Source organism: Lynx canadensis, chromosome B2, assembly GCF_007474595.2.
Source record: "Lynx canadensis isolate LIC74 chromosome B2, mLynCan4.pri.v2, whole genome shotgun sequence".
Taxonomy (NCBI): Eukaryota; Metazoa; Chordata; class Mammalia; order Carnivora; family Felidae; genus Lynx; species Lynx canadensis.
In genome coordinates, this window is record NC_044307.1 from 123,584,379 (window position 1) to 124,084,037 (window position 499,659).

Here is a 499,659-nt window from a genome sequence, read left to right on the forward strand (position 1 = left end):
ACAAAAAAAAAAAAAAAAAAAAAAAATGGCTTATGCTAATCAAACCTCTATACATATACAATTATATCATGCTTTAATTATACATTCAAGGAGCATTTATTTCATACCTATGTATGTATGCCATACACAATGCAAACTGCTAAACATTTATTCTGGCAAAGAAAGACATTTAAATGGAATGAGTTGCTAGCCTAAAAGAATGTGCTACATTCAATGAGGACATAAAAAGAATTTAGAATTTTTGCTAGGGTGTAAGATTTTAAGATAGGTAAGTGAACAAGGGGTGGGTAAGTGGGTAAAGCACAAAGGCTCATGTTGTTCATCTTGACTAATATTTAGGCAAGAGAAGACATCGAAAGGTTTTAGCTAAAAATGACACCAATTTTACGGCTGAAAAATATCCCACAGGCGGCAACTAAAGGATGAAATTTAAGGGCTAAGGAGTCCAAGTCAGGAGTCTACTGCAGCAGTGGGGGTATCTTTACCACAGTATTAGAGGGGTGAAAAGCAGATCAACACTCTGATTTTGAAGCAGAAGTATCACCACCAAATGTATGCACACACTATAAGTATATACTGACATTAACCAGTTAAATTTTATATTTTATTGTAACTTTCTTTTCATGCTTACATTTGGTGTGATATTAAATTTCCTTCAAAAAACTGAAAGAGTACTTAACATTCCCCCCATGGCAGCTTTAGAAGTACCCTAATAAAAAGTTTATTGCTTTCTCATTCTGGTACATTAAGACAGAAAAATTACGATCTTCCATAGTCAAGGGCTAGATAAGGTAGCAAGTAAACAACTATTCTGGAGGATGAGAATGGTATTCTTTTTCCATGGCTTTATGCACTCCATGAAATTCGCAATTACAATGATAGTACCAAGAAGTTATCACTGCCAAATACACAGGTCATGCTGTGAGTAAAAATCCTTCCAAGTCATTTAATATGAAGGTGTACTTAATTATCATCTAGTTTTACTAAAAGGAGTACTCATTACTGCATCAGGAAGCTGGGCAACCCCAAGAGATTACTATGAAAAATCTCATTTTGATTTTTAGGAGAGTAGCATTAAAATCCACTTGCCCAATCCTTTTCTACTTGTAAGAATCAAGATTATCTTCTGCATCTTAAGAGTGCTGCCAATAGGTTCAACTGTTTTAAATCATCCAAAATATCTGTAGGAAAAATATTTTTGGGCGACGGGGAATATTTTTCTTACGCAGGGATTATAATTAAGAAACATTATTTGAAGTTTTTTTCTAGTAGTGGGAAACACAGATCCTAATGTCTGTGTCTCTTTTTTTAACCAATGGGATCCATTTTTAAAGGCTAAAGTATGATGTGACGTAACAATATAAAGAGAACTAGAAGACTTAATTAAATGTAGAACTTTGGCTTCATCTGCATAGTCAACACACACTTATCATTACTGAATGTTTCAGAAATATAAGGAGTCCAGCTCATAAACCTACACAATCTCAAAGGCTCTTGAGTAAGACAATGGAATACAACAAATTTCCATATATCTCTGAGATTCTAAGAAACTGAATAATAACAAATCCTGTTGGCTTAAAATTTCATTAATATAACCCTTGACATTCAGATGTAATAATGGTTTTAACTATTTGATAACCCTAATATGGTAACAGATAACATTCTAAAATTTTGTTAAAGGATGTATCAGGATCTCTATCCAGAGACTATTTAAGTCTAGACTAATACAATCCCATGACAATAAACTTTTTTTCTCCAATTGCCTCCTAATATATTATTAGTCAAAATATATACTATAGGTCTTAGCACACAAATGTCCATGAAAAATGCTTTTTTTTCAAGTTGACAGAATGGTCCACTTTGTTAAAAGGGGCATGGTGAGAATTACACCAAATTTTACACAAAATTATAGTCTAACAAAACAAAATCCAACCTCTTTTTAGTTATTAATGGACTACTATAGTTTTTAAAAAGAGAAGCAATGCTGATTCTCCATAATATTATGGCTGGCAAGTTCTTGTATTAACACAAGAACAGGAGAACTAGACTAGAAATCTGGAATTCCTGTATCCTCTAAAAACAGCTTGGAATTACCAGGGAAAACAAAAAAATAACAGTACATGGGGTTTGAGTTTTGTGAAGTATGTATCAACCCCCCAAAAAAGCCATAGCATACCAGTAATTTTACTAACAGAGGAGTTGGTATTCAAAAATCTATAAATAGGTCACAGAAATCAGCTGTATAGATCAGACACAGAAATAGTCTCAAAATCAGGTAAACAAACAACGGCTATTACCACTTATGACATTTTATTGGCATATGACAATTTACAAGGGTCCCTGTTGCAATATACAACACACTAAGTAAGAATCGTTTAGCCATCTACATTCGTTCGTATTGGGTAGTATTTTTACTCAAATTATAATTTAATTCCCAACACTTGATTTTAACTGTGACAAAAGGGAACAATAGTTAATTCCTTAAAGTAGGCTGCAATTGGAAAAACATATTTTGCTATTTTATATTAAAATTCCTAGAATGTTGAAAGGTATACACACCTAAAGACTGAGTCATGGCCTTCTTAAACAGGTTTCTTAATCCTTTCTGGAAATATCCTTTGGTTCATTTTTATTTTCCTTCTCTAGGCAAAAGGAAGTCTGTTAATGCAGGTATCAAAGAGTTATTTTCTGTCATTTGTAAACAAATACCCTTACCATTCAGCTTTGTAACATGTTATGAAGTGTGGAGTTAAATGTGGCTTAACACAACATAGGCTTTTCATATGTTTGGCTCTGAAAAAGAGAACATCCACAATGGCATCCTACTGCAGAGTTCTATCACCCTTCTTACTAAATTCTGGTATAATCCTCTTTCCTCAATTTTGTGTAATAGAATAAAAGTAACCGAATCATGTATCTATTTGGGTTAAATCAGCACATTTGCACTTAAAATATAACCTGCTGATAGAATTTGGGCAGGTTTATTCCCACTCCCTATTAAGTAATTTCTCAGCAAATTCCCTTTTTCCTATTGTCTTAAGTGGAAAAACAAAACTGCACATTTATAGTCATGCACAGAGATCCAGTATCTAACCAAATAATAACTTAAAATAAAAGCTAAGTTTATTTGTATAAAATAAAATGGTTATGAAAATTCTTGTGTTGAAGATTAAATCCATGTTGCTTTCGCATGTAATTAAGTATTCTTCTGACTAGGAGATTAGCTGTGTCCTGACTAACATAACAACAAACTTGCTTTGACAGTATTTCCTCTGCTCTAACGATTTCAGAAAAGACAAAATTAATAGGAGAAATCATGCAATACTAAGGGTCCTAGGGCCATAAACATCATGTATATTGAATTTTGTTTTCTTATTTTTCCCTTACAGTTCTTAGCAAATGCCTTTGGCTGCAATCAAGGTGCTAGGAGCACTGCAAATCACGAAGGATGAAAGATCCATATATTAAGATCTTTGAAAAAGTTTACACTTAACAGAACTAGCATTTCCTCCTTTTAATGCAAACATATACAACTAACTTGGTTCCTGAATTAACAAATGAAATTTGACTACTTTTACAGATGGTCACTGACAGAGACTTGACAGTGAAATTTACTATTTTGAGTTTTCATCTTAAGAGCTATCAGCATAAACAAAAAGATAATCCACATCTGAAAGATTATCTACCTGAAGAATAGAACCCTTGGGAAGAAAAAGAAAAAGCCATTTTATAAACTGCAACTGAAAATAGGGAAAAAGTAAAAACCAAGTTAGACCAATGCTGCAACAAACTTCCTGTCAAAACTTTTTATTGAAAAACAAGTTACTTAAAATACTAATTAACATAATGGTTTTTTTTGCCTATTTTTCCTTATGGTTAAGACTACAAACTAATGTTTCAGCTGTCCAAAAGCTCAAATAAATATGTAAGATATGAAATCAGGTACATCTTTTTAATGTATCAACTTATTCTGCAGGATAATCCTCTTCCATACCAACACCAGGATTACAGGTTTTGTTCTGTTTCTTAAAGATGATCAGTAAGAATGGATTTTTTCATCTGTATTATTACAGACCAGTTCCTCTCTCAAAGATTAGCTGATATCTAAGACCATGACTCAAACTTTCAAATAAGAATAGAAAAAACATTGAATTTTCAGCCCCATAAGTAAAGGCTCCTAAGAATGGTTTTATAGGCCACTGCTTGCTTTCAATTAAAAAAAAAAAAAAACTTCTTGTAATTTTCAATCTTTTAATAGCTTGTACTTTTTAACTATTGATAAAGCTTTTTTCTCTTTTTAAACATTTGCTGACGTGTTAAATTAGCTTAGTTTGCCAAAGTAAGAACCTTTTCTGTGGTACACCTCAAAAATTAGTCACCCTACAATGTAGTGTGTTTGAATTAAGGAGAATGTTAAACAGATGTATATAGTTAAAATAATTAGTGTGGTCTCTATAAACAACTTCTGCCCAGGGATTTGTATGTAGAGCTAACGTTTACTTCAGAATAAACATTAACAAACAGGGAAGGAAGAGAATCAGAACTTTCACAGAGCTGTACTTGACCATATCTTATAGACAAAGCGAATTACAATGCATGTAACAAAAACAGTAAAAGTATTTTTTTAAAAGTTGATAGTTACAAATATGGTACGTAACAATTTTCTACTTTATTTCAGTACAATTTTCAACATACAGTCTACTATTTTTCAAGATATTTGAAGACTTAAAACAAAATTTCTATTGACTACTTGCAAACAGTAAAATTTAAGTAAAATGCTTACATTCTTATTTGAAAACAAAAATCAGGTAAAAAAATGGTGGGTGCAAGTTCTGCTCTCTGTTGCAATCTCACTTCAGATTTACTATTCCTAAAAAAACAAAGAGAAAATAAAGATTAGCAAAAATGTGGAGTGAAAATGATCCGTAATAATCATTGTTCCTAAAAATGAAATAATGAACTAACTGGCCCACCAAATCCATAATGAAGAAAATCCATTAGAATCACTAACAAGATGAAATTTTCTACCTTTTCTTCTTTGCGTCTGTCCTTCTTTTCTTCATTATTTTCCATGGTCTCTTCTTCATCTTCAACAATCCCGTCCCCTTGGTATTTGTCATGAGTCCATTTTGGACTGCTACCTGATTTTTTGAAGTTAAAGCGCCCTCTGCCACGTTGAAAAGTACCACGACCTCTTCCTCTTTTGGCCCAATAATCCACACCATCATCTCTGTCATCATGCTACAGAGAGGTTAAAAACAATCATCACTAAAATGTCTTTCTTGTAAGTAAAATGATTATAGCCCCATTAAGTCATGGTATAAATCTTCTGAAGACTGGGGTATGGGACATTGGTAAATGTCTAAAACACATTAAACCAAAGCCAGTAACACTGAATTTTACAGTAAAAATGTATTCCATTGTGAAATCAAGTAAATACATCTTACTGCTTTATAACCCAAGCACTGCAAACTGTCCAGACAATTTTTTGGAGAACCTCAACTGCTAAATTACTGCCAACTTTCATAGTTTTGACTTTTTTGCTTTCCATTATTTCAATCTAAGTCCACTTGTTAATATACTGCATGCAAATGAGATAAAATAACCTTTATTTTTCCCCAAAACTACCAGTCATAAAGACGTAACAGTCACAAAAATGTTATGCAACACTTATTAAATAAAATAAATGATATGAATTATACCATACATGTAGGAACAGATTTTAAAATCCTACAGAGATTTAAATCTAAATCAATGTATATGGCACATCAATCTTCTAGGCTAGAGAATTTCACATGCTAAATCATGACAGCATGGTCCCTAGAGTAATAACTTATTTCTTCTTCACCAACATAGTACTACAGTTTTCTATTACATTTGAACATTAATTTTTCATTAACTCTACCCAAATACAGATATTCTCCAAATTACAAATTGTTCCATTAATCAAACACAATCTACAAATTGAAAAGCCCTTCACTTTGTGGATAAGTAGAGGAGTATTATCGCAAAATACCAAACAAAAAGCCAAAGTTCACCTGTAATATAATTTAATTAATTGTTGCCCACCTCAAACTCTCAAGTCTGTCACCTACAAAAATGGAGAAAGAGGCAAAATGATGCTCCTTAATAAGATACTGGGTATAATGCAAATAATGTTCCATAACCTGTGAAGTACTGGTATTGACCAGCTGTCCAAAAGTCATCAAAGCTTTTTCTCGAGTATTATGTGGTATAAGCACCTTTTTCAAAACACAGACTGTGCCTTTGTGCATATTCGTGTAATACAGATCACCCTCCTGGCATGACTTGCAAAGCTCAGTTACACAAGTAACACACAAAGCAAAAGAGCACTTACCAATTTCTAATCCTCTATCTTTAACAAGCTGATGAAAAATGACAAGCTAGAGGTGTGTATGACTCCAAAAAGAGCGAGTTGAGGAACTATCAAAAGTGTAGATTTCAGAATGTCAGAAAGTTTAATTACAAACCTGAAATAAAGTATTTTAAAATATTCTCTCACTCAAAATGATACCCACACAACTACGTAATTTCAGGTTCCCTTTTGGTATTGGCACAAACCACCACTTAAGAGTTTGTGTTTGTGGCATTTACACAGTATTCCACTTATTTGTGGGAAGAAGCAAACAGGTTTTGAGAGTCAGAGGCATGTTTAAATCTAAACAGAAGCTGTGACTTTACGTTCTCATTTTAAAAACTGGGAGATAACCATGAAGTCACACAGATGATCTATAAAAAGTGCCCATCCCAGTGTATGACAAGCAAACAAAGAGTGGTATTAATAATGCTTACTAAGGGTAAGACATTGTTCTGAGCACTTTTCACGTATTTACTCCTCTCATCCTCAAACAACCCTATAAAATACTGTTAACTAATCCTACTTTAGATCTAAAGAAACTGAGGCACAGCAAAACTGAGCTACTTGCCCAAGGTCACAGAACTAGTTCTCTCCACTACTCCTTCAGCCATCACCCACAGTACACATTTCCCAAGTATCTGGTGGCAGTAAATGATTTCCATATAAGGCAACTAACAGCTACAGAAATAGAAAAAGCAGAGGCAAAGCTAGGCACTAAAGTTAAACAAGTCATCACCTTTAAATACCCTACAGCAGCTAAAAGATTGTATTTTTCAGAGTATCCTGGCAGCTAGGGGACATTTTAATGCTAAGCAAACTAACTCTTAATCTTCAAGTTCTAACTTCTAAGATATTAGTCCTACTACAATTTTTTAAAATGAATCACTTCACATGATAAAGGACCAGAGAAATTATTTGTAATGCACAAAAACACATTAACAACGGAGGCCATATTAGAACAAAACCTCCTGAATCCTCTTATCTCTTCTCCACAGAATGATCATGTTTCAAAGGGCTAATTGATTAAAACTCCTTCCCCACCAGAGATTTTCTCTTCCTCAGAAGACATCAACTCTACACTGAGAACCTATCCACTCCAGTACTTTCCTACTTGCTCCAACTCTTCACATACTCACCCCTCCACAGAATTTCAGGTTCTAAGATAGACTATCTTTCCTACTTGTTATTGAAAACATCACCATATCTTTGCATAAATCCAAGTGTTGAGATGAGAATTTTCAGAAAAGAATACAACAAATGTTACTATTACTCAATATTGGAGAAAGAACGGTAGGGTGCTTTCAGAACCCTAGTTCTGGAGCCCAAGGCATGGGTTCAAATCCAAAGTCCTATTCTACTAGCCATGGTCAAGCTGCTTAATCTGTATACCCCAATGTTTTTCATCTATAAAAGTAGAATAAAGGACTCCCCTCGAAATGATTTTTTGTAAGCACAAAATAAATTTATACATGTAAAACAGGAACTTAGCACAGTGCATATGCTCAATAAATACTATTATTATTACTAGTAAGTATTAATGTTTCATTAATATGGGCATAAGCAGGGTGCCTGGGCAGCTCAGTCCATTAAGCGTCTGACTTTTGATCCCGGCTCAGGTCATGATCTCGCAGTTCCTGGGTTTGGTCCCACACTCTCTCTCTTGCTCTCTCAAAATGATAAACTTAAAAAAATATATACGTGTGTGTCTGTGTGTATATATGCGTGTATATATATATATGTGTATATATATGCATATACACACGTATATATATATATTATATATACGTGTGTATATATATAGTCAAAAGTTCCATGTTCGTCAATTATTCTTAGGAGAACATCTAAAAGTTTTCAACCTCATTTCTTATGAATATTTTTGTTTATATTTCTAGTCTCAACAATAGCGGTCTATAAAATATATTTGCAAAAGAAGCAAAATCTTTCAAATTTAAAAATCCATGTAAAAACCAGAGCTGTCATTTCAATGGTTCATTAAGAACTAAAATAATTAACTCTGGGAATTGATTTGTAAGAAAAAAAAATGTATTAACATATTAACTTGGGGGTGCCTGGACAGCTCAGTCAGTTAAGCATCCACCTCTTGATTTCAGCTTAAGATGGAGCCCCACACTGGGCTCTGTGCTGACAGCAAGGAGCCTGCTTGGGATTCTCTAACCTTCTGCTCCGTCCCTCCATCCCCCACCCACTGTGCATGCGTGCACTCTCTCAAATTAAATAAAATTTAAAAGCTTAAAAAAAATGTTACTTCTGGGGCGCCTGGGTGGCTCAGTCGGTTAAGCGTCCGACTTCAGCTCAGGTCATGATCTCACGGTCCGTGAGTTCAAGCCCCGCGTCGGGCTCTGTGCTGACGGCTCAGAGCCTGGAGCCTGTTTCAGATTCTGTGTCTCCCTCTCTCTCTGCCCCTCCCCTGTTCATGCTCTGTCTCTGTCTCAAAAATAAATAAAACATAAAAAAAAAAAAGTTACTTCTGGTGAACATTAGTCTGTGACAAATCCAAGTGTATGTTTTATATAGCAATGAAGGTTTTTAAATACAGCCCAAAATAGCAACACATAAAATGTTATTTGCTACTTCTAAGTTACTAAAATCTTAAAATAACATTCTTCTTAATTAGTAAAACTACTACCTAAATGCCAAACTAAAATGGTATGTCCCATTACAAGAAAAAATTACAACATCGGATTCTAAAAGTATGCCATAGAAAAATGAAGGTGTGGCCTAAATTAAATATTTGTAAAGGATTCAAAGTATTAATTACTATCTACTTGTCCACCTCTCATTTCCCTCTTAATCTTTTGACCTATAACATTTGGTCTACTTCTCTGGCATTTTTTTTTTTTTTTTTTAACAGTGTGATATTTTTACTATCACTCACCCACTGCTCGCCCCACCTTCAACAGGGTGGCCTTTTAATCTCTTCTGACTGGGTGATCTTAACAGGGCTTTAATTGTGTCCTGGAAGATGATGGCTCCTAAATTTTTTTTCCTCTAGATTCGCATTAGCAACTTTCCATTGTACATCTGCACTTAATTTCTCCCAGGCACCTCAAGAACAGAACTTAATCTTCTCAAATGGGATCCTTTCCCTTGTATTCCCTATCCTAGAGAGATCCCTTCATCTTACTACCAATACCCAACTACATACAAGATCTCTGAGTAAGTCCTCATTAATATTACTTTAACTTTTCCATTACCTAGCCTCTTAGTCCAGACACTCAGTAACTCTCAGATCGGTCTGTACAACCATGATTTTTCTAAACTCTGGTTAAAATCTGTATTTATTTAGATATAGCCTCCCACAACTTGGTTTCTGCTTTTTCTTAATTTTACCAAACTTACACCAACCACCTAGCCAAAGAGTTCTATCTCAGGATGTTTCACGCCTACAATCTGCAGTATACCTGTCTATTTTTTAAGCTCAAGATTCAATCCCAGTTCCTCTATGAAGGCTCTCCTAATCACTCTCTTTGAAATAATCCTCCATTTCCTGCCTTGGATGAAATCCACTACACATATATTTAGAACTTTTGTTTCTAAATTTTCCAGCCAAGAAATGATACATGTCTTTGCATTCATGGTACCTAGTATAAAGAGCAGTTTGTGAATATATAAAGTCTGAAAATCAAAAACAAGATAGATCTTTCAAACTTTCCTATAACTGAATAAAATGCCTTTTACTGTCCACGTTGTCAACTCAAGCAATTCAAACAAGTATAAATTTCCTCTTAGGGGAGCATATGTTGAGCAAACAGTATGCATTAATACCCTTTAAAAACTTTTTCGGACTTTGTTCATTAAACTACTCAAAAGAATCAAACAGAAGCTAATTTTTGATTGCCCATTCTTCAAACAACATAGATCTACTTCATCATTTAGCTCTCTCCTCTCACTTAGCAGACAGGTCATGGGTATTCAGGTGTATTCAAATATATTCATAAAAAACTAAATGAAAGACAAAATTCTATAAATCTAGTACTATCTTCCTCCTTGCTTCTGCAAAACAACTAATCTTCAGAACTGATCTCTGAAAAGCTATTTAAGAAATAAATACTTCTGGTAATAGTTCTGGTATTTTCCTAAGTGTCTATAATGCTGGATGGACCCTTTTCTCCCATGCCAAACTACAGAAAATCTCCATCTTTACCTAGAAACTTTCAGGACCCACCTCCTCTAGTTTCACCCCTTAGAAAACTACTTCAGAGGAAAAAGTATCACAAAGAAGCATCAAATTAGTGTAGCCAGCAACTTTCCATATGGAATTTTTCATCCTCCTTTTATTCCAGAGGAAGTACACAGCCTCCCTGAGATCCTTAATTACATGTTCTGTGAAAGAATTCTTCTGTCTTTCATTTAAACAAACAGCTGTGATGATGGAAGATAAATCTTAATGAGATGTTTCTACAACTGTCATTGTCTTATAGACAGATGTGAAACCTATGTTAATGTTCTCTGAATGTGGCTATCAAATCAGGTATAATTTTAGTTTACCCTGATCAGCCTATAGGTGACATCAATAAAATATAAACAGGACTAAAGGGACCCACATTTTCGAAACTTCTAATCATCTGGGTAGTGAATTTTTAAAAGGTTTCCTAAATTATGGCAAAAACTCCTCATAGTAGTGGATACCTGTACTCAAATGTATTCACCCAGTATGCTTTGAAAATTAATGCAAACCAAATAAACACAGATTTCTAACACCCACCAAGAAGTACTTCTTGCTCTTTGGGGTATATTCTGGATCCCATTCCTCTTCCTTCGGTCTCTTTTGAAAAGTAGTATTTGAGTTGTTTGGACCAGTATTTGTCCCAGCAAAAACTCCTCTGGCTCTTCCTCTGCCTCTAATTCGAAACTGATTAACATTAACAAAGCTGTTTAGTAATGCAATCAAAAGGTATTTAGTTACATGCAAACTCTAATTTTACTGCAGTAACAAAAAACAAATTCCCTACTTTCCTTCCTAAATCTCAATTTCACAGCCACTGAGGACAGAAAGGGTGGCCATTTTATACTAAAGGCAAAAAAAATCTGCCCACTGAAAGCTGAATAAGTTAAGAAATGCAGTCAATTTAAGTATTAGCATACTGACTACAATTTCATAGCCTGAACTAGTATTTTTAAATAATCAAGTTGGTTCTTTCCCCTTTTACTACCCAAAAGAGTGGTCTAATTCTTTGAATTATTATAGGAGTCCCAACTGTTCAACTATCACCTATCACCATATAAGCAAAGCTCTTCTCTTTCACAAATGATCTAATTAATGAGCCCTACTAATAACTGACTGGATACTCACTCGAGGTAGGAATCTGAATATAGAAATTAAAGAGTCAAGAAGATGCACTACTGTGAAGTTGTAATTAATAATTGTAACAAATTTATGCAAACATAGGGATAATGTGTATGCTATGTAGAATAAAAACAAAAGCTATGTGATTTCTATGATTATACACATATAAACAAGGACTGGGAGGCAAAACAGGCAAAATAAAAATAGCTGTGATACAGACGTTAGGGTTTTTTTTTTAATGCTTTAAGATATCTATTCAAAAACTAAGTGATTAAAGAACTGGATCTCAGTAACTTTACTTGACTCTTGGGTCTTCATGCACCATGTACAGTTATTGATTCCAAAATTTTAAAAAGTATCTAATTGATATATGTATATGTGTGTGTGTTTGTGTGTATAGTTATATATATATAATTATATATATATATATATATATACATATATATACAGCTCTTTAAAAATCAGAAACATTTTTTACTCTGTATACAAAGAAAGCATCATCCCAGCTGCAGCCCTTCCTCCCAACCCTTAAATGGCATATCTTAATCAATATATACAAATACGATTTCACTTTCCAAGACTAATTCTAACTGCAGAAGTAATGACTCGCAACAATGTCTAAATCATGAATTTTACTTTATGTACAGTGCTCTAAAGTAAAGCCCTACCAACAATCAAAGGTAATTCTATTACTTACAAAGGTTCCTCGTGGTCGGCTAACTCCTCCAAAGCCTGAGTATTCTTTCAGTTCGTGGTGAGTTTTAAACTCGTCTTCTCTTTCCTTCTTACTCTCCTTTTCTTCCCGAGAACTGGGAGAAGAAGGTGACGCTGAAGATGATGAAGATCGAGAATGATCTTGCTCTCTACTTTTATGTTTACTGCAAAATAAATAGAGAAAACAAAAAATATGTGCTATTTTTAAAAAGACAAAGACCCTGTTGAATCTTATAATAAAAGGAATATTTTTCAAGTAAAAAAAAAAACTATCCCCTATTAAAAATGATTACATAACTAAAATGATTGGGTGTTAAACTTTGATACAGCCTGTTTCCATTCTCCTTCAATATTTGTTTTACATAACTACTGAAAACATGATATAGCCTGCCAGTTAAAAACTAGCAGTCTGGAAACTTCAAGAATAAGGTTCAGTTCTTCAGTATTTTTAACTTTTTGTTGTTGTTGTTGTTATTTTAAGGAAAGGAAAAGAAGAGTAGGAATAAGTAAGAATGTTTTTAAGGCCAAGTTTCAAAATGACTGCAGTATGTACACTCGGGGTGAGAACAGTTGATACGGTTTGGGCCATTACTCCATTAGAGAAATAAAAGCATATGACATACAAATACCGGTAATAAATTAAAAAACACGAGTAAAATCCACCATTTACCTAATGAATAGCAAGAAAACGATTATCTATGATACTTAAAATTCCTATTATTTATTTGACTCTACGATGATCAATTTTACATGGTTCTAACACAACACCCGGAAAGGTCATACCTGCGGTAACTCTTACCACTGCTAACAGTATCCATGGAAACATTACTTTGAAAGATTAATACACATTGCTATTTCATAAAAACTAGTCCTTCCTCCCCCCCATCTCTCCCATGTTAAACCACTAGATATCAGTTTAAAATTCTTGTACTCTGGGTGTTATGAGTTGAAAAAGTGCGGAATCAAGCATAACGAACCAAAGTTCTTACACAAACTGTTTCTAGAAATGCACTGCATTGAAGTCCAACCTCCTGATGTAGCCTGGATAATAGGACACATTAATTTGTCATTTTTTTTTTCAGTGTTAGCTTGCTATTCCAAAGTTTTTGTCCTCATCCACCATAAGCCGTGTAAAAGACAAATACATTTTTGCTGTAAAACAAATAATTTTAATTGTTTAAATTTAAACATTCGATTACACAGTCAAAATTGAAAGCAATTAAGCTGACAATTATTAAAGGCTAATTAGAAGCTAAAACCTAACTCAGACAGTTTTAACAATTACCTGTCATCTTTGTAAGATTTGTATTCCTTGTAATCTTTTGGAGTTTTTTCCTGCTTTCTTGATCCACTGGATTCCCTGGAGCCCTTGGAATCCCCCCGTTCTTTACTTCTTTCTTTTCTCCGACGATCAATGTCATGCCGAAGATCAGCAGAATCACACCTTAATTTTTTATCTCCCTATAAAAGACAAATGTAAAATACAGACTTCAGGAGAGAAAAAAAAATAAAGATATAAAGATATATACCCAAATTTTATGCCAGTTTTTAATCTGGGATTTTAGTATCAGAAATGAGTGGATCATAGCATACTACTTCCATACTTAGTTTTAGTTTTGTTAAAATAAGCACACTTGGTTGTTTTGACTCAACATTTGTATACACAGTGCAACGGGACTATGAAACTAGGAAGTTATGAAAAGCTAACTATCTTGAAAATAGCATAGGTTTTTGTTCGAAGCAATCCATAATAAACTTTGTACAGCAGAACAAAATAATTGTTTTTCCACTCAGCACATCCTCATTGTCATCACTCATCCTTTTCAAACAGCTTTTTTGTAAACAGTTGAACAATGACAGAAGTTACAGTCTAACTGTGGTTGTAGTATAGCCATCTACCTATAAAGTTAAGGGATCCTAAAGTAATGGTTCTCATTACTGAAGCCTCATTTTATCATCAAGCTGTTCCCAATTAGGTTGACGAACCCAATAAAAACCACTTCAAAAGGAAGAATTCTGTAATTTCCATAACATGCAAGTGGAAGATGATTAACAAAACCAAGTAAGGTTGAATAAGGGTAGAAACAAAGCCAGAAAGATATTATTCCCAATCCTGTACTCAGTATTTTGGGCCATATACTGCCCTTTCTCAATTCAGGTATTGCAACGGACATTAGTTTAACTGGGTCACAATTCACCTCCTTCTTGTTCCATTGCTTTTTCAAATACTATATAATTTAGGAAGATGGAAAGAGGCATCTAGGAATGAAGAAAAATTATACATCAGTAAGATGCTAAGCAATGTGGACATCCTTGCTAGTATTCAACAATAAGAAGTACTTACTCTGGGAAATCTAGCTATAATATAACCGTTCATCAAAAAAAAGTATAAATATATCTCCAAATGGTATCAACTACTCACCTATTTGCTCCCTGGGTAATTTAAAAAAAAAAAAAAAAAAAAGACTAATCAAGAGTAAAAACCTTCCTTACTCACCGAGGTATTACCAAGCCCACAAGTAACAAGATAATTTAAGTAAAACTACTTTGTAAACTCCAACAAAACTATACATACGTTAAATAATAACACATATTATTCATTCAGATCAGAAGACGAAGGATAAAAAGCAATGTCATATCCTCCCCTATCTATCATAAGTAATCACTATTTTCTCTCCTCTAGATGAAAACATGGTCTGAGTAATGAGGAAAGAAACAAGATACTCACTCTGTCAGAGCACAAGGATAGACTAAATTGTTGGCAAAAATAAACCAACATTGAACCCAAGATATTGAAAGGAAAAGCCAAGATTAGTATTCACTTCTCAGAATCTGTTTTTCCAAGATCAGTATGCCCACACAAAGAAACCACTTTCTTTTAAGCTCTAAATTTCTCATTTAGTAAATTAATAGCATGCCCTATTAAAATATTTGTAAAATACAACCATTAATAACAGCTTCTGGTAGTAAAGTGCCAACGTTTTCATAATACCTCAACTATTCAACTCTGCAAACACATGTAGTCTCATTTTTCCGATTACAAAACCAATGTCCAAGAGACTGATTATTTTCCAAGCATCATACAGATAATACCTGGTTATAGCCAAAAGTGGAACCAAGCAGCATTTCCAAGTCCCCTGCCCTTTTCATTACAACAGACAGTTGCTCCCTTTCTACCTGTCCCCACATTTCTACTAGACCCATATGACTTGTCCTATGGACTAGTCTACCTAGAAAATGTCAGTTTCAAATCATCAGCATGTATCAGAGTCCCCTTAACAAACACATTCCATTCTCATAGACCTCCCTCCCCCACCATTCACAGGTTCTTTTCTCATATTGAAAACCTTCCTTCCCCAACCCACAGAATTCAATCCTGACAGTTTCTGTTCCAACTGTTCACTTGTAAATTGCTTCTCAGAACACTTATTTCATAGTCCAGACCAAAAATGCCCAGTAGCATGGGGGTTACTTCTTGTTCTCACTGTGAAAAACCTAGAGATATTAATTTAGGCATATATAAATCAGGAATACTTACTCTGGCTAATCTATTTCACCTCAAAACTTTATATAGAAACCCTACTATAATTCTTATCTTTGCTTTTGTAATTTTCCTTTGTCTACTTAGAACTTTCTTACTTTTGTTAGCATTTTAAAAAGTTGGTTTAACTAAGATACATAGCTTAATTTCTTTTATAAAGGAGCGCTATATACACTACCTTATATTCATATACTTACAAGTTAAAAATAGAGAACCTCTGCAAATACTTTGTCTACACAAACTATACTTAGCATATATCATTAACTAAGCCCAACTTAACAGTAAAAAGAAGTCCATTCAAAACATACCTTTTGATTTTCTTCTTTAAAAACTCTCTCTTCTCCTGCTAAACGAGTATGCTTCCTCAGGGCACTTGGAGAGATGTCAATTCTCCTTAATGTAAAATAAAATATTTGTAGTCACAGTAACTATTGTTCCAAAAATTCCTCAGAACTGTCCATTTTTATAATGTCCAGTTATTTCTCTCCCAATCAACTTTAGCATAAGATTGTTAATCTAATTCCTGGTAGACAATTAAGAAGACTACATCCATTAAAGGTGAATTAAAATGCTTCAGATATTTTTATATATAAAGAAGTTTAACTTTTTAAAACAAATTTATTTTAATCAAAAAAAAACGTGTTTTGATTAAATTGAATGTTATGTTGTGGCAACCATCATACAATTATATACTTCCATATCTTTAATACACACATGAATATGGTTATTTGTTCTTAAGTATCTCCAATAGTTTTACATATTCAGTGGATCTTTAGTGTTATCCCTGCCTTTCCTTGCCTTTTAAAAGCTAGTGTCAACTGCAACTTCTCAGCACTTCTTCAGCGGTCACCACCAAAACCCTACCTACTATTTACTAAGAACTCAGATACTTTATGACCAATACTAATTGTCACCACCACCCTGCAAAAGAGGCACTGTTGTCCTTATGTGGTAGATGGAAAAAACTAATGGTCAGAGATTAAATAAAGGGTTACTCTAGGCATCCAACTCCCTCCCAAAAAACAAATGTGTTAGCTATTTAATTCCTTACTGAGGAGTGGTTGATAGTATTTTAAGTTCTAGGAACCTGTTTAAACAAATAAAATAAAAACTGAAAAGAAACAGTAAATTATAAACTTCTCAAGGCTGGAAATATACTTATTCAAGGTATAAATAAAAAATAAAACCAAAGTTCATCTTGTATCATGATGACACTAGCATAGTTCCAATATGATCAGTATCTTCCCAAAAAAACAAACAAACAAATAAAAGAAATGGTGTCTTCCTATCAAAACAGTATTTTTATACGTCCATTCATAGTGCACATACCTGTGTATCTCAGGGCTCTTTTGCCTGGCACTATGTTCTTCAGTGGCTTTCTGATACGAAGTGAACCTCTCGTTTAGAGTCACTGCAGCTGATTTGAAGTATTGCTCTGTTGATTTAGGAGAAATACTGCCCAATTAGTTATCTTTACTTCAAGAGAGATTTTCATTTGTGACAGAAGGGCATGTAGCAGGTGAAAAGAAAATAAAAATACTCAAGAAACCTAGCAGAAGAGAATCAAGTGTTACAAAGAGCTCCTACTCTGTCCCTTTTAACTTCTTCTACCTCAACAAGTAACTGATACAAAGTTCGTCAGAGAACCCTGTCAACGCTGCATAAATTCCAAGAACAATAAATAGACTAAATTGAGAATCTCTAACTTGAATTGAATCATACAATACTTCCTCAAACAGAACAAAAGGAATAATATGTGAATGTCCTTATACCTTGCCAATATGAACCAAGGAAGTTACTTCAAGTAATCATTTGCAAAAAATACTGAAATAACTACACAGTTGGTTTTAGTGAATACAATTACTTCATCAAGAACTATACTGACAACAAAAACTGGATTTAAGAAAAACCTGAATACTACCATTTCAATTGAAAAAAATACTTTTCAAATCAATTAACACTAATTACTCCAAAAATCTGGCATCTTGGCAAACCTGACAGCACATTCTCTATTATTCTCTTGTCCTTCTCTTAAATTTTAAAATTAGTATTATCAATACTAGTTTTTAAACCATTCAAGATACGCTGTAAACGTAAAATAGAAAGACGTATAAAGTCATGAAATGTTACATTACTAAGCAAGCTATCTGCTTAACAGGTCAACATACATCTTTGTCAACTTACCGCCCAATATCCAGCACATGTCTCATAACCAATCATTAAAACTTGAAACGGCCACTACAAGGGTAGTGCCTCAATCATAATTCCATGAAACCCAGGAATTTGAGCTAGCAACTCAGTTTTTATGCCATTTTTGCCAGGAAGACAGAAGATTCAACTTTGCCTGTATCTTTCAACAGCTATTTTACTTTGAAACATGGATTTTGCCATTTCAAAACATATTCCAGGACCTAGTTACAATGAAAAAGAAAACATCACTGGGCATTTTCAGCTCTAAATTAAGAAAGAGCTGTTCAGATCGGTTGCACAATACCAATAATGAAACATAACTACAGTTCTTTAAAAAAAAAAAAAAGAAAAAAAGAAAAAGAAAATGAAAAAGAAAAAATTTATCAAAACCTGATCTCAAAATTCAGCAATAAACTGTAAAATGTGGAGACAGGTCAAAAAAAGGCAAAAAAAAAAAAAAAAAAAGAAAAAATGTTAATGTTTCATATTTTATGTACCACAATAATATGGTCACAAACTGGTTCACAAACCTAGTTATAGCCAAATAACAAAACTTTTTTGTTACCCTGTTTAAATAATTACAGTCAAAAAGAAATTATTCACTGTTTTGAGACATCAACTGCATAAAGAATTTGCTAATGACAAGTTTCAGCTATTACAATGAGTTGTTCTCATAAAAAGACAAATTTTTTTAAAAAAATGGCTTTTAAGACCAACAACCACGTAGCTTCCTGGGTAAGAACCTATTTCATAGTAAGCTGCCTTTTAAACACAAAAAGAAAATAACAAAAACAAAACAACCTAATTGCCCAAAAAGTCATACCCTAAAACATTTGAAAATTATTAGTAACTTTGAAGCTAGAATTACATACGGGTGAAAATAGAGCATCATTACTTTAGCTAAAATGAACACATGTAACATCTTTAGGACTTAAAGAAAGGTTATTATCATCCACTATTCATGTAATCACTACTTATCTAACATTTTTAAATCACTTGAACTCTTTCCCCTTTAAAACTTCCAATAATTCTTTTTCCAGTTTACCTGTCATTTTAAAAAGCTAAGTATTACAACAAATTAAGTAACACAAAAATATAGGTAGAAAAACAATACTGCTTTTCCACTGGTATCGGGTTTCTTTAAAAGTTGAAGTATTACTCTCAGTAATACTCAAGTCACCATGGCCTTGCTTTATTCTAAATCTATGCAAGAGTACATTGTTAAGTCATATGCATGCAAGGATAAATCATCTGTAAGCATTCTACCCTTCCAATACAGTATGACACATTTCAAAGACTTTGCATTAAATATGTATCAGTTTTGTCACAATACAGATTTTTAGAGTGTGTTTTAACTCTATTTAGTGTTTTAATCACTTTGTATTAAGTATCTCTATGGGTCTTAATGCTAACAAAACTGATAGCTCTTTCATGAAACTATTTTTCCAAATTTCTCATGGTGTCTATATATTACTTGCTAGCCCTAGAGTACATTAATTATTAAAAGCCTAGTTGTTCACTTTTATTTACAAGAAATACTTAATTCGTACTAATAAACATACCTTTAACATGATGAACCAAGGACACAATGTGTTGAATAAATGACTCTGAAGTGCTTTTGCTGGCCTGTGGCAACTTAATGTGGTCAAAGATGGATCGGAATTCTTGTTCTTTCTTGACAGAATGGACAAGTGTACTAGCAAGTAGCCTGTCTTTAGTCAAGGAAGCAGGTCTGGAGCATATCGGTAACAAACACACACATAACAAACAAAATATACCATTGGTTTGAATACGAAAATGGGAGTGTGTTCACAAAATAAGATAATTAACTAGAATATTAACTAAGCAACCACAGGTTACTTCCTGGGTATCAATGTGGAATTACCTGTTAGAATCATCAAGTGGAACGGGTGCCATTTTGAGTTTGACTTCAGGTCGATGAGAATCACTGGCTATCATTTTGATCCTAAGTGGGCTCTCCTCTCTGAAGGTAGACTTTTCTCGTGCATCCAGATTCTTGTGTAGAGGGGGACTGTAATCAAAGAGGTCTTTGAGCTTTTCAGACTTTACCTGCTCAGGTGACTGAGTTTCTTTCTTTACTGTTATTCTTTCAGAATTTTTGTCGTCTTCCTTGTGCTTATCTTTTGCAGTGCTAGGCCTTTCCACTACGTAGCCAGTCTCTTTAAGTTTATAGTTTTTTTCTTCTCTAAATCCATCACTTTCTCTATTGCCTTTCAGTGAAACTTTGGACTTGTACTTGGGTCCTTCCTCCTCAGTATTCCGGTGAGATGTAGTAGCAAAATTTTTACCCTGATCTGCAAGGACTGACTTCCTGAACTGTCTATAGTCCTCTGTCTCCTCTGTGTCATCCCCTTCGGAATCATTAAACTTTTGTTTTCCAGACTCTTTATCGCTAAAGTAATCTAGAGCTTCCTGATCTTCCCATTCTCCCTCTGCCCTCCCTTTCTCTGATCCTTTCTCCTTTGGAGCCTCTTTATCCCTGGTATTACCCCTATCAAGCAGGAATACTCTAGACTCTTCATCTGTGAACCTGTGAATAAGCAGAGAAGAGGATGGTAACTCTGGATTGCATTCACTGTGGATCACTTGTATACTTCTACATGTTGCCCAACATCGCAGGACCAGTAATAAGAGAAAAAAAAACACTGAAAACTGTTTTTCATAATTCTACTTTTAAAAAAACATTAAAAGCAGCCATACAGCACTCTCAAAAATCTGTTCTAGTCATAGCCACAATTCTGCACGAACAAATCCAATTCCAGAAATTCTGTAACATGCAACACTAATTTTTGAGGCTAAGAACCACTAATAAACAATGTACCTATCAGAACTCTATATATAATTATACTCAAAATTTCAGATTATTACACTTCCCTACTAAAATAAATGAATTCACAAAAGTAAACTTAGTAATATTATTTAATACTCTAAGTGAATCACAAAATATTTCACATCTACTCTGCTGCAGAAAATGATTTCTGGCAATACTAAGTAGAAACTGTATTAGTTCAACAACAAATTTTATTCTAGATTATACAGCAATATGCCATAAATAGCATGCCTGTTCTATTTTCTCAAACTACATTTAGCAACCAATTTTCACTGAGTTTTTTAGCAACTCTTCGGCAATGCTTGAAATCAGAATTTAAACAAAGTATATTTCAAAGGTTACTAGAGCAAGAAATAATTAGCTTTTCTATAGTCAGATTTATTAAGAATTGGCAGTTGCATGTAGAATACCACAAAAGTAAGAGCACGTACTGTAACTATTATTCACATAGGCCACGTTATAATAGTGAAGACAACAAAATAAGCTTTCAATGCTCTAACACAAAATTAAGTTGTTACAACATAACTATTAGTTATGCTTTATGTTACTACATTTTTTTGTTTACATTAATTCTAGACTGACTGAAAATGGATTAAAATTGAAAAGAAATATAAATTAGCTTCTATTAAAACACTTAATTTCCAAAGTTAACCAAATGTAGTAAAAACCACTTGGAATTATAAAAAAGTCAGGAGTAAAAACAATGCAATTGTAAGTCTTATATACCCAAACAGAATACAAAGAACACAACTATTAATATTATAATCTAAAGACTTTAGCGTTTACCTTTTCAAGAATTTTCCTGTCTTTGCAGTTTCCTGATCTCCACCATCAGGATAAAATGAAGAACGTCCCCTAGCCTCATCTCTTGGAGCATTCTGTGGTGTGATTGTCTTTGCAGGGCTTCTTCGTGAAGGGATATGATGAATTGGACTATTCTGAGAAGGACTGTACCGACTAGATCCATTTCCAACAGAACCAGACCCAGATCTTTCAGGACTATGCTGAATGGAATGTGAATGCTGAGAGGGGGTGTTTTTTGCAGAGTGAACTGTACTGAGCATGGGGGCATCAGAGCAAGACGAACTCTGACTAGGTGGTGTAGCGATCGGTGAAGGACTATGAGGAGATCTGGGACTGTTATCATAGGCTGAAAGGCCAGGCCAAATATCACCAGATGTGGCTGATGATTTGTTAAACTCATCAATAGATTCAGATGGATCATGTTCAAATGTATCTTTCGGTTCCTCCTGTGATTTACTTTTCAAAGAACTCTCTTCTTGGGGCTCCCCTTCAGCTTTTTTGGTTTGTTTTTCCTGAGACCCTCGTCTTTTAGAGACAGGAGATTTGCTATATGGGGATGAAGAACGAGAAGAGGATGATCTTGGAGACCTAGAAGATCTATATGACCGGCGAGATCTGCTTCGGGATCTTTGAGAAGAAACGGATCTTCTTTTTGGACTCCTGGAACGTGAACGACCTCGTCTAGGACTCCTAGAGTGTCTTCTATTCCAGACAGGTCTATAACCACCTCGATGGTATCTACCTCCTCCTCCTTGATAATACCCTCTGCCCCTTCCTCTGTACCCATAAGGCCGTCTCATTCCTCTATTATTTCTGTAATCTCGACGATAATCTCTAGAATAAATACGATCTCTACTACGAGATCTTGAGTATGTCCTGGAACGAGACCTAGAACTAAAAATGAAATAAATATCAATGTAAGAAAAACAAACTATTCTATTCTACCGTTCTAAATACTTCTGGTTGAAAATAACATGTAAATAGTCCAAACCAAAAATGTATATAAAAAAAAAAAAACCCTCTCATTTATACAAAAGTAAAGTTTACTGTTTTCAATGAACAAAGTTTCATTACTAAGGTAAATACTGAAAGAATAAAGTAAAGGCCTTAGGAATGAAGGCACACAAAAAAGGGAAAAAATGGATATACCTAACAGCAGGACATACTAAACAAATTACAGAAAAGTTATTCAGGTACTTATAGTAAAACAGTAAAAGAATATTTAATGGCATGGAAAAATACTCATCAATGACATACTACTGGCCAAATGCACACATAATATTGAGACATCAGAATCAGAAATAATGAGAAACTATGAAATAATATGCAAAGATGATTTACTGTCAAATAGTTCTCCCATTATTCATCTCTTAATGTAAATTCAAAGAAATCTACCATACATGTACAGTATAATAAGAATCTGAGATCTGAAGTCAGACTAACTGAAATCAAACCTAAGCTCTGCCATTTACTAGCCTGCAACCTAAACAATTCTCAATTTCCCCAACTCTACAATGAAGGTAGATGGATTCATTTCACAGGGTTATTTGAGAATATATTAATGATTTTAGCATTGTGTCTAAGTATAGCAAGCACTCCATGAACATCAACCAATACCACTATCATTATTAAAAGAATTAAAAACACAGGAATTCACCTGTATCTCTTCTTTCTAGAATGTGATCTTGATCTTGATCGAGAACTAGACTGTGATCTAGACTTTGATCTCGAAGAATGTGATCTAGAATTGGAGCGACCCATTTCTTTTCTCCTAGTCAATAAGAGAGCAAAAAAGTAAAAAAAAAAACAAAAAAACAAAAAAAAAAACTACCATTCAATTAAAGAAGTTTCACATAAGACAAATTGAATTTTACAAGGCACAAGTTTCTCTAAGGATCTTACTCATCATTGTTTCTTTTTTTTTTAACTTTTTTTTAAACATTTATTAATTTTTGAGAGACAGAGAGAGGCAGAGCATGAGCAGGGGAGGGGGGAGAGAGAGGGGAAGAGGGGGAGGGGGGGAGGAAGAGAAAGAGAGAGAGACAGAATCCGAAGCAGGCTCCAGGCTCTGAGCTGTTTGTTAGCACAGAGCCTGACACGGGGCTTGAATTCACGAACTGCAAGACCATGACCTGAGCTGAAGTCTGACGCTCAACCGACTGAGCCACCCAGGGGCCCCAGGATCTTACTCATCATTTACAAATGAATACTGAGACAATTATCCCTGACTAAAACTATATCTTCACCTGCATAACAGGTACTATATATTGTAGATACAACAGCACCTACATGCCTTAATTCAAAAAGGAAGAAGCTGCAGAAGCCAGAAAGTAATATCAGACTGCAGCAGCATGTTAGAGGTTATTCCATGACCAATACAAATGCCTACCTCTCCTGTAAAAAAGATAAATATCACAGTATTACAGATAAGGAACCTGAAACAAAACACAAGTGGCATAATACTAAAAATAATAATAATAATAAACCTAGCGACTGTCATCCTAAGTGCTTTATGGCCTTAAAATGGGACTAAATTAACCACTCCATGCATATAATGCTGCATGACTACATTAGAAAAATGGACTTATGTGACAATGCTAGTTCACTCTGTAGCTTTCTGGTAAGTCAATGGACTGTAAAGATTGCTGCAAAAAAAGACAGTGGAACTACAAGAAAGACAGAAGTTGGGCACGAGTATTCTAACTTTTTCTAATATTGCATTAATATCTAATGGAATAATCAGACCTCATTGGGTACAGAAATCATAATAAGACAAAACGATTTAGGAAATCTACTCACAAAATTAAACCTATATAGGTACCTCCCAAGTTTATATGTGCCCCCCCAAGTTTGTTTATGCTATAACTATTTCCAAATTTCAACTAACTTATTACCGAAATCATTGTTTCCATAAAAATTGACTCACTAAACTTGCAACAGCCTCCAATTCTCTTACAACCCAATATTTTTGAAGGCATTTAACTTTACCTACCTAGGCTCTGCTCAGTATTATGAAACAATATTTATAAGTGCTAACGCTGAGTTGAATTACAGAAAAAGCAACCATCATATCTGCATATACTTCATCAAAAAACAAATGACAGGGCACTTGGGAGGCTTAGTCGGTTACATGTCCAACTTCAGCTCAGGTCACGATCTCACGGTTTGTTAGTTCAAGTTCCACAATGGGCTTGCTGCTGTCAGTACGAAGCCCACTTCGGATCCTCCTCTGTCCCCCTTTTCTGCCCCCAACCCCACTCTCATGCGCTCTCTCAAAAATAAATAAACATTTAAAAAAATAACAAATTCAGGGTTTCAGATATATATATTTATCTCAAAATAAAACATAACTATCCTCAAATACACAAACGTCACCTCTATCTTCTCATAAATAAGGCATATGTAAAGATACTACCTTCCTCAGAGTTGTACTGAGTACTAAATGAGTTGACACAAGTAATACAATCAACTTTAATTAACATCAGTGCAAAAGTGTTAAAAAGTTATAGAATTTCTCTTATATGCATAAGGGAAGGAGTTATTTTGTTATTTTTAAGCAGCTTTGTGTTCTGAGTCTTTAACTTGATGTATAAAATTGGAAGCAGGCACACAACACACAGGCAGAAGATAGAGAATCTTTCTCATAAAAAAAAAAAAGTTTTCTCATAAAACTTAACATAAAATCTGGCTTACTTCATTCAAGCCACCAAAACAAACACCACAAAAGCTTCAGACTACATCACTTTTAATCACTCAGACAGAATTATGAATTAGGTAGTCACATGTTCTCAAACTAAAACTGAAAACTAGAAAAAAGAATGCTATTTACCTTGGGTTTTATGCAGGATTAAGCAGTCAAGTGAAGTCTTTGAGATGTTGTTAAAATTCTTCCTGGAGAAAACGTTCTGAGAAATTAAACTCTGAATTCAAATTCCTAGCAAAGATTAAAAAAAAAACACACAAGGAGTTTGATTTATGGTAAATTAAAATACCCACTTTTCACAACAATGAATCATATTAGGCAGTGAAATAAACTCTCAATAAAGGCACTAATGATTTTAGGGAAAGGGAGACTGATTTAGGAAATAAACTTTTGACCATAAAAGCTTAAGAAATTTTTTTTGTTTTAATCAGAATGCAAGATGTGCACCATGAAACTGACAGCACTTTTACTTTTTAAATACTTGAATTTTAATGATAGCAATTTGAGCTTTAGAAAACAGAAGCTATGCTGCTATCCTATCAAAAAAATTTCAAAGTGGCTAATATAATGCCAAATATGGTACTCTTGGAATAGCAAAACATGTCACCTATTGGTTATTAGTATTCATAATGCTCTTAACTATATAACTTACCTAAAGTATGAGTTTAATGTTTTGCTACTTATCTTAATCTTTATTCTCTTTTGGCCACTTCCTTTCTACAATTTCATTTGAAACAGGTTTCTAAAATTCATATGAACAGCTATCACAGTAATCCTAGCTCTGTACCTAAAAGCATTTTAATACACGTACAAATGTTCCAATAAAAGAACAACTTGTAAATGACAAGTATCTAATAAAAGCCAATACTGTTCCTAATTTACTATTACTACACAAATAAATTTAAATTTTGCACAAAATATTAAGCAGTTATCAATACTGAAAAAGTTAGCTTTATAAATAACATTCAGTGATTACCAATCATGTGCATAGGACATTCAAAAAAACATGAAGGGAGCAGAAACTAAAGAATACAAGATTGATACATAACTAAAATCAACAAATTCATAAACCACTTTTAATGAAAAAAATATACATAAATATGAAAATCTGTGAATCTTACCAAAGATCCAATAAAAAAATGCAATGAAAGTAGAAATACAAAGGAAAAGAAATGATAAAATTAAACTGGTCAATCAACAATGTTGTCCCCTAGGGTGCCTGGGTGGCTTAGTTGGTTAAGCAGCTGACTCTTGATCTCAACTCAGGTCGTGATCTCAAGGTTGGTGGGGTTCGTGGGTTTGAGCCCCACATTGGACTCTGTGCTGCCACTGCAGAGCCTGCGTGGGATTCTCCCTCTCTCCGCCACTCCCTCTCCATCTCTCCCTCAAAATAAATAAACTTTAAAAAAAGTTAAGAATATTGTCCCCTAAATACCCATGGCCCTACCGCTGGGAAAATTAAGAGATTTGAGGTTCAATCTACAAAGAATAGGAACTTAGTAATTAAGAAAAACATACTAAAATAAAATACAATAAAAATACAAGACTGGATACAAAAACAAAAGGATTTCTAAAGTACATGCATGTTTAGCTTTAAAAATATCGAATCCCCCAAGGGAGGGTGGGGGCAGAGAAAAACTCTAATCTTCTAAATTGATGTATTGTTATGAAACTTTACTCTGGACCTTCTAAGTCCAACACTACTGATTCATTACTGGAAGTGATACAAGACTCATTTTAGTTAACACTTTCCCTAAACATTTCTAAAAGACTAATTTTAATTTCTGCATATCTGAAGAAAAAGTCAACTGCCAAATCCCTCTTTACTCCAAGTCATGATTTTTTTTTGAAATTCCAAGAAAATATACACTAGAAATAATAAAGGGAGGAAGGGCTGAAGGCTGTTTTACTAATAGATACATATTCTTGTTCACAATCTATAAGTATATTCAAGTACCCATGCCAAGAATTCAAAAATCATATGTGAAGCATGACACATAATATATTTAATACTATTTAATATATAATATTTAATGAAAAATATATTTAACATTTAACATTAATACTTAACATAGTCAGTACAAAGACTATAGTCAGCTCAGCGAATTCTTTTTTTAATGAAAATCTATGTACAAAGCACTGTGCTAGTTTTATGGGAAACATGACTATGGCAGAGGTGCCTGCTCCCCAATAACTAACTAGTGAAGAACAGAAATCAACAAATCATAGCAAAGACATCGTAAGTACCAACTTAAGAATTATGCTAGGTGACCTTAAATAAAATCATCTCACTTAATGCTCATAATCTCATAACCTCTTCTCTCAAATTAAGAGAACTCTAAACTTTTAGAATTCATCTGAATTTACAAGGTGCCTATTACATGCCAGGTACTATTATTCCAGCACTGGAAATAGTGTACTTTAAGTGAAACATTAAGTTGCCTATTCCCTTGGAAATTATGTTCACAAGGGAGAAAGGGAGAGGGGAAAAAACCCAGAACATGATGTGTTAAGAAGTATAAAGGACTACAAAAATGGGTTCTTGGGCCCTAACATTAAGGTTAAATTCAAGGGACATTTCAAGGTTCCACAGAAAGAACAGCATTCTAGGCAGAAGACACAAACTTGGCAAATTCAGGACAGAAAGAACACTAAGTTGAGGCACTGTGAGAGGAGAGGATGTGAGATAAAGTAGAAAAGGCAGGAAAGGACCAGATCAAACTGCATCTAGTAAGAAGGCCGGAGTAAAATCTAAATATATTGGGAAGGCTCCGCAATCAGGGAAGTCACAGCATCGCATTCACGTTTTAAGATGGCTGCTGTGAACAGCATGAACAACAGGAAGAGATCAAGGAGATAAATTACAAGGCTGAAATTCAATATAATTGGTTACCTGGAAAAGATAGTAGCAATAAAGCTAGAAAAAAGAAGCCCAGAATCTAGTTTGGAAGTGCAGTCAACCAGTACTTGTTCACAGGTTGTTGGTGTGGATGAGAGAGAAGAAGCAGGGAAAAAAGAAAACCGCGGTCCTAAATTCTCAGTTTTGGGCTCAAACATCTGGGTGATGTGCAAGTTTGGGAGAGAAAACAAGAGATTAGTTTGCCATTTTTGGATGCCTATAGTCACAGAGTGTAAAATGGTTAATCCAAAATTTAACCCAGACCTCCTGATTCCAACTCCTGTGCTCTCTCCAATATACTGACAGGTGCTTGATGTGGCCATAACCTATATATAGAATTCAAAATGCCAAATCAATCATCCCTTTATTACAACCTTAGATCACTTACTAACATCAGAAAAAGAAACGTAAAAAGAGATAGGGAATAAATTGCTTTATGCATTTTTCCAACTGATTCACCAACCAGTGAGGAATGTAAGAGAGTAAGTCAAGCTTTATGTTTAAAGTTCTTAAATACCTTAACAAAGTGTACCTTTTATGCAATACATTATGATCAGCTAGAACACAAATAATGAAAAGAGCAGACAATGGAGTTCAACAACACTGAAGCACCCCCAAAATGGATTCTTTAGATAACCCAATCAAGCATATTTGAACCAAGTCTTCATTTTAGCAGATTCAGGGAGTTTGGCTTCCAAATTGTGATACAAATATTGCTATTCACATCTTTAATAACGCTAAAAATTATATCCTAAGACTATTATTCCAATAGACTAGGTTCAAAAATCTGACTTGACCATTAGCTAGATGCCCAACACTGGTCAAGTTACCTTACTCGCCTTCAGCTTTAACTTCCACAGGTATAAAATAAGGCTAATAATGGTACTAACTCATAGGTTTAATGTTACACACACTGAATAAATGTAAACAGCCTAACCTTTAGCACACGGTATGCACTCAAATGTTAGCTTATGCACTCAAATGTTAGCTATCATTATTGTTAAACCTGGCTTGTGACAGCTTTACCTACAGGTTATCCACTGATTTTACTTCAAATGATTCTTGTAAGAATAATATTTTTGATACAGCATTAATCAACATTATAAATGTGGAACAAAATAACGAGAATTTTGCTTTAAAAAACTCCAAATAAAGATAAGTAAATAATATTAGAATTGGTAAATGGCTAATTGCTAAACTTAAATAATGAGAACATCGGAGTTCACTATTTTCTCTGCTTTTGTGCTTGAAAATTTCCATAATTAAAAGCTTCTGAGGGGTGCCTGGGTGGCTCAGTGGGTTAAACGTCCGACTTTGGCTCAGGTCATGATCTCACAGTTCGTGGGTTCGAGCCCCACGTTGGGCTCTATGCTGACAGCTCAGAGCCTGGAACCTGCTTTAGATTCTGTATCTCCCTCTCTCTCTGCCCCTCCTTTGCTCACACTCTCTCTCTCTCTCTCTCAAAAATAAACATTAAATAAATAAATAAATAAATAAATGCAAGGTTTTGAAAAATGATTTAGTCACAAGTTTTTAGTTCTTTGTCCACTTTTGTCATCCTGCTTTAAAAAAAAAAAAAGAGAGCATGGAAATGAGAAAAATACCTGCATTCTAGATCAGGCTGTGCCACTCCCTGGTTCATGGAGCCTTAAGTAAGTTTTCTACCTTCCTGGTCTCTAACCTAAGTGGGGAAATATTAGATCAAGTTTGAAAACTCCACAAAATATTATACAAATGTAGGCTACAATTATTACTACCTTAACATCTGTAGACTAGTTTTTTTTTTTTTCCAGTCCTGGGTCAAAAAAAAAAAATCAAAGCTTAAGACCCTGAAATAACACATGAATGACCACTATGTAAGAAGCTGTGTGAAAAAGGAACAAATCCATAACCTAGAAGTATAACCTAACCATGTACACTTACTACCCAGAGATACGTTGGGCTTCTAGATTCCCTTACCTACTTCTTTGTCAATAAATCACTGCAAATTACACAGTAGAATTCAGCTACTGTTCAACTAATAGTTTTGAATGCACTTTTGAGGGGCGCCTGGGTAGCTCGGTCAGTTGGGCAACCAATTCTTGATTTTGGCTCGGGTCATGATTTCAGTGTTCATGAGACCCTTGAGTAGGGCTCTGCGCTGACAGCACGGAACCTGCTTGGGATTCTCTCTCATCCTCTCGCAGCCCCTCCCCCGCTCAACTGAGAGCACTCTCTCACACACTCTCTCTCTCTCAAAATAAATAAACACACACATGAATGTAGTTTCCGGAAACTCCCAATCCAAAGCTCTATATAGAACTGAAGAGACTTCTTCTATTTCTACAAGTCTTTTGAACACAGTTAAATCTAATACAGCTAGTTAAATTCAACTAGACCTGAGCCTATCAAGGGTGTTTTACAGATCTGTCTCCAGGTCCTAAAGTACTATTGTTCTTACAAGAATTAGCTCTAGCTAAAAATCTCCCATGCCACCATTTTAATTACCTAAATGGAGGGCGATTCCAAGTTTACCACGTTACAGTGAAAACTGGGATCCTTAAAACAAGATGGCTATAAGCCATCTTTCAACTTTGGGTTGTTCAGCTATGAGTTTAGACACACAATCCTTCTCATCAAATTATCCTCAATTGGCTGGAATCACATAAAAATGCAAACAAACTTGTAGCAGCTTTTCCTATGTAAAGATCCTTTACTGTCTAAACAGTAGCCCCATTCCAACTAAAGTCCAACTGGAATGACAATTTACACGAGGATTAAGGAATTTTGGCTTACTTTTTAATACCAGAGAAACAGTAAAAGGCGCTGCTGCAAAAAGATGTGTCTGAACACATCTCTAACGTCCGTTTGGGTTACATTTGCCTTCAACTTTAGTCCTAAGTTTTCCAATCTAAAACGCTAAAAAAAAAAAAAAAAAAAAGTTTGACGTAGAAAAGTAGTTGCCAGTAGTACTGCTGCTTGATTCTAATAAGTTAGGTCTTCAAAGTAAAGAAAGCCAACTTATGGACTTAAAATGAGGGCAAAGTCCCTAACTTTAGCTCACCACTCCCACCCCTTTATCCCACCGTCTACTTACCATGGATGCAACATTTCTGACACGACAAAAGACCTGAATCACTTGCCGAAAAAAGGACGTGGTTTCGCTTGTACTACTGGAGAACGGCCTTTTGGGACCGGGTGTGACAGGGCTACTCTTGGATCCATCAGCTAAGGCCTGCTCCCCATGCTAGGAAACAGTAACCAGGCACCAACTCTTTAAGGGTCAAGAGTGCAGGTTCGCTTAAAAATAGAGTGGGTTTCCAAGGCGATCCAGGAAGATTAACCTCGGAGAAAACTGTCCCGCGACACCGAGGGCGGGAGGCAGATACCGGGGTCAGTGACGGGGACAGCTGAACACGTTCCCAGAACAGAACCGAATTTTAAAAAACGAGGCGTAAACCGATGGGTAGCGTGAAACCGGGAAAGAGGAGTTTAAAGACGACGCAGAAAGGAGTCAACCTACCCAACGCACTTTGCTGCAGGTCATAGCTGTTTTATCAAAGCCCAAAGCCTGGAAAGAAAGGTGGCGATCCCAGCCAATAAGAAGCGAACACAAGCTGCACCTCCAGCGGCCTCAGGAGCCGTAGGCGGAGAAAGAAGGAAGCGCGCGTGCGCCGGGAGAGCTTTCAGTCGGGCGCGCGCAAGGGTCCGGGCCGAGGAAATGGGGGAAGGGTTGAAGAGGGAGATGTGCGCACGCGCAGGGAAAGGCCGCGCGGTCTCTGGGTTTCGAGCCAGGTTCGCAACCGCGCGCGCGCGCGCACCGTTCTCGCTACTCACCCCACCCCCCACCTTTTCGACCTGTAGTGCCTCGAAAACCTGAGAAGATCTGACGGGGAAACGCATAAATAACGGCGAAACGTCTCCTGGGTCCTCCTGTAGCCGCCAACCCGTCACCACCCACAAAAGATTCAACAATAATTCACTCGTCCTCGGTATTTACTGCCCTTTGAGTGATTTGAATGCAGCATGAGGCCTACCTGAAACGCCGAAAGCACGGTTCCCGGGAGTTATCTCCGTTGTAACTACACAGCGGCCATTTCCCGACTCAAGCACGGGAGGAAAACCATAGAGGTATCTTCGACGCGCTAGCTCGTTTCCGTCACTTCCGATTTGGGGCGTGGCCTCCAGTGCCGCTAAATATCTGGCCTAGCCCCGCCCACCCTTCCGCCCTAAACCGGCTTCCTGGCTGCTATTAAGATTTGCCTGAGGCTTTCTGGGAATTCGCGTGGCTAATCTCGCGTGAAGATCTGGCAGCTCCGCCCTCCGGTCTGGCGCTGCCGCCTCGGTTGCGGTGACGGTAGGCGGTGGGCGGAGTGTGCTGTTGGGTCGGGAGGTCTTCTGCCCACACGGTGCGTTTCGCGGGCGTTTCTACTTCGCTCTGAGGGTACACTGAATCTCTCTGCCCTCCCTACTTTTTTGCTTGTTTGCGTTATTCTTTCTGTGGCGCTGACTCAGACTAGAAACAAAAAGTCTCGGGCCGAAGAAAAGACCGGGAAGCAAGAGGGCTGTGTTCTCACACCGAGTCTCCTCCCTTTGCCAGCAAGCGCCTAGTTTCTTCTTGGACTCCTAACCAGACACTTGCAAGTGTCGCTTTTGCTTTGATATGAAATGTGCCAAACACACTTCAATAGTAGAAAAATGGCCACGAGCTAAGTCCCTTCCAGAGTGATGTCAGACCAACTCTGCTATCCCTAAAGGAGTTTGCACCGCAGTGTTCTGAGCGTCTTAGGCTGTCTTGGTTTGCATCAGAGGGTGGTACTTCTTTCCTCCCGATGGTGCTAAAGCATTACCACTTAGGCACCTCAGAACGTTGGCATAGGTATAAAAATAATGCACAGCACGAAACATAATGATTATTTATGCCGGCCGAGAAACAGCCCAATGTAGCTTTGTCTGCCAAAAATGTAAGTCAGATTATAAATAGGCAAACTGCTTTTGATTTGGGTAGAATTTCAAATAAGAGCCATAGCACATTTTCTGTTAATACTTGTCTGGGCTGCACTTTCTTCCTTAGGGCGTAGAACCGTTATTACTTTGATGTTTAGGGACGTAGACTACCTTAAAGGATTTCAAAGTTGTAATTAGCAACCAGTCTTCTGTCAGTTAAATCCAGTGTTGGGCCCTAGTTATGAATTTAATACTGTTTAGGGCGTTTTCTCAGCCCGATTTACCGGCTCAGCTAGAAAAAGTATCTCAGTTTTCTCTCACTATACAGCCTGCCCCTCACCCCACCACCAACACCATCTGAATGTGGAAGCAGTAATCTTTGGCCTCCATGGTGCACTAATAAGCCCCAAGCATTTAGTAGGTGCTGGGTAAGTATTTGCTGAATGAGTGAACTGTACTAAAAAGAACCTAGCCATTGATAGCTCAATACAATTCTAGTATTCTGCAGGTACAGGGGAAAGTTGTTGAAAGGTTTTGATCAGAGGTATGGCATGACACTGGACAGGAGGATCAGTTAGGATGTTGTTTTAGTAGTTTAACTGAGGTCATGATGATCATGGTAAGAAAAGGAAAAGTTGTAAATATGGTTTAGAAATGGGATTGACAGGGGGCTCCTGGGTGGCTCAGTTGGTTAAGCGTCCGACTTTGGCTCAGGTCATGATCTCACAGTTCGTGAGTTCAAGCTTTGCATCCGGCTCCGTGCTGACAGCTCGGAGCCTGGAGCCTGCTTTGGATTCTGTGTCTCCTGTGTCTAACCCTCCCCCACTCATGCTCTTTCTCTCTCAAAAATAAATAAACATTTTAAAAAATTTAAAAAAAATAATAAAGAAAGAAATGGGATTGACAGGTCTTCCTGATGGACTGCATTAGGACTTTACAGAAAGGGAGGAAATAAAGGAAGTTGTGGCTTTAACTGGGTGGATTTGGTACTGTTATAATAATTAGGAAGATTGGAAAGAATGATAGGAAAGAGAAGAATGAATACGTTCGGATATGAGAAGGAAATCAGGAATTCCATTTTTACTATGTTAGGTTTGAGATGTGTGTGAAACATCCAAGTAGATACACAAGATATGAAGTTGAACGTGGGGGTTTGCAATTCAAAGGAGTGTTCTGGCTTGGACATAAAATATAAAAACAATGCTTAAAATCATGGAATGAAAGATAGACAAGAGATGACTGGGGACTGAATGATAAAGAATCCCAACATTTAGAAATTTGTTAAAAGAGGAGGAGGAGCTAGTAAAGGAAACTGAGAAAGAACGGCCAATGAAATAGAAAATAAGTTAAATCGAGTGTATTGGTTATTCATTGCTGTATACAAATGACCCCAACATCTAGTAGCTTAAAACAACATTTTTATTCTTTCACAGTGTCTGTGGGTCAGGAATCTGGGAGGAGTTATCTGGATGGTTCTAGCTTAAGGTATCTCATGAGGTTGCAGTCAATCTGTCAGCTGAGACTGCAGTCATCTGAAGTCTGCAGATTCACTCCAAGATCATTCAGGGTTGTTGGCAGGAAACCTCAGTTGCTCATCACATGGACTTCTCCATAGGATGCCTGAGTGTCCCTTTACACAGTAACTGGCTTCCCCCCCCCCCGCCTCCCCCCCAGAGTAAATGACCCAAGAAAGGGAGAGCCCAAGACACAAGCTATTATAACCTAATCTCAGAAGTGACACACCATCACTCTGCTGTATTTCACTTGGACCAAACCCTGGTACAGTGTGGAAGGGGGCTACACAAGGGTGTGAGTACCAGCAGGTGGAGATCATTGGGGACCATCTTGAAGGCTGACTACCACACCAAGAGAGAGAAGTGTTTTAAGTGTGTGAGGTCAAAAAGACAAAGGACAGAATATGCTTATGTGTAATTTCACCTGCAGGAAACACTAAGTAAATGCAGTAATTGTACCTGCCTGAACTGAGCCAGGTAGGAATACTGAAACATACAAGCATCTCAAACATCTGCCAGCTACTTCAGTTCACACCCATCTGCTTCTGATGTTACAGCTTTCCATTTGATTTTAGAAACCCTCCTTCTACCACTTCACAATAACTACCAACTCACAAGCTTCCCGACACCCACTTCCACAAGTAAACTTTAGGTATTTTTAAGATAAAATACTATATCAATTGTAGTATTTATTTCTTGGTCAAGTCTGCTACCATTTTTGTTAGGTTCCTTTTTTTTTTTTTGTAACTGATTAAGTTTTTGAGGATCATACCCTAATCCTGTTTTTCCATAGACCTGTGGTTTTTATTGTGTGATTTTTGCATAGCACAGTGATTTTTATGAACACATATGTTGCATTTGAGCAAAACTGCATAACAGTCAATATATAGTCCTAATTTTAACAGCAAAGAAATTGAAGCTTGGAGAGGTAGAGTATCTTGCCAAAAGTCACATGGCTGTTAAGTGAGGAATTCAGATTTTATCAAAGTTCCATCTGACTCTAAAACCACCTTGTTTCCACAGCAGTATTTACTCACATAAACAGTTAAAATAGAGATAATATTAGATTAACCTCACCTCAATTGTTGTTCCTATTTTATGCAACTTGATTGATAGTTCCCATGTGTCCTATTCTAGGTAATAGAATATATACTCTAGCAAATGTGTATATATGCCTATTTACTTATCTGAATAGTTTTCTATTATCCATAAATAAACAAGTGTATAAATTTCATAGTGTCCAAGCAATGATTAAGTGGTCTTGCTAGATGAGTGATGCATGATATAGTTTTACTTAGTATATTTTAAGTATTAATGTTTTCTTTTATTTCAAATTTCCTTTTTCATATATTCGATTAAGGCACAAGATAAGTAGTAATATTACTGCTTCTTCCTGCCATACTATGCTTTCTCAGCAATGACAGTGTTGGGGATTATCAGTCTAGATCTTACCTGAACCACTCATTGCATATACCACAAAAGCACTTAAATTAGGGAAGATTAAGTAGTTCCAAGATCTGGGCCACAGTGGTTTGCTACATAGGATAGATATGAAATGAAAATCTGTAGAAGGCTTTCAGGCCATTATATTTGTTAGTGCTGTAAGAAAAGACAAGACATGAGGGGACAGGTAACAAAATGGGCAGAAATTGTCGATTCACTGGTCCAAGATGACCATTTGGTATGATATCCTTATGCAAGCCTAGACAGCTCAAGGGTGGATTTAGGTGCACATTAACTAAAAATTGAGTGTTTAAAGGGTTAGAAAAGCAAGGCACTAAGGGTAGGTACAATAAAATAAGTGTGGAAGAGAAAGCAGAATTAAATAATCTCTCTGAGAGGCTGGCTCAGTTATAAACATATGAATTACCTGCATGGAAAGTATATGCCTGTCAACTTTCCAGAGATAAACAATTGCATTAATGTCAAAAAGATGATCGAATTTTGAAAAGTAGATAAAGTCAGCTGGATGAACTGTGATGCCATATTTCAGTCTGTTATTCAACACATTTTTCATCAAGATAGGTAATGATCAGGGCCACAACTGAACCTTCTGTGCTCCTCCAAAATTTGATCATGCTCAGTTTATGGAAATGCCTGACTCTTGCCCCATGAAACTGAAAGGCTTTAGAGAGCAAATGTATGAGAGAAGAATGAATCTTAGTCGAGGCCTTAAAGTTACTGGGAGTCTTGAGATAAATCCAGGTCATGAGCCAAATTTTAGCCATCTTTGCAAATGACTGTGCCTTCCATATAAGTAATATGATCTTATATAGGGTCATTATAATTTTATTTTGAATGCTGGTAAAATAATTTTACCTTGAATCCATTTACCTTGGATGTTCTACAAGCATTATTAGAGACCCAGCTGTTTTACTCCTAGTCCTTTAGCTATTTATAAAGAAAAGCACATTCAGATTTTCTTTTGCAATGAACTGGTGAAAAATTTCATCATGAGAATATACATCTGTAATCACGTTATAACTGATTTTAATGCAGCATGAAATTTTTTCTGTTGTTTTTTTTTTTTATGGAAAGGATGAGGCCTTCCCTTAACTGCCTTATCTTATTTCTAATATTAGGTCCCATAGTCTGTGTATATCGTTTACCTTAGAAACAAAATATTATACTTTGCTCTATAAAAAAAAATTGTTTATAGCATTTTCACCAAATCTAAAAAGCCAATTGTAGTTCCAGTAAGAAAGAAAAAAAATCCTGCACATTAATATTGTTCATCAATTATTACATACATTTTAGTTTCAAAGTTATTAAAATGTGCAAAAATATGCATCATAAAGGTAATGTAGTATGGTTTTTAATTATATCATAGAGTTAAATTTTTAGTTTCCATATAACTATAGCAATTACAGATACAGCAGTGTCATAACAAATTTGTCATGAGTTTACTTCAATTTATATATTTCTTTTATTAGAACAAGTTTTCCATGTAAGTTAAAATATAAATAACCTGATTATTTCTTCATTCTTTAATAAATGCTATTTAAAGAAGAAAACATATGAAATGAGCCAAGGGAACTGTGGAAACAGAGTCACAAGTGAATAAGTCTGTCTTGAAATAGAGTAACCAGAAATCAACTCATTCTATATGTTGGAAATTGTTAAGAAGTAAAAACAATAAAAAGCTACAAAATTAAGAAAACTCATCCTATCAAAATGACTAAAAAAAGGGAAGGAGGGTGGGGGGAGAGAGAGAGAGAGAAGGGAAGAGAGAGACTCTTAGGTCTGGGGAAGTTACTTAAAAATATTAGAAGAAATCTGGCTAGGTAGCTAGCTTTCCTTTGCTTCTCTAGAAACGTTAAAAGGGTTCAATTTGAATGCCAAATAGAATTATTCTTGGCATTAAGGATTGGGGATGGGTTGGTGGAAATAGAAGCAAATGGAAATGATATCTTTTAAATATCTACTATGCCCCACATACTGTGATAATAATTTTAATATTCACAAACAATCCTCAAAGAAATGTGTTGGCATCTGCATTGTATTAATAAGGAAACTGATTTTTTTTAGGATTAAAAAAATTCACCCAACAGGTAACAAATTGAAGAGCCAGGGTTTTAACTCTAAGTTTAACTCAAAGTCTGTCTTTCTACTACTTTTTGGCTGAGAATTTACAACATCGGAGGGGAGATTGTAAACTCCATCCTTCTGGACGTGTTTGAGATTAGGTCAAAAACACTTTGGGGGAGTATTTTGTGAGAAATTATGCTTGGAGGCAGTCCAAATGGATGTCTTCCAAATTACTAAGCAGCTCTAACCTCTTGGAAAACTACCCCATCAATTATCCCTATATTTGAGTAGTTCAGGAGAACGATGGGTTGATCCCAAAAGATCTGGATTTTTCCTTTCTAGCTTAATATCGCTTGCTTACCTATCATTTTGTTTAAAAGTGGCCTGTCTTCTGAAAGCAAGGTCAGAATTTGTGAGTTTTTAGATAGGGGCTTTCATCATGCTTGTTTAGCCCTGTCCTCTTCAATATCCAGCATCCTGACTAGTAAATGGGAGCAATGATAGGAGCCTGGTTCTTAAAAGGTAAAGATTTTGTGGCTGCTCAGCTCCTAGCTTTTCAAGAAAACAGTCACTAAATCTTACAGCAAAAATAATATGGGCTTCATCACTGTGAAAATCACAAAGAAATGAAATACAATAAAAATAAAACTTCTTTGGAAAACTTTATGAAGACAAGGCTGCCTCTTTTATCTGTTAACCAAGTAAGAATTAGTAAAAAAAAAAAAATCCTAAAGTTCGTTAAAAAAAATTATGTATATTTGTATAGAAATATGAAGAATAAACCTCAAAAGTAGAGTATTTCTACTTGGATGGCCACATTATAGGTTATTTTTAAGTAATTTTTTCCTTTGCTTTTCATATTTTCTAAAATTTCTACAAGAAGCATTACTTTTATAATAAAACTTTAAAATTTAGATTACTTAATTTTATTTGAATGTGTAAGATCACGAGGAGTTAAGAACTAAGAAAAGATGTTTTTTGTATGTTGTTCTTATAAATCAGGTGTCAAACTCTAACAAAGAGGAATAAAATATCTGTTACTAAATCATGTTCTTGATAAACCTAATTCTGACTTACTGCTAGGGGAATATTATTTCTTCCAGAAAGAATTTGAGTTGTTTCTTTCTTTTTTTTTTTTTTTTTTCCTGGTTGCCCTACAGTCTTCTGTTTTGCTTCATGAATCTTCTTTTGAGCAATGAAAGGAAGTACTACCATTCAGTGAGAAAACAATATATGTTTAATTGTTTGCCTCCATTTAAAAGGAACTTATAGAAGGGTCCCTGGGTGGGTCCAACAGTTAAAGCATCCAACTCTTGATTTTGGCTCAGGTCATGATCTCCAGGTTCTTGAGATCAAGCCCCGCTTTGGGCTCTGCACTGACAGTACAGAGCCTGCTTGGGATTCTGTCTCTCTCTCTCTCTCTAAATAAATAAATAAACATGAAAAAAAAAAACTTTAATAAATAAATAAAAGGAACTTATATGCTGAATTCCAACCAGCCATGATAGATATGCCTAAAAATGGCTTGATCTTTTCCAGGACAATTATTTTTAAAATTCATTTTGTGACAGTGGAATCTGGCTAGTAAGTAAAAAGTTAAGGACCACTGGCTCATTTTTCAATTCAGTTTTGGAAAGGATTGTAAAATCATGGACCTGACTTTGTTTTTCTAGTGTTTGTGCCATTTTTTTGTTTTTCTGTCCATGACCCCCCTACCCCCAAAAAAGCAAACTTAATATTGTACTGTAGCTGGATTGATTTCTGCCAACACAAACCCATCCAGTAACTTTGCCTAGACACAGAATGTCTAGAGAAATATTTCAGGGAGATTTCAGGGAGATATTTCTGGCAATGGCAGATGAGATGATCTGTTACCCCCACAATGAAATGCTCATTGTTTCAAAACAAGTTCATTAACGTGCTTAAAAATCATTCAGGAGCAGGAGCCATACAAATATTTGTCATTATTGGTCATTTGCAATTTATTCATAGGGATCCAGCTGGCAACCATCTGGTGCATAAAACTGAAAACTGGAGGGGAAAAAAAATAAAGTAAAAGCCACTGAAAAAATATAATTTAGTCTCCATATGTCCTTGACACATATTAAGTTCGTGAATTAGTTGTTAGTGGAATGAGATACATATATGGAATTTAACACAAAGGTGAGTTGAAATTTTGCTTGCAAGTATATGTTGAAAGACAAAATGAAGTAGTAGCAATATCATAATAGGCAAACGTACTAGGGAGTATAGGCTAGGCTATGTAACAAATGACTCTCATACACATAGTGGCTCACGTGCAGTAGCTTTTCCTCTCAACATTTTCAGGCAATTATACCAGGTTAGTAAAAATTTCCTTAAGCAGTAATTCAGGGTCTTAGGCTCCTTCATCTCATAGGGCCCATGGGCAGAATTCAAGGGTCCACAAACCTCCAAAGGATCCATGAATAGAATTCAGAGCTGTCAGTATACTTGTATAAGGAAAATTACATCCCTTTTAACTCTGAACCAAAATTTATCATTTCCTATAATTATGAATGTAAACAAAAACCACAGAAGTATTAGCAGTACTTGTGACTTTGTAGCAAATACAAATTGCAGATTTTTTTCTTGTTATCTACAGCTTTCAGATGATTACATCCCTGGTTGTCACCTTGAATGTAGCCTTTTGAAAGACTCTGAGCCAGAACGACTCAGCTAAGCTGCTCCTGACCCACAGAAACCAGGAGATAATGTATGTTTTAAGCACTAAGTTTTGGGATAACTTGTTACATAGCAATAGATGACAAATATATCCACATATTATCATATTACTAATTTTATAAATAATTTGATAATTGTATTTAATACAATTTATTTTCTTTATAATTCTAGTGTTTTATTGTATACATATTGAAAACATTCTGAGAGGGAATGCAGAGGCTTCTTCGATATGCCAAAAGAATCCATGATACAAAAAAAATTAATCCTACCCATGGCCTCATTGTTGCCTTGTGCTAGCTGGCAAAAGGAGAAAAGAACATGGAAATGTACCTCTTTTTTATCTCCTTGGCCTGGAAGAAGCAGATATCATTTTTAATCACATTTTCAGGGGGTGAACTAGTTACATAGCCACAACTTGATGCAATGGCGGCTGGGAAATGTAGTCCTTGGTGAACTGCCATTTGCTAGCCATTGCTCTATGTTAGGGGAGGATATATTTTAATAGATAGTGACAGAGCAAATACCCAAATATTAAGAAAAGTAGTGAGAATAATATCTGCTAGAATAAAATCTTAAAGTTAATTTGAAAGATAAACAGAGTCAAATGAAAGAAGCAGGTGGTAATGACATAAACTATTTTCTGTGAATTGATTTTTATTTCAAAGAATAAGACAGGTATGGATCTGAAAATGTGGAGAAATAATTTGAGTCCAGCATCTAAATCAGAAAATCAGAAATGAAATTTTTCTTTAGTTGTCCTTAAGAATAAATTTTGTCAGATTGTGAATACAGAATCTTAACATTTTGGAAGTAATTAAAGAATGGGATGGAACCACTGGTGTTCATTCATTCAGTAAACATTTTCTGAGAGCCTACTATGTAATGGAGTCTATAGTAAGTACTGGAAAAAATGAGATTGCCAAAAATAACATAAGACTTTTGCTCCAAGAGAGCTAATGATGAGGGAAATGGCTTAGCCAAGTAAATCTGTACAGTGTTCTTTGCTGGGTACTGTGACATACATAACCACAAGGTGCTAACAGTAGAATAATTACTTTTTTTTTTATTTCAACATGCCTTGGGATAAAAACATGATATTAAATTGGAATGTCAGGCTTCAGTTGTTAAATAGGGTAGGATTTCTTTGGGATCATTTATGGAGCCCCACCCAGGATCCCTGAATCCACAAAGTAAAGCTATCCTCCTCAGTGTTCAGAGAAAGCTTTCAAAAGATTCCAGTCCTCTGCTGATGGGGGAATAGCAAGAAAGAATTCTTTGTAGTCCACCACATGGTCTCATACATGTAGTGTCATGTGAAAAATTAGCTATCCTGTGTTCCCTCCAATATTTACAAGCTAATCAGTGACTAATGATTCCCGGAGAAAAATCAGGACACAGGGAAACTGGGCTGCCAATAGCTCATCAGGTGTCTTTAAGATTAGGCAAGCCTGTTTTTCCCTTGGATTGTGTCAGCCCCATGCTCAGTTACATGGCTCAGTGAGGAAACAAGAGTGCAAGCTGGCTCTCAGTCCCATTTGAACCTGAGGGTGCACATGTGATGCAGACAATGTATAATTATTAATCATAGGCAGAGGCCCTGCTGGAAGTTCCTTCGCAAAATAGCACCTCTCCACACTACACTCTCCTCCTGAACACCTGTCACTATGTTAACTGCCCCCTTCAGCAACTTGGGGAGTTTCTAACACCACATCTATTCTCCCTACTTAGCCAACAGCGTTACGCAAGAATTATATTCCATTTTATAATGTTGACTATTCATTCATCATTTAACAAATATTTGTTGATAAATTATTCCTTGGGTGAAATAATGGAATATTATACATTATGATGAATAAATGATAGGAAATTAGTGGTCTCGTTGAACACAACTTCACATCAAGAAACGTCTAAAATCTATATTGCATTGACACATCACACTGTAATTGCCATATATTGGAAAAAATAAGGGAGTGAGTGATTATCCTAGTTCTATTTAAAGAAACATTTAGTTTTTAAGAACTCTTCAAAAGGATCTGACTCTTACAAAGATAATACTCCTGGCATTCTGCCACTTGACAGTATTTTGCCTCTGTGATAGGTAATTCATACCCTCCCTTCGGTCATCAGTTTAAAGCCATAGTTCTCAAGCCTGGTGTCAACATGCTTGTGAGTTGCATTCAGTTGTGCAGCATTTTGAATGCAACCTTTTTTTTTTTTTTTAACTAATGTCATGATATGAACTGAGATACTCCTTCCTGCTCCTTCTACCATTGAAGTGTGTCACCATTCATCCCAGGTGATTCCAATCAAGCAAATGGTCCTGGGACCAGCAGCCTTACCTGGGGACCTACAAGAAATGCAAATTCTCAAGTCCCACCACAGAACTACTGAATCAGAAAGTCTGGGGATGAGGCCTAGCAAGCCATTTTTAACAAACCCTTCAGGTGATTGTAGTGTACGCTCAAGTTTGAGAACCGTTGTAATAGACCCATTCCCAGTTGATCAAATGGTCCTTCTATTGTAAATAAGCTCAGGAAAGAATCAAATGCTCCTTAACCCAATAGGCTAGTGCTATTATTTCACAGATAGAATAGAAGTCATGTTAATTGGAGGACTATGACGATTCTGGACAATGCGGGAAACAGAGGCAGTAGTAGGTGCCCCTAGGTAACTTGAGGCAGGGAGGGAGAATTGGCTGCAACCCTTACTGGAGTAAAGATTGAACTGAAATCTGAGCACGTGCCATCCGCTCCCTGCAACATCCGCATGGGACCATAGCTCTGCACTTTTTCCTGCAGAGCAATGGAAACCTAGAAAGAGAGAAGCCACTCTCAGCATCCATCATGGTTTACATAAGAAGAAACCTCTGCCCACCAGGGGTGGTCAAGCTGCATAAGAAGAAATCTATTCTAGAAAATTCTCCAGTAAGGACAGACAGAAGGAGGGTATGAGTACACCAGATAGCTGATAGCAGAGCTTGAGGAGTTAGGAGCGAGGGTGGGGTGAGAGTGGGGGCTGAGGTTGGCAGAAAAAGGCTTCTGAAGCAAATTAGGAATGCCTCAAAGACCTGAGGGATTTTTGCCTACCTGTGTGTTAAAGGCACAAATCCCAGTTCATTCTAATTAAGTTGCTTTTGGAATGATTTTACAGTAAAAACAGACTGCTCAGGATGCCATTATAGTTCACTGTGAGAAGACAGATCAGATGGTACCCCATCTGGAAAGACAGCTCCACTCTCTGATCATAGGCAGGGCTTTCTCACTTTCATACTCCAAGCTGAAAATTCAGCAGCCAACAACCCAAAGGGCCAGTAGACTGTTGCCCCTGACTGACGGCTCTGAGAAGTCAGTGAAGGAAGTGGAGTAAATGGAGCACTGCCCCAATGTCCTTGCACAGCTGATAACTCACTAGTCCTGCTGTCTCAGGGCCCAGCCCTTTGCACTCTACAGAAAGCAGTGTGCTGTAGAAGTCAATGAGAGCCCAACATGGGACTGGGCACCCTAGAAAGGGGGTATGTTATTCTTTCAGATCAGGCTCATTTAGGACTAGAATGAAGTGAAAGGTAATGGCAATTCCAGAAAAGATAATATTCATACAGAAGGCTAAATCTAAGCTAGATGTTGCCTTAAACCAGGGGTGATCAAGCTGCAGTTCATAGGTCAAATCAAACCCTCATCCTACAACAGCAGAGTCCAATAGTTGCAATAAAGAATGTACGGCCCACATTAGGCCTAAAGTATTTACTATCTAGACCTTTCCAGAAAGAATTTGCTGGCCCTGCCTTAGACTCAACTCTAACTCTTGGGTCTTGGAAGTCCCAAAGCCCTCCACTCTCAGGGCCATTCTGTCAATGAGAGAACCTTAGTTATGTATAACTGTTGTTACCCACTAGTTGATCCCTACATTTAAAAAAATTTTTTTTTAAGTTTATTTATTTTGAGAAGGAGAGCGGAGCAGGAGAGGGAGAGAGAGAGAGAGAGAGAGAGAGAGAATCCCAAGCAGCTCCACACCAGCAACTCTGAGCCCAACACAGGGCACAAACTCAGGAACCCTGAGACCGTGACCTGGGCCAAAATCAAGAGTCGGATGCTTAACCGACTGAGCCACCCAGGCGGCTCCCCGATCCCTACATTTTTACCAAAATAGAGTATCTACCTCTCTTTGCCTATTTTGCTCTTTTCTTTGCTTCTCTTCAAAATTACATTTGATGTTCACTTTCCAAAAGAATGTTTTTTTCTGCTTCTTTGACTTTTTCCAACAGTGGTTCTGCCTTCTGTTTGGCAGCTTTTTTTTTCCCCCTTCAGCTGATGGTTGCTTACTATATGTACTAGGTGCTCATCTTGGTATCCATTTCTGGGTAGCTCACTCATTTTCCTCATCCCCAGCCACTGACAATCAAAATATTTTTAAAAGCAGTGGCCTGTGACACCAACTAACCACAATATAGATCCGAAAGTCCTCCAGTCCCAAACTGTGAAATCAAGCCTGTGGATCAGCCTACTTGACATCCTATAAGTATGTGCCCAAACATACGTTTACCTATAGTCTGCTTTCTTTTTCTTTGAGACCAAATTTTCCAGTCAATATGAAGTCTGTCTTATTACTCCACATATTTTAGGGCTTCAATTCTTCCAAATGGCAAATGCTAGAAGCTCTAGAAGCTTGTTCTGAAAATACTATATGATAGCCATTTATTTCCTCTACTATGAATATGCAAACCAGCAGGGTAAGTAAATAGGCTTCATACCTCCTATGTGTTTTTCACATACCTTTTTGATAATCAAACTGTATCAGATATTCAAAATATTTGATAAATTATTTTTAAGGGTGCATCCCTTTTTAGGATGACCCTTTTTATAGGCAACATAAAAGATAATGTTGTAGAAAATTCCAGATTATTGCTTTCCTAGAGGATTTCAGATCCAGGAGAACTATTTCTATACCTTCTCTTGTTTATGCAATAAGCCTATAGCGCTTCGCTGAATATGTGAAATACTTTATACTTTGCTAAAGTTTAGTGTAATAGAGATTCTTCAGAGGCCATTTTTGCCTCTAGTCAAATTCTTGCTAGAAGAAAGTCATTATGAAATGGCAGATTTATTTATCTTTTCTACATCAAGATCTGTAGTACAAAAAGAAAACCTAAATCATATTGGTGCTATTTGTTTAGAAAATGCATTCTAAAAGACTTAGGGATACGGGCACCTGGGTGGCTCAGTTAAGCGTCTGACTCTTGATCTCTGCTCAGGTCATGACCTCATGGTTTGTGGGATTGAGCCCCATGTCGGGCTCTGCACTGACAGTAGGAAGACAGCTTGGAATTCTCTTTCTCCTTCTCTCTCTGTCCCTCCCCTGCTTGTACTCTCTCTCTCTCTCTCTTGCTATCAAAATAAATAAATAAACCTTAAAAAATTAAATATATATATTTTATTTAACCCAATATGTCCAAAATACTTTAATTTTAGCATGTAACTAATATTTCAAAATTATCAATGAAATATTTTATATTCTTTTTTTTTTACACCAAGTCTTTGAAACCCAGTGTATATTTTACACTTACAGCATATCTCAATTTGGCAGCTAAATTTTTGCCAGAAATATTCAGTCTGTATTTAGATGTCGTAAAATTAACATCTTGAAAAAGTACATTCACATAAGCAAGTTGTTCCAAATGCACTTAAAATTTTTTCCAATAACTGAATCAATTATCACTTTTAAAACTTATATTTAAATTAAACTAAATTAGAAAATAAGTTCCTTGGTAACACTAGCCACCTTTTAAGTGCTCAATAGTCTGAAGTGGCTAGCAAAAATCAGAGAGAAAGGAAATGATCAACTCAGTGTAACAATTGTAAAATGTTAAAAGTTGTTGAATTTGGAAGATGGACATACAAAAGTCCTTTGTACAATGCTTTAAACTTTACTGTCACTTAGGACTTATTTAAAACTTAAAAAGAAAAAATACAAAACTATATTTATTATACAAATGATCAATTCCCCCAAAAAACAAAACAAATATGTTCAGTTAAAATTTCTGAAAGTAAATTATGTGGGCTATTTTACAAATAGAACTTTATAAGCAGTTCTTTTCTTTCCAATCCAAATAATAAAGTAATTCTCAAGCACCTCAAGTCCTAGCCATCATGCAAAATGTTTCATGCAGACTCTGTCAGGACACCTTTTATTGAAGGTAACGGAAAAACAATTAAAGCTGGCCTAAAATAGAAAGGTAATTTGTTGGCTCCCATATCTAAGAATATTTGGTTATTTCACAGCACTGAAAGGAGATCTGCAAAAACAAATGCTCAGTGCCACACGCCTGGATTTTTATCTGTCTATTTCTCATTTCTGTATGTTGTCATTCTGCTTGTAGGCTGCTTCTGAAACATGGGGAAGATGACCATTGACAACTGCAGATTTATAACTTATCATCTTAGCAAACTAGCTGCTTCTTTCTCCCCAGTTAAATATAAACACCAGGGAAAGATTCTAAATGGCCCAGATTAAATCACATGCCTACTCCATGGACAAATTAATGTGGCATCTATGAGTGACCAGGCTAAATTCACATGCCCACCTCTGTGGTCAGAGTTTCTAGGTAAGAGAGATAGTATATTCAGCTAAATTAAAATTGGGATCATTCACAGAGTATCTTGCTATCTCATTTCAGATCTTCAGCAGCTCCTATAATCTCTTTCAGGAACATGCCTCCATATTTGCCCATTTCTATGTCCTCAGATATTTGTCGTAGCAGGGAAAGAAAATATGGTATAATAGTTTACACTGCTAAACTCTACAGCCGGGGTAATAAGGTTTAAATTCATGTTCCATTACTTAATAGCAGTGTGATCTTGAGCAAGCTGTTTAAACTTTCGGAGCCTCAGCTTCTTCATCTATAAAATGGAGAACATAACACTACTCTGAAGAGCTAGAAATATGTTAACTCATTCAGTTCTCACAAATAACACAATGAAGAATGGGAAGAGAGAATTAAGTAGTCAGTTCAAACTGATATCATTCCTAGGGAAATTCTGTCTAGCCTTCATGACATGCCTATCCCCTGGAAAGGGGACTGTGGGGACATCTTGAATGACACCTCTGCCAGGTCCCTGTGGAGTGAGAGAGGAAGTCTACCAAATGAAGAGTGGAGATGGGAAAGCATGCTGGCAAAACAAAAGCCAGATTTCTGTATACTATAACACTGGCAATAATTGACAGAAAAATAAGAATGGGGTTTTACTTTCATGAGTCAATTGTGGGTCAAGGTAGTTGGATTAACTCTCCCTCTAATGACAACTAAAAATGTGGACAAATAACTTTTTTTTTCTTTTTGTTTCAAGGCATTAAACAAGTAAAGGGTAGGACTATTAGGCCACAATCTGGAGAAGATGATGGGTAAGGAAATTAACTAGGCACTTTTACACTGAATAATTTTACCTAAGGGGCATTTGTGGATTCTAAGGAGGTGTCTAAGATGCTGGGAGGTACTTTTGACAGCTTCTCAGGGAAAGTGATTAGAATCAAGGGTTTCTACCAGAAGGATGGGCCTTATTTTTGGGCTGGGAATCAAAGGGCTTCACCAAAGGACTAAGCATGAAACAGAAGTAGATAGGCCATCACTGGGACTGCAGTTCAGCTTTGAGTCATCTCCTTCTCTATGAATGAAGTCACTAGCCAAAATCCCAGTTGCCCAAGTATTCCAGGGCCTGGTCCCCCAAGACTTTTGATAGAAGCAAACATAAAACTTCTAGCAAGGAAGATATCCTCTTAAGTCTCAAATTGTTTTTGCCAACAATTTGACAAATATAATGTCTGACATTCAATCTCAAATAAACTAGGCACATGGGAAACAAGACAACATAAGAAAGCCAGCAGAAAGAAAGAAAGAAAGAAAGAAAGAAAGAAAAAGAAAGACAGAAAAAGAAAAGAAAGAAGAGAGAAGAAAAGAAAAGAAAAGAAAGACCTCTGAGTGTTCTAGATACTGAAGTTATCATATAGAAATTTTATATTTATCCCAGTCGAGGTGATAAAAGGCAAAATTGAAAGTATGGGCAGAGAATTGGAATTAATACTAAAAAATGAAAATTTGAGAACTGGAAACATTGCTCCCATCATATTAATGAAAACAAATTGGATAAACCATAAAATATAGTTCTTAAAGCCCACCAGAGAGATAAGGTCGTAAGAAAACCTAATGAATTCAAACCCAAAGAGGGAAACTTCTTCTAGAAGTGAAAGGACCTAACAACTGACTGTATCCTTGGCAGGGCAGTGGTGGGTAGGACAGTTGGAGGGAAGGAGGAAAGCTTCCACAGATACAAGTAAGAGAAAACAACTGAACTTATAATGAAATTCTAAAGACTATCTGTGGGCTGACTTGGTCATTTAAAATCTCTGGGAGATACCCATCTTTTCCATGGGCCTTCTCACAGTGTTCATGAAAGAGATTGGGGGCCAAATGGGAAACTGAGCAATACCCTGGCTGAGGCACAGGTCCATGGATAGGGCCTGCTGAAATCTGAGGTCAGGACAAGAGAATAAGTCCACAGACACTCTGGGCCTTGCATTACACATCAGACATCATTTACAGCTGGGGGGAGAGGCTGAAGCTATGAGAGAAGACCCTCTCTCACTGAGGTACAAATGTGGGGCCTGCAGAGCACTGAGCGCAGGACAGAAGAGCAGAGATGAACTCTTCAAACATACAAATCCCAAGTATACTAAAGAAAATGTTTGGCTCAACCCTTGAATAATCTGAAGACTGTGGTGAACTGAATCTAATTAGAATCACAACAAAGCCCAGGCCCAGCTCAACCATAGACTAGATTGACTTAACCTCCAATACTAACATCCTGACAGAAAAGGAGATGTGCCCCTTCTGGATATAAAGTTTATTCATTTCAGTCTCTTCAGTTTCTCTACATCCTGCATTAACCAAAAGTTATGAGACATGCAAGAAAGAAAGATGGTCAAGTTATGGCCCAGAGGCAAGGTATGACCATGCATGAAAGATGGCCAAGATATCAGAATTATCAGATAGGGACTTTAAAGAACTATAGTATCATGTTAATGTATCTAGTTGGACAGGTGGACAACATGACTAAAAAGACGGAGCATTTTAGCAGAGAACAAAGACATGGAAACTATTAAGAAAGAGTCACAGGAAAATACTAGAAATGAAAAATACACAGAAGAATACTTTGGTGGGCTCATCAGCCAACTGAACACAGCTGAGGAAGGAATCAGTAAGATTGAAGACAAGTCAATAGAAATTATAGTAAAAAAGAAAAATGAAAGCGAGAGCAAGAAAAGAACAGAGCACTGAAATCTGTGAGTCAATGTCAAATGGCCTAACTTACTAGTAATTGAGAAGACAGAAAAGAAGACAGAGAATAGGCAAAAAATGTATTTGAGTTTTTCAAAATTGATAAAAGACATCAATCCACAGATCCAAGAAGCTCAGATACACACAAAGTTAAGATTCAGAATTACAAATTAAAGAAAACCACATACAACACCCAATAATCCAAACTGCCTAAAAACGAAAAATAAAATCTTGAAAGCAACCAGAGGGAAAAAAGATACATTACCTAAAGGGGAACAATCTTACAAATGATAACTGATTTCTCATCAAAAACACCGAAGCTAGGGGCGCCTGGGTGGCTCAGTTGGTTAAGCATCTGACTTCGGCTCATGATCTCACGGTTCATGGGTTCTAGCCCTGCATCAGGCTCTGTCTGTGCTGACAGCTCAGAGACTGCAGCCTGCTTCGAATTCTGTGGCTCCTTCCTCCCTGCCCCTCCCCTGCTTGTGCTGTCTCTCTCTCTCTCTCTCTCTCTCTCTCTCTCTCTCTCAAAACTAAATAACCATTAAAAAAAAATTGTTTTTAAAAACATGGAAGCCACAGAGCATTGGGTGGTTCAAGTTGGTTAAACATCTGACTTCAGCTCAGGTCATGATCTCACAGTTCATGAGTTGAGCCCCACAGCAAGCTCTCTGTTGTCAGCACAGAGCCCACCTCAGATCTTCTGTCTCCTTCCCTCTGCCCCTTCCCTGCTTGTGTGCTCTCTTACTCTCTTGAAATAAAGAAACATGAAAAAAAAAATGGAAGCCAGAAGACAAAAAGGTAAATCCCTAGGGCAAAAGTAAATTCAATTGTAGCTTTATTAAATACTACCAAAATCCCCTCAAGAAGATTGTACAAATTTGAAATCCTACCATCAATGTAAGAAAGTGTATTGCCCGACAGGTTTGCTGAAAGAGTGTATTGTTACCCCTGTTTTCGATCTGATAAGGGAGAAATATTGTCTCAATGTAGCTTTAATTTGACTTCTATTATAAGCAAGGTCAAACTACCTTTTACATGTTTAAGGGTCATTTTTTTGTGTGTGCTGTTATTTTTTAAATTTTATTTTAATTCCAGTGTAGTTAACACAAATGTTTTGTTAGTTCAGGTGTACAATATGGTGATTCAACAATTCTATACTTTACTCAGTGCTCATCATGATTAGTGTGCTCTTTAATCCTCATCACCTATTTTACCCATCCCCCAACCTACCTCCCCTCTGGTAAACATCAGTTTGTTCTCTATATTTAAGAGTGTGGTTTTTGGTTTGTCTCTTTTTTTCTTTATTTTGTTTCTTAAGTTCCACATGAATTAAATCTTATGGTATTTGTTGTTCTCTTACTGACTTATTTCACTTAATATTATACTCTCTAGATCCATCCATGTTGTTGCAGATGGCAAGATTTCATTCTTTTTTATGGCTGAGTAATATTCCATTATATATACATATCACTTCTTCTTTATCCATCCACACTATCAATGGACACTGGCCCACTTCCATAATTTGGCTATTGTAAATAATGCTGCAATAAACATACAGGTTGTATATATCTTTTTGAATTACTGTTTTTGTTTTCTTGGATAAATACTCAGTAGAAGAATACTGGGTCATATGGTAATTCTACTTTTTAATTTTTTGAGGAACCCCCATACTGTCTTCCACAGTGGCTGCACTAGTTTGCATTCCCACAACAGTGCATGAGAGTTCCGTTTTTTTCACATCTTTGTCAACACTTGTTGTTTCTTGTGTTCTTGAATTTAGCCATTCTGAACAGGTGTGAAGTGATGTCTCCTTGTGGTTTTGATTTGGATATCTCTGATAATGAGTGATGTTGAGCATCTTTTCATGTGTCTATTGGCTATCTATGTCTGTTTTGGAGAAATGTCTATTCATGTATTCTCTCCATTTTTAATTAGATTATCTGTTATTTTGGTGTTGAGCTGTGTAAGTTCTTCACATATTTTGTCTTCTGACCCTTTATTGGATGTATCATTTGCAAATACCTTTCCTATTCAGTAAGTTGTATTTAGTTTTAGTTATTACTTCCTTTGCTGTGTAGAAGCGTTTCATTTGATGTAGTCCCAATAGTTTTTTTTTTTTTTTTTTTGCTTTTGTTTCCCTTGCCTCAAGAGATATATCTAGAAAAATGTTGCTACAGCCAATGTCAGAGAAATTACTGCCTGTGCTATTCTAGGATTTTTATGGTTGGGTCTCACATTTCTATTCTTAATCCATTTTGAGTTTATTTTTGTGTATGATGTAAGAAAGCAGTCCCATTTCATTCTTTTGCATGTAGCTGTCCAGTTTTCCCAACGCTATTTGTTGAAGAGACTGTCATTTTTCCCTTTGCATATTCTGGCCTCCTTTGTTGAAGATTAATTGACCATAAAAGCATGGGTTTATTTCTGGGTTGTCTATTCTGTTCTATTAATCTATGTGTCTCTTTTTGTGGCAGTACCATACTGTTTTGATTATTAGAACTTTGTGGTATATCTTGAAATCTGGGATTATGATACCTCCAATTTTGTTTTTTCCTTTTTTCTTTTAAAATTTTTAAAAAAATTTTGTTTTGTTTTGAGAGAGAGAGAGAGAGAGAGAGAGAGAGCCTGAGCAAAGAGGAGGCAGAGAGAGAGGGGAGACACAGAATGTGAAGTAGGTTCCAGGCTCTGAGCTGTCAGCACAGAGTCCCAACATGGTGCTTGAACTCACGAATCATGAGATCTTGACCTGAGCTGAAGTCCAGATGTCCAACCAACTGAGCCACTAGGTGCCCTTTTTTTTTTCTTTTGAAGATTGCTTTGTCTATTTGGGGCCTTTTGTGGTTGCATACATATTTTAATATTATTTGTTTTAATTCTGTGAAAAATTCATTGGTATTTTAATAGGAATTGCATAAATTTCAAATTGCTTTGAATAGTAATGGACATTTTAACAATATTTGTTTTTCCAACCCAAGAGCATGGAATATCTTTCCATTTGTTTGTGTCATCTTCAGTTTCTTTCATCAGTGTTTTATAGTTTTCAGAGTACAGGTCTTCACCTTCTTGGTTAAGTTTATTCTAGGTATTTTTTTCTTTTTGTTGCAATTGTAAATGGGATTGTTTTCTAATTTCTCTTTCTGAACTTCATTATAAGTGTATACAAGGCAACAGATTTCTTTCTTTTTTTTTTTTTTTGCAACAGATTTCTGTATATTGATTTTGTATCCTGTGACTTTACTGAATTCATTTATCAATTCTAGTAGTTTTCTGTAGGAGTTTCTACAATTTCTAGTAGTAGAGTCTTTAGGGTTTTATATATATAGTATTCATGTCATCTGCAAAATAGTGAAAGTTTTACTTCTTCCTTACCAATCTGGACACTGCTCTTTCTTTTTTTAATTTTTTTTAAAGAGAGAGAAAGCATTTGTGTGCACACTTGCAAAACAGGGGAGGAGGGAGAGAGAGAGAGAGAGAGAGAGAGAGAGAGAGAGAGAGAGAATCTTAAGCAGTCTCCATGCCCAGCACAGAGCTCCAATGATGCAGGGCTCAATTTCACATTGTGAGATCATGACTTGAGCCAAAATCAAGAGTCAGACACTTACCTGACCAAGCTACCCAGGTTCCCCTATTTCTTTTCTTGTCTGATTACTGTGGCTAGGACTTCCAGTACTATATTGAATAAAAGTGGTGAGAGTGTACATGTTTGTTCCTGATCTTAAGGGGAAAGCTCTCAGTTTTTCATCATTGATATGATGTTACTGTGGGTCCTTCTCTCTCTCTCTCTATATATATATATATAGCCTTTATTATTGAGGTATGTTCTCCCTAACCCCACTTTGTTGAGGGGTTTTATCATGAATGGATGTTGTACTTTGTCAATGCTTTTCTGCATCTATTGAAATGATCATATGGTTTTTATCCTTTTTTTTATCTATGTGATGTGTTGATTGGTTTGTGGATATTGAACTAACGTTGTATCCCAGGACTATATCTCATTTGATCGTGGTGAATGATTTTTTTTAATGAATTGTTGGATTTGGTTTGCTAACATATCATTGAGGATTTTTGCATATATGTTCATCAGAGTTATTGGCCTCTAGTTCTTTTTTTTTTGTAGTGTCTTCATCTGGTTTGGTATTAGGATAATGCTGGCTTCATAGAATGAATTTGGAGATTCCTTCCTCTTCTATTTTTTGGAATAGTTTTGAGAGAATAGGTATTAACTCTTCTTTAAATGTTTCATAGAATTCACCTGTGAAGCCATCTAGTACTGGGACTTCTTTTGAGGAGAGTTTTTTTTTTTTTTTTTATATGGATTCAATTCATTGCGGTATTGGTCTGATCAATTTTATATTTCTTCCTAATTCAGTTTTGGGAGATGATGTGTTTTTTTTTTTTTAAGTATCTTTTCTTTTTTTTTTAACATTTATTTTATTTTTGAGACAGAGAGAGACAGAGCATGAACAGGGGAGGGTCACAGAAAGAGGGAGACACAGAATCCGAAACAGGCTCCAGGCTCCGAGCGTCAGCACAGAGCCAGACGCGGGGCTCGACCCACAGACCGGGAGATCATGACCTGAGCTGAAGTCGGACGCTTAACCGACTGAGCCACCCTGGCACCCCAGGAGATGATGGTTTCTAAGAATTTATCCATTTCTTCTAGGTTGTCCAATTTGTTGGCATATACTTTTTCATAATATTCTCTTATAATCCTTTGTATTTCGTGGTGTTGGTTGTTATTTCTCCTCTTTAATTTCTGATTTTGTTTATTTGAGTTCTCTCTGTCTCTTTTTTTATTTTGGCTAAGTTTTATCAATTTTGTTGATCTTTTCAAAGGAACATCTTATATTGGGTTTTTTAAATTTCTATTTCATTATTTCTGCTCTAATCTTTATTATTTCCTTCCTTCTACTGGCTTGGGGTTTTGTTTGTTCTTCTCTTTCTAGCTCCTTTAGTGTTGGGTTAGGTTGGTTTTTTTTTTGAGATTTTTCTTGCTTCCTGCTGTAGCAGGAGATAAATAGTGACATTTATCTTTTATCTTTTTTATTATGAATCTTTTTTTTTATCCTAATGTCTTTTGTTCAACTCTTTTCCATCTCACTTTATTTTTTCTTTTCTTTTTTTTTTTCAAAAGAAATTTTTAGTGTTTATTATTTATTTTTGGAGAGAGAGAGAACAGAAGAGGGACAAAGAGAGAGAGGGAGAGAGAATCCCAAGGTGTGCTAACAGCACAGAGCCATTGTGGCGCTTGATCCTATGAACTGCAAGATCATGACCCAATCAGAGAGCAAGAGTCAGACGCTTAAACCAACTGAGCCCCTTAGGGCCCCTCCCCCTCACTTAAATTTTTTTTTTATATTAAGCACATTGAACCTTCAACTATGATATGTATTGGAAAATATTTTGGTCCCACGTTAGCAGCCCGACTTTGACTTTGATTATGGTATTTTTTGTCATGAAATGGTTTTGATTTTTATGTAATCTAATGTGTCAGTTTTTTTTGCTGCAATCTGGACTTTCAGTCATAGTTAGAAAGGCTTTCTTCTCACCCAAGATAAAGATGAATTCACTCAAGTTTTCTTCCAGTACTTGTATGCTTTCATTTTTTCACATTTAGGTCACTGATCCATTTGGAGTTTATTCCTATATATGGCATGAAGTAAAAATCTAATTTTATTTTTTTCCAAATGGCCAACCAGTTGTCCTAGCACCATTTATTAAAATTCCATCTTGGTCTCGGTAACTTGAAATCCACCTTTGTTATATATTAAGGTTTCATATGAGCTTGATCTATTTCTAGACTTTTTTACCTTCAACTATTTCTATTCTATCTACATACAGGTGCACCTGTATATTCACATGCTAGTACTGTTTTAATTATAGAGTATTTTTTTAATGTTTATTTATTTTGAGAGGGGGGAGGGGTAGAGAGAGAGGGAGACAGAGGATCTGAAGCACGCTCTGCACTGACAGCAGAGAGCTGATGCAGACTTCAACCCATGAACCACCAGATCATGACCTGAGCCCAAGTCAGATGCTTAACCAACGAGCCACCCCGGGCAATCCCAATTATAGAGTCTTTATTTATTTATTTTTATTTATTTTTAAATGTTATATTTATTTTTGAGGGAGAGAGTACATGCAAGCAGAGAGAGATAGAGTGAGGAGGACAGAGGATCCAAGCAGGCTCTGTGCGACAGCAGCAAGCCCGATGTGAGGGTCAAACTTACAAGCTGTGATATCATGATCTCAGTGGAAGTCGGATGCCCAACTGACTAAGCCACCCAGGCACCCCTAGGGTCTTTATAATATATAGTTTTCAGTATGGGAGACTTAGGGGGATACTCCCTTTTCATAAATGTTTTTTAGTGTTTTCCTGACAGTTTTTACATGGTTTTCTATATGAAGTTAAGTGTCAACTTGCCTAGCTTCGTGTAAATGCTAGAATTTATTGGAAGGAGGACTGAGTTAATTGATAAGTACATTTAGGGAGAACTGACATATTTATGATGGTGAGTTATCTTATCCAAATATGAGAGATGTCCTTTTATCAAAATTAGTTTTGAATCTTTTAGGACAGTTTTAAAGTTTTCCTCATATAGATTTGTACATTTATGATTAAATGCATTCCTGTTGTTTTATTTTTGTTGCTATTGTAATTAGTATTTTTCTCTCTCATTACATTTCTAGTTGGTTTCTGTTTTGTGTATATGAATTCTATGATTTCCACATGTTACTTTATAAAGGATATAAAGTTTGTTTGTTAATTTATTATTAATTTTCTAAGGTTTTCCAGGTATACCATCATATCATCTACAAATAGCTAACAAAGGTTTCTGTGGAAATTGCCAAGTTGATTGTAACATTTATATGAAAATACAGTAAAGCTAGAAGAGCCAAAACCAAAAGGAAAACAAATGTGGTGGCCTTATACTACATGATTAGGTTTCACTGCCACCACAGTAATGATGATAACTGTGGCATCGATGTGAGGATAGACAAACAGATGGAAACAAAATAGCCTAGAAATGGACCCATACAAACGTGGTCACTTGATTTTCAACAAAGTCACCAGATGACTAAATGAAGAAAAGAAAGTTCTTTTTTTAATGTTTATTTATTTGAGAGAGAGACAGAGAGCGTGAGTGGAGGGGACCGAGAGAGAGAGACACAGAATCCAAAGCAGACTCCAAGGCTCTGAGCTGTCAGCACAAAGCCCATGCAGGGCTTAAACCCATGAACCATGAGATCATGACCTGAGCTGGAAGTCGGATAATTAACTGACTGAGCCACCCAGGTGCCCAAAAGACGGTCTTTTTGAATAATGGTGTTAAACAAGTGGATACACATATGGAAAGAATCGACCTTGGTTATTATTACTTCCTGACCTTTACTGAACTTTTGTTATCTTAATTTTAACATCTGAGAAAAAGTCATGCTGTAGGTCCACAACTCCTTATCTGTGGTTCCAAAACCTGAAATTCTCTGAAAACCACAAGCTCTTTCTGAATCTTTGGTGCCCAAATCCAACCTAACCTAATTTATGTGGCCACAAACCTAATATGAATGATTTGTGGCTACTTATGTAGCCCCTATGTGATTTACTACATTCTATATTTTACTGCAGATGTATAAATTTATTGATCATAAGCTGTACCCAGATCCTGCTGATTGTGTTCCATACCACATAGTATATACAATATATTACCTTACCAGAATCCAAAATGTTCTGAATTCATACATATATACTCATGAGATGATACATATAAAGTGATTAGTATATAGTTTGGCACAGAGTAACTTCTCAATATAGGTTGACTCCTCCTCCTCCCTCCTCCTCTTCCACTACAACTATCACCACCACCATGATTATTATACTATTATAAAGTATAGGAGTAGCTGAAAAGGTGATTAAACACTTAAAAAGAATTAATTGAAATAATTAGTAACAGCAATAGAGGTTTAAAGGAGTGATTCAGTGTCTGTCAGTGAGTCCAGTCTCTCAGGCATCCACAGGGAAGTGGCATTGATGGAGCAGTAGAGATCTTGTGAGGAGGGGGGTGAAACAAAGCCCAAGTGCCCATTAGAAAACACCTTCCCCTCCGCCCAGCTGGAGAGTCTCCCTGCTCCTGCTAGTTTTAGAGAATCTGAAGGGATTAGAGGAGGTGGCGGGTTTCCAGATACAGCACAACCAGGCAAAGATTGTTAACCATCGAAAAAGAAAAAGAATTTGCCGGGCACCTGGGTGGCTCAACCGACTTAGGCTCAGGTCATGATCTCGCAGTTGTTGGGTTCCAAGCCTCACATTAGAATCGCTGTCAGCCTGTCAATGCAGAGCCCGCTTAGGATCCTTTGGTCCCCCTCTCTCCCGCCCCTCCCCCAATTGCGCACTTCCCCCCCCCCCCCCACACACAACGCCCCGCCCCGCTCCCCCGATTTTTTTTTTCTTTTCAGGGAGAGAGGGAAGGAAGAGGAGAGAGACATACAGGAGAAAGAAGAGAAAGAGAGCAACCAAAAGAACAGCTCTTTTTCAGAAACAGCTTCTTTTTCTTGGGCCAGTGCTAACAGTGAGTCATGACCAATGACTATAATTTATGGGAACTTAAAGGTCCAATGAAAACTTCAAGAAACAATAAACTATAACACAAGCTGTTAAAGGTTACTGTCCCAGAACACTAACAAAAGCAGGCGGCTTGTATTTTGCAGAGTTAGGTGAACTAAATAAACCCAGTTAGCCATCATTTGACTACAACTCTATTTTAAAGGGATGTCTGAAAGTAGGGAGGAGGAAGATAAAATCTCTTTGTTATGATTAACAAGGACCTTGATAAAGGAATCCTCCAGGTTCAGGACCGATGGCGTAAGACAGAAACAGGCTGAGGCGCACAGCATAGAATTAGAGAAGAAAGATCCAGACCACAGGAATATGTCAGTTTCTCATTAGGAGCAGAGCTTTCCCACCTCCTTCTGGGACCCACTGCAACACCCTTTGCATTGTCTTGTTAGGGACTAAGTAACAATGTCCTCTCTTTCCCACCAGACTCACATAGTGAAGCTGTACCCCTCAATCTGATGGTATGTGGAGGGGCCTTTGGGAGATAATTAGGGTTAGATGAGGTCATGAGGATGAGGCCTGTGATGCAGTTAGTCAGGAAGAGAGCTCTCACCAGGAGCCAAATTGCTGGCCACCAGTGATCTTGGCCTTCTCAGCCTCCAGAACTGTGAGAGGGTAAATTTTCTGTTGAAGCCATCCACCCTACAGCACTTCGTTACAGCAGCCTGAGGAGACTGAGACAGCATGTAGCAATACACTTACACCTGCTCACTCGTTCCAGGATGTGGGGTCCGTCCTTCCAAATGAATCCTATTGTCATTAGTCCCAAACCAAAGACCCCTCCGGGTATTTTTATAAGCACATGGATTGACTGACCCCTGAGTATCGTAGCAGGGTGAGTGAGATAAAACCAGGAAGCTGCACCCCTTCCATGATGCTGCTTTAGTAAGGATTACTTCTGCCTGGGAATGTGACAAGTTAAACAAGAGAATGAGGATGATAAGATAGGTACCAAATAGGCCGACTTCTTTATACAATGTAAATGACTAATAGGTGTTGGAAGAATGAAACCAGTGAGGCTGAATCTTCTTGGTGGCTCGCTGCCTCCACCTTCTGGAGATTTGGAGACATAACAGGGCTGTCGGTTAGGTATTTTTGTGCTTAATAATTCCTTATGATCACTCTTATTACTGAAAATTAATATTGGGATAAAAACAACCAAAATCTTACCATGTCAAGATCTTGTAGGTTGAAAGATTTTAACAATTCCACATTATTTTTAATGTCATTTGTTATGTCTAAGAAAACATATTACTACTGGCTATTTAGAGTCTCTTCCTGCTCACACAGCTTATCCAGTTTAGAATATACTTATTTTTATTTTTAAATAAGCTTTATGCTTGAACTCATGACCCTGAGGTCAAGAGTCTCACGTTCTCCCGACTGTGACAGGCACCCCTAGAACAGAGATTTTATGATCAATAGTCCATTTTTAGCTAAAGATCAAGTCAAAAAGCACCTTCTTTCTCACACTTACACAGGACTCTTACTATCATAGATCTGTATGAGTTCAAGACTTTATGTTGTCCAGATATTTTAAAAATAACGTACCATCCAATCATGATAATAGACAATAGGAGACTTCCTTAATGTGAAAAGCCTACAGCAAACACCATTCTTGTGACATGTTGGAAGGTTTTGCTTGGAGTCCAGGAATAAGCAGAGGCTGCCTCCAAGCACTAATCCTATTCAACCTTGTACTGGAGGCCTCAGCCAATGCGTGGTGGCATGAAAAAGGACGAAAAGTAAGTATCGAAAAGGAATAAATAAAAGTTGTTCTTCACAGATGATTATCTGATTGTATACATAAGAAAAAAATTAAGTTACAGATAAATTATTAAACCAGTAAGAGAGTTTACTGAGAGTGCTAATACAAGATTTTTTAAAAAAAAAATCATTCGTATGTCTATATCAGCAACTAATGGCTAGAAAATAAAATCTTAAGAAAGAGGGGCGCCTGGGTGGCTCAGTCAGTTAGGCATCATGATCGCATGGTCGTGAGTTTGAGCCCCATGTCAGGCTCTGTGCTGATAGCTTAGAGATTGGAGCCTGTTTCAGATTCTCTGTCTCCCTCATTCTCTGTCCCTCTCCTGCTTGCTCTCTGTCTCTCTCCCTCTCTCACACAAAAATAAACCTAAAAATTTTTTTAATCTTAAAAAATAAATCATTTATAGTACTATCAAGAAATATCAAATACCTAACAATAACTCTAAAGAATGTGCAATTCCTTTAGTTAGAAAACTCTAAAATTCTGAAAGAAATTATTAAAGAAGATTTCAATGAATGAAGTCATATCCCACTTTTGTGGACTATCAGAAGACTAGATAATATAAATCAGTTCTCCTCAAATTTATCTCCAGATACAATGCAAACCCAAACAAAAGTCCTATAGATTTTTGAAATGAAACTGGTTCTGAAGTTTCTTTGGAAATGTAAAAGTATGAGACCCACTTGAAGAATACAAGAGGACTCACTTCACCTGATTATTGTTATATCATGCAGTTTGGGCTCAAGGATAGACAAACCAATTATGGGATACAATAGAGAAACGCATCAAGAGATAAAATGGACATTTGGTTTATGACAAAAGTTGGTATTGGAGAAGAGTTGCTAGAGGGCAGCTTATCAACAGTGCCAGGACAGCTGGTTATCCAGAGAGAAAATATTAAAATAGATGGGCTAACAAAAATGAACTCCTAATGTAAGACTGCTGTGGACTGAATGTTTGTGTCCCCCTCCAAAGTCATATGCTGAAGCCCTTAACACTCAATGTGATGGTACTTAGAGGTGGGATCTTGAGGAGGTAATTAGGTATAGGTGAGGTCATGAGGGTAGCATCCCCTTGATGGGATTAGTGTCCTGAGTTCATGTGCTTTGCTTTCTCTGCCAAATCGAAATGGCCATTTGCAAGCCAGGAAGAGGGCTCCCACCAGGAATTAAGTGCCAGTATCTTGATCTTGGATTTCCCAGCCTCTAGAATTGTGGGAAATAAATATATGTTGTTTAAGCCACCCTTAACTTATTATGGCAGTCTAGGTAACTTATTATGGCAGCCTGAGCTGACTTAGATGAACAACTTCTTGAGAAGGGTAAAGCAATGAAGATTTTTAAAGACAGTGTAGGGTATCTTCATGACATCAGGGTTGGGGCAGTTTTTTAAATAGGACACACAAAAGAAAATCCACAAAGGAATAGAATAACTCTTAAATTAAAATTAAGAATTTTGTTCATCAAAAGACCCCATTAAGAGGGTGAAAACACAAGTCTAAATTGGGAAAAGATATTTGCACAAGCAATAAAAAAATTGCATGCAGATTATGTTATGAACTCCTTACCAGTCAATAAGAAAAAGACAAAACCCAAAACAAAAATAAGCAAGAGACATGCATCTCCAAATGGCTGATAAAAACTGAAAAAGTGCTCAATCCCATTAATAATCCATGAAAGGCAATGGGATACCACTGGAATGACTAAAATTTTAAAATCTAATAAGACCAATTTGGAGTGGGAATGTGGAGGTCTCATCATTGGTTAGAGTGTAAATTGGTACATTTATCTTAACTTGGCATCACCAACTAAATTTGAACATTTGCATTCCTGTCATCAAGCAATGCCACTCCAGATATATAAAATGTGTGTGAGTGCACCCCAAGACACATGTTCAAGAGTGTGCGTAGCAGCAATGTATTTTCTGAGAGAGAGAGAGCGTGTGGGGAGGGGCAGAGTGAAAGGGAGAGAGAATCCTAAGCAGGATCCATGACCAACAGGGAGCCCACAAGGTGGGGCTGGAGCTCATGACCCTGGGATCGTGACCTGAGCCAAAATCAAGAGTCGGACGCTCAACCGACTCAGCCATACAGATGTCCCTGTCGCAGCAATATTTTAAAAAATCCAAACTGGAAACCACACCGATATCCATCAAGAGAAGAAACAATATATATAGTGGCATATTCATACAGTGGAATGCAAAAGTAAATAAAATGTGGACTCTTAAAAATGTAATGTTAATTAAAGGAAACCAGACATAGAAGCATACACACTGTATAATTTCCATTTATATTTGCTGTAAAAAAGACAGCATAACCACAGTGTAGTGTTTAGATATGCTTAGGATAAAGGCAGAAAGAGAGCCAAACAAGTGATTATATTCAGATAAGAATAGTGATTACTTTTGAGGAGGGAGGAATTTGTGTTTTGGAAAGGACATGCAGATGTTTTTGGGGGGTCTGGTAATGTTTTCTCTGACCTGGGAGATTTACATGGGTGTTAGATTTCAAGTAATTTTTTAAGCTGTAATTTATATTTTACTGTGTTTCTGTGCGTGTATTATATGTCATAATAGGAAAAAGATTATAATATAATTAATATAATATAATATAATATAATATAATATAATATAAGTCTATTGACCTGGATAGCTCATTTAAGTGTCTGACTCTTGATTTTGGCTCAGGTCATGATCTCGTTCATGAGCTTGAGCCCCGGGTCCATCGGGCTTGGATCAGGCTCTGTGCTGGGTGTAGAGCCTGCTTGAGATTCTTTCTTTCCTTCTCCCTCTGCCTCACCCTGCCTGCACTCATGTGCTCTCTCTCTCTCTCTCACACACACACACACACACACATGCAAAGATCAGAACTCCAGATCCTGCACTTTTAATTAGAACATGATAGCACCAGTCCTATTGTCCCAACGTCCTACAGGATGCTTATCCCTGCCAGTTTGATTCTAGGTTTGGGAATCTTTTAGATTTGCAGCATTAAGGACAGAGACGGCTCTGAGGTCATGCTGCTGAGCTGCTTTGGCCGCATTCGGATCCGAGTTACTGGTCCAGATGGAGCGATATCTGCTAGTGAGAATTAAAAGCAAGAGGGCTTTCAGGCCCTAATAAGATTGTTCCCTGGCCAGCACAGAACAAAGCATTTAGAGTTTATAAGCCTTATGGTTAAGTCCAGAGTAAACAAAAGCTTGGATTTTCTTTTGAGGTGAAATGAACTATATCTTTATCACTCCATAATGAGGCCCACTCTCTTTGTGGATTTTTAAAAATTGCTTTTACAGTGAATTCTGAAAATGTTTACCGTGGGGCTAGATGTCATGTCTTTCTCTCTCTGAAATAAGATTTAGCATTTGCATTAATTAAAAATACTGTTTTTAGGGATGACTGGGTAGCTCTGTCAGTTAAACGTCTAATTTCAGTTCAGGTCATGATCTCACAGTTTGTGAGTTCGAGCCCTGTGTAGAGCTGTTTGCTGTCAGCCCACTTGGGATCCTCTGTTCCCCCTTTCTCTCTGCCCCTCCGCCGTTCTCATGCTTCCTCTGTCTCTCTCTCTCTCAAATAAATAAACATTTAAAATAATATATTGTTTTTAGCCTGCAGAAAGTCTTAACGAGATATTCATTTGTGAGACGGTATTTAAATGGAAGGATACATAGTAGGTTAATGGTACAACGGCACAAACGTACAATCAATAAATATTAATTACAGAGTATAAAGGAAGTGAATAAAATTTGAGGTCGAAGAGGAAGAAGAACGAAAAGGGAGGAGGAGGAAGAAGGGCCGGAAAACGAGAAGAAAAGATGATACGATTGTAGAGATAAAGGAAGGACACAGATTCTTCATTTGAAATAACTCTCAGAAAGCACTTCATATTTCAAGTGAAAAGCCACCTTACACAATTGCTGAGAAATATTGGACTGGCTTGTACTCTGCAGTCCTGTTAGTTACTAGAATGAAACTGTGCTTATTTAAAAGTCTGACGGGTCCTCTGAATAGTACAGATCTGGTCTTTGAAAACACATGTACATTTACATAGCACATAATTGGGAACAGCCAGTATTTACCTGATGTAATTGTGGAGCCTTGGTTCTTTTCATTCATTCAAATTTCATTCATGAGAGCTTGAATGACACAGACCATTTATATTCTTTCTTTATCACTCTGCCCTTTGTTACACATTTCCTGAGAGGATAAATCCCAGTGTAGAAGGAGCCATGATGACAAGGGCATACAGTACTTAATAAAGACTGTATGCTGTGTTCAAAAAAATGCCCAGTGTGGAAGTGAAGGTTAGAAAGGAATTCTTTGCTGGCTATGTTTCTTAATCCCATTTTCTGTGGTCTTGAATAGGATCAGGGCTTGGAGGGAGGCATAGAAGGAGGTACCGACTAGAGGGGAAAGCAAGGCAATGAACTGGTGTGTGCCAATATTTTCCAGCGTTGCTCTGTCCGCCTGCAGTGAGGAGACTTTCAAGTGTATGGAACTGCAATGTTTAAAATATTATGTCAGTGGAACTTTCTAGTACAAGTTACTCCCCTGATGGAAGGGGAACGAAGTTTTGCCTCACTTCTATTTTGTGCCGGGCACTTTATTACATTAAAAGAAAGTCTTTTCAGCCTATTCCCTTTAAAAATACCTGGTCTTAGGGTTTAGAAGAAACATTTTCACTCCTTGCTCACCATGTTTCTTATACTCTGGTTGCCTAAGTAGGATAGTTGAGTTGACAGCATGGAGTAGTAGAAAAGGAATAATGTTTACAATGAGGCACACCTAGGTTCCAATCCTGCCTCTGGCTTTTACCGTATGTGAGACTTTGATAGGTTCCTTAAAAAAAAAAAAAAAAAAAAAAAAAAAAAAAAAAAATTATTTATTTTTGAGACAGAGGCAGAGTACAAGCGGGGAGGGGCAGAGAGAGAGGGAGACACAGAATCTGAAGCAGGCTCCAGGCTCTGAGCTGTCGGTGCAGGGCCCAACGCAGGGCTTGAACCCACAAACCGTGAGACCTAAAGTCCGGCACTTAACTGAGCCACCCAGGCACCCTAATAGGTTCCTTAATTTATGCAGAGTCCAGTTTCTTCACCTGCAAAACAGTAAATGGCTCTCCTTTTGCTTGTCTTGCAGGAGCCTTGTGAGGATTCGATGAGAATTGCACATGAACAGCTTAAGAGTCTGGCTTGTGGTAAACACAACATTTGACATTTTTCTTTTTAATACGAGATTTGTATGTGAGATGAGGGCTAAGCTTTGTTTCTCATTCCCTTTCCAATGTTCAGATTATTTACCCCATTGGCAAGGCAAAGAAGGGGTAGGTAGGAACCTCAATCAAGATTCATTAAAGGGGTGCCTGGGTGGCTCGGTCAGTTAAGCAGTCAACTCTTAATTTCAGCTCAGGTCATGATCTCATGGTTCATGAGTTCTAACCCCACACGGAGCTGTGAGTGCAGAGCCTGCTTTGGATCCTCTGCCCCTCCCCCATTCATGCCCTCTCTCTCTCTTTCTCTCTTTCTCAAAATAAACACATTTTTAAAAAAGGATTCATTAAAGTCTTCTTTGTAGGCTTAGGAGGACACAAGAATTTAAAAAAGAAAGAGAAACCAAAAAGAAAAATGAAGACAGGAATGAGTTTTCCTTAGTTTTTTCTTTTTTCAAGATAATCCAATTTAACTTGTATTTAACATTATCACTAGGTTTTGCCCTTGAATACTAAAGTTCTTAGTTATTAATTTTTCACTCAAGAATTTTTTATATGCTGAGTATGGGCCCTTTGAGGGACAGCAGTTTATATTTTGACCTAAATTTCCTCTCTTCCCCCCACCAACCTATCTTAAGAAACAAGGAAAAAAGTAGTGCCAGAATGATCAAACTAGAAGCCCCATTTGATGCGTGATGGGCATCGAGGAAGGCACTTGTTGGGATGGGCACTGGGTGTTGTATGTAAACGATGAAACACGGGAATCTACCCCCAAAACCAAAAGCACACTGTACACAATGTAGGTTAGCCAATTTGACAATGAATTATATTTAAAAAAAAAAAAAAAAAAAGAAACCCCATTTGCGACAAAACACGAGGCAGTATTTGGTGGCACATTTGATCACAACATTTTATCTGAAGATGATTTCTGTTTTCAAGAATCCCTGTTGTTTGCAGGGAATGGAATAAATCTTTTTTGCTAAAATGGCAGCATAAATGTTTTAATTAAGCAAGACCCAGAAGGGGTGTGGAATGTCTAATTAGACCCCATGGGTACCAATGATGTCCGCCGATTGAGGGATGGTTCCCCAGCCGTGAGAGAAAAGCTTTGCCGAGAGCAGTGGCGCCAGCCATTCCCCACGGTCGGTCGCCATAGTGGTTTCTTTTTCTCCCTGAGAATGTTTGCAAATGGAGAAGTATTTTACTGAGTCCATATCTCATTACAAAATCCATCTCACCACAAGTTTCTAGTGAAAATGAGAAAGGGAGAGAGAAGGAGAAAGAAATGGAATGAATCTGCAGGCAGGGCTTGAAGGTTTGCACAGTGCCCATCTCTCCACGGGTTTCTCAAAGCCCTCTCCGTCATATCCCCTGGGCACTTTATTCCAGATAGATCAAGGAGCTATGTCTCCATGGGAACAGCATAGAGAGAACAAAATGGGGAATAAAGTTCATGTATATAGCGCATAACCGTTGATTTTTATGTGCTGGCTTTATTCATTATCTCAGAGCTGCAGTGAGTATGGAGTGTTTCATGGGTACCTGAGTTCCCAAATCCTTTCTTTCCTATCCCTTCCCACCCATCCCTAAAATGTCAAGCACAAACAGCTGGAGTTACTAGCTGTACAGTTTATTTGCATAACCCTCCCTGGGCTGTGTTTGGTGGGTGGAACACAGGCTTTGGAGCCAAGGTGGTAAGGGTTCAAATCCTGGCTCTGGCACCAACCTCACTTCCTTCATCTATAAAATGGGACTGATACTTCTGCCAGCTTCTGGGAGGATTCAAAATGGTGCATAGAAAGTCCCTGAGCCTGGCACAGAATAGGCCCTTAACAAATGGTAACTACTATTCATATTATTATTGACCTTCTGCTCCCTTAAATGGTTCTTGTCACATTCTGATTAACAGAGAAAGAAAGTAGGAATAAGGAGTGGAAGGAAAAAGTATACTCGTCGGCAGATTTCAATGTTATCAGCAGAGCTTGTATCTAGAACTAGAAGAAAATGTCTTATAACTAAACATCTGGATTCTTCATGCCTAAGAAGCATAAGGAAACGGTCCAGTTTTCAAGGCATTGCTGCCTCAGTGTATGTTTTAAAAACATCATGTCATGTCGCTTGTGATTTCTCTCTTTTACCGTTCTATACAGGCTGTCAGACTGGCCAATCTCATCAGCCCTACGAGCCAAAGACAGAGGATACACACACACATACAAAAGCCTCTGCCAGCAAAGCCTATTCGTTTTGTCATGGCAACCCTTGTCACTTCCAGCTGGAGAGTGAGTGATGATGTCATTATCAAGAGGGGACTGGGGAGCAGGCTGAGAACCCAGTCTGAGCTATAGGATTACAGAGAATTATATTTCAGATTAAATGATCATGTTACGGAGAGCAGCCATCAGTACAAGGCACTTAGGCTTGACATAAATGAACACACACTGTCTTTGGCAAGGAAAGAATGGAGTTTGAAAATCTGACATTAAGAGCAAAATCTCTGTGTATGTGATTTTAAGAGAGAATGCATGAAGCTCCTTCAGTGTGCCAGCATATCTGTATTAGTGTTGGGTGAAACTATAAATGACTCTCATGGTCTGGTGGTTCTTTTAAGTCTCAGGGACCAAGTACAACATGGTCTGGTCAGAGATCTGCTGGCTAGAGATTGGGACGAACTGGGGGCCGCTGAGTAGACAGATTACCCATGATAGGGGACAAAAGCCAGGTCTCCAGCAGCCAATGACAGAATCTGTGTCCAGAGGCCCTCTGAAGACTAAAAGGGGGTGCCAGTATTACATGCCCCCAGTAGAGCAGGCATAAATGGGGACTGTTCCAGGCAAACCAGGATGCGTGGCCACTACATGTAAATCCTGGATGCATGATTCCTTCATATGAAAGCGGCTCTGATGTTTTAGCTCTAGAAGTACAGTCATACAGCAAAACAAGGCTGAGAGGGGGACTGGTCACCTACACACAGGTCAAAAGAAAATACCAGACTAGGGGGCCAGATGTCACCTCAAACTAGCCCTGGGAGAGGCTTCACACACATATGACTGTAGCAAGGGAGAGGTGTTTCCCCACTTGTCTGAGAGCAACCTGGGACACCACTAGACCAAACGAATCACAACCTCCAGAATAGAGACTGTAAATTTGTTTTCTTAATGTTTATTTTATTTTTGAGAGAGAGAAGGGGAGAGCAAGCAGGGGAGGGGCAGAGAGAGAATGAGACAGAGGATCTGAAGCAGGCTCTGCGCTAACAGGAGAGAGCCCAATGCAGGGTTTGAACTCACAAACAGTGAGATCATGACCTGAACCAAAGTCAGATGGCTCACCAGCTGAGCCACCCAAGCACTCCTGGAAAAGAGAGAAAATGTGTGTCTCATAGAGTCTTAGTGCTAAAAGGAGGCAGCGGTCATCTAGGGCAATTTTGTCTTTTCACAAACTAGTATAGCAGAGTGGTAGTTAGCCTGAACTGTGCCTGAGGCAGAATTCACAGCCTGCTCTTTAACAGCAGTGAGCTCTTGGGCAAGGTGCTTTGGCCCCTGAGCCTCGTGGCTTTGTTGAGAGGACGGTGTAATGTATATAAAGTGAGATGTCAGTAGGTACAAGTTATTGTCACTGTCTGACTTTCTGGAGGTGGGAGTCCTGGTGGTTTATGGCACAGCTGTGACCTGAATTCTTTAACTAGGTCATAATTGTCATTACGTTTTCTGTGCTCATGGCAAGCGGAGGGAACCGAGATCACTCCAGACTTGTGTACGTGTAGTTTTTAAACTTCTAATTTTGGAATAGTTTCAAATTTTAGAAAAATTACAGGAGTAACACAAAGAGCTCTCACATACACTTCATGGAGATTCCCCAGTTGTTAACTTTTTATATTTGCCTCATCATCGACTCTCTCTCTTCACACTCACACATGCGCACACACACACGCACACACACGTTGTATCTATTATATGTATATTCTATGTATTTCCCCTCTAAGCTAGGAGTACCAGCATGTGCCCCATTACCCTTTACTACCTCAGTATCTAGTTCCTAACAAGAGTACCCTCCTACCTAATGAGAGTACAGTCTGGAAATTAACATTTATATGTTACTTCCAGTTATTTCTCAGACACCTCCCCCATTTATTGTGCTTATTGTTCCAATATGGTCTTCTGCAGACAAAGGAGACAATCCAGGAGTATATGTTTATTTAGCTCTAAGATTTTTTTGGCTCCTTCCATCGGGAAATATTTCTGTCTTTCCTTATCTTTTATGGCATTAACATTTTTGAAGTGTACAAGTTTGCTACTTTGTAAAATGCCCTTTTGGGGATTGTTGGATGTTTTATCACTGTTAAAGTTCAGGGTATGCATTTTTGCCAAAAACAAAAATATACCATGTTTTCTCGTGGATCGTCACGTGGGTTTGTCTCATGACTAGGACTAGGAGATTAGTGTTTATCTTTTGATTAATATATTTGCCACGTTCCTCTATTTTGAGTAAATAAGTATTTTATACTTTGTAAATTAATAAATATTAGGTACTTTGTGGGAAAAGACTTTAAGACTATATTTCTGTGTATTCAGCTATACACAGATGCTGTACCTCATCAGTTTTCCCCTATTTGTGGCATTCATTGATGATTATTGCCCGAGTCAATTATAATTGCAAAATGGTGGCTTTAAAATTTCATCCTCTTTCTGTATTTATTACCCGAAATTCAGCCATAAGGTCGAATTTAGAGGCAAACTCAAGGAATGGGCAAAGGTCAGAGTCATGGTGCCCGTCTGTTGGTTCCCTTTCACACTGACCCGTGCGACACTCAGATTGAGCGAGACTTCAACATGAGGAGGCAGCTGGGTCAGAACGTTCAGTCTCCTGAGGCAAAAGGTGCTTCAGCAGTGGCATTCGGCTGCAGGAGCCAGCAGAAAACAGAGTAGAAAGAGTTTGCGGAAAGTTTCCTAACAGTGAAACTTGGAGACTGAATGTGGACTGGAAAACCAAAAAAGTACACGTGATGTTTTAAGCCTGGATGATGGTAGGATAAAAGATAGGGATGTCAAGAGACTTAAATTTGCAACAGGCTTAAATGAAGCAACAGGCTTAATTTTTGGTAGGTTGAGTGTGAAACGCTGGCAGGAGGTACAAGCTGTATCGTCTGACAGACAGGTGGGCCAACAGAACTACCTCAGGAGGGGGGTCAGGGCTGGAAGTGAAGATCGGTGAGTCATCTGCACTGGAACAGGAAACGGATATGGGTAAGACCGCTATGTGAGCCAGTTTTGGGGAAAGAGAAGTTGGTCCAGGGCAAAATCATAGCGGGTGAAGTGGGGTGCTGGAAAGAGAAGGAAGACTCAATGAAGAGGGCAGGGTCAGGGCTCAGGAGGACCAGGACGCTGGCAGAGCCACAGGAGCTGGTGAGGATACTGGGCACGGACTTGCTCAACATCCAACCCATCCAGAGTCTAGAATGTCTTCCTGTGGAGTCTTGAAGGCTGAAAACTACCTTTGCCTGACTTCCTTGCAGCTAAAGGGTCTGGATGTGATTTAGGTTCTGAGAATCAGGTGCATTTGAGTGAGACTTGAAAGCTGTAGATAGCACTTCTGGCAGCTTCTGCTGTTCTGCTGGCAATTGTCCTGAACTGTCGGGTTTTTTCTTCCCCTTACAGTATTCAGCATCCAGGCGCTAGCTTCCTGAGGGATGAGAGGCAAAGATTGGGAATCCATGTTTTGCTTATGTACCTCTAGAAGAAGTTCAGTGCGGTATCTCCTGCTGAAGTCAGTGGGATCCAGGGACAGCTTCCGTGATTTATCTTCCTCATGCGGGAGGGATAGCACTCTCTCCCAGTGGATATTTGCTGTGATCTGGAAGTCACTCCAGGGATATTTGCTGTGATCTGGAAGTCACTCCTGAAGGCCCAGTCTGGAGCATACTCTTCCAGTCCTTCCAATAATTTAAAAAGCACTTAAATCCCTGTCGGCTGAAAACACCGTGGGCTTTCTCTTTTCTGCAACTGAACTCTGATACAAAATCCAATGGAGAAAGGATGTTCAAGAATAAGGGCTAATCAGAATCACTATATTGTACACCTGAAATGAATTTAACACTGTACATTAATTATACTGGAGTTAAAACAAATTAAAAAAAAAAAGAATGGGTTAATCAATTATTTCAAAATCTGTCCAAAAGATGAGGATTTCATTCATCCATCTATCCATCCATCCTTCGGTCCATTAAAACAGTTATCACTAAGTCCCTAATGTGTATCCAGGGACGATGCTGGACATTTGGGATACTACACAAGACAAATAAAACACTGCCTTTCCCTTCAAGCATTCAGTCTAGAATCATGAACTCAATGGACTAAACTGTGGCAATCACACCGATGGAGACAGATTCCAGGGAGCTAGCCTGAGGAAGAGGAAGGGTGCTGAATCCATGAGACTCTGGAAAGAATGTAGGCTTCATGAAGGAAGGAACACAAGGAATGTTGAGGAACAGCTTTTATTTAGCTAATAAATTATACCCACATGTTTACCATGGGTTGGGCACAGTGCTAAGATCTTTTTCTAGATCTTGTGTAACCTACAAGCATGCATATTATCAGCACTTTATAAATGAGGTCGCTGAAGTTAAGCTCTTGATTCCATGTTATCCTGAAGGGCATTCCTTCAGGTCATTCTATGCAGAGGGCACAGCAAAGGCAAGGGTGAGAAACATACTCTTCGTTCTGGCCAATACCTGAAGATAGGGCCCGTCTCCCAGCCTCTGTGGCAGGATAGGAATCCAACTTTAATAAAAGCCAGTTAATGAGCCCAGATGAGTTTCACATGGGCCAACAACCCCCACCCCCCTTCCAGCTTTTGTTAATGTTCACTTCCCTGACTCTTAGTGCCTGCTTAGCCACCTTCGTATTTCCTCATTCCCTTTTTATTCATTTTCTTTTCTGGTTTTAAAGCAAGGCAGAGTGCCGGCATGCAGCATTCATTTGCATGTGTCTAGAGTCTTGGAAGCTTGACTACCCTATATTGTCCTACAACGGACCTTGAGAGCTCGTTTGGAGGTTCTAGAAGCTACGCAGATACCCTTGACCAAAAATGGTCCTCTTTTATTGAGCACACAGCTTTGGGAGGGACAACATGGAGTGGTGATGGAGGAAGGGGACACCTGCCTAGCCAGCAGATTAGCTCAATCAACCCTATCAATGGGGGTAACAGATAATGCAGCCAGATTGCCCTCACAAGCCCCCTTATTTATTCTCCCTTTTAAATGCACAGTCACTTGTGCACAAAGTTGTGTGCACTTTACCCTGGATTTTTCCCATTACAACAGTATGTACTGATTAAAATCGTCCTTACTAGTTTAACTAGTGTCTGGCTTTATCTTTGTTTTTCATTTTGAAGTTATTTATTTGAGAGAGAGAGAGAGAGAATGCAAATGGGGAAGGGGGGGGGAGAGAATCCCAAGCAGGCTCCGCACCTTTCAAAGCAGGGCCCGACATGGGGCTTGATCCCACAAACTGTGAGGACCGTGACCTGAGCCAAGAAAAGAGTTGGACACTTACCGACTGAGCATTCAGGCACCCTGTGTCTGCTTTGTCTTTGACCGCTGTCTGGGTAGAGTGGACCTACCTGTTTGTCTCAGGGTGACTTTTGTAGTTTCTGTGAGATTTGGATTTGAGTCCCGTTATTGTTGAAAACCTGCACCAAGTGTAAATCCATTATGGGCAACAGTGTAGCCTCTCACATGACGTTACAACAGCAGAAAACAGCAAGAGCAGACCTCTATTGTGGCGGCAGCAACGTGGACAGCAGCAGCAAGTGGGGCATTCAGAGTGGCCTCTTAGTTTGGACAGCTGGCTTCCTTCTATAATTGGGGCTGAATCGGGACAGGTGGCTTGGCTATGAGAAGCAGGCTTTCTAGGCTGGGTGGAGCGCAAATGCATCTGGGGGTGCTCCTGGCCCAGAAAAGAGATCTGCAGGAATATGAATCTTTTCTGGACCGAATCAAAGGGTTAGGAGGGTGATATCGCTCATGATCTGCAGGAAACCTAGGAGTCAACATAGCGACGGTGATGCCTTTAGGACAGATCATTTTCATCTCTGGCACATTTCTAGTTTATACTCTATGCTATGTTTCCATTTCATTCTTTTCCTGTTGAGAACGTGAGCAACAGATTATCTTTCTATCAGAAAAGGTTTTTTGGCCTTGTATTTCTCTATCTCCACTCCTAAAGTACTACCTTCATATCAATAGAAGACTTAAATTTGGAGCACTTTATGTATAAGAAAGACAACTCGTGGGTCACTGTGCTTATAATAGTGCCCCCAAATCAATGTTCTAAAAAATCTGTTAGCTAAATAAAAGATACTATTTTTAAATGATCTCCCATGCTGTTTTGTAACTAAAATTTATCAATGTAAAATAAGAATTTTAATAGGACAATTACAAAATGTAGAGGCCAACTGAACACATTTCACGAGTCTTATGTGCATATTTATGTAATATTTCAGTAGCTTTCAGATTTCTGTACAAAGCACAGCACTTATTCATTACCTATTCATATTTCCTTACCACTCCTTTGGTCCCTACAAAAGTATCTGAAAAAAAAATGCCTCCCTGACTAGCAATTTGTATAAGTAGTGGTAGCAATTTACTTTTTACAAGTACTGATAATATTGAGTTTAGCACGTTGTTGGAAAGGTTGTCTATTAGATTTTGTAAGAGATTCTTTCAGAAAATGCTAGCAGAGGCTCCAAGGACTGTGAAGGAGAGCACGGTATTCAAAAAATGTAGAGACATCACGAAAAAGAACCTGGGACAGAAGAATGAAGGTGAGAAAACAAGAGTTTAGCAGCTGGGAACCATGGGCCTGAACATAGAGTAGGGACAATGGCGGACATGGGTGATGGTGGATGATCATAGGCCTGCATCCACCCAGAAATTAAGGCACATTTACTGTTCAGGGCGCCTGGGTGGCTCAGCTGGTTAAGCGTCCAACTTCGGCTCAGGTCACGATCTCGTGGTCTGTGAGTTTGAGTCCCGCCTCAGGCTCTGTGCTGGCAGCTCAGAGCCTGGAACCGGTTTCAGATTCTGTGTCTCCTTCTCTCTCTGCCCCTCCCCCACTCATGCTCTATCAGAAATAAATAAAAAAAAATTTAAAAAGCACACTTACTGTTCATTTATATATGGTTAGAACGAAATTAAGCTAAAAATTATGTTGAAAATGCGTATGTGACAAAATGAGAATGAGAACACCAGAATGGGTTTTCCAGGTTAACATTTATTCATTTACTTATGAAAAGAGCTGAGTCTTTACTTTCTAGGAGATAAAATGTTGTTTTTTATAAAATTGTGCTAATAGACCTTAGCATAACCTTAGTTCTGGTTTCCCCTGAAGCAGACTCTATAGCACGACTGAGTACAAGTGGTTTATCTGGTTGGTACTCCAGGTACTTCGAGGGGAACTCCTCGAAGGGAATGGAGAAATGAGACAAGGAAGGAAAGGCAACCAAAGAATGGAGTGATACCAAGCCAGCTACCATGGTAACAGCTTAATCCTGTGAGGAAAAGGTATATACCTTTTCCTAGAGTTTCCTCTGATGTGTCAATGAAGACGTGTGGCCTGATGGCATGGGCCACTGAGAGTGGCCTCGAGCGTAATTTTATCTTTACTGTTCTTACCTTGGAAAATGATGTTGGTCACTGAGGTCAGTTCCCCACTTACCATTTTCAACCCTCCCCCAATTACATCCAAACGCAGTCTGGGACACTGACATTCCAGCCCAAGAGCCCATCAGTTGGCAAGGTCAGTAACGGCACAGGGCAGGTGCAGCTCAGAATGAAGAGGCAAATTCCTGTCTACTACCCCAAGGAGGAAGGAGGACTCCAGAATGAGCAACAGAACATACCAAGGGATGCCCTTCCTGACCTTCAAATCCAACAAGGGCCTCCAAATTCTTGCCTTCCTAATCCACCTCTTCTCTGACGACTTCTGGTCAGGCAGCTCCACTTGGGGAGGAAAAGGAATCGTTAGATATGGTCTGAGTACGACTTGTTTAGCTCTCGAGCTCCCCGCATAGCTCTACAAACTTCCTGCGGCCCCAGTTTCTGCAAGCATCTCCTGAGGCGTGTCCAAAGTTGACAGCAACTTCCAGAGAAGCACGTAATCATCCCTGGCTCTATAGCTGACAGGATCACCCTAAATGTGTCAGAGGACGTCAAGAAGTACCTCCATATATATATAAAAAATATAACTAGTTCTCACTGGAAGGAAACATTGGGGGGGGGGTGGATGAAGGAGGAAAAATTAGGACATTAAATGGTAATATGGTAACAACCCCAAAATGATCACTCTAAACTGGTAATACTGTTCTAGACAAATGAATTCTCATGTGTTTAGCTTGCCTGGTATAATACTTAGAACAGGCAACTTATTTAAAAAAAAAATAGTCGTGCTCAAGGCCACTATTTAAAAACAGTGACTTTTCCCACCTTCTGGGGCAGTGTCCTGCCTATCACAAGGACTTCAGCTTAGAGACAAAAAAGCATTTCACATCTATTGAACAATTACTATGTGTCAGAAACTTACATTTAGTCTGAGTCCAACCTTGGTAACTACTAAGAAAGCCCAACGGGATGGGCATTGTTCTCCCACATACAGATGACGAAATCCAGACTCGGAGCACACAAGTAACTTACCACCCCTCAGACGATTCATTGGTGCAGACCTGGTATTCAGACCTAATGCTAACACCAGGCGCTGACTCTTCTCTGTTCTGTGGCTTCCAACATTGCATCCCATCTCCTAACCCTCCTCTCCTTTTGGCCTTCTGCAAGGTGTTACTAGAGAGCCAGTAATTCAAAAGTGGTTGTCAGTCGTACTTACATTTTTAGCATATATTTTAAACAGCAATCAATTTTTCCCCCTCACGTTACCAATCTTGGCACTAATTACTAAAAGTTCTTTTAACTTCTAAAATGTAATCAAGTCTAGCCACATAAAAACTCAAGTAATACTCACTTACCAACAAAATGTATTATTTGTAATGATCTAAAATTACACTTTCTGTTCACATGCTGGTCCTTTTCTCTCTCTTCTTGCAAGGTCTTTGGAGCTTTCCCCCTAAACTAATGAGGTACCAAAGGATGTGACAAAATGACCACCTCGAGTGCTGAGTGGGCTTAGGTGTCTGTTGAGTGAAAAGAGGAATGGGGTGGGGGCATGAAATCTCTTTGAAGGACATTTTTAAAAATTGTTTTTTGTAATCTGATCTGATAGTTATTTCATGCCTTTTAATGATCTATGCACAATCAGATGTAGGCCAATAGTTGAATAATTCCCATTGGTTACAAAAATGCAACAGAATGGCTAATTTCTTGGTGCCTAATGTATTTTAATACGCAATAATTTACTTCAAAATGCTTTAGTATCAACTTTGTAACGTACATGTGCACGTAACTTTAATCTTACCCTGGGGCTAGGTCAGATAGCATTTGAAGGACTCCAGTCTGGTGGCTGGGTGCTTTAAATACTGCCATCTAAATCTATACCACTGTTAATTAGCATAAGGCAGGTTAGTACTTTTTCATTAGTGAATGGAGCTCGTAAGTGATTGCCCAGGAAGATTTTTAGAGGCAAAATACATGAAACAAGGTAGAAGAATATGGCAAACCCTGCAACTCAAGACTTTGATTAGTACTTCAGATGTGGAGCGTTCACTTCTGTGCTGTCTTTCCCTCAGCCCCACACTAAGGTTGCATTGCCTGATTCAGTCAGGTTACATAAACCTGCCCTAAGTGTATCATTGCTTCTTTACTTTGAGCCTTTTGGTCAAGGTGTTTGTGGGATTATGAGCAGAGAAGGAACTTACCCAAGCTGTCTAAAGGCCCTACTTGCTAATAAATATTTGTTCATCTGAGAGAGCTCTGTTTTAGATTTGCTTTTATTGTAACATCCCATCAGGTAATTAGGCTATGCAAGAGGAGACATATGGCCTTACCACTTCCAATAAAAGTAGCCACTCTCTACCAAATGATCTTGTGATTGGTGACTACATTGGCCTAGACAGTCTACAATGGTGTGACAAAGAAACTAAAAGCCTATCCACCCTCATTCCATACTGAGGGTCATATCTGATTCCTGAGCACTGCCCTTGATGTACTACCTACTGAAGATCTCTTTAAAATCAGCAGGTAAATACTGATCTTTAAGAGCTGTACAGAAAGCAATCAAGCCATTGTAAAGGTCAAGGTCATCCTCTAGTAATATCATGTTTTAAAATATAATTAATTTTGGGGGCGCCTGGGTGGCTCAGTCGGTTAAGTGTCTGACTTCGGCTCAGGTCATGATCTCAGTTTGTGAGTTCAAGCCCTGCATCGGGTTCTGTGCTGACAGTTCAGAGCCTGGAGCCTGCTTCAGATTCTGTGTCTCCTTCTCTCTCTGCCCCTCCCCCACTTGTGCTCTCTGTCTCTGAAAAATAAATAAATGTAAAAAATATATAATTAATTTGGGGGCACTTGGGTGCCTCAATTGGTTAAGCATCTGACTTCGGCTCAGGTCATGATCTGGCAGTTCATGAGTTCAAACCCTGAGTCGAGCTTGGTGCTGACAGCTCAGAGCCTGCTTCAGATTCTGTGTCTCCCTCTCTCTCTGCTTCTCCCCTGCTCACTCTCTCTCTCAAAAAGAAACATTAAAAAATATGTAATTAAATTCGTATCACTTTTAATTTTTTTTTAACGTTTATTTATTTTTGGGACAGAGAGAGACAGAGCATGAAGGGGGGAGGGGCGGAGAGAGAGGGAGACACAGAATCTGAAACAGGCTCCAGGCTCTGAGCGGTCAGCACAGAGCCCGATGCGGGGCTCGAACTCACGGACCGTGAGATCATGACCTGAGCCGAAGTCGGATGCTTAACCGACCAAGCCACCCAGGCGCCCCCCCCATTTTTTTTTTTTTTAAATTTGTATCACTTTTAGTTAAAGCTTGATTACTTAGAAGGCTGTTTGTTAATGATTCCTCAAATCTGAAAATATAAATGGGGGCACCTAGGTGGCTCAGTCGGTTAAGCGTCCGTCTGACTCTTGATTTCAGCTCAGGTCATGATCTCACAGTTCATGGGATCAAGCCCGTACCTGGCTCTGTGCTGACAGTGTGGAGCCTGCTTGGGATTCTCTCTCTCTGCCCCTCCCTCACTTTCTCTCTCTCTTAAAAATAAATAAAAAAAAATACAAATGAAACCAGGAAAACCTAGCCAAAACAGAACTACTGTTTTAAATTAAAAAAAAAAAATTTTAATGTTTTATTTATTTTTGAGACAGAGAGACAGAGCATGAACAGGGGAGGGTCAGAGAGAGGGAGGCACAGAATCTGAAACAGGCTCCAGGCTCTGAGCTGTCAGCACAGAGCCCGACGCGGGGCTCGAACTCACGGACCGCGAGATCATGACCTGAGCCGAAGTCGGCCGCCCAACCGACTGAGCCACCCAGGTGCCCCTGTTTTAAATTTTAAATAAACCAGTTCTGTGGGGCGCCTGGGTGGCGCAGTTGGTTAAGCGTCCGACTTCAGCCAGGTCACGATCTCGCGGTCCCTGAGTTCGAGCCCCGCGTCAGGCTCTGGGCTGATGGCTCAGAGCCTGGAGCCTGTTTCCGATTCTGTGTCTCCCTCTCTCTCTGCCCCTCCCCCGTTCATGCTCTGTCTCTCTCTGTCCCAAAAATAAATAAAAACGTTGAAAAAAAAATTTAAATTTTAAATAAACCAGTTCTATATTTCTCTTCAGAGGAAACTGGGGAAATGTCACTGATATTGAATGAAGGGCAATTTGAAAACCCAAGAATCAATCCAAGTGAAGTTGTTACATATGAGAAACCTAAAAGTAAAACTATGTCAAACACATTTTATTTGGTGTTTCATGCTAGGTCAACTTAAACAAATAAAACAACTTTGTTGAACAGATTTTTTTTTTTTTTAATATGACTATGTGTACATGGACAACTGAGAATAGTGAAACCCCCCAAATTAATGTTTTCACAAATTACAGCTGTTACTATAGCTTGGATTTTAAGAATATCATCCAATAAATGAATAGTTTCTCATTCCATATAACCAATCCCTCTCTTAAGAAAGCCAACATATTATAGTGCCGGAAGTTTACCTTTTTAAACACGTCATTAAAAAAAAAAATGTTCCCTCAGAGTCCCCTCTCCTTCAATATTTTGTTGTTGGTTTCTAAAAATGGCAAAATAAAATTGAATTTACATTAGAAAATGAAAATACAGATTTGTACAGCTAAGCTCAGCAGCAGAAGTGAGGAAGAGTGACAAGTCAAAGCTGACGGGTCCCACAGAGAATGAGGACATTTGTGAAGGTATCCTGTACAGTGCTCTGTGTGGGCCAGACACAGTCAACATTCCACCATGTTTTCATTGCTCTTAAACGAGCAAAACCAAATTCTTTTTTTATTTAAAGAAATATTAAATCTCTATCTCCCCCCCCCCCCCCCCCCATAATTTGTGATCAGGTAAGGCAAAGGTAAGTCCCATCATCACTGGGAACAGCAGCAATATACAGACATTAGAAATAGCCCTGAATCATCGCTAACATTCTCCCTCCTGGTAACATAAGGAATGCATCTGATAAATCAAAGTTTGCAATGGTGTCACGTTGTTCTAATTTATTTGATTAGTTCACCTGGAAAAAACTTTATAAATACATTATTTAAGAGGACAGTATATTTTCTTACTCTGAAAAAATAATTTTTTTTCACATTTTAAAACTGTTTAGTACACTTTTGCAAAAGGAGATGCAAGAATATGACAGCTAGGTCTGCAGAAAGTCCATGTACAAACTGCATTTACAAGAACCTGGTAATCTGCCTATAGTTGCTTCTACAAATAGAACTCTTTGCAGTAATATTTAACAAACAGGCTTAATTTAAACACCTCTCCTATTCACTCTACTTGTAGAGCAAAGAGGTACTTATTTTTCAAGTATTATACTGTAAAAGGTAAATTTTTTTGTGCCAATATTACATTAGCTTTTAAAGACCAAAATATTTATGTGAAAAATCATGCCTAGTCAGCCCATTTTTTAAAATAGCCAAATGTTCTTGTCTTTTAGAGAATGCAGAAAAATATTGATTTGCTAAGAAGGAGCACACTGGAAAAAGCCTTTGTAAAGTATTGAAGGATAAGGAAAATTTCTTTTTCTCTATTGGCGAAAATTATTAGAAAAGCTATCCAGTCTGTTGTCTTTAGCTGGCTTTAATAAAGTCTTTTCAAAAGGATGGTCAAGAAATCTTTAGAAAACTGGAAGATGGGGATGCTCCTTTATAGCATGGAAGGAATTCCATTAATTGTAGAAATTCTTATTAAATTTCTGCTTTGGTTCTTCAGAAGAAATGCTCATATAACTTCTATATGAGGAGACAGAAAAAAAAAAGCAAATTAGTATTTATCTAAAATCTTACTTAAAGAATACTATCACAATATCTTACATTTCTAAAACTACTATGCTTTTCTATATATTTTCCTGTATAAGAATAGGCGATTTTTTTCAGAATCTTAAATATTATTAACAAATTCTACCACTAGCAGGAAACACATGTCCCTTTCTTTACTTGAACTTAGACTATATCATTTACTTTTCTAAATGACATACATCAACCAACTGTACTTTTCTTTGAGGTTAGGGACTTCTATTCATTGGTCTCATATCCTCAGTACTTGATGCTTCAGGCTTAAGGTTGGAGGCTAAATGAGTGTTTGTTGAAAAAAATAGTCATGACCCCCAAAGAACCCTCATACCATTTGAGATCACAGACACTGGACCACGTTCTTATAGAAGTTACAGAAGTGTAAGAACAGTAAGAATGAAACGACAGGTAAATCAAAAGGTGAGTTAAGGCCCGTCACATGAGGCAGCAGGTCATCTGGATGTCCCTCCCCCTCTACGTATCTGTGACATGAATCTGTGACACGACAAAGTGGGAAGCTGCATCAGCAGTACTAACATACCAGCTATCAGATTATTTCCACTGGCTTACGAATCACAATGTCAGACCTGGAATGGACCTTATAGCTTCCTTTAACAATCTAGAACAGTGGATCACTAAAGTGAAATTATACTCCCAAGGGTAGTATATTAGAGAAGGAAAAAAGACTAGCTTCATTTGGACAGATGGTTCAACACTGCCTTTTCCAGCCAGATAAATTGGAAAATATTTGTCACAAGGTCACAGACAGAATCTAAAAGACACAATAATTTGACCACAAAGAAGTCTGAATCTGGCCAGGTCTGTTCATAAAAGTATGAAGAGATGGTGGTCGATACATGAAAGTGATCTGCTGGGAAGAGAAACTGGAAAGAACTCAAATAGGTTTGAAAAGAGACAGAGCTAGGATTATTCCACCTATTTTTGAGACTGATGAGACTGTGTTGTTGAGCTGCTGTGACCCCTGAGTTGGTAACTTTTGATGTTGCTCCTTATTTCTTTGCATCACATAAAGCTATTGTTCTTTTTGCACAAAGAATTCAGGTCAAGTATGAGTCCCAGAGATGGTATAAGAGAGTCATTGGTAAGTTTCCACAACAGCTTACAGTCATTCAACAAAGGAGAGAAGACCACTGGGCTCATATGCCCCTAGTTCTGAATAAGTGTCCAATTTCCTAAAATCTAACTACCTTATTACACTTAAAAAGGACAACAGTGTATCATCCAAGCTGCTAAGCCTGAACAAGAGAAAAAATGGGAGAGGATGACGGCAATCTTCATATATCTGAAGATCTGGGAAAGATGGGAAAAAAAACGCCAGTTGGGGTAACTAGGCCCAGTGGTTTCTGTGTTATGACCAGACATTATGTGGTTGTCTTTGTGAAGCATGTTCTGGCAATGAGTGCTGTTGGGCTGTGAGGACTGCCTGTGAGAAGTTGACGGACACCCAGTGGGTGCTGCAGACTGGATTTGTGCTACCAGGTGGGAGAACGAGACAGGCCCAAGAAGTTGCCCAATCCAACTCAGAATTCAGTTTCTATGATCCATATACAATCTTTTCCATGTGGTCCCACTGCCACATGTCAACAGTCATACTGCAGAAGGTTCGTTCCCTCACGCAGTGTCACATATCTGTGATGGTTATGCAAAGCAAGCTTACCTGCTGTCTGTTGTGTTTGAACACCATCTACCTGAGGCAGGGGCCCAAGTGTCCCTTCATCATCAAAGGCCAAAATTGGATTCAAAGGAATTTCTGGGCTCTCACTGTTGGCGACATCTAATCTGGATGATTTAGATCCAATGGGTAAGTTTATAATTTCCTCAAAATTTTCATTCTGAACAGATACTCCATTTTCACTTGGTTGTTTTTCCAAATTGGGAGTACTAGGGGATTTGAAAAATCAAAATTGAAAGGAATTAGCATTAAAATTGGAAAACACATTTAAAAAAACAAAAAAATATTTTATAATAAATAATTTTAGAATCAAATGTTAGACGGATTGACCATATCATTCACAAAAATGGTGAATTTTGACATTTATATTTGACATTATTTGTAAAAATCTGTTCTTTTTGTTATAGAAATTTATCAAATGGAATAATTTATCACTTAGAATAGATCACTGTTTCAACACACATTTAACAATTTCCACTGCAGGCATTTTCACACACCTTTGTTTGATAAACAGTAGCCCTTGTTAGGTTCTTTACTTCAAAGATGAGGGGATTATAATTTCGGGATAAGGGGGATAATCTGTAGAGTCACAGAACTACTGAGACATGGTCCAGACTGAATGCATGACCTCCTGATCTCTGGTCCTGTGTTTTGTTCATTATGCCATTTTATATACTACGTGGCTATTCAAATTCTAGGTCTTCCTGGGTAGCTCTGGCTTGCTAAAACATGTACATAATTTTATAGGTAAATTGTTTTTTTTTTTTAATTTTTTTTTTTTCAACGTTTTTTATTTATTTTTGGGACAGAGAGAGACAGAGCATGAACGGGGGAGGGGCAGAGAGAGAGGGAGACACAGAATCGGAAACAGGCTCCAGGCTCCGAGCCATCAGCCCAGAGCCCGACGCGGGGCTCGAACTCACAGACCGCGAGATCGTGACCTGGCTGAAGTCGGACGCTTAACCGACTGCGCCACCCAGGCGCCCCTATAGGTAAATTGTTTAAGACCAACCTAACCGGAATCTGATTCTCATTAGTTCATGCTTAATATCTTGGATCTATTTTTGAGGCACATTCAATTGGCCATCAAATCCTTAATTTTATACCTACAGTTTCTCTGATTTTTTTCCTCTCTTTAAAACCTTCAAAACCAAATTGAAAGTCTTTTCTATGTTCATTATTATGCTTTATAATGCAGTAAAAACAATGCCTGTGCAAATGAATGCTATCTTTTAAAAAAAAATTTTTTTAACGTTTATTTATTTTTGAGACAGAGAGAGACAGAACATGAACGGGGGAGGGGCAGAGAGAGAGGGAGACACAGAATCGGAAGCAGGCTCCAGGCTCTGAGCTATCAGCCCAGAGCCCGACACGGGGCTCGAACTCACGGACTGCGAGATCGTGACCTGAGCTGAAGTCAGACACTTAACTGACTGAGCCACCCAGGTGCCCCAAATGAATGCTATCTTAATTTTTCACTTTATCTGAGGGCAGCATTAAACATAATATTTGCAATCTTCATAATTTGTTCAAGTGTGCAACTCAAAATGACCCTATTTGAGGTGCCTGGGTGGCTCAGTTGGTTAAACATTCGATTCTTGATATTGGCTCATGCTGTGATCTCTCAGTCGTGGGATTGAGCCTCACGTCGGGCTCTGTGCTGAGCACGGAGCCTGCTTGGGTTTCTCTCTCTCCTCCCCCTCTCATCCTCTCCCCTGCTCTTGCACTCTCTCTCTCAAAATAAAGAAACATTAAAAAAATGACTCCATTTGACAAAATTCTAAAGTTAAAACTGTCAAATGGAAAATGAAAAAGACTAAGAATATGAAGCAAAAATTGTGAAGGTTTTAACTTCTAATACATACTGATCATCAACCGCGTATTTACCTATAGAAAGAGGTCTATGAAAAGAGGCCAAAGATCAGAATAGCAGATGTGTACTATAGTGCCAACTGCTTGAACTTTAACATGTCAATTCATCTCTTTCTGTCTCCTTCCTAAATGGTAACATAAAGCTAACATACCTCAACTTTTCCCATTGCATCTTTTTTTGAGGAATCTGCTTTTCCCCCCCTTATTGAGGAAATAGTTTACCTAATTGGTGAGAAATGAGGATTTTGTGGAACACATTCTCAAGCATTTCTGATTTAGATATTTTGGTATATTTTTGTTAATCATTAAAACTTTTCTTCTTGGGGCGCCTGGGTGGCGCAGTCGGTTAAGTGTCCGACTTCAGCCAGGTCACGATCTCGCGGTCCGTGAGTTCGAGCCCCACATCAGGCTCTGGGCTGATGGCTCAGAGCCTGGAGCCTGTTTCCGATTCTGTGTCTCCCTCTCTCTCTGCCCCTCCCCCGTTCATGCTCTGTCTCTCTCTGTCCCAAAAATAAATAAACGTTGAAAAAAAAAAAAAAACTTCTTCTTGAGAGAAAAAAAAAAAGCCTGTCCTCAGTGTCTCACAACGTTATTGTAGGGTACACTGAAAGTATTATTTATGAGACTGTGAAATATAACATAAAAACATTATACAGACTCAGAGTATAATGGTGCTTTTTTGCTATTTCACCAAGGAGGCTTGTATCACTGGAGTCTGCAGGAGTGTGGGTGCGAGCGCACGCACGCGCGCGCGCACACACACACGTTTCACATTGCTGTTCTAAGTGCTTGGCCAGCCACCACACCCAGCCTCCAGGTTCTTTCCCAACACAAAGGCTTTCTGTAACCGGGAAACAGTTTTGGTTCTCGTCCCAAAGAGATTTTCAGTAGAAGTTTTGGCAAAAGATACAGCAGAGGGGTGCGTCTCCAAGCCTCGTTCCTTGGTCATCCCCGCCGTCACCTTCTAGGCTTGCGTGTGCTAACAGGTGAACTGGCAACACCAACCCAGACTTGAGTCAACAGTTGACTTCATTTTCCCCTCCCACTCCTAGCTGACCTCCACACCCATTCTTACTTGTTAGCACAATTAGAGGAATGATTGTGCTATATGCTTTGGATGTCCAACTACTAAATGTTCAAAAGACACAGTGACCAGCAGAAACGATAAAACTGAAAATGAAGTCACTGGGGTTAGAGAATAGGCATCTGTATGTCCTCTCAGGGTAAGATCACCAGCTTTTGAATTCTTGTTCTTTGGTTATACTCTGGCAGCCGAAGCTGGGTGCAAGAGTCTTGAAGGCTGTGTACTTTGCTTGGTCCGTCTAAGATCTACCTGAAGAAGGGGCACTCGGCTGGCTCAGTTGGTGCAGCATATGACTCTTGATCTTAGGAGTTGTGAGTTCAAACTCCACGTTGTATGTAAAGATTACTTAAAAAAAAATCTGCCCAGGGAAGGGGGCTAGGTTCATGGTAAAATCTGACAGTCCATACAGCTTACTGTAGCCAGGACCTTATTCTTTCTTAACATTTATTGCCATGTTACAGCAAGTAACTTTAAAATTAAAAGTGATACATTTCTTTCTGTTTGAATAACAGGTGTGTGGCAATGTTACTTTCCCTTTAGGGGAAACTAAAAACAATTATAAACTCCTAAGATTGGGAGGAAAACCACTAGGTCAAAAGTCAAAATTACTATAAATCATTTAAGATAGAAGGATCATTCTATTGAAAAGACAGCCCCCAGAGCCAGGAACAGGCATGAAATGTCTTCTGGGTATTAGCAAGGTAAGACAGTGGCTCATGAGAATTTTTTAGCTACTAGAACAGATTCTCTGCTGGGGTTGGAAGAATATATCAGAATGACCTGAGAAACTTAAAATAATGTCTGTCCTCCCTCCTCCACACTCGATACATACTTGTACTCACACATTCATCTGTATCCTCTGTTTCTTGTTCCAAATCAAGTTTGTTATCCACAAATAAATACTCTCCTCCATCCTATGGGCTCCCCCTCTATTAATACTCATTCTCAAGAACTAAAAATGGTTTCTGGAATAGGAATCATCCTGCCCAGGCTCCTTTATTTCTTTGTACCTTTAAAAGCTGGCCAGAGTTTTGGTAACTCCAGCCCTCTTCAATTTACCTACTGTCAGTGGGGATCCTGTTGGGCAAGGAGAATTGTTTTCAGGCTTTAAAAGCACTGCACACTGGGGCGCCTGGGTGGCGCAGTCGGTTAAGCGTCCGACTTCAGCCAGGTCACGATCTTGCGGTCCGGGAGTTCGAGCCCCGCGTCAGGCTCTGGGCTGATGGCTCAGAGCCTGGAGCCTGTTTCCGATTCTGTGTCTCCCTCTCTCTCTGCCCCTCCCACGTTCATGCTCTGTCTCTCTCTGTCCCAAAAATAAATAAACGTTGAAAAAAAAAAAATTTAAAAAAAAAAAAAAAAAAAAAAAAAAAAAAAGCACTGCACACCAAAGGCTGAGAGCAGGAGAAACCACAGGGGCCAGAAGTGTCACTCAGGCCCCTTGAGGCTGAAGGAAGTTTCAGGGTGTTCTGGTGCAGGGTTTCTCTGCACCAGGAACTGCTGCTACTCCTAGTCCTAGCTGCTGGAAAATACTAGGAGGACACTGTCATCCCAGGGTGCTTCCAGACCGTGTGCTGACATATCTCCAGGGGGAGATGGGGGTGAATATAACCCAGTTTACCGCACTCATTTATTTTTCCTGAAGAGAAGGTAAACCAATGTATTAGGTAGCCGAGGCATTAGGAAAAGTGAAACTCCTCTGATTCTCAACCAAAAAATATTCATTCTTAGGACTGGAGTTTTCTAGTGAGAATAAACCCTGCTGCAGTGCTTACAGCATTTGTCGTGATGGATTTTCACAGAGGGTCACCCAGGTCAGGTTCTTGGGAAGGGACCCTGGGATCCCAACCTCCAGTTAGTGATTTAACTCATTAGTGAGCAGCCTGGAGGGATCTATGACTTTACTTTAGGTGCCTAGTAAGGTATTTAATAAACATATTGATGGATTACAAGAATTATGGAAGGCTTCATTGACCGTAATGCACTCAGGTAAAAACAATGACTTGGGAAGTGATTTCAAGGTGGACTTGAAACTGAGGGCAAAAGGGAACATCCATGGTTGTGATTTGTTTGTAACTTTAATGATGGGATTTCAGAAATAATACTGTTTAAAAATACCAGCCCCCCACTGAAGCAAAGGGAGTGTGAGCGGGAAACTGTCTTATAGGGAAGAGTATGAAAGGTCAGTACGGGCAGGTCCTTCATCAGGCAGGAGAGTCTCAGTGGCAGGTAGCCTCAGGGGTCAGTGCTAACATTAGTTGTATAGTAACTGGACATGGAGGAGGTAAAATTTAAGTATCCAGATCATGTTTATTCTGGGAAATGTAAGTTGTAAGAATAATCCCTTGAGGAAAACAGGAAAAATCATTAAATGTAAACAACATAAAAGGCAGTGGGTTTAGAGACCTGTAAACTGAACCATCCTCAGAAGATGAAGACCTATCTATCAGTCACAAGGGAGGTAAGAGATCTGGGAATCTCTGTAAACTGGATCTGGGTGACACTGATTCCTCATGTTTTTGTGGTTAAAGAAAAGGCCAATAAAATGGGAGGCATGAGAAGGTGTGCTATCAGACACAATAAAAGCGTTTTTTATAACATGACACTGCAGCTACACCAGTGTTTGATGTCTTCTGGACACCACACTTTAGAAGGATAAAGGTAAAATAACATCTGACATTTGTATAGTACAACAGTTTTCAGAGCACCTTCACAGACAGTATTTCATTGGACCCTCCAGAACTTTGGGGGGGAAAACCTCTTCGTGTCCAGATGAGAAAACTAAGTCTTATTTAAGTAGGTTAATCCCAAAGTCTGAGAACAGAGATAAAACTAGGGAATCCAGCCTGGGAATTTTGGTTCTTAAGCTCTTCTTCCTCAACCTCACACTCATGCTGAAGAATCTCCAGAGAAATAGGACTAGAATGACAAAGAGCTGAGGAGGAGCCTTTTTTAAAGACAAGGTAAACTTGTCAGGTATTGTTTTCTTTTGCTTTTGCCTCCAAATTCATCCTTCATTCCTGCTGTGAAACTGGATGTGGGCCCTTGAAAAATTTTTTTCTTTTGACATTAATTAATTTATTTATTTACAGAGAGAAAGTGCAAGTGGGAGAGGGACAGAGAGCCAGGGAGAGAGAGAGAATCCCAAGCAAGCTCCACACCGTCAGCATGGAGCCTGACGTGGGGCTCGATCCCACGACTGTGAGATCATGACCTGAGTGGAAATCAAGAGTCAGACGCTTAACAGACTGAGCCACCCAGGTGGATCGGGGTCCTTTAAATAATCTTCCTTTGCCAGCTGGCACAATCTCCAAGCTTCGCCATTTAAGGCTGCTGGAGAGACGCTGTGCGAGGAAAACTGTGCTTCCTGGTTTGGTTGTGGTTGCTCGACAGGCTGCTGCGGCACATGCAGGTGGCATTCCCAGTTGTCTGCCCTCCGCAGTGCTATGAGGCTTCCTCAGCACCCAGCCCAGCCCCGGCAGCAAGAAGGGCTTCCCCGGGCACCTACCTAGGGCCGACTTGTGGTAGACAAGTCTCTGCCTCTACTGAGACACCTCTTGGTGAACAGCCTCCCCAAGCATTCTAGAGTAGATATCTGCCAAGTTCCACCATCAAGATACACGACAACTTCCTCACCATCTAGTGGGTCACGGCCATACCTTCTCGAACAAGGTCTGAATGGAAGCCATGGTGCAGGTGACTCTTCCTTGGGTATGGCCCAGGGATGTGGCTGCTCTTTATACCTGCTATTTCTGTATTCTTTCTTTTTTTTATTAAAAAAATTTTTTTAAATGTTTGTTCAATTTTGAAAGAGACGGAGCATGAGCAGGGGAGGGGCAGAGAGAGAGAGAGAGACAGAAAATCTGAAGCAGGATCCAGGCTATGAACTGTCGGCACAGAGCCCAACGCGGGGCTGGAATGCATGAGCCGTGAGATCATGACCTAAGCTGAAGTCAGAAACTCAACCGACTGAGCCACCCACGTGCCCCTCCTCTATTCTTGAGTTCTCTTGACTTCCTACTAGCAATATGTTGTTGCTCTAATCCCAAGTAACAGTTAACTATTCTTGAGTTAAACTTTCCTATTCAGATTAATCTCGCTGGTTTCTCTCTCCTGACTGATATACTCGCTGGACCCTGACTGATACACTAAGCACAGTAGGGATATTCAATTTAAAAGATGAAAGAAAAAAAAGAACAGAAACAAAACCTGTAAAATTACAAAAGGTATGGAAATTGTGAGAAAGGACTTATTCCCTAAAACCTAGTTTTTGACAACTATGGGTCCTAACCTTGACACTGCACATAGGTTAGAAAAATAAAAAACGCTTCTTTCTGCACTTTTTGTTACTAAAAAAGATGAGGCTAAGTGAAAATACAAATTGTTTCAACATCAGTGTGCACAAATTCAAGGAAGATAAATTTAGAAATAACTGAGAGAATCAGAGTTTCCTGGGCTGCATCTCACAAACTCTGTATCATGCAACAGGAAACAACAGCACATTAAACACCCCCTATCGGCCAGAGTCGTTCAGAAATGGACTGTGTTCATGTTTTCATTCTGATAAAAATTTTTTAAAAAGCCCCCAAAGAATAGTCTGATCATCTACACAGCAGACTATCATAAAGCTGAGTTTTACACGATTTTAGTGCTTCACTTTGCATTAGTATTTCAGAGCATACTGTACCACATTATGTGGCAAGGGCTGATGACAAATGAACTGGGTTGAACTGGGCATATAAATATTGGGCCGGTGCCAAGTAAAAGCCAAGTGACGTCATGGTAAACTGTATGAAAAGAGATTTGAGGTTTTATTTATTTATTTATTTTTTTTAAATTTTTTTTTTTTTTCAACGTTTATTTATTTTTTGGGACAGAGAGAGACAGAGCATGAACGGGGGAGGGGCAGAGAGAGAGGGAGACACAGAATCGGAAACAGGCTCCAGGCTCTGAGCCATCAGCCCAGAGCCCGACGCGGGGCTCGAACTCACAGACCGCGAGATCGTGACCTGGCTGAAGTCGGACGCTTAACCGACTGCGCCACCCAGGCGCCCCGAGATTTGAGGTTTTAAAGCAGTTTAAATAGAGAAAAGCCACGGGTGAAATAAATGCAGAAGCTCACGGTAGCTAAGAACATCCCTCATGCCAATGGGATCAGTCAGTACCACATGTATAAATGTCGGCTTAATTTCAGAAAAATATTCTTCACAATAAATGACCTCTTTTAATTTGAATAGTCTTGGGCTAGTAGTGTTATTTTTTGTTTTGGCTTTCTAAACAAATACAAGCTATTAACATTTTAAACCCAAGTTTATCTCTGTGAAAATAATAAAGGTACCTCTTATATAACTGGGAATCTGCTAGAATTTTTTTCCTTAAAGGGCAGGTACACGGGGCCAATGAATTTAATTGGTTAAGGTCATTCTAGTATTATATGCTAATGTTCATAGTTGATACTAATCAGGACCTGCCTATATTGTTAGGTGACAGTGGAAAAGTCTATGCTTATATTTTTCCTGATGGTTGACAGGGATCATATCATACTACATGTATGACAAAGGACAATGTGTCACCTGGGTGAAGAAGGATGGCATCAGTAAGGTCATATTGCTATACTTTTTAATTATAAACTGTTGCTGTTCTGTGTGCAGAGGCTAAGAGAAAATCGAATTTTATCATCTATCTCAGTCTACATGGTACAATTATGTTTCAGGTATTTATATACATATTGATTATTTACTTGATGATTTTACCACTGAAAAAAGTCAGCTAATGTGTAAACTATTGTTATTGATCAGATAAAATTATCAGTGGCTTACTAAACTTGTTCCTTATCGTAATAATGTGGTTCTCCCTGTGGTACTTTTTATTTTTTCATAAAAGTCTCCTTTTTTAAAGTAATGAATTGAACATCATAAATTATAGCGGCTGGGGATGAATATTTTATTTGAAAATCAAGCTGTAACTAAAAGAATAAAGTATGACTTAATATATATCTTGGGTAATGACAATAAATTTATTCAACGTAGTTGAAAGCTTATTAATAAGATCTCTCTTAGGAAAGTTCCTCTCTTTGGTATTATAGTGAGAAAAATAAAGATTTGACTGTTCCAGAAACGTATCAATGGATGTCTTATGACTTATGAACATCTTAGGATGTCTGTCTTAGGATGACTCATCTTTTCATTGCTGCCAATATTACAAAATGTCGTGCCATGTGTGTTTTTAGATTAAGAAAAAAATTAACTTGAAGACCTTCAATTTTCTGATGGCAACAAAGACTCTGGCATTAAAGACAGGATAACTTATAGAATATAACTAAATACATTAAAAAAAGTCATAGGTGAAATTTTTGAACAGTATTACAAATATTTCTAAAATTTCTCTATGACTGGAGTTTTAGGCCTAGGCTAGGATCACCCTGATTTTTCATTTTTGAGAGTGCTCTTATGATGCTGTCGATATAAATGCCAAAGAAGAGAAAGGCAATCTTTTTTCAACCCACAATTCTTTCTTGACTGTTGTTAGCAACCGTTTGTTTCTTCTATAAGAAGCCCTACTACCAATATAAGAATTATTTGCATTGAAATTATTTTACTGGAGAACCAACTGTGACTTACTAGAACATTCTGTATGGTAAAAATACAGCAGTTATATGCCATCAAAGGATATGAATATGGTCTAGATCATGTTAAATATATACAAACAAATTATTCCCCGTAATTTTCTTTAACAGGCACACACAGACCTGACTGTCCACATATATTTTTTAATGGCTTATTTATTTTGAGAGAGAGAGAGAGAGGTGAAGAGAGAGGGAGAGAGAGTTCTCCAGCAGGCTCCACACTCAGCTCGTAAGATCATGACCTGAGCCACCCACCCACAACCATGAGATTATGACCTGAGCCTAAATTAAGAGTCAGACACTTAACCCACTGAACTACCCAGGCACCCCAAACCTATCATATTTAAGGACTTCAGTAAAAAGATATTTTGCCCTTTTCTGAGTATGGAATTACTAGCTCTACCCAAAGTAATGAACCCAAATAAAAATAAATCTTTATGTTAACATTTTGGAATTGCGTCAGGCCTAAGAAGTTCTGGTGGGATTAGTGCTCTGCTCTAATGCGCATCGGTAGAAAAGACCCGGTTGTCTAACTCACCTCTCCACAGTCACTTTTGATTGGTGTGAGGTAACGGCATGTGGGCTGGCCACTGGTTCTCCATTTCCTGAAGAGTCTGTCAGACACGGAAGGGCAGATACCACTGAACATAACAGCAAAGAGGATGGGACAAAGGGTTACTACTACTCTATGGTCAAACCCAAACCCCAGGAGCCAGCATGCCTGCATTTATCTCCTGGCTCTGCTACTTACCACCTGTGTGACCTTGGGCAGGCCACAAACTCGGTGCCTCCCATTTCCTCCCAGATAAGAATACCTACCTCACAGCACTATGGTGAGAATTAAATGTATTAACGTATGCGGAGTACTTACGACAGTGTCCAGCACGGTATGAGGGTGGCAATCAGTGTTGGGTGTTATTTTTGCTTGCACTGAATAGACTTTGGACAGAAAGTATATAATGCTGAAACCAAAGCAACTGGTGAAGACAGCAGTAAGCTGACCTGATCAGGCTGACAGTGAGTATCTTTAGATTTGGAGCAAACCACCATGAACTACCTCAAGTGATGAGAAACATTTTTTTAAACTCAGTTTAATTCTAGGTGCACTCAGAAGATAAGGGTTTCACAAATGGAAGGCCAGTGAACTGTACCTAGTTGTGCCACCTCTTCATTCAGTGCTCCACTTCGCAGTCCAGCGTAAGCCAACAATATTGATGACAGACTCTAAAATCTGGGCCTGGGTTCCTTAAAGTCTTGTAAACCTTCATAAAGGTCCGAGTTCCAAGGAAGTCTCATTTCACAGCATAGCATGAGCTCAGTAACGCTGCTAGAGGTACAGGGAGTCTGATAACTGAACTTTATTAAAGATGCCAGAATTTGCCAAGTTGGTAGTAGGCAGCCTCGGAGATTACCGATAGGTCTGAAAACTCACCTGCCTGCCTGCCCTCGAATTCTCTTTGGAGCCCTGGCAACAGCATTCAGCCCTCAACCACACATGGGACTGGACAAAGAGGGATATTTGTTAGCCAGATAAACCTCAGGCCCTTTTCAGCATATGAACTCAAACCAGACTTATTGTGAGTGTTGATAAACACAGATAGGATGATTGGCAAGTTTCACCTTCCCTGTTGCCTTGGTGGATTCTCGAGTTGAGGTACAAAGAATACTGAAAGAATTGTTAAGGGAATAGCAGGAAGGGGGAAGATGGAAAAACAAAGAAAAAAAACAAGGAAACTGGCCATGCACGAACTACAGCATCAGCCCCTCAAATAACCCTGCGATGGTGCAATTTACATCCTAAAATGCTCATTCTGATGACTCACGGGGGGTTATGCCTTCATAGGGTCGCCACGTATTACAAGATTTGCAATAATGCAGTGGGGTTAATAGGCGATCACAAGGGTTATCTTCCAAACAAATATAATTAGGGCATCTTTAAAAACCATGAAAAGTCTACTATGAAGGAATCATGAAATCATTTGATTAGTCCAGTCTTAAAAGAAAAAAAACAGCAAAGGAAAGTGGGGTATCTCTGGTCCTTTCTTATCATATTGATATTGCAGATGAGGAAAGAGGAAGGCTACACGATGGGCTCTCTACCCACCACCTGTATGTACAATCATGAAGACGACGTGGGATCACAGAGGAAGAGTTACGAGCTTGCACTTCAGCTCTGGGAGCTGGGTTGGTCACACTGCTCCTCGGGGGAAGGGAACTGGCCTGTCCTGTCCCACGGACTCCCAGCACCTGCAAGGAGGCCTGGCACATGGCAGGTCTCTGGAAATGCTTGCTGACTCCAAGATAAAGCACTCAACCTCACAAAGCTGCAGTGGAAGTTCAACAAGGAAATGTATGCAGGATGTATATACATCCTGGCACAAAGAGGCCCCTTAATAAATACTAATTGAACCTGGGCACTAACACACTAAGGCAACTTTTATTTAAAGCAAATTTCTTTGAAAATCACCAAGAAGTTAATGATCTCTGTCCAAAGCCCATAGGTCTCAACAACTTTCTAATGAAATTTTAACAAATTTTTAATTTTAACTCTATTCTGAAATCAGAAGTTAAAAAAGCATAAATTCTTTTTTGAGAACTGCTGTAAATACAAGTTTTCAAAATGTGTACATTTAGAGTACTTAAGAGCAAATATACATACATGCTAATTTAGCAGACAGTAAATGATAAATGAAATTTAATTTTATAACACCAACAAAATTCTTCTCATTATGTGTGTATATATATTTATGTGTGTATACACACAGGGATATACAAATCTATATCCACAGATATGGATACTTATAATGTGAAATGATTTAAGATATTAAGCACACCATTAGAGTATAAACTAATATGACAAAACATCTGAGACAAATGCAAGAGCGTTTTCCATAAGCGGAAAATCTGCGGGCTAGAGGACACACACCTAAGCTTCTGTACATCAATAAATAACTTTTTTGTGTGTAACCAATCAAGAAATATCTTGATCTCTAGAGAGTTAATTCAAAAACTCTTGTCTATATTTGAATTTATTTGAATTCACTGAAGCAAATACCTGTTTCTCCAGTGAGAGCTCCCTTGGTTATATCTCCGTTTCTCTGATCAACAGTTTTCAAAAAAAAAAAAAAAAAAAAAAGAGATTTTTTTAAATGTTAAAGTTAGAAGTGAAAGGAAAAAAAAGTTATTAGGAATAGTTTAAAAATGGCCATCTCAGTACCTTATCTGTAGGTTCTGTTCGTCTTGTTCTTTTCATAATCTCCTCAAGTCGCTACATGGAAGGGAGAATTGAGCAAAAGGATCAAATCCAGAAAGAAGGCTAGCCTGGCACATTTCACTGACTAAGCAAATGGGTCATTAAAACACGGCTGTTACTTTGGGTAATTATAATACACACTGCTTTGGCCTAATTGGCATTATTCACAAAGCTGGAACTGACTGAAGGCACATGAATCAGAAGGAACTGTTTATGGTGACCGCCCCACTATGAAGACTGATTTCTTTGGAGGAGATGATGAATCCTGAGAGCTACCCTACCCTTGATCCCAACAGGACTCTTACATGGTCCACCTTCCTCCTGCCCTGCAACGGAACATTATAACCTTCATTTATTTACAAAGCTTTCCTTGCGGGGAGGGGGTCGAATTCATTTGTAAAATGTCTCCTTAGTGGATTAAACAAGCAGAGCACGAGGAGAACACACGTGCTTTCTGAGAGCAGTGAGCTAGTGTCTGGGTCCTCCCGTGGCTTCAAGTCTGGGGAAGAATGGGCACAGTTAGCATCCCAGGTTTCCGCGTTAGATGCAATCACCTTCTTTCTTTCCAGGCGCTCCTGCTCTTCTCTCTGGAAGTGCTTCTCCCGCTCCTGCCGAACCCTCTCTGCTTCCTCCCGAACGCGAGCTTCTTCTTCCTTCTGGAAACAAGAAGGCGGCCTGTGCTTCTGGGCAGCAGGGTTGCTGGCTGCCCCCATCCCTGGGGTGGGGGTGGGGGTGGGGGTGGGGGTGGGGGGGTGAGGAGGGGGCTCCCGGAGGTGGGGGCGCGCGGGCGCGCGGAGAAGTGCAAGAGGCGAGCGCGTGCACGAGACGGGGCGGGAGGACTTGCACCCCCACCCTGGACACTCTCCCCCCTCCCCAGGGCCCCGCCGGGCGGACCCCTACCTGCTTCTGCGCGCGCTCCTCGCCCTCGCGCTCGCGCCGCTCCCGCTCCTCCTCCGCTTGCCGGCGCAGCTGCTCTTCCCGCTGCCGGGCCTGCTCGGCCTCCAGCCGGCGGGCCTCCTCCTCGCGCCGCGCCCGCTCCTCCGCCACCTTCTGCGCCAGCTCCTCTTTCTTTTGTCTGCAAAAAGACACGCGAGGGGGGCTCCCTGGACAGAGGCTCGGGTTTGTGGCTCCAGCAGGGGCAGTCTGTTCCGAGGGCTGGGGGAGGGGGGGAATCTCCACTGGGGACGCTCAGCGTGGTTCGTGGTCAAAACGTGAAGCCACCCTCCATGCTTCATCTTTCCGGCCTCATGTGGCCTTGTAGTAAACAGAAGGAAAACGAGACCACTAGTATTTCGAGGAGCGCTTGTTTGTGGAAGTCCGTGCAACTTAATTATCCTTAAAGGCCGAGACTTGTTTAATCCACTAACGAGACATTTTAGTAATGAATTCGACCCCCTCCCCGCAAGGAAAGCTTTGTAAATAAATAAAGGTTATAATGTTCCGTTACAGGGCAGGAGGAAGGTGGACCATGTAAGAAGAGTCCTGTTGGGATCAAGGGTAGGGAACGTCCAAGATCTCTGTCAGCACAGGGGCTGTGGTCCTCCCCACCCCCCCCCCAGGCCCCCAAGGTGCTGTTGTGCTTATTTGAAGAACAATTTGCATTGACATTGGTTTTTTTTAGCCACAGGAGGAGGCCAACTAAGCAAACTGTCCCTCCAGCAAACTAGCAGGCAATCATGTGGACACTTAACTGTCTCACCCAGCTACTCTGAGAGTTCTATCTAGAAGAAACCATGAACTCTTACTATGCAGCTTTAAAACGATAATTAGGAAGATAATAAGGAAATATGGAGATCAGAAATATGTTCAGTAAAAAAAAAATCAGAGTGCACAGTTGTACCTCCACTGTGCTTAGAATTATGTAAATAGATGTCTGTGTGTACATACTTATGTACGTTTATAAACCTGCACACTGTTCAGAGACTGGAAAGGATGATCTCAAATCCACTCTTCCAATTATTGAAAACTGGTAAGATGATGGACAGATTTTTTTCCTTGAAGCCTTTCCCCATCAGTGTTGTGGCACTGTCAGTATAATAAGAAAATGTGATTTAAAAAAAAAAAAATCACTTAGCGGTCAGAGACACGATTGTGAAGCAGCTAATCCATTCACCATCATGACTGCCACCACCTCTCGTGTCTCTCAGACGGAAGACTTAATCCCAGGTATCCCTAGGAGGTCACCGCTCATTGAGCACGGTCACCGCTTTACCTTTCCAGCTCTTCCCTCTCCCTCTTCTCCCTTTCCTCCTTCTCTCTCTGCTCCCGGGCCAGCCGCCTCTTCTCAGCTAGCAGCCTCGTGGCCTCTTCTGGGTCGGTGGTGCCCGCAGAGGTCTTGGGAGAAGCGCAAGCAGTCACAGTGGATGGCGAGGCTGGGGCTGAGGCTGGGGCTGGGACCGGCGCTGGAGCGGGGGCCGAGGGGGCCACGGCTGGGGCTGAAGCAGCTGTACAAACAGGTACAACGAGAAAACCAACTGGAAACAAAACCCAAAGAACAAAACAAAAACTAGCATTCCCCACACCCCAGGCCTAGAATTCATCATTGTAAAAGAAAAGGGAATGTTTATTATCGTGTGTTCTCATGGTTTCACCGTATTCTGTTTGTAACCAAGCAACATAACAAAAAGGTGCATGTGTAAGTGAGCCATCCTACAGGGCTGATGCTCTGTCACCAAGTCCTATTTTTATACAAGTTCATCAGTTAACAACATGTATCGAGTGTGTACTCGGTAGAGAGCCTCATGTTAGGCTCTGTGGGAAGTTATACCCTGAGCAAAAAGATGAGATCTTCCATTTGCCTTTCGTTACATTAAAAAGATTCCTTCTCTTAGTGACTATTCATTACTAGAGGACTAAAGCCTTTCTATGAGTTTCCTCAGCGTCTCTGCCACGAGCCCAGATTCAGGCTGGGAAGATGACACCTGACGAAGAGGTCCCTTTTGTCTACCCATAGCTGTCTCCAGGTCTGAGGTAGGAGGAGCCATAGGCCTCTTCAGGAGCCAGTGCTAGTGTTCCCATACATTTGGGGCTCCACTGTCTGTCCTGATGCCAGGATGGAGCATAAGTCCCATGGCCTTATTCAGATTCAGGAAACGGCCGAGAGAGCTGATCCGGGAGGGAGTCCACGCAGATGCACCTGCTGTGAGATATGATCTCTAGCATTCTAGACCCTCCTCTCAAGATTCACCTATCTCCTTCTGCCCCTACACACTTTTTCTTTGTCCTCAGGGCACTTTTTGGCCTTTCTCTTCTACCCCTTTCCATGCAAACAAATACTGGACTCTTCCATTGTCTAACGACACTGTTGCCTGTCTTGAGTCATCTATTCTTTCTTTGCTCCTACCACCTACCTTCAGATTAAGTCTTAAGGAGGAAACTTTTGAACGAAGACAATTTTCAACAAGAAATACTGAATTCCCAGTTCTAGGTGATTTTTAAATTCTAGATAGTGTCTGGTTTCGCCTGGTAGAGAGGAGATCCATTGGGTCTTCTGAAACAAATTCTGTCAAGCATAGAGGCTAGCCAGTGGTCCTGAAACTCCCGTAGGCACAGGAAAACTGGCCATTCTGTATTTTGTCTGGCAATCCTGCACCGGAATTGATGGCTAAGCTCAGTGTCTTTCTGACTCCCTGGATCTAACATATACTTGGATTCAGTAGGTCTGAGGTAGGACCAGGGCTCTGTACATTAAAACATCATAGAAATCGTGGATCAAAAATATTTCCGTAAGATCTTCCTTCTAAAAGGTGGAACTCACACCCTTCCCTTGAGTGTAAGTTGAACCTAGTGACTTGCTTCTAATGAAGAGAAGATGACCGAAATTGTGACTTCTGTGTGTAGGACTTCTGAGACTAGGCACAAAAGGTGTGGCTTCCTCGTGATGCTCTCTCTCAGATCGTGCTCTCTGGGGAAAGCCAGGAAGTCCAGCGGATGGACTGTAAGGATATCAAGTAACCCAGGTTCATGTGTCATGAAATGGAGCTCAGCCATGTGTATGCACCACCTGCCAACAACCCAGCTAAGCTGCTTCCAAACTCCTGATCCAAGAATCTGTGTGACATGACATAGTAACTGCTGTTAGAAGCTGCATAGTTTTAGCAAAATTTGTTACACAGCAATAGATAACGAATACAAACGATCCTGATGCAGGTGGTCTGAACACCACATTCTGTGAAACACTGGATTCAGCCAATAAAAGGAGTCATAAACTCTACCTGAATTAATATACTATGGCTCCAAAAATAGGATTTTGATTGGATGATTCTTTGTATGTAAAACAAAATCACACTTAGGAAAAGTTCGCAAAATTAACCTCAATAAAATTTCCAAGTCCCCAGTAAGAGCAAGCAACCCACACTCCATCACAAGTCAGCTGAATCTTACCAGGAGCAGCCTCTGGTTCGACAGGTGTCCCCTCTTCAACTGTGGCTTCTTCCACCTTCACTAAAGGTGCTCTGCCCTTAAGTGATGGCTCACTGGCAACTTTCTGGGGTTCCTTCTCGGGTTCTTTTCTCTCAGATTCCACTCTGACTTCTCTCTTGACAGGGCGGATGTTGCCAGGGGATGGGGGCCGGACCTGGGCAGGGGTAGCTTTGACTGATCCGGGAGGCAAGGAGGAGGCTGGTCTGGGTGTGCCAGGCAGATGAGGAAAGGACTTGGATGGAAGCCTGGGTGACAAACAGTGGCAAGAGAACGGGAGACATCAGAGTAGGCTTTCCCGAATCTTCCTTTCCTCACACTTCTACCCCATGATAGTACTAGAACACCAATAAGGAAAAGAAACGAAGATATTTAGCTGCGTGTATTTGCTTTTTATGTAGCAAACACAAAAATATTCACTCTAGACTCTTTCCTGTTTTCTTTTTCTTTTCCTCCAAGGAAAAAATATTATTCCTGACGTCAATGCCAAACAGCGTGGAAAGAATAGTTTCCTTTCAGAGAACAGAGGCTACAAATTCTTCAACATGGAACAACCCAGCCAGCTTCTTAAATTTCGCTTACCAAAGTCGGGAGGGCCCTGGTGATCTTACTTTGGGATGAGATGGAGACAGAGCCCTCCGAATGCCACACGTGGGTTGGAACGGGAGGTTTTCTCTCTCTCTGTCTCTTTTATAGCCCTAAGTTCAGAGAAACACAATAATTAGATTTTGCTATAGGAGTGGGACAATCCCATTCACAGTATTCAATAGTGGAGCCACAACCCATTGAGTGACTTCTTGGAAATTTTCCAACTTTTGTCATTTATACCCATTCCACTCCCACAAAAAGCCCTTGTTAGCTTAACACTGAATATTGTCAACTGAATTAACACAATCTGACACTAATAATAAAGCTCTGGATGTCTGATCTGGAGTTATAGTTGTTTAAAAAAATACACACTTATACTCTTAGAAACCACCTATATATACTTTGTGCCTAAAATCAGCTGGGGCAAAATCTCTCACTGTCTGGTTCAAACCACACAAATGTCAAAATTAACATCACTTCCATTCCCTTCTCCCCCCTCTTTTAATTCTTTAGCATTTTTTTTCTTTTTTTTTTCCACCTTGGAACATGGACATAACTGCAGTCTTTTTTTTTTTTTTAAATAATACCTGTCTGCTACATCAGACATTAATATATTTTCCCCTTTATACTGATACTACATAAATAAGTCCTTTCTCACCTAATGTCCTCTTGCTCTTGAAGGAAAAGTTATGTTCCAGGTGAAGAATTCTAGCTATTTTTAATCTTCTTTAAGGATAAAATTGAAATGGCAGAGTGGGTCAAAACATCATCCCTTTTCTAGCTGCATCCTATAAATTCAGCCAGAGAGTGATACCTTTTCTAACTCGAAATGAGCAAAGGGAAACCCAGAGTGTTCCGATAATGTATAGTCAGCCAAGACAAAAAGACCAAAACAAAACAAAACAAAACAACAAAAAAGCACAGAGCAAGAAAGACTAATTCTAAGTATCTGAAACTTGCCAACAATGTTCTGGCCTGGGAATGGATACTCACTGGATACACCTGTGCAAGCACCTGTCAGTCCTTAACTCTGTTAGGATCCTTGCAGGAAAGCAGACTGTGAGAGCCCAAGGAAAGGGACAGAACTTTATCTTATCTAGCCGCAGGGCCAAGAAGCTGGTAGTGTACCTTCTCTTCTTTCTGCCCGGTACAAGCATCAAGTCCCCTCTTCCTTCCTTTCCCACGTTTGTTTCCCTTCAGTGTCCCTTCTAATTGCTCCTCTCCACTTTCCTTAGAAGCATTCTAGTTGCTTGACTGGGCTGTAGGTGGGGGAAAAACATGAGTATCAAATAATACTCAATGTCTTCCTGGGATTTCTAAATAAAACAAATGAAGACTGGGGCAGGAAAAAGTTTTACAAGATGTGTGCCAGCTCTATATCACTTGTGGCTGCATGACCATCCTTTGCCCCCATTTCTGGTCCCAGAAGGTGGGAGGTGAGGGCTCAGAGAGCAGCTGTAGTCCTTGGGCACAAAAGTGTCAGCCAGCACATGGGACCCTTCTGGAAGGGATAGAGGGTGGCAATTATGCCTTGGGAATATCAGTGCCAGAGTGGAAGGCCTGGGGCTCTTCCCAAGAGAAGCTGGGGTTATGCACCTCAAGTAGCTTTTTCCTTTTTCTGGAAACATTTTAATGTGGTTGAAGTCAAATTAAGGAGAGATCTGAATGGGAAAATAAGTCCGGAAGTGTAGCTCGTGATGCGGGGGATACACGGATGAATTTCATCATCTGGGTCTTAAGACAGGCATTGAGGGAATGAACCTACAAAGATCTGTATAATCCTTCTTTTTGCATAAAAAAAAAAGTCTTCTTTTTTTAAAGTGGCATTGAATCAATTCTTTCTTTCCTAAAACTGACCACCTTAAAGGGGTAGGGGAAACAGGGAAAGAGCAGTTTAGAAAAATGCCCCATACTTAAGATAACATCCTCTCAGGCAGGTAGATGCTTTTACTCTCTTAGTTCTTTTAGATGTCTTTTCATTGGTCTGGCACCCAATCACCTATTTGGGGACCACACGTGTAAAGGCATTCCTTATCCTCGTCCTGATATGAGTTAGTAGCCAACGGTCTATACAATAATCTTCCCTGTTAATAATTTCCACAAGGCTACACTAAGGTGGAAGGCACAGCAAGGTGCCCATGTCAATGGTGCTGGCAAGTTTCCCAGCAGGACAAAGACTTTCATTTTCCAATTAGAGTTAGGTTTAGAATACAAATAACTTTCAAGAGAGATAATACAGACAAATACTCCAAAGCAGACTGAAGTCCAATAGAACTTTCTGTGATGACTGAAGTAATCAACATCCATGCTGTCCAATATACTAGCCACGTTTGGCTATTTGAATTGAGGTCTAAATTAACTAAAATTAAATAAAATTGAAAATAAAATTATGAAAACAGTTCTATTTGTAACAGCATCAAAAAGAATTAAATACTTAGGAATAAACTTAACCAAGAAGGCAGAAGACTTGTACACTGCAAAACAAAAGAAATGAAAGAAGACAAAATGGGAAGACAGTCTATGTTCACAGACTAGATAGAAGACAGACTTATTGTTAAAATGTCAACACTGCCCGAAAGCAACTACAGAGTCAATGCAATCCCTATCAAAATCCAATGTTGTTTTTGCAGAAATAGAAAAATTAATCCTAAATTCATATGGAACCTCAAGGTACCCTGAGTAGATAAGACATTCTTGAAAAGGAGAACAAAGTCGGAGGTCTTGTACTTTTGATTTCAAAACATAATCAAAACAGTGCGGTACTGGCATAAAGATAAGCATATGGGCCAATGAAATAGCCCAGAAATAAATCCTTGTGTATATGGTCAGAGGATCCTTGATAAGGGTGCCAAGACCACTCAGTGGGGAAAAGATAGTCCCTTCAACAAACGGTGTTGAGAAAACTGGGTATCTACATGCAAAAGAATGTAGTTGGACTCTACCTCACACCATATACAAAAACTAACTCCAAATGGATTAAAGACCTAAATGTAAAACTTAAAATTGTAAAATTCCTGCAAGAAAGTTGAGGAAGCTTCGTGACATTGTTTTTGGTAATGATTTCTTGGATATGGTACCAAAAGGCCACAAAAGCAAAAAGAGACAAATGGGACAACATCAAACTTAAAAACTCCTGTGCATCAAAGGATACATACAATCAACAGAGTAATAAGGTAACCTACAGAAAGAGAAATATTTGCAAATCATATATCTGAAAAGAGATTAATATCCAGAACATGTAATATCCAGAATATGTAAATATCCTACAACTCAACAACAACAACAAAAAATAAAGATTAAACAAATTAAAGAATAAGAATAAAAGATGAGCAAAGGACTTAAGTAGATATTTCTCCAAAAAAAGATATGTGAATGGTCAACAAGCACATAGAAAGATGCTCAGTATCACTGATTGTTAGGGAAATGCAAATCAAAACCACAGTGAGATAGCACCTCACACCATTATGATTTTCACAAGAAAATAACAAGTGTTGGTGAAGATGTGGAAGAACCGGAACCCGTCTATATTGTTGGGGGAACGTAAGTTAAATGGGGCATTGCTATGGAAAACAATATGGCAGTAGGGCAAAATATTAGAAATAGAATGACCACAAAATCCAGCAATCCCACTTCTGGGTATATATCCAGAACAACTGGAGGCAGGGTCTTGAAAGAGATCTATTACCCACATATATAGCTGTGCTATTCATAGTAGTCAAGAGGCAGAAGCAACTCAAATGTTCATCAGCAGATGAATGGATTAGCAAAATGTGGTGTATATGCGTGTGTTTGTGTATATGCATACATACATACAATGCAGTTTTATTAGCCTTAAGGACAGAAATCCTGTCACATGCTACAACATGGATGGACATTATGCAAAGTGAAATAAACCAGTCACAAAAAGATAAATACTATATGATTCCATTCGTGTGAGGTATCTACACTAGTCAAATTCAAAGAAACAGAAACTGAAATGGTGGGTTACCAGGGATTGGGAGAGGAGAAAATGGGGAGTTGTTCCTTAGTGGGCATAGTTTCAGTTTTTCAAGATTTAATAAGTTCTGAAAAATATACGTAATATTACTGAAATGTACACTTAGAAACGGTTAAGACAGTAGATTTTGTTATATGTATTTTTTTTTACTGTAATTAAACATTTTTAAAAAGGAAATTAAATTTAAAATTCTTTGTCATTCTCACTAGCCACTTTTCAAGTGCTTCCATGACCAACTGCTGCTGGTTGCTCAAATGAATTCCACAGTACAGCTCTGGGGCAAAAGTGACTTGTGAGTCACTTTCCGGAAATAGGTATTTGCCTAAACATTTGGTCGTAAAGAGATGAAAAGACAACCAGTAAGTCAAATATAGAAAGAGGAAGGCGTTAAAAAAAATAAAAAATGGGTGAGAAAGTAGAGTTTCTGGATCATGTGATGACAAATCCCTCTCATTTAATCTGTTGGCCAAGGGTCAGCTCTCATCCTCCCCTCCTGGTGTATTATGTTGTGTTTTTATCCGCAGCAAGGTATTTTTCCTTTGGTAAGTACTTTTCCCTCTCCAATAAGTACTCAACCTTTGGGGGCCAAGCTGTTCACCCCAACTATTGCTTTTTATCCACAGCTAGGCACTCTGAAGCACCAATGCGCTAAGGATGAAAAACTACCCAGACATCAAAGGTAGTTTCACCTTTAGCTTGTAGGGCTGGAAGTCTGACTCAATCATGAATTAAACACTGATTCCTGAAAGCCTGGGGCTTGAAAGAAAACAGCCCGTAGGCAAAGCCATCGAGCTCTCACAAGCCTCAAATTATCCTCAAACAGCTATACAAAATCCTTTTAAGTGTCCATCAGCTTTATAAATCTGAACTGCTCTGGGAAGTTCAAGATTTTAAAAAAATCGTTCAGCCTTTCATTAAGCAGTTCATGGTATTACTATGGGAGAGAGGCAACGAGGTCTTCCGGTTGACTGGGGAGTCCTTCAAGACTACAGTACAATCACTGAAGACCACACAACAATGTCTGCTCCTTTCAACGGATACTAAATAGCACAGAGTTTGAGGAAGAAAGATGCATGGAGACAAACAAGTTACCTCATTGCATTTATGGCATGAAATTAATTAGAGGTGAACATTAAGGTCAGCTCAGCCACCTTGCCAGTAATGCCAAGTACAAATTATATTCTTCACTTGCAAAACAAGAGTCTGTAACACAGCCCAGTGGCCTTTCAAGGATTAGTTACTTAGCAAATCACTAGTGTCTTCAAAATACTTTTGTCACTGTATTTTCAGATCTGGGCCTTGACAGGGAGGGATGAGCTAGGCAGACAAAAATTCTTTATTTTGCTTTTTGGTGAAGCACACTGAGAGTTCAGCCAGCTTCTGGATATGGGGGCTTAATCACATGCAGAGGCAGGGGCCCAGGCCCTTTGACCTCCATCAAAGGGTTTCTTACTTTCAGGAATGTCAAAATGTCCTGGCATTGCACTGGTTTGCATGGAGGCACCCGTGTGCTACTACGGCCACTCGCACAAACTTAGACAAAGAATGGTTTTCATCTTCAAGTTCACGTTTTTAGGGGGAACAAAACTCCCAAGTGGAGAGAAAGCGTGGGGACACCACTGCCCAGGGGTGGGCACCTCCCACTCCAACACCCACACCGCACCTCAGGGTGGTGTCCACTCCGCACAGACATGCCTGGCTGTTCCCAACGGCTACTCACCACTGTGCCATGAACAGTCCTCCTTCGCGCAGAGCCCTCTGGCGGTGTTACCAAGAATTTGGGTCGATCCGTCAGATTTCTAGAGTGTGCAGCTTTGTAGGGCATGATGTTGATGGGGCTGCAAGATGCTGAACGAGGACAAATGGGGATAACTAGGGTGCAGGTGATTGTTTTACACACAAGAGTGCCAGAGGAGCAGGTGAAGGAAAGCCAAAAGCAGGTTCAGGAAAAGGAGCAAAGCAGAGGTAGAAAGAAAAGTAGGGAGAAGATGTTATTACCTAAAGGTGTCCAGAGCCTTCATATTCAACTCTCCTGACAGTCCTATCAGTTTACAGTGTGTCCAAAGAGAAGCCATGTCCAAGTGAAAAATCTAGACTGTATAAGCTATTTGGCTATTTAGACACCGATTAAAGACACAGATGTAATCTCATATAGAAAGCAATGGCCTTATCTTCCTATGAAATAATGGTTCTGCTAAAATGCTACAATAGTGACAGATAACTTTTATATAAGGACTGTTTACAATTAGATTTTTCCCAATTAGCTTTAAGATGGAACAAAAGGTGGAAAGACAGGAAACAAGCAAGCAGGCAAGCAAGAGACATTCCAGCTATTTCCAGGGTGAAGTTCAACAGCCGGTGGAAAGAATTTTTATAATGTTAAGTGACCAAGTCTTACCAGGAGTTAAGACTGGTCACAAAGATAACTAATAATTCCCAGAAACAAATTTTGTAAATGTGTTGTCTATTTACAGGCAAATCAGATGCATAGCTGATGGGTTTTCCCAAAAGCCAAGGCATTTGATGGTGTATAACAAGCAGTAGAATTTATGCAGAAGTGGGATGTAATCATTTAAAATGATGAATAGAACATAAACATGTTAGAATTGCCAAAAATAAAGTTGAGTCATGAATAGCTTTTACAGTTTTACTCAGGTTGATAAAGGTTTTGAAAATCACATAGTTTCTGACCATTCACATTCACAGGGACACTGTCATGAATCACATGATTCTGAGGAACAATGGGTTTAAGGAAATTCATAGAACACTACATAGGTATCCAAAGTGTGGGTACTAAGGTTCCAAGGTTCGTTTTCAGATCTCACTGAGAAATCCTGTTCTCCAGCAAAAGAGTAAGACAATTAAACATGACTTCTGAGGAGAATACTAGGTGTTTGGATGATGTTATAAAATGACTTTACCCACTTAAAGCCATTGTAGCAAACCTTTAAAAAGACCATTATTTCAGCTATGTATAATAGTATTTATTAATAAATTAAAAACTCAAAAGTTGGGAATTTTGGAATTATAGAGACAAGAAATACTTGTTACTTATCTACAGACAGAAAGTTGATCAGATGGCTTATCTATTCATGTGCTCTGTCATTACATGATTTGTAGTATCTTCTGGTTATCACTGAATGGTCAAGGCTGGGAATAAACTAGACACTGCATTCTGTTTTCCAATCCTCTGAAAACAGAACTCTATTTCTTCAGGATAAACTAAAACACTTTGCAACCACCCCCCCTCCCCTGTTGTCCTTAAAAGAATATGTTTATCTTACCTGGGACTGACATAAAGCTTGGCTTCAGACCTTAATGATGAAGGAAGATGCCTTTATTGTGAGAAAGGAGAACCTTGTCTCATTTGGCTTGTTGTGATCACAGGGAAAACTGAACATAACCATTCGGTCAAGTCCCACAAAAAAGCATTTGCATTTCCCAGACAATGAAGAGTTAATTAATGCAAAACTCTTCCAAGCCAATCAAACGCATTTAAAGAATAACATCCTGGCACAGAGCACCTCCGTGAGATTACGGACCAGGAGAGGCACATACTGCCGGGGGGGCACGGCCAGAGGTCATTTACCTCCCTCAAGGATCAAGAAACCCTAGACAACAGCCCTGTTGAGGCCAGGGGTCTGACAGGAAAAAAGCAGCACAGAAATATGGTATCATTTTCCTCCAGTGGAAAATAACTTCGGGGGGTATCTATTTTCCAGTGGAAAATAACTTCAGGGGGCATTTCCTGAGATGATCATGGGTGTAAGCCAAGCTCATCATGCCTTTCTGTTCATTCTTTATTCTAGCAGTGAGGTAATACTGAGCAAAGGGAGAAAATACCCTCAAATCTATCTAGTGTAGCTTGTACAGAATTCCTCAAATTTAATTGTTCAAGGAACATCGCCTGGCTAAAATAAACACTGTAAATTCTAAGAATATTATGTTTCATGGAATTCATTGTTCCGAACAGCAACCATTGAAAATCCTGAAACCTTTAAATCAATTAATTGTCTTAAAAAAAAAAAAATGTATCTTGCCCTTCCGAAGAGTAAGGGCAATAATATATAGCTGTTATTTTTATTTTCCCAGAGTGCCCTCTGTATCCCAAAGTAGTCTCAATAAACACAAAAATTCTTGTCTGGAGTGTCTACCAGAAAGTCTTCCACAGTATCTCTACTTCCTCTTACTTTTGGTAACAAGTGTGCATTAATCTTGTTTATTCAAGAGTTTCTAAATGAGCTGTATGAAAAGGTGCAGAGAAAAGATAATGCAGTACAAGTGGTTAGAGTGCAGCAGAGAGAATTGAAAAATTACCAAATAGAAACATGATAACATTTATCGAGCACCACTATGTGTAGGTACTACTCTAAATGTTTTATATGTATCAACTCATTTCATCCTGAGCTCTAATAATCACAGGTATTTTCCGTGTATTTTTTAAAAATGGGCATGGTGAAGTCAACCCAGACCAGTGGCCACAAATAAGAGGTAGGAGACTTCCAAATTTCAAGTGCTCTTATTGCCTGTTCTGGGAGTTTGCAATCCCCAAACATTCTAGGAGAAAGGGTGGCTGTCTTCATCTGCCACGTAACCCTGGTCTGATGTAGGTCATCCTCTCGCCAATGGCAATGGGATATATGATGAACTCAAGGCATGGCGGTAAAATGGAAAGAATAGTTGAGGAGAGCAGGTGGCAAAATGAAAGCGATGGATAAAGTGTTTTTGACAAGAGAAACACAAGCGATGTTTATATACATAATTTCAAATGGGAAAAAAATTTAAAGACAACAGTTTTGGGTCATTAAATATAGGCCGTATCAATTCAACTAACAGGTAACAATGATCTAAGGAATGTGTTAATAAGACCAGCAACTCAACTGAAGGTCTATGCATTGCTTCACACTAAAGTAAATTACAGAAATGTATCAAAATTTGTGGAAAAGGAGAATGGGAAAGTGGCAAAGAACAGCCAGTTAGCAGGTAAAAAGCACCCTGACTGAGTGTAACAATGAAGAAGGAAGGTGGGAAGGGGGGGGGGGTGGAAAATGAGGAAATGGCATTGGACAACACTGGAGGGGGAGCGAGAGAATTGACACAAGTTAGTGGTGACAGAAACTGCAAAGACAGACACTTTTTCAGCTGTGAGGCAGGCAGTTAGCATGAAGCTACATACAGTGTGGAGATTCCAAAGCATGAGAGCCCTAAACTATTTAGATCCTATGAAACAGGAATGAAAGCAATTTTAAAGGTTCCCCAATTAGCTGGACATACGGAAAAACTTTCATGACTTGCGTAGAAGCATGACACTCATAGGCAGAAAATAAACGATCTTGAAATAAGCTGTACATTTTGCTCCAGAAAAAAATCTCAGATGTGACGTGACAGCTGACAGGACAGTTCTTTTGCAGAAAACACAGAACACTGTGGTCCAGCTAATTGAACACACACTGCACACAGAGCATTACTCCAGGGCGCCGAGGATGGAGGTTGGATAAGCATGTTTAAGACCCAATCACCAATTAGAATTCTAAGTGGCTCTGGCAGAAGTCACTTATAATCTGTGCACTTGGTTTCCACACGCAGGTGGTAGGAATGTCTACTTGATTTTTGACCGCCTCCTGGCGGGTACTGTGAGAATTAGGGTTGCTATCAGCTCACTGGGGCGCCATGGATGGAAAAAAAAATCATAAAACCACCAAGAATTATTTGTAAAGAGGGTTAATGATCACAAAGAGACTTGCGGAGGCAAAATATTTTTAAAGGGAACTTTATGAAGAGGCTGTGTAATTTCCTAAGTGCCAAAGACAAGGGCTGGTAGACGGGTTATGGAGACCTACCAACTGTGCCCACAGATATTTGGGAAAAACCAAACTGGCTCACTATGAAAGAGATGTTGCCAAAAGCCAAATACGTATCTTTCTTTGCAACGAGATATCGGCTCTCTACTAACTTCTCATTAAACTAATTGGCTTATTTGGGCATGCTTTGCATTTCAAAAACGTAGAGGAGTTATAACTAATTACAATAACCAGTGTTTGGCACATTCTCCATATTTTCAAAGTATGCAACAAATGAGAACACTATAATTAGCCTTCCCAACAACTCTTAGACATTTGAGAGGGTACTAATTCCTAGATTACATAGAAAGACTGGCACAGGGAGGGGAAGTAGCTCGCCCACAGCCACATCATGAAACTCTCGCTTAAATTGACTTGGGCTCTGATTTTATTCCTCAGTCAATATATAAGTATTAAATTATGTCTACTTCTGATTATGTGCTCAGATGCAGGGGCAGAAAGAACGGTGGGAAAGGGATAGGTCTTTCTGGTGATGTCACAAACACACAGAAGCATCTGAAGCCATCTCATCACAAGGAGGGACACCCTTGGTTTGCCTGGCATCTGGGGTCCAGGTAAGATGCTTAGGTGGATGCTAAGGAGGGAACAATACCAGGGCCGCGAAACCAACACCGGCAGACATTTTCAAAGCCACTGCACCCAAGGAGAGAGAAGCAAACACACTGGGAAAGACGGAGACGTGATTATGATGAATACTGGAGGCTCAGATGTGCTTCCGAAAGAGGACTTGACCTCACCAAGAAAGTTGCACCTCGAACAGTTTTACCTGGGTCTCCAGACAAGGCAGCCGCGCTTTTGCTTCTGGCCAGGAACGCATGTGTGGGCGTCAGCAGTCTGTTAACAACGCTGCTCTCCCATGGGCTGAGCTGCAGGCGGCGAGCTAAACGTCACCACATAAGCAAGATGTTAGAGGAATTCTTTCCAGGGGCAGGAGAGTGCACAAGAACATCATACTTATGGCTTCCACGTGCCAGGCCTTGGAGAGACGAGGCTCTCCAGGGAGGACAGTCGGCAGAGAGACCGGGAGACAGGAACTCTGCCCAAAGGAGGAGCTATTCCATAATGCTGCCTTTCTTCAAGATGTTAGTGTTATGGATGCAGAGTTTGCTAACCACCCTCCTTTAGGAACGAACAAGTAACAAACAAAACAGAAATAGCATGTCGACCACGGGTTTGGGATGTAGTCGTACCTATCGGCCCTCATCAGGATGGGCAGTGGGCTGAAGGCACACACGTCAACCCAAGGGCTTCCTAAGTACCCTGAACAATCAACTCCAACAGAGGCTTTGGCAGCTAATGAAAGACTGCATTTCTGTATCAATAAAGACAGAAAGGGTCTCCATGACATTCTGCCAGATGTCATGAACTGCGGCTTCGGCACTTGGGAGAAATGAAACATAATAAAATGAAAGAGGACCCAGGCAAAGTTCTGTGTGGGATTTCCTTTTGACTTTTCCATTCAGCAAGCCAGGTTCTTTCAGGTCCCTGTTTGGCAACAACATAAACATTTTGGCAGAGAATGAGGGTAAACCTGAAGCAAGATAAAATTAAACAGAAAAGCCAAAAGCCAATATAAGCTCAATGTTGGAAATTACCAGTGGGTGTGGGAAGGCTCCAGAAAATAAATTTAGAAGAACGCAATGAAATATAGTCTCAAATTGTACTGGGGCTTGGTTGGCAAGACCACTGTCAGGATATACGTGCTAATCATAAATTAACTATTTTGCTTATATTGTTAGCTTTGAGTGGTGGCCCATGAAAATATAGAAGCTACTTTCCAAAAATATCAGGAAAGAAGCTGGCAAAATCCTGCAAATATCACTGAAGTGATCATCTGTCTCTATTTTAGAATACACTCCAAGTCACTTACAAAAATCTTTAAAACTGTCTAAACCTGACAAGGCCACTTCTGTTTGGTACCATAAACAGCAGGTGTACATCCTGTTGTCTCTGGAGTGACTTTTTTTTTAATAACCTTTTATATGTTGAATTTTCAAGAAATGGCATCTAAATTCTAGAAAATTAGTTTTAGTTAAACAGAAGTTATCTGATGTTAAATGTTGTTATAAAAAATATCTTCTCCTACTTGAAAGGAATTACCAACCTCCAAAAAGCATCTTAAGTTCCTGACTTTATTTTTAAAAAGAAGCTATTTTGATCAAGGCTATGGTGAATTTAAGAATTAGTGAACTGTTTATTAGATTTTGTTATTAGGAGAGTCTTCATAGTTAAATTGAATCTTATCTGATAGACACAAATAAAAGGATAATATAGATGTTATATGTTGTATACGTACAATTGCACATATAATATAGAAATAGCTACAAAGTAGAACACATAAGGGAATAAGTGCTGTTACATACTATACTACGGCAGTGTGCATGTGGGCATCAGTCACAGAATTTAAAGCAAACTAAAAGTGGAATACATTCACAGAATAAAACCACTGGGAAAGGTGATGAGGATACATGAAAATCTTCAAAAGAACTATATTTTCAAGGAGATGAGAAAGGGAAGAGAGGAATGCTTCCTTTCCCTGATAAACTCTGTAGGAGGGCTGGCTTAGAATTGCAGAGATGGTTTATCATTGAAAAGACAGCTCTTTTCTTTCCCCCTGGATTAAGAAGTTCATTAACTTTATTTCTGTGAGACTTTAAAGCATCAACCAAAGAATTTGCCTCAAAGGAAGATTAAAAACCTTCTCTGACTTGTGTTTAAAGCAAATCTGAAGAAATTTGTTTTATAGCTCTGACACCGTGAATGAAAGCTTTTGCCAGAAGAAACATGTTTCCCCTTCCTCTGCATTCATTACTATGCCCTGAACAAGATAGAGATAGATGTCTTCCATAAGACGACTTTTTAATAAAGGTTAGGACAGGAGTTAGTTTATTGTTTATTGTTTTTTTTTTTTTTTCACCTAGCAGGGCCTGATTTTAAGATGAAGGAAGAGATATTAATTCTTGTGAAACAACTCTATAGTATTGATCCTACTTAAGCACTTAAAAAGGAGATATTGACAATTCCTATTATAGACCACGTGGACCAGGGGAGGCACATGAACATTAGAGGTATTTGCACTGCCACCTTCTTCCATAAGCAGGAAATCATTGTTCAGTTTGAGACGAGTGTCATGCAAAAATCAGGCAAGTGTTGCCACATCCTGATATTTCATTAGAAGTAGGAAACCTAAATGTTACTTGATATATTCCATTTTTAGGATGATGGCAATGGATTCAACTTAAAGAACAAAACACCCTACTCCAGTCAAACAGAAGATGCCTGTGGACAGAATTCAGCTTCAGGTCTACCACCATGCCCTGCGATCTAGATTCTAAGGAAAAATGTATGGACTAATTCTAATCAAACAGTAGGCAACTTCATTTCTTGCTTTTTTGAAACTCCCTATTCTTTCTTGAGGGGGAAAAAAAAACTGGTTAAGTAGGTAGCTTAAGAATATGAAGAAACACATTTTTAATGCAAAAATCTCCAGTGGCAAAAATCCCTCTATTGCAGCAATTAAAAAAGATCTTTGGTAATTAGAGGTTTCCTTTAACTCAGGTCATTTTATCAGTCTATATGACACAATATTCAAGTGTGATAATAAAAATATTTAAAAACAGGTAGGGCACAGGCACAGAGCTAATGGATGCCATGCATTAGCTCTGGAGGACCTGGGGAAGCACCGCTTGAGGAAGTGGATATTTACACCAAATGGTATGGAAACATTTCAGTATTTTTAGTAACCAGTGGAGCGTTCCAGCTGAACCCTGATAGCACCAGAACCTCAATTTAATATCAGCCTTAAGCCCTGTGCTATAGGGTTGAGAAAGCTCAGACAATCTAGTAATGGTATATTCCCTTTACCGGATTTGTCTGTAAAAGCTTCTAATTTAATAATTTGATAAGAATGCTTCCTAACTTGGTAATAAAGCATAACACCAACTTTTAAAAATAGCAGAAAAGCAAATTAATGAAATTACTGAAATTTTAAATTAAAAAAGTTCAAATTCAGAAGAATTTCTATTCTCATTAAAAGGCCTAGGCTCCTCACTGCCCTGAGGATTTGTCTAACTTAAAAAAAAGAAAAAAAAAATTGTTTCGTGGACCATATGGAAGTTCCTGGATGAACTGAATCCTCCTTCCTGGCCAACCTTGACCTTGCCTATTAGACCCAGGAACTGGGTCACAATTCTTCTGACAAGGGGCCAGAGAAGCAGAATCCCCAAATTTAGTGCTTTCCCTCTGATTCTGTTAAGTTCAGCTTAGGATTCAATTTGATGGGCCCCGTGCGTGATTCAAGGGGCAGTTTCTTGGCCTTCGCTATGAACTGGCTATTGAACTTTCCCTGATCCTTAACCTCACCTAAAAAAGCACACATACAGTTAGAGTCGATCTAAGGAAGGGCACCACCCATGGGGGTAAGAACAGAGGATGCAGGGGCGCCTGGGTGGCTCGGTTAAGGGTCCGACTTTGGCTCAGGTCATGATCTCGCGGTTTGTGAGTTCAAGCCCCGCGCAGGGCTCTGTGCCGATGGCTCAGAGCCTGGAGCCTGCTTCGGGTTCTGTGTCTCCCCATCTCTCTGCCCATTCCCCACTCACTCCGCTCCCCAAAAATAAATAAAATTAGTAAACATTAAAAAAAAAAAAAAAGAATATCCAATCAGGGGCACCTGGGTGGCTCAGTTGGTTAAGCGTCCGACTTTGGCTCAGGTCATGATCTCACAGGTCGTGAACTCAAGCCCTGCCATCAGGCTCTCTGCTGTCAGCATAGAGCTTGCTTCGGATCCTCTGTTCCCCTTTCTCTCTGCCCCTCCCCCGCACGTATGCTTGCTCTCTCTCTCTCTCAAAAATAAACAAACATTAAAAAAAATTAAAAAAAAGCATATCCAATTAGATACTATCACGCAGAATCTATAAAACATCTTGCTAGTTGAAAGATCATTGTCATCCCACAGAAGTGTGGTAGGATGTACTGTTTGGTTTATCGCTCATCTACCCCAATTTCAGCTGTGAAACTGTAGGAGGCAGTAAGCAAGGTTTGACATCAAAGCACTGTAAAATCCCAATTGCAGTTTGTCTTAGACATGGGTTGACACATTAAAGTGCTGAGTAAGTGACCAAATCCAAAGAAAAGATGAGTAGACAATTGTAAGAACAGCATTCACATGCTATATTTTATACTAAGGGGATGGGTTTGAAAATAAGGCCTATTTATGAAAGGAGTTTTAGTTCATAATACTTTTCTCTAACATCTAAAAGGCCCCTAATTTGACTACATGTCTAATATCAATGATTTAGTTAATCATCATCATTTACTAGTTATCATTTAGTTAATAGTTGAGCAAATTAGTTAAAAAAAAAGAGGAATGGTGCAGGTTAAAAGGCAAGAATAGGAAGTTACTCAAACATTTACTGCTTTAAGAGAGTAGTTATTAGTTATAAAATAACAACAGGTATAATATTGTACATTACAATGACACAACTTTTATACAATACAAAATATATGAATACTCATACACACAGAACATGCACACATTGCATTCTTTTTAAAGACTGAACGTTTCCCAGTTTCTTAATAAAACATTCAAAAATAACCACGATTTTGTTACTTTTAAAGAGTATATGTTTTCATATTGCACAACAATTCTTTGGTTTTCTAATTTAAAATCTTAGTTCTGTAAAACCGAAGCTGATCTTAAAAACTTGATTTTTTCCTTCTATGACATATAAATATGCAAAATAAAACTTTAATTTCATAAATAACTCAAAATTCATGTACTGTAAATCCATGGGACGAATAAAACTCAAAATTCAAATAAAACATTAATTGGAGGGATACGATTATTAAAAGTTTTAGGAAACTTCAATGAGGATATATTCTTGAAGTCAGGCCAAATCCCTTAAGAGCAAAATGAATGGACACCAAAAACCAATCACACACACACAAGAAATGCAGTAAGGTTTTGTTAAATGAGAACTCAAACAGTAAAATGAAATCTACCAACATGAATCATTTAAGAAGATTTTTTAGAAAGTCAAAGCTTGGAATTCCCAAAGTACAGATGAAAAGTCAAAGACAGTATGATTGAAGTAAAGTAAGTGTTCATAACAAAGATTATTTGCATGTTGGTGGATAAGTGGGTGATTTCTGGAGCTGTAAACTCATTTACTAAAAAGTTGAGAAGCACCGCTTTCATCACTGCTAAATGCAACCATTCAGCCAAGTTCTAACATGAGCAAGGTTCTTGTCGCAAGGGAAATGCTGCTCAGCCGCTTACTGCTTTTTTATTCTGAAGTTTTGTTCTTCCTATTTAAGAAACGTAGGGAAAGCAACTTCAGATGCTGATTTTTAGCTGTAAACATCCAGAAAAAAAAAAAGAAGCATTAAGTAAATAACAGAACACTTTTTTTTTTGTTTTGTTTTCCTTTTGACTGTACCTCTATCTGGAGAATTTAGTAAAGTTGCAGATGAAGAGGAGAGCCGCTTGCTAATGACGGGATCGACATGTTTCGAAAGATTCATGGTGGAAACTGACCGCCTGTCTGGATCTAAAACAAATGGAGATAATGCTAATTGACAGCCAGCATGCAGGATTGCAATTTCCTAGTTCACTGATGGAAGGAAAAACTAGGATTGGATGCTTTCAGCTCTATCACTAGATCTTACATAACAGCACAGTTTTCTAAGTGGATGTCTTAAAGGTAACTTAAAGGCCAGAAATAAAATTATTTTTCTCATAGGATAAAATAAACGTTTAGCACACCAGTTTGTCAGCCAGGAAAATTCAAGCATATTGCTATAGTACAACAGACAGATGAGGATCAAAGGCAGGCCAGTGGAGGGGAACTAAACTAATGGAGGCAGACTGGAAAACAAAGAGAGGATTGTAAAAGTGGATGCCCTCATAATTTTCCCAAGTAGGAACAAGGGGGTAGTAAGAGGGCTGGTAAAACAGAATGTAAACACTAGAAAAAAAAGAGGAATACCAGGTTCTATGCATTTGCTGATACCTCTGCTTGTAGAGTTACTTTACCTAGGGTGTTAATGTTCGTTACAGAAAAACAGATTAAAAAGAAAGAAAGGGGCGCCTGGGTGGTTCAGTCAGTTAAGCACCTGACTCTTGATTGCGGCTCAGGTCATGATCTCATGGTTGATGCGATCGAGCCCCACATCAGGCTCTGTGCTGACACTGTGGAGCCTGCATGGGATTCTCTCCCTCCCTCTCTCTCTGCCCTTCCCCCACTCTCTCTCTCTGACAAAATAAATAAACTTTAAAAAGAAAAAGAAATACTCTGGGTATGGAAAGGATGGCTGCTACAGCATTTCTTTTTAAAAAGTCTATGAATAACCACACCTCTATGCCCGTTACACAGAGTCTAGTGCAGTTTACAAATGTAGAATCAGTCCACAAACTTGCCCAACAAAACTGACAGCAATATATAAAGAAAATTAGCATTCTTTCTCTTTAACTTTATTAGTGATACTGTTCATCCTTCAGGTCAGTAATTTTAGAGTAATTCTTAAAGGTCAAGTCAGAAGAGAATAATAGCCATATAAAATAGGCTGTTAGTTTGTTGTCTGTTGGACAACAGTTTGTTGTCTGTTGTTTGTTGTCTGCGGAACCAAATTATAACCATGCTCATTAGAATAAATCACATTCCCTGAATAAAAGTGCACAGAACAAAAGTCTAAAATGTCATTGTATTTATTTAGGAGGGCAAGTAGGTGTTCTGACTTGTGATAGCCAAAGGTAGAAAAGGTGTTGCCATATTTTGTTTTATTTTTCTATTGTTAGCTTCTTCTAAAACTAAAAACAAACAAAAATATTCTTTAGGTAGATGCCTTTAAAACCCAGTTCTCACGGGTCTAACACTGGTAGTCAGAACTTTACAGTAAACTTCTCTCCACAGAATAATCATTTTGGCCATTGTTTATAATGTACGGATAAACAAGGCTTCCCCCAACATCAGACATTCCTATCTCTACTGGGACACATTGGTATGGTTGAAGCAACTTCATTATAAAACAAACAAACCCAAACATTGTTTCTGTGACGTAAATTTACACTTAACTGATAGGCTCTTAGGGCAATCCTGAAGATTTAGGATAAAATATCAAAAGGAACATCTAAATGATAAAATGTAAGATCCAGGGGTATAAGGAATGATCAAAGTCATTTCTAGGTGGATCAAGCAATTCATTTTCTGATATTGTTTTATGTGTTAAGCTTTAGTTGAGGGACAGTGTGCCTAATTGGAGGCCTACTCTGCATGGTTAAAATAATGGAGGGGTCACATGTATTGATTGTATTACTTAATCTAATGAGAATTATATTACTTAATACAATAAAAATTTCTCATCGTTTCTTTTTCTCCCTGAACAAAATACAAATTCACGGAAGGATTTATTAAGAATCAGTTTTGGGGTGCCTGGGTGGCTTAGTCGGTTAATCATCTGACTCGATTTCGGCTCAGGTCAGGATCTCACGGTTTGTGAGTTCGAGCCCCATGCTGGGCTCTGTGCTGACGGCATGGAGCCTGCTTGGGATGCCCTCTCTTCTTTCTCTCTCTGCCCCTCTCCACTTGTGCTGTCTCTGTCTCTCTTAAAATAAATAAATAAATAAATAAATAAATAAATAAATAAATACTTAAAAAAAAAAAAAGAATCCGTTAAAAAAAATTTACAAACCAGCGCTAGTCGATGTGTGAGCAGTAAGGCAACACACTGATTTACTATAGATTAAATTTAATTTCTAGGATCTGGTTTTTGATCAGCAAACACTGACTGAGTGCCCATCCTGAGTGAGGCATTGTTGTATGTGAGTAAGACCAGGTCACTGCTCTTAACATCACAGCAGATCATTCTGACCTTTGAGAATTTTGGCAAATTCCAGTTATTTTCAAACTTCTCTGTTTAGCACAGCAGCAATTTTCTCTGATTCACAGCCCTTATAAAAATGGACTTTATGCAAGAGCTAACAAATACAACATTAGTTTCTCTTGCTCTGGGTGGCAGAAATGAAGGTCATATATTAAACTCTGAGTGTGGAAGCAAGAATTAAAGGCAAGTGACTGTATTTCCCCTTAAAAATATTTGAAAATCTGTAACAGAGTGTACTTCTGCTGGACACAAGTAAAACATGAAGCCAAGTAAAGGAAAAATAAGGTCATAAAAATATATACTATGACAGCTTTTCTGTATGGAACGTTTATGTAAAACTGCCCTTAGGATAAAATATCACACATGAATGATCCTTATGATTACAGATTTGACACATGCCCACCCTGTACCACTGGGTCATTAAGAGCCAAGGAACAAAAAGTGCTTTTAAGTATGGTTTAATGCCACAGGAAAGCCGTGATAATTTGCTTTCAGAATTTTTAAAACAAAGAGGTTCTAGAAGATACACTGAATGTTAGGAATAAAAGAAGAGAGTAAGCAAAAATCCATTGTTATTTAGGCTAAAACTAACAGTGGAAACAGCAGTACTGACAGGGGTGTGGGGTGGGGGGCACACCAACTGGATGTACTTTGATTCCAGGTAATCCATTAACTAAAAAACACTTTTTTAAAGATTTTATCCAAAACGGTCACTTAAAGAGAAAGTAAACACATCGCATGTAATGACATTATTTCAACACCTTCAAGTCACCTGAGTTCTACCATCATCACACTTAAGAAACACTGTGCCATGCCCAGATCTAGGTCTATGCAATGGGGTATTAGGCATGCATTATGACTAAGGTGGCGACGGCTCAGCTAGCGATGAACTGGCCCTGGGTCAGAGGTGCTAGCTACAGGTCAGGCAACCGGCAACCACGGGGATGTCTGTACCAGATTTTCTAGTACCACCAAGAGTTGTGAAGTGGTGGTCCAGGCCTGCTAAATCGAGAAAGGTGAATGATGATGCAACAAAACCACCTGGGGACAGAATGTAAGACAATGATTTTTCAAAGTAAAAAAAAAAAAAAAAAAAAAAAAGTTATTAGACTCACACAGATGGAAAAAAACTGACGCACTATATAAAATTCAAGGTTCATTGAATTTACAGTACAAAAATAAAGCCTTTCACTATGTCCAAATTTCAGTATGATTTTATGTCTATTCAAGAACAAGGGAATAATAGCTGAGGCATTCACTGGTTCTGGTTTCAGAACCTGCACTTTCTCCCACGGAGCATTAAAACTGCACACACTCTAAGGTCTGAATACACAAGTTCATAGTATCGATTTTGATCAGTGAATACTGCTAGGATTCTTCCAGAGAGGAAGACAAAACTGGTGAATTTATTCCATAAACCTGACAACTTAATGTAAAGGATTACTTAAAATAATGCAGAGTGGAAACTGCACGTTTACTTAGAAACATTGCATAGATTTCTATCTCTTCAAGGAACTATGTAACCAAAGAGAAAAGCAGCCTGTGTTATGGGAGAGAGAGAATCTTATCTTACCTCCATCACCCTCTTATCCTCAAACAGCTAGGATCATCATTTCATTATAGTTGAATTATTTCAGCAGGATTTTTGTTTTGGAAACACAGACTTAGAGAAAAAGAAGCAACTGTCCTTTTACTGTCCAGGAAGAAAGGAGTGATTTTGAAGGCGATCACTGTTTGTTTACCTGCACTGTGGATGCTGGGGCTCCCATGGAGAGAGCCTCCCCATGACCAGCGGTTATGCTTCTGTCTTGGCTTCTGGCTCCTTTCCATTGTACGCCGTACAACAGCTTCATGGCGTTCCTCAAATGAAGCAGAGGAGTGGAAGATTAGATTCAACCTGGTTGCTTGAGGCTTCTTCAACTTAAGGCAGAATGGAGGAAGGCACCACTGAAATCTTTACCTTAGTACTCCTACTTCCTAACTTTGACGCCTTATCTTAGGGTGGGAGGAGTTATCAACTTGGGATGGTTACTGAAATCATCAGGTCCCAGGTGATAAAGCGTCTCAATACTTTCATATGGGCGAACTGAACATAAATAAGTTATAGCTCGAAGACCAGACACCTGGGCTTTTAAAGTTTCTAGGGAAGTAACTGCAACAATCACGCCATTTGGGACCTGCCTTCCATACCCCAACCTCCCTAGAAGCTGTGACTATCTATAAAACTGATTCCTTAATTCTGCTATGCACCCCAGCACCTTAATGGAAGGTTTCATAGTAAATGTGTTGCATTTCTGAAACAGACAAATCTCCTGTGTACTTCCCGGGGCGGCGTCTTACTTTGTCTTCCTCCAGTCTCTGCCTCCGCTTTTCCTCCACAGCAGCCCTCCTCCGCTCCTCCTTCAGCCTCTGCTCTTCCAGCTTCTTCTTCCGCTCTTCCAGGTGCTTTTCATAGTGCTGCCGGGCTCGCTCTTCCCTTTCTAACCAGATGATTTCTCTCGCAGCTTCAGGAGAAAAACAAGGGAAATATAGGCTGGTTTAAAACTTAAACAGGCAGGACTGTATAAACAGCCCACAGGAACAGGTAGGAGTTCTTTGGTTTTGTCTTTACCAAGCCTGGCCTTTGCTTTCCTCACATTTTCAGGAAAAAGTACCACTGTTAATTTATAGCATAATTTAGTATGCTGACAATGAGGTCCAAGAAGAAGATGCACTGAATTCTACTTTTTGGGAATCCCCTACAGTCCTGTAGTTTGGTATATTATTACAACAGAGTAATGCATACATCACATGCTCTGGTCTCAATTCTGACTATTGACAAAACCAATGGCACCATCCATCTCTCTCTCTCTCTCTAAAAAAAAATGGGATCATCCTCCAGATCAAAAGCCTGTGACTACATTTGTTTCAACAAAGCACTGGTTCTCTGAAAACATTAAAAGAATTTGGGACAAAATCCCCAGAATTGATGGTTGATAAAAGATACATTAAATGCCTCATGGATTTATCACACTGAGTCACCTAAGTGACGTGAGGGACTAAGTAAGCAGATCTGGTGTCTGAGACGCTCACGCTGTGGTTAGATAAGACTTACTATCACAGCCTGAATGAAAATAAACAATTCAAAAAATATTGTTCAGTGATGGAATGCTTCTTTTCTCCTTTACATATCCATGTTCCTACCTTCCTCATTTTAGGGGAACACATAGCCAACAAAACTTTTTTTTTTTTTAGTATGATGCTTCCTTGAGCTGTGATAAACCTATCTTTAATATGATCTATTAACACAGTAGGTAAAAGAGTCCAAACAAAATTTAGAGCATAAACCCTGAGGATACTGAATGGCATATAAGTTAAAATGTTATTTAAAAAAAAATTTTTTTAACATTTATTTATTTTTGAGACAGAGAGACAGCATGAACAGGGGAGGGTCAGAGAAAGAGGGAGACACAGAATCTGAAACAGGCTCCAGGCTCTGAGTTGTCAGCACAGAGTCCAACACGGGGCTCAAACTCACGAGCTGTGAGATCACGACCTGAGCTGAAGTTAGACGCTCAACCGACTGAGCCACCCAGGTGCCCCTACACTTAACATTTTGATAGATACTCTCACACTGTCCTCTGTGGAAGTCACACCAATTTATACTCCCACAGGCAATGGGTAAGGGTCTCAGGCAGAAAAAAGAAATAGCTTTATACCTTGAAGCCTGGATACAGGCAGTAAGACCCATCTATTTCTTAACTCTTGGCTTTCAAACTATATAGTCTTTGACTTTTATACCCCATGTTGAGGAAAACTTCAGATTCTTTGAGGATATTTATGAATGTCATCTTGTCTCTTCCTATAAGATGTCCCAGAAGCCAAAAGACAAAACAAGAAAAAATGCTTATGAAATATTAAGAAAATATTTTTTAAAACCAGTAAGATATATTTGTAAAATAAGAATTTATCAATTCACAGGTAATTTTCCTTAAGTCATGTTTTTCATCAGGCTATTTTCTCGCTCATGAGTATTTGTGGTTATTTTCTCACTTAACTGAAACTCCACTGATTTCTAAAGTCCTACCTAAACTTGGCCTTAATATCCTTATGTGGCCTTATTCTGCATTGCTTTCCAGAAGAGCCTCTTACTTCTAATTAGTCCTGTTTCCTTCTTGCACCTCCCAAATAACCCATGCTTCTTGCATCTCTTTGCTTCCATCTCTTTCCCTGTTGAGAAAGCTGCCATCATTGTTAATTCCAACAGATCCATCCTTTAAGGCAGGGGTCTTACAATGTATTTCAGGATCACCTCTGGAAGGGGGTACGTGTGTATGTGTGTGTTGGGGGGATAGTAGTTAAAATGCAAATTCCTGGGCTCCAACCCTCATATTCATATTCATTAATTCTAGGATGGGGCCCAGAAAACTGCCTCCCAAGAGATTCTAGGTGGTCCCAAGTGGTCTACTGATGGCATTTGGAGGAACACTGCCCTCAAGGTCTTCTGCAGGAGCTTCAGCTCTTCTGGGGGGTGGGGGGTGTCAATGCTGCTCTTACAACATCTACCACAAACCGGCATATCTTCTATTCTGATTTCTAGGTAGCAAAGGTTTTCTCTGCTTTCCCCCCTTCCCCTCATTCATCATAGTGCTTTTCACAACTTGAACATATCTAAAAGTCTTAATAATTACTTCCTGATTCACTGGGCACTACTTCCTGATTCATTCACCCATAACTGTGTGGTCTTGGGCAAGTTACTTAATCTCCCAATGCCTCACTTTTGTCAGGGTAAACTGTGGCTAAATATAGGACCTTCCCCATGGGTTTCCTGTAAGGAGTAAAAGAAGAACTACACTTAACATAGTTTTAGGGTATGTTATTATTAAACATTATTAAGCATTCAACAAATATTAGCGATTATTGCCAAATCTGTTGTCGTCGTCATCATCATCATCATCATCATCATCATCACTATGATTTCAATTCAGAAAATCAAAGGTAGTGCTTAAGGTTGTGCTATAAATCACTAGAGGGCTAGAGGTTATAAAAAATAATTAATTTTACCTCAAATAATCTTTTTAAGGAATAATATTTCCTTATCCATGAGCTCTAATTGAGTTCTACTTCTATTTTCTAGCAGGAAGTGGAGATCCTATTACCTTGCCTTTAAACAGTTACAAAGAGAACGGGGCAAATGATGGTGAAAGAGCAAACGACACTTTTGTATTATTGTAGACTCTGTTGGTGAGCGTTAGCAATATTACCAAGTACAGATCATGTATCTTTTACATTGAAGGACAGCACATAAAATATTTCAATTATTTAATGAGAAGTAGAAGTTAATTTATTCTATGAAAGTTCATTTAATTTACTTATTTAAAACACTGTGTAAATGATAAGTAATGTCAAAGTCTTGTATTTTCTCCTTCAGAAATGAGAGATTTGAACACAAGAAAACAATCAACAACTGCTATGGACTGAACTTGCCCTTCTCTGCCCCACCCCCACCCCCATCCCTAAATTCACATGTTGAAGCCTTAATGCTCAATGTGACTATATTTGGAGACAGGGCCTATAGAAGGTAATCCTGTTTAAATGAGGTCACAAGGGGAGCGCCTGGGTGGCTCAGTTGGTTAAGCTTCTGACTCTTGATTGCGGCTCAGGTCACGATCTCATGGTTGGTGAGATTGAGCTCCGTGTCAGGCTCCGCGTTGACATCTCAGAGTCTGCTTGGGATTCTTTCTCTTCCTTTCTCTCTGCCCCTGTCCCCCGTGTACATTCTCTCTCCCTCAAAATAAATAACAAATAGATTTTTTTAAACAAATAAATAAATAAATGAGGTCATAAGGGTGAGGCCCTGACCCAATAGGTTTAGTGATTCTTATAAAAAGAAACACCAGAGAGCTCACTCTCCCTCTCTCTTCATGCTCAGAGGAAAGACCACATGAGAAGAAAGCAGACATCTGCAAGCCAGAAGAGGTGTCTCACCAGAAAGTGAACCCTGCCAGAACCTTAATCTTGGACTTTCCAGTGTCCCAAATGGTAAGAAAATAAATATCTGCTGTTTAAGCCCCCAGTCTATGGTATTTCATCATGGCAGCCTGAGCAGATGAGTACAACAATTTCTTCACATTTAAGTCATTAACAATCACTCATTTCATAGAGGCAGCTCTGTAAAAGAACAGCATGTACAAAAAAGGAATCATAGTATTATTAACCTTTATTCTCATGAAGTTCTAATTTTTCCCTGGATTCTGGGTATCAGAACATAAAATAAAATGAAAACCGACTGAAGCCCCTGAAACACTGGCCATTGATAAATCAGTTCCACCCCTGAGCTGCTGCTACCGGGATCATACTTTAATGACACTAACAATGTATCAGTGCCATGCAAAGGGGACACTATTAACAGTATGACAGCGACACATAAAGGAGAAACCCACCATCATTTTGGACTCCATTTAGAAACACACAGTGACTCTTGTACTAAAAGGAATTCAAAAATGATAGGCAAAGTCCTGTAGCGGATAAAGCACAGGCTCAGGGCTCACAGGACTGGGAGTCCACCCCCAGGCCTGCCATTTACCATTCATCTGCCACTGAGCAAGTGGTGACTTCTGTGGTCTCATTTCCTCAAGTTGCCATGGTGCCATTTTCCTGACAGGGTCTCGGTGGGCTCAGGGTGACATGCGGAGTGCTCAGCCCTGGGCCAACACACAGCAGGAGCTCAATACATACAGATAATTAACATGAGCGAATCTTTATGACAAGCAGACCGATTCCTGCCCTGCTGCCCCAGAGGGAATGCAGCTGATGGGAAGAACACAGGTAGGACCAACTACTCAGACAGCACACTCGTGGGCTGGATGGACTCCCTGCTCCAGTCACTCAACAATCTAGTGCCCGGCCTGGTCCTTTTTTTTTTTTTTTAATGTTTATTTACTTTTGAGAGAAAAGGAGAGACAGAGTACAAGCAGGAGAGAGGCAGGGAGAGAGGGAGACAGAATCCAAAGCAGGCTCCAGGCTCCGAGCTGTCAGCACAGAGCCTGATGTGGGGCTCGAACTCATGAGCCCTGAGATCATGACCTGAGCCGAAGTCGGACGCTCAACCGACTGAGCCACCTAGGCACCCTGCAGTCTGGTCCTGAACAGGCTTACATCTGTGTAAGTACAGGTGTCACTACCATACGACAAAAAGAAAAATGTGACATTCAGAGAGTAGAGCCATGTTATCACGTCATCTCTGAAACCTACAGAACTGCTGTGTTGGTTTCATATTAAGCTATGGAAGGATATGACTCGGTGCCTGCTAACACCGGGTACCAGCATAGCCAGGAATATCATAAAGAATCAGAAGATGACAAGTGCTAATATCTGAGTTCAGGCTTTGATTCTGCTACTAATTTTGCGTGACTTTGGGAAAATTAGCCAACCTACCTGACTTCTAAATTAGAGGGTATGTACAAAATGATCTCCAAGATCTTTTCCAATTAACTCCCAGGACTCAATTTTTGTTTTTCTCTTTGAGGAGCTGTGTGTAATTACAATCAGGTCTCCCGCCCCTGAGGGGCCTTCCTCCCTGCACACCGTAGAAAACTAAATGGGACTGAGGGGCTGGGGGAGCAGTTTATACCTGTGGAAGACCCAAGAGCCCTCCTTATACATGGGCTGAAGGACTTTTGATAGAAGAATGCAATACTATCCATGACTTTCTATCTTCAGGGCCAGGCTTCAAGGCGTGTTCAGCCTCTGCTAAAGTAAGTGGGGGTTGTGCTCAAGCACACAGATCAACTGATGTCCTTGGAATCTTTTAGTTAGTTACCACCTTACCCCAAATCCTCTTTACTCCTTAAAAAAATGTTGCCATCCTCCTCACCTGGCAGGTCTACTGAGCCCTACCCTGCTGGACCAGGAGACACAAACAACCCTCTCTCTCTGTCTCCCCCAGCCGGGAAACATGAGGCTTCTCCAATCCCAGGCATCTAAATCAGTATCTGTGGAATCACATGGTCTGCCACCCTCATTTTTTCACCTCGGTGAGATGTCTTCAGCTCACTTTGTGCTGACACCAAGTGATTCACAGGCATTATCTTCACAGCCACTCAGTGAGGTAGACACTGCTATTAACCTTATTATAAGAAGTCTGAGACACAGAGAAGTGACGTCACATGCCTGATGTCTCACAATAAGTCAGAGGTGGAACTGGAATTCAATCCCTGGACTGTCTGACTCTACAAGCAAACAATGAGCCATTATGTGGAAGGGCGTGATGTGCAACACCTCCCAGGGACTAGACTCCTGCTCTGTATTGGGGACAAGTTGGTCATCCAATGTGAAGAGCCTGATCTTCTCATATCACTCTTAGCCTTTATCATCATCTATTTACAAGGCCCCTCACTTTTCAGATTTTAAGATCTTTTAATCTTCAGCCTCAAAGGCAAAGTCAGTTCTGGAGAAACAAATAATGGCTGCTTAGTCACAATGATTCATTTGTTTTATGTTAGAGCTTCAGCCTCTGCGTTACCAAATCCATCCTGCAACAAGCATTTATTCTTGCCAGTCCTGAGCTTGACTCATGATATAGCTGCTGTGGTATGTGCTCACATCCATATCCCTCCCACTAACGTGTATCCAGATCCCTTAGCTGTTCACAGCCTGCCAGACAGCCTTACGGGCTTTTGTACACTACATTCATTAAGTGACCACTTCAGAGACTAGATGCCAAGATTAGCCACAGATCTGTCAAAGTTCTGCCCAGTAGCAATTTGGATTAGGAAGACTGCTGTCCCAAAATTCATACATGTCTTTTTGTGGATAGTCTTGTCAAAACCACCGACTGTGCTAATGGAATAAAGTGAAGTGTGAGATCAGGGGCAGCTTTGCATCTGACTCTACTGGGTACAGCATTATTGGTTGTTTACTAATTAATCCTAATCCCCCATCAACGTTTTTGAGATGAACATTCAAGTCAGGCTGAAATGATTGTTCATCTTTTGACCATGCTCTTACTAACAGTGCTGTCCCTGCGTTCACAACACACTGAGATCAGGGAGGTTAAAAAAAAAAAAAAAAAAAAAGGCAAAATACAAAGCTATGACTGGAAGGGCAAAGAAGTCTAATAAAATTACCTACAGAAAAAAACTCAAATATAAGTCGACTGATGTTTGTTTGAAGGTCAAAAGCTTCTTTTATTTTCTATTATTATTTTTTAAATATTTACGTATTTATTTTGAGAGAGAGAGAAGACAGAGAGAGACAGAGAAAGAGGCAAAGAGAGAACCCCAAGGCTCGACGCTCTCAGCACAGAGCCCGATGTGGAGCTGGGTCTCACAAACCACGAGATCATGACCTGAGCCAACATCAAGAGTTGGATGCTTACTGAGCCACTCAGGGCCCCCCCCACAAATCTTTTCCATATTATCTTCATGATTTCTAACAATATTATAGTATGATAGATCTCTTGTACAGCTTTGAACTTAGCTACAAAACCACTATGAATAAATTGAATGATAGGTTTTCTAAGCTCACATTTTTCTTCACGAGCTACTTGAATCAATCATACAATTCTCTGATAATCTTTCATGATGTCACAGAACGCCAGAAAGCCCCAGTTGGGAATGTGACACTATTCATGCTGATTTCAAACTTAACCTGTATCATCTTCAGAAAGGGGAACGCTGTATTTCCCCAAGTGCAGAAGACTATTCGCCTGCTAGACATCTCTGTAAGTGCTCTCTTGAATCTGTCAACATATTGTAATGCTATCAGTTTTATAGCAAATTTGAAAACCAAATAGTTTTAAGGCACAAGTATTGTATAGATGACCTCTGTATCCTTGTTCCTCTGAGAAAATGGTTAAGAAGAAGAATCTAAGACTTGTCTCACTGAACTATTAGAAGGGTAGGTATTACCTGGTAAGTGGGTGATGCCTTAACTCATTCGCAGTACACTTGCTGCATTCACCTCTATTTACGTTAACATGCATATGCTTACTATTCGTTGAACATTCAACAACAACGGTTGAGCATCAACAGTCCAATGCTTCCAGGCACTGTTAATATGTACTGGGCTACAGAAATGACAAAATGGGGCGCCTGAGTGGCTCAGTCAGTGAAGTGTCAGACTCTTGACGCTCAGGTCATGATCTCACGGTTCATGAGTTGGGATTCTCTCTCTCTGCCCCTCCCCCCACCTCAAAATAAACAAACAAACTTAAAAAAAAATGACAAAATCGGGGCGCCTGGGTGGCGCAGTCGGTTAAGCGTCCGACTTCAGCCAGGTCACGATCTCGCAGTCCGTGAGTTCGAGCCCCGCGTCGGGCTCTGGGCTGATGGCTCAGAGCCTGGAGCCTGTTTCAGATTCTGTGTCTCCCTCTCTCTCTGCCCCTCCCCCGTTCATGCTCTGTCTCTCTCTGTCCCAAAAATAAATAAAAACGTTGAAAAAAAAATTAAAAAAAAAAATGACAAAATGACACAAATTCTTTCTCTCGTGGAGCTTATATCCCAGTGGGGGCAGACAGACCATAAACAAGTAAGTAAAATATATATGCATGCTTGGATGTTGACAGTAATACCAAAGACATATCAAAGACATGCTTAAATAGCTGCTATGGCAGAAGGAAAATCTATCTATTCCATCTTTCTAGATTCTCTCAGTTCTTCTCTCAAGCTAACTTATCATGATGTAAAAATAAAATAAATATTCTATAAAATAGCTTACATTAGCAATTATGGCAGATTCACACAAAAAGTACAACCACGGTGCTCATTTGCTACTAATGTGATAATGCAGAGTAGAATGTTGTTTGGCCCACTGTTATTTATTATTAGTATTTCATGAAAGACCACAGAGTAAGGAACATCAGCAAATATTTACTATATGTCTGTTTTAAAATTAGTACTGTGCCACGTATTGGGATACAAAGAATTAGAAAACTATGGTCACAGCCTTTAAAAGTTTAAAATATATGCAACAAGGAAGTTATATAAAATCCAACTAGGAAAAGTTCATTAGAGCATAAAACAGCATTAGAATGGGGTACCCAGGAGTGCCTGGGTGGCTCAGTCTGTTAAGCATCTGATTTGGCTCAGGTCATGATCTTGCAGTTCGTGAGTTCGAGCCCCGCGTCAGGCTCTGTGTGGACAGCTCAGAGTGTGGAGCCTGCGTCAGAGTCTCTGCCTCCCTCCGTCTCTGCTCCTCCCCCACTTACAATCTGTCTCCTTCTCTCTCAAAATAAATAAATATTTAAAAAAATTAAAAAAACAAAAAAGAACGGGGCACCTGGGTGGTTTAGTCAGTTAAGCACCTCTTGATTTTGGCTCAGGTCATCATCTCCTGGTCTGTGAGTTCAAGCCCTGTGTGGGGCTCTGTGCTCACAGCGCAGATCCTGCTTGGGATTCTGTCTCTCCTTCTCTGTCTGCCTCTCCCCTGCTCATGCTCTCTCTCTCCCTCTCAAAATAAATCAACATTAAAAAACAACAGCATTAGAATGCTAGCAAAAATATGATGTTATGCAAAAGATAATACAGAATGAGAAAATGATCGAATTTCCAAAACAGGAAAAGCCAATGAAGACCAGGAAGTCTTCAAAAAGAGGGGGTGGTGCTAACCGTGACACAGCTGGAGAAATAACATCTATGAGATGATTTTGGTGATTAAGACACAAGTTTATGAAGGCCTGGACTAGGATAATAGCACAGGCAGCAAATTTAAAGGCATGGATCTGAGATTCATTTTGAAGACAGCGTCAGCTAGTCTCATGATTAACTGGATTGAGGGACAGAGAGAACATGGCAACTTCCACCTACATACTAGGCTTGAGATGGCTGACGCTCCAGCTTGAAGACCAGGCTGAGTCTGGCTAACCACTGATAACTACAAGTGGCCTGAGGTGGAGACTAGTAGTGCCCAGCACTGGGCCACCAAGGAAGAGAAAAATGTGTTATTATGCAAAAGATCCAACAGCTAAGACTGGTACTCAGAAAGATGCCAGTGCCTCCAGCAATAGCACACGTACCAAAAAGAGCTGAAAGAAATGATTTCTTAGGGCCAGAAAGATATTGGTGCAATTGATCAGGACACAAGAATCACCTAGAGGAGTCAGTTTGGGAATGAAAGTTGACGAACAAGCTAGTTATACAGAAGCTGAGGTTCAGGTAAGGGGTGGGGGGGAAGCATCCACAGCCTTATGAGCTGCTGAACGTGAAGAACTCTTATCATCAAAAAAGGAGAGTTGAAACCAATGAGAACAAATGAATTTCTTTTCCCCTTGGGAAAAAACAAAATTACAGCTTAGAGGAGAGACGGTGAAAAAGATGCAGAAGTCAAGAAAGGGGAGTTTGAAGGAATGGCCTGAACAGAATCAGAGGAAACAGAGTGGTTGAGGATATCTTTCATGTATAAAGCTTTTAAGACAGAAAAATAAAGCTTTCAGAGTACGTGTGCTCAACCAAATGGACAGAACAGTCCCAAACATGAAGAATTACACCTGGCTTTATGTTATAAATTGAAGGATAATGTAGAAAGAACAAGGCACATGACATAATCCTACCATAAAAGCATTAAAACATGACTCAGAGATTTAACCCACAGAAAGTTATTAATAGGTCCTCCCTGTTTGCAAAATAGTACAAACATGACATGCCACCCAAAACAAAAAGACCTTTATTCTCCCTCTCTACCTTGCTTTTTTAAAAACATGGATTAAAACAAAAGTCTTTAATGATTTCAATGTCAATTTCAACCCACATCTAACAGTGAATAATCAGGCTGAATGACCAATCATTTTAAACTTTGCTTTGTTGGAACTTATGGAATGTATTCCATTTCTTTTCTTTTTTTTTTTTTTAACTTGAAAAGCTTTAAAGTTTGAAAGCTTGGTAACAGTTGGTGCTACCACATTCCAGAGATCTGTTATTATGTGACAGCCCCTCACCCCTTCTTTTTTAACATTCTACTGTCATTATAGTTTTTGCAAAGCACAGTTTAAAGATGGTTGCTCAGGTGTGCCCTTTGATTTTTAGCACTTAAGATTTTTAAAAAATCCTTATATATTGTAAGGCATAATTTAAGTTTGATGCTAGGTTTTAGAGGACTCTTTTACAAACGTATGTATGTGTGCGCACATGTATGCTTACAGGTAGATTTATGAAGGCTGAAGAGAGTCTCTCGAGATTTAGTTGCTGCTATGATGGCTTAAATGGAAAAAATTAGGCAAAAAGTCACTGTTTACAATCTAGAAAGAAAATGCAATTAATGCCAATAAAAAATAAAAGGACTGATATATTTCATTAAATATAGGACTGATACACTTCATTAAAATTATGATTTTCAACAACAAAAAGATCAGAATTAAGGAAGCCATGATATTTATTGAACACGGAAGGGATAAGAAGAAAAACTATGTATGTTATGTGCTACCTCACCAAAAAAGTCAAGTTGTAGTAACAGGATAATACAATCATCTGAAAATGACTTTCACCCATATCATATAATCTAAGGAGCATGATGGGTCAGACTCTTAGCAAATACCTTTTCCCGCCTATCCCTGTATCATTGTTCTACAGTCTCTGCCTCTTGTATCTTCCGGGATAGCACCTCTACATCCTCTAGTGGGAATCTCCAGTGGCACGTGACACCCTTTCAATACCACCTCCTATTATAATTGCTGTGGGTTTATCCCCCGTCCCCCTACACTACAACTAGCCCTGGAATGTTGGGTCTTAATCTCTCCTTGTCTTTTGAACACAGTACCTGGCAAATAAGGTTTTTGAATTTATAAATTAATGAGTCGTGTTCTGTCCTGTGGATATGAATTGAAATTGGGTCTACATCTTAAGAAAAAAATTGAGGGGCGCCTAGGTGGCTCAGTCGGTTGGGCGTCCGACTTCGGCTCAGGTCATGATCTCGCGGTCCATGAGTTTGAGCCCCGCATCGGGCTCTGGGCTGACAGCTCAGAGCCTGGAGCCTATTTCAGATTCTGTGTCTCCCTCTCTCTGACCCTCCCCTGTTCATGCTCTGTCTCTCTCTGTCTCAAAAATAAAGAAATGTTAAAAAAAAAAAAAATTAAAAAAAAAAAAGAAAAAAATTGAGCCACTCAATATACAAAGCTAGGCAACTTGCAGAGTGTGCAGCCCAAAGCTATACATCTTACAACTTTATAGAATAAGAAGTGAAATCATTTTTGTTTGGCCAGCATGTTCATGCTTTCCACAAAAAAACTAATAGCGCTTGGCTCTGAAACACACACTCAAACAGAAAGATATGAGTTAATGTGTAAAAGCTACTTCGCAATGGGATTTAAATCGTTAACAGAGTAGTCTCCTGACACTATGGAGCTACTTCTCGCACAGAAAGAAATCCACGTTGCAAGTCTAAGGAGAGATTTGATAGGGTGAGACCTGACCCAGCTGGAGCAGGCAGAGACGGGAGAGGGTTCAAGTGCTAACCCTTGGATGGATCCAAACACAGAGTGCAATACCAGCCATCCCAGAGCAGTGGGCAGTTTCTTCTTTTTGCTTATCTGGAGTCTCTTTCTGCTTCACTGGCTCTATTTCCTCTGATCTGATCCACTTGTCAAGCCGACCTGAATCAGGGAGTGGTGGGCATCGCTCGCAGGAGGAAGATACCCAGGCTGCAGAGTACTTCTGGGAAAGCACGAGCCTGATGGCCACACACATCCCTGCCCTCCAGGAACCCACCAGCCTGCAGGAAGCCTATCAGGGACAGGGCACTTCGAGCCTGGGTGGAAAGTTGAGGCACAGAAAAGCAGCAGAGCTCGTTCCCTCCCACCACGTTGCTGAAATCTGTGTTGAAAAGACCTTGGCAGGAAAACAACTGACCTCGCATGACCATTATGGCAAGGGAGAGAAAGAATTAAATAACGTCAACAGACTTGAAAATCAGCTTGCAGTGAATCTCCCAAATTTGGGGTTGTGAATAAGAGCGATAGAAAAGATGGGGGACAGGTGCCGGGTTCTTCTCCAACTGAAACATGAACTCTTACAAAATGCAGTGGAACTCTAGAAAAGTCATGGGTCATCTCCTGGAAACATGGTGGCAACCTCAGTCAGTTCTAGTTTTAAATTAGAGACATTCTGGAAACACTGAGATGCACTGACAGGCATTTCATCTTTCCAAGGGATGTAAAGACAGTATCCTGTTTTAGCAGTTTTGCATAAATGGGCATCAAAGTAAAGGGGGAGTGGGCACTGGCATCCTTGCTCAAAGTTCTGGGAGACAATAGCGCTTTATCTTGGCTTCCTGGTAAGGCAGTCGTCAGGACGCAGCTCTCCGGGTGATTACGTGGCAGCACCATAGCTGCTAACCTTTCACAACGACCTTAGGTAACAAGCGAAAAATCAGACAGCTCAGCAGGAGGCTTTGCCTTTTTCCTGGCAGCGTGCTGGTAGCCTCTGTCTATAGATTCAACAGCAGCAGTTTTTTCACACGGAAAGCAGGAAGTGCCCTGGCAGTGCGTGTGCTCGTGACTGCTCACATAAAAAAGAACCATAAGCTTACTGTTCTTGGTTTGTTTGCTTTTTTTTTTACGCTGTAAAATGTAAGCTGAGCCCTCACGCCTCTTATAACTACATTCTCTCAGGTGCCACATGAAACCGTGATTATGAGAAACAAAGTGAAAACGACCTCAATCCTGGCCTGGCCTTTACTGCTGCTTACAGTTTAGCCCGATGTTTCCATCACATACTAAGTTGTGTTTCACGTCCCTCTGTACAACTCGTAAAGACACGCATGGTTGTTACAGTGATGGCCACTGGCTCAACGGGAAGCGTCCCTGAGCCCGGAGGTGAAAAGCAACATCTGCACAGCGGCGTCCCCGCAGGACCGGATGGGGGCTAGGGGATGGATACCTAGCTGCTTCTCCCGCTCCTCGCGCCGCTCCCGGGCCAGCCGCTGCCGGTCATCAACCCGCAGCACGGGAGGAGGGTCTGAAAAGGAGAGCAAACATGTTAGGAGAAGGGCAGATTTTCTGATACTGCTAAATTCGATGGATAAAATATCACGACGTCTTAACAACAATTACCATTGATGGCTATAGTTCCGGTGATACACTTTATTATTACATCGTTTTTCTGAGAACTTCCAAGCATTGATATACGCCAAGATATACTCTCTTATGTAATGTCTTTTTCTTCTGTTCAAAGACATTACATAAGAGAATAGGATTACATATCCTAAGACTTCTCATCACAAGGAGAAAAAACAAAACAAAACAAAACACCTTTTTTTCCCACCCCCATATCTATAGGAGATGATGGATGTTAACTGACCTGACTGGGGTGGGTGATCATTTCACAACATAGGTTAAGTCACATCATTATGCCACACACCTTCGATGTACGGGGTGGCGTATGTCAGTTCTACCTCCACAAAAATGGGGGAAAAGTTTTAAAAAGAAAAAAAAGACACACAGCCAAAAAACAAAAACCCATTATGTAAAAACATGACATTACTGTAGCCTTTTGCCTGTTTCTATCCAACAATATATACGATGCTTTGTTGTTCCTAAGCTAGTGAACTTCTATCATTTTTATGCTTTAAGAAGGCTGTTCCTCAACAGCAAACAGAATCCTAAGTGAATTTCTACTGAATACAGTATTCAGTGAATACTGATAGATGTTCACCAGTTGGATGTAAGAAGCCCAGCTTTGAGGTCACACACCCAAGAGTTCACTTCCTGTTCTGTGTCTCACTCAATATGTAAATTTGGCTGAGATACCTACCTCTCTACGTCTCAAGTTATGCAGGACATGGGTTTCATGGATTTTTATTTATTACCTATAAAATGGAATAAAAATAGAACCTATCTGACATCACTGTAAGAATTCAATGAAATACTTGAAATGGTGTTAGTATGGTGCCTCGCCCACAAGCTTCAGTAAATTAATTCACTCACTGAACACACGCTGAACATCAACTATGCACCAGGCACTGTTCCTATGTGCTGAAAAGAAAGCAGTCAGGAAAACAAAAAGCAAAAAACAAAAATCTCTGCCCTCATGGGAACTGCATTCTACTCAGGGAAACTTGATAACAAGGATAAAAAAGAGAGCATGAGGGGTGCCTGAGTGGCTCAGTCAGTTAAGTGTCTGACTTTGGCTCAGTTCATGATCTCATGGTCCGTGGGTTCGAGCCCTGCATCTGGCTCTGTGCTGACAGCTTGGAGCCTGGAGCCTGCTTCGGATTCTGTGTCTCCCTCTCTCTCTGTTCGTCCTCTGCTTGCACTGTCTCTCTTTCTTTCTCTCAAAAATAAATAAAGATTTTAAAAAATTAAAAGAAAAGAGATACAGAATGAAAACAAGGGAAAAATATATTGAATGTTGCATTGAGATAAATGTTAAGGAGACAACAAGAAAGGGGACTGTGATATGGCAGGAAGGGTATGTTTAAGCATTTTAGACAAGAGATCGTAACTTTCACGTGCAGAGTCCTGATGGAAGGGACAGCTAGCTGTGCAGGTGTTCTAGGAGGTGGAAAGCAGGCACAAAGGCCCTGTGGCCACAAGCACCTAATGTGTGTAAGAAATGGGGAGATCGAAGAGCCTGGAACGGAGCGAGATCAGAGAGCACTGGGGCCAGATACGCAAGGGCCAAGGCACAGGGCTCGTTGGTCCTGGCAGGGACTCTGGATTGTACTTGGAGTGAGACGCTGTTGGGAGCTTCCCAGAAGAGACCTACACTAATAGGCTCACTTTGGTACTATATAAAAAAGCAAAATTATAATAACAATGCTGATGAGGATAATGACCTTAAAATCAGGTTTATTTTCTCTTCTCTTAAAATGACGTATTCTTTTAAGATCTCATGTTAAAAATAGAAACTTACTGGTGCAATACTGTAGACAGCATGGTAGCACTTCATCAACAAATTTAAAGGCTTTATATCCCAAAGGCCTCCTAAATGGCACAGAATTTGCACATCTAAGGGAAATAAAAACTGTACAAAGACCCCTTGGGAGCCTGCATAAACCTGGCAGTGAGAATCATGAGCAAGACTAAGTGATGACATTTTATACCCTTGTTGTTTTAAAGTATGATTTTTAAAAACTGGTAAAAGGACCCCGCAGTAGGTCCTACTTATTATTATAATGACTTATCAGATTTGCTTATTATTTATGAGATTTCAAGCATTTTTTATATAAGAAAATATTGCTCCTGGCCCCAAAAGGTTTACTTCTGAAGTTTGAAAATGGGCATGTGAGCTCCTGCTCAGGCACTTTGTTAAGGGCCACAAACAGGGGTGTTTTACTGTCATTTGTTTTTGGTGAAAAGAAATGACAGCACGACAAATGGCATTTTGAAAAAAAGAGCTGTCTAAGCACAAGTCAAAGTGAAGTTAGATCTCTAATGATTAACTCACCACTTTAGTAATATTCCTTAAACAATGAGGTGTACCTGTTCACAAATATAACTGTAAAACTCAAAAATCAACTTTACTAAAAAAAGACGTGTAAGCACATTACAGAAAGTCCATAAAAAAGAATTTAACTACTTTGAATTGCATTTATAATTCTGTCACAGGCAATCTACTGATATGAAGGATGTGATGTTGCTAGCTTACTTTCAAGTATGTGCAAATTTCATGCAAAATTTTAAAAAAATTTTGAAAGAAGATTTTAATAACACCATATGGGACATGCACTTACCCTCATGTACCCTCTTCTACCCAAACCAATTCTGAGAGCCCCCAATCAATAACTGGTTATCAATATAACCCAATTGTGAACTGTAATACTTGCCTTTTAGATACATTTTTGGAAAACAGCAGTGTGAGAGGTGTTTTTTTTTTTTTTTTTTTTTTTTTTTTTTTGCAAGAGGTGGTTTCTATACTCTCATTTCATATGAAGATTATGCTCATCACATGTAACAAACTGCATCCTGCCTGATCACACAATTTATAAGAAACAAGGTCATATACGGAGTTGCACAAATATACCAGTTAATCCCTATAAATAAGGCCAATGCTTACAAGTGCAATGATTCCCACTGATCTTTGAGATCAGGGCTGAAATGATAATCACTATTCAGTAGGGGATCAGATTTGAGGAAGTAAAGAAGGCATAGTGATTGTGATATGCTAGATGATTCTGGTTGGTTTAGGAACCTGGGATTAGCAAATGTGAAATTGTAGAGGGAAAAAGGCATTCAGTTTAAACTGTTTCCATCCTTTTGATTACATCAAGAGAGAGTCACTTTGGTGCTAGGATGCCAATAATACTTATGGCAGATAAAAGATGGCTATGAACGGGGGTGGGGAGGAACAGAGCCTTGTAGGTTTTGTTCACGGCTTATTCCCAATCCCAGGACTACACCTGGCAGAAAGGAGAACATTCAGTAAGTATCGAACGAATGAGCAAACAACCTTAGCTAATCTTCAGAGCCTTTAAACTTCCACAAACACGCACCAATAGGGGCAAACAAACAGCTATCTTGTATTTGATAACAGACTTAAAAAAAATATAAATGCTAGCAGTTATAGTTTTAATAACCAAAAACTGATAAAAAAATATCTTTAAAGATAGATTTCCAAAAAGGACAACATCTAATCGAATAATTCTAAGTAAATAGTGCATTTTCTGTGATTCTTTGCCTCCCTCTCATCTCCATCCTCCTATCACTTTTCCCAGGAACGAAATCAAGGTACAAAAAGTAAATGAATAGCATGAACTTTCTCACTACTTCCTGATTGACCTAACATGGTCAGAAGGCAAAATGGTAAGAGCAACAGAGTGTCCGTGTGAGTCCGCTCGCAGCAAGGAGCGCTCTGCATTCAACCTCCTGCCTGTGAGGACTCAAGAGCTGGGTGGCCGCCCACACCAGGGCACTCTTACGTGTGACAGGGAGTGCTGTGGATATCCTGTCTTCGATGACAGGTAGAAGCCTGGACCACAAACTAGAACTCAGTGACTCTCGCAGATCAAGAAAGTCAACTCGCTCTGACAAGGCTTTCTCAAGAGCTTTGACTTCCATCTGAACAACTACTGTTTACAAGGTAGATAACTTCATCAGGGCTTGCATTTTACAAAGCTCTTTCATACACATTGTTTCATTCTTGACACTAGCTCCATGAGTTAGCAGAGCATGTATTCATTCAACGACGAGTTCTTAGGCCTATTTTCCAAATGAGAAAGTGGAGGGAAACGTCTGTAAAAAGGAAGGCGGCACAGCAAAGTGTTGGAGCTAGTTCTTAAAGCCACATCCCTCACTCAGTCCGTGCCCTTGAGCACATCATGGCACCAGGAGAGTCATTACAATGGCAGGATGTAGCAGCCAGGGAAGGCCTGAAAGATTCCAAGGCCTGCATTCCTCTGTGAGGGAAATGATTTATAAACAGTAATGAAATTTTTAGTGGTTCTTTTAAAGACTTGTAGTGGAGGGTGATAAAGGGATAGAAATTAAGAGGAATTTTTAATGAACTTGAGTTTCTGCTTTTCTCAGGTATGTATAGTGCATTAAGAGACTACAATGTTCTCTTCTGATTAGGTCACACTCTGGATTGTTTGGAGGCAGCTGATGGAGTCCTGAAGAGCCAGCTCCCACTTTGTAGACATGGACAGATCCATGACTTTACAAATGGTCTCTTTTGGTCTGGGTCCAAGTATTCACAGCTGAGAATACCGGTCTTTTCTGGAGAACACGAGACATTGTGAGCTCACACTTATAAACCACAAGCGCCTTCCATACATGTTTTAAAGATAAAATATTAACAATCTGAATGTTATTAACATCAAAGAGATGTTCTAGACTTTTCCAATGAATTTTAAGTATCAGAAGGTAAAGGAGGGAAAGACATTTAACTAAAATTTACTGAAATAAAAGAGACTCTGAGAAATCATTTGGTCAGGATGCCCATATCAGGTGAGAGCAATACTCAAAATATCCCAAAATTTAGCACATACTTTACTGTTTTTTCAAGTTCTGGAGAATGAAAATTAATAAACTGCTCTAGACAGACATTCCCATGACTTGTATCCCATAAATTAAAGGTTTTACTCAAGCCTCACCATCCAACATGAAATCTCTTATATCATCCTTTGGAGATACTAAAGAAAATAACATGGTGGTTTTAAAAATGAGACCCGTTGACGAACCTCTGCTTATCTGTATATACAAGAAAGCAGACACATGATGCTTAAAAGGTCTAATCTGAATGGTCGGGGGGGAGGGATGGGCAAAATGGGCAAGGGGAGTGGGAGATACAGGCTTCCAGTTACAGACGGAAGAAGTCGCAGGGATAAAAGGGAATATAATCAATGATACTGTAACAGTGTTGTATGGTAACAGATGGTAGCGACACTTGTGAGTATAGCGTGACTAGTAGAGTTTTCCAATCACTATGTGATACAGCTGAAACTAATGTAACACTGTGTGTCAACTATACTAAAGAAAAAAAAAAAAGAGATAATATAAAATGAAATGTCTCCCTCATTTAACTTGACTTTAGCAATATAATTTTTTTTAACGTTTATTTATTTTTGAGACAGAGAGAGACAGAGCATGAATGGGGGAGGGTCAGAGAGAGAGGGAGACACAGAATCTGAAGCAGGCTCCAGGCTGTGAGCTGTCAGCACAGAGCCCGACGCGGGGCTCGAACTCAGGGACCGCAAGATCATGACCTGAGCCGACGTCGGACGCTCAGTCGACTGAGCCACCCAGGCACCCCATTGACTTTAGCAATATAAATCAAATGGCTCTATAAAGAGATGGCCGTCTGAGGTGGGAAGATTTTTTTTTTGGCCTCTGTAGTCTCTAGGCACTCTACATCTCTTTCTTATCACACTGCAAATTTGGTGTTAGAATGACCTATTCATAGACTGGTTTACTCCATCACACTGTCAACCAGAGGGTATGGATTATGTTTTTTTTTTTATTAAAAAATTTTTTTTAATGTTTTTTCATTTTTGAGAGACAGAGCATGAGCGGGGAAGGGGCAGAGAGAGAGGGAGAGACAGAATCCGAAGCAGGGTCCAGGCTCTGAGCTGTCAGCACAGAGCCCGATGCGGGGCTCGAACTCACAAACCGTGAGATCATGACCTGAGCCGAGGTCGGTCGCTCAACCGACTGAGCCACCCAGGCGCCCCTATGTTTTTTTTTTAATAATAAATCCCTTAGTGCTTAGATAGTGCTAACACCAGATGAATAAACAAGGTATCAAGACATAAAAGCATAAACTCCACAGTAAAGAATGGTAGAAATTAGAAGTGATGGTTGGTGGGGAAAACAAGGGGACAACAGCACCTACCATTCAGCTATGTTTAATTCCTATGGTAAAACAAACGAGGTTTTCATGCTAAAGGGCTCTGCTTCTACAAGGATCCTCACCTGAGTACAAGAACACAAGTCTACCAGAATAAGGCCTGTGAGGACAGGGATCCTGTTTTGCTCACTCTGTGCCTCTCATGGTCCTGGGCACAAAACACGTACTCAATAAGTAGTAGATGGTGGTTGAGTGGTTGGCGGATAAATGAATGGATGAAAAGGTAAACTGATGAAACGGTGAAGCTCAGCCTGCTAATTAAAATTCCATTGAACCTACATACACATCATTTCCCGTGAAGGGCTGCTCATGCAATACCTGCAACAGCACTGGATATTTGTCCTTCTTCTAAGTAACAAGTCAGATTCATCTGCTCTGTTAAGATCTTTTCCCACATGGACCCCACCCCCTACACCAAAACTAGGTATAATGGAAAATGTTTCCGTTGAGACTAGAAAGAGTTATTTCCATCTTGATTCTCACTGTTCTTGAGTGACTTCAGTCTTAGATGCTGCCTGAAGCAGGTTTCCGATGCCCTCGTGGGTTGTGCACTTGGGCCTCTGCCCTCCTCTTACTGTTTACCACCATACTGGACATAGGTCTCTCCCAAGGACCACACAATGACTGCTGGGTACCTGGAAGCAGCTTCATCGTCTATTCAACTCTTTATGTTTACAGACTCTTTGCTTCTTTGTATCACTGAATGGAACAGACCATGAATCACAGGTTATTAAATGAAATTACTGTGTAGGTGTACAATCATTGCAGGGAATAGGGAACAAAAAGATAATTCTAGACCAGCTTTGCTATGTGTGAAGATTGCCTTAAATGGTTTTTGAAAATGTCACAAAAAAGATATGCGATAATGTACCTGGGCACATAGATACAAAAAAATTGTGTCATATGCATCATTTCAAAAGAGAATAGTAAAATGATTACCTCTTATACATTGTTTGGCAGTAAACAAGGCACCCACACACATCATTCTCACCGACTGTCAAAATGATTCTGAGAGATAAGCAGGGCATGTATTTGAATCTCCATTTTAAATAGAAAAAATCGAGGCTTTAAGAGGTTCTCTGACTTAAACTCATACAGGCCAGTGTGAGTGTGTGTCTTTTGGTAGCAGAACCAGAACCAAGCTCCTAAATTCTAGCAATGCCTTAAGGCTTTAGGGACAACCTTTTTTTCTACAGCAAACACGATGTATAGTACCTGGTTTATTTCCTGAGTAGTTGCTATTTTGTCCTGAAATAGCAGAGGGCCGGTTGGAGGCAGTTTTCTTATCATGCACTTTGTAGCTGTCAGGTGCTATACGAATGAGACAAAAGAGAAAAGACATATTTAGTTTCTTAAAATTTATTCAGAAAAATTCACCTAGTCAACGTTTGCTGCTAACCTTTGTGTTGGGTACTAGGCTAGATTCAGGAAATAAAAAGACGAAGCCGTTACAACTCTTGCCCTTTCAGTGGTAACGACACATCCCCAAATCAATGGCCACGGCTCCACCAATCCTATAGAAGTGGCAAGTTCAAGGGTCCATGAAATCATTTACCCTGGTAGTCCCAGTTTATACATAAAGCAACCATGTGGAGGCATGACTGCTATCCAAAGTCTCTGATCTTACTTCTTACAAAGTTCATGCATTAGGAACCGCCAAAATTCCAAGAACATATAGGTCACCAGAAAGGAACCAGGAGATATAATTTACCAGGATTTTGAAAAAGCCTCTGACAAAAGTTCCATAACAAAGATTATTAAACAGACTAAGGGAAATGTATTCTAGGAAAGGAATGAAGAGGAGAAATACCAGGTAATTGCTTATATCAAGTATAGATCCTATACTTTAAATATATTGCTCTTTTTTCTTTACCCATATTACTTTAATGTATTTTCAGAGGATATTTAAAGGATGTCTGCTACTGTTTCAGATACAAATCATGCCAAAAACCAAGCCAGTGAGTTTCCCTGCCTCCCACTCTCTGCCTTAAAACCTGCACTGCCCCGTCTTCCCCACCAATTAAGGCAATTCCATCCTTCCACATGATCATACCCCAAACCCTGGACTCATCCTTGACTCCTCTCTTGCTATCACTCCCCACGTTCAATCTGTTTAGTAAGTTCTTTCGGCTCAACCTTACAAAACATCTTGCCACCTCTACTGCTACCTTTATGGTCATTTCCTCCCTGTGTGGTTGCAATATCCTCTTACCCAGTCTCCCCGATCCTCCCACGGACCCCCATTAGTCTATTCTCATCTCAGCAGCCAGAGTGATCCCATTAAAACACAAGTCACATCACTCTTCTGTTCAAAACTCTCCAACAGCTCCCACTCTGCTCAGAGTAAAACCCATGGTCTCCACCACGGCCCAGAAGGTACTATATGGTCTGGCCTTTACCTGGTGCCACCTTCCCTCTTAATTACTCATCTCTAGTGATACTCAGTTCATCGCAGACCTTTGAGTGGACTTGAAATGTTCTTGTCTCAAATAAGCAGGTGGATTTCTGGGTCTCTGCTCACATATGACATTAGAGTTCTACTGAATTGTTTATACTTTTTCAAAGTTTATTTATTTTTGAGGGCGGGAGGGGCACATAGAGAGAGAATCCCAAGTAGGCTTTGTGCTGTCAGTGCAGAGCCTGACGTGAGGCTCGATCCCACTAACTGTGAGGTCATGACCTGAGCCAAAATCAAGAGCTGGATGCCTAACTGACTGAGCCACCCAGGCACCCCCCATTCTTGAATTGTTTAAAGTACCACCCCTACCACTCATCACCTGGCACACCTAAGCCTGCTTTGTTTGCAGCCCTTGCCCCCTGACATATTACATGTTAGCTCCCTCTCCATGAGGCTGAGGAAATTGACATTATCTAGAAAACAAGAATTATTTGCCCAAGAATTTTTTAAACTGAAAGGGTGCTATAATAATTATGCTTCAAGAAGACTAAATTTAAAAACTATACTCAAGGTGTATTAAAAACAAATCACTAAGAAAATAAATTCCCTAAATTTACCTTTGACATCTACATGGGGAATGCACCAAATTTTTGTGGCTCTCTTTCAATTACATATAGTGTTAGCTGTGGAAGATCAAAGACTAAATAGTAAAATTATCTTATACAACTCTTTTAAAATCGCCCAGTTTTGATCTGTTTGCTTCAAATAACAGCTTAAAACACAAATATTGATCGACTGAAGTTTTATTTATTAAGCTTCCTTTGCTTTATTTGCAAGGAAAGGTCTGTAAAGATACAGTAAAAATGAGCAGATAGCAAACAAAAAATTAAATAGCAAAAGGCCTCACTCAGTGGTTTCTGATAGGACTTTGCTACTAGAAATTTTACCAGGCAATCTACTACTGGAAAAGAGCAACACTGTACATAGTTGACACACAGGCCCTGACACTGATCCGGAAGGGAAATCAGAAAGTAGGTTGGCTCCTTTAATGCTGTAACATATCCTCTCATCCTACTTGCCAAGAATTAGTTGCCAGTTATCACCATGTGGCAGGTGAAACCCATGCTGGTCAGTCTTGACCTCTAGTCTCACATCTTTAGAGATAGCCTCTAAAAATAAAAAAAATAAAAAAAAATGACTGTATTTGGAACCTTTGTTGCTTACTGTGTATAGAACAATCTTTCTCCTTATTCTGCAAGTTAATCTTATTAAAATTGCTCATAAATAAGTTACTTGTTAAGTAACATAACAGAAGGAAGCAGAATGCAACACATACTTGGAGTCCTAGGATTATAATTTTCTTTTTGTTATATAGCTACCTCCAGAACTCAGGAAGTAAAGCCTTAATTAGTAAGCTTTTTAAGAATCTTCTATTTATTATTTTTAGTTAACTGACAAGGACTTAGAATGATTTGATTAGAATATATTTCAAACGTATTTCTTTCTTTCTTGCCTTACTATATCTGACATAATTTAATCTTTCTCTGGTGATTGCCTATCTGCTATGTCCCCAGGTCCTGACAATAGGCATCAATCCTAACTGAATATTACATAAGAGTCTCCTCTGAAGGAGATTAAAAAGGCTGAAACACATGTTCAGTCCACATGATTATTCCAAATAATAACTAATAAAAAGCTTCTTCTGGGTGGGGGAGGGAGGGCTATACTTGCTTTATTATCTTGAAATTCAAATGTAAAAAATACATTTCTGTCAAACTGGAGGTCTGGTTACTCAAATCCCCATCTATCTGCATCTGACTTCCATTGGATCTGCTCCAGCTGAACATCTATCTGCCTGCCCTCTTTATTACTATCTGAATCTCAGTAATTCATTTCTATTCCAGAAGACTTCCTATTCATTCTATCCCAGAAGACTTTCTGAGTCCTGTTTATAACAAGACAAATTTAAAATCTTAAAAATGTTTATGTGCATGAAAAACCAACATTTAATTTAGTAAAATAAAAGTAATTTAAAAAATGGTCTGTTTAGTCCAAGATTATATACTGTTAATGTCTAACCTGTAGGCTGGACATTCATCTGAAGTTTTTAGGTTATCTTTCTGCTTTTCTATCAGTCTTGCCCTTCCACAGCTGTAAGAGTTCTTATTTCTCCAAACACCTCTCTGGTTGACACTCTATTGTGATAAGAGGGAAGATATAAAGTCAAACAGATCTGGGCTCAGGTGATATTCAGGAAGTTTCTTGACTTCTCTGAGTAGGTAAGTGTCTGTGTGTGTGTGCGGGGTGGGGGGCATACTGCCTACTCACAGGGCTGTTGGGAAGATTAATGGAAAAGATGTATGTTAAGAATCTGCCATACGGCTTAGCACACCGACAGGTGTTTAACAACCATTCCTTTTCTCTCTTTCCCCCTTCCATGGAGGTCCCGGGCCCCCCACACCCACAACACTTGCGTGGTGTAGCAGTGTGTTTGCAAGCTTTGAGGAAACGGTATGTGCTTTGGTGTCAGGTGACCTGGCTGTGTCCTAAATGGGCTGTGAATCCTTAGCAGACTTAACCTCTCCATCTTAACTTTCCCATATGTGAAGAGGGACGATACTTACTTTCAGGGCTGTGAAAATTAACGAGACCCCTGGGCCCACCACGAGGCTCAATAAATGGTAGAAAGCATTTTTTGGCGCTCTCCTTATTCCCTACACAAATGTGGGAAACTGGATTTCTGTGTCTCCAGGGCTTTGCTTACCCAGCACCAACAGGGACAGTAAACTTGTGTCAACTTGGTGACAGTGGTCCTGGGGTGCAAAGTCTGACTCACCTGCTGGCTTCAGAGTTTTATTTTTTTTTTAACAATCACACCTCTTGGGGGCCCTCAGGTAGGCTAGGCTTGTTGGTATGGGTTTTAGGGTACTTCCTTTGGAAGAGGTAATCCTCAGTGTTTCTGGGACTTACAGAGATAACAGTTTTCTGAGATTTTTTTTTTTGTTTTTTTTTTTGTTTTTTTTTTTTTTTAGAGAGAGAGAGTGAGCAGGGGAGGGACAGGAGACAGGTGGAGGAGAGAGAATGAGGGTCTCAAACAGGCTCCGTGCTCAGCGTGAAGCCCAACACGGGGCTCAATCCAGCAACCATGAGACCATGACCTGAGCCGAAATCAAGACCAGACGCTTAACCGACTGAGCCACCCAGGCGCCCCAAAGAAGTGACAGATTTGAGTCAGAGCTTGAGCACCAACCAGGTCAGAAGGGATTAACAACTGAGGACCTGAAATGGAACTTCCTTCTTTTTTCTTCCCTCTCTTTTTAAAGACTTTATTTTTAAGTAATCTCTGCACACAACGTGGGGCTCAAAGTCACAACCCCAAGATTAAGAGTCACATGTTCCACTGACTGAGCCAGCCAGGCTCAGATTTAATGCCCTTCAAGTTACCATCACATTAGGTAAAATGAGCCTAAAAAAAGAAAGAAAGAAAGAAAGAAAGAAAGAAAGAAAGAAAGAAAGAAAGAAAGAAAGAAAAAGAAAGAAAGAAAGAAAGAAAGAACCCAAACCCTCCATTATAATAATGGGAAATAAAATCTTGTGATTTGGTTTTAAAGCAAAGTACAGGGAATTTCACTACTTGAGAACACAATGAAAATAATTTATTTAAGATTTCCAACATTTAAAAAACTGGAAATCCTAGATGACTAGCAGACAGGATTGCATATACCATTTTTTATTTTATCATTAAAAAATACCATTTTTTAAATGACTCAGGTGATTTTCCAGGATTAATTTGAATCTCTTTCATTTTTTTATAAAGAAAACTGAGTCATCCTCCATGATGCTCAATAAGTGTTCGCTAGCCTTGTAAAATCTCTATTGATCTTCCTGCTAGCTTGAAAGCTTTATTCCATTAGTGCCACATCTGAGAGTGTTAAAGAGGAAGGATGCAGAGAAGCATTCTTGCGGTCTGGGGTTCTGTCTCTCTCTAAACCACTCTGAAACAAAATATAGAGACGACAGACATTTGGAGCTTTCATCTGGTAAAAATCCTGCAGCTCCAGTAAATGCCCCAGATGCACGTCTAAAATCCATATCCCCTACAATTCACTGTGTTCCTTGCAATGACTTCCCATAAAGGTCACGGGCTCTCACTGCTTTGTTTCTATTTTTGGCTTTATGGTCTGTTGAAGAGTCTCTCTCAACAGATCAAAATAATGGGCCTCAACAAATGCTCAATTTAGTAAAAAAGCTTACTCTGACAAGACACTTATGACTACAACCTTAGGAACCATCCTGAGTTTAAATCTCACTGAACGACATGTGGTCTTGACGTCCACAAGGCTAATGTATTCCTCTCACTATTTTTAACAGAGTTTAGCCATCAGGCCCAGGTCTATATGGGTTCTTCTTTGCTCTATTGTGCAGCTGGACTTGGTGGACACCTGGCTCAGCGTACGCGAACAGCTTTGGGACAGACTAAGTTAGAGGACAGGACAAGAGGTTGAACCACAGGCAACTGCCACTTCTGTAGTAAAAAAATGGTTGAATATTGCAACTTCATAGGTCTACCCTAAAAGATTCAGTTTGCCTGTGCGGGAAAGACTTAGCACAGCAGGCGTCAGGGAGCTCTCCTTTGAAAGGCCTGGTTTTGCTCCAATAAATCTTAGCTCTGTGTCTGACTATAAGCGGAGTCCTGAATCTTCCTAATGAATGAATCACAGAGCCTGGGGTGGTCTTGACAGACCCTTGGCACACTAAAAAAATTACTTATTTGAAAATGTGACTACAGAACACAGTTGTGGCTGGCAGTTGAAGAATGTTATTGTTTAAAAAAAAAAAAAAACAACAGAGAACGATTACAGAGTACTTTTCAGGCAATTCAGTGTTTCACCTAAAATCTTCTGCTGTAGCATCCTTTTACTTATTTACTTGACCGTTAAATTTTGTTCTGATAGAGCTGCCAGGAGTATTGCAACATAGATATTAAAGGTTTTATCCAGGGGCGCCTGGGTGGCGCAGTCGATTAAGCGTCCGACTTCAGCCAGGTCACGATCTCGCGGTCCGTGAGTTCGAGCCCCGCGTCAGGCTCTGGGCTGATGGCTCAGAGCCTGGAGCCTGTTTCCGATTCTGTGTCTCCCTCTCTCTCTGCCCCTCCCCCGTTCATGCTCTGTCTCTCTCTGTCCCAAAAATAAATAAAAAACGTTGAAAAAAAATTTAAAAAAAAAAATAAATAAAGGTTTTATCCAATGTTATTAATGACATTTGCATCATAACAAGGACAGAAAGCAAACCTCAAATGACTCTTCTGATTGTTCTACATAATGAAGAGCTTCTCAGTTTAAATTCCTCATAATTGTATGTGAAATTATAGGAATGGTGAGGCTCAAGGGAGCTGACACCAGACAAACCTGGGTTCAATTTTCTGCTTTACCTTTGTTTTCTTATTACTGGCAGACAGCACTCGACTCGGGGACACCTTGTGCTCAGGACTGGGAAGAAAAATTAATGTGTCTCCTGCTACCACTTTTCTTTTTCTGAATCCCTAAATCCCTAATTCTAGGTTACTTCTTCAAACTCTGTTTTGGAGCTTCCGATTCCCCCAGTATTTTCTCTTCTCTTCAGAAAAGTGGTCTCCTCTTCTGGCCTGAAGCATGCTCTCTATGTTAGTCACTTTCAAGTCTGCATTTCTAAGTATGCTCTCTCAAATACAGTCCCCGTCTCCCACCTCTAGGGAATATATGCTCCTGTATCTGTGTGATCACTGGAAACTATGCCAAAAGGCAAACTGACTGTCCTCACAGAATCAGCTAACCCCGATTGTCAGTCACTTTGTTACCGTATCAATGGAACCACCATACTCCCAGGGTCAGAAATGTTCATTTTTTTTCCAATAAACATTTATAGGCACACTCATGGGCCAGCCACTGTACCGTGCACAAAGAGCACAAAGATCAGAGGACACAACATCTACTTGCAAGATGCTTATTAACTTTTGGAGGAGACAACATGAAAACACACGAAACTGTAGCCATGGGTCAATTCACTTTTTAAAAATCAATATACCACAGAGGATTAATAACCAAGCAAATGATGTAGGTAGTACTACAGGGAGTCAGAGGTGGGAGAAGATACTAAGGGCGTAGTAGTGATACAAAACTTCATCAGATAAAGCTCTACAAGAATGGAGAGAATCTGTGTAAGTGAAGAGTGAAGCAGAGAATATTTATGGTTGGAGGATGCCATAAGCAAAATTATCTAAGCAATTAAAAAAAAAAAAAAGATAATCAGGGCACTGTCCAGTCAGAACAGCAGGTTTAAGACAGTAGGCAGTTGAAAATAAGACAAACAGGCTGAGGTCAATGCCTCCTTGAATTCCAAGTTTGTGTGGACTTTACCCTGAAGGCAGTGAAAGTCACTGAAGTGTGTGCTGTGGACCTTCTGGCTGTGAGCTACTGTAACTTTGGGGGATTCTGGGTAAATAAGAAGTGAAGCCCTATAACGAGCCTGTTGGAAGTGTATAAAAAGTGCCTACCATCTTAACAGAAACAGTAAAAGGAAACCAGACTAAAACAGACATCTTAAGAATTCTGCTTTCTGCATAATTTCATAATTATTCAGATTTTCCCATTCACCCTTAAGATGTACCCAAGAGATAAGTACTTGACCATTAAGGGAACACAGTGACCCAACTGATCACAGTGAAAACCATGCCTGTCTGTCATTGACGCAACACAGAACAGGGAAGAATAGTCAGTGCGGTTGTCCAAGAAAGGAGCCCAGGGCAGCGAGGTAGCACCACCCAGGGATCCTCCCTAAGGCTTCGGGGTCGCCTCTGCTTCGAATCCTGCAGGAAATGGGACCCCAGCCACCAACTCCATGGAGCAAGGGCAGTGGGGACGATGAGGAAATGCAGAATGGAGGACATATGCCTGGTTGGGAAACAGGTGGGGTGTTTTGAAGGTCATTTTGCAGGAAGGTCAAGGAAACAAGATGTGGGCAGAGGCTGACTGGTGTCTTTTATCTTTCATAGATCGCCACAGGATAGGGAAGCAGCCTCTGCATTATGCAAATTTATAGGCATTATGCAAATTTATAGGCAGTGTATATAAGTACAGATGTTGAAAAACAGTGCAGACTGTAATTTGCCCTTCCACACCAGAATAAACCCACTTTGTGGTGTGGTATAAAATCTAGCCACATTTAATTCAACATAGCAATAAGAATAATGAACCATTTATTCAACAATCTATTGCTCATTTCTTGTTGCAAAAACAAATGCAATTAAGAACATATTTGATAATGCATATCAGAGTCTCACGTTTCATCCTTATTCATTCTGCTGACAGAAACAATTCAATTAAGATTTGCTTTTTCTCTGTATTTCATGCAGATAAAACAAAAAGTTACGACTTGGTGGCTACCATAGACTGCACGGAGAATTTTAAGTTTAGGGGGAGCTCATTCAAGCAACAATGAACAGTGACTGAGTCATTTTCTGATTACTTCATTTCTGCATAATGAAGAAAAATGAAAAATTTATGACCATGATAGAAAAGGATAGTCAACCAAAAGACAAAGAAATTTGTCCAATACTGAGATAATACAAACCCAATACAAAGACACTGGTTTTATAAATACAATTCAGTATTGTCTACAGTTACATGATCCATGGGAACTGAATCCACCAGAAACACTACTCCTCGTCTTTAACTATATCATGAGAGCAGAAGAATGGAATAGACACACATAGTTATTTATTAATACTTTATACTCCATCAATGTCCAAAAGGAAGTTGCAAAAGTTACACTGAAACGTCAAAGTGAGCATCAAAAATACTGACCAACCATAAATTTTCACCAAAAAAAAAAAAGATCCAGTTTTTATGTATTAAATCACATATGGAAGGAACAGCATAAATGTTACCTAAATAAGAGCAAAAGATAATTCTGTCAAAACAAGTTACCAAAATATTTTTAAGGGATCAGGAGTGGGCAGCTTGTTTGCCTCTGAAGAGCTCTCACCACAAACCATTGTGCTCTGAGCTTAAAGAACCCTAGATGGTCTCCAATTAAATGGAGCTGGAGTTATTTTGTCTTTGACACTTGGCAGGGTGCAGTGCTGTGATAATGCTCTATTTGAGAAACCTGAGGGCAGGGGCCATGCCTTTCATCCTTAGGATCTCCAACTTCAGCGTTTAGCTCGCTATCTGGCACATATGTGACACTGAACAAATGCTTGAAGAGGATGAGAGATGGCTGGAGGGTGGGTGGTGTACCCTGACCAAATTGTGGCAAAAGCCCAGAAAGGGAAAGCATTCTTGACGAGTAAAAAGAAAAAGTATACACGTGTTCATTTTTGATGGCTGCTAAGATTATAGACAAAAGGTGACCAAAAGGATTGCCAGATTACAGTCATACTCACTCTGTGTCAGGAAAAAACCCAGAAAATACTTAATGTAATTCTAGCCTGGTTTTGATGTGACCTCAGGCAAGCCTCAAAATCAAATGACTGCTTTTGCAGCCATATAATAGAAAGGTCTGCCCAGTATCACTTCTAGTGGGTATTCTGGGAATTGGAGTGACAAACTCCAAATACAACAGAATATTGCCTGGACTGCATGGGAAGAAGCAGGAAAACATTACAGCCTCTGTTGGAAATATCAGAAAGGTTACAAAACAAGCATTTCAGCTTGGAGGCATCTGTAAACCCCAACATTTTCCCAAAGCAACAGATTTAATCGATTTGTTTTGATAATCTGCTAAAAAGACAAACATCCATTCTAGCTGAAATGAAGAAAACCACTGTTTAGAAAAGCACACGTCCCATATGTTTTGTTGTGTAGACTATTGGGAATCACTTCTTCAGCTGTTTTGTTTACCACTAAAAGCAGCTACTTGATTCACGGTACAAACTCCTGATACAGTGGGCTGACTGGAACAAACGTGACATCCTTTAAATCCAACCCAAAACACTTTGATCTAAAAACAAATAAATAAAACAAACAAAATCCTTCCTTCAGCCAGATGGCAACATTATAAATAGAACAGAAAAGGCAGCATTTTCCACCTGCATTAATATAAACCAGATTAAAAGGCAAGCCTCTTCATCCCCATGGGTGATGTACCTTCCTGGTGATTTATCACCAGATGCTAGCTGCTACACAAATTATCTCTTTCTCTGCTCCATAATACAAGTAATGTTTATGACTAAGCAAAGATGGGGTAAAGTACAGAAAAGAGGAGGAAAGCCTAACCATATTAAAAGTTTCCTAGTTACACTGAGAAATAGAAAATTAGCTATAGTCTCTGTAATTTACCAAGTTTCAACAGCTGGATAGGGAGTTTATCAAATTAGACCCAATTCAATTAAATCCAGTGTGTAATTAAAAGCAACTATTTAAATAACTTGGAGAAAAACAATTACTACTCAACTTCATTACTCTGCTTAATTAAAGTAACCAACTGAAAGAAGATCCTTTTACTTTTAGCAGGATAATGATTTATTTTAAGAAGAAAACTAAAATTGCTGATGCCAACAGTTTACAAATGATTACTACAGGCCACAAAATAGAAAAGCTTTCATACTTAAATACAAAATAAAATTATCAAGGTAGAAGATGTATATATAGTTCTCTGAATCCCAAATAAATAACACAGTTTTAAACATTAGTTTTGCAAAGAAATGTGAATGTAATTTTAATCCTATACTATTGAGTTTAATCTGTGAAAAAAACCGCATATACAAGACTGCAGAATATCAATAATTAACTACTCCTCCTCTGCACAACAGTAAAATACTTAACCCTAAATTTTCTTATGCAAACTCGGAAAAATGCAATAGGAATGAGTGATAACTGATGAAAGGTTAAGGTTACTCCAATTCATTTCAGGTAACAGGAGAACGTTTAACCTCCTGTTAAATTGTTTAAAATTATGCGCCAACCCATGGGGCGTCTGGTGGCTCAGTTGTTGGAGCGTCCGACTTCAGCTCAGGTCATGAGCTCGTGGTTCATGAGTTCAAGCCCCACGTCGGGCTCTGTGCTGACAGCTCGGGGCCTGGAGTCTGCTTCAGATTCTGTGTCTACCTCTCTCTCTGCCCCTTCCCTGCTCATGCTCCCCTGCTCATGTCTCTCTCTCAAAAATGAATAAACATAAAATTTTATTTTTCAATTATGGGCCAATCTAGTCTCCCACCGCTGTCACTTCTACATCTGCGTCCTCTCTCGTGTTTTCCTCTCTTGTTGGAACATCAGCCTTGCCATCTCTTCAACTGTTTAAATGCAATCCATCTTTTTCCTTTCTTCTTCTTTTTAATATCTTTTTTAAAAAGGTTTATTTATTTTGAGAGAGAGAGAGAAAGAGAGAAAATGAGCAGGAGAGGGGCGGAGAAAGGGAGAGAGAGAGAATCCCAAGCAGGCCCCGCACGGTCAGTGCAGAGCCCGATGCGGGCTCGAACTCACAAACCATGAGATTGTGACCTGAGCCGAAACCAAAAGTCAGAGGCTTAATAGAATGAGCCATGCAGGTGCCCCAGCTTTTATTTTTTAGCGAAATTTTAGGTTCACACCAAATTGGGTGGAGAGTTCAGAATTCCCATGTGCCCCCTGCCTCCACATATGCACAACCTCCCCCATTATCAACAATATACTGCACTACGGTGGTACATTTGTTTCCATCAATGAACCTACACTGACATATCATTATCACCCAAAGCCCACAGTTCACAGAGCTCACTCTGGGTGTTGTTTTGGGATCTGACAAACATAGAATGTCACGCATTCACCATTACAGCCTGGTAGAGAGTCCAATCCATTTCCCATAGCCCTGCTCAGGTCTCTTTCTCATGAAATCTTTGAAGCTGTTCCTACCTCCAACACGTTTCTTTCTCTGACTTCTACTGAGCTCCCAAGTCTGCCTCACACTGCCTGGCACTTGATTTCATTCCATCTTATGTTGTTTTTAGAATGTATGCTTCCAAAAGTTCCCAATACTGCTCATCTCACAGGATGCAAAGCAAAAAATGTGCTTTAGAGTAAAAAACCAAACCCAAACAAAAACACACCTGGGGAAAGGCTTGCTTCATTTCTCTCTTGGAAAGTCATACTGTCAATTTGCATAGGGAAGGCTCTGGGCCATTCCATGCCTGTTACCTAATAAATGTCTACCCAGCACTTTTTTTCTAACAGAACCCTGACTGACCACAACACAGCTCTGGCCAAGAAGTTGAACCCTGCAATTGTTAGGTGGGGTTTGTGAGAATGCTCCTTAAAGGGGACGTGCACTCAAGTGGCATGGCTCCCCACTCTCCCTTTTCTTCCTGTCTTGAAGATGGGTGTGATGTTCAAGGTAGACAGCTGCCTCGTAACCAGAAGGTAAGGCGAGGGGGAAGCTAAGGCAATAACGGAGACCTGGCCCGGACATCTCTGAACTACTGTACTCTTTACTTCCCATATTTCCTGCAGGTAAGAAAAAAGAAAGCTCCTAACTTATTTAAATCACTTTTTATTCAGTACTCACAATTAAAGGCAATCTCTAAACTGACAAGAGTTTCCACTAACTACAGAATGAAGTCCAAGCATGCACCAAAATTTGGCCCCAGTCTACCCTTCTAGTTTCTACTTCCTCTAGTCTGCAATACGCAACACCCCAATCCTAGGCGCTGAGGGCTGGAGGCAAGATTCCGGATGGGATTTTGAGGCAGGTGAGACTCAGAAAAGGCAGAGGATTTGATGTTAAGTGGGGGGACAGGGGCAATAAAAGGCTCTAAGAACACTGTGTGAATTACTTAGGAAAAAACAACACGCACAAAACTAGGTGGTGGTTAGATGATAAGAGTATCTCCTATGTTGTGTCTTAGAAAACGGCTTGTCATTCGAGGCATTCATAAGTGGGCTGGACACACTGTGGGACTCTGTACGTACTTCCTATTTTCCCCTTCACTTGGTACATCATGGATCTTATGTCTTCTAATTTCTTCCAGAAGAAAGCAAAACAGGTGCTGGTTCATCACATTAAAGCAGATCAGCATTTAGTTTTGAAAGTAGCAGGAGGAGCAAAAATTAGGGCAAAAAAAAAAAAAAAAGTAAAAGACGCCAGAGCAGAGTTTCAATAACCTCATCTGTAATAGAAAGCAGCTCCAAACAACTTGGGAGACAGTGGATTTCTGAGCAGAATGTGAAGGGTTCCCAGAGCACCCCTGGTCATCCAGAACAACTCTTGCCAGCATCCTAAGGCCCTATGTGCAACTCCTCCTGACCACAACAGACTCGCGGATGGGTTACAGTAGGGCTGCATTAGCTTCTCTGTCAGCCCTTTATAAATGTAACCTCAGAGTAGATGCTGACGAAAATAATAAAAATTCCAATTGATTTAGCTTAATTTTATTTAAAAAATAATTGATGAGCTTTTTGATACTACAGAAAGACTATGAAGACAAAAATTGCAAGGCCCATAATCCCATCACCTGGATAACCCATTTTTTTAAACTTAAAAAAGAAATGCCTATCACACGGTTAGGAAATGCAAATGGTACATGCAGCTGTAAAAGAAAAAGAGAAAGCCCCTCCCTCCCTCTTATCTTTCTGGGAAAAAAGTTTCTGTGTTCACGCAGATGTGCTTTCTGTTTATTCAAATCGTCATGCTGCGTAGTCTTCTGTCCCTTTCTTTTCTGTCGATAACTTTACTCAGCCTACTTTTCCAGTCGTTAACTGCACTGCATTTTGCCATTTCCAGTACATGCCTACAGTCATCAGTTATCTTTGTCTCCCCTTCTCTCTAACTTTGAAGTTCTCTGAATCTTCATCCATTTGTGAAACCATCGTCCTGACTGAGTGCTATTTATCTTCCTCTATTAACACTAGCACCTGGTCCCTTGCCCCCGGAGTTGCTGTATTAATCTCCCACAATTTAAGCCTCTTTGCTTCTGCAGGTCTGGACACCACCGAGAAGGTGACCACTTCCAAGGAGGAGGACTACAAAAAAAAAAAAAAAAAAAAATCTCCAAGGCGGCTTTACCTCTCTGGGAGAGGCAGGGATGGGGTCTGCGAGGAGCCCTATTAGGGCTGAATCAGAAACTTAAAAACTAGGTTTTATGTGGATTTGCTTACCACTTCTTCCCCTCTCAGTTTTGCAAACCAAACCTGGATCCGTTCAAGCAGCGGCTTCTGCCAACTCCGATAGATGTTGTGGGCTGGGCTGGGATTGAATTGCTTCTCCGGCACCTTCTCTGTCCAGGAAATGGAGCAGTGCAGCAAAGGGGTAGAGCGCTGCCCGGCCACCCAGGGCCCACTTCAAAGCCAGAATTACGGACTGCTGGGCCAGGGAGCGCGGAGAAGGGCAGAGTGCCGAAGCTGTTCCTCCCTCTGAGCCTCAGCCGGTGGGGACAGGCTGGGGATGAAGGTTGAAGGCACCTGCATGGAGGACAGTGTGGACTCCCACCCAGGGGGCTCCACGCAGATGCTGTGTTAGGACTCACACTGCCAGCGACTTTTTGGGATATGTGGTTTGTGGATCCATTCGCATCCATGAAATAATTATGACTCTCGTCCTGGAGTGCACAGAAATGTGATGAAGCCAGGGCTTTGGTTTGTTCAGAGTAACCAGGGACTCCCGCCAGGACAAGGGACTTAGATGACCAAGCATTTCTTCAGTCCTCTGCAGGAAAGAAAAGGCGAGATTTAAAGCATGGTGCTCTTCTCTCGTCGTTATTATCTTTTTACTGAACCTGGCTTTTTATTTGTTGGATTTCTTTCATTTGCCAGACTCAAAACGTCCCCAAATGGAGGATCTCAAATTCTGGAACCTATCAAATATCTAAATGTAGTAACTGATGAAAACAAATCCAGCTAAAGGAAAGGACGCCAGCCTGAAAGCCCAGGAGCGGTTTCACGGGGCCCTGCGACGCTCAAAAGCACAAAGACGGCTGTGTGGCAGGCGGCAAAACCTGGCGGGCTGTCAGGCCAGACGGGAAGACTCTTGACAGGCAGGAGCACTGATGACCCCTAGGTTTATGGGCTGCAGCTAATATGCACATGTTCATTTCAAGTATGCTACGTCCATTTCAAATAAGAGAAGCCAATTACAAATTTGCAATCTGCCTAAGCTACAGGTCCCTCAGAGTCATCAAGAGCTAAGCCAAACTAAGCTGATAAACGGACTCCTCTGTTCTAAGTGCCTTGGATGCATTTTCTGTGACCGTCTCTTACTGGACAATCTCCACGCAAGGGTTGGTATCGAGGCCGGTTGGAAAAGCCAGAAGGGAGGTGAGGGCGGCTGAGAGGGTAAACCCGTACAGCAAGCTCCTTCCAGAAGAAGTGAAAACAGTCAACAAACGCTAAGTGGAGGAAGGAGCTGCTGTGAGCCAGGCTGCCCTCCTTCCATCCCAGGGAGCACCATATTGGTCACTGGCCTGGCTTGTCTCCACACTCTGTTCTTTATCCAAGAACCTGCTCCTAGACAACCCGTTCTGTTTTCAAGATTCCAGTAGAGTCACTGTCAGAAAGGAAAATATTTGAAGAACTGTCTGGGCTTTCTAATGAAATGTGAATGAATCTCAGTGCAGTCTCCGGGCGCTCCCTCGAACCTGCCCCTTTTTCTGGTCGTACCGGGAACAGTCCATGAATACCATGGCAATGCAGTTTCTTTTTAGTTTACAGATGAAGTACAAGCCCAAGACTTCCTCAAACCTTGTTGTTATTTTACCTCCTTTGTTTTAGGGCATTGAAAAGCCTTAGAAAAAGTGCAAGAGGGTGTGTGCTTTCTGTAAAGAGTGAAGGAGAGAGGAGCTGTGCTAATACTGAGTTTGGTCTCCATGGAGACTAAGGAAGGAGGAAAATGATGAGGATGGGGTAGGAAGCAGAGATTGACAGAGAGCACGAAAATCAGCTTTCGAAACAGAATACGAGCAATTTGAGGATGATAGATCATTTTACCATTAGTTTAGAATTTTAGAAAGCGTTGAATAATTCTGAGCATATTTGTTTCATGAAGATTCTATGATAGCATTACTACATAACTGATGAAACTGGCTTTTGTGGCTCATCAGGTGCATATGTGGTATTTTACTAATGTGAGTGTATGTTCCAGCTTTCAACCTGCCATCCTGCAAATGAACTTCGGGAACATAACCCATATAGCATAAAGAATTGCTTTTTTGTTTGTTTGTTTTTTTAAACACTACAATAGTCTAGCAAATATGTATAAGCTAGGGGTCACAGGTGATTATGTTTTAGAGCTAGTTGAGAAAGGAGGTTCACTTCATAAACAAGTATAATTAGTCATTTAGATTTTTTGAATATCTTGTCTTAGAAACAGTCTTTCGTATGTTTCTCAGTTTAGCACCTCTGGATAGGCTATTCAATTTTCTTTAAGCAGATTTTTTTCTAGCAGGCAGGCTGAACTTGACTTTGTAAACAAATATTCAGTAGCAAAAATATGGCAACTACTGATGCTCGAGAGAAACTCCATTTTCCATATGCCTAAAAGACAGCCTTCTTCATCGTTGAAAACACTGTGGACAAGCACTTACTCACCTCTCAGCAGGAATGGGAAAGATGAAAAAAATAGCTGATGCTGTCTCATTAGTCATAGTCGTGTTTTACATAAGGAAACATGCACCATCCCTTTTTAAAACTCACTCCGCTAACTTTAAAACATCTTATTCATAAAAAAAATCACATTAAAGTAGTACGTGGACCACACTAAAACTTATGATCTAGGTCTCTGCACTGAACAACCAGTTACATACAATTTTTGATGTATTAATATCTGTCCTCTATAATAAACCATCAGCCTCAGCTCTATGAGCTTTAGTAACATGAAGGTGTAACTCAACTACACAGAGAGACAGGAATAAATATGAATGACATCGCTGCGTTAATCTTCATCATCAAGGCTGATTTTTAAGTCCTCTGCCTACACTTGTACTGTGCTGGGCTAGACTAGGTGGGCTCAACAGGTAAGCTTCTGAGAGCTCTGGCATAAGTGATGTTTTACTTCTATATCTGGTCACGTAATCTCTCTATAGCAAAGAAAAAATGTTTCTGCCATGACCTACACGGTGTCAGAAACATTACTGCCTACAGCAAAAATAATGCAGAAGGTACATTCTATTATGTAGTTTTTCAGCAAAGAACTGCCCCCTTGCCCTATCCCTTCCTCACTCCACTGGGCGGCTGCCACACTGTCCAGTCTGTGTGGAGGTGTTGCTGCTTCCTATCAGAACGAGACTTCCCATGATGACAGCCCAAGCAACCCCCCTCGTATTCCTTGGAAATTGAACTGGATCAGGTCTGGAGCCCGCTCCATGAGACACCTTGTACTAGCAAGAGCATCCCAGTACTCACCCAGTATGGACAGAATGGGGACTTCCCTACCTCCAACCCAGAGCCCTTGGCCCCACTCCACACACATGCCAGAAGCCAAACAGCTTTATTCCCAAGAACTTAGTGGACATATCGCCGTGTAGCATAATTCTTCTCTGTGAGCAGTTCCCTAAAACTTACTGCCACTTACAGCCATCAGCACAGGTACTGCCGATGCTGGGGTTATACAAATAACAATACCGAACGGACTCACACCAACTTAGCTAAGACTCACACCAACTTAGCTACTTAGCTAAGTTTGCATGCAAGAATGACCACTTTTAGGAATGCAGACGGAATGCAGTCATTTCATTGGGGTCTATGATAAGACACCTGCTAGCAACACATTTCGGTTTCCACTGATCTGGAAATTATTCTAAACCAGCTTGAAAAGTTTGACTCTGATTTCACTCGGAGAAACAAAAACAAAAAAACAAAAACCTTAGTCCTTTCATAAGACTCAACTTTACACAAAAAGTTTAGGTTGAATATAAAAGCTAGAAACACTATCCTATTACTATGCAATGTTCAAAATATTGATTATAAACCTTTATATCTTGGCTTCAGATTATTATAAACCTTTTTAGATTACTTAAAACCATGCTTCAAATCCTAATTAGAAATGTCCAACTTAGTATGCAGTACTTCTACTCATTCAACTCTTGCCCCACAGGCTCTCAATCTGCTCTCTTGTCTAGCATCAGATTAACTCCGTGAGGAAGGAAAAGGGGCCCGAGGCTAACAAACGAAATAACTCTACAACACCAAATACCACTGAAAACACTCATAATTGATCCTGTAAAACAGGAGAAACACAGAGTGCTCATTATAAAATCCAAGTTCTAAGAAGGAAGTGAGACAGAACCACCAGACAGGGAAAAAATATATGAGCAACAGTAATAAAAACAAGAACTGTGAGAGTCATTCATCAAGCCCCATCTATAGAACAAGCACTGTGCCAGAGGCTTTACATACATCCAGTCTAATTCCTAGAGTCACCTTGTAAGGTAGGCAATTAGTGTCCCCATGTTACACTGAGAACACAGAGACAGAGAATAATGAATGGCTGGAATGCGGTAGGAAGCAAGCTTGGTTTGCCTCCAGAAGGCTGATCATTGAGAGCAGGTCAGACAAACTCACCTGCTGAACAACCTGGAGAATAACTGAGACCTGGTGCTGAGGCCTGAGAGATGGCCAGGGGCTTTATTATTCCTTTTTCTTTAAATCATGCTTCTTTTTTCTTTTATTTTATGCAGAATTTACTCCCGGGTCATAAGTTTTTGTTTCTTCGGTTTCTTCTGGGATATCTTTTTCTTCTGTGCAACTTCGTCTTCTGGTTTAGGAACAGTCTCTTTTCCAGTGAGGATCATCTCAATGTGTCAAGGAGAGCTCACGTATGGGTTAATCTGACCATGAGCCCCGTAAATTCTACACCGCATCTTGGGGGCTTTGTTCACCTGAATGTGCTCAATGACTAGAGAATCTACATCTAAACCCATCTCTCCATTTTAAAGCACGTGCAGGAAAAATTCAGCACTCTTTTCAGGCCACTGACCCTATAGGTCCTACCCCACTGTTTGGCCTGGGTACACCAACCACCTCAACCACTGTAGCGACAGAATGGCACACATTATTTCTGCAAAGTGATGTCTTTCAGATTCTTGGTGGCTTTTTGGATATGCATACCCTTGATAGCCTGGGCAGTATCATGTGTGTTCTTAAAGTGGACACGAAGATTTGAACCTCTTGATTTGCATGATTTTGTTGGGTTTTCCGGGTCAAGTGAATAGCGAACCATTTTCAGAGATCACCTCAGGCCACTTTTGGGAAGAGGAAGCCATTATTATTATTATTATTATTACTATTATTATTATTATTTTCTGATAAGAGAAAGAAACAAGTGACTTTGTGCTTTTGATGAGCTGTCCTGACTTGACCCTAAGGAGAATTTTCTCATCTCCTTTGTGAAAGTTCAACCATACACATGTAAGTACACATAAAGTCACAGTAGTTTTACAGTTTCACAATATTTCATACTAATCAAATCTTGATAATGCCTGTTACTTTTAAAGAGAAATTGGGAGGTCTCTAAGACTACAGAAATAGAAGCTAAGAACTTCAGTGAAATGATAGAAAGTAAGCTACATGGGATGAAATCCTGTTTCTCTTTCTTACTGCTCCCTTCCTTAGATTAACTGGAAGGCATAAAATGGATAAAGAAATAATACTCCTAGCAATCTGATAGATACAAGATAAGTGTTTCAACCAAGTGGCACAAAAACAGACTAGATCAATGGAACAGAATAGAGAACCCAAAAATGGACCCACAAACATATGGCCAACTAATCTTTGACAAAGCAGGAAAGAATATCCAATGGAATAAAGACTGTCTCTTCAGCAAATGGTGCTGGGAAAACTGGTCAGCGACATGTACAAAAATGAACCTGGACTACCCTCTTACACCATACACAAAAATAAACTCAAAATGGATTAAAGACCTCAATGTAAGACAGGAAGCCATTGAAATCCTAGAGGAGAAAGCAGACAAAAACCTCTTTGACCTTGGCCACAGCAACTTCTTACTCAACACATCTCCAGAGGCAAGGGAAACAAAAGCAAAAATGAACTATTGGGACCTCAGCAAAATAAAAAGCTTCTGCACAGCGAAGGAAACAATCAGCAAAACTAAAAGGCAACCGACAGAATGGGAGAAGGTATTTGCAAATGACATATAAGATAAAGGGTTAGTATCTAAAATCTATTAAGAACTTCTCAAACTCAACACCCAAAAAGCAAATAATCCAGGGAAGAAATGGGCAAAAGACATGAACAGACACTTCTCCAAAGAAGACATCCAGATGGCCAACCGACACATGAAGAAATGCTCAACATCACTCATCATCAGGGAAATACAAATCAAAACCACAATGAGATACCACCTCACACCTGTCACAATGGCTAACATTAACAACTCAGGCAACAACAGATATTGGTGAGGATGCGGATAAAGAGATCTCTTTTGCATTGCCGGTGGGAATGCAAGCTGGTGCAGCCACTCTGGAAAACAGTATGGAGGTTCCTGAAAAAGTTAAAAGTAGAACTACCCTAAGACCAAGCAATTGCACTACTAGGTGCATACCCAAGGGATATAGGTATGCTGTTTCGAAGGGGCACATGCACCCCAATGTTTATAGCAGCACTATCAACAATAGCCAAAGTATGGAAAGAGCCCAAATGTCCATCAATGGATGAATGTATAAAGAAGATGTGGTATATATATACAATGGAGTACTGCTTGGCAGTAAAAAAAAATGAAATCTTGCCATTTGCAATTACATGGATGGAACTAGAGGGTATTATTCTAAGCTAAATTAGTCAGTCAGAGAAAGACAAATATCGTATGACTTCACTCACATGAGGACTTTAAGATACAAAACATGAATCTAAGGGAAGGGAAGCAAAAATAATATAAAAACAGGGAGGGGGACAAAACATAAGAGACTCAAATATGGAGAACACACAGAGGGTTGTGGGAGGCGGGATGGGCTAAATGGGTAAGGGGCATTAAGAAATCTACTCTCCAAATCATTGTTGCACTATATGCTAACTTGGATGTAAATTAAAAAAATAAATTAAATTAAATGGTAAAAAAAAAAAGAAAACTTCTAGTTATAATTAAACATACTATTTCTAAAAGAAAAAAAAAAGGTTTCAACCATGTTCTCTGCCAAAATTCAGGCTATAGAATACAGCTGATATATGTAGCTCAGTCTTACATCATACTGATTTGTATTTTGTCAAAGGGAGACACATTAATTTTATGTTCAACTGCACCATTAAACAGTGTAAGACCTAAAACTGTGTGCACGATTAATAAAACCTTTAGGATGCACCCAGGGGCCCCAGGTCCATGCTGTTTCTATTTCCTAGGAATTGAAAGTAACACAAGTCTTGGGGCGCCTGAGTGGCTTGGTTATGCATCTGACTCTTGATTTAAGGTCAGGTCATGACCTTTTGGTTGGGTTCATGAGATTGAGCCTCGTGTTGGGCTCTGAGCTGACAGCAGGGAGACTGCTTGGAATTCTCTCACACTCTCTCTGCCCATCCCCTGCTCATGCGCACGCGCTGTCAAAATAAATACACTTAAAAAAAAAAGTAACACGAGTCCATGGCCACTGCTTTTTTTCACTTTTCAAAAGGAAATGCAACTGCTTTCAGATCCTCTGTATTTTGCTTCCCACTAAATTCACTGGGCTATCATAAGAAACTGCTATTTTCAAGTTCAGAATTAAGCTAGGATTATATTAATAACTGAGTAGATATAAGTGACAATTTCTTTTTCAAAACAGTACAGGCCTGGCAAAAAGGAAATCTTGGTAAGATAGTTAATAAGATGGCAAGTTTGAGAGTCTGGAGCTGACATACAGACATACCTAGGGAGTGGCGAGCTTAGTGGTCAGCTTCTGCCTGTTCTCGCTCCGGCTATGACGAGTAATCTCGGGCTGATGGCCAATCGAACACTGTTAGACTCAGCTTGGACTCAGTTTAATACAACGAGCTGGTCGGGCTGGGCAGGTTACCTTGGTTGGCTTAGGCAGCAACTCAAAGGCCAAAGCATGATCCCTGTGCTGCCAGGTCAGGGCAGGATTACAGACAATAATAGGTGAGAGGTGGGAGCTGGAGGCTATGTATGTAATTACTCAGCAAAATATTTAATGAGCAGGCACCATTCCAGCCATAATAACACAAAGATAATGGTACTGAGATTAAAGTCTCCTAAGGGACATAGAAGCAGATAATTAAAATACAGTGTGGTAAGTACCATGACAGAGGTATGTGTGAGGTTTTGTAGAGGCACAGAGAAAGGCAGGGCAGGCTTCCTGGAGGAGGGGATGCCTGACCTGACTCTAAAGAGTACCCCTGTGGATGGGGGGCAGAGGGAGGGCATTTCTGGACAAGGAGAAGGCATGGTAATCCAAAGCAGGAAGTAGTTTATCTGACACAGGCAAAAGGGCAGAGATGGATATCAACTTGCAATTGTGACAACTAGAAAAGCTGTCAACTTCTTTCATGACTGAAAGACGGCACCTTCATTTCTTCAAAAACACTTTGTTACAATACAGAATTTTTTTTCTCACTTGCCGTAAGGTGGACACCATACACTTCATATAGGACATTTGTTGCTTCAAAATTTTCGAATGTGAAAAGAAAACTTTAGGCTTTACAGTAAAATAAGAATTAAGTTTCCAGAATTATTACAATGATGAACAGAGGGCTCGTGTCCAAGGACACGAAACTGTCAAAGGTAAGAGAAAAGCCCAGGGTTAAGATAAAATTATTTCATCTTAAAAAGTTTTTTTTCAATTCTTACTTTAATGATCACTTTTTCTTTTGGATTTTTTTTAATGTTTATTATTTTTGAAAGAGAGAGAAACAGAGCGTGAGTGGGGGTTAGGCAGAGAGCGAGAGGGAGACACAGAATCTGAAGCAGGCTCCAGGCTTTGAGCTGTCAGCACAGAGCCGGACGACGCCAGGCTCTAACTTGGGGCCAGTGAGATCATGACCTAGGTTGAAGTCGGATGCTCAACCGGCTGAGCCACCCAGGTGCCCCTCTTTTGGATTTTTAAGCACAATAAATACTTGATATATTTTAATAATTTACCTCCCCCCCCCCCAATGTATAGCATCAAAATCACTTATCTTGCCACCTTATGATGCTGTACTTAGGTTGCAAAAAAGTATTTTGATTCCAAGAATAATATAAAGCAGAAAATACTGCTAAGATTAAACAATTAGAGCGACAGTCCAGTGCTTTTCTCATAGAATTAATGGTGTTCTCATAACGGTTCCCTTAGTAGGTCTGATAATTTTGCCTTTTTGGTCATTTCACAATTAAATTTCAAGGTCTCGTATTTGGGAAGCTATTTCCTGCCTCTTTCTGCCTCTTTTAAAGACCTTAAATGCTGTTGCAAATCTCAGGAGAGCTATTGGCTCCTTACCTTGAAAAATGGCATGTGTAGCTTCAGAAAGTTTCATGGCCCCCAGGGACTGATGGTCAAGGGCTGTCCTCCACCTGCTGCCTCAGCAGAAGATGTCTTTTCAGCAGTTATAACTTCCAAACTATAGTGAAGTTTCCTCATTTCCTGCCATGAACTTTTTTCAATTAAACATAAATCTTTAAAAATGGGATCCTTAAAATAGTTCTTACAGAACAAGCTTTCAGAGCACTTCTTCTCATCTGAGGGTTTGTATGATCATCTATGGACTTTTGACACAGAGATGTCTGGGTCCCACCCAGACCTGCTGAACTGCAATCCTGAGGCGTAAGACTTAGTTGTGTATTTTTAAATAGATCCCTAGGGGCGCCTGGGTGGCGCAGTCGGTTAAGCGTCCGACTTCAGCCAGGTCACGATCTCGCGGTCCGTGAGTTCGAGCCCCGCGTCGGGCTCTGGGCTGATGGCTCAGAGCCTGGAGCCTGTTTCCGATTCTGTGTCTCCCTCTCTCTCTGCCCCTCCCCCGTTCATGCTCTGTCTCTCTCTGTCCCAAAAATAAATAAATGTTGAAAAAAAAAATTAAAAAAAAAAAAAATAGATCCCTAAAGGAGTCTGATGTACATCCCTGATTCAGAACCCATGGATAACAGAATTTAAACTAGGATTTGTCTCCCATTGTGCTCACTTCGGCAGCACATACACTAAAACTGGAAGGATTTGTCTCCCACAGGCTTAAGTGATTTTGCACATTTTTCACTCTTTGGCAAAAAAGGCAAGTCTGGGTGTCCTGGATTCACAGTTTAAGAGCTGGTGGGCTTCAGCATTCCCCTTTCAGCAGCTTGCAAATTGGGATCTGCATGCTCCTGCGGGTACGTGAAGGCTTTCCACCAACAAGGAGTTCAACCTTTCTGCTTTGGGTTCCTTTGGCGAAAGTCAGGTTGGATCCTTTCTCAGGATAGTATTTTTAAATGCATAAATTAAAATACAAAGCACCATAAAAAATACAACCATCTTTATTTAAAAGGTTATCAAGACATTAAAATGTAATGTGCTTCCTCATTAACCCATTAAATAAAATCTAGGGGCAGTCTAATAACTGCCATGATTTCAAAGCTGAGATCCATTTAAACTATCTTTTAAGATATCTGAAACCGTAGTAAGATATGAAAGTATCAGACTTCTATTGGTGCTAACACTGCTGTAGGTTTGTTGCTCACATTCATAATTAAAGGAAATGTTCAGTTTCCAGAAGAGGTCACTGGAAATAAAGATGCAGTTATTTTCCTCTGAATTTATAAACTCCTGATTAAGAACCGTTGTTTTAAGGCAGTATATATACATGGAGGGCTCTAAGGGAACCGATCTCCAGATTTTTCCCCCTAAAACCTTCTTCACCTTGCTTTTCACATTTCCCTTCTCCTACTACCATAAAAAAGGTGCACCACTTATGCATCCTGAATGATGCGTGGTTCACGGTGGGGGTAAAAACCTCTGAGGTGTCACCAAAGGAACCAGGAACAAGGAGAAAATGCACTGTTCCTGAAAAGGAGCCTCTTGAGAGCAAGGCAAGAAAAACTATGAGAGCAGGGTCTCGTTTTACGTAAAGGGAAGCAGATCAGGATATAACATCCCCAAATACCCCAAAGCTGGCATATTGATTATTTTGAGCTGAAGGCAAGTGACAAACAGACACAGGAGGAACTTTCTGTCCACCTCCTTTCTGCCTAAAAGCAAGGGATAAATTTCACTTTGTGAAAGTGACAAATATCCATTTGTAAAGGTGTTCTCCTTTTCCGGAACAGAAGAACCAATCACCAGAGACAACTTGAGTCGGCCTAACAGATCCTACTAAATAACCCTTACGTGCCATTACTTTCTCCCATATAGTTACTTTCCTATACTGTACCTTCCCCCTAGATGCCCAAATCTACTTTCCCTGGTCTAGTCTCTTCCATCTATCACCCTTCTCAAGATGGTGTATAAGCCTCTGGGTTTAAATGTCTCTTTGGGTTTTCACTTCAGTTGTGTGAAGCCCCCAAGCATGTAAAAATCAGTAACAGTAAAGAATCATATGCTTTTCTTCTGTTAATCTGTCTTTTGACAGTTTAATTGCAGGGTTCAGGTAATATACCTAAGAGGGCAGAGGAAAAGTTTTTCTCCCACTTACACAATAAAATGGCTTGTTTTGCCAATCTATCTATATTGATGTGTCATTGTGATAGAGTGCAAATTAATACTTATTTGCATTAATAAATGAGGTCAGGCTTTTTGGTTACAAAATCAGAAGTATGACACGTCTGTTTATACTGATACTTGTATTGATACTTCATACTTTTTATAGCTTTGTAGTGAAGTCTTCCAGAAACAATAAAGTCTGAGTCATTTTTGGAGACTCATTTGTCCTTTGACTCTCTGGAAAGGCAATTGTTACAAGCTAAAGTATACAAACTCAACACAGGCTACTGATACTTATTCAGAATTTGTACACCAGAGTCCATCGCAATGGGAACCATCTCTTTATGTGTCGCTTAATTTTCAGTGGTATAGAATAGTGATGTTTAATATGTTCCTCAAAAACTTGATGCCATTTTTGAATAAGCTGTAAACAAGCCCATCACAGAACAGAAAGGCAAGTATTCTCTTTTATGCAAACATGACCCTACCACATGACCTAATAATAGATTGAAACAATGGTCCTATTGTTTAATTGTTGTCAGAAAGACAAAGACGGGTTAAAGCTTCAGGCATTTGGCATTCCATGCATGCGTTTTAAAGATTTCTAAAAAGTTTCCTAGACTAAAATTACATTAATCATGCTGGCTGGAGCTCCAATTTGGGGCTTCAATTAAAATGAATAAAAATTCAGCAAATAACCCAGCTTAAAATTATTCTTGAAGTTTGGCTCTGCCCACTGGTCCTCTCCAGAGGCAAAAAAAAAATGTACTGGCGAACTTTTTGTGTCTACATCTTTGTTACTTAGGTTTCTCAGTTTTCATGCGAGCAGATCAACTCTACCCCAAGGTCAACTTCATATGATTCTACTAATAACTGATAACCTAGAATGTATTCCAGAAATCTGCCAAGGAGGACAGGTCTTACACTCACTGTTATTCAACAGTTAGCACAAGCTCAGTTTCAAGAAGCTATTTTTATAGGGAATATACAGGAGACTAATTCTGATAGATATTCTAAAATCTAATCTTGTAGTAATTCGAACTAACAGAGAACTGTGCAATAAGCCATACTGTCATCTATCAAGACTGCTCTTAGGTTAGTCCCCAACTTTAGGATATTAAAAAAATTTGGCACTTTAGAAAATTAATTTGTATAGTATACACTGGATACTCAATCTGTTTTTGATGCTTTAATATTCATTTCTACAACGAACAACAGCCAAAGCTAAAACAAACAAGCAAAACAAACCCTTAAGTGTCTGTACCATAACCAGGGTACTGTAAAGTAAAACACACTTGCCCACACATACCCTCCCCAAAACACAAATTTTTTAAAAAGTTAAAACTAGGGGCGCCTGGGTGGCGCAGTCGGTTAAGCGTCCGACTTCAGCCAGGTCACGATCTCGTGGTCCGTGAGTTCGAGCCCCGCGTCGGGCTCTGTGCTGACTGCTCAGAGCCTGGAGCCTGTTTCCGATTCTGTGTCTCCCTCTCTCTCTGCCCCTCTCCCGTTCATGCTCTGTCTCTCTCTGTCCCAAAAATAAATAAACGTTGAAAAAAAAAATTAAAAAAAAAAAAGTTAAAACTAAAGATTTCTGGTTTTTTCCCCAGAGCTTCTCTTTATTTTCTTTCAATGCAGTAAGAGCAGGAAATAAAGGGATGTGTTTTAATATTATCAACTAAGACTGATACTTTATGATAAATCTTTAAACTGTAATAAGGCAAAATAAAGCCTCAAATATTGGCTGAAAAAGCATCATTATTTTGAAAAAATACTTAAGTACGTGGTGCTTTAAGAAAATTGCAAAAAAATATTGTTCTCTTAATATCAGTTTGTCCTGGAAATTACCACTCAAAACTTTTCTTAAGCAAAAACCTTTACAGGGTGCTGTACTAAAATAAAAAGGAAGGGAAGTCCAAGCAATTGGAAACAAGAAGCTGTTTTAAGACTTCTGAAAAAGATGAGCAGATTCTAGGAATTATATAACAATGCTCTGGGATATGTGCTAGAAAATCTTTATTATATGAACTCAATTTGCAATAAGGTCCATTTGGCGACCCTATTATTTAAACTTTCATATGGTGAGAGTCAAACCTTTTAAAAGGCTGTAATTGTTAAAGGACAATGAATTCTTGTAAAGCATTCCCATTCTTCAAAATGGTGTTACAGCAATGCCTGACAAATATAAGACGCAGAATGCAAAACTGGCAAAGCAACCCTTTCCATCAGTTGCTGAGAAAAACACAACTAATGTATTATCTTTAAAAAAAAAACCACTTCATGGACTTTTAGAATGACCAAAAGAATCCTTCCCCTTCCCCTCCCATCCATCATTCCACTGTCCACTGAGCACCTACATCCCATGTGCTAGGCACTGGGGACACAATGGTGGGCAGAAGCAGGCATAGCTCTGCCCACATGGAATTTACAGGCAACAGAGACCTGGGCATTAGCCAAATGATCACCCTAGTGAAGGTTACAGACTGGGATAAGGGCTCTGAAAGGGAAGAATACAGTTCTAAGGAGGAATATAACTACATTCCTCCTTATACATGCTATCCAATATCCAAATACATGCTATCTAAAATTCCCTGTGGCTTCAGTTAAGCCTTTTGTCCTTCTCGCCAACAGAATTCAGCACACAACTCTAGGTAGAAAAATACTATAACTGAAACAACTGAATCCAAAATTCATTTCCGGGGAGGTTTCTTCATTTAATTTGTTTTTAAATAACTTTACCCCTACTGCATCGTAAGTGCATATTTTTTAATGGGATGTAATTCCCACCATGGAATACTTTTACCTATCTTACCAAAATACTGAAAATGTAATACGTTAGTGTAAAATCAGTAGCTTGAGTACTGAATTCTTGTATTTTTTTGAGGGGCTTTTTGAGATATAGGACATGCTTCCCCCCCCCCCAAAGTGGTTAAATTTTCTCGGAAGAGGAGAGGGAAAATAGCATAAATCAATGTCCTGTTTTTGAAAGTTACTGCAAAACTAACAAGCAACTGCAAATGCACAGTGGTAAAATCCTTCCTGTTTTTCTCAAGGGGATAATTTCAAAACATTCTGATGACATCTATTGACTGTAAAACCTGTGTACAACAACATTCAGCATATTTCAGTGCAGCTTAATAATTAATGAACATCCTATGTCATTAATTTATAATAAATTGAAGCTGCTTCAGAGTTTTCAAATGCATTGCTTAAGATTCGACCCAGTGGTAAGCAGCTGATGGGGACAGCCCCAAAATTTCTCAATTTGCATGTATCATAATATGCCTTCTGAAAAATCCAGTGAATGTGCAAGGAGTGAGTTTAAGGATTCTGAAAGTGAACAGGCCATCTAATTACTTGCTGTAATTGGGGAGAGGCTCTTCCTGCGATTAGAATAGATAGATGTTGGAATAGACAGACTTCCTTCCATTAGCCACAAACGGGAAAAATTTAATGATTATGATTATTTTAGCCATCAAGAGTCTTACCTTCTCCTTCCTGTAAGATAAATTCTGGTGAATTACTTTGGTTTTCTTATTCTTTTCTTAAAACACTTTTTTAATGTTTATTTATTTTTAGAGAGAGAGCGCAAGCAGGGAAGGGACAGAGGGAGAGGGGGACAGAGGATCTGAAGCAGACTCTGCACTGACAGCAGAGAGCCTGATGCAGGGCTCAAACTTGAAAACCGGGAGATCATGACCTGAACCAAGTCAGATGCTTAACCAACTGAGACACCCAGGCAACCCCAGATTTTCTTATTCTTATGTTTATATGGAACACTGGGTCAAAAATTTTGACTGAATTTAGTAAAATAAAATGAACCTTTTTAAAAAGTGAAGAAATAGCTTCAGAGCATTCATCCCAAACTATTAATAATTGGAACTACATCAACAAAGGCAGACCACTTAATTTTAAGTGTTCACTGAGAGAAATTAAGTGGGTTTTTTTTTTCCTGGTGTTTTTAGTTGTTTATTTATATATGTATGCATGCACCTATGTTTTGTGTTTGTTTTGAAACCATGAAAAATATTAACAAAATTGCTGCTTTTCAATGCTTTATCTCCAATATTTGTGTTAGTCTCTTGGTCCCCTCCCTGTCTACTCAGGTGCATGGAGCTCCTAGGATCTTTCCAAGCTGCCAGAAACTCCAACAGCTTGGAGTTCTAACCCTAAACCACAAATGCTGAGCCACACCCCACCCATCAGGATCCATTCATCATTTGACCCACTAGTCCCACTGGAAATCACATGTTAATTTGAGTTTGGGGGTGAATAGCTCATGAAGATTTAACCCTACTCAAACTATCTATTTGTAATTTTAAAAATATCTTCAATGACCCCTCACCCACAGATCAATGCGGAAACAGACACCCGCTTCAAGTTATGCTACCCCTTAAAACACAGCACATGGATATCGCTACTAGCTTCACCTATGGTTAGAACTATGCCTTTCTGGGTCCTTGAAGAGACAATTCCTGATTTTACATCTAGTGTGTACCCAGAAGAGAAATATCAGACATGTACTTCCAAATAAATGCAGCACTGAAAATATGAGGAGGAAAAGGCTGTAAGTAGCAAAGTGGCAGTATTAAAATGGAGTTACAGGACACTGGCATATTGGCAGAACTCTAGGAGAGGAATCCAGCAGCATTTATTTGCTGCCATTAAAAGGTCTAAAATTTTCAACTCCACAATCTCTAAAGGAAATAATCTACAACATGGACAGCCTTATACCTAAAGATGTCCATTAGTGTACCACGAAGGGGATCAGCATATGGCACTCCAAAAGATGCCACCTTGGCATTAAGTATTATTTTGAGTTGAAGGCAGTTGAGAATCAACAGATGCAGGAAGAATTCTCTATGTCTCCCATCCCCATTTGCCGAAAATCAGGGGCATAAATTTCCCCTGTGACAGGATCACCCACCCCTCCCCCCACCTTCCTGTACCAGAAAAAGAAGAGTGACTCTTATCCCCAGAGACAGACAGCACGGAGATGAGTTTGCAAAAACAAACCTTACTACGTTAACTCTTATCTTCTCAGTAGATTTTCCATTTTATTGTCACTTCACAATTTATCAGCCCCTGAAGCCCAAACCCCCTTTCCTTTGTTAAAATGGTATAAGTGCCCCTGAGTCCAAATTCATTTCTTTGAATTTTCTTTCTTTTCTGTGAACTCCTGTGCAGGTAAAAATAAAAATTGTGTCTTTTCTCTTGTTAATCTGTCCTTTGTTAGTTCAATTCACAGGCCCTCAGGGACTTAACCTAAAAGAGTAAAGGAAATGTTTTTCCTCCCCAACAACCACTTACAACTGTAAAAATTCAAAAGCAGCAATAGTCAAGAATATTCCTTCCTTGGGTTATTATCTTAACTAGTAAAAATAAAAGTACTAAAAGTTAGTACCATGCATGCTCATAATGTAACCCTAAATGAAAATAATTAAATTATAAATATGCACATTCATGCTGAATACATGAAAACTGATATATGAAAATACACGAAAACTGAGAAGACTCCATTAAGGTGATGGGATTATGGGTGATTTTTCCTGTTTGTGCCAAACTCGCTGTAATGCTTTGTTAGACTTTGATAATTTAATATATATATATAAACATTATATATTATATTATATATATATAAACATTATATAAACCATATATATATATGTATATATATATATATATACATATATATATATACACACACACACACACACACAACCTTAGGAAGCATGTTTATAAAAAAATTGAAAATAAACATTTTTGTCACTAGAAATTAGTTCACCTTCCTGATTCTTCACCAAAATCCCATTTATGTATCATAGAAAGCAAAAGAAAATGAGTCTCTCCTACTGTTTTCCATTTTCAAAGACTGCCTGATTTCCTGTAGGTAGGAAGGGTCCTCTGTCACATCCTTCGTGCTCAAAACAATGGGCATATCTCAAAGATTTTGCAGGTTCACTTCGAGATTACCACACAAAGCCAATATCACAACAAAGCAAGTTAAATGAATGTTCTGGTTTCCCAGTCCATATAAAAGTTATGTTTATACTATACTGTAGTAAAGTATGCAATGCATTATGTGTAAGAAAACAATGTACTTACCATAATTAAAAAATACGCTAAAAAACGCTAGACATCGTGTGAGTTTTCAGCGAATCATAATCTTTCTGCTGGTGGAGGGTCTTGCCTTGATGTTGATGGCTGTTGACTCACCAGGGTGGTGGTTGTTGAAGGTTGGGGTGGCTGTGGTAATTTCTTAAAATAAGACAATGATAAAGTTTGCTACATGGATTGACTCTTCTTTTCACGAACAATTTCTTGGTAGCATGTGATGTTGTTGATAGCATTTCACCCATAGCAGGACTTTCTTCCAAAACTGAAATCAATCCTCTCAAACCCTGCTGCTGCTTGATGAACTAAGTTCACATAATAATTCTAAATCCTTACTTGTCATTTCAACAATCTTCACCTCATCTTCACCAGGAGTAGATTTCATCTCAAGAAACCATTTTCTTTGCTCATCTGTAAGAAGCAACTCATCCATTCAAGTTTGATCATGGATTATAGCAATTCAGTCCCATCTTCAGGCTCCACTTCTAATTCTGGTTCTCCTGCTCTTTCCATCACATCTGCAGTTACTTCCTCCACTGAGTCCTGAACCTCTCAAAGTCATCCATGAGTACTGAAATCAACTTCTTCCAAACTCCTATTAATGTTGATATTTTGGCCTCTTCCCATGAATCATGAATGCTCTTAATGGCATCTAGAATGGTGAATCCTTTCCAGAAGGTTTTCCATTTAATTTGCCCACATCCATCAGAGGAATCACTACCTATGGCAGCTATGGCCTTATGAAACATATTTTGTAAATAATAAGACTTGAAAGTTGAAATTACTCCTTGATCCATGGGCTGCAGAATGGCTGTTGTGTTAGCAGCCATGAAAACAATGCGAATCTCATACATCTCCATTAGAGCTCTTGGGTGACTGGTGCATTGTCAATGAGCAGTAATATTTTGAAAGTAATTTTTTTTTCTGATCGGATTTCAAAAGTGGGCTTAACATATTTAGTAAATCATGTTGTAAACAGATGTGCTGTCATCCAAGCTTTCTTGTTCCATTTACGGAGCACAGGCAGAGTAGATTTAGTGTAATTCTTAAGGGCCCTAGGAAATCTGGAATGATTAAGTGAGCACTGGATTCAACTTAAAGTCACCGGGTGCATTAGCCCCTAACTAGAGAGTCAGCCTGTCTTTTGAAGCTTTGAAGCCAGGCACTGACTTCTCTCTAGCTAAGGAAGTCCTAGATGGCGTCTTTTTCCAACAGAAGGCTGTTTCATCTACATTGAAAAACTGGTTTAGTGTAGCCACCTTCATGAATGATCTCAGCAAATCTTCTGGAGAACTTGCTGCAGCTTCTACACCAGCACGTGCTGCTTCATCTTGCACTTTTATGTTATGGGAATGGCTTCTTCCCTTAAGCCTCATGCACCTGTCTCTGCTAGCAGCAAACTTTTTGCTTTTTTAATTTTTTAAGGTTTATTTATTTTTGAGAGAGAGAGACAGAATGCGAGCAGGGAAGGGGCAGAGAGAGGGAGACACAGAATCTGAAGCAGGAGCCAGGCTCTGAGCTGTCAGCACAGAGCCCAACGTGGGGCTCGAACCCATGAACTGTGAGATCATGACCTGAGCCGAAGTCGGATGCTCAACCAACTGAGTCACCCAGGTGCCCCTAGCAGCAAACTTTTCTTCTCCAGCTTTCTCACCTCTCTCAGAAATGACGAGGGTTAAGACCTTTCTTGGGATTAGGCTTTGGCTTGAGGGAATGTTGTGGCTGGTTTGATCTTCTATCCAGGCCATTAAAATTTTCTCTGTATCAGCATAAAGTGGTTTTGCTTTCTTATCATTCATGTGTTCACTGGAGTAGCACTTTTAATTTCCTTCAAGAAATTTCCTTTGGGGCACCTGGGTGGCTCAGTCAGTTAAGCGTCCAACTTCGGCTCAGGTCATGATCTCACAGTTCGTGAGTTCCAATTGTCAGCCCAGAGCCCGCTTCAGAACCTCGATCTCCCTCTCTCTCTGCCCCTCACCTGCTTGCACTTTCTCTCTCAAAAATAATAAAAAATAATAAACAAGAAAAAAGATTAAAAAATAAAAAAGAACTTTTCCTTTGCATTCACAACTTTGCTGTTTGGCACAAGAGTCCTAGCTTTTGGCTGCTCTCAGGTTTCAAAATGCCTTCCTCACTAAGCATAACCACTTCTAGCTTTTGATTTAAAGTGAAAGACATGTGATTCTTCTTTTCACTTGAACAATTAGAGACCATTGTAGGGTTATTAATTGGCCTAATTTCAATATGTTATGTCTTAGGGAATAGGGAGGCCCAAGGAGGGGGAGAGAGACGAGGGAATGGCTGGTCATGGAGTCAGAACACCCCCATTTATCTTCTAAGCTCGCCATCTTGTGTGGGGGCAGTTTGTGGTATCCCAAAACAACTATAGTAGTAACACCACAGGTCACTGATCACAGATCACCATGACAAATAAAATAATGAAAAAGTCTGAATTATTGCAAGAATTACCACACTGAACTGGAAGAGAGACATGAGGGCTGAGCAAATGCTGTTGGGAAAATGGCGCTGATCAACGTGCTGGATTGCCAGAAACCTCCAATTTAAAAAAACAAACAATATTTGCAAAGCACAGGATGAGTGAGATATCCTATACAAGCAAACTTAAAATCTCCTGAGCTGTGACTTGGGAGAACCCAGCCTCACCCGTCATCATGGGACCATTTAACACATCTGTTGCTAGGAGGTAGCTGTGGAATTGCTGTTTAATTAGGTGTAGTGACATACAGCAAAGATCCATTTCAGAAAACTAACTGCTTGAAGCCTACAGCACAATTGATTTAATAGTTCCTGAAGAACACAGCCCTCTTCTATACCGGATGACCCACATCATTTCCATTTCATGTATTCTCAGGTGTGTGTCTTTCTTAGGTTTCTACAGCAGAATTTTAGTTAACTCAGTTGCTATTGGTTACAGATTATATAATTTATATGAAAACTCTAAAACACCACGCAAAGCTGACACACCTGAGCTGCTGTAGTACAAGGGCCCCATCTTATTCCTAATACTCACTATATACATGTAAAAATACTTAATACATAAATATTTAAGAATGTACTTAAGAATATTTAATATGCCAAACTCTATGTGTTTGAGAACTAAGAAAACTCTCACATATGTAGACATACTTCATGCATGTTGAACAGCTTTCACTTAGTTCTTGATAATTTTGTAATCCAACTAAAATTATTGGGTGACATACTTGTTTTATTTTTCACCCTATGACCTTTGGCTAGTATTGATAGCATTTTATTATGAAAACATTAAACTTAAATACTTATATATTTAAATTATGTATTTTGGTTATCAGAAAACACAAAATTCAAATATTCAAAGAATTCTTCATAAAATGTTATATAAAAATGTTAATCTTTGACCGTACTTACAGAAAAACAGGACAATATTGCACTGCCAATAGTGGATTAAAGCTTAAATATTAACTTTACCTTCTTGGTCTTTCATCACATGTCACACGTTACTTGCTGTTCAGGCAACATTAGTTTATTCTGTCTGTGATAAGATACTAAGAATTCATTTGTATCACCCACCAGATTACAATCCAGAAATGGATTATGGCATGATCTTTTTAAATAGAAAAGGTCGTCGTAGGAAACTACTTTCTAATGGAGAATTGATTCCCATATATTAAAAACTTAACCTAAGTTTTGAAATTGGTTTATAGTTCAACTGAAATTTATTTATTTATGTCACCTTGAAGTTCTGATAAGAAAAGTAAATTATACTGTCAAGACAGTATACCAATGCTGGTAATTCAGTACGAAAATTTTAGTTCAGAGATCATTCACCAGACAATAACTCAGTTGAAACGCTCTGAGAAAGGATTGGTGACTTTTAATAGATGTGCATCTCTGACTAAATACAGTCAATCTTGGAACTTACACACCTTTAGGTTGTATGACAATATGCATTACTACCCTCATGCCCTTCTTGTGGATGAAAGTTTCCCCCCCAGCCTTTCATTCTATTTCATGCTAGGACATATCCAGCAGATTTTTATGTTTAAACTTGAGCAACTCTGGCTGGAGAGCATAGGAGATTCACGAGCAACACGCATTTCTCAGAGAATTTTTAATTTCTGTCCTTGAAACACCCTTTATGAACATCTGTGTTTTGTTACGGAAGGATAAGTTAAATTCTGCCTAACATATTTTGAGATCTCAGGAGGTTTAGGTGAGTGAATGATAGCTTTTGGAAAATTTAATTGTACTGATTCTTGTTTCAAAGGCTACTTAATCTAAATATCCTCAGGCCCAGAAAAGTGGAAGTTATGGAAAATTAGAGGATCATTTTCTCTGGGAAAATTTCTATTAGATTTTCATATATAGTAATAGTGGCTAACTAATATATTTTAAAAGTTTAGTACCATATGATTTAAGAAACAAATCATATACTCAATGATATTTATAAAGAATCAAGAACCACAAACACAATCACCATTTATTAAACATCTATTTTGTTCCAGACTGTACTAGATGCTTTAAGCACTTGGTCTCATTCGATTTATTCTTCATAGTAAGCTTACATTGAGGTAATATTCTCCCCACCATTGAGAGAAGGAAGCCAAGGCTCAAAAAAGTTAAGAAATTTGTCTGACATATATAGCTAAATCATGGGTAAAATCATCATCAATTTGGCTTTAAAATCTAGTATCTTAGCCACTATGCCAGTGTTTTCTAAATTTAAATATATATATGTATACACACACACACACACACACACATATATACATACACATATATATGTATTAAAAAATGTACCTTGGCATTAAAAACTGTACCTTGGTCTTCTTACTGTTTTGGTGGGTTTTTCCTCCCCTAATTAATGATACTTTGACAAATACAGAATATATATATAGTCATAAAGTGATTAAATTCTTCATTTAAGAAAATAGCGTGCACTGTTTTTTAGTATATCTTCAAGTATAATTTGCTTTATGGATTATAAATCACTTTCTTGGGTATTAACTTACTTGACCATCTTAACTTGATTAAGGCAGGCATGACTGTTGCCCTTTAGAGGAGGGAAAAGAGGCTTAGAAAGGTCAATTGGGATTTGCCTGTGGTCACACAAACAGTGTAAGAGTGAGTGTGTGGCTCAAAAACAAACACTCAGATCAATGGAAAAGAATAGAGAACCCAAAAATGGACCCACAAACGTATGGCCAACTAATCTTTGACAAAGCAGGAAAGAATATCCAATGGAATAAAGACTGTCTCTTCAGCAAATGGTGCTGGGAAAACTGGTCAGCGACATGAAGAAAAATGAACCTGAACCACTTTCTTACACCATACACAAAAATAAACTCAAAATGGATTAAAGACCTCAATGTAAGACAGGAAGCCATCAAAATCCTCGAGGAGAAAGCAGGCAAAAACCTCTTTGACCTTGGCCACAGCAACTTCTTACTCAACGCATCTCCAGAGGCAAGGGAAACAAAAGCAAAAATGAACTATTGGGACCTCAGCAAAATAAAAAGCTTCTGCACAGCGAAGGAAACAATCAGCAAAACTAAAAGGCAACCGACAGAATGGGAGAAGGTATTTGCAAATGACTTATCAGATAAAGGGTTAGTATCCAAAATCTATAAAGAACTTCTCAAACTCAACACCCAAAAAGCAAATAATCCCCGGAAGAAATGGGCAAAAGACGTGAATAGACACTTCTCCAAAGAAGACATCCAGATGGCCAACCGACACATGAAGAAATACTCAACATCACTCATCATCAGGGAAATACAAATCAAAACCACAATGAGATACCACCTCACACCTGTCACAATGGCTAACATTAACAACTCAGGCAACAACAGATGTTGGTGAGGATGTGAAGAGGAGCTCTTATGCATTATTGGTGGCAATGCAAGCTGGTGCTCTAGCCACTCTGGAAAACAGTATGAAGGTTCCTCAAAAAACTAAAAATAGAACTACCCTAAGACCCAGCAATTGCACTACTAGGTGTATATCCAAGGGATATAGGTATGCTGTTTCGAAGGGGCACATGCACCGTGATGTTTACAGCAGCACTATTGACAATAGGCAAAGTATGGAAAGAACCCAATGTCCATCAAGAGATGAATGGGTAAAGAAAATGTGGTACATATGTGTGTGTGTGTGTGTGTGTGTGTGTGTGTGTGTGTGTGTGTGTATATAAATAATGGAGTATACTTGGCAATCAAAAAAAATGAAATCTTGCCATTTGCAATTACATGGATGGAACTAGAGGGTATTATGCTAAGCAAACTTAGAGAAAGACAAATATCATATGACTTCACTCATATGAGGAATACAAAACAGATGAACCTAAGGGAAGGGAAGCAAAAATAATATCAAAACAGGGAGGGGGACAAAACAGAAGAGACTCATAAGTATGGAGAACAAACTGAGGGTTGCTGAAGGGGTTATGGGAAGGGGGATGGGCTAAATGGGTAAGGGCATTAAGGAATCTACTCCTGAAATCACTGTTGCACCATATGCTAACTAACTTGGATGTAAATTAAAAAAAAAAATAAATAATAAAAAAAAAGAGTGAGTGGAAATCTGGTGTTTTGACTCTAAAGTACAACATTTTATCTTCTTCATAGAAGTATAGATTCACTGTAACTTTGAGAATGGCTAGTGTTTTTCGAAAGCCTCATTTCACATGACTTGTAGCTTTTAAAAAATATGCCAACATAAAATTCCTGGTGAAGGAGCTTGAGTTTGCCAGGGTGTGTTGAACAGCACTGAGTGTGTGGAAGGGGCTATCTCTCCGGAGCAGAGCACGGACCTTGCCCGGGGCTTAGGGGAAGGAGCTTATTTCACCGTTGACCTGGCCTTTTATCACAAAATTATTTCACTAGAGTCCATACTTTAATTATTTTTCACGAAGGAAGTAAACTTTTTGGTTTTCTGTTCTGCTTGGCACACCGTTAATCATCTGTAACAGAAGATGGTAACATTTCGTGCTGACTTTTTCCTTTCTTCCAAAAGTTGGAACAAACTGCTAGTGCTTTTATGAGGCTCTTTATTTTAGCTATAAAACTGCATCCTCGATTTTGTTACCTTGTGTGTTTTATAAAGAGTAGGCGTGGCCCTACTGCAGACTAGGGACTGATGCATTAACTCGATAGATTGATTAGGTTGGCAGGTGCCCTTGCAGTGAACGAAACCGACAAAACTCCCTGCTGCCATCAAGCATACATCGCAGCGTGGGAACACAGTACACATTATTACATCAGACAATGATAAATGCGAAGGTGAGGATAGGTCGGATAATTACAGAGAACAGTTTTTGTCTGGAAGGCGGGGGGGGGGGGGTCACCCATAACTCCTACAGTTATTCCATAGCAGCTTGATGTCGACAACAGGTTCTGTTCCCACAGCTGTGTGGGCTTTCATGAATGAGCGGAGCGGATGCCACGGAGTGTACAGAGACATTTTTCCTATTTTCTTACTGAGTAACCTGAGTTTCATTTGATTGACGCAATCTTATTTTATCACACTTGAATAATTCATTATGAAAATCAGTGCTTATTGTGTGTGCGACTATGTCTAATCCTAATACTTCAGTACTATACATAAATATGCTTTCCACACAGAAAGATAGGTCTCCAAAAAATAGTCATTAAGTACAAAATGAATTGGAAAGTGAGTTAATGGAACAGAAAATGAGTTAATACACACATTAATAACACTGATATATTTTTTTTCTGGGGAACTGGGCATTAAGTAAGGCATCTTATTTCTTTCAAGTACATACAATCCTGCAAATTAGAGATAATTCTTATTGTGTAATAATGATACCAACACACTTATAGAATATAAATACCTTGTCTGAAGTCACAGAGCTATTAAGTGTCAAAGGTAAAAGGAAAAGTCAGATCTAGCTACAAAGATATATCTAATATGCCACTCTGACTCATTTTATAATCCTAAAATACCAAAAGCAAATCATTTATACACACACACTCCATCTCCTAATGGTTACTGGATACTGACACTATATATAACCTTTCTTTCCTAGATCAGATGTGTTTTTATGACAAAATTTACAAATATTACCTATGAAAATGAAGATACATAATATTTTGTAAGGACAAGTAATTTAGTGAGTAAAGCATCTTTATTGTTCTGAAAAATAAAATTTGATAAAACATCTACATCAAGAAACTTCTAGAGAAGAAAATAGGGGGATAAAAATAACCCCAACAGGTACTATTAAGATTCCAATGCCTATAGTTTTGTCTGTAAAAGCCCATGTGAGTCACTGTTTACGTGTTGAGGAAATGAAAGCATTCTGGTGAAGAGAAATCCAAAAGGGAAATATAGGCAATGTTTGATTTAAAAAAAAAAAAAACAACAACAAAAAAAACAAAGAAACCAAAAGGTAGGCAAGGGAAATAAGATTTTTCTTTTCAAGCAGGAAAAAACAGAACTTTCCAAATATACCCCTCTAAATAGAAAAACAATCATTTCCCCAAATTCTCCTGATCTGATCCAGATACAAATATTAAGAGCATTAAGAAATCATCAGGGGCGCCTGGCTGGCTGGCTGGCTCAGTTGGTAGAGTATGTGACTCTTGATCTCAGGGTCATGAATCCGAGCCCCACGTTGGGGGTAGAGATTACTTAAAAACATGTCAAATGTTTAAAAAAAAAAGAGAGAGAGAGAGAAAGAAATCATCAATAAATTATGTGCTAAAATTTTCTTTGGACGGCAGCACAAGTGTGTGTGCAGCTTGCGATGGCCCAGGTCTGCACTTTAAGGAGACTCTAGGAAATGTCAGGGCTTTCATTTTGGGTTTTCCCAAAAGAAAAAAAAAAAAAAAGTAGGAACATGGAAAAGGGAAAATAACGATAGTTTGCCCATAATGTTCACAGAAACTGTCCCATGGCTCCAGGACAACGTAGACAGAGGTATATACCCATCATCTATAGAACATAAAAAACAAAGATCATCCTATTTAATTACAATTCCCACTCCTTCCTCTAAGAACATTAAAATCGGCACGTTTCTTCCCCCCCAAACAAAACATTTTCTACTGTGTATGGTTGCCTGTTTTAAGTGTTAAAAATCAGTGTAAAGATTGCCTGGCTCCTGAATTTCCTTACTGAGTCCAAGAACTTACAGTCTGGCTTAGGGTCCCCCATCCTAAATTCCTTTCTGGAATAGGCTGCAACATGGCTGCATGTCTCCGTCTTCTTGCTTTGAGCTCCTCAGCCAGGCAAACGCCAAATCATCAGTGAAGGGCCCTTTTAATCATCCTAAGTATTCCGCCTCACACAGCTTGAGGTACACTTGGGGGTGGGGGGGGAGGCACAAGGGCAGTGAGACCCACAGCTCCACAGACACTGCTTTTACACAGTAACCTTGTTCACTGAACCAAGTAAAAAGTGAGAATGGCTTCTGTTCAAAAGAGCCAGTGAAGCTCAAATGGGTGTGGGCTGGGAGTCGGGGAGGCCCTTCCTGGTTAAGAAATGGTTGCTAAACATCAGTTCAAGCACAAGGATTCAAACTCAGCTGGGGCCCCAAACAGGATGTGCGTTAAGCACATAATTAAAAACTTAATTGCTTTCCCAAACCATCTAAGTGTTATTTATTATTTTCCCAGACTTTTCTGCCTTTTGGTCTCCTGATGTATCGAAAATGACATTTAAAACCCCGAAGATTATGGCTGATTTTGTTCCCATACCAAAGGCATCTGAAAAGGCGCTCACTTAGGGTCAGTCAGGCAGAGAGACCTCTGTTCTTCTCCCTTCCCTGAGAATAGGCATGGAGCTGATGAAAGGCCGCGTGAAATGAAGTTTTGCTTCTCTTCAGAAGTTTCCAATAGACTGACTCGCTTTAGCAAGTTTGGGAAATTCTGAAGGTCTTCACAGAGGAGAGGAACAGTCAATGAATATAAATGCTGAAGTTTTCGAAATTATTTCTAGATAAATTCTGGGGACCTATACTTCTCTTTTTTTTTAAGAAAAAGCCAGTGATAAATTACACTGCAAACATTGGACTCAAAATGTCTATCACAGTTTTACCTTAGACTTATCTTAAGAATGGCTTTTGTCTAAGGGCAAAGAGGGGAAACTGAGGAAAAAGGGTCAAGTCCTTCCTGGGCCCTTATACGACTTAAACACATGTGCCATGGGGGCCAGAATACTTTGATTAAAATCAATGAACTGAATGAATGTGGGTGAGCAACTGGTCCCATTTGAAGAAGGAAATACAATTTCTAGAAGAAAATACAAGCTTTTAATCCTTCCTGAGTAGCAGGACTTGACCCACTAAAGAAACTGGACACAGAGGATTTCTAAGAGGTTTGAGGGTCAGGCACCCACTGGACTTGGCAATCAACCTGTTTTAATGCCCCGAGAACTAGAAACTGCTAAGAGCCAGTGCAATGTCAGTTGTAGTCCGGCTCCACCCCAACATCTCCAAGGCTGCCTAAGTACCACCATTTCCCCCAACCAGATGCTTACATTTCCAAACACAGCCCGTATAGACAACACCTCTAGTGCAAAGTTTCTCAACCCTCGCACTACTGGTATTTTAGACAGGATAATCTTTGATGTGAGTGGCAGGGGAAGGGGAGGAAGCTTTGCAGGACACTACAGGATGGTTAGCAGCATTCTAGGACATACCGTATATGCTAACAGTACCACCACCACCACCACCCACACCCAGAGCGAAGATGATCAAAAAGCTTCTTCAGGGGCACCTGGGTGGGTCAGTCAGCTAAGCGTCCGACTTTGGCTCAGGTCATGATCTGCCGGTTCATGAGTTCAAGTCCCACCTCGGGCTCTGTGCTGACAGCTGAGAGCCTGGAGCCTGCTTTGGATTCTGTCTCTCTCTCTCTATCTCTCTCTCTTTCCCCCTCCCCCATTCACACTGTTTCTCTTTCTCTCAAAAAATAAACATTAAAATAAATAAATAAATAAATAAATAAATAAATAAATAAATAAATAAAATGTCTTCAGGCATAGCCAAATATCCCTGGAAGGGAGGGGAGATGGGGGCAAAATTACCCTTGGTTTAAAAAAAAAAAAAATCACAGCTCTAGTGGCTTCAAATCAATGGTGACCTTCCCCCTTGCTTCCCCTCCAAGCCCGGCTCCTGCAGGAGGGTGCTGGATAGCAGGCCATCTTCTTCTGCTATGTGTCTGTTTATGTCCCCCATGTCTTCCAACTGATGCACTGGGTTTTTTTGTTTTTCCAGTAGACCTTAATGCTGCAAGGGAGATAGGAGACGGACACAACAGGAAAGGTGGGTCCACGTCTGCTACACTGGGACTGGAAGCCACAGACCATGCCTCACAAACTTCTCTGTGGTCATGTTCGGTAGAATGGCTGGGGTATAAGTAATATTCAAAGACTGCCTGAATTTCTGAAGAAGTGGAAGAATTCTCCAATTCTGCCTAATCGGAGCAAAGAAATTCATGAGGAAGTAATAAGCACTAACCAAAGGACTGTATTGGCTTTAATTTCAGGGACTTTTGAGGCCTGTTATTAAAATATCAACTTTCCCATAATTCTACACCCATATATTCAGTAGGGCTCCATTAATATTAAGAGTGAGACCCTAAATCACCTGACAGCTGATTTAAACCGAAGACAGGAACTGGGAATTTATCAAACAAAAAGTAATTCCCATTCACAAATTTAAAAAACCTACCATTCCCTCCCTCAGAACCTGTATTCATATTTCAGACTCAAATGTAACTAGCTTGGTGATCTGTTTCCCAGTTGATGGGAGATTAGAAGAACTTCTGAGGGAACAGGAAGTTGTCACGAGAGTCTACTAACTGGCCTATGGATGGCCTTCCAAGCGTTGAGCCCACAAAACCAGTCGCTGACACAGCCGTGACACTAACATTTCTATAATGCAAATATGATCGTGTAACTTCTTTGAATGCCTCAGTTTCCCCAGGATAAACTCCAGCCCCCTTGGCACAAAAGACCAGCAGGTCTCCAGGACTTCACAGCTGTCTTTCTCACCACACTCCGGCAGCACAGCCTGCTATGGGTCTACCTGGAAGCCTCCTCTCTGGCCTTACAGACGGCTGTGGTCGGTGGTGTTTCCCTGAACTTGGTTCTCCTCACATGATCAGTGTTGAACACGCTGCCACCACTCCCTGGAAGAATCTTCTCCCCTCAGCTGGCTACTTTCCCTAAGCCTCTTCTATTTCTACTTTCCATCCAATTTCCTCAGAAATTCTCCACAGTGCCCATCCCTGCCATCACATCCATCCTTCCATACTGACCAGCTGTGTGCACAGCTGACATTGTTAGGAAAGAGTAGGGGTAACAGAAGAAAAGCCTGCCTTACGAAGCACAGATTCCTTCCCCCCATGCCACGGTAAATAAAAGCAACCCCTTAAACTCCTGATCTTTTGGGGCGCCTGGGTGCCTCCGTCAGGTATGTGTCCAACTGTGGCTTAGGTCACGATCTCGCGGTTCCTGAGTTCGAGCTCCACATCAGGCTCTGTGCTATCAGCTGTCTCCCTCTCTTTCTGCCCCTTTCCCACTTGCACAGCCTCTCTCAGAAATAAACATTAAAAAAAAAAAAATTTAAACTCTTGATTATACGTCAGACATTATTCTCAGGGCCTTTACCCATAGGAAGTAGCCAGATGAGGGGAGGAGAAGATTCTTCCAAAGAGTGGCACAGCATACACAACACACAGGAACTGGTCTAATCTCACAACAACCCTGTTATCATGTCAATTTTATAGGTGAGGACTCCGATTTCTACAAGGGAGTAACTTGTTGAACTAGAAGCCTAATCCCTACACCATGACCTCCTACAGCATCAGCACCCTAAGTAGGTGACTTCTCACTTCCGAGCAGCCAGGAAGCACGAGGCTAGGGTCGCCTGATGACGGGAAAGGGCTGGTACCACGAGGAGAGAAGACAGGCAGGGAAGACAGGAGGTGACATTGTGTGGAGACAGTGTGCCACTCTTCCCTTAGGAACAAGAGTTTGGAACTAAATGGTGGCGCATTCATCCAGAAAAACAGCTGAATGCTAACAAGGGAGGAAAGAGAATAAAGGGTTTTATGGGAGAAGTGGCTCAAGGAGACGTCTGTGCCCCAGCATGAGGAGCAGGGGGCACCGTGAATGACATCTCATCTCAAACTGTAACTGCACGGTAACTACCTTAGAAAGAGGCCCATTTCTAACCCCACACATCACTGTTCTTATTTTCTCAAAATTAAGGCCTCAGCGTACCCGTTCATTTTTGGTTTCATTTTTAATACATAGCAAAACAGTACCAGTGCAGGATACTGGCCGGTAAATGAAGGCAGAAATGACAGTTTATAATTCAGATTTAAGGGAATGGAAATCAGTTTTAAAATATAATAATTTCCAAAAAGTAATAAATACATAAATCCTAAAACATTAAAGGGAAATTAATATTTCTTTATTTATATTACATAATAATCCTCAGTATAAAATATGGTAAATATTTCATAATGGCACAGTTGGTGAATTACCAACTTGATTACAGAACAGTTTGCTATGACTCTGAGGAATCTAGCCTCTTCCCTTTTGTCAACTCCCTCAATTCCTGTTCATTGACTACCTGCGTCCCTCAGAGGCTTCCTAAAATTGCTCTGTAGAAGAGATGATGGTTGGTTCACTAGCTCTTTGCTCCCATCTGCGTCCCCACTATCACCCTTAACGCCTCAGGGAACCTTGCCTTGACAAGGTGAGGACACCCTCATCAAATGTGCTATTTACTCACCCTGCTTCCTCTTTGTTTTTCTTATTTTTCCTCAACTTTGGCTACTAACAGGAAAAACAACAACAACAGTTCTTATAAAACAACAATTCTGTTAATAAGATGTTAAGCTGCATCTGCTTTTTTTTTTTTTTAAACAAAGCTTTATTCCACAGAAAACTGTGATCCAGCATTGTTTTGCACTCCTTAGAAAACATCAGAGGGGTGTGTGTGTGTGCATGTAGTAACAAGTATATGAATGAATATATAAATGTATAGACGAAAATCTAGTGGTTCTATCAATAGTTTGAAGAACATGGACAGGCTAAGTCCTTAGACCAGAAAAGCATTTAGTATATAGAGAGTATTCTCATTATTTGTAAGAATTTAAAATCTTTTCCTGAATATCTGCAAATATTTTACATTAAAAAAATCACATATACTAGATTTGATTATCACAATTATCAAAATGGCGCAGTTCAAAAACTCAGGGTGTTTGGTCAAATTTGGTGTTTAATATAAAATGTTTGGACCGTGGCTATTGCTATTTTAGAAGGCAAATAGTAAGAAACAGATTTTGTTTATGGAAAAGTAAAAGCAGAGATTCAATTTATAAAGGAACTTAAGTTTCGCTGAAATTTTTAAAAGCTAAAAACCATCCCAATTTGGTACGCGTAATTAATTAAAAGACCCAGTTCGTTTAGACTGTCTGCCATACACTGATTTTGATCATGATGGGTCTTACTTGAAGACTTCTGAACTGCTTCAAATCCCATGGCAACTTGCTCCTAACCACAATGTCAGTTGAGGAACATTGCAATATGTCACTTTCTCCAGACACCACCCCCCAACTTACTCTTAATTGTTGATTTTTTCCATTTCCTCTGTGTTCAAAGAGTAGTGAGTGTAGCTTTGGGAGGTAATTTGTTGATTTCAACATTTATAACGCACCTAGCACTCTGTTTTACTTTCCTTCCCAAAAGTTATCTTAACTCCACTCTCTTTTTCCTTTAGACAGTCCCCAGAGGATGCTGGGAAAAGGAAGAAGCTGCTTTTTAGCTTCCACTTTGTAGTGCCCTGGAGAGTGACAGAAGGTGCACAAGCTGGTTATCGGAGGTCAGTCAGTTCTGTAAAAAGTGGATTCCATGCAACAATGTTTTATTTTCCTTTTCTTTTTTTTTAACATGAAATTTATTGTCAAATTGGTTTCCATACAACACCCAGTGCTCATCCCAACAGGTGCCCTCCTCAATGCCCATCATCTACTTTCCCTTCCTTCCCACCCCCCATCAACCTTCAGTTTATTCTCAGTTTTTAAGAGTCTCATGGTTTGCCTCCTTCCCTCTCTGTAACTTTTTTCCCCCTCCCCCTCCCCCATGGTCTTCTGTTAAGTTTCTCAGGATCCACATAAGAGTGAAAACATATGGTATCTGTCTTTCTCTGTGTGACTTATTTCACTTAGCATAACATTCTCCAGTTCCATCCACGTTGCTACAAAAGGCCATATTTCATTCTTTCTCATTGCCAAGTAGTATCCCATTGTATGTATAAACCACATCTTCTTTATCCATTCATCAGTTGATGGACATTTAGGCTTTTTCCATAATTTGGCTATTGTTGAAAGTGCTGGTATGAACATTGGGGTACAAGTGCCCCTATGCATCAGCACTCCTGTATCCCTTGGGTAAATTCCTAGCAGTGCTATTGCTGGGTCATAGCGTAGATCGATTTTTAATTTTTTGAGGAACCTCCACACTGTTTTCCAGAGTGGCTGCACCAGTTTACATTCCCACCAACAGTGCAAGAGGGTTCCTGTTTCTCCACACCCTCTCCAGCATCCATAGTCTCCCAAGAATGTGTTCTTCAAAATTGCACAACATGTTTGTCTGTTTCTTAAAATCCACATTTACATAACCCTGGAGTCCTGTATGCTGACCTCAAATTGCAGAAGTAATTTTCCTTTCTGTTCTATGCTTCACAGGAATGGCCAAAACTCTATGTTTTACCAAACTAATAAGAGATAGTTTTATCTTACATTGATACCTTTTCATCATACCAGTAATGAAACCCTCTCAACCTTCTTCCTGTCCCACTACAGACATGTCCCAGGCTATAACCAGCTTTTCTGTGGCACCTGCAAGGAGGCACAGTAGTTTAGGGGTAATTACACGGAAGTCACTTAAATTTTTTATGCTTGTAACAACAGTTCTTACTAAACATTTTGGCAAAGTCAAGTTGCCCAGTCTGGATCACTGGGGCTGTAAAGCTGCTAGAAAGGGTCAATTGCTTCTTTCAAGGAAAAGAATTTCTGCGGAGCTATCTCTCCACATGTTTTTTATGACTTCTCAAAGCTTTAAATGTCCACTTCCACATGAGGGATTTGTAACCAAGTATTAGAGGAGCTCTCCATCTTTTGTTGTAAATTTCTGGGAGAGCCTGACAGCTGGGGTCCTGAGTTAGAGCAGAAGATAAAGTTAAAAAACTTGACCTAGTTTCAAAAGGGACATTAACTATTTCTTCAACCCAAAACCAATGTAATATTTTCAGGTATTTGCCTTCAGAACTTGGGCCTGAAACGTCTCAGTAGTTTCAGGGAACTAAAATTGTCTGTGTATGTAAGAAACTCTTGTACAAAACGTCTTACATCTTTCACTTAAAAAAAACAAGTAAACATCATTTGATGGGGCGCCTGGGTGGCTCAGGTGGTTGAGCGCCTGGGTGGCTCAGGTGGTTGAGTGTCTAACTTTGGCTCAGGTCATGATCTCACGGTTCATGAGTTCAAGCCCTACATCAGGCTCGCTACTGTCAGAACAGAGCCCGCTTTGGATCCTCTGCCCCCCTCTCTCTCTGCCCCTCCCCCACTTGGTTCTCTCTCTCTCTCTCTCTCTCTCTCTCTCTCTCTCTCTCTCTCTCTCAAAAATAAAAACATTAGGGGCGCCTGGGTGGCTCAGTCGGTTGGGCGGCCGACTTCGGCTCAGGTCACGATCTCGCGGTCCGTGAGTTCGAGCCCCGCGTCGGGCTCTGGGCTGATGGCTCAGAGCCTGGAGCCTGCTTCCAATTCTGTGTCTCCCTCTCTCTGCCCCTCCCCCGTTCATGCTCTGTCTCTGTCTCAAAAATGAATAAAACGTTAAAAAAAAATTTAAAAATAAAAACATTAAAAAAACACAATTTGAGGGGCGCCTGGGTGGCTCAGTTGGTTGATGCCTCTTGATTTAGGCTCAGGTCATGATCTCATAGTTCATGGGATTGAGCCCCGTGTTGGGCTGTGTACTGACAGTGCAGAGCCTGTGGGATTCTCTCTCTCCCTCTCTCTCTGCCCCTCCCTGCCCTGTGTGCATTCTCTCTCTCTCTCTCTCTCTCTCTCAAAATAAACATTAAAATATATATTAAAAACCCCCACAATTTGAGGTTTCCTTTTTTATATATCCCAGCCCATGATCATTCAGCCTTTTCTCTCCCACCCACTAGCCCCAGACATTATACTGTCCTCAGTGAGTAGCACCAGTAATGCCATAATGAAGTTGGGGGACGGAGAGAAGTAAAAATGTCAAATGTATATTCAAAATACAAATTTTTACCTTATAACCTAATTTATATTCATGACCAGACTATAAGAGGCTTATGACCCTGTGGCAAGTGACCAGGAAATAAGAGCATTCAAATAGTGTAGGATTTTCTCCTATTAAATAGAGTCGGGCTTAGCAGCCTACTCGACATATTGGGCAAGCAGCCTTGGCTCAACCAGCCTCACCATTCTGTCTCCATCTTCAGCGTCCAGACCGGTCTCACCACTGCCAGTCTTTCCCCTTCAATTCCTTGGATCTGTCAGATTAGTTGCCTGAAAAATCAGCTCTAGATGCTCATCGGTCCCCTGCTTAAACACCTTAGTTGCCAGATTAAGGCCACTGTGAGGTATTTCTATCTACTTTTCAAGAACCACGTCCCAACACTCCCCCAGATGGCCCGTTTTTACAGAATGACTGCATGTGTTACTTCTTTAACTTGCCCTTATGATTTCCTTCCCTCTCCTTTTCTTTCCTTGCTTTTACTTTTGCTCTTCTTTCTATGGGGTTTCTCTCTTCAATCGTCCGTCAGATCTTCTAAATACTTCAAGAGCCGACGCCAATGTCTTCGTCCTCCATGAAGTCTACCCTGATTTTCCCACTCAGAAGTGCTTGTCCTTTCTCTAAGCCACAAACACGCTGACGACACTCCTCTGACAGTGTTACCAAAGGAGGGGAGTTACCAGACTCATCTGTCTACCCTGTGAAAGGCTCTGGGCATAGCTGAAGCTCAAGAAGCATACCACATTGCAATGACCTGGCCTCCAGTATTTGGGTCATTTTTAGCAATGCTGGGGCAAGGGTATAGATTTCAAAAGATAATAAATCAGGCAATAAATAGTAACTAATAAATTAGACAACAAAACATACAAAAGCTGCAATCCCAAAATTCAGACATAACCACTGTAAATATTTTAGTGTCTGTCCCTGTAGATTTTTTTGAAGTATGTGTGTTTATGTGTAGAATACAAAAAAAATGGGATCTTCATATCATATTTTGGAACATGTTTTATGTTCTGGACCTATTTCCTCATCAGCTATGTTTCTAAAACACCCTTATTAATGGTTGCACAATACTTAACTATAGGAAAACACCATGATTTATGTAGTATATTTACATTGTTTCCAATTTTCCAATGTTGTAAACAAGGCTGCCCACAAAGTTACACAAATATTATCAATGTATATAGGACACATGCCTAGAGTGGAACTTCTGCATCTTTGGTTGGAAACAGAGAGAGCCCCTTTCACTGCAACTTCAGAGACAGTAGCAATTTATTCACCAGACCATTCATTTACCAAGCGTCTGCTGTGTGCCAAGCATTCTTCAAGACTCTTCCATCCAGTGGATGTAGATACATGGTACAGGAAAGAATAGATTGATAAATAAGATCCACCTTATGCAAAAAATACTGGGGGTGGGATAGGAGATGTTAGGTAGTGGGGGGGGGGTGTCAAAAAAGGCCTTTCTGAGGAAGTAGGAACACAGGTCCAGTCATTCCAAAAGCCAAGAAAAGAGTGTTTCAGACAGAGATGGAAGGATTAGTATAAAGGTGCAAAGGTCCTGAGGCCAGAGTGAGCAATGAGTATGAAGAGAATGAAACGAAAGTCAACTGGGTGACACCATGGTAAGAAAGAAGAAAAGCAGGTACTGTTGCTGGTAATAAGGATTTTACATTAAAATCAATGAAAAGTCATTGGGAGAGAAAAAGTTTTAAGCACAGGAGTGCCAGGATGTGATCCATAATTTTATTTTATTTTATTTTTTTTTTTAATTTTTTTTTCAACGTTTATTTATTTTGGGGACAGAGAGAGACAGAGCATGGATGGGGGAGGGGCAGAGAGAGAGGGAGACACAGAATCGGAAACAGGCTCCAGGCTCTGAGCCATCAGCCCAGAGCCTGACGCGGGGCTCGAACTCCCGGACCGCGAGATCGTGACCTGGCTGAAGTCGGACGCTTAACCGACTGCGCCACCCAGGTGCCCCGATCCATAATTTTAAAAGGTCACTCTGGCTGCTGTGTAAAGCCTGGCTGGGAGGAGGGGGGGGGGGGCCTGTGGCACACACGGAAGGGCCAGCGCAGAAGCAGCCACTGAAGTTATAATGTGGGGACAGCAAATGTTTTTTTGGACCAGGAATGGTAGTGCAGGTGGACATAGAAGGCAGATGGGATATACTTTGAAGGTAGTACCAACAGCACCTACTGATAGATTAGATGTGGGGGAGACAGAAAGGCAGAACCAGGCATTGGGTGGAACATTTATTGAGACAGACCTGATGGAGGACCAAACAGGTTTGAGGAAAAGAATGAACACTTCCTGTTTGGAAGATGTAACGCAAGGTGAAATTTGTATCAACGTGGTAAGTAGAGGTGTGATTTGTTTCTCTGGATTTTACACAATTTAAACTATTCTACATATATTGCTTTCCATATAACATTTTATTCTAAAATTTTAGTAATTACTTCTATGTCAAAAAAAACCCTGTAGATATTTCAAACATGCTTAGTTATTTTCATCTTGCACATTCCAAGTTATTCCAATTCCTCGCCATACTTTTATACATAAATTGTAGATTAGATTTTAAGAGGAATCATTAAGTCAAAGATAAGAAGAGCTTTTTGGGGCGCCTGGGTGGCGCAGTCGGTTAAGCGTCAGACTGCAGCCAGGTCACGATCTCGCGGTCCGTGAGTTCGAGCCCCGCGTCAGGCTCTGGGCTGATGGCTCGGAGCCTGGAGCCTGTTTCCGATTCTGTGCCTCCCTCTCTCTCTGCCCCTCCCCCGTTCATGCTCTGTCTCTCTCTGTCCCAAAAATAAATAAACGTTGAAAAAAAAAATTAAAAAAAAAAAAAAAAAAAAAAAGAAGAGCTTTTTGTTTGTTTGTTTGTAGAGAGAATGAGAGCATGCATGAGCAGGGGACAGGGGCAGAGGGAGAGAGAAAGAATCTTAAATAGGCTCCACACTCAGTACTGAGCCCGACACAGGGCTGGATCCCACGATCCGGGGATCATGACCCCAAAGTAAAATCAAGAGTTGGATGTCAACCAACTGAGCCACCCAGATGCCCCAAAGGTACGAACAGTTCTAAGGCTTTGATACTAAGCATCAATTTGAGCATCAAAATAAGTAGAGAAAAGCATTAAAATCCATAGAATTAAATATCCCTGAATTCACAATGATATAAACAATTAAGAAAGAAAGAAAATCTCCTTACAGTAAAAGCCAAGTGATAAATGTAGATGGAACAATGAATTAGAAAGTCACTATTTGCGGGGTGCCTGTGTGGCTCAGCCAGTTAACTGTCCTACTCTTGATTTCGGCTCAGGTCACCATGATCCTGGGGTTGTGGGATTGAGGCCTGCATCGGGCTCTGTGCTGAACATGGAGCCTGCTTAAGATTCTCTCTCTCTCTCTCTCTCTCTCTCTCTCTCTCTCTCTCTCTCTCTCTCCCTGTCCCTCCCTCCCTCTCTCTACTGCTCATATGCTCTCCCTTTCTCTCTCTAAAAAGAAAAGAAAAAGAAAAAGGAAGTCACTATTTGGCAACTAACATTTTTTTTCTTAATTTATTTTTGAAGGAGAGAGAGAGACAGAGCATGAGTGGGGGAGGAGCAGAGAGAGAGGGAGACACAGAATCCCAAGCAGGCTCCAGGCTCTGAGCTGTCAGCACAGAGCCTGAAGCGGGGCTCGAACTCCCAAACTGCGAGATCGTGACCTGAGCCGAAGTCGGACACTCAACCAACTGAGCTACCCAGGCACCCCTTGGCAACTAACATATTAACTGATGAGAATCACTGATACTGAAACTAACGAGTGAATATATGAGGAAGAACAGAATATTTACATAGTCCCGGAGGATACTTGATTATCTAACAAAAATTAGTAACTTCATAGTGGAGAAACCTGGCAGACATCACCTTGACAGAGTGACAGAGGATAATATCACTAGGATTGGGACAAACCGAAATGTGCCTCCTGAAATGATACACTGAGGGCAGAAAGTCACTTCTGTGGCATTCCTGTCCGAAGTATATAACCTCAATTTAATCATGAGGAAACACATCAGACAACTGTACCCAAACTGAGAGGTGTCTTACAAAGTAACTCAATACTTCAGAAACGTCAACATCATGAACTACAAAGGCAGGCTCTGAGGAAGTATTAAAAAATAAAAAGACACAACAGCTAAATGCAGTGCATGATTTTGGACTGTCTTTTGCTATAAAGGACATCACTGGGCTGAATGGTGCAATGTGAATAAGGTCTGTAGATTAGACAATGGTATTGCATTAATTGTTATAATTTCTTAATTTTGATAAATGTAATATAGTAATTTAAAAGACTGGGAGGAAAAGAAAAATAAATCTCCCAAAATGTTAACATTTGGGGAATCTGGATGAAGGGAACATGGGAATTGTTTGTAATTTCTTGTAACTTTTCAGCTTTTCTGTAGGTTAGACACTATATGGGATAAAAAATAAAATAAAATAAACCAAGGTCACTGAATCCCTATTCATTATTGATATTTTTAAAAATGACTTGTTGACTTTGTAACTTTTCCCTGACAATTAATGATGTTGAACATCTTTTCATGTGTCTACTGGCCATTTGTAGGTCTTCTTTGGAAAAATGTCTATAAACAGGTCCTCTATTTTTTAATTAGATTGTTTATTTATTTTGGTTTTTTGGTTGCAGAAGTTTAAATTTATTTTTGATATTAACCCCTTATTGGATATATTGTTTGCAAATATCTTCTTCCGTTCAATAGGTTGCCTTTTCATTCTGTTGATGGCTTCCATCACAGAAATTCTGTATGATCCACATATTCCACTACTGAGTTATTTATTCAAAGAAAATGAAAACACTAATTTGAGAAGATATATGCACTCCTATGTTTACTGCAGCATTATTTACAAGACCCAAGATACAGAGCAACCTAAGTGTCCACCCACAAATGAATGGATAAAGATGTTATATATATATATATATATATATATATATATATATATATATACACACACACACACACACACATACATACACACAAAATGGAATATTATCTAGCCATAAAAAAAGAATGACATCTTGCCATCTGTGACAACATAGAGGGACCTCAAAGGTATTATGCTACGTGAGATAAGTCAAAGACCAGTAGCATATGATTTCACTTATATGTGGAATTTAAAAAAACAAACAAAAAACAAAAATAGGCCCATAAATACAGAGAACAAACTGGTGGTTGCTGGGGGAGGGGCTGGGCAAAATGGGTAAAGGGAGTGGGAGGTACAGACTTCCGGTCATGGAATAAATCACAGGGATGAAAGGTACCACAGAGGGAATACAGTCAATGGTATTGTTACAGTGCTGTGTGGTGACAGATGATATCCACATTGCAGTGAACATAGCATAACATAACAGAGTTGTCAAAACTAAAGGAACATTGCAGGTCAACTATACTTCAATAAAATAATAAAAACGGTCAAAAGTAAATATGAAAGCTGAGCAAAGAGCAACTTGAGAGGGAAAGTAGTTGGCCCTGGGTGGCAAAGGGAAATAGAATCTATCAATGTGGAGCAGAGGAGATGCTGAGGAAGTTCAGGGAATTTCAGGGAGCAATCTCCCACACCATGCGTCAACTGACTGGAGATTCTTATTCTCAGCTCAAGCTAAACCTTGAAAGATCCATCCTTGGTAGGTCAGCATTGCTCTCCCAGGACCAGGATGAACCTCATACTTGGAAGCTCAAACCATATTACAAAATCTGGCACTGGCACTGTCGTTGAACACAAAACCAAAAAGAAACAGGTTCACACTTTCCCCCTTAAGGTAAACTAATAACTAGATATCATCGTGTTAAAGAGTAAAATATCCCGATTTCTAATGGAATCAAAGCTTCTTTAGTTGGACCCTAGAATAACTTACCTAATGTCATGATGGTCTGAGTCATTTGTAACTGAAGAAAAGAATCTCATTTCTCTCTCCCCACTTCCCTTCTCTTCCCCAAGAGTCATATGCATTTATTTAATTCTTCTTATCTAAAGTATCAAAGTGTAGACCAAATTCCTCTGCTTCCTTTACCAATACCTGGCACAAAGAAACATGTTTTGTGTACTTGAACTGAGATATTTGTATACCTATAAATACTGAGAAATAAAGAAACTTAACCACATTAAATGCTTCTCAAGCTGTGAATCATAATGATAATCTTTATTTAAAAGCTTACACCATGGCTCAGGATTTATTGAGACTGTGCTCTGAGTTATGCTTTCCAAAAAGAGGTGTTCTGATAGTGAACACATTGGGAAAATGGGAGGAACTTGTCTCCTCTTGTGAGGAACTACAACACACAAAATTATGTTTAATGTTTTGAGGAATCCTATAGTACAGCAAGTAAAATTTGAGAGTGAGAGTCTCCCAAACTTACTTGGCAAAAGGACTTTTGTGTGTGTGGCAGTATTAATTAACCTGCAACACACTTTACAAATGTCTATAGTATATTTATGTTATATTACAGAATTCTCTTTAAAAGACACTTAAATGCTATTGTTTCAACAGGATACTTCTCATAAAATGAAAACAATGTAGCAGTAAATTCTCTCTGTAGGTCCAATGTACTGGGATAAGCAGACTGAACGGAAATGTAGTAGAAATCAAATTTAGAGGTCACCTGATTGCCTTAAGAGAAGGTAACTAAATTTGATGACTTAATGATCAATCCCACTACAGTTTTTTTTTAATTCGCTAAAATATGAGTCCATAATGCATTTTTACAGAGGGCAAAAATAGATATGAAACTCCATTAGTAGGCTCCACAAGTCTGTTGCAGATGAACATTTTTTCCACTCCCTAGAACCTTGTGAAACACCAAGTACATCTAATGGACCAATTAGAGTGATAAAGCATCACAGCCCGCTCCCTGCAATGTCTAAACAAACCGTTCTAAGAACAAGGCCAGCTGATTGCAAATGGAAACTCTCTAATTCCCAGAAATAGGAAAAAAGGGGGCAGCCATCGCTTGGTTCACTAGTCAATGGGAAATGGTCAGAAGTATGCAAATGTCCAGATGTCTCTTTGGGGGGAGGGAAAATCTGGGGGGGGGGGGAGAAAAAAGAAAAAAAAATTACATTCAAATCCTTCATGAGGTACTGTTATTAGGAGACGAGCAAAATCATGAACACCAGAAAAGAGGCTCCTTCCTAGACTCACAAGAACAGGACGGAGGTCGCCATACACAACACGGAGCTGCCTTCCTGGAACGGAAGCATCGTTAGAGAGTGCAAGTCTCCTGGATAGCCCTCTAGGTCTCTAAATAATTTGAGTGTACTTACTTTGCTTTTTTCACATTAAATCCTCTGTACATAATTTCACTAATAGCAACCATATGGGAAGCATCTGTAGCTCTTCTCAATTCTAATTTTCGTGGGCAGAAGAAACACTGACAAAAATAGCCCCACAGTCTGTCAGGGCCACTGCAGACTGACCTAGTTAGATGCAGCAGGCTGAATGCATCTGAACTGGCTTAATCCTGCCCCAGCTTTGAGGCTGCTGTGTGCCCCAGAGCTCAAGCCTTAGGATTGACCAGGTCTTCACAGTTTGTGTTTATGCTTGATGGGTCACACTTGGGTCTCTGAAACCATATTAGCGTGGCTCTTACCGACCCACCTACGGGCACTCCCAAATCAACTCTCTGAAATGGATTACCAAAATCGCTGTTCTCAAAACAACAAAAATTGAAACAACAAAAATCCGTAACAGTATTAAATTGTAAATGCTAAAAGGAGAAGATCTCTAAAATGTGATTAAGGTATCCTTTATTTATAAAAAGAAGATAAACACCCACACAGAAAAATGTCACAATAAACACACAATTCACAGAAGAATGCTAACAAGCAGATAAGAAATGTTTAACATCACCAGTAATCAAACAAATGCAAATTAAGACAATAAACCATCATTTCTTTGCCCATAAAGTTGACAGAAATTCGAAACAAGAGGATATAATTGTTCTAGAAGAATGTTTCTAACACTAAGTGGCAAGATAACAGGCCGTAAAACCACATATGCAATGATAGAAGTGTGTGTGTGTGCGTGCACACACGTGCACACACAGCACACACGTTTACAAAGGCCAGAATAATCGATACCAAAATGTTAATGTAGTTATGTGCAGATGGTGAGATCACAGATGAATTAAAAACAACTTTAATCCTTCTCTGTTTAAGTGTCTCACAATATTTATTACTTTTCTTACCAGAAAAATGTACATTACATTTAAAATATTTAGGCCATAACTAGTAAGAGATGCCTGGAGACTATTCTGTTCATGATTTTCTGTGCTCCAGTTGTGAGTGATAGCAGAAAAGATGTTTCAGGTTGGACCACTGATACGGGCCCTCACTCCATATGCTAACGTGGACTGCTCAAAGTCTGGTGAGCAGGCCGATTTATTCTGGGAGCAGACCTCCCCCTCAAAAAACATCTCAAAAAAGACAAGTCTTATGGGAAAAGGGCAGCTAACACTTTATTTACTTTCCCATTAAGTTCATATTGAGCTAATTATAACATATCTCACCAAAGGCAAAGTTCTATAACTGATTTCATTTTCAAAATCTCTTTTTAAAGTTTCCAGTAGCTGCTATGTAACATTTCTGTACAAGATTTTCCATTCCTGAAGAAACCCATATGCTAAGTATTAACATCTCACACTTTTAGCCACTTTTTCAAGTTTGAAGACGGCGGTGACACTATTTTGGCAGTCTTTTCAGAAAGGTTTTTTCTTTTTTTGTATCGCCAAATGTAGCAGAAACAAATAATGATTCTACATTTATTTCATGGATAGGATGTGCTTAAAAAAAAGATTATCAATAACATGAAATGCTACTTGCTTTTAAAACAGAAAACAGGGGCGCCCAGGTGGCTCAGTCAGTTTAATTTCCTACTCATGATTTCAGCTCAGGTCATAATCCCAGGGTCATGGGGTAGAGCCCTGCATTGGGCTCTGCACTGAGCGTGAAGACTGCTTAAAATTCTCTCTCTCCCTCTGCCCCTCTCCCCTGCTTGTGCTCATGTGCTCTCTTAAATAAATGAATAAATAAATAAAAAAGAAAATATCTTTTTCAGCCAAACCACAAATATTTATTGGTTCTTGCTATGTGCCATGCTAGGCATGTCTGAATTAAGTTCTCATATACTATGAGAAAGAATACATTATAGGAAACACATGCATTACAGAGTTAGGAATTTTTAAATTTTAGTCATGACCATCCCCCCCAGAGACCATGCTTACCTTCAAAACCCTCTCTTTTTGCAATTTTTTTTCAGAATTTATATTTCAATAGGACCAGAGCCTCAAGTAGGTACTAATTTCCCTCATCAACATCAGAAATGGTTCCAAATTATGGCCATTTCTCTACCTTCCAAGGGTAAACTGTATTTTTTCATGAAATCTCATCCCTCCAATCATGGCAGGGAGGTAATCAATCCCTGTTGTATTGAGAGGTTAAGAAATTGTATAAATTCACTTATATCCTGAAAAGCAACTTATAAATCTTCAACTAGAGAAAGGTATGTTTAAGTTGCTATTAATCAGAAAATACCTGATTAACAGTTGCTCCTTCATCCCCAACAATAATGATTCCATCCCTTTCTTTTCCACTGTGGCTTAAGCCTATAACCTCACTTTACCTCTTCATGCTATTCATTTTATTTGGCAACAGTATATGCTGGAGAATTCCTGTGTCATTACAGTGCTCTCTAACATCGGATTTCTTACCCTGGTGATTCTGCAGGCAGACCCCCATGGCGTTCTGTGTTTCCACCATGGATGAATGTAAATGCTTTAGGATAACCAACTTAAAAAACTGCCAGCACGCTGGGAATACAAAGGCAGACCAGGAGTGGTGAAGGCATCCCAGTGGAACTTTCTGAGCACCCTATGATTTTAAGATTATGAGGAAAATTATAATCAAAGGGTATGGTGGGTACGGGGAAGGAAGAATCATCTGCAAAGGCAAGAAAAATTTAAAACACAAACAGAAGACTGTAAAGAATTTAAAGGATTCTTTTAAAGAGCTATATATACTAGGATAAAGAAGCTGATCTGTGATGAAAGCACTTCGTAGTATTTAGCCATACGTAAAATCTCAGGAATTTCACATTTCATAAGAACAGCATTTATTTTTTTTAAAGGTTTTTTTTTTTAATGTTTATTTATTTTTGAGACAGAGAGAGACAGAGCATGAATGGGGGAGGGTCAGAGAGAGAGGGAGACACAGAATCTGAAGCAGGCCCCAGGCTCTGAGCTGTCAGCACAGAGCCCGATGCGGGGCTCGAACTCACGGACCACGAGATCATGACTTGAGCCGAAGTCGGACGCTTAACTGGCTGAGCCACCCAGGCGCCCCTCAGAAGAACAGCATTTAAAACTAAAGGCTGCGCTCAACTAAAATGATGTGTTCTTAACCAAAAGCTAGGGGAGGGAGAGTACTGTCCTCTGCCAGTAGGTTTCTAATCCGAAGATTTAAAATCTACTTTCTATATTACGGTTGTGAACGCCTGCCTCGTCAGAGTTGCCAAGGCAACAGCACAGCCCTTTAGAAGAATGAGGACAGCGAGCATATGACACCAAATCCGTGGAAGCATCAACTCTTCCACAGGGACCCATAAGACACCTGTGAACTACAGACAGCCAGCAGACGTATACAATTCCACTTCCATACAGAATTATGAACATGCGCTGGCACAGGAAAGGCTTTGTGAGCCAGTAAGGAGTAATCAAATCTTCCTACATCTACATGCAAAGTCACAAAACAGTACAGGACACCAGCCATTAAACCTTCAACAGTCATATGCTGTTATTATTAATCCTATAGTTATTAGGTTCTGCTTCCAAAACAGAAGTGCCACAAGCAACATGAGGAGCTAAGAACGGAAAATAACTATGCAGATTCGAGAATATCCCACTTACACGCCATTGGGATTTTCTTACACAGCTAGATGAAATTCTAGTGATGTAATCTAGATATGGGGAAATGAAAGATCCAGGGAAAAGTTACTCTGATTATGTGTGTAACTTTTGTTTTACTGATACAAGTATGTTAAATGATATCACTAAGATAGAGTATTCCCCCACATCCAACTACCAAATGATCAGATGAGGGCTTTTCTTTCCCCGCCCTTAATTATTGAGTTGATTGCAGTTCAATGTTATCACACATGATATGGATTGTTTCAGATATTTATATTTTACTTGTTTAATTAGCTAAGCAAAAACTGCATCCCTCAGATAGATGACTTCAGGCATCAGCAAACAGCATGCTCATTTAGGATGTGAATCTGAATGTACTCTTTCAGGATAAGTGGGAAGCAGAGACTTTCACATGCCTCACTCTTCCCATACACATACCTGTGCTGCTTGGAAGGTGAGCTGACTTTGGTGCTATGGCATATTCCTATCTCATTGCTTTTAAGGGTCTGGGGTCCCATTTTTGTCCCGCTGCAGCCGGCCCTGCAAGACCCTCATTCTCTCCCCCTCTGGAATATTCACCTTACCCGGAAGCATACCTCCCCCCTTTTCCCAATAACCACTCCTTTTTCTGATGCATATCTCATACTGCAAAGACTTCTGGCATTACCGACGTTAGGACTTTATGATGTGTTGTACCTTAATTCTCCCCTAAGTTCTAGAAATCCACCCCTATCCTCCTAGGTTATCTTTGCCATTAATAATGATGTTGCTTCAAGTGAGAGGTATTACCTGTATAAATTCTCATAGATTACTGAACATGTTTTCAACAGGTAATAGTACTTAATGAAAACGCTTAGAAATTATAGTGTAAGAGTGTAAAATTTAAACAGGTTTCATTCATTGTATTTAGTGTTGTGTGGAATAACAAGAAATTATCACTTTAGGTAAAGAACGCTCAAAAATGGCAATTTCATATAGTTCAATACGTGACCCAATTTATGCCAATGATTTCAAGTGCCAAGATGAGCCATTTGGGCAAGACATATGACAGCCAGCAAGCCTCTTGTTCCTAGGACAAGGCTGCTTATGAGTAGTGACCTAGATTTCACACCCCGTGGTGCCTGAGCCCAGTCTACTAAATGGCATCGCTAAGTTTATCATGACAGCTACTTCAGACTATGGCCAGCCATTACACAACAGCACAGATGAAGGACAACAACCAGATGAGCAACCTGTGTATCCCTTGAAGGTTAGCATCACCAATAAGCAAGAACAAAGCTGAAGGATAAAAGTAGAGCTTTAATATCACTCTCCTCTATTTACTTTCCAAAGTCATTTTTATCGTATGAAACGAAATCCTTTTAGCGGGTTATACTGAATGGAAATTCTAAATACTGAAAAGAACCAAAAAGCAAAAACATTAAAATAATGGTCCTGTAGTTCCCCCCCGCCCCACCACATGATTGGCTAGCTCACTTTGGTTTCACATTCTGATCTGAAAGAATGGCTTTAAAGGGAAACAGCAGAATAACCATGCTATTAAATGTACTCATTCTACACAATAATCCCCACTGGGAGCTTCTACATTGTTAATGATCAATATTATCAACATTTAACTAAGTTGCTAGGGAAATTGGGGGGAAAAGAGACATCTTTTCTGTCCTGCTCTCCTGTCCATGAGCTTATATTCCCATAGGAGACGGCTAGTGCATACAAACAAAGAGCTCTGATGCGGGACTTTGTGGAATTTATATACCACAAACAGCAAATATAATACATGTGCCATCACCTCGTTTAGTTTTTGGATCCAATAATATGAAACACAGCAGTTCTAGGTTAGGAACTGCAGGTAGTGTCTTTACCCAGATTATACTAAGTAGGTTTGAATTTAAAGCTCATTTTCATCTTACTGAACTCCTGGAACTATGAACTTCCAATTTTCTGATGCATGAAGAAAAAAGGGAAACTTTCTGTCACATAAGCTTGGTTTGTTGCAAATTCATACACAGGGTTTTATAGTACCTATGAATATCATCCTCGCTCTACTAGCTCTCTTTGGGAATTTGGAAAAAGGTATTTATGTTTCTCTGAGTTTTTTCATTTGAAAAATGGAGGATTCATTCTGATTACTCAGCTGTATCGGTAGGTTTGAAAAGATACAAGATGAAAAACAGACTGAACTCATTTCAAATTTATAGTATAAAGGACACTATCTCCATGCAAGAAGTATAAAATACAGCAAAAGTAAAAATAAAATAAAATAAAATAAAATAAAATAAAATAAAATAAAATAAAATAAAATAAAATGAAATAAAATAAAATTATGTATCTTAATCTTGCTAGATGAACCTAAGAAATTTTCCTGAAAACCAAAGAGATGAATAAGAAATGTCAAACGATGTTTTCATTCAAAATATTCTCACATAGGAGTAAAGGCAGTGGCTTACACCAAAGCCAGTTAGACCACTATCAGATAAAGTACTTCCTGTCTGCCTAACTGGAAGGAAGAAATGCCACTGGACAGAAAGTAGCATACATACATTTACATAATTTTGTTATGTAAAATTCATGGACCTTATGTTCTAGAACCAAAAATTCTGTTAGAGACTGAAAAAATCTCTTGAATAAAATCATGCAAAGCTGAACACTATTATCCTTTATAGTGCTAAGAAGCATACTGAATGTAATCTCTATCATCAACTTTTAAAAATAAACATTTGAATAAGGGGAGCTAAGGGATTTCTTAATTGGTAAAACCTTCATCTTAAAAGCCACAATTCTGCAATAATTATCTCAAAGTTTTGCAAAGTTATTTCTATGGAACATTCAAAACTGATACTGAGATTATCATATCTTTCTCACTATGATTCAATTATTTTTCAAAACTCTAAAACATATGGGATTAGTGCTTTGCTACAGAAGTATGCGGGTCCCCATCCTCCACACCCCTGTTTTTCTGTCCCCATAAGTGTAACGAAGACACTAGATTCCATCCAGTATCCTACACCATTCTACAGAAAGGCAACAGAGCTGAAACTCTGAGCTACAGACACCGTGTCTATAAAATGGAGATGTATACCTACCGCTCAGGTTAGAGCTAATTAATACCTTTAGAGTTCTTAACACCCTTCTATTTTTAATCGTCAGATATAAGACCACTTTTTTTTTTTTTAGGAGATTGAAGTCCATGACGTTGTAGATTAACTGAAAATATCCTCTTGTATTAGCACAGTAGGTAATCAACACCCATTGGGCTGAATCAACATCCATCCATTGGGCTTGGTTCATCATTAGAGAACCAAGCATGCTGATAATGGGTGCCTTCAGTCTTGCAGTCCACCTCAAAATAGACTGTTACTTAGGAGACAGAAGAGGGAAATATGAGGATTTAACACAAGAAAGGCTGCATTCACAGAGTGTGATATGCAGAAGCTAAATTAGGATCCTGACAGATTTAGTAACAGATTTGGTGGCAGTTGTAATACTGAGTCTTTTTTAATTATAAAAAGTGAATTGATACGCTCAGTTATTTTAGCAGACACATTTTACTTATATTGTCCTTGGGGTAAGAGATATGGTTTTCTGGGGAGAAATTTCTGACTAAGCACAGTAGAGATCTTTGCACAGAAAAACCCATTGTTAAAAAAAATCCTATGGTTGCACAACAGTGTGAGTGTATGTAATGCCAATGAACTATATACACTTAAAACAGTTAAGATAGAAAATGCTATGCTTTGTGTATTTTACCACAACTAAAAAAAAAAAAATCCCTAGGGCTCCTGGGTGGCTCAGTTAAGTGACTTTGGGTCAGGTCACGATCTATCTCACAGCTCCTGGGTTCCAGCCCTGCATCGGGCTCTGTGCTGACAGCTCAGAGCCTGGAGCCTCCTTCAGATCCTGTGTCTCCCTCTCTCTCTATGCCCCTCCCACACTTGTGCTCTGTCTCTCTCAAAAATAAGTAAATAAACATTTAAAAAAATCTTTAAACAGTTACTCTCCTCTCTGGTAGTTTTCATGGACACTAAGGCTATAGCTAATTCATAGGAGCCCTTCCTTAGTGAGTCCTTGTTTACATGACACAGAAGTTATATTGACAGGAGACAGACAAACTAGGAAATAAGTGGTCAAGAAACAGGATGGCTCCATCCTTCACAGGGGGCCTATGACTGCTGGAGGGGAGGTGGGCAGGGGATGGGCTAAATGGGTGATGGGCATTAAAGGAGGGCACTTGTGACAAGTACTGGGTGTTATACATAAGTGATGAATCATTAAACTCTACTCCTGAAGCTAATATTATATTATATGTCAACTGAAATTTAAATAAAAGTGTCAAAAAATTTTTAGAAAGATCAAACTTAAAAAAACCTTTGCCGGGTTCGAGCCCCACATTGGGCTCTGTGCTGACAGCTCGGAGCCTGGAGCCTGTTTCAGATTCTGTGTCTCCCTCTTTCTCTGACCCTCCCCTGTTCATGCTCTCTGTCTGTCTCAAAAATAAATAAATGTTAAAAAAAAAATTAAAAAAACAAAAAAAACCCTTTGGCTTCTCATTATTGTAACAAAGGACAGGTTTAAATAAACCTATTGTTTCTTCCACTAAAAAGCAAGCAAGCAAACAAACAAAAAAACAGTGAGCCTCTGAAATAAAACTTGAGATGACTGACCCCTTCATGCTGCCAGGTCAGCAGACAGGAAATTTCCTTGAGGGTGTCTGGAGTCAGTAATATGGAGCTCAAGCATCTCCAGATCAGAACTGCCCTAGTGTCTGTGGAAACCATCACGCAAGGTCATCTCTCTCCCTCTCCTCCTCTCTCTCTCTCTCTCTCTCTCTCTCTCTCCCTCTCTCTCTCTCTCTCTCTCTCTCACACACACACACACACACACACACACACTTGAGCAAAGAGAAGTGAGAGAAAGCATGACAGCTCATTTTATAAAGCTAAGATCATCATCAGAGCCTCTTACATAAAAGCATCAACCTGATCAAAAAACAAAGTCACTGGCCTAGCAAAAGTTCTCCTTGGCTCTCAATATTCCATTGGCTCTCTAGACTTACCATTGTTACTCAACCTCTGCACATACCCAGCTCCTTCCACCCTCTCTGAATCTGTAAGACCCTAAAAATTTGAACATGTTGAGAATTCAAGATTCTTTCAAGGAGAGGAAGAAAAACATTATTTAGGAGGTCCACTCCTTAACCTACTCCACAAAAGTCGTTTCCAAACTGTGTCACAGCTTTCTCCGAGAGTCCATGAGCTCTGAATCCTCCCAGAAAAATGCATACCTTAACATTTGTGTGGGGACCTGTCCAATGTTTACACTATGATTGTCTTTAAGGATCACAGGTCTGGAATATTTCCCATGAATTTTATTTATTCATATCAAAACAGAAATTAAATACTAGATAAAGACTGCTGAGGAAGCTAAAATAATTTTCTCAAAGTCCCCTCAAAATAAAAAGCAGTTTGAAAAATACTGGCTCACAGAGGGCTCAATTTGTAAGGGAGGTTGTATTTGGAGGAATAATTAAAATACTCCAGTTATAATAGTTCAAATGTTTCTTGCGCTGGAAACTATCAGGGCACAGCTTACATTAGCAAATCATGCACCATTAACAGATACACTTCTTTTGTCACATAAACATACTGGACCCACCATCTCTCCCTACCCCAGAAGTGGGGCCAAGAGTAAGTTAATGGCTCACGAAAAAGTTGCCTTTTCCCTGTCATAGGAAGAGAAAATGTATGGGATGCATTTCATGACTTGGGCTTGGCAGGTGGAGCACTGGTCACTGTTAAGCCCACTTGTAGCAGCAGCTCGTGATTACCTCTGGTCAGAAGAGAGGCTGAGTTGTTGTAAAAGGAAAGATAGTATGTATCTCTCATGCACCCCTCATTCCATTATGTCATGTGACTAACACATGGAAAGGGCAGGTTTGATGTCCAAACTACATGAAGTTATCACTCAATAAACAACGAGAAAAAGCGTTAAGTATTTGTCAATGTTATGTTTCTCTGAGTGTCACTTTAGTTTTTTTGTTTTTTTGGGGGGCCTAAGAATGATTCCTGAAGACCTTATCTATTTTCATATATACTAGTCTCCAAACATGAATAGGGCATTTCACTGGAATTTAGAAAACAGTTCCCCCACAGAAACAATAGTATATATGTTAACTCAGCTCCTAGGCTGACCCACTAAAGCCCACCTGACCCACAATCTAACCTATAACGTAAAGCTGAGTACTGCCTTCTCTGCCAGCAAGACGCAGTATTTTCATGGGCCAGAGTTTCAACCTGAGTTGCCAGGATCACAGCTTCTTCCTCTGTAGAAGGACAGAGCCTTCCTGGATTCCATAGCAATGGCAATGGCTGTCAGAATCTATGGGTAAGAAGGCAGGACCTGCTTTCTGGAAGGAAGGGACTATAAAACTATGGGCTAAACTTCTGGTCTAAGAGGCCCCTTGGAAACCTATCCCAGGACCAGGCCCTTTCTGGTCTGGCAACCAACCCTCAATGTCAACATTCTCATCTCTGAAATACGGTAATTCACCGAGTACCTGAAATCTCCATGAATAATCTTCTACCTTCACGTAAATTTATTAAGTACTCTCAGCCTCATGCTAGGATTCAGAAAACAAGGTCAGAGGTTATAGGGCATGCTACATGTCGCACAGTTAAGTGAGGAGCCAAAATTCAAACGTGAATCTATTTCCCAGTAGTTCCAAAGCCAGAGAGGTTCCCATCACCTCAGTAAATACTGGAGAGGATTAAATGAGAAATTAGAGCCTGCAGCCCAAATTCTGGCACATGGAAGGTGCTCACTGTTTCTTTTTGTTTCCTTCTCTTGGGCATTGGTTGGCATGATTCACTCTCTAGCAGTACCACTGTTTTTTTCTTCCTAACAAAAGTTTCTTCTCTTCCCGGCCTTTTTACTACACTCGTGCCCTGTACTGTTTATAGTGGGGAGCCCAGTAGCTAACATAGTGAAAACAGGTTATAAATTTTTTCTCCTATATCTTTTCACCCTTTTTTTTCACTGACATCCCACAGGGTGAGGGATTTTATATTTTTCTTAGGTCATGTGTCCTTTTTGAAATCTGTGCAAGCTATACACTTTCTCTTCAGAAAAAAATGGACATAAAGATTATACACACACACACACACACACACACACACATATATCTCCAGCAGTTTTAGGGAATTCCTCTTAAGATACTCTACTACAAAGAAAGAATTCTATATTTAAATTCTGATATCCTGAAGTGAAATCCATCCACCTTTTTAGAGAAATACCCAAGAACTGCGGAGTTCATCGTAAGCACGGCAGTGAGATGGAGAGAATAAAGAGGGCTTGTACATGGGGCAACAGATACACCTGGGAACCTTGGGACCTATCTGCTGTGAGGGCAGGGAGATGGAAGGAGACACAGTTACAGGATTGATGCCCTTCTCTTTTCCACTGGTTTTGGTCAAAATCATACATACATTGGTTCCAGAATGAAATGAAACCCAGAAGGCTGCGTGTGCCTCTGCAGGCTCATGAGTATCCATATCTACATCAGTGTACTTGTCTGTGCAAAGGATACGGGATGAGAATGTTTGGGGGTTGGAAGGAGAACAAAGGTAGAGTCCCAGACATCAGTTAAGAAGGAATGAACTGGTGATGGAGGAGGTGCAAAACTGTATAAGCAGAGAAGTCCCATGAAGCATCTGGCCACTTGGCTTGAATGGCTGTTCCTATATGGTAATATATACATACTTAAATATATATGACATACATATATATATATATATATATATATATATATATATATATATATATGCTTTTTGAAATCCAGAGCTGTTTATATACAATGCATGTGTATAACTACATCTAAATATATGAATGTGCTGGAATTTGGCTTCTACTTTGATCAAAGAACCTCATTTATTGTAGGTGTTAATGACAATGCATCCAAAGAAAGAAAAGAGATGCTTGACATCATCTAGAACATCACAGGCAAGATTTTAATCAGTTTAAGGTTTTGCAACTTCTGGCAAATGTACTTATTAACCTTTCCATTTATTTTCACAGCTTAGATGAGGAACCTCACTAAGTCAGCTGTAATGACATAGGATGGAATTTTTGAATTACATCCTCGTGGGTGCAAAATATAAAATACAGACCTGTTATTTAGTACATGTTTTAAAACGTCATGCATACATAAGCACACTCATGAATATATTCTGAGAAAAAACCAGAATATACATTTGCATATAAGCCTGAAATATTTTCTCATCAGTATATCATACCAATCACAATCAGAGAGATGCATCTCGGGGGTGGGGGGGGTGGTCAGGCAACATTAGCAGCTATGGCAGATTATAATAATAACAGCCCCTCGAGTGCCGTGCCTGTGTCCAGGCTCCTTTGCAATCTGATTTCTTGTTCCTCACACCAGGAGGTAGGGGCTCTTTCCCTATTTCTTGAATCTGAGCTGGCCTTGTGATATGCTTTGTTCATGTTCTGTACATGGCAGAAGCGACCTTGTGTGGTTCCAGAACCAGGCCAGAAGAGGCCCCACAACTTCTGCTTTCACTCTCCTGGGATGCTTCCCTGAGAGCACCACATAGGTCCAGCCTACTTAAGAATGAGAGACCACATGGACGACAACACAGGCGTGCTAGTGGATGGCCACCATGAGCTGTCAGGTGAGTGAGTGAGGCCATCAACGACCTTCCCACCCAAACTGCCCCCTAGCTCAATGTAGCCCAGGAGTGGGCCCAGGCAAAACCAGCAGCAGAACCACCAAGCCAACCCACAGAATCATTAGAAGTAGTAAACTGCTGTTGTAAGCCGTATGTTTTGGACTGTTCTGTTGCATAGCAAGAGTTAACTGATTTAATTCAACGTAGCAGAAATTGAATGCCAAAGTTTTGATGAGAAGCCATATTTCCTTTAGGCCTGGCCTAATGTCTTCAGCCTTCAGCCTCTTCCCTTGAACATCTCGAGATGCCAGCTTGATTGCATGGGGATGTTACACTAGAAGGTACCGGTGACTTCTGAGTGTGATAAGCCACCCTCTGGGTTGGTTTAAATGTCATATTTACCGGAGGCTCAGAAATACAGATGACCTTCTGAGAGAGCTCCTGGACTTGTAATTCTAAGAGCAAAACTCATTACAAAAAATGATATAACAAATCGAGGGTTAAAAAAAAAAAAAACACTTCGAAATACATTGCTAATTACTCAGGAAACTTACAATGAAGATAAAGTCCAAAGTTATCTTCTGAAAATAGCTTGTACTTCTAGAGAACAGCAGCAGCTAACAAGTTGGCAGGTAATGAACACCTACACTGCGTAAGGAACTTTGCTGAGGGTTGTAGCGGCCATGTCACCACACCCCCACTGCCACTCCAACCCTCCCTCGCTGTATGGGATCATCCACCCCTGCCCCAGTGGGCTCTGACTGGCCTCATGAACCAAACAAGTTATTCCCACTCTCCTTACCACCATGTTTCCAGGAGTAGTTAATACACATAGAATACTATAAAAATCAGAATGCATTATGGGCTGAATTGTGTCCCCCTCAGATTTGTATTTGAGGTTCTTACCCCCAGTTCTTCAGAACATGACTGTGTATGGATAGGGCCTTTAAAGAGGTAATTAAAGTAAAATAAGGTCATTAAGGTGGGCCCTAATCTAACTGGTAGGTGTCCTTATAAAAAGAGGAGATAAAGAGACAGGCCCGGAGGGAAGGCCATGTGAGGACAGAGCAGATTGTCACCTGCAAGTCAAGGAGAGAGGCCTCAAAAGAAATCAACCCTGTCTACACCTTGACCTTGGACTTGGGAGCTTCCAGAACTATGAGGAAATAAATTTGTTGTTTAAGCCACACAGTGGCGACCCCGGCAAACTAATACAGAACACTTCCACTTGGAAGTTTTAACCAACTCAACTAACGTGGATTTATATAAGGGACAGGCCCCAAAATAGGAAGGTCATCAATTTCATCTGAAAAATGCAGTGAGTCATTAGGATAGTAGTTCCATTTCTCTGTTTTTTTTTTTTTTTTTTTTTTTTTAAGTTCTGGCCTCCTCTTTGGGCTGGCTTTGCCCTCAGGCTGGCCTTTCCTATGGGTGGCAGTAAGATGGCCAGCAGCTCTCAGGCTCTGTTGGGTCCTGAATCTCCCAGGAGAAAGAGGGCCCACAAACCTCCTCGGGACATGTCATTTACATGAGCCCTCACTTACTGTGTAAGTGTCCTACTAATATGGCGCCTCTCACATATCCATTTCATCACGGGGGTGCCCTGGAAGGTCTACTGTTAGCATCACACACTGCAGGGCGCGAGGAAAGCAGGGCCCAGAGTCATGTAACTTGCCTTGCGGTATACAGCCGACAACTGCAGCAGAGCCAGAAGCGAACTCAGGGCTCTCCGACTACACACTGGGCATTCATCTTCCCTTACAGACAAAGACTGAGGCAGGGGTCAAACGTTTTCTGTAAAAGCCCGAGCAGTAAACACTGTAGGCTTTCAAACCACAGAAGTAGGTCCCCTGTTGTTTTGTTTATACGACCATTTAAAACATAAATGGGGCGCCTGGGTGGCTTGGTCGGTTAAGCGCCTGACTTTGGCTCAGGTCATGATCTCACGGTCCGTGAGTTCAAGCCCCGCGTCGGGCTCTGTCCTGACTGCTCAGACCCTGCAGCCTGCTTCAGATTCTGTGTCTCCCTCTCTCTCGGACCCTCCCCCGTTCATGCTCTGTCTCTGTCTCAAAAATAAATAAACATTAAAAAAAATTTAAAAAAAATAAAACATAAACAACTGAACATGCTGAATGCCACTAAACTGTACACTTGGTTAAAATTGCAAATTTTATGTTATATATATTTTACCACAATAAAAAAAAAAAGATAAAAAGTAAAAAGAGCCGTTCTTAACTCTTGATACAGAAATAGCCCAACGTCAGATGTGACGGCAGGTTGTGGTCTACCAACCTCTGAAGCATCACTGAGATTTTACTTCTTAGAAGAACTCTGTGCCAGTCACAGGTTTCCTGGATTTCGCAAATAAACTCTAACCTGTTATCAAAAAGTTCTGAAATACAATCAGTGGGCTGCCATTCAAATTTAGCAACAGAAAAGTGGTGGGGGAGCAAGGTCACAGCCGCAGAGGCCAGCCCCTACCCTTCAGGGTTCCTCCAGCTTTGGGGAAGAAAAAGAACTTGCTCTTCTATTCAGGAAAAAAAAATAATAAAATAAATATATATATGAAAGACTTTACTTCCTTTGTTATTAGTAGGAAAAGGGAAGATAATCTTGAGGTCATTCTGTTGCACTAAACATAAGAAGTCAGTTACTGATCTGGGGTAGATCTTGGGAGTTACTGATTTTGTTTTGTTCTCTATAGAGAAATGAGACTATTAGAAAAGGCCAGATTCACTCCTGCAGAACTGTTTTCAGGACCTACAGATCTAGCAAGTGGTTGAAGCTCAAACGATAATATAAGACATTCAAAGATTAAGGAATTGCCCAAAGACTGGCTTAGTTGTTTTTTTTACTGTTGCCTATAGACAAATTGCAAGTCTGGAAGTATATAGTGACTACATAAGCCAGTGTCTTACCCAAAGACCTCTGACCAGGACCTTGCCTAGAGCTTAAGAGAAGGAAGTGCATGAGATGTAGCTCAAAGACATCTAATGAAAATGACTCAGAAGGGGGGGGGGGCAGACATATAAAATATAGCTAACATTGCAAAATACCAAAAGTAATGGTTACGGGTGTGGACTCTACAGTCACAGACCTAAATCCCAATTCGGACTTCACTACTTCCTAGCTGTGTGATCCTGATCTAGTTACTTAACCTCTTTAAGTCTCAATTTTGTCATCTATGAGGAGGATTTTAATAGTTAGCTCTACCTGGCAAACAGCAAGTGCTCAATAAATAAAGGCAATTATTATTAAACAATTATTCTGATAAAAAGTTCCAAATTCCATAGGTCTCACTGGCATCCCAGGCCAGGAAAGCTATCGCTTACAATCCCTACGTTGTTTCCTTGAATGGAATTTTCCTTCTCAATTCCTTCTTTGTGGAACATACTGTTAATATCTGACTTGTTTTTCAGTTAATCCCAACATTTAAGTGCATTTGCACGTGTAAGGAGAATCTGTCTAGCTGTTGCCTAAAGTTGCCCCAAGTTTAGTAAAAGTCCTTTCACTGACCTTGAAACACTTTGGAACTAACGCTAATTAAATTCTTTCTGGGTTTTACAGTAATGTTACAGATACTACCTTTCCTTAAGAACAGGAATGCTAGCGCATGGGTGGCTCAGTCAGCGAAGCGACCAACTTCGGCTCAGGTCATAATGTCACAGTTCGTGAGTTCAAGCCCCGTGTCAGACTGTGTGCTGACAGCTCAGAGCCTGAAACCTGCTTCAGATTTTGTGTCTCCCTCTCTCTTTGCCCCTCCCCGGCTCATGCTCTGTCTCTCAGAAATAAATAAATGTTAAAAATTAAGAAAAAAAAAAAAAAGAATAGGAATGCCAGAGTAGCAAAGTGTTGTGTATTTCTAGCTGGTTCTCAGAGGGATCTGAATGGCAAAAAGCAAATTTATGATTTTAACAGATTCTTAAAAAGCAGGTGTTCCAAAATCTGCTGTGATTTATTAGCAATCACATACTCCAATCATAAGCATTTTCCGAAGTTTTTGTTTTAAGAATATAAGCTCGTCTTTTATAAACAGAAAGAGAAACATTTTCTGGCTCTGTCTGGTAACATAAGCTTAAGAACATTTGGGGGGAAAAAACCTTAGGTAATGTAACCACTGACAGATTTTACAGTGGAACATCTACTTTCCTAACCACTGAGAAGATGCACAGAAAAAAGATGTTTAAAAGAAAATACATCCAAATGTCAACAGTGATCTTTCTCAGAATGATCGTTGGGATTTTTAGTCTCTTTTTTCAAACTTTTTTAAATGTAATCTCTACATCAACATGGGGCTCAGACTCATGACCCCAAGTTCAAGAGTCTCATGCTTTTCCAACTGAGCCACCCAGATGCCCTGATTTTTAGTATCTTTTTAATATATATTTTGTATTTTACAAACTTGTTAAAAATCATTACATGCTGGGGATCAGAAGGGCTCTCTTTCATTCTTCTTCTTCTTCTGTCCTGTCACAGCAAGTGACAGGTGACCCGGAGCCTGACAGAGGGGTCTGAATGCTGGTCTGCCACTTACTGGCAGTGTTATTTTCAGCTAGTCACTTCACCTTGGAACTTCAGTATTTTACTGTCAAAGTGGAATTGAGAATTAAACGTGAACACACTGAAAAGCGCCCCGCAGGGCCTCTCACATGGTAAGGGCTCCGTTTGTTTCTAGTACTAACCCAATACTACAAAGCTGGAAATGGAAAAATTTTCACATCTTCCTTTCTGTTCCCTTCTCTTTAAGCTTATATAGCATTGATTTGATTCCAGTTATTTATCCAAATTCTCTGTCCAGATGTCTTTTATTATGTACATGTCAAACAAGTTATAGAACAATCAAACCATAGTTAAGTCATAGCATGACTTAACTTTCATTGTACTTCTGCTTCTAGAGCTCAGAAAATAAACAGATCCTCACGGCTTGCTCACATGTAGCTCTCAGGTAAGGATCTGGAGGAAACAATTAAGTTCCTGTCACGAGTTTTCTCTCCTTTATTCACTGGGTCATCAGAAGGAAGGGAGGATCATAGTCTGTGCATGAGGTTGCAGAAGAAAGAAAGACTCCTCCCATGAATTCAGAGGCAGCCATGGCTTCATGGACCAGAGTCCGGCATTTGCTTAAGAAGTATCTGCCTTCTATATCTACAGCGAGAACCAGAAAAGACTGAGATGCTTTTCTGTGCATTTTTTTTTTTTTTTTAACCAACAGCCAAGTTAGGTTTATAGACTTCTGTTATGTAGCAGGGGTCCACGTTTGATGGTGAGAGAAATTCAGATACATTGTGGACCGTCAGAGAATCTACCAGAAGCCATTCTTTACAAATCTAAATCATCCATCTGCAACAGATCAGCTCGCAGCGTTGGCACATGTGGTGGTAAATGAAGACCTTCCTCAGCGATGCTTTGCACGCAAACACACAAACACTACAGAACTTCCTGAAGTGGTGTTCTTTGCACAGCACACTCATAAGCCGTACACAGTTGGACTGTGCTCAAGTAAATCTACTAAATTCTTTTCTTTCTTTTTTTTTTTTTACAGTCTATTTATTTGAGAGAGAGAGAGCGCGCGAGCACAAGTTGGGGAGGGGCAGAGAGAAGGAAAAACTGAATCGCAAGCAGTTTCTGCACTTTAAGCTCAGAGCCCAGTGCGAGGCTCAAACCCACAAACTGCAAGAGCATGACCTGAGCTGGGATCAAGAGTCCAATGCCCAACCAACTGCACCACCCAGGTGCCCCTCCTAAATTCCTTTCTTGGTAATTTATAACTGTATATTAAATGCCCTTACAAGTCCTATAGTATAGAAATAGATTTCCTAAACTGACCTGAACTAGAATTGGAATCACTCTTTTGTTGGTACATCCATTAACATCTTGCAGAAGCAATGACCTGTAGAACACCAGTTTGGGAAACATAACATACAGAGATCAAGTGGTACAGCACTGCGTGGCAGAGCACCAGTAAAAAAGTGCTTTGTGGATGGAGGGGGCACCAGTGCAGATGGCCTTGCAAATGAGGACATCTGACCTCCGGGGAAAATGCCCCAAATTTTGGAAGAGTTATTTTGTGGGGCTAGGGATTCTGAATCAATGAGTTACAGCAATTACCAAGGTGATCTTGACCAATGAATCATTATGTTTATGCTGTGTCTGACTCTCCTCCCAGGAAATCAGTTTGAACCCTTGTAACGGATACCGATTCAGAGCACAGAATATGGATTCTTTGGCCCCAGCAAAGTCACTTTATTTTTCCAGGAAAATAAAACAACCATACAATGTATTGTGACATGTGGCTGAGCTGAGAGCATAATCGAAGTCTCCAGACTAGCTGTCTACAATTCTAAGCTTCCTCCTGTTACTAAAATAGCCTCCACAATAAAAGAAAACCCACAGTCACGTATAGCTAACTCCCTACCTTTTAATTATTCATGGTAATGCCTTGCATTTGTAGAGTTTATACTTTAGAAATGCTAATCAGGTCCAAGGATTACATGAATAATGGAAAGCCACAAATAATTACCAAATGTGATTTTAAGCAATGTTTTCAACACATGCTCTCCCCAGAAATCTTCCCCAAATATTACCTCCCCCCTCCCTTCCACTTACATTCTTCATCCTAAAAGAAACCTTAGTACAGTTAGTTTTATCAGGAGGACGAACCTAACTTTTGTACTTTGCTTTTTCTCTGGGTACCCTAGTCGTAATGATGCCGAATGACCAAAAAGTAGTAGTAATAAGAGGAAAACAAGAGGTTCGGGCCCAGACACTAGATGCGCTATTTGAAAAGGGGAATCTGAAACCCGGCTCTGGTCCCCAGCCACTATGTCAGTGGAGAAGATAACTGCCTTCCCCTCAGTTGTGCATGGTGGTGCTCCCATCTGTTTCTTCCCCCAGTGAGTCAGTATACCTGCCAAAAACAATGAGCTTTAAACCAGATTACTGAGGCAGCAGTTTCCCTGCCTTCCTCTAGGGGAAAAAAACCCACCCAAACAATGCTGGTGTTCCCATTATTAAACAAACAAAACAAAACACTACATTAGCTAATATCCAATTTTGCCAATTAAAACCAAATGCCATTTCATAGCCATCCAACCGGCAAAAATCAAAGTGTCTTACTAAATCCAGGCTAAGTGAGATACGGAGTAATGGGGACCTTCACATAGTACACATGGGGTTATGTTGACAAGATGATTCTGGAAAAGCAATCTGGCACGTGAAAACGCTCATACCACATCTAGGAATATACCAGAGAAAACTGCGTATACGTCCAAGGAGAAGTGTACCAATGGTTAGTGCTGCACAATCAGCAGTCGCAACAGGACAAGACAAAAAAATGAATCAACTTCTCTGTCCATCGTATGGAAAGCAGGAAGTAAACTGGTAAAAGCACAATGAAGAATTAAACTGTGGTAAAGTCATGTCATAAAATTCTAGGCAGCAGTTAAAGCAAACTATATTGGACTGGTGTTTCTTTAAAAAAAATTTTTTTTTTAACATTTATTCATTTTTAAGAGACATGGAAAGACAGAGCATGAGTGGGGGAGGGGCAGAGAGAGAGGGAGACACAGAATCTGAAGCAGGCTCCAAGCTCTGAGCTGTCAGCACAGAGCCTGATGCAGGGCTCGAACCCGTGAACCATGAGATCATGATCTGAGCTGAAGTCAGATGCTTAACCAACTAAGCCACCCAGGCGTCCTTGGACTGGTATTTCAAAACTTGAGGGGATAAGTACAAACTGACAGACATATTAATATGATATAATTTATATGAATTTAAACATGTAAATTATTTAACGATCTATCCATGTAGTGAAAGTGAGGGAACAGACAGGAAGAGTACATGTTATCTCCTGGGAAGGGGAAAAGGGGGTGAGGAAGGGAAGAAAGAGAAAAGACCATGGAAGATACATAGGAAACTGTGATATTAGCCATAATATTTTATTTACATTCCCCATAAATATTGTATATTTTGCTATAACGTTTTTTATCTGGGTCTCAGGCATATGGTTATTATGTTAGCTGTTTGCTAAAAAAACATTTTTTTAAGTAACAACTTTCAAAATATTATAAATTATAGCCTTCTTTTAAAGGCCAAAATGAATGATAAAATAGTGGACTGAGAAAATTATACAACCTTACAACAGTGTGCAAGGTGAAAAGGAGCTGGGTTATCCAGCCATGACATAGTATCTTCCTGAATATTACCTTAAGAACACAACGATACATTTCAAACACACTTTATAGTGTCTTTATTTTTGTGTGGCTGATACAAAAGCACATGGCTCACAATGCTGTTATGAAAGTAACTGTCAAGGAAAAGGAGTTCATGAAAAATATTTGCTATACTTATATGATCACTAGACATCTTAGAAAAAAAATAATCTTTAATTATTTAATCCTCATATAACTTACTTTCAACTGTTTTTAAGTCTCCTAAAATTTAGAAGTAGTAGCAGCAATGCTGGGTTTTTAGAAACACTACAATGAAGCCATCAAACTACAAAAACTTTCCAAATAACATTTGGTACTGCTTACACACTAGCTTATTAGTGCCAGGCACAGTTATAAGCACACTTATGTTCATCCCACCTAATCCTTAACAACCCTACGAGACAGGCGTTGCTATTATCCCTGGTTAATAGACGAAGCAAGTGGGTACAGAAATATTAAGCACCTTGCCTGAAGCATAAAGTTGGAGCCCGTTGTGCCACCTCCCGGAGTCCAAGTTATTAATCCCTCCACATATTGCCTCCAGGAGACCACAACACCACGCACATGGGAACACCCTCAATTCAACATTTACTTTCATATACAATCCTCAATTAAAAACAAATTGTTTTTAACATTTATTCATTTTTGAGAGAGAGAGAGGGAGAGAGAGAGCGCGTGAGCATGAGTGGGGGAGGGGCAGAGACAGAGGGAAACAGAATCCGAAGCAGGCTCCAGGCTCTGAGCTGTCAGCACAGAGTCTGACGCAGGGCTCGAACCCACGAACTGCGAGATTGTGACCTGAGCTGCAGTCGGACGCTTGACCTACCGAGCCACCCAGGGGCCCCGACAATCCCCAATTTTAAACTTCGGAGATACTTCTATGACATTCAAATCTGACTTGGCTCATTTTACCGGCCAGAAAATTTGGTTTCCACCAGGGATGACACTATCAAAGACTCTTCACGTCATTAGAAGCATCACTGGGATTCTGAGATCTTCATCAGCATCGGGAAAAGGAAACTTGTTTTTCTCAGGCTGTTAATTTAGAGATCAAGTATCCTGAATTTTGGTTCTAGCACATCCTGCTGCCCAAACTGTCCTAAGCAATGTACGAACCAGGGTGCTTGCGAAGGCTCCATTCAGGGATGTTTGCTCTCCTTCAGTCAACGGCTTACAAGAGTGGACTCTAAATCTAAGGGCCACAGGGGAGGAAACGGATGATGCTAAGTGCTACAGGCTCACCCAGGATGGTTTTATTTTTTTCCTTTAACTTTCACACTAAAATGCTGCCGTTAAGTTTTAAGATAAAATAGGCTAGAGGACAACATAAATAGCTACATATTTAGCCAAAACAGTTTCTGTTACCTTGAGTCATTAAAGAGTCATTAATCTTGGGGGAAAAAAAAATCAAATCTAGGACACTGGTAACAACAAAGTAGGCCTCCACTTTAATGATTGTTACAGTACTCTCAGAAGAAAGGAATTCAAGAAACACTGAAAGTCCTGAATTAAAGTTTTGCTTTTTAACACGTCACCTCAAGAACATACGGCCTCATTCTTTAACCTTGTTCTCCTGAAGTAATATGGAGCAGTAATTATATTAACCCCCTCATGAAGCATCAACAGTAGTAATGATCCACAAGAAATTCTCAGATGGGGTCTAGAGCATTCGATTTGCTTTTCTCTTATCAATAACGTTTCCCCAAAATCATGTCACTGGCCACATAAGCATAATCATCTCCTGACACTCGGGATTTAGTTAAATCTAGAGTCGGTGGCCAACAGTCCCTTTTAAATGTTACCCTTCTCCAAAATCACATCAAAGGAAAACGGAAATCCCTCATTCTTCTCTCGTGTCGTTGAGTTTTAATTAGAATAATGCAGGCTTATGTGTCTTTCTACTTATTTTCTTCCTCTACTCCAGTGAGTAAATTATGACGTAGAAGCTAATTTAATACATCCTCATGTTCACAAGACAGTGACAGAAAATGCTAGACGTGAAGAGTGAGGTTGAATGGATGAGACACAGGGTGAACACCAGCTAGGATGGGATTCGACCACAACAACGGGCCATCAGCAGACAGGCTCATGTGGCGAGAGAGCAAGAAGACAGTGGAGCAGACCCGAGCACACTTGCACAGTAACACTCGGCAGCCCTGAAGGGGAAAGAAGAGGCTGTGTGGGGAGCGTGGGGATACTCAGGGCCTGCAAAGAAGGACCAGGCGTCATTCCAAGTGCATTGCTGAGATGGTCACCCATGAGTTCCGGGCTTGAAAAGTACACAAGTGAGCTGGAAGGGTACTGACAGCGGTGAGAACACAGGGTTCGGGAGCCGAGGGGTCACCCAGAGGGTGAAGAGCTCGGAAGGCGTGAGGCCACGGTGCTGGCGGAGAAGGAACTCACACACCTGGGGAGACCACGCGTGTTGTCTAGCATGGGGCAGACACCCCCAAAAAATCAGTGTTTGCTGAATCTGAAGTTTGTGGGTGCCTAGGGGAATTTCTGGGTTCGTGGTATTGTAGATAGAGAGCTAATAAGTCCCAACACAGACCTACACTACCTAAACAGAGCCAAGTGAAGGTCACATAGCAGCAGAGAAAGTGTCAATGTCACTGCAACTTGTGACAATGGACACGATCTTGAAGTCATTTAGACTGTGAGAAAATGTCAAGTTGACTGATGATTGGAAGTGTTGACCCAAGTGGCCAGTTTGGAGTTCCATTCATAATTCATGCTAATGTTTATGCAACAGTATTCTAAACTACTGGATGCGTAAGGAGAGGGGAGACGATAATAAACACCACCGTGTAAGAATTAGGAAAAGGATTTACTACTGTAGTGTCACAGAACAATCAGGGGTAACAGACTCTTAAAAGGAAAACGTGATTCCCAGCGCAAGCGCAGGGTGAAAACCCAGAGTGCTGAGGTTTTGAATCCTAACACTGCAGATGCTACTTTGTATCTTTATATATTGCTGACTGAAAGGTCTGTGCCAGGAACCATCCACCTACAAAGAATCTGTTTTTCTGGGCCTCAGGGGGGAAAAATTGGCTGATTCAGAGGTGGCATTATAAAGGAGAGACATAAAAGGAAAATTCTCAGTGTGGCTTAATGAGGTACACTGGAATGGATTGGGGGGCCAGAGGGAACATGACCAGGAACACACTGGACTGCCCTACGCTTGCAGAAGCTCTTTCCCGAACCCACAGAGAAGCAGGTAGCAGTGGGAGACACTATGTTTCATGGAGATCTGGGAGAGTTGAAGTCAATTAGGATTTGTTTCTTTCATGTAATTTCCCCCTGACTTGTAATTTATACTTTATAGCCATGATAGTGAATTTCAGTTGTTCAAAGGAAGGTAAATACTTGTAACACTCCAGACATGGCTGTAATGAGCATATACCACAACCTCAAAATGAACATTTAATAATGAGCCCCAGGGATGCCTGGAGTGGCTCAGTCTGTTGAGTCAGTTGAATCAAGAGTCCAGCTCTTGATTTCAGCTCAGTTCATGATCTCACCATTCTGAGATCGAGCTCTCCGCCAGGCTCTGCACTGAGTGTGGGGCCTGCTTGAGATTCTCTCTCTCCCTCTCCCCAGCCTGTGCTCTCAAAAAAAAAAAAAAAGTTAAAAAAAAAAATGAGCTCCAGTACTCCAGTAGTTCAAGGAGAGATGATGGTAGAAGGTGCTTCTGGAATGATCTGGCACTGGAATTTGGTCCAAGTCAGTCACGGCAGAATCTGCAAACTCTCTCAGCCATAAGGTCCTAGAAGAAAATTAACCACAGGTCCTCTCTGCACAAAGGCTAGTGGACAAAGGTCTTTAATACAAAAGTCACAGTCCTCTCACCAGGCAGGATGATGATCTATCTGATATCTCAAGGCCTTTGCTGGATTCAGAATAAAGTCCTGGATCTCGGAATGTTCCAGGGCTTGGGCAGATAGCCTCCCCTGCTGTGCTCCCTTCATTTTCTCTGGCTCTCAGTGTCAGTGCATCGTCTCTAATCAGTCATTGTGTAATAAACATTTAGGGAGCCTCAACCACATACTGGGCACCGTATTACGTCACACTCACAGTCACACTCACTGCCCTCTCAGAGTTTAGTCTTGTTGGAGAGACGTTTAACAACTACTCAACCACCAAAACCGACAATCTGGCTGGAGCAACAAAGGACAAGTACATGATCCTAGGACAGCCCAGAACATGGGACCCAGCCTGATCTGGGGACACTCTTAAGGAAATGACACTGAAACCAAAGAACAAGTAGGAGGTGACCAGGTATAGCAAAGCAGAAGGAGGAGAACCAAAGTACACAGCAGGTAGAGGGAAGAGCTCTACCTCAGGATATAAAGATCCGCTGGCACCTACGTTTAATAATAGTAAGAGCAGCATGTAACATCCAACATGGTGCTTGCACCAAATGCTCGCAGCTCTTCCTGCTGACTGACTCGTGAAAGAAACAAGACTACCACAGAGAAATAAAAGTATTGAAGCAAGTAATAGAAAACTGACCAAATTTAGAACAAACAGTCATGGTGCTGCAAACAGCACAAGAAAAGACAAACAGCCCGCATAAAGCTGGCAGCCTCACATGTAAGCACCTATCACCCAAATCCTTGGCAGAAACCTGCCCACAAGCCCAAGACACTTCCATTAAGCACTTCTCCCTCTCTCTCTCCCTCTCTCTCTCTCTCTCTCACGTAAAAACAAAAAAACTCTAAAAGTAGAAACTTTAAGGAGAAAAACGTTCCCTTTGATTGGTTTCCAAGATGGCAGAGGATCATGGCTATTGTTCCCTGATTAAGGCCAGAAGCGTTCCATTAATCCCAAGGAATAAAGGTGCACTGCCTTAATCATATTTGAAATAACAAGTGAGGTGATCTGACATAATGGTAATTTATTTCCCTCACTTCACACGACACAATTACAGGGCATGGCAATGAGTAATCTGCCTGACATCTAGTACATCTGATCCACACGAATAAACATGGGACAAGGATCCAGTCACACATACCTATTGTGGGGAAGAGACTAAAAAGGCCTCAGAAAAGTGGCGGCTGTCTTGGAAATTTTCACTCACAAGCTAGTTAAGGTACGAGGCAGGAGATTAGATGACGGACAATTTCTCTAACAGGCATGTAGTGGGACAAAGAGTATGTTGGTAGAAGTTAGCAGAAAATTCGTCATTTGTAGTTAAATATCCCGCTTTTTATAAACATCATTTAATGAGCCCCACGAATTTTCTAGAGAGTGTGCTAAATGCTTATAATATCTCTAATCCTCACCTCCACCTATGAGCATGGCATTATTAATTTCATTTTACAGCTCAGAACCTGAAGCTTGGGAAGGTTAAAGAACCGTAACTTGCCTATGTCCACATGCAGTGCTTTTTCTAGCACATCACACCGTCTCTCGTCCCACAGTTATTCTGAATTTCGAAATAACCTCGGCAAACTTGGATGTAGCCGCTAATAGTCAATCTGGTTAAACTTTTCCCACCGCAGAAACTGATAGCCCTGACAGCCACAGGGTCTGAATGTCTATAGTTCTCTCCAGGGGCTCAGAGGCAACAACTACAATCTCGACTCTGCATTTGTACTTAGATTTTGTGTTACATTGTTTGGGAAGGTTTCAACAGGGGCTCACACAGAGATTCCAACTCTCCACCCCAACTCCAAGTCATTTCTCAACAAGAGCACTTGATACTTGACCCTGAAAGTGACCCTATGAGGACAACACCAGCCTCCATAATGTTGTTCCCAAGGATGTAAGTTTTAGGACCACGGGTTCCACTAAATCCACAGACTATCTTGCTACTACTTTATTAGGCCCGAGACTCTAAGGATGCTTCTAGCCCCAAGAGCCATGTATATTCAAGATCAAACTGTGAATATAATTTTCTTCGGTCTATATGCCTAAGCTCCATTCTCACTTCAAACTCCACACTGGACCCAGAATGGTAAGTTCTCTGGAATCTGGACAGACTGTATTAAAATTCTCTAACAAATCATCACTGGGTCTAAAGCCTAAGAAAACAGAACTTGCATTTTATAGTCAGCAAAAATATGCATCGGTGTTCCGGCAAACACTTCAAACACAATGTCTTACGTCCATCTGTGTTATACTTCAGGCCTCTGTATCTAGATCTGAGGTATAATGGGGTATGACTTGCCTTTTGAAGTTGGCAAATCTAGAACATAAATTTAATACACAGAGGGTCCAACATAAATGGGCTCTTTCTAAATGCTCACATCTGAGAATTAAGATGAAACCCTCTCAATAAAATTTCCTTTGTTGCTGTGAAGTATTAGTTTCTGCTCAAAACATGGCCAAGGTGCCTGCAAATGACCTGGTAACTTTTTAGTAACAACGGATTAAATTTAAAGTTGCTCCCTTGAGATATGCCAATTTTAGTGGAAAAGGATACTCAATTGAACCTTCTAATAAATAACGGGGAAGATTTATCAGCTGGGAGATTTTCACCAAATACGTGTGCTTGGTTCCTATTGGTTAGAGCAGCCAGCTATTTTAGCTCCACTGATTATAGCTCTTGAAACAGGCACATAATTTTTTTTTAAGTTTGTTTATTTGAGAGAAGGAAGGAGAGAGAGCTCATGCCTGTGTGACTGGGGGAAGGGGGAGAGAGGGAGGGAGAGGGAGGGAGAGGGAGGGAGAGGGAGGGAGAGGGAGGAGAGGAGAGGGAGGGAGAGGGAGGGAGGGGGAGGGAGGGGGAGAGGGAGAGGGAGGGGGAGAGGGAGAGAGGGAGGGAGGAGGGAGGGAGGGAGGGGAGATGCAGGGAGAGGGAGAGGGAGGGAGGGGGGAGGGAGAGGGAGAGGGAAAGGGAGGGAGAGGGAGGGAGGGAGATGCAGGGAGAGGGAGAGGGAGGGGGAGAGGGAGGGGGAGAGGGAGGGGGAGAGGGGGGGGAGAGGGAGAGGGAGGGAGAGGGGGAGGGAGAGGGAGGGAGAGGGAGGGGGAGGGAGGGAGAGGGAGAGGCAGGGAGGGAGAGAGAGAGGGAGAGGGAGAGGGAGGGAGAGGGAAAGGGAGGGGGAGAATCCCAAGCAGGCTCCAAGCTCAGAGTGGAGTGTGACACAGGGTTCAAATTCACAAACCATGAGATCATGACCTGAGCCAAAACCAAGAGTCCAAAGCTCAACCAACTGAGCCATTCAGTCACCCCCAGGCACATAATTTTTACAACTTTAAGTTTTATACAGCAAGCAAACCCCAATGCAAATACTACCTCACCATACAAAGAATGTGATTATGTAGAGGTCAAATCATGTTCCCCTTGTACAGTGACATCTATGGTAATTTTCTACTTCTATAACACAGAATGCCTAGAAGACGGTTCTACTCACTCAACACGTATTCAAGGAGAATCCAATGAGTGCAAGCCATACAGCAGATGTTATGGTCCTTGTTCCTGACATTCACTGTTATTTTTATATAAATCTTCTGAATAAGACATTGTATTTCAGGTCTCTTTAGCAAATAAAATTTATGCCAGTCAATTTGACTTTAAGATTTCCTCCTTATAATAGGGATCTTTGATGTTACTGCTCCTCCTAACTATACATTTGCCTCACTAGTTGTAAAATTCTACTGGTAATGTCTTTGCCTAGTGCTGAAATGGCATGAATAAAGCCACTGGGTACAGACAACAGTCCAAGTCTTACAGAGCCCAAGAGGAAAAGAAACAAGAACCTGTGGGAGAATGAATTCTAGAATGGCATTTTTACTGGACATAACGCTCCTTTTTGGGGGGAGGAAAAAAAAGACTCATGACTTACAAAGAGGACATTACAACTGTTAGATCATCACCAATCCAATAGGAATATAAATGGTAAATAGGAGATCGTATTTCATTTGGAAACCTTAACTGGCAGAAATTCTACCTTCATAGTGGATAAGCCAGAAGAAAAGAAGTTAACTGCAGGCTCCATAAATACACATTTTAACAAAAAGGCAGACAAGGAGTAAAGGGAGAAGGAGAGCACATTTGCTCAGAACTACCGCGCCCTGATTTAAAGGAGAAATTTTATAATCTGCAATTTGCTAACAAAAGGGGCAGAAGGCATTAACCTAGATATTAACAGAGTAGTCAATTAATACTACCCTGTAAACATATGCCTTCATTTTTTCCACCAAGGAAAATGATGGAAAACAACAAAACAGAGTAGAATCCCCGATATACTCTTAGGTAGAGGCAACGAGGTTAAAGAGTGATAGGATTAACCTATCAGATACATCCAAATATAGTACTTACTGTTTCCCTCAAAGTAGTTACCTTGGAAGGACAATTCTAATACGGTCAACATTTCTTAAAATTCCTGTTAGACTTGCAGAGACTGTGCAAATTATTTTTAAATGTTAACTTTATCTCCATTCGGTAATGTTCCATGCAGTCTGCAATTTCTTACCCAGAAGAGTAGTCCTGGCACTTGAATAGCTTACAGTTTCAAGAAGGGCACAGCTGTATGTGTAGATACTCTCGATATACTCTCTGTCCTTTCCCTGATTTTAGTTTGTATTCTTGCATTATTGGTCCATAGTGGTCTTCCTCCACTAGACAGGTAAACACCTCTGAGAGTAGAAACCGTGTCAATTACCTTTGCACCATCTCCACAAACGACCCAGCAAAGTAATCTGTACAGAGCGTACATTTAACAAGTGTTGGTTTAGGGAGAAAATGTCTTTTTATTTAATAATGACACCTGCTCAGCAAAATTCACCGTAAGGTAGGTTTGCCTTGAAACTTATCCAAGGGCATTTAGTCACTGCAGTACCTAAGTAGGCTGGCCTCTGCCAGTCCTAACGTCAGCACTGCACTGAGGCTTGGGCTCTGGAGGTGTAAGAGCAAGAACATAAGCCCAATTCGCTCCCAATTACTCTCTAAATGTTATATATCAATATTATCAAGTACATCCCTATCGATTACATGGGAGAAAAATCCCTCCTTCAAGAACTGATCTCATCTACTAGCTAAACAAACTACAGTCTCAGTCCACCAGGGTAATTTTGAAGCCACAATGGGAGTGCAGACGGTAATCGATATGTTTATTCCTACTGAGTTCATTATGATGGTTACCCAACAGCAGAGTACCCAGAAAGATACTACTTGTCATGAACCCAGGGTAATTCTTGACAGAAGCATTTTGCTTACTGAATTTAGATAGCATGCTTCTTTATTTCTAGTAATGACAGAATAAAGAGATTAAGCATGAAAACCAAGTTTGGGTACAGTTGGCTGATTAGGCCACAGAGTAGGCAGAAAAGAAAACAAAGTGATTGTTTATCTTAATAGTCACACATGGAAGATAATCTGTTTGTCATCTGGCTATGATGCTCTGGAAATAATTTAGAAAATAAAAGTCCATTGTAAGTTGCAAAAGATGGTACAGGCAACTGGTGAGTTAAGAATAATATTCAGAGCAGGCAGTAACATTTACGTGGGAAAGGACAGCTGAAATGGTCTATAAAGCCAGGTTATTATGCTTCCTTGCAGGAAAGAGGCTGTCTGCTCCATCAGGCCCTTTTTAAAAACCACATTCATTTCAGGACCTGACCATATCTGGCACCAGGAAGCAATTAAGGATAGACAAATCAGAGAGGACAAAAATTCAGAAGATCAAAGCTCTACAGACTCAAACTGTGTTGTCCAATAAGGTAACCACTAGCCACATGTGGCTCTTTAAACTCAAAATCAATTAAAATTTAAAAATCAGTTTCTCAGTTATAGCAGCTATATTTCGAGTACTCCCAGGTACACGTGGCTAGTGGCTATCATACTGGACAGTTCATACATAGAATACCTCCATCACTGTTCTGATCGACAAAGCCAGATTTGAAAGTGGACATTCCTACTGTTCAGACAGACCTGATGAGAAATTTAGAACCAAGCCAATAGTATTACTTGTTAGGAATCATTAAAGATTTCCAATGTTGTTTGTTTATGTCTGGGCATTCTTATCAACGTAGCATTTTTCTTCTAGTCTTTTTCTTCTTTTTCCCTTTGATATAAGGAAAAGTAGAAAAAGAAAAATGGTAGGGATTCAGAAACTCCTTAAGTCTCTCTTATCCACGAAGTTGCACGAATTGCCAAAAATAAATACATTTTTAGAAGTAACTACTTCCTCTACCCTTTTTCCCTTTAAATAAAATACTAAAGGCAACTGGGGGGAAAAAAAACCACAGAAGAAAGAGAGGAATTCAAGAAAACTACCCAGAACAAAATGGATAGCTATCCCAAATTACTGTTCCAAAATGCCTAAGGGAAAAGTGCCGCAAATCAAGAACATTTCCAAAAATACACAGTGGGCACAGTTCAACAGTTCCACATTAATTTAGAAAGCTAACACCTCTTAAGAGGCCAAATGATTTTCTACCAACCATTGAAAGTACTGGGTTTTCATCAAGACCATACTCTGGTTCAACTGTCTAATTCCTGGGCAAATAAAAGAATCACCTATGTCAGCTTCCATCCGTGGCATCAGTAAATTCCTGAAGTCATTTGGTTCTAAGATAGAAACTATGTCTGATAGTAAGATTAAAATCAACTACATTACTAAGGTTCTGTTGATTTGAAATTCCCTGTATACAGCCTTTTAAAAGTGAAGTAAAAATATACTTTGGGATTTAAAGTTGACAGTTTCAATTATACTTAAGAAAAGCAAACTCTAAGACTCATTCAAGAGCCAGGAAAAAGAAAGCCAGTCGTTTTCAGGCACTGGATTCTACTGAAACACTCATTCTACCAGGGCTTCAGTATTTGCTTGCTACTTTGCCATGCTACTGCTCTGTACCACACAGAGGAAATTTGATATCTCAGTGACAGAACAATTTGAATGCAAGCTAAAATTTAATCAGCACATAGAAACAACAAAACTGATAACCTATCAGCTTAAGAGACAAACAGCTCATATGCATTTGGGGGAAGGGGGTTGCAAGAATTAGGATGCTGGGAAAAAGGAAACTTAAAAGGCAAGGCTTAAAGCCCCTCTTCAAAAATGTTATGATGTTGCCATCTCTGACAATTACAGCTCTGGGAGGGTAGCTACGAGACAATGCTAAAATGATGCAGTACAGGGGGATTCGAGAAGCCAGGCAAAGCTGCTGCTCCATTTCATCATTATGAAAGAAAGGTACAAGAATCAGACCTCCCCTTTCTGCACCCAGCACATTCCAACCTCCAGACAGATGTTCAGCAGAGTTACCATCAGAAGTTATAAATCGTCATGCTTTCCCCTCCCCGTTCTCTAGCTTTGCCCCCTACAGTGTGCTCAATGTTTGTTTTACTACCTTCTCAAGCTCCTTCAGAATAGAAAAAGAAGTAACATCTTGACTCTCTGCCCTTGGAAAGGACTCACTCCTAGGTCACTTCATCTAACTCATCCCTTTTCAAGGAGAAACTCAGATCATTAAACAGAAATCACCAATGCACCTAAACAAGGTAGGGAGATGATCATTTTAACCTGGATTAAGTCCTATTTCCTTCCTGGTAAGGACATGCCATTGGTAACTGTTCAAATGAGCATGTATAAATTAAAGATCTCCAGGCCAAGAAAGTAGCTTGTGTCAAAAAAAAAAAAAAAAAAAAAAAAGGCAACTGATCTGAAACCTACCAAATCTGCAAAATCTGTTCTGCATTTCATGCATACACAGCTCTACAGAATGTGTAAATACAACCAGCAAACTGTGCTAGGAGGTCACAAGCACTCCACACAGCGTGCACCACAGACACAGTTTGTAAATGTGCTACAGACAGTGTGGGAAATGGGGGCTGGCTCCAGTTCCAACCAAAGGGTAGAGCTAATGCATACCTTTAGGTCTTCTGGAATTCCCGTTCTTTTGCTGTTCATCTTCCTCATTAATGGTGAATAAACCAAGGGGAATTGGCCTTGCACTGGTCTTCTTCAGTCTCTCTTGTCGGATAGCTGTAGCTGATCCAGGCATACCGCGGCTACTTGGTTTTTAATTATTATTATATTAAAAATATATGCTTATGTAATTGCAGCTCCCAGGAAGCTGCTAGTTTCCAAGCTGCCGGTTCATTTGAGCACTTGTAATAGATCCCCTATGGGTAAACAGTGTGCAAACAGCTGACAGATACTACCAGCCACTTGGCAACTGAGGCCCTGCAGTTCCCCCTCACCTAGCAGCAACCCCCCACCTCCCCTCCGCGCCCCCTCCCGCTTACTCCCCCCAGGCAAGTGGCTGGCTGCAGCTCGCTAGCTGGCACACACACACGCTCACACAAGCACGCAGGCGCACTTTCCTTCCGGAAGCGCCCCGGGAAAGGCACGCAGGGTCAGAAGCCTCCTTCCACTGCCTAACCTGTTCAGTCAGATCCCAGCTTCTTCCTGCTGCGGCACCTTTGCCCAGGCTTCCTGCCACCGCACAGTAAGATATTCGGCACACGGCACAGAGGGAAAACCGGGATATGCTGTCCTGTAAACAGTTGCCCTGACAACCCGGACAGGTCCTAATCCGGGAGGGCTGGGAGCAGCTCCGGTCCGCCTGGAAGCGCAGGCAGCTGCGGGATGCTGGTCGGGGGAACTCACCGCAGAGGTCTGGAGCAGGGGGGAGGGGGCCGCCAGCGCTGTGCAGCTCCCTCTTCCTTTCTTCTCCGCCCGCCCGCCAGGCTGCAGCCCCGGAGGACAACTGTCGCCATGCCCGCACAGGCATCAGGGGACTCCCCAGGATGGGGAAGCGGACTCAAGGCAAGAAGTCCTTCTCTTCTTTGGGGGACCCGGTTTTCAATCATGACAATGTTTGCGAGTCCCTGGATGAAGGCATAGCTGGACGCCCATGGCTCATTCTGCACACAGTATCACATCACATCGCAGCTTTCTGGAGGTCCCTATCACCCCAGGCTGGGCCATGAGGATTGACACTGCCACGCACCTGAGACATTCCAGGGAGGACAGGCAGGGGGAGAACCGTGCCTGTTCTCACCAAGACCACAATTTGGAATACCCCTTCTGCAAGTCAAGTTGAAAGGAGAGAAATGAGAAACTACAGTCCACCTACTGGGGGGGGGGATCCATCTCACGGACATGCGGCCAACTCCCCCCAGTTCCCACTGCTCTGGGCGAGTCACTCCCAGCAGTGCTGAGCAATTCTTAACACTTGACCCACTTTTAGTTCTTTTTTGGACTCTTTTCTCCAAAGCATACAATCATGGGATTATTGTTTTCTTCTGAAATGAGCTTTCTCACTTAAGACTCTCCACTTCTAGGCTGCCTGAAATTTATGCTGTGTGTGAAAAAATTAAATTTATAGTAAGTGACACAGACAGATGCCTACTGCCAAATTGGTAGCTTTTGTTGCTTTTGTTTTTGCCTTTTAATCAAAATCAAGTCTGCTTAAAAAGTCCAAAACAATCCTCCCATCCCAGACCACTCTCCTACATTTTCCGACGCGGGGCTCAAAGTCACAAAACCGCAAGAACATGACCTGGGCCCAAACCAAGAGTTGAACGCTTAACCAAATGAGCCACCCAGGAGCCCCAAGCACTCTCTCTACATCCTTTGGATGGAAGGATAACTTCTGACAATTCACTTAACTTCTCTTGGTGCCTTAGCTTTCACTGTAAAATTGGGGTGACATCATTTACCTTACAGGACTGGGGAGAGGATTAAATGAAGCATAGTGGTAGCGGTAAGAAGTGCTTATACATATCACCTGCTTTTACATTTTACACTACATCTGTTGTAAGTACTCCATTTTTGCTTCGTATTTCAGGTGTTTCCAGTTCAACTATCAAGGCTATCGAGCAATAATATTGTCCAGCCCACTGCTGGAGCTGTACTAGATGGTTGGCAAATCCATGCTGGAAAAAAAAACAAAACAGAACACTTCAGAAATCTTTTGCTCAAAGGCTGGGGGATTCAATTAAGAGTTACATGTGTAGATTGGGGAACTGAAGGAAATTTCAGGTATTAAGTTTACTTAAAATCATGTTCACCTCTTTGATGAGTACCTGGAATAAAAGAGAATGGGGTTGAAGAACTGCATAGGTCTGAGAAACCACCTAAATCAACGTTTTACATGCAAGGAAAACCAAGGCGCAGGAGGTGAAGTTCCTTGCCCAGGTCAAACGTTACCCACCGACAAGTCTGTGGTGAAAACATGCTTCTCCTTATGACGAAAATTCGGCCTGCATCGTTTAGGATCTTAGATCCCTCTCGCTAGCTTCTTACAGAGATGGCAAGATGTGGAGAAGGAAGGAAAGGAGGATCCATGCTTCAAACATGCAAGATCTTGTTGTTTAAGAAATAAACAGTAGATACAACCTACTGCCATTAATTCTATTTGGAAATTCTATTTTTGAATTAAAGATGATTTGTTATTTCCTATTTATTTATTTAATCAAAAGATCAGTGAGCATAGTCCAGTATTATACATATTTATGAAAATCTTATCAAATCTAGTTTGTTTCTTCTACTTCCAGAGAATCAGGTTAGTAATTACAATAGCAACACACACACACACACACACACACACACACACACACACACACACACACAGCTGAAACTACCTTTTGGCAGAAGCAGTGAAAAGCTATGTCTCAAGCAAACGACAAATTTCATTCAGAAATGTTTCTTACCCAGATACGGCTAACAGCTTCTGATCATCTCCATGGATCTAACAAAAGTATTACTGAAAGTGGTAAAGCTAAGGAAAAAGGGATCTTTTCCTTCATCTATCATCTTAAAAAAAAAAAAGTTTATTTATTTTGAGAGAGAGTGAGCATGTGTGCAAGTTGGGGAGGGAAAGAGGGAGAGGGAGACAGAGAATCCCAAGCAGGCCCGATGTGGGGCTGGAATTCACACAGTGAGATCACGACCTGAGCTGATGTCTAACCAAACTGAGCCACCCAGAAGCACCCCCCCCCCCGAACCTTCATCTTTCAAATAAAAAATGAAAGGATTGCATTTGAAGTATCTTAGGAAGGAAATGAAACATCTTTCCAAGAGTGGCTTTTAAAAAAGCAAAGTGAAAGCTGAAATTCAAATGACTTCTGCGGAAGATGTATATTCCTTTACTCTCAAGGATGGCCTGGATGGCTTTTTCTCCTCTTTTACAGGAGAAACACAGCAGCAAAGCAAAAGCTTCCTAGCACTTAACTTGTCCAGATAAGATTTCACAAAGGAGCCCTCCCTGAGGTCTGTGGAACAGAGATCACAGAACAGCCCTTCTGGGACACAGAGAACTGAGCCCACCTCTACCACACCTAGCTAATCAACAACTCTCTTCTGTTAACAGCAATGGAATATCCCTCAAATGACAGAGATGGTACTCTTCATGCTCTAGGGTCTCATGGAGAATTTTGATCTGTATCAAAATGTGAAAGTCACCCAAATGGCTGTTTTGAAAGTTATGCCTAAACTATCTACTGGGGAAATGAAAGCCTAATCAAAGGAGGCCATATGTCACCAGCCATCCTACAACCCATGAGGCAGGGTGAGGTCAGGTCAAAGAATCCCAGTATCCAGAACATCTCCAGCTTTGTCAGATAAGTTTTATCTTTGTTAGTCACAACAGCACTGAGAGAGGAGTCATCGCCTGACAGATCAGGAAACTGAGGCTCAGGTTAAAGTCACACAGCTAGTTCGGTCACTGAGCCAGGATTAATTTGTGGGCCATCTGCTCTGAAGCTAAGATGCTTTTGTCCTGCTGCCTTGTAAATCCCGGTTGCAACATCGACTAGCTGTGTCCCAGTCACAGCTGTGACCAGTCACAGGGAAGCAAACAGCCCAAGATCAAATAATCATAATAAAGGATTTTTTTTTTCCTATCCACGAAGTACACATTTAAGACGTAAATACATTTGAGATTAATTTCCTAAATGCTCAAACCCAGGATATAGGTTTTCAGCTTTATTTCATTTTGGGAACACCGGGGCTTAGTCCCTACAGAGGCATGGGGGCTTTTATACTCAGACCCAAAACAAAGGCAGATGTGGAAAGGGGGATGGCCAGACCTGAAAGCAGAAGGAATCCTACTCTGAATTGCTGAACTCTTCCCCAGCACTAATAGGTGTTTTCAATTTGATGTGGCACATGTGTCCGTGAATGTTACCTGCAGGTACAGAATCTCAGATCAGTCCCCACGGGAACTGGGGTATGCAGACTTGCAAGAGTCAATTAGGTTTTGCAACTATCGTTAAAATAACAAATGATGGATTAATGGAGACTCTGTACAAAGTAGGAAGAAATGAGACATTGCCTAGTGAGAGACGGTAGATTTTACAACTAAGCTGGCTTTACTAGAGAAAAATGTTTGCAGTATAATCATAAAATATATTCGCAGTCATATTGAAAATGATACCACTCGTCCGCTATGAATGAAATAGGCCAATAGGTCCTTGAGCGATTGCTGTCCCCACCAATTCCCACCCCCAGCCCCTATTCCTTTAGTACACAATGAATTCATGTCTGTGTGTCCCTCTACCCTGGCTGCCTGGCGCCTCTGGGCTACCTCTAAACATGAGGTAGGGGAACATGAAACAGAGTCAAACTAACTGATCAGTAGGGGAACTCATCCCATGATTGGGACCTGCTTGTCACAATGTGAGATAGGAGAATAACCACATGTAGGCACATGTGTACACACACACACTTCAGGTTTCTGTTCACATTTATCCTTTGTCAGCTTTTATTTTATGTCCATAAGATTGGAAAATAGCACACAGTCCATGAATGAATCCAAAAATATCCTCTTGCAGAGAGAAATCTGCTTAACCAGTGAGAAGCATACCTAGATTTTTCCTTCTAAAAGCCTACTGAGCTTTACAAAAAGATCACTGAAATGGAAAAGAGCCTGAGTTGTACTAATCCAAGGACTGTAGCTGAAAATAGAAAATTACTACTGCTGGATTGAAGGGCCAGTCACTGGTAAATTACAGTTCTATACACATATAAGCTAGTTACTTTCCAGTGGGACCCACAAGTGCCAAAATGCCTTTTCAGAAACATTTTTACATTAAGAGGAGAGGATTAATTCCTCAAAACTACTGGATTTCAGTAATCTTTTAAATATTTAATGCATACTCCCCCGAAAGGTAAGCTGCAACTTACTTCTAGTAGTTTTAGAAATCCACATTTTAATGCAATATTTAAAAAATAAAAGAAAGAAAACCTTCGCAGAGTTTGAAAACACAAAGACAGCACAGGTTGACTCTGAATTCAAATAACCCCTGGGAATAAAAGGTCCCAGCTGGTTCTCTACCATCCCCATTCTTGAAGTTAGGGGGCTCCGTTACGGTTTCCTAGGACGAGGACACTGCCTCATGGCTTCTTTGGCAATAAAGGCCTAACATTCTGCCATCTTGCAGCATTAGACAATTAGCTGTTGGACAAAGAAATACTGCATGAAGACAAGACTGACCCTTTGAAAGGAAAATAAAAAAGGCAGGTTTGCTTTGATCTTCATTTTACCACCTTTTGTTAACAGGCAGTAAGAGAAACAGTAAATACTACTCTAGTAGTCATGTGCCAAAAACCAAGAAGTACCACGTTCCTGCCGTGCCTTTATAACATTTCTATAAATCTTCACCGTGTGGTGAACACTTTGTGGTGCCAGCAGACTCCCATTTTCGCACGTCTGCTCCACCAGAAATAAATTTTAAACCCTGAGGATTCACTTACCTGAATGTAAGGTGTGGATACCAAGCTTTCTTTAAAACTCTTCCCTAAACATTAGGTATCACTAAGTTGTGAATATTACAAAATGCCACATTGAACTTTAACCCAGTAAACACAGGCTAGAATGCCCTTGGGCCTCCGGTTCATTATTCCCATTGATCATACTTAATGTACATTGCATGAACATCTCAATTCCTTGGCAAAAGTTAATATGTGCACACGTCCTCTACTCTAATAGTGACACCCTTATGAGGTTACAAATCCAATTTTACAGATTCAAAATGAGGCAAAAGAAATCAATGGCTGGGTTCAACAGAAGAATCAGACAGATAGCCAGGGCTGTGTTTCTGAAAGTTACCTAACCCATCACTGGTCCATGAGCAGTTATGGGTTTACTTTTATTTTTTTGAACCACACCATTAGAAAGAGAAGAAAACTGAGAAACTGTGGTTCCCTGTCTTGCTTTAGGAGCGGTAAACACACACCAAGGGTGCAAGGTGAGGTGTTCTGGGGGATGGCATCAGAGTGGAGGCAGTAGGCAGATCATATAATGTTCTCCCACCAAGCAGAGGCAAGGGGAGCCATTCAGGGGTGCTGACTGATGCAGTGTGTGACCCAGACTGGCCAGTCTAGTGGAGGACAGGTCAGAAGGGAGGAGGAATGAGATATAAGAAAAACCAGTTCCATAAGGACTTTTTCCACATGAAAGAAGGTGTCTCACATGGTGACTGTGGGGATAGAAGGCAAAGAGGAAAATGAAAACTCACTCATGTTTGTTTGTTTGTTAAAGAGCGTGGAAGGTTTACTTCAGGGGGATGGGCATGAATACTGAGTTCCTGGAAACGTCCAGAACATGGACAAGTGGACAATGAGAAGGAAAGGTGGTTAGTGTTTATATTAAAGACTTAGATGAGAATGAGGGCTTTATATCTGTAGATAAAGTAGAGAGAAAGCCAGAATTAGTTCCAAAATCATCAAAAGCTCAAAATAATGGGCTATAGCTAAAAAGATTCAGTAGTGATAAATATGAACATCTCCTTTGTTAAGTCCAACCACCCAGGTACAGAATGAAAACCCCACCCAAACTTCAGCAGCTGCAAAGAAGGAGGGCCCTTGGACAGCAAGCTCACTACACGTGATCGGTGTGATGAGGCAGTAAAAGTCCTAACAGTATCACAGGTGGTACCAGCAGATGCCCAGCATGCTGAGTAAGGGGAAGAACCTTCTCTATTTTCTGGTCCTCAGACCACATTGTCTGAATTAGATATTTCAGTGAGATCATAAATCAGAACACATTCAGAAGAGAGCAACCTAGGACTATAAGATTCTAGGCCATAACAGGAGAATCATTGGAAAAAAGGTACAATTTCTCTGGAGAAAATAAGCCAAGATCTGGAGAAATAAAATAACTGAATTAAAGCTTAACATGTGGAAGGATGTCTAGTGTTAGTGTAGTTCTGGAAGACAGAACTAGGATCGGTGATTGGAAGTCACCAGAATGTAACAAATTGTGCCTTCCATCACTGAAGATAGTCATGCAGGAACACTGACTGGGATGAGGGTGCTGCATTAATAGACTGGGTCCAGGTTGGATTTTTGGGTCTCTAAGAGTCTCTTCTGATCCCACAACTGGCTCCAAGACCTGATGAAAATGGAAACTCGAGTTATATGCTCAGGGGAAAACAAGCTGGCAGAAAGAAAAAGCCTGAGACTCAGACAGCCCTTCCCCCCGCCGTCACAGTCTGCCTGTGCTTACTTAACACTTCACATGGTTTCGGTTTTTTGTTTTTTTTTTTTTTGTCAGTGGCTCTACAGTTGTATTGTTTTACTCATTCCACTGATGCCCCCCAGAGGTTTTTGACTTAATGCTAAAACATGTAAAGAATGGAAGCTTCACTCAGTCTTCCGGTTACAACAGGACCACACTAATAATTTCTGCACCTGCAGCCTGCAGACTTCCCTCACTGCCGCCTATCAGCAATTTAATGGAAATCTGGGTGAAAAACTCTAGGGAAGATGGGAATAAAAATGAAGAAGATATACGAGTTTTCCCTCAATGATACAATTCACTGAGGATGGATCACTGTGTGGCTCTGTAACTTGAGAGAGGAGATCTAAAGGTTTGTGAGTGAAGAGCATTATTAAAGAATAATAGGCCAATTCAGTTTATTACTTTATGGGCATTTTAAGGGGAGTGATAGCCCTAAGTCTTCAGGCCAGTGAAGAATTGGACCAACCAACAGCAAGGTGTTCAACATTCATTTCAGCCCTTACTGAGGCTTTCCCCCAATCCCATCTTTTGTGGCTTTGCTACTCTTTCTAATTCTTTTTTTAAAATTTTTTTTCAACGTTTTTAATTTATTTTTGGGACAGAGAGAGACAGAGCATGAACGGGGGAGGGGCAGAGAGAGAGGGAGACACAGAATCGGAAACAGGCTCCAGGCTCTGAGCTATCAGCCTAGAGCCCGACGCGGGGCTCGAACTCACGGACCGCGAGATCGTGACCTGGCTGAAGTCGGACGCTTAACCGACTGCGCCACCCAGGCGCCCCTCTAATTCTTCCTGCTAAAATGCCCTAAATTAAAACTGACGTCAATTAAGATTTTTTAAGAGGTTTAATATCCTGTTTTTACCTTAAGAGTTAATTTAAAAGTTTCTCTTAAGAAGTAATTTAAATGTTTTACATAATTCTGGAAGGAAAACTCTGATTTTCTTTCTGAGGGTCCATGTGTCCAGTCAGGGTTTTCCAGAGAAACAGAATCAAAAATACTACTGGACCACTACTGATACTAAATACTACTACTTCTCTGGAGAAAATATAGACATATTTTTTTTTAAATACTTATTTTAAGAAATAATGGCAGCCTGCGATTATAGAGGCTGGCAAGTCCAAAATTCGTAAGGCAGGCCAGCAGGCTGGAAACTCAGGCAGGCTTTCCATGTTATAGCCTTAAGGCAGAAGTCCTTCTCTGGGAAACCTCAGTTTTTGCCCCAAAGGCCTTCAATGGATTGGATTGGGCCTGCTATATTATCAAGGGTAATCTTAAAGTCAACTGACTGCAAATGTTAATTATATGTACAAACTGCGTTCACAGCAATATTCAGACTGGTGTTTGACCCAATAACTGGACACTGTAGCCTAGCTAAATTGACAGATAAAATTAACCATCATGGTCAGTGACCCCACAGAGATTAAGACACTCCATTCCCACGCTGAAATCAACATGCTATAAATGAAAGCATGCCACTCAAAAGTCATATTTTCACTGAATAGGCTGGACATTATTTACTCAAGTCATTTTCCAGTATTGCAATGCTCTGTTAAGATAATACTCATACAATTGGGGTCAGCAGACCTATGAAATCCTCTTACCTTTCACTAATGATCGCTCTTTGAGAATCCAATACAGGTCAGCTTCAAAGCATTATCAAACAAATCGTTTTTACCATTATAACAACTGGTTGCCTCAACATTAAGTGGTTTGGAAAGTACAGATACGTAGATTTAAAAAAAATCCTTCCCTATTGTCATGAAGTAACCTCACTGTCTCAATTAGAAGAAAATATATATAAATATGTGGATGGGGATGGTGTTGATAATACATGTTTCTCATGAGAAGATAAAGTGTATATGAAGGTTTGAGGTACTAAACTTTATTTACACTTACTGGTTAAATAGAACCAACTCTGACAAAAGAGAGAATTATATACAATTCTTCAGCACAGTTCTGAAATCAATCAACAGAAAATCATGGTGGGGAACTTTGAGGTTTGGTCATTTACATTCAGCTAAGGTCCACACTGAAAAGATTAGCATATCCAGTGTAATTGTCAGCAACCAACCAGAACACTGAAAGCCTTCAGCTAAATTATACAGATAGGAGATGAGTATACTTAGGATTAAATGGCAAGCCCAGAAGCTTTCCAAATTTGTAACTCCTAAACAAAAAGATTCCTAATGCATCAGTAATTGCTTTAAAAAAAGATAGGAAGCATTAATTTCCGAGAAATAGATACTACTAGCAATCCAGTACATTTTTTGAGAAATGTCATCCCCTTTTGGTCTTATGTGACCTCGGGCCACTGAGATTTTAGTGGGCACTACACAGAAAGAAAAACATCTCAGACCTCAATTCCAAAACCCCTTTACCTTTCGAATCTCTATTCTAAGCCCTTGCTTAAAACTCCTGTGAATTTTAGATAGATAACTGAGGGAGGACTATAATGACAAAAGGAACCTCTTGGCAAACTTCCTAAAACACCACAAATGGACCATTGTGCCTTTTATCATCAGGCAAAGTGGCCACACTTCCATTGCTAACGGCACTAAAATCAACGATGTATTAAAAAAAAAAAAAAAAAAAAGTTGTTCCAGAGACAAAGTTGTAGAGAAACAGTCACAATCATAATAGAATTCTCTCTACTCTCTCAATTTTTCGGTTGAGATTTTATTACCTGGTTCCTGTTTGCAGACTGGCATGGAGGAAGAGATCAGTCCTGAAACCCTTAATACAAGAAATACCCATGTCCCTTCATAGCCCAGAGCCAGCCTTTATCCAACTCACTAGAAAAAGACCTGGTTCTTGCTGTTTACAAACAAAAGTAGGGAGTTTATAGGACCAAAAGCTGTTTGTTTTAAAACTAATTGCAATACTGCAAGTTGTTCCATGAACAGGTTTCCAAATACGTGCACCTCTAATAGATAACTTATGCACTGTAAAACAAAAAAGGCATCTTTGTGCGTTTCCCAACTGGTCCAGAATGGCTCACCAGTGTCTGGGCTCCCAGTCACCGGATTTAGCAAAATCTTCTTCCATGTGATATTCTGTACTCGTCTCTCCCAAAATCTCCTTGAAGACTTACACTCTATCGTGAGTATACTTTGGGTACAGCTGGACCACCAAGGCTTGAATCTAAGATGTCAAGAAGTGTTCTTCCCTGTGAGGTTCACTGGGTCATAAGATTATGAAGGTTTTCTACTCAAAGGCATTTGCCCTCTCATAGGTCTTCCAGACTAAAGATAGCTCCATCCCCCATTTCTCTATTTTAATGCTTTTTACTGTGGAGCCATTTCTTCTACTTGCATTTTAGTTCCTGATACTCTACCTGCAATTTATGCAATGCCACTTTAAAAGCATATGCATGAACCTTTTTTCTAAAAAATTTATTTTAATGTTTTTATTTATTTTTGAGAGACAGAAGTGGGGAAGGGGCAGAGACAGAGGGAGACACAGAATCCCAAGCAGGCTCCAGGCTCTGAGCTGTCAGCCCAGAGCGCGACAAGGGGCTTGAACTCAGGAACCGTGAGATCATGACCTGAGCTGAAGTCAGACGCTTAACCAACTGAGTCACCCAGGCACCCCTGGATATACCTTTTTATATACACAACAAGAACATCCTCACAGGGATGATAGGAGGTAGGAAGTCACTGTTGCAAAAGAAAGTTCTGGGTATATTTTAGTGATGCGTATTTCTTATTTTTAATAATTTTATTTTCACTGGGGCACCTGGGTGGCTCAGTTGGTTAAGTATCTGACTTCGGCTCAGGTCATGATCTCACAGTACGTGGGCTCCAGCCCCACATCGGGCTCTATGCTGACAGCTCAAAGCCTGGAGTCTGCTTCAGACTCTATGTCTCCCTCTCACTGCCGCTTCCCCACCTGTGAGTGCACTCGCTGTCTTTCTCTCTCCCCCAAAAATAACATTCAAATTGAGTACTTATAAAAATATTTTTACTGAAAAATGATATAAATGGTATATATTTATATATAAATATTATATATGATATAAATATTATACATGAAATGTAAATATTGTATATGATATAAATATTATATATGATATAACTATTATATATGATATACATCTTATACTTACATATAATACAAATATTATATACTTATATATAAATATTATATATAATATATAAATATGTATTTATACTATATCTATTATATCTATTATGTATTATATTATATATTACATTTATATTATATATTATATGCTTATATAAATATTAAATATAAATAAACCTTAATATTTTAAGAGTGGTTTAAAGCATGTTGGTTTAATCAATTACCACAGTGTCTATGTATCATATATAAAATTTAAAGGCATTACTCAGAACATCTAAACCCAGATTCATCTGAGGAAGTGACATTTAAAGATTTATTAAATTTTTAAAAATATAAAAATTGAAATTACAAGTTGAACAAGATATTTTCTTAGGGAGAAAGGTCTGTCTCATATACCCTGGTCCCAACATCCTGTATAGGCACTGGAAATAAGCCTCTGCAACTTGAAGTCTTTTCTAAAATTTAATACATAAGAAACTTAATTTAAAAAAAAAACGGTTTAGGGGAGCTTGGATGGCTCAGTTGGTTAAGTGTCTGAATCTTGATTTCGGCTCAGGTCATGATCTCAGGGTCATGAGCTTGAGCCCTGCATCAGGCTCAGAGCTGAATGTGGAGCCTACTTAAGATTCTTTCTCCCTCTCTCTCTGTCCCGTGTGCATGTTCTCTCTTGCTCTCAAAAACAAAAAAACAAAAAACAAAAACAAAAAAACAAAATAGCTTACTGATCCTTTTTCTAGTTCAACATGCGTACTTTTTGAATTTTTAAAAAGATGTTAATTAAAGCATAGTTGGCATACAATTTTACATTAGTTTCAGGTATACGACATAGTAATGTGATCTATATGCATCATGAAACGCTCACCAGGACAACTGTAGTTACCGTACATACAAGTTCTTATTCACTACATTCCCTATGCTGTACTTTTCATCTCCATGACTTTATTTTGTAACTGGAGGTTCGGGCCTCTTAATCCTCTTAACCTATCTCACCCATCCCCTGCGCAAGTATTTTGTATGAAGAAACCCAAACTATGTACTTCTCACGAAAGCCTTATGGAAGGCTAGTTGTATATGCTTCTAGATTTTCCTTTGTAGAGAAACAGTTAATGAAGTGATAGTGATTTGTTTCAAGTCAAAATAAGTCCGGGAAGTCCATCGTCGTGGAACACGTCCATCTTTATGATTTAAAGTGCAATAATTCTGTGGCAAGTATTTTAGGAAAGAACTTGAAATTTAGAACTATGATGCAGTAATAAGAAACACTTTTGAATACCACAGAAATGAAAAAAAGTCAAGAGAGGCTGGCATGGGTTTTAACTCAATCACAACTTAATCTTAGCGAGTCACAGGGTTATGTGAGGCGACCTTCTACTGCAACATTTTTTGTGCAACACTTTGACAGGTGAAAAGCACCATCCAATGTGCCTGGATGATGCTTACTATATCTGATGGCAATGTGATCACACGGCTGCAATTAGGTCTGAATCAGCATTACATTCGGGTTCTCTCATTGAGACTTTATAATTGTAAGCAAAAATTTGCTTAAGGGAAAAATTTAGCAAGCCAGGGTAAGTCCATATTTTCCCGGTGATGCAATACCAATCCCTAACAACCGTGACCACAATAATTACAACAACACTTCATGCTGTGTCAGGCACTGTTATAAGTACTTTACATGTACCAACTCATTTAATCCTCGTCATAGCCCTATGAAGGCATTACCAGTATCCCGGTTTTAAAAAAGAAGAAATCGAGGAAGAGCATGGCCAAATGACTTGCTTTAAATCCCTCAAGTAGCCACAGAGCTGAGAATGGAACTCAGACAGCAGGCCTGAGTCCTAGCACAAAGTCATAGTTTAACATTATCACTACACTAGGTAGTCAGCTTTGGGCGCAAGATCAAATGACTTCACACACGCTTAGCTTCAGTATAATCTTGAAGGGGCAAAGGGGAAATCAAAGACACTCTTTTCCTTAGAGATCAGTCTTACTCAGTATCCCCCACTGCCCTTTTCATTGTGGCCCCGGTTTTTATAGCTATGCAGACACCAATTGCAAGGGGGAGGGGAAAAAAAAAGAAAGAAAGAAAATCAGTTCTGTCAAAGGTAAGCCCTCACTGAAAAAGCTTTAAATCACAACTGATGGCACCATAAACATGAAACACACACGTAAATCGTGCTCAGACGTGCCTCTGGAGGTTCTGACAAGTAGAACCAGAGATCATAATTTGATGTGATGTTCGAAACCGTAAGTGTGGGGGTGCCTGGGTGGCTCAGTCGGAAAAGGGTCGAACTTCAGCTCAGGTCATGATCTCGAGGTTCGTGAGTTCAAGCCCCGCATCGGGCTCTGTGCTGACATCTCAGAGCCTGAAGCCTGCTTCTGATTCTGTGCCTCCCTCTCTGTCCTTCCCCTGCTCATACTCTCTCTCTCAAAAATAAAATAAAAACATTAAAAAAAAAAGTAAGTATGGGTAACATTGTTAAGAAAAAGTACAACGTGAAAAGAGCAGAGGTTACCAGACCCAGCCTTATGTCAAGTAACAACTGATGAGGAGAATGAAGAGAGGTGAAGTAAAGAAAGATTAACCCAAAAGGTATTAGCATAGGTTGTGCTGCAGGATGGAAGGCAAGAACATCAAGGAGAAGGACATTCTTGTGTTAAGTATTTACAGGCAGACAGAAGAAACGAGTGGTTTCCAGAGCCAAGGAGATGATGATCAGATTTTCACTAGGAAAATCTCTGGGAAAAGTATGTAATTTGCTACAAAAAACTTTATCTACCTGAAGTTGACCTTCTTGTTTTGAGGGAAAGGAGGAAGAAGGTGGCAGAAGTGGGGGGGGGGGGAGGGAAAGAAAGAAGTTCATTACCTAACTTTCCATCTAACTGCACACATTCATACATAAAAGTGCATCAATACATACATGAGTGTGCACATTATTTTACTATTCAAGCGTACTCCTACTCATATTCACATCTACATTTCCTTCACAAAATTCCCGGAGCAAAATAAGAGATAAACAAAATAAATTCACTGGCTTGAGGGTAACAGCTGTTATGATTTCCAGGTGGTTTCCATAAGCAAGGTACACTTGACACCTCCAAATGAAATCTACTATCGTCAAATCTAAGAGCTTTAAGTAGGAAATAGATCGAAAGTAGTCCTCAGCCTTGAATGCACATTGGAATCACTGGGGGAGTTTTAGAAGGTACTGCCACCTGGCTCCCACCCCTAGAGGTTCTCGGATAATTGTCTAAGGTGTAGCAGGGGCAGAGTGAGATTTAAGAGGTCCCTGGGTGATTTTAACTCACCGTCAAGACTGAGAACCAATGATGCTGCAGCACAGGAGCTCAATCATTTCAGTAATATAACCTTAGGCCCCAAGAATGGCCTATACTTAAATGAACTGACCAGCACTGCAGATAAGGGGGCCATCATACTAATTTAGAGCATCAACCCTGAATAGGAAAACAATCCAGCTGGAATGCAGGAGGCAGGGAACTAGGTCCTGTTTGGTGTGTTAGGTCAGGGCTTCTGAGAACCAAAAGCCTGGATTAAAACCTTGACAGGCTGCCATGCGTTTTTGTTACAGCCTGTTATTATGCAAGTTACTGCCACCCAAGCAGGCCTTGTGTTGGAAAGTGGGGACACTGAAAGAAGAGGGTCTTTTCTGGAGTTTCACCTTGGAATTTAAACCTATTCTAGAATATAGCTATTTCCTACTGTCACCATAGTATCAGGGATACAAGGTTTATATGTGGAAGGTTATCCCATAGTAAAGGATGGGTCCTTTTACCAGAAAGCCAACTCCAAAAAAGCTTACGTAGCATTAAGAAGAAAAAAAAAAAGTCACAGAAGAAATTTTCAGATACCAAATCTCAATACTCTACAATTTAAATATACCTAATTTCACTAACAATGCACGCAAAGTCCAGCTCAGATATACCAAATACATCTCTCAGCTTCCTTTCCGCTCAGTTTTGCATTCCTACGTCCATCTGCGATGTTTGGTCTGGTGTGTCGGTTCTCCTTGGCATTCCCCACAATTCTTTCACAACTATTTCTGTAGGAGTTTCAAGGACAAGGAACTGCCACATGCAGCGAGTTCTTGCTGTCAAAAATATATTAGTCTTCAAATCAAAATTGAAAGTCGCACCCAAGAAAATCTTACAGATTCTTTCTTAACTGGCTATTGCTCCAAGATACTAGGAAGACCAGTATTTAATGAACAGAGAAAAAACCACCTGACGCCATTTAAATTTGTAAACTATAATTCAGAGCATTGCGAAAACAGATATTAAAGAGGCAAAAGGCCAACAAGCAGGGATGGATCTAGAGAGTATTATAAAGCAAGCTAAGCAAAATAAGTCAGAGAAAGACAAAGGTCATAGCATCTCACTCATATGCGGAATTTAAGGAACAAACGAACAAAGAAAAACAAGAAAAGACAAACCAAAAAACAGACTTAACTATAGACAACTGGTAGTGGGGGGGGTGATGGGAGTGGGGAGATGGGTGAAATAGGTGATGGGGATTAAAAAAGTACACGTATCTTGATGAACACTGAGTAATGGACAGAACTACAGAATACTGTACACCCGAAACTAATGTAACTGGCTACTAATCCAGTATCTTAACTATACTGGATTAAAAAAAAAAAAAAAAAGGCAAAAGACACCGAGCTGCTAAACAGCTAGACAAACTCTAGAGCTGGATTTTCTATAAAGAATAAGCATAATAGCATACGTGTTGAGCATATAGAACCTTAGATCATGCTCAGTGATTAACTGTCCAATGACAGAGGGGCGCCTGGGTGGTTCAGTTGGTCGGGCGTCCGACTTCAGCTCAGGTCATGATCTCACAGCTCATGAGTTCAAGCCTCGCATCAGGCTCTATGCTGATAGCTCAGAGCCTGGAGCCTGCTTCGGATTCTGTGTCTCTCTCCCTCCCTCTGCTCCTCCCCTATTCATGCTCTGTCTTTCTCTGTCTCTCAAAAATGAATAAACGTTAAAAAAAAAAAATTAAAAAAAAAAAACAAAACATCCAATGACAGATTATCAAGATCTTTACCAAACACTGTAAGTACATTTCGGTAACTGAGAGCTGATATGTAAGTAGTCAATTTGACAATATAAATTCTGCCAACAAGGAATAACCAAGACCATAAAACGAGATATAAGACCAATATTCCCAGCTTTGTAACTGAAACAGCATTCCTTCCAAATTTCGGAAAGCCATTTCTCAAAGGATTGGAAGAGGGACACGAAGGGGGACAGAGAACTTGGACTGGCATGGGACCTGATGTGTAATGGCACCGCTGTTGATAATCAACTCCAGAATGCAGACTCCACAGAAAATCGTTACCATGGAAGAATAAAGAAGACAGTAATATTAAAGCCAAATAAAAACTCCGCATTACACATGGGCTCTGGGAGCAACACTATCTCCACAGGGGTTCTAATTCCAGCGAGCATCATTTAGCATCCAGAAGGGCACTATTTCACTTTAAGGCAATTATACTGCTTTACTCAAAGAACTTGGTGCAAAGGCTGAAAATTAAAAACAAAACTTAATATCAAGTGCCGGTAAGGATGCTGAGCAGTTCCAACTGAGACATTGCCTGTAGGAAGGCAAAACCACAGGGCCACTCTGGAAAACGGTTTGGCAGGTTCTTATAAACATATACTCTCATATGGGCCGACAAACCCACTCTGAGGTCTCTCCCTCAGATAAGTCAGAAAAGCCTGGGTGTAAACATTTACAGTGGCATAATTTATAATCGCCCAAACCGGGAAATATCTCAGTGCTCCTCAATGGGTGGGTAGATTAACAACCCATGGTACTTCCTTACAACAGCAAGCTACTCATCAATAACAAACTATTGATACATACAACAATCTCAAATGCATTATGCTAAGTGAAAAAATTCAGACTCAAAAGGTTACATGGTGTATGATTCCACTCTTATGACACTCTGGAAAAGGCAAAACTAGACACGTGGTGAACAGATCAGCGGCTGCCAGGGGTTGAGGGTAGGAGGAGAGCCTGACTTGAATGGGCAACATGAGGGAATTCTCTGGGATGAGAGAACTCTTCTAGACCAGCATTACAATGGTGGTTACATGTGTATATATTTGGCAAAACTCAATGAATTGTACACCTGAAATACCAGTAAATTTTCTGTATGCAAAAGTAATTTTTAAAAAGAGAGAAAAAGCCCTCTGCCTTTTCAAGGATTTGTCATTTTTTTCCTTTCACCATCAAATTTGATGGCGAGTCTCCAAAATCAGTTCCATCTGGCCATCTATTAATCACTTAGAATCTGGTTCATCCCCCACTCTTGCACCAACAAGTGAAATTCCTCTCCTAGGGGGTCAGTGACTACCCGGTAACCACAGTGATGGCTTTTCTTTCATTCTTTGACTCCCTGACCTCCTGTCCTTCGCCCTTGGCAGGTGTGCTTTGCTCATTTAAAAAAAAATTATGTTTATTTTTGAGAGAGAGCATGAGCAGGGGAGGGGCAGAGAGAGAGGGAGACACAGAATCTGAACCAGGCTCCAGGCTCCGAGCTATCAGCAGACAGCCCGATGTGGGGCTCGAACTCATGAACTATGAGATCATGACCCGAGCTGAAGTTGGATGCTCAACCGACTGAGCCACCCAGGCGCCCCTGCTTTGCTCATTTATGCCCTTCCTATCTTTTTAGCTTCTCTGCCCATCTTCTTTATTGGCTCTTTCCCCTGCTACACTTTGAATGTCCTCCCACCCCTTTTCAGTTTCTCTTTCCAGGCTCTCCTTATTCTCCCGGCTTCAGTCATTATCCCCTTATGGAATGAATCCCAGAGTTCTGGCCTCTATTTTTGTCCCTCATCTCCATACTGCCTGTGCCCATTAGACATTTCTACCTGCATGTCTCTGTGTCTCTTACATGTCTTATAGAAATTGTTCTGTTTCTCCCACCCAAACCAGGTCCTCCTCGTGGATACTTTCATGCCACCCTTAAGCCAATGGGCCACACTCAAACCTGGAGTATAATCTTAAATGCCACCTTTTACCTGCATCCTTACACACATGCCTCAGTAGAATCTTGAATTAATTGTTCCCTTCCCATTTCCAACAGCTTGCCTCCATTTCTGTAGGAACCTCTGAGTTGGTCTGTATGTCGCTGAACTCTTTCTTATTAAATCCATCCTCTAGTCTACATGCCTACTTCGAGATGGGAAACAGCTGGGTAGACAACCAGATTTCGCTGATCTTCAAAGGTCTGGCTGATCTGTCTGGCTCCATGGACGTTCCCCATATGCTCTCACCACCCCGTGTTACCATTCTCAAGGCAGAGAAAGTCAACTGAAGAGAATGACTTTCAATGATGGACGGACTATGCATTCGTTAAAGGCACAGCTGAGCTCTTCTGTTGGACCCTGCAATCAAGCTTGCAAATTCATGAGTACAGAATTACTAATTAAGCATGTTTCAATCAAGATCTGTTATTCTCAAGAATCATCAACGGTTCACCACTGTCCACAGAATAACATACCAGCCTCTTAGCTTGACCTTTAACCACTCCACAATCTGGCCTCCATGGATCATCATTCCTAACTGATCTTCTAGGATTCTTTCATCCTGAGGCTCACACGAGTCAGTATGACCAAAATTTTGCTCTTTTCCATATTTGTAGCTTTTCCTCTCTTCCTTCCCATCCAACTTTATGTATCATTTACCCATTTTTTTCAGTGTTTATGTCCTCCCTAATGACCCAGCCAGAAGCAGTTCTTCCTTCACTGAAGTCCTCATGACCTGCAATTATTTATGAGTTGTTTCCCTTGCTAAGAAGGAGCGTGTCTTTGTCAACCTTCTAGCCACCATAATGCTTAATATATGCAAGGTACATATTTCTTGGTCAATTTATTCTAAGCCTCAATATCTTCAATTTTTAAATCAATATGAGACTTGAATTTTAAAAAATTTTCCCTTTCAAATGATTATTTTTTGTGCACCAGAAAGCAAAGGTGTTAGAAAAAAAATTTTTTTAGAGAACATGCCAATGTATATTAGTATTTCACACTCATGCCTAAATATTGATATAAAAAATCCGGGGCGCCTGGGTGGCGCAGTCGGTTAAGCGTCCGACTTCAGCCAGGTCACGATCTCGCGGTCCGTGAGTTCGAGCCCCGCGTCAGGCTCTGGGCTGATGGCTCGGAGCCTGGAGCCTGTTTCCGATTCTGTGTCTCCCTCTCTCTCTGCCCCTCCCCCATTCATGCTCTGTCTCTCTCTGTCCCAAAAATAAAAAAAAATAAACGTTAAAAAAAAAAAAATTAAAAAAAAAAAAAAATCCATGTTGCTGAGCACAGCTGCTTGGTCTAACACTTTCCTCTTTAACAAGATATAAAGTAAGAGCTAGTCACAATACAATGGGGAAAAAAGTTATCTAGCCACTTGAATGAAGCATCATGAACTTTAGGACTTGAATTTCAGACCGTTTTGAAATAAAATACCAAATTGGTAGTCTGAGTCCCTAACTTACAATGCTAATTTGCAGATATTTGTAGACCCTTTGAGCCAAGTGAAACCATAAAGATCACTTTAATGCAGTGAAGGTGGTGACCAAGATCACAAATAAAGCCCGTATTCTCTCACCAGATAGCCTGCTGAGGAGAGAAAAGCCCAATTCTAGGTTCTAATTCATTTCCCCCAAAAGAGTATCAACAGAACTTACAGATTACAGGTATTAACTTATTTCCTGTACATGAAAGTGTTTACTCATGAATTAGTCACATGCTGCTTCAAATTAGATCTTAATTCAGTAGGCTTATAAAAAAAGAAGCTATCGAGTTGGGAAAGGAGTTGTGCACGCTCACTTTCCACAGCTCTCAAGCATGAGCATAAAAACACTGAACACAGAAAGCTCGGACAGAGGCAGTTTTGTGAGTATCCATCTATGTGACTACTCAAAATAACGGCCTGAAGAAGGACTTGATGTCCTCTAGTGGTGAAATCCAAAACTTGCTTCCAAGTCCATTATTTTTTCATTTCTTGAGAACTGAAAAATATTCAAAATTTTGAATACTGAAAAATATGGTGAAAAAACTGTTCATCCTAAAGAAAAATGAAAACTTTTACCACAAGAAATGTGACTTGACTACTTTTAAGTAGAAGATAAATATATGCTGAGAGAAATATGGTTTTTAAATGTGGGATTACTATAGTACCTTTCAATATCCTTAAATGTTTCATTTTATAGGTGGTATACCACCAATTTTCAACCCATCTTTGACACACACATATATATCTACATACTTATGAATATTACAGGTCTTATTTTTATAACCACCTGAAACTCTAGTCTAAATTGTCCTAGGACTTAGTGGGTATCATGCTAAGTGAGATGAGTCAGACTGAGGAAGACAAATACCATATAATTTCGCTCATGTGTGGAATCTAAAAAACAAAACACATGCAAAAACAAACAAAAAGTACAACCAGACCTATAAATACAGAGAACTGATTGTTGCCACAGGGGAACGGGGTGTAGGCAAAATGGGTGAAGGGGAATGGGACATATAGGCTTCCAGTTACGGAATGAATAAATCACAGGAATAAAAGACACAGCATAGGAAATATAAGCAATGATATTGTAATAGTGTTGCACAGTGACAGCAGCTACACTGATGAGTATAACAACATAATGTATAGAGATGTTGAATCACTGTTGTGCAACTGAAAGTAATGTAACATTGCGTGTCAACCGTACTCAAAAAAAAAAAAACAAACCACACACACAAAAAAACTGTCTTAAAATTACACCAAATTTTTTGCACAGGTCTATAAAAACTAAGACATTTAAGAATGTACTTTACCTCGTAATAACCCAATCTCAATGAATGAATATACATAAAATGAATCCCTCAACAAACTTCCCACTTCAAGTAGCAATTTTCACCTCTTGATAAGTGATAAAAGACAGAAGTTCCCACCTCCTCCCCAAACACCCACCTCTCTGCAAACCTGTGATTGTTAAAAAAAAAAAAAAAAAATGACTTGCAGCATTTAGATGTGTACGATGTGAAATATGTTCATAAAAATAAAACACTACATTGGAGTCCTATATGCTGACGTAGGTAACATGTTTTAAATATATGGAAAACTTCTGAAATTGTTAAAATTCAAGCACTCCTTACTTGTTCACTCAAAATATTGCTACCTAGATTAAAAAAATACGTATTTTCACCTTTCTTCTATCTTTGGCATCTGCTCACATAGACACTTCTGAACACCAAAAGCATTAACTTAGGGCTAGAAAAATAGGAAAAATATGTGGGCCACAAATAAGTTGTACTTAAATCATAAGTACAATTACTCAAAAGACCATATATAAAATGTGTCCCTCGGAAACTGGTGTTTCTAGGCAAAGGCATGGAAGAATTTTTTTTCTATGAAGGAGATGGCAGCCAATTAAATTCCCCCTTCGTAAAAGAAAATCTTTCATTGATAGTCACATGAGTTGTATATTAATTGTTAGAAACACGACCAGTTCACTAGTTAACCTGCTCAGGTAATGAAACGCTAGTTTGCAGTTCACTCATATCCGAAAAAGTTGATCATATGCAGATTCTAGAAAACGGTTCTTTTGTTTATGTTTGTTTGACTATAAACTGGCTTGCGTGAACTTTCTGGAACATTTTTTTTTTTTTCAAAAGCAGTTACTTTGTGGGTATTAGGCACCAAACCATTTATACTGTAATGAGAACGCTGCCCTTCCGCTGCCCTCAGTTGGGGAGGGGCCCAACCCAGAGCGTGCAGCCCATCAAGTCTGATAAAACAATTACAAAGACATCTCTTAGGCCACCTCTTCCTCGGCCCAAATCAAAATAATGATCGCCCAATCTTTCAAACACATTAAGACAAAATAAACCACCCTACAGGAAGTAGCATGACTTCAAAGTAAACAAGTTCAAGACACCTTGTCAGACTTAACCTCAGGTATTTGGCTGAAAGGATTAAGTCATTAGACTTCAGATGCCCAAACTCCTCCTAGCAGTGCAGACACACTTCCAAAGATTGGTACAGGTTTTCTGGAACTTTCATATTAAAATAAGAGTATCATGTAAATCAAAAGGTCTTTTCTTTTTTAAAAAAGGTCTTTTTGGAGGGACAGGAGGGTCTCACGTTTAGGGAAACGATCGTTTCCGATTATGTGTGTAGGGAAAACGCATTGCAATTAAGAAGCCTGCAATGTGAATTCTTTTTAAAATAAGAAACTGCCTCATCGCCTCCATCCCAGGTGGAAGGTACTAGAAACGGTTTCCCGACCTAGAAGAGACTAGGGGAGAGGCGAGAATCTGCAAGTCAGTTTCTTAAGAAAAAGCTATTAAGAGTGGAAACGTCGTCTTCATACAAGATGGGGCTGGGGGAAGAAACTTTCGGCTTGTCTTGGAGATGTGAGCACCTGTCCCCGAGCGTTAATGTGGACGTCGGGGGCGGGGGTCGATGTGACCACCTGAGCCGACGTTCCTTCTACCTTGGGTTCGTGCATGGACCGCATAAAAACATGAACTCTGGGGGCGCTTTCATGTCAACAAAGGTACGAGTCCGACTATCCCGCACACGCAGGCCCCACCTTCCAGCAGCCAGCCCTGGCCCTCCCCACCCCGCGACCTCAGTCTGCCCGGGAGCGGGTCGCAACTGCGGACCCTGGGGCGGGGGCGGCCGCCGCTCGCCGCCGCGGGACCCTCGCGCCGGTGCTCGGCTGCGCCACCGGCGCCTGCGACCCCGACAGCCGGTGCGACCAGGGAAGGCGGGAGGGGTGCCAGAAACGGATAATCCTGTCGGTCGCACCTGGCAGAGGATTTTCCGGCTGGCTGTTTGGTTTGGGAGATACGATTTCCCCATGCAACTGAATGAGAGCCGAGTCGGCAGGTGGGAGGGGAGCGGCCAGCGTTTTCCCAGTTCCTCCTCCCGCCCGCGCTCGCTGGCGAGTTTCCACCTGTTGTGGGAAAGTCGAGGTGGAGCGTGAGAGGGGCGACCGGAACTGGGGCCGGCGGCGCTCGGGCACCGCGGGCCCGGGCGGCCGACGCGCGGCGGAGGGCGGAGGGCAGACGCGCTCCGAGCCCGGGTGCGCGGCGCGCTGGACCGGCCGTTCCGGGCCGCGGCCGGGAGGGGGAGGAGACCGCCGGCGCCCGGCGCGCGCCCACCCATTCCGCCGGCCGCCCCCCGCTGGCGGGACCCCCGGCTGCCCCCCGCCGTGCAGTCACCTGTTTCGCTCCGTACAGCGCCGTCGCCGTCCCTGTGGCTGTCGCCGCCAGCTCCTAGCTCCGCCATGGTGCTCCGATGACGCGCCAGGAGAGCCGCTCCGCCCTCTTCCTCGGCCTCGCTCCCGCCGGCCCCCCGCCTCCGGGGCCCGCGGCCCAGACAGGTGAGCGCCGTCTGGGGAGGGCGGAGGGTGGAGAGCGTAGGGAGGAGGGACCGGGAGCCGGCGCGCGACGAGCGGCTTGGGTCAGGCGCGCGGGCGCGCCCCCTCGCGGACAGGTGCGGCGTGGCAGACGCTCCGACGGGCACTACTGGGTGTCCGCAGAGAGAGCGGCGGCCGGAGCCAGGCACCAGGCCCGGAGCTTCTGCCTGCCGCTGAGACCGCTGCCGGCTCCTCGAGGTCTGGAGGGGGGTCGACGACACTCAGTGGCGCATGCGACTGGGACGGTCTGAGGACCAGCCCAGGCGAGGCGAGGGCAGCTGGACGCTCTGTTCCCCTCTGAAGTCTGAAGCTCAGTTTTGACTTCGCCCGGGGCTTTAGCTCATGGTGACAACTACAAGAATATAATGCCACGTGGAAAGCCGAAGTACACGGGCCAGATTCCACGCCGGTTCCGGTTTCTATCTGCTTTTTACGACGCCACTATCTTTTCACCAGACCTTTGTATCTGATGAGCCCCAGGGCACACAACTTAGGGATACTTGTGCCCAGTGATGTGGCTTCTTATTCTTCATTTCCGAGTAATAACTACCGCGTGACTTCTGGCTTGCTCAGGAAGACCAGGGAAAAAAGCAATAGGCAACAACATTTTTTTTTTTTAAAGAAACAGATTATTAGCCGAGGAGAAACCAATTTCTGCGCTATGAGGCAAATAAAGGATAAGTAACCAAATGCTGGGTGGGGGCGGGGGAGTAGCTTGCGTAAATGGAAACATAAGGAACAAAATTTGAGCAGCGACCAGTTCTGCCTGGCTGCACAGAAATGCACTCCCACAGTACAGTCTCTGTTGGTCGAACATAACCAGCAAGTTCCCAGCAATTTAAATCCCTTTCAAGGACTTCAGCAGAATCCATTGGAGACCCAAGAGAGTCTGGGAACAGTGTTGGAGTTCTTACTAGAATGACAGTTCTCACCATCCTTGGGTAAAAACCCACCATTCAGCTCAGAAGTAGCCTGTTTTTATTTGGTTTACTGGTTCTCCGGGTAGGTGGGGGTTTTGCTTACATAAGGGACACTGATGCCATGGTCTGGCATAGTGATCCATTACTATGGATTTTTCCCTTAGTGCCATTTCTTTATTTCTACTGATCATTTAGCTATGTGATCTTCTTAAATCATGTTCACACAACTCTTACCAGATGTCTAATCAACAAAAATAAAGTACCAGGTGGGTGGAGGCAGTGGTAGACCTCAGCTTGGATCTTAGCAAAGATATTTTTTACTACACGAAGTCATCAGAGTTTGAGACACTTTCCTGTGAACATCAGAAAGATACTTATTTGAATCTAAAGAGTTGAACTCTGGAAGACCATTGATTTACTACCTACTCAAGTAAGCCAGTGAATTCTTTCTTTGATATACCTCCTATCCCCTCCCTCCCCACTGAAGCAAGACTTATTGGGGTGTGTGTGTGTGTGTGTGTGTGTGTGTGTGTGTGTGTGTGGTTTTGTTTGTTTGGGATATGTGCTTATCTCTTTGTGCATTCTTTTGTTAATTTATGTTTCGGTCTGTCAGTTACACAAAAATTAGTGCTATAAGAAACACACCCAAATCTTACACTTAGGCCCTGAATACGCTATGTGTTTCAAACTTAGTGCAGTGTCTGTAACAGGGTGGTCTGCTGCATGAAAATGCAGTAAGGGATGACATCTGTTAAATGTCACACACCACCACGTTGTACTTTGTGCTGTACTTTACTTAGAATAGAGAAGCCATCTGTCTTGAGTCTCGACACTCATCTCAGAATCTCTTGGAATAATCAAGGTTCCCCTTTCCAGGGGAGGAGCCAGACCTCCTAATGCCATCCATCCCCCCTCCTTTCTCCTTGGAAACCTTCTTCCTCCCTCCCTTCTCCCTACTCCTAAAATGCAACTCTGTTCAGGGGCTTGAACCCAACAAGTACATTTAGGGCTCTTTGATTCTGGACATTTCTTTCCTTGACATCCCACCCTCGCAAATCTATTGTCCTACATTCTGTTCACCAAAGATAATAAATGTGTGGACTCTGGTGCCACTGTCTTATTATCATTGTTCAACCTGCTTTGTAAGCCTTTCTTGCCTGTCTATAAAACCTTTCCAGGTCACAAAATCAAATTTACCTATTATTTTTTAACCCATCATTCCCCTATACTTTCTGCTGCACTAGATCCCCTGATTGTCTTCCTGTTTGGCTTACACCACTGGCTGGTTTTTCTCATTCCTCTGTGACCAGTCCTTTTGCCTCTGTTGCGGATTGAAATTCCTCATTCCTCCCAAACCATTCACAAACCTTCCTTTTCCCAACATTTTAGGCCATAACCTTTCTATCTCTCATAGCCCTCATTTACTATGATCTCCATCAAGGTGACTCTTACACCCAGAATATATACCCTTAACCTCAGTCCTGACTTCCAGCAATACATTCTCAATGGTCTCTGCACATTTCTGTCATAATGCTCTGCCATTGATTCATCGCCTCAAATAAGCTCCCCTTCAAACTTACCTGTTTTTGAATTCTTCTCTTACTGACATAGCTTCAATCTATTCTTTCCTCTCCCTTGTCATCACTGCCCAAATCATAGTTCCCAAATCTTGTGAATGTATGGTTTTAATTCCACGCTCTCAATTCCTACTGCTCTAACTGCTACTAGACCTTCATTCACATCTAAAACAATCTCTGAAATGCTCTGTCCAATTTCTGTTCTAATTACCCCAACACACCTTCACTGGGTTCATCTTCCAGGAGAGGGACAGAGACAGAAAGAGAGAGGGAGACACAGAATGCGGAGCAGGCTCCAGGCTCCGAGCTCTCAGCACAGAGCCCAACATGGGGCTCGAACTCATGGACCATGAGATCATGACCTGAGCGAAAGTCGGATGGATGCTTAACCTAGTGAGCCACCCAGACGCCCCTCCCATTTCTATGTAATTAAATACCGACTCCACTTCCTTTCCTTTCCTGATATCATCCCCATCATCACCCTGAGCTCTCCACTTCCACTTTATATTTCTAGAACTCATATTTCCAGCCAAGTATAAATTAAGAGGAGTTAAAATTTTGGTATGCTCTAACATAATATAAAAGTTGTTCGCTTTCTCCGGAACATCTTGCAAATCCCTGCTTCCAGCCTTTGTTCCTGGAACTTTCTACCCCGATTGACTTCCCTGGTCCTGACTTACTGAATTCCTTCTTTCCGACGCCCAGGTTGAGGTGTCCCTCTTCAGTAGGTGCAAGCTACTCCCCCGCCCCCACCCAGCATTTACCCGCCCCATTTATGCAAGCTACTCCCCCGCCCCCACCCAACATTCCTTCTTTCCAACGCCCAGGTTGAGGTGTCCCGTTCCACCTGCCCTGGCTCCTGGTCAGCTTGTCCTCTGAAGGTCTCCAGGTTTTTGTGGGCTTGCATTCATCTACCCTTTAACATGGACTAAGTGTGATTTGTTATTGCAAATTTGTCTCTTCGATCTGATATGAATTACTTGGTGGCAAGGACTTTGTCTTCTGTTTCTCTATAGGGTGTTTCTAATGTCTGAAGCCACCAATTATTTTATTTGTTTACAAAGTACAGATGTCCTTGATGACATAATGCATACTGCATGCGTTCTGAACTTGATAGGCATCATGTAGATCTCTCCTCCTGCTGCTGCTACATTGCCTCACACATAGTAGGCATTCCAGTGGTTTAAATAATTCCTCCTCGCCAGACTGTTTTATGGAATGGCTTAGGAATGAATGAAACAAAATGTGCAATGACAGAACTTGGAGCAAGAGATCAAAATATGGTCCAAAAGAAACATGGCATCTACTTTTCCCAACAAATTCTGGTTTTATTTCTTGTATGAGACTACCACCACCCATGCATAACTGTTCAGTTACAAACCATCGTTCCAGGCACAGCTCTGGGTCTCACTTCTCTGGAAAGCTTTTCTTGGCCCCGCCCACCCCCACCCCTTGGCAGTCAGATGTAACTATAGTACTTACTATGTGTGCTGGTTGTTTGGTTTTACGTGTTCTGTTGTTCCACCTCTGACAGTGAACTTCACAGGGCAAGAACTGTGTCTTGTTCATGCACCCCAGTATGTAGTACCCAATAAGTATTTAATAAATACTTTTGGTTGAATGATAAGACATAACAGCAGCAGGCAGCGTCTGATTGCTTACTCTCTGGTAGGCATTACACTAAGCATCTTACCTGCACTATTTAAATCTTACAACAACCCTATGAGAAAGGTACATTATTTTCCCTATTTCAAATGAGGAAGATGAGTCTCGGAGAGTTAATTTGCCCAAGGTCAAAGGTAAGTGATGATTGTGCTCCAGGCCTACGTGTCTAGCCTCCTGCTACGTTACATGAACAATGAATAGTAACCATCTTACTACCATCTCTGTGGAAAGAGGCTCTCCCATTTCTCTCTCCAGGTGTCTCTTGGAGTAAGGAGGTGGGATTTGGTAGTGTTAAATCATTTTGCAGAACTTTTTTAAAGGATCTGCGAGCCTTACGCAGATCAATAAAAACAGTCTGTCTGTGGTGGTGGCATCGGTGTTTTTAAAAAAGCATCCCAGTCATTTTATTGTGAAGCTGGGTTGAGAATCACTGGCCCAGATTGATGCCAAATGCCTTTCAAGTGAAACCTTTAATGAAACTTGGGCCATAGTGGAACTGCCTTCTTTTGTGACCGAGGCCCAAAATTCTGACGAAAACCTAATGATGTTGGCCTAGGAATGTCTTATGAACCATGTAGGGATAGAGGAACACTTGCCCACAAAAATAGGGTGGGAGGAAGATACCAAGGAAAGACCATATCGATAAAGAATTGGTTGAAGATGAGTAGCTTGATGCTATATACAATCTTTTTTTAAATGTTTATTTATTTTGAGAAAGAGAGAGAGGGAGAGAAGGAATCCCACGGGGCACAATCTCACAAACCACAAGGTGAGATCATGACCTGAGCCAAAACCAAGAGTCGGATGGTTTAACCAACTGAGCCACCCGGGCACTCCTTGATCCAATATGCAACCTAAAAGAAGCACCGAAGCATTAGAATTGGGGATATGGACTGTGGCTTAATTAAGAATTACACTGTGTCTCAGGATGAGTGAAATGACCTATCATTTAATTTATATCTCCCCTCCTTTGAAATTTCCCCACAGGATACAAGAGGCAACTATCTGTCCTTGGGATTGGGCTGTAAAAGAAGATGCAGCTATGCTGTTACAAGTATCAAATGAGAAAATAACGGTGAGAACTTTCTGTGCAGTCTAATGCAATATAAGATATATTGGACCTTGATTTTCACATAGAAATAAAGATGACTCTTGTTTTATCAAAGACCGTTATATACGTATGGGTCAAGTCATGATACGTGAAGCTCTATGTTATTTCTATCTTGCATAATAAACAGGTAGGTTCCTCTGTATCTAAGAGGTGTGTTTATCTCATCCATCTATCTAGGAGTTTCAGACTTCACCCTGTTAATATGGGCAGTCTGAGAAAATGGAATATTCACCTTAAAATAGAAACAGTTCCCTGAAATATGAGAACTAAAACTAAGGAGACAGAAAATGCAGGGTGTTCTCCACTGGGATGCTATCTGCAGACCCTCTGAGGTATACAATAGTCATTCAAGAGAACCTGGAGCCTTGAGAAAAACACAGGAACCTTCTTTTATATAAATTCTTTTTGTCTTCCTCCTCTCTCTTACCACCCTGTGGCCCTGAGAGACAACTTGCATATCAATTTTGTTCTTTGATTACCTGAACAGAAGACAGATTCTATTTAATATTAGAGCAGGAGAAACAACCAGAAATTTGACACAGCAGTTTGTCAAAACAAAATAAGAATTCCTTAGAATTTATCAAACAGTATGTGAAGAGTCTTTTTTATTTACTAGAGTAAATATGACACAATGGATAGCTTTAGAACAAGCTAACATTACTATGGTTCAGGCATGTGCAACTGGTACAGTTCAGTAGTACATAAACGACTCAAATGTACTAGGGGCCAGAAACTTAAATTACAAAATATAGTCGATATTACAATTAATACAGATATAGGTAAGTAAAAACCATTGCTTTCAGATTCTGCACACTTAAAAAAAAAACACATAAACTTTATACAATAATTGAAATTATGCATTTCTACTCAGAGTATCTTACAAACACACATAAGCCTACAAAGTCATGGTCACATTTTGGTTTTGTTCCAGTGATGCACAATCCCATGAAATGTTCTGTTTCGTGTGAAATAAACATTGGGCTGAGGTGCAACAGGTGCCGAGTTAAAAATATCTCCATAAAAATGTTTAGACTAAAATAGTCCTCAGCATCCTAATGTGTAGGATTATTTTTGGAGAGTCCTTACAAAGAGTCCTTATGAATTCTAGAAATAGAAGCAGTTCAGTGTATTTTGTCTTTTTTTTCTTTTTTAACACGAGTAAACAAATACTGGATTTAAAGTGCAGCTTCTTTCTCCTCTCCCTCCCCCAAGAAGATCCATTCTGTATTGCTGGAGTCTCCACGGAAGGTTGGAAACAAACTGAGCGATGGTCAAGTCTGTTTGTCTCGAAAGTCAGTGATGGCCTTCCACAGCGTGCAGAGTATTCCTCCCCTGGTTAGAGACACAAGGACATGATGAAGACGACACCCTATTTGGAAGACTGCCCTTGATACAGAATAGTGATTCTTAGCCTCTAGCTGTTCTGATCAGAACATGAAGATCCAACGTCTTACCAGTCATCGTGCATTCTTTTTGTGCCTATTTTCTGGTCAGCCCTACGTGCCTTTCCTTTCCGCCTCCACAAACTAGCAGGTCCTAAAGCATCATTTTATTTTTAAAAATTTTTTAATGTTTATTTTTGAGAGAGAGAGAGAGCGAGAGCTGGGGAGGGGCAGAGAGAGAGAGGGAAACACAGAATCTGAAGCAGGCTCCAGTCTCCAAGCTGTCAGCACAGAGCCCCCTGTAGGGCTTGAACCTACGAGCCGTGAGATCATGACCTGAGCTAAAGTGAGACACTGAACCGACTGAGCCACCCAGGCGCCCCATCCCAAAGCATCATTTTAGATTTCTAGCAGTCCTGGAATGCGTCTTTACGCATATGCTTGGCCTGACAGAAAAAACTATCCTAAGAAACCCTATCAGGTTATACAGGGCATGTGGATGGCAAATCAGCACCTATCCTAATATTTCTAATAGGTATGGCACAATCACGAACTAAATTAGAGCATTTGTTAAAAGCAGCTTTAAAAGAATCTCATGGTCTCAGTCTGCTGTATTATCAATAAATTCTTTTAGTTGATTTGCATTTACAAATATAGAAATACTGGTTATAAGAGTGCCCAGTAAGAGCCTGGTCCAATAGACACAGTTTACCCAGAGCAGGTGAGAACCGGAGAGTGGAGCTCAAGTTCCCTCAGCTGGTTAGAGCTGGCGAGGGGCCCAGCAGGGACAGGAGCCCAGACTTCCCTGCCCAGGGCACCTTCTCCATTATGAAAAAAGAATAGAGAGGTGGTACCTTAGTCTCAGGCATTTTAAATCATCACGTGTAACATAGTAGAGAACATCCTCTAGTGAATAATCCTCAGCCAGAAACTGTGGAGAAGGTAGAATATGCACAAATGTCAGATGTTTTGCACACCTTTAATAAATAGTAAACTCTATCCATAATATAGACATGGGCAATCATTTAAAAGTAAACCTAAAAGGGAATCTACTAAAAAACATAATCTTCTGGAATTATTAGGGAAAAGTACTGCCCCCACCCCGTTATAAAATAATTACAAAGAAATACATCAGTATGACTTCCGAGTGCGTAAAGATTAAATGCAACACAATTTTGGAATGGCCTTTTAATGAGTAGATAAAACTCATTTGTAATTACATCTGCTGCTTATAAGAGAAGGTTTGTATTTTAGAGGTTTGTTGCTGTGTTTATTTTTCTCAAGTGGATAAAAAGTGTTCCTGGAAAGGTATTGTTTATACTTAATTTCTGAACTTATTTTTCACAGCTAATAAAAGGTATTTTCTAATAATTACTATATAATCAGAGTCCTGAATTTAAACTGAAGCTTTAATTTTTAATTTAAAAAGGTGGGCAATGATTTAGTGGATCATCAGTTACTATTCCTTAATTGTGATTTGAGTTTTAGCTCCAGGAATAAATATTTTGGACAACTTGAATGGACGCATGATTCCCCAGAAGCAAGAGAGTTATTTAAATTTATTTAGCAGTAGCTTGTTCAATGCAGATTTCTAAGGAAACTCTAAATTTTATCTGGTAAATCAATAAATTATCAAGTAAAGAGAAAAGATATCTTTATTCTTATTTAAAAAAATTAAATAGAAAGCTAAAGTTTTAATGTAATATTGTATTGGGGCCGTTTCTATAAAAAATATAACTTCTTATTGTGTTTATGCGCATATACGTGTATGTCTGTGTGTATGTGTATATACATGTATGTAATCTTAAAATGTAAGTGCTATTCATGCTGATTACCAAAGTCTGTAAGGAGCAGACGGGAATTAGGTTATTATAGATATAATATGGTTTAGAGGGAAAGTGTTTGTTCCTGACACAGGTTGACTGCCTAGATTTATTTTATTAAGCATCAATATAGAGCTACTGCCCGGCAGAGTCTAACAATGTTGCAAGAAAATTAAAAAGTTAAACAAAAGAGAGAATTAGAAACTTGAAGATTTTAGTTTTGTCTTGATTTTTCCATTCATCCTTATTTTCAATTCAGAAATATAAAAACCCTTAGGGGTCCTAGACCACAGAGCTTTTGCCCGCCTCCCTGTCTTTGCACATACTGTGTGCCTAGCCCCGAAAGATTTTCCCTTCTCACCTGCCCCTCCCCCAATATACATACAGACAGCCTGGTTTCTTCCTACATACTCCTTTAGACTTGAGCTCATTCATCACCTCCTAAGAGAACATTTCTCAACCTCTCCCTCTCTCTGTCTCCTAACTCCTGATAACCTTTCCTGCATAGAGTTTACCAGGGTATCCTTACGCTTTATCTGTGGAATTATTTGGTTTCCATCTGCAGATGCTAGCCTGTAAGCCGCAGGAGGGCAGGCCTGGGCCTGAGTTGCTCACCAGGGTTCATGCCCCATGCCTCGCACGCGGTAGGCATTCAACATTATGAAGCAAAAGAAAAGCTTGTCCCACAGGCAGTTTTCTTTACCCGACTTATAGTGTCTTCATCAGCTCCCTTTTCTCTCAGCCATTCAGCAAGTTCAGACTCTTCAGCATTTGTGCCCAGAGAATCCCGGTGACACACAGGCACTCCAGGAATATCTAGGACAGAATTAGCGAGGGAGGGACATTCTTAGCTGCTCTTAACAGAGGTCATCTGAGACCCTCCCACCACTCAAGAGACATTTATTAATACTTTAAAAGATTTTGCTCAGAGTATAATAGAATTGAGATTGGCAGGATACGTGGTAATATAAACAAATTCTTAAAGACTACTAATAAATGGAGAGGCAGAAGCAATAATGTAATGATACCCCACCTCATACTTTCATATCAAGTTTATTTTCTTAGAATAAACTCATTGCACCAAAATTGTACTGTGTGTTTTTCATGCAACAAACATGAGCATAGTTAGTAGAGAACCACATAATTACATAATGGTCTCTTTTTTCACTATTTGCAACAATATGGAAAAAAAAAAACAACATAGAATATATAAGATACAAATGCAAAAATGACAAAAATAGTATTATTTTTATTCTAGTAATCTCATTGCAAAAATTTTAAAAAGAAATAAAGACCAAAGAAGCAGAGAGCCCTATTTACCTCAAATAATCTCAGGAAAACATGACCATGAATCATTATTTGAAATTAAGGCATATCAAAATTACAGTTTGCTACAATTAAGAATTGGACATTTTTAAAAAGCAATTTCTGCTTGTAGCTGTGGTACAAGTGACAGGTGCCAATTAAGCCATGAAATAAAACTGCCCATTGGCTTTCTCAGCTTTTTGTGGCCGCCTGGTATAACGGGGTGACTTTAACATTTTCTGTTATTCACCTATTGGTTGGGACTTAAGCTTCAGGTGTTTAATTTCGTGGTCTTTTTCTTCAATAGCTTGATGAAGGAGTGCTTGTAATTCTTTCTCTTTCTGAACCAATTCTTCCAGTAATCTGAAAAATAAAATTATATATATATATTTTTAATTTGTTAACATTTATTTATTTTTGAGAGGGAGAGAGAGCATGCGCAGGGGAGAAGTGAAGCAGGCTCCAGGCTCTGAGTGTCAGCACAGAGCTGGACGCGGGGCTCAAACTCGTGAACGGTGAGATCATGACCTGAGCTGAAGTCAGACACGTAACCGACTGAGCCACCCAGGCACCCCATGAAAGAGAAAATTCTATCAGTTGACAGGATAATAAAGCTGGAGTAGCCAGAGTGACCTTCTAGATCTAGATATGGGCTTTTCAAGCTATAAGGAACACAGACCCTGGGATTTTATTGAAATGCAGATCCTGTTCCAGTAGTTCTTGGGGTAGGTGTGAGATTCTGCATTTTTTTTTAGGCTTATTTATTTTTTTAGTAATCTCTACACTCAGCGTAGGGCTCAAACTCATGACCTGGAGATTAAGAGTTGCATGCTCTTGACTGAGCCAGTCAGGTGCCCTCAGATTCTGCATTTCTTTTTTTTTTTTTTTAATTTTTTTTTTTTTTAACGTTTATTTATTTTTGAGACAGAGACAAAGCATGAATGGGGGAGGGTCAGAGAGAGGGAGACACAGAATCTGAAACAGGCTCCAGGCTCTGAGCTGTCAGCACAGAGCCCGACGCGGGGCTCGAACTCACAGACCGCGAGATCGTGACCTGAGCCGAAGTCGGCCGCTTAACTGACTGAGCCACCCAGGCGCCCCCAGATTCTGCCTTTCTTTTTTTTTTTTTTTTTTTTTTTAATTTTTTTTTTTTCAACGTTTATTTATTTTTGGGACAGAGAGAGACAGAGCATGAACGGGGGAGGGGCAGAGAGAGAGGGAGACACAGAATCGGAAACAGGCTCCAGGCTCTGAGCCATCAGCCCAGAGCCTGACGCGGGGCTCGAACTCACGGACCGCGAGATCGTGACCTGGCTGAAGTCGGACGCTTAACCGACTGCGCCACCCAGGCGCCCCAGATTCTGCATTTCTAATGAGGTCCCAGGTGACACTCCTGTTGCTTGGCCACAGATCACCCCTCCCCCACCCTCATGTTAAAGTAGCAAAGCTCTAGAAGACTTGCACTTCCAGTCAAGAATTCAAAATCTCCACCCTGACTGCCAAAATCTTCAGAGATGTTTTATTGTTTCCTTTTATGACCATAAATGGCAAACAAATAGATATATAAAGTAAAATAAAATATATATAATATTAACAGACCTATATTTTACATGTATGACATCAAAAAAAAAAAGATGATGGACGATATAATAATCAATGCAAAGCAGAAGGACAGTCATTTTTTTTTAACAGGGAAAATGTGAGAACTAAACCATAGATGAGATCACCTATAGTACCCGGCATATAACAACTACTCAGTAAATGTTAACGGTTGTTGCTAGGATTGTTGTAGGCATTCCTGTCCTTCCTCTGCCTCCCAAGGAGGCTGGTGACGGGTAAAGGGATAGCTGTGTTCCTGGTACATTCGGTTCTTAGTTGACACCCGATGATACATTCTCCAAAGAAACAAAGAGAAACATATTACTGATGGCATAGTTTTGCCCATGAAATGTTCACTGTGCAGTGGAGAGCTACGTGGACACCTGCTCACCATTTCTAACACCGTTCTCTGAAAAAAAATTCCAAGTTAGGAAGGGAGATGCTCTGATTTTTTTAGGAAACTACCTTTGGGTAACTAGGATTCAGAATTCCAGAAAGTTAAGGTACATAGTTATTCATAAGATCATCAGGATAAATTGTCGTGTACCCTACAGCTCTTAGCAGGCTATTTGTTTTGTTTTCTGGGTAAGGAGAGACTGAAGTCAGGACCAGATGCCGGTCCAAAAGTTTGTTTCTGCTTCAGCTGACATGCTCTGAAGGCAACACAGGCCCAACTGAAAGTCAGCCCCGAGCTTGAATCCTGGCTCAGCCACACCTTTCCTGTGTGAACTTTGACAAATTACTGAGCGCCTCTCGGCTTCAGTTTTCTCATCTGTGAAACGGAAAAGTAAAACTTCCCTTAAGAGTTACTGTGAACGTTAAATGAGACAGCAGTAGCTAACAGGCCAAGGGCAGTGCCTGGCTGGCAGAGAGGGCAATTCTGTTTCCTCCTGCAGCCTCAGGCCCTGGGAAAAGAGCCCTCCCAGGGCTCACGAGGGGTTCCTTCTCCTTTCCCACAGGACACAGATGTGAGGCCCTTGGGAGAAGGGATCAGGGTAGCATTAGGCAGCAGAAGTGGGACAAAAAGAAAAACTCTTGACAGGCAGCCAAAGAAGGTGGCTTGAGGAAGACTGGCTGTTTAAAGACAACTGCGGAGGGGCGCCTGGGTGGCTCAGTTGGGGAAGCGTCTGACTTCAGGTCATGATCTTGCGGTTCATGAGTTCGAGTCCTGCATCAGGCTCTGTACTGACAACACCCACCCTGGAGCCTGCTTCACATTCTGTCTCCCTCTCTGTCTGCCCCTCCCCCACTAGCGCGCACGCACTTTCTCTCTCTCAAAAATACATAAACATTAAAAAAATTAAAAAAAAAAAGACAACTGCGGGGTAAGCTGCACACAATTAGGTGGACTGAGCAGTAGGAAGCGAAATCGAGAGGAAAGCAGAGGCTCAAGGGAGAGTTTTATCTACGCCAGCAAGAGGCAAATTCGAAGAAATGGATAGCAAGCTCAGCACGAATTTTTAAGTGGGCAATTTGTTGGTTTTGTCTTCCTTGCTAATTTACATGTATGGAATAGTGATGAATATTCCGTTGTTTTTGTTTTTTGTTTTTTTTTTTTTTTTTTTTTAATAGTCTTAAGAGTTTATTATAAACTAGTTTCACAGGCCACAAGGAAGTAAAAGGACTATGTACAGCCTTACGGGAAACAGGCAGGGAGCTGAGGAGGGCCAAGATGAGTCTAGGGCCTTGGTGGGCGCATTCCCGGGGGAGGGGGCCCTGATGGTTTTTGTTTTTTTTTAAGAACACAGTGACTTTTTCTAGAATTTAACCTATGTGTGTCTGGACTAGATATTTTATTTTTACCTTTAAAAGCCAGAACCTAACATTGGAAGAAGGGCACTGACAGGCCACTTCATTTGTCCCAAATCCAGCTCTCAAAAATTATTTAAGAACATATCCAACCTAGGCCATCAGTTTTATTTTTCCTTTGCCTACAAGTTAACAGGGAAGTTCTGCAAAATTAAGGCAATTGCCTGCCCCTCTGTTCTAGAAAAGCTTGGTAAAGCCATCTGCCCTGAGGTTGATTTTTTAACTCAGATGGGTGGGGGTGGGTAATTCTGGAATCGTGTCCTAGATAAACAGTCAGCTCTGGCTGAGTTAAATTTTAGCTAACTCTGCATTATCGTCCTGCATTACTGTCCCAATAATTGCCATCAAGTGAATTATTTCCAGAACATTTTATGTAAACATATAGGGAAATATAAGTAAAATATGCATTCTAAAGCCATCCTGTTATTTTCCCCATTTGGTATTATTATCGGTGATCTAATAATCAAGAGCTGGATAAACCTGATTTACTTTGATCAGTGATTGTCCTAAATATAAGCTTAAGATTTCTTTTTTTTAATATGAAATTTATTGTCAAATTGGTTTCCATACAACACCCAGGGCTCCTCCCAACAGGTGCCCTCCTCAAAGCCCATCACCCATTTTCCCCTCTCCCCCACCCCCCATCAACCCTCAGTTTATTCTCAGTTTTTAAGAGTCTCTTATGGTTTGTCTCCCTCCCTAACTTCTTTTTTCCCCCTTCCCCTCCCCCATGGTCTTCTGTTAAGCTTCTCAGGATCCACATAAGAGTGAAAACATATGGTATCTGTCTTTCTCTGTAGGACTTATTTCACTTAGCCTAACACTCTCCAGTTCCACCCACATTACTACAAAAGGCCATACTTCATTCTTTCTCATTGCCAAGTAGTATTCCATTGTGTATATAAACCACAGCTTCTTTATCCACTCATCAGTTGATGGACATTTAGGCTCTTTCCATAATTTGGCTATTGTTGAAAGTGCTGCTATGAACATTGGGGTACAAGTGCCCCTATGCATCAACACTCCTGTATCCCTTGGGTAAATTCCCAGCAGTGCTATTGCTGGGTCATAGGGTAGATAAGCTTAAGATTTCTAATGTGAGGGCCACAACCTTTCCTAAACACTAAATCTAACATTTCCTAAATCTAACATTTCCTCTAAGTTTATTTGGCAACAGATGGACCTCTATAGACCAAGTGATCTTCAACTAAAAACTACAGACGTGATCAATCTCTCGTTTCCACTGCTTAGTACTAGAACAGCTGCCCTTTTTTTTCATGCATGAGGTGATATTACTAGAAACAGAAAAAGGAGGCTCATAATCCTACATATTTCACAGATGTAAGTGTAAATACGTAGAGAACTGTGTGGGCTGTTGTGAAAAGGCAACCATGCTCCTAATGCAATGAAGAAACAGGGCAAATTGTAGCCTTTTCAGCAGAGATGGGAACACGTGGCAGGCAGGCCCTCAGCCAGCTGCTCCCCTCAGAAAAGCAGCCCTGAGGGGCCGTGGATGGCATGGTGCAAATATGGCGGACAGAGGACATGGACAGGGTGTAAGCCAGGAGAACTCTCGTCGTCTAAGGAGAGAAGGAAAAGGCTGCATTCAGGACAGGCAGGTTCTATTGACATAAGCCAGGGTATATAGACAGAAGGTTTTAGGGCCAGAGAAGCAAATACACCAGCTTACTGGTAAATAATGTAGCTTTATTGCATGTATAATTCTGACCATGGGTGGAGGAGGAGTTGGGGATGGTCCAGAACAGTAAGGAGCGAACATTCCTCCTCCAGAGATCAGACAGGGGTATTAACAACAGCTCATTCAGGATCGGACCACAGAGGATAAACTAAAAAGAAACATGACTAAAGTTAACACCTACTCTAATGGACGCAGTGTCGTGATTGGGGTGCTGTCTGACAAGAGGAGGAAATGAAGGACACTAAGGATTTTGAAGGAAGTCTCAGAGGAGAAAAGATTCAAATTCTTCCACTAAAGTAGTAATGATGCCCAGTAAGAGCTGGGTTTCAGAGGACAAGATTAAGATCTGGAAGTCAGGGAGAAAATTTCCCTTTTTTCAGAAAGATTTTGCTCTATGCAAACCATAGATGATACATATGGATTTACTTAGTCATGCAACCAAAATTTCCGTTTCTGAGTATAGGATGAGCTTTACTGTTCGTACTAAGCTTGGCATTCAAGCTTAACTTTAAAAACTTAAAACTCAAAACTAGAAATAAAATATGTTTATCTCCCTGGTGAACAACTAAGATTTTCAACTAAATATTTGAACTTCTATTGATTCACGCCCCCCCCCCGCAAAAAAAGGTTTTTACTCTAAACTGTAAACCCAGAGTCAGAAAGTCAGTTGCCCACATTGTCAACTGAAGCTATAAATCAGCACCAGGAAGCTATAAATCAGCACCAGGAAGCTATAAATCATAGACTCAGCCCCTGAACTGTGCCAACATCTGTGAAGAACAGGAAATATTTACTCTTCACTTAATCACCTTAACATGTGGATTCTATATTACCAAATTCTCAAAGAAAAATTAAAGTCCAGATATGACACAGCATATTCCAAATGAAACAGAATCCTAAATGCAATCAACTGCTCATTCTTTCAAGGTTCTGAAATGCAAAGCTTTAGCACCATTAAATGTATCTTTTCAAAAGCAGACATCTTCCTCTCCTAAAAGAACTGGATATTCCAAATCACAGGCTTTCAAGAACATGAACTTTCTGTCTTTCAGCTGTCTCTTGGATGATACATGCTGCTCTGATTCTGTGTCCAAGATAGTCTCTGAAGTTACAACTATTGTGAAAATCTCAGTGTACTTGGAGATAAATCAGTAATCAAAGGAATGGTGCTGAATAAGGCTTGAATTGGTAGAAGAAGCAGAAAATGATTTTGATTAAGGAGACAATGACAAACCACTCTTGTTTGATCAAGAAAGGTATCAAGCCAAGTTTACGTGAATGGGACAAAGGAATCCTATTTTGTATTCTCTGTGGACCAAACTGTAAAGAAAACCTAAATGCACTTACATAAGAGTAAGGGAAAAGAAAGCCACTCACGTGAAAATAGGACTTACCTATTAGTTTCTATTTTCATCCTTCCAAGCTGCACATTGAGTGATCGGTGAGCATTTTGGGAGTCATGGGATACAGTAGAACTGAGCGTGCTCACCCCTGAGGTAGCCACGGCATCTTCAATGACAGCATGAGGTCTTTGGACGGTTTGGTTTGAAGGCTGTTCCTCACGCTCATCTTCCGCATCCAAGTCTTCTTGATCCGCGGTATCACTCTCAGATGCGAGGCTGAAATGTGGCCTCAGTTCTGTGAGGCGTAATATCAACAACAGTGTTAATAAAATATGACTAATTCATTTCCTAAGACATGAATGTCCTCTCCCCTGCTATCAATATGGATTCCAAAATGCTTTTCCAAAAGTAGGGATGGATTTTTGTGCGTTAATTTATGCTTTCTTTCCCAGCGAATCGGCAAAATTCACATGATGTATTAACTCAGAATGATCTAATTCACACAGAAGAAAAATGATCACACTGCACATAAGATATGTGGGAAAATGCTAAAATCGGAAAGGCAATTATGTAAAAACCTGTTAACATAAACATTTGTTTATGCAAGTGAAATTCATTTTTTAGATTATGTAATATCTGGCAACTATTAACTACGACATTCATAATCTAAGTGAAATCAGGGTGGCAGGATCTTGACTCCACATGCTGTGATGGCACATGGAGCTTTTATTGGATCACAAAACCCACCAAGAATCTGATGAAAGCCATGGAGAGTCTCTGCAGAAGAAAAGCACATTCATACAACATTTTGCCTAGATATCCTGAGTCCATTTGCCACGGGCTACAGAGAGTCCATGAACCACAGGTCAAGAGCCCCTGTGTGGGGAGATGGCTCCAAGGGGAGGAACAGAAGATCCCTTCCCACCACCAATGCAGCCACCAGCGCAAGGCGACCAAAGGCTGACTGGGTAACAAATCCTCCAGGTAACTTTTCTTTCCTTACTTTACTGGACCTGTGGAAGGTATTTTCCTCTAAATCTCTGGCTGCTGTGTCTTTACTTCAGATCTTTTTCTATCTACCGTCTGGAACCTAGAACCTGGAACCTGGAATTCTACCCTTCACTTTTTTTATATTTCTTACTCTCCATAGCTGACCTCATTCAAATCTATTAGAGTTAAGTATTTGTAACGTGTGGATAACAAACTATATTTCCAGCCCCGATCCTGTTACATCCGATACCTCCTACATATTCTTGCTGGGAAGCCAGCACTGCAGATTCAACAGTCTAAAAAAACACCTCATCTCTTGCCCATAACAAAAATCAGAGTGCCCTTCCTCAGGGGCCAGGCTTATGTAGCTCTGACTTCCTTTATCTCTCTGTTTATGTATTTATTTTTTAAATTTTCACTGTAGTTAAAAAAAAAAAATAATGCCTGGCCTAAAATTTACCATTTTCACCATTTCTAAGTACACAGTTCAATATTGTTAAGTATATTTGTATTGTTGCTCAACCCCTATTGAGAACTGGTTTTAAAGTTGCAAACTTTTTATAAGTTTCATCTTGCAAAACTGAAACTCTATACCTATGAAACACCAACTCCCCATTTCCCCTCCCCCATTGTCTTTGGCAACGGCCATTCTGCTTTCTGTTTCCATGAGTTGGACTGCTCTAGGTGCCTCATGCAAGTAGAATCATTCAGTAATTGTCTTTTTGAGACTGGCTTATTACTTCACTTAGCATAATGTCCTTAGGATTCATCCATGTTGCAACACGCGTCAGAATTTCCTTCCCTTTTCAGGCTGAATAATATTCCATTGCACGTATATACCACATTTTGTTTATCCATTCGTCAGCGGACACTTGTGTTGCTCCCATCTTGGTTTATTGTAAATAACGCTTTTATGAATGTGGGGGTGCAAATACCTCTTTGAGATCCTGCTTTCAATTTCTTCTTTGGATATATATCCAGAAGAGGAATTCCTGGATCGTATGGTAAGTCTAGTTTTAAATTTTTTGAGGAGCTATTATGCTGTTTTCCATACTGGCTGCACCATTTTATAATCTCACTACCAGTACACAAGGGTTCTAACTTCTTCACATCCTGCCCTTTATCTCAGAAGGTTCACCAAGCCCCCACCTCTACTCTGCTTTCTGCATCATCTCTTTTCTCTTTCCAAAATTCCATTTCCTAATTCATCTAGAGTGGGAGGGCCTCAAAATCAGGTGTTTTACTTTTGTAAACCCAGAACCCAGTACAGGGGTTAGGACATATTAGCCTCTCAAAAAATGTTGGCAGAATGGAAGAGTCATACTACTAGGATTATTTGTATTTATAAGGGAACAAAATAATTTTAAGAATCTTACTTTAAAAGTAATTTAAGAAAGTGCAATTCTAGGTTAAATTAGAACACAAGATTAGCCCTTTTAAATTTTTCTAAAATTATTCTTAAATTTCTTTTATGGTCTCTAAACTGAAAATTAAAAAAAAAAACAATTAAAAAGTTTTATTGTGCTGTTGACTATAATGTCGCTTTTGGGGAGGGAAAATTTCTGATATTTGTTATTATATTTAAACATCTCCTTACATAGCCCTAACTCTGTATGTTTTATCATAAATTTCAATCTTATATATGTATAAAAGACTGAAAAATTTCTCTCCGATAATCTGAATAAAGTAGAAAATTGTAAGCAAATGCAATACTTTGTTATTTTGGACTTTTGTGGTGGCCCCCTGAATACACATCATCAAATCACACATCGTAAAATCTGCAAGTGAGATAGAGCATCTGGTCCTTGTCCTCAAAGACGTAATAATCTAAAGGAGAACTAGAATGCATATGGGAAGAGCCACAAGAGCAGGTACAAAGATAACACGAAATTATAAGCACAAATTAGATGATCTCAGTTATAGACCTAGCAACCTATACCATTCACACGTACATGTATTAGGAATGCTAAAGAGGTAAATAAAGCACATCTGCAGTGACTAGACCCAGTGGTGGTTTAGTCATTGATTGATTCAGAGAAGCAGAAGAGCCTAAGCAGGACTCTGGAGGAGGGGAAAGCCTTGGCTTGGTGGAGAAAGGGGCAGAGGTGTTTGAGAGAAGGAAGTTCAACTGATGGTCCAGAGCCCGCTGAGAAGACTGGAAGGCAGAATGGACTGTCAGGAGAGAGGCAAGTGTCAGGAGAAAGGCGGGGACTCAGGGGGTCCTGTAACGAGTGGGTAGCACTTAAGCCCATGTGTGGGAAACCAGAGCCAGTGCCGGTTTCTAATACGGCAAGATGGGATCAAACAACAATACTATTCCCACTTCCCTACCCGCAGCCACCACCCCAAGTGGTTCCTTCCCCGGAGAATAATCAGACCAAGCTTCTTTAACCCCGGGTATTTCTGATAACAAGTAAGATCACAATCCGTGTCAGTGCAGTGGAAGCTCATGGTACAGAATGCTGGCCATTTTACATTAATGTGGACACAGGGCACATGAGTAGTTCAGCCTCACTGGTAATAGTACCCAGTGCTTTAGCAGTTTAAAAATTTTTTGGGAATGTAGTTGGTATGCCTACATTATCAATTCTCTCTTAGCACTGCCAACATGGTCTCTATGCTCAGCACTTCTCCATCTGGTCACCCACAGCCAGACTGTAACAACAGAGACTCAATGTTGCCAATCATCTGAAGGCTGATTCTTGATGACAAGTGAGAAAACTGCCTGAGAAAAAAACTCCGAAGGGGCTTGCACTGTACTCTGTGTTCTGTGTGCTCTTTTTGGGGGGAGAGAGAAGATTGAATGCTTTCTTTATTTTGTACTTTTTATTTTGAAATACTTTTAGAATAACAAAAAAGTTGCAGAAATGGTACAGAGAGTTCCCGTATATCCTTCAGCAGCTTGCCCCAAACTTGACATCTTACAGAACGGTGGGTCGAGGATCCAAACCAGGAAATGGATGTTGACACACCACAAAGGAATCCACAGACCTTATTTGAGTTTCACCAGTTTTCCCACTGATGTCCTTTTCCTGAACCAGAATCCCACACTGCATTTTGTTACCATGTCTCCTTAGTCCCTTCCAGTCTGAGGTAGTACCCAGCTATTTCTTTATCTCCCACGACCTCACACTTTCGAGGAGTACCATGACCCTCCTCTGGAGTTCGACGTCTTATGTTTAGGTTGAGGCTGTGCGTTTTCTGGGAAGAAAACCACAAAGGTGATGCTGTTCACTACTAAGGGTCTCCCATCAGGAGGTACGGGGTGATGTGTCCTATTACTGGCAATGCTTACCTTGATCGCTTGGTAAAGGAGGTATCTGCTGGTTTCCCCACGGTAAAGTCACTGTTCTCCCTTTGCAATTAGTAAATAATCTTGTGGGTAGATACTACGCAACCATTCAAATATCCTGTTTCTCATTACTCCTGTGCCTACTGATTTCAGCAGCCATTGATGTTTCTTGAGGAATCATTACTGTGCCGTTTGCTGAATGGTGATGTTCTATTTCCCTCATACCTGCTACCTTTATTAACTGGAATTCTGTAAAAAAGAGCTGGCTCTTGGGGCGCCTGGGTGGCGCAGTCGGTTAAGCGTCCGACTTCAGCCAGGTCACGATCTCGTGGTCCGGGAGTTCGAGCCCCGCGTCAGGCTCTGGGCTGATGGCTCGGAGCCTGGAGCCTGTTTCCGATTCTGTGTCTCCCTCTCTCTCTGCCCCTCCCCCGCTCATGCTCTGTCTCTCTCTGTCCCAAAAATAAATAAACGTTGAAAAAAAAATTAAAAAAAAAAAAAGAGCTGGCTCTTTTCCTGCATTTATTTGTGTATTCAATTATTTATATCCGTGTAGACTTACAGATATTTGGTTTATTCTAATATGCTATTATTATTTTATTTTATTGCTCAAATCGTTCTGGCTTACACTTTGGGGAACTCCTTCAAATGGGTGTGGTCTGCGGTGTCCTTTCAAAAACCCTCCATCCATTTTGGCACTTCCTTACTTTTTGGCATCACCAAGCTATTCCAGGCTCACCTGTATTTCCCCTACCCCAGGCCTGGAATCAACCATCTCTCCAGGGAGCACGGATTCCTTTTACTGGAAAATGGTGTTTAGATACTAAGATTTGGGTCCTCTCAGTGGACAGACCCAGGGAATGTATGCACTAATGATGACATACATTTCAACATGTCCTACACATTTTATTTGTGGTGTTCTGTCTAGAAGGAATTTCTAACAAGGGATTGTGAAGACAAGCATTTTTTTTTAACGTTTATTTATTATTGAGACACAGAGAGACACAGAGCATGAGCAGAGGAGGAGTAGATAGAGGGGAAGACACAGAATCCAAAGCAGGCTCCAGGCTCTGAGCTGTCAGCAGAGCCCTACACGGGGCTCGAACTCACAAACGGTGAGATCGTGACCTGAGCCGAAGGCAGACGCTTAACCGACTGAGCCACCCAGGAGCCCCAAGACAAGCATTTTTAATGTAGTTTCTTTGAATCTCAATTGTATAACAAAATCTTTAGGGACATTCAGAAATTTGATGGAACTCTCAACTGCTTGAAATCAATTTCTCTTGTTCGCATATTTCATCATTTATGCACTGGCATACAAATGCATATGGTTTCCCCCTAACCTGGGAGGAATATAAAAAATACTTCCTCTAGTTATTGTCCTCTAAAATTTCCACTTTTTTGGTGGCTCAGTCAATTCCACATTCGGCTCTTGATTTCGGCTCAGGTCATGATTTCACAGTTCAGGAGATCAACCACTGCATCCGGCTCTGTGCTGACAGCACAGAGCCTGCCTGGGATTCTCTTTCTCTCCCTCTCAATCTGCCCCTCCCCTGCCCGCTCATTGGCACTCTCCCCCTCAAAATAAATAAATTAATTTTAAAAAATTCCACTTCTTTTTTAAATGCTTGCAAACAATAATTTTGGTTTTCATTCGAACTTCTAGTAGCCTCAGAGGGACCGATTCCACAGTGGAAGGACAAACAGCTTTCCTTAGCAAACCCTCTTCATAGAGAACGTTCCACACATGGGTTGGGTGACAGCAGAGTGCCAATCCCTGGGACACCCGCTGGAGCAGAAGGAGACATGACTCTCTGCACTCTCCCTGAATTACCAGCCTGTTAACCACAGTGTGAAGGTCAGCGTGCTCTGTAAACTTTCTATTTTGGAAGAATTTTAGATTGACAGAAACATCGCAAAGGTAATACAGAGAATTCCCATATACCTTCCACCCAGCTCCCCCCAGTACATCTTACATAACTATGGCATAGTCATCAAAGCTAAGAAATTAACATTGGTACAATACTATTAACTAAACTACAGGCTTTATTCAGACACAAGTTTTTCACTGATTTTTTTTTTCTATTCCAGGATATCATCCATTGCGTTTAAGTCATCCATTTTTAAAGGGAAGTTTTAAAAAATTAGACTAACAGATAATTTATATGCTAAATATATCAAAGTATAATATCTCACGCCTTTGCTCACTTAAACTACCGTGTTTAACTTCTGCCTATGTCTGTTCCTCTCTAATACACACCTATTCCCCTTCACCCCTCGCATCTTTTCACTATATAACCCCTCTAGAGTACGTTCCTCATATCCAAGACCATCCCAATGATAAGTCATCTAAATATAAGAATCTGTTAACTTCCTTAGAGCATTACATTAGGTTTACACTAGCACGGCTTTCCCAGGGTTCACATCTAACTGCTAGTTATGTGTTTTAGCGCCTTTGTAGAATTTTTTTCTAATTTAAAATTTCTATGCAAATTTTCTACCCTAATCTTTACTTAATCTTGACAAAGGTTTAATATAAAGATGGACCCTAGTGCCCTCACTCACAAAACAAACAAGGTATTCTGAGAGAAGAGAGGGAATCCCACAACTTGGAAGGACTGATGGTGACTTAAAAGTTTGTGGTACCATTTGTAAATAACCTAAATTTTAAGATATTTCATAATTATCTTTTAAATTTCTATTTTAGAGTGGTTTTTTTTTTTTTTTGGTTTTTGCTTTTTATTTAAGTGAGAGAGCATGAACAGGGGAGAGAGGCAGAAGAAGAAACAGAGAGAATCCCCAGCAGGCCCCATGCTCAGCACAGAGCCTGACACGGGGCTCAATCCCACGATCCTGGGATCATGATCTCAGCCAAAATCACGAGTCAGATGCTCAATCGACTAAGCCACCCAGATGCCCCTAGAATGTTTTATAAAACATGTATAAATTAGTATAACATATTTCTAATTTATGTATCTAAATCTGTTTATCTATCTATCTATCTATCTATCTATCTATCATTTCTCTCTCTCTCTCTCTACACACACACACACACACACACACACACACACACACACACATAGAAAAGCTTTGCTTAAAATTTTTCATTAGTGAGTACACTATCAAAGTACTTTGGAAGTATGCCTTAGAACTTGAATGTGTCTCTCACTCCATAAAACCCTATTTCATCAACACTACCCCTTTTGTACCTCCCTGCAAACATAGCTGGGATCTGTCTAGACCAGTGATTTCCAAACCTGGCTGTGTATCAAAATGACCTGGGAGCTGGATTAAAATCAGATTCCTGGGCTTTTTCCCAGCAGATTCTTACTCACTCAGTCTGGGATGGGGCCTGAAAAGCTATAAATTTAAAGAGCTGCTGACATCACTCAATGCACACTGGCAGGTTTGGGAACCACCAGCAAGAGTGTGTTTTGTGGACACAGATAACCGTATACTACAATGTATACGTATTTGGGTCACCTGCACAATTTCCTCTTTCCCCCCATATCCAAATATGCTCTTTAAAAACAAGGAAGCAACCTTCCTCACCCATAGTAAGCGTTTGGCTTGGTGTAGTACATTCCTTAGACTATATGCACTAGATAAAGATTAATTTAGTGGCTTTGAAAAGATTTTTACAAAAGGCTAAGTTGATCTGAAACGCAGTAAAGAAGACACCATAAATGATAGTTGAACAGTAATCTAAAATATCAAACACTAAATATTTGCAAAGTAATTAACTATTTCTGACCTGGCACCAGAATGGTGATGGCTGTCTGCACCGCCTTTCGGATGATACTATCTAAGGCAAACATCCAGTGTGGCTTGATGTTATGATTCCGAAGAACTTTATTGACCTGGAGAAAGAGGGTGACATTTAGTCTACTTTAATTTTTAGTTGCAAATAACCTAGCTGACACAAGCATCTGGATGACATTCTATCAACAAAACAACTATGAGGTTTCTTCACCTTGAACTGTGAGTAATTTCTTTATGTCACCAGAAAACAATAAAAAAGTGCCATTTCAAATTAAAGTCTGGTGACCCCCACGTAAGCAAATCAAAGGCAGTCTGGTTAAATGAAATGTTGCTTCTTCAGGACTCAGAACATGCAACTTCCATTTTTTATGATGACTTCAGATTGGATGATGGAGGTGGTAAAGGAGGAAAAAGGAATCCAAGGGCTTTAAATAAAAATAAACACTGACCTTCAGTGTTGTGACTCTGAGGAGGAAGCTGCTAGAATATTCCAGAAATGCTGTTCACAGTGAAAGTCTGGGTCGTAAGGGTATCTTTCTTTTAGTGACTAAAAATATGCATTATCTTTTAAAAAATAACCTTTATCAGGGGTGCCTTGGTGGCTCAGTTGGTTGAGTGTCTGACTTTGGCTCAGGTCATGGTCGTAAGAGTTTGTGAGTTCGAGCCCCATGTTTTAGCCCTGCATTTGAGCCCTGTGTTTGAGCCCTGCATTCGAGCCCCGCTGCCTGTGCAGAGCCTGCTTATGAAACTCACTTTCTCCTCTTTCTCTGCCCCTACCCCACTTGCACTTTCTCTTTCTCTCAAAATAAATAAATAAAAACTTAAAAAAATAATTATTGGGCATCTGAGTGGCTCAGTCGGTTGGGCATTTGACTCTTGATTTTGGCTCAGGTCATGATGTCAGGGTCAAAGGATTGAGCTCCACACTGAGCTGAGTGTGGAGACTGCCTGGGCTCCCTCTCCCTCTGCCTCTCCCTCACTGTGCGTGCTCTCTCTCAAAAAACTAAAAATAAATAAATAAAATTAAAAAAAAAATAACCATTAGCATAAAGCTAAAAGAGGCTTCTCTAAAATTTGAGTTAACTCCACTAATTGCTGGTCGACATGACCCTCTAAGAAAAGTGGCTATTTTCCCCACAGGGCTCTGACCAGAGATTTTATTAGTTTTTTTTGAATGTTTATTATTTTTTTTTGAGAGAGAGAAACAGAGTGAATGGGGGGGGCAGAGAGATGGGGGGGCAGAGATTTTAGAGGGAGCAAGGGAGATGGTGACCTAGCTTCAAGCCCACGCCAAAAGCTGGGGTTCCAGTTGCTTATTCTTGCCCTTGGCCCCCCATCAAAATCCCCCAGTTTAGGGGTGCCTGGGTGGCTCAGTCTGTTGAGTGTCTGACTCTTGGTTTTGACTCAGGTCATGATCCCAGAGTCGTGGGGTCAAGCCCCATGTGGGGCTCCACACTGAGAGTGGAGCCTGCTTGGGATTTTCTCTCTCTCCCTCTGCCCCTCCCCCTACTCATGCTCTCTCCTTTTCTCTCTCTTATTAAAAAAAAAATCCCCCAGTTTAGAAAGGAGTCAGTCTGAGGAATTCCTCAGAGTAGTTGCTCCCAAAAGGAAGTGAACCACTGCTAGGTTCGCACTTGTTCTAGGAAATCCTTTCAGAATGAGTTTGTTCTGGTACCTTCATTTCTTAAAGAATTTGCCTGCTTCTATGACCAGTGTGGAGTATAGCATTAGGTAACTGGAACATTTCTCTCAAGAGTCCCACACAGAAGATGGAAAAGGATCCTCTAGAACTATGACCCACTCCTCATAGCTCTTCATCAAACAGGGCACATTATTGGGGTTCATTGCCATCCTGGACAGTGATTGAGCAAGAGCAGGTATGTGTGTGTGTGTGTGTGTGTGTGTGTGTGTGTGTGTGTAAGACCCAGGCCCGAGGCCCATGATTAAAACAAATCCACTCTCAATCTGAATTCTACTGGCCAATTTGTTTCCCAGCCTGTAGGCTGGAAGTCAAATGTGTGGGCAAGTGCAAAATCAGTAAATTCTTTCATTCTGTTTGCAGATGGTTAGGTTTCCCTAGTTGCAGTGAAGTGTGCCTTTAGCATTTAATTATTAGTGATGGGCTTTGCCAGTTGCTTTCATTACCCAGGATCTCAGTTGAGTCAGGAGTGCTGTTCCCGTCCACAGGACAGCACAAAGACCAAGAAGCTTACACAGAGTTTCAGAGAACACCAGTGGCCATTGAAGGATTATAATTTGGTTTTAAATGAGAGATCATTTGGTGCACCAAATACAATTGTCAAGGCATCTATGTAGGAGAAATAAACACATTAGGAGTGAGTTAATTTGGGGGATTTAAATACAATTATGCAAAGTGCTTCTATATTTATACCCGAGGCGCCATCAGGAACTCTCTTATTTCAGTCTCCCTCACCCTGTGAAGACCTTCTAGGAGTCACTTCAAGCTTTCTTGCCACAGAGTTCCACAGATAAGTCTTATTCAGGAACAGCATGTTGTGTGTTGAATCAGGGTTTTGAAAGACGGGCTTCTAGTTGGTGTTGCAGAGCAACTCCATTTGAGAGGGCAGAGCCTTCAGCAATCTCTCATTAGATCATTTGGACTGATTTTCATTTAGTGACGAATTAATATGTTTTAAACAAACATGTTTAAAGTGTTGTGCATGGAAACCAGAGAAAAAGTGAAAAAAAGAAAAAGTATTGGTTTTATTTAGCAGTGATCATCCCCATCTGTACCATTGCATTTTTCTCAACGACCACTAGATGGCAGTCCACGTACAGAATTAGAAAGTGAACCACTACAGTGGGCTGTGTGGCTAAAGTTAAAAGAACAAATAGTGGGGCGCCTGGGTGGCGCAGTCGGTTGAACGTCCGACTTCAGCCAGGTCACGATCTCGCGGTCCGTGAGTTCGAGCCCCGCATCAAGCTCTGGGCTGACGGCTCAGAGCCTGGAGCCTGTTTCCGATTCTGTGTCTCCCTCTCTCTCTGCCCCTCCCCCGTTCATGCTCTGTCTCTCTCTGTCCCAAAAATAAATAAACGTTGAAAAAAAAAAAAAAAAAAGAACAAATAGTGACCGGCTACGTGATTTCATAAGCACACAGTTCAGCCACGGGAGCTGTCTGTTAGTTTTGCTATTTCCCACGGTGTTCAATATCACGTGTATCTAGCTTTGGGAGAAACAAGCACATACAACAACAAATCTGCTGTTTAGCAGCTCACAGAGAGGCAACCAACCAGCTCACGCTTAATCATCGAAAAAGACATTCATCAACATTCTTAAAGAAAACAGAACTTATGTCTTATCTTATTTTGCTGATTTTCGTTGGCCGTTTGTGGGAAGACAGCAGCAAAATGTCATACTTACGGCATCTTGAAAACCGAAGAGTACCACCTGAACTTGACTGATGCCATGGCTGTCAAAGTCAAGTTCTAGCTTCAGCTTAGACAGTGTGGTGGCTATGATTTTTCGGTCCGTGGATCTCACAAATTCTCTGAGGCTCGCAATGAGGGTTGTGATGTGTTCCCATTTTAGTTTAGGTTCTTCAGCCCCCTGTGAATAAATTAACCTGTCAGTTGATCTGTGTGGGACACATTAGTCATGAGCCTGCCATTCTCACAGCCCTTGATGGGAACTGGGCTTCAAAGTGCCCCCAGCTAAGGGAAAAAGACCAGATTTGAACTCGATGCTCCACCCCCACCCCCACCCCCCACCCCAAGAATAATCAGACTTTGGGAGGAAGGGTACCTACCCCATATATTGGTGAATAGGTACGATTTAGTCAGATGTAGAGAGCTTTGCCCGAACAGGGACAGGCTGAGGCAATAAAATTCTTGCTCAGAAATTTTAATGGGGGACTAAAGAGAGATCAGACAATGAGCCATAGGATCTTAAGCTCAAAGTCAGTCTAGAGAAATAAGTCCTAAAATAGCAGCATGAGGGGCACCTGTGTGGCTGAGTTGGTTAAGCATCCCACTTTTTTTTTTAAATGTTTATTTATTTTTGAGAGAGAGACAGAGAATGAGTGGTGGAGGGGCAGAGGGAGAGGGAGACAGAATCTGAAGCAGGGTCCAGGCTCTGAGCTGTCAGCACAGAGCCCAACGCGGGGCCCGAACTCATGAACCGCGAGATCATGACCTGAACTGAAGTCAGACGCTCAACTGACTGAGCCACCCAGCACCCCCGCAACGGACTCTTGATTTAGGCTGTCATGATCTCATGGTTCACGAGTTCAAGCCCCACATGGGGCTCTCTGCTGTCACCATGGGGCCTGCTTGGGATCCTCTGTACTCCCCTCTCTCTCCACCTCCCCAGCTAGTTCTCTTTCTCTCTTTAAAAAATAATAAACTTAAAACATTTTTTTTTTAAATAGCAGGAGTACATCTAGTTATAAGGAAGGAAGGAGAAGCAATAGCATTGAGAATGACAATCTACGTGGAGAGGAGAAGGGAATGCGCAGAAATAAAAATGGCACACCATGAGGGCCAAGAGCAGCCAAACCCAAGAAAGGACGGACAAACTCCTGGCAAGTGAAGGCCCTCAGAATCACTCACTAGTTTCAGTCTCTGTGAGGTTGGGCTAGGCACCATCGCTGGAATACCTGAAGATGCCCCCCTCCTTCACTGGTACATGAGGCAACCTACAATGTGCCCCCAGAACTGCAACTGCCCTTGAAGTGTGTCAATTCCTTTCAACCACAAGGGGCTCACTTCAAGGGTGCCTGGGTGGCTCAGTCGGTTAAGCTCAGGTCATGATCTTGCAGTTTGTGAGTTCGAGTCCCGTGTCAGACTCTGAGCTGACAGCCTGGAGCCTGCTTTGGATTCTGTGTCTCCCTCTCTCTCTGCCCCTTCCCTGTGCTCATACTCTCTCTCTCTCTCTCTCAAAAATAAACAAAAAAAATTTTTTTTAAAAAGGGGGGTGCCGACTTCAAACTCCACGCTTAAAATAATTGCTTACCCACCAACGAGGCCATTAGTTGTAAGAATGAACCAATGGACAATATTTTTACATTTTAAAAATATAATACGATAATTAAACACATTCCTTCTGTCAAGGTGAATTTTTCTACTTTGTGCAAGGAACCTTGTTTCTTTAAAGGAAAGATAGTAGGGTGTTACTTATCCTCATTTAACTTCAAGAAACAAGATTTTTATTATATTCATTTCTATCTCCTAGTGCACATTTTGTTACTACACCATAAAAGTTAAATTCCTCAATTGGGCTGTGAAAATTACAATTTCTAGGATTCTATTAAAATTAAATAAATGTACCATCAAGTTCTTTCTCTCAGTATATTTTCATTTGGGGAGCTCTCTCTCATGTTTATGTTTTCCTGAGAAAAGATTATATTGAAAATCTTGAAAGCTGTCATTAAGGGAATTAAAACCAGACTGGGAACAATTACAAACTTTGTTTCTTTTCTTACCGCCAACTAAATTACACCCAAAGTAAAGATTCACAGGCAATATCATAATAACATGAAAATATGTTCAAGAAGAAAAATGTGAGTTATTCAGAAGTTGGAAGCTTATCTTAGTGACAAGTCAGATACATGTTTGCCAGCAGATGAAACAGCAAACATTTTCCTGACATTAGCTTTGTTTTCACAATAGAAAAACATGTTGCTTCCGGTCTTTTGGACGTGTGTGCCACTGTCCTACAGAGGAACGCTGTCGACTCTGGCAAATGTTTTCTGTCTGGGGTATTTCATTCACTTACATAATCGGTATTTCTGTTCTAACTCCTGTGTTCATGTGCACTCATCAGCATGCCTACACAAATGAGCATCTCGGGTACCAGGGAGCCTGATTCAGCGTCAGAAGGTGCCATCTGACAGGTGTGCCTTTCCTAGCACTCGGTACCATCCAGATTCTTCCGCAAAGGTGCTCTCTAGTCTTTATCCTTTAAACCTTCTCAAAATGATGAGTGAGCTTCAGAAGGATGTTACAGGTTGAAAGGGCTTTTGTGGGCTGGTTTGGGGACCTGACCAACATCTCCATGCTTGGTCTTGTTACAAAAGGGCAGGCTTACATGTAAAGATGCGTCTAGAGATATTTAAGGCAATGAAAATAATTATTTCCATCTGGTTGTAGAAAAAACTGAAAGAGATGAGACAACTAGGATTAGCTTGCTTGATAACGGTCACAGCAGCAATAATAATAGTAACATGTGTGACACACTCTGTATTATTATCTCAATTGCTCATGGTCTTAGTTATTCCCTACAGAAACTCCATGAGGTAGATACCAGCGTTCCTCTGTCGTATAGATTGGGAAATTCAGCCTCGGAGTAGTTAAATCACACAGCCTGGAAGTGGTGGGGCCAGGCCTCAAGCAGAGGCAAGCTGAGGCTGAGCCCAGGGTCCTAATAATTGCATTCTTCTGCCCCCCCATCAGCTGGAAGAGCCGGCAGTAAGCCTAGATTGGGACCTGCTCTACCTCTAGGCCACCATGTGACGTCACAGCATCCTTAGCGATACATTCAGAAGGACCCTTGCTATCACTGGGTGATTCGGGATTTAGCATGTGATTCTGACTCACAGTTTCTCACCGGTCCCTTCAGGCGGGTGCACCAGCACATGCCGTCTGATGGTTGCTGTTAAGAGTATTTTTCTTTCTCCTTCTATGGAAAACATTCAAGTGTGCATGAAAAAAACAGGAAGTCACAGACAATTAAATAGGATTAACCAACGGCGAAATTTAAGACTTTCAGCACAGTCATGGAAGTGAAGTCTCCTGCCAGGCTCTGTGCTGAGAGCTGGGACCCTGACAATGGTCACGGCAGTCCTGCCTGGTGGACCTTCAAACTCCCCAAACAAGCAGACACTTTCTGCGCTGGAGGAGCACATCCTTTGGGGTGATGATGAGATTTGGGCAATGCCCGCATTCCCCATGTTTCTGACCTCCGACAGGCACCTTGCACTAGTGGCCGCCGTGCGGAGAAGTCTTCACAGCGGCTAACGGTGATTTCCTTTCCTTCCCCACCTAAAGCACCAATCCCTCCCCTGCTTTATGTTTCTACCAGCACTGGTCACCGTGTGGGAGCTGTCACCCAGGGAGGAGAACGGTGTGGTGGTTAAGAGCACGGGGCCTGGAGCCAGACTGTGGGGGTCTAAATCCTGACTCCGTTGCTTAGGGCTGTGTGGCCTGGGCAAGTTACTCAACAACTCTGTGCCTCTGTGTCCGCTTCTCAAAACGAGGATGCTAACAGAACTATCACTATAGTGCTATTGCCATGGGGATTAAATGAGTGAATACACATGAAATACTAAGAACAATACTTGGCTCATGCAAAATGTTTGCTCTTATTACGCCACACGGAATATATTACTATAGGTTTACTATTCATACTATATATTATAACTGTATGTGTGGCTATATACATTGCTACTACTACTATATCTTTACTAATTTTTATTGTTTTTTCTTCCCACTACAATGTCAGCTGCAATGGGGTACATTTTCTTACAGTTTTGTTCACTGTAGTATCTACAGCACACAGACGAGTGATTGTCATTCAGTAGAAGGTTAATACGTATTTGCTGAATGAATGAACGACTTCCAGTTGCTGCCCAGATGCACCTTTCATCTGAATCTGGTTCCCCTTCTGGGGCACCTTGGGTGGCTCAGTTGGTTAAGTGTCTGACTCTTGATTTTGGCTCAGGTCGTGATCTCGAGGCTCATGAGATAGAAAGCCCTGTGTTGGGCTCTGCTCTGAGAGCGTGGCGCCTGCTTGGGATCCTCTGTCTCCCTCTCTCTCTGTCCCTCCCCCACACTCACTCTCTCTTTCTCTCGAAATAAATGAACTTAAAAATTTTTTAAATTTGGTTCCCTCGTCCTTGAATGACCAGAGTGAGCAGAAGGAAAGGCAAGAGAGAAAGCTACAGGTTCAAGACTGCTCCCGTCTCCTCCACACCCCCCACCATTCCTGTGCAGAGTCCTGGGTACTCACTCTACCCCCAGCCCAGAGCCCCAGCTGCCCCCCAGCCCAGAGCCCCTCCTTTCTGGGCCTCAGAATAACCGCTCGAGACAGCTTTCCTTTAGGACCCAAGCAGGGTTTTCCCAGAAATGCAGATGGCATTCATTTCAGGTCTTGTACCCAGAGACCCTGCTGGCACATATGTGGCCTTTGTCCCTTCTTATGGGATCAAAAGAGGTGGGCATTAGACAATTGCTAAGGTGACAGAATCAGCAGAGGAACTTAGTGGGGTTCTCAAGACAAAGACAAGAGCCAAGGAAGAGAGTGTTGCTCCATTTAACTCCCAGGACAAGCTGAGACCAGATAGACCGTTGGCCTGAGAGACAAACTTGATGTGACTCCTCCAGCTCCTTTTGCAGCTGTTTTCCCAAGACAGAAGGCAGGGAAGAAGGTATGCGCAGGGGAGACAGATGGTGGCCACCGGAGCCAGAGCAGGGAGACACGTCCCTGACGCCTATGCAACTAAAAGAAAACACCAAGTGTCATGTCTGCAACCGAGCATGTCTGTGGAGGCTTATACCCTCAAGAGACCTGAGCTTCCGCTCCAAACACAGGAGGCATCACCAGAGGCTTGGAGCTGGGGGACACCCTGCTTCTACTGGGACAAATTTGGGGAGGGGATTCTTCCTCGTATCTACAGATATGCAGAATCCCAGGGAACATATTTTCCCAGATATTGGGGACTGAACTGGCCCCCGCCCCACCACTGGCCCTAATTGACACATAGAAGCCCTAACTTCCCATGTGACTGTATGTGGAGAGAGGGTCTTTAGGAGGTAATTAAGGTTATGTGAGATCCTATCAGTGGGGCCCTAATCCAATAGGGCTAGTGTTCTTACAAGGGGAGGAAGAGACACCCCCCCCAGGGTGCACAGGGATAGAAGGCTGGGGGAGGACATGGCGAGAAGGTGCCACTTCAAGCCACGGGAAAAGGCCTCAGGAGAAACCAAACCTGCCAACACCCTGCTCTTAGACTTTCAGTCTTCAGAAGTGTGAGAAGCAAATTTGCTGTTGAAGCTACTCAGTCTGTGGTATTCTGTTAAGGCAGCCCCAGCAAACGAATACAAGAGGGAATAAGGGTTTGAGCGGCTTTGTTTTTTCATCGCATATGCGGCCTTCTGACACACTACATAATTTACTCATTATTGCCCGTCACCCTCTGTCCATCTGAATATAGCCCCACAAGCAGGGGGGCCCTTGTGTGTGCAGTATTTTCCTAAATGCTCAGAGGAGACTGGCAGGGAGCCCTGTGCCACTGTCCGAATTATCAAGTCATGTGGCTCAATGCATGTTGAATTGATAACTGAATTGATAAACAGATTGAATTCATAAACAAATGAACGAAGGGTCACAGTGACTTGTAGCTCGTTGGAACTTGACCAACACGGAAAGTGTGCTTGTGACTTACAAATAGTTATGTTCAGAAGTGTGGTTTCTAGGGGCACCTGGGTGGCTCTGTCGGTTACGCGTCCGACTTCGGCTCAGGTCATGATCTCACGGTTTGTGAGTTCAAGCCCAGAGTTGGGCTCTGTGCTGACAGCTGAGAGCCTGGAGCCTGCTTCAGATTCCATCTCTCCCCCTCTTGCCCTCTGTCTCTTTTTCTCTCTCACAAATAAATAAAAAAAATTTTTTTAATGTGGTTTCTACATCGGAGATTTGCTTTTTTTCCTGTCTGGGGGAGGCAGGTTTCATCCTCAAGAGCCCTACAGTTCCTTCCTGTCTCCACATGGCCTGTGACAGTTCCGAGGTGTGATGACACAGTGAAAGTATGCAAAGTCTGGAAAACCAAGTATCCATGAGAGGTGTTACCTGAGCCAAAGATTCCATTAAGTTCCTCACAACTTTGTCTTGGTCTTCGGTCAGGATCCTGTGAAGAGTGGCCCGTCTCTCACTGTCCTTCCTCAGCATAAAGAATCCAGAATCTTTCTCTTCAGGGGAGGGTGGAGCGCTGTGGTCTTCGAAATTTTCGTCTGGAATGCTGTTAAGAATTTAATGCAGCATAAATCACGGTGTCCTTTATAAAATGACACATGACGTACTTCTTTCACCCAAAGTAAGTCAGGTCTTTACCCCAGAAAGAGTGTCCGTATTCCTTTTACGTCTCGCTCTCCACAGGATTTGGCTCTCGTCTTGAAAGAGAAGGGATCCACCTTCAACTCCGTGTCCGGAGAAACCGAGCCGTATTCGCTGCTGCTGCTGGTGTCCTCCACCAAGACGGGCACGGGCAAGGATATGCTTCTAAGATACTCTGCTTATCACGAGAGGGGGAAACGCTCATTCATGCTTTTAGAAATGTATGCATGCCAGGGGCACCTGGGTGGCTCAGTTGGGCAAGCGTCCAACTTCAGCCCAGGGCATGATCTCATGGTCCGTGAGTTCGAGCCCCGTGTCAGGCTGGGCTCTGTGCTGACAGCTCGGAGCCTGGAGCCCGCTTCGGATTCTGTGTCTCCCTGTCTCTCCGCTCCTCCCCCACTTGCACTTGGTCTCTGTCTCTCTCTCTCTCAAAAGTAAATAAACATTGAAAAAAAATTTACACATACTAAACACGCACCAAAAGAGAGCAATATTCATTGTCAAGTGTGGCACTGCAATGACTAGTAAAATTATGCTACCTAAGAGGACGGTCATGGATCCTAATTTCTCCCCGTGCTCCATGTCCAATCCCTGGGGGGGTTGGGAGGGTGGGCAAGGTCAAGGTCTCCCAGGCCCTGAAAGGAATACGTCAGGGCTGTGAAAAAGTAGAAGCACCAGACCCAGAGGTCCTGCGTTCCAATCTCCTCATTTCTATTGACCACCTGCCAGACATTAGGAAGGCAATTTAAGGGTCTCAGTTCTCATGTCTATAAATAAAGGACCAAATTCATATTTTTTATTTAATTTTTTTTTGGGGGGAGAGCATAAGCAGGGGCAAGGCAGAGAGAGGGGGACAGAGTATCTGAAGTGAGTTCTGCACTGACAGGCTGACGGCAGCCAGCCCTATGTGGGGCTCAAACTCATGAACTGCGAGATCATGACCTGAGCCAAAGTCAGATGCTCAACTGACTGAGCACCCAGGTACCTCCAGATTCCTATTTTTTAAACCATGTTCCTCACAGGCTTAAGGGTCCACCTTAGCATCTCGGGGCTGCCTTAGTTGGGTTGAGTGAATAGGATTCTGTGATTCTAGAATACGAGTTCCAAACGTTTTGCCCAAAACAGATGTGCTCTATCAGTCTTATATATCAGGGTTCTGTTTAAGGATTCATATGAAAAAGGGTTCTTTGCCAAACACGAATTGTGGAAACCATTAGACTATGTGATCTCTTAGGTCTTTCCCAGTTCTCAGGTACTGTGAGTCCATAGTGAACATGGGCTTTTATTTTGGAGGAGACTGACCTGGCACAGTAGGAATTGCCAACATATCATCAAATATTGATTTGAAAGAAAGTAATTTTTTCCAGAATCATCCTTCCCTAACAAGTGTCCCAATACTACAAAAGGCCTTACTAAAGAAGGCAGATATAAAATTATAAAAAAGGAAAGCCACTGTTGCCTAGAATCCCTTTTTTACCTAATTCGTCTTGGGCTGGGCTGAATCAACAACTGCCCCAGTATCAAAGACATGGGATGGTCAGTCAGCAAGTGGTCAAGTGGCCTCTCGACTCTGTCTGCTGTGACTGCAAATCAATAATGATTCGCAGCAAGGGGGGGTGGCGGTAGGCCATGACAATGATCAGACAGATGGACGTGTTTGAGAAGCACTCATCTGATTTACAAACACAGGAAAGCCAGACAGACCTTTTCTTTCTTTTCTTCCTTCCCTTCCTCCAACTATTATCAGACTCTATCCCTTATGATTCCATGTATATGTGTGTGTGTGTGTGTGTGTGTGCGTGTTTTATTCTGTTATATATATAACTGTAAGAAAATATACCAAAGAACGCATATTATTAATGGTAGTTATTTCCACAAGATGTGATTTGGGGTGATTGTGATTTTCTTTCATTTTTCCAAAATTTTAAAACCTGCTTCAATAAACATGTATTATGTTTATAATCAGAAAAATACACGTGATAAAAAATACTTTTCACAAGCAAATATTCAACAGGTGGTAACACTGTATAGCCAAGAGCTTGATTTACCTAATGACACAATTAGTGATGATTCAGAAGATGAAAAAAAAAATCCCATTACATAGCAGAAAGTGACATTTCTCTGAAAATGTACTGCCCTATCACTGGGAAGCTCTTCCAAGCTGCTGAGTCTTAGGAAAAGGGTTTTCCAGCCGTATCCAGGAGCTTCCTTAATCACAGAATCTTGCAGGTAGGACATGTCCTACCCCTTGATTATATCAAAAATGCCATGCAGGGCCATTCTATTATTCTAGCCCCCTTGTAGCTCAGGTGAAGAAAGCAGGTGTTAGAGAGGTACCTTGCTTTGGTTCCAGCTGTAGAGAGGAAGAAGAGAAGTATATACAGCTTCCGGGGATAGTTCATCTCTGGGGAAACCATCTCACTGATCAGCAACTAGAAAATCTCTCAAGGATGAATTGGTTGACCCACCTGCTGTCACTGAATTTGTTACACTGCTGAATTACTAGAAGGTAGGAACTGAGATGAAGCTAAGAAGAGCTGCTCTGAGTTTACCAATTTAACACCACAATTCCTTATTTCAATGTATAGAGACGTGCAAATTGGTACACTGAAAATACATGGCAGGGGAAAGTGCTCACATGCTCTATTTCCCAAATTTACTTGACCATGGAATTCCCATTTTTCTGGAACAGTTCATGGACCCAGCATTTCACGGACTATATTTTAGGAAGTGCTGCTACAGCAGAAAGCAAAAGGGTAACCTCTTACTTGCTGGTAATAGTAAGGTTGTCTAAGAAGAGAAAGGTTTGTCGGGGGCCCCAAACACAGGACTGCTTTCGAGAGACATTTCCGGGAGCTGTTGAGATCTCTCGTGTGCTTTGTTTCACTTCGTATTTACAGGAATAGATGGCAGAATGGACAAAACAGCGGCTAGCTTGGACAAATACAGACTCAAGGCTTGGGAGCACGGTCTTCATTGCTATTAGACATCAAGCTCTTAAAGCTAACATCACTGGTAGTGGCTAACGATCAGGCAGTGTAGACACAGGACGTTTCTATTATCATAGAATTATAGACCCCGTGCTTTTAGTTCCAGATTACAGTCTTTCCCCGGTTCTCCACTCCTCTTTGCTAATTCTCACGTGGAGCCCTTTGGGATATGACCCTGCTTTACCACCTCCAGCTTCTTCTCTTCCCCATGTATTTTAAGTACCAGCAGTTCTGAGCCACGTCCTGCTCCCTTCACACCGTGGGGTTTCACACACACTGCATTAACTCAGGCTAGGACTGACCTCATCTGGCTCCCCACTCCCCAGCCACCTGTTAAACTCAAGTTCATCCTTATTCATCGGGGGTTGCCTCACTAGAAAGTCTTCCTTGGAACCACTTTCATAGACTGATGTCAATCACTCTGTCCCCCTTTACAACCCTCTCTGTGCTGACTAAATTACACTACGGTGTTGTTGATTTATTCCTTGTGCATCTCCCCTCTAAGAATAACAGCTCCTTAAAGTCAGGAACTATGCTTTTGTCATCCTTATATATTCAGGGCCTAGCACATTTCTTGGGCACACAGTGAATGCACAGTAAGTGCGTATTAGGTTAAAATGACTTACTTAATTCTCTGGGTCTATGTGTGGCAAAGGGAGAGCAGTCTGGTATTGGACAAGTCATGTCTCCCTAAGGGGGAAGGAGACCCTCCTCACCACCACCCTCCCATCCCCCTTTTGAGGGGAAGCCGAGTACAGCTATTGGAGGTGGGGGCCCCTCCAGGTAAAGCCATGGCTTATCCTCTGGACAGAAACAGTGTATGACCTATAAAAATACCTGGGGAAGGAAGAGTCCTGCAGCTGTGTTCATTTAGGAGAACTAGGCCAGGTTATAGTTTATAGTTTTAATTAACAGGAGTCATGAAGTTCTCGGTCACACCTAAGAACAATCCCAAGCGGGATTTTAGCTGTTAATTAGGTTAGCACATCTGTTTTTGCTTTCTGGGGGAGAAGAGGGGTTTCTGAAGGAATGGCCCAGCCAGGCTTCAGCTGCACATATCCTTGCTACCCAGGAGCCTCACATGGAGGCAAAAAGCAGAGGATGAGGCTTTTTAATGGGAAATCTAGAGCTTATATCACATGATGCACCAAGCTTTGGCTCGGTGGGCAAAATATAAAAACGAACTCACCATTTGATCCAGCTGAGAGGGCTGTGGAAAGAAGAGCAAACAGCAACATGAACACATGTTGGCTTTGTTGTTAAACAGAAATAATGAAAAAGTGCTTGAAAAGGGATCAATGTCCTTTCCAAACATTCAACCCGTCTACACTCATCCCAAATAAGCACAAAAATGCCAGTAACAAATGGATCATTTACTTGCCTTTCCTTTCTGAAATAAGCTATGGAAACTATTGCAAGAGACAGTGTATATTTTCACACTGCCTTTTTTTTTTTTTTTTTTTAAGTAACTGACAATCTTCTCTTCTTTTTTTTTTTTTTCCTTGCAGAGGGCGGGTAGTAGTTATTCCAAACAATAGTCTCTAAGAGGCAACAGGTATTTTCCACTGACTAAAATTAAAAGAACATATTATCTGGATGGCTTGGAAGTTTTAACAGCTCCATAATAGCCCTGTAGCTCATCAGTGGTGATTTAAAGTTTCAGCTCTAAAAAGCTGTATTTCACCCCATTATGCTGTAACCATTGTATCAGTGATGCCAGAATGCTATAGCTACTGATATACTACCTACCTACTAACCAGGTGATGAAAGACTATTATGTATGAGGCCCTGGCCTTTGTGAAATCGATGATAAGACAGCTTCCTGATACCAAAACTGAACATCTGAGAACACTCAGCTAATGTTTACATGAATTTCCAGTGATACCTATCTATAACAGATTACCTTACTTCTGGAAAAATCTACCTTAAAGGCTGAGGGTTTAGTGACTCTGCCTCACATCCTCCTCAATGCAACCACATACCTGAAAGCTTAGGTTGCGTCTTCTTCTTTTTGCTTGAAACTTTTAAGAACTCGTCAATAAGCAAGTCGTTAGCACAGGCTCTCTTGTCGGGGTCCGGTTCAAAACATTTCAATATGAACGCCTTGGCCTCTGTGGACATGGACTCTGGGATCTCCGGGTGGACTTTAAACATTCCCACCTAAGACACAGCACAAGGTAACTTCTGAGTGACCCTCTCATCACATGAGCTCCAGGATCCAAAACTTGGTCCCCTAGCACAACAAAGTCGTTTACCATATACTTCCTACAAACTCATGCCTTTTCTCAAAGCGAGATAGGATGTTTTTTTCTCTAGGTTATGGGAAGTTTCCAGAGTGCTTTTGTAACCTCATCAATGACATACACAGAGCAATCATGTTAAGACAGCAGACAGCATAATGAAGTAATAATTCAGTCCTCAAAGTTTTAGCACACAGTAGCACACTGGCATGCAAGAAAGATACCTGTAATTGAGACCATTGTGTTGGTCCTAATAGCTATAGGCCAGGAATCGTGTTTGGTTTTTTGATTTATAAGTTCCACTGAATACTCCCAACAACCCAATGGATTAAATATTATCCCTGTTACATCAAAGAGGAAAATGAGGCTCAGAGGGGTGAGGTTACATGTTACAGAAACAGAGATCTGGGATCGATACCTTAATTTTTTTGGCTTAAAGCCTGTGTTCTTCCCCTATGCCATGATTTGTGAATATGTTTCCTGCCCCAAATTGCTCATATATAGAGATATTTTTAAATACTTTAAAATTAAGCAAACAGAATTTTTATAACAATTAGAATTTTCTTCTCACGGCTGTCATTCTAAATTTTTTCAGTAATGTTTTCATGTATTAGTAAAGAAAATTTTCTAAGGAAATATTTTTTGTTACTATATAGCTTATATAAGTGAATTATTATATAGATAATAATATACAGTTATTTATGGTTATATAGCCTTTACTATATGTCAGACACTATTCTAAGTGCTTTGCATGTATTATCTCATATATGTCTCAAAAAACCTTTATTAGATAGGTACTATTTTTATACCCATTTTATAGATGAGGAAAATGAGGTACAAGAAGTTTAAGTCATTTACCCAATGTCCCCAAAGAGTTTGACAGTGTTGGAGCCTACGTTCAAACACTGTAAATCAGTGCTTGAGTCTATATTATCTCATTTAATGCATATTGTATAATAATCCCTGCACAGATGGGGAAGAGAGCAGCATTTCAGAGGGAACTCCTAGAGATGGGTGAAAAGTTGAAAGACTGACCAAGAAGAGAAAGACATTCATTTATGTCAAGAAGGGCAGCTCTCTTAGCAGCTCTCACTGCCCTTCTCGTTTGGTTGCACTACTCATTTCTGTATCAGCAGTAACCCATCAGATCACCTTCAAGCTTAAAGTAAGGCAACCTTTACACAAAAGCGGAAGGTAGGTCACACAGGGCTCATCACGGGAGGCAAGTCGCTAGAAACATCGTCAGCGGCAGGGAAAGAGATAACAACTTATCAGAAGTTCTCTGCCTTATAGAACGACAGACTTGAGCTCTACTCCTTGGGAAACAAGTTCTCAGTTTAAATCTTGGGCTTGGCAGTGTGGCAAGTGAGGGCAGGTGGGGACTGAAGGGACTCAGAACTGGTCACTGCTTTGCTCAGTCCCTGAATTCTGAAGCAGTGGCCTCTGGGCTTTCTCAGCCCTATTTCCATATTTGGTGCTTCCTATTTTGGGAGGTGGGCTGCTTCCCACTTCCAGGAGAGGGCAAATAAACAGACTAGAAGAGTCGCTATGTAAGAATATGATTGAGGTCCTCAAAGTAGCAATTATGCCCACCCCATTCTTAATGGAGCCTCTAAACTCTTCTGATAGAGAAGGGAAATATTGCTTTGATTTAATATTTAAATGAATAAAAAAACGTCTTTAACATCTCCTTCCATGGAAGATTTTCAGACTATTTCCCAAAGAGCTTAAAGCATCTTCCATAAAGTAGTATGTTATTTATGTTGCATTGTGAAAAGGCATCAGAGGAACTTACATGGAATCTCACTTTATAGCTGAGAAAACTAAGGCAGGGAGAGACAGACAGATCCTCAGTGTGAGGCACACACATTGACTCTGAGGGATGTGAATCTTCATGAACTTTAATGAACTTTGTGAGCACATTTAATGTGCTTACCTATGCTCCTCTCCTTTGGCCTAAAAAAATTATCATATAGACACATGGAACATCTAATCTAATAGCTTTATCCAGCGGTTTTTAAGACATTTAAGACATTTGAAATGTGACCTTGAACATAGCTGCTTGTGGTTCTCCCAGTTCATAAAAAGGTGGTTTCCCTGTGGCCATTTCGATGATCGTGCAGCCCAAAGACCAAATGTCTGCTGCTTTCCCGTAGCCTCTTGGTCCTTTGTCTATGATTTCTGGTGCCATATACTGAAGGGTACCTGGGGGTAATCCAAACACACTTCTACTTTAGAAAACACATGAATATCTAATGACAGCTTTAACTGTCTACATAAATAAGACAACTTTAAAAGCATGATTCAGGTCTTAGTATCTCATCTTTTCTTGTTTTAAGTTTATTTATTTTGAGAGAGAGAGAGAAAGCAGGAGCAGGGGAGGTGGCAGAGAAAGAGGCAGAGAGAGAGAATCCCAATCAGGTTCTGCACTCTCAGCACAGAGCCTGATGCAGAGCTTGATCCCATGACCATGAGGTCATGACCTGAACCAGAGTCAGATGCTTAACCCACTGAGCCACTCAGGTGCCCCTCATCTTTTTTTTATGCCTATTTTATTTTGAGAGAGAAAGAGAGAGTGCAAGAGGAGGAGGGGCAGAGAGAGAGAGAGAAAGAGAGAGAGAGCAGGAAGCCTGACATAGGGCTTGAACTCATGAACTGTGAAATCATAACCTGAACTGAAATCAAGAGTTGGATGCTTAACCAACTGAACCACCCAGGTGCCCCAATATCTCATTTTTTTGTGTTCCATTTTTCTTGGTCATTAATAAAAATGGAAATAACAGTTGTCATGATGGATTTTATCAGGGGTATAAGAATAGTTTGCCAATGTGATCTGGTCATGAATAGATGCTTTGTCATCTAGATACTAGAGTATAAATGAGGTATCACTTTATTGGGGCCTCTTAGAAACTTCTAACAATTAGTCATTTGAGAACAACAGAGAATATATCAACACACATTTTTTGCAATTAGTTTTTCAAATACACAAAGATTCCTATTATGTATACTTCTAATCTTTCCAGAAAAATTCTAGGCCATTCATCCATTTTTCTAGATCTATATTTCTCAATTTCTTTTTTTTATAAAGTTTTTTTAACATTCATTTATTTTTGAGAGACAGAAAAAGAGAGAGTGCAAGCAGGGGTGGGGCGGAGAGGGAAGAGACACAAAATCTGAAGCAGGCTCCAGGCCCCAGCCCCCGATGGGGGCTCAAACCCACGAACCGTAAGATGACCTGAGCTGAAGTCGGATGCCCAACAGACTGAGCCACCCAGGTCCCCCGATATATTTCTCAGTATCTAAATTGAATGATTAATTCTTCTGTCTTGATTCTTATCTCTAAATCATGAAAGCATGAAAGATTCTGAAAGCCATTGTTAAAAGTAATGTAAACCATTTTTCGTGTACTCTATTCTGTAAATCAAATATATATGGCTTCTGCTGCATGCCTGTGGTCCATGGAATAACAGGTTTAACAGATCAAAGACAGGTCTTGAGCCATTAGTACAGACAAATCACCAGACACAATGTGAAGAAGAATACAACGAAACATAGGAGATTTAAAAGGCTATGTGGAATCAGAGAGTTGAAGAGTGTGGTAGAATGGCAAGAGCATTGAATGGGGAGTCAAGAACACTTGGTTCTAGGTTTAGTCTGGTCTATCCCAGATAAACACTCAACTGTAGTTATCTCAAGTGGCTCAAACAAGAGGCTGGCTTGGCTTCTCAGAGACCCTAGATTGATTCCCCCAAATCCAACAATGAGTCAGGAGTGTGAACAGGAACAGATTATTGCCACATCCCCTGCTACTGATATACTCCTACAAATGATATAATCAGCAAACAGGAACTCATCCAAGATGCCACATTCAATTATCTCCAATCCTGAGGCAGTTGCTAAAAGAGCTACTTCAGTATTTTCTGATTCATAACCAAACTGACAGACAACCTGATAAATACAGACACCTTTTATGAATGCCTCATGCATGATTTACAGATGAAACTGCTAGGCACAACTCCTCTAAGTTGTTCCCATGAAACCCACCAACACAGGCTAGAAACTGGCTGCTGTTCATAAAACCAAATGAAAGTATATTATCTTTGTCTAGTATTGTCATCTTGCCAGGTTACCCACCAGCTCTCATTATGTGGCAGTAGCTCACGTTCAAGTTCACATACAATTGTACATGCGTACTGTGAGCTTAAATCGGCAACATTATTGGAGGGAAGCATTTCACCTAGCCAAGAATAAGGTAATACCACTCTTCACTCTTCAAATCCCCTACCCTTAGTAGAAAACCGCTATGATTTCTCTTCATTTATAGCTGATGAGCTATAGTGATTGGTTTTTTGGTTTGTTTTTTTTTTTTTGTACCTGGATCTAAAAAAGAATGGATGTGAGAATTTAAGTTATACTAATATCTGAGTAGAAATTGCAACTGGTTAACAACAAAGTGAACTTTAAAAATTGGACAACTCAGGTAATATCAATACATTATGCAATGTTTCTATTCATCAGATAATATTTCAAAGAGCTCTATCTGCCAATTGTGCTTAATTATCCCCCACAGAGTAAGTGCCAAAAAAAAAAAAAACCCTCAGGCTTAGTTATGTATTCATATATGCTCTCTTTATTCCATAATCACATGACACATAATATTTTATATAAAAAGATTTACACAGCCAGATAATGAAGATGTAAGCCAATCTGTACAGTAGCCTACGGAAAAAAGTGAGAGCATTAGCTCTAAAGCACAGATCTTATACATCGGCATTCCAAGGTTTTAAAAAATCACTTTAAAATCATCTCTTTTAGAATTTCTTTGCCACTGCATCCACCCTTGGAACCACTACAGCTCAGTGGCTAAAAGTGTGAACTTTGACATTCTACTTAATCCACTCATTCATTCAGCAGATTTATATTGAGGGCCTGTTATGGGCCAGGCACTTAGAATACAGCAGTGGAGTAAACAGACAGAAATCCCTGGGCTCATGGAGCTTACATTCTTTGCAGCAGGAGACACACATTAAACTCCAGCATAGTAAATAAGTAAATTATATAGCACGCTAGAAAGTGATGTGTTAATGACAAAAAAAAAAAAAAAAAAAAAAAAAAAAAGGTAGTAAAGGGGATCAGGAATGCCCAGGGAGGGCTGCCACATAAATAGGTGGTCATGTTAGGCTCACTGAGATGACATCTGAGTTAAAACTTGAAGAAGAGGGACTTAGTTAGCCATGCAGATCGCTGGGAGAAGAGTGTTACTAGCAGAAGATAGAGCATGTGCAAAGGTCTTGTGGCAGGGCTGTGCCTGGTAAAATGAAGGAAATGCAGGAAGACCAGTTTTCTGGTACACAGTGAGTGATTAAGCAAGGGGGGGAAGAGTAGGAAATGAGGCCGAAAAGGTAATAGACTCCGATTCTTGTCCATAATATTAGGACTTTGGCATTTGTCTGAATGAAACAGAAAGCCACCGAAGTCTCCGAGTAGCAGGGCTTGATTTGATTTAAAGGGATCACTCTGGCTGCAGTGTTAAGAATAGAAAGTAGGAGGCAAGAGTGGGAGCAGGGAGAACAGGCTATGGAGGTAACAGAGGTGGGAGATGAGGGAGGCAGCAGCAGAGGCAGTGAGAAGTGTTCCAGTTTTCGACATCTCCTGAAGGTAGAGCCAGTAGGTCTCTTTGCGGATTGGGTTGGGGTGTGAGAAAAGAGGCACCACAGACAACTCTAGGTCTTGGGTGGCCATCAACTGAGATGGGGAACAGTGTGGGCAGAACGGGTTTGGGGAGAAGATAATGAATTCCATGTGGCATGTTAAGTCTAGTTTGAATCCTAGCTCTATTACTTACTAGCTCTGTGACCTCAGGCAAGTTATTCGACCTCTTTTAACATTAATTTCTCATCATAAACTGGGATACTGATAACTTAAGGATTAGGGTTCATGTACGAATTTCAGTAAAACATGTATGTAAATCGCTTAATGCAGGCAGGTATACTGCCAGCACTCTATAAATCCTGGTTGATGCTGCCTTCCCTCTCGCCAAATCACCAAGAAGTGGAAACAGGTCAATATCTTTCAAGTCAGGTCATCAGAGGTTGACCAAGCAGCGGTGAGGCCTATCCGGTGAGCAGATCAAGGTGTGCCCACTCCAAGCCCTCTTGACCAGCCCTGGAGACAGACCAGGCACATTAGTTATGCGTGTCACTCATGTGAAGCCAGCATGAGAAGAGCAAAGGGCTCTGGGAGGATTGCTTTACTAAAACTCTTTTGGGGACTAAAACAAAAAACAAAAAACAAAAAACACGTCTTTAAGATTAGCAAGAAGAGGGGCGCCTGGGTGGCGCAGTCGGTTAAGCGTCCGACTTCAGCCAGGTCACGATCTCGCGGTCCGGGAGTTCGAGCCCCGCGTCAGGCTCTGGGCTGATGGCTCAGAGCCTGGAGCCTGTTTCCGATTCTGTGTCTCCCTCTCTCTCTGCCCCTCCCCCGTTCATGCTCTGTCTCTCTCTGTCCCAAAAATAAATAAACGTTGAAAAAAAAAATTAAAAAAATAAAAATAAAAATAAAAAAATAAAAAAAATTAGCAAGAAGATATAATTAAATTAACATCCTGCCCAAATAAAACCTCTGAAAGTAGGGATTTCCTGTCAGAAGTTACTGAGTCTTGGCAACATCTAAAATGTCTCTTGCCAAATTGAGAGAGTATGAGGAAAGAAATGGAAACACATTTAAAGTTACTAGCAGGATGGAATTAATTTTGTTCAGAAAAATACATTTTAACTGTGTTTAATGCTGTGCCCTGAAATACCCATTGCTGTGAGGGTGGGAACTGGGTCAGAGCTGTTGTTGGCTGAATGTTCTGAGAAAATTTACAGAATCTCTCTCTCTCCTTTTCTTCTTCCAGGCTACTGGAACAGATACGTGAGCAACATGGGGAGAAAGATGGACCAGAGCAAGATCAAAGCAAAGAGAAAAGGGTAGATTAAGAATCTGAGTTCTATCACTTACAAACAGTTGTGACTTCTGGCTGTGATCTCTCTTCTCTCTCTCAATTTCCTCACCTACCTCATGGGATTCAAAAATGAGGATACCTGGCCATTTTGCTTTCTATTAGACCACAGATTATTCATTACTTTTTTTTTTTTTTTTTTTTTTTTGCTGAATTATTCTTTCTCTGATGATAATGACAAGGACTTAGCACTTCAAGAGAATCAGCAGAATGGAACAGTAAGAACCAGAGTTGAAATTCCTCTTGTAATTGTGGTGCAATCATTAATCTCTCTGAGCCTTGGTTTCCTCTTGGCTACTGTTAGCTTTTTGGCAATCGCTTTGTCTCCACTACCTCAGGACTTTGTTCTAGAGGTAGCTTGGTGGCTGGATTGCCTAATTTCTCAGGCAAGCTCTCTTCCCCACCCCAATGCTGAGTTGATGAGTCACTTCCTCTTTCTGAATTGAAAATTCTACCGGTTATTTATGTTGTGAGTAGGAAATAGGCCACAGGGAGTAAACAGATTAGGAATTCATAGTTCAAATGGGAAGAGATTAAGGTATGAGTAAGAGTCACACAGAGGCTGGGGTAAAAAAAAAAAAAAAAAAAAAAAAAAAAAAATCTTATAAAGGCTTATAGTGGTTGTAGGCCAACCCGGAGAGAAGTAATGACACGAAAGGGAAAACAAAAACAAATTGAGAGTTTAAAAAAACATTTCAGTGGCATTAACCAGGAGACAGAGCAAGTCATAGAAATACAAGATGAGAAAATAGCCAGGTCAAATTCTGTGTAACATTTTTCAGTGAGCATCAAAAGATACTGGCATTAATGTCTGTGAGAACCCAGACGGACTTTATCTCTCACATTATGCTCTAACGCAGCAATTATTTCTTTAATTACATTAAGATCCGTATCATCACTGCAAAAACATACCAGTAAAAGTTTCAGTACATGGGTTAATGCCAGCAAGCCTCTTTGATGTCCCGAAGTCTGAGATCTTGAGAACGCCACTGTAGGTATTAATCAACACATTGTCACCCTAGAGAACAAAAGACTTGAATCAAAACTAGTCTTTCCTCCAGTACTGTTTGTTGTTGGCTCATAAGTCCAATAAGAAATGGTGTCCCCAGAGTAAACGAGGCCACTAAGTCTGTAGTCTTCATTACAGTTAACCTCAAGAGTGAATTCTTGACACCATTTTTGTGCCTATATTATCATTTCACAACGTGCTACTCAGGCCACAAGGTCAAAAGGCGCCTGCCTGGTCAGAGTTTGCTGTGGTTTGTGAACAGAAGGGGTCACCTGTGTGTGATTAAGTTCAAACACGACATTCATGATTTCCCATTGTATTTTCTGTTATTTTACTTCTTTTCCCAGAATATTTGGGGATATGGCAAATCACGAGATCTGGGATGATCTGCTGGTAGTAATATTGACTTCCTTTCCACGGTGCCACCTTTGTCAGAAATGTATTAGTTCTGAATTTCCTCTTTTTAAGAAGAATCAAGTAAGTTACTTAATTTTAGTTCAAACAATCAGTATATGATACTTGTGAGAAGAGAAGATCTTATTTATTTTCCCTCCCAATCATTCATCCATTGATGCAGTAAATATTTACTGAGTAGCTACTCAGGGCAAGGATACCAAGATGAACCAGCCTGTGATCTCGTCAGGGGCGGAGACCTTATCCTGTCCAGTTTTGTTCTGCTGTGCTGCCCCCTCCCCAGAGCACCTCAAACAGTGCCAGGGGTGCAGTGGAAGCTCAATCTTTGTTGGGTGAACACAGTTAAGAGGCTTATTCCTTGAGGAGAAGAGATAAGGCATGAGTACCAATACCTGACTCAGAGCAGAGGAGTTAGTATCTTGCATTTCTGCTATTTCTACGATTTATTTATTCACAATTCTAAATTAATACTCATAACACAGTATGACTTTTGCAAAAAGAAAAGAAAACAAAACAAAACCAGTTGCCCACCAAGGAACTTTCAAACGTGAATCCTCGTGCATCCTACCTTTATATCCCGATGGACTATCTGATTGTCATGGAGGTATTTTAATCCTTCAAGTATTTGCTTTGTATAGAAGCCAATTGTTTGCTCATTGTCCTTCAATGGGCCCCATTTGGAACGAAGGAGAGCTGAAAGACTTCCTGTAAAGCAGGGAGAAACAGTGGATAAATTCTTATTCAAATGAGTTCTTTAAAGCATGTTAATAATGTAACATTAATTTAAGCTAACACTTCCTGGTTATTCATGGTGGCCCAGGAACTGGAGTATTAGACACCTGGGCTCACGTATGAATAGGAAAGTGTCCCTGCTCTGAAGATGCTCATTATCAAATACGGTCAAAATAAAAGGCTCCTCAGTCCCTAACTTTAATCTAGGTCACAATGATTGATACTAAAATCGTTCAGGATATTTGTATTGCCTCCTAATAAACTTCAAGCTGATGTCACATGTCTAAATTTGTAAAAAATTTTGAGGTATATTTGACATATAATATTATATTAGTTTCAGGTGTAAAACATAATGACTTGATATTTATATACATTGCGATATTTATATACATCTCAGCAACTTTCAAATACACAATACAGTGTTATTAACTATAGTCATCAGACTGTACATTACATCCCCAGGACTAATTTATTTTATAACTGGAAGTGTGGTCCTTTTGACCTTCTTCACCCATTTTGCCCACCCCTATCCCCTGCGTCTGTTCTTTGTTATTTTTGAACTTGTTTCCTTTGTTTGTTTGGGATTTTATGTATTTTAAAAAAATTTTTTTTTTAACGTTTATTTTTGAGACAGAGAGAGACAGAGCATGAATGGGGGAGGGTTCCGAGAGAGAGGGAGACACAGAATCTGAAACAGCCTCCAGGCTCTGAGCGGTCAGCACAGAGCCCGACACGGGGCTCGAACTCACGGACATGAGATCATGACCTGAGCTGAAGTCGGACGCTTCACCGACTGAGCCACCCAGGCACCCCAGGGATTTTATGTATTTGTTTATTTATTTTGAGAGAGAGAGCGAGCAGGCGTGGGAGTTGGGGAGGGGCAGAGAGAGGGGGAGAGAGAGAGAGAGAAGGCCTGGGAGTTTGGGAGGGGCAGAGAGAAGGAGATAGAGAGTCCCAAGCAGGCTCTGCACTTTCTGCCTACTCAGGGCTTGAACTCATGAACCATGAGGTCATGACCTGAGCAGAAATCAAGAGTCAGACACTTAACTGACTGAGCCACTCAGATGCCTCTGGGTTTTTTTTTTTAGTTCCACATGTAAGAGAGCTCATATAGTTTTTGTCTTTTTCTGCATAACTTATTTCACTTAGCATAATGCCCTCACAGTCCATCTGTGTTGTTGCAAATGGCAAGATTTCACTCTTTTTTATGACTGAATAATATTCTATTATGTATACAAAACACATTTTCTTTATCCATTCATCCAGTGATGGGACACTTAGGTTCTTTCCATATCTTGGCTACTGTGAACAATGCTGCAATGAACATAATCTCATTTTTCTTTTAACTTAGACAAAATAAGACGTGTAAACTCATAAATCCCATTCACTTGTTCTCCTCTTCAAGCCCCTACAAACTTATAATTTCTTAAAAAAGAAAAACATCTCTTACCTCCTGGGACCTGCTCCATGAAGATTTTGATGAAACCGTTCTCACTGAAAGAGCCCAGATACTGGACAATATTTTTATGCTTCAGATGCTTATGCAATGCTATTTCTTCATGTAGGGGCTGGGAGTATCTAAAAGACGTGCAAATGTTGATGAGCTAATTACGTAGCCAGATTTTAGTGTATACATTTAAGCAGTACAAATTGAAAACATCAGCTAGATATATGCCCATATGTAAAGTAAAATATGGCTATCTAAAGCCTTTATTTCTCATAACATAAATTCTGGGAAGTTGAAGTGGTAGTGGGTAGGGTCTGTGGGGAAATGTGTCAGGCACTGATCTGAGCCTACCGTATGTACTCATTTCTCACAAGAACCCTAGGAGAAGGTACTTTTCAGATGCCCATTTTACAGATGAGGAAATTGATTCACCAGGAGGATGACGAACCTACCCAAGATCTTAAAGAAAGCTAGTAAGTGACAGATATTAGCCCAGGAAAATTGAACGCACCTACATAGCTCATTGTCTATATTAAATGACTTTCAATTCCACTCGCCTCATAACATAACTCTACTATTAGTGGAGACTCTTGCCCAGGAAGATAAAAATTTCAAGGAACTTTCATCTTCATTCTAGGACTTACTGGAAGCTCCAGCAACTCTTCTGTAGAAAACACAAAACCATTTAAATCCTGTCTCCTTGAGCTCCTCAAAAATCCTCATCTTACTGAGTCTATCAGTTCTAGTACATCAGGATTTTTTTTTTTTTTTTTTTTTTACTCCATCCTAACCAGGCCTCCATGCTGAAAGACCAGCATTAAACCAGGCTTCAAAATCATGTACTTGATGTGTGTTGCTTCATCAGATTATACAATGGAAGTGTTTTGTATTTCCGGAACATACAGAAAAACCCTTTTGACGATTATTTGAAGTACTATAAAGCCTGTAGACTCTTAGCAGTCTCGAATATTAATATTATATATTTATATTATATTAATATGATTATTGTATAACTAACTACAGTAGGGTGTTAGGGACTCAAAGCTATGCCCTAATATTTTTTCTGTTCTACAATGGAGGTTACAGGTATGAAAGGCACTAACCACTAAAACATAAACCACAAACCTGATGCCTCATAATCTGCTTCAGTACTACATGCAAGAAATGCTTAGATCTTGGGGTGCCTGGGTGGTTCAGTTGGTTGAGCATCCGACTTCAGCTCAGGTCATGATCTCACGGTCAGTGGGTTCGAGCCCCACGTCAGACTCTGTACTGACGGCTCAAAGCCTGGAGCCTGCTTCCAATCCTGTGTCTCCCTCTCTCTCTCTCTGCCCCTCCCCCACTCTCACTTTGTCTCACTCTGTCTCTCAAAAATAAATAAATATTAAAAAAAAAGAAATGCTTAGATCTTACAATGGCAAATCCATATAAACAGAATGGATTTTTTTGAATGCCAATAACAAATTCTAGAAGTGGTTAGTATTGTATAATACTATTTTCATGAAGTTTTTCAGAATACACTACAAATTAGGTTACAAAAATCCAAGTTCATTTAATTTAAACTTTTATAATTTGTAAAATATTACTCAGAATGCTGCCAACAATAACAAAAAACTGACTTGTACTTTAGATCTTTTACTCATTTTATTTTTCTTTAGAACTGTTCTAGGAACTATAGAGGTAGGTATTATACTGAAACTCCTTAGCAGGCTATCAGTTAGAGACAATTCCATATTGATAACTGAGGGAGACAACATGAGAAATACTGGTATAGAGCAATAAAATACTTAGGTTATAAGTGAAATAAGCCATACAGAGAAAGACAGATACCATATGTTTTCACTCTTATGTGGATCCTGAGAAACTTAACAGGAACCCATGGGGGAGGGGAAGAAAAAAAAAAAAAAGAGGTTAGAGTGGGAGAGAGCCAAAGCATAAGAGAGTCTTAAAAACTGAGAACTAAGGGTTGATGGGGGGTGGGAGGGAGGGGAGGGTGGGTGATGGGTATTGAGGAGGGCACCTTTTGGGATGAGCACTGGGTGTTGTATGGAAACCAATTTGACAATAAATTTCATATATTGAAAAAAAAATTAAATAAAATAAAAAATAAAAATTCCTGAAAAAAAATACTTAGGTTATGATTCTCAGGACATTTGTAATAAAGTTACTTTTTCCATCAAGTTTAAACCTTTTATTAACGCTAGTTAATAAGATTGCTCTTGATATGCATAAGATAAATTAGTAGCAAATATTGGGTCTATTCTACAGATTTAGGACATCAAGATGACTAAATAATCTGAAGTAAGTGATTAGTTGAGTTTACGATGAACCAAGAGGCTCCCACCCCTTGACCTTCTATTGAAAATCAATCATGAACTTTTAAATGTAAGATCCTGGAGGGGAGCCTGGGTGGTTCAGTCAGTTCGGCTCAGGTCATGATTTCACGGTTTATGAGTTCGAGCCCTGCATCGGGTTCTGGGCTGACAGCTCAGAGCCTGAAGCCTGCTTTGGATTCTGTGTCTCCTTCTCTCTCTGCCCCTCCCCTACTTGTGCTCTCTCTCTGTCTTTCAAAAATAAACTAAAAACTGAAAAAAAAATTAATAAATTTAAGATCCTGGAAAAGGAAATACACTACTCCCCCATCCCCTCCAATATGTAGTAACCAAAGGATGGCTTAAAAGTTACAAGATTCATCCTAGCTAAGAGTAAGAACTCTTCTCCAATATGAAATTGATTGGTAACACTCAGCAGTTCTAAGTGAAAGAGTAAGGGCCAAGCGCTGAACAAGCATGAAATTATAACTCGTTCAAGTCAATAAGCAATGCTTATCTATAGAAATTATAAGAAAATCTTATTTCTTCTCAATTAGCTGTGACAATGGAAAGAAGAAATGGTATAGGTAATCAGAGATATATATATTTAGCTTTGAAAAAGTATTGGTCCATATGTGTCTCCAGAGCACCTTCTCTGAGTCAAATTCCCACGATATCCATCTAAACCAATGGTTCCCAGCCTTGGCTAGACATTTCATCTGGAAGGATTTTGAAAAAATATCAATGCATATGACCCACCCCAGAATTTGGGGTGGTAAGACCTGAGCATCAAGCGTTTTTTAAAGTTCCCCAGTTCGTTCTAATATGCAGCAGGGTAGAGAATAACTGATCTAAATAAATAGTTCAAGGCATGTGTAGAATGTTAGAGGAGGAAGTCAGTCTGAAATTAACAACTAGTTGGGATAGGTTATGAATCCACCACCACCTCTATCCTACAACTACTCTGCTTCTCTAACAAAGTGTTTTTAAAGTGTAAATGAAACACAGAAGCAATGATTTGCGTTGCTGTGATCTTTCATTCCAGATGGCCAATGCTGGATCATGCATTATTCACATGCATCCTATTATCATAGCAATTGTCCTTTCTAACTGCTATCTTTTTACATGCAACATCAAAAGCTCTCCAGGGCACATAGATAGAAATACCTTTGTGTGTGGTATGTCACAATAACATGATAGACTTCACTTTTTCTTTTGTAGGTAACTAGAAGATGCCCTGTGCCAGCTGTTTAAGAGAAGCACTTGTCATGCAAGTATTTTCAAACAACCCACTTTATGCCAAATGCATTGCTATAGAACAAGATCTTTGTTGGTGTGCTTTGTGTACGTACACTGGTGGTTGAATAAACTTAAGTTACAAAGGTGATTTTATTTTAAAGTTTTTATTTATTTTGAGGGGAAGGGAGGAACAGAGAGAGAAGGAGAGAGAGAGAATTCTAAGCAGGTTCTGCACTGTCAGCGCACAGCCCGACGTAGGGCTCAAATTCACAAGTCATGAGATCATAATTGGAGCCAAAATCAAGAGTCAGACTCTTAACTGACTGAGCCACCTAGGTGCCCCATTTGTTCTTGTTTTTCATCTCTAGCATTTCCTTTGATTCTTATTTAGGGTTTCTATCTCTGCTTACACTCCCTCTGTTTTTGCATGCTATCTACCCATTAGAGCCCTTAGCATATTAAAGTTGTTATAAATTCCTGGTCTGATAATTCCAACATCCCTGCCATATCTGAGTCTGGTTCTGATATTTATTCTGTCTCTTCAAACTGTGTTTGTGCCTTTTAGTATGCCTTGTAATTTTTGTTGGAAGTCAGGCATGATGTGTTAGGTAAAAGGAATTCTGGGAGGGCATTCTTGTAGTCTCATGCTTAGGTATCAGTTTCTTAGAGAGCCTGTGCCACTGGGCTATGAGCCTCACAAATGCTTTGTAGGCCTCTCCTGCCCCTTCCCCTGCCGCCTTCAGCTGGGACAGGATGGCTACAGTGGGCAGGAGTTAGGCTCTGGTAACAGTCTAATAGGTTAGACTCTGGTAAAAATCGTCTTTTTGAGGGTGGGCCTTGTTAGGAAGAGTAGATTTCAAAATAGTTACTCTCATCCTTCCCCCTGATGGAAGCACGAAGAGATTTTTCTCCAATATTACTGTAAGGATCTAGTAGGGCTCCTGGAGGCTAAACTCACCAAGTATGCCCCCCAACCCATGACTGTCTCTCCAAATTTGGGAGCAATGGCTTGGCCCATGACCTCACTTCTCCAATGGATCCAAGAAGAGCTGTTGGTTTCTCAGTTTAGTCAGCTTACCACTGATGGAGGATGACTTCCAAGCTCTGTAGATGCTGGACTAGACACTAGAACTTCTGGTTCAAACCACTGCTGATCATGCTTACTCCCCATCTATCTGTCTAATAAATCAACCATTCTGTGACATACCTGAGCCTAGTTCACACAGTCTATTGTCTTTTCTACTCATTAAAAGTTCTGTCCTTGTCACCTAAGAGAGGCCATCTTCCCCACCAGAGAGTTGTGCTTGAATCGCTGAGTGATAAAGCAGCTAAACCTCACAGGGGGGCTGATTAAAACAGTGGAGTTTTCAGACAGAGTTTCATTAGTTAGAATATCACCAAAATATTGTCTAAGATGACATCAACAACCCAGAACATGGTGAAAACAGCTTTTATTAGCCACAAGTACTGTACCTGCTATCTCTTTCTGGGATTTCCTTTATAGCAATTCTGACTTGGTTGCTCAGGTCTCGGCCTGCGTAGACAATCCCGTAAGTGCCCTTTCCTAAAACAACTCTGTCTCCATTCTCATCATATTCGTAGTCATACTACAAAGGGAAAAAATGGGGACAGGAGGTTGACATGTTAGTTGCATTTTACACTTAAATATCAAACTTTTTCTAAGAGCATTTTTCCTTATTTTATCAGATGGCTTTAACAAGCAAAACGATATGATGAAGTTCTAAGCAGCAGCTTCAAGAGCCAAAAAATAGACACTCCCAACAGAAAGCAGATAGTGTGTTCATGTTTTCACAATGGCTATGAACACAGTGAGGACTATGTATTTAAATCCAGAAAAGTACTTCTTCAAAAGCCCACTTGGATTACTTTACCCACTCAATCCTAGTTTTCATAGATCTTGGAAATGAGTATGATTAGCAATAATGTCTATCAATATCTATTCCATCTAATTAATTTTTCTTTTATTTCCCAGCTTTTAATACTGTCCAAGTATTACATACTCTGCCAAAAGAATAAAGCCCCTGAAAGAAAGATTTTGGGGAAGCAGAAAATTTTCATCATTGGATTCCCCAAGACAAAAAAAAAAATGTTAAAAATTAAAGATAAGAGGAAAATCTCATCTTTGATGTAAAAAGAAATATCTACAGCCCTAAACCCCAAGCTGTCAAGCGTCTCAGTCAACTATGGAAAACTGGATCAAAATAAGAGAGGTTTAGAGAGTATTTGGTGAGACCTCCTGAGACCTGGAAGTTTTTGGTTTCAGACTGGAATTACCAAATTTAGGGCCACCAAAAGGTCAAGCCACGACTCTAGAAACCCAGTGTAAAACTACACAGAACAAGAGAGAACATAGAACAAGCTCTTTTTCTCATAAAGGGTTTAAGTTGGCCATTAAAAAAATTGATTTCTAACCTTTACAAGTCAACAAATTTTTTTTTGTATGTTTCTTTTTCTTTTTTTTTTTTTATTCAAGTATAACTAAGATGTAATGTTATATTAGTTTCAGGTACACAATACAATGACTCAATAACTCTATACATTTCTCAGTGCTCATCAGGGTAAGTGTACTCTTATTCTCCTTTATTTATTTAACCCATTCCTGATCCACATCCCCTCTGGCAACCACCAGTTTATTCTCTAGGGTTTTTGGTCATCTCTTTTTTTCTTTGTTTGCTTTGTTTCTCAAATTCCACATATGAGTCAAATCATATAGGTACTTGTTTTTCTCTGACTGACTTCACTTAGCATTATGTGCTCTAAATCCATCCATGTTGTTGCAAATGGCAAGATTTCATTCTTTTTTATGGCTGAGTAATATTCCATTATAATAGATATCATCTATCAATGGACATGTGGGTTACTGCCATATTTGGGTATTTTAAGTAATACTGCAATAAACACAGGGGTGCATGTATCTTTTTGAATTAGTGTTTTCATTTTCTTTGGGTAAATATCCAGTAGTGCAATTACTGGATAATACAGTAATTACATTTTTAATTTTTTTGAGAAACCGCGGTTTTCCACAGTGATTCCACCTGTTTGTATTCCTACCAAAGAGTAGACAAGGATTCCTTTTTCTTCACATCCTCACCAACACTAGTTATTTCTTGTGTTTTTGATTTTAGCCATTCTGACAGGTATGAAGTGATATTTCATTGTAGTTTTGATTTGCATTTCCCTAATGATGAGTGATGGTGAGCATCTTTTTCACCATCTGGATATATTCTTTGGAGAAATACCTGTTCAGTTCCTCTGTCCATTTTTTAAATTGGATTATTTGTGCTTTTTTGGTGTTGAGTTGTGTAAGTTCTTCATATATTTTGGATATTAACTACTTATCAGATATATTATTTAAAAATTTCTTCTATACAGTATGTTGCCTTTTTGTTTTGTTTTGCTGATGGTTTCCTTTGCTGTGCAAAAGCTTTTTATTTTGGTGTAGTCTCAACAGTTTGCTTTTGCTTTTGTTTCCTTTGCCAGAAAAGACATATTGAGAAAAGTGTTGCTATGGCTGATGATAAAAAATTACTGCCTATGTTTTCTTCTAGGAGTTTTATGGTTTCAGATCTCACACTTAGGTATATAATCTATTTTGAGTTTATTTTTTGTGTATGGTGTGAGAAAAGGGTCCAGTTTCATTCTTTTGCTGTCCAGTTTTCCCAGCACCATTTGTTAAACATATTATCTTCTCCCCATTGTATATTCTTGCCTCCTTAGTCTCAGATTGACCATATAAGCAGGGGTTAATTCTGGGCTCTTTATTGTGTTCCAATAATCTATGTGTTTATTTTTGTGCCAGTACCATACTATTTTGATTATAGTTTTACAGTATATCTTGAAACCTGGGATTGTGATACATCCAGTTTTGTTCTTTTCTAAGATTGCTTTGGTTATTTGGGGCCTTTATATATTTTAATATTATTTGTTCTAATTCTGTAAAAAATGTTGTTGGTATAGGGATGCCTGGGTGGCTCAGTTGGTTAAGTGTCCAGCTCTTGATTTCGGCTCAGGTCACGATCTCACGGTTTGTGAGTTAGAGGCCCACATAGGGCTCTGCACCAGCAGTGTGGAGCTTGCTTGGTATTCTCTATCTTCCTCTCTCTGCACCTCCCTGGCTCATGTGCTCTCTCTCTTTCTGTCTCAAAATAAATAAATAAAACTGAAAAAAAAAATTTCTTTTAAATGTTGGTATTAATAGGAATTGCATTAAATCTGTAGATTGCTTTGGGTAGTATGGACATCTTAACGATATTGGTTCTGCCAATCCATGAGCAGAGCATATCTTTCCATTTGTTTGTGTGATCTTTATTTTTTTTTTCAACGTTTATTTATTTTTGGGACAGAGAGAGACAGAGCATGAATGGGGGAGGGGCAGAGAGAGAGGGAGACACAGAATCGGAAACAGGCTCCAGGCTCCGAGCCATCAGCCCAGAGCCCGACGCGGGGCTCGAACTCGCGGACGGCGAGATCGTGACCTGGCTGAAGTCGGACGCTTAACCGACTGCGCCACCCAGGCGCCCCTGTTTGTGTGAGCTTTAATTTCTTTCATCAGTGCTTTATAGTTCATGGAGTACAGGTTTTTCAACTCCTTGGTTATATTTATTCCTAGGTATTTTATTCTTTTTGATGAAATTGTAAATGCAATTGTTTTCTTAATTTCTCCTTCTGCTACTTCATTATTCGTGTGTAGAAATGCAGCAGATTTGTGTATATTAATTTTGTATCTTGCAACTTTACTGAATTCATTTATCAGTTGTAGTTTTTGTTTGTTTGTTTTGTTTTGTTTTTTGGTAGTCTTTAGGGCTTTCTATATATAATATCATGACATATACAAATAGTGAAAGTTTTACTTCTTCCTTACCAATTTGGATGCCTTTTATTTCTTTATGTTGTCTGATTGCTGTGGCTAGGACTTTAGTACTCTGCTAAATGAAAGTGGTGAGAGCAGACATCCTTGTCTTATTCCTGACCTTAAGGGAAAAGCTTTCAGTTTTCGTCATTGAGTATGATGTTAGCTGTGGGTTTTTCATATATGGCCTTATTATGTTGAAGTATGTTCCCTCTAAACCTACTTTGTTGAGGGTTTTTATCACGAACGGATGCTGTACTTTTATCAGATGTTTTTCCTGCATTCATTGAAATGGTCAAATGGCTTTTATCCTTCCTCTAGTCGATGTGATGTATCATATTGAATGATTTTTTTAATGTATTGTTGGATTTGGCTTGCTGATATTTTGTTGAGGATTCTTGCATCTATTTTATTTATTTTTTTTGATGAGTCTGGCTAAAGGCTTATCAATTTTGTTGATCTTCCCAAAGAACCAGCTCCTGGTTTCACTGATCTGTTCTATTGTATTTTTTAGTCTCTATCTCATTTATTTCTTCTCTAATCTTTATTATTTCTTCCTTCTACTGGCTTTGGGGTTTTTTTTTTTTTCTAGTCCCTTTAAGTGTAAGGTGAGGTTGTTTATTTGAGATATTGCTCCTTGAGGCAGGCCTGTATTGCTATATAATCTTTCCTGTCGGAATAGATTTTGCCGCATCCCAAAGATTTTGGACTGTTGTATTTTCATTTTCATTTGTCTCCATGTACTTTTTAATTTCCTCTTTGATTTGTTTATTGACCCATTCATTGCTTACTGGCATGTTATTTGGCAACCATGTGTTTGTATTCTTTTCCAGATTTTTTTCTTGTCCTTGATTTCTAGTTTCATACCATTGTGGTCAGAAAAGATGCATGATATGATTCCAGTCTTTTTGAATTTATTGAGACTTGTTTTGAGGCCTAAGGTGATCTATTCTGGAGAATGTTCTATGTGCACTTCAAAAAAATATGTATTCTACTTTTGCGGGATGGAATGTTCTAAATATATATACATATTTATACCTATACCTATACCTAAATATATGTTAGGTCCATTTGGTCCAATGTCTCATACAAAGCCACTGTTTCCTTGTTGATTTTCTATCTAGATGATCGATATATCCACTGAAGTAAGTGGGATGTTAAAGTCCCCCACTATTATTGTATTACTGTCGATTTCTTCCTTTATGTCTGTTAATAGTTGCTTTATGTATTTAGGTGCTTCAGTGTTGGGTGCATAAATATTTATAATTTTATATCCTCTTGTTGGATTGTTCCCTTTATCATTATGTAGTGTCCTTATTTGTCTCTTGTTACCGTCTTTGTTTTAGTCTATTTAGTCTGATAGAAGTACTGTTACTCCAGCTTTCTTTTTGCTCCAATTTGCATAGTAAATATTTTTCTATTCCCTCATTTTCAATCTCCAGGTGTCTTTAGGTCTGAAGTGAGTTTCTGGTAGGCAACATATAAATGGGCCTTACTTTTTTTATCCATCCAGTCACTGTCTTGATTGGAGCATTTAATCCGTTTACATTCAAAATAATTATTCAGGTATGTACTTGTTGCCATTTTATTACTTGTTTTATGGTTGTTTTTGTCGTTCTCTGTTCCTTTTTTTCCTTTTGTTCTCTTCCCCTGTAGTTTGATGGTTTTCTTTAGTGACATGCTTGGATTCCTTTCTCTTTCGTGTTTGTGTACCTATTGCAGGTTTTTGATTTGTGGTTACCATTAGGTTCATGTATAACATCTCATGTATATAGCAGTCTATAATATCCAAGATAGTAGAAAGTGGGTTCTGGTGTTGGCAATATGGTGGGCTTGGCATCTGGCAAACTTCCTGCTAAAAACACTTACATAAAAAAAGAGTAGACATACTTTTAAATGCCTAGCAGTGCTTAGAGAAAAGTAAAGAAGACCGCCAGGAGCTAGAAATAAAGAGAAAAAGAACCACTTGAGGAGTAATCACAACTGATGTCCTTATAGCCCAAGGGGGGAGGGATGAGGGCTCGGCTTTCAGTTTAATTAATCTTGGCCAGGGGTTGGCAAATGCTTTCTTTCTCTGAAGCATCAGAGATTGAATACTTTTAAGATTTATGGGCCATATGACCTCTGTGACAACTACTCAACTCTACCATTGTAGCATGAAAACCGCTCAGTCAATATTTAAACAGAGGGGCATGGTTGCGTTCCAATAAAACTTCATTTACCAAGGGTACTACTGGCAGGATGGATTTGGCCTTTGGGCTATAGTTTGTCAACTATCTGATTCTGTGGTCTTAATGCCCAAGAGAGGATTGGAAATGGGACCTTGTGTCTATACCAGGGGAAGAGCTAGCATACCCCAAATCAGGGCCCACGAAGGACTATAATTTGATGAACAGGTAGATTAGAAAAAAGCCCATTACACTGGGAAGCCAAAATAAAGCTCATCTGTCTTAGACTGAGTTTTGGGTGGACAAAAACAAGTCTCCTCTGAATACTTTCAACCACAGGCTGATCCTCATGCTGGTTTAATTCAAATTTACACCTATCATGATACCCATAACTGGTCTTGAGCTTGGGACATCCCTGGAGTGCTAATAGAAACAAAGCAAAAATATTTTAAAGGAGATTCCCTTAATATGGGCTATTTAGGATTCTCGCTGATAGTATGTCATTGAAATTGAGCTCACATCCCAAAATTTTAAAATATATAAAGAAATAATTCACCACCAGTGAATCAGCTGATTTGACAACTATCGATCTCCCCAAACCTCCTAAAGTAAAAGAAACAAAAACTTTAAAATAAGTACAGGGGTGCCTGGGTGGCTCAGTGGTTAAGCGTCCGACTTCAGCTCCGGTCATGATCTCATGGTTCGTGAGTTTGAGCCCCACTTTGGGTGCTGTGCTGACAGCTCAAAGTCTGGAGCCTGTTTTGGATTCTGTGTGTGTCTCTCTCTCTCTGTCTGTCCCCATTCTCATTCTGTCCCTCTCCCTCTCAAAAATAAATACATGTTTAAAAAATTTTAAATAAGTACATGTAACATAAAGATATAAAATAGGAAATCAAAAAGCATGAGAAAAGGAGATAATACATTCTAAAAAAGGCCGGGCAGATCGAAGACAGAATCAAACATAACTTCCAAAAATTGAGCCTTTACTGGGAAAAATAAAAATAAATTCACATGCAGATATGGTATAGGGAAATTACAAAATGAAAAGTAAACAGAGGTCATAAAGCAGAGATAAAAAGGACAAATTACCTACAAAGGTGGTAATCAGATCACTCTGCAAACTCTCTAGGGTACATACACTTGACTTGAGGGACTTCTGCCAAGGAGGATGAGGAAAATACAGTTTTGTCATTACTAGCTTCGGTTTATTTATTTCCAAGAGGTTTCCAAGCATTGACAGAAGGCAATTAGCTGAATTCTCTCGGGGAAAACTATGCCTAATATCACGCCATGACTGGGTGAGCACTGACCTCCCTGTCATGAACTCTTCTCTGGAAGGGAGGCATCTTACTTTCCCATTGGCATCACTGTACATAATCACAATGTATACATACCAATGCACATAAAAGAATACTCCTGTTGTAGATGTCTAATGTAAGACTGAAGACTGTCCTAATCCAGAGCAGAAGATCAGGCATGTTTTCAGGATGAGGGAATAGGGGGAAGGAATCTTTTAGCGATTTCCTCTAACTGGAAGATGAAACTGGGCTCCAGCAAAGAGGCAGTAAAAACAGTAAAAAAAAAAAAAAAAAAAAAATTCCACCAGATAGATCTTAAGTCTCCGTACCCAATTCCTGTGGCCTAGACTTCCATCATACTGTGCCACACATGCTGGAAATCTACCAGCCAGGACCCAGGCCAGCAGGAGGCAGGGCAGGGACTATCACCAAAGTAGCTCATCTTTGCTAGTGTGCCCTAGAAAGGGCATAGAAACCTATACACTGAACTTAGTACTACCACCACATTATTATAATGCTTTATAACTTTTAAAAAACTTTTTTCATGTTTATTCATTTTTAAGAGAGAGAGAGACAGAGAGTGAGCGGGAGAGGGGCAGAAAGAGAGGAGACACTGAATCTGAGAGAGGGAGAATCTGAAGCAGGCTCCAGGCTCCGAGTTGTCAGCACAGAGCCTGATGCAGGGCTTGAACCCACTAACCATGAGATCATGACCCAAGCTGAAGTCAGATGCTCAACTGACTGAGCCAACCAGGTGCCCCTAGAATTTTTTTAATAAAGTTTATTTATTTATTTTTGAGTGAGTGAGAGAGAGAGAGAGAGAGAGAGAGAGAGAGAGAGAGAATATGTGTGGGAGGGGCAGAGAGAAAAGGAGACAGAGAATCTTAAGCAGGCACCACACTGTCAGTGCAGTGCCTGGCCTGGTGGGGCTTGAACTCACAAACTGTGAGATCATGACCTGAGCCAAAATCAGGAATCAGATGCTTAACCCACTGAGTCACCCAGGCGCCCCATATAATGCTTTGTAATTTAAAAGAAAAAAAAACAACTGTCAATAACCTATCTCATTGGAGAGTCATAATAAGCCTGTGTCATAGCAGGAAAGGTCTATGATTAGCTTCAGTTTACAAATGCTCAGAAATATCTTTCCTAGTGAAAACGAGTTGTGGTTCAAACCCAACTCACAATTCCTGATTCAATATTCTTACCACTACCAATGTTGTATGGATGTTCTTACTTCTGTTTCCAAACACCATTTCTATAAATGTAGTCCAGTATATCATCAAGATGCACTGAACATCCATTCTCTTCTTCAGGTATCTGGTAGACATCTGGGGGCCACCTTAGACTTCATTCTTTTCTTTCCCTTACTCCCCATATCAAACTGATTGCCAAATGCTGTTAGGTATACCTGCTCTTGCCTTAAATCAGGCCCTCCTTGCTTTTCTTCTGTACTAATTCTACAGACTCTTACCTGGCCTTCCTGTCCCCTCCTCTCTTGTTGCCTTGTTCCTTGATCCATTCTCCACTAAGTTGACAGTGAACTTCCCAAAGTCCAAAGTTCCAGAGTGAGCTGTCCATGTTTGTATCACTGCCTTTGCTTTATTGGTTTCTCGTCACTTTCAGAATCAAAGCCCAACTCCTTAGCACAGCAGAAATGCCCTTCAGGTTCTTACTGCTGCCTCTGTGGCCCACCTTCTCGCTTGTCAATCTCCTCCAAAAACTCTGTGAGGCTCCTGAGATCTTTGTGCCTTTACCCATGCTGTGTTTTCTACCTGGGTAATTGTGCCTCATCTTTCAAAACCAAGCTCTAGGAAGCTTTCCCGAACTGTCCACCTGACCCTCGAAAGCTGGGTTACTTTCTGGTCGGATGTGCTCCCAAGCCTTTCTGCCCTCATTCATGCTTTTGTAACTCTTCCTTCTCTTACTCAATCTGTATCTCAGTCTGGACTCTGAGCTTTGCGAGAGCTGGGATTTATCTTTAATTGCTCTATCCCCGTATCTAGTTTGTAGGAGATGTTCAGTAATTATTTAATTGAGCAATCAAGCTATAGACAATTTGATGAGAACCCTTTTTTGTTTGCTTGTTTGTTTTTATAAACCAGGTGCCAAAACAAAACATTGAAAGTTGGTATCAGTTTATTTTTGGTTGAAGGGAGTTGGGCCACAGGGATATATATATATAGTGTGTGTGACGAAGAATATATAAGCCCGCGTGAGGCCGCTCAAGTTTTAGTTTTCCTCTGGATTTAAAGCATCAAAAGACTATTCTTTTTTAAAAGACTATGTATTAGGTACGGCAGTTGATTTCCTGTTGAACAAAGTGGTCATAGTAAAAGAAAAAGAGGACTTTAATAAGGCCAAAGTGACTGAAAACCATTCCAGTGAGTAACTGCTTGCTTGGTTATTAAATCTCTTCTTTCTATTCTTATCGTGCTGAGATATAAACTGAAAAGGCAGGTTTGAGGAGACTGGGCTGGCCTATAAGGACAGAGAATTATCTATGTGATAGCCAGGAAAACTAGAAGGGTTGGGCTACAGGCCAAGGGAAAACAAGGTGTATTAAATTAGAAATATGGGAAAAGTTAGGGGTGGAGGAAAGAGTGATTTGAAAGATAAAAGGTAAGATTACACTGCTTATGTAGTTTGCATTCTATTTCTAGGCAATAGGCAATAGGAATTTAGTTGTTGCTAAGGGAAACAATTGCATTTCAAAGCAGTGACGGGAATACTTCTAGAAGCATCCCTCTATTGTTGCCTGCCCAGAGCAATCTAAGCCTGGCACCGAAAAGGGAATCAGCGGAGGAAGACAATACTGACAAGGCCAAACAACGAAGTGGTGATTCACTTACTTTTCACACTGTCAAGGGACCCACAGTAAAGCCACCACCTTCTGAAAGGCCATGCACTTCCCTCTGGTGCTTAATTACATGAGGTGAGTGGTCACCTCATTTAAATGTCAAACACATTTGGGGCACCTGGGTGGCTTAGTGGTTGGGCAACCAACTTCGGCTCAGGTCATGATCTCATAGTTCGTGAGTTCGAGCCTCCCATTGTGCTCTGTGCTGACAGCTCGGAGCCTGGAGCCTGCTTCGGATTCTGTGTCTCCCTCTCTCTCTCTGTCTCTCCCCCACTCGCACTCTGTCTGTCTCTCAGAAATGAATAAACGTTAAAAAAAATTTAAAAAAATGTCAAACACATTAATAACTATTAATGACACGAATAAAATGCTAAAAATGCTGTAGGTACAAATATCTAGTTTTATAGCTCTCTTCTCCCTCTGGCCTTTACTCACATATTACCTTCTCAATAAGCCATCCCTGGTGTCTTGGTCTAAACTTGCTTGCTCCGTTATGCTGCAACTTCCTGAATCCTTCCCCGCTTAATTTTTCTCCTTAATACGGATTATTATCAAACATGCTATGTATTTTACTTATTTATGCTGTTCATTCTTGGTCTTTCACTAGAACGTAAGTTTAGTGAGGGTAGGGATTTGTCCCAATTGTTCCCTCTGCTGTATCCCTCGCATCTAGAATAGTGTCTACCACTACCAGATGTCCAGTAACTATTAGTTGAGTGAACGGAATTTGTACCCATCAATGTAGCATAAAGATGATTCCAGGAATGCCTGGGTGGTTCAGTCGGTTAAGCGTCTGACTTCAGCTCAGGCCATGATCTCGCAATTCGTGAGCTTGCGCCCTGAGTCGGGATCTGCACTGGTGGTATGGAGCCTGCTTGGGATTCTCTCTCTTCCTCTCTCTCTTTGCCCCTTCCCCACTTGTGCCCTCTCTCTCTCTCAAAATAAATACCTAAGCTTTAAAAAAAGATTATGTTAAGCTGAAAACATCCGAATAAAACTTCATTAAAAACCTTATCCAAACTTCTTTTGCTGGCTTAAGCAGAGCATCCTGAAAATATAGCTGCCAATGTCCTCTCTCTGGTTTAGGACCATTGGTACTTGGATGAGAGATTACAGAAACAAAACCTTGCCAAAACTTTCTGCACTTTCCACTTTTTTTGTCATTAGTTTCCCACATTGTGCTTTTCCTTCAAGTCCTATCAAGGACTTTTCTTAGTAGGATAAACCAACTTAATTCTAGGTAGTCAGAAGCCACTTTGCCTGCTCCCTGTACATGAATAAGTGTTGTCTTTCCTCTTGTTAAACTGTCTTTTGTCAGTTAATTTGCAGGCCCCTAATCATTGAACCTAAGTTGGTAGAGGAAAAAGTTGTTATTTCCTACCAATAGGTGAATGAATACCAAATTGATATTCATTATCATACAACAGCGTGAGTGAAATGTTTTCTTAGTGTAGTAAATATGGGTGTTGAGCTTCAGATATGCACAAAAATAGACACAAAGGGGTGCCTGGGTGGCTTAGTCAGTTAAGCATCTGACCCTTGAGTTTCGACTCAGGTCATGATCTCCCGGTTCATGCGACTGAGCCCTGCACTGGGCTCTGCACTGACAGCATGGAGTCTGCTTGGGATTCTCTTTCTCCCCCCTCTCTCTGCCCCTCCCCCACATGTGTGTGCACTCTCTCTCTCCCTCTCAAAATACATAAATAAACTTAAAAATATAGGATGTTAAAGAAGAACCAATGTGATACCTAATGATTCCAAATTGATTTAAATGAATTCTAAACCATAATTCGCTGTTAATGTTTGTGAAAGAAATCATCAGAAAAGGAAATGGTAAGGTATTTTATCATTCTGCAGATGTTTAAGTCAAAGGAAAATGTTCTTTTTATCTTGCTTGTCTCCACTTCACCCAACAAGGGGCCAACTTTCTCTTTATGCACATTGAAAAGTAGGTATAAACAGGTTCACAGGGCCACGTGCTCTGATTACCTTAGGTTTATGTCAGTCATATGCCCACTTTGAGAAAACAGTGAGGTACAAATGAATGTAAGAAAAAGAGGGCAGAGAGGAAAGAGATCAATTTACAGGGAGGGAGGGAAAGAGAAAGAGAATGGGGTTATGGAGAGTTAGAACGTATGTATGTGTTTGGGGGAGGAGTGAGGAGGGAGACATAACACATTTTGTATTGGGGTCCAAAAGGACCTCAGTAATTTGTATCTGGTGCTTTCTTCCAGGAAATAAAAAGAGAAAGAGATGAAAAGAGAATGAGTCAATAATGCCTGGTTTATGACATGCAGCTTGATTATGGTGTTCATTCTTTCACTGACTCAACACTGATGGAACCACTTTCAAGCCAACATCACAGCACCTACTCCGTCCCTTCCAATCCATAGCCCTCTCCCCACAGCATGAGATATTTTTAAACAATACCGGCATTATCACACCCTGCCTTCAAACCCTTCCACGCTTCTGATCTGACTGAACTACTTCTGCTTGGATGCCTCATACCATGTGAGAGTATGTGATTAAAAAGGAAACAGAGCCACAGCCCTGCCCTGGGATGTTCACAGTCTGGTGCAGGCTCTCAAATTACAATGCTGTAAGAAGAGCTAGGGCAGGGGAGTGGGCAGAAATGCTAGGAGAGCAGAGAGAAGGGAGAGGTGGTGTTGAGAAATGATTCAAAGAAAAACATGACACTTGACTTGCATCTCAAAAAAATTAGGATGTAGTCACCAGGTCAGACAGAAAAGAAAAAGCATGTGGAGTTGGGTGTCTGCAGGTCAAACCTAGGGGCAGGAAAGCTTGGCCTTCCAGAAAATGGAAAAGAGTTTGGCAATCCCAGCCCACAGGGCAGAAAGGAAAGGCCGACTTACAGCCAGAGGGTTGAGAACATGGGATCCATGGTAACCTTGTTCTACCAAGAGTAGCATCAAAGGTTTTTCATGAGGGGAGTCACAGGATTAAATCGTGTGAGAGATCTCTCTGATGATGACAGAGATGCATATTGATGGCAGGAGAGAGATGAGGCCACAGGAGAGGTGGTGAAGACCTGAGATGGGGGAATGACAGAGACGATGAGGTAAAGGGGCTGGAGGGGTGACCTGGTGTGAAGAGGAAGAGAGGCAGAGCAGAGGTTTCTCCCAGGGGGCTGCCTTGGGTTACTGGGTAGATGCCCTTGCTGTTGGTGGAAATATGGAAGGCTCAGAGAACAAAAGTAAGGATTACAGCTGATAAGTGTTAGAACTCTTATGGGTAACTGCAATCAATTGTTCAATGATTTCAATATAAACTTACCGATTAAACTATTTAAGAAATGGATTCATTGCCTGTCCCTATCAAAATACATCCTAGAGTCGAACGACATGGACTTGAATTGAAAGAAGCTGTTTCTCTTTCTGCTTAAAGCAGAAAAGTCCTCTGAGAGTGGTACTGACCTATATTTGAAACTACCTTGAACAGTTTGTACTAATCTCGAAAAAATATACAAATTTGAGCTAGGAAAGGATATTTAAGATATTCTTTGTCCATTCTCACTTGAGGAACGAAATTATCTTAGCCCAGCCAAGAGCATGAGTTTTGTCCAGAGTTATAAAATTGGCTGTTAGCAAAATTAGGACTAGAATCCAAGGCTCCAGACACCAGCTCAGGGGTTATAGCAGAGTCAAGTTTAATCAGTTGGAGAAGGGGACTGACCATGACCTGAAGGAGGCTGAATCCCTCCCACAACTGTACTGCCTCAAAGAAACCTCACCATTCAAATAAAAAAGAAAAGCAGATCTTAATATAGGCTTCGGATAAGAACATCCAGAAGTCTAGGGATTAGCTTCAAATTTGTGGTTTATAGAACCACTTTGATAATGTTTGCCAATACTGACAATACACTAAGTGAAGTTAAAACCACTAAATCCATTAAAACCAACATTAAAAAATTATTCATTTTTTAAAATTTAAATCCAAGTTAGTTATTCTATAGTATAATAATGATTTCAGGAATAGAATTTGGTGGTTCATCACTTACATAAAACACCCAGTGCTCATCCCAACAAGTGTCCTCCTTAATACCCATCACCTATTTAGCTCATCCCCCCAATCCCCTGCACTCCAGCAACCCTCAGTTTGTTCTCTGTATTTAAGAGTCTCTTACGGTTTGCCTCCCTCTCTGCTTTTATCTTATGTTTGCTTCCCTTCCCCTATGTTCATCTGTTTTGTTTCTTAAATTCCACATATGAGTGAATATCTAAGAAATATAATCATGAAGTTATCATAAATTATGCAAAAATACAAGTTCAGGCTATTTAATAACTCCTATTATAAAGGTGCTCTGGCTACAAAGGGACATTCAATGAGAGGAAGAGTGAAGAGGGATAGATATCACCATGTGTGGAGCCCAGAGCATCATCACAATCTCTGTTCATTTCTATTGTGTCCACAGAACACCCTCCCCCCCAACACACACATGTCAACAATGTCTGTACTTGGGGTTTAATGGCAAACTAGCCCAAACACTTAAAACAAGTGTGCTTGATTCAATATATATATATACAGTCCACTGGGAATACTGTAGAAGGCATTCTCTGTCATGGATTTTAAATTATTCTGATAGAATGCAAAGGACAGAGTGTAAAACTGTTTTTCTAACATTAAAAGAATAGCATCCCTGTACTTACTTGAGAAGAGTGAGTCAGAAGCACTTTGATGAATCAGGAATACTGTATAAGCTGTTGTGAGTGTGTGTGTGTGTGTGTGTGTGTGTGTGTGTGTGAGGTCAGCACAGCTAAAACCCTCAGGCTATTCCTAGGAAGAAGCCTGAGCATTTATTTCCCTTCTGATTTGTTTGGTGAGTATTTTCAGTGCTCGCAGTAGGACTGTCTGACTGGGAAGGGCCCCTCACACAGCCACCCTATTTATTACTGTGTCCAGTTCAAAGGAACTTGATTCCGTATCTTCTTGACAGCTCTTTAAAAAGTGATCTACCTACTTTTTTTTTTTTACATCGTAGGAAACTGAGTCTTACAAAAATCAGCTGGCAATGTTCATCACAAATTCTAAGGCAATTAGAACTGCTTTGTGCTATGCATATGGTAAAAGTGGCTCCCGGAGAAGAGTCTCTAGACTGTTGATTCAGTCAATTAAGAAGACCAAGTTGTGACATATGGCTACCACAGCCTGGCTATGCTATGCGTATTTCTGGTAAGACTTAGTTCCTCAAGGAAGGGTATAAAGTAAAGGACAGCTATCACTGGTTGAACAAAATCCAGCCTTTTTATGACACTGCAGAGGAACTTTATGGATTTTCCAGTCCACTCACGTCATCATTTTGTATTTACTAATGGATGTGTTTCATTTTCATTGTCTTTGTTCCCTTTTACCTTGGTAGTTGCTATGTATCAAGTGACTAAATTTAAACCAAGTAAAAACAGAGATAATGAGGTACAGTAAAAGAGCACTGATGTAGGAGCCTAGAGATCTAGTTTCTAACATAATACTGAAATAAGAAAATACAAAATTGTGGGATACAGGTGTGCTGTTTCGAAGGGACACATGCACCCCCATGTTTATAGCAGCACTATCAACAACAGCCAATGTATGGAAAGAGCCCAAATGTCCATCGACGGATGAATGGATAAAGAAGATGTGGTATATATATATATACAATGGAGTATTACTCGACAATCAAAAAGAATGAAATCTTGCCATTTGCAACTACGTGGATGGAACTGGAGGGTATTATGCTAAGTGAAATTAGTCAGAGAAAGACAAAAATCACATGGCTTCACTCATATGAAGACTTTAAGAGACAAAACAGATGAACATAAGGGAAGGGAAACAAAAATAATATAAAAAAACAGGGAGGGGGATAAAACAGAAGAGATTCATAAATATGGAGAACAAACTGAGGGTTACTGGGGGGGTTGTGGGAGGGGGGGTGGGATAAATGGGTAAGGAGCATTAAGGAATCTACTCCTGAAATCATTGTTTCACTATATGCTAACTAATTTGGACGTAATTTTTAAAAAATAAAAAATAAAATTAAAAAAAAGAAAATACAAAATTGTAAAATGTAAAACGTACAAAAAATTAAAAAAAAAAACATTACTTAAATAGACAACAAGCTAATGCACTGGGAAACATTTTTTTTTTTTTCCCAAATTAGGTCTATCATCCTTTTATACCTTTAATGAACGAGCCTCAGGCTTGCCTACAAACATCAAAGCTATACAACTGCTAGGTAATTATAGAACTTAACTCTAGATAGAGTTAACACTTGGTTATTATATTTAAATTTTCTTTCAACTTCTACCCTACTGCTTCAATGTTTTTATAAAAATTCTAGTATGTGGGATGACATTATCAAAGTGATCTGGTAAATAAGTATTCCAGTCAGGCTGGTGCTCTAGTTTCTTCTATTTCACTTTAACATTAGAAATGTAGGGGAGCCTGGGTGGCTAAGTCGCTCAAACCTCCAAATCTTGATTTCAGCTTAGGTCATGATCTCAGGGTTCATGGGTTCAAGCCCCATGTCAGGCTCAGTGCTGACAGCATAAAGCCTGCTTGGGATTCTCTCTTTCTCTCTGTCCATTCCCTGCTGGCTCTCTCTCTCTCAAAAATAAATAAATAAACATAAAAAAAAAAGAAATGTAAGTTTTAGTATTACTTGGGTTAAGAATTTTGTTCCGAGTCCAACACCGAGAGGAGCCTGGAGAAGAAGGTGGTCTACTGTCAGGCCTGGAGGAATGTCCACTTTCTGAAGGTGCTCAGCACTCCTGGGACACTCCAGCACTGGGCCTCACAGTGCGGAAGGCTCTTTACCACAGAGTAACCATGACAGAGAAAATGGACATGATCTAGAATAGGTGTCTACAGTGTCCTGTGTCCATGAGGCAGAAGTCAGAGAACTGCGTTTAGAGGAATGGCAGGCATTACAGGTAATTTGTACTACCCTCCTCTCTTTATTCTATTAATCTGTAGTTGTTCCAGGTCCTCTGTGCAGTATACAAAGGAAGGCCACAACCAGGTTTGTCATTCAGAATTTTCGCTGAATTGTGCTTGTTTGGGTTGCACGTATTATCAGAGGAGAATAAAAATGTGAGGGCCCTGCAGGCCATGCATTGAGCATAATCAACCTCCTCACAGATAAAGCATAGTTACTAACAGATAAGCAAAACAAACAAACTCAGTATTCCCAGATAAGAGTTCTCCAATGTTCGCTTTTTAGCTGTTTTTTAACAAGGGGTTCTAGAAGAAGTTGCCTTGAGCATTAAGAGAAAGCTCATAGACTCTAGCTGCGCTCCCCACCTTTCACCACCACTTACGTGCCCCCTCCACGCACAGACACGTGCGCGCGCGCACGCTTTCCCCAGTAAGGCTTTAAGTAGTTCATTTTTTAAACAGCCGCAGAGAAACTTTGTAAGACGGGCATGAAGCCGAAGTCATTACCTCCAAGGAGTCACCTTCACAATCACCTTCCTCTGTGCTTCTCCCCTTCTCTTCGGTAATGGTGTTCACCATTTCAAAAAACCTACAATGAGAATTGGTATGTGGTCACTCGCAATACGTTTGACGTTAAATATAACCCAAGTATGTTCCAGCATGGCTTCGGAGCAAAACATGGGCGCTAAGAGACTTTCTAAAATCAGGCAGTGAACAAACTATTGGTATCAGTATGAAAAATGTGATTTTCCAAAAGGGAAAACACAGGTTGGTAGGACTGTCTAGAAATTTCTGACCTAATGCCTCACTTCAAATAATAGTAATGTAATGTATTATAGAATTAGAACAATGAAGCTCGACAAACTCATAGAAATGTTAAGAATGTGGACTTGGATATCAGGCCAAGATTGCATTTGTGTGATTTGGGGTGGGCTCTTCCACCTCTCTGAGCCTCACCTCTTAATTACAAAGTGGGGACCTCAGAAGTGTCATATTAAAGGCTGTTATGAAGATGAGTTGATGTAGTACTTATAAAGTGCTTAGCAGACTTCACTCACTAAATATTAGCTATTATTGTTTTGCTGATGGTAATATTCTTATTTAAAATAGGACTTAACAAAAATACCCATATTCTGGAATAGTGTCTCTAAATTCTGAGGTGACTATTTGTTGTATCAACATTTCATCTGAGATATTGAACTCATTTTGCCTCCATTATCGTAAATGTGGTGTCCCATAAAAACAACCTACAAAACACTGATGTGAATTAGGGCTGGCTGGCTTATAGGTTTGTAAAAGAAGCCACCCCTCTTTTGGTGACATTTTCTTCAAGAGCTCTTCTTGTGAAGTTTTTTTTTTTTTTTCTTGTAGACCATTTCAGAGGCAAGAAAAATAGTTATAGCAAGAAACAGATTAGCCCCTATAATGCTAGCTGTGTCTAGTCTATTCGAAGGAGATGCTAAGGGTTCATAGACTTAAAGCAAGGGAGGTACTATGAACAGGGGCTGATGATCTCACAGGCAGGTCATGCTCTGCACTGCCAACCCAAGAGAAGAGCAGGTTATGTGGGATAAGAAAAGTCTACCTACCACAACTCAGAACCTTTTTATCTCTGTACCTCTTTTTTAAACCATCCACCATCTAACCATCCAACCACCCACCCATCCATCCATCCATCCAACAAGTACTCCATACTTGTAGAGTATCTACAAGGATCAGAAACTATTCTGGCCTTTGGAACTGTGACAAGGAACAAAATAGACAAAGCCCATTTGGGAGTTTGGAGTCTATCTCTGGAGTGCGACTCTTCCTTTCTCTCTACACATTTCTTGGCAGTCAATGACAAGAAAAAGAAGTTCCCAAGCGTGATCAGAATAACAGTATGCTCTGATGAAGATTAAACATCCTGATGAGTTAAAGATAAAAGCAAATTCAACCAAGAGGAAGAAGAAAGTTAAAGACCTAAAAAAAATTCTGGCTTTAAAGACAGACTTTTTTTTTTAATTTTTTTTAATGTTTATTTATTTTTGAGAGAGACAGAGACAGAATGCGAGTGGCGTAGGGGCAGAGAGAGAGGAAGACACAGAATCCGAAGCAGGCTCCAGGCTCCGAGCTGTCAGCACAGAGCCCGATGGGGGGCTTGAACCCACGAGCTGTGAGATCATGACCTGAGCTGAAGTTGGACGCTCAACCGACTGAGCCACCTAGGCTCCCCAAAAGACAGACTTTAAGATCTGGGGTGAAGACTTCCATCAGCTAGTCACACAGTTTTTCAACATGTACATCTCTAAGCAGAATATAATACAGTGGGATGGGAACACAATGTAATTTTTAGGAAACTAGATTCTAGAGTCACATGTGCTTGTCCAAATCCCAGATTTTACATTTTTTGGCTATATATGGTTTTAGGCTCTCCAAGATGCCATTTTTTTAAAAACTCTTTTCAATGAAGATATTAATATTACCTACCTAAGTTTTCATTTGAAGATTAAAATAGATATTAGGTCCAGAGTAAGTACTCCATAAATCAGAGCTATAATGATCATAGAAACAAATCAGTAGCCTTGAGAATTTAAGTAGAAAAGTAGACCATACATGTGCTAGGAATTATTTCTTATTTCCAAGTCTTTTTACTACATATTTTACAATAATAAAGATAAAACTATAGCCAAGAATTATGGATTAAACAAACATTTTTTCTTGTATCAAGATAAAAATGACTGACTATATACTGTAATCAGTATATTAGTCATTTACAATGGGGTCAAATAGTGATTATTTGAATAAGAAAAGCCCTAAGCAAAATTTTAAGTCCAAGCTGGCTTTTACCTGCACTTTGGTTTAAAAATTGTCACTCACTTTCCTAGATCCCCACCATCAGTCAACTGTGCTCCAAGGGAACATGAAGTCCTTAAGTATTAGCCCAAGGGAAATATACCCAGGGAGGTTCACAGAAACACAGTCCAGTCCAGTCCATGGATTTTTGGATTATCTTTTATTGGTGTATATCATATAACTAGCTCTTAACTCGAGCTGCACCCCCACCAGAAAATCCAACATAATTAGTCAGGGGTAGGGCCCAGGCAGTTTTTTAAGTGCATCAAGTGATTCCACTATGAACTAGGGTTAAGAGCCACTGTTGTAGCCAATGGTGAGATTATCCAAAAGAATTCAAGAATGAAAATTTTGGTAATCATATATTGTAATAAGTGAACACTTTAAAAACGTGACATAGTATCAGGCAATTAACTGGTAAGTCTTGGTTAATGTTTTGTCTTTGGAAAAATTAATTATGACTAAGAGAAAGCTTGATTTATTAAAGAGACTCCCCTCCTCCATTCTCTGATTGTTAAACATACCCCATAATTATAAGATGTTAGCCTGAATGCAATATTTATATAACCAGATGGCCATGAATTCCTTACATGCTCGCTCATTAATTAAAAATAATGATCAGGTGAGAACAGTATTTTTTACACATAAACAATGACTAATACGTACTTTTTACAATGAAGTTCTGTACAGAAATAGATTTGGAAATCGTCAGAATTATGAAGCACATAAAGAAAACAGCATCGTTCTTCAAATTTAGAAATACTGAAACAAACAAAAAGAATTATTCAGGGAAATAGCTATGCTTCTTGCTTCTACGAACCTGTAATGAAAAATAAGTACATTTTCTATCTAATCCCAGTCATGACACCATTGTTGTTTGTAACAGACAGATATAAAGAGTACTTGAAGAAGTGATGTTCGCCATAGCACGATACTAAAATGACTTCATAGTCTGAGAATTGTCCTTTTACCTATATCAGCAGACAGGGCTGCTCTGGCATGCCTGAAGGACACCTAAGCTATTTGTCCCTCCAGCTTACAGGGGAAAGGCGTCCTGGCTGCCATACCACTACCCTGCGTGATCGGAGGAAAAGCTAAGTATCAACTGGCTGGGTGGGCTCAGTGATTCTGGCGCTATGGCATCTGTAGAACAATGAAATGTTTCCAAAGCTAAGAAGGCAATGTGTGGAGGCAATAAAAGCACCTCATCAGTGTCGAGATTTTAGAGGCGTGAAGAAATGAGAAACAGCACTTGGTTTTGACTCAGCAAGTGATTTTATAGCAACTGAAATAATTCTGAGTTTACCATCAGGCCATGCTATTTTATGCCAAAGGTTAGCAAAATTTTTCTGACATGGGCCAGAGAGTAAATGTTTCAGATTTTGCAGGCCAAACTACTCAGTTTTGTTGTTGGAGCAGCCTTAGACAATACACAAATGAAATGAACGTGGCTGGGTTCCAATAAAACTTTACAAAAACGGGCAGCGGGCCATATTTGGCCTGTGGGCTGTAGGTTGCCAATACCTATTTTATGCCTTTGCATTTGGAATGCACATCATTTTTGACTCTGTAAAGAAATTCTATTCATCATTCAAGGCCCAGCTTAGATCTTACCCTCTCCCTTCCCTGTGTCTACCTTCAACAGAAAGACTTTCTCTTTCACCTCTGCTCCTTGAACATTTACATCTATCATTACTCATCTCGCGGTCATCTCAATAGTAGCTCTTGTCATTAGCTGTTAAATGTTATGAGGCTGAGTCGTGACCTCTTTGAGAGTGGGAGTTCATGTTGTGGTCACCGTTGTATTCTTAGCAGAATAGGACTCAACATTTGACACACACCTGGTGTCTCAGTAAAATGCCCATTGACTGAGCTGAGCAAATCCTGAGGGGATGCAAGACCAACTGCTGACTTAGTTGGATTTTTCTCTGTAGTTTGTTTTCTCTTCATCAAGAAGGAAGCCAAGAGTAGTTAGCTCTCTTTGAAGCCATAAACTACAGCTTGAGTTTCTCAACACAGAAACCGGCAATAGCCACATAGAAAGAAGCATTCTATGTATATGCTGTAAGTCACAACAAAGGCGTATGTAGTGATGCCATACTTAAATTTAAAAAAACGTTCCTTGGAAAATAGATACGATAAAATGGAATTTATATTACCATACTTTCATAAACTGCTTAAAAACGCAGCAATAAACGAGTGCCCTCCTGATGACTGGTTTTAAAAATTAAATATTAAGAGAGTAAAACTTTATTTGAGAAGGCTGGGTTGGAAAGATATATAATGAGTCAGTCTATTATCTTGCTTGCTTCTGTTCAGATCCTTCATGAGGTAACAGGTGGTTTTACCAGGCAAACTCCAATTATCAGTGACTCAGACGGCTCTAGCAGTTCACGCTCCATCAAAACCAATTATTATTATGCCACAAGCAACAGGGTATTGCAAAACTGGCCTGCAGAAATCTGCTTCTTCTCATTTCTATTATGTGGAAATAAATAGTAAACACAACTAATTTGGCTTGAAATTTCCAAGAGCTGGTTTTTAGATTGAGCTTCTACATAACAAGTGTTTAAATGTTTAACCAGTGGTTCTTGCTTCTAAAAAAAAATCTCATTTCTATATCCCAGGAACTGGTATTTCCTGAACCACTGGCATTACGATGGCAGTATCAGAACTGAACCATTGAAGTGAGCCACTAGAATTTCAGAACACCTCATTAACAGCGACCTCAGGAAAAGTTTTTTACAAATAAAATCCCTATAGTCTCTTTAACAGTCACATTAATGTTAACTACGGGATATGCAGCCTGATAGATGGCACGTAGTTTTTTGGCTCCACCTAACAGGAGATTAATTCCTGAAACACCAAAAAGACCGGAAAACCATCCTATCACATACACCAACAGCTCAACCAGCTAGAGAGGACCCAAATAGCTCACTTTTATCTACACCTTGATCCTGGTCCACAGTCCACGTTTATCCCTCATTCTCCATATTTGGAGCAGGTGACAAGCAGAGTCAGTTTAACTAACAGTGAAAGTTTTGGTTGCAAATCTTTTTATAATAGAGATAGAAACGGTTGAGCATTTTCATCAATAGAGGATTCTTGAAGTTCTTTGCATTTTTTTTTATTTAAAAAAAAATTTTTTTTTAACCTTTTATTTTTATTTTTGAGACAGAGAGAGACAGAGCATGAATGGGGGAGGGGCAGAGAGAGAGGGAGACACAGAATCGGAAGCAGGCTCCAGGCTCTGAGCCATCAGCCCAGAGCCTGACGCGGGGCTCGAACTCACGGACCGTGAGATCGTGACCTGAGCTGAAGTCGGACGCTTAACCGACTGAGCCACCCAGGCGCCCCAGTTCTTTGCATTTTTAAATCCTGACTAAAAGTTCTATTGTCTTCTAAGTAAAAAAAGAAAAGAAAAAAACATGTACCAAGGAAACTTACCTCACTCCCCTGACAGAAGAAGCACTAAAATTCCACTCATGTATACCTTTCTAGAACACAGGGGAAGAACAACAAGAACAAGAAATGTTGAGTCATCATAATGAAAATAACATAACAATTTGGTTTCATTATTTTAAAATAATATACACAGTAATTTTTCCTAGTACATAATTCTTCATGAACAAATTATCTGGATGGAAATTGTAATTCATTTTCAAGCCACAAGGGTGATGTTTACTCTCTTTAATAATTTTTGTGCTTCAATAAAATAGCTTCCAAGAGAATCTAGGAGAATTAGTCTCATTAAATTCTAAAACTTGATTTTTAGCAGATTAACCTAATAACTGCTGTGCCTTAATTTTTTAAATAAAATACCCAGTGATCAAGGTAATTCAATTACAGCTGAGTAATATTTCTTTTCTGAGAAATAAAAACATTAATGTGAGTCAGGTTCTGCAAGGTTTTAAAGATGATTATTTATGAATGATCTTTAGTTACATTTTCTAACTGAAATGGTGGTTCTATTTCTTCAGAAAATGAGGTTAGCCCTTTTCTCTTAAATTTTTTAATGTTTATTCATTTATGAGAGATAGGGCACGAGTGAGGGATGGGCAGAGAGAAAGGGAGACACAGAAACTGAAGCAGGCTTCAGGCTCTGAGCTACCAGCACAGAGCCTGATGCGGGGCTCAAACCCACGAACCGTGAGATCATGACCTGAGCCAAAGTTGGACGCTTAACTGACTGAGCCACCCAGGCACCCCTATAGCAAGTATATATGTACACACATGTATATAGTATACATCTTAGCTACAGTGTGTTATCTAATTTTGCAAAATTCAATATACTAATAAAGTTTGCCCTTAAAAAATTTGATTGTCATATGATAAACATGGGTGATTTGGGGCCAAGGTGAAAAAAAGTTGTGGAAATTTATTTTTTGAGTTTATTACTAAAGCTAAGTCTGATGAGTATTAAATTCACGTCTTTAAATAAATTACATGATGGATCACATTCCCTGCAAAAATACATCTGATAACAATATGAAATTGACAACATAAATATTTTAATAGAAATAAAATAGTTGATACACATGTCCAAGTTTAGCAAGTGCTATGCAACAGTCAATTCAGATGGCAATTCAATTCTGTAAATGTGAAACAACCAGGAAAAGAAGCTCTTACCCACCCACTTAAAATACTGCCCAGAACTTGCGGTCTTGGCTGGGCTAGTGAAATGAGTAAGGAAGCTTGTGGTTCTGAGGTGCACCAGAACTCTCCTTTTGGCTGAAGCAAATCAAAAAGCCACAATTTATAACCACAGCACCTAGTGCTTTGCTACAACCATGCAACTTAAAATAAAAATAGATCCTCCCAAGCCCAAAGGAGATTTACTGAAAAAACTAGTTTCGATGCACACCAGTCGGGTCACGGGTAGGTGACCTGAATTAACACAGAGCAAATGTTGTGCATGAAGCCCAGGGAAGGAAGAGACCATAGGAAGGTGCTCATGGAATGCGGCTCTCTTAACCGGAGTACAGAGGGAGTTAAATTAAAATAGCAGCCTTCAGCTTCAGCTGGTAATTTGGAAAGTTGCTTCTAAATCCTCTTGGCCTCAGGTGACCTTCTAAATATATGTGACCCAGGAACTGCAGCTGTTACCTGCACACTACTTGCATACAATGCAGCCTTATCCTCAGATCCTGCAACTGAGCTGCTTTCCAAGGCCACGTCCAAGATCAGGAGGTGGGGGTTGAGTACAAAACTAATACAGCAGTAGGCAAACTTGCAATTAAACAGGGCAACTGATGAACACCCATAGGACAGCACAGGTAAAACCTATCTTCTATCAGCCCTGTGCTGGGAACAGCCAAGGAGGGATTTCCCAGATTGATAGGGCGGGTTTTACAGGAAAGGAGAACAGCATTTCCAGAATGTTAGATTCCTGAAAGTTTCCAAGTGCTGCCAGTGAATGCTCCCTGTTAGCAGTGTAAAAAGTCCAGGGTCTGAGATGGAGTGATCTAGAATGAGGAGGCCTACCTCCCCAGCTCCCTCACTACTGGGACTCACCACATGGAGGCGCTGGTGAGTCACAAAGACAACCGGTGGATTTAACAGGTTCCTGGGACCTGTCTGGGAATCTAGGGAAAAGGACAGCCAGAGGCAGGGCTGGAATAATTAGCCTCCACAAGCCCTAAACCACACTCAATCTAATTTAAACAGCACAAGTACCATATTGTGGAACTGGTTTGCTTCAGATCCTATGCCCCAGCTAGGACAAGAGTAGGGACTGGGAATTAATTTTGAGCTACGGCGGCAGGAGTTACACATTGGCAGACACTGTTGGTTCCTTAGACAACGGACACGCTTTTCCTTCTTTGCTAACAAAAACTAAATTTTGTTCAAGTTCAGGTGGCAATGTTTAGGGATGGGGAAACTGATTGGTCTAAATTGGTGAGGTAAGTCCATTCTCCTTGTTCATGACTGGTCTAGGCATGAATACATGATGTAATTTTTGGTACAAAGGAGAGGGTCTGACCCTTTTCCTTTGCATGCTGTCAGTGTGAATTGATGCTGGAACTGCTATTTGAGACCAGGAAAGAAAAACCGAGAGCATATAGAGAAGCCGATTCAGAATTCTGACACCATTAAGCCACTGAAATTACCCCCAGAATGACCTCCTACCTCCCAGAATTCTTGTTATGCAAGATAACGTTTCCTTATTACTCAAGCCACTATTAGTTGGGAGCTTTATAGCTAAAAGCATCCTTGATGGATGAGACTATTATATCAACGAAATCTAGAATCTGCCTAGGTGGCTCAGTTGGTTGAGTGTCTGACTCTTGATTTCAGTTTGGGTCATGATTTCAGCGTCCTGGGATAAAGCCCTGAATCGGGCTCCATGATGAGCGTGGAGCCTGCTTGGGATTCTCTCTCCCTCTCCTTGTGCCCCTCCCCCTGCTCATGCTCTCTCTCGAAAAAAAATTCTATAGAATCATAAATTTCCCGGGTCTTCTCCGAGTGGCCATGGCCGGAGCTGGAGGAAGGTCAGCACTTCATATTCCACTGGGACCCTGATGCCTGATATCTTCTTCTGAGAAACCACCTGATAGGCCAGGAATGCTTAGACTTCAAAAAAGGAAAGGATTCTAGGGGGCCCCTGGGTGGCTCAGTTGGTTGGGTGTCCAACTTTGGCTCAGGTCACGATCTCACAGTTTGTGAGCTTGAGCCCCACGTTGGGCTCTGGGTGGACAGCTCAGAGCCTGGAGCCTGCTTTGGATTCTGTGTCACCCTCTCTCTCTCCTCTCCCCCACTCCCATTCTGTCCCTCTCTCTGTCTCTCTCTCAAACATAAATAAACATTAAGAAAAATTTTAATTAAAAAAACAAAAAAGGAAAGGATTCTAAATGACAACTGTTTAAACTATCTCAGAAATAACTTTCCTCCTCAGTCTAAGCTTTTCTTTCCTGTGCACATCCAGACTTTCTTCAAGTACTAACTTGACTTTAAGCAGCAACCATCCATTGAACAAAGAGAGAACTGTTAAAAGATTAGGATCTCAATTTATTTGGTTCTTGACGGAGAGTAACCCTCTAAGAGTCCCTGAACTCTTAAGAATTGGTATAATGATCTTAACGTTTTGACAGTTGAAGTACAAAGTGTTTACCAGCTCATGTAACTGTTCACTCTGCATGTTAGAAAGAAAATACTGAGGGGAGTAAGGAAACATGATAAATGAAAAGCAACACTCTCTATTCTACCCTTAGAAAAAAATTTAAAACATTCTGTGACAAAAAGAATCCGTTTCTTGTTTAACATCAGACCTATACCCCTGTTGTTTATCTGTTATTTAATTATAGTTATTACAGTTGCTTGAAACTTATATAATACTGAGTTATTGTATTGCGTATCCTCATTCCAGTGGCGTCACTTCTATTTTATTTGTTTTTAATTTTTTTAATTTATTTTTTAAATTTACATGCAAGTTAGTTAGCATACAGTGCAACAATGATTTCAGGAGTAGATTCCTTAATGCCCCTGACCCATACTTCTATTTTAAATAATAGGGAAATAACAGTGGTAATGAACACGCTATGGATAGAGCTAGGGTTTGCAAAGAAATCGACATACATTCAAACAGAAACTTATTTTAAAAAGCTTAAATTTTTGAACACGGAGAATTTTTAGCGCAGTGGGGACAATGCAAATGTCATTCTTCTTGATCAAAGGATGGTAAAAGTAGAAACTGGATAACTCACAGCCGCCTAAATCCATAACTCTTCCTAACGCACTCTTTCACATCCTCATATATTGACTTCTTAGCATAATGCAAAAATCTCTACAAATGTCACAAAACATAAGAGAGTCAATACAAGGCTAACTGTACTCAACAAAGAACTTCCAGACAACTAGCTAGAAATAGTACTCATTTTCCAAAAATCTCTGGCTTACTTTCTGTTCTTTTTCTGTCTTCTGGCTGTCTACTCATTCTCCTGGCCCTGCTAATTGCTAATTCCTCTAGCCCCATTCTGTTTCCAAGTGTCCTTGGATAACCTTGCTCTTTCCAATCGAGCCTTTGAAAATCTCCTCTCCCAGATAATAATGTTCATGTTTCCTAACCTCTCTTTAGATTTTGTAGTTTCAACTGCAGGATTAAGTCTGCTTGTGAGAACACATAGGCATATACTTTAAAATAATGTGAATGACACACTGTGTACTTTAAAACAACGTTAACAACATATATACATGGTTATTATTATTAGTTATTCTCAATTCTGTCTCTAAACAACTCCACCTGGAGTTACGTCATCATGCCAGCTATCAATTGGGGTTCCAAGGACCCCCCCCCCCACTCCTTGTGTTTGATTAATTTGTTAGAGTGGCTCACAGATCTCAGGAAAACATTTTACTTATTAGATTACTGGTTTATTATAAAAGGATATGACTCAGGAAATAGCCAGGTGGAAGAGTTACATGGGGCAAAGTATGGAGAAAGGGCTAAGAGCTTCCATGACCCCTCCAGGGGCGCCATTCTGCCCAAATCTCCACATGTTCACCCACCTGGAAGCTCTTTGAACCCCGCCCTTTTTGGGTTTTTTACGGGGGCTTCATGACATAGGGATGACTGATTAAATCCACTGGCCATTGGAAATGGATTCAGCCTCTCCCCTTTCCCTTCCCCAGAGGTCAGGGGGTGGGACTGGAAGTTCTAACCCTCTAATCCTATAGTTGGTGCTCTTGGCATCCAGGTCTCATCCTTAGGTGGATCCAAAAGTCACCTTATTAACATAACAAAAAACAAAACAAAAAAACAGAGATGGCTTTCAGCACTTAGGAAATTCTAAGGGTTTTAGGCAATCTGTGCCAGAAAGAGATGAAGACCAAATATTTATTTCTTACTATAAATCTCAATATCACGGTGCCCTAATATGATGCCAACAACCTCCCAAATGATTGCTGCTATTTCATCTAAAGAGCTAAGCCAGGTTAAGTTCTAAGGGATAGGTTAGGGATTAGTTCATAAGTGTTTTGCCATAAATTCTATTGTTGTGAAAACAACACTTATTACATGTCAGGCTCTGTGCAATATACCCTACCTATACTATTTCATTTAATTTTAACAATAACCTTTTGAGATGGATATTACTACTATCCCATTCTAAAGATAAAGATACTGCAACATGCAGAAGCCATGTTGCCAAGGGCAGAGATAGGACTTAAACCCAGGACTGTTGACTCAAAGACATTTAAAAACATTGAAATTGACATTTCTAAAAATTGCAAGCCCATTTCTCTAACTGTACGTCCTAATTCCCCCTTTTGTGCTGTATCACATTCATCATTGAATACACTTCTATATTTATTTATTTACTGCCTGAGTAGAAAGGCAGAAATTTCGCTTATTTTGTACACATCTGTTACCCTACTGCCTAACACAGTGCCTGGTAGTGCCTGTCACAGAGTAAGTGCTCTGTAAATATGTGTTGAGTGCATGGATGATTGGTAAGGAAAATTATAAGGGTATTTTGGAAAACAATTACCAAAAACCTCACAAAACTACTTTGCCACACGTCTTCTCTCATTTCTGCAGTTTATCCTATGCACTGGAATCAAGTCTTGAAATTTTTTTATTTTTAAAAAATAGTAGGATTTGTACACATATTAAAACTAATAAAATACAGAAGTGGAAAGGGTTATCCAAATGACTGTGAGGAGTGGAAATGAGAGCATTTCAGACCCTTCTGAAAGCCAAGGCAACACAGTCCTGCTCATATTGTGTCAGCACATGGAGCCAGTGACTAATGTGAAATTGAGCAGCTGCTTAGATAACCCAACAGTGTCATGGAATGCTAACTATAATCATACTCGGGTAGGACTAGAGTGGCATTATTATGATAGGCTCCCTAGAATTATGATACACATCTTTTGGGGCGCCTGGGTGGCTTAGTTGAGTACCCAACTCTTGATTTCAGCTCAGGTTATGAGCTAATGGTTCATGGGTTTGAGCTGTGCATTGGGCTCCATGCTGACGGTGGGGAAGCTCGGGATTCTCTCTCTCCCTCTGCCTCTCTGTCCCTCCCCTGCTCATGCTCACTTGCTCTCTCTCTGTCAAAATAAATAAATATAACTTAGGGGCGCCTGGATGGCTCAGTCAGCTAAGTGTCTGCCTTCAGCTCAGGTCATGATCTTGCGGTTCATGGGTTGGAGCCTTGCGTCGGGCTCTGTGCTGACCGCTCAGAGACTGGAGCCTGCTTCAGATTCTGTGTCACCCTTGCTTTCTGCCATTCCCCTGCTTGTGCTGTCTCTCTCACACAAAAATAAACTTAAAAAAAATAAATATAATTTCAAAAAAAGATAGGCATCTTGTAAGTCATATATATTAAGATCAGTTCTCTGAAATATAATTTAATTTATAGCATGAGTTTACAAAACAAAATAATCCTCTAATTTCAGGCTTATTTTAGATGGTTACGCCATCTAAAATAAAAATGCAAATAGGTTCAGTTATTTTATTAAGTGAGTGAAATTCATAATCCATGTTTAACAAATTTTATATTATAGGATATAAGTATTTATGCCAAGATAAATACATGGTAAGCTATTTCTTCTTAACTAATACAGGTATTTGCTGGAATATATAAATGCTAGAAGGGAGTAAAGTCCTTTAATGCTTGTGTGTTAATAATTACACAATTTACCTTGTCATCGGGAAGCACATGCCAAATAGATATTGTCTTTTCCTCAACTTCATTGTTGATAGACAAATATGAAGGCTGATAGATTTTAGTTGGTTCTAATATTAACACCTTGAAAACATAAGGCAAAGAAACAAATATTAGTGACTTCAAATTTAAATCACTTAGAGCTGTTATAACAACACTGCAATGATGTGGGAGGTTATCAGATGAGGCTCTGGGTCCACTGCTGCAGTAAAACCATTTTAATTCTTAATTGTTGCCTTCCTTATGAGTCCTTTGAGCATTTTATGGTATTATTGTAAGTTCCCATGAGGCATCACTTTTTTTTGCTAAAGAAACTGGAAATAAATTTTTAAAGTCCATATATTGGTTTCACTATTCCCAGGGAATCTACTCTAATGATGTATTTTTTAAAATTTTTTATGTTATTTATTTATTACTGAGATAGAGGGAGAGTGTGTGTGCAAGCAGGGGGAGGGGCAGAGAGAGAGGGAGACAGAGAATCCCAAGCAGGCTCCGTGCTGTCAGCGCAGAGCCCGACATGGGGCTCAAACTCATGAGTTGTGAGATCACAACCTGAGCTGAAACCAAGAGTCAGACACTTAAGTGACTGAGCCACCCAGGTGCCCCTCTAATGATATATTTTTAAAGTCTTTTATTTTATCTTGCAATACATGCATAATCTATTTCTATAAATATAAATATGTCCAAAAAAGGGCAGAAATGTGGTAAAGTAAATAATTCTGTACATAGAAAAGATTCTACATATAGAGCGCCACATACTATTTTAGGTTTTCTCCTGCCACACCTTACCATCAAGATGTGGTAGCATGTTTTTCATACCCATGTAAATAGAGTGAGAAATGATTCTGGTTATTATTGAGTTTTATATATAAGGCAAAGGAAAGGACATAGCTGTATGAAATAATAAAAATGTTTTTGCACTGCTTTAAGATAAAACTGGGATCTTCACTAATGATATATTTAGCCTTGTGAGAGAGAGAAATAAAACCGACTCCTGTTTTGGAGATGTATGAGGGATATGTAATAAGTGAGTTGAGAATCTCTCTCAAAGGATGTAGCATATTATTACTAATATCTGGTATTAGGTACAGATAACATCAAAATGCCACACATGCACTAATTTTAAAGGTACTTCAACTATTATCTGTTTGTACAGACGCTTAAAAGCACCTACTTAGCTCAAATTTCCCATGCAGTCTTAAGTAGGAACATTTAAAAAAAAAATTTTTTTTAAGGTTTATTTATTTTTGAGACAGAGAGAGACAGAGCATGAATGGGGGAGGGTCAGAAAGAGGGAGACACAGAATCTGAAACAGTCTCCAGGCTCTGAGCTGTCAGCACAGAGCCCAACGCGGGGCTCAATCTCACAGACCACGAGATCATGACCTGAGCCGAAGTCGGCCACTTAACCGACTGAGCCACCCAGGCGCCCTAAGTAGGAATATTTTAAAAGGAAAGGAAAGCCAATACTAAACTATCAGAGAAACTCGAATAGTTCTTTCTACCCCACTGCTTAAAACTCAAGGAAAGTGGCTTTTAGAAAGAATCTTCTATTGGGGCGCCTGGGTGGCGCAGTCGGTTAAGCGTCCGACTTCAGCCAGGTCACGATCTCGCGGTCCGTGAGTTCGAGCCCCGCGTCGGGCTCTGGGCTGATGGCTCAGAGCCTGGAGCCTGTTTCCGATTCTGTGTCTCCCTCTCTCTCTGCCCCTCCCCCGTTCATGCTCTGTCTCTCTCTGTCCCAAAAATAAATAAACGTTGAAAAAAAAAAAAAATTAAAAAAAAAAAAAATTTAAAAAAAAAAAAGAAAGAATCTTCTATCAAATAAGTTGACCAAATAAAAGTGGAGGAAAAACCCAAAAACCCTTCAGAAGATTCTATCAGCAAGGGATTATGGACTTAACACTACACTGTGATCTAGGGTGCAATCTGAGCAAGAAGGCACATGGATTAGCAACCTGACTCTTGGCCAGGCACTGCAAACTTAGTACTGATTTTATGCTATCTTTGTTTTTCTAAAATTTTTTTTAACATTTTATTCATTTTTTGAGAGACAGAGAGAGACAGAGCATGAGCAGGGGAGGGGCAGAGAGAGAGGGAGACACAGGATCTGCAGCAGGCTCCAGGCTCCGAGCTGTCAGCACAGAGCGCAACGTGGGGCTCGAACCCACGAACCTCAAGATCATGACCTGAGCCGAAGTCAGACACTTAACTGACTGAGCCACCCAGGCACTCCTGATTTTATGCTATATTTATCACAACAGCAAATTTATTTAAATTAGAATACAGAGAACTACAGAAAGTAGATTAGGAAGACAAAATTTTCTTTACTCTTAAGTATAAAAAAACTGCAAGGGCTTAATTCTTGGTCAGGCTCTAGTTATGAAAATAAGATAGAACAGATTACAAATAAAGCACAGTAAGAGCCCACCAGGGAACATATTCTGATTTAGGAACATACCAGGTAAATCAAGGTCCAAATTCCAATCAACAGAGAGTGAAGTGGTACTGATTAATAATGGAAATAAATTTTCAATCTAAACTTGGCAGAATTAGTGCTTTCAAATCTGAGTATCCCAATGTTTGTGAAATGAAAATGAATAATAGGGAATAAAAGGTGGGTCTTCCAAAATAGCTTCCAAGTCACTATACCGACAAATGAGAATATACCTTTTTCTCTAATTATGTGGGCACAGAATTTAACATTAGAAAAACACAACACCAGGTTATCTCCTCTGTTCTCAAATTATGTCTTTATTGTGTCTCAAATATTTCTAACAGATAAAATCCGACCTATGTTTTCCCATGTCGAGATAGGGAAAAACATTGGTTATAATTATCATCATCTAACATTTGTTGAGACCTTTGAAGTGTTCTACCCTTGAAATGACAAAACGGGAGGAATTTATGGCACACATTACAGAGGTAATAGAAAGACTGAGAAGGGAGAAGGAAAAAGGCAATTAGACAAAACTGGCTAGACACAACTCACTTGAAATATAAACATGCTTCCTTTTAGTTTCTGATCTTTTATACTGGTTAACATTAAAATTAACTGCTAAACAAAATTTTTAAAAAAGTAAAATTAACTGTTAACTTCTTGCATCTGAAGTGGGAATGACAGCAGTATAAGGCCTATAAGCTATACAGAGTAGATTTTTAAAAAAAAATTTTAACGTTTATTTATTTTTGAGAGAGAGAGACACACATACAGAGCACAAGGAGGGGAGGGGCATAGAGAGAGGGAGACATAGAATCTGAAGCAGGCTCCAGGCTCTGAGCTGTCAGCACAGAGCCTGACGTGGGACTCGAACCCATGAGCAGTGAGATCATGACCTGAGCCAAAGTCGGATGCTCAACCGAATGAGTCACCCAGGCACCCTATATATAGAGTAGATATTAAATAGAGGTACATGTCTCAGCTCCTATAAGAGTCCGCAAAAGCAGCATTCTCCTCTCCTCTCACCTAGCCTGGGGTGATGGGTTGATGGTTTCCTGACTGTTCAATGTAGGAAGAAAAGAAAATCTACATAGAAGAGAGGTGAGAAAAAAGAATCAACTGAACTGAACCCAAATAATAATAACTGATGGGACCATTCAAATCATTTTGCTAAGAAACTTTTGTCTGTTTTCTTTTACCCAGGGTCACTATTATTTCTTAGAGGAATGAGAACAGATATGGTGGTGAAATAAATGGAAACGATCAAATAAAATACTTCTAATATAAATCATCTTGATTTTAGTCAGATCCACACTAAAAGAAGGATAATGCTATCACCCCAGTCGAGACCTACAGTGGCCTTCATAAGTGTGAACTAAGTAACACATAAAGTGTGAACTTTAGTGCTACTCTAAAGACATAATGAGTTAGTGACTGATATGACACCACAAGTACTAGAAACATGATTTTTTCTATGTGGTGATACAGGGGGAGCAAACTCCAATGGTTGCAGGGAGTGGGCCCAGGGGGAAAGGCAGAGGAGTGAAGCAGGAAGGATGGGACTGTAACCAGCATCTAACATGGCACCAGCTAGTTGACTTAGTAGGTTGTTGCTTGTGGAGAAGGCCAGTCACAGATTGTCAGTTCCTTTCACTTTTCAATAGCTAAAAATCTAGATTTTTGTATGAACTGTCCTTATTTTCACTTGACTTTCTTATAAACTTTATTTTTCAGTTGACTGCCTTTTCATTTATTTTGTCTTTCTTTTTATCTTCTTTAACATAGTAATTATAGTTATTTGAAGTCTTATGTGGTCACTTTAATATGTGAATCACTTCTGGGCCTGCCTCTACTGGCTGTTTTAGCTCTTTCTTATCCATCACTTTTTTCTGCTTCTTAGAATGTCTAGTAATCTTTGATTGTGTCTGAATGACACAATGCAGAGGCTCTGGATCATATCCTCCCAGAAGTTTCCCCACTCCTGCTCCCTAGCTAGCAGTCAAATTATCAGTGCTTCATCTTGATCCTATCAAGGCTTAGTTTTATTACAGCTTTGTTAGGGTGGATCTGTTTTAGTTTCACCTTTTCTCCTAGGGCAAGGGCTTTCTATGTCACCACTAAATGCTTGGGGTGTTCAGCAAGGTCTCATCACCCAAAGTCCAACATCTTATCCCTGCATTGGTTAAGCTCTGGGATATGTGCTCAGCTCTCAACCTTCAAAAGAATGCTCTCTACCACTTCTGGTCCTGGTCCTCTGTATAGCAAGGGAATTTACCTTGATAAGGTTTACTTAATACACAGGTTTCATCTAAAATCCAATTTTAGTCAAATACTGGGACCAGCAATTGTGGTTACTTACACTGTGCTTACCCCCTGTTCACACTATCTAGAGGTTGTCCTAGGACTCAAGGGAAATACCCACACAGAATCCTGGGATTCATTCTTCAAGGCTCCCCCTTCTCCAACACCCTCTCCATCTGTCTGAGAGTCCCAAACACTCCTTCCTGCCTGCTCTGCCCAGGGAGAATGCTATTCCCTGCTAGGGCTCCACCTCCTTGGGCTGCAGCCAGAAAAACACCTTACAGAAAAAAAGCAGGTGAAGGTGGGACTCAACTCCAGTACCTCCCTGCTCAAGGATCACAACCCTGCGATGACTGCTATTTAATGTCTACAAACAGTATTTTACATATTTTGTCCAGATTTTTATAGTTATTTATAGCAATAGCAATACCAATATTATTTACTCCATCATAGCTGGCACTAAAGAACCAACTCTCCTTATTTTTAAATGTTGGCAACAAATTATTATTATTATTATTATTATTATTATTATTATTATTATTTTAATCACTGAGTGGTCTTTTACTTAATGCTTATTTATTTTTGAGAGAGAGACAGAGAGCAAGCAGGGGAGGGGCAGAGAGAGAGGGAGACACAGAATCTGAAGCAGGCTCCAGGCTCTGAGCTGTCAGCACAGAGCCCGATGCAGGGTTCGAACCCACGAACCACAAGACCATAACCTGAGCCAAAGTCGGATGCTTAACTGACTGAGCCACCCAGGTGCCCTATCACTGAGTAGTTTTTTAAACACGAACTTAATCATATGCACAATCTGACACATAATAAGAGAAACACTAATTAAAACCATCCTAATATACCATTTTTTCATCTGTAAGTTTAAAAAAGTACAAATATGATAAACACACCTTTTAGGAGAGACTTTCGGAAAATAGTCAGTCTCGAATGTTGCCAGTGAGAATGTCAATTGATACAATTCCTATGGAAGGCAACAGGGCAATATCAATCAATTTCACTTCTGGGAATTTATCCTACAGACAGATGTGCACATGTGCAAAATGGCACAGGTACAATGTCTCATTTTAATTTGCATTTTTGACTAGCCAGTGAGGTTATTATCTTTTCATGTGATTTGCCCATTTTCTTTTTCTTTTGCTTACCAATTAGTAGGGGTTGGTTTTTTTTCTTTGTGCAATTAGGCAAATTGATCATTTTGCTGCATTAATATTAAATATTTTCTCCCTGTCTAGCATTTGCCATGTTTATGGTGTTCTTCACTGAACAAAAGTTAGAATTTTTAATGAAATCTAATTGGTCAATATTTGCCTTTAGGGCTTAAAGGTCCCTTTCTTGCTTAATTAAGAAAGCCTCTCTCACCAAAGTATATACCTATATTCTCCTAACGTCTCTCTTACTATTTTCGAGTTTTATTTTTTTATATTCATATCATGACAGACAAATTCACATTAAACTAATTTAAATTAGCTCAGAATAGCTAATATGCTTTTCATATATCAGCTTTTCATAGCTGATTTTCTATTCAATCAAGTCAACAGTCAATTAGATACTTCAGTTCTGTGCTGTCTTCTTTCCCCACGTTTGCTATCATCAGAGCATCAGCTGAAGGCATGCTGCCAGCTCACTCTGAGATAAGTATTTTCCTAGGTTACACATTATCTAGGCTAGAAAACAAAGTGTTTTAGTTTGAAAGGCTTTTCAAATGAAGATCCTGCGGAGCTCAAGGCTTCATCGGAAAGGAAGAGTAAAGAAAGCGTGTTAATGCCAGCAATGGATTTAATGAAATGAAACAGATGATCCTACAAGCAAGAACTGGAGAACGAGAATTAGAGAAAAAGAATTGAGCGTGGTTACCACCTGAATAGGGAGGACTGGACTAGAGAGCTCAAACAGAGTTTTACGGCATCACTTTGACGTGGGAGGAGATTAGTGCACACAGTGACTTGGTAATTCTTGAATCAGATGCTAAGCTTATACTGCTCTGGATGGCATTCTGAGAGCCATCAGGATGGGAAAGGCAGCAGCTGAGAAGATGAGCAATATATTTTTAAAAGTGTGTGTGTGTCTACTATACATGTATCTATATCTATATCTGGCCAAAATAAGTTGCAAACTGGAACCTATGAGTCATCATTTCTCATGATCCAAGGCATTGTAAAAGGTGGCTAGGGACACTAAATCTAACTCTGACCCATGTGGGTAATGAGTGGTCGAGATGGAATAACGACCCAGGTGAGCTTGACACTTTTCACCACAATAATGGTAACGATACCGATGACAATGTTAACAAAATCGTAGTATGAATTAACAGCACCCTTGTGTCTGGTCGGAAGCGATATGTTGACTAACTGCACTAAGCAAGAGACAATCTTTTCTTGGAAAGCACACTTTACAACTTATCACAAGAAATCACCCAATTTCATGGCAAAAACATAAAGATGTATCTCACTTCTCTGATTTTGAGAAGTTATTTTAAAAAAGTAACACTAGTACTATTAAAATCACAGTGCAAGATGTTCTTTAAATAAAAGAAACAAAATAGAAATGCACTTAAAGTTAAGTTAAATGAAGAGTACTCACCGGAAACCTAACTACAGTAACATCTGTCTTTGTGGCCTCCACCAGGAAATCCATCCAGAAGTCCACCAGCTCCTGTTTGGCCACAGGCTGCTCTGTAGTCAGTTTCACAAAATGCTTATATATCAAAATTGTCTCTACAATAGACTTGAGGTACCTAAAAATGAAAAGATATAAAACACACAATGGGCAAATTTAGAACCACCTGTTCCCATGTATCCTGGTTTTAATCTGTGGATGTAATTGAAATATAGCGTTAATATTTAGGTATTCCGATTCACCACACATTACTCATTATTTGTTATATGCCATGTACTTTCACGTACGTTGTCTCCTCTGTATCTCACAAAAATTCAATAAAGTAGGCTGTTATAACATCATTTTAAAGATGAGGAAACTGAGGTGCAGAGGGCTTAAATAGCTTGGACTGCCTGATACGTCTGCTGAAAACATGACTTTTACAAAAATGCCTGTCTTCTATTCAAGGGAGTGGTTAATGCACATGTTTTAAAATATGCTTCCATGAGAAAGCTTTTCTAAATAGACCCTTCATAAGGGATCATTATTTTGCTTTGAAGCAACTCAGCTGATATATTATACAAATACCCTCCAACCTAACAAGACAGATGGCGCCTCAAAGGAAAAAGTTAGGAAAAAATGAGGAGCGAGATAATTACATGAATTAGTGGGTTTGCAAGTACTTCATAAGCTATAAACATGGACATTAACATTAAGTGAATGGACACTTAAGGCATTGTGTTGTGGTTATTACTGTTGCATAAAATAATGTCTGCTTTCTTGTCAACAGAAGCTGGGATACCTCACACCAAAGCTCTTTGGACCTGTGCTTCAGCCCCTTCTGGACCATCAGAATGATCACTGTAAAGAAATGACAGATTTGGCGGCATGTAACGCAGGCATTTATTGGTTCATTTATTTCATGTCATTTGCTGAACACCTACTGTTGACATTGCACTAATAGTACAGCCCTGTTCCTAAGTAGCAGCACACAGTGCCGAGGAGACAGGAATGTAAAAGGGATAGCACAGCAACCTAAACATCAGTAGGGCTACCAATACACAGAGATAAAATTAACCAAAGCCAGGCTCTGAGTTGTCAGCACAGAGCCTGACGCAGGGCTCAAACCCATGAACCGCGAGATCATGACCTGAGCCAAAGTCAGACACTTAACTGACTGAGCCACCCAGGCACCCCTAATTTAAAAATGACAAACACAAAAGAAGATTTCATGAGATGAACTAATCACATGTGTTTAGGCAATAACACCCACATGCTTCTATCCGGATGCAGAAAAGGGTTTTAGGTGGGGGTCTGGTTTGTGGGCAGATTTAGGAAGGTCCCCAGGTAGAGAAGATCCCCGGAAGAGGCCTTCTCACCGTGTGCTGAGACACAAATGCATGAAGCCACAGTCTGGCACATTTCATGTGACTGGAGAGCAGTGTAACTGGGGGGTGTGACAAGATCGGAGGCTGGAATGACTAAAGGTAAACCTTGTTCACCAGCCAAGGAGGTGGACTTTATCCCTTAGGCTGTGAAGAGCCATTCAACCATATTGATTTAAGGATGTCAGTGGAGGGGAAGGGTCAGACATGAATTTTTGGGAAGATCACTATAAGTGTGATACTGGGGAAGGTTTGCTAATGAGAAGACCTGAACGTGAGGAATTCTTTTAGGAAGCCATAGGGACCTACAGTGGTAAGCATCTCCTCAAGTGGTTCCTTTGATGAAAACAAGTCAGTGGTCCACTCTCTGAGCCACCCTGAGCCTTTCTTGATATCATGGTCAACCTTTTAAAGTCTTTACGGCTAGTGATCATCACACATGATATATAATAAAATCAGCATTGTTTTCCAAAACAGTCCTAAATGCACATGGAATTTTGCTTTCATCTCTTCAATTACCACATACATAATGATGAGACTTGGGGGCACTCTAGGAACAATTTGAAATGAGACAAATACACACATATAGGAAACATTCAAATGCATTAACAAGCCTTAGCGTAAAGAAGTGAAAATCAACAATGAGAATCCCAAAACAGATTAGGTCATAAAGAGAACATAGGGTATACGTTTGGGGCAGAAACGGGGGAGGTTGGGATAAAAATCTGTCAATCTACCGATTCGATTTGCAGGTGCAAAATGTGAGGCCTCTGCATGATTCCTCTGGGTAACCCTAGCCAACTTGGGCTAGCGGGTTGGTCAATGTCATGAAAAGGCTAAGCTGAAGGCAAGCAGACCTCACCTATGCCCAAAACCACCAGAACCTATATTCAACACATTTTATTTATGAACATGAGGTTTTCCTCTAAATTCTACATTTCGTTCTATAAGCAAATAAATTCAATCTAATCATCAGTTCAACAAATATAACAATTTGGAAATAAGTGATAAGAGTTGTTTATTAAAAGTAATTGCTTAAACACATAACACTTTACTATTACCATGCTGGCGTCTTCAGTTTAAAAAGCTTTTCAGATGCTTGGATGACTCTCATGTGGTCATTGGCCAGGACACTGGCACCCAGAAAAAATCCAACTTCCCAGTAGCTCTGGAGTTTTTCTAAATTTCCCTTTTTACCAAGAAGGCTACTTAGCTTCACCCCTGGAAGATCAACAGGAAGTACAATGTTACAAACACACAGCACCCAGGCAGAGCCTTTTTAATTAAAAAAAAAAAAAAAAAGCCAGACATTTTATTAAAATACAATAAGCTTTTATTTCCTCCTTTCAGATTCAAATAGCTTTAAGTGTCAATTATAAAAGGGGTTTAAGTTCATTTAAAAAAAATCACTTTAATTTGAAAGTCCAAAGATAACTGCCACTGTCACTTGGATGTGCATGATTCCAGAATTTTAATATATGCCTGCACTGTATATGCATCAATTAAAAGGTGGTAACACCTTGTTGTGTAACCATTTTGCTTCCCTTATAATAACAAGGATCCTTTAGTTACTTGAAAGGGAAATATGATGCAATTCTATCACTCATAGAATTGAGTATAATTGGGTCAATTCAATAATGATAAATAGTAACAAAAATAATTAATAAAATAATAATTGAGTATAATTAGGCAATAATTAATAATAATTTTATATGCAAAAACAATTATATACTTAGAAAGTTTAAGAAATAAGGAAAGTGGCAGATAACACTGTCTTGATTACTGTTGCTTTGTAACAAGATTTGAAAATTAGGTAATGTAAATCCTCCAACTTTGTTCTTTTTCAACATTGTTTTGGTTCTTCTCGGTTTTTTGCATTTCATTATACATTTTTGTCTCTACTTTGCCTTCTATTATTTTTGCATTTGCATTCCTTTGTTTAAAAAGAATATATCCTTGTAAAACTGTTAATTGCCACTAGTATTCACAACATTAAAGTATCAGGGAAATTATCTGAGATTTGGGACTAAGGTAAAAAACTGGGACATTTCATTTCAATATCCCACAGTGGCATCAGGTACCTCAAGGGCTGTCCAGGGAAAGTGTGGCAAGTTCACTGTTTTAAAGATTATTTTGTTTGGTTAAAGTATCGTTTTCCAAAAAAATTCATACCTCTCAGGAAATATAAAATAGAACACTTGTAAAACATTCACTGTTTACTATTTATTAAAGATCTCAGACGTAGATAAGTTTACTTGTTAACTTGCATGTTTTGTTCAGTAGAGATACAAATATTTTTTGTCTAGTAGTAAAACAGATAATCCCTAAGATTTATGACCTATTTGGCCTAATTTTGTTTTTTCAGTCAAACTCAGAAATCTTACCCTAACATTTCTTGTTAATTGATCTATGAATACCCTAGCTTCTTAAATGCACTTTGAACTGGACATATCCTCTTTTCCATATCAATGGAGTTAAATAAAATGTTTTACAAGTGTTCTATTTTATATTTCCTGAGAGGTATGAATTTTTTTGGAAAACGATACTTTAACCAAACAAAATAATCTTTAAAAAACACTATGCCACTTTTTATGATATAATTACACTTAAGCCCTGAGCATTTCAAGAAAAAGTCCATTTGTGGGGAGCCTGGATGGCTCAGTTGGTTGGGCACCCAACTCTTGATGTCAGCTCAGGTCACTCAGGTCATGATCCCAGGGTCGTAGGATCAAGCCCCATGTCAGACACCAAGCTGAGTGTGGAACCTACTTGGGATTCTCCCTTTCTCTCTCTTTCTCACACTCTCTCTCTCTCTCTCTCCCACTCACAATCTCTCTGTCTCTACAAAGAAAATAAAGAAAAAGAAAAAAAGAAAAAGAAGAAAAAGTCCATTTGGGAATCCTTCACATTTTGTGATAATAAGAAAGAGAATAGCTTTGCCTCCTTAAAATTTCATAAGATGAAAAAATTACACACAGGTATGGAACAACATGCACGATGTCCTATCTAGGTATGATAAAAAAAATTCAATGAATACAAAGGAAAGAAGAAAGTGCATGGGGAAAATGAGATACTGAAAATAGGTGTCTCTACTAACCTCATTTGAAATGAGCTCTTTTTATTGTGTCATGCTTGCAGAACATTGAACCAAGGATTGATCTAGCAGCAAATCATGTCAAACATTTAAATAGGGACTATGACAATGTGTAATAGAAAAATCACAGTACTAGTGTTAAGAGAAAATTTCTGATTTATGCTTACATGCCAGAAGTTCATATTATGAGAGTGACATTTAACTTTGACCTTGGCATGAATCTGACATGTTTGTGTTGTCTAACTCATTTTTATAGCCACTGCGATTCCTATTAACTGGACATTAGGTCTTAAAATCTGAGTGAGACTACTTTACAGGAACTGCTGCTTACTCCATGTTCATCACATGAAGAAGCGCTGTTGGGCCATCTCACTATTAGGGATTCTGGCTGGCTTGCTGACAGCCGGATCCCCGGGGGCATAAACAGAATGGATTCTACAGGCACATTTGTCCTTTGTGGCTAACAAGCAATGTGTGAGTGAGCATCGGTATCACGTAAATATGGTGAAATGAAGTTTGTACAAAAATAAACATTTTCTGGGGCGCCTGGGTGGTTCAGGCCGTTAAGTGTCCAACTCTTAGTTTCGGCTCAGGTCATAATCTCAGAGTTCATGGGTTCAGGACCCGCATCGGGCTCTGTGCTGGCAGTGCAGAGCCTGCTTGGGATTTCCCTCTCTACCTCTTCTCCCTCATGTGTGCACTCTCTCTCTCTCTCTCTCTCTCTAAAATAAAGAAAATGAAACTTGTTCACTTAGTGGTTTTAGTTCTGATGATCATTATTGCAACATTACTATCAATGTCGGCCTTATCATTCCCTCCACTTCATTAACTAGAATTCTTTTGAAGACTACCCTCTCCCAGGGATTAATACGTTTAGTATGCAGCATACTTTACGAAGAGCTGTACCTCATCTGCTAGATGAGCTGTGGTATTTCTTAAAAAAGGAAGGAAGGGATGTAATTTCTTCCCTATAATTTCTAATTTTCTGAGAAACTGGTCATCCCTATACATGACAAATGAGTTATGTTGTGGTGGGTGATGGATTTTGTTTTTGTTATGACTTCCTTTTTTAAATTATCTTTATAGAATCATGGATTTTTATATTCAGTAATACAGATTTCATTTTGATTGCTCCCCGAAAATGAGATTTGAAGAGTGGTTTGTCTCAATTCCAAGCACCCTGTTCTTTTATTACATCATCATTACATCACCAAACCCCTAATTCTGACTCTCTCCATAAAATGTCTCATAGTTGATTGAAAAATTCCACAAAAATGGGGAAATCGTCTGTTACTTAGCTAAAATCTGAATATTAGCTTTAAGTCTTGTGAAGCTGGAAATAGGAAGAACATGTAAGATGTGGTTCTGTGGCTTTTTTTTTCTTTTTTCCTTAGAGAGAGAGAGAGAATGAGCAGGGGGAGAGGCAGAGAGAGAGGGTGAGAGAGAATCCCAAGTAGGCTCCAGGCCCAGTGCAGAGCCCAACACAGGGCTCAATCTCAGGACTGTGACATCACGGCCTGAACTGAAATCAAGAGTCAGACGTTTAACTGACTGAGCCACCCAGGCACCTTGTGGTTCTGTGTTTTATTTTATTTTTTTGTAATTATTTTTTTTTAATGTTTATTCATTTTTGAGAGACAGAGAGAGGCAGAGCATGAACGGGGGAGGGTCAGAGAGAGAGGGAGACACAGCATCTGAAACAGGCTCCAGGCTCTGAGCTGTCAGCACAGAGCCCGACGCGGGGCTCGAACTCACGGACCGTGAGATCATGACCTGAGCTGAAGTCTGACGCTTCACCGACTGAGCCACCCAGGTGCCCCTGTGGTTCTGTGTTTTAAATCCTAGTTCTAAGTAGTCTAAATATCAATGATTATTTAAAAACTGGGAAAGTGAAACACAGATCATGAAGTAGTTAGTCTTGACCTCAAATACACACATGACCAGAATTGAGAGTCTTTGGGCAATAGATTAGGACAGTTAAGAATAGTTTTACCTTAGAGATCTTAAATTTAAGATCATATGTTTAGATGCCTCCAATTTAGTGATTATCTTACGGTATCTTAAATTTTAATTGCTTATCTTTTATAAAAAAATCAAAATTTCAAAATGCACCTGAAGAAGAGATTTCATTAAAAAAAAAGTCTGATTACTAAGGGGAAGTCACTAATTCAGGCTAATCTGTACAACTGCAGGGGGTCAAGAGAAGAAATATAGGAAGATATAAATTACTGAGAAATTTGATTAGAGTATTTAAAAATGCTTTTTAGGGGCGCCTGGGTGGCTCAGTCGGTTAAGCGGCCGACTTCGGCTCAGGTCATGATCTCGCGGTCCATGAGTTTGAGCCCCGCGTCGGGCTCTGTGCTGACAGCTCAGAGCCTGGAGCCTGTTTCAGATGCTGTGTCTCCCTCTCTCTGACCCTCCCCTGTTCATGCTCTGTCTCTCTCTATCTCAAAAATAAATAAACGTTAAAAAAAATGCTTTTTAAAAGTATATCTTTAAAATATGCAAAATGTGTTATCAGTCTTCTTTTTCACATATAATTATTATTATATTAGACTAGTTAACTCTTGCTTTTCTTTGAAAACCCTTCTAATCCTATTGTGCCATAAAAAATCAACTTTAGGTCAGCCTATGATTATGAGCATAATTTATGATTGAGTACAATCCAGTGAGTTTTAATTGCCTTTTAGTTATAAAGGACATACAATTTGGAGAGTGTATCACAGTATTTTAGAAACCTAAAATTTCATTCTTGAAGTGGCTGAAAATTCATTGTCAAGTCACATTTTAAGTCTGTGTATGTTCTGCACTTTCCAAAATTTAAAATTCAGCTTCATATGCTTTCAAATGCCTGTTCAACATATACTGTGAATGAGTTCTTGGGAAAAAAAATTAAAGTATGTTTCCTGTAGAGAGTTATATTAATTATAGTTCCTCAAACCTCCATTCTTTTTCTCCCTCAGCTTTATTGTAATAATACAATTGACATATGATATCGTGTAAGTTTAAGATGTAAAATGTGTTCCTTTGATACACTTAAATATTGTAAAATGGCTACTATCATAGTGTTAGCTAACACTTCATTCATATCACATAATTATTTCTTTTTTGTGATGAGATCTATTCTCTTAGCAGAGTGCTGATCGTTTTAATGTATGTTTAACTTAAAAATGAGAATATAGAAGAGGTACATTTTCAAACCACTATGTTATTGTTCTATCAACACATGCAAATTAGTGTCAATTCCTGCAATGATCTGGAGGCTTCGATAAAACTTCTCCTTAAGTTTAAGAATACAGCAGTACAAATTATTTTTAGATCACTAGTATGTAAAGAATTTTAGCTAGTGTAGAGTCAGAAAATCAACCTTAGATACAAATTTGTTTATAATAATAATTTCTGAAAAGTACAAGTTGCAATGCATTTTCTCTGATTTCATTTACCAACTGAAAAATAATTTCAAATAAAGCTTTGTGCATTGAATACCAGTGCAATTCAGTAGCAAAAGCATTTTATCATTCTTTTAGTCTGGGCTCTTTCAAAAATTACTTAATACTCAAACTTTATTTGCCATCAAGGATTTCCCAGAACATTACACATGGCTATTTTATAAGCCCTTCCCTTGAATGTAAAAAAGTGCAGGACTCATTTTTCTTGAAGGAAAACTGAAGAAAAACCTTCTCCAGTTAAAAATCTTAAAGTGAAAGAATCTTCTGTAATTCATGGATTCACTAAGAATTTTTTCCGTCTGTGAAAAATATGGCGTATTTCTAGGTCTGTAGTAATGACTCCTCCAAGAGTGGGAAAGATTCCCTGAAAGAGAATTGGTTAGACACTAGGAGAGAGCAAGATCTCATCACCATTCTAATATGGTATTCCAGTATGTAAAACCTTAAAAAATGCTACGAAAGCCAGAACCAAGAAAATCACACAGAACTTATTCACTAAGATGCCGTAATTCTTCAAATTCCAAAGAAGATGAGATGATGTCCACAGATAAGAGGGACAGAAGCACATCCTGTCAACGGCTATAATCCAGAGATGGTCTCTGAGGAGACTGGTCATTGCCAAGACTGCCATCTGCTTGGCCTACTGGTCTGGGGGCTTAGGGAGGCTCCACCTCCAACACCACTGAAATCACAGAGCTTGAAGGTGTAGAGGGGAATCAGAAATAGAAACTGTCAGAAATCTTTTCTTCCTCTTCTTCTTCTTCCTTCTCTAAATCTAAACTAGGAAATGTTTCTAATGCTCCAAACACTACCTTATTTAGGAGTTGAAGCTGACTGCAGAGCCCATATTTTCAATTTTAGTTTGTGCTGGAATAATAAATATTAACCAGGGGACTTTTAGAAACAGGTAAAATAAACTAAAAACCAAATTACATCCCAATATCAGGGTTCGGCACAATAGTAGGAAACACTAAGCAAGGATATATAGTAATTTTTTTTCAGAAAGACAGATAAGATAAAAGCAAAGGGTCTATCTATCAATGATTCTTTTTCTTTGTACCAAGTTGAGTCCAGTTTCTTGATTTCCATGTAAAATTATCAAGCTGCAATTACCAACTTTCCGGAGCTCAAAGGAAGATTCAAACTGGTGCCCAGCTGCCAGGAGAAGGACCGCATAATTAATTCCTGACTGTAGTGATGGCTCAGATTCAAATGCCTTTTTGAACCTATTAAAAAAAAAAACAAATGTACAAGTTTACTTTCTCAATCAAGAATCTCTGGGTGTGCAATAGCTTCTGTTTGCATAACTTCAATGCCTGAGCAAGCAAAAATATTCCACTGGCCTTCACCCCAGAATCTAGTGTGCTGTTAGGATTTCATGCATAAGTATCTGCCTTTCCTAACCCTTAGCTCCACTGCATTCCCCTACTTAGCTCACCCTTATCATAGTAGCCTCTGTCTTTTAAAAGATCCTCTTTTCAACAATCTACCAGAAATGTGACAGAGTGTGTGTGTGTGTGTGTGTGTGTGTGTGTATGTACACATGTGTAAGCAGTGGTAATTAAAAAATAAAAACCCCGTACCTATTTTTTTAAAGTAGTTTTTAAAAAGCGTTCAAAATACACAAAGGAATGAGGGGATCATCTAGGGAACACACTGAAACAATCAGTTTCACATGAGTGATACAGAAACGAAATAAAGAACGTCAATTGCACTAAGAAATTAAGAAAAACAGAGATTGTGCCTGTGCATACTAATTTTGGCTCAAGAGAATAAGAACCCTTTTCTGAATATGCATGACACTAAATATCACCCTTGGAAAAACACTTCAACATCTGAAAAGACTTCAGTGTTTGCACATCCACTGTATTTTCAAGGTAACGCTTCTTAGATTTGGTCCAAGGGTTTCCTCACGTACATCATTTAACAGGCAACAATATTCAACATTATTACACTTGGGCGCATGAAGAAAAAGAAAATGAAAACAAACACCCTGGTGACCATTAGAGACTGCTTTAGACAAATCTGAAAAATGAAATCTTTACTTTTAATCAAATTGAGGAAATTTGAGGACTACATACTGAATAAATGACCATTTGGTGATATTAAAAAAAAAAGCTATGTAGAAAAAATACAATTCTAAGATAAAGGCATTCCCATTTCAATCATTAACTATCTTTTAACCAAAAGATAGGATTAGCAAAAGTGGTGGTGGGCACAATAGTGTGCATTATAGCATATTCTTGGCTTTTATACATGCTTGAAATTTCCCATAACTTAAAATCATAAGTTAAACTTCAAAAGGAAAGAGAAAGTACATTTTTCTGGATATTGAGGATCATGTGCCCTTTTAAAAGGTCTTACTTTTTAAGTAGAACAAGTAACTCTGAACAAAAATCAAGTAAGTATTAATCTTAACTAGCTGGCTCAAGGAGTGATACAAGTGGAATATCCAACTGTATCACTGTTGGTGATCAAAAAACACCATCCATCAAAAGAAATTCAAAATGGATGAAAGACCGAAATGTGAGATAGGAAACCATCAAACTCCTACAGGAGAAAACAGGCAGCAGCCCCTTTGACCTCACCCACAGCAACTTCGTACTTGACATATCTCTGGAGACAAGGGAAACAAAAGCAAAAATGAACTACTGCCCCTCATCAAGATAAAAAGCTTCTGCACAGCAAAGTAAACAATCAACAAAACTAAAAGTCAACTGAAGGAATGGGAGAAGATATTTGAATATGATATATCAGATAAAGGGTTGGTACCTAAAATCTAAAAAGAAGTTATCAAACTCAGTACCCAAAAAACAAATAATCCATTGGAGAAATGAGCAGAAAACATGAATAGACACATTTTCAAAGAAGACATCCAAATGGCTAACAGACACATGAAAAGATACTCAACATCACTGTGTTATCGGAGAAATACAATTCTCACTGTATTGTATTATCAGAGAAATACAATTCAAAATCACAATGAGATACCACCTCAACACTTGTCAGAATAGCTAAAATTAACAACTCAGGAAACAACAGATGTTGGCAAGGATGCGGAGTAGGGGGACCCTTTGGTCTGCTGGTGGGAATGCAAACTGGTGCAGACACTCTAGAAAATGACATGGAGCTTCCTCAAAAAATTAAAAATAGAACTACCCTACAACCCAGCAATTGCACTACTAGGTATTTGTCCAAAAGATACAAAAATGCTGATTCAAAAGGGCATATTCACTCCAATGTTTATAGCTGTGCTATCAACAATAGCCAAATTATGGAAATAGCCCAAATGTCCATCACCTGATGAAAAGTGTGTGTGTGTGTGTACACCACACAATGGGTGTGATACACACACATACACACACACACACACACACACATAACTCAGTATTACTTGACAATGAAAAAGAATGAAATCTTGCCATTTGCAAAAATGTGGATGGAACTGGAGTGCATTATGTTAAGTGAAATAAGTCAGAGAAAGACAAATATGATTTCACTCACTGTGGAATTTAAGAAACAAAACAGATGAACATAAGGGAAGGGAAGGAAAAATAAGATAAAAACAGAGAGGGAGACAAACCATAAGAGACTCTTAAATACAGAGAAGAAACTAAGGGTTGCTGGAGGGGAGATGGGTAGAGGGATGGGCTAAATGGGTGATGGGTTATTAAGAAGGGCACTTGTTGGGATGAGCACTGAGGAGCACTGGGTGTCATATGTAAGAGATGAATCCCTGCGGTCTTCTCCTGAAACCAACACTACACTATATGTTAACTAACTTGAGTTTAACAACTAACTAACTAATTCATCAACATATAATCTGTTTTGGCAGAAGACACAATTCTGTAGTATAAACATAGCTTTTTAAAGAATAAAACAAGGGGCGGCTGGGTGGCTCAGTCGGTTAAGCGTCCGACTTCAGCTCAGGTCACGATCTCGCAGTCCGTGAGTTCGAGCCCCGCGTTGGGCTCTGGGCTGATGGCTCAGAGCCTGGAGCCTGTTTCCGATTCTGTGTCTCCCTCTCTCTCTGCCCCTCCCCCGTTCATGCTCTGTCTCTCTCTGTCTCAAAAAAAAAATAAACGTTAAAAAAATTAAAAAAAAATAAAAAAAATAAAACAAATTTTATTGATAAGTGGTTAAAAAAAAATAAACATTTGTATCTCTCCAGAAGTATAGGTGTTTCCCAATCCTAAAATGAAAAAGCATGCACCCAGAGTGCTGATGTTCAAAGCTAGTCATATAAAGAAAAGACAAGATTTTTAAGTCTTAGACTCATGTAAGTCTCAAAGGTTTCTGTGTTTTTTTGGAGGTAATAGAAGGTCCCAATAAAAAGAGTATAGGAGAAGAAACAAGTATACTTTCTTTTCTCCTGATTCATATCAAGACATGCAATATTTTCAACAGACAAATCCTTTCACTTCCCTTGAAACCAAAGAGCATGGAATTTCTCTTAAAGATATTAAAGGAAAAATGTAAAAGGCAAGACATGTCCAAATTAATCAGTAAAAATTGACTAAAGGCTTCCTATGTGCCAAAACCAACCAAAATGAAAAGTCTGGCTTACATCTGTTTTTCTGTTGCCATGAACAATATATATTTTTATGTTTTTAACCAAAATATACATGCCAATAAAATTAATAATGTATATTTTTCTAGGATTCATAGCATTCCATAACAATGAGTTCAGTATTTAGGAGAGTCAACATTTTCTGAATTCTCCTGGAGATTAAGATAACATGTACATGTTATTACAAAAGACATAAAATCTTGTCATATGTTATTAATATACCACCCTCAGGAATTAAGAATTCTCACACACTGTGAAAGTAAATTACTACAGTATTTCTTGGCAGAAATTTCCCAATATATATCACAATCATAAAATTAAAAAAAATGCATATCTGTTCACACAATTGCACATCTATAAATTTATACTAAGGAAAAGCATCAAATATGTAATCAGAAATTCAGATACAAGGATATTTGTTATAAAATAAAAAAGTACTCTAAATTTCCAACAATATTATAAGGTATAATATGGAATATATTCCAAACGTTTGAAAGCTATATAGCCATTTCAATCATAGAAGAATATTCAATGTCTAGGGAAAAACTTTAGCTTCAAAGCAGATGCAGTAGTCCATTTAGAAGCTATCACTTCTGCTACAGCAACTGTGGGGGGAAAAGGATACATATCAAAAAATATTTTTCACAGATACCAGAGATCTATAGAAGCAATGACAATTAAAACCAGCATTGAAATAAAACTCCAGAGAGAGAAATGCCCTCCCAAGGGAGCTGAACTGCCTTGTCTTCTATAAGGGTGTTTGCTCATTTGGACCATAAGATGGGGCTTGGGCTTGGCATAGGCATAGAAACTCTATCTATCTGAAGCTCTACCAGGGAAAAGAGAAAAGAGTGGATTTCCTGATGGTTGCATGGGTTGGCATAAACGAATGAAACTTGGAGGAGCCCCAAACATGCAGCCAGTTTTCTCCACAGGACATCCGTTGAATGCTGGGTCGTACGGAGGGCTGGGAGATGAGGTAGGGCTTGGAGAGCAGAACGAAATCCCCTGAAGTCTGGCAGTGCTTCGACGTGAAGCGCCACCAGCAAGAGGAGCCTGCCACAGATACCAACAGTCTCAGGGCACCTGGGTGGCTCAGTCAGTTAAGCTCAGGTCATGATCTCAGTTTTGCGGGTTTGAGCCCTGCCTCTTCGGGCGCTGCCCTGGCATTGTGGAGACTGCCTGGGCTTCTCTCACTCTCTGCCTCTCCCTCTCTGCCTCTCCCCAACTCGCATTGTTTGTCTCTCTCGAAATAAATAAACTTTATTTATTATTTTTTTGAGAGAGAGAGAGCACGAGCAGGGGAGGGGCAGAAAGAGAGAGAGAGAGGGCGGGAGAGAGAGTCCGAAGCAGGCTCCACCCTGTCAGCACACAGCCAGACACTGGGCTTGATCCCCAAACCATGAGATCATGACCAGAGCTGACAAGAGTCGGACACTCAACTGACTGAGCCACCCAGGTGTCCCATTTATTTTTTTTTCTACTTTTTTTCAAAATAAATAAACTTTAAAAAAAAATACATGACAGTCTCCTCCTTAAAAAAAAAAAAAAATTACCAAATTTAAGAGCTGTATGATGTGGAAGAATAAAGAGTGAAACTCAAAACTTCACAGGGCAGATATGAAATCTCCCACAGTACTTAGGGACACGGAGCTAGAGACCTGCTTGTGTCTCAATCAAAAGCTGGGGGGGGGCGGGGCACAGCCAAGAAGCAGAGACACTATCAAGAGAGACTGGGTCAACTAAAACTGAAACTGAGATGAACTCATTACATTTTTTGAAGTAATCAGCTTCTTATCCTACCTGGCTAACAGAGGAAAGCAAGAACTTTCTGTGAGAGAAAATAAAATCATCTTCAATCTTAGTAATTCTGAAACACAAAACGTATAGGGTACAATAACTATGAGACAAGCAAAAAGCTAGGGAAATGTGACCAATAAATAAGAGAGCAAAAACAGACAAGAGGAGCTGACTCAGAGATAATTCAGATAATTCAAACAAGGAGTTTGAAATAATTATTACAAATATAAGAAAATCAAGAAAAAGATGGACAAATGGATGAAGAAGAAAAACAATTTCAACACAGAGTTGGAATCTTAAAAAAAAAAAAAAAGAAGAAGAATCTAGAACGAAGATATACAATACCTGAAAATAGGAATTCTTTGGACAGGTTTAATAGCAGACTAGACAGAACAAAAGACAGATTTGGTGCAATGAAGAACAGGTCAACATAAAGTATCGAAATGGAAGCAGAGAGAGAAAAAAGAAGGGGAAAACACAACAAAGCATGAGACATATGGAACATAGTTAAATGGTCTAACATATGTATCACTGTAATTCCAGAAAGAAGAGAGAATACAGAACACAAGAAATATTTGAAGACATAATGGCCAAAAATATTCCAAAACTGTTGAAAACATTAACCCACAGATTCAGGAAGCTCGGCAAACTTCAAACAGGATAAAATAAAATAATCACAGTCTAAATGCTGAAAACAAAGACACAGAAAAATCTTAAAATCAGCCAGAGAGGAAAAGACACATTACCTTAAAGGAACAATAAAATTGATCGCTGACTTTGCAATACAAACTACGGAAGCCAAAAATAATGCAATGACATTCTCAGATTGACACAAGAAAAAAAAGAAAAGATGCAAGAAAGATGTTTCCAAACAAGCAAAACCTGGAAGGATTAATTGCCAGCAGGTCCACACTACAAACAATACTAAAAGTACTTGTTTAGACTATAGAAAAGTAATTCCAGATGAAACACTGAACTGTAGGAACAAAGATAACAGAAAGGGTAAATAGGCGACTGTATATAAAATATGTTAACACTTTAAAAACTGTTGAATATTTAAACTCCCCTAAGTTTCTTTCCTTGCTCAGGATGTGGTAAAGTATAAATTTAAGGTAGACTAGAAAAGTCAAGGATGTAGATGGCAGTCCCTAGGAAACTACTAAAATAATATTATAAAAAGTATTAGTAAAGAGCTAATAGAGGCTAAAATATAATACCAAATTAATAGAAAGTAAGGAGGGTATGGAAGACTAAAAGAACAAACAAAAATGAAAGAGAAAATAAATACCAAGATGGTAACAAAGCTGCAAACACCAGTTATCACAGTAAATAAAAATGACCTGAATACTACAAATATGAGATCTGTCAAGTTAGATTGCATAACAATAAGAAAGCAAGGAAGGAGGGAGGGAGGGAGGGAGGGAGGGAGGGAGGAAGGGAGGAAGGAAGGATAGAAGGGAGGAAGGAAGGAAGGGAGGAGGGAGAGAGGAAGGAAGGAAGGAAGGAAGGAAGGAAGGAAGGAAGGAGAGAGGGAGGGAGGAAGGAAGGAAGGGAAAAAGGAAGGAAGGAAGGAAGGAAGGAAGGAAGGAAGGAAGGAAGGAAGGAAGGAAGGAAGAAAGAATTACATTACATACATTTAAGAGACACACTTTAAATATAAGGACACAGTTAAGCTGAAAGTCAAATGATGCATAAAGATACATCACTCAAATATTAACCCAAAGAAATCTGTTGTGATTATTTATTAGTATCAAATAAAACTGAATTTAAAGCAAAATTTATTACATGATATAAAGAGGGATGTTACATAATGATAAAAGAGTAAATTCAACAGAAAAATTTATAATCCCAAACATACCTATTAACATGGCTTCAAAATGCATAAAGCAAAACTGGGAAAAACTAAAAATCAGACAAATCTACATCCATAGCTGGAGATTTTAAAACTCTTCTCTCAGTGATCAAATAAGCAGACAAAAATATCAATGAGGATATGGAAGACTTGAATAACAAGATTAACTAAGTTAATCTAAATGGCTTATGTAGAACACTACACCCAACAACAGTGGACCATATCCTGGACCATAAGACACTTCTCCACAAATTTCAAAGAATTGATATAATGCAGAGTGTGTTCTCTCACCACAATAGAATTAAACTCGTGAACAAGAAAGAAAGATACGTTTGGGCATTGGGCAACCTTCTTCTGAGTAACCTAGGGGCCTGAAAATGAAAAGATATTTTGAGCTGAACAGTATTGAAAGTTCACTATATCAAAATTTTTAGGATGCAGAATAATTTATACCTTTAAATGCATATGTTGGAAAAAGAGCAAGGTTGAGAAATCAATGCTGTAAGCTTCCATCTAGAAAAATAACAGCATATTATTCCTAAACAAAGTAGAAGGAGCAGAAATTAATGAAATAAAAAGTGCAATAAAGAAAATCAACAGTGCCAAAAGTTCGTTCTATGAGAAGATTAATAAAATTGATAAACTCCAAGGCAAACTGTTCATCAGACAACAAGAGACAGAGAATACAAATTACTGTTATGCTACACTATCAGGATCAAAAAGGAGGACGTTAGTATAGATGCTATGAGCATTAAGAAGAAAGCAAAAGGATATTAGGAATAACTTTATGCCAATAAATGTGGCAACCTAGGTGAAATGGAAAATTTTCTTGAAAACCACTAAGTAATATGACTTAAGAAAAAAATGTAATCTGTGTATAGTTCTGTATCTATTACAAAATTTATAATAATCTGAAATTACTTTTCTTTTATCACCTATCTTCCTCAGCAGAGTGCACGCTCCATGAGAGCAGGGACCTCATCATCAGTCTTGTTGGCCACTGAATCTCCAATCCCTGAATCACTGGGATGCCTAACACATTGCAGGTGAATATGAAATGCTTGCTGAATGAAGAAAATCAGTATCCACTCCTTGCCACGAACCAGGCTGAGACAAGTGATGAATATAGCAGTTCACAGGAGATTCAAATAATCTCACTTTCTCGAGTAGTCTAAACCCTAATTTTGATAAAAGGTATATGACCAGAAAGCTATATCCTTAGACCACATTAAATTAGTGGATTGCATATCACTTGCACCACATTACATTTTAATGTTGTTGGAATTCACTATTAAATAAAAATATTGAGGATATTGTTTACATAGCTTTCACTATGGCCTACTGAGAGTCTTATGTGAGAAATTATTTATTGCTAGGGATAGCACAGTTTCTTCTGAAGAAGTAGCATATGATTCTTTTTCCATGCTACTACTAAAATGCCTATTGGCTTGGAGGTCAGTCATACCAAGCACGTTGATCCTGATTACTGGCATATTTGATTTTCTAGTTCCTTGGTGCTAATTTTCTAAACACATTTTATCATGTCATTGTTTTTTTAAGACTCAAACTTGATAAATTAATGTTAAGATATAAATGCTAAAATAACATTAAAATAGAAATGTTAACATATAGATGTTAAAAGAATGAAACTATCCATTTTAGCTGCAGGTGATGTATCAGTTGTTTTAGGGTAAGTGTGTCACAGTACCAAACAACTGCAAATCCAGCAGCTGGCAATGCCTATTCATGCCACATTTCTACGTTGGTTGGCTCAGCTTTGCTCCACATTGTTCTCTTTCTGGGACTCAGCCTGGAGGAGTAGTTTTCTCCAGAAAATGACCAAGGAAAACTACACATGGCACAATCACAACCGGGCTTTTAAAGCTTCTGCTGATAATGAGCATCGACCAAGAAATACACCCAAACCTGGTGTCACAGGTGGGATGTGTCACCTTCCTAAGAAGAGGGATAGTGTATTTCTAACAAAAATACAACACAAATGATATTCTCCACTAAGGAAAGCTGTGATTAATACCAAATAGTAACAATACCAAACAGAAACAATAATGATAGCTGCCTCTCATTACTAAGCAACTACTAGGAATAGGCATTGCACTAGACACTTCAAGCATATTATTTCTAATTATGAAAACTCTTTAAGGTAGAGTGGATTATCTCAAGTTTACTGATCAGGACACTGAAGCATGGAAATATTAAGTCATGCTCATTAGAAGTGGGAGAGTGGGAACTTTACCCAATTCTGCTCGATTCCAAACATGAGCCCTCTTTTCTGTATCACCCTGCCTACCCTTTGGTGTGCGTTAAAAACAATTTTTTTTAGTCCTTTTTCATTACTTTCTGGTTTTTTGTTTTGTTTTTTAGTAAAAGGGAGTTGGGTTAAACAGGAAAAATTATGACAAATAAAAGCAGGAATAATTGCTTATTTATATTAAGAATGAAGTTTGTATTCTATATACAACAGAAACAGGTATTGCTATACTCCTCGAAAGAATGGTGTTTGTCACAAGATATATTTGATCAATATTATTAGACTGCAGGCTAATATTTTTAAAAGAACTCATATGGCAATACTGAATGTGCCCATAAAAATGCACCAAAGAAGAAGTTTCATGTTGTGGAAAACATCATCGTTTAACTAGCAAGAGGATAAATGAACATGAACAATGTTAGTCCTTACACAAAGAAATCTATAAGCAATGACTAATAGTGTAAAACTATCTCTAAAGATAGAGAAATAAAATGGATAGAGGTGAGTAAGCTACTTAAAGAAGACTTTATGAAAGAAAGAAATCTTAATGATGAAACCAGATATTCACATCTTAAGAGAATTCTGGTGACTACATTCGAGTAACTGTATGAAGTTACATCCACTATTGTTGACTTTTTTCTATTTTAGTACTGAAATATTTATTGGAAAAAAGTAAATAATTTGCATTCTTCATTATTATATTGAAAAGATGCAAACTTCTTAGTCAAGCTTCCAAAGCAATAGATTTTTGTTCAAGGCTGCTTTATTATTAGCAATTTTATTTGTCACCTGATTGCAAGCTCGTTCTGAAAGAGGCAAGTACTTGATTATAAAGTGAGTGACGAAGTCTTTATATAACAAAGACAGTTCATTTTTTTTGCCTCTGCACTGAGATGTTCAACAAAGTCAAGAATAAAGGAAATATTCTTGAATTCATTATTTCTAGCTAAAGAGAATCTACTTTCCATCAAAGAAGAAATTGAGCTCAAGTCAAGTTCTTTCTATTTAGCTGTCATTTTTCCTTCCTTGTGATATAACTGCTGTGATTCTTTCTGTGAGACACACAAGTAATTAAATTAGAATTCATGGTGCTTTGCATCTCTAGGGATATTTCTTAAATTATCACTGATAAAATAATTCACAGACAAAGCAGGACAGCAGCAGAAGAAAACGAGTGCCAAATCACTGTGTCAATTTGATCTGTAGAGGGGGGGAAACCCTCTCTTCATCTCAAACTACTTACTTGTATATAATCCTTTTTATAACAGGAAAGTTAGAAAAATAAATAACCCAAAATTCTAACCATCTTCTTCCAGTCCTTTTACTAGTCTCATACTTTTTTCCAAAAAAAAACACAAAAAACAAAACAAACAAACAAACAAAAAAAAACCCAGAGAGAGAGAGAGAGAGAGACAGACAGAGAGACAAAGAGAGAATCATGTTAATTTTATACTGTTTTTTAAATTTTGATTGGATAGCATAATACATGTTACTATCAAATATTTTTTTTAAAAACCACCATTTTCTTCTGGGTATATACCAAAAGGAATTGAAAGCAAGGGAGTCAGATATTTGTACACCAATGTGCATAGCAGCGTTATTCACAACGGCCAAAAAGGTGGAAACAACACAGAAGTCATCGACGGATGAATGGTTAAACACCAAATGGTGTCTACATAAAATGGAGTATTATTCAGCCTTAAAAAAGGAAATTGTGACATGTTACAACATGGATGGACCACTGAGAATGTTACGCTAAGTGAAATAAGCCAGTTGCAAAAAAGACAACTACCATATGACTCCACCTATAGGAAATACCTGCTCAAATTAATAGAGATAGAACATAAAATGGTGGTTATCAGGGGCTGGGAGGAGAGGAAAATGGGAAGTTGTCTAATGGGTATAGAGTTTGAGTTTTGTAAGATGAGAAGAGTCGTGGATGGATAGTGATGATAGTTGCACAACAGTGTGATTGTAATTTATGCCACTGAACTGTACACTTAAAAATGGTTAAAATGGTAAGTTTTATGTTATGTATATTTTTACCACTGAACTCCATCCCCACAATTTTGAATGAATGATATTCCATCATATGGGGAGGTTATCCTTTGCTTAACATTTTCCCTACTGTTGGACATTTAGGTTCCTTCCAATTTTTTGTTGCCATAAAATTCAGTGTAGTGAACATTGTTGTAAACACAACTTTATTTCCATATCTGCTGTTTCTTTAGGATTAAGAAAAGGACATAACTGGATTAAGGAACATGAACTATTTCAAGGCTCTTGATACATAATGCCAAACTGCTTTCCAGAAAGGGCTTACCAATTCACTTTCTTAAAAGGAGTGTAGGAGAGAGACCTTCCCATTGCATTCATGCCAAAATAAAGTATTCTCACCTCTTTTCATCTTTGCCAATGGGTAAAAAGAAACCATAGTTTAGGATTGTAATGGGCACTTATTTGATTGCTCTGGAGAATGAACAGTTTTCATATGTTTATGGCCAATCTAAACTTATCCTTCCAATAACTGCCAATTCTCTCAAATTATAATGTAAAACCCATATCCTAAGAAGGTCGGGAAGATGGGAAGAGATACGTTAGGAAAGCTCTGAAGGGCAGGTTAGGGTGGGGTCAGGGATTTGAACTTAACCTTTGAGGATATGAAGAACAGTAAAGATTTAGGAGGAAGGGAATGACGGCAAAATATGGGGAAAACCTAAATCTCTAATAAGAAGAACATAAGCATATTATCAATTGTGGTTTTCTATTCAATAAAGTGGATTCACTAAGCAGAATCTCTAGGGGCAAAGAACTCCATCCACATTGTTGAAAAACTCCCCAAATGATTATGATGTTCAGCCAGGCTTGGAAACAATTACTTAAATTCACTAAGTGAAATCACCCCTACTCTTCCATATTCTCCCTCCTTTTGAGCAAAATGCCTGGCAAACATCTAGTTTTCTCACTCATCCCTCTGAGTTACATAAAGCAAGCCATAGTTGCCCTCCTTAGGTGCTCAATACTCATCAGCTGCCAATTAGGAAACCCCACAGTGACATACTGAGTATTACCACTCTTGGATTCTGACTTGGTCAGGCCATAACACAGGTTCATGCAATCTATCGTTTGCTGAGAGTGGCATTAAACCAAGGTCAAGGCATGCAACCAATTAATAAGGCTGCTTGTTTACAAAGCAACTGTGGGCACACCGTGCATTTTATCCGGGTCTCCAAGGCATCCTGGAACTGTTGGTCCCTCAGGAGCCAACTACATCTGGATATCAGTGAGCTGAGTGTCATGCTGAGTTACTACAAACTTTTCAGGCTCTGTGTTCTAAAAATAAAAATCATCTAAAATTTGGAAACTCACCTAATATACACAATAAAGGACTGAATAAAAATGATGTCAGTGGAATGATGGTAAGATAAAACTCTGGGGGGTATAGACGATAGTGGAAATAGAGATAACACACAGAAAGATATCTTGAAGCCAAGGAAAAGAAAAAAGGGCGAATCTGGAAAATGGAAAATAGGCATTAGTCTTTATTTGTGTGTTGACTGGTTGTTACATAACTCTCCCAAAGTAAAGCCAACCCCATTAATAATGTAAAAACTAAGTAGTTATTAGGCACACATTACTGTTTGAATAGCACTGCCACTGACGTAAAAGAAAATTAGTTGATAAGGTAAGGCTGTCTGTTCTTTCACAAGTTACTATGGAGAAATGAACACATTAATGCTAAAAACAGGCTTAATGATTTTAATTTCCTGGGTATGGATCTTTTTTTGGCTTTACAAGAGGAAAGACATGATTACACTAATACGGTATGGGCACCTGATTTCCTTTCAAAGTTGTGAAATGACTTCATATTTCCCCTTAAGAATGAGAATACCATCATGTCTAAAACCAAATACGATTTCAAACAAGCATTGTCTACTCCTATTCTGCGTGACCCCACAACGGCTGTGGTGCGTGACATTCAAATAAAGCCCCTGTAAAAGGTATACAGACTCTGTAACTTTTCCCTCATCAGCTAAATGTTCAGCCAGATCCACAAAGAAGAGAAAGAAAACTTTTAGGGATATTTCAGGAAAAGGGAAATTTAATCTAGTTTGTGTTCATGTCAGTATATGAAGAAACACAAAATATCGTCACATATTATATACTAAAGATAGAACACAAAATGCCTACTACATTCCAGGACTTTAACATATGTTGCTTCACTCAATTCTCACCAGAGTATTTATTCCTCCTAAAATGATAAGTCTAAGCCAGTTGTAGTTGTAACAATCCCATCCTCCTTGCCAGTGACTTGGGTTGACGATGAAATACCAGAAGCATAAAGAAATGTAAGGAAAGTCTGGGGTAGGTTTTTATGAGTGTGTTTTCCCAGTTCTAAGAAAAAGAGACAGAAAAAGATGGCCTCCTTTCCTCTCCAGACCTTGGTGAGGCTACATTGGATTGATGCCTGGAATGGCCACAGCCACTTTACCATCCTAAAAGCCAGCCTGAGGGCAGAGCCACCCACAGCAGTAATGAGGGAACAGACCTGGGCTGACACTGTTAGGCTGCCGACTCAACCTACTCCAGACCCAGCCCTGTTTCTGGACTTCATGTTTTAGAAAACATATTTTCTTACTGTTGAAGCTCAGTGGAGTAAGGTATTTTGCTACTTATAAGACTCTAAGAGTATTCTAATTCCCCCTAGGTAAGTAGTAGTATTTTTTTCAAGTAAGAAAATGGAATTTTCTTAAGGTTCTCTTGCCTAAGATCACAGTTTCCAAGTATTGACTCAACATTTATTTCACATCAGTTTCCCAAAGGTCCTCTTCAACAGAATAGTATAGATGTTTCTGGAAATGTCTGTTCCTGGAAATTCTAGGAAAGAGAGCCATTAGGATGTAGTAAAAAGAACACTGAATCTGAAAAATTAGATTTGAAATTTTATTAATAACAGGACATCAAACATTGTAAAATGCGAGGAAAAATGTCAGCTTTGCCTTCTTCTACAAGGTACTTGTAAGTCTGCAACAGTGAACAGCATATACGAAAACCTTGTGTCAACTCTAAAGTTAAGGGATAATTATTTCTACTATTGAACAAATACTACGTGTAACAAAATGTTCTAAGTAAGCCACTCTGCATGTGAATTCAGCATCACTTTTTCATGGTTATTTCTTTGTTAGATTAGGTTAACAAAGGAATCATGGAGATAACCTTTCCAATGGATTTTCCATGGTTCTCCAAGTCACAGTCCATAGTATTTCCTTGGGTCATTCCAGTTAAGTCATCATTTCAGAAACTGTGGCCTTTTTTTAGGATGTGAGTCTAGGCTTTTAGGTCACAGTTTTTCCTACACTGAAAGCTTGGTATGTGCCCAGCACCACTCTCTCATCTTGTGCTATATCTTCTAACAGCCCCAAACATCTAACCAGCTCCTGTGACAGACACCATCACCGCTTTCTCTAACTTATATTTAACCTTATATTGAACAGCTATGATAAAAAGCTGCAACCTCTTAATGACTAAAAGCTAAACTCAGTTCAATTATGTTAAGGTCAAAAGGGCATTTTTCATGCCTTAACTGGGATTAAAGAAATTTAAGTATAAAAAAAATAGCATGGTTTTGGCCATCCACAAGAGCTTCAATGGACAAAAATAACTAAGGAAGTGACAATGAAAAACATCAAATGTCAGAGAACTACTCTTTTTTTATACTTAAATCAGCAGGATGTGTTCATTCAAACCACTCGGCCCCTGTCCCAGATAAGATTTAACAGCCAAAGTATGTTCTAACAGAAGAAAAAATATATATATTCTAACAACATATCGCAACTCAGCAAACTTAAAAAAAAATCTAAACCATAAACTTTTTTCTTACTTCCTGTCTTTGCATTCCAAACCCCCAAGTAAAGCTCTCAGAAAATAGACTTGCCTAGACGTAAAATGGTGCCTTGCTACAATGCCCGTAGCAGATACAGTGCTCAGAGAAAGGCAAGACTTTCTCCCTCTGATATGGAGAACATCGAACTCATTAAAGATGGTAAAATGGGGAACTGCAAGAAACAGCTGGATGAGCCACTGAAATCACAACTGCTTGGGGCTCTTGTAGTACTGAGTTAAAAGTTCTTCTCCTTAAATTTTCTGTGGTCAGTACATCACTGTCTCTGTAAGCCAAAAGAAAATGACTCAGGACATGGAAAATGTCCATGGAAAGAGGCCTGAGGGACTAACTACCTGCCATGACATCCCACTCCTTACCTCAACACCAGCATTTGACAAGTAAAAACCCAGAGAGGATGATGGCTCAGAAAAAGTCAGTTGAAATATCCCTTTGGGACCCATGACTCAGGACATACATAATTCTGACTAAATCTGGCAGGATGTCTAATAACCTCAGGGACACCTTCTTGTGTCAGCTGCTTGACAATGTGCTTTTCACTTCTCAGCTCTAACAGAAAGGGAGGTTCGGACCATGCCAACCCACCAACACAAATGAGTGTGTTTGCAGCACTGTGGGAGTTGGATCAAAACATTAAGAAATACCAAAGAAGCTTTACAAGTGTGAGGGCGTGAAAAAACACCTATTTAAAAAGGGTGGGGGAACTTCTTAGCAACTCTTAGGACTAATGGCAAATGGGTATATGGATATACACGACAGTAATGGCAGGTTAAGGATAGGTAATCTATGGTGAAAGTGACATTCTTTCAATACTAAATAAGTCTGTGAGTGACACTCACAAGATCAACTCCTAGGGATCCTCCCATTAAAAGGCTTTGAGCTCTAACAGCCTTCCTTCCCTGTTCTTACTAGAAAATTAACGGACAGCTTAAAATGAAACCATAAAAATTCTGACATCTTCAATTTCACCTGAAGACCTTGAACACAAAGCTCTTTTGAGATAAAGTTAATAGTCCTCAGCTAAATGGAGCCAGAATCTGGAACTATAGAAAGTTAAAACAAAAACACAACCAGAAAAAAAAAAAACAAAAAAACAAAAAAAACAAAAAACCCGCTCTCTGTTCCTTTAACTGAACTTTATGTCACCTTGAAAGTTCTTGGTAGTCTAAACTGTTTGATTTTCAAATGGGGAAACGCTTTTATTTCTGTGCATGATACACACTAACTTCACAGAAGATGTTTTCTATTTGAATTCACTGACCATGAAAATTAGGCTTTTAAAGATTAGATTTTATTAACACTACTGTATCAAAGATTCATACCGGCACAATGCTTCCAAATATCAGATTCTAATTGCTCTACAAGTAAGAATTATTTTAAAGTGTACATCTTCTGGTAACAGTAAGGCTGCATAGGTACACTCCTCTTTTGTAACAGCAGGAAAAAAAAAAAAAAACTTGGGTTAAAAGAAACTGTAAAACTCTCTGGATTATACTAAAAATTTATAATACAAAATTAAAAGTCCAAACCAAAACTTTCCATAAGGATCTAGGAAATCATTGTCCCCAACTTTTCCTCCTTGGTTATAACCCATTATCTCCGTTTCAGTCCCTGGTTAAACTGCTAAAGTGATAGAAGATTTTGTAAAGTTAAGATTTCTGTTTTACAACTTAAAATGTTGTATGGCTATCATTGTGGAGCTCCTGATTTAAGTCAACCCCCTTTTATCTATCTATCTATCTATCTATCTATCTATCTATCTATCTATCTATCTAGATATATAAATAGAATTCTATATTAATAATTCGAGCGGGGCTTGAACTCACGAACCGTGAGATCATGACCTGAGCCAAAGTTGGACACTCAACCGACTGAGCCACCCAGGCACCCCAAGAAATTAAAGGTTTTAAATATTCTTGCAGCTACATGTGACTAACGCCCTTCTTCTCCTTCACCCCCACTGGTATCCATTACACTGAGCTGGGAAGTTATGATGTGCATTCATGCATCTATACTTTTATTAGATGTGTATAATTGTTTTTAAAGCTTCCATAAATGATACTGTCATCCATGTATCATTCTGCCATTTGTTCATTTTGCTCAACTTTTTTTTTTTTTTGCTCATTTTTTTTTTTTTTTTGCATGTCCTAAGTTTATACAGAGAAACTTCAAGAATTTCTCTAGAGTGTATAACTAGAGATAGATCTGCTGTATCCAGGGTAGGCTAGCTGTCAACTTTCCTTGATAATACCAAAATCTCTAAGTGGTCATAAAAATTTCTACCACAACCAGGAGAGACTCCCATTCTTCTAACATCCTTGACAACCCTTGATATTGTCACACTTAACTATTTCTTTATAAACCTAGTAATTTCTAATGGTGTACTAGACATTTTGGATGATATGTTGTACAGTTTGGATTCTGTTACATTCCTCTTAAGAATATTCAGTCTTGTTATAACAGGCAAATAAATTCTTGGTAGTTTACCTTGATCAAGTGGAAGCTTCGTTTTAGGTTTTATTAGGGTGGCTCTGTCTTGGATTTGCTCTTAATTTTTAGTGCACTTCCTTAGTCTTGAGATGCAGTTTTTTTATTGCTAAGGCTTGGCCTTTTTGAAGTTTCAGTGGAAAGCTTGGACTGTTTATGAAGCCCCTCTAACTTCAGGTTCAAAATCCAAAGTCTATCTCTATTGCATTAGGCAGCTGCTGAAATTTCTGTTCAGCTCTTTAAGACTTCTAGCAGGAGGGGCCTGGGTGGCTCTGGTGGTTAAGCATCCGACTTCAGCTAAATGTCCAACTTCAGTTCAGGTCATGATCTCACGGTTCACGAGTTCGAGCCCCGCGTTGGGCTCTGTGCTGACAGCTCGGGGCCTGGAGTCTGCCTCAGATTCTGTGTCTCCCTCTCTCTCTGCCCCTCCCCAACTCTGTCTCTCTCTCTCTCTCTCTCTCTCTCTCTCTCAAAAATAAATAAACATTAAAAAAATTTAAAAAAAAAAAAACGACTTCTAGCTGCTATTTTCCACATGGCCTTCTTTGAGTTTTACCTCACACATGCACGTGTCAGGGACCAGCTGAGAATGGAACTGAAGTTTGTATAAAGATTTTGGGGCTTTCTCTCTGTGGCATTTAAGGGGTATCTCACTCAATCTCCAGGCACTCTGGCAGCCTCAAACTGACTCCTCTGGCCATTAAGAGTGTGATCTTCTTCTTGAGTTCTATCTGTCCTGGGCCCTGCAGATCAGGGAATGCCCCCAAGGGAAAAAATCATTTAAATATGGATCTTACCCAATGTGGGACCCTTTATCCAAGAATCAAAACCTCTCCAGTTTCTGACTCCTTTTAGTCACTCTCCAGTACTTTCAAACTTTTTTCCTTCTTAAGTATTTTCCAATGTTTATAATTGTTATTGGCAAGAGTACCAGTGCAACAGAACCCACTCTGCCATTTCCAGAAGCCAAAGCCTTGCTGAGCAGAAGCAAATTTCAATGCACTCTCATTTCCCAATCTTTTCTTTTTATGATTAATGGTATTTTCAAGCTTCATTTAAGAAATTCTTTCCTATCCCAATGTCATCAATCCGGCTTGTATATTTTATTCTAAAAGTATTTTTCTAAAGTATTTAAAAATATTTTGGTCTTTAATTTACTTGGATTCCATTTCTTGTGCATGACTTAAAGTAGAAATCCAATTTTATTTTATTTTTACAAGCAGATGAACGAGTGTTCCCTGCACCATTCTTGAAGGGTCCACCATTTCCACTCTGGTTCATGAAGTTTGCTGTCATAATCTAGGCTCGTACATATCTTAGCTTGTTCCGGGCTCTCTCTTTTGTTTCAGTGTTTGTCCACGTCTACACTCATACTGCAATATCTTAATTATTACATCTTTATAGTAGGTCTTGCTAGCTGGTAGAGCAAGTCTTTCCACTTTGTTCTCCAATATTGCTTTGCTTATTCTTGGCCCTTTATTTTTTCAAATAAATTTTAGAATCAATTTGCCAAATCGCAGTAAAGCCCTGCTCGGGAGGGTTAACATCTTTAAAATATCAATTCTTCACACCCACAAATTTTGTACATTTTTCCATTCATTGTAGTATTCTTTCATGTCTTTCTATAAACTTTTATAAATTTTCCACAAAATGATGCTTATTATACTGCATATTAAAATATCTTCATAAAATTATATTTTCTCAAATTATCTTCTCATCCAGTTTACCCCAATTTATTCTACCATATTAAATGAATTTCATCAAAAGTCTTCACTGAAGCTATAAATTCTAAGCTTTACTTCATAATATACAATCTAAAGGATAACACCCTCATTTGCAAACCATTTTTTTCATGTCATGGATTTATCAAGTAATTACTTTATCCTATATACTTACCAAGAAGCTCCATAGTCTCTACTTTCAGTGTCCAGGAAATTAGAGTCCAAAAACATATCTTTGTAGATTCGGCCCACTAGGCAATACATATCTGAAGCAACTTGCCCTTCACTTTGCACCAGGGGAATCATAATATCAAGAGCTTTTGCTCTGTCTCCAGGGAGATTTCTCCTACGGTAGGGAAAGAAAACATCACTGTTTCAATACAGATTATAGGAGCAATGCAGGGTAATTACATTTTTAAAATTCTATTTGATGTATTGGTTCACAATAGTGAAGTTTGGCAGGATAAAAGCAACAAGGAGATTTTGAGAGTCACCTGTAAACCTCTGTCCTAAGTCTTTTTGTCTTTTTCATCCTATCACACGTCTACTGGGTCTAACATGGGTCACTTCTGTGCTGCTTTCCGGATCCTGGCGATGGATTTGCACTTACTTATCCAGAGTCCCTCTAATTTCGTAGAACATACATTCATGATCCACAGGTTCAAGCGTGTGGAGTGAGATTAGGAATGGTCTGTGCCCTTAAAAGGGCCAGTCAAGTAATCCAAACACAGCCCAAACCCTGACTCTAGGTTTCAATGGCTTTTGCTCCAAAACACTGTGCAAACTCATTCACAGACAACACCAACAAACTGACTTTAACCCAAGAGTTGCCTGATGTCTTTGTATCACCAGTTGATCATCTAAGGAAGATGTTTATGTAGCTTATTTCAAAATAGCAAGTGTATGGGGCATCTGGGGAACTCAGTCACTTAAGCCTCCGACTCTCCATTTTGGCTTAAGTCATGATCTCACAGTTCGTGAGATCAAGCCTTGCATGGCGCTCTGTGCTGACAGTGTGAAGTCTGCTTGGGATTCTGCTCTGTCTCTCTGCCCCTCCCCCACTTGTGTGCATACACGCTCTCTCTCTCACTCTGTCTCCCAAAATAAATAAGTAAACATTAAAAAAATAAAATAGCAAGTATGTGTAGACTGTTCTCAAAAACCAGATAAAAATCCTCTTAAAAATTATTCTTGGACCTTGAAAACATTATGCTAAGTAAAAGAAGCTAGTTACAAAAGATTACAAATAATATAATTCCATTTACATGAAATGTTCAGAATAGGCAAATCTGGAGACTAAAAGTAGATCAGTGATTGCCTAGGTCTGGGAGATTTTCAGGGGGAAAGGGAGAGTGACTGTTAATGGGTAGGGGGTTTCTTTGGAGGGACATAAAAAGTCATAAAATTTATTGTGTTGATGGTCATACAATTCTGTTACTATATTAAAAACCACTGAATTGTACACCTGAAAGAGGTCAATTGTATGATACATGAATTATCTTTCAATAAAGCTGCTATAAAAAAGTTATTTCTATTCTCCATTATGACTTTAAATAGATCTGTCTATGAATTTCTTTTTTTTTTTACTTTGTTCTAAATACCTTGAGTTTATAATAACACTTCAAAAAATATGCTGATCAATTCATTATATTGTATTTTAGGAAAGGCAAAATTAAAACACAAATGAAGAAAAATATAAGAGGCTCTTATGGACTCCCATTTTTTCATTTAAAAATAGAACATATTCCATTCCATCTTTCAAAAAAGATTCATTTGAGAGCCAGCTGGAGCTGGTAATCTCTGGAGGTCTCATCTCACTCTGTCAAAGCCAAAGAAATAGATGTTTAATAAATGGGGAAATGAAATCTACTTTCATTCCACATTTACTGATAAAGTTAGCAAGTTCTACAGTTTGGGCAGATAAAGAAAGAAAGGAACTATCTGTGGCTGAATAGCATGCAGACATTTTTCTCTGTAGACAGAGGCAGGAGAACCCAGTGATGAAGAACACAGACATCAGAATCACTAGATCTCGGTTTGAGCCTCAGTTTTATGCTTGTTAACTATGGGCCATTCAACTCTTCCCAGCTTCAGTTTCCTCATCTATAAAATAAGCCTTAAGTGACACATGACAAGTGCTCTGGAGATGTAATGTCCCTCCTTTTTCTTTTTCTCATTCTCTTCAGTTGTATTAACCACATGTATATGCAACTTGCTATCATGGAAGAGAACAGCACAACTAACAGGCTTTGGACAGTTCAGTGCTTTGGGCTTCTCCGTGGCCACAGCATGGATGGCCTCCCTGGTAACTGTAGAAAGTGGCACTGAGGTGTGTGCCACGATGTGGACAGAAGGGACAGAGGCAGGACTGGAAGTAGGAGTGTTCACGCTGTGTTAGCGGACTCATGAATACATGTCCTAAAATGTGGTCAATGGAGTTTTGATAATAATTGTGTTCAAAGCAGTGAAAACGAAAATATTCTTTGGTTAGCAATATGTTCACCTAGACATAAATGCCCTTACCCTAACCTAGTAAATTCTTTTTTCAATATATGAAATTTATTGTCAAATTGGTTTCCATACAACACCCAGTGCTCATCCCAAAAGGTGCCCTCCTCAATACCCATCACCCACCCTCCCCTCCCTCCCACCCCCCATCAACCCTCAGTTTGTTCTCAGTTTTTAACAGTCTCTTATGCTTTGGCTCTCTCCCACTCTAACCTCTTTTTTTTTTTTCCCCTTCCCCTCCCCCATGGGTTTCTGTTAAGTCTCTCAGGATCCACATAAGAGTGAAACCATATGGTATCTGTCTTTCTCTGTATGGCTTATTTCACTTAGCATCACACTCTCCAGTTCCATCCACGTTGCTACAAAGGGCCAGATTTCATTCTTTCTCATTGCCACGTAGTACTCCATTGTGTATATAAACCACAATTTCTTTATCCATTCATCAGTTGATGGACATTTAGGCTCTTTCCATCATTTGGCTATTGTTGAGAGTGCCGCTATAAACATTGGGGTACAAGTGCCCCTATGTACCAGTACTCCTGTATCCCTTGGGTAAATTCCTAGCAGTGCTATTGCTGGGTCATAGGGTACTAACCTAGTAAATTTTTAAGTGAATAACCATTTGGTGTTGAGGATATCTACCTAAGAATAATAACATCATGTTCATGCAATTGAAAAAGATTCTGACCAAGTATAAATAGCAAATACAAACTCTGACAGAGAAGAAAAAGAATGTTAAGAATTTACATATACAAACTGTGAGGGACAAAAAAATTAAAAATCAAAATGTATATGCTTCTTATACTTCATACGGTTGAAGTAGAAATATTAATATTACATTCTAATAGGGAGTGGCTGCAATGCTGTGGCGAAAACATACCCTAGAAAGAATACGCAGGTTATAAAACAGGATGTTAGCACTTTGTGGACAGAAAGGTTTTTTTCTTACCTATTCAGTGCAAATGCATAATGAAACTTCACATGGTGATGGGAAGCCAAATCAAAGGTTGGCAGCTTTTCTAACGTCTCTACCAGCTTCACAATAGAATCATAGTCCTTTAAACAAGAGGAGAGTAACACAGAATTAAACTATTAGGAGAAAGTTCTGACAATGAAATGTTTTTTGACAATCAGATATGTGAATCCGAGAAGGGTGTTAAAAAGAAAACTAAAATCCAGAGGAATCTGGAATCAAGAACCAAAAAGAATCTAGAACCATAAAGAAACTTTTTTTTCTTAAATAAGAAATTTGATTATATAGATAAAAACATTAAAATACAGTTACCACATCTGACTCCCCCCCCAAACAATAAATCATCTAGAATGACAATACTATACTGTCTAACTATGGATGGCTTACTTCTCCATGGAGCCAGATTCCTGGTATACAGTGTCTCATCAATTACTTTCAAAGAAATAATTTTTTTTTTTTTAGAAATAATTTTCAAAACATCCAGGACATGGAGCAACTGACTGAGCTTCTGTCACATGTAACAAGATGATATTGTGTCAAGCTATCCTAGTCTTGGGACCCTAAGTACCACACCTCTACATGTATGTGAATCTCTGTTGTCTTCATGAAGCTTTACTTGGGCCTGAAAGCCTAGGAATAAGAAACCAGAAGTCACTTGCATTTTACTATAAAAATCTACTAGCAAATCCCCAACTCAGAGAGGATTTCATTCTATGTACCATATTAAAAAATTGTAAGATATATCAATAACACTAAATGGTATGTTGGTGTGTTTTACATGATATATTTTAAAGGTTATTTTAATAATTAATCAGTTACATATGTCTTGCTTCCAGCTAGTCAGATCTAGCACCGTTAATTTTAAGCCACATGATTTCAAGGAGTAAGAGATATCACCAGAAAGCCCCCCACATTTCTGCTTTTGCTAAAACAAAGTTATCACAATATTGGCTGATGGGTGTGTCTGAATAGATCGTCCACAGATTAGCTATGCACGCAAACTTTTCTTTTTGTTCTTCTGGAGGAAAAAGACCTTTATCATACAAGTACCTCATTACACATCCCACAGATAGGAAGCTCAAAGGAGTTTTTTTTACTTATCATAGATTCTCAGGATGGAAGCTTAGAAAAGTCAACAAAAAATTACATGTAGTGACATGAATAACCTCTCAGCTCACTGAAATACGATGTTAACTCTCCCTTATTCCTCCAACAGGCTACATGATGAAGATTTTACTTTAAGCATCTTCTCACCTGGATATCTCTGTAGGAAAGTAACAGGTTTATGACAATATCTGCTGTCAAGACTTCAATATTATCTACTCGCTGCCGAATTCTTGCCAATTCAGCTGCCAATTCTTTACCAGTGTATAAATTACGAGCTTTCCTGATATCATTGAGTATAGATTCCCGGAAATACTGGCTGGTGGGAAAACACACAGTTCAAAGAGTTAATACTAGAAAGGATTTCAATTAAAAGCAATGATTGTATAAGGAAACAAAATTTGCAGCACTGGTAGCTTTTAGTTCACAAGGTGCGCGGAATGAACACCTCAGAGATTGCGCATTATTAAGAAATTTGGGAGTCCTTTATTCCTTTTAGCTTTGCTTCAGAAAAAATTAGGTAAAGATACTGCATTTTAACGAACTTTCCAAGAACCTGACATGTACCTCTAGAAATGCCAAAACGTTTTCATTTTACTGTTTGGAATAGGAATTGTTCCAAATAAGTCAGGCGTGCCTAGGATTTGGTCATAATATGGCGTTTACTTTCTGACTCAGCATCATCATTTATTAACATAAGTGATTGTTCTTAACTAAAACATAATAATGCTGCCAGCAATTTTGGCAGAGTTCTTGCTCTTATACGAAAAGTTCCCGGGACGTTTATTCTGATACTGTTTCTATACTTACTTTGAATATATATCTCTACCATTACTATAATGTAGTTAGCAGTCTTTTTTTCTTCCTTTCTGATCTCAAGTTGTTCTGTGAATAAAGTGAACTATGTGGCATCTATTTTTGTCTACTTGGAGGATACCATACTTTTATGTTCCTGGTTCTTGGCTGTGTGCCATGTCTAAGAAACCTCTGATAAGATGCACAGCACTCCATTATCATCATCAGGTGGCATTATTCCACCTTACCTGGAACTTGCTTGTGCCACCTTCAGAAGTTGAATGAAACGGTCCACAAGAGGTAAGCAAATGGGTCCAAGAAGCAGCTCGAAGTTCGGTTGCATGAGCTCTGTCAACCCCTTCATGAAGCTGCTATCGCAGCAGTAGACTTTATTATGTGGAGTGATCATGTAAGGAACGAATGTGTAGTTCCCAGTGCACATCTGTGGAAAGAGGAGAGGCCGGGAGGTGGTGAGGTGGCCTGGAGACCCCACATTCATGAAATCCCAAGTGCAGTGAGTCATTTTCAACAGTAATCCTGAATATGAAGCGAAATAGCAAACCTCATTTCTTATTTATGACCTATGAAAATGGAAATTCCCTCCAATTTCTTTAATTGCTTACTTTAAATAATTAGGGCTTACAGATGATGCAAAAAAAAAAAAAAACACCTCATAAAAAAACAGTATGGCACAGCTTCCATCAATCAGTTAAATATTTATTCACCATGTCTCACGGCTAAGGCATTTGTGATATATGCTGCAGGAAAAATAGAGTAGTTTAAAACACAGCCTTCAGCCTCTGGGGAGCTTAAAATTTAATCACAGAGACATAGTGTAAATACACGACAAGAATAAGAACTAACGTTAAGGGCTGCCCACCTGACAGGCTAGGCTGTTGAGTGATGTCAGAACAAAGCTGCTCCCTCCAGTCTGCTCGGTCACAGTCATGGCTCCGTTAGCCTCTCTGTTACTACAACTAGAGACCCAGAAGTTTTCCTTGACACTTCCATTTCCTTCACCACCCATATCCTATCAAAGTCCAGTCTACTCTGCCTCCAGAATGGATCTCATATTTGTCCATTTCCCTCCATCTTCTCTGCCTGCATAGCAGGCCATGCGACCAACATACCTGGCCTGAGCCATTGTCACTGGCTTTTAGGTAGTCTCCCTGCTTTCACTCTCGTCCTCCAATCTATTGTCTACCCAGCCATCAAAGTGATCTTTTAACAACCTGTATCAGATCACTTCCCTCACTTCGAAAGGCAGTGGGATGAGGATAAGGCATGTCCTTGTGGCCTACAGGGGCCTGATGATACAAATCCTGCTTCTCTCTCTGGCCTCAGCCCATGCCACTCTCCACTCACTCATCCTGACCTTCTATTGATTCCCAATGATGTCAAGTGAGGGAACACTAGCACGAACAAAAGTAGAGCTAAAGGAGAAAGAAGAAATTGGACTGGACACCCCTCAGTAAGCAAGTCTGACCAGATCTTAGAGCTCAGAGAAGGGAGAGAATGCAGAGCTAAGGGTTTTAAACTGTATGTGCTGGGCAGTGGGAATCATGGACAGATTCAGGGCAAGAAAGAAAACATAATCACAGTCTTAAATGGGGCTACCTAAAAAGAGTGGTATCATTAACAACAACATCAATCAGACTGAATTATTTATGAATATATTATAGTCAGGGGTACTTGTTATAGATCAGGTAATAAATCACAAACAGAACCTGACTTCCAGGTAATATGTGACAGGAACTTCAAGAGTTTGGTATCTGATTTGGGGTGGGAAGGGTGAAATGTTCACTATTAGGAAGGCTATGATTTCAGGGGAGCTGAACCCCTAAAGTGAGAATGTCCAGAAGATAGTTGGAAATACATGATTGGAATGTCCAAGAGTTTCCAACAAAAGTACAGACCTGGGAAGTATTTGGTGTGCTTGAATCTAAGGCAACATGAGAGACCTCTAAGAGAAAAGCCACAGACAGAGAAAAAGAAAAAGGCAGAGAAAAGAGAAGTAGAATGAGCTATGTGGGAAACCCCATCACCGTTCTAGGGAGCACAGAGAGCCCAGATTGCCAGATCCTAGCCATTTCAGTATTACGGGGAACAACACATCACTTCTCTTACCCTTACAACTAAACAAACGAGAGCAAACAATGACTCACCACTTGCACATGCCAAGGGAGATCATACACGCTCCCAACAACCCACTGAAGAAGGTGCTATCATCCCTGTTTTATAGGAGGATTCAGATTAGGCTTGTGGAGGTCATGCAGCTGGTCTGTGATGTGTTTGGGACTCTAGCCTAGAGACTTCTCTGGAGGTTATGCCATAATCGTTAGAGGGTTCTGCATCCTCCTGAGTGGCCCCTGAATGCTGATGCACCAACGCTTTGCCTCAGGTCACTTTCATGGAACCCTGAATGAGCCAAGCCATAGCTTCACAGCAAACAGACAAGAAGTGACAAATGCTCTTCCAGCCAGACTGAATTATTTATGAACATATTCTTTGAGGCACCTGTTGTATGTCTGGTAGTGTTGAGCTGAAACAGGACCTGACTTCCACTTAAAGTACAGAAGAACTTCCAGAGGTTGAGATTTGATTTTTAAATTAAGTACATTAAATTGTTCCTTTCTTAAGTTCTCCTTCATGGAACAATAATTTGGAAGACTAGTCAGGAAGAAGAAAAATAAACATATCCTGTTTCTAAAATGTTTCTGAGTGGCACAGTAGGTTAAGCATCTGACTTCGGCTCAGGTCATGATCTCATGATCTGTGGGTTCGAGCCCCACGTCGGGCTTTGTGCTGAAAGCTCAGAGCCCGGAGCCTGCTTTGGAATCTGCGTCTCCCTATCTCTCTGCCCCTCCCTTGCTCATGCTTTGTCTCAAAAATAAATAAAACATTAAAAAAATTTTTTTAATGTTTCTGAGATCCTATACCATATCCACCAACATAATCCTTTTCACCAGATCCACTGCCTAAGCAGAAAAGAAAGGCAAGTGTACCAAGAGGTTGCTCCCCAAGGTTTCTAGAGCTGTAACTATGAGTGGGTTATAAAAAAGCAACAGAATCAAATATTCCTGTTTTAGATAAGTTCTATAACTCGAAATTTAAAAAGAAAATGCTCTGAATCTTCCAAGTCAAAAAGTAGAATAGATGAAAAGCCAGTAAGCCAGGAAAACACTATTAGCATTTCAAAATATTCTGCTGCTGCTGCACCAAGTTCTGTATCCTCAGAAGCCTTAATGCCACGTGTATTTGTGTACAAGACATGAAACAGCATACAGGACTATTTAAATACTGGTCACTGGGGAATAAAGCGTCTGCGTAAAATAATCCTGGGAGAGGACGACTCTCAGACATCTGGGTGTGCATCACCACTGCAGGGGTGAAGAAAGTAAAATGAGAGTCTTGCAAACAGCAGAGAAAAATGTATTCCTGCAACTGTCTTCTTCAAACCCCGTGGAATAAGGCTTCAGAATCCTTGTTGAAAATAACCAGCATGCCAAGGTTTTCCTAAGCTCCTGCCCTCACTGCACTTTCTGGAGTCTCTTCCCTATGTTTCTAAGGCAATAAATACATATTTTTTTCATTCCCCCTTGTTGGTGTCCAAACAAAGTGGAGGGTGAGAAGCTGCAGGAGGCACATAGATGCCACCAGGCCTGAACTAAGACACAGCGCAGTGAGCCTGCAGTGGGGGCAAAGTGTGAGGTTTGGTTGTAACACTGTTTCTTTTTTTTTTTTTTTTAATTTTTTTTCAACGTTTTATTTATTTTTGGGACAGAGACAGAGCATGAACGGGGGAGGGGCAGAGAGAGAGGGAGACACAGAATCAGAAACAGGCTCCAGGCTGTGAGCCATCAGCCCAGAGCCTGACGCGGGGCTCGAACTCCCGGACCGCGAGATCGTGACCTGGCTGAAGTCGGACGCTTAACCGACTGCGCCACCCAGGCGCCCCAACACTGTTTCTTTAAAAGATACCAACCAACTGCAGAGAAAAGCACTTTTTTTTTTCTAAATGATGAAAACTAATAATATGGGAATATTTTTTTCCCCGGGGTTGGCTCACTTAAAACTTAGAAACGTTATCGTTGCAATTTCTGTTTACAGATTGCTATTTCACCCAGAGTTTCAAATAACTGATAATCCAAAGCAAATTAAAAAAGAAAACACTATGTGATCAAGAACAGACATCTCAGGCACAACAACTGCTTTATTAATAAGGTACCAATTCAGGGGCGCCTGGGTGGCGCAGTCGGTTAAGCGTCCGACTTCAGCCAGGTCACGATCTCGCGGTCCGTGAGTTCGAGCCCCGCGTCAGGCTCTGGGCTGATGGCTCGGAGCCTGGAGCTTGTTTCCGATTCTGTGTCTCCCTCTCTCTCTGCCCCTCCCCCGTTCATGCTCTGTCTCTCTCTGTCCCAAAAATAAATAAACGTTGAAGAAAAAAAATTTAAAAAAAAAAAGGTACCAATTCTAAAATATTCAGACAGGCTTCTTGAAAAAGAAAGACCACATTTCCTTAAAATTCAAAGCACTAAGGCATGATCATAAAATGACAACAGCAATCTCTCTGGCCCGTGCCTGTGCTCAGGGCTATAAAAACCTGCAGTTCAAAATCTAGTCCTATTCTATTATCTTCACTTAAAAAAAACCATGCTGATTCTGTTTTTCAATTTTTAAAAGCTGCATAAAGGTGAACCGAAGCATTCAAACATATCGAAATATATGCTCAAAATACTCAACTTTTGATAAGGACACCCAGTAGCTGAAACCCCGCTGCTTACTCAGGTCAACAGGTGACCAGATCATAACGTGCACTATTCCAGTCACCTTGCAAGCCTGCTTTTCCACATGTCTGACCCATCAGTGGGCGTGGTTAGCAATTTCCTACCATTTAGGTCTCTGTAAGTGCTACCTGCTCTGAAAGACCTCTCTGACCACTTGATACACGGCCACCCATTCTTCACATCGCCTTGCATTAATTTTCTTTCCTTTCTTTCTTTTCTTAAAATTCTTAAGCTTATTTGTTTTATTTTGAGAGAGACAGAGACAGCATGAGTTGGGGAGGGGCACAGAGAGAGGAATGCAGAGAATCTCAAGCAGGCTCCATGCTGCCAGCATAGAGCCTGATGCGGGGCTCAAACCCACGAAGTTGAAAGATGATGATCTGAGTGGAAACCGAAAGTCGGACGTTTAACCGACTGAGCCACCCAGGCGCCCCTCCCTGCGTTAATTTTCTAATTTGTGTCTTTGCTTATTTGTGTCCTGACCTTCTCCCCCAGCTAGACTCTGGCACTTGTCATTTGCTGTCTCACGGAGCAGTTATGAATCTGCTTGCTTCCACTTTCAGTCTCCACAGTGAATCCCTGTGGCACGAGGCTCAAAGCCTGGCACACAATACATGATCAATATTTGTTTAATAAAACTGCTATGCTAAACAGATGCCTGAAGCAATAATTGCTCATTTCCTGTCCAGATGTGAAGAATAAAAGTGCATAATGACATTATGTTGCAATGAGTCTCTGACTTGGTGCAATCTTAACAGTAAGTTTTAAACTTTCAGATGGAAGGACAAACTACCAATTGTACTTTTAATCTTATCATCTTAAATCACGTGCAGATCTTTATGTAGGGTATTATTTCCAATCTAATTTATAGAGATACATTCTTTAAGGTTTTTAAATGCTGGCTTATTTTCTAAATGAAAAATACAACCACTAGCCCAACAAGGCTGATTCCCTAATATATATAAATTTTCTTCATGCACTTTTAAAATCTGAAATTTACTTTTATCATTTTTTAACTCTTGTTTTGTTTGTTTTTTTAAATTTTTTTTTTCAACGTTTATTTATTTTTGGGACAGAGAGAGACAGAGCATGAACGGGGGAGGGGCAGAGAGAGAGGGAGACACAGAATCGGAAACAGGCTCCAGGCTCTGAGCCATCAGCCCAGAGCCCAACGCGGGGCTCGAACTCACGGACCGCGAGATCGTGACCTGGCTGAAGTCGGACGCTTAACCGACTGCGCCACCCAGGCGCCCCTGTTTGTTTGTTTTTTTAACATTTATTTATTTTTGAGACAGAGAGAGAGAATGAACGGAGGAGGGTCAGAGAGAGAGGGAGACACAGAATCCGAAACAGGCTCCAGGCTCTGAGCTGTCAGCACAGAGCCCGATGCAGGGCTTGAACTCATGGACCGTGAGATCATGACCTGAGCTGAAGTCGGACGCTTAACTGACTGAGCGACGCGGGCGCCCCTTAACTCTTGTTTGGTACTGTGTGGAAAGTAGGATTTCTGTAGTGTGGTCTCAAAGGCAGACTAGACTCAGGAACTTAAATCAACCTGTATAAACAGATAATAGATTGACATGTATCTATATATGTACGTGTGTGTGTGTGTGTGTGTATATATATATATATATATATATATATTCGTACTTATAATTTGTGTTATATAATTTATACACAGATACAGACATCTATATATGCGTATATATAAACATATGTAGACACACAGACACATATATGCACTCGTGTGTATATATGCTACAAAATTGGATATACTATGGAAACATTTTTTTTCCCCAAAATATAAATACATATGCTAAAAAAGAACAGGCATTAGGGTACCTAGGTGACTCAGTTAAGCCTCTGGCTCTTGATCTCAGCTCAGGCCACGATTTCATGGTTTGTGGGATCAAGCCCCACGTCAGGCTCTGTGCTGACAAAGCAGAGCCTGCTTGGGATTCTCTCTTTCTCTCTCTCTCTTTGCCCCTTCCCTGCACTTATATGCATGTGTTCTCTCTCTCTCTCTCTCTCTCTCTCTCTCTCTCTCTCTCTCTCAAATAAAGAAACTTAAACAAAACAAAACAAAAACAAACGGATATCAGCATCATCTTCCACTATTTATAAATTTTCACTGTAAAGAAATATTTAGATAAAATAACCATATTTATATTGATACCTCAGAAACTCTAAAGAGGAAAAACAGAGATAGAAATTAATAATTTGTGGAGATTAAAAAAAACAACCAGAGATTAGTTGATAGAACAGAAATGATAAAAAATTTCTGGAAGAGTTAGGGAAAATACTCACAGTATTCTTCTGGCAAATGATTTCCTAAAAAATAAGAAAAGAAAAAAATAAAGCAGACGTTAGTATAAAATTAATTTGATAATTAACTATTTGATGTATTTGTATTAACAATTTTATTAGCAATTAGAAATTTCAGGAAGTAGACCATATGTTTCTGTATCTGAAAAACTTATAATCTGATGGAAACGAGAGAACACAAAGGTGTTGTCAATGGTTTAAAGGAAACAGTACAAATATGTAAAATCCAAAAACTGAATAATCTAAAAATCAGAACACGTGTGAATTATCAGCCACGATCTCTCTGGGGAAAGGTTAAAAGGAGTTCACTTTCCCTACGCACAACCTCACTTACACCCTGGGAGAGGACCATGCAGATGCTGGCTCTTGGGAAATAAAGGGTATTGGCCACTTATCAGAGTGGGTAAACCCACACAGAGATGAGGACATCTGACAATGAACAGTCACAGATACAACTTACATATTGTTCAATAAAAAGTGGAGTGCAAGAAATACACTGCAGGCAGCATCTCTGTCCTCTAGGCTGTGAGGAGTGAGATCATGTAAATAACGTAGCTATACTGTGTCAGGTGCATAGAAAGCTGTTGATAATGCAAGCTCTCATCATCGTTAGTTCCAGTCGTTTAAATGCCTAGAGACATGGAAGAGATAATCTGGAAAAGCCTATGGCATAAAGGCTTCACCGAGGTTGGAGAATCACAATTTAGAAAGAGAAATGGGACAGAATTTTGGAAATGATGGCATGTATGTTGTCATGGAAACAGAGAATGTGAGGCTTTTGTGGAGTCTCAAGGGTGGGTCCATCTGGCTAAGAAGAAGAGCCAGATCTGGTGAGGTAAGGAAGGAGCAGAGGAGCTATTCAAGTCCCAGCTGACCAGCTATCCTTCTTCATCCCAGGATCAACGTGGGGGCAAAGAGGGAACTGACAAGGATTTTGACTTAGAGCAGTACGTAAGACTTTTGAACGCTTAAGGATAACAGATGAGTAAATAAAAATCTCAGGAAGGAACTGTAGTGGGTAATTTTGAAAACCATAAAGCTGTGTATATAAAATACTAAACAAGCCCTTCAATACTTCACAATCTTGTGGGTCAAAAAAGGGGGGGAGGACAAAAAGGACACGTACACATTTAAAAAGAAACATCACATGCCTGGGTGCACATGAGTGTATGTCCACACATACTAGGTCTAAAGAGCAATGCTACAGCAAGGGCTTACATTTCAAAGGGAAAGAAGATGTTCCTAAGATGTGAGGAAGTCTGGGAAGATCAGCAGAGAAGGTGGAACTCAAGATGAGTCAAAGAGGACAAGACAACTTTCAAAGGCAAAGCAGGAAGGTAGGGATCCAAGTTAGAGGACCAGGAACAGCAAAGACCCTTTTAGGGAATGACACAAATGATGACTGGGGGCTGGAGAAGACAGTTCATTTGAGGAAGTACAGAGAAGAGAGTTAAAGAGGTATTTGAAAAAGATCTTGAATTTGATCACTGGACTAAGAAGAAAGTTCACTTTGGCATGTACCAATAATATTAGAAAGTTATTTGGGGCCTTACTAAAGAAGGTCTTGAATGCCAAAATAAAGTGCTTTGTGAACAACTGGCAGTCAGCATGTTTTTTAAGGTGAGCGATATACATAAAGAAGTATCAGCATACATTGGGACACTGTAATAGCAAAGGCTGGGCACAACATCAATGTCTACCAATTAGAATCTGGTTAAATGACGGTAACTCCATATAATGGAATATAATGCCACTAAACAAAGAATGAGGAAGCTCTTCATAGAGAAGTTCTTGATAGGGAAAGATCTCCAAGATATACTGCTAAGTGAAAAAAAAAGCAAAGAACAGAATGGTGTTTATCCTATACTCCTATTTATGTATAAAATGGAGAAAAAGAAAATTCTAATTTGTACATTTGTAAAATCTCTCTAGCAGAATATACAAGAAACCAATAATAGTGCTTGCCAATAAAGAGGGAAGCTGGCTGGGTGGGGGTCAAAGATGAGAGAATGACTTTTCACTATATATCCTGTTGCACTTTTATTTATTTATTTATTTTAACGTTTATTTTTGAAAGAGAGAGAGAGAGAGACAAAGCACGAGCAAGGGCAGGACAGAGAGAGACAGAGAGACAGGATCCAAAGGAGGCTCCAGGCTCTGAGCTGTCAGCATAGAGCCCAACGCGGGGCTTGAACCCACGAACTGTGAGATCATGGCCTGAGCTGAAGTCAGACACTTAACCGACTGAGCCACCCAGGTGCCCCAAATTGTGTTGCACTTTTAAATTTTTCTATCAGGTGAACATATTACCCAAGAATGACAAACACATAAAAGATAAACCTTGTTAAAACTTGAAAAAAATACTAATGAGATGGTGGTATTTAGTATTGGAGGGGAAACAGCATTTAGGTGGCATTGCAAATGTACCAGGACATCAAAATAAGGGCTTGGATGATAGCGGTGCCCAGAGGATGGAAACCAAGAGACAGATGAGTGACACTGTGGAGGAAGGTGGAAAGTGGCTCTTCCCACAGGTGTTTCACAGGTAGTTAGTGCATCTTTTTCCCTCTCTCTCTCTCTCTCACACACACACACATACACACACACACACACACACCTACACATGCACACACAATGGTTCATGAAAAAATAAGTCGAAAATTTTAAAAATGCTGAATAATCACAAAGTCAGGAACACAGTATGCAGAATTTTCCAAACTTGATTTATAGAGCATCTCTTCAGAGTAGCAAACCACACTCTTTTGAACACAGCTCTCTTGTGATAGTAATATCCCTTCTCCTCCTTCTAAGTACCAAGGGAATGCCCTTCTCTTCATCCTCTATCACACAGCATCCTCTGTGCATTGCGTAAGAAACCTGTTCTCTTTGAAGCTGCCCTTGACTGCCTTCAATGACACCAAACTTCCCAACAGTAGATGATGTTCTTAATTTCTGCCACTATTACCCCCGTATAGACCTCTAAGATAGCAATACATGTACTCATTGTAAATGTGTCATTATACGATTCTCCTATCCCATATCACAAGCAACCCGAATGGTTTGTTCATCTTTTACCCCACTAATTGCCTAGCAAATTGAATGGCATATAGTAGGTACTCAATAAAAGCATGAATAAGTTAATGAATGTATAAAATATTGGGCTATGAATCACAGTAGAAATGTGTAAGTCCTGGCTCCACTCTTGACTAGCCAGATGTCATTTCTCCTCCCTCTAATGTAACACACTAAGAGTTGGGTTGAGTGATTGCTGGTCTCTTCCAACTCTGTGTTCTATCATTTGCTTTTGGCTAAAGGCCTATCCAGTGAGCACTCTGTCCTTGTGCCACGGGAAGGAGAGACACCTTCACGCCCAGGACTGGAGCTACCCTACCGCCTCTGTCTTCTGGTGCACCAGACACAGAAATGGAAGTAGTGACGAGGGGAACAGTGAGCAGGCTGAAGGGTCCCTCTGCTTGTCACTACAGAAAATAGGCTGCTATTGGCTTAGAGCCAATATGCGACACCTTCCTGAAGAATGGCTCGTTAATAACAGCCCTCTTATACATGTCTTCTTTGCTTTCATTTCATTTTGCATTATAACAAATTATGAAACCGTATTAAGATCATCCCCATGAAAAACCTCCCCATAAAATAATAAGTGTGCGTGATGCCTATTTTGAACCAGAGAGAGTCCAGAGTGCCATGATTTACAAATCCGTGGTCAGTTACCAAGTAAGCAAGATGTTCGTGGGAATGTCCAGAGGTAGCACTTACTATTAAAAGGGCACAGGGTCAATGTTTCTGGTTCCCTACTAAACTGTGAAACTACTTTGTATGGTCATATTTTCAAATGACTCTTTCCCTAACGTTTACTGAGTGTATAATTTATACCACTGGCTAAGTTGGGTGCTGTTTAAAAGTGCTGTGGGCAACCTGGGTGGCTCAGTCAGTTAAACGTCAGCTCTTGATTTCGGCTCGGGTCATGATCTATCTCACAGTTTGTGAGATCGAGCCCCAAGTCGGACTCTGTGCTGACAGCATGGAGCCTGCTTAGGATTCTCTTTTTCCCTCTCTCTGCGCCTCCCTCGCTCATGCACGCGTGCGCACTTTTGCTCTCAAAACAAGTAAACATTTAAAAACTAAATAAATAACAGTGCTGAAAAGAATCCAATAAAAAGTCACTGTTTAAAAAAAATCATAGGATCTGTTGAATTCTTATTAACTATTGCTTATGTTTTGCAAAGGCTAAATGGATATAAATTGTTCTCTTGAAGGAGACAGAGTTTACTCACAGTTTATGATGTAATGTTAAATGAGGCATCAACTCTAAAGAAGAAAAGTACTATGTGTGCATTGTAACTCAGTACAAATAAACAGCAAACAAGACCTCACAAGGTAGCTACCTACTCAGGGAGACGAGTGAACATTTAATCTGTACTGAACCCACTGAAGGAAAAAAAAGGAGGACACGAAATAAATTTAAGACACAACTGCTATGTTTCACATCACTGCATGGAAATTCCTCATCTAAACTGCTTAGAAATAAGATGGCAAAATAAACTCCAAATCCTTCCCAATGAATGTTTTGAGGATGTATTACTTCCCTACAACTTCATACTTGTCTTAGGCTTTCTGGCTTGCACACCCCCTGGCTGTACCAGAAACACCCCAAATTGTTTTTTCCCATTTTCCAGTACCTTTTGATAACCAGATAGGGAAAGAAAACAGAAGAGACAATCTAGTCTGGGTCTCTTTGCAAGGGAAGACAAAGGCAACTTTTGATAGTTATTTGGGACAATACAACTTTGAAGAGGTCATTTTAAGGATAAATAAATGGAGCATCTCCAAAACTGGAAAGTGTGCCTAGAATTTAGGTAATCGCAGCCGGGGGAAGGAAGTGGGAACAGCTGGTGTGGGGTTGCCAAGTTCAATTGATTCAGGCTGGGAGAAGCAGAACTAGCAAGCAGGACCTCAGCTTCCTGAAAGAAAAGAAGCAGGCTGGGAGTTCCTGGCTGGAGAGAACGTGGTCCCCAGCTGGTGACCTCTGGGTCTTCCCTTCTGATCCCGCTTCCTGTCCAAGGGGAAGTAGGCAAGGGTTCCACCCAAGTCGGGTAAAGGAGGATTATTTCTTATACTCCCTAGCTCCATCCTCTTACCTAAGTTCAATACTTCAAAACACGACGAGACTAGGAAATATCAAATGGGCCGTTGTGAACATCCCGGGCCTCACCAAGAGGATACGATTCAACTTTACCCTTCAGCATGCTGCAAAAATAAAGCTGTACCAGCTCAGGAAGAACACTCCAACACAGGTGTCACAGAACTGGCCCAACTTTAAAGTTAGAAAACTAATTACGTTAGTGCTTCCATGTTAGGCTTGCATCAAAGCTCATGTTAAAAAAAAAAAAAAAAAGCTCAATAATCTAACAAGAATCCAGAAAATCATATTTTTATAGGACATGAAATCTGTGCACAGACTTAGAAGTATACGTGATGATAAGTCAGACAAGATGCAGTTTGCCCTTCTCTGACACTTACTGTGTGTGCCTCTAAGTCATTGTATCTCTCTGGGTTTATTTCTCATCTGTAAAGAAAGTATCTTTAATCTGCCTAATCTATGTAGAAAGTACCGAACTTGTCTATCTTGGATTGTTTTGCAAGAATAATTGAAATAAGCTCATAAAAGTATGTTAAGCATTTTAAAGACATACATAGTTTGAGTATTAATATTATCAAAGCAAACAACCCCAACTCAATTCCTATTTTACCAGATCTAGACATATTTTATACCTTATTGTTTTGTGAGCAGGGGTGAGAACATATCCTTCTCTTGACATGAACAGCTGTCGATTAAATCAACCTGTACCAAAAGTCAGGTTAAATTATAACAAAGCTGGAAAGTAATCCCAAAAGAAATTTTGACTCTCCTCTCATCCCTCTAAATTTTATTTTATGTTAAATAAATATGTCTTTGTGGGAGGACTCTACTATAAGTAGAGATGTCTTTGAATGTGGCTGGGATATTGAGGAGCGACATTCTACACATACAGGATTTGAAACAACTTTTTTTAAAAATATTAAAATGATAATTTTATAATCCAAAGTATTAAAAAAATCTGTGAGTCCAGCTAATATAAGTAAATTCCTGAATACAAATATAGATGGGAGAAAATGGACAAACCTCCAGTGCAGAAGTCCAAGTATTTATGTACATGTTCTGATTGAAGAAAGTAGAGCATAATTCTTCACTCCTTTTATTTTTTATTTTTTTAATAATTTACATCCAAATTAGTTAGCATCTAGTGCAACAATGATTTCAGGAGTAGATTCCTTTACCCATTTAGCTCATCCCCCCTCCCACAACCCCCCAGTAACCCTCAGTTTGTTCTCCATATTTATGAGTCTCTTCTATTCTGTCCCCCCCCCGTTTTTATATTATTTTTCTTTCCCTTCCCTTATGTTCATCTGTTTTGTGTCTTAAAGTCCTCATATGAGTGAAGTCATATGATTTTTGTCTTTCTCTGACTGAAACAGCTTTTTAACACAAACTTCTCCTTATAATGTATTGCCATTACAATTAACTTCCTCTTCTTTGACACCAGCTATTTGTCTCAGCAACACCTAACTGGAACAAATTACTCAAATACAGGTATTTCTTATTAAAAAAAAAAACACCTCTATTGTTATGTAGCTACAGGCATAATGAATTTCTGTACAGTAAATTACATTTTTTGCATAAATTTCAGTAAAAATTTCAAGGATGCATTCTACAAGGACCTAAATAGGATAATGGGTTTGTGTGCCACATAGATCAGCTTGCACAGCAAGAGTCACTTATTTATAATGAACAAAAGGGAACAGAATTCAGGCAAGCCTTGCCCCATCTGGGTGGGAGTCAGGAGGCTTTCAGACTCGTATCTTCAGTGTGCAGAAGTATTCCTTCTTGCTGTTTAACATATTCAGACTCATGGGCCTACGATGGAAGTCTCTACAAATGAAGAAAATATCTGGTGCCAACTCAGTGATATGATGACATTTTCCACTCGCAGTGTAGGCTAGACTTCTTTCTCTCTTTGACAAAAATGGTAATTAGACACTAGAAAGAGTGGGTGTGGGTGGGGAGGTAAAGGAGGAATTAGATAGGAAAACAAAGGTGTACTCTATCCAGTATACAGGTAACTCCTCAGTAGATGTAAGATTGCTAATTGACATGAAAGAAAACTGGATTCTCCAATCTCAGGTCCTTTCCAAAAACTCAGGGATGGATTCTACACCTGGGAAATCAACTCATGCTAAATAAATCATTCATCTAGTTTGTCTGATCTTCAGAGAAAATCTTGATAAAGAGGTGCTCACATGTATTACTCATCTGCTCCTCCCCCAAGTTACCTTTTTTCCCTCCCAATTTGATGGGGAATGATTATAGCTCAGATAAAAGGTAGACCCTTCCTATAAGTGAAATAGAGAACACGACTGTTTCCTCTCTCAACAGAAAGAAAAATCTGTTCATGAAACAATATGAAGGTTTGTGACGCTATGTTGAACCAGGGAGAGTAGAGAGTGCCATGGTTTACAAATCAATGGTTGGTTATCAAGTAAGCAAGATATTTGAATCCAATAAAAATTCACTGTTAAACTAAAAAAAATAATAATAAACCATTGGAAAAATACAAATTTTAATTTCATATACAACTCAAAATCTAAAACTAGATTCCTCTGAGTAATTAACTTTGGTAAGGGAGGTTAAGACTTTAAGAAGAGGAACTGGCAGTGTAAGAGGGGGAAAAAATGTACAGGTTTAAGAACACAGTGGAACCTGAGTAGATTCACCAGATCCAAGTAAAAATTCAATTTAAGTTCGAGGTATTTGTACCAAAAATGACCCTCATATCTTCACCAATTGACTAGAAGTTGGCAGAAACACTGAAATTGACAACAAGGATATTGCTGCTCTTTTCAAAACTATAACAATTTGCTTAAGTGGAAATGAGTAAGTACCAGAAAAACAGACTTAATATCCAGTTTCTCACAATAAGCTCTAAAGGAGATTGGGTCCCTCTATACCTGCAAGATAAAAGATCATCAGTACCACGGAGCTGTCTGAATGAGAAACTATGATAGTTGTCAACGTTCATCATGTCAGAATTTCCTTCCTTTTCAAGACTGAATAATATTCCATTTTGTGTATATCCCACATTTTATTTTATCCATTCATCTCTTAATGGATATTTAAGTTACTTCTACCTTTTGGTTACTGTGAATAATGCTGCCAGGGACATGGGCGAACAAATATCTCCATGAGATCCTGCTTTCAAGTCTTTTGGATATTTTGTCCAGGAGTGAAATTGCTGGATCATATGGTAATTTGATTTTTATTTTTTATTTATTTACTTTTTAAAGGTTAATTTATTTTTGAGAAAGAGAGAGAAGGAGAGGGAGACAGCACAAGCGGGATAGGGGCAGAGAGGGAGGGAGACTGAGGATCTGAAGCTGGTGCTGCACTAACAGCAGAGAGCCCGATGCCGGGCTCGAACTCACCAACCCTGTGAGATCATGACCTGAGCTGAAGTCAAATGCTCAACTGACTGAGCCACCCAGGTGCTCCTGGTAATTCTATTTTTAATTTTGTGAGGAACTGTGTATTGTTAAAATGAAATAACTTTTCAAGCAATGATTAAAAAGAAAAATACAACTAAATTTCTTGAAAAGGGAATAATCTCACATAATCATTACTCTTCAACATAAGCTGTGTCACTACTAACTGGTATGCATTTCAATCTCTAGAGAAACATTTATTCCGTAATAGATAACATGGGAATAAAGCCTATCTTAGTGCAGAAAGAAAGGTCCAAATGCATCTGAGCCTTTTTAATCACAGTTAGAATGCAAGCAGAAAGAAATTAAACACTATTTGGGGATTTAAATGCCCAAAATATATGTAAATTATCCGGAAAGATACAAAGTACCGCAAACTTCTTCCTTAAGAAAACGATTGTGAGATATTTCAACTATTAAAAAAGCATAGAAATTATCACACACTCATGTATATACCACCTAGACTTAGAAATCAAAAATTGCAGATAAATGTGAAGACTCTTGTCTTTCCCCCCAGTCCTATTCTATTCCTATCTCCCAAAGAGATAACTATTCTGAATTTGTTGTTTGTAATTCCCACGTGCACATCTATCCTTCAAAACGCAAAGACGTATGAAAGCACTGCCTTGCACGTGATTAGATTTTGTATGGATGGTATCATACCGCACACACGCTTCTGTGATTTGTTTTTTTTCTCTCCACGCCATTTCTGAGATATATTGATAGTGACACATAAGACTCTAGTTAATTCATTTGAGTGCTCTAGAATATTCCACTGAATGACTCTACCAGAAGGTATTTATTCATTCCCTTGTTGATAGGTATTTACCAATTCTCTGGGGAGAGGGGTTATTACAAACAATGGTCATATAACATTCTTGATTAGATCCCCTTCTGCATGCCAGAGACTCTTTTTACAGTACACATCCAGAGACAGAGTTGCTGAGCCTCTGTGCTATGCTCATCTGATAATACTAGGTGTTGCCAAATTGCTCTTTGGAAGTAGTGCCAATATACCCTCCCACCAGCAGTGCCCATCTCCTACTCTCCACAGCCTTGTGGTGGGCACTATAAGGGCTTCTAATTGTTGACTATCTGATGGTATGCAGGGGTATTTCCTTGTTTTGTTTTGCTTTGTTTTTATAAGCAGCACTGTTTAAAGTGAGTGGGGAGTGGCTTGCAGGGAAGAGAGGGAGCTGAAGAAAGGAAAAGGGGAATGAATCTCAAGAATTAGAGCTGAGAGTAGTTTCAAAAAGGATTTTCTGCCGATAGAAGAAATGGCTCATTAGAACAATTTCCACACTCTATACAACAGCCCTTTGTTTCCCTCAAGTCCTTTCTGATGTCAGATGCGTTTTGTGGGTCTGTCCCACGGCTCATTGGTTAGGCGTGTCCAGGCTTACTCCTCCATCTGCTGAGAGACCCCAAGTGGAGGTCTGATCATTTCTGTAATACATGAAATTAATCTGGAAAGAACTGTTACAGCCATTTCTTATTTTCAAGCAAGTGTTAAGTCTTAGCATAGAGTCTCATTAACACGCACATAAGAAGTTATTGTGATATTTATTTAAAGAAAACAGTGAAGATTGTGTTGTTAAAATGCTAAGGGAAAAAACTATCAACTTCTCTTTCTCAAAGTGCTATGATCTCTTTCTGAAAAAAATTCAATATTTCATTCTTACTACAGTAAGATAGTACTTGCAATTTCAAATGTATACAAATCTTATTGCAAGTATATGATTTGATTAGATCCTAAACATCCTTTCATATGGAAACCCAGACACAGATTGCAAGTATTTTTATGTTCCTATCAATTATTTTTTAGGAGCCTAAACTTAAATTTTTTTTCCTATGATTTTGCTGCCAAAGAGAAACTGCTCTCTTCAACAAAGAGCAGTAGATGAAAATAAAACTGGTGCAGCTGTACTTTCTAGATATCCAAAGAATCAATGTACGTGAGGCTCGATATGTGACCAGAATAGCATTCTCGTTCTGTCTGTGCCCTGTGAAAACAGGGAGATGGTTCATTTTTATTTTATTTGGCTAATCTATACATAATATATTTTTATAGTAACTCCTGTTTTGCCTTATTTCACAGATGTTTTCTTTTCTGTTGGTAAAAGGCAGGGATAATGCCTATAATGAACTACAATGGAAATTAATAAAATTAAACACACACACACACACACACACACACACACACACACACACACACACACTTTTTTCTCAGTAGCAGAGGACCAGAAAAATTTCTAGGGCTCAGAGGAAATTGTTAGACTGAAAAAAAATACTTTCTGTTCCAGAGAACTCGGTCCTTTGCAACCAGACACTTATTTGGACCAGGAACAAGTTAAACAAACAAACAAACAAAAAATGGCAAAAGCTTAAGCTAGTGGAAGGAGTAAGAGAAAAGACAGGATGGCTGTTGTACGGAACAATTCAGGGGGCAGACATAATTGATGGGTTTTCTCAATGAACACACCGAACAGGAAAGTCAGATATCCTTCTAACTAGAAGAAACTGCAATGAAGTTTAGGGGTTAGGAGGGTGGGCTTCGGAGTTAGGCAGATGATTGAAATTATTTGAGTCTCAGTTTGCAATAAAATAATGGTATGACAGCATATAATATACCCCACAGGGATGTTTTTAGAATTATATGTGAAAATGTATGTGGGTGAAACACACAGTAAGTGCTCAGTTACAAGCAGCTATTAGGTACAAGATAAATGAGTATATTTTAGATAGATTAGCCTGTCTAAAGAACTATTGTATTCAAGTACCAATAACACTTCTAAACAAAGGCTGGCAAAAAGCAATGAAATCAATTTATTTGTTCCATAAACATTTCTGATGAGCTTCAACTCTTTCTCTCAAATGTCATTTTAATTCATTTTTTAAAAAATTTCCCCAGGAAAGAATAGTCATAAATGAAATCACAAAATAACCATAGGGCAAGAATAAAAGTAGGGTGAAGTGAAAAATGTCTAACACAACACTGCCTGCTTAGAATACTTAATGTAAATAAAATAAAGTAATGCAATAAAAATAAAAAATAAAATAATTTCATTCCTTTATTGACTACTGATATGTTATAAATGGTAGTACATCAAAATGTTTAATTAAAATACACCACCACAAAACTTTATGATGCATTAATTAGAGGGGTAAATCTAAGGTAAAATAAAGTAGGGGTAGCTTAAAGAATTTCTCTGGGTAAAAAAAAAAAAAAAACAGATTCAGACAGAGTAGGGGCAAATCTCTAAGGACTATTGCAGAATATTCTGTAAAGGGATAGCCTATCAATGGCCAGCACAATGCCTGGCCTTCAGTAAATGTATATTTGCTAAATGAAACTACAGGTTTTCAAAAAAGTCATACAAGCTTTAGATATTCAGATAAAAGAAAAATACGACTTTTTTTTTTTCATGGGTGGGGGGTTAGAGATCTTCATATAGCAATTACTAAGCGGTTGGAAATATGGCTCTGGGTTTTAGGTCTCCATGTTCCCAGCTTGGCTTTGATTTGAAAACTGGAAGATACAGATAAGAATAAGTTGCATGAAGCTGGCTGGAAGTTTCACAAAGGAAATGGATGATATCAGACTCAGCACGCATTTCACAGAATTGTTAGATGCTTTTCAAAGAATCACACGGTGTAGAATCACTTGGCCTTGCAGAAGCATTTTAGACAATCTTTTTGGATGGAAGAAATACCTTCCTATCATTATGCCCCTATAATGGAGAGAATGACATGCTGAGTTTTGTAGATAAATATAGTAGGTTTTTATTTCTCCTTTCCCTAAGTTGTTGAGTTACTGAAATCATCTCCCAGGGAAGAGGATAGCAGTTTTCTGGTGATATTTGGAGAATTTCTCTTCCCGAGTACTTTCAGTAGAAAGCGTATTTCTAGGTGGAGACAGGGTGTGCCCAGTGAAACCCCCAATGGTGACACAGCATAAGGCTTGACCATACTTCATGCCATCTCCATTTCCTTCTCCAGTGGACTGGACGACTTCCTAGGAACGCAGTCTCCCCAGCCGTAACTCTAACTGCGGTTCAGAACTCAACACGACCATTTTTCTACGTGTCATCGAATTTCTTCTCCACTGAATTCTAGATAAACCTCAAAGCTTCACTAGGAACTGCTGTGTAATTGTTAGACTGACAAAAACAACCTTTCACAAACATAAGCTACTTAAGGAGTTTTGGATGTCAGAGAGACTGAGAGGGATCCCTGAAACTCTAGTGCCTACAGTAAACATGGAGTAAACAAGTCAGGTACCTTCAGTGACTGCAGAGAGTCTGAATTATTATCACAGTAGAGGATGATGTTGTTGGCCATGCTGAAACTTTCTCTGACCCCAAGGTGGTAAAACAATGATGGCTGTCGGAAGGCGTCACTCATCTCCACCACAGCGATATCTGCAAACACAAAACAAAGCCCCCCAAAGATGACACCTAAATAATGCCCGGTAAGCACAGTTTGATTTCAACAACTTAGTATTCAAAGAGGAAATGAGGAGATGATAGGGATTTTCCCTCCTCACTTACTACTGAATTTTGAATTTGTAGTTCTACCTGGAAGTGGTTTTACAAAATGCAGCAAACCTGCATTTTTTTTTTTTTTAAACACAAAGGAGATCATATAATTACTGGAAACTAAGCAAAGTCTGCCAACGGTGGGCTGCTGGGGCTACTTCTCTCTATGAAATTTCAACTTTAAAACAAGTGAACTCAGGTTCCAGGAGCAGATCTGCAGGAAACTGCCTTAAGTGATGAATGTAAAATAAGACTTAAAAAAGCAAATAGGTAAGGGGCACCCGGGTGGCTCAGTAGGTTAAGCCTTGGACTCCTGATTTCAGTTCAGGTTATAATCTCACTGTTCGTGAGACTGAACCCCACGTCTGGCTTTGTGCTGACAGTACGGAATCTGCTTGGGATTCTCTCTCTCCCTCTGCCAGGCTCACATGTGCTCCCTCTCTTTCTCTCAAAATAAATAAATAAATATTAAAAAAATCAAATAGGTAAGATTATGAATTAATCCAGAGCTGTATTTTATAACTAATTATTTATTGTTATCAATATCCAGCAAATCCCCAGCAAGTATAATCAAGAAAAAAAAAGAAAGCAAAGATACAGAAAATTATGACTAAGAAGGATAATATAACCAGATACAAATTCTACCAAAGCTCAGAGAAGACTAACACCAAGATAAGTATAAGCCTGACACCAAAATTTGATAATAATGTCCAAAAAATGAAATATAGATTAGTTTCAAACTTATTTTGTATATGGACAAAAATATGAAAAAAAAAAAAAAAACGAAGAAAATGCACCAAGCATTACAGTATAAGAAAACTAGGGGCGCCTGGGTGGCGCAGTCGGTTGAGCGTTCGACTTCAGCCAGGTCACGATCTCGCGGTCCGTGGGTTTGAGCCCCGCGTCGGGCTCTGGGCTGATGGCTCAGAGCCTGGAGCCTGTTTCTGATTCTGTGTCTCCCTCTCTCTCTGCCCCTCCCCCGTTCATGCTCTGTCTCTCTCTGTCCCAAAAATAAATAAAAAAAGTTGAAAAAAAAAAAAAAAAGAAAACTAGATCACGGGTTTACAATTTATTTTGGGAATGCAAGGATGGCTCAATGGAAAAAAAAAATTATCAGCATCTCCACAGGTGTTCCAAGTGCATAATTAAAATCCAAAACCCATTTCTCATTAAAAATAATTGCAAACCAAAAATAGAAGAGCATGCCTTTAACATGAAAATGATACATATTCACAACTGCCAACTTTGTTTATAGGTATTCCCAGGAAAATCAGGAAAAAGACAAGGCAGCCAATTATTCCCACCACTAGTTGGCTTTCTGAAAATCCCAGATAATGCAATAAGATTTCACAAAGAGATATAATATTATAAAATAAAATACACAATTATCATTACTTGGAGATGTTTGGGCTATCAACCAAAAAAAAATCTCAATAGAATCAACTAAATAACTATTATAAGCTATAAAATAATTTAATAAGGTGTTGAGATGCAAAATCATTATGATAGCCAAGAGCTCCCTTTGTAATCCTAACTAGTAATATTTGGAAAATATAATGGTGAAACAAATTCTAATCACGCTTAAAATGAAAATGTTAACATACCTTGTGACAAATTTAACAGATGTTGCTAACTTGTTAAAAATATTTGCAATATATGAGAGATGAAAGGTTAATATCACTATAAATCATCTCTTATTGTTCAATTTAGAATAAGCAACCATAAAGACATCACAATAGAAAATTAGGCTATGGATACAGGCAGGCAAATTCACAAAAGAGTAACTAAAATGGCAAACAAATACACAAATAATATTCTATACCTCACTATGAATAAGTGCACATTAAGCAAACTGTAAAATGCCACTTTTTTTTGTCTAACAAGTGGTCAAAAATATTAAAGAGTGCCAATGAAAATGCAGAGAAACGATACTCATATGCCAAGAAGTTTAAACTTCCCCGGAGACGTAAATACTTAAAATTATTTACACTTTTTGATCGAATACCTCCATTCCTAAGAATTTACTCCAAGAAAATTCCTATAAATGTGGCAGGTTTACTTGTAAGGATGTCCACGGAATTTTTTTTTTTTTTTGCAATAAAATGGAAAACACCATTAATAGGAAAATAGGTATGTGGGTAAGTAGATACATAGATAGATTCAAATAGTGGCTTCTTATGCAACCATTGAAAGCTACATTTTTGAATCACTATATTGTACACCTGAAACTAAATATAACACTGTATGTTAACTACACTGGAATTAAAATAAAAAATTTAAAAAAACAATATTATATAAGAATATTTAGCAACAGAGGTAAGCTCAAGCTATAGTAAGTAAAAAAAAGTATTAAATATAATACATTATAATGTATACATTATATGTGAATACATGCATGTGAATAAAAAAAATGTCTGGAAAGTTGTACACCAAAATAACAGCTGCGTATTGCGATTGTGCATTATTTTTCTTCTTTATTCCTTCTATATATTTTTTTACAATCTTTCTTACGAACATTGATTACTTTTAAAATTTAAAAACCCACCAAAACACAAGAAAAACAATACTGACAACCTGTGTGACTGAACGTAAAACTGAACCGCAGCACAAAAAAATAATGCAGACTCTTAAGCTGTTTGATGCAATCGACCTTGTCTAATGAACGTGAGATTAGAATTCACATTCTGTGGAGGAGAAATAAATCAGATCAAACGGAGGCTGAAGACAGAGAGGATTTAGTGAGGTTATGAAAGAGGCAGCCAGGTCACAGGAGCTTCAAAAGATTTTTTTTCAAGGCTAAAATGACTTACGGGCTCTTTAATACAAATAAAGAGTTTTCTTTTGGGGTCCTTCACATTTCTACATCAAAAATCAACACATGAGAAAATGAGTCAGTGCATCCCACCTACACGCCCCATCTGCCTCCTGCACCCACACTGTTTCCTCCTCCCACAGATGCCAGCCACTCGCAGTCAGTCGCAGAGCTCTAAAATCAAGAGACAGCGTAACATGGGGCTGAAAGAAACCGAATGAAGCAGTGGCTGATGAAAAACAAACGAGAGATGTGCAAAGAAAAATACTAGCTAAGTTAAAGCAGTCACAAGAAGAAGGGAGATGGGTTATTTCCAGAGAACTGCCTCCTGGGACTTGATGCTAAAATAAAATAGAAACACTGCAGAAGGCTTTTAGATTAAGAGTGAAACTAGATATTCAAAATAAATGGTACAGGCAAAATGGAGCATACTCATCAGGTCTGAATGTCTAAGCAGGAACAGATACATTTTTTTGGATGCTGTGTAGAACATTAAAAATGCTTGTTTGTATAACTTTAATACACTGAATAGAGTACAACTCAAAAAAGAGGCGCTTTTTTCTACTTCAGGTCCAGATGACTGATATATTTATGTTCTTTTCTAAATTTATTTTTTCATTTCCATGGAGTAAAATGTACTCTTCTTTCTTCTCTAATGAAGTGATCAGAGCCTGTGCCCCATTTTCTTAAATTGTTGAATTTGTCTTCTTGTTGAGGTTTGTGGGTTCTTTATATTTTCTGGATATTTTTCCTTTGTCAGACAATGGGATTTGCAAATATTTTCTCCCAGTTTGTGACTTGTCTTTCCAGTCTGTTGACAGGATTTTCTTTTTTTTTTTAAACAATTTAATGTTTTTTTATTTTTATTTTTGAGACAGGGAGAGACAGAGCATGAACAGGGGAGGGTCAGAGAGAGGGAGACACAGAATCTGAAACAGGCTCCAGGCTCTGAGCTGTCAGCACAGAGCCCAACGCGGGGCTGGAACTCACAGACCACAAGATCATGACCTGAGCCAAAGTCAGCCGCTCAACCGACTGAGCCACCCAGGCGCCCCTGTTGACAGGATTTTCAAAGAGCAGAAATTTCTAACGGTAAGTCCAATTTATCAATTTTTTTCTTCTATGGATTGTGCTTTAGGTGTGGTATCTTGCCTAACCCAAAGTCACAAAAGTTTTCTCCCATGTTTTCTTCTAGAAATTTTGTAGCTTTACATTTTACATTCTGATCTATGATCCATGTTAAGTTAATTTTTGTCAATGACATGGGATATGGGTCAAGATTCATATTTGTTGTAAAGACTCTCCTTTCTCAGGCGAACTGCTTCTGCTTCTTTGTCAAACACTAAATGGCTACATTTGTGTGGGTCTGTTGTTGGGTTTTCTGTTCTATCTTTTGCCAACACTACACTGTTCTGATACTTGGGGCTTTATGGTAGGTATTGAAATCAACTGTGAGGCTTCCAACTCTATTCTTCTGTTTTCAAAATTGTTTTAGCTAATTTAGTTGTTCTATTTGCTTTCCTGTGTAAGTTTCCTGTGTAATTGGTAGCTGAGAGCTATCAGTTGATAACTACACACAAAAAAAATTCCTCCTGGGATTCTGACTGATATTGTGTTGGATCTACAGATAGATCACTTTGGGGGGAACTGACATCTTCATACATGGAGTCTTTCCATGCATGAATATAGTGTATCTCTCTATTTATTTAGGTCTTCTTTGATTTCTTTCCTAAGTATTTTGTAATTTTCTTTTTTATTTTAATTTCTTCAAATATAATTTATCGTCAAGTTGGCTAACATATGGTATATACAGTGTGCTCTTGGTTTTGGGGGTAGATTCCGTGATTCATTGCTTACATACAACACCCAGTGCTCATCCCGACAAGTGCCATCCTCAATGTCCATCAATAGACAGTTCCTACATGTATTCTGTTAGATTTATACCTAAGTGTTTCATTTTTTTTGGTGCTATTATAGATGATGTTCTTTCAATTTCCTAGTTTTTCATAGCTAGTATGTAAAAATACAGTTGACTTTTGTATATTGACCTTCTATCCTGAGACTTTGCTAAACTCACTTATTAGTTCCAGGAGCTTTTTTTTTTATTTGCACACGTTCTGGGATTTTCTACATGGATAATCATGTCATTTGAAACTAGAAATGATTTTATGTCTTCCTTTCTAACCTGTATGTCTTTTATGGTTTGGGGTTTTTGTTGTTGTGTGCTTTGTTTTGCCTGGTTACACTGGCTGAGGCTTCCAGTAACACAGGATTTTTAAAAATAGTAACATTTCATTATTTAACAAAAATATCATCTTATGACTATCTTCTCAAAAGCAGTAAAATAGGTGAAAATTATCTTCCTTGTGAGGTGATCTTAAATCATGTCTAAAATGCAAAAAAAAAAAGATGTAATTATAATAAACACTTGTTACTCCACAATTCTTAAAACTCACTTCTATGAGTTGCAGTTTACCCACTTTATTTCACAAACATGTATTTATAATTATTATGTGCCAGGCACTATTTGCTTATCAAAAATTAACTCAATCTTCATAAAACCCCTTTTTGGAGGCAATATTATTATCATTACTTTAGGACACTGAGGCAGAGAATGTATAAATAATCTGCCCATCATCAGCTAGGAAGTGATGGCACCCTGCCATCCTTGGAAGGATTCAAACTCAAGCAATCTAGGGGTGCCTAGGTGGCTCAGTTGGTTGAGCAACCAACTCTTAATTTTGGTTCAGGTCATGATCTCAGTCATGAGATCGAGAGTCTCACGTTAGGCTCCGTACTGAGTGTGAATGAAGCCTGCTTGAGATTATAGCTCTTGCTCTCTCTCTCTCTCTCTCTCTTTGCCCCTCCCTACTCACACTCTCTCTAAAATTAAAAACAAAAAACAAGCAGGCTAGCTGGAGAGTCCATGCTCCTAGTTCTTCACTGAGCCACACCCTACACTTACAGGTTACAGAGGTTCTCAAGATCAGAACATAAATTTAGAGATGCAAAAAAGATTTGAGGACCAAAGCATATATTCCTTTCATATGTTTTATGACCAAATGCACTTAATAATTTTCTGATTGAGTTTCTGTAGTAATATTGTGAGTAAAACTGCTATACTTAAAAACTAAAGTTTACTTAAAAATTAAGTCTGTTTAAAAATATAGACAAAGGTACAAAAATCTCTTACATTTTTAGCTAAAGTGCCATGTCTTTCCTTTACTCCAATTGTGTTAATGTTAAATGGAGCACAAAATTAGATTTACCCAGGGTTTATTAAAGCATAATAAATTTTTAGGGCAATAACATAAAACTGTTGTGCCTAATTGCATTTTGGCCATTAAATGGCAGTGATTCATGGTCTGTGTTACTTTTTTTTATTTAATTTTTCCTTCATAATACCCTATCTGTTAGTTAAATATCTCACATGAGCTCCTGTTGCTTGTAAAAAGCAGAGTTGAAGCAAAACATTAATGTTCAGTTACTTTTTATCTATTCAATGTTTTCCTTCCGCATTAGATCACTGATGACAAGGCAAGAGCCCAGTAGTGATTTGGCTTGTAGTCTGGTCTACAAGATACTCCGAAACTCCATTACCAATGGAAACTTCCCAAGTTATCACACAGAGCTACCCATTCAATCATACCCATCCCCCAAGATGACCCACTGGTGCCAATTTAATTCTACAAACGTCCTGGGCACTTACTACATAAAAGTTGTGTTATTTGCTGTTACGAAAGCTAAAGGAAAAAATTAACTAGATATGATTTTTGCCATCTCTTGTGGAGCAGAAACATGAGTTGGCAAATACCGACACAGAATGTGTACCGGGCAGAATGTGGCTGGTGCTGGTGAAGTACAAATGGCGACATTCAGAGGCCAGGGAGGCCAGTCCTGGTAGAAGGAATGACTGAAGCAAATGTGAATGAGGCATCAGCAGGCAGAGGAGTTGGGGTGGAGCACCTCAAAGAGCAGACTAAAAAAACAGAAGCCCTGCACATCAAAGGCACCACAGAAAAAGGAAAGGCACAAAGTGCCTGGGGCTTGGTCTGAGCAATGAAGCAAACCTCAGTAGGAAACAAAGTCAATTCCCAATGGAATTCTAGAGCGTCCCCTAAAGAGCAGACACTAACCCCCAAATGCCCATACCATCTTAGATTCTTGTTGTTGTTTTTTTAATTTTTTTAATGTTTATTTTTGAAAGAGGGAGAGAGAGACCCAAAGCATCAGCAGGGGAGGGGCAGAGAGAGAGAGAGAGGGAGACACAGAATCTGAAGCAGGCTCCAGGCTCTGAGCTGTCAGCACAGAGCCCGATGTGGGGCTCCAACTCACTAACTGTGAGCTCATGACCTGACCTGAAGTCGAACGCTTAACCTACTGAGCCACCCAGGCGCCCCTAGATTCTTAAGGGAAGTATAGCTTGCATTCCATTGATTTTTCCATATTATGAATAAATAAGGGTTATTTACAACAAATCTACTATATGTAAATTACTAAAATGTTACTCATGACCTAGCAGTGTCCTGGTAGAGCGTCCTAGAGACTCTGAGTCAGGTTACTAAAGTTTGGCAGATATGCAATGTTGGGACATTGCAAACCTCCCATATTAATAGAGGTAAAATTGTTGAGATTTTCATGAAGGACAGAATAATCTACCATCATTGTTGTCTTGAATTGGTCATGGTTTGGCAATTCCTGCTATGAATTACTATTCATGTAGCTTCATCAGTATCATTTTATTTTCCTGTATGTATTTAGTTAACACTGTCATGTATAATGATACATATTTATGTCAACAATAAACATTTTGGCCCATAATTTCCTCATCACTAAACTCCAATAAATGTATGCCTAGTGATTCAAACATGAATCATTCTTATATTGCTAAAGCAAATGTATACATAATGTCCCCACCCCAGCCTTAATTTGCTTGTTTAATGCTCGTTTGATTATTACACTGGGGAGTTAATTTTTTTTTTTTTTTTGAACCTGGAAAGTGAGGACTAGGAGCAGGTGGTCAGAGGCAATCAACCTCCACAAGTTGGATTTTAAAAATGTTGAGAGCCAAGGCATCTACAGAAGGAAGGGGGGAGGAAAAGGGAGAAGCCTAGGGAGGGAAAGGGAAAAAGGGGGAAGAAGGGAGAAGAGAGAAGGAGGGAGAGAAAGAGGAAGCAGAACCAAACAAGATTGGTATAAAAACGGATGTCTCCTTGCCTGGACAGTAGCCGCAGGAGTCCGGTTCCTGATGCTCCAGCTTTAGAGAAGTGAGGGGGAAATTAGCACACATCCATAAAAGGTACCCATCCCACAGTGAAAGGACCCAGAACCACAGCTCTCTGACAGGAGGAAATGCAGCCTCAGAAAAGCACACCACAGGGTGAAAAGCTGGAAGGGGAATCTTCTCTCCAACTCCAGGGGCCTTGAGACGAGGGATAAGCATACAGATGACAGACAAGCCATTTCATGACTTCCCAGTGTTTGAATCCTAATTAAGTTTCTGGATGGATGACCTTGGACACTACCTTAAGTTCACTGAGCTTTGGTTTCCTTAACCATAAATCAAGAATAATAATACCAGTATTTACAGCACAAAGCTGTTAGGATTACATGTGCATGAGACACAGCAAACTCTCAATATATGATTATTATAAGGAGCCATCATAAGAAATAAGAAGGGCTCCATAAGAAATAAGGAGCCATCATAATAGGAAGCCCTTTGAACAATTTATCATAAAAATGGTATCAAAGACAATGCTAAAATGTAAGTCAATACCCCTGATGAAATCTCATATGAATAATTACTCATAGAAATGAGGCTGAAATCAAATTATGAAAACACACAAAGCTAGCACAAAGAATTTTGACTTGATTCTATAGTCAATGGTGATCCATCTATATCTATGTTTTGAGAAGGGGTATGGCAGATCAAAGTTTGGGGAAGATAAACCTAGATTTTATGCACGGATGATAGACAAAACAGACTGGAAGCTGGGAGATCAGTTAGGAGTCATTCACTAAACTAATACAGAGATAACATGGTAGGGAATTCAAGAGGCTTTAGGGATTTGGTGGATACAGGATAAAGAATTAAAGATGATTCTATTTCAAACTTGAATGGTTAACACTTATGGCTTGCCATTAACACAAGTGACATAAGAAAATATACTATTTTTTTGGTAGGAACTTGAGTTTGGACTGAGATACCTTAAATATCATGTGTTTGTGTGTGTGTGTGTGTGTGTGTGTATGTGTGGTATCTAACTGACAGGTGTCATTCTGAATCACAGCAGAAATCAGAATCAGATATCCAGACTTCAAGCTATATTCAAGAAAGTATGGTACTGGGTACAAAAACATACATATAGATCAATGGAACAGAACAGAAAACCCAGAAATGGACCCACAACTATGGTCCACTAATCTTTGACAGAGCAGGAAAGAATATACAATGGAAGAAAGCCAGTCTCTTCAACAAATACTGTTGGGAAAATGGACAGCAACATGCAGAAGAATGAAACTGGACAACTTTCTTATACCAGACACAAAAATAAATTCAAAATGGATAAAAGACCTGAATTTTAGATAGGAAACCACAAAAATCCTAGAGAACACAGGCAGGAACCTCTTTGACCTTGGCCGTAGCACCTTCTTACTAAGCACATCACCAGAGACAAAGGAAACAAAAGCAAAAATGAACTATGGGACTTCATCAAGATAAAAAGCTTCTGCACAGCAAAGGAAACAATCAATAAAACTAAAAGGCAGCCCATCGAATGGGAGAAGAGATTTGCAAATTACATGTGTGATAAAGGGTTAGCATCCAAAATCTATAAAGAACTTACACAACTCAACACCCAAAAAGCCAAAGAATCAGACCGATTTAAGAGTCATGGTGCTGTTAGTAGTTGAAGTGGCAGGTGTGTATGAGATTGAACAACTTAGACAATATAGAGAAAAATGAAAAGGTATCTATGATTCAGGAAACCCTTTCTTCATCAAATACCCCACGGAAACATAGTTCATCAACATGCATGTGTAACAAATGTTCATAACAGCACTATTTGTAAACCATCAACAATAGAAGAAATAAAGTGTGCTATATAGAGACAATGGATACCACATAGCAATAGATTTTTAAAAATCTACAACTACATGTGACAACATGAATGAATCTCACAGATTGTTAAAAGAATCTGGATACAAAGGAGTAGGTATCTTATGATTTTGTTCCTATGATGCTCAAAAATTTGATATTAAAAGTAAAAAAAAACTAGCAGATACTTTGGTGGAGGACAGTGGCTGAAAGGGGACTCAGGGAGGTCTTCTGGAGGGCTGGTAAGGTTCTGCCTCTTGATCGGTATTCAGGCATGTTCACGTTGTGAAAATCAATTCATCTCTGGTTAATGATTTTGTCAAGAATGGTAAAAGAGGACTGTATTTAGTTTCCTGTAGTCATTATAACAAAGTACCATAAACTTAGTCCCTAAACACAACACTGTAATTCTTTCACAATTTTTTTAATGTGTACTCATTTCTGAGAGGGGGGGAAGGGGCAGAGAGAGAGGGGACAGAGGATCTGAAGTGGGCTCTGTGCTGACAGCAAAGAGCCTGATGTGGGGCTTGAACTCAGGTCACGTGAGATCATGACCTGAACCAAAGTCGGGCGCTTAACCGACTGAGCCACCCAGGCACCCCTCACAGTTTTTTTTAAGTTTATTAATTTTGAGAGAGACAAAGAGAGAACAGGAGAGGGGCAGAGATAGAGAGAGAGAGGGAGAGAGAGAGAGAGAGAGAATCCTAAGCACACTCTGTGCTGTCAGCATGGAGCCGGATGGGGGGCTCGAACTCATGAACTGCAAGATCATGACCAGAGCTGAAATCATGAGTCTGAAGCTTAACTGACTGGGCTAGCCAGGAGCCCCTCTTTCATAGTTTGGACGTCCAAAATCAAGGTGTCAGCAAGGCCAAGACTGTGGTATCTCTACAGGCTTTAGAGGAGAATCTATTCTTTGCCTCTTCTACAATCTAGCAGTTTCTAGCATCCCTTGGCCTGTCGTGTGTGTGCCTGTGGTATTAAACTGCCTTTTGCCTCTCTCTTGGAAAGACACTTGTGATGGCAGTTAGGGCCCATCCCAGGAATTTGAGATCATCTCCTTATCAAGACCCTCAATTCAATCATATCTGCAAAGACCCTTTTTCCAAATAAGGCAGCATTCAGCAGTCCCAGGGTTTTGGCATAGACATTGGAGCATAGGAGTAAGGATCAGTTTTCAGCCTACCACAAGGACTTGGAAGGTGAGTACAGCAGAACTCAAAGTGTTGAATAAGAGGTGAAGGAATGGAGGTAATGAGCACAGACAACTCCCCAGAAGAGGAAGAGGAAGGAAGACGAATAACATTTACTGAGATCTACAGTAGAGATCTTTTACATTCAGTAAGGAAACCAAGAGATCAGACAATACTTTAAAGGGATAGAAAGATCTAAAGGTTTTTAATTTTAAGGTGGAGTACTTGAACATTAGTAGAAAGATGAAGATGTTAAAGGGAGAGGTGGCTAATTAACAGGGACAATTTCTAGATTCTCAGATGAGAAAGACAGGTTTGGGTGTGAGGTAGAGGAGAATAGTTAGCCTTGAAAAAGCAGTCCTCAATATAGTTTTTTTTTTTTTTAATTTTTATTTTAGAGGAAGAGACTGCATGCAAGCAGGGGAGAGGGGCGGGGGGGGGGGGAGAGAGAGAGAGAGAGAGAGAGAGAGAGAGAGAGAGAGAGAGAGAGAGAACCTTAAGCAGGCTCCATGCTCAGTGCAGTGCCTGATGCAGGGCTCAATCCCATGGCCCTGGGATCATGACCTGAACAGAAATCAAGAGTCAGACACTCAACCAACTGAAACACCCAGGCACTCCAATATAATTTTTCTTATTAAACAAATATAAGTAGGCACTACATCAAAAAGTGTTACTCTCTTTACAAGTTAAAATAGGGTCCAGTTTATACCTTAAGAATTTATTCTTCAGTGTAATGGCAATAACAACAGACCTGGTCAATAATCTATAAAGAGTAGGTAATATAAGAAAAGCATAAGTCAAAATTAACTCTAAAGTTTATTATGTGACAGGGCCCTGCTGACATTATAAGCAGAAATAGGATATCGAGCAGCTTTGATGTTAAAATTTATTTTATTTATTTTGAAAGAGAGAGAGAGTGAGTGGGAGTAGGAGAGGAGCAGAGAAAGAGGGAGAGAGAGAATTCCAAGCAGGCTTTCCACTGTCAGCATGGAGCCCAGCATAGGGCTTGAACTCACAAACTGTGAGATCATGACCTGAGCTCAACTCAAGAGTCAGATGCTTAACTGACTGAGCCACCGAGGTGCCCCTGATGTTAAAAATTTCTATATCACCATTGAAAACTATGTTTCTCTCTGAAATTATTATATTTTCTAAAGGTATACTGGGTTTAAGAGTCCATAATCATAAATTTAGATCTCTATAAACTCATTTTATGTAATCAATTTCAGTACTTAAGTAATCAATCTATTTTCATCAGATGCTGAAAAAGCAATTCATAAAATTTTGAACAGGCTATTTTAGAGTTTACTATATCTTTTACTGCAGTTAAAGTGCATGCCATTTGCGGGAGGAGGGGTCTCTCACATTTAATTTCAATTAAATCTGCAAAGCTGTTCATGCTTCAGTGAAGTTTCTGACACACAGCATAGCTCTTTGTAGAAGAATCTTACACAAGAGTCCTCCTTACCAGTTGGAACCAATAATCGGCCTCATTCAATTGGCACTGGTATTAAGTTCTGTAAGGTTACAAGAGTTGATTTGAGATCATTTTTTTGAAGAAAATCTGATTGTTCCTCATGGATGGGCATCCTGTTTTATACATTTACAACTTATCTACACAGAGACAGTAGGAAGAGGCCGGCCAATCCTGGAAAATTATCTGATGGTGCTCCCTAATAAAATGGCCATGGCAATTTCATTCATGTCTGAGGTTGTTCTGATTGAGATTTTCACACTCTGTCTAGGGAAACGGCTACAGTATATACGCGTTATAGCTACATAAACGATAATAGTTACTTAAACAGTGTAGCGGGGTGCCTGGGTGGCTCAGTCGGTTAAGCGGCCGACTTCAGCTCAGGTCGTGATCTCGCGGTCCGTGGGTTCGAGCCCCGCATTGGGCTCTGTGCTGACAGCTCAGAGCCTGGAGCCCGTTTCGGATTCTGTGTCTCCCTCTCTCTCTGCCCCTTCCCCCGTTTGCACTCTGTCTCTCTCTGCCTTTCAAAAATGAATAAATGTTAAAAAAAAAAAAAATTAAAAAAAAAACAAAAACACAGTGTAGCACGGGGATACAATCAACAAAATTCAGATAATGGAAAATCCTTCAGGAAAAAGGACCAGGTTTCCTCAAAGAAACGTTAGAGGGAGTGGGAGAGCAAGATGGAGAGAGAAATCAGATAGTAAAGACTTTAGGGACACCGTCAATTACCACGCATATACCTGATCTGGACTCTTGACTAAAAACAAACTTTAAAAAATATGACATGAGTGAGAAAATTTGGCAACTGACAAGATTTTTTATTTGTTCACATATTTTTTAAATGTCTCTTTTTTTTATTTTAAGAGGTGGGGGCACATGTGCAAGCAGGGGAGGGATAGAGAGAGAGAGAGAGAGAGAGACAGAGAGAGAGAAAGGGAGAGAATCCCAAGCAGGCTCCCCGCTCAACACAGAGACATGGGGTCTGGCACAGGGCTTGATTCCATGACCCTGGGATCATGACCTGAGCCGAAATCAAGAGTTGGACGCTTAACCTACTGAGCCACCCACGTGCCCCAAAAACTGACAAGGTTTTTGATGCTATTAAGACATTACTTTAAATGTGATTAAGAGACTGTGGTAGGAGCCCTTATGGTTTAGAGATTTTAAAAAGTGAACTGTTGGTGCATAGTGCCTCGTAATGTGTGTATTCTTTATCAAAGACTGTTATTCCTCATGCAATAAGCGATTGAACTGCAAGCAAGAATCGCTAAACTTGTTCCTGCTGCAGGAAGAACATAGGTAGTAAAATGAAAGACACCCAGCTCACATGCAACTTGTTTGGCAGAAACAGTTACTCACCCTGATGAACAGGCCAGTTTGAAAGGTTGGTTTTTTTTTCCCCCTTCTTGCATTTACAGCTGTCATCTATTGTCCTCATAAACCCAATCGGATCTAAGCAGTGTGGGTGAGTGCCCGGGAGATCCACTGTGCTCCAGGATTCGCAAAGTGTGAACAAGTGGAAAACTCTGAGTCAGAATTCACCAACAGGTCTAAAAGATGTTATGCTTTTCCGTTCTCTGTAGTCTCTCAAAGTCACTTGCAACACCTAATAAATAATCTGCGTCTAGTCAAAATGGGAACTGTTTTTGTTCAAATTTCTACATCTTCTTCAAAGAGTATCTGTAATTCTATTAACACAGCAGATGTGTAAATACGATTCTGCCAGGAATGATGTCACTCCACGGCTTACGTGTTGACAATGCATTTGAATTCAACAATTCATTTTGGGGGCTTTAAAGCTTCCTTCTTGAGGAAGACCTAATGGAGAGAGTGCGTTGGAATTACAACTATTCGTTGTTAAAGAATCTGTTTATTGCTGACCTAAGAGTCTGGGTTCTTTTTTTTTTTTCTTCCAATTAAAACTAAATATCAGGAATTCACTTAACTCTCTAGGAAAGTAAAGTTTTGTTTAAATGTGACGGATTAATGTGATCACAAAAACGTCACTTAAAACAGGAGCTATCGTTATACCTAAAAGGCCAGTCACACTAAGGTGAAGACTGGGAAGAACATACCCCTTAGAAGCCCTCCAATGGGGGCGGTGGGGGGGAGGGAAGGGGAGCACCTGGGTGGCTCAGTCAGTTAAGCGTCTGACTTCAGCTCACTTCAGTCATGAAGAGATCATCCGTCATGAGCTCACGGTTCCTGAGTTCAAGCCCCACATCAGGCTCTGTGCTGACAGCTCAGAGCCTAGAGCCTGCTTCAGATTCTGTGTCTCCCTCTCTCTGCCCCTCCCCCGCTCAACTCTCTCTCTCTAAAATAAATAAACATTAAAAATTGAAAAAAAAAAAAAAAAGCGGCCCTTCAATGGGAAATGTGGAATAAGCCTGTTCCACAGACACAGCGATAGACCAGAGAGGAATGGACCTGGCCACAGCCCCCTTCAGTGTATTAGCCACTAAGTGATGCCCTCACTCATGTCTTTCAATAGCCTCCTATCACATCACACTGGGGGCTCCGGTTTCTTAACCTTGCTTCAATCCCATCAGGCACTTTGGAAATGCCTCCTTGGCTCTCACACTTGTTTAGCAAGCATCTATTATCTATCCTGTACAAGGTTCTGTGAAGGGGTCAAAGAAATAAGCACCCTTTGAGGAGCTTATCATCTTCAAGTGCTTATGAGCTATAGAAGTCCAAGGTCAATGAAGTGTATGTAATTGTTCAATGGGGACACAGAACAAGGAGTGATTAATTCTGACGGAGGGGGTCTTAGAGAAGGCATTGCAGGGGCAACACCTGCAAGGGGAGCCTTGAGAAATGGTCATCTTTCAGTACATTGACTGGGAAGGAGGGGCATTTCTGGCTGCTCATGATTGCATAATATAGGAGTTTCTCTCTGCCAGAAAAAATTGCTCCACCACCGATGAATGGACGTGTGCACAATCTCCCTATGAGGGAGGAAAGGCTTATCATTCTGTCTATCCAGGCTTCCTGCAGGAAGTGTACAAGCAGTGAAACAAATTGCACAATCATTTCTTAGGAGCGCTTTTCAGTAAAAACATTTTTCTTACTCAGAAGAGAGAGATTTCATTTGGCTTCTGCTTTCACACATCCTAAACTGCATGACTAAATACACCCCTTTCTCTTAGGTACCGCTGGGCTGCCCTGTTATCTATCCTCTTTACTCCTTGGTCCCAGCAGAGTTTTGGCTCCCTTCCCTTTTCTCAGCTCCTCTTGGAAGCCTACAGCTAAGGACACGTTGGTCAGTGCGCTAGAAGCCAAGAGGTGCCTACTCGCTGAACAGAAAACTCTGCAGCGGAGGCGTTTGATGGTAAAGAGACAGCTTTTAATTCACGTTGCTGAAGCAGGGGAGGCAAAAAGAAAAACTCACCTCCAGGAAAGATGAAAAAATAAAGGGCACCTGGACAGATACAACTGTGAGAACTGATTCGTTGGGAGGGACCCCTGACAAAGTGATGGGACCTGAGGGAGGTAGAGAAATAAAGGGAGGTCGAAATAAACATGGCCCATCCATAGTCAGTACTGACCGGGCATGACAAATAGCAAGCGGTTCCTCCCATCAGGGAGTGTGTGGCTGGTTGGATCAGGCGACCCAAGTCTGCACTTTGGCTGTGCAGCAAACATTACTGGGGACCCTAGGCCTAAAACCCCTGTTCCCCCAGCCTGTTTCTGTCAAATGACAACGATAGTAGTCCCTGTCACAGAAAGGACTGAACAACAATGAGCCCTTAAGAAATACTAGCCATCATGGGGCGCCTGGATGGCTCAGTCGGTTAGGCGGCCGACTTCGGCTCAGGTCATGATCTCGCGGTCCGTGGGTTCGAGCCCCGCGTCGGGCTCTGTGCTGACAGCTGAGCCTGGAGCCTGTTTCAGATCCTGCGTCTCCCTCTTTCTCTGACCCTCCCCTGTTCATGCTCTGTCTCTCTCTGTCTCAAAAATAAATAAATGTTAAAAAAAAATTAAAAAAAAAAGAAATATTAGCCATCAATAGAGAGTGGGCCACGGATTAGAAGGTACCTTCACACCTTATTCCTACCACAGAGAACTGTCAATAATTTAGAGATAGGTTTCTATACTTTTCTGGTTTAGTAACCAGGAGCTATGCAATCCATACATTGGGGTTCACTCTTCTCAAGGGATTCTTTTGTAATCTGGACAAAACCGCTAGCTGGAGAACATCTTCCAGAAAAGCCTCAGACCGTGTGCAAACAACCAGTATCTAGAGTTACTCTTGGGGTTTGAAGGGGACAGATCAGGGAGAATAACTGCAAGCCCCTCAGAAGGTGCTGGAACCAGTTCAGTAGGTATCTTGGTTTGCTTCAGAGTCTCCGATTCTGTCCACTGCCCCACTGTCATGTCTAGTAGAGACCGCTTCACTCTGTCACCCTCAGCAGCAGAGCAGTCCCAGGTCCCGCTGTGTTGTCACCTCCCATGGGGCAGTGGCAGCCAGAGGCTGGAGCCGCCAAAAAGCTCAGTGAGAACCACCCCTATGCTGTTACCACCTCATTAAGCTCGGCCCTGGGGCTTTCACCAGATGAAGACCTCAAACTGCTTTTAGAAGAGGAGCTGCTTTTTCCAAATTTCCCAGACCAAAGTAATGAGGGAGACTTTATAAATGGCATGAAGCAGAATCAGACAGCATCTGAACTCCAGCCCAGCATTTCATTTTGCTGGTGTTTTTCATCTTTTCTTTTTTATTTTTAAGCTGTTTTTTAAAAAAATTTTTTTTTAACATTTATTTATTTTTGAGACAGAGAGAGACAGAGCATGAACGGGGGAGGGTCAGAGAGAGGGAGACACAGAATCCGAAACAGGCTCCAGGCTCTGAGCTGTCAGCACAGAGCCCCACGCGGGGCTTGAACTCACGGACCGCGAGAACATGACCTGAGCCGAAGTCGGTCGCTTAACCAACTGAACCACCCAGGTGCCCCTTTTAAGCTGTTTTTAAAAATTATTTATTTATTTGAGAGAGACAGTGTGAGGGGGGTGGGAGTGGGAGAAAGAGAGAGAGAGAGAGAGAATCCCAAAGCAGGCTCTGCACTGCATGGTCAGTGCGCAGAGCCCAATGAGGGGCTCGAACCCACAAAACCGTGAGACCATGACCTGAGCCAAAGTCCAACGCTTAACTGGCTGAGCCACCCGGGTGCCCCAAATTTTCAACTTTTCTTTGGTCATTTTCTGTGTGTGTATGTGTGTGTGCATGTTTGTGCATGTGAGCATTTCCCTCTTTTTACCTTGTGCCTCCTTCACCTTTAATCTTGGTTTCCTTTTTTTGGAATCTACATCTTCCTCTAAGGGCCTATCCTTGTCCTCTTGTGTTTCTGTTGTTTACCCACCATTTCTTACTGAAAATACCCATGCCACGGTCAAGTCTCTTTCAGACACCAACAAGCCAGAGCTGGTTTTGCAGCAGCCGACATGTCTCTTGAGTCTTAGACTAAAAGTCCCAAATGCTCTTTGGGAACCGGTTTAAACCAAGCAGCCAAACCTAAAGATTCTCCCCAGTCGTCTCTACTCCCTGTGATTTCTTTAAGAGCAAGATGGAGACAAAAAAAATTGCCTGAGATTCCATCATCCATAATCTCACTACCAGGAACCCAGATGCTATTGTTATTCCAATTCCTGATTCGTTTTTTATGTTAGCTTGCTTTTAGAGAAAGTGTTACACAAATTATTTTCTTAAACTGCCCACACTTGCGAAAAGGAGCTTGCATGCTGCAGAACAACGGAGCCATTTTCTGCCACTTATTTAGATCCTATCACTCTGACACAGAGCCACATTTTTTACTTCTCTTAGAAATGAGAGTTAAATTAAAACGGTGATTCTTTTTCACTCCTGGAACCACTTTTTACTTCTTCATGTTTTATCCCCATCACATGAACCATCATCACATCTCATTATAACATGTACACTTGCTTTGCTATAAATAAGCCTGCCTTGGTTAAAGCTAAATGGGCTACCATCATGACCCCAGCAACATCACCCTCTTTACTAAATTTATGGAACCATAAGACTACATCCAGGTGACTGAGAGAAATTTAAATGTTGTCAATTCTCAAAAAAAAAAATGTATTCCTCGGTATCAAGGAAGTAAATTATTATACATATTTAAATGATCTATTATTAAAATGTATCACCTGGAGATACTAAGCATTTTGGTTTATTTCCTCCCTTTCCCACACAATTATATATACACACACCTACATGCATGCACACACTTATATGGTATGAGGGCAAAACTACAATTACTCTATATATAATATTCTAATCGTAACCACTTTTCATTGCTAACTTTACACTTGGGGAAATCTGAATACAGTGTTCACAATTTGCTCTTGAATTAAGACCCTAAAAGTCTGTACTCAAACATTTACAAAGCCCCTACAGCTACAGCTAACATCATACTTAGGGGTGAGAAACAAAAAGGTTTCCTGCTAAGATCAGAAACAGGGCAAAAAGATTCCCTCTCATCACTCCTTTTCAACATCAATGAGAAGTCCTAATCAATACAAGAAAAGGAAATAAAAGATATACTGATTGGGAAGGAAGACATAAAACTGTCTTTCTTCACAGATGACACGGTGATCTACATAGAAAACCTGAAAGAAGTGGCAAAAAAATTCTTAGAACTTACAAGTGATTATAGCAAGGTTACAGGATTCAAGGTTAACATAACAAATGTCAATTGCTTTCCTATATGCCAACAGTGAACAAGTGGAATTTAAAAGTAAAAACACATTACCATTTACATTAGGATCCCCAAAATGAAAACACTTAGGTATAAATATAACAAAATACGTACTAGATCTACATGAGCAAAATTACAGAACTGATAAGCATCAAAGAACTAAACAGATATTCCATGTTCATGAATAGAAAGACTCACTATGGTCAAGGTGTCAGCTCTTTCCAACTTGACCTATAGGTTCAGTGGAATCCCAGTTAAAGTCCTGAAAAGTTATTCTGTGGAGAAAAACTGATTCCAAAGTTTATATGGAAAAGGAAAAGATCAACAATAGCCAACACAATATCGAAGAACAAAGTTGGATATCTGACAATGCCCGACTTTAAGACTTACTGTAAAGCTACAGCAACCAAGACAATGTGATATTGGTGAAAAAAACAGGCAAATAGATTGATGGAATAGAATGGAGGACCCAGAAATAGACCCACATAAATACAGTCAACTGATCTTTAATAAAGGCACAAAGGCAATACAATGGAGCCAAGAGAGCCTTTTCAACAAACAGTGCTGGAACAACTGGACACACATACACACACACACACACACACACACAAAATGAATCTACATATAGACCTTATGCCCTTCACAAAAACTAACTCAAAATGGATCACAGACCTAAATGTAAAATGCAAATCTATAAAACTACTAGAAGATAACACAGGAGAAAATCTAGATGATTTGGATATGGCAATGACTTTTTAGATATAACACCATGATATAAAAGCATGATCCATAAAAGAAGTAATTGATAAATTGGACTTCATTAAAATTAAAAAGTTGTGCTCTGCAAAAGACACTGTTAAGAGAATGAGAAGACAAGCCACACACTGGGAGAAAATATTTGTCAAACACATGCCTGATAAAGGACTGTTACCCAAAATATACAAAGAATGCAAACTCAAAAATAAGAAAATACACGTTTAGATTAAAAAATGGGTCAAAAAAAAATCTGAACAGACACCTCACCGAAGAAGATAAATGGATGGCAAGTAAGCATATGAAAAATTGCTTAACATCATGTATGTCATTAGGGAACTGCAAATTATAACAACAATAAGATACCACTACATACCCATTAGAATGGCTAAAATTCAAAACACTGGAAACACCAATGCTGGCAAGAATGCAGAGCAACAATAAGTCATTTATTGCTGGTGGAAAGGGGGAAACTGGTACAGCCACTGTGAAAGAAGCTGGGTAGTTCATAGAAAATCAAAGATACTCTTACCCTACGATCCAGCCATCACGCTAACCCAAAGGACCTTATGTCCACACAAAAACTTGTACACAGATGCCTACAGCGGCTTTATTTATAACTGCCCAAACTTGGAAGCAACCAAGATGTTTTTCAGCATGCGAATGGATAAACAAACTGTGGTCCAGACAATGGAGTACTATTCAGCACTGAACAGAAATGAGCTATCAAGCCATAAGCAGAAATGGAAGGACATTAAATGCATTTTACTGGTGAAAGAAGTCAATTTGAAAAAACTATGCACCAACTATATGACACTCTGGAAAAGGCAAAATTATGGAAACAGTAAACAGGTCAGTGGTTGCCAACAGTTAGGGAGGACAGAAGGATGAACAGAGCACAGAGGATTTCTTGGAGCACCGAAAATACGCTGCATGATACTATAATTGTGGATACCTGTCATTATACTTTCCTCAAAACTCACAGAATGGACAATATCAAGAATGAAACCTAATGTTAACTATGGACTTTGAGTGATGGTGTGTCAGTGTAGGTTCATCAACTGAACAAACATACCACTCCAGTAGGAGATTCTGATTACGGGGGAGGCTATGCTTGTGTGGTGGCAGAGGGTATATGGGACATCTCTGTATCTTCTCTATTTTGCTGTGAACCTAAAACTTCTCTGAAAAAAATAAAGCGTATTTAAACAAAAACGAATCCTGGATGTCCCTCCCCCCAAAAAGGCTGTGTTCATAACGTCAGAGTTTATAAAGAGGGTCCTTTGGCGCAAGCCACGGCGCTCCCACGGACATCCTGAGATTGTGCTGGAAGGAGGAGCTGGTCCTCATCAAGTCTGGAACTCAGCAGCTCCACTCTGGTAGCAGAAAACAGATCCCTTCAATCCCATCTGCCCCAAAGTGCACAACATCCACACCCTGCACAGCCCTTGCCAAGCCCACACCTGGAGCCTGGCTGGATAAAGTACAGCCACCAGGCCTCCTCATTTAAAGGATGATTCACAGCCTTGGCTGCAGGTTGTAATCACCTAGGAGCTTCGAAACACATTGAGAGCCTGCAAACTCATTCCAAGAGACCCTGATGCACTTGATGGGGGTGTGGTGTGGGCATTAGGATTTTTAGAATCAGGTGATTCTAATTTTCAACAGGGCTCAGGATCGCTAATTTGGCAGCTGATAAAAAGACGCTCACTCATCCATCAACCCGGCAACTTGTCTAGAAGCAAGGCACAGACTGCTTCTTTCAGCATTTTGACCCATTACTGTGCTCCTTACAAATTCTGGCAAGAAACACTCATTTGCATAATAATGGAAATAAATGGCTCTCACAATGAAGACCAGTGTAAGCAAGGTTTGGATGGAACCCAATTTTTCCTGTTCAGAATGCTGACAGGGCAGCAGCTGGCCTCCAGTTGGCAGTTATTAAATATTTTTATTTTTTGAGCAATTTAATTGGGCCTTTTGCATCTGGTATGTACGTTGTTTAGAAAAGTTCCTTCAAAGTGGCCGAACAGTGACTACTTTTCCTTTTTCCTATATCAAATTATTTTTAAAAAGGGTTAAACATAGTTAGAATCATGTATTTCACCAAGACACATACTTGGGGGAAGAAAACTGGTTTCCTTGCATTTTCAACTCCCCACACTCAACTCATAAAATGAAGTAACACCGATGTGGTCTAGAAAAGAGGTTTTATCCAGGCACATATAGAGTTAAATGAAAGGCCAGCCGTCAGTTGTGTAGGGAGAAAGGGAGGGTGTTGGAACTCTCCCAGCAAGGCTCTTTCCCACTCCCTTCCCCCTCCTCTCCCATCTGGGAGTACAGAGATGCCCTGATTCCCGGAATACCTACAATCCTGACGGTGAAAATCACAACACCCTATTCACAAGGTAGACTTTGAAGATAAAATCCCTTTATTCATGAGCTTGGCTCTTGCCATGGTCTCAGTGTTCCTGCAGGTGTTCTGCCTGTTTCCACCGTTTCTTTGCTCGATGCTTTCCAGCTACACGCAGAGAGAAAGAGGCCCACACACCTGAGAAAGAGGTCAAACCTGTGTGTGCTGTTTTGCAATGACATTTTCAATAAAGGCATGTATTATCTATCCTTTTTTGCAGCAGGTAATCTAGGTAATTTCAAGGATGGTCTAGTGATTTCTTAGTCACATTCAAAGTTAATAACTTAAGGGGCAACTGAGTGGCTCAGTCGGTTGAGCATCTGACTTCGGCTCAGGTCATGATCTCACAGTTCATGGGTTTAAGCCCCGGGTCAGGCTCTGTGCGGACAGCTCAGAGCCTGGAGCCTGCTTCAGATTCTGTGTCTCCCTAGCTCTCTGCCCCTCCCATGTTCGCACTGTCTCTCTCTCTCTCTCACAAAAATAAACAAACATTAAAAACAGATTCAAAGTTGGGAATGCAAGCTGGTGCAGCCACTCTGGAAAACAGTATGGAAGTTTCTCAAAAAACTAAAAAAAGAACTACCTTACGACCCAGCAACTGCACTACTAGGCATTCAGCCACAGGACACAGGTGTGCTGTTTCGAAGGGACATATGCACCCCCACGTTTATAGCAGCACTATCGACAATAGCCAAAGTATGGAAAGAGCCCAAATATCCATCGATGGATGAATGGATAAAGAAGATGTGGTATATATATACAATGGAGTATTACTCAGCAATCAAAAAGAATGAAATCTTGCCATTTGCAACTACTGGATGCAACTGGAGGGTATTATGCTAAGTGAAATTAGTCAGAGAAAGACAAATATAGGACTTCACTCATATGAGGACTTTAAGAGACAAAACAGATGAACATAAGGGAAGGGAAACAAAAATAATATAAAAACAGGGAGGGGGACAAAACAGAAGAGACTCATAAGTATGGAGAACAAACTGAGGGTTACTGGAGGGGTTGTGGGAGGGGGGAATGGGCTAAATGGGTCAGGGTCACTAAGGAATCTACTCCTGAAATCATTGTTGCACTAGATGGTAACTAATTTGGATGTAAATTTTAAAAAATAAAATTAAAAAAAAAATTAATTAATTAAAAAAAGGTCTGAAGTTAATAACTTAAAACTGGGTTGATCTCTAAGGCTTCTTCTTGCTAACCCTGGACAGATTCTGGGCAGCCTGCTAGTGGGACTTGAATTTGCAGTGAATCATGCCGGCCTGCGGGAGCAGAGCCTCCGGGGAGGGAAGAAGCAGAGAAACAGGTCAGGCAGTGACTGAGTAGGTAGGTAGGTCCAGGTGTGAGCTGAGGATGTTCAAGCAGGGAGGTAGCAGTCACGGTGGAAAGAGGTAAATAGGTTCTAGACACATTTTGGAGGATCATCAGAGACTTAAAATGATTTGGTATCTAAATTATTTTTTTAATCTCCAAAATACAGTAAGTGAAAAGACAAACAAAAAAAGATATTCAGGAAAGTATGCTATCATTTGCTGTAAAAAGACATGAATTCTTTGCTCACCCATTATCTAAAGGATACAAAAGATATTAATATCATTGGCTGAATCTGGAGAGAATGATTAGGTGGAAGGGAGACAAGGGTCGGAGGGTAACTCTTCACTGGATATACTTTTGTACCTTTTAAACTTTCAATCTTATACATTACCTATTCGAAAAATAAAAATAATTTTTAGAAGAGGAAAATAATAGTGAGATGTCATCAGTTTCAAAAAGCCTCATCTGTTTGCATTTTCTACACCTCTATCAAAGCTCAACTGGCATCCCAATAAAATCTCAAAATTTAGCTTTAGTGTCTAAATTCGTGACTTCCCCAATAGAACAAATATCTTCCATGGTAAATACAGCACATTTATGGCCTAGGTCTGTATTATAAAAAACTAGGGATAAGGGAATCAAATGTAAAAGTAAAGAATTTGGGGTGGGCAGAAAAATACAAATATGTTCATTTACAGTCTGTGAAAAATGATACACATAGGAGAAGATAATCTAAACTGTAATGAGATATCTGACTGTGAGTGCCTCGTTACAACATGAGTTGCAACTTAATTAGAACTCTAGGAGCTCCCAAATATTATTCCCTGAAGATACCGGCCCAACGGTCTCGTCAGAATAAAATGACCAGCGAAGCACTAAACATCACAGAAAGAATCCTAGATATACAAAGAGGTATGTATCTTGAAAGAGGCATATATCCTAATAACTATCCCAGTAGAAAGGCATGGCACATTCATACAGAGAAAGCCATAAAGGGTCCTAATCCCCAAGAAAGGGAGACAAAATCTATGTGTAATCAATAAGAGGAAAAAAAATAGCAGAAATATTTGGAGAACGAACACTAATATTCTTTCTCTTTTGCAACAACAAAAAACGAAGATGAGAAGAATTGGCAGAATCCACTCCGTTCGTTGTCTGTCTCACTGGCAGCCTTGGGTGAGTACCTCTATGCTCCAAGGATGGTCAGCTTGCCACGTGCAGCTGGAAGACGTATGCTCCACTCCTGGAATATTCAATTACTTTTTAAAATCCTTCTGTGTTTGAGTGCAAAATACTCTCCTCAGCTTCTACTCATTCATTGTTTCTATTTCTGCTTTCCTAAAGCTACACCGAACAACAACAACAAAACACCCTACTTTTCCTCCAAAAGACTTCAGACATTTAAGAACAACATTCTTGAAATCCCTGACATTTCTTCTCCAGGTTACACATCCCTAATCTCTTCATATGGCAATGGTATGTCCTGAAAATGCATGACAAATGCTGAGAAGTGGTGAATGTGTTCAGCTATTAAAAGGTCATTAGTGTCTTGGGGCGCCTGGGTGGCTCAGTCAGCTAAATGTCCGACTTCAGTTCAGGTCATGATCTCGTGGTTCACAGGTTCGAGCCCCGCGTCGGCCTCTGTACTGACAGCTCAGAGCCTGGAGCCTGCTTCGGATTCTGTGTCTCCCCCTCTCTCTCTGCCCCTCCCCCCATTCATGCCCTGTCTCTCCCTCTCTCAAAAATAAATAAATATTTTTTTAAAAATTAAAACAAAAAGACAACACACGTTTACAACAAAAAAGGTCATTAGTGTCTTTCGTAAGTAAGACTAGCAGATTAAAAACAATGAATTGGGGAGTAAGTGGGAGGTTTTGAAGTAACAATAGTGAGTGCAGACTGGTGTTGTCCAATTTCATGAGTACATGAATCACAAGGAGATCTTGTAAAACAACAGATTTTGATTCCACTGTGGAAGAAAGAAGTGAGGAGACTCTGTTTCTCACAAGCACCCAGGTGATGCCCATGCTGCTAGTACAGGGACCACACATTGAAGCAACAGCCATATTGTAAATCCATAAGCAAGACCGAAGGAATGTGTTAAGCATACAATGAAATAAATTTTCGCCAGCATGGCAAATATTGTTACATAAAAAAAACTCCAGGGGCGCCTGGGTGGCGCAGCCGGTTAAGCGTCCGACTTCAGCCAGGTCACGATCTCGCGGTCCGTGAGTTCGAGCCCCGCGTCAGGCTCTGGGCTGATGGCTCAGAGCCTGGAGCCTGTTTCCGATTCTGTGTCTCCCTCTCTCTCTGCCCCCTCCCCCATTCATGCTCTGTCTCTCTCTGTCCCAAAAATAAATAAACGTTGAAAAAAAAAATTAAAAAAAAAAAAACTCCAGGTCTATCAAATATATGGTGGCTCTTTTCAGGGAATAACAGCTATTAACTATGATCTCAGAGAGAGATTTCAAAATGCCAAGTTTCTGAAAGAAGCCCATTTCCATTTTCTGTCTCAAAGTGAGAAATCCCAAATAAAGCCGTACGTACTCCTCGAAGCGAATGGATACGCGTAGGTGCAGCGTATGCAACACTATCCATTTCACACCCTTACCCAGCTGCCTTTAGCCCGCCTTTCTGCATGAATATCTTAGTTGATAAGCTTCCTGAAGTGTATTCAGACAAAGGAGGCACTTGGGGAAAATGTCCATATTTATAGCTAAATATCCACATCTGGACCCTGTAACTCTCCATCATGAATCCCAAGTATGTTAATTTATGTACGTTTACACAAATATTTATTTGGAAAAGTTGAAGCTGAAAATCTATTTTGAAAAAAAACAGGGTGGGATTCTTTATAAAACATACACAAAGAAAAGGCATAGGGTAGCCAAAATCTGATGAAATACAGAAGACTACAGGATAGCAACGCAGTGTTTGTTTTGTTTTTTTAAGAATGAAGGTGAAATTAAGCTACAGAATTTAACACTTGGCATAGGACAATAAAAAATACCTTTGAGATTAAGAATCAAAAGTTGGAGGCAAATTTAAGGAAGTTAAAAGTTGAAGTAGATATTTGTAGAAACTGTGGTCAAAAATGAGAGAACTGCTTCCAAGGAAAGGGTGTAGATACTTTAACAGCTTTAAATAAATCAACACCAATTAAGGCTCTTGGACACCTGTGTATATACATATTTACAATTAAGGAAGAAAGATTCAGCCAGTGGAAGAGGTTTAACTTTCATATATGGTTAGAGGCAAATCACTGATCTTAGGAAATAAAAGTAGAACAATAAAGAAGATTATACGATATGGCTGAAAAGTTTTAAAATATTAAAATTGACTTAATTATAGGGGCCTCTTTTTACATTTTTTTTTAACGTTTATTTATTATTGAGAGACAGAGAGACACAGAGGGCGAGCAGGGGAGGGGTAGACACAGAATCTGAAGCAGGTTCCAGGCTCTGAGCCGTCGGCACAGAGCCCGATGCAGGGCTCGAACTCACAAACTGCGAGATCATGACCTGAGCTGAAGTAGGTCACCCAACCAACTGAGCCACCCAGATGCCCCTATAGGGGCCTCTTTAAGGTACATGTTAAGGTCACCAGCGAAAATATCACTCCATGATAGCTGGTTGACAGGTGCTACTCTCTCATGTGAATCTCAACCTTGATGTGTTAGAACCATTGACTGTCATACAGCTAGAGGACCCTCGTTAGCACCCACAGAATGCTCCCTCATCTTCCAACAGGCTGAGCCCAAACATGACCTCCTATGAGACCTGCCCACCACACAAAGTGTAGTTTGCAAACACCATGAATTTAGAATCTGTCACTTATTTACCAGTCTTCTCCAAGTTACAGGGTAAAAAACACTGAAATTCAGAGACCAAGGAAGAAGGAGGCTCGCGAAGGTCCCGGGACAGGCTGCCCTCTGTAGCATTCCTCCATCTGGTGTTTATGGAGCTACCCAACACTGTTCTTCGTGAGCAACTATGTTGGTAAACCACCTACCGGTGCTCCTTTCAAATTCATCCTCTTCCAACTTACAAACACGCCAACAACCAGTCATTATACCAGCACCCCTGCCCCAATATACTAATCAAAGCAGAAAGTAGAGACAAGGCATGGTTCCCTTTTCTCCATACCCCATTGACTTGGGAAAGTTGCAGCCCACTTCCCTTCCAGTTTTTCATTAGCCAATACAAAATGGTTCCAGAACATTTCTGGGGACCTTTGAAATACAGCAAATATGTGCCAATTAGGTGTTGGAAAGAACTTCAGAAGAAAATAGTACCCAGTGATGAAGGGGCTGAATTGTTAGAGTTCATGATGCATTTGAGTATTTTTGTTGTTAAAAACAATTTGTCAAATTATTTCTTCAACAAGATCATGTGTCACCTTTAGACAGATTTAGAACATACTGCTCTTAAAAGGTAATTCAGAACCTAGATTTAAAAAAAAAAAAAAAGCCTTCCCCAATTTATCTGTGGTTTCAATTGATGGGTAAAAAAAAAGTCTTGAGCTTGTCAAAATCTGTCATTCTCACACATTTCATTTTCTTCTCCTTTCTAAAGAAAGCAGTCCAAGGTCCCACTCCTGCAGTGTGTTTACACAATTGTCTCCTGCTTCTGAGAAGTAATTACCAAATGCAAAACTTTCCACTAATTCTGTTACTTAGTATTTCAGGGATGTTAAAAGTTTAGGATTTTCTGATGTCACTTTTCAACTTTCCTTCTCAGAATAACTAAACAAAGAACTTGCTCCTCTCTTTGGGGACCCTTGGTAGGTCAAATCTTCTCATGACTTCTTGCCCCAGTTGAGTGCATTTCATTTTCTTTCTCCACCCTCTTTTTCACTGCTTAGTCCTTCCAGACCAGCATTACTTTGCTCCAAGTCAAGAGTTGTGCAAAACTCTGCCCATCATCTTTGCTTCTCTTTCGGCCCTGTCTGCTCTTTTGGCTTATGATTCTACCACCTTCATTTTGGATTTGGTCGCCAAAAGTCCTGTCATCCTGAATCTCCCCACATGTTAAGTGTTTATTTGGGGATTACAGCAATATCTTTCTGAAATTTAAATCACAGATTAGTAAGAGGAACCGAATCCCAGATAGCATTACGATGGCCCATGGGAATGTGTGAGAGGTGGAGTTTACCAGAATTAAAGAAACACAAAAGCAAACATTAAGAGAATGTTAAATATAGTTATGAGGACTTTGGCCAAATATAGTAATGATTTTCACAAAGAAACATACTGGTAGATAAAGACCTGCTTATTTCGCCCTTCTGGCCAATGAACATAAAAATACCAAAATACCTCTAATGTCGAAATCTGTTGGCAGTTACAGCCCACAGGTAGGAATTAAACCCACCTTCCCCACCCCACTCAATAGTCAGCTATGTTTTATGAAGTTTAAAAATGTGACCTCAGCCCAGAAAAGTCGTGAGCACTGCTCGGGAAGAAGACAGCACGTTGCTATTTCTTGTTTTCTGGCGTGGAGTATTATTTCCCAGGCCAGGCTGCTGAAGAAGGGATGTGGTTACACAGAAAGTAGATTTTGGCTTGCATTCTTGTAATCCCACCCACCAAACATGTAAAATATCAAAAACACACCAACTTAAAAGAAAAAAAAAACTAACCCACTCCTACTTTCAGAAGGTTACCACCCTAGAAATATTGGTGAAACCTCTAGTTTGATTATGCCTCAGCTGGAATCCCAATGACCACGGCAAACACTTGGGCTCTAGCTAAAATTGTGAAAACATCTCTGGCATTATTTTAAAGTCACGTCCATTTAATTTTAGTTCATCTTTTTCAGTGTGCTTCATACCTTCAAAGAAAGATTTTTACATTCATTCCCTGCCTCCCTTTATCCTTCCTTCTCCCTCCCTCCTTCTATCCCCTCTTCTCCCCTTCCCTCTCTCCCTCATTCACTCAAATACTCTGCAATTATTTAGCACCTGCCATGTTCCAGGCACGGTTCTAGACACTGGTGATTCAGCCACGGTCTGTGTTTTCAAAGGCTTACAGTCTAGATGGAGAAGAAGAGCAAAGGAAACAATAAGGTAAGAGAGACCAGCTCTTTCTGAGGAGGAGGAGGAAGGAGAGAGAGGTGTGAGGCTGGGAACCTCGTGGGTATATAGGTCACACAGGACATTTCAGCTGTGTTCAGAAGTGTGACGTCACCCAAGGAAGAAGAGGAAGGGCATGCTAGACGGAGGAGGTGAGGCACAGACATAGAGCTGTGAGAGGGCAGAACGTCAGGGTGGCTGAGATAGTGGCTGGAGACAAGGGAGGCAGAGGTCAAGCTAGGGTTCAAGGGTTCAAGGATTTGGAGTCAAGTCCCAATGCAGGGTTTGAAAAGTCCGGCCCCACTTCCTCTGCCTTGAACATGTCCCTCCCAGTGCTAAGTGCTTCCTTCCTATCACTCAGGCTCTGTTTCAACACCACCTCCTCAGAATTCTTGCCACTCCATGTACAGTTCCTGGCTCTAGCTGACCTCTGCCCTATGACGTCTTATGTTTTCTTCATGGTACTTGTTCTAACAGGGAGTCAGTATTTGTTTTGTTGTCTGCTTGTTTATTGAGTGACATTCTTCTAAGACAGCCTAAAAGACCAACAGATGCTATACAAAAGAATGTCTATATTTTAAGTATTTTTCTCTGATGGTGGGAGGCCTGTATTTCAATAAATCTGAGTCATCAACCCATTAAAACAATAATAGAGGCCTTATTGCCTTTTATTTCCTTCCTGTGAACACTGAATTCCCCATCTTTTCTTCCCACGAACCTATATGACCCCCGTGTTAAGCAACAAAGCTTACTGTCGGCAAGTGGGTCACCATCCTGTGGGTGAAAACACCTTAGGTACAGCATGCAGGATGGTAAGGACAGGGCAAGGATCTTTCTTGGCTTTAAGAGGTTATAAATTATAGAAAGGGAAATTCGGTAGCAAAAAGGGAACATCATTGCGGATATATTTTCCCCTTGAATCTAGAAGTATTTAAAATCATTTTGAAAAAAAGAATAACTCATTTTGATAATCTTGGTAAAATACTATAAAAAGCAAGACACTATATTTTTAAAGCAGTTGTTTAAAAGTTTATTTATTATTATTATTTTTTTTTTTTTGAGAAAGAGAGAAAGAGAGAAGATCCCAAGGAGACTGTCAACACGGAGCCTGATGCGGGGCTTGAACTCATGAACCCTGAGATCACAACCTGAGCTGAAATCAAGAGTTGGACGTTTAACCTAGCCCCACCCAGGAGCCCCAGCAAGGCACTGTATTTACACGATGATGTATAGTAAATTACCTGAACATTAATTATTCCTGGGTCAAGTGCAAAAGTACCTACTGAGTGCTTCTTCAGTCTTCCACAAATATTCTATTAAGTTTTGTTCAGGCATCTGTGCTAGGTCTGAGTGGAATATAAAGATGAACCGGGGCCTCAGGTAGCTTATAATCATAAATAATGCTGAGGCCCGTCTGAAAGTCTGAAATGCCACTTTGGAGTGGGCTTTGAAGGAAAGGGGGAACGAGGCCCAGCAGAAGTGGCGGGGGTGGCTTCAGGCAGGTGAAACCAAGGGCACAGAGGCAGAGATACAGGGAAGGGAACAACGTTTATCAGAAGCAGCAAGGAGACTAACTTGGTGGATGAGAAAGGTTATTAGAAGATTCGGCTTGGGGCGCCTGGGTGGCGCAGTCGGTTAAGCGTCCGACTTCAGCCAGGTCACGATCTCGCGGTCCGTGAGTTCGAGCCCCGCGTCAGGCTCTGGGCTGATGGCTCAGAGCCTGGAGCCTGCTTCTGATTCTGTGTCTCCCTCTCTCTCTGCCCCTCCCCCGTTCATGCTCTGTCTCTCTTTCTGTCCCCAAAATAAATAAACGTTGAAGAAAAAAAAAAAAAAGATTCGGCTTGATCTTAGAGCCCCATTATTCAGGAAGAATAGCCAGGCACCAGCCCAGAGGGGAGCAAGTTGACAAGTGGAGACACCAACAGGAAGGTCTTCAACATAGGAAAGGAAGGTGGATAATGCAGTGCAAACATGACAGAGGGAACAAGGTTGAGACATATTCCTGAGGTCCATTTATACGATCTAGAATTCTCAGGATGTTGGGAAAACATTATTCCATTCATTCAGTTCCTCATGAAAGAAATCTGAGGGTATCCTTAGAATCTCCCTTTCCTCCTCTAATCTATTCAGTCATGAGGTCCTGCCAATTCTACTTCCTGTTTTGAGTGCATTTACTTCTTTCTATGTATACTGCCCATCTGGCCTCCTAATGCGTTCTTATCCACTTCATTTGCCACACAATATTCCTGTTGATCTTTTAAAAAAAAAAATGCTCAATCTCTTACTCGACACATCCCCAAAGGCAAGGGAACTAAAAGCAAAACTAATTACTGGGACCTTATGAAGATAAAAAGCTTCTGCACAGCAAAGGAAACAACCAACAAAACTAAAAGGCAACCAACGGAATGGGAAAAGATATTTGCAAATGACATATCGGACAAAGGGCTAGTATCTAAAATCTATAAAGAGCTCACCAAACTCCACACCCGAAAAACAAATAACCCAGTGAAGAAATGGGCAGAAAACATGAATAGACACTTCTCTAAAGAAGACATCCAGATGGCCAACAGGCACATGAAAAGATGTTCAGCGTCGCTCCTTATCAGGGAAATACAAATCAAAACCACACTCAGGTATCACCTCACGCCAGTCAGAGTGGCCAAAATGAACAAATCAGGAGACTATAGATGCTGGAGAGGATGTGGAGAAACGGGAACCCTCTTGCACTGTTGGTGGGAATGCAAATTGGTGCAGCCGCTCTGGAAAGCAGTGTGGAGGTTCCTCAGAAAATTAAAAATAGACCTACCCTATGACCCAGCAATAGCACTGCTAGGAATTTACCCAAGGGATACAGGAGTACTGATGCATAGGGGCACTTGTACCCCAATGTTCATAGCAGCACTCTCAACAATAGCCAAATTATGGAAAGAGCCTAAATGTCCATCAACTGATGAATGGATAAAGAAATTGTGGTATATATACACAATGGAATACTACGTGGCAATGAGAAAAAATGAAATATGGCCTTTTGTAGCAACGTGGATGGAACTGGAGAGTGTGATGCTAAGTGAAATAAGCCATACAGAGAAAGACAGATACCATATGGTTTCACTCTTATGTGGATCCTGAGAAACTTAACAGGAACCCATGGGGGAGGGGAAGGAAAAAAAAAAAAAAGAGGTTAGAGTGGGAGAGAGCCAAAGCATAAGAGACTGTTAAAAACTGAGAACAAACTGAGGGTTGATGGGGGGTGGGAGGGAGGGGAGGGTGGGTGATGGGTATTGAGGAGGGCACCTTTTGGGATGAGCACTGGGTGTTGTATGGAAACCAATTTGTCAATAAATTTCATATATATAAAAAATAAATAAATAAAAAATAAAAAAAATAAAAAAAAAATAAAAAAAAATGCTGATAATGACATTCTCTGGCATGGAAAAAAAACTTTCATGGCTTAGAAAAAGCCTGAAACCCCTCACTTTAGTCTCTCATGCCCTGCTTAACTTTGCTCCTGCCTCCTTCACCAGCCTCATCTAGCTCCTCTCTGTTCCAGCAGAAAAGGACTTCCTAGGTCCTCATGCACAGCTCTGTTCTTTCCTGTCTCAAAGCCTCCATATGAGAAATGCTTTTCCCTGGATTTTCATACTCGGGCAGCCCCCTCTCATAGCCCTGTATACTTTCTTTGGAGCATTTAATTTGTAATAATTGAAAAGATATTTCTTAATGACTTCCTTCTTGGATAAGCCCTCCTATCTCCCACTCACACCCTAAAGCTGGGACTGTATGGCTTACTGTATCCATAGAGGCTAGGATTAAGTGCTCATTAGATGAATGGATGGATAAGGAGCAAGGAATCAAAGATGACACTTAGGTTTCCCATCTGGTGACTGGAGAGATAATGCTACCACTGATAAGCAAAGGGACACTGGTTTCAGAGTGAAGATGATGACATTAAATTCGAGGCTGAAAGAGATATTCATTGAGTAGATTGTTGGACACATAGAAATGAAGCTAAGGAAGGAAGAATGGGCTGGAAATAAATGGGGCTTAGACCATAAGCTCCTTAAGGGTACTGCCCATGGTGTACCCGTCTGTTATAGACTGAATGTTTGTGTTCCCCCCCTAAATTCATATGTTGAAACCTAATCCCCAATGAGATAATATTTGGAGATGCGGACCTTGAGAGGGGATTAGGTCATAAGGATGGAGCCCACATGAATGGAATTAGAACCCTTACAAAAGAGATCTCAAAAAGCTCCCTCACCTCTTCCACCGTTGTGAAGACATAGCAAGAAAACAGCCATCTATGAACTAGGAAGCAGGCTCTTATCATACACCAAATCTTCTAGCAGCTTGATCATGGACTACCCAGCCTCCAGAACTATAACAAATGTTTGTGTTTAAGCTACCCAATCTATGGTATTCTGTTACAGCAGCCAGACTGACTAAGGCACCATGTTTTTATCCCAGGTAACCTACACAATGAGAGAAGAGAACTTCAAGGAAAAGGGAGTTGTCAGCCCTATCTGCTTTCCTGTTAAGGAGAATGGAAACACGTAGATCAATGGAACGGAATACAGAGCCCAGAAAAGGACCCACAAATGTATGGCCTACTAATAATCTTCGACAAGGCAGGAAAGACCATTCAGTAGAAAAGAGACAGTCTCTTCAGTAAATGGTGCTGGGAAAACTGGACAGCGACAAGAATGAAACTGGATTACTTTCTTACACCATACACAAAAATTAAATCAAGATGAATGAAAGATCTAGATATGATACAGGAAACCATCAAAATCCTACAGGAGAAAACAGGTCTTTGACCTCGGCCACAGCAACTTCTTACTAGACGTATCTCCAGAGGCAAGGGAAAGGAAAGCAAAAATGAACTACTGGGACCTCATCAAGATAATTCTGCACAGCAAAGGAAACAACCAACAAAACTAAAAGGCAACTGACAGAATGGGAGAATATATTTGCAAATGACATATCAGATAAAGAGTTAGTATCCAAAAATCTATAAAGAACTTATCAAACTCAACACTGCCCCCCCCCAAAATAATAATCCAGTGAAGAAATGGACATAAGATATAAATAAATAGACACTTTTGCAAAGAAGACATTCAGATGGGTAACAGACACATGAAAAGATGCTCAACATCATTCATCATCAGGGAAATACAAATCAAAACCACAATGAGATATCACCTCACACCTGTCAGAATGGCTAAAATTAACAGCTCAGGAAACAACAGATGTTGGCAAGGATACCGAGAAAGGGGAACCCTGTTGCACTGTTGGTGGGAATGCAAACTGGTGCAGCCACTCTGGAAAACAGTATAGCGATTCCTCAAAAATTAAAAATAGAACTACCCTGTAACCCAGCAATTGCACTACTGGACCGTTCAAGCTACCTGGCCCACAGAAGGATATCTTCTAGGGGTCCAGCTCACCAGAGTTTAATACTGGGCCCCTTGATCCGTGTCCCATCTAATAGTCAAGAGATGCCCTGTCTTGTTTCTTCTGACTACATACCTACCTCTGGGACCTCTCAAGAAAATAAGCTCCAGGGCAGGACTGTGGCACTCCTTAGGAACGCAGCCAAATCCAACTATAACAGAATTTCAGTTTCAACACAACTCACAGGAAGAAAGAGAGTCAGGGCTGGGTGGGTGGAGAAGGAAGTTCAAGGGAGCTGTTTTAATACCGGGAAGCAATAATTTATACAAGAGTTTTCAATCTATTCAGCACCCCAGATTTGTGCAATGTTCATATATTAATTATCAACAAGATTCCCTTTTGCTACTATCTTTTCCTATCAGAAAAAGTAAAACTTCACTAGACATATTAATCAGAGAACTCATTTTAAATTTTTTTTTTCAACGTTTATTTATTTTTGGGACAGAGAGAGACAGAGCATGAACGGGGGAGGGGCAGAGAGAGAGGGAGACACAGAATCGGAAACAGGCTCCAGGCTCTGAGCCATCAGCCCAGAGCCTGACACGGGGCTCGAACTCACGGACCGCGAGATCGTGACCTGGCTGAAGTCGGACGCTTAACCGACTGCGCCACCCAGGCGCCCCCAGAGAACTCATTTTATAGATCATCTTTGCATACTTTGAAGTATCTGAATATATTTTAGATATGAAATAGACAACATAAAAATGAAACCATCTAAAGTGGTAGAGTAGTAATGAGTACTCTAGGAAAGGATTACATCTAAAGTAATAGTCTTTATATCAATAACTGAAGCCTATTTTAAAGGTTTCAGTGTAAGACCTTTATTTAAGTATTCGATTCTAGTACATTAGGTTCTTTAGTAATTTAATAGCAAATATCATTTTGATTTTACTTTCACTTATACTGTAAATTAGTGTCATTATATCATACTAAAATTTAAAATTCATTAATCTTCCTGCATTTTAAAAGTTTCTTTGCCCTGGAAAAGTTTACTCTTATATAACATTTGAAAGACCTACAAAAAGAAATCATTATGTAATGGAGCCTTGCAATTTGTCAGTCATCTTTATTATTTTAATTTTTATCATTAATGATATTCCTATTTGTTTTTTAAGAGCCTTATAACTTTATGTTTGATGAAAACTGAACCAAAACGAAAATTCTCTGAATTTACTCTGCATTTATAGCCCTCTGAAACATTCTTCCAGGAATCTAAGCTCCTAATAACAATAATACCTTTCTGGCTTTTCAAAAAAACCCCACAGGTTCTGTCCATCCTCCCAATCATTTTCAATTAGCATAGCAAATCATTTTTTGTAGTTTGGGCAGCCAGTCCAGATCCAGTCTGGATTTTAGAAGCAACACATGTGTACCCCCTCTTATCTGAACGTTATAAAAGTCTATAAAATAAAGACAGACTAGTTGGAAGCAATCGGCAAATTCATAAGTTAAGAATCTGTGTAAAGTTTAATAATGTATAAATGATCAATTGTTAGATTTAAGTGTATTTTGCCTTGATTAACATTGTTCATCCTTCTGAAAAAAAAGCATGCTTTGAGTTTTTGCACATCTTACATTCGCAGTAGGAATCCTGTTTTTGTCTGTGTTTCTATGAGCCAAATCTTTATTAGGTACAGCCTTTAGAAAGTAAATTGTTCTTGGGGTGCCTGGGTGGCTCAGTCAGTTGAGTGTCTGACTTCAGCTCAGGTCATGATCTCACGGTTTGTGAGTTTGAGCCCCGTGTCAGGTTCTGTGCTGACAGCTCAGAGCCTGGAGCCTGCTTCAGATTCTGTGTCTTCCTCTCTCTCTGCCCCTCCCCAGCTCATGCTCTGTCTCTCTCTGTCTCTCTCTCTCTCTCTCTCTCAAAAATAAAAATAAATAAACATTAAAAAAAATTAAAAAAGAAAGTAAATTGTTCTCTGCAGCCTTACTGACTTGTTCATTCAATAAATATTTATTGAACTGAATATTATACAGCAGCCTATATAGTATAGGCTATACTAGGCTGAACAATAGGGACAAAGATGGGTAAGAAGTTGGTTGCTAAATGTGCTATATCTCCCACTGCTGATGGTAGGCAGGAATCAGTACCAAAAATCCATATTATAACCTAAGAATAACATAGCCCTGAATAGATCTTTAAGGAAGAGAGTTTCTTGATTATATTAATAAAATAAAAAATAAGTAAGTAAATAAATAAATAAACCCTGCAAAAAAAAAAAAAAAGGAAGAGAGTTTCTTAAAGTAGCCTTTATACTAAAACTATACTTAAATTAAAAGTTTGAAACATAAAAAACTATCCATACACAAACTATCCCCCATTTTCAAAGAACAGGTTCTACCTACTATTATCATGGGAAAAGCCCACAGAACTTAGGAGGGAAAGTAACAATTTTACACACGTTTTAAGTTACAGAGGCTGGGTTTTTAAAGTCTTCAGCTAATGTTTTATATACATGAAAGTGCTAAACAGATGCCATACGCAAGGAGAGGGGGCTACAATCACTGCCTGACTATTGAACCTGTTCTGACAGACACCAATGCCAGTAGGACAGAATGCACCTGGGACTCTTCCACTGACCCTCTGTCACCTTGTGGAAAAGCAAGACAGTATTTCTAAAAACTTGGCCAGCTGGGATATTTTTAATTGCCGTATGATGGCATGAACATGCCTAAAGAGCAAAGCATAGTCAGTAGTCAATAATATACGTGATTCAGGGCCCCTGGGTGGATTCAGCTGGTTAAGCGTGCGACCTTGATTTCAGCTCAGGTCATGAGTTCAGTCCTTAAGTTTGATCCCCCCATCAGGCTCTGTGCTGACAGCATGGAGCCTACGTGGGATTCTGTCTCCCTCTCTGCCCCTCCCCACTTGTGCTCGCCCTCTCTCTCTCAAAAAGAAATAAACATTTAAATACGTGTGTGTGTGTGTGTGTGTGTGTGTGTGTTTGTATATATATATATGTATGTATGTATATATATGTGTGTGTGTGTGTGTGTGTGTATATATATATATATATATATATATATATATATATGGCTGTCATCAGACTAATTTTCTCCAAAAAACAATAAAAGACTTAAAGCCAGTTAAGACTAGTAAATCCTATACTAAATGTCAAGGCACATATCATTTTATATATTGATCAGCTTTCTTTTTTAGCCACAAGCAACACCTATATTTGCCCAATATAAAAGGCAAAAGATTTTCTGAATGAAGCTCTTACACGAGATGAGGTTTTGCTTATGAAAATGATCAAATCGTTAACACATGTATGTTCAATGAATTTAAGTAATGGCATTATTCACTAATTTATTTATTCAGGAAACACTTATTGAGCATTTATTACATGTGAGCACTAGAGACACAAGGGTGAAAACAACAGATCTTAATCTAACTTTAAAACTTAACACTCCAACTGAGAAGCCAATCGTTGAAATGAAGAAGCAAGTAGATGGCACTATGGGGGAGACAGAAGAGGGAATTAGTAAATGCCTGGGTGGGATACTCTGAGGAGAGAAAGTTCACAGAGCTGACCTGGAAGATGCCAGGGAATTCCCCAGGAAGTGTGAGAAGTGAATTCCAGGCAGGAAGAGGAAGGAGCTTAGAAGAATCAGTCCATTTCCCCAAATCATTGGGTCCTGCAACTATCAAAACAGTAAAATTATAGAACCTATTAGGGGAAAATGTGAAAACACTGAATGGCATTTACACACAAGAATGGAGAGATCCCTGAGCTAGATTTATTAGGAAAACAGCCATGAGTATGGGTCTAATCACAGGGCTTGTGAGAGAGGGTTGCCTGGAGGCTGACTTCGCATCCTGTGCTAACGAGTTGAGTTTCCTCTTATAGTTTGGTCGAGTTTCTCCCCAAAATTGTGCTCATTAATTAGAAAGCCATTTCTTAGCAACTACAGCAACTACTCAGCACAAAAGAGAAGTGATAGAAAAGGAGGTAAGAAAGGTGAGCCACCAAATGGCTCTCTTAAGAAATAAAAGCATGGGGCGCCTGGGTGGCGCAGTCGGTTAAGCGTCCGACTTCAGCCAGGTCACGATCTCGCGGTCCGTGAGTTCAAGCCCCGCGTCGGGCTCTGGGCTGATGGCTCAGAGCCTGGAGCCTGTTTCCGATTCTGTGTCTCCCTCTCTCTCTGCCCCTCCCCCGCTCATGCTCTGTCTCTCTCTGTCCCAAAAATAAATAAACGTTGAAAAAAAAAATTAAAAAAAAAAAAAGAAATAAAAGCAGATATAATGAATGCTTTGGGGAAAGACTGACTCAGCAGCAATTCAACTAAAACTTAAAAGATTAACAGAGTGTCTTCATTCCCCAATACATTAGAAAAGGAAACGAAAGAATTTAAAAATTAGCTCCTTTACCTCTTTAAATTTAAAATGCATGACCTTAAAAATAGTCACACAAATACTTTTTGCTCCCAATTTTAGCAGACAACACTGTTCATTTGCAGCAAGAAACAAAAATAAGAAAGAAAAATCTATACTGATGCTCCAGCCAGAGAGAAGTTAGAAGAAACAGAGCAGTGAGTGGGGTATGGGGATAAGCAAACAGAACAACAGAGCTCCTGACTCTGTGCATTTAAAGTCGGAAACTTTTTGTTTGCCAAGTAGAAGAACCAATGCTTTTTCCAAATATAAACATTTGATGGGACACCCAGCCAAGAACTGTCTGCTGATGTTTGCACATGACTCTCAGGTGCTCTCTGGGCAAAGTTTAGGGAGAGAGGTTGGCTCATGTTCCTCATTGGTTCAACCATCCATGAACAGCACCAGAAATGAGACAGAGAGAGTATGCAGGTAAGGTGGGAGGAAGGCTTAGATTAGGAAAAATACAAAAAGAAAAGTAAACTTCTAGTCGAGTTTCTAAAGTCAAGTAGAATTAAACAGTGGGGAGGGAGCAAGGGGAATTATATAAGAGAAAGTACCTTCTGTACTCTGTCTTTATCTCTCGGGAAACTTGAATGCTGGCTGCAAACCCCTCTAGGGATAGGCAGGTTGCCTACAGATTAAACCAGTCCATAAGCCACATGTTCCTATTTTTACTTGGCCCCAGGGGAGGCTACTGCCCCATCCCCCTCCCAGCCTCCTGAGGTCTCTTGGTTAACCCCCATTGCTACCGCCTGGCCCTCTCTGTAGACCTACTCCTTTGCTGCCTCGCCCTCTACACGCTAGAGGGAAAAAATGTCACAAGAGCGTCCATTCCCAAGGCTGAGATGGGGTATTGAGTCTTGGATGCATGTTAATTTGTATAGCTTTTAAAAAAGCAATCTCTACTTCTTTGCATAACTAGTCAGTTAAGAAGAAGTCTTTCACGTATAAATAGGATCTCCACAAAATTGTTCGTTGCTTTCTCCACGTCAAGCACCAGCCAGGACAAATCTTTAGCCATCCTGTCTCTGTTTAACCATCTAATCCCAATGGGCCCAAAGGTGTGGGGAAACAGGTCAGCTTTCGGGCACACGTTCTTCTGGTAGCAAAAAAATCTCACGGCAGTATTTGGATAGTAAATTTCTACCAGCCCTACCTGTGGAAACTGAAAATTTATAGAGGAAGACACTTTTTCCATGTAAGGTGTACTCTTGCTGACTCTATTGAGGTACCTTCCATTTTGAGTTTTAATTGCACCCTTCTCAAAATCTAGTGACTCTCCTCAGGGCCCAGGACTCAGTCTCTCTCCACGACTTAGCTACTAGATGGGAGGGAAGCAGGCAGAAAGCTATTGATTCGTTGGCAGGTCCCTCTGACACGTGCACACCCATATGATGTAGAGAAGCATGCAAGAACATCCAGACTGTGGCAGATGTTTCCAAAGACGGTCATCACCCATTCCTTACCTCTCTGTATGCACTTGCCTACTTTGCCCATTGAGTCATCCACCTCCCCTTGAGTCTAGGTTGGCTCTGACCAATAAAATACTGCAAAAGTAATGTTCTCAGAACTTTGAAAGCAAAACGCGTGAGAACTGAGAGCTTCTACTCTTACCGTAGACATTCTCTCTCAGAATGCAAACACCATGTGAGAAGTCCAACCTGGCCATGTGGAGAGGCCGCAGGAGAAGAACTGAGGCTCCCATAGATAGGCCACACCAACATCCGGTGATGGGAATGAGCCTTCCGGGACATTCCAACCCAGCCTAAGAGCCTAGATGACTACAGACCCAACCAAATTCACGTGAAATGGAAGAACCACCCAGCTGAATACAGTCGACGCACTGAATTGTGAGAGATTATAACAGGTTCTTTCAAGCCCCCTGGGTTTTGCACAGTTAGCAGCAACAGAGAAATGAAATACAGACCTCTTTAAAAAGGCAGGCAATGCTGTGAATATATAAATGTTCCAATTTATATATTGAACTGAACACTGAATATATATAGGTTCCAAGCACCTACTATGCGCCTGCTCCTTTCATATATGTTTTCTCAGTTAATCCTCAAAACAGTGGTAAAACACAGGCTTTCTCAATCCACAGAGGACACGTGAGGCAGAACTGAAACACCAAGTAGGCCTCCTAACTCTAAAGCATGTGTTCGACCCTCTGCACCCCAGAAGCTGAGACACATGAGCTCTGTGGGGTCACACCCTCACTCCAAATCTGTCTCTTTGGACACCACTATTGCCACATATCTGCTTCCAGGATCATGTGCTATCTTTCCTGCCACTAAATCCCCAGGCAGTGGAGCGCTTTTTAAACAGTATCTTAACAAAAGGTCAGAATTTATCTTTTTTTTTTTTTTTTCAGATTTCATCATTTGATTCCTCCCTTTAAAAATCAAATTTACGTGGCAATTTGGCAACATAATAAAAGCACACCTAAAAACCTCTTGGTAGATTCCTGCATCAGATAAAGTGCTGGATTAAACAGCCTCTAAAGTCCTTTTTATTCCAACAGCCGAAAACCTGCCAGGCACTGTATAAAGCTCCTTACATGCACGACCCCATTTAACCCTCTCAACGGGCCCATAAGGCAATGACTGCTTGGATCTCCATCTTACACATGGGAAAACTAAGGCTGAGAGAAGAACACAGATTCAGTAAGTGGCAGGGCCAAGAATCAAACACAGAGGTGTGTCGGATCCACGGTCCATATCTTGATCATCCCAACATATGCCTTCCCTTCCTTCCCTAGGAAGATTTTATTTTATTTTTTCTGGTTCTCTGAGCAGTAGAGATATAAATCCCCAGCGCGAACATGCTCAGATTATTCACATTCCAAGAAACATTCCCTCTCCCATAGAGCTATCCCAGCTGCACCGCCGGTCATGAGAGAGGGCAAGAATCTTTCTGGTCTAGCATAAAACCATGGAAGCTGCAGGTGAAGCCAAGACCCGAGCCACCCCTACCCCCAACCCCAACTCCCCACACTGGAGAGTGGGAGCAGTCAGAGACTGGCCCCATGAACACCTCAATTGCAAATTGGACTGTTCTGCGGGACACATTTCTGAGTTGAAGCTCTAGTTTCTCTTTCGCAACAAGACCAAGCAATAACTTGGCAAAGAACTGCCTATAGGATGACGTCTGGGATCACTTCATAATTTACAAGCAAAAATAGCTGGGGACCACTGATCTCATAGCCGAGTGGGTCAGTGCTGTGCTCCTGTTGTTCCAAACTTCCACACCTGCTATCCTTCGATTCACCTGTGGTAATGGACAGACTGGTAGATTATCTGGGGGTTTGATTCATTTCTTCATTACCAGACATGGCAGCCAGCAGCTAGGTTTTAGGGCACTGGGTTGTAGGATAACTGGCTCAACAAGACTGAACAGGTCAGAATTTGTGATTGGGAACAGAGGTCATTAAAATATCTGTAGAGGAAAGAGGATGTCAATGTGATGACTCAAGTAAGGGTAACATTTCTGAGGTTTCAAATCAAATCATGAGCATAGCGGAAAATTTCAATCTATGATAAACTCCATTTCCTCATCTAATATCTTAACACCGAGATGTTGAACCTGCAAAACAGAGTGCTAACCCACTCTTGCCCTAGAAATATTGACACACACGAGACTACTTTCAGAAAGAACATGAACTGTTAAGTAGGTTATAGACAAATTAACTTTTGGGGAAGTTTTTTCTCTCGTAAAAATCCGATTTTCCGTATTTTGTATAAGAAACCAAATCACAAAGGACAAGTTTATCACCATAATAACGCTTTCAAGAAATATTTTGACTTTTCATATTTAAATACTTAAATTTCAGGTAATAAGCAGACAAAGGTAAGTAGGGATTCTCGTTTATTCTGGTCAGACTCTGTGAACATTGATAATTCTAATAAGGATCAAACCCACTAGAAGGAAGGAAGAAAGGTAGGAAGGGAACAAGGAAAAAAAGGAGAGAAAGGAAGGAAGGGAGAGAGGGAGGGAAGGGGAGAGGGAGGGAGGAAGTGATATCTATTTGCTCCTAAGTGTGATAACTGACAATAAATGCTCAAAACCTAAAAACCCTGCAGTCATGGTTCACTGTTCAATAGCCAAAAAATAAGAATCAGAAGTCAAGGCCAGTTGTCACGAAACCCAAGAAATGCAAAAGAAATAGAAAGAAAAGAATATCGGGGACAGTTAAAAATAGGAAGAAGACCCAACTGTCTTTTTTGCAGAAATTACAAGCCAAAAATCCGTACGAAAATACAAGGGGAACAAAACAGCCAAAACAGTCTTTAAAAAGAACAAAGTTGGAGATCTCGTATTTCCTTTACTTCCTTTTCAAAACTTAATACAAAGCTGAAGTAATCAAGACTATGTGGTACTGGCATAAGGATAAACATATAACAAAATGGAACAGAATTGAGAAATAAACTCATACATTTATAGTCAATTGATTTTTGGCAAGGGTGCCAAAGAAAATTCAGTAATGAAAAAAGGAATGGTCTTTCCAAAAAGTGGTGCAGACACAACTGGACATCCACATGCAAAAGAATTGAAGTTGGACCCCTACCACACAGGATATATTAAAAATCAACTCAAAATGGATGAATGTCCTATATTCAAGAGAGAAAACTATAAAACTCTTAGAAGAAAGCATAGGTATAAATCATCATGACTTCACACTGGGCAGTAGTTTTTTATATAAGACATCAAAAGTATAAGCAACCAAAGAAAACATAGATAAGGTAGATTTCATCAGAATTAAAACTTCATGCTTCAAAGGGCACTAGCGCAGAAAATGGGGGAAAAAAAACCCAAAATAGAAGGAACTATTTACAAATCAAGTACCTGATAAGGGATTTATATGCAGAATATGTAAAGAACTATTACAACTCAACAATAAAAACACAAATTTGAGGGGCACCTGGGTGGCTCAGTTGGTTAAGTGTCTGACGTTGGCTCAGGTCATGATCTCATGGTTCATCAGTTTGAGCCCCATGTCAGGCTCTGTACTAACAGCACAGAGCCTGCTTGGGATTCTCTCTCTCTCTCCCTCTCTCTCTGCCCCACCCCTGCTCACTCTCTCTCTCTCTTTCAAAATAAATAAATAAACTTTTTTAAAAAAGACAAAGTTTAAAATGGTCAAAAGATCTTAATACATAGTTCCCCAAAGATGTACAAATGGACAATAAGCCCATGAAAAGATGCTCAACATCATTAGTCATCGGGGGAATACAAATGAAAACCACAACGAGGTACCACTTCATACCCCCTAGAATATCTAGAATCAAAAAGCCAAGAACAAACATTAGTAAGAATGTGAATAAATGGAGCCTTAATTCATTATCGGTGGTACCAGAAAATGCTACAGACACTTTAGAAAATGGCTTAGTGATTCCTCAAAATATAAGCATAGAGTCACTATGTGAATCAGCAATCCCACTCCTCGGTATATAATCAAGAGAATGAAAAACATATGTCCACCCCAAATCACGTACATTGTAGCTTTATTCATTACAGCCCAAAAGTAGAAACAAGCTAAATGCCCATCAACTGATGAATGGATAAACTAAATGTGTTAAATACCCATGCAAAAAAATAGAATTCAGCCAAAGAGTGAAGGATTGACACTTGTTACAACATGAGTAACACTTGAAAACATTATGCTAAGGGAAGGAAGCCAGGCACAAAATGCCACATATTGTATGATTCTTCTTCTATGAGATATCTAGAATAGGCAATTCATACAGAGAGAAAGTGGAATCGCAGTTGCTAGTGGCTGGGAGGGGAACGTGGGAGTGACTGCTAAGGGGCGCAGGGATTATATCTGAGGTGATGAAAATGTTCTGGAATTAAATATTGGTGATGGTTGCACACTTCGTAAATCTACTAAAAGCACTGAATTTGGGGTGCCTAGGTGGCTCAGTTGCTTAAGTGTCCGACTCTTGATTTTGGCTCAGGTCATGATCTTGTGGCTGGTGAGTTCAAGCCCGGCATCGGGCTCTGCACTGACAGTGCAGAGCCTGCTTGGGATTCTCTCTCTCCTGCTCTCTCTGCCTCTCCCCTGTGCATGCTTGCTCTCACTCTCTCTCTCTCTCTCTGCGTCAAAAATAAATAAATAACATAAAGAAAAGAAATAACTAACGTAGTTCTGACTATGCCATGAGCAAATATTAAGTGATATTTAAAGAAATATTATGGTTGTAAATTTCACTTAGCTCACATACTGTTTCTCATATCAATCATAGTACATTGGAATTCAGATACATTGCTTTTCCTACTTCATACAACAAAATAAATTCAAGATGGAGGAAGGAGTCAAGAGTAAAAAGAAAATCTATTAAACTTTCTATAAGAACAGACAAATGCATGATCCTCAGATCTATGTATGAAGCAAGAACTTGCACTTAAAAGCAATAGCAGGGGGCACCTGGGTGGCTCAGTCGGTTAAGCATCCGACTTCAGCTCAGGTCATGATCTCATGGTTCGTGGGTTCGAGCCCTGCATCAGGCTTCATGCTAATGGTATTCTCTCCCTGCTTGGGATTCTCTCTCTCTCCCTCTCTTTCTGCTCCTTCTCCCCACCTCTGTCTCAAAATAAACAAATAACATTTAAAAACAGAAAGAAAGAAATCTAGAGCAGGATTCTAGTTCTGAAAACTGAGTGCAATGTAGTAAAATGTTAGGAAGGAGAAGAGGAGCCCAGTTTCTAAGGGAAATGAGTTAGAGGTACCTGTGTGACAGCAGGTGTGTGCTGTGCACCAGATGGTTAAACCTACAGCTTTCCAGGGGCAGGGAGGTAGGGCCTGGGCTAAAAAAGACATACTCAAGAGACATCTGACACCAAAAAAGGGCATTTTCGTTCATTTCACATGAACAAAGGAAAGAAACCTAGCTGGTCTGCTGCTGGAAAACTATATAATTAATCTTTCCACCCTAATCTTTTTATTGTTATAATTACCACTGTTACTACTATTATCAAAAAAGATTCTGTACTATCTCAACAACTCAGTATTTAAAAAATATGTTCTCTCTGGAAATGCTCTTTTAGAAAATTCAAGTTTCACTCTCAGAACTGATTTTCAAGATAGGTTATCAAAGGTTTGGCTCTGTAATGGTCTCCTATTATAAAAAAAAAGGGGGGGGGGCAGGGAGACCTCAGTCCTTAAAGTTATTCTTTATTTTTAATGTTTATTTATTTTGAGAGAGAGAGAGACAGAGTGCAAGCGGGGGATGGGCAGAAAGAGAGGAGGACACAGAATCCAAAGCAGGCTCCAGGCTCTGAGCTGTCAGCGCAGAGCCCAATGCAGGGCTTGAACCCATGAACCATGAGATCATGACCTTAGCCAAAGTTGGACACTTAACCGACTGAGCCACCCAGGCACCCCTCCTTAGAGTTATTCTTAAATATACAAAAGTTTTCTAACCAAATGTGTCCCTTCCCTCTCCCATTTTGGTAAGTGTGGCACCTAAGGCTCCCTCTGAAAGGGAGTGTCATCAAAAACATCAGCCAACATTGTGTTCCTCTCTGTATGCAGGAGGTATAAAAGATAAGGCTTGGGGCCCCTGGGTGGCTCAGTCCGTTGAGCATCCGACTCTTGATTTCAGCTCAGGTCATGATCTCGCAGTCTGTGGGATCGAGCCCCACGTCAGGCTCCGTGCTGACAGCACAGAACTTACTTGAGATTCTCTCTCTCCCTCTGTCTCTCTGCCCCACCCCTGCTTGTGAGCGCACTTTCTCTCTCGCTCTCAAAATAAATAAATAATTTCAAAAAAAAAAGATAAAGTTCAAGGGAGGTGATTCCAAGTTAAGCCACTAAAAAAGCAGCAGTAAATATTCAGATAATATTGTTTTTGAGGAGGAGGGAGCTTCTTTGGGACGATGAGTACAAATGAGCGTACATGTATGGAGCGAGAGTAACTTCAGGCCAACCCAGGGTTTACTGTAGTGATCTGGTCAGAGCAGCCTCCCCTCCACGAGTGGTTTGGAACCTAACAAGAAGAAAGCCACAAAAGTAATTGGAGTTTTGTGGGGCACCTGGATGGCTCAGTCAGTTAACCATCCGACTTCAGGTCAGGTAATGATCTCACGGTTAGTGGGTTCCAGCCCCACATCAGGCTCTGTGCTGACTGCTCAGAGCCTGGAGCCTGCTTCAGATCCTGTCTCTGTCTCCCCTACTCATTTTTTCTCTCTCTCCAGAATAAAATAAACACTAGAAAAAAAGTTTTTTTCAAGTTTTCAGAGTCTTTTAAAAGAGTGTTTCTACTGGAAGTTTACAAAGTGAGATGGCATTCAGCAAAAAGGTCTCCTTTTAAAAAGGAATCATTTTTCTTGTAAGCAGCCAGTGTTACAAGCAATGAAGTGTTTCCAGTGGCTGAGAAAACAGTTGGTCCCAATTCTTATTTTTTAGTTTCAAAAGCCTGTGAAGGGGTGCCTGGGTGGCTCAGTTGCTCTTGATTTTGGCTCAAGGTCATGATCCCAGGATCATGGGATCGAGCCTCACTCGTGTCAGGCTCCGCACTGGGCTTGGAGTCTGCTTAATTCCCTTTTTTCCTTTCTTTTCTTTCCTTTCTCTCTCTTTCTCTGCCCCTCTCCCATGCTCATTCTCTCTCTCCTTAAGGATTTAAAAAAAAAAAAAAAAGCCTGTGAAATCTGCCCACTGGAAACAGATGAATGAAAAACTTCCCTAGCCTAAGCATATCCATTTTCTTAGTGAACACCTTCACTTCCTCAACCAGTCCTCCACTTCTGTAAATTGAGTTCAACTGGTAAAGAACCCCTAACACAAGCTCTATCACTGTGAATTCAAATTTATCTAAGTTACAGAACAAGGAAAAGCAATTCTATTTTCAGCTAATTCCAATTAGCAAGAAAGCAAGCACATTTACAAAAGGCCATGCTCTGAAGTTCTTTCTCAAAGAAAGGGGTTGGGAATCTGTATTCCACACTCCCACAGGAACAATGGTAAATGATTCCTGAGCACCTAAAGGCTACCTGAGCACGTTCTGTCCCTGAGGCACAAACCTCTACAGCAGGACCAGGCCGGGCACCTCCTCCCTGAGCAGAGTTCTGGCTTCCAGAGACCTATACTGCCTTCTCTTTCTGCTTCTCTTCCCAACACATTTCTTTAAATAATGCTTTTCATTATGTGCCTCCCATTGTCCACCCCAGACCCTATCCTGACAGTTACCAACACCTGCTTTCCTGAAACCGCTCTGACAAAAGTCATCTGGGATTTTCTAGCCTTGTTCAGTTATTTCTCTGAAACAGTCCCTTTACTAGCTCACTCTCCTCTTCTCTCTTCCTCTCTCTGAACTCTCCCCAATCCATTGTCCTACCTCCTGACTACTTCTCTTTCTCACTAGTTGATGCCTTCTTCTGTCCATTTTTAATGTTGGTGGTTTTTGGGGTTCCATAATAGGCCCTCTTTTTATTCTACCTCTTTCTTATGGGAAGACTCGCTTGTTCCCGTAATTTAACAAGCCTGACACATAATAAGTGGTTGCAGCGTTACCCCTCAAACTCAACTTAAATATCACCTCCTGTCCAAAGCCTGAGCCAACACTCTTTTCTTCTCTAGAAGAATCCTGTCTGTCATTTGTGTTCTCAAAGCACTTTATACAAACCTCCAGTATAGTGATCAGCGCAACCGACGTTTATAGGCTGGTCTCCTGCACTAGATTGTGAGTTCCTCAGGGAAGAGTTGATTTCATTGAATTCTATTCTATGGAGTCATTAAGTGTGATCAAGCACATATCTACAGCTCAAGCTCAGACACTGAAGGCCTAGGGGATGTCAGGATCCATAAAAGGTGATCTTTGCCATTTAGGAGTTTAACTCACAGTTAACTAGGAAAGGCAGACATCAAAACCAGTAAGTAAACACGAGGAGGGGAAAGTGCAATATTCATTCATTCAACCCATCAATATGTATCAAGCGTATCAAGTGCCTACTATGTGCCAAGTACTGTATTAGGTACAAGAAATACAGGATAAACAAGACAGATAAGGAAAAGGGAGGTGGAATCATATTATAACCATCCCTTAAATATCCTAACACTCACTGTTCCTTCTATGTCAGACCTTCCTAACAAAGGCTTTTTCCTTATCCTGTAACACTGGACTTGATTTTTTCAGTTGTTCCTTCTCAGTCATTTCACCTATGAGGCAAAATTTATGGAGCAATAGCCTTTTCTTAATATCCCTCAAAGAATCAAGTATGCATTGGATACTGAATCTTTAATATCCCTCAAAGAATCGAGTATGCATTGGATACTGAATCGGAGCTTATTTAGTAGCTTTTAAGAAATTATTTTAAGAGATAAAAGATAGGGGCTACTAACATAAGCATGCAATAAAAATATTATACAGATTTAAAAAAAATTTTAATGTTTATTCATTTTTGAGAGACTGAGAGAGACAGAGTGCAAGCGGGGAAGGGGCAGAGAGAAAGGGAGACACAGAACCTGAAGCAGGCTCCAGGCTCTGAGCTGTCAGCACAGAGCCCAACACGGGGCTCAAACTCACAAACCGTGAGACCATGACCTGAGCCAAAGTCAGACGCTTAACTAACTGAGCCACCCAGGAGCCCCGTAATATTACACAGATCTTAAAGAAAGAATAAAAATAGAAAGATAATAGTTCCAGGACTATTCTTAGCTTAAATGAATAAGAATGTGAAGCTTGAACTCATAAATAACCAAGCAATATTCTGGATTCGGGAAGGAATTTCTCGGGTGAGCACATATTAGGTACATATTTTGGTTCAAAAGTTGGGCAATACTTCCTTCTATGGCTAAAGGAAACAATTACAAGTCTTGAAAAGTTAATTCTCATAGACTAACCGGAAGGTCATCAGAAGCTTATCAGCCAGTCCAGATCTTAAATTGAGCTTCTAGCATTTAGATCAGGTAACTGAAAACTGAAAGCAGATTAAGGCCTTGGACTCTCCAGTCATAGCCTATTTCTCCTTTAATGCTCTCAGAAAATCTTCTCAAATTAAATGTGGCTTATCCTCTGACACAGCAGTCTGTTTAGGTAACATGCTTTTACTCCCTTGACAAACCAACAAGAACAAACCCCAAAAAGTGGAATTTGAAGATAGAAAAATCATGGATGCATAACACATCTGCCTCTGCAAACTTATTCCAATATATCTAATGGTATTTTCAGAGGAAAGCCCAAATCTATGATGTAGCAGTGGTCTGGGAAAATCAAGGCACGAGAAGATATAAATACCACAGTACAGGGGCACCTGGGTGGTTCAGTCGATTAAGCGTCCGACTTCAGCTAGGGTCATGATCTCACGGTTCATGAGTTCAAGCCCCATATGGGACTCTGTGCTGACAGCTCAGAGCCTGGAGCCTGCTTCAGATCCTGTGTCCCCCTCTCTCTCTGCCCCTCCCCTGCTCATGCTCTGTCTCTTTCTCTTTCAAAAACAAACTTAAAAAATATATATTAAAAAAATAAATAAATGCCACAGTACAATTTTGCTTCAAAATTTCCAAGCAGCTTCACAACACAGTACCAGTAGCTTTTTCATGAACAGCTCTCTTGCTTCTGGGACCACCTGAGAATGGCATCTGGCCCTTCTGGGCCTACTTCAGATTAAAAATGAATGGAAATACATAGTAAGAATGAGCTATAAGACTGGATAATCAAAAGATTATCCATCGAGAAGAATGTTCACTATATACTTAACAAGGTGAAACCTGCTTCTTTACTAAAACCTGACTAAATGCAGAGTTCTGAGCTCCATGCAGCTTGCAAAGTGTGAGGCAATGCTTCCCTGCGAGTTTACCTACATTTCAGCAAACAGTTAATGTGTCAATGTTGGAGGTAAACCAGAAAGATATAGCACTATCCCAATTTTAGTTCTAAGTGCATAAGAGATTTGGCTGAAGTAGAAGAGTGTCACTCTTATGTTATCAAGGTTTTACCTTCTCAACGATTTCATAAATGGGCACAAATGAGCCACAGGTAACGACAGTTACAAATGTAGCCGTAAAACTCCATGAAGGTTACTTAAGCTCAGTCACCTACAAATTCTTGTTGGGAGTTGTCTGCCTTTTTCCTTCCTTAATGCTGTCTTCAACAAAGAATCAAGAACAGAAGGATCCTAGGGGCACCTGGGTGGCTCAGTCGGTTAAGCGGCCGACTTCAGCTCAGGTCATGATCTCGCGGTCCGTGAGTTCGAGCCCCGCGTCGGGCTCTGTGCTGACAGCTCAGAGCCTGGAGCCTGTTTCAGATTCTGTGTCTCCCTCTCTCTGACCCTCCCCCGTTCATGCTCTGTCTCTCTCTGTCTCAAAAATAAATAAACATTAAAAAAAAATTAAAATAAAAAACAAGAACAGAAGGATCCTGTCTAAACTTTTAAACTTCCCAAAAATCCAGGCAAGACAATCCCTAACCCTGTCATTAATAAACCCTGATGAATGTTAGCAGCTTTTTTTTAATGTTTATTTATTTTTGAGAGAGACAGAGTGCGAGAGGGGGAGGGGCAGAGAGAGAGAGGGAGACACAGAATCCGAAGAAGGCTGCAGGTTCTGAGCTGTCAGCACAGAGCCCGATGTGGAGCTTGAACCCACAAACTATGAGATCATGACCTGAGCTGAAGTTGGACACTTAACTGACTGAGCCACCCAGATGCCCCAAATGTTAGCAGCTTCAAAATGCTCCTGCAATCTGTCTTCTTAATTAGGGTATCTTGGCGCCTAATTCATTTCTTCAAAAGAATCTAAAAGTGAACTTTGTAAACATACTATATTTATGATAAGTATGAGTCTTTGTCACTTATACCTTAGTGGGACACAAATTAATCAAAATACTTCCAACTCTGCCACTCATTTGAATATATGTTGAATGGACTATTAAACACTAACAGAATATTCTCAGAAATTAAACGTTAAGTCAAAGGCATAAATGACTGCAGAGATTTCGCAATGCTGACAACCCTTAATTTCAGACTTTGGGAACAATGCAAGTCTGCTGGTAGACATTCCAATAACCTCAGCAGCATCAGTGCTCAGGTAACCGACTCGTATATCATAGTTAGCGATTAAATGAATTTTCTATATTACTGATTTTATAAAGGAAGAGAAGAGTCTAAGGCTTTGTTAAAAGTCTATGCTAGCATTTCCTTTCCGATTTTATTTCATATTTACCAACTGCCAAGTGTACTTCAGGCACCTAAAATATTGGCAGTGCTAAGTTGCTTGGCAAGAAACGTCAAGCCAACTATTCTTGTCATAACTCACGTGCAAGATACAACATTGTTCTCTAATTTCACTAGATCAAGCCAAGCAACTTGTACCCCAACCGTGCTTTGCAACTAATTATACACACAGACACACATAAAGTTTTAAAGCTAGGCTCCCTACCCCTTTCAATTGCCTACAAACCTTTTCTTCCTCTGATGGCATATAAACAGTAAACACTGGGCCAGTCAGTATATCTGGGAAACTGTCCAGGACTTAATTTTGAAAAACTAAAATCCTATTGCCCATACCTACAAGTATCTGAATTTTCACTCAATCAACCAAAGCTAGGTTCCCAAGACCCAATTCCTAAAAATCTAGGAATTGTTGTCTTGGTAGAGCTAACAAATAGCAACTGCATGAATGCGACTCAAAAATAATTACAAATGTTATATAAAGCATAATTCATAAACATTGTTTAGAACCTTCAAAGGTAGCCCAGATTTCAACTTTTGTGATTTTTTTGTATATACCACAATACAGATATCGGTCTGAATCAACAGTGTATCCAATACATGCCTGCCTTTATTATCTAAATGAAATTTTGTCTGTTTATTATTCTGATTCTGGCCCATCCATTCAATAACTTGGCATTAAGGTTGATTATTTTCTGTCAACCAAGGGCCATATACCCTAGGCAGCAACAATAAGCAAGTAGCACAATTTTATTATGAACTATAGGCCTAAAGAATATTAAGTTGAAAATGCTTCTGGCATATTTTAACGATCTAAAATAGCCTACATTTTTTTTCACAAAATGAAAAAACTAATACAAGAGAATTTACATATTGATCAAATTCCACTACTAGAAAAACAATATATAAGAGAAAAGGCTCCAAGTCTCAGGCAATAAGTCTACTTCCATAAAAGTCAGTATAAAAAAATTCTTCTTCATTAAAGAATTCTAAACACTCCCTTGGAATTCAATTTAAGAAGATTTTTATCAATATTTACAAAAGATCTTAAAGGTGTTTAATAAAATCTGGGAATTTACCTAAATAATTTTCAGTATGATACTGATTTCATAGAAAAATAGAGAGCCTAACTCATAGTTTACAGGTGTGTAAGACTTTTATTTCCAATGCATTCTCACACCTGTTATAGTAGTAATAAACATCATTCTCATGTGCACTGTTCAGTGAAATCACCCACATTATGAAGTCCTCAAAAATATTCTCTTGGGTGTTTTATTTACTTACTACGTAGAGCACCACTGTGCATCTGATAGGTTCCCAATAATTCTTTATTAAATTGTTGAATTTGGTGTAAGATCATAAAAGGCAAAAATTACACTATCTTAGCCTAATTTTGTGAGGACCTTAGAATGAAATCTTGCAGATTTTAAGCAGTCAACAAATGATTGCTGATGAGAAGACTGTAACAATGGGATTAACCATAATTTAAATGTTTTCAAATAGTTTATTTCTGAGAGAGACAAGAGCAGAATTACAAATGAATGGACTCTGGAATCAGTCTTAGGTTCAAACCTGGGTTCTGCCCCTGAGTGGCCATGTGACACGGGGCAAGGTGATAACCCTTGCAGGGTCTCAGTTTTCCCATATCTAAAATCAATCCCCTGATGCTGTTTGCCTCATAAAGCTTTTTAAAGATTGAAAATGATCCAGCATGTGGTGACTGACAGCACCCGGTACAATATAGCACATGATGTTCATTTGGGTATGACTTGCCTTAAATTACAAGACCAAAGTGAACTATTTGGCCTGTGGAATTCTACAGCGATTTTCCAGCCCTCTAAAATATTATAAGGATTTTTTTCCCTCCAAAAATTAAACCCATTTGGAGCAGTCTACATGACTGAAGTTCACATTAGTAACGATGACGATTTCCTAACAGGAGAGGGAAGGTGGGTTTGCAGACACTGCGGGCATCACCCTGGTGTATTTGTGATGTGGTTCTGGCCACAGGGTGTGTACCTCTTTTCACATCCGAAACCTAGGTGACTGACACCCTAATATACAATTTTTACATGTTTCCTGACCTGAAATAACCATGATTAGGAGCCTTAAGTTAAAAGGGGGATTCTGAGGCTTTCTCAGGGCAATCACAGCTTCAGATGGCAGAGCAGCTGAGAAGAGAAAAGAACAGACCCTTGAGAAAACCACAGGCATAGAGCCTGCTGAGAATGACCAACCTTCTGTGAAAAAAAGTCGTCAAAGACTTGGAAATGGGTAAAAGAGAACACTGGGTATCTTTCAGTGGAGGGCTGGCTTTGTACAGCCCATTCGCTGGGAACGATCTGATTTTTTTAATGATTATTTATTTTTGAGAGACAGAGAGACAGAGCATGAACAGGGGAGGGGTGGGGGGGGGGGACAAAGAATCTGAAGCAGGCTCCAGGCTTTGATCTGTCAGCATTGAGCCTGATGTGGGGCTTGAACTCACTAGCCATGAGATCATGACCTCAGCCGAAGTCGGACATTTAACCGACTGAGCCACCCAGGTACCCCAGAACTATCTGATTTTAAAAGGATGTGTACCTTTGATTGTCCTGCTAGTCATGAGAGTACATTTTACAATGCTTTTGGGATAAACATTAAATTGTGCAAAACTGATAGCAATGAGAATAATCCTTGTCCACAGCAGTGTAAAGTGATTCCTGTTTGATATACAATTGATTTCCATTCTGTAGAAAAATAACTCCCAACATTTACACTTACTGATTTGCCTTACAGAACATTAGTCAGTTTTGCGTCTATTAGCAAATTCATTTCAGCATTCCTGACTCCGTGTGTGTGTGTGTGTGTGTGTGTGTGTGTGCATGCATAATATCCACTCTTCAAAGTCTCCTTTAACTGGCTTTAATATCTTACTGGTTTTCTCATTAAATAATGAGTTAATTAAATATTTAACATAGATTTACATTTGCAGAAAGCCACGATTTCAGATTTTTGAAAATCATAATTTAGCACTTCTAATGAAGAAAGCGTTTTTCCCAGGAAGTGAAATTTATGTGGCAGAAAGAGGCTTTTAGTTTTGTCCAGAATGATCTGTTTCTTTAAAAGGGAGCAAAAGAGAAGTGAAACAAATGTCAAAACGTTTTAACAGCTATTGTATTTAGGTAATGAATGAATGAGCATAAACTATTTTATGTACTTTCTTTATGACTGAAATGTTTCGTAACTTAATATTTTCAAATATTTTGTAAAAATTAGTTGGAGGGTGCGTGGGTGGCTCAGTCAGTTAAACGTCCAACTCTTGATTTCGGCTCAGGTCATGATCTCAGGGTTCATGGGATCCAGCCCCATGTCAGGCCCCTTGCTGAGAGGGAGGAGCCTGGGATTCTTTCTCCCTCTTTGCCCCTCTCCCACTCATTCTCTCTCTCTCTCTCTCTCTCTCTCTCTCTCTCTCTCTCTCTCACACACACACACACACACACAAAATAAATAAACATTAAAAAAAAAAAAGAACTAGTTGGGTGGAAAGAATGGGAGTGCACGTAACTTCTGACTTCTTTAGCATCAGTTTTTCCCATGGAAACAGATACATGTGATAAGCTTCTATTTTTCTGCAGATCTACGCCTGCTTCTCTTTCATGACTCTTCACGCATCCATCACAGTAAGAGGCATATCAAAGGCAACTGATAAGTGCTTATGGAATTGAATTACTGAGAATACATGCTCTAACATTAGAGGCAAGTGACTCAAACTCAGGAGGCAGAATTTCTTAGGGAACCATGGAAAGAAACTCTCCCCAGGCTATGTTGTAAACCAAGCTCTTGGGTTCCCTCGAGAGAAAGGCTTGTTTTGGTCTACCCCTTGGCAGTCCTTCTGATGAACCATGTCCAGAAAATAGCCTACAATTTGCCTGGAGACAGCCCATTTATAGCTCCAGTCCAAGCAACTGGCAACCAGGACTCAGCCCAGGCTAGAAGCTCCCTCTTTGGTACTCATAGAGAAATGTCAAAGGGAGCTTTCTGATGGGCTATTTTATAAGATTATTAACTAGAAGTCACTGAAATTTGTTAGCAAGAGGAGACCAGAAGTCAAGTCTTGAGTCTCATGACCATGACTCTTCCTCATAATAATCCTACCACCATGGACTGAGATGTTAGCGCTGATCCTCTTAAATAGCAAATGTGCTTGGAAATGCTTTTCATGCAGGGGAAAGTGTGACATAGTGGAAAAACCACCTCAATCTAGAAGTCAGAAGACCTGAGTTCAACTCCTACTCAGCCATATGATTTATTCTGGCCAAATCACATATCCTCTCTAAGGAAGTGCTTCCTCAACTGTAAAATATAGATAGTTACTTGGCCACATCTATTTATTTTATAGAGCTAATAAGATTAGCAAAAGAGGATGACATTGCACAGGACAACATATATTTATATTATCATTCTGATCTAGCCAAATAAAATCACCCGCACCCCAACATAACCAAACTATAAATTGAAAAATACCTAGCTGAAGGTAAAAGCATGGCCCCTGTCCAGCAGGAACCACACTCCTTGCCCTGGCTGCCCTGGCTGTAAGCTGATATTTATCACAATAAACACATGTAAAACCTTGGGTTGTGAGTAACGTGTTATGCGAGTTTTCCACAAGATGAGTAAACATTTCTAATAAAGTTTAACTCGATAAACAAGCGATGTCTCGTAACACAAGTAGTACGTGATGCCAAATGTCACATGATCACAACTGAGCCAATGGTTCTTGAAATTCACTTTGTTATACAAGTGCTTTGGATTACAAGCATGTTTCTGGGATGAATTATGCTCGCAAACCAAGGCTTTACTGTATTAGAAAAATTAATTGTGACACAAAGACATATTTGACATGTAATAGTCTGGGTTTACTTCTCCTTAGATGACTTTTTTTTATTATTTAAAAAAAAATTTTTTAATGTTTTTATTTGTTTTTGAGACAGAGAGAGACAGAGCATGAGTGGGGGAGGGGCAGAGAGCGAGGGAGACACAGAATCTGAAGCAGGCTCCAGGCTCTGAGCTGTCAGCACAGAGCCTGACGCGGGGCTCGAACTCAGGGACTGTGAGATCATGACCTGAGCTGAAGTCCGACACTTAACTGACTGAGCCACCCAGGTGCCCCCTCCTTAGATGACTTTTTAATAAGAAATAGGGGTAACCAAGATTTCTAAAGGAGAATGAAATCTTTGGCTTAGGCAAATACCTGGTTTGACATGGTTTGGAGTCAAAGAACACATGGCCTTAAGTTCATGGATATTCACTTGGGTGGCTCTCCTAGGAGTTCTTAGAAGCAACTAAAAGTATTGGAGAATAGTGATATAATTGGCCACAACCATTTTAAGAGACTTGCTGTACAAAGAAATATAACTTCCTTTCTGTATGAATCATGTACCAAAGGCAACTGCTTTCCTCATTGCTGATGACCTACCATAACAGAAAATGTTTGCTTGTAATGGAATGTTTTCTGTCACCTTGTGCAACCTGTGGCATTTATGTGACACAGATCAGCTCTGCTATGAATTTTAGTAGGAGATGCTGTTAACATTTAAATTTTCTCTTCTCCCTTCTGTCTCCCCTAAGAAAATTACCACGATGTAGCCTGCATTATGTATCTCTTCGTTTTTGTTTTCTTTTGAAAAAAAAAAAAAAAACAACACTATAAAATAAAACTTACATAAGATGCAAGTACTCACTTTAAAAAATTTTTGGAATAATTAGGTAAGACCTTAAGAATCAGCACTGTCTTATACCCTTTCTCCTTTTCCAACAATCTGGCACATATTTTGATCAGTTTCTTTAACATCACCATCCAGAGAGAAAAGCTAATACATTAAAACAGCTAAGGAAACCAATGTATTAGTATCGCCAGTGGATTTTTTAAGTTTTACAATTTTGCTTTGTTTTCCTTTTTTGTTCTTATATACCGCTAATAAAATTTACTAATTTAATTTTGCTCCCTGATAATAATGGTATCTTTCTTAAATATGGCCTGTCTCCCCACTTACCTATATCCAAATTAAGGGACGACAAGGCTGTTTTCAAGAAGCACCTTCCCACGGCTGTGGGTTCCGGATTTCTTCCCGCCATCCACAGAGCTGTGGGTTCCTGCAACACTGCTCCCCCGCCCCTCCATTTACCACACTCTCAACTTCCATCTCGGCCCACGCAGAGTGGAGTGGGGTCTGAAGGGACTACTTGGGGCAACAACTTGGAAAGCAGAAACAACTGATACCTGTTGGTGGAGATTTGCACATTCATTGGGCTTTGAGCGTGTCAATCCCCCACTGCTTCACAAAGAAGCCCTGAACCAATTTTATCCTGCAAGCCTGAAACGGGAACTGAACGGGCCTCTACCCAGGCCTCTGAAACAGGAAGCAGGGGACAGTCCCTGTAGCCACCAGAGGGGAACTGACCTGTAGCAGAAAACTCCCAGAAGCCCGGCGGGAGCCGGCACCACTGGTGAGACAAGGCTACACTGTGCACTTATAATTAGGCTTCACCTAGAGATGCAACCCACTCAAACTACCAACTGATGAATGTCTCAAGCAGACCAAAGGTGACCGCGCTGAGGAAAGAAATCAGGATCCCAAGAACCTGGAAAGCAGGGCAGTCACGACAATCGGCAGTTGACAACGTGGGGTAAGAAACGAGTGCTCTAAAAACATTTATTTTTGTGCTTCGGGATTTTCTTTTTAATTTTACTTTTTTCCAATTTTCTAGTAATACCCTTTTTGGAAAATTATAACTGACCAGTCATCCAAAAAAAACAAAACAAAACAAAAGAGGAAGCCTGGGGCTCTGCATTCATAGTGGGCAGTCAGCAACTGTCCTAGTAATATGCCAGCAAAAAGTTAAAAGCCCAGAGAACAGCCATGTATGGAGCACCACTGGGATTTTTTTTTTTTTAAATACCTTCTTAACCAGAGGTTTTCCTTATGAGTTTGTCTCTGTTTGCTCTACTGATAGTTTTGCTAAGGCTTATTTCTTGCACAAAGAAGCAGTGACTTAGTATGAAGGGACTAAAAGGTGGTTTAGATCAGAGGTTGCCAAAACATTGCTCTGTTGATTGGTAACATCAAGTTTTCCCTCATCCTTGGGGACATGGAGAAAGAAGAATAATAGTTGAGTTTTCTCATACATTTACTATATGTAAAGAACTGTTCTTTATTCTAAGGTTACGCCTTTCCTAATTGAATACAAAAATGTCTTTTCTTTTTAAGAAATCGTGGCAGTAAGTGACTGGTTGCCGAGTTTTCTGTCCTTCTCTATTCAATATCCTTACTTGGGAACATTAAAGGTCGACAAACACATGTCAGTTTTCCAATTTTTTTTAACTGGTCCGTGGGAACCACTATTTAAGAAATGCACTGACAGGGCAGAGCCAGCTTCAGATCTTCTGTCTCCCTGTCTCTGCCCCTCCCCTCTCTGTGTCTCTCAAAAACAGTAAAACATAAAAATCAGTTATATATAAAAAAGAAATACAGATTTCACCCTCTCCCTCAAAGTATATGAGGCTATGTATACCAAAGCATCCCTGGATTTAAAAGTAGAAAATGCAGATTGGGCTAGAAGACTTCTCAGTCTGGGATAGACAGGAGACAAAGGTTGTGTTTGTTTTGCTTTTTATCAAATAAGACTGGAAGTCTTGCTGGGAGCAAGTGGAACCAAAGCCCAGAAAGTTCAGATGCCTCTCCAATGACATAACCTAAATGGGTAACTTTCATCCTGACCCGAGCAAAGCAGAAACATAATACACATGAGAATATAAAAACTAAGTCTTACCATTTCAACCAGCATGTGTTTCCTTCCTGTTTTCCATGGGTACTACAGCTGCCATCTGTAGTAAGCCTGGTGAAGACCCCGGTGGATAAGGGAGTGAAAAGCCTTGAGCAGAGCAATGGTCCTGGGTCTCACATCAACAGGACATTGAGAGCCATAATTATAAGGTCAGGAGGGCGAGAAGCTTGAAAGAGGTGAAAGTGTTAATGCATCCCCTGCTGGCATTACTTCTTGGCCAAGTCACCAAGGGTCAAGTCCCCTACTCAGTCTCCCTCCTCTCCCTGCAGCCTTCCAAGCCTTCCTTTGTCCTCTATGTCACCATATTGCCTCCTCTCATCCTCACCAATCCAAAGAGATATTCCTACATCTGGCCAGATGCTACCAGAAACTAGATGAAAGCAAAAGTGACTGGGTCTAACATAAGGAAAGGTATGTTCAAAGTCCCAGTTTTCAGTCCTAGGAACATAATTTTCCAGAATGTTTAAAGTGGTGAGTAGGTTTTGGGGTGTCTGGATGGCTCAGTTAGTTAAGCATCCGACTTTGGCTCAGGTCATAATCTCACAGTTTGTGGGTTCGAGCCCCATGTCGGGCTCTGTGCTGACAGTTCAGAGCCTGGAGCCTGCTTCAGATTCTGTGTCTCCCTCTCTCTCTGCCCCTCCTCCTCTCAAGGTCTGTCTCTCTCTGTCTCAAAAATAAGAAATAATTCTTCTTTAAGAAAAAGTAAAAAATAACATGGTGAGTGGGTTTCATATTTCAAGTACACTGAGTTAACAAGGCTTCTCACAGGCTAGTCCCAGAATCTAAGCAACACCTCTAAGCCTGTTTCTAAACAAAGTGTGCTCCCGGTTCCAAGCAGCAACTTTACGTCACTTCACCTGAATGAATGAATATAATCTCTTTATGGTTCAGTTTCCTTACAAGCAAAAAGGGGGGAACAATAAAGCCTACTCTAGCTATACTTCACAGAACTGATGTTCATTAAAAATAATTTTTTTTGAGATGCTGCCAGTTGGAACTGTCTACCTGAACGGAGTAGCTCTGTATCACTAACGTATCACTGCCATCTCTTCACTTTTATAGAAACTGACTGCCTACAATGCAGGGGGCTGGGAAGGGGTGTTGTTAGCTTGCCATTTGCCATCTGTGAGTAATAATCTCATACACGTAAATATGACGATTTTCACAAAAGCTTCGATAGAACATTAGTTTCCTCTCAGAACAGGAATGAAAGAGAGAATGACAAGTGTAGTCAAAGAACGAACTAGATTATGGTTAAACAATAATCAAATAGGGAAAAGCTTCAACTGCCATCTATTCTTTAAAAAGACCCTGGTACACACAGATAGGGAGAAGCTGATAAAAATGTAACCCAGCTTTAAGTTCTTGTCCAGTCCAGTAAACTGAGCTGTTCCAAGTTAAGTAGCCCTTATTCACCCTTCCAACTCAGTTCAGCTGTCACCTCTGAACCTGCCCTCCCCCTAGTTTGACTCTAGAATGTCTCCTGGGACCCAAGGCATTCTGTAAGGATCTTCGCAGAGGCCTGCTGCAGCCAGGCTTGATGTCTGCCCTTTCCACTCACCCTGAACTCCTTGAGGGGCCGAGGACATGATATATACAAGCAGTTGATTCACCTCTAAGGACTGAAATAAGTCATTTGGTATTAATGTAATTTATGTATATAAATGTATGTATTTATATGTAACGTATAATGTAATTCATTTTGTATTAATGTAATTTTAAAGTACAGAATTTAACAGAGCAATTATTCTAATCTTCCACTCTTTTTGGAGATTTAAAAAAAAACTTGTAACATTTATTTATTTTTTAATGTTTATTTATTTTTTGAGGTGAGGGGGCACTAGTGGAGAAGGGGTAGAGAGAGAAGGACAGAATCTGAAGCAGGCCCCAGAGGCTCTGGGCTGTCAGCACAGAAGCCGACACAGGCTCTAACTCACCAACCAAGAGATCATGACCTGAGCCAAAGTCAGACGCTTAACCAACTGAGCCACCCAGGTGCCCCTATTCATTTAGTTTTGAGAGAGAGAGAGAGAGAGAGAGAGAGTCTGAGCAGGGGAGGGACAGAGAAAGAAACAGAGAGACAGAGCCTAAAGCAGGCTCTGGGCTCCGAGCTGTCAGCAAAGGGCCCGATGAGGAGGTTGAAGCCATGAACCATAAGATCATGACCTGAGCCAGAGTTGGACGCTTAACCAACTGAGCCACCCAGCATCCCACTTTGCTCCAAATTAGAGAAGAACCAAAGGCCAGAATCCAGATCTGGACACTCTTGTTCTGATGCTCTGTCCCAGCATACCATGCTGCCCTACCTTTGCAAACTCGAGGGATTAAATGGGGGAATCTTAGAAATGTAGTTCTGGGCTCCTGGGTAGCTCAGTCAGCTGAGTGACCAACTGCGACTCAGGTCATGATTTCACGTTTTGAGTTTGAGCCCCACACTGGGCTCTCTGCTGTCAGTGCAGGATCCTCTGACCCCTCTCTCTCCACCCTCCCCTCCTTGTGCTCTCTCCCTCAAAGATAAATAAACATCTAAAAAAATACTTAAAAAAAAAAAAAAAGAAAGAAAGAAATTTAGTTCGATTTTCCCCTCCACATCAGACCCTTGTCAAGGCTACAGGCTTTTGGAGGAGATGAAGGGCTCTGTTCATAATTCCACACTTTGGAGAAGAGCCAGGATGAAAACTCAGATCTAACTTGAGGGACACTGCTCTTCTGAGTATATCTTGGGGATTCAATTTCCAAATGAAGGTAGTAAATGTAGGTAGAACAAAAGATAGCGTGGCACAGGGGCCAAAAATCTTGCCAGGCCTGTTTCTGTACAGCTTGCAACCTGAGAATGTTGTTGTTGTTTTTTTTTACGTTTTTAAATGGTTGAAAAATAATTGAAAGAATAATTATTTTTGAAGTAAATGAAATTGAAATCTCAGGATTCACTAACAAAATTTTACTGGAACCCAGCCACAATCACTTGTTTAGGTACTGAGCTGGCTGCTGTCGTAACAACTACAGAGTTGAGTAGCTGTGAGAGAGACCTCCCGCAAAGTCTAAAATATTTCCCATCTGGCCCTTTACAGAAAAACGTGTCCCTGGTGGAGGAGGAGTAAGTGCTCTCTCAGAAATCAGAAGACAAGTTCGACCACCCTCAGACTCTCGGCAGCTCTCAGCTGAGAAAACCAAAGGGTTTGGCCAAAATTGCTACCATCATCATTCTGTCACATCTTCGGTGCCGAATGAGAGGGCTCAGAGTTCGTGTCACGCACACGGGAAAGGGTGAAACTGGGGCCTGTCCAGGTTGAATGAAGCAGCAGATGAGATAGAGCTGCTTCCCACAGGGTGTCCTCCTCACTATTCCACACTGCCCCTGGATGGCTTGTGAGGTCCCTGGCAGCTCTCCATCACATGATTCCAAGATAGGGAGCTTCCTTTGACCCTGGGAGTAAATCAGCCCAGCTAAATGGGGGCAGCAAGGGCAAAGATGACCTTCGAGGGTCAGCCACCTGAAGTAGACTCCTGCATTGACCAGTTACCACCTCCGAGTCCAGGCCAGTCATGGAGCCCTTGGTTTTCTCCTCTAAGAAGGATAGGAAGTATTTCCTTCTCAGGCTTGTTTGCAGAATTTAGCAAGATACAGTTCAAGTGTCGGTTCCCTTGTAATCTTCCTCTCTCCCTTTCCCACAAACAGTATTTGGAGAATAAACAGTAAGTGAGCCTTGTTAGGAAACTTTCTTTCAAATTAGCTTAGAGTTTAAGATTTTTTTTTTTTTACAGAGTCTTATAAAAAATACTGAATCTATCTGTGCAATAAAAATAGGCTCAGTATTTGCTTGGGTGTTTTCCTCACATATCTTTCAGTTCTTTGAAGCTTCTTCCAAATTATAAGCCAAAAATAAGAGTGCTGTAATTTTTAGAAAAAGTTACGTGTATGCAATTTTTATAGCAAGTCACACAAAGAACTAAGCTATAATACATCATACTCATGTTCAGTTATGAAGACCAAGACTGTAAAAAAAATACCAGCACCAGAAAGCCCTAGTTTATTTAGTCTGGTTTCCTTAACATGAAGTTCTTCTTGTTCTTAAAATATTCAGCTTTGGCTGAATTCCAAAGCTGACATAAGCCTACTTCAGGTGTTTTGAAGAGACTAAAGAGAATCAGAACTGAAAGCAAAATTGGAGAATAAAACCTTTTATGTGATCACAAATGCAAGAACCTTATTGTTTGAAACCACCATTAAATCAAATTTTCCGCCCACACTTACAAAAATAAATATGTATATATTCTCATATTTGGTTGCACAGGGTACTGAAGGTTAATTTCAATAGCATGTTACTATTCCTAACATTAGCCAACAGATAGCTAATTGCATCAGTCACTAGAACTGCAATGACACTTTCTGAAATCGGTGATAGGTTGAGAAGATTTTTATGGACTTTTTATGGATTATGCTAGCAATCACTTTAACAGCCAAGCTAATCTTAGTTATGAAAATAGCATATAGAATTTTAAACAGTGTTAAATTATGTACGTTCCAGCCCATCATGGTGTATATGCGGTAATGAAAAAAAAAATCCTCTCAAAAGATACCACATAAGTTTAGTGCAAGCTACAAGCTTATGGCTTTTGGAAGTAATTCCTTGGAAGTTCAAATTGGTAAGACTGGAACATTCAAGCCACTAAACTTGTTAAAGTAAAATGACTTGGGATGATCACGACACGTCATGCAAATTCGTATGGATACACTCTGTGAGCAGCGGGCTGCGTGGTTTCTGTACTTCCAAAACTACACAGAAAGAAACAAATGAGAGCGTCATCTAAAAGTCACAGGTATATATAGAAGGAAAATATGGGCCAAAAGTAACAGAAGAGAAACCAGAACACCAAATGCTGAAGGCCTGATTGGAGTAATATCTCGCCCTGTTGAAGAACTGAAAAGTTCTTTATTAGGACCGCAGGGACCCAGAGCTCCAGCGCGGGCCAGTGGGTGAGCCTGGCACAAACACACAGGATCTTGCACCAGCACCCACTCTCTCCCAGAAGCGGCGAGCGCTAGGAGCGGTCACGCAGCGCCGCTCGCTGCCCTTAAGGTGGGGCAAGAAGTAAATGAGTAGGAAGCACGCTTGGAGCCTCCTAAACCGTTTCCCCCCCTGCTGCGGCCAGGGAAAACGTGGCCCCTGGCCGTGGAAGACGGGGAAGGGGTTGCACACGCACCTGCATTGTAGAAACGATCCAGCACCGCGGTTTCCCCAAAGTCCAGTTTACCAAAATGCACGGTCTCCAGGGTGGCGCCCACCGTCTCGCACGCCTCCCGCAGGCTCTGCAGGGCCTCGCTCTCGGCCATCACCAGCTGCCCCTGGCTCGCTTCGTTGATCACATATGCCACCGTGGTCCGTCGGCCGCCTCCGCCACCAGAGTTGCCCCGGCACCGGGTGGCGCTGCTCCCAGAGGTGGCAGCGGGACACCCGGTGCCCGGGGCGGCGGCACTCTCCACGTTCCAGAAGCTGCCCGGCGGCGGCGGTGGTAGCTGGCTCTCCTCGCCCTCGGCCGCCGCCGCCGCTGCTCCCCTCCGGCAGCTGCCGCCCTCGGCGAACGGTGGCACGGAGAAAGTGATGCCCTCGCCCGCCTCCGCGCTCATCTCTCCCGGCCGGGCTGCGGCGGCGTCCCCCGCCCAGCCGCACCGTCTGGCCAGCCACAGCTCGGGGCTGCTCCGTGCGCGCCGGGCTAAGCAGCTGCCATCGCGAGTCGCGCCTTCCGCGCCGCGCCGCCGCCTCCTCTCAGGCGCCCTTTCCCCCGAAGGGACGCCGCTGCCCGGCGGCGGCTCGCCCCTCCTCGGCGCCTCCGTGGCCGCGCCGCTCGTCCGAGGCAGGGTGTAGAGTACAAGGGGTGGGGACGCCAGGTTGAGCGGGAAGGGACAGCGCTTCCTTCTCTTGGCGGGCAGACAAGTCGGCTCGCAAACCTGCGCCGCGGTGCAGCTCAAGGGCGCCGCGCTCGGGGTGCGGTGCGCCCTGGCCACCGGGCGCGCGGCCCCGGCTCCTTTGGTGCCGGGCGCTGGGAGGAGCCGGGGAGGGTCCCCGCTGGGTGGGGAGCTACCTGGCCAGCACCTCACGGGCGGGCAGGCTCTCCAGGCTGCGTCCCGGAACAGCAGCAGCCGCAGCCGCAAGGACCCGCCTCCCTCCTCGGCGGCAGCTCCCCTTCATCTGCTCTATTTCCTCCTCCTCCCCTGGCCTCGTTTCTCCACCGAGCGCGCCGGGGCCGCTGCGTCCGAGCGCCAACCTCGCCGCGGGAGTCTCGCCGCTCTTGCAGCCGCTCGCCCTGTCGGCCACCGGCTTCTGCCGCCCACTCGTCGCGGCACCGGAGAGTCAGGGCCCGCCCCGGGGGAGGGCGCTGCTGGGAAGCTCGAGCCCGGACGAAGTCGACCGCGCAGTGGCTCGCGGACTTCGACTGGGCCCGGAGCGCTGCGCCGGACCGGGTTTCTTCGCCGTCACCCACCCGACGCGCACCTAAAAGGACCCGGAGTGAGCCAAAGGCCGAAACGCATGCGACGGCAGCGCAAAGTCTCTCCTGCGAACACTCGGGGATCCGGAGCTAGTCCGCGAGGCGTTTGCAGCGGTCCCCGCGGCCACGGCGCCCCCCTCCGGCGCCTGCTGGGCTCGCTCTGCGCGCGGTCTGGTACAGCACGGGGAGGCCCGCGTTGCGCAAGGCTGGAGGATTTCGACTAGCGTCCCGCAGCCGGGGCCTAAAGTGGACGAGGATTCCTGACCGTGGCGCTGCGGAAGTGGCCGGCATAATTGATCAGGTCTGCCTCTGCTACTTTTCATGTAAAAAATTCGAGTAGCTATGTTAGCAGTAATGAGAATGATTAGTTCCAACTGGCGAAGGACTTAGCATTCTCATTTAGGGTTTTAAAGCACCCCCTCGCCCCCCCCCCCCACGGCCCCTGCTCGCCCCATATACTTTCTGGAGATAGAATAAGGGGTTTGTATCCCACTCCGCAAAGCATCATCCAATGAAAGGAGGAAATTAAGTGACATTCTTTTTTTTTTTTTTTTTTAATTGCACCACGGCGGGGGAGGGGGAAGGATACCTGGATTGCTTAAAAGCGATGAAAAGGAAGAAATCTACTTATTTGGAGAGCAAATAAGTTTTCAGAGAACTTCTCCAAAATGTTCTATGTGTTAGGAAAACTGGTGAAAGCTGCAGTGAAGTAACAATTTTGGACTTCCCATCTCAGAGGTGGGAACCAAGATAAGTGAGGTCTCTGAATAAAGTAGAGTAATGCAAATTATCAATGCAAATTCAAGCGTAGAAGAAAAGGAAGGATGAAACAGTTGAGTAGTAGAGTTAAAAGAGGGAAGGAAATAGTAATGAGGAAAAACACCTCGCAGCTACACAAATGTAGTCTTAACGAAGCCATGTGACCTCAGCTTTTTCTAAAGGTGTGTAAAATGATAAAAGTAAATTTGTAGTAAGGAAGTTACATGTCACCTGGGATCTATATGATCCTCGTCTGCTTTAGGACTCGATCTCATTAGGAAAGTATGTGTTTAGTGAAGCAAAATACTGACAGGCTACTAATAGTTACATACCTTCTTTATTTCCAACAACTTGTCAAACCTCCAAACTCCTGTGGGAGTAGATAATCCTCCACCCCATCCTAGCCTGAAACAATACATACTAGAAGTTCATTAGGACCATGTCTGGAAAACTAAAATTCTGAACTAAATTCTAAAACTAAAACTGCTGAACAAATTCTCAAATTCTAAATTTTCAAATTGCATTCTGTTACACAAATAAGGTCAGGTCTAACGTTATGTATAAAACTGTCTTTTAAAGCCCATACCTTTTTAGATCACTTAGCCTTTGCTAAGCCCTTCCAGATCTTTTCAGAGCCATTTTTCATACACACAATTTTTGTCTTTGTTTTACTTTGTTTTGTTTTACTTTGAATTAATTTAATAACTTAAAAGATGTTAGGGATTGCTGGCACCCAAACCCCAGTGCAATGATGAAAGACTGCTTCTAGTTGGTACTAAGGCCGTCTCACTACCTAAATATGGCAAGGTTTAACTAATGTAAGTTACATACCGTGTATTGGATTGAACCATATGAATTTACATTTTTATAGCTGATAAATAGTCAAATATGCCCAAACTCAGATGGCTCAACTTATAACTGAGATTTGGGGCCTGTGTAGAGGCAGAGAGGACAGGTGTAGCACTGAGTCTCAGTCTACTCTTAGCTTGCCAAGCCTGGCTCAGAGTGTCCTGAAGGAATGAAAGCCTTCTTGTAATTGGATTACCCAGAAGTTGCAATTTGTGGTTTTGCAATTTGTCTCTAAAGAAGGAGCGCTTTTTCTAATCCAAAAGGACAACTAATATGGTAATGGTGAACAGCGGAAAAATTGTCTATCTTGGGTTTTCAGGTTTGTTCTTGAAGAGGCAAAATGGCGAATTTTAAGCCTAAAATGGACGAGGGTCTCCTAGCTAGCTAGCTTTTGTTTTAGACAAGTTTACCTTTCTCTGTATCCTCAGGTAAGATAAATGGGAATACAATATAGTCTTAATTACAAAAAGTATTTAAATATCAGAGAATCACTAATTTAAGTATCAGAAAATCAAAAGTAAGAAAAGTATCAGAAATCAATAAGGAAGCCAGTAAGAAGTATCAAGCAACTGGGATGAATACATAATTTAATTGATTGCTAAATTTAACTCTGTGTATTTGGCTGCCCCAATGAAAAGAAAACACATAAAGAGTACATATATTCATTCATATGAAGAGTCAAGTCTTGTGCTGGCATTGAACTCTATAAAGACTGTATTACTTACCTAGAATCTGATATAGAGTACATTGAGCAATACAATTGAATATGGATTTCTAAAAAGTTATATATGTTCTTCAAATTTATATTTAATATTGTTAGAAACCAAGAACATAATATTAAATATTAATTCAATGAAACCTAAAATAAGAGGAACCTAAAATAATATAAATCAGATACAATACTTTCTGGTTATATTACCTTAATAAATTGGTAGAATTGAGGGTATTATGTAACTCACTGAAGCTCATAACTTAGCATTCTGTATCAAGGAAAGAAGGAACCCAAGGTGGGGTACCTCCGTGGCTCAGTCAGTTAAGCATCTGACTCTATTTTAGCTCGGGTCATGATTTCACTGTCCTGAGTTCAAGCCCCATATTGGGCTCTATGCTAAGGGTAGAGCCTGCTTGGGATTTTCTCTCTCTGCCACTCATGCTGGTTTGAGCTTGTGCATTTTTTTTTTCTCTCTCTCAAAGTAAATAAATAAACATTTAAAAAAGAAGAAGAAAAAGGAGCCCAACAGAAAAGAGAAGTAACATTGCTTAGATCCTAGCACAAATAGCAGCTTCTTTACAAGCTTTTCAGGGATTGAATCACAGTTAGTGAATACTAGAATCATAATATCATAAAGATTCTATGACAGGTACCGGATGGCTCAGTCAGTTGAGCGTCCGACTTTGGCTCAGGTCATGATCTCACAGTTTGTGAGTTCAAGCCCCACATAGGGCTAGCTGCTATCAGCCTGTCAGCAGAGCCTACTTTGGATCTATTCTCTGCGCCCCCCCCCCCACTTACGCTTGCCCAAAACTAAACTTTTTTTAAAAATTTTTTTAATGTTTATTTATTTTTGAGAGACAGACACAGCATGAGCAGAAGAGGGGCAGAGAGAGAGAAGGAGACCCAGAATATGAAACAGGTTCCAGGCTCTGAGCTGTCAGCACAGAGCCCAATGTGGGGCTCGAACTCACGAGCTGTAAGATCATGACCCAAGCCAAAGTTGGACGCTCAACCGACTGAGCCACCCAGGCGCCCCAAAAAACTAAAAAATTTTTAAAAAAGATTCTATGGTATCTTTATACCTTTAAAAGGCATGGCACCAAACTGAGGCTCATGTTGTCACTCAGAGTCTATTCTACTGCTACTGGGTCTTAAAACTGGGTCTTGGGATATATCTGAGAACATAACAGGTAGAGCAAAGAATTTTCCTAATAAAGAGCTAGAGAAATACAAGGGAGAAATTTCTGCTTCTGATGATGACAGATTAGACATTTGAATAAGCCTAAGAATGCTGAACAAAATTTGAAATTTAAAATAAAGTGATGAAAACACTAATGAGGTAATGAGGAACTATCTGACCAGATTCTGGAAGAGAGGCCAGAGATCCACATGGTGTTTTCACAGTTGGGACTGCTTTTGGCCTGGCAGTTTTTTGTTTTTTGTTTTTTTTGTTTTTTTTTGCGAGTGTGAATTAGGCAGCTAAAAGGCTGAACTACATTTTTGACATCTGGAAGGACAAAAGCCAAGGATGATATAGTCAAGAAGTAGGGATGAATTAAAAGTAAAATGACCTTTCCAGGGACAACACCCTGTCTCCAGATATCAGAGTAACCCACACAAAAAAAGTCTCAAACCCTGAAATTGGATTAAGGTAATTCCAGGCATTCCACAAACAAAATTCACTCCAGAGAAAGATAACATCATCCTGGGACTTTATGAGTCACCTCAGGCTGGCTTTGTTCCTCAACAGGAAGTCATTGTTCTTCTCAAAAGGGGGGTGGGCGGGGGAACGGATCCTATAGGATCCACTTACCTACAGGGCCTTGTAACTGTCTCTCACCTTGTCCTCTGGCACCTAGAAATGATGAAACCACTAGCCCCGCATTCCTGCACAATCCTTAGAAGCTTCCCTTGTACCTCTTCCATACCTTTGTAACTCATTCGTCTCTCTGCAAATAAACCCAGCTCAAATTATCTTGTTTCCTGTTGACTCTGATAACTACTAATGAGCTTTTAGAAATGAGAAAGCTAACTTTACCTCTTTGGGCCTGTTTTCTCACTGTGTTGAATTGGATTAAATTGAAAATCCTTTGAAGCTGTAATGTGCTGTGTTTTCAGTTGAAATACCGGTGCTTACACTGAGTTGAAATGTGTAAAGAACAAAAATACCACTGGGTCACGAAGTAGTAGTTGGGGGAACTTTCTCTTTATAGAAATACTTTAGCTAATACACATAACAAGCATGAGGTAGTTAGAACATCACCAGTGTGAAACTTTTAATGAATTTGGATCCAGGTATGGATCATCAATAGTCACTAACATCACTAAAAAAGAGAACCAGATATTTGCTTCCTGATGGAAAAACACACCACCAGTTATGACGTAGTCAGACCAAAAATAGCAGGTGTGAATCTCATCTCCTCAAAGTCCTAAAATCCAAGGCTGAGGTTCTACAACTAATGCCCAGAAATACAGAGGACCAAAATGGGTTAAAATATTCTGGAAATGCAGGGTGCCTGGGTGGCTCAGTCGGTTGAGCATCCGACTTGGGCTCAGGTCGTGATCTCGCAGTCTGTGAGTTCAAGCCCCGCGTTGGGCTCTGTGTTGACCGCCTGGAGCCTGTTTCAGATTCTGGGTCTCCCTCTCTCTCTCTGACCCTCCCCTGTTCATGCTCTGTCTCTCTCTGTCTCAAAAATAAATAAAGGTTGAAAAAAAAATTTTTTTTAAATTCTGGAAATGCAACTTGTAGAATCTAAACTATAGGAAATTCTGTAAGACAAACGGCTCATTTTCTTACACTAATAAGTTACTATCACTGTAACTGATGCTTGAGTTCCTTTTCTAGTGATGATACGGTCAAATGTGTGTTAGGCCCACTTCCAGTTGAAAAAGTAAGTGCCCGTCACCACACTAACGGCTTTACATGCATATCTCAAGTCTCCCATTAGATAAGTCCAGAGGAAAAAGGTTACCCAATGTCAGACGAGGAGTTAGTAATAAAACCACGGTTTCAATCCAGAACCTATGCTATTATCTACTGCTCCTTGTCATAATGAAAGGATAAGATCATCGCTTCAGAAAATATCAAACAGCCTGCTTTTTTGTTGTTGTTGTTCTGGGGTGAAGATAATGCAACCGTTTCATTTCACAGCATGATAAAGTTTCAAAGACGGGCGATGAAAAGTTGAAACAGTCTATTTGCCAAATTCGGAATTAAAATATCATGTCAAAAGACCATTCTTGTTATTCTGGAAGTTGTGAATAGTAGTTGTGTTTTCCAAGCTCTTTGATCAGAAGCCAGGGAGAGTGAAGTCCTGGGGAATAAGCTGAGACTAGAGTCAACAGGGGTGGGTGCTGTTTGTGTTTATGGTTATACCATCATCACCACTACTACCTCTTTACTGCTACTCTTTTTTTTAAATTTTTTTTTAATGTTTTTATTTATTTTTGAGACAGAGACAGAGCATGAGCAGGAGAGGAGCAGAGAGAGAGGGAGACACAGAATCCAAAGCAGGCTCCAGGCTCTGAGCCATCAGCACAGAGCCTGACGCGGGGCTCCAACTCACAGACTGTGAGATCATGATCCAAGCCGAAGTCGGACGCTCAACCGACTGAGCCACCCAGGCGCCCCTCTTTACTTCTACTCTTATTATTACTTTAAAACTACTCTTATTACTACTACTGTACTCCATGTTTGGTGTGGTAGTTGCTAAAAAACAAGTTTGGAAACCAAGGCCGAGGTCAGGCTTTGAAGCATCTTCATGAAAGATAAATTTAACTTCATCCTCCAAGAAAAAGAGACATTCAAGGATTTTGAGCAGAGGAGTAATATGATCCAATCTATATATTAGAAAGAAAACTCTTGCTGATGTAGAAGTCTGGGCCTACAGCTAAATGCGAAAAGAAGGTGAGAAGCTTCTACAATATTCCAAGCCTGGACTAGGGAAGGAGCAGTGGTCTTGTTGCATCTCAAGTCTCCTTGAGTGGGAATGATATTTGGTGGAATCTTTGATATGCTTCTTCTAAAAGCATACTTGCCATTTTAATTTCTCTTTATGTCCTAGTAAGTTAAAGCAATTTTAATACAGAGAAGTAGGTCTCTTCATGGTTTGTTAAAGGAAGACCAAAGCTTCCTCTATTTAAAACTGCCCCGTGCTGCCACTGTTCCAACCACATACTTACCATCTCCAGTTTGTCCAAGTCTTGCCTTCTTCTCCCCCTACCCACTTTGACTAAAGTTCTTACTATTAAAGCCATCCCTTTAATTTAGATAAACATGTCATGAAAAATATATACACAGGGCCACAGCCACAGTAAGAGTAAGCAACAGAAACCAACTCTGACTACCAAAACTAAAACAAAATCAATATTTTTGGAAACATATCAGGGCTTAAGGCATCAAAGCAAGCCTGCGGCCCAGGCTCGAAAATACAGAAACCAAGAGCCCTCAAAGACCAGAAGCTATAGCTAAGGTCACTCTACAGGACCAGTACCTCTGCCTTTGTCACAGCTTTTTTTTTTTTTTTTTTTTTTTTTTATAACACTACAATTGTTAAAGATGTAAGTCCTCTAAATTAATAGTGCTGGTTCATGGATAAATATCAATGAGACAGAATAGAAAATCTGAAATGGATCCAATTCCATGTGAAAATTTAGTATAAGATAAAAACAGCCTTTTAGATGATTGCAAAAGAAGGACTTTAAAAAGTCATGTTGGAATAACTGCAAAGCCATATGGAAAAGATAAAATTGGATTCATTCCCCACACCACACACCAAGAAAAATTCCAAATGGCTAGGAGATTTAATTATAAAAAATGAAACTATATTGGGGCTCCTGGATGGCACTGCTCAGTGAGCATCTGACTCTTGATTTCTGCTCAGGTCATGATCCCAGGTTATGGGATTGAGCCCTGTGTCGGGAGCCTGCTTAAGATCCCCTCTCTCTCTCTCACTCTGCCCTTCTCCCCGCATGGTGTGCTCTCTCTCTCTAAAATTTAAAAAAAAATGAAACTGTATGAGTACTCAGTAAATATATGGGTACATTCTTTTCTACCTAGGAGCAAGGAACACTTTCAGGACCGTGACTCAAAATCCAAAAGCAAGAAAGGAAAAAATAGATAAACTTGATAATATAAAAATCTTTACATAGCAGAAGATAACAAGCAAACTAGACAAATAGAAAACTGGGGAAAAAATATCTACAACTGATTCACAGCTCATAAAATGAATTTCTAAAAATAGAGAAGTAAGAGACCAAAAACCTATAGAAAAATGAGCTAAAGGAGGCCATAGGCAATTCATAAAGATGGAAGTACAGGTGTCTTTTACCCATATAAAAAGATGTTCAGTGGAGCACCTGGGTGGCTCAGTCATTTAAGTGTCTGACTTCGGCTCAGGTCATGAACTCACAGTTGGTGAGTTCGAGCCCCATATCGGGCTCTGTGCTGACAGCTCAGAGCCTGGAGCCTGCTGCAGATTCTGTGTCTCCCTCTCTCTCTCTCTGTTCTACTCCCACTGGAGCTCTGCCTCTCTCTCTGTCTCTCTGTCTCAAAAATAAAGATTAAAAACTACTAATAAAAATTAATTTGAAAAGATGCTCAGTGAGAAACAATTTATAATGAGAACTGCAAATTAAAATTACACTAGCATATCACCTTGTACCTAATAATGTTGGCAAAAATCCAGAAGTTTGACAACACACTCTATAAGAAAATGGGCATTCATTCATTTCTGGTAGAATAAAAAAAAATGATAAAATACCTGCAAAGGGAAATTTGTCAATATCTAGCAAAATCATATAGACACTTACCCTTTGATCCAGCAATTCCACTTCTAAAAATATATTTCAGGGGTGCCTGGGCGACCCTGTCAGTTAAGCATCTGACTGTTGATTTCTGCTCGGGTCATGACCTCATGGTTCATGAGATCAAGACCTCCTGCCAGGCTCTGTGCTGACAGCATGGAGCCTGCTTGGGACTCTCTCTCTCTCCCTCTCTCTCTCTCTCTCTCTCTCTGCCCGTCCCTTGCTTACGTACTTTCTTTCTCTCTCTCTCTCTAAGTAAATAAACTTAAAAAAATAATAATACAAATATATTTCAAAGATAATTGGTAGAATAGTGAAAGACATTTTTAAAAGTCTATTAATTTCAGTTCTATTTATAATAGCAAAAAATTGAAAATCACCCAAGTGTTCACCCGTCAGGAACTGGTTTAATGAACTCTGATACATCCACTAAATGGAGTACTTACTATGCAGCCATAAAAAGGAATGTTGACTATTCTATACATAACCATTTTTTTCCCTAGTTTTCTAGGGATTTACACTGAGAAGATAATTATAGGTCCAATTTTTCTTTTATGGCTGGAATCAAAGTCCAGGTAACTTTTCTTAAAGTAATATATTTTCACTGAGTTTTGTAACACAAATTCACATACATAAGTGTATGTCTCACTCTCTTAATGAAATGTTAACACATTATATACAACTTTCTACTCCTTGTATTTTTGGATACTAGACAACACGCAGTGCATGACTGGGAACCTCGAAAGAAGATAAAGGAGTGGAGTGATTCCTCTGTCAAAAGGCAATTTCTGGACAGTGATGCAGGGAAGGAAAACTCCAACAAGAAGCCAGATATCTTTGGTTGAAGATAAAAGATTGGAATATGGGGAGGCTAAGGCCATTAGAACTTAAGGACATACTATACAAAAGGAAGCTTTGCAGAGAAAGAATTCCAGAAATTTGCATATAAGACCTTTGATACCACACTGCATGTGCATAGAATAAAACCTCATAAGCCCAGCAGGGACCCATGGATGGCTCAGTCGGTTAAGCATCAGACTTTGGCTCAGGTCATGATCCCATGGTTCATGGGTTCGAGCCCCGTGTCGGGCTCTGTGCTGACAGCTCAGAGCCTGGAGCCTGCTTTGGATTTTGTGTCTCCCTCTCTCTCTCCCCCTCCCCCATTCACACTCCATCTCTTTCTCCCTCAAAATAAGTAAACATTAAAAAAAAAATTTAGACCTCCTAGGCCAGGAAAGAACACCCTCTGAGGAAAAAGTATCAGCACTCTCTGACATAAACAATTTCCTGAGCTCACACTGGGCTGAGGATAATTTGGGTTTTCCCCAGCCAGAGCAGAGAGAATTCATTGAGTAATTAAGTATTTAGAAGTGATTCCAGAAGATCCACAACTAAGAAGTGAGCTAAATTGTCTCTACAGTAAAGACCATTTAGGCCTGCCTTGAATGAGCTTAGAAACAAGAAAGTTCTCCCATAAATCAATAACTTCTTGCTAGAAAAAAAATCTGATACCCTTTAAAGAACTATAACAAAAATATAGCATTCAATAAAGTAAAACACAAAACACCTACCATTCTGTCAAAACGTAATAGACAAAGGAGGGGAAAAAAATGCAACTTTTAACAAGGACAAAGGTCAGCTGTAGAAACAGGCCCAGAAATGACAGAGATGATGCAATTTGTAGACAAAAACATTGTAACAGCTATGATAAAATATGCATAAATGCTCAAGGATGCAAAACAACACAAGAACAAAATGAGAAAAGAAATGGAAGATGTAACAAAGAGCCAAATGGCCTTTCTAGATATGAAAACTATAGTAGTTTAAATTAAAGGTTACTTGGATGGGATTAATAGCAAATTAGACACTACAGAAGAAATCATCAGTGACACCGCAGTAATAGAAACACACAGAAAAAAAAACACAGAAAAAAAATGAGAGCATAATGATCTGTGGGATAATATCAAGTGATCAAAAATACATGTAATTTGAGTTTCATGAATGTTAAAAGGAGATTCTTCAGGTAAAAGCCTTTAAATTTACTGTGCCCCCTTTCCTGAGCTTCACATTTTTCTTCTTTAAAAAGACAAACATTTCCCTATCAGCTTTATATCATGTTATGTATCATTATTATATTAAAATGGAATGCTTGTATAAATCCAAATGATTCTCCCAGTTCATAAATATCTTGACCCAATATCAGTTATAGTCTTTACATTTTCCAGTGGGATGATCAAAGATTATCTTGGTATCTTGAAATTCCATGTGAACAGCAAAGATTTATACATGTAAATATAAGCTGCCTTTGAGATTGTCTGAAATCCTCTTTTGATGTATTGGCCAAAATGTCATATTTATTTCTCCTTTATTTTAATCACAGTTATCTCTAATCTCTACTATAGAATTCCAATGTATAAGAGACCTTTGAATAAATGTATTTGTTGTCTTGATAGTTTGTGAACTAAAATCTCCAAAGGCCAACCAAGAAAAATTTTTTAAATCACAATTTACTTGAATAGTATGAATTAATTAATTTGATCACTGGTTATTTTTTTAAATTTTAATTCCAGTATAGTTAACATACAGTGTTATATTAGTTTCAGGTGTACAATATAGTGATTCAACAATTCTATACATTACTCAGTGCTCATCATGGTAAGTGTACCCTTAATCTTCACCTATTTCACCCATTCTCCTACCCACCACCCCTCTGGTAGCCATCAGTTTGTTCTCTAAGAATCTGTTTTTTGGGTTGTCTCTTTTTTCTTTATTCATTTGTTTTATTTCTTAAATTCCACATGGGAATGAAATCATATGATATTTGTCTTTCTCCGACTGATTTCACTTAGCATCATACTCTCTAGGTCCATCCATGTCGTTGCAAATGGCAAGATTTCATTCTTTTTGTGACTCAGTAATATCCCATTCTTCCATTCTGTCTATATACCACTTCTTCTTTATCCATTCATCTATTGATGGACACTTAGGCTGCTTCCATAATTTTGCTATTGTAAATAATGCTGAGGTAAACATAGGGATGCATATATCCTTTCAAATTAGTGTTCTCATGTTCTTTGGGTGAATACTCAGTATCTCCAGGAATTACTGGATTATATGGTGATTCTATTTTTATTTTTGAGGAACCCCCATACTGTTTTCCACAGTGGCCACACCAGTTGGCATTCCCCCCAACAATGCAAGCGTTCTTTTTTCTCCACATCCTTGCCAACACTTGTTGTTTCTTATGTTTTGGATTTTAGCCATTCTGACAGGTGTGAGGTGATATCTCATTGTGGTTCTGATTTGCCTTTCCCTGATGATTAATGATGTTGAGCATCTTTCCATGTGTCTGTTGCCCGTGTGGTTAATTTTATGTCAACTTGGCTAGACTATATTGCCCAGTTTGTGCAAACCCTCGTCTAGATATTGCTATGAAGGTATTTTGCAGAATGATTAAAATTTATAACAGTTAACTTTAAGTGGATTACCCTCCATAGTGTACAATCCCATGAGCCAGTTCTTTAAAATTTGTCTCTTGCTCTCTCTCTCTCTCTCTCTCTCACACGCACACACATCACACACACACACCCTGACTGATACAATCACTAAAAAAAAAAAAAATGTGTCAAATGCTAAACATTTAAACTTTACCCAGCCTTTTAAAGCAGAAACTTCTTTATAGGTTCTGGAAATTTTCAGTTTTCCTAACTCATACTAGAACTAATCACCACACACTTCAAGCACAATATATTTCATTTGAAATCCCATGCTTTCATTACGTTTACATAAATATAATTATTTAACTTTAGAACACAATTCTAAATTTGTGCATGCAATCAAACATGCCATATCCCAATTCCCAATTTGGTATTCTTTAGTAACTGTACTTATCATTACTAAGAAAACCAGTCAAACTATATTCTTTAAAAATTAAGGTAAAAACCTAAATCTCCCAGATTCATTGTAGAATATCTTATCCTTTTAGATAATTAAAATATATTTAATACAAAATGCCCAAATTTGGAATGTTTTTAAGAGTCCTGAAATTTACAAATCATTCTTCTACTTCTAAAAAGGGGGGAGGTAGTTGCTTGAATCTCCATATGTGTAGTTCTGGAACCACACTGCCTGTAGATCGGGGTACTGTGAGAGGCTCAGCCTTGCTTTTAAACCCACACCTGCCAAGTGAGAGGCAGAGAGACAAGAAAAGGGTAAGGAGTGCTGGACAGATGGAATCAATAACTGCAAAGCTTTAAAATTATCACTCAGAGACTGAAAGGAATTACCTAGTCTAACCTGCTTTTGCATGAATTCCGTAACATTATTCCCATCAGCTCTTACTGTGTCCTTAACTTTGTGACACAAATAATACTTTGTAAGTATTCAAGCATCATAGTCACATGAAAAAGCCCATGTCTTTACCAAGAGTCCTGCTACCCAGAAAGAAGGGGATTTGGTAAGAAATAGTTGTTGGCAATAATTGGAAAATAAAAACATTCCATGTTTATTCTCAAATGAGACATCTTTACCATGCCAGTCATGGCCGTTATAACCAAAGGCAGAAATTATGTGTGAACATGATGCTTATTGCATCATTTTCTAGTGTCTGTGTGGTTCTGCCAGATGAGCCCCTCTTACCTTTTACACGGAGCCAAAGTGTGTGATTTCGGTAGAGAAGAGCCATGAAAATAATGTACTTTCTATTATGTTGGTCATTTCTATTCCTCCTGGTTATTACAAATGTCTGGAGGAAAAGAGATTAACTCTGAAATGTAGGTTTCTTCTATCACACATTTTCTTTTCTGTGTCTTTCACAAATACATCTTTGTTGTGCTGCCAGGGTGGAGGGAAGGTTTTCAGAATTATTTATCATTTTAGGAAGTAAGTGGATGTTTTCCATTTACATGAATATTTAGTCAGACTTGCTGACGAAACATTTTTGTTAACTTTTCCCAAAAGTTTGTTACATACTCTAAATTCATATTAGCTTTTACTTAGGTTCACTATCATTGATCAAGCATGTCTCTGCTCATTAATTATTTGTCCCATGTACCTATTAAGTTTAGAGTGGTTTAATGGGAATTCATTCCTCTAAAAATAAGACATTTAACAACTACCATTAATGAGCATTATTAGCTCCTCATTTACTAGTGACCCTGACTCATTCAAAGAGTAATTCATATTCAAGAAAGGATAAATGAACTAACTGAAAAAATTAACAACCTTATTGCATTAAGCAATTTACTTCCAATGACATTTCACTTTTTGTATTTAATAATTATCAAATCTTATCAGATGTTTATAATTTTGATCTATTTGATAATATTAATCATAATACTAGTACTACAAGAACTACTAATAAATAAATGATAGCACATTGTTGGGAAAAAGTAATCCCTAGAGTCATATGATTATAGGAAACTTCTTAAAATTTCAATTTATATACATAATTTTCTTATAGTGATGTATATAGTGATAAGGAAATCAATAAAATAATTCCAAGCATAAACATATATTACATTAAAACAAAACCCAGGGGAAAATAGTAGAATAGAATTATGAGTTCAAGGACAAAAAGAAATAATAAATTCTCTAACAGTTAAAGATGACCTTGTACAAACACTTTTTAAAAAGTGATAAAGGTAGTAAAAAGGTAGGCAGTCCCTATGAGATGGCCTGCAGTGATTCCTTCCTCCTGGTATTCACGGCCTGTGTAATCCTATCCCCTTGAGGATGCGCTTGGCCTACTGACTTGCTTGTAACAAGAGAATATAGCAGAAGTGATGGGATGCAGCTTCTAAGATTACATTACAAAAAGTGTGATTTCCATCTTGCTCATCCTCTTTTGTTTTCTTTCTCTCTCTTTCACACACACACACACACACACACACACACACGCACACACACATGCATGTGTCAGATAATGAATGGCCTTATGGAGGGCCCCATGTAACAAGGAACGGAGGGAGGAATGTTGCCATTGGCCAGCAAAGAACCTAGACCCTCAGTCCAACAGTCCGCAAGAAACTGACTCTCGCTAACAATTATGTGAGTGAACATGGAAGCAAACTCTACTTAGTCAAGTCCTCAGATGAGAATGAAGCCCTGGCCCTTGACTGCAGACTTGTAAGAGATTTAGAGTGACCTGACCTAGAGAAACTGTGAGAAAATTAATGGTTGTTTTCAACTGCTAAGTATAGGGACAATTTGTTACATGGCACTAGATAACTAATACAGTAGTTGTGTCAAATGGCTATTGTTTCTAGAACCCATTGGAGACATTTAAGAGTGACAAAATATTTTGAATTTAAAAAGGACACTATTGGGGCGCCTGGGTGGCTCAGTCAGTTGAGCGTCCAACTTCGGCTCAGGTCATGATCTCGCGGTCTGTGAATTCGAGCCCTGCGTCGGGCTCTGTGCAGACAGCTGGAAGCCTGGAGCCTGCTTCAGATTCTGTGTCTCCCTCTCTCTCTGCCCCTTCCCTGCTCATGCTCTGTCTCTCTCTCTCTCTTTGTCAAAAATAAATAAACATTAAAAAAAAAAGGACACTATTTTTCAATAATCATAACATTACATCATTTACAGCTATTTAAACTTATGAGAAAACATTTTAGAGAGCTTACAAGGTATGGGGGGCTTCATAATTTTTCTAAATCCTTTTGGAGAGTACATGAACAAAAGAATTAGCAAAGTCCTAACAGCATTGGGAAACCCTTATTCCTTATTGATAGTGAAAGAGGTTAAAGCAGAGAATTAAGAGTGAAATAGGAACGAGAGGATTAAATGTTCTGCTTTGAAGAAGTAAGTTTAGTATTTGAACAGAGTAGGAAAGTACAACAAAAATAAGGGCCTCCAGCAATTGAGAGCTTACAGTTACACATGTATCTAATTTAATCGTCACTACAACCTTTGAAGGAGATTTTATTATTGAGGGGGCCATACTCCATTTTATTATCATACCCTATCTCCTTTTGTTGAGTTGAGCTTACAGATGAAGCACCCATTTATTTATCTAGCCATTTATCCATTGGAGCCAATATCCATTTAAGGGATACATCCATCCATTTGTCCAATTTATCCAATACACAATTGAGGCACTGTGAGTACCTTTACAGCATCACATAAATATTAATCCTACCCAAGGGTTAAAAGAACACATAGATGTCAGATTCTCCTCATCACAAAACTAAAACGCACAAGGCCTAGGTCTACTCCTAAGACTCTGATTCCCAAGACCTGTGCTTTTAACAGCTCTGTCTTCCCAGAACATAAGGAAAATGATTCAATGGATTTTATACTGTTCAGATAATATCAATCACTCACAGATTTTTGTTTCTCCTTTTACATAGAAGCATAGTAAATATGTATCCTAGACTAAACACTCTAGTTAAGCTTCAAAAACTTTTTTGTTGTGCCAAAATATACATATCATAAAACTTACCATTTTAACCATTTTTAAAATAATTTTTCTTTTTTCTTTTTTTTCTTTTATTTTAATTTTTTTTTAAATTTACATCCAAATTAGTTAGCATATAGTGCAACAATGATTTCAGGAGTAGATTCCTTAGTGACCCTTACCATTTAGCCCATCCCCCCTCCCACAACCTCTCCAGTAACCCTCAGTTTGTTCTCCATATTTATGAGTCTCTTATGTTTTGTCCTCCTCCCTGTTTTGATATTATTTTTGTTTCCCTTCCCTTATGTTCATTTGTTTTGTCTCTTAAAGTCCTAATATGAGTAAATATGACATTTGTCTTTCTCTGACTAATTTCACTTAGCATAATACCCTCCACTTCCATCCACATAGTTGCAAATGGCAAGATTTCATTCTTTTTGATTGCTGAGTAATACTCCATTGTATATATATACCACATCTTCTTTATCCATTCATCCATCGATGGACATTTGGGCTCTTTCCATACTTTGGCTATTGTCGATAGTGCTGCTATAAACGTTGGGGTGCATGTGTCCCTTCAAAACAGCACACCTGTATCCTGTGGATAAATGCCTAGTAGTGCAATTACTGGGTCGTAAGGTAGTTCTCTTTTTAGTTTTTTGAGGAACCTCCATACTGTTTTCCAGAGTGGCTGCACCAGCTTGCATTCCCATTTAATTAATTTTTTTAATGTTTCTTTATTTTTGAGAGAGACAGACAGACCATGAGTGGGGGAGGGGCAGAGAGCTAGGGAGACACAGAATCTGAAGCAGGCTCCAGGCTTTGAGCTGTCAGCACAGAGCCTGAAATGGGGCTCAAACCCAGGAACTATGAGATCATGACCTGAGCTGAAGTTGGATGCTTAACCGACTGAGCCACCCAGGTGCCCCAAAAATTATATTTTTAAATTTTAAATATATAATTATAGAGCCTTACCCATGCCTGCCTACATTATTTTAATTAAATGGCCTTTCACAGATTGGCCAAGTTTAGATATTGTACAACTCTGAGGTTTAATGAATGTTTAGATGAAAACAGCTTCTAAGTTGAGAAAAAAACCAAGTACCCCCATATGATGAGGAGGACAGGACAAGCATATTATAATAAGAAAGGGGGCCCTTTGTAAGTGCAGCTGCTGCTGTATGTGCTGTAAGCACTCTGGAAATTGTCTCTCTACAGGGCTTTGAATTACTTAGTATTTTCCCTCTTTTTCAAGGCTTCTGCTAAGTTACCATAAGGGAATATTTTGTAGCCTTAAAAAAAGGAAGAAAATCTTATGATTTGTTACATTATCTAACTGAAATAAACTAGGCACAGAAAGATAAATACACATGATCTTGCTTATATGTAGAATCTAAAATAGTTGAACTCATAGAAGCAGAATAGATTGGTGGTTGCGGTTAAGGTGGGGAAAATGAGGAAATGTTGGTCAAAGGATACAAAGTTTCAATTATGCAAGAAAAATAAGTTCTGGAAATCTAATGTACAGCATGATGACTGGTAGTTAACAATATTGTGTTGTATACTTGAAATTGGGTAGATTTAAAATTTTTTTTTCAACATTTATTTATTTTTGGGACAGAGAGAGACAGAGCATGAACGGGGGAGGGGCAGAGAGAGAGGGAGACACAGAATCAGAAACAGGCTCCAGGCTCTGAGCCATCAGCCCAGAGCCCGATGCGGGGCTCGAACTCACGGACCGCGAGATCGTGACCTGGCTGAAGTCGGACGCTTAACCGACTGCACCACCCAGGCGCCCCAAAGAGGGTAGATTTTAAATGCTCTTACCACCTACCCTCATCTACCCCATACCCACACACAAGGTAACTATGTTAAGTTTGATTGTATTTATCCTTTCACAATATATACATATATCAAAGCATGTATAAATGTATACAGCATCTGTTTATCACTTACAGTCCAATAAAGCTAAAGAAAAGACTCATGCACAATAAGGTATGAATGATAGACAATAACTCTGTGCCTTAGTTCTCTTGGCTGTGCAGAACCTTAAGGACCAACTTTATAAAACTTATAAACTTGTTCAAATATTTTTCCTCCATAAACTCAGAAGTGTCTTGATTTCCTAAGTGGTCATTCAGAAATTAATATCAATAGCAGAGAACCAGTTTATAACCATATAATTTGTAACAACCTTGCATCCCTATAATTTCAGCCTAAAAACAAAGAGATTTAGAATTTTAGGCTGGCCTCTGCTGCAGAATTATGAATGTGCGATTCTTGTTTGGCTTTTGAAATATTTAGACTACTTTAATCTTGTTATAGTCTCCCTCCCCCCCCCCCCCCCCCGCTCCCCCGCAGCTAGAAATGATTGATGTAGTGGAAACTTCCCGTTTACATAGGAAGAAACAAAATTCCAGGGAAAGTACAGAACTGAGAAGTAAAAGGCAAATTGAAATTAAAATTCAGTATTCTTTGTTATATAGCCTACTTGCATTTAAGAGAAGAATTTTCAAGGAATCATGTACAAAATTCACTGGGAATAAATTTCTTGTACTGGAATTTCAGGCAGTCCTTAACTCAACTTCCACTGACACTTTTAGCAAACCTGGATTCCACTTGAATGGGGAGGGGTATGAAGAAAGGGAAGGGGTGGGATAGGAGAAGATAAGTATTTTACGTTTCCTATTCCACTTCTCCAATTCAACTTGAGTTGTCAACATTTATAGAAGGTTTGTTATGTATTGGGCATTCTTTAAGGTGCTGGAGATCAAGCAAATTAGGCCTGGATTTTATTTCAAAACACCCAAAATCCGGTATTGGAGTGAGGTTTGTTGATTGATTGATTGATTGATTGATAAAAATTTTTAAATGTTTTATTTTATTTTTGAGAGAGAGAGAGACAGCGCTAGTGGAGCATGGGCAGAGAGAGAGAGACACAGAATCCAAAGCAGGCTCCAGTCTCTGAGCTGTCAGCACAAAGCCCGACGCTGGGCTCGAACTCACAGAGGGCGAGATCGCGACCCGAGCCAAAGTCCGACGCTTAACTAACTGAGCCACCCAGGTGCCCCTTCATCATTCTTGAAAACCTCACTGGTGGGATGAAATATTTTTATAATATTATAGTCTTGTAATGCAAGGTAAGGAGTGGCTAATATCTCAGAGCCCCTGAGATTTTCTTCTGTGGTCAGGATCACCATAAACAGTTTACCCCAGCTGGAACCAGCCTCTGTCCTTCCCAGAGAGACCACACTATTTTTAGCTTACATTGGAAAAATCTTCTTGCACCACTCTTTGTCAAGGTTCCAGCTGCTTTGTGTTTGCTAATCTCTATTTAGCATTGCAAAAACTCCAGAATTTTCTCAGCTTACCCTTTACAATATTACAAAAAATACAGTGAGAGTTTAGGTTTGTATTATATTGCATTCACTCAATAGTATTTTTTGAATGCCTATTTCAGGTTCCTGGGATATAACAGTGAACATAACAGGCAACGATTCTTGCCCTTGTGGAATGTATACTCCAGTTAGTACGTATAATAAAAATCCGAAATTATTGAGGTTCAAAAAAGATAGTACATTTTTCTTGCCTGTAAAATAAGTCCGGATTTAGTTGGTCCAGGACTTGATTGGTGGCTTCATTGTCACCAAGGATCTAAACTCCTTCCCTGTTTCTCCTTTCTAATCCCCACCTCATAGCTAACACCTTCATGATTAGAAGAAAATGGCTGTTGTAATCCAGCCATCACATCCATATTCCAGGCAGCAGGAAGGAGGGGAATGCCTGATTGCTAATTAGCTGTTTTAAAACAGCTTTCCTCAAATCCTCACCTATTTATGTCCCCTTAGAGAAAGGATATCTACCAGGGAGGCTGGAAACTGTAACTTTAAACACGGGCACATATATGCAACCACCATTTTAGTAGTTTTATTACCAGGGAAGAAGGGGAAAATGGATACTGGATAGGCAACAGTCTTTGTCACAGATATCTTAATATTCAATATGAATTATGTATGCATGTATGTGTATCTATAAATAGATTATAGATTTATAAGGAGAAATTTCAGATTATCACATGGAGGAATTATATATATGCATACATATATATATATATGTAATATATACATGCATATGCATGTATATGCATGCATGCACACATGTATGCATGCATATACGTGCATATGCATGTATATATTACATATATATGTATGCATATATATGATAATTCCTCAATGTATATATATGCGTATATATGTATATATGTATGTATATATATGTGTATATATATGTGTGTGTGTGGGGTTTAAGCTTTTAAAAAAAATCATATATTAAACTTTTACCCATCTATAAATTTGTAGAGTGCTGAGCTGAGTATCCCACCTAGACAGTTATTATTTAAGGAGTATGGGTTATGGGCTGTCACCCATTTCATTTAGTAAAATGCACCATTCTTGGTTCTCAAAATAATCTGCAAATTCCTTAATGTATTTATAATTAAAATAAAAGAGATCTCCACTGATCTCCTAAATAAGAAAAAAAAAAAAAAAACCCTTCTCTGAGGGGTTCTATTTTGGGTTCAGGGAAGATAGTGTGTGTCCCTAAGTCCTTGGCCTCTTAGTGGTATGACTGGGCATGAAACTGTAGTCAGTTGTCCCCTGCCCCCCTCTTTGCCACGCCCTGAAGCCCCAGGAATGAACAAGGCCTGTGGCTCTAAAGCAGCAGGTGTAATGGGAAGAGCTCTGGGCACCTGATTAAGCTCAGTTCTGGCTGAGTTGTGAAGGAGCCGACTTCCTTTCTTTTGGCCTCAGTTTCCTGATTTGTAAAATGAAGTTGATTAAATCAGTGAGCGTCAGAGCAATTTATTTCACTGCTAGAGTAATCACTAACTTCTTGAAAGGTTTCTGAATTTGTACTGTCCCTGTCTTTTTTTTTTTTTTGTCTTAGAAATAATTTTGAGTGAAGATAGGCATATATATCAACAAAAGCAAAAGCACATTTTCTAGTTGTCCTGACAAAGAGGAAATTCCTTCAGTAGCGTATGCATCTACTCTGGCTGCCGTAACAAAATACCTATAGTTAGGTGGCTTAAACAACAGACATTGGTTTTCCCACAGTTCTGGAGGCTAGATATCCATGATGAAGGTGCCAGCAAATTCAGTTTCTGGGAGAGGTCTCTTTTTGTCTTGTGGACAGTCACCTTCTAGCTGTACCTTCACATGGCCTTTCTTCTGTGTATGCACAGGAAAGAGAGAAAAAGGTCTGGGGTCTCTTCCTCTTCTTATAAGGACTCCAGTCTTATTGGATTAGGGTCCCACCTTTATGAATTCATGTAATCTTAATTACCTCCCTAAAGGCTCTGTCTCCAAATATAGTCACGTTGGGGCTTGGGGTTTCCACATACAAGTTCAGGGAGAGAACATGACCCAGACAATCTATCACAAGTAATAACAGGAAGAGCGGTGTTCTACAATCATTTCTGTGTGATCGTGGTGACATAGGCAATAAACTACCTGTGTTGTATGTTAAAGTCTCAGATAGCTTCCTCATTTTTGGCCTAACTTATTCAAATTGTATAGCTTAGCTGACAATAAGACTGGATCATTTCTCCATGGCTCTTTCATTTTCCTCATTTAACTGCCTGAGAAAGAAAAGACCAGCTTCCTTTCAAAGGGTACACATTTATTTTAACATTTACTCTTCAGTGTCTATGTCTTCAGAGCAGAAGTCTACTACAAACAACATAATTATAATTAGTAACAACAAAAAAACACACCTTTGTCTTTCTATTTTAGGCATTTAATCAATTTTTTTTTCCAGTAAGCCCAGAGAGAAAAAAAATCTAAACTTCACTGCGTGCTTACTCTGTGTTGGACATAATACTGGACGCTTTGCATAATTTGCTAGTTAAATCCTCACAACGGCCCTAAAGACTATTACTATATCCACTTACAGAGAAGGAAATGAAAAGTAACTTGCCCACGGTTATATTCATAGTTAGTAATGGAGCCTGAACTTCAATCCCGATCTGCTTAGTGCCAAAGCCTGTTCTCAGCAATATTATTTTGGGTAAAGCTGAATATATATGATTCCAAGTAGATTAAGAATCCCCTCTATTGTTAAAAAGCATGAACTAGAACTATGTGTGGATATGGAATGATTTCCAAGATGTATTGTGGGGACTTTGAATTGATACTTGCATATGGTATAAAGTTAGAAGTTAATAAAAGTATAATAGTGACTAGTAAGTCTTGATTCCATCTTATTGCTTTAGGGTTTCCATTTTTCTTCCCAGTGGCAACCACTATTAGCAGTCTCCTTGTATTTTGTTCTAGAGATATTCTATGAATTTACAGGCAGGAGATAGACACGCATACACGTATTCTGAAAACACAAATGGTGGCTTATTATAAGCACTGTTCTGTATTCCCCCCCCCCCCCCCAGTAAACAATATATTCTCTCTGAGGAAAGAAATTGAAAAATTAAAGGGTCTGGAGTGAGAAGGAGACTCACTTGTCGCTGTGCACTCTATGAATAATTCTTTAACCATGTGCATGTGTTAATTTTTTTCAATTATAAAGTACACAGCAAGAAAACTTTTGCATATTCTTTTTTTTAATTTTTTTTATTTAAAAAAAATTTTTTTTAACGTTTTATTTATTTTTGAGACAGAGAGAGAGACAGAGCATGAACGGGGGAGGGGCAGAGAGAGAGGGAGACACAGAATCGGAAGCAGGCTCCAGGCTCTGAGCCATCAGCCCAGAGCCCGACGCGGGGCTCGAACTCACGGACCGCGAGATCGTGACCTGAGCTGAAGTCAGACGCTTAACCGACTGAGCCACCCAGGCGCCCCAGCTTTTGCATATTCTTAATCTTTGGACGAAGATCTTAAAAACAAGTGGTGAAATTTTAAAGAAAACCAATTTGTTGTCCTTTTACTTCTTTTAATTTTGTGGCACCATTAACTTTCTTGTTGAGGAGCATGATTTTCAGCAATATTTACTTTCTGAATTAAGCTTTGGTTTGTGATGCTACCGAAACTCACTACGAAAAGGAAATGTTGTTGTGTGTGAAATACAGAATCCAGGTTTTGGGATAAAGCCTGGCCACCCTCTGGTGGTCTTAGTTTGAATAAAAATAGCTTTCAACTATAATAACTTTTCTTTATAGCAAGTCTTAAAGTCATGATATTAAGAGATAAAAAGGATCAGAATCTATCATACTTACTTTACAGATGAGAAAATAGAGTACCAAAGTGGTAAAGCAATATGCCTCAAAACATAAAGCAGAGTCCTGACATTCAGTCCACTGCTTTCTGCGTTAAAAAAAATAACCTTAAGACTGGGGCGCCTGGGTGGCTCAGTTGGTTAAGTGTCCAACTTCGGCTCAGGTCACCATCTTGTGGTTTGTGAGTTTGAGCCCCGTGTAGGGCTCTGAGCTGTCAGCACTGGAGCCTGCTTCAGATTCTGTCTCCCTCTCTTTCTGCCCCTCCCCCGATTTCTCTCTCTCTCTCTGTCTCTTATTCTTTCTCTCTTTGAAAAATAAAAAGCATTAAAAATTTTTAAAATACCTTAATAATTACCTTACAAATATTTTATTCACTAAATTTGTAACAAAAAAGATATGACCTGTATAACAAGAAAACAAGAAAAGCAATTATAATTCTTGCAAATTATATTAAATGCAAGCTCCTTTCAAATTTGGAAGTTAAATTTTAGAGATGAGTTAGAATTTCTGAAAGAAGTCAAGTTTTAGAGATGAGTTAGGATTTCTGGAAGAAGTCAACCTTAATGGAGAATTTGAGAGAGGACAGAGAGTTGGCTTGTGGGATAAGAAGGTAAAGATTTTTCTTGCGTAGGGGCAGCATTAAAGAACACCCAGAAATGTCAGTGGGTGTAGGGAACAAAAGAATCTTTCAGAAGAAATCTGTAGGCAATGCACGTTAGTGAGATGAGGAAGGGGAGATTTTTCTTTGTTATCTTCTTGGAAGTTTTCTCTTTGAAGGATAGTCAAGAAAAAACCAAATTCTAAAACTTTTCAATTTATTTAAGAACATTAACTACTCTTAAGGTTTGTTTTTAATGCAGCAGACTTTTTTTTTATTAAGACCATTTTTTAAGAGCAGTTTTAGGTTTGCAGAAAAATTGAGGGGAAGGTACAGATCCCATACCTACCCTGTCCCCACACATGCATAACCTCCCCCATTATCACCTGCCCCCACCAGAGTGGTACATTTGTTACAATTGATGAACCTACATTGACACATCATAATCACCCAAAGTTATAGCTTACATTAGGACTCATTCTTGGTGTCGTACATTCTATGGGTTTAGTCAAATGTATAAATGACATGTATCCATCATTCTGGTATACTGAATATTTTCACTGCCCTAAAATCCTTTGTGCTCTGCCTATTCATCTCTCCCAACCCCCACCATCCCCACCACCACCACCATTCAATCCCAGGCAACCACTGGTCTTTTTACTTTCTCCGTAATTTTGCCTTTTCCAGAAGGTCATATAGTTCAAATCATACAGTATGTAGCCTTTTCAGATTGACTTTTGTCACTTGGTAATACGCATTTAGTTTCTTCCGTGTCTTTTCATGTCTTGATAGCTCTTTCTTTTTAGTTCTGAATTATATCCCATTGTCTGGCTGTACCACAGTTTATCCATTCACCTTCTGAAGGACATCTTGCTTCCAAGTTTCGGCAGTTATGAATAAAGCTGCTATAAACATCCATATGCAGGTTTTTGTGTGGACATAAGTTTTCAACTCCTGTGGGTAAGTACCAGGAAGCAAGATTGCTGGATCATATGGTGAGTGTATGTTTGATTTTATAAGAAGTCACCAACTGTCTTCCAAAGTGGCTCCACCAGTTGCTATCCCACCAGCAATGAATTAAGATTTCTTGTTGTTCCCTATTCTCCCCAGCATGTGGTGGTGTAGGTGTTCCAGATTTTGGCCATTTTAATAGGTGTGTGATGATACCCCAGTTCTCCTAAACAATTCTCTCAGTCATGTGGTTTCTAGATCCCTCACTGTTGTGCTTGCCCTTCATAGAAAGCTCTATTTATGAGGAAACTGAGGCTCAAAGAGAGAAATTATTTGCTGAAAGTCATATAGTCAGCAACACTAGAGCTGAAATTTCTATTCATCATTACTTATAGTGAATTGACTCATAATATAGTGACTTCTTTTTTACTGTGAATAATACTGTATTACAAACTATAATAAAGAAAGGAAAGGCAAGGAAAAGAAAGGAAAAGAAAGGAAAAGAAAAGAAAAGAAAAGAAGAGAAAAGAAAAGAAAAGAAAAAAGAAATTCAAACAACACCATAGCAAGTGCAAAGACCCTGAGGCTGGAGACGGATTGGGTGTTTGAGGAACAGCACAGCAAAGAAACAAACAAAAGAAAAAATACTGTATTAGAAAATATCAAGGATCTCAGGGACTCTGAGAAAAAAGCCAGACAACTTCTAAGATTTCATTTTTCAGGTGAAAGCATTCCTGCCTTTCTGACTAAGAGGACTGAACAGGTTTGAAGGAGGCCAGTATTGTTTTTATTTCTTAGTCAATGAAAATGAAATGATAGCTTGAAGAATATGCTGTCTTCCAGAGCTAAGAAATTCAAGGCACATAATGAGCATACTAGATTTTTAATGTCTGATGTTCAGATTTAAGATGATCATACATATTCCCTATATACCTGGCAACTTGTTTCTCTAGCTAAACTTCTCTTTCTTAAGAATATATAAACAACATGGGGCACCTGGGTGACTCTGTAGGTTAAGCATTGGATTCTTGATTTCGCCTCAAGGTCACGATCTCACAATTGTGAGTTTGAGCCCTGCATAGGGCTCTGTGCTACTAACACAGAGCCTACTGGGGATTCTCTCTCTCCCTGTCTCTCTGCCTCTCCCCTGCTTGTGCACTCTCTCTCTCTCTCTCTCTCTCTCTCTCTCTCTCTCTCAAAATAAATAAATAAAAAGTAAAAATCCAAATATATACACAACATACATAGTTCACAGAAATACCTTGGTACTCTATTGCATATTTATTCAAAAGTGAAATATATGTACTGATCTTAGAGGTTTGTGCTTATTGTAAATGGTAAGATTTATGAATTGCTGAGTAAACCTTACCAAGAATCCTAGAAATGAGTGATCCTGCTTTGATTTCTCTCTCGGGTCATTACTAGGTCACTGTAGTCAGAATCTTTACACTGCTTAGTCATGATGGGAATTATAGTTGACCTGGATTTCCCCATTGACTTTTCTGCTTGATGACCTCTGAAGTATAGTGTCAGCTCTGTTTCACTCTCGACTTCAGTAGCAGGAAACTTCTGCTTTTTTTCCCAAACATACTCCCTCAAACTTATACAAGTCAGAAGTCACAGTAAAATCACACAACAGATGTTTCTGGCATATGATTCACCAATAGAGACTCTGTGGGCACCTGTCTAGAATTTTTCACCCGCTCCCAGGTACCACTTAACACATTAGAACCATTTCCTACTAATTCAAACTATTTAGACAAGAACAATCTGAATGAGTAAAATCTTTAGTCATATACTTAAGAAAACCTTTCCATTGTAATAATTTTATACTTATAGAAATATTACAAGAATAATTCATAAAATTCCCATATATCTCTTGCCAAGATTCCCAAGTCCTTTACATTTTTACCATATTTGTTTTATCAATCTATTTGTACATGTCCATATTCCTTTTTTTTTTCTGAACCATTTGAAAGGTCATTCTTTTATAATTCCCTTTACCTTACATTATTTCCTATGTATTTCCTAAGAATAAGGGCATTTTTGTACATAACCACAGCATAGTCATAAAATTTGAGACACTTAAATTTTGCACTTAATTTTATCCAATCAACCATTCATATGTTTTCAGTGATCCCAATGTGTGTATAACAGCCAGCAACTCTATGCCTTGCAACTCTTCTTGGGCTTGGTAAACTCCTGTTGCAGAACCTTAAAGATCAACCCATTTAAAACCTACAAACCTTTTCAAATTTTTCCATTCATGCACCCCCGAAATGTTATGATTTCATAAGCAATCAGAAGTTAATATCAACACCAGAGAACAAGCATAAGCACCTTGCATCCATATAATTTCTGGCTAAAAACAAACAAAAAAAGTTAGAATTTTAGGCTGGCTTCTGCTGCAGAATTACAAATGTGCAGGTCCAGTTTGGCTTTTGAAATGTTTGGAATACTTCATTTCACCCTGTTATAGTCTATAAGGCCTCCTAGCTAGAAATGATTGATGTAGTCGAAACTCTTCTGTTTTACACAACTTTAGGGAAAGTATTGTAAAAGTCCAAGTGTTGTGTGACCTACTTGCATTTAAAAGATTAATATTCCAAGTAATCAATTAAAAAACCCACAAGGAATACATTTCTAGTCCTGGAATACAGGCAGTTCTTAACAGGCAAAAAATCAGATCAGTGGTTGATTGCGGACAGGGATAGGGATGAGTTTGACTAGGAAGGAGCACAGAATTTTTCTGGAAGGATTGAAATGTTCTATATGTTGATAGGGGTGTTAGTTCCATGGATATACGCACTCATCAAAATAGACTGAACTACATACTTAAGGTCTGCTATGAATAGGCCTTTAGTAATGTAGTGGTAAGGTGTGGGGACAGGGGAAGCATTCTATATTCCTACAATTACATCTCGGTCTTAGCCTAGTTTGTGTCTCTGGAGTGTGAACCTCCCCAGTGTTCCTCAGTATTTTTCTCCCTTAAGTAGGACAGGATGTCTAGAATGGGCTGGGATTGGCTATTTCCCTTCTTTCAGGTCACTTAGTAATCAGCCTAACTTAGGCTAATTAGAATTAGCCTAAAATTCTAATGTGGTTAACTAGTTTTCTCTGAGGTCAGGCCTTGTTAAGAACAGAGTGCTCTGGCATGTTTCAAAATGGTTCCTTTACCTTCCACCTACCAGAAGCACAAGATGATTTTTCTCTGATATTTACTGTGGGAACCTAGTTGGCCTCATGGAGGTAACACTCACAATATTTTGGGTCCCTCCCTATGACTACATCCCCCCTGGGGTTTTTAACTCTAAGATTTCACCACACTGTGCCTCCAGTAATTTATTAATCCTAGTTCATGATTTCCTACCTAGGTGCTGGTTCCTCTGGTAGTCTCCACTGTTGAGGCTTGACTCTGATAAGTCGTGTCTCCCTGTATTCATCTGTCTATCTCTTCAATCTGAGATTGGGCAGAGGTTTGCTATGTGTCTTCCCCTCTCTTAAAAGTCCAAGAAGAGTAGTTAATTTACAGCTTTTTAGGACAGAGTAGTAACTTCCAAGCTCCTTACAGGTAAAACCAGAAACCAGAAGTTCAGGCTTTTTTTTTTTTTTAATTTTGAGAGAGAGAACAAAAGAGAATGTGTAAGTGCACACGCAGGAGAGGGGCAGAGAGAGAGGGAGAGAGAGTATCCCAAGCAGGCTCCACACTCAGCGTGCAGCCTGACATGGGGCTTGATCTCAACAACCCTGTGATCACGACTTGAGCCAAAATGAAGAGTCTAATGCTCAACCACCTGAGCCACCCAGGTGTGCACCCACATTCAGTATTTTTTTTTAATGTTTATTTATTTTTGAGAGAGAGAGAGAGAGAGAGCAAGGAGGGGAGGGTCAGGGAGAGAGGGAGACACAGAATCTGAAGCAGGCTTCAGGCTCTGAACTGTCAGCACAGAGCCCCACGTGGGGCTCGAACTCATGAACTGAACCGTGAGATCCTGACCTGAGTGGAAGTCCGATGCTTAACCAGCTGAGCCACCCAGGCACCCATTATAATACTCTGGAAATTTATCCAGAAAACTTTTTGATACAGAAGATCTTTTAGAATGAAAATTTGGTCATTTAATTTATCACACTGGAAAATTCTGATGGTTCCCCATTGTTTAAATTACAGTCGAAATCCAATTCCATTGGTATGGCAGACAAGACTCTTCAGGATCCAGCCCCAGTAGGACACTCTAGTCCCTCCACTCAGTATCCTTCACCATACCCCTTCTATCTGGTCAGGCTGAGTCCTGGCAGCTATGACCTCCTATGGATCATGCTTTTTCTTGTCTCTTGGGTTGCTCATGTTATTGCTGACCCTACAATGACCTCTACCTCCTTTTCTATTTAAATAAAATGTCATCATTTACACACCACAAACATTACCTTCCTTCTGAAGTTTTTCCTTCCATTCTTCCAATCCTCCTGAAAGCAGTGACAACTTCCTTTTTAAACACACACATATACTTACTTACTTACTTACTTACTTATTTATTTATTTATTTATTTATTTATTTATTTATAATAGCACCTACAGTATTTTCATTACAATTGTTCAACAATTGTTGACAAGTTTATTACACTAATCTCTTGAGGGCATGGACTACATCTCATTGCTTTTGAAATCCACATGCCTAAAATTGTACAGTTAAGCTGGCCATATAACAAGGTTTGTGCTGGTTTACCTGGCTTCATTATTAACTGCACTCCCTTTCACTCTCAAAAGTGTCATATTTGACAAATTATATATAGTCACCTTCTGCATAGTATATGTTTGGTAAAGTTTTGAATGAACGGATGAGATTTAATTTGTCTTAATTAGTCCCATATCTGAACACTAGTATATATAATAGACTACATATACACAATATACGTAGTGAGAATTTTTAAAAATTGCTTATGATGTCTTTTTTCCTTAAGCTTCAATCCCACCTGATTTAATATTGCTTCAAGTTACCTTGGGCAACACAGCATCAATTGCCTGTTTGGCTCGCTGCTTGGTTTCAGAGTTGCTGTAACTTGTCTTATTTTTTTTATTTAAAAAAAAATTTTTTTTAACGTTTATTTATTTTTGAGACAGAGAGAGACAGAGCATGAACGGGGGAGGGTCAGAGAGAGGGAGACACAGAATCTGAAACAGGCTCCAGGCTCTGAGCTGTCAGCACAGAGCCCCACGCAGGGCTCGAACTCACGAACCGCGAGATCATGACCTGAGCCTAAGT

General features: G+C 39.8%; 3 protein-coding genes, 3 long non-coding RNA genes and 1 pseudogene across 20 annotated transcripts; 3 read left to right on the forward strand and 4 right to left on the reverse strand.

Annotated features, from left to right (window-relative positions):
- Positions 1-2,293: 2,293 nt before the first annotated feature.
- Positions 2,294-32,540, reverse strand: BCLAF1 (BCL2 associated transcription factor 1). 6 transcript variants are annotated; one of them, XM_030316416.1, is made up of 13 exons: positions 32,406-32,538; positions 25,617-25,721; positions 23,445-23,558; positions 21,770-22,675; positions 20,018-20,683; positions 19,695-19,864; positions 17,272-17,377; positions 16,251-16,335; positions 13,687-13,862; positions 12,385-12,565; positions 11,106-11,252; positions 5,029-5,241; positions 2,294-4,870 (listed from the first exon to the last, which is right to left on the reverse strand). In XM_030316416.1, exons 3-13 carry the CDS (start codon positions 23,546-23,548, stop codon positions 4,865-4,867), a joined length of 2,760 nt encoding a protein of 919 aa, XP_030172276.1. In that variant the 5' UTR covers positions 23,549-23,558; positions 25,617-25,721; positions 32,406-32,538; the 3' UTR covers positions 2,294-4,864. The 6 variants fall into 6 exon arrangements, 4 of the variants coding, with proteins under 4 accessions (XP_030172276.1, XP_030172275.1, XP_030172278.1 ...); XM_030316415.1 differs by having other exon boundaries at positions 21,770-22,681; XR_003968968.2 differs by lacking the exon at positions 2,294-4,870 and adding an exon at positions 13,391-13,553 and having other exon boundaries at positions 5,051-5,241; positions 21,770-22,681; positions 32,406-32,540.
- Positions 32,541-79,834: 47,294 nt separating this feature from the next.
- On the reverse strand, positions 79,835-255,991 carry MAP7 (microtubule associated protein 7). Of its 8 annotated transcripts, none has more exons than XM_032593255.1 (18): positions 255,890-255,991; positions 143,164-143,259; positions 135,544-135,621; positions 122,036-122,199; positions 121,438-121,555; positions 117,253-117,363; positions 111,582-111,695; positions 106,675-106,802; positions 100,952-101,067; positions 100,334-100,617; positions 98,163-98,394; positions 96,851-97,025; positions 96,505-96,606; positions 95,915-95,965; positions 95,753-95,810; positions 93,236-93,338; positions 83,105-83,328; positions 79,835-81,366 (listed from the first exon to the last, which is right to left on the reverse strand). In XM_032593255.1, the coding sequence occupies exons 1-18, from the start codon at positions 255,954-255,956 to the stop codon at positions 81,356-81,358; spliced, it is 2,232 nt and encodes a 743-aa protein (XP_032449146.1). In that variant the 5' UTR covers positions 255,957-255,991; the 3' UTR covers positions 79,835-81,355. The 8 variants fall into 8 exon arrangements, with proteins under 8 accessions (XP_032449146.1, XP_030172285.1, XP_030172283.1 ...); XM_030316425.1 differs by having other exon boundaries at positions 106,675-106,826; XM_030316423.2 differs by lacking the exon at positions 255,890-255,991 and adding an exon at positions 231,957-232,169.
- On the reverse strand, positions 161,967-162,536 carry LOC115514434 (annotated as a pseudogene).
- On the forward strand, positions 232,277-233,431 carry LOC115514438. Its single transcript, XR_003968972.2, has 2 exons — positions 232,277-232,536; positions 232,778-233,431. It is a non-coding gene; the product is annotated as an uncharacterized LOC115514438 (long non-coding RNA).
- A 5,944-nt stretch (positions 255,992-261,935) lies between the features above and the next one.
- MAP3K5 (mitogen-activated protein kinase kinase kinase 5) lies at positions 261,936-469,682 on the reverse strand. 3 transcript variants are annotated; one of them, XM_030316420.1, is made up of 30 exons: positions 468,817-469,682; positions 402,686-402,825; positions 389,792-389,815; positions 382,946-383,139; positions 382,053-382,221; positions 380,775-380,881; positions 377,493-377,663; positions 357,830-357,942; positions 351,235-351,394; positions 348,774-348,927; positions 341,417-341,524; positions 334,221-334,270; positions 331,440-331,535; positions 328,446-328,527; positions 311,286-311,419; positions 306,265-306,392; positions 304,651-304,787; positions 303,572-303,677; positions 297,704-297,861; positions 295,399-295,576; positions 294,606-294,626; positions 290,424-290,601; positions 290,163-290,331; positions 283,743-283,928; positions 280,353-280,458; positions 272,371-272,614; positions 266,120-266,232; positions 265,268-265,380; positions 263,596-263,672; positions 261,936-262,691 (listed from the first exon to the last, which is right to left on the reverse strand). In XM_030316420.1, exons 1-30 carry the CDS (start codon positions 469,238-469,240, stop codon positions 262,631-262,633), a joined length of 4,101 nt encoding a protein of 1,366 aa, XP_030172280.1. In that variant the 5' UTR covers positions 469,241-469,682; the 3' UTR covers positions 261,936-262,630. The 3 variants fall into 3 exon arrangements, with proteins under 3 accessions (XP_030172280.1, XP_030172279.1, XP_030172281.1); XM_030316419.1 differs by having other exon boundaries at positions 290,424-290,604; XM_030316421.1 differs by lacking the exon at positions 331,440-331,535 and having other exon boundaries at positions 290,424-290,604; positions 468,817-469,338.
- LOC115514437 lies at positions 406,808-417,154 on the forward strand. Its single transcript, XR_003968971.1, has 2 exons — positions 406,808-406,846; positions 416,939-417,154. It is a non-coding gene; the product is annotated as an uncharacterized LOC115514437 (long non-coding RNA).
- LOC115514436 lies at positions 462,219-467,893 on the forward strand. Its single transcript, XR_003968970.1, has 2 exons — positions 462,219-462,453; positions 466,683-467,893. It is a non-coding gene; the product is annotated as an uncharacterized LOC115514436 (long non-coding RNA).
- Positions 469,683-499,659: the final 29,977 nt, after the last annotated feature.

What these genes read in the sequence shown, in the direction of transcription:
- BCLAF1 (XM_030316415.1), bottom strand. Translation starts at nt 23,548, where the DNA reads ATGGGTCGCTCCAATTCTAGATCACATTCTTCGAGATCAAAGTCTAGA. An exon ending in ACAGGAAAATTCTTGAAAAG is followed by an intron (nt 20,684 to 21,769) that starts GTAAACGCTAAA and finishes GCTTATTCACAG; the next exon opens with GTTCACAGATGAAGAGTCTA. An exon ending in TTAAAGAAGAAAATCAAAAG is followed by an intron (nt 13,863 to 16,250) that starts GTATGTTTTGAA and finishes TGTCTTTTATAG; the next exon opens with GGAGATAAAAAATTAAGGTG.
- MAP7 (XM_030316422.2), bottom strand. Translation starts at nt 232,089, where the DNA reads ATGCCTGGATCAGCTACAGCTATCCGACAAGAGAGACTGAAGAAGACC. An exon ending in GGACTGTTCATGGCACAGTG is followed by an intron (nt 101,068 to 106,674) that starts GTGAGTAGCCGT and finishes CTCTGAACTTAG; the next exon opens with GGCTATAAAAGAGACAGAGA. An exon ending in CCAGGGCCCTCCCGACTTTG is followed by an intron (nt 100,618 to 100,951) that starts GTAAGCGAAATT and finishes TTTGTCACCCAG; the next exon opens with GCTTCCATCCAAGTCCTTTC.
- MAP3K5 (XM_030316419.1), bottom strand. Translation starts at nt 469,240, where the DNA reads ATGAGCGCGGAGGCGGGCGAGGGCATCACTTTCTCCGTGCCACCGTTC. An exon ending in GTGGCACAAGCAAGTTCCAG is followed by an intron (nt 382,222 to 382,945) that starts GTAAGGTGGAAT and finishes TTTTCCCACCAG; the next exon opens with CCAGTATTTCCGGGAATCTA. An exon ending in TAGTCCATCGGGATATAAAG is followed by an intron (nt 303,678 to 304,650) that starts GTAGGATGCACG and finishes TTTGTTCTCTAG; the next exon opens with GGTGACAATGTGTTGATTAA.